Source organism: Rhinoraja longicauda, chromosome 11 (genome assembly GCF_053455715.1).
Source record: "Rhinoraja longicauda isolate Sanriku21f chromosome 11, sRhiLon1.1, whole genome shotgun sequence".
Lineage (NCBI taxonomy): Eukaryota > Metazoa > Chordata > Chondrichthyes > Rajiformes > Arhynchobatidae > Rhinoraja > Rhinoraja longicauda.
In genome coordinates, this window is record NC_135963.1 from 58236666 (window position 1) to 58813381 (window position 576716).

General features: G+C 46.7%; 2 protein-coding genes and 1 long non-coding RNA gene across 4 annotated transcripts; 1 reads left to right on the forward strand and 2 right to left on the reverse strand.

Annotated features, from left to right (window-relative positions):
• The first annotated feature begins 32492 nt into the window (after positions 1-32492).
• On the forward strand, positions 32493-436849 carry acbd6 (acyl-CoA binding domain containing 6). 2 transcript variants are annotated; one of them, XM_078407810.1, is made up of 13 exons: positions 32493-32642; positions 83943-84031; positions 94032-94212; positions 162077-162213; positions 206279-206355; positions 220200-220260; positions 277323-277387; positions 278770-278866; positions 313769-313848; positions 337747-337852; positions 344008-344097; positions 420414-420444; positions 436594-436849. In XM_078407810.1, the coding sequence occupies exons 3-13, from the start codon at positions 94119-94121 to the stop codon at positions 436746-436748; spliced, it is 993 nt and encodes a 330-aa protein (XP_078263936.1). In that variant the 5' UTR covers positions 32493-32642; positions 83943-84031; positions 94032-94118; the 3' UTR covers positions 436749-436849. The 2 variants fall into 2 exon arrangements, with proteins under 2 accessions (XP_078263936.1, XP_078263937.1); XM_078407811.1 differs by lacking the exons at positions 32493-32642; positions 83943-84031; positions 94032-94212; ... (1 more) ...; positions 206279-206355; positions 220200-220260 and adding an exon at positions 265762-266121.
• On the reverse strand, positions 302821-305442 carry LOC144597964 (uncharacterized). The gene is made up of 4 exons (XR_013547811.1): positions 305311-305442; positions 305085-305231; positions 303104-303284; positions 302821-302927 (listed from the first exon to the last, which is right to left on the reverse strand). It is a non-coding gene; the product is annotated as an uncharacterized LOC144597964 (long non-coding RNA).
• A 31330-nt stretch (positions 436850-468179) lies between the features above and the next one.
• On the reverse strand, positions 468180-554897 carry lhx4 (LIM homeobox 4). Its single transcript, XM_078408064.1, has 6 exons — positions 554822-554897; positions 551839-552010; positions 492443-492645; positions 480200-480357; positions 473055-473226; positions 468180-468565 (listed from the first exon to the last, which is right to left on the reverse strand). Exons 1-6 carry the CDS (start codon positions 554895-554897, stop codon positions 468180-468182), a joined length of 1167 nt encoding a protein of 388 aa, XP_078264190.1.
• Positions 554898-576716: the final 21819 nt, after the last annotated feature.

Below are 576716 nucleotides of genomic sequence, written 5' to 3' on the forward strand. Positions count from 1 at the left end.
TCGCCCCTCTCCTCGCCCGGCCCTCGTCACCCCTCGTTCCCCGGGGGGAGGGGACCGCCCACAGCTGACCTTGAGGGGGCGCTAGCTAAGACCCCCCCCCCACCACCGCGGTTAAACATAGAAACAGAAACATAGAAAATAGGTGCAGGAGGAGGCCATTCAGCCCTTCGAGCTAGCACCGCCATTCATTGTGATCATGGCTGATCGTCCACAATCAGTAACCCGTGCCTGCCTTCTCCCCACAGTGTACAGCGTGAAGTGTGTATCTTGTACTAAATGTTGTAGCCTTTATCCTTTACCAATGCACTGAGGACAGCTTGATTAGAAACATATAGAAAATAGGTGCAGGAGGAGGCCGTTTGGCCCTTCGAGCTAGCACCGCCATTCATTGTGATCATGGCTGATCATTCTCAATCAGTAACCCGTGCCTGCCTTCTCCCCATATCCCTTGATTCCACTAGCCACTAGAGCTCTATCTAGCTCTCTTTAAAATACATCCAGTGAATTGGCCTCCACTGCCTTCTGTGGCAGAGAATTCCACAAATTCACAACTCTCTGGGTGAGAAAGTTCCTTCTCACCTCAGTTTTAAATGGCCGCCCCTTTATTCTTAGACTGTGGGCCCTGGTTGTGGTTCTGCTTATGGGGCCGTTTATCCAGCGTTTGTCACCGTCTCCCTCCACCGCCCTCTCCCATTCCCGGCGTGCAGGGGCGAGCAGGGGCGTGCAGGGGCTGCCCTCTGTGGCGGGTTCCCAGCTCAGCGCCGGGTGGGCCGGGACTGCTGTGGGGGGCCGTAGCACGCTGGGCGGCATGAGCATTTCAATGCCAATACAGGTCCAAAATATAACCTGAGGTGGGCGGGTGAAGCAGATGTTTAAAAGTGTGTCTGCCAAGAAATGTAGAGAGGCAGGATATTCTAAGGAGGGGAATTCCGGAGTCTGTAGTCTCATGAGCTGCAGCTCAGATTGCGACTGCTTGTGTTGTGCAGTTATAGAGCCGCACAGCACGGAAACAGGCCCTTCGGCCCATCTTGGCCATGCCGACCAACATCCTGCTGTTGTTCCCAACTGCCCACGTCTGGCCAATATCCTTCTAAATCTTTCTTATGATGGGGTGGGACTGATATAGATGGGGCATCTTGGTGGGCATGGGCAAGTTCGGCCGAAGTCATAGTCATGTCGCACAGAAACAGGCCGTTCGGCCCAACTTGCCCATACCAACCAAGATTTTTTTAGATTTAGATTTAGAGATACAGCGCGGAAACAGGCCCTTCGGCCCACCGGGTCCGCGCCGCCCAGCGATCCCCGCACATTAACACTATCCTACACACGCTAGGGACAATTTTTTACATTTGCCCAGCCAATTAACCTACATACCTGCACGTCTTTGGAGTGTGGGAGGAAACCGAAGATCTCGGAGAAAACCCACGCAGGTCACGGGGAGAACGTACAAACTCCGTACAGACGGCGCCCGTAGTCAGGATCGAACCTGAGTCTCCGGCGCTGCGTTCGCTGTAAGGCAGCAACTCTACCGCTGCGCCATCGTGTCGCCCTCTACATGATGCCCCATCTACAGTTGTCCCACCTGCCTGCGTTTGACCCATATCCCTCTAAATCTTTCCTACGATGGGATGGGACTGATATAGATGGGGCATCTTGGTGGGCATGGGCAAGTTGGGCTGAAGGGCCTGTTTCTGTGCTGTCCAACTCTATGACTCTATGAAACAATAGCAATGGGATTAGCAGAAACAAAGAACGGCAGATGCTGGTATGCACCTAAGATAGACACAAGGTGCTGGAGTAACTGAGCGGGTAGACATTGGTGCTACGGTTTGTGTGGATGTGGTGGGCTGACGAGGTTTCCGTTTACTGTACAACTGTGACTCTGATTGCAAGGGTGAATGTTGGCTGGCCAGTCCGTTAATGTGATAAAAGTACCATTGACCAACCGTGAGTCTGCCAGCAAGTGCCAGATCAGGTAGGACCCCAGAGTTGCAAACAGTCAGCTTTGGCTTCACACAGTTGAAAGGCCCAGTTGGAAGAAAAACAACTAATCCTCCACACTTATCCATCGGCAGGAACTGCAGATAAACACGAAGAGCTGGAGTAACTCAGCGGGGCAGGCAGCATCTCTGGGGGAAAGGAATAGGTGACGTGGGCTCGAGACCCGACTGAGGGTCAGGGGGAAGGGAAACGAGAGACATAGACGGTGATGTCGGAACTGCAGATGCTGGTTTACACCGAAGACAATAGACAATAGGTGCAGGAGGAGGCCATTCAGCCCTTCGAGCCAGCACCGCCATTCAATGTGATCATGGCTGATCATTCTCAATCAGTACCCCGTTCCTGCTTTCTCCCCATACCCCCTGACTCCGCTATCCTTAAGAGCTCTATCTAGCTCTCTCTTGAATGTATTCAGAGAATTGGCCTCCACTGCCCTCTGAGGCAGAGAATTCCACAGATTCACAACTCTCTGACTGAAAAAGTTTTTCCTCATCTCTGTTCTAAATGGCCTACCCCTTATTCTTAAACTGTGGCCCCTGGTTCTGGACTCCCCCAACATTGGGAACATGTTTCCTGCCTCTAACGTGTCCAACCCCTTAATAATCTTATACGTTTCGATAAGATCTCCTCTCATCCTTCTAAATTCCAGTGTATACAAGCCTAGTCGCTCCAGTCTTTCAATGACTCGAAACGCCACCCATTACTTCTCTCCCGCTGAGTTACTCCAGCATTTTGTGTCCATCTCCTCACTTGTCCACCAGGTGTGTTGTTGGCCATGCGCAAGTCGAGCAGTTCTGCACACATGTGTGAAACAGTGGACTAGCTATCACCTGGGGCAGGGGAATCAAGGATAACTCCTTGCTTTTTCTGTTTCAAATGGCAACAGGCAACTCACATTTACGGGAAGCCACTCTTATCTCGAGCAATTATCTCAAGACATCCGAGCTAATGGAAAGGGAAAGTGAAATGTGTCATGGATGTATTCAAGTGGAAGTAAACAAGCTGGCTCTTGAGTTTTTTAAATAAAAACCCAGCATCATAATGAATTAAACTCAAACGTCTATATATCAGTCTCGTGCCTCTTAAAATCACAAACGTGCAATTTATTGTGAGTATTAAACCAAATAAGCTCGCAGCTACACAGACTTGGGGACATTGTTCTTATCTTTGCACTGTTATTGTTTATTTGTGTTTAATATATATATATCATATTTACATACAAAATGCCGGAGTAACTCAGCGGGTCAGGCAACATCTCTGGAGAAAAAGGATAGTAGAACGTTTCAGGTTGTAAACTGAACTGAAGTCTGAAGAGTTCTGACCCAAAACGTCACCAATTCCTCCGGAGTTTCTCCGGAGTTGCTGCCTGACATGTTGAGTTACTCCAGCATATTTGGTCTCTCTTTGGTATAAAACAGCATCTGCAGTTCCTACACACACACACACACGCGCGCACACACACGCGCGCACACACACACACACACACACACACACACACGCGCACACAGACGCGCACACACACACGCACACACACACAGAAGCGCACACACACACGCAAACGCACACAGACGCGCGCACACGCACACGCACACGCACACGCACACGCACACGCACACGCACACGCACACGCACACGCACAGGCGCGCACACACACGCACACACGCACACACACGCACACGCGCACACGCGCACACACACACAGACGCGCACACACACACGCACACACACACACACACGCGCGCACACACACGCGCGCACACACACACACACACACACACACACACACACACACACACACACACGCGCGCACACAGACGCGCACACACACACGCACACACACACAGACGCGCACACACACAGACGCGCACACACACGCAAACGCACACAGACGCGCGCACACGCACACGCACACGCACACGCACACGCACACGCACACGCACACGCACACGCGCATGCGCACGCACACGCACACGCACACACACAGGCGCGCACACACACACGCACACACACACAGACGTGCACACACACACACAGACGCACACGCACACGCACACGCACACGCACACGCACACGCAAACGCAAACGCACACGCACACGCACACGCACACACGCGTGCACACACGCGTGCACACACACACGCACACACGCATAAATACACACACACATACACTACGGCACACTAATTGAGGATCAATGGACTGCCTTAGGTTGCATATTGACTTTGGGGTTTTTTGCACCAGTTATTAGTTTATTGAATTTTTGTTTGTTATATATTATCCAGCTTTAAGGTGAGCGGAGCAAAGTCTAAATGAGATGTCTGGGGCAAGTTTTTCAAATGGACGATGGTAAGTATTTAGAACGCACTGCCAGGGGTGGTGGTTCAAGTACATACATCACAGGTGTTTAAAAGACTTTTCGATAGGCACATGGATATGCAGGGAATGGAGGGATATAGACAATAGACAATAGACAATAGGTGCAGGAGGAGGCCATTCAGCCCTTCGAGCCAGCACCGCCATTCAATGCGATCATGGCTGATCACTCTCAATCAGTACCCCGTTCCTGCCTTCTCCCCATACCCCCTCACTCCGCTATCCTTAAGAGCTCTATCCAGCTCTCTCTTGAAAGCATCCAACGAACTGTCCTCCACTGCCTTCTGAGGCAGAGAATTCCACACCTTCACCACTCTCTGACTGAAAAAGTTCTTCCTCATCTCCGTTCTAAATGACCTACCCCTTATTCTTAAACTGTGGCCCCTTGTTCTGGACTCCCCCAACATTGCGAACATGTTTCCTGCCTCTAATGTGTCCAATCCCCTAATTATCTTATATCTTTCAATAAGATCCCCCCTCATCCTTCTAAATACCAGTGTATACAAACCTAATTGCTCCAGCCTTTCAACATACGACAGTCCCGCCATTCCGGGAATTAACCTAGTGAACCTACGCTGCACGCCCTCAATAGCAAGAATATCCTTCCTCAAATTTGGAGACCAAAACTGCACACAGTGCTCCAGGTGCGGTCTCACTAGGGCCCTGTACAACTGCAGAAGGACCTCTTTGCTCCTATACTCAACTCCTCTTGTTACGAAGGCCAACATTCCATTGGCTTTCTTCACTGCCTGCTGTACCTGCATGCTTCCTTTCAGTGTCTGATGCACTAGGACACCCAGATCTCGTTAAACATCCCCTCTTCCTAACTTGACACCATTCAGATAATAATCTGCCTTTCTATTCTTACTTCCAAAGTGAATAACCTCACACTTATCTACATTAAACTGCATCTGCCATGTATCCGCCCACTCACACAACCTGTCCAAGTCACTGTGGGCCGAATGGCCTGTTCCTCTGCTGTGCTGTTTTATGTTTAATGTTCTATGTCCTGTCTGTGTGTATTCTGTCTTAGGCCAGTTATGCGGTTGATATGAAGTATTTCATTGTTCCGAAGATAGACCCAAAACACTGGAGTGGCTCAGCAGGACAGGTAGCATCTCTGAGCATGTCTGAAGAGAAGGAATGGGTGATGTTTCGGGTCGAGCATTGTTCGGTTGTCTGTGTACATGATAATTAAACACTGTTGACTCTGGATTCTTGTTTTACACAAAGGCTGCACTTGTTGGTGTCTTGATATCACACTGAAAATTCAAACCAGTGTATGTTTTTTTCCCCACTTCGCAGTCTAAATTCTTCAAAAAAATAGTTTTGTTATTTTCTAGGAGCAGTTTACAAAATGAAGGATAATTGAAATGGGTAAAACAAAAATACAAAGTGCTGGAAGATCTTAGTGGGTCAGGCAGCATCTGTGGAGGGAGTGGACTGATGATATTTCAGGCTGGGACTCTTTTTTCAGACTGGTTTTAGCAGGGGGAGAGCACAGTCAAAGAGTCGGGTCAAGACAAAGCCTGGCAAGTGATGGGTGGGTACAGGTGAGGAGGAAGGCCTGCTTGGCAGATGGGTGGATAATGGCCAGAGATGAAAAGTAGGCAAAAGGGTGTAAGGTAAGGTGAAAAGGGGATAGGAGGAGTGAAATGTGAAGCCGGAGGAAAGGAAAAATGTCGAAAGGGATGGAGGAAAGGAAGGGGGGGGGCTTAGAGAAAGAACTGGATACACACTAGGTTGGGCTCAGGGAAGAGTGGGGAAGAAAAGAGTGTGGGGGGGGTGGAGGAATGTTACATAAAATCGTAAAATTCAATTTTCATATCAATGGATTCGAAGCAACCCAAGGAGAATAAAAGAAGGAACTGCAGCAGACAAAAGGTGCAAGGAACTGCAAAACGTCTGATGAAGGTTCTAGAACCAAAGCAACACCTATTCCTTTTCTCCAGAGATGCTGCCTGATCCGCTGAGTTACTCCAGCACTTTGTGTCTATCAAGGGCAATATGATGCTGGAGAAGGCTCAGGACAGAAAGGGCAGTATTGTGGGGCGGCACGGTGGCGCAGCGGTAGAGTTGCTGCCGTACAGCGCCAGAGACCCGGGTTCAATCCTGACTACAGGCGCCGTCTGTACGGAGTTTGTACGTTCTCCCCATGACCGCGTGGGGTTTCCCCAGGTGCTCCGCTTTCCTCCCACACTCCAAAGACGCAGGTTAATTGGCTTTGGTAACATTGAAAATCGTCCGTAGTGTGTGTAGGGTAGTGTTAGTGTGCAGGGATCGCTGGGCGGTGCGGACTCAGTGGGCCGAAGGGCCTGTTTCCACGTTCTCACTCTAAACTCAAGAGAGAGCTGGATATCATCATATCATCATATCATATATATACAGCCGGAAACAGGCCTTTTCGGCCCACCAAGTCCGTGCCGCCCAGTGATCCCCGTACATTAACACTATCCTACACCCACTAGGGACAATTTTTACATTTACCCAGCCAATTAACCTACATACCTGTACGTCTTTGGAGTGTGGGAGGAAACCGAAGATCTCGGAGAAAACCCACGCAGGTCACGGGGAGAACGTACAAACTCCTTACAGTGCAGCACCCGTAGTCAGGATCGAACCTGAGTCTCCGGCGCTGCATTCGCTGTAAAGCAGCAACTCTACCGCTGCGCTACCGTGCCGCCCCGGAGCTCTTAAGGATAGCGGAGTGAGGGGGTATGGGGAGAAGGCAGGAACGGGGTACTGATTGAGAGTGATCAGCCATGATCGCATTGAATGGCGGTGCTGGCTCGAAGGGCTGAATGGCCTACTCCTGCACCTATTGTCTATTGTCTATTGTCTATTGTCTATTGAAACCAAACGAATAAGGAGTGATAAGCTTTGTTTTTGCAAGCAATCCAATCAGACCATATAATATAGTACAAAAATACAATCAGGTGAAGCTGAAGTCCAATAGGTAGAGCAAAGGGGAAGATACAGAGTGCAGGATATAGTTCTCAGCATTGTAGCACACCAGTTCCACAGACAAAGTCCAATGTCCAAAGAAACCATATGTTTGCATTAAGATAGCTTTTACATCTTCAGGCCTCAATCGCATGGTTGCCATCTCATCCTCATTCATTTTTGGTCCACATGGAAGGATTGTTGGGAAGACTGATAACCGAGGGGGTGAAGCTGTTCCTGACTCCACCAACTGTGGGCTGAGGTGAACCAAGTACCATACCGTTGGGATGGAAGCCACCCAAGTGGCATATGAGGTGCAGTTCCTCCAATTTGTGTGTGCCCCCACTCCGGAGAAGGAAAGGAGAAGGATTGGGCCACACGTGTAGGAAGGAACTGCAGATGCAGGTTTACACCAAAGATACTAGAGGAGCAAGATGAACCACTCCGTCGAAATCGCCTACACTGAAGTGTGGTACGCAACGGAGCGTAACGGCCGCCATTTTAGTAAGCAAAACCTGCCGTTCGCTATGCCTCTCGTCGTGTAATCAATGTTTTGGGGGAACAGTGTGTGTGATGATACCATTAAAATGCAGAATATATCTCATCTATCAATTCACAGATTTGTGGAAATTACTTGAAATAGAAATTGAAATTAGACAAATCAATGTTCATACTGCTTGGTTGACTGCAGTTCGCTTGGGCAGCTTACAGTGTGTGTGTGTGTGTGTGTGTGTGTGTGTGTGTGTGTGTGTGTGTGTGGGTGTGCGTGTGTATGCGTGTGTGTGTATGTGCGTATGTGTACGTGCGTGTGTGCGTGTGTGCCTGTGTGTGTGTGTGGGTGTGTGCGTTTGTGTGTGTGTGTGTGGTGTGTGTGTGTGTGTGTGTGTGTGTGTGTGTGTGTGTGTGCGTGTGTGTGTGTGTGTGTGTGTGTGTGTGTGGGTGTGCGTGTGTATGCGTGTGTGTGTATGTGCGTATGTGTACGTGCGTGTGTGTGTGTGTGTGTGTGTGTGTGTGTGTGGTGTGTGTGTGTGTGTGCGCGTGTGTGTGTGTGTGTGTGTGCGCGTGTGTGTGTGTGTGTGTGTGTGTGTGCGTGTGCGTGTGCGTGTGTGTGTGTGTGTGTGTGTGTGTGGTGTGTGCGTGTGTGTGTGCGCGTGCATGTCCACGCAACAAAATCTAGTGCCTAGTACTCCTGCTCCCCTTGACATTGGATCACAACCTCCCTGTAAATTCTTGTGCACAATAACAACCTAGGAGAGCCTGTGAGAAGGTCCTGCGTACATCGTATACGCAGGTAATTTAATCACTGTGTCTTCCTAATGCACTTGAATGCGTCTAATAGTAATTATATTGCAGATTAGTTTAGATTGTAGATGAGAATGATACTTGGACCATCTCCGACACCTCCCTCCCCTTTCTTAATCACCCAGTCTCCATCACAGGAAATAGACTATTGATTGATGTCTATTACAAACCCACTGACTCCCACAACTATCTCAACTACACTTCTTCCCACCCTGCTTCCTGCAATGACTCTATCCCTACTCCCAATTCCTCCGTCTACGCCGCATCTGTGCCCAGGATGAGTTGTTCCATACCAGGATATCCGAGATGTCCTCATTCTTTAGGGAACGGGGGTTCCCTTCTCCCATCACAGACGAGGCCCTCACTCGTGTCTCCTCGATATCCCGCAGCTCCACCATTGCTCCCCCTCCCCCTGGTCGCAACAGAGACAGAGTCCCCCTAGTCCTCACCTTCCACCCCATCAGCCATCGCATGCAACACATAATCCTCCAAAATTTCCGCCACCTCCAACGAGATCCCACCACCAGCCACATTTTCCCAACTCCACCCCTTTCTGCCTTCCAATTTTCCCTCTCCCCACCCAAGTTGCACCAGCTTCTCGTTTTCACCCTACAAACAGCTCACAATGGCCTGTTCCCTTCATCTTCGTTACTTTTTTGCATGTCTTTCATTCATTGTTCTTTATCTCTCCACATCACTGTCTGTGTCCCTCGGTTCCCACTTCCCTAACCAGTCTGAAGAAGGGTCTCGACCCGAAACGTCGCCCATTCCTTCTCTCCAGAGATGCTGCCTGTCCCGCTGAGTTACTCCAGCTTGGGCGGCACGGTGGCGCAGCGGTAGAGTTGCTGCCTTACAGCGAATGCAGCGCCGGAGACTCAGGTTCGATCCTGACTACGGGTGCCATCTGTACGGAGTTTGTACGTTCTCCCCGTGACCTGCGTGGGTTTTCTCCGAGATCTTCGGTTTCCTCCCACACTCCAAAGACATACAGGTTTGTAGGTTAATTGGCTGGGCAAATGTAAAAAAAATTGTCCCTAGTGTGTGTAGGATAGTGTTAATGTGCGGGGATCGCTGGGCCGCACGGACTCGGTGGGCCGAAGGGCCTGTTTCCGCACTGTATCTCTAAATCTAAAAAATCTAAATCTAAATCTTTTTGTGTCTATCTTTGGTTTAAACCAACATCTGCAGTTCCTTCTTGCACAGAATGATACATTTGCTTAATAAGCAAATTACTAAAGGTTAAAGAGGTATTTAAAGGTTACCATGGAAGAGATCTCCAGGGTTGTTTCGATAGGTTTGTGAAATTAGCTGAATGCAAAACTTAAAAAAACATACATTATTGAATTGAAAGAACAAATTTGAAAGTTGTGTTTCTGCCCAGCATGACGTGATTCAGAATCTTGGAGTCATAGAGTGATACAGTGTGGAAACAGGCCCTTTGGCCCAACTTGCCCACAACGACCAATACGACCCAGCTACACTAGTCCCACCTGCCTGCGTTTCGGTCCATATCCCTCCAAACCTGCCCTATCCATGTACCTGTCTAACAGTTTCTTAAGTGTTGGGATAGTCCCAGCCTCAACTACCTCCTCTGGCAGCTCGTTCCATTCACCCACCACCCTTTGCATGAAAAAGTTACCCCTCAAGATTCCAGTTAAATCTTTTCCCCTTCACCTTAAACCTAAATCCTCTGATCCTCGATTTACCTACTCTGGGCAAGAGACTCTGTGCGTCTACCCGATCTATTCCTCTCATGATTTTTTCACCTCTATGAGATCACCCCTCACCCTCCTGCGCTCCAGGGAATAGAGTGGAATAGAGTCCTGTTCTGTTTTAATTCAGCTGCACACACTTTGAGATAATTGAAGGAAAGATTGGGTAGCAATGGTAACAAAAGAAAGGTTTGGATGGATTAGAATGAATGAAATGAGCTTTTTAATTAAAATAAAATGTAATTCCATCATCCCTTACATCCTTCTGCACCTCTGTTCAATTATCTTAAACTGGCTTAGCTTGGTCAAGTAAGAGGTTTTAGCATTACAGGATGTCCAATAAACCCAGAGCAAAAACTCGGAGTAGAGTCTTTCATCAGGAAATGGTTTAGTTTAGCCTATTGCCACGTGTACCAAGGTTTAGTGAAAAGCTTTTGTTGCGCGCTGTCCAGTCGGCAAAAAGATTATACACGATTACAATCAAGCTGTCCGCAGTGTACAGGTACAGGGTAAAGGGAATAACGCTTGGTGCAAGGTAAAGTTGAGTAAAGTCCGATTAAAGATAGTCCGAGGGTCTCCAATGAGGTAAATAGGAGCTCAAGACCGCTCTCTAGTTGGTGGTAGGATGGTTCAGTTGCCTGATAACAGCTGGGAAGAAACTGTCCCTGAATCTGGAGGTGTGCGTTTTCACACTTCTGCCCTTCTTGCCTGATGGGAGAGGGGAGAAGGGGGAGAAGAGGGAGTGAGACTGGTCCTTGATTATGTTGCTGGCCTTGCCGAGGCAGCATGAAGTGTAGATGGAGTGAATGGACGGGAGGTTGGTTTGTGTGATGGCTGGGCCTCGTCAGCAAGAGGCACCATGTTTTGGTGCCATTTCCAAACTCCACACTCTGGTTCTTACGAGCGGTGCCCGTTCCAGGCAAGTCCCAGGCTGTTACGGCCATCTCCTGCCTTGGACACCATGTCCCTTTCCTCACCTGTCCACCTCTGTTCTCCAGAGTGCCTCTCACAGCTGACCTCGAGGGCTGGGTTAGCCAGCCTAGTCTTTGGGCTATCTGGACCTGAAACATCACCCGTGAGTAAAGTCTAGTCAAGTCCGATTCAAGACAGTTTGAAGGTCTCCAATGATGTGGATGGGAGGTCAGGACCGCTCTCCAGCTGGTGAGGGGTTTTAGATTTAGAGGCCCTTCGGCCCACCGAATCTGCGCCGCCCAGCGATCCCCACACATTAACACTATCCTACACACACTAAGGACAATTTTTACATATTACCCAGTCAATTAACCTACATACCTGCACGTCTTTGGAGTGTGGGAGGAAACCGAAGATCTCGGAGAAAACCCACGCAGGTCACGGGGAGAACGTACAAACTCCGTACAGACGGCGCCCGTAGTCGGGATCGAACCTGAGTCTCCGGCGCTGCATTCGCTGTAAGGCGGCAACTCTACCGCTGCGCCACCGTGCCGCCCGGATTGATGCAGCTGCCTGATAACAGCTGGGAAGAAACTGCCCCTGATCTCCCCGATCTTTCCTATAAACACGGTGCCCAAAACTGAACGTAATTCTGTGAATGTGGCCTCACCAACATCTTATATAACTGCAACGTGACCTCCCAAAATAATATCATGAAATGACAAAGGGGGGTGATGAGGCATTTGCAGTGTTGTGTGTGTGAATATTCAAATGATTTTCCTATTAGAAACCAAACAATAGCCTGGCAGAAACAATGAAGGAACAACAGTGGCTGCAACAGTGAAGGCAACCTTGGGATTTCCGCATGTACGTAGCTTAATGTTGAAAATCCCAAGGCGAGAGTCAGTGACTCAGCCTGTCATGTCAGACTGTGCTATTTGTAGCTTGCTGTAACAGCATCAAAGGAAATCTGGACAAACATAATGTACTATGAAGCAGACTTGTCTAATGTACTCTGAAAAAAATCTGCACTTTGATACATTAAGTCTAAAAGAGTTTTCATTGGCCTATTAAATTATAATTGCTGTTTCGAGATCTCTCTGGCCTTTACAAGCTAATTTTATGCCTAATAAATTACTTCAAAATGGCACAAAAGTGCTTGAGACTCTTCTTTGACCCGAACCGTCACCAATCCATGTTCTCCAGGGATGGTGTGTGACCCCAAAGATAGGCTCAAAGTGCGGGATTAACTCAGCAGGTCAGGCAGCACCTCTGGAGAAAAAGGAGAGGTGACCTTTCAGCTTGGAGTCCTTCAGACTGAAGGCCGAGTGGAGGGGCTGTGGGGAAAAAAATGAAGGCTAGTAAAAAAACACCGAGTTACTCCAGCACTTTGCATCTAACTTTGGTATAATCCAGCATCTGCAGTTCCTTCCTATCACATTTATGCTGCCTGACCCGTTGAGTTACTCCAGCACTTTGAGTCCTTTTGTGTATTAACAAGCACCTGCAGTTCTTTGTCTCTACTTACATCAAGTAAGGCACGGTGGTGCAGTGGTAGAGTTGCTGTCTTACAGCGCCAGAGACCCGGGTTCGATCCTGACAACGGATGCTTGTCCGTACGGAGTTTGTACGTTCTCGCCGTGACCTGCGTGGGTTTTCTTCGGGTGCTCCGGTTTCCTCCCACACTCCAAAGATGTACAGGTTTGTAGGTTAATTGGCTTCGGTAAAAATAATAAATTGTCCCTGGTGTGTGTAGGATAGTTGTAGTCTGTGGGGATCGATGGTCGACGCAGACATGGTGGGCCAAAGGGCCTCTTTCAGCGCTATATTTCTAAACTAAACTCAACTCAACTCAACTAATCTCAACGCAACTCAACTGAACTAAAAGTATATTTAGGATATTTCAGTTTCTATTCTAATCACACTTGGAAATTCACAGCTCTATATACATCTATATAAAATGCTTAAAATATTAAATTAAAGATTATGCTCCTTACTGTTGACAGAAAAATAGACACACACACACACACACATATTATGTGTATGTGTATGTGTATATGTGTATATGTATGTGTGTGTGTTAATTGGCTTGGTATACTGTATATGTCAAATTGTTCCCTGTGTCGGGTAGTGTTAATGTGCGGGGATCACTGGTTGGTGCAGACTCAACTGAATTATCGGTTAAATATATCAACTGAATTTCATTGTTCAGCTTTAGGGCATATGCCAATAAAACACTCTTGACTCTTGACATTGTGTGTCAAAGGGCCTGTTTCTTTGTTCTATCTTCGAAAAGATAATAGCATTGTACTTGTGAGCTGGCTACTTGCAGCTTGAATTAACAGGAAGGAGTTTGGCATTCAGTTGGTTTACAGGATCTACTTCAACCTACAGAATCATAACTTTCAATGAATATGTTAGTTCAGGTGAAGATAGACACAAAATGCTGGAGTAACTCAGTGGGACGGGCAGCATCTCTGGAGAAAAGGAATGGGTGACATTTCAGGTCGAACCCCGTCTTCAGACTTAGTTCAGGTTACAAGAGCTAAATTGGCTAGTGTAATTGTGCACCATTTCCATCTTTTAGTATCATTTGGCAGACAAAATACATCAGACTAGGATTACATTTATACAAAACCACATAGTTTAGTTTAGTTTAGTTTAAAGACACTGGCCCTGAAACAGGCCCTTCGGCCCACCGGGTCCGCGCCGACCAGCGATCCCCGCACATTAACACTATCCTACACTAGGGACAATTTTAACATTTATACCAAGCCAATTGATCCCACAAACCTGTACGTCATTGGATCGTGGGAGGAAACTGAAGTTCTCGGAGAAAACCCTCGCATGTCACAGGGAGAATGGACAGACAGCACCCGTAGTCAGGATTGAAAACGGGTCTCTGGCGCTGTAAGCGCTGTAAGAATGCAACTCTACCCCTGCGCCAACGTAGCCAAACATCAGTCTAATTGCGTAGCGCTGCAATGTTAAAATAAAAACATGAATAGTAGATTTAAAAGACGCAAAGACAACTCATTTGGTAAATTGGATGGCTTTACTCTGCAGAATACCTTTTTACATTTTGAATTGTTTATAATGTTGAGTTGGGCATTAGAATATCAATTATTGAGAGAATAATAGATATGATTATAAAGTCATCAATTGAAGTTACAGTAAAGGGTTGCCTTTTGAAATTGTAGCTGAATTGTAATTTAAATTACATTTAGTAGTTTGGAGTTAACGCTGACATCATATTTCTTATTAGAAAGTTTATAAATTGGGATAAATGATATAATTGTAGCATGTGTAGAAAGGAACTACAGATGCTGGTTTAAACCGAAGATCACCACGATTGTCAGCATGTGACCCATTAAGAAAGTTAGAGTATCGTGGGGTTACGAATGTCATTTATGTTGTGAAATAAGTTGAACATTTAACAACATTTCAATATGGTACCTAAAGCGTTGATCATACATTTCAGAATTTTTGGTCCAGTCCTCCACATAGGTTAATTGGCCCCCTTTAAATCCCCCCTTGTGTGTAGGAGTGGATTAGAAAGTGGGATAACATACAACTCGTGTGAGCGGGTGATCGATGGTCGGCCTGGACTCAATGGGCCGAAGGGCCTGTTTCCATGTTGTATCTCTAAACTAAATTAAAACTAAACAAAAGTTAAAACTAAATTTAAAACTAAACTAAAGCTAAACTAAAGATGCTACCTGGCCTGAAAAGCTGGAGTAACTCAGTAGGTCAGATGGTATCTCTGGAGAAAAGGTGATGTATATCTGTCTATATCACCATCGATATCTCTCGTTACCCTTTCCCCTGACTCTCAGTCTGATGAAGGATCTCGACCCGAAATGTCACCCATTCCTGTTCTCCAGAGATGCTGCCTGTCCTGCTGAGTTACTCCAGCATTTTGTGTCTATTTGTGGTTTAAACCAGCACCTGCAGTTCCTTCCCACACATGCAGCCTGACCTACTGAGTTCCTCCAGCATTTTGTGCTATGCTCAAGGTCCCAGCATCTGCAGTTCCTTTTGTCTCCAGTAAGTGAGTTTGGTATCACAAGTGTGCATGCCCAGGTCATGGGTCATTCGGGATAAACATTCTCGCCAGCTGAGCCACTGTGTGATACAGACCTGCGTTTCATGCTTATTTCCCAGTTTTGCTTCTTCAAAGTAAGAAAATACTGCTTCGATACGTTTCGATATGATCTCCTCTCATCCTTCTAAATTCCAGTGTATACAAGCCTAGTCATTTCATTTCATTTCATTTCATCATTTATCAACCGTTGTTTCAGTGTACATTAGCCATTAAGTTCACGAGCAACGCTCATTGTTTCACAAATCCCATGATTCCTCGCATTTATCGAGATACCGAACTCACTTATTAATTAGGTTGTTGTGCTACTTTGCATTGTCAGGGTGTCCACAATGTTTATAACAGTAACATGGTGGCGCAGCGGTAGAGTTGCTGCCTTGCAGCGCTCACAGCCCCGGGGACCCTGGTTCAATCCTGACTACGGGTGCTGTCTGTACGGAGTTTGTACGTTCTCCCCGTGACCTGCCTGGGTTTTCTCTGGGTGCTTCGGTTTCCTCCCATTCTCCAGGTTTGTAGGTTAATTGGCTTGGTATAAATGTAAATTGTCCCTAGTGTGTGCAGGGCGGTGTTAATGTGCGGGGATCGCTGATCGGCGTGGACTCGGTGGGCCGAAGGTCCTGTTTGTTTCCGCGTGTTCTTGCATGAAAATGATTTGTGGTGGATTTGACTCAAAGGATCAGGAAAAAACAGCATAAGTTCGAGATGCTGTTTAACGGCTTTGGGGAGTGGAAAATATCCAGTGATTCAACACGCTGAGAAGTTATTTGTGATATGGAACACTATTTGTGACCTTTGGATAGGTCAAAGGGCCAAGATTCATTGACCATTAAGAGATCATTATATTAGATTTGTCTATTCCTTGCAGTAAATTGTGGACAATCTAATGACAGAGCGATATAAACAAAAGCTGCCCCAGAGGGTACACGTTATATGTGCTAGTACAAACGAGTCCCACATATATTGTGTGAGCTATATTTATTAGTTTCAAACCACAAATCACTTGAGACTGTTTATGGCATCACTGGATGTTATCTATAGTGAAGTGACAATCACAAAGGAATAAGGGGAAATATTTTGTGTGCAATTAAGGAGATTTGTGAGTAAAACTTCCTTCCTTGAAGGTTATCAATTGCAAATGCACTGAGAATGGGCAGTGTGGGTTTAGATATGTGCAGAAGCACCAAATATAAACACAGGAACAATCTGTTTAGTGTGATCACCCCATTCACTTTATCATGTATCTGTACACTGTGGACGGCTCGATTGCCTTTTCTCTGACAGACACAAAAAGCTGGAGTAACTCAGTGCAGGTCAGGCAGCATCTCTGGAGAAAAGGAATAGGTGACGTTTCGGGTCGAGACCCTTTCTCAGACTGAGAGTCAGGGGAAAGGGGAAACGAGAGATTGAGACGGTGACGTCGAGACATAGAGAACACATGAATGAAAGATGTGCAAAAAAAGTAACGATGATAAAGGAAACCCACACTGCCCATTCTCAACAGTTAGCAGTGGGCTAGGTGAAAACAAGTACAGACAATGAGACTGTACAGGACGACTTTGAAACTAATACAACGACATAGGTGGGGAGAGATGGAGAGAGAGGGGACGCAAAGGGTTACTTGAAGTTAGAGAAATCAAAATCATATCAAAAACAATATCAAATTCACAAAATCATAAGCTGCCCAAGCAAAATATGAGGTGCTTGGCAGATCCTTGCCTTGGACCAGATGTAATAAACACTTTCACGTTGATCAATTCACTGGGCTTTGCCTCACGATTATTATTGGCTGTGCAGTAATATTGATGGTGCTGGTGCTCGATGGATTGCCAATGTGGGTCCAGTTTCTGGGTGACTGGGATCTTGAGTCTTGATGACTGAGGTCTTTTCATACCAGGTGCATCTGATGGGAAGGGACTCACAGACTCACAGGACACGACCGACACTGAGCCTCCGACACAGGGGACATTGGCTGGTGACAGCAAACCAAGCAGAGGAACAGGCACGGGCTTGTCAGGTACTTGGAGATGTACGGGAATCATTGGATCCTGGCCAGATGTTTCAATTCCACAGCTGTACCATCCTGTATCTCCAGAGTGACGACCCTCCATAGTCACAGTAATATTCCTCGTGTCGGGTTATCTGTGATTGACACTCTTCCCTTCCTTCTCTTCTCTTCCCTTCCCTTCCCTTCCCTTCCCTTCCCTTCCCTTCCCTTCCCTTCCCTTCCCTTCCCTTCCCTTCCCTTCCCTTCCCTTCCCTTCCCTTCCCTTCCCTTCCCTTCCCTTCCCTTCCCTTCCCTTCCCTTCCCTTCCCTTCCCTTCCCTTCCCTTCCCTTCCCTTCCCTTCCCTTCCCTTCCCTTCCCTTCCCTTCCCTTCCCTTCCCTTCCCTTCCCTTCCCTTCTCTTCCCTTCCCTTCTCTTCCCATCCCTTCCGTCCCTGTTGCCCATTTATTTCCACTAAAACCACACAGAGTCGAGTTCTTCGTCGTATCAATATTTTGTGTGTCTCGCGGTTCACAGAGTCGCCAGCCACGGTGTTGGAAGAGTCTGTGTACCACGTGTACATGGAGTGTGTGAGTCTGTGTACCACGTGTACATGGAGTGTGTGAGTCTGTGTACCACGTGTACATGGAGTGTGTGAGTCTGTGTTCCACATGTACATGGAGTGTGTGAGTCTGTGTACCACGTGTACATGGAGTGTGTGAGGTTGCAGCCCCTGTTCCAACATCTAAAGGGGCTGCTCCTTGCCTTCTGGCTGCACTTCTCACCCACCACCCTCATCTCTGGACACCCTGTGCGTAGGGGAGAGGGGCCGTGCCGAGGATGTCCTGGTTGGGTTGCTCCTGGGCCTGGCCAAGCTGGCCGTCCGCGAGTCACGGCGCCAGGCGGAAGAGGGCTCTGCCCGAGCCGGCTGCCTGCCCCTTTTCCGGGGTCACATCCACGCCCGGGTGGTGTTAGAGAGGGACTACGCGCTGTCCACGGGCACCCTGGGGGATATCCGGGACCGTTGGGCACCGCGGGGGGTGGAATGTATCCTGGATGGGGATTGTAACATAGTTGTATAATAGTTTATTTAGTATATCTGTTTGACTTGTATTGTGGTGGTGGGTTTTGTTTTGATTTATTTTGTAGTGTACATATTATTGTAAGAGTCTGAACAAGGGTCTCGACCTGAAACGTCACCCATTCCTTCTCTCCTGAGATGCTGCCTGACCTGCTGAGTTACTCCAGCATTTTGTGAATAAATACCTATTATTGTAAATAATTGATTACATTATTTTTGGTACAAATATATATATATATATATTTTGTGTGTGAGCGGTACTGAGTTTCACAGTTACAATCGATTGTAATCGCTTTTCCCACAAGGGAGTGCAGCGTAGGTTCACCAGGTTAATTCCCGGAATGGCGGGACTGTCATATGTTGAAAGACTGGAGCGACTAGGCTGGTATACACTGGTTGAATGTTGGGGGGAGTCTAGGGATGACACTTAGGGGCAGGAGTGTTGCAATTTGGGGAGTTAAGGGCCATTTAGAACGGAGATGAGGAAAAACTTTTTCAGTCAGAGAGTTGTGAATCTGTGGAATTCTCTGCCTCAGAAGGCAGTGGAGGCCAATTCTCTGAATGCATTCAAGAGAGAGCTAGATAGAGCTCTTAAGGATAGCGGAGTCAGGGGGTATGGGGAGAAGGCAGGAACGGGGTACTGATTGAGAATGATCAGCCATGATCACATTGAATGGCGGTGCTGGCTCGATGGGCCGAATGGCCTCCTCCTGCACCTATTGTCTATTGTCTATTGTCATAACGCCTCGTACATATTTCTTTGCCGACACCGCACCTGAAACTCTTCCTATTCTCGGCATCACCGATCCACGTACATCACTGTTGTTCGTCTGTCGGCGTTTGGCGCTGGTCTACGTTGTGTATCCGTGTACCCACTCGCAAACCCCAAGTACACAGCAGAGCACGCCAAAGCCAAGTTAACAAGATGACATCTACTGGCACTATCAAGGGTCATCGACATGGCAAGGGTCATTCCAAAGCGGAAGATGATTGTGAGTGTTTTAGATGTGGGAATGTTGGACATTTTGCTAAGGATTCATGTTGCCAGGATGTAAAGGAATGGCAGATGAATAAACCAGAGCGTTTATGTTCAGTGCCCTTCATTACATTCAGATCCAGGTGAGCATCTGACAGTGCAGTTCCTCCAATTTGCGTTTGGCCTCACTCTGACAATGGAGGAGGCCCAGGACAGTAACGTCAGTGTGGGAATGGGAAGGGGCAGTGTGTGGCAACCGGGAAATCAGTTGGCCCAGGTGTGAGCGAAGGTATTCAGCGAAACGATCGCCCAGTTCATGTTTGGTCTCGTTAATGCAGACTGGATAGCATGCAACAAAAGCTTCTCACTGTACACTGTACACTGTACACTGTACACTGTACACTGTACACTGTACAATAAACCTAACCCAAACTCAAACGCAAATTTTGATGCTGATTTGCAACTTCAGAAGTAGTTTTAATGCCCTGTCTCTGTCTTGCTTCAATGTGGGATTTTCAACCTTTAGTTGTTGTTGAGTTGAGTTGAGTTGAGTTGAGTTGAGTTGAGTTCAGTTCAGTTCAGTTCAGTTCAGTTCAGTTCAGAGTTCAGTTCAGTTCAGTTCAGTTCAGAGTTCAGTTCAGTTCAGTTCAGTTCAGTTCAGAGTTCAGTTCAGTTCAGTTCAGTTCAGAGTTCAGTTCAGTTCAGTTCAGTTCAGTTCAGTTCAGTTCAGTTCAGTTCAGTTCAGTTCAGAGTTCAGTTCAGTTCAGTTCAGTTCAGTTCAGTTCAGAGTTCAGTTCAGTTCAGTTCAGTTCAGTCCAGAGTTCAGTTCAGTTCAGTTCAGTTCAGTTCAGTTCAGAGTTCAGTTCAGTTCAGAGTTCAGTTCAGTTCAGTTCAGTTCAGTTCAGAGTTCAGTTCAGTTCAGTTCAGTTCAGTTCAGTTCAGAGTTCAGTTCAGTTCAGCTCAGTTCAGTTCAGTTCAGTTCAGTTCAGTTCAGTTCAGTTCAGAGTTCAGTTCAGTTCAGTTCAGTTCAGTTCAGTTCAGAGTTCAGTTCAGTTCAGCTCAGTTCAGTTCAGTTCAGTTCAGTTCAGTTCAGTTCACTTCAGTTCAGTTCAGTTCAGAGTTCAGTTCAGTTCAGTTCAGTTCAGTTCAGTTCAGTTCAGAGTTCAGTTCAGTTCACTTCAGTTCAGAGTTCAGTTCAGTTCAGTTCAGTTCAGTTCAGTTCAGAGTTCAGTTCAGTTCAGTTCAGTTTAGTTCAGTTCAGAGTTCAGTTCAGTTCAGTTCAGTTCAGAGTTCAGTTCAGTTCAGTTCAGTTCAGTTCAGAGTTCAGTTCAGAGTTCAGTTCAGTTTAGTTCAGTTCACTTCAGTTCAGTTCAGAGTTCAGTTCAGTTCAGTTCAGTTCAGTTCAGAGTTCAGTTCAGTTCAGTTCAGTTCAGTTCAGAGTTCAGTTCAGTTCAGTTCAGTTCAGTTCAGTTCAGTTCAGAGTTCAGTTCAGTTCAGAGTTCAGTTCAGTTCAGTTCAGTTCAGTTCAGAGTTCAGTTCAGTTCAGTTCAGTTCAGTTCAGTTCAGAGTTCAGTTCAGTTCAGTTCAGTTCAGTTCAGAGTTCAGTTCAGTTCAGTTCAGTTCAGTTCAGTTCAGTTCAGTTCAGTTCAGTTCAGTTCAGTTCAGTTCAGAGTTCAGTTCAGTTCAGTTCAGTTCAGAGTTCAGTTCAGTTCAGTTCAGTTCAGTTCAGTTCAGTTCAGTTCAGAGTTCAGAGTTCAGTTCAGTTCAGTTCAGTTTAGTTCAGTTCAGAGTTCAGTTCAGTTCAGTTCAGTTCAGTTCAGAGTTCAGTTCAGTTCAGTTCAGTTCAGTTCAGTTCAGTTCAGAGTTCAGTTCAAAGTTCAGCTCAGTTTAGTTCAGTTCAGTTCAGTTCAGTTCAGTTCATAGTTCAGTTCAGTTCAGTTCAGTTCAGTTCAGTTCAGTTCAGAGTTCAGTTCAGTTCAGTTCAGTTCAGTTCAGTTCAGTTTAGTTCAGTTCAGTTCAGTTCAGTTCAGTTCAGTTCAGTTCAGTTCAGAGTTCAGTTCAGAGTTCAGTTCAGTTCAGTTCAGTTCAGTTCAGTTCAGAGTTCAGTTCAGTTCAGTTCAGTTCAGAGTTCAGTTCAGTTCAGTTCAGTTCAGTTTAGTTCAGTTCAGTTCAGTTCAGTTCAGTTCAGTTCAGTTCAGTTCAGAGTTCAGTTCAGTTCAGTTCAGTTCAGTTCAGTTTAGTTCAGATTTCAGTTCAGTTCAGTTCAGTTCAGTTTAGTTCAGTTCAGTTCAGAGTTTAGTTTAGTTTAGTTTAGTTTAGTTTAGTTTAGTTTAGTTTAGTTTAGTTCAGTTCAGAGTTCAGTTCAGTTCAGTTCAGTTCAGTTTAGTTCAGTTCAGTTCAGTTCAGTTCAGTTTAGTTTAGTTCAGTTCAGTTCAGTTCAGTTCAGTTCAGTTCAGAGTTCAATTCAGTTCAGTTTAGTTCAGTTCAGTTCAGTTCAGAGTTCAGTTTAGTTCAGTTCAGTTCAGTTCAGAGTTCAGTTCAGTTCAGTTCAGTTCAGTTTAGTTCAGTTCAGTTCAGTTCAGAGTTCAGTTTAGTTCAGTTCAGTTCAGTTCAGAGTTCAGTTCAGTTCAGTTCAGTTTAGTTTAGTTCAGTTCAGTTCATTTCAGTTCAGAGTTCAGTTCAGTTCAGTTCAGTTCAGTTCAGTTTAGTTCAGTTCAGTTCAGTTCAGTTCAGTTCAGTTCAGTTTAGTTTAGTTTAGTTCAGAGTTCAGTTCAGTTCAGTTTAGTTTAGTTTGGTTTGGTTTGGTTCAGTTTAGTTCAGTTTAGTTTAGTTTAGTTTAGTTTAGTTTGTTGTCACATGTACCTAGCGACAGTAAAAAGCTTATTTTTGTCACGTGCTCTCCAGTCAGTAGAAAAACTATACATGATTACAATTGAGCCATCCACAGAGTTAAGATACAGAATAAAGGGAATAACGTTTAGTGCTGTTGTAGCGATTGTAATGAGTCATTGCAGATCCACTTCTGGGACCAGCACACAAAGCCTAGCTTGCCTCTCTTCTGTCTTAATCTCTGGAAACATTGATTAATATTGATCCACCCTTCATCAAAATGAAGTTAGACAATAGACAATAGACAATAGGTGCAGGAGGAGGCCATTCGTCCCTTTGAGCCAGCACCGCCATTCAATGTGATCATGGCTGATCATTCTCAATCAGTACCCCGTTCCTGCCTTCTCCCCGTACCCCCTGGCTCCGCTATCTTTAGGAGCTCTATCTTGAATGCACTTCTGAGGCAGAGAATTCCACAGATTCACAACTCTCTGACTGAAAAAGTTCTTCCTCATCTCCGTTCTAAATGGCCTACCCCTTATTCTTAAACTGTGTTCTGGACTCCCCCAACATTGGGAACATGTTTCCTGCCTCTAATGTGTCCAACCCCTTAATAATCTTATACGTTTCGTTAAGATCTCCTCTCATCCTTCTAAATTCCAGTGTGTACAAGCCTAGTCGCTCCAGTCTTTCAACATACGACAGTCCCGCCATTCCAGGAATTAACCTAGTGAACCTACGCTGCACGCCCACAATAGCAAGAATGGCATGCCTTGTAGTCTAGTGGATCTGTACAAGTATTGTGAAATCCAGGCACATTGGAAATCATGCTTGCAGCAGCACCACAGGTACATAGACTCAGCCAACACGCATGAAACATAAATTATACATGGAATAGAAAAGCACAGTATAATGTCTGTGCCAAACATGATGTCAAGCTGAAATTACACATACATTCTGTACAGTGAAAACAAAAAGAGAGCAGGAAAAAGCAAGACAGGCAGTATTGTAGAGCAATGCCTTGCAGCACTTATAGCGCCAGAGACCCGGGTTCGATCCTGACTACGGGTGCCGTCTGTACGGAGTTTGTACGTTCTCCCCGTGACCTGCATGGGTTTTCTCCGAGATCTTTGGTTTCCTCCCACAGGTTAATTGTAGGTTGATCGGCTTGGGATAAAGCAAGTCTGAGGTCATCCTATTCGGCCCCCCCGACTCCATCAAATCGATAACAGGCAGTCTTGGAAGTCTATCCTGCCTAGTCAAACCGCATGTCAAAAACCTCGGCATGATATTTGACTCTGCATTAAAATTTGATAAGCAAGTCAACGCTGTGGTAAAAGCCAGCTTCTTCCAACTTCGAACCGTAGCTAAAATCAAACCTTTCCTCCAATTCGACGACACAGAAAAAATCATTCACGCTTTCATTTCCTCCCGCCTAGACTACTGCAACTCCCTATACACTGGGATCAGCCAATCTTCCCTGTCCCGCCTGCAACTGGTCCAAAACACCGCAGCAAGACTCCTGACGGGTACCCGTAAAAGGGACCACATCACCCCGATTCTGGCCTCTCTCCACTGGCTCCCTGTACGGTACAAAATTAACTTCAAGCTCCTCCTATTCACGTATAAAGCCCTAAATGGACATTCCCCCCCCTACATCAAAAATCTTCTAACCCCCCTCTCTAACTCCAGGTCCCTCAGGTCGGCCGACTTGGGGCTACTCACTATCCCGCGGTCTAGGCTTAAGCTCAGGGGTGACCGCGCTTTTGCGGTTGCAGCTCCTAGACTGTGGAACAGCATCCCTCTCCCCATCAGAACTGCCCCCTCCATCGACTCCTTTAAGTCCAGGCTCAAAACCTATTTCTACTCCCTAGCGTTTGAGGCTCATTGAGGAGGCGCTGTGAACTGTTTGCGTGCTACTGTATGTTTCATTTTTTTCCTTAGTACCTAATCAGATGTACAGCACTTTGGTCAACGTGGGTTGTTTTTAAATGTGCTATACAAATAAAATTGACTTGACTTGACTTGACTTGAAATGCCCCTAGTGGGTGTAGGATAGTGTTAGAGTGCGGGGATCGCTGGTCGGTGCGGACTCGGTGTGCTTAAGGGCCTGTTTCCGCGCTGTATCTCTAAACTAAACTAAAAACGTAATTAGTGCACATCACAATTAGAGTACAAGTCCATGATAGTGTGAGAGGAGGTTCACAGTGGTTTGTTGCCTTGCCAGCGAAGGATGAGGATTGTGTTGGTTGGTTGAAGAACCTGATGGTTGCAGGAAAGTGTAGCTGTTGCTGAACCTGGTGGTGTGGGACTTCAGGCCTCTGTACCTCCTGCCCGACAGTAACAGTGAGAAGAGGATGGTGGGCATCCTTGACAAGAGGGCAGCTTACAACCCTTGCATCGCCTCTCTCTCAGTCCCTCCCCCACCCAGCTTCAAAGTCTTCTTGGTGAGTCTCATTCACAAAATGCTGGAGTAACTCAGCGGGTCAGGCAGCATCTCAGGAGAGAAGGAATGGGTGACGTTTCGGGTCGGGACCCTTCTTCAGACAGATGTCAGGCTCGGCGATCGTTTCGTTCAACACCTTCGCTCAGTCCGCCTTAACCAACCTGATCTCGGCAGGTTGGGCCGAAGGGCCTGTTCCACACTGTATTACTCTATAACAGGAGTAGTTGAGTTCTCCTGAGCACTTCAACTCCCCCTCCCACTCCCAGTCTGACCTTTCTGTCATGGGCCTCCTCCAGTGCCATAGTGAGGCCCACCGGAAATTGGAGGAACAGCACCTCATATTTCGCCTGGGCAGCTTGCAGCCCAGCGGTATGAACATCGACTTCTCCAACTTTAGATAGTTCCTCTGTCCCTCTCTTCCCCTCCTCCTTCCCAGATCTCCCACTGTCTTCCTGTCTCCACCTATATCCTTCCTTTGTCCCGCCCCCCTGACATCAGTCTAAAGAAGGGTCTCGACCCGAAACGTCACCCATTCCTTCTCTCCCGAGATGCTGCCTGACCTGCTGAGTTACTCCAGCATTTTGTGAATAAATACCTTCGATTTGTACCAGCATCTGCAGTTATTTTCTTACTCTACTTGATGAGTCTCATTGTCTGTAACTCGTTTTCACCCAGCCCACAGCTAACGATGGCCTGTGTCCTTGATCATCGTTATTTTTCTGCATATCTTTCATTCGTTTGTTCTATATCTCTCCACGTCACCGTCTATTCTCGTTTACCTTTCCCCAGACTCTCAGTCCGAAGAGGAGCGGCACGGTGGCGCAGCAGTAGAGTTGCTGCCTTACAGCGAATGCAGCGCCGGGGGGCCGGGTTTGGCCCCAACTACGGGTGCTGGTAAATGTAAAAAATATCCCCAGTGGGCATAGGGCAGTGTTAATGTGTGGGGATCGCTGGGCGGCGTGGACCCGGTGGGCCGAAAGGGCCTGTTTCCGCGTTGTAAACTAAAGGGTCTCGCCCCGAAATGTTACCTATTCCTTTTTTCCAGAGATGCTGCCTGACCCGCTGGGTTACTCCAGGTCTTTGTGTCTATCTTAGATATATATGTATTGTTTATAATTTAAGGAGGTCTGAAATTCCATGGATAATCACAGCAAGCAACTGCTTTTTGTTGCATCTCCATCCCCCTGGAAGTATCTATTTTGACAAGGCAAGTCACTTGGAAAACAACTATTCCCATTAGAGATTGGGAAAGCTATGTTTCAACTGATCAATGGTGTCACCACTGTACAGAACACCACAACCAGGTTCAATGCTTGCTTTGGAAAGCAGATGGACGGGAGTATGTAAGGATCTTTAATTTCCGGAATCGTTCCATAATTAAAATCGAATGACGAAACAGTTTACATTTGTTTTAGATGTTTGCAGGAAAGCTGCAGTACCTCAGCGTGGCAAGTGGTGGCGACACTCTGCTGGCACAACACCAGAAAGTCAGAAAAAGTCACAGAGTGCTGGAGTATCTCAGCGGGTCAGGCAGCATCTCTGGAGAACATGGATAGGTGACGTTTCACAGAGTGCTGGAGTAACTCAGCGGGTCAGGCAGCATCTCTGGAGAACATGGATAGGTGACGTTTCACAGAGTGCTGGAGTAACTCAGCGGGTCAGGCAGCATCTCTGGAGAACATGGATAGGTGACGTTTTGGGTCATAAGTAAATGACAGGAGTAGAAATAGGCCATTTGCCCCATCAAGTCTTGGGCCATTCAATTGTGGCTGATCTATCTCTCCCTCCTAACCCCATTCTCCTACCTTCTCCCCATAACCTCTGACACCCGTACTAATCAAGAATCTATCCATCTCTGCCTTAAAAACATCCACCGACTTGGCCTCCACAGCCTTCTGTGGCAAAGAATCCCACACATTCACCACCCTCTGACTGAAGAAATTCCTCCTCATCTCCTTACTGAAAGAACATCCTTTAATTCTGAGGCTGTGACCTCTAGTCCTTGACTCTCCCACCAGTGGAAACGTTCTCTCCACATCCACTCTATCCCGGCCTTTCACTATTCTGTACATTTCACTGAAGCCCCCCCTCGTTGAGAACACACTTTTTTTTGGTTTTATACTCCTCCACCATTTGTCTTCATTACGCGTTGAATCTCTGATTATCTTTAATAGACTACTTGGAAAACCCAATAGTTTGGCATCTGCCTCTCCCAGTTATATTTGCCTTGTTCTCTGTCCACTGGCCCTGTCATTTAGATTTTTTTTTAGATTTAGAGATACGGCGCAGAAACAGGCCCTTCGGCCCACCGGGTCTGCGCCGCCCAGCGATCCCCGCACATTAACACTATCCCACACACACTAGGGACAATGTTTATATTCACCAATCCAATTAACCTACAAACCTGCACGTCTTTGGAGTGTGGGAGGAAACCGAAGATCTCAGAGAAAACCCACGCGGGTCACGGGGAGAACGTACAAACTCCGTACAGACAGCGCCCGTAGTCAGGATCGAACCTGAGTCTCCAGCGCTGCATTCGCTGTAAGGCAGCAACTCTACCGCTGCGCCACCGTGCCGCCCATTCTCTACTCTCCACTCACTGAAACCCAGGTTCCCACCTCCCCTTTCAACCGAGAGAGAGGAGGGACCCCGGTCTCCAAGAGCGGGAGGGGGGGGGGGGGGGCGGGGGGGCGGGCCAAGATCGGCGAGGGGACTCTGCGGGGGTCGCTGAAAATGAAGGGAGGGAATCCGCCAGGGGGTGCTCGGTTCTGCGGCCACGTGGGGCGTCAGGCCTGGCTCACCGCTGCGAGCAAAGGTAAGACCGTTTGATTAATAGACAATAGACAATAGGTGCAGGAGGAGGCCATTCGGCCCTTCGAGCCAGCACCACCACTCAATGTGATCATGGCTGATCATTCTCAATCAGTACCCCGTTCCTGCCTTCTCCCCATACCCTCTGACTCCGCTATCCTTAAGAGCTCTATCTAGCTCTCTCTTGAATGCATTCAGAGAATTGGCCTCCACTGCCTTCTGAGGCAGAGAATTCCACAGATTCACAACTCTGACTGAAAAAGTTTTTCCGCATCTCAGTTCTAAATGGCCTACCCCTTATTCTTAAACTGTGGCCCCTGGTTCTGGACTCCCCCAACATTGGGAACATGTTTCCTGCCTCTAACGTGTCCAACCCCTTAATAACCTTATACGTTTCGATAAGATCTCCTCTCATTCTTCTAAATTCCAGTGTATACAAGCCTAGTCGCTCCAGTCTTTCAACATATGACAGTCCCGCCATTCCGGGAATTAACCTAGTAAACCTACGCTGCACGCCCTCAATAGCAAGAATATCCTTCCTCAAATTTGGAGACCAAAACTGCACACAGTGCTCCAGGTGCGGTCTCACTAGGGCCCTGTACAACTGCACACCGTACTCCAGGTGCGGTCTCACTAGGGCCCGGTACAACTGCAGAAGTAGGTTAACGTAAAACTAGTGTGAATCGATGGTCTACGCGGACTCGGTGGGCCAACGGGCCTGTTTCCTTGTTGTATCTCTAAACTAAACTCGACGAAACTAAATGTGAGTGTTTGTAAGTGAATCGGCCTCTGTAAATTGTCCCCAGTGTGCAGGGAGTGGATGAGAACGTGGGGTGACATAAAACTAGTGTCAAAGGGTGATCAATGGTGGGAGTGGACTCGGTGCCCAAAGGGCCTGTTTCCACGCTGTATCTCTAAACCAAACTAAACTAAGGTTCTTCAGTCTGAAGGTCTCGACCCGAAACGTCGCCCATTCCTTCTCTCCTGAGATGCTGCCTGACCCGCTGAGTTACTCCAGTATTTTGTGAATAAATACCTTCGATTTGTACCAGCATCTGCAGTTATTTTCTTAAAGTAAAAGTAAAGCACTGTGTGGGGAACGAGTGAATTAAATATATGTTGGAACATTAATTGTACAATGTCCAATAGAAGAGAAACTTTGCACCATCAAAGTTCTGAGTTTGCCGGGTTAACAAAGTTTCACTGTGTCTTGATTTGATGGATAACTAGCCTGTGGTGTATATTACTTCCATTTGAATCCAGAACTAGGGGTCACTGTTTAAAAATCAGACAGAGATGATGCAATGTTTTTTCTACGGTCGGAAGGTTAGAAGCCGGGGAACTCTCTTCTGCAAAGAGTGTTGGCAGCAGAGTCTTTGAATGATTCGAAGTTTGAGGTCGACAGAGTGGTGTCAAAGGTTCATGGTGAAGCCAGGAATACAGGGTTGAAGTTGCAATAAGATATGCCACGGTTTTATTGAATGACGGCGCCCGTTGCAGGGAGCCAAGTGGTCCACTTCTACTGCTGAATTCATTATTTGCCTGCTTGCGTGAATTTTTGTGTGATCTAAAAATGCACAGGAGAACAATTCCCAGACCTCACCAGGCAGGGTGACACAGCGGGTAGAGCTGCTGCCTCCCAGCGCCGGAGACCCGGGTTGGATCCTGACTACGGGTGCTGTCTGTATGGCGTTTGAACCTTCTCCCCGTGACCTGCGTGGGCTTTCTCTGGCTGCCTCCCGCTCTCCAAAGACGTACGGGTTTGTAGGTTAATAGGCTTCGAAAATGTTTTTGTAAGTCGTCCCTAGTGTGTGTAGGGTAGTGTTAATGTGTGGGTCGGCATGGCCCTGGTGGGCCGAAGGGTCTCATTCCACACTGTATCTCTAAACTAAACTAAACTAAAGATGTTGGCGAGTGCATTTGGTGTTTCCAAATCATTGCTGGTTTGCTCAATATCCTTAAGGACTTTATTCCTTGGAGCGCAGGAGGATTGAGGGGTAATCTTATAGAAGTGTACAAGATCATGAGAGGAATAGAAACATAGAAACATAGAAAATAGGTGCAGGAGTAGGCCATTCGGCCCTTCGAGCCTGCACCGCCATTCAATATGATCATGGCTGATGAATGAATAGATCGGGATAATCTATCAATGAATAGATCGGGATAAACACACACAGTCTTTTACCCAGAGTAGGGGATTTGAGAATCAGAGCACTTAGGCTTAAAATAAGATTAAGATGAGATGAGATAAGATTAAGATTTAGTAGGAACTTGAGGGGCACTTTTTTACATGAAGTGTGTATGGAACGAGCTGCTGGAGGAGGTAGTTGAGGCAGGGACTATCACATTTTAAGAAACATTTGGATAGTGGAGTCACTGGAATTTAGAAGGATGAGGGGGGATCTTACAGAAACATATAAAATTCTTAAAGGATTGGACAGGCTAGATGCAGGAAAAATGTTCCCGATGTTGGGGAGAGTCCAGAACCAGGGGTCACAGTTTAAGAATAAGGGGTAGGCCATTTAGGACTGAGATGAGGAAAAACTTCTTCACCCAGAGAGTTGTGAATCTGTGGAATTCTCCGCCACAGAAGGCAGTGGAGGCCAATTCACTGGATGTTTTCAAGAGAGAGTTAGATTTAGCTCTTAGGGTTAAAGGAATCAAGGGATTTGGGGAGAAAGCAGAAACGGGGGTACTGATTATAGATGGTCAGCCATGATCATATTGAATGGCGGTGCTGGCTCGAAGGGCTGAATGGCCTACTCCTGCACCTATTTTTCCATGTTTCTATGTTTCTATGACAGATACATACATGGATAGGATGTTTAGCAGGGTATGGGTCAAAAGCAGGCAGGTGGGACTAGTGTTGGTGGGGCATGTTGGTTGGCATGGGCAGGTTGGGCCGAAGGGCCTGTTCCACACTGTATTACTCTATAACAGGAGTAGTTGAGTTCTCCTGAGCACTTCAACTCCCCCTCCGATTCCCAGTCTGACCTTTCTGTCATGGGCCTCCTCCAGTGCCATAGTGAGGCCCACCGCAAATTGGAGGAACAGCACCTCATATTTCGCTTGGGCAGCTTGCAGCCCAGCGGTATGAACATTGACTTCTCCAACTTTAGATAGTTCCTCTGTCCCTCTCTTCCCCTCCCCCTTCCCAGATCTCCCTCTATCTTCCTGTCTCCACCTATATCCTTCCTTTGTCCCGCCCCCCTGACATCAGTCTGAAGAAGGGTCTCGACCCGAAACGTCACCCATTCCTTCTCTCCTGAGATGCTGCCTGACCTGCTGAGTTGCTCCAGCATTTTGTGAATAAAATTGTCAGTAAGGCACATTAGCAGATGTGCGGATCAGAAGCTTTGGCAAACCGATCGGCTCCATGGAGCATTTGGAAATAAGTCAGGATTAAGAAGGTTTAAGGCAAGATAGCAGATTTTTGAGAAGATCAAAGGAAACTGTAGAAGCTGGAAATCTGAGAAAGAAAAAGCCGGAGGATTCTGGAAGCACTCAGCTGGTCAGCTGGTGCCTCTGGAACGAGAAGCAGAGTTAATGTTTCAAGGCTGAGACCCTTCATCATACATTTGTAGGTTTCCTCCGGGCGCTCCGGTTTCCTCCCACATCCCAAGGACGTGCGGGTTTGTAGGTTGATTGGCCCTCGGTAAAATTGACCCTGGTAGATGCGAAAGTGGGATGATTAGAACCAGTGTGAACAAGGTGATTGATTGTCGGTGATAGACACAAAACAAAACGCTGGAGTGACTCAGCCGGTCAGGTATCATGTCTGGAGAAAAGGGAATAGGTGACGTTTCGGGTCGAGACCCTTCTTCAGACTGAGAGTCAAGGGGAGAGGGAAAGAAGGTGATGTAAATCTCCTCTGGACCCACTCCAACACCAGCACATCCTTCCTCAGATATGGGGCCCAAAACTCCTCACAGTATTCCAAATACTTTATAAGACCAGCTCCTAATAAAGCCCCAGCATCACATCCCTGCTTGTACATGATGCCAAGACTAACTCTTACAGAGTCCTACAGCATGGAAACAGGTTCTTCGGCCCAACTTGCCCACACCGGCCAACATGTCCCAGCTACACTAGTCCCACCGACCTGCGTTTGGCCCATATCCCTCTAAACCAGTTCTTTCCATGTACCTGTCCAATTATTTCTTAAATGTTGCAAAATTCCCTCCCTCAACTACCTCCTCTGGCAGCTTGTTCCATACACCCACCACCCTTTGTGTGAAAATGGTACCCCTCAGATTCCTATTGAATCTTTTCCCCTTCACATTAAACCTATGTCCTCTGGTCCTCGACTCCCCAACTCTGGGCTCTGTGCGTCTACCCGATCTATTCCCCTTATGATTTTGGACACCTCTCTGTAAGATCACCCCTCATCCTCCTGCGCTCCATGGAATAGAGTCCCAGCCTGCTCGACCTCTCCCTCTCCCCCAGAACCTCAAGTCCTGGCAACATCCTCGTAAACCTTCTCTGTGCTCCCTTTTTCCAAGGTGGCAACCCCTGCCAACTGATCCTCCTGCATGTAATCCACACCCCCTCCATTCCTTTGAACGTGCCTGGACAAAGATTGCCATCAGAATGGCTGAACCATCTTGCATGATAACTGCTGTACCAGTAACTTCTTGGCTGCGACTCTTCCACCCATTGGAGCCTTCTGATTGTGTTTTATTTTCCTCTATGTGTGATGCTGATCGAATAATTGGCAGCGAGTGGCATCAAAAGAGATTTGTGTAACATGTCCCTGCCTGCTGTCTCAGAGGCAAGGTATGGGGATGGGATTGAGGCGATGTTAGTCGCTGGAACATTATTCCCCTTTCCTTTTTTTTGTTGTATTTGTGTATTTTCACAGAGAGTTTGCCAAGCAAATGTTAATTTGGTCGCAGGCTCCAGCTAGTTCAGGCTTGGTCTCCATGGTTTCACGGCTTTGCCTTTTGCTGTGATTGGTAGCTAGCTGTGTGTTGGGAGTGCTTGGGGTTTTTTTTTGCTTATGGTCTGCCGCCGGCAGCTCTCTGCTTGACTTGGAGCGAGTGAGACACAGTGGAGGACGGCTGGGAGCATTCAGAACCTCCACTCTCCCACTCTCTCTCTCTCCCACCCTCCCACCCATCCACATTGCAGCAACTCTGTCATCTTGCAAAAGGAATTGAAAGGCTGAGGGAGGGTGAGTGGTCGCTCTATCTCTGTTTCTGTGTGTGTGTGTGTGTGTATATTTAACATTAAACGCCTTTGTCCCAGTGTGTCCAATATCGCCTTCGACATGGGGGTTAGGCGAGTTAAGGCATTTGCTGTGAAATCTCTCTTGTGAATATCTCGTTCCATTTTTCAACAATAATTTTGCAACACTTGTATTTGTGTGTGTTTTTTTTTCTTTTTTAAATCTCCTTTCGTCTTCTCCTGTATTTTAAAGTGGCTTCATCTACAAAACGTCCACACACACACACACACACACAGACACACACTAAAACACACACACACACACACACTAAAACACACACACACACACACACGCACACACACTAAAACACACACACACACACTAAAACACACACACACACACACACACACACACACACTAAAACACACACACACTAAAACACACACACACACACACACACACACACACACTAAAACACACACACACACACACACACACACTAAAACACACACACACACACACACACACTAAAACACACTAAAACACACACACACACACTAAAACACACACACACACACACACACACACACACACACTAAAACACACACTAAAACACACACACACACACACACACACATTAAAACACACACACACACACAGGCTAAAAAAATCTGATTCTGTTGTGTTGGAAGGAGATTCTGTTTATCCAAATTGGATTTTTTTTCCCTTAAACAAAAAGGAAGGGAAAAAAAACCAACCGTTTCCCTCTCTGGAGGAAAGGGGACAAAAAGAACCAAGGGGAACTGGTTTATTATTGTGGTTAATGACTTATTTGCGCCCAGCGTCGGAAATGAGCTGAGAGGTTATTTGTGATTTTGTTTTTAGTGCACAGATTTTTTTATGCAGTGTTTGTGTAAGGGGAGGAGATGATTCTTCAGAGTGTCTCTCTCTCTCTCTCTCTCTCTCTCTCTCTCTCTCTATCTATCTATCTATCCCTGCGGCCAGGGCCTTTGGAGGTGGCGTTTGCCTTATAGTTGGTGAGAATCTCGACAAAATGAGACGGCAGTCAGAAAATTGTCCAAGCCAGGAGGAAGAGGTGGGACACGCCAACGTAATGTGGAGAGGGGAAGGGAGAGGGGGGGGAACTGATCTGAGAGCATAGAACCTACGTGTAAACACTCGTGAAACAGATTGTATCCATTCTCCACATTTCTACTCCTTTTGTGTGCCTGCTTTTTAAAAAAAAATCTCCTCCCCTTTCACTCTGTAAGCCACTGGTGGGACGAGATGTGTATTTCAGTTCAACGTGGATAGGTCTCCATGAAGATTTCTTGCATGTCTGAGGAAGGGAAGGCCAGCTTGACTTTTGTATGCCACGATTTATTTTTAGGAAAATCTCCCTCCCCCCTTCTCCTCCACTGTGTAAACGGCTGCAGGAATGAGATGTGTTTCAGTTCAATGTGGACGTGGCTCCATGAGAATTAATGTGGGTCTGAGGAAGGGAATGCCAGGTTCACTTTGAATTCAGTCGTTGCTCATTCCAAATTTGTCAGATTTATCATCTTGCTTCCACCATGTGGGTGAATATAATTACCATTGCATCAGATCTGTCAGTGGGCTTGCAACTAGTGTGTGTGTGGGTGGGAAGGAACTGCAGATGCTGGTTTACACCGAAGGTAGACAAGACACAAGATGCTGGAGTAACTCAGCAGGACAGGCAGCATCTCTGGGGAGAAGGAACTGGTGATGTTTCGGGTCGAGACCCTTCTCATCTTGACCAGAAACGTCACTCGTTCCTTCTCTCCAGAGATGCAGCCTGTCCCGTTGAGTTACTCCAGCATCTTGTGTAAGAAAATAACTGCAGATGCTGGTACATATCGAAGGTATTTATTTCACAAAATGCTGGAGTAACTCAGCGGGTCAGGCAGCATCTCGGGAGAGAAGGAATGGGTGACGTTTCGGGTCGAGACCCTTCTTCAGACTGAGTTGCTGCCTGACCTGCTGAGTTAGACCAGCATCTTGTGTCTTATCTTCGGCTTATTACTAATGTTTGTTTACTAATGTTTATTACAATGTTTGGTGTTGAGCAGATAGATGTTCATAGTGCAACATGCCAGTGGATTTTTCTACTGATTTGCAATTGTTTACTGTCAGGAAGCATTCTGATCTACTGACTTACAGAACGGTTATTGTTGCTCAGATTTGTTTCAGCTATCCGGTTGCTATTTACAAAGTGCTCCCTCTTTTTAATTTTTTTTTCTATATATTCGTGTTTTTGTGGCGATTGAACAAAATCCATTTTGTTGCTTGTGTTGCTGCATTTGACCTCCGTCCTTAATTAAAGGTTTATTCATCCTACAAATATGTTCGTGGAATGATTTATGGTTTCTGCACAAAACCTCTGAAGGGACTTGTGGAAAATTCAGAAAGTACACAAAGCATATTTGTTTTCCTGTGTCTGGGCTGGGGAGGATGGTCATTGAATTTTTCCAAGATTAAAATCAGTTATTTTTCAGTAATGTGTATTGAAAATTCTCCTACATCCTTTGTGGATAGAGATAGCGTTTGGCAAATGTCGGTTTGCTTATAACCTATCATAATGCAATCCTATATTGTGTCATTGAAATGTAACGGTGATTTTTCCATTTGCCTGAATAATGACTCTTGCTGTGACCTTAGGACAAAGTTCATAAGACATAGTTCATAAGAAACATAGGAACATAGAAAATAGGTGCAGGAGGAGGCCATTCGGCCCTTCGAGCCAGCACCACCAGCACCAACCAAGACAGTTCATAAGACATGGTTCATAAGACAAGGCCCATGAGTCAAGGCCCATGAGTCAAGGCCCATGAGTCAAGGCCCATGAGTCAAGGCCCATGAGGCAAGGCCCATGAGACAAGGCCCATGAGACAAGGCCCATGAGACAAGGCCCATGAGACAAGGCCCATGAGACAAGGCCCATGAGACAAGGCCCATGAGACAAGGCCCATGAGACAAGGCCCATGAGACAAGGCCCATGAGACAAGGCCCATGAGTCAAGGCCCATGAGGCAAGGCCCATGAGGCAAGGCCCATGAGGCAAGGCCCATGAGGCAAGGCCCATAAGACAGCTAAATTAACCTCATCCACCTACACATAACTCGTATCCCTCCATTCCCTTCTGAAATCTGAAGGGACTCACATTTCGGAGGACCTAACATGGTCCAATAACACTGCTGCGCTGGTCAAGAAGGCACAGCAACGACTGTTCTACCTAAGAACACTGTTTTAAGTCTGGACTACCCCAACTGTTGGAGGTGATGTTTCATGTCAGGAGCTCCTTCAGTTTGCATCTACTTATCATTTTCCAGCTCTTACTAAACTCCTTCCCCTCACCTCTTTCTATCTGCTCTCTGCACCATCAGACTTAAGAAGGGTCCTGACCTGAAACATTAACGGTACATTGGCCTCCACACTTGATCTGCTGAGCCTGAAGAAGGCTCGACCTGAAACGTCACCTATCCACATTCTCCAGAGATGCTGCCTGACCCGCTGAGTTACTCCAGCACTCTGTGAAACGTCACCTATCCATGTTCTCCAGAGATGCTGCCTGACCCGCTGAGTTACTCCAGCACTCTGTGAAACGTCACCTATCCATGTTCTCCAGAGATGCTGCCTGACCCGCTGAGTTACTCCAGCACTCTGTGAAACGTCACCTATCCATGTTCTCCAGAGATGCTGCCTGACCCGCTGAGTTACTCCAGCAATTTGTGTTTTTTTCCCTCCATCTGTTTGTTTCTTGAACAAAATGGACAAGTTAAGTGAGAGGGCCGTAAAGTGTGGGCAACAGCCCCTTCAGCCTGTACCAACCATCAATATTATTCCCGAAGATAGACACAAAAAGCTGGGGTAACGCAGTGGGTCAGGCAACATCTCTGGAGAAAAAGAATAGGTGACGTTTCGGGCCGAGACCCTTCTTCGGACTGAGAGTCAGGGGATACAGATGGTGATATCGTGCGATATAGAACAAATGAATAAAAGATATACCAAAAAGTAATGATAATAAAGGCAATGGGCCATTGTTGGCTGTGGGCTAGGTGAAAATGAGTTGCAGACAATGTGACTCAACAAGATGACTTTGTAACTAGTGCAACAAATTGGGAGGGGGAGAGAGCGAGGGGATGCAAGGGTTACTTGAAGTTGGAGAAGTCAATGTTCATACCGCTGGGGTGTAAGCTGCCCAAGCAAAATATGAGGTGCTGTTCCTCCAATTTGCGCTGGGCCTCACTCTGACAATGGTGGAGGCCCAGGACAGAAAGGTCAGTGTAGGAATGCGAGGGGGAGTTAAAGTGTTTAGCAACCGGGAGATCAGGTAGGTCCAGGCGGACTGAGCGGAGGTGTTCAATGAACCGATCGGCTAGTCTGCGCTTGGTCTTGCCGATGTAGAAGAGTCCACACCTGGAACAACAATATTATTCTCTCTACCTTCCCATCGGGTTTCTCTTGGTTCTGTTACTTGCCTACAGACTCTGGGTGGTTTACACGGGTCCATTAAACAGCTGACCCCCATTGCTTTGGGAAGTGGGAGTAAACCGGAGCACCCGGAGTAAACCGGCTGCTGTTTGTGTGTGAATGTGCACAACTGTTCTGCCTGTGAGTGCCTGGATTTCCACTGTGTGCTCCGGTTTCACTCCTGACCTGTGGGTGTGTGTCTGTGTGGGTGTGTGTCTGTGTGGGTGTGTGTCTGTGTGGGTGTGTGTCTGTGTGGGTGTGCGTCTGTGTGGGTGTGCGTCTGTGTGGGTGTGCGTCTGTGTGTGTGTCTGTGTGGGTGTGTGTGTGTGGGTGTGTGTCTGTGTGGGTGTCTGTGGGTGTGTGTCTGGGTGTGTGTCTGTGTGGGTGTGTGTCTCTCTGTCTGTGTGACTGTGTGTCTCTCTGTGTGTGAGCGTGCATGTGTGTCTCTCTGTATGTGTGTGTCTCTGTGTGTGTGACTGTGTGTGTGTCTCTCTTTCTGTGCGTGTGTGTGTGTGTGTGCGTGTGTGTGTGTCTCTCTGTGTGTGTGTATCTGTTTTTTTTGTACCCTCTCCCTGTGACCGTGTGGGTTTTCTCCGGGTGCTCCGGTTTTCCTCCCACATCCCAAAGACACGCGGGTTTGTAGGTTAATTGGCCCTCTGCAAATTGCCCCTGGTGTGTCGAGAGTGGATGGGACTGGTGTGAAGGGGTGATCGATGGTCGGTGTGGTCTCGGTGGGCCAAAGGCCCTCTCTCCATGCTGTGCCTGTAAGCCAAACCTTCACCTTGCCCACCCTCCTTTGACCCTCTCCCTCCTGGAGGACCCAACTTGCTGGTCTCGGAGGGGTAGGGTCTCCACTTCGTTTCGGTCACTAGAAGGGTCCTTCCGCTGCTGGGCATTGAGGGGCAGAGTCTGATTGGGGTACCCCTCATACAAGGGAAGGGATATTTTGTACTTTAGTTTAAAGACACAGCGCGCAAACAAGAGTCAAGAGTGTTTTATTATCCTATATCCAAGATGGAACAACGACATTCTTACTTGCAGCAGCACAACAGGCCCTTCTGCCCACTGAGTCCATGCCAACCAGCGATCACCTGAACACTGGTTCTCTCCTACACATTAGGAACAGTTTACAGATGCCAATAAACCAACAAACCTGAAGATAGGCCCAAAATGCTGGAGTAACTCAGCGGGCCAGGCAGCGTCTCTGTAGAAAAGGAGTAGGTGACGTTTTGGGTCGAGACCCTTCTTCAGATGCTGCCTGTCCCGTGGAGTTACTCCACCATTTTGTGCCCGTCTTCTGTGTCAAGCAGCACCTGCAGTTCCTTCCCACATCACCTACAAACCCGCACGTCTTTGGGATGTGGGAGGAGACCGGAGCACCCGGTGGAAGCCCAAGCGGTCACGGGGAGAACGTGCAAACTCCACACACAGACAGCACCCAAGATCGGGACCAATCCCGGGTCTCTGGTGCCGTGAGGCAGTGGCTCGACCACTGGGCCTACAAAGATGGATGTTTGCCCACAAACAGAGTATGGAAGTGCTCAACATGTGGACACTGGGAATGGATCAAGAGTTTTTAGCACAGATTGTGTTTTATATATGCCGATTATGATTAAGGTTTCATTTTTGAAATGTAACATGGATCTCTGTTGAAGGAAGAGTATCAACACTGGCGTGGTGCCACAGTGTCTTGTTGTGGTAGTCTGACAGGCCAGACTGTTTTGTAATGGAGGGAGCATACCTCTGCCTGATTGGCAACCTCTGTGGTGTCTCGATTCACTGGCGTGGGTCGACGATCCACAACGTGCTGACAACACAGCTGAATGCAGTCAGAATCAGGGCAGCAGAATTGATTGGAACCCAGGCCCCTCGGCCCACCGGGTCCGCACCGCCCAACGATCCCCGCACACTAACACTATCACTATCCTACACCCACTAGTGGATGTAGGATACTGTGGAACAGCATCCCTCTCCCCATCAGAACTGCCCCCTCCATCGACTCCTTTAAGTCCAGGCTCAAAACCTATTTCTACTCCCTAGCGTTTGAGGCTCATTGAGGAGGCGCTGTGAACTGTTTGTGTGCTACTGTATGTTTCATTTTTTTCCTTGGTACCTAATCAGATGTACAGCACTTTGGTCAACGTGGGTTGTTTTTAAATGTGCTATACAAATAAAATTGGCTTGACTTGACTAGGGACAATTTTTACATTTACCCAGCCAATTAACCTACATACCTGTACGTCTTTGGAGTGTGGGTGGAAACCGAAGATCTCGGAGAAAACCCACGCAGGTCACGGGGAGAACGTACAAACGCCGTACAGACGGCGCCCGTAGTCAGGATCGAACCTGAGTCTCCGGCGCTGCATTCGCTGTAAGGCGGCAACTCTACCGCTGCGCCACCGTGCCGCCCTGATGCTGTTTGCACCAGTTCTACGTTATCCCACTTTGCCACCCACTCCCTCCACACGAGGGGCAGTTTAGTTTAGAGACACAGCATGGAAAGTGGCCCCTCGGCCTAGCGGGTCCACACCGGCCAGCGATCGTCCGTACACTAGTTCTGTGTTATCCCAGTTTTGCATCCTGCACACTAGCGGCAATTTACCGAAGCCGATTCACCGACAAACCTGCACGTCTTTGGAGTGTGGGGGGAATCCAGAGCACCCGGAGAAAACCCACGCAATTTTATTTTGTCTTCGGGATGTGGGAGGAAACCCTTGCAGTTATATGTAGCACCTGCAAACTCCACACAGACAGAAGCCAAGGTCAGGATGCACTTGGTCGCTGGTGCTAGGAGGCAGTGACCATACCAGCTGTGTCACTGGAATCATTGCTTTCCTTCCGTCTGAAGAAGGGTCTCGACCCGAAACGTCGCCCATTCCTTCTCTCCAGAGATGCTGCCTGACCTGCTGAGTTACTCCAGCATTTTGTGAATAAATACCTTGGATTTGTACCAGCATCTGTAGTTATTTTCTTGCACTTGCCTTCCTTCCATATGTTTTGTTCATGCTATTTCTTTACTCATCTCCTGTTTTGTTTGCAGTAATAACTCTTTAGTTATACACTGGTTTACTCTGGTATCTGTTTTCTCTTTGATCTTGTAACTGTTTTTGTCTACAATTTGTCACAGTGCATTTTGCTGCCAGGATTAGCGAGCGTTAGCAACAAAGAGAGGATGGACCGACTTGGATTGTGTTCTCTTGAATACCAGAGTTGATCTGATCGAAGTATATAGAACTATGAGGGGCAGCACTTTGGCGCAGCGGTAGAGTTGCTGCCTTGCAGCGTTTGCAGCCCCAGAAACCCGGGTTCGATCCCGACTACGGGCGCCGTCTGTACGGAGTGTGTGTACGTTCTCCCCGTGACTGTGAGGGTTTTCTCCGAGATCTTCGGTTTCCTCCCACGCTCCTAAGACGTGCAGGTTTGTAGGTTGATTGGCTTTGCATGAATGTAAATTGTCCCTTGTGTAATGTAGGATAGTGTTAATGTGCGGGGATCGCTGGGCGGCGCGGACTCGGTGGGCCGAAAGGCCTGTTTCCGCGCTGTATCTCTAAACTAAACTAAATACAGATAGGGTACACGGTATTTTGCGAAGGTGGAAATGTCAAGCGCAAGAGAGGATAGGTTTATGGTAAGGGGGCGAAGGTTTAAAGGAGTTTGTGCGGGACAAGGTTCTTTTGACACGTTAGAGGCAGGAAACATGTTCCCAATGTTGGGGGAGTCCAGAACAAGGGGCCACAGTTTAAGAATAAGGGGTAGGCCATTTAGAACTGAGATGAGGAAAAACTTTTTCAGTCAGAGAGTTGTGAATCTGTGGAATTCTCTGCCTCAGAAGGCAGTGGAGGCCAATTCTCTGAATGCATTCAAGAGAGAGCTAGATGGAGCTCTTAAGGATAGCGGAGTCAGGGTGCATGGGGAGAAGACAGGAACGGGGTACTGATTGAGAATGATCAGCCATGATCACATTGAATGGCGGTGGTGGCTCGAAGGGCCGAATGGCCTCCTCCTGCACCTACTGTCTATTGTCTACACAGAGAGTGGTGAATGCCAGGAACACACTGTCTGGGTTGCCAATGGAGGCCTGGACAGATGTGGAGAGGATGTTTCCATTAGTGGGAGAGTCTGGATCATAGCCTCAGAATTAAACCTTTAGGCAGGAGATGAGGAGGAATTTCTATCGTCAGAGGGTGGTGAATCTGTGGAATTCATTGCCACAGACGGCTGTGGAGGCCAAGTCAGTGGATATTTTTAAGGCAGAGATAGATCGATTCTTGATTAGTGCGGGTGTCAGGGGTTGTGGGGAGAAGGCAGGAGAATGGGGTTAGGAGGGAGAGATAGATCAGCCATGATTGAATGGGGGAGTAGACTTGATGGGCCGAATGGCCTAATTGTGCTGCTTTCACTTATGAACATGAAGAGATACGATGGTGGCTTTTAGATAGGCAGGGAATGGCGGGATATGGTTGACGTGCAGGCAGAGGAGATTAGTTTATCTTGGCATCATGTCCAGTGCGGACAAGGTGGGCCGACACACCTGTTCCTGTGCTGTATTCTTCTATGGTTAATTGCTGAAGACAATTCACGTACAAACCGGCACGTCTTTGGAGTGTGGGAGGAAATCTGAGCACCCGGAGAAAACCCACGTGGTCACGGGGAGAACGTACAAACTCCGTGGAGACGGCACCCGTGGTCAGGATTGAACCCGGGTCTCTGAGCTGTGAGGCAGCAACTGTGCCTCCCTGTCTCCATAACCCTTAACGCGCTTGGCTAACACAAATATTTCTCTATGGGTCTTTAAATATTTATTAGAAGCAGCCTCCAAGCCTCTCTCCATAAAGGCCTTTAAAGAGGAGATTATGAAGTTTTGAAAGATTAGGGATGGAGGTGTACGATCTGGTGCATTGAGTGGCACGGTGGTGCAGCGGGTAGAGCTGCTGCCTCACAGCGCCAGAGACCCGGGTTCCATCCAGACCACGGGCACTGTCTGTACGGCGTTTGTACCTTCTCCCCGTGACCTGCGTGGGTTTTCTCCGGGTGCTCCGGTTTCTTGCCTAGATGTACAGGCTTGTGGGTTAATTGCCTTTGGTAATATTATAAATTGTTCCTAGTGTGTGTGTGTGTGTGTGTGTGTGTGTGTGGACTCGGTGTTAGTGTGGACTCGGTGGCTTGACGGGTCTGTTTCCACGCTGCATCTCTAAAGTCGAAGAGCAAAGTAAAGATTGAGACTGCTGTTGTGAGATATTTTCTTTCCTAGTGTCTGAGATCATGTCTGAAAATCCCTGGTTCGTATCTCATCCAGGGACATTGTATGTCACCCACACTGGCTGGCTATCTCTTGACAACGTTGCTTTGGGCAGTTCGATGCAACGCAGTGTTAACGAATCCACTCTGGGCCTCGGATTCTATTTGTTCATAGATGGTGTCTCTGATAACAGATGCTTCCAAGCACAGGCATTAGTTTATAAGTTTATGATAGGGAGGAATGGCAGTGGCTGGTTTATACCAAAGATAGACACAGAGCGCTGGAGTAAATCGGCGGGTCAGGCAGCATCTCTGGAGAACATGGATAGGTGACGTTTCACAGAGTGCTGGAGTAACTCAGCGGGTCAGGCAGCATCTCTGGAGAACATGGATAGGTGACGTTTTGTCAGACCTGAAGAAGGGTCTTGCCCCGAAACGTCACCTATCCATGTTCTCCAGAGACGCTGCCTGACCCGCTGAGTTACGTCAGCACTTTGTGTTTATCAAGGCTGTAAGTTTGGTTAATTTCCTGGTTTCTCTTTCATTTGTCTTAAATAATGAACTTGAGTGGTAGTTTCCTAATCTTAAGGGGACTGCTCCTTCATCAAAAGACACAGTGCTGGAGTAACTCAGCGGGTCAGGCAGCATCTCTGGAGAACATGGATAGGTGACGTTTCACAGAGTGCTGGAGTAACTCAGCGGGTCAGGCAGCATCTCTGGAGAACATGGATAGGTGACGTTTCGGATTGGGACCCTACAATCAGACTGAAGAAGGGTTCCAACCCAAAATGCCATCTATCCATGGTCTCCAGGGATGCTGTCTGACCCGCTGAGTTACTCCAGCACTGTGTCTTTTGATGAAGGAGCTTTTTTTTGTGTAAACCAGGCTCTGCAGTTTCTTGTTTCTGGTGCTAAATCAAGGGAACTTTGGCAGATGAAGTTAAGGCATCACCAATTTCCTCACTATCCTATAACCCCCCAGGGTAAAAATCAACAGATGTTATAGGTCTGTCTTGTTTTTAGTTTTATTATTTCTTCTCTTAAAAATTAATTCTCTCTCACTCTGTTCTTGAGTTATTTTTAAGTTTTATTCTGCATAACTCGTGCTTCATTATTTCATTGTGCACGTAGGAAGATCTTTGAGGGTATGAATGTACTAACTTAATGTAAAAATATGAATGGAACGTGTGTGTTGATGCAGCAATAATCTGCCTCCTTGTTTTTGCCGCCAAAGTGGATAACCTCACATTTATCGACATTATACTGCATCTGCCATGCATCTGCCCACTCACTCAACCTGTCCAGGTCACCCTGCAACCTCCTAACATCCTCTTCGCAGTTCTCTCTGCCACCCAGCTTTGTGTCATCTGCAAACTTGCTAGTGTTGCTTTCATTTCTTCATCCAAATCATTAATATATATGGTAAATAGTTGAGGCCCCAACACCGAGCCTTGCGGCACTCCACTCGCCACTGCCTGCCATTCTGAAAAGGACCCGTTTACTCCTACTCTTTGCTTCCTGTCTGCCAACCAATTCTCTATCCATGTCAACACCCTACCCCCAATACCATGTGCTCTAATTTTGCTCACCAATCTCCTGTGCGAAACCTTATCAATGGCTTTCTGAAAGTCTAGACACACTACATCCACTGGCTCCCCTTCATCCATTTTACTTGTCACATCCTCAAAAAATTCCAGAAGATTAGTCAAGCATGATTTCCCTTTCATAAATCCATGCTGACTTGGACTTATCCTTTTACTGCTATCCAAATGCACCGTTATTACCTCTTTAATAATTGACTCCAGCATCTTCCCCACCACCGATGTCAGACTAATTGGTCTGTAATTCCCCGTTTTCTCTCTCGCTTCTTTCTTGAAAAGTGGGATAACATTAGCTATCCTCCAATCCACAGGAACTGATCCTGAATCTATTGAACATTGGAAAATGATCACCAATGCATCCACTATTTCTAGAGCCACCTCCCTGAGTACCCTGGGATGCAGACCATCAGGCCCAGGGGATTTATCATCCTTCAGTCCCATCAGTCTACCCAATACTATTTCTCGCCTAATGAAAATTTCTTTCAGTTCCTCTATCCCCCTAGATCCTCTGTCCTCCAGTACATCTGGGAGATTGTTTGTGTCTTCCTTAGTGAAGGCAGAGTGTCTCCCTTAGAGATGATAAAGGGAGTTTTAATGAAACCAGACATTTCCAGCTAATGCTTTCAAAGTTGCTTCAGTGCCGGGTGTTAAATTTCTCGCTTTCAATAATTGTTCCCAAAAATAGGTGCCAATTGGCACAAAAGCCAATTTTCCATTCCTCCTTGGAAAGATGTAACCTCGTTGAATGACAAAAATATCTCGCCCAAGTGTATATGGAAACACAGTGACCACAAGGTTCCACTTCATGGACTAATAGTCTGTCATTTTTGGAAGGAGGTCTTGTAAATTTGTGATTTTGCCTTCCCCGACTCGACTCTGTCCAAGTTAAGGAGCTGGGTAGTTTTGGCAGAGTTTGGCGTTTTAAAGGTGGTCTCGGCCTGCGTGGGTCAGACGCCCATGGTTATATAAGAAAATAACTGATGCTGGTACAAATCGATCGTATTTATTCACAAAATGCTGGAGTAACTCAGCAGGTCAGGCAGCATCTCAGGAGAGAAGGAATGGGTGACGTTTCGGGACGAGACCCTTCTTCAGCCACCCATGGTTATGTGCAGAAGATAGACGATTACGATACGATATGGTATGATATGGTACGACAGAACGTTATTTATCCCAGGAGGGAAATTGATCTGCCGACAGTGATGAAACACGACAAGATATATGAAACATGAAGTTAAAGTGATGAGTGGAAAGGTTTGGAGATGTGCAAAGATTGGGGGGGGAGGGGTCAGTCTACCCCACAACAGAAGTGGGAGGAGTTGTACAATTTGATAGCCACAGGGAAGAAGGATCTCCTGTGGCGTTCTGTGCTGCATCTTGGTGGGACCAGTCTGTTGCTGAAGGTGCTCCTCAGGTTGACCAGTGTGTCATGGAGGGGGTGAGCTGTATTGTCCAAGATGCTCCGCAGTTTGAGGAGCAACCTCCCCTCCAAGACCACCTCCCGTGAATCCAACTCCACCCCCAGGACGGAGCCAGCCTTCCCGATGAGCTTGTTAATCCTGTTGGTGCCCTCGGCCTTTGCCCTGCTGCCCCGGCACATGCCAGCGAAGAGGTCCAGGCCTCTAGACACACTTCTGATCTTGCCCTCTGCTATCAGACCTCTGGTATCAGTCCCTGCGTTTAGCTGGGGAAAGTCACGAACTTCCACCCAACCTCATTGGGGGTTTTGGGCCTCGGAATGATCAGCCATGATCACATTGAATGGCGGTGCTGGCTCGAAGGGCCGAATGGCCTCCTCCTGCACCTATTGTCTATTGGAAAATGCTACGTTGCTGAGAAACTATATTCTACACACCACCTCCCCCCTGTAACCCCCCCTTCCATGTACTCCCCCTGTACACACCCCCGTTTCCCTCGCTATCCCATTCCACCTGTATTCTTCAATGGTCACTAGTTCTTTATTAACACATAGAGTCATAGAGTGATTCAGTGTGGAAACAGGCCCTTTGGCCCAACTTGCCCACACCGGCCAACACGTCCCAGCCACACTAGTCCCACTTGCCTGCGCTTGGTCCATATCTCTCCAAACCTGTCCTATCCATGTACCTGTTTCTTAAACAATGGGATAGTCCCAGCCTCAACTACCTCCTCTGGCAGCTCGTTCCATACACCCACCACCCTCTGTGTGAAATAGTTGCCCCTCGGATTCCTATTAAATCTTTTCCCCTTCACCTTGAACCTGTGTCCTCTGGTCCTCGATTCCCCTACTCTGGGCAAGAGAGACTGTGCATCTACCCGATCTATTCCTCTCATGATTTTAATGTACGGACGTAAGTGAAATTCATTTTTGCATACATTTCAGTAAGGTATTACCAGAGCCGAGCGCAATTCCCCATTGAGTACGAAGATAGACACAAAAAGCTGGCGTAACTCAGCGGGTCAGACAGCGTCTCTGGAGAGAAGGAATGGGTGACGTTTCGTCCCGATTAAGTACACAGTGTATAGATATACGTGCGTCACGGTGGCACAGCGGTAGAGTTGCTGCCGCACAGCAAACGTAGCGCCGGAGACCCGGGTTCCATCCCGACTCCGTTACTCCAGCTGTTTGTGTCTATCTTCGGTTTAAAGCAGCATCTGCAGTTCCTTCCTACACAATCCACCTATCACTTGTCAGACTTTGCCCAGCCCACCTCCTACAGTCAGTCTTAAAAGGGGTCCCAACCAGAAACGTCGCCTGGCCACTCCTTCCACAGATGCTGCCTGACCCGCTGAGTTCCTCCAGCACTTTGTCCTTTTTTTGTTTTGCTCATGATTCTGGCATCCGCAGTTTCTTGCGTTTGTATGTTTCGGTTTGCAAAGAAAATAAAGGTGCAAGTGTGTGAGGGGGTAGCTGATGCTGGTGGGATCTAGATTAGAATTGGTACTATTTCTATTTTGTAAATTAAAAACAAAAAACATGTACTCCAGATAGAGACGGTGATTTCTAAAAAAAACACACTGTTGTTGAGCGGCTGGTATTATGTTCTCCTCCCACTCAATACAGAGTGTTCAGGTATGCAATACATATTGCCAAGTCATTCTGACAACCTGTGTGGCTTTTCTGTGGAAGTTGTGGGTGTTTGCCTTTCAGATACAGAAGGCTTATTAGTTTAAAGATACAGGCCCCTTCCATGCCGACCGTTGATCACCCATGCACAAGTTTATTTTAGAGTTACAGCCTGGAAACAGGCCCTTCGGCCCACCGAGTCCATCGATCACCCGTACACTAGTTCCACATTATCCCACTGTTGGGGGCAAAGTATAGAAGCCGGTTAGCCTACAAACCTGCACGTCTTTGGGGCGTGGGAGGAAACCGGAGCACCCGGAGAAAACGCGCACACACACACACACAGTGGCAGGTAGAACGTGCAAACTCCACGCGGACAGCACTGTGGTCAGGATGGAAACCGGGTCTCTGGCGCTGTGAGGCTGTGGTTCTACTGTGGGGCCACTGTGACGCTCAAAGTTCTATCGCACACGCTGGGGACAACTTGCAGATGCCCACAAACCCGTACGTCCTCGGGATGTGGGGGGAGGAAACTGGAGCACCCGGAGAAAGCCCACGCGGTCACGGGGAGAACGTTCAAACTCTGTACGGACAGCGTGAGTGGTGAGGGTTGAACCCGGGTCCCTGGCTGTGTGAGGCAGCAACTCTACCGCTGAGGCCAAGGTGGTCCACGTCCAACCTGAGCTGAAGAAGCTTACCAACCCGAGAAAGACACGGGTGGCACTCAAATCTCTTCGGGCAAGCACACGAGAACAATGGCGGCACAGTGGCATAGTTGGTAGAGCTGCTGCCTCACAGCGCCAGAGAACACGTTCGGATCCTGACCGCAGTGCTGTCTGTGTGGAGTTTGCATGTTTTTTTTTGATTTTACATTTAGAGATACAGCGCGGAAACAGGCCCTTCGACCCACCGGGTCCGCGCCGACCAGCGATCCCCGCACACTAACACTATCCTACACCCACTAGGGACAATTTTTACATTTATACCAAGCCAATTAACCTACGTACCTGTACGTCTTTGGAGTGTGGGAGGAAACCGAAGATCTCGGAGAAAACCCACGCAGGTCACGGGGAGAACGTACAAACTCCGTACAGACGGCGCCCGTAGTCAGGATCGAACCTGAGTCTCCGGCGCTGCATTCGCTGTAAGGCAGCAACTCTACCGCTGTGCCACCGTGCCGCCTGTTCTACCTGTCACTGTGTGGGTTTGCTCCGGTTTGTTCCGCGCCCCCAAGACGTGTAGGTTTGTGGGTCAATTGCCCCCAGTAAGCTGCCCCTAATGTGGTGGAATGCTTGTGCAAGTAGGGTAACGTTGAACTCCTGTGAACGGGTGATGAAAGGTCGGCTTGGGCCGGATGGCCTGCTCCCACTGCTGTATCTCTAAACTGAACTGAGATAAGGTGGAAGGGAAGACCAAGAGGTGAGGAACTGCAGATGCTGGAAACCTGAGCAAAGTGCTGGAGGAACTCACTGGGTCAGGCAGAATCTGTGGAGGGAATGGACAGGCAACATTTACAATTGAGGCCCTGGTCTGGACTGATTGTAGTAGATTGGGCAAGTGATGGTTGGGTGAGGGAGGGGGGGGGGGGGGGGGGGGGGGGGATGGGGGGGGGGGAGGGAGGGAGTGGGTGGGAGATTTTAGACAAGTGGGCAAAGTAAGTGACAAAGGGTGGAGATGAAAATGAGACAAAATGGTGCTGGATAAGGAGCAGGGTGAAATAGAAACATAGAAACATAGAAAATAGGTGCAGGAGTAGGCCATTCGGCCCTTTGGGTCAGCACCGCCTTTCAATACGATCGTGGCTGATCATCCAAAATCAGTGCCCAGTTCCTGCTTTTTCCCCATACCCCTTGATTCCCTTAGCCCTAAGAGCTATATCCAACTCTCTTGAATACATAGCTATATCCAACTCTCTCTTGAATATGACAGCTATATCTAACTCTCTCTTGAATACATCAGCTATATCTAACTCTCCCTTGAATACATAGCTATATCCAACTCTCTCTCGAATACATCAGCTATATCTAACTCTCCCTTGAATACATAGCTATATCCAACTCTCTCTTGAATCCATCAGCTATATCAAACTCTCTCTTGAATATATCAGCTATATTCAATTTCAATTTAAAATACTTTATTGGCATGATAAGATACATCATTATATTGCCAAAGTATAGAACATAACATACATATTTAAAATGCATGAATATAAAAACAAGTATACAATGGGTCGATATGCCCCTGTACATATATATATATATATTCATGCAATATTTTTTATAGCCTTTTATCGATTGCTACTCGTTCTTGCAGTTGTAAACAGTACAGCAAGGTAGCACGTTTAGCAGGTAGATATTAATTTCCTTAGTGTCAATTTATGTATGTGTGTATGTGTACATGTTGGTCATTCACTGTCTCTCCGGTTGTTGCATGCTGGTACATGTTGTGTGCCAAGATGTGCCGTATTTCCTTCGCCAAGGATTATTCTTAGTTTTGATTTATTGTCTAGTTCTATATCTAACTCTCTCTTGAATACGTCAGCTCTATCTAACTCTCTCTTGAATACGACAGCTATATCTAACTCTCTTGAATACATCAGCTATATCTAACTCTCTCTTGAATACGACGACTATATCTAACTCTCTCTCGAATACATCAGCTATATCCAACTCTCTTGATTACATCAGCTATATCTAACTCTCTCTTGAATACATCAGCTATATCTAACTCTCTCTTGAATATAAAGACAGAGGGTGGGATGTAGGTGAGGTGGGAGAGGAAGTGGGATTGTGGGAGGAATGGGTGTGCAAAGGGGTGGGGTGGGGGGGGGGGGGGAGGACACAGAAAGGTGGGGGGTTGTTTACAATTGGAGAATTGAACGTTTATACCATTTGAGTTCCACCCAAGTGGAATACGAGATGCAGTCCTTGCTGTAGTAAGGGACGAACTTAGGGAAATGAGTATCAGTGTTGTTTTTCAGTGGCTTTTCTAGTGAGTAGTTAGTTACCCTTCCATTTGTTGGCATTTTCTGTGCATTCTTTCTGTCCAGAGACTCTTTAACTTTGTATTTAAATATAGGCCGTTGACCTTGGAGTTTTAACTTGGTTTTTGCAGCTGTTTTCATTGTGGATGGTTGTCATCATGTGAATAGTATGAATGGGGGGGGGAAAGTGACTTCCTTGCCCTTTATCAGTTAAAAGTGCATTCAAACGGGATTACTGCAGTTCATAATTTATTTTTGTTTTTGCTCCCGGTTCAATTAAAGCCGGCTCTGTGCTGAACTTCAGATGCTGCTGTTGGAATGTGCTTTTGAAATGACCACAGATGGACTGGGATGAAAGAGTGTTGTTGTGTGTTGCGAGAACAGTTGTTATGCATCTGTCACAGGCCTTGCCCCGCTCGAGCTATCTGGTTGCTTCGCAAATGAGTGGGAGACGAGGAAATGCGGAGGAATGGGAATTATGCATCTGTCAAGTTTTTAAATGTAGTGTGTGTGTGTGTGTGTGTGTGTGTGTGTGTGTGTGTGTGTGTGTGTGTGTGTGTGTGTGTGTGTGTGTGTGTGTGGCGCTCCAGATCCAGGGGCATTTTCTTCCCGGCCCTTATCAGGCAACTGAGAGAGTGATCCAGGCCTTGTCACCCGTTCCTTCTCTTCAGAGATGCTGCCTGTCCCGTTGAGTTACTCCAGCATTTTGTGTCCACCTCACACTCACCTCAAACTATCTTTAATCAGACTTTACTAGACTAGAAGGATGAGAGGGGATCTCATCGAAACGTATAAGATTATTAAGGGGTTGGACACGTTAGAGGCAGGAAACATGTTCCCAATGTCGGGGGAGTCCAGAACAACGGTCACAGTTTAAGAAGAAGGGGTAGGCCGTTTAGAACCTTTTCAGTTGTGAATCTGTGGAATTCTCTGCCTCAGAAGGCAGTGGAGGCCAATTCTCTGAATGCATTCAAGAGAGAGCTAGATAGAGCTGTTAAGGATAGCGGAGTCAGGGGGTACGGGGAGAAGGCAGGAACGGGGTACTGATTGAGAATGATCAGCCATGATCACATTGAATGGCGGTGCTGGCTCGAAGGGCCAAGTGGCCTCCTCCTGCACCTATTGTCTATTGTTTATCTTGCACTAAAGGTTATTCCCTTTATCCTGTATTTGTACACTGTGGACGGTTTGATGGTAATCACGTGTAGTCTGGATAGCACGCACCCAGATGCCGACTGGACAGCATGTCACAAAAAAAGCTTTTCACTGTACCTCGCTCGGTAAACTAAACTATCAACTATAGATAGACTCAGAGTGCTGGGCTGACTCATCGGGTCAGTCGGCACCTCTGGAGAAAAAGGACCGGTGACATTTTGGGTTGAAAAAGAAGGGTCCCGACCAGAAATGTCACCCATCCTTTACTCCACTGAGTTACTCCGGCACTTTGTGCCTATCTTTGGTTTGATTTTTAGATTTTTGTTTAGAAAATTAGATTTTAGAGATACAGCGCAGAAACAGGCCCTTCGGCCCACCGAGTCCGCACCGCCCAGCGATCCCCGCACATTAACACTATCCCACACCCTAGGGATAATTTTTACATTTGCCCAGCCAATTAACCTACATACCTGTATGTCTTTGGAGTGTGGGAGGAAACCGAAGATCTCGGAGAAAACCCACGCAGGTCACGGGGAGAACGTACAAACTCCGTACAGACGGCGCCCGTAGTCAGGATCGAACCCGAGTCTCCGGCGCTGCATTGAACACATATCTGCAGTTCTTTGCTTCTACAACCATCAACTATTTGTGATCTTGGTGCTGTACGGCATGGAAACAGGCCCTTCGGCCCGCCTTGTCCATACCAACTTAGTTGGCATTCTGGGCGAGTCCCATTTGCCCCACAGTCCATGTACCTGTCCAAATGTCTTTTGAAAGTTGTCATTGTATCCATTTCTATAGCTTCCTCAGGCAGCTCATTCCAGATACAGACTGCCTTCCAGGTGAAAATGTTGCCCCTGAGGTCCCACTTAAATCTCTCCCCTCCCACCTTAACCCTAAACCCTCCAGTTTTAGAATCCTCTGCTCTGGGGATAATGACCGTGAGCTTTCACTTTCCACCTGACCCTCGGATTATCTGCACCTCAATAACGTCACAACTCGGCCTCCTACACTTCAAAGAAAAACATCCCAGCCTCTACAACCTCTCCCTATTAAACCCAGTCCGTAAATCTTTACTGCACTTTCCTAAATCACAGTGGTGACTACATTATCAGAACGACTTAATTGGCTGTAAAGTGATTAGTTAATGACCTGCATTTAACGAAAGGTGGCATGCATCTTGCACTCTCTTTCACACTTTCCCTCTCCCCCATCCCTCTCCCCCATCCCTCTCCCCCATCCCTCTCCCCCATCCCTCTCCCCCATCTGATGCTGCTTTACCTTTGTGTCGCCATGACACCCGCAGTCTGAAGAATGGTCACGACATGAAACGTCACCTATCCATGTTCTCCAGAGATGCTGCCTGACCCGCTGAGTTACTCCAGCACTCTGTGAAACGTCACCTATCCATGTTCTCCCGAGATGCTGCCTGACCCGCTGTGTTACTCCAGCACTCTGTGAAACGTCACCTATCCATGTTCTCCACAGATGCTGCCTGACCCGCTGAGTTACTCCAGCACTCTGTGAAACGTCACATATCCATGTTCTCCAGAGATGCTGCCTGACCCGCTGAGTTACTCCTGAGTTGTCCTTTAGTGTATTAACCAGCATCTGCAGTTCCTTGTTTCTGCATCTGAATTGGTCACCAGTTGTTTTTTCAGTTTAATGTGTGGCCCCCAACTTTTAATGCACAAAGTCTTTCACCCAGCGAAGGGGAATCAAGAACCAGCAGACAGAGGTTTAAGCTGAGAGGGGAAAGATTGAGGAACAACTTTTTCACACACAGGGAGGTGGGTACAGGGAATGAGCTGCCGGAGGAGGTAGTTGAGGCAGGGACTATAACAACATTTAAAATACATTTGGACAGGAACATGGATAAAAAAGGTTTAGAGGGATATATATGGGCCAAACAATGGCAGGTGGGACTGGTGTAGATGGGGCATGGTGGCCAGCATGCACAAGTTGGGCTGAAGGGCCTGTTTCCGTGTTGTATGACTCGAGACTCTTAACTGTGTTTGTCTATAAGATATTGGACCACCGTTGTGAATAAGTGGCTGACTCTGGAAGGAAGTCAGTGGGTAATAATTAATAAAGTCAGCGTTTCTTCCCATCTCTTGGCCGTTTGACACGAATGTCAATTCTAGCTCACCAAACTGTCACCTTGTTTACAAATGAGTATCGAACCAAGTGTCAAGCCCTTGATGGCAAATGACCTCTGTCATGGCAACAGTGACCAGGAAGTATCTCCACCCATTCAACAATTGAGACATAAACTGTTTCCTGAAATCTATGCCATTGCATCATAAAGAAAAATAATGTTACCAATGTTTACCTAAATTGTTAATTCAAAAGAGTGAAAACTATTTTGCTTATTGATGCAGTTAGTTTAATGAGTCCTTATAATTGATTAGTGTAGTCCACCCGATTAAAACCACCTGATCATGACCAATCTGAATTCAACATCTTGTAATTGCTTGCTATCTCGTTTTCCCCTCCCCTCCCCTCCCCTCCCCTCCCCACCAAAGAAGCAGCGGACATAGACAATAGACAATAAACAATAGGTGCAGGAGGAGGCCATTCGGCCCTTCGAGCCAGCACCGCCATTCAATGTGATCATGGCTGATCATCCACAATCAGTACCCCGTTCCTGCCTTCTCCCCATACCCCCTGACTCCGCTATCCTTAAGAGCTCTATCTAGCTCTCTCTTGAATGCATTCAGAGTATTGGCCTCCACTGCCTTCCGAGGCAGAGATTCACAACTCTCTGACTGAAAAAGGTTTTCCTCATCTCCGTTCTAAATGGCCTACCCCTTATTCTTAAAATATGGCCCCTGGTTCTGGACTCCCCCAACATTGGGAACATGTTTCCTGCCTCTAACATGTCCAACCCCTTAATAATCTTACATGTTTCGATAAGATCCCCTCTCATCCTTCTATATTCCAGTATATACAAGCCTAGTCACTCCAGTCTTTTAGCTGAGGGGGGAAAGACTTAATAGGAACCTGAGGGGCAACTTTTTTTTAAAGGGCGGTGGGCATATGGAATGAGCTGTCAGAGGAGAGATTGAGGTAGGGACTATCACAATGTTTAAAAACACAGTTGGACAGGTACATGGATAGGAGGGATATGGGCCAAACACAGGCAGATGGGACGAGTGTAGATGGGACATGTTGGTTGGTGTGGGCAAGGGGCCTGTTGGTCGGTGTGGGAAGGGCCTGTTGGTCGGTGTGGGCAAGGGGCCTGTTGGTTGGTGTGGGAAGGGCCTGTTGGTCGGTGTGGGAAGGGCCTGTTGGTCGGTGTGGGCAAGGGGCCTGTTGGTCGGTGTGGGCAAGGGGCCTGTTGGTCGGTGTGGGCAAGGGGCCTGTTGGTCGGTGTGGGAAGGGCCTGTTGGTCGGTGTGGGCAAGGGGCCTGTTGGTCGGTGTGGGAAGGGCCTGTTGGTCGGTGTGGGCAAGGGGCCTGTTGGTCGGTGTGGGAAGGGCCTGTTGGTCGGTGTGGGCAAGGGGCCTGTTGGTCGGTGTGGGAAGGGCCTGTTGGTCGGTGTGGGAAGGGCCTGTTGGTCGGTGTGGGCAAGGGGCCTGTTGGTTGGTGTGGGCAAGGGGCCTGTTGGTCGGTGTGGGAAGGGCCTGTTTCCTGACTCGTTGACTATTTGACTAAATGTCTCGATGACTCTCCTCCTCTTAATGCCAGTCCATTTTATTAGCATTGGAGATGCAAGGAACTGCAGATGCTGTAATCTTGAGCAAAATGCACAGTGCTGGAGGAACACAGCAGGTCAGGCAGCATCTGTGGAGGGAATGGACAGGGAATGTTTTGGGTCGGGGCCTTTCTTCAGGCTGATTGTAGTAGGGAGAGGAGGAATCTGCAAAACAAAGGTCGGGGCGGGGCAAAGGCCGGCAGCTGATAGGTGGATGCAAGTGAAGGGGGGTTACTTTGGTTTAGAGATACGGTGCGGAAACAGGTCCTTCGGCCCATCGAGCCCATGTCAACCAGTGACCCCTGCACATTGACACTATCCCGCACACACTAGGGACAATCTTACATTGACACCAAGATAATTAACCTACAAACCTGCACGTCTTTGGAGTGTGGGAGGAGACCGAAGCACCGGGATAAAACCCTACGCAGGTCACGGGGAGAACGTACAAACTCCGTACAGACAGCGCCCGCAGTCAAGGTTGAACCTAGATCACTGGCGGTTGTGAGGCAGTAGCACTACCGCTGTGCCACCATGGCAGGTGGGTGGAGTAAATGACAAAGGCTAGAGGTGTATAAGAGACAAAAGGGTGTCGGATAAGGAGAGGGGGGACATCTTAGGTCAAACGGAGAGAGATATAGAAGGAAGGGGTCAGGAAGAGGAGCGAGATTGTGGGTGAAATGGCCACACAGCGGGTTGGGGAAGGGGGCATTACTATAGTCACGTACTGAGATACACTAGATAGAAAATATTGCAGCTTCACTTGTTCTAACATTGTGCTGTAAAATGGATGGTGTGGGACCCTACTTCCTTCCTGTGTGGAAAGGAACTGCAGGTCAGGCAGCATCTCTGGAGAACATGGATAGGTGACGTTTCACACAGTGCTGGAGTAACTCAGCGGGTCAGGCAGCATCTCTGGAGAACATGGATAGGTGACGTTTCACACAGTGCTGGAGTAACTCAGCGGGTCAGGCAGCATCTCTGGAGAACATGGATGGGTGACTTTTCAGTCTGTAGAAAGGTCCCGACCTAGAAACATAGAAGCGTAGAAAATAGGTGCAGGAGGAGGCGGCCATTTGGCCCTTTGAGCCAGCACCGCCATTCATTGTGATCATGGCTGATCGTCCCCAATCAATACCCCGTGCCTGCCTTCTCCCCTTGATTCCACTAGCCCCTAGAGCTCTATCAAACTCAACATCCTGAAACTCAACATCCTGAAATATCCTGAATTAGTATTGACTTCTCTAACCACAAGTAACCCTTGCTTTCCCCCTCTCCCTCTTCTTCTCTCCCCCTTCCCAGTTCTCCAACCAGTCCGACTGTCCCCTGATGACATTGTATCTCTGTTTGCTTTATTGTGACCTTCTCCTAGCTATCAATGATATATTCTACATTTTCCTTGAGCCTCAACTCTTTTGATGTCTTGTTTTCACATCTTGCCCTTCCATATCTCTGTGTCTCCCTCTCCCCTGACTCAGTCTGAAGGAGGGTCTCGACCCGAAACATCACCCATTCCTTCTATCCAGAGATACTGCCTGACCCGCTGAGTTACTCCAGCATTCTGCGTCTTTCTCGGTGTAAATCAGCATCTGCAGTTCCTTCCTACACAGAAACGTCACACATCCTTTTTCTCCAGAGATGCTGCCTGACTCGCTGGGTTACTCCAGGACTCAGTGTCTATCTTAACTTTGTACCATGTCTGCACTAAGTTCATTCAAATTCATTATGGTTGGTGACTCTCTCTCAGTGAAAGGGAAAAAACTGCAGATGCTGGTTTAAATCGAAAGTAGACACAAAATGCTGGAGTAACTCAGCGGATCAGGCAGCATCTCGGGAGAGAAGGAATGAGTGACGTTTCGGGTCGAGACCCTTCCTCAGTCTGAAGAAGGGTCTGGACCCGAGACGTCACCCATTCCTTCTCTCCAGAGATGCTGCCTGACCTGCTGAGTTACTCCAGCACTTTGTGTCTACCCTCTCTCAGTGAAATATCATTCCTTTTTACATCATCTTTTGAGGGAAAGAACAAAAATAAAATACTTGCTTTTATTTAAACTGGAACGATTGGAAATTTAATTTAAACAAAAAGCGAGTTGAGATTAATGTGGGTGGAAAACACTGGTAAGGCGAGAGCAAAAACGATTGGAGTTAATGGCGTGGAAGAATGTTGTCCATCCAGACCTGCGGCTTCCGTGAGGTGATTTTGCTGGTGGTTTATTTAGCAGTACGCTGTTTTCTACAGTATTTTGTGTTGTGGATAAATTGGCATCTTTTCAGTGGCATCCTTTGAATGGGAGTTGGATGAAAGCGTGGAATAGTTGACTGATATAGCACAAAGGGGGGCTTTCAGCCCATTCGAGCCGTGCTGGAGCCAATTAACCCTCCCGAAGTTTCTCGCAAGCCCAGTAAACGTTGACACTTTGTGCATTTATCCTGTTCCCGTCTGAATGTCTCCATTGAATCGGCTTCTCTATTTTTGCCAACCGCCCCAATCTCTGCCCTACTGGAGCCTTCTTGCCACTCGGAACAGTCTCTTTAGATTTCAGAGATGTTGTTGTTGTTGTTGTTCGTTCTTCGGGTTGGAAGATGACCATGACTTCACTTTCAGTTGGAGGATTGGTGACTGTGGGTCTGGAAGTGACTGGTGAGGCCAATCCAGGCCCGGAAGGCACGCCCACACGTTGGGCACAAGTGGATGGGTGCTGCAGTGGAAGTGGAGGTAGCCCGGGCCTTGCGCGCGGTGCGTTTCCTCTAGGCCTCTGCAGTGCGTCTGTTCTCGGCTGCACGGGCTCCTGTGGTGAGCTTGCTACGCCAGGTTGGACGGTCCAGAGCAAGAGACTCCCAAGTGCTGAGGTTGATGTCCAAGTCTTTGAGGGACACTTTGAGGCAGTCCTTAAACCGTTTCTTCTGTCCTCCTACTGAGCGCTTGCCCTGACACAGTTCTCCATACAGAAGCTGTTATGGCAGTCGACTCTCGGGCATTCTGACGACATGGCCTGCCCATCTGGCTTGGGCTTTCCGTAGGAGGGTGTGGACGCTGGGGATTCCGGCACGTTCCAAGACCTCTGTGTCGGGAATTTTGTCCTGCCACCTGATGTGAAGGAGTCTGCGTAGGCAGCTCAAGTGAAAGTGGTTGAGCTGTTTCGTAGGCAGCTCAAGTGAAAGTGGTTGAGCTGTTTACAGGCCGACGGGCCTGATACAGGCCTGATACAGGCCCATCGGCCCATCGAGTCTGCGCCAACCCGCGATCCCCCTTACACCGGCACTCTCCTATACACACCAGGGAGAATGTGCAGTTTACTGAAGCCAGTGAACCCACAAACCTGGTCTTTGGAGTGTGGGAGGAAACCGGAGCACCCGGAGTCTGAAGTAAAGTCTGAAGTCTAAATCACACCAGCCATTGTGTGGGTAGGAACTCCAGACTGACACAAAATGCTGGAGAAACTCAGCGGGACAGGCTGCATCTCTGGAGGGAAGGGATGGGTGACGTTTTGGGCCGAGGCCCTTCTTCAGACTGATGTCAGGGGAGAGGGAGACCGAGATATGGAAGGGCAAGGTGTGAAAACGAGACATCAAAAGTATTGGTGATCCAGACAAATGTAGAACAGATCATGGTTAGCTCTGAGAAGATGACAACAAAGCAGCCAATAGACAATAGAAAATAGGTGCAGGAGGAGGCCATTCGGCCCTTCGAGCCACATTCAATGTGATCATGGCTGATCATTCTCAATCAGCACCCCGTTCCTGCCTTCTCCCCATACCCCCTGACTCCGCTATCCTTAAGAGCTCTATCTAGCTCTCTCTTGAATGTATTCAGAGAATTGGCCTCCACTGCCATCTGAGGCAGAGAATTCCACAGATTCACAACTCTCTGACTAAAAAAGTTTTTCCTCATCTCCGTTCTAAATGGCCGACCCCTTATTCTTAAACTGTGACCCTGGTTCTGGACTCCCCCAACATTGGGAACATGTTTCCTGCCTCTTAACGTGTCCAACCCCTTAATAATTTTATACGTTTTGATAAGATCCCCTCTCATCCTTCTAAATTCCAGTGTATACAAGCCTAGTCGCTCCAGTCTTTCAACATATGACAGTCCCGCCATTCGGGAATTAACCTAGTAAACCTACGCTGCACAAAGATAAAATGTCTCTGGGGGAGAGTCAGACTGGTCGGAGAACTGGGAAAGGGGGAGGGATGTCAGGGGAAAGGAACTGGAGGTAGACACAAAATGCTGAAGTAACTCAGTGGGTCAGGCAGCATCTCTGGAGAGAAGGTATCGGTGACATTTCCAGTCGAGTTCCTTCTTCAGACTCCAAGAGATGCTGGCTGACTCGCTGAGTTGCTCCTGCATTTCGTGTCGGTCCACATCAACCGTTATTGTTCTGAATCTCGGGGCAGGCGAGGGGCTGAACAGCCTTTGCGACACTTTGCTGGACTGGGACCACGATACTTGGTCTCGGAGATCCTGGAAACCCTGTGGACCAGAGAATAGCAAAGTGTTCCACGTCACAATAGCCAGTCGCGAGCATAAATACTTTGACTGCTGTGGTGCTTTTAGGCCATTTTGATGTCAGGAACCTTGCTGAAGTTTGTGTTTACTTTCCCCATTCCTGCCGTAGATGCCAGTCAAGGGAAGGCGTGGTGTGTTCAGCTCGTGTTCTATTTTTTACGTGCCTTCTATCAGTCTTGGATACATTTTTCGGCCAAGGCAGACACATTCTAGCCCTGGTACCAGTGCTTTTTGGTCAATGTTTATTGAGCTATTGACTACCGAGCTGTGAAGGATACCAGCACAAGTCGCGGTGACCTGTTCCTTTAGGTCTTGGATTAGAATAGGGCGGCACGGTGGCGCAGTGGTAGAGCTACAGCCCTCCAGCACCAGAGACCCGTGTTCGATCCCAACTAGGGGTGCTGTCTGTACGGAGTTTGTACATTCTCCCCGTGACCTGCATGGGTTTTCTCCGAGATCTTCGGTTTCCTCCCACACTCCAAAGACGTGCACAGGTTTATAGGTTAATTGGCTTGGTATAAATGTAAATTGTACAATTGTCCTTGGAGCGTGTAGGATAGCGTTCATGTGCGAGGATCGCTGGTGGGCCGAAGGGCCTGTGTCTGCGCTGTTTCTCCAAACTAAAACTAGACTAGAACTGTAGGAGACTGTTATTTAATTATTTCCTCTCGACTGCAGTCAACACGAGCTGGGATACTGCAGCTGAGGCGGGTAATTGTTGGTTTTAGTTGCACTTTCTGAAGCCGCATGTTGTTGAGACCTGCAGTGGAGAGGTGCCTGTGAAGACCTGTCCTCCATCAGGGGTGGCCAGGCGCAGTTCTGCTTGGGTTTACTTACTAATGGCGTCTAAGATTTCCATCCCTTATTCACAGAAGAAAATATGTGCTCAGCTCAATCGCAAAGTGATATCAGCGATTTAGTTTAGAGTAAGAAAATAACTGCAGATGCTGGTGCAAATCGAAGGTATTTATTTCACGAAATGCTGGAATAACTCAGCGGGTCAGACAGCATCTCGCGAGAGAAGGAATGGGTGACGTTTTGGGTCGAGACCCTTCTTCAGTCTGAAGAAGGGTCTCGACCCGAAACATCGCCCATTCCCTTCTCTCCTGAGATGCTGCCTGACCTGCTGAGTTACTCCAGCATTTCGTGAAATAAATACCTTAGTTTAGTTCAGAGATACAGCGTGAAAACAGGCCCTTCGGCCCACCGCGTCCGCACTGACCAACGATCCCCGCACACTAACACCACTCTACACACACTGGGGCCAGTTTGCATTTACACCCGAGCCAATGAACATACAAACCCTGCAACCTCGGCGATCGCTTCAGTCTGAAGAAGGGTCTCGACCCGAAACGTCACCCATCCCTTCTCTCCCGAGATGCTGCCTGACCTGCTGAGTTACTCCAGCATTTTGTGAATAAATACCTTCGATTTGTACCAGCATCTGCAGTTATTTTCATATACTATGCATCTACCCGATCTATTCCCCTCATGATTTTGTACACTCTATAAGATCACCTCATCCTCCTGTGCTCCAGGGAATAGTTTCCTAGCCTGCTCAACCTCTCCCTATAGCTCAGTCCTTCGGGTCCTGGCAACATCCTCGTGAATGGGTCCCTTTCGGAATGGCAGGCAGTGACCAGTGGGGTACCAAGGTTCGGTGCTGGGACCCCAGCTATTTACGATATACATTAATGACTTAGATGAAGGGATTAAAAGTACCATTAGCAAATTTGCAGATGATACTAAACTGGGGGGGTAGTGTGAATTGTGAGGAAGATGCAATAAGGCTGCAGGGTGACTTGGACAGGTTGTGTGAGTGGGCGGATACATGGCAGATGCAGTTTAATGTAGATAAGTGTGAGGTTATTCACTTTGGAAGTAAGAATAGAAAGGCAGATTATTATCTGAATGGTGTCAAGTTAGGAAGAGGGGATGTTCAACGAGATCTGGGTGTCCTAGTGCATCTGTCACTGAAAGGAAGCATGCAGGTACAGCAGGCAGTGAAGAAAGCCAATGGAATGTTGGCCTTCATAACAAGAGGAGTTGAGTATAGGAGCAAAGAGGTCCTTCTACAGTTGTACCGGGCCCTGGTGAGACCGCACCTGGAGTACTGTGTGCAGTTTTGGTCTCCAAATTTGAGGAAGGATATTCTTGCTATTGAGGGCGTGCAGCGTAGGTTCACTAGGTTAATTCCCGGAATGGCGGGACTGTCGTATGTTGAAAGGCTGGAGCATTTAGGCTTGTATATAATTTAGAAGGATGAGGGGTGATCTTATTGAAACATATAAGATAATTAGGGGATTGGACACATTAGAGGCAGGAAACATGTTCCCAATGTTGGGGGAGTCCAGAACAAGGGGACACAGTTTAAGAATAAGGGGTAGGCCATTTAGAACGGAGATGAGGAAGAACTTTTTCAGTCAGAGAGTGGTGAAGGTGTGGAATTCTCTGCCTCAGAAGGCAGTGGAGGCCAGTTCGTTGGATGCTTTCAAGAGAGAGCTGGATAGAGCTCTTAAGGATAGCGGAGTGAGGGGGTATGGGGAGAAGGCAGGAACGGGGTACTGATTGAGAGTGATCAGCCATGATTGCATTGAATGGCGGTGCTGGCTCGAAGGGCTGAATGGCCTCCTCCTGCACCTATTGTCTATTGTCTATTGAATCTTCTCTGCACCCTTTACAGTTTGACAACATCATGGTGCCCAGAACTGAACACAATACTCTCAATGCAGCCTCACCAACATCTTGTTTAACTGCAACATGACCTTCCAGCTTCTGTACTCAATACCCTGACAGATGAAGGCCAATGCACCAAAGCCTATCTACCTGCGACTCGACCTTCAAGGAACCATGCACCTGTACTCCCAGATCCCTCTGCTTTACAACACTCCCCAGAGCCCTACCGTTCATTATGTAGGCCCTGGCTGTGTTAGACTTGTCTAGGTTGAAAGGCTGCTCTTGTGTGGAGAGACCAGAGAGCTGAGGTGCTAACAAAATTGCATTGAGGAGTACAACAGGCATAACTGCCTCCAATGACCCAGCTGAATGTGGCCCCATTAAAGTATTCTCCTCTGCCTGCGTGTGATCCATATCCCACCACTCCCTGCATATGGCTACCTCAAAGCCTCTTAGATGCCTGTATCATTCTGCCTCCACCATCACCCCTGGCAGCACGTTCCGGGGCCCCACTACACTGTGTAAATATAAAAAAAATACAATAAATTGCCCTGCATATCATATCCTCTGTACATTTTGCCCCCCTCTCATGTTAAAGCATGTTAAAGGGTAGTCTTTGACACTTCCACCTTTGAGGGTTACAAAGTTCTGAGTGTGTACCCTATCTTTAGACTATCGGCCTTAAGGCCGCAGAGACGCATGGCGGAAACAGGCCCTGTGGACCGCTGTGTCTGTGCCTACTAGTGTTTAGATTTGTTAGATTTAGAGATACAGCGCAGATTGACTGTTGACTATTGAATCAGGCCCTTCGGCCCACCAGGTCCGCACCGCCCAGCGATCCCCGCACATTAACACTATCCTATCACTAGGGACAGTTTTTACATTTACCCAGTCAATTAACCTACAAATCTGTACGTCTTTGGAGTGTGGGAGGAAACCGAAGATCTCGGAGAAAACCCACGCAGGTCACGGGGAGAACGTACAAACTCCGTACAGACGGCGCCCGTAGTCAGGATCGAACTCTGGTTTCCGGCGCTGTGAGGCAGCAACTCTACCGCTGTGCCACCGACAACCATCCCTGACAGCGCATTCCAATGACACCCCTCATAATCTTCTATACTTCCGTCAGCTGTGCCCAGATTTGTTCAGAATAATGACTTTTGACAAAAATAACTAAATTTGAAACTCTTTCCCCGGCTGGAATAGTCGGGATGGAAATTATAACGGGGAGGAGTGTGGGATGGAAATGAGTTTGTTTTTCATTGCAATAGAGGGTCGCAGGAACGACTACATCGTTGGCTGTCGAGAGGTGAATGCGTGGATACTCGACGAGACTTTCTTGGAAGTAGATTAATTGCGGTTGACAAGGCTCGATGGGCTGAATGGCCTTTTTGACTAAAGTAATTTCAAAACAGAAACATGTCATAGAGTAATACCCATGAAGAAAATAATGTCTAGATTTGGCCAGCCAGAGCTTTCATGATTTTTTGAATGAATCCCGACACAAACAAAGAATGTACATGACTCCCCCCTCCCCCCCCCCCGACTCTCAGTATGAAGAAGGGTCTCGACCCCAAATGTCATCTATTACTTTTCCCCAGAGAAGCTGCCTGTTAGACAGCTTCTAAGTTACTCCAGCTTTTTGTGTCTGTCAGGGTTTAAATCAGCATCTGCAGTTCCTTCCTACACATAGAATATACATAAAAGATTATAACAGGGAGAGGCCCTTCAGCACATACTATCCCTACCACGGTGCTGTTAAACTAATCTCGTCTGCCTGCACGTGATCCTTGTCACTCCATTCCCTGCATATCCATGTGCCTATCCAAAAGCCTCTTAAACACCACTATCGTATCTGCCTCCACCACCACCACCCGCCAGTGTGTGTGCCTGTGTCTGTCTGACTGTCTTTCTGTCTGACTGTCTTTCCGTCTGACTGTCTTTCTGTCTGACTGTCTTTCTGTCTGACTGTCTTTCTGTCTGACTGTCTTTCTGTCTGACTGTCTTTCTGTCTGACTGTCTTTCTGTCTGACTGTGTCTGTCTGACTGTCTTTCTGTCTGACTGTCTTTCTGTCTGCCTGTGTGTGTCTGCCTGTGTGTGTCTGCCTGTGTGTGTCTGCCTGTGTGTGTCTGCCTGTGTGTGCCTGCCTGTGTGTGCCTGCCTGTGTGTGCCTGCCTGTGTGTGCCTGCCTGTGTGTGCCTGCCTGTGTCTGCCTGCGTGTGTCTGCCTGCGTGTGTCGGCCTGCGTGTGTCTGCCTGCGTGTGTCTGCCTGCGTGTGTCTTCCTGTGTGTGTCTTCCTGTGTGTGTCTGCCTGTGTGTGTCTGCCTGTGTGTGTCTGCCTGTGTGTGTCTGACTGTGTGTGTGCCTGCCTGTGTGTGTGTCTGCCTGTGTGTGTCTGCCTGTGTGTGTCTGCCTGTGTGTGTCTGCCTGTGTGTGTCTGCCTGTGTGTGTCTGCCTGTGTGTGTCTGCCTGTGTGTGTCTGCCTGTGTGTGTCTGCCTGTGTGTGTCTGCCTGTGTGTGTCTGCCTGTGTGTGTGTCTGCCTGTGTGTGTGTCTGCCTGTGTGTGTGTCTGCCTGTGTGTGTCTGCCTGTGTGTGTCTGACTGTGTGTGTGTCTGACTGTGTGTGTGTCTGACTGTGTGTGTGCCTGCCTGTGTGTGTGCCTGCCTGTGTGTGTGCCTGCCTGTGTGTGTGCCTGCCTGTGTGTGTGTCTGCCTGCCTGTGTGTGTGTCTGCCTGTGTGTGTGTCTGCCTGTGTGTGTCTGCCTGTGTGTGTGTCTGCCTGTGTGTGCCTGACTGTGTGTGTGCCTGACTGTGTGTGTGCCTGCCTGTGTGTGCCTGCCTGTGTGTGCCTGCCTGTGTGTGCCTGCCTGTGTGTGCCTGCCTGTGTGTGTGTCTGCCTGTGTGTGTCTGCCTGTGTGTGTCTGCCTGTGTGTGTCTGCCTGTGTGTGTCTGCCTGTGTGTGTCTGCCTGTGTGTGCCTGACTGTGTGTGTGCCTGACTGTGTGTGTGCCTGACTGTGTGTGTGCCTGACTGTGTGTGTCTGCCTGTGTGTGTGTCTGCCTGTGTGTGTCTGCCTGTGTGTGTCTGCCTGTGTGTGTCTGCCTGTGTGTGCCTGCCTGTGTGTGCCTGCCTGTGTGTGCCTGCCTGTGTGTGTGCCTGCCTGTGTGTGCCTGTGTGTGTGTCCCTCTCTGTGTGTCCCTCTCTGTGTGTCTCTCTGTGTCCGTGTGCGTCTGCGCGTGTGTATGTAAATACTTTCCCCGCACACGTCCTTTCAAACCTTGCCCCATTTATCTTACACCCATGCCCTCTAGTCTTTGACATTTCCGCTCTGGGGTGGGGGTGGAGGAGTGGGGGGGGAAGAGGTGTACATGGATTTTATTGCAATCAGTGTGGATTTTCAGGCCGACACGATGGTAGTAATATGGAGCAGACAGCGTCAGAGAAGTAGACCTTACATCACTGACGATTAACGCAGACGCAAATAAATGCCATCAATCTCTCCATCTTTAAATCATGGATCTCATTTGGTGATTATGCTGCATTTGTATGAAGTAATTGAAAACATAAATATTACCTCCGGCTGTCAATTCTGTTTCAAACGATGTGTGCGACGGTCAATTTGTTAATATACATTCTGATTATCAGCAATGAAAATATTTATCACATTGATCTGTGACTGCGGGTGAAATGGACGTTCAATGGTGCCTGCTGTTTTGATACAAATGCATGCTCTCGAGTCGAGGCATGTACTCTCCTTTTGAGCGGCTTATGTGCCATGGATTTGTGTGCTTCAATAGTTTAGTTTGCAAGGAATGTACCTCCCTGTCCCTGATCTTGTTTTAGTTTAGAGATACAGCGCGGAAACAGGCCCTTCGGCCCATTGAGTCCGTGCCGACCAGCGATCACCCGGTCACACTAGTTGTATCCCACACACCAGGGGCAGTTTACAGAAACCGTTGACCTTCAAAGCCACACATTTTTAGATTATTGGAGGAGACTAGTGGGGGGCTAGTGGAATCAAGGGGTATGGGGAGAAGCTGGGTACAGGTTACTGATTGTGGATGATGATAATGAATGGCGGTGCTGGCTCGAAGGGCCAAATGGCCTCCTCCTGCACCTATTTTCTATGTTTCTATGAAACCGGAGCACCCGGGGAAAACCCACCCAAAGATATACAGTTTGTAGATTAATTGGCCTCGGTAAAAAATTGTAGGTTGTCCTTATTGTGTAGGATAGAGTAATTATTTAAGGCAAGATCTATTTTGTTTTTCAAAGAGCATTAATTCCTCTGTCTACACATTGTACGCATGTTAGAATATAACTTTTAAAAGCTGTTGGTGCAGCTGGTAGAACTGCTGCTTCACAGGGCCCGAGACCCGGGTTTGATCCTAACCTTGGGTGCTGGTCGTGTGGAGTTTGCATGTTCTCCCTGTGACCACGTGGGTTTCCTCTGGGTGCTCCAGTTTCCTCCCACAACCCAAAGACGTGTGGTCTTGTCGATTAATGGACCCTCTGTAAATTGCCCCTAGTGTGTTTGTTGGGAGTGGATGTGAAAAGTGCGATAACTTCGAACTAGTGTGAACGGGTGATCGATTGTTGGCCGAAGGGCCTGTTTCCAAGCTGTATCTTTCAATCAATCAACTGAGAAAGCTGCTGGGATGAATTTTCCGGTGTTAGCTGAGATATTCTGAAATCATTCTCTTGTTTCAGATGTAGGAATCGTGAAGCCAGTATATAGTCAATTCAAGTCAATTTTATTTGTATAGCACATTTAAAAACAACCCACGTTGACCAAAGTGCTGTACATCAGTTCAGGTACTAAGAACGAACATACAATGGCACACAAACATAACAGCACATACATAAACAGTTCACAGTGCCCCCCCTCAGAGGGCCTCAAACGCTAGGGAGTAGAAATAGGTTTTGAGCCTGGACTTAAAGGAGTCGATGGAGGGGGCAGTTCTGATGGGGAGAGGGATGCTGTTCCACAGTCAAGGAGCTGCAACCACAAAAGCGCGGTCACCCCTGAGCTTAAGCCTAGACCGCGGGATAGTGAGTAGCCCCAAGTCGGCCGACCTGAGGGACCTGGAGATAGAGTGGTGGGTTAGAAGATTTTTGATATAGGGGGGGGCAAGCCCGTTTATAGTCTATTGAAGATAGAGCTCTGAAAAGACATGACTTTTCTTAAAGCACCATGGGCGAAATCACAAGGCAAACTTGTTTTCCTTTGTTATTTGCAGCCTGAATAGAGGCTTTTCAAAAGTAAAATTAGAATATTTTCAAAAGTTATGCCTGGAAAGAGGCTCAGAAACATGTTTGTTACAATGCTGTCTGTCACAACACGATGTTAAATCCTTGAAATAGGCCAAGAGGTTTAACTGTTCACTTTCAAGAGACATATTAAGTAGTCTTCCCAAAACTTCATGTTATCCAGAGATGCTGCCTGAGTTTCTCCAGCACTTTGTGTCTTTTTTGGTAAACCAGCATCTGCAGTTCCCTGTTTCGACATGTGCTTTTTGATTCATTTCAGTTTCAGTTTGGTTTATTGTCACGTACCCGCACTGAGGTACAGTGAAAAGCTTTTGTTGTCTGTTAACTAGTTGTTGTGTGCTAACCAGTCGGTAATCTAAACTACTTCAACTGACATGTGTGGGTATGGACATGAATGGTTAAAACTCTGGTTGCATTTCAGCGATCTAAAAATGTCCAGTTATATATATCATGGTAACAAACATGATTTAGTGGAAGATATGAATAAATCATAAACTGAACACTAAGGCCGTTGTCCGCATTTCATGTTAAGCAAACTGCTAAGGGGCCACTGTCAATGAATTGGTTTGAAATAGGTTACTGTGTTATTTGGAGTCAAGTTACGAACTGAGAGGTAAAACACAAAGTGCTGGAGGAACTCAGTCAGTCAGGTAGTAACTGTGGGGGAATGGTCTGGAGACGTTTAGAGTCTGGGACCCTTCACAAGACTGATTTTAGGGGGGAGGGGGGAGAAAGCTAACAGAGTTTTTATTTGGAGAGGAAGTATTGAAACAGACCTTTCGGCCCACTGAGTTCATTCCAACCTTTGATCACTAGTTCTATGTAACACATTAGGGGCAATTTTACTGAGGCCTATTAACCCACAGACCTGTACGTCTTTGGAGTGTGGGAGGAAACCGGAGCACCCGGAGAAAACCCACGTGGTCACGGGGAGAAGGTACAAACTCTGTCCGGACAGCACACAAGGTCAGGATCGAACCCGGGTCTCTGGCGCCGTGAGGCAGCAACTCTACCGCTGCACCACTGTGGAGGTGGAACAGAGCCGGGCAAGGTGGATACAAGTGAGGGGGGGGGGGGAAGGGTTGGTTGGCAGATGGGTGGACAAAGGCGAGAGATGAATAGGCGACAAAAAGGTGTCGGGAGAGGAGAGAAGTGAAATGTCAAACCAGAGTGAGTGATAGCGATGAAAGGGGATGAGGAATGAGATGGTGAAAGAGGTGGGTGGGCGGAAGGGGAAGATATTCCTTAAAATTGGAGATTTTGCACCATTTCTAACACCATTGAGGTGTAAGCTACCCAAGTGGAATATGAGGTGCTGTTCCTCCAGTTTGTGTGGGGCCTCACTCTGACAATGGAGGAGGCCCAAGACAGAAAAGTCAAAATGGGAATGGGAGTTGAAATGATTAGCAACCGGGAGATCCAGCAGGCCTTGGCAGACCAGTACATGATCGAGGTTCTCGATTGATGGTACCACTCATTGGTTCAACGATTTAATGATACTTTATTACATAGAAACATACAAAATAGGTGCAGGAGGAGGCCATTCGGCCCTTCGAGCCAGCACTGCCATTCATTGTGATCATGGCTGATCATCCACAATCAGTAACCCGTGCCTGCGTTCTCCCCATATTTCTTGATTCCACTAGCCCCTAGAGCTCTATCTAACTCTCTTTTAAATTCATCCAGTGAATTGGCCTCCACTGCCCTCTGTGGCAGAGAATTTCACAAATTCACAACTCTCTGGGTGAAAAAGCTTCTTCTCACCTCAGTTTTAAATGGCCTCCCCTTTATTCTAAGACTGTGGCCCCTGGTTCTGGACTCCCCCAACATTGGAAACATATTTCCTGCATCTGGCTTGTCCAGTCCTTTTATAATTTTATACGTCTCTATAAGATCTCCTCTCATCCTTCTAAACTCCAGTGAATACAAGCCCAGTCTTTCCAATTTTTCCTCGTATGACAGTCCCGCCATCCTGGGGATTAACCTCGTGAACCTACGCTGCACTGCCTCAATAGCAAGGATGTCCTTCCTCAAATTAGGAGACCAAAACTGCACACAATACTCCGGATCTGGTCTTACCAGGGCCCTGTACAACTGCAGAAGAACCTCTTTGCTCCTGTACTGAAATCCTCTCGTTATGAAGGCCAACATGCCATTAGCTTTCTTCACTGCCTGCTGTACCTGCACGCCAACTTTCAGTGACTGGTGTACAAGGACACCCAAGTCTCGTTGCACTTCCCCTTTACCTAATCTGACATCATTGAGATAATAAACTGCCTTCTTGTTTTTGCCGCCAAAGTGGATAACCTCACATTTATCAACATTATACTGCATCTGCCACGCATCTGCCCACTCACTCAATCTGTCCAAGTCACCCTGCAACCTCCCAACATCCCCTTCGCTGTTTACACCGCCACCCAGCTTTGTGTCATCCGCAAACTTGCTAGTGTTACATCTAATTCCTTCATCCAAATCATTAATTATATATTGCAAACAGTTGCGGCCCCAACACCGAGCCTTGCGGCATTCCACTCGCCACTGCCTGCCATTCTGAAAAGGACCCGTTTACTCCTTCTCTTTGCTTCCTGTCTGCCAACCTATTCTCCATCCATGTCAACACCCTACCCTTAATACCATGTGCCCTAATTTTGCTCACCAATCTCCCGTGTGGGACCTTATCAAAGGCTTTCTGAAAGTCTAGATACACTACATCCACTGGCTCCCTTTCATCCATTTTACTTGTCACATCCTCACAAAATTCCAAAAGATTATTCAAGCATGATTTCCCTTTCATAAATCCATGCTGACTTGGACCAATCCTTTTACTGCTATCCAAATGCACCGTTATTACCTCTTTAATAATTGACTCCAGCATCTTCCCCACCACCGATGTCAGGCTAACTGGTCTGTAATTCCCCGTTTTCTCTCTCGCTCCTTTCTTGAAAAGTGGGATAACATTAGCTATCCTCCAAACCACAGGAACTGATCCTGAATCTATTGAACATTGGAAAATGATCACCAATGCATCCACTAATTATAGAGCCACCTCCCTGAGTACCCTGGGGTGCAGACCGTCAGGCCCTGGGGATTTATCAACCTTCAGTCCCATCAGTCTACCCAATACTATTTCTCGCCTAATGCAAATTTCTTTCAGTTCTTCTGACTCCCTAGATCCTCTGTCCTCCAGTACATCTGGGAGATTGTTTGTGTCTTCCTTAGCGAAGACAGATCCAAAGTACATGTTCAACTCTTCTGCCATTTTCTTGTTCCCCATAAGCAGACAGCAAACAAAGGGTAGGAGTAAACGGGTCCTTTTCAGAATGGCAGGCAGTGGCGAGTGGAGTGCCGCAAGGCTCGGTGTTGGGGCCGCAACTGTTTACCATATATATTAATGATTTGGAAGAGGGAATTAGAAGTAACACTAGCAAGTTTGCGGATGACACAAAGCTGGGTGGCAGTGTAAACTGTGAAGAGGATGTTAGGAGGTTGCAGGGTGACCTGGACAGGTTGAGTGAGTGGGCAGATGCGTGGCAGATGCAGTATAATATAGATAAATGTGAGGTTGTCCACTTTGGCGGCAAAAACAAGGAGGCAGATTATTATCTCAATGGAGTTAGGTTAGGTAAGGGGGAGGTGCAGTGAGACCTGGATGTCCTTGTACACCAGTCACTGAAAGTTGGCGTGCAGGTACAGCAGTGAAGAAAGCTAATGGAATGTTGGCCTTCATAACAAGAGGATTTCAGTATAGGAGTAAAGAGGTTCTTCTGCAGTTGTATAGGGCCCTGGTAAGACCACATCTGGAGTATTGTGTATGGTTTTGGTCTCCTAATTTGAGGAAGGACATCCTTGTAATTGAGGCAGTGCAGCGTAGGTTCACGAGATTGATTCCTGGGATGGTGGGACTGACATATGAGGAAAGATTGAAAAGACTGGGCTTGTATTCACTGGAGTTTAGAAGGATGAGAGGGAATCGCATAGAAACATATAAAATTGTAAAAGGACTGGAAATGCTAGATGCAGGAAAAATGTTCCCAATGTTGGGGGAGTCCAGAACCAGGGGCCACAGTCTTAGAATAAAGGGGAGGCCATTTAAAACTGAGGTGAGAAAAAAAATTCACCCAGAGAGTTGTGAATTTGTGGAATTCTCTGCCACGGAGGGCAGTGGAGGCCAAATCACTGGATGGATTTAAGAGAGAGTTAGATAGAGCTCTAGGGGCTAGTGGAATCAAGAGATATGGGGAGAAGGCAGGCACGGGTTATTGATTGAGGACGATCAGCCATGATCACAATAAATGTCGGTGCTGGCTCGAAGGGCCGAATGGCCTCCTCCTGCACCTATTTTCGATGTTTCTATTTATTCACACAATGCTGCAGTAACTCAGCAGGTCAGGCAGCATCTCCAAAGAGAAGGAATGGGTGACGTTTCGGGTCGAGACCCTTCTTCAGACTGATGTCAGGGGGGCGGGACAAAGGAAGGATATAGGTGGAGACAGGAAGATAGAGGGAGATCTGGGAAGGGGAAGGGGAAGGGAGGGGAAGGGAGGGGAAGGGAGGGGAAGGGAGGGGAAGGGAGGGGAAGGGAGGGGAAGGGAGGGGAAGGGAGGGGAAGGGAGGGGAAGGGAGGGGAAGGGAGGGGAAGGGAGGGGAAGGGAGGGGAAGGGAGGGGAAGGGAGGGACAGAGGAACTATCTAAAGTTATCTCCAGCATTTTGTGAATAAATACCATAAATTTGTACCAGCATCTGCAGTTATTTTCTTACACTTCTATGTTTCTGTAATAATTTCACCCGTGTCTGCCTTCAAGGGACCCACATTTGTCTTTACTAATCTTTTTCTTTCAACATACCTAAAGAAGCTTTTGCTGTCCTTCTTTATATTCTTGGCCAGCTTCCCCTCGTACTTCATCTTTTCAGCCCGTATTGCCCGTTTTGTTACCTTCTGTTGTCCGATGAAGGTTTCCCAATCCTCTGGCTTCCGGCTACTCTTTGCTGTGTTATACATCTTTTCTTTTAGTTTTATTCCATCCCTAACTTCCCTTGTCAGCCACGGTTGCCTCTTACTCCCCTTAGAATCTTTCTTCATTATTATTATTATATAATTATTATTAGAATCATTATTGTCATATGTACCTATGTGCAGTGTGATGCTTTGCTCTGTATACAACCCGGCAAAATCATACAGCACACCTCACGTTTGCTTCGGGTTTGTTAAGTCACACTTTAGGTTTACCCATGTAGTCAGCCTGTTGAACTCTTTCTGGAGCCATACAGTGTGGAAACAGGCCCTTCAGCCCAACTTGCCCACACGAACCAACATGCCCCATCTACACTAGTCCCACCTGCCCATATCGTTCACATAAGGTCATAAGTGCTCGGAGCAGAATTAGGCCATTCGGCCCATCAAGTCTACTATGCCATTCGATCATGGCTGATCTATCTCTCCCTCCTCACCCCATTCTCCTGCCTTCTCCCTCCTCTCCACATAACCCCTGACACCCGTACCAATCAAGAAACTACCTATCTCAGCTTTAAGAAATATCCATTTACTTGACCTCCACAGCCTACTGTGGCAATGAATTCCACAGATTCACCGCCCTCTGACTAAAGAAATTTCTCCTAAAGGAATGTGTAGGAATCTGAAGAAGGGTCTCGACCCGAAACGTCACCCATTCCTTCTCTCCCGAGATGCTGCCTGACCTGCTGAGTTACTCCAGCATTTTGTGTCCTTCCGAAAGGAACATCCTTTAATTCTGAGGCTATGACCTCTGGTCGTGGACTCTCCCACTAGTGGAAACATCGTCTCCACATCCACTCTATCCAAGCCTTTCGCTATTCTGTACATTTCAATTAGGTATGTTAGGTGCGTTGTAAACCCGTCCTATCCATGTACCTGTCTAAATGTTACTTAAACGTTGCGATGAATTTTCCATTCAATTCCTCATTCTCTCATCTATTTGTTGTCTGACAGTTCAGTATGGAGCCCTCACTTTATGTTCACTGATCTGCACTCAGAAACCCAGGCCCCCTCTCCTTCCGATTTTCCTATCATTAAGTATTGATAAGTTAAAATGTTCGATTCACTTTAGATTTGTTTATTAATGTCACATGTGCTGAGGTATGGTGAAAAGCTTTTGTTGCCTGCTTATCCAGTCAGCGAAAAGACTCCACTTGATTACAATCAAAACGTCCACAGTGTACAAGAGACACAGAGTCTCTTGCCCAGAGTCAGGGAATCGAGGACCAGAGGACATAGGTTTAAGGTGAAGGGGAAAAGATTTAATAGGAATCTGAGGGGTAACTTTTTCACACATAGGCTGGTGGGTGTATGGAACAAGCTGCCAGAGGAGGTAGTTGAGGCTGGGACTATCCCATCGTTTAAGAAACAGTTAGGCAGGTACATGGATAGGACAGGTTTGAAGGGATATGGACCAAACGCAGGCAGGTGGGACTAGTGTAGCTGGGACATGTTGGGTGGAAGGGCCTGTTTCCACGCTGTATCACTCTGACTCTTTATACAGAATGAAGGGTACACCATTTAGTGCAGAATAAAGTCAGATAAAAGTTATTTCGTAGGTCTCTAATGAGGTAGATGGGAGGCCAGGAGAGGATGGTTCATTTGCGTGATAACAGCTGGGAAGAAATTGTCTCTGAATCTGGAGGTTTGTGGTTTCAAATGTCTGTACCTCTTGTCTTGTGGGAGAGGGGAGAAAAGGGAGTGACCGGGGTGAGACTTGTCCTTGAGGCAGGTGGGACTAGTGTAGTTGGGACATGTTGGCCGGTGTGGGCAAGTTGGTCAGATGGGCCTGTTTCCACACTGTGCGACTCTGCACTTACAAAGTCTGAAGAGTTTTGCTTCTAATTAAGTAGTCCAGCAGCTCAACTTTGGAAGAGATGAATGTTTTCTAAATGCATGGTTGGTTGAGTGAAGTCTCAATCTATGTCTGTTTAGGTCTGTCGTTCCAAGTCTTCACTATTCCATTTGAGCTTTTTAAATACTGCACTCATCAAAAAAAACATCTTTTAAACGGCTGCCCGATTTAAAAATAAATTGGAATGGAGTAATGAGACCTTTTGGAATCTGTCGATCCCAGTCCAAACAGAGATTTGGCATGCAATGGATTTCCATATCTTTAATTATATTTCTTCCTCGTCAGAAAAAGTGGGTACTTTACCACGAGTTATTAGTTTGACAGGTTTAGAAATGGATTCTTATGCAACTTTTCCTGCTGGGAGCGATTATTAGTCTTGCATTTCCAATATAATCTGTTCAAAAAAGTTATTGTAAGGAATTTATTTTGGAAGGTTTTTAAAAAAAGTATGGACGATATAAAATGGGGGAAAAAAGCAGAGATTTGAAGAGAATATATGACCACAACCATCGTGAACGCTGTCTCGGATTTGAATGCATGGGGTGCTGCCTGCAAGTGTATGTCTAGCTGCATGCATATTGTTATATCTGCTGGGATGCAGGGGTGCGGGGCTGCTGGGATGCGGGGCTGCTGGGATGCGGGGCTGATGGGATGTGGGGCTACGGAGGTGCGGGGCTGCTGGAATGCGGGGCTGCTGGGATGTGGGGCTACTGAGGTGCGGGCCATGCTGGGGTGCGGGGCTGCTGGGATTCTGGGGCTGCTGGGATGCTGGGGTTCTGGGGCTGCTGGGTTGCGGGGCTGCTGGGGTGTGAGGCTGCTGGGGTGTGAGGCTGCTGGGATGCTGGAGCGCGGGGCTGCTGGGATGCTGGGGCGCGGGGCTGCTGGGGCACGGGGCTGCTGGGATGCTGGGGCACGGGGCTGCTGGGGCGCGGGGCTGCTGGGGCGCGGGGCTGCTGGGATGCTGGGGCACGGGGCTACTGGGATGCTGGGGCATGGGGCTGCTGGGGCACGGGGCTGCTGGGGCACGGGGCTGCTGGGGCGCGGGGCTGCTGGGGTGCGGGGTTGCTGGGGCGCGGGGCTGCTGGGGCGCGGGGCTGCTGGGGCGCGGGGCTGCTGGGGCGCGGGGCTGCTGGGATGCTGGGGCGTGGGGCAGCGGGGCTGCTGGGGCGCGGGGCTGCTGGGGCGCGGGGCTGCTGGGGCGCGGGGCTGCTGGGGCGCGGGGCTGCTGGGGCGCGGGGCTGCTGGGGCGCGGGGCTGCTGGGGCGCGGGGCTGCTGGGGCGCGGGGCTGCTGGGGCGCGCGGCTGCTGGGGCGCGGGGATGCTGGGATGCTGGGGCGCTGGGATGCTGGGGCGCACGGCTGCTGGGGCGCGGGGCTGCTGGGGCGCGGGGCTGCTGGGGCGCGGGGCTGCTGGGGCGCGGGGCTGCTGGGGCGCGGGGCTGCTGGGGCGCGGGGCTGCTGGGGCGCGGGGATGCTGGGGCGCGGGGCTGCTGGGGCGCGGGGCTGCTGGGGCGTGGGGATGCTGGGATGCTGGGGCGCGGGGCTGCTGGGGCGCGGGGATGCTGGGATGCTGGGGCGCGGGGATGCTGGGGCGAGGGGATGCTGGGATGCTGGGGCGCGGGGATGCTGGGATGCTGGGGCGCGGGGATGCTGGGATGCTGGGGCGCGGGGATGCTGGGGCGCGGGGCTGCTGGGGCGCGGGGCTGCTGGGGCGCGGGGCTGCTGGGGCGCGGGGCTGCTGGGGCGCGGGGCTGCTGGGGCGCGGGGCTGCTGGAGATGCTGGGGCGCGGGGCTGCTGGGGCGCGGGGCTGCAGAGATACACAGCTGGTGGAGCTGCTGCCTCACAGTGCCAGAGACCCATTTCGATCCCTACCTTCCGATACTGTCTTTGTGGAGTTTGCACGTTCCCCCTGTAGCTGTGTGGGTTCTCTCCGGGCGCTCCGGTTTCCTCCCACATCCCAAAGACGTGCGGGTTTGTAGGTTAATTGTCTTCTGGAAAATCCTGTGCACGTGAGTGGATGGTAAAATGGGATAACATGGAACTAGTGTGAATGGGTGAGCGATGGTCAGCGTGGACTCGAAGGGCCTGTTTCCATGTAGTATCTGTAAACTATGCCGTCAAATAATGCTATTAATGAGGAGGAGGAACTGCAGATGCTGGTTTAAACAGAAGATAGACACAAAATGCTAGAGTAACTCAGCGGGACAGGCAGCATCTCTGGAGAGAAGGAATGAGTGACGTTTTGGGTCGAGACCCTTCTTCAGACCATCTACCCACACACTTGTACAACAGGTAATGCAAAGGAAAAAATACCCGAGTGCAGAATTAGACACTGCAGCATTACAGTTACAGTAGAAAAAGTGCAAGATCTGCAATGAGGTAGGATGGAAGATCGGAACCTGCAAACAGCCCTCCGTACCGTCTCAAGCAGAGCCCAGCCTATGGGAGGACCATTCATTAATCTGATAACAGAGGGGAAGAAGCTTTTAGTTTAGAGACAGAGGGCGGAATCAGGCCCTTCGGCCCACCAAGTCCACACTGACCAGCCATCACCCCACACCCTAGCACTACCCTACACACGAGGAACAATTTACAATACTTACCGAAGCCAATTAACCTACAGACCTGCACGGCCTCATAGTGTGGGAGGAAACTGGAGCTCCTGGAGAAAACCCACGTGGTCCCAGGGAGAGCGCACAATCTCCGCGCAGACAGCACCTGTGGTCAACGTTGAACACTGGTGTCTGGCACTGTAGGGGCGGCAACTCTACCGCTGCGCCACCGTGCCGCCCCAAAGGCTGACCCTAAACGTGGTGGTGTGTCTTTTAAACCTTCTGTATCTTCTGCCTGACTGGGACAGGGAAAGGAGGGGATGAAACTGGGTGGAAATGTACCAGCTGCATGTCTGGTTGTGGGCATTTGAAAAACAGCACTTACTATCCAAGGAAAGGAGTGGATCTTTAAGTCATGCATGTTCATGAATCTCTGCAGACTGCAGTCAGCTGGTATTTATGTTTTAATAACTAACATTCCAGGATAATGTATCACCACGAGCTCTGCTCAGATTCTAATCATAAATATTTCACCACAGTGAGCCATTACTGCTTGTTCATTATTTTGCACAGTAAGAAACACAAATGCAGAGAAGGTTGTACATAGTCCCTCTGATATTCCTCTCATCCCCTGAGTTACTGCATTAGGCTGCTGCAGTAACTTCTGAACTAACCTACCCTATCTATGCCTCATTATTATGTCTGCTTCCAGCAGGTCTCCCCTCGTCCTCTGGCCTTCCAGAGTTCATAAGATCATGTGATAGGAGTAGAATTAGGCTATTCGGCCCATCGTCTACTCCGCCATTCAACCAGGGCTGATCTATCTCTCCCTCTCCTATCCCCGTTCTCCTGCCTTCTCCCCTTAACCTCTGACGCCCGCACTAATCAAGAATCTATCTATCTCTGTCTTAAAAATATCCACTGACTTGTGGCCTCCACAGCCTCCTGTGGCAAAGAATTCCACAGATTCACTGCCCTCCGACTGAAGAAATTCCTCCTCTGGAATCTCTGGAGAGAGGTCTGAACAAGGGTCTTGACCTGAAACGTAGCCCATTTCTCCTCCCCAGAGATGCTGCCTGTCCCGATGTGGATCACATGCAGGCAGACGAGATCACACCTTACCCTTCCTTATCTCTGTCTCCCTCCTCTCCCGACTCTCAGTCTGAAGAAGGGTCTCGACCCGAAACATCACCCATTCCTTCTCTCCAGGAAGACCACAAAATTTAAGCCTGAAAATATAAAACAACTCCGAACAGACCTACAATAGAAAAGACAACAATGAACGGCAGCAAACGGCAGCCCCATGGCACAGCGGTAGAGTTTACAAGGTCAAAAGTAAAGGGAGCAGAAATAGGCCATTCGGCCCATCAAGTCTACGCCATTCAATCAATGCCGTTCTATCTCTCCCTCCTAACCCTATTCTCCTGCCTTCTCCCCATTACCCCTGGCACTCATACTAATCAAGAATCTACCTATCTCTGCTTGTCCCGCTGAGTTACTCCAGCATTTTGCGTCTACCTTTAGTTAACTTAACATCATGTTCGGCTCGGGCATTGTGTGCCACAAGGGCCTGTCGGAAGGCCTGTACTGTTCTATGTAACATAGTAAATTGTCATCATCACGGACCTCTTTATAACGGATTTCAGTTATAGCGGACAATATCTGTTGTGACCAGGACATCCAACATTGTCGGGAACAAGGGGCCGAGTTAGTTTTTTTGAGTGACCACTAGGTGGTCAGAGCCAATCCCTTACTCAATTATAATGGACCATCGCCAACTATGGACACGATTACCACCCCCCTCCTCCAAACCATGGTCCCTAATAACAAGGGTTATCTATAATATCATCACAGTTCTCCAAAAACCCTTGAATTAAAGACAACTGAAAAAGATCCCAAATTATTCATTTCGGGTTGGAAATGATAATGGACTCTTTTTAAAAAAGTGGTCTAATTCAGCACAAAAACGGGCGCTGTCTGTACGGAGTTTGTACGTTCTCCCCGTGACCTGCGTGGGTTTTCTCCGAGATCTTCAGTTTCCTCCCACACTCCAAAGATGTGCAGGTTTGTAGGTTAATTGGCTTGGTGCAAATGTAAAAATGCCCCTGGTGTGTGTAGGATAGTGTTAGTCTGTGTATTGCTGGTCAGCGCGGACTCGGTGGGCCGAAGGGCCAGGGCATTGGTGAGGCCACACGTGGAGTATTGCGTACAGTTTTGGTCTCCTAATCTGAGGAAAGACATTCTTGCCATAGAGGGAGTACAGAGAAGGTTCACCAGATTGATTCCTGGGATGGCAGGACTTTCATATGAAGAAAGACTGGATAGACTCGGTTTGTACTCGCTGGAATTTAGAAGATTGAGGGGGGAATCTTATAGAAATTTACAAAATTCTTAAGGGGTTGGACAGGTTAGATGCAAGAAGATTGTTCCCGATGTTGGGGAAGTCCAGAACAAGGGGTCACAGTTTAAGGATAAGGGGGAAGTCTTTTAGGACCGAGATGAGAACGTTTTTTTTCACACAGAGAGTGGTGAATCTGTGGAATTCTCTGCCACAGAAGGTAGTTGAGGCCAGTTCATTGGCTATATTTAAGAGGGAGTTAGATGTGGCCCTTGTGGCTAAAGGGATCAGGGGGTATGGAGAGAAGGCAGGTACGGGATACTGAGTTGGATGATCAGCCATGATCATATTGAATGGTGGTGCAGGCTCGAAGGGCCGAATGGCCTACTCCTGCACCTACTTTCTATGTTTCTATGTTTCTATCTCTAAACCGAACTAGACTTTTAAAAAAAACCTAAACAAAGCTGACATTTAAATACCGATAAGAAGCCAAGCTTTATTCGGTCCATATTTAAAACTTCTCAACACCACCTAGTACAAACTAAGGAGGCAGCCATTCATATCTCTGTCAACACAGCAAGAACAAACAACTTACTTGAAAACAGCAAGGATAAATCGTTACTCCATTAGCAAAGTACATTTACTTAATCTTTATGATGGAAGGGCATATTCTGATTAAATCAGATAATTAACATGGTGCAGCAGCAATGAGATTGCTCAGGAATGTCAGCGCTTGGTACAGGATATGAGGTTCAAACGGCACGGTGGTGCAGTGGGTAGAGCCGCTTCCACACACTGCACCGGAGACCCAGGTTCGATCCTGACCTCTGCCGCTGTCTGCATGTGGAGTTTGCACGTTCTCCCTGTGACCGCGTGGGTTTCCTCCGGGTGCTCCGGTTTCCTCCCACTTCCCAAAGGTGTGCCGGTTTGTAGGTTAATTGACCCTCTGTAAAATTGGCCCTTGTGTGCAGGGAACGGATGAGAAAGTGGGATAGAAGATAGAACGAGTGTGAAAGGGTGATCGATGGTCGGCATGGACTCAGTGGCCTGAAGGCCCTGGGTTTTTTTTAGATTTAGAGTTGCAGCGCGGAAACAGGCCCTTCGGCCTACCGAGTCTGCGCCGCCCAGCGATCCCCGCACACTAACACTATCCTACACCCACTAGGGACAATTTGTACATTTGCCCAGCCAATTAACCCACAAACCTGTACGTCTTTGGAGTGTGGGAGGAAACCGAAGATCTCGGAGAAAACCCACGCAGGTCACGGGGAGAACGTACAAACTCCGTACAGACGGCGCCCGTAGTCAGGATCGAACCTGAGTCTCCGGCGCTGCATTCACTGTAAGGCAGCAACTCTACCGCTGTGCCACCGTGCCGCCCTAAACTAAATTAAACTACACTAAATTGAGAAGACCTGGAAGACAAAATTTAGAAACTAGGAACTGCAGTTGCTGGCTTACACTAAAGGACACAAAGTGCTGGAGTAACTCAGCGGGTCAGGCAGCATCTCTGGGGAGAACATGGATAGGTGACGTTTCACAGAGTTCTGGAGTAACTCAGCGGGTCAGGCAGCATCTCTGGGGAGAACATGGATAGGTGACGTTTCACAGAGTTCTGGAGTAACTCAGCGGGTCAGGCAGCATCTCTGGAGAACATGGATAGGTGACGTTTCGGGACTGAAGAAGGGTCCTGACATGTTAAGCTGTTATCTAAAATTGGAGAATTCAATTTTCAGATTGTTGGGTTGTCAGCAAACCTAGTGGAATTGGCAGTGGCTGAGCAAATGTGATAACATAGGACCAGTGTCATAAGTGATAGGAGAAGAATTAGGCCATTCGGCCCATCATAGATCATGGCTGATTTATCTCTCCCTCCTAACCCCATTCTCCTGACTTCTCCCCATAACCCCTGACACCCGTACTGATCATCTCTGCCTTAAATATACCCACTGACTGCCTAGTACAAGACGATAACTGCAGATGCTGGTACAAGTCGAAGGTATTTATTCACAAATTGCTGGAGTAACTCAGCAGGTCAGGCAGCATCTCAGGAGAGAAGGAATGGGTGACGTTTCGGGTCGAGACCCTTCTTCAGACTGAGTTACTCCAGCATTTTGTGAATATAATCCACTGACTGCCTATGCAGCCTTCTGTGGCAAAGAATTCCACAGATTCACCACCCTCTGACTAAAGAAATGTCTCCTCATCTTCTTCCTAAAAGAATGTCCTTTAATTCTGTGGCTGTGACCTCTGGTCCTAGACGCTCCCACTAGTGGAAACGTCCTCCCCACATCCATGGGTGGTTGGCATGGACTTGGTGGGCCGAAGGTAGAGTTTCAATGCTGATTCTCTAAACTCAAACTAAGGAGTGATTGCTGACTTGGCAAGTTCTGTTCAAACAGACTGGCGGAAGTCCAAGCCATTCCAAACCTAGAGATGAAACAAATATCTCCTGTGTGTGGGTATCTAACCATCTGACACCCATTGCCAAGGATATTGGACACTCCTGTGACGATCATGACTGTGCAGCAACAGATGTTGGTTGTATTTTCCTGGTGCTTACGGCAAACCTAAGGCCAGCGTCACCATTCCACAGGGCCGGGAGGATTAAGTTGAGCCTTGGCATTCTCCTGACAAGGTCTTCAACAGAAGGGGGCGGCACGGTGGCGCAGCGGTAGAGTTGCTGCCTCGTAGCACCAGAGACCAGGGTTCAATCCTGACAATAGACAACAGGTGCAGGAGTAGGCCATTCGGCCCTTCTAGCCAGCACCGCCATTCAATGTGATCATGACAGATCATTCTCAATCAGTACCCCGCTCCTGCCTTCTCCCCATACCCCCTGACTCCACTGTCCTTAAGAGCTCTATCTAACTCTCTTGAATGCATTCAGAGAATTAGCCTCCACTGCCTTCTGAGGCAGAGAATTCCACAGATTCACAACTCTCTGATTGAAAAAGTTTTTCCTCATCTCAGTTCTAAATGGCCTACCCCTTATTCTTAAACTGTGGCCCCTTGTTCTGGACTCCCCCAACATTGGGAACATGTTTCCTGCCTCTAACGTGTCCAACCCCTTAATCTTATACGTTTCGATAAGATCTCCTCTCATCCTTCTAAATGCCAGTGTATACAAGCTTAGTCGCTCCAGACTTTCAACATATGACAGTCCCGCCATTCCGGGAATTAACCTAGTAAACCTACGCTGCACGCCCTCAATAGCAAGAATATCCTTCCTCAAATTTGGAGACTAAAACTGCACACAGTACTCCAGGTGCGGTCTCACTAGGGCCCTGTACAACTGCAGAAGGACCTCTTTGCTCCTAAACTCAACTCCTCTTGTTATAAAGGCCAACATTCCATTGGCTTTCTTCACTGCCTGCTGTACCTGCATGCTTCCTTTCAGTGACTGATGCACCAGGACACCCAGATCTCGTTGTACGTCCCCTTTTCCTAACTTGACACCATTCAGATAATACTCTGCCTTCCTATTCTTACCACCATACGGGTGCTGCCTGTATGGAGTCTGCACGTTCTCCCTGTGACCATGTGGGTTTTCTCCGGGTGCTCCGGTTTCCTCCCACACTCCAAAGACGTGCAGGTTTGTAGGTTAATTGGCTTTGGTTAAAAATAAACTAGTAAATTATTCCTAGTGTGTAGGATAGTGCTAGTGTATGGGGTGATTGCTGGTCGGCATGGAGTCGGTGGGCCGAAGGGCCTGTTTCTGTGCTAAAGTAAACTAAAGTAAAGACGTTGATGGTGATTGGGACTCAATAACTCTTGAGGTTTATAGATGCAGCATGGAAACAGGTTCACATCAACCATCCTCTTCCACTAGTTCTATGTTATCCCATATTCTCATCCAGTCCGTACACACGAGGGGCAATATTACACAGTCCAACTTACCTACTAACCGGCACATTGGTGATGTAGAAGGAAACCAGAAGAAACCCACGCAGTCACAGGACGAATGTACAAACTCCACACAGACAGCACCGGAGGTCAGTCTCTGGCATGGTGAAGGCAGTGGCTCTACCAGCTGTGTGTGCCACTGTGCCAATAAACAATAGACGATAGGTACAGGAGGAGGCCATTCGGCCCACACCGCCATTCAATGTGATCATGGCTGATCGTTCAGTCATGCCGCCCTTTGTTTCCACTTCAGTACAACGAAGAGAGCCAGTAGGTAGATGTTTATCTGCAGACTACTTGTTCAAAGGGAATGCAAATACAAACCTTTTCAGTTGGCACATATTGTATGCGATTTGAACATTTCTGCTGTGGAGTTACATATCCAGGAAACGTCAGGCCAACTCATCCGTGCCGACACACATGCCCCATCCAAGCTAAGCCAATTTGCTCGCCTTTGCCCCATATCCCTCTAAACCTTCCTTATCCATGTACACGTTCAAGTGTCTTGTGAATGTCGTTATAGTGTCTGCTCAACCACCTCCTCCGGCAGCTCGTTCCATGTACCCACCACCCTCTGAGTGGAATAAGCTGTACCTCGGGTTCATGTTAAATCTTGCCCCTCTCACCTTAAACCCCTGTCTTTTACCCAGACTCCCCTACTCTGGGTAAAAGACTCTGTGATTCGTCTTAACTCTTCCTCTTATGATTTAGTATCACCTGCACTGTAAGGAAGCTGGATCACTGCAGGAGGAGTTTTAGGCCGTTAGACAATAGACAATAGGTGCAGGAGGAGGCCATTCAGCCCTTCGAGCCTGTACGCACCGCCATTCAATGTGATCATGGCTGATCATTCTCAATCAGTACCCCGTTCCTGCCTTCTCCCCATACCCCCTGACTCCGCTATCCTTAAGATTGGATGTGTCTGATGATTGAAACCCATAATGATTGTTAACAAATTATCCTTTTTAATTATTTTTCAGGTTCTGAGAGTGGATCCTATTCTATCACATGGAACAAATGTCTGTCCTGTCAGCTGTGAAGGCCCAGAAACGAAACTAGATCTGAGCAGGTATGGTTTACTTGATTCTATTGTGTGCTGTAATATAACAAGTGATGAATAATAACAAGGAACTGTGCATGCTGTGCATGATACTAAAGATAGTCACAGAGAGCTGGAGTAACTCAGCGGGTCAGGCAGCATCTCTGGAGAACATGGATAGGTGACGTTTCACAGAGTGCTGGAGTAACTCAGCGGGTCAGGCAGCATTTCTGGAGAACATGGATAGGTGACGTTTCAAACGTTGGTGCAAAAATCGTCCCCAATTAAAGCTGGCGCAGCCTTAACTTTTGAGTTGCTGCCTCAAAAGTGCAAGAGACCCGGGTTCAATCCTGACTACGGGTGCTGTCTGCACGGAGCTTGTACGTTCTCCCTGTGACGTGTTGATTTTCTCCGGGAGCTACGATTTCCTCCCACACTCAAATACATGCAGGTTTATAGGTTAATAATGTGTAGCAAGGAACTGCAGATGCTGGTTTATACCGAAGGTAGGCACAAAGTGCAGGAATAACTCAGCGGGTCAGGCAGCATCTCTGGAGAAAAAGGATGAGTGATGTTTTGGGTAGAGACAGGGTCTGGAGAAGGGTCCCGACTCGAAACGTCACCCATCCTTTTTTCCCCCCAAGAGACGCTGCCTGACCTGCTGAGTTACTCCAGCACTTTGTGTCTATCCTCAGGTTTGTAGGTTACTGGGTTATTGTAAGTTGTCCACATTGTGTAGGATAGTGCTAGTGTACGGGGTGATTGCTGGTCTGTGTGGACTCAGTGGGCCGAGGGGCTGTTGCTTTGCAGTACCTCTGCAGTGTAAAGTAGGAATGGGGGGTAATGCAAAGATCTTTAGAGGTGTTGAGGTAAGGATGGTGCAGTGTGGCAGCACACTTGTGTCACAGTTGTGTACATCTATGGACGACACAAGATGCTGGAGTAACTCAGCGGGCCAGGCAGCATCGCTGGAGAGAAGGAATGGGTGACGTTTCAGATCGAGACCCTTCTTCAGACTGATGTCAGGAGAGGGGGCGGGACAAGGATAGAATGTAGTCGGAGACAGTAAGACTGGTGGGAGAACTGGGAAGGGGAAGGGGATGGAGACAGAGGGAAAGCAAGGGCAGGTACGGTAGCGCAGCGGTAGAGTTGCTGCTTTACAGCGAATGCAGCGCCGGAGACTCAGGTTCGATCCTGACTACGGGTGCTGCACTGTAAGGAGTTTGTACGTTCTCCCCGTGACCTGCGTGGGTTTTCTCCGAGATCTTCGGTTTCCTCCCACACTCCAAAGACGTACAGGTATGTAGGTTAATTGGCTGGGTAAATGTAAAAATTGTCCCCAGTGGGAGTAGGATAGTGTTAATGTACGGGGATCGCTGGGCGGCACGGACTTGGTGGGCCGAAAAAGCCTGTTTCCGGCTGTATATATATGATATGATATGATATGATAAGGGCTATTTGAAGTTAGAGAAGTCAATGTTCATACCCCTGGGGTGTAAACCCAAGCGAAATATGAGGTGCCGTTCCTTCAATTTGCGCTGGGCCTCACTCTGACAATGGAGGAGGCCCTTGTCAGACTGGGAGTGGGAGGGGGAATTAAAGTGCTGAGCCACCGGGAAATCAGGTTGGTTAAGACGGACTGAGCGGAGGTGTTCAGCGAAACGATCGCCGAGCCTGCGCTTGGTCTCGCCGATGTAGAGAAGTTGACACCTGGAACAGCGGATGCAGTAGGTGAGGTTGGAGGAGGTGCAGGTGAACCTCTGCCTCACCTGGAAAGACTGTTTGGGTCCTTGGATGGAGTCGAGGTGGGAGGTAAAGGGACAGGTGTTGCATCTCCTGCGGTTGCAGGGGAAAGTACCTGGGGAGGGGGTGGTTTGGGTGGGAAGGGACGAGTGGACCAGGGAGTTACGGAGGGAACGGTCTCTGTGGAACGCAGAAAGGGGAGGGGATGGGAAGATGTGGCCAGTAGTGGGATCCTGTTGGAGGTGACAGAAATATTGCATACATCTTGTTCTGTGGCCTCATTTGTCCAGAGAATCACACAGCACAGAAGTGGGCTCAGCCTAACTGGACCATGCCAACCAAGATCACCCATCTTAGCTGGTCCTATTTGACCCTAACCTGCCCATATCCCTCTGAACCTTTCATATCCACATATCTGTCTAAGTAGCTTTTAAATGCTGCACCTGCCTCAACTACCTCACTGGCAGTTTTGTTAGGTTAGTTTCGAGAGGCAGTGGGGAAACTTCGGCCCTCCGAGTCCGCACGGACCAGCGATCTCCGCGTATTAACATTACCCTACACCCGCTAGGGCCAATTTGTACATTCACACCACGCCAACTAACCTGCAAACCTGCACGTCTTTGGTGTGTGAAAGGAGAGCGGAGCACCCGGAGAAAGCCCACGCAGGTCATGGGGAGAACGTACAAACTCCGTACAGACAGCAGCCGTCACCTGTAGTCAGGATCTCTGGTGCTGTAAGGCCACAACTCTACCACTGCACCACCCTGCCACTCTGCTCAACCTAACTCATCCATGCCAACCAAGATGGCCCACCTAAAGCTGGTCCTATTTGCCCGGAACCAGCCCAAATCCCTCCAAACCATTTCTGTCCTTTAAATTAAATGCTGTTCGAATACCTGTCTTTTACCTGCTGTTATAGCACCTGCCTCAACTACCTCTATGGCAGTTAATTCCATACAGTGGCCCAGTCGAAACAGGGGTCCCGAACTGAACCATGTTCACCAGAGATGCTGCCTGACCCGCTGAGTTACTTCAGCACTCTGTGAAACGTCACCTATCCATGTTCTCCTGAGATGCTGCCTGACCCGCTGAGTTACTCTAGCACTCTGTGAAACGTCACCCATCCACGTTCTCCAGAGATGCTGCCTGACCCGCTGAGTTACTCTAGCACTCTGTGAAACGTCACCGATCCATGTTCTCCACAGATGCTGCCTGACCCGCTGAGTTACTCCGGCACTTTGATGTCTTTTTGTTCCTGTGCTGTCTGAGTCTTGACTCTGACAGTTACTTACAAAAGAGATAACTTCATTTGCTTGCTCAAGTGAAGCTGCAAAAGAAACATGAAGAGTCAACACTTAAAGGATTCTAGTGGAGCAGCCTTAGCAAGTAATCACATCTAAACACTTTGAGAGGCATTTATTCATGCAAAGATTTTGGCAATGACTTATCCCTGTGTGCCAAGTTTTTCCTGAACTAGGCTTTCTCTTCGGTATTTTCAGCCTGTGTTTCAAGTCCGCTGCATCCGACTGTAGACTAGAGAAACTGGAAAAAAAAACTTTAAAAAAATCTTATGTCCAAGGAGAAAAATTAATAAAATCTGTAACAGAAAATGCTTAATTAACAGTATTTACAAACGGTGTAATGGACCTGATGTGAAAATAGTTATTTGCTTGTAGAAACAAGGAACCTCAGATGCTGGTTAATATACCAAAGGGAACAAGGTGCTGGAGTAACTCAGCGGGTCAGGCAGCATCTCTGGAGAACATTGATAGGTGACGTTTCACAGAGTGCTGGAGTAACTCAGCAGGTCAGGCAGCATCTCTGGAGAACATGGATAGGTGACGTTTCACAGAGTGGTGGAGTAACTCAGCGGGTCAGGCAGCATCTCTGGCAGGCTTAAAAGTGGATAAGTCTCCGGGCCCTGACGAGATGTATCCCAGGATGCTGAGAGAGGCAAGGGAAGAGATTGCTCTGGCACAAATTTTCAGAGCCTCTCTTGCAACAGGGGATGTACCGGAGGACTGGAGGATAGCTAATGTGGTGCCATTATTTAAAAAGGGCAGTAGGGATAAACCTGGGAACTACAGGCCGGTGAGTCTGACATCGGTGGTGGGGAAGCTGCTAGAAAAGATTCTGAGGGACAGAATCAGTCTTCACTTGGAGGATCGAGGGTTAATTAAGGATAGTCAACATGGCTTTGTTAATGGACGGTCGTGTCTGACTAACTTGATTGAATTTTTTGAAGGGGTGACCAAGGAGGTAGATGGGGGTAGTGCAGTGGATGTGGTATACATGGATTTCAGTAAGGCTTTTGACAAGGTCCCACACAGGAGACTAGTCAAGAAGGTAAGAGCCCATGGGATCCAGGGCACCTTGGCAAAATGGATAAAAAACTGGCTTAGTGACAGAAGGCAGAGGGTGATGGTAGAAGGGTGCTTCTGTGACTGGAGGCCGATGTCCAGTGGGGTGCCGCAGGGATCGGTGTTGGGTCCCTTACTGTTTGTAATCTACATTAATGATCTGGATGTTAACGTACAGGGCATGATCAGCAAGTTTGCAGATGACACAAAGGTAGGGGGGGTGGTGAATAGCGAGGAAGGGATCTGCAAGCTGCAGGAAGATATAGATGAGATGGTCAGATGGGCGGAGCAGTGGCAGATGGAATTTAATCCTGAAAAGTGCGAGGTGATGCACTTTGGCAGGAATAACTTGGAGAGGGAATAACTTGGAGAGGGAGTACACCATGAATGGAAGGGCCCTAGGGAAGACAGGGGGTACAGAGGGACCTTGGAGTACAGGTACACAAGTCCTTGAAGGCAGCAGGACAGGTGGACAGGGTGGTCAAAAAGGCATATGGGTTACTGGCCTTCATTAGCCGGGGCATCGAATATAAAAGTAGGGGGGTAATGATGGAATTGTACAGAACACTGGTGAGGCCACAGCTGGAGTATTGTGTACAGTTCTGGTCACCACATTATAGAAAGGGTGTGATAGCTTTGGAGAGGGTGCAGAGGAGATTCACCAGGATGCTGCCAGGGATGAAGGGCCTCGGCTATGAGGAGAGACTGAGCAGACTGGGGTTGTTTTCCCTGGAGCAGAGAAGGCTGAGAGGGGACATGATCGAGGTGTACAAGATCATGAGGGGCATAGATATTGTAGATGGCGGGGAACTTCTTCCACTGGTGGAAGGTTCAACAACGAGGGGACATAGATACAGGGTAAGGGGAGGGAGGTTTCGGGGGGATGTGAGAAATAACTTTTTCACCCAGAGGGTGGTTGGAGTCTGGAACTCACTGCCTGGGGTGGTGGTGGAGGCGGGAACACTCACAACGTTTAAGAGGCATTTGGATGGGCACTTGAAATGCTACAACATTCAGGGCTACGGTCCAAATGCGGGAAAATGGGATTAAAATTAGACTGTGTTTGGTAACGGGCGGCACGGACACGATGGGCCGAAGGGCCTCTTTCTGTGCTGTAGGACTCTATGACTCTATGACTCTATAATCGTACACAGCGATTACTTACGCACTATGGATATCAGGACGAGATAAATGAGCCATTTTTGGTCAAATTATTCGATTTTTAGATTTTTTTAGATTTAGATTTAGAGATACAGTGCAGAAACAGGCCCTTCGGCCCACCGAGTCCGTGCCGCCCAGCGATCCCCGCACATTAACACTATCCTACACCCACTAGGGACAATTTTTTTTTACAAGTTGCCCAGCCAATACCTGTACGTCTTTGGAGCGTACATTATTCTAGTGGTTTTACAGTCGAGCTGGGATGGAGGCGATACAAGTTTTGGGGCAGTCATGTTTTATGCAATTTAAGGAAGTCAATGTGCCATTGAAATAGGGCTAGGCACAGCTGGTAGACCTGCTACCTTACATCACCAGAGACCCGGGTTCAATCCTGACCATGTGTAGTTTATACGTTCTCCCTCTGACCACAAGGGTTTCCTCTGGGTGCTCTGGTTTCCTCCCACGACCCAAAGATGCACAGTTCTGTAGGCTGATTGGCCTCTGTATAACTGTCCCTCAGTGTGTGTCGGGAATGGATGAGAAAATGGGGCAACATAGAACTAGTGTGCTTGGGTGTTCAGTGGTCAGCGTGGACTCTGTGTCGAAGGTCCTATATCAATGCTGTATCTCTAAATGGCAAAGCTTAGGCAAGCTTGCTCCACCAATTTGTAAAAGAAAATAACTGCAGATGCTGGTACAAATCGAAGGTATTTATTCACAAAATGCTGGAGTAACTCAGCAGGTCAGGCAGCATCTCAGGAGAGAAGGAATGGGTGACGTTTCGGGTCGAGACCCTTCTTCAGACTGAAGGGTCACGGCTGCCATTTAGTAAGATCACTGCTCATCTGGTCTATGGCCTCAAGATCTTTTTCTTGCCTTTGATTTCTCTCTAGTCAAAAAATCTCCATAATCCTCATCTCAAGATCAGCCATGAATCAAGTCGTCAAGTTTATTTGTCACATACACATAAATGTGCAATGAAATGAAAGATTACCCACAGTCCAACAACAAGAGCAATAAAAATAAGCAATAACACACACAATCAGACAAAAAGAAACATCCATCACAGTGAGTCTCCTCCAGTCCCCTCCTCACTGTGACGGAAGGCCAGAATGTCTTTTCCCTTCCCCTGCCGTCTTCTCCCGCGGTCAGGCTGTTGAAGTTGCCACGTTCCAGGCCGCGCCGGACGGTGAAAGGTCCGCAGCGGGCCGACCCAAGCCCCACGATCCGGGGCGGGCGAAGACGCCGCTGCCGCACGTCGGGGCGGTCGGGGCCCCCAACATTGAAGCCCCCGCCGGGCAGAGAAAATCCCGCGGCCTATTCCAGGCCGCGCCGGACGGTGAAAGGTCCGCGGCGGGCCGAACCAAGCCCCGCGATTCGGGGCGGGCGAAGACGCTGCTGCTGCCGGAGCTCCCGATGTCGGCCCCCACCTAGGGGGCTGCGAGCTTCCGACGTCCACGTGGCCGGAGCCTCCACAGGCGAGTCCCAAGTGGAGGCCGCCAGCTCCAGGTGCAGGGCCGATGGTAGGCCGCAGCGGGAACGGAGACACGGCCCAGAAACAAAAGGTCACGTTTCCGTTCGGAAGAGTCAACTTTACACTTACAGTTCCCGATGAAGAGCAGAGTGGTCTTCATGGGTGGAATAGCCGAATGCTGCTCCTGTCAATTGTGACCTTGTGGCAATGAGAGAGACGACTATTTTCACACCAGGTCCACAGAACTCCCATCGGAGTACTGATTTTGGATGATCGGCCATGATCGTATTGAATGGCGGTGCTGGCTCGAAGGGCTGAATGGCCTACTCCTGCACATATTTTCTATGTCTAACAAGCCAATTAACTTACAAACCTGTACTTCTTTGGAGTGATGTTGTTATTGTTCGTGAGATCTTGATTTAGGCCTTATTGTTTCATTAATGAGTATAAACTTAATGGGTGAAAACTGAACCGAAAGCCATTTTGCTTTAATCTTTCACAAATGAAATATGCGACAATCACAATTTCTGTGGAAGTTCCCATGGAACAATCTGGACTCGTGAGGCAGCCCATTAATTCATCACCAATACAGTAGATAAGATTGGAGAATGGATCCAGTGCAGACCAATTACACGCATTTCGTGTCCATATTTGTTTGCAGAAGGGCTAAACAGTTCGGTTAAAGTCTGATTCAAAAAGCAAATCTTGCCGTTTACCTCATCTGATTTGTAAGTTGTGACACAGCACTGGTGAAGCTGGAATGAAGAAATCACGATATGAAAATAAATATGTTGGCAATCTGACCAAATAATAGACATTGCTGGAAATATTCCTTCTCTCCTTCAGGAAGGAGATGAAGAGGGATTTCTTTAGTCAGAGGGTGGTGAATCTGTGGAATCCATTGCCACAGAAGGCTGTGGAGGCCAAAGTCAATGGATATTTTAAGGCAGAGATAGATGGATTCTTGATTAGTACGGGTGTCAGGGGTTATGGGGAGAAGGCAGGAGAATGGGGCTAGGTGGAAGAGATACATCGGCCATGATTGAATGGTGAAGCAGACTTAAGAATTTAGATTTAGATTTAGAGATAGAGCGCGGAAACAGGCCCTTCGGCCCACCGGGTCCGCGCCGCCCAGCGATCCCCGCACATTAACACTATCCTACACACACGAGGGACAATTTTTACATTTGCCCAGCCAATTAACCTACAACCCTGCACGTCTTTGGAGTGTGGGAGGAAACCGAAGATCTCGGAGAAAACCCACGCAGGTCACGAGGAGAACGTACAAACTCCGTACAGACGGCGCCCGTAGTCAGGATCGAACCTGAGTCTCCGGTGCTGCATTCGCTGTAAGGCAGCAACTCTACCGCTGCTTGATGGGCCGAAAGGCCTAATTCTGCTCCTATCACATCTGACCTTTTGATATTTGGCTAGTTAGGCAGAGTTGGAAAAAAGGAATTAACATTTCACACCAGAACTGACAGAAAAACTTCATCTCGAAATGTTAATTCTGTTTTCTTTTAATCTTCATGGATGACAATAGACAATAGACAATAGGTGCAGGAGTAGGCCATTCAGCCCTTCGAGCCAGCACCGCCATTCAATGCTGCCTGACCTGCTGAGAATTTTCAGCATTCTCTTGTAATATGATGAGGAAATAGTGAATTTTTTTCCTGCGTTGAATTTTAAATCTATTATCCTTTCCCGATCGAAAATGAGTGATAAAAGTTGGTCAGTTACAAGTTTATTTAAAAATTATTTTAAATAACAATCTGATTCTGAGGTAGACACAAAATGCTGGCAGCATCTGTGGAGAACATGGATAGGTGACGTTTCACAGAGTGCTGGAGTAACTCAGCGGGTCAGGCAGCATCTCTGGGGAACATGGATAGGTGACGTTTCACAGAGTGCTGGAGTAACTCAGCGGGTCAGGCAGCATCTCTGGAGAGAAGGAATGGGTGACCTTTTTGAGTCGAGATCCTTCTTCAGGTCAAGGCACCCATTCCTTCTCTCCAGAGATGCTGCCTGTCCCGCTGAGTTAATCCATCACTGTGAAACGTCACCTATTCATGTTCTCCAGAGATGCTGCCTGACCCGCTGAGTTACTCCAGCACTCTCTGAAACGTCACCTATCCATGTTCTCCAGAGATGCTGCCTGACCCGCTGAGTTACTCCAGCACTCTGTGAAACGTCACCTATCCATGTTCTCCAGAGATGCTGCCTGACCCGCTGAGTTACTCCAGCACTCTGTGTCCTTTGCAAACTAGCATCTGCACTTCTTTTTCCTGCAATGAATTATTAGAGTGCTTGTGCATCACTGACAGTGAAAGAACAATATCAATGTAGTTTGGGTGTAGTTTGGAAATATACACATGCAGTCAATGATGCCCAAGTCTGCCTGGAGATGTTTCTCTGTGTTGATTAGAGTAAAGAAAACCGATCACAAAATTGATCATTCTGGTGTTCACACACTGGGGTGCAGCGGTAGAGTTGCTGCCTGGCAGCACCAGAGACCCGGGTTCAATCCTGACTACGGGTGCTGTCAGTACAGAATCTGTACGTTCTCCCCGTGACCGCGTGGGTTTTCTCCGGGTGCTCCGGTTTCCTCCTGCACCAAAGACCTGCTGGTTTGCAGGTTAATTGGCCTCTGTAAAGCTGTAAATTGTCCGGAGTCATGAATATCAACGTCTCAGATTTTATTTCGAGATACAGCGCGGAAACAGGCCCTTCGGCCCACCGGGTCCGCGCCGCCCAGCGATCCCCGCACACTAACACTATCCTACACCCACAAGGGACAATTTTTACATTTGCCCAGTCAATTAACCTACAAACCTGCACGTCTTTGGAGTGTGGGAGGAAACCGAAGATCTCGGAGAAAACCCACTCAGGTCACGGGGAGAACGAACAAACTCCGTACAGACGGCGCCCGTAGTCAGGATCGAACCTGAGCCTCCGGCGCTGCATTCGCTGTAAGGCATCAACTCTACCGCTGCGCCACCGTGCCGCCCGTCTTGGGCTTAGTTGTTGGATGGATGGCAGTCAGGGTTTCTCAATTGGTTTCTCTCTCTGCCAGGAGATCTGGCTTGGTGCCTGAGGTGACATTCCCATTGACAGGTCATGCCAGTAAAGGACCTGTAAGTTACAGGGAATGGGGTAATGGGGTGGGGGTGGGGTGGGGGTGGGGGGGAGTGGGGTGGGGATGGGGGGAGTGTCTTTTCCAGCGAAGGGGAAAGAGTAAACCCTGGTTGATGTCGGCTACTATGTTAAGGCTGTTTCATTTGTTTGTCCACAGTTTGCAGCCATCTTTCGGGGAAGGGAGGTGATATCGTCTCAGAGATGACCAATGGGCCGTGCACATTGAAGCCATTTGTGTAGAACTATGGGCTGTGCTTCGGCCAAGCATGTGTCTACTGTTCAAAATGAGGAGGAAGCGCAGAAGGGAAAGAACTACCAAAATGGCGACGTCATTGGAGGTACGTACAGAGGATGACTACGTTCAATGTTCTCTTGATTATCGCGTGTGTCAGAGGTGATGGGGAGAAGGCGGGAGAATGGGGTTGGGAGGGAGAGATAGATCAGCCATGATTGAATGGCGGAGTAGACTTGATGGGCCGAATGGCCTGGTCCTGCTCCTATCACTCATGACCTTGCGGGACTGTTTGTGCATTCGTTACCTGAAATTGGAGAATTCACTCTTCATGGTGTAAGAAAATAACTGCAGATGCTGGAACAAATCGAAGGTATTTATTTCACATAATGCTGGAGTAACTCAGCAGGTCAGGCAGCATCTCAGGAGAGAAGGAATGGGCGACGTTTCGGGTCGAGACCCTTCTTCAGACTGATGTTGGGTTCGTCTTCATGGTGTTGGGTTGTGAGCTTCCCAGTTGGAATGTGAGGTGCTATTCCTCCAGTTTGCGTGTGGCATTGGGATCATGTGGCTAAGTGGTCATGTATCCCAACAAACGATGCGGATGTCACAGACCTCTCTCCATTGTTATCTCTCCCCACCCCTGGTCCTATCAGTTATGAACTTATCAAGGTGCACTGAAACGTTACCTATCCATGTTCTCCAGCAACCCTATCCCCGTACATAAGCACCACCCCCTGGATAGTACAGAACAGCCCACTGAGTCCATGTGCGAGAGGCACTATTTTGGGGCCATGTTACAGTCCCAGCTACAGCTGGCCATAGAGGCCCGTTGCAGCCTTCAATAGACAATAGGTGCAGGAGGAGGCCATTCAGCCCTTCGAGCCAGCACCGCCATTCAATGTGATCATGGCTGATCATTCTCAATCAGTACCCCGTTCCTGCCTTCTCCCCATACCCCCTGACTCCGCTATCCTTAAGAGCTCTATCTAGCTCTCTCTTGAATGCATTCAGAGAATTGGCCTCCACTGCCTTCTGAGGCAGAGAATTCCACAGATTCACAACTCTCTCTTCACCTCCATTCCGGTCGCCCTGTGAACTGTCACCCCTCTCCTCGCCCGGCCCTCGTCACCCCTCGTTCCCCGGGGGGAGGGGACTGCCCGCAGCCGACTTTGAGTGCGCAGAAGATGAAACAAAGAGACACAGAAAAATCTGTGCAGGAGTAGACCATTGGGCCCTTCGAGCCAGCACTGCCATTCAATATGATCACGGCTGATCATCCAGAATCAGTATCCCGTTCCTGCTTTCTCCCCATATCCCTTGATTCCTTTAGCACGAAGAACTAAATCTTTCCCTCTCTTGAAAACATCCAGTGAATTGGACTCCACTGCCTTCTGTGGCAGAGAATTCCACAGATTCACAACTCTCTGGGTGAAGAAGTTTTTCCTCATCTCAGTCCTAAATGGCCTACCCCCTGGTTCTGGACTCCCCCGGTTCTTCTTAGCGTGCCTTTCGTACAGCGACTGCCGCCATCTCCCTCCGCTATTCTGTCCAGAGGGACATCTATCAGCGCGGCGGTGCAGCGGTAGAGTTGCTGCCTCACAGCGCCAGAGACACGGGTTCAATCCTGACTACGGGTGCTGTCTGTACAGAGTTTATACGTTCTCCCTGTGACCTGCCTGGATTTTCTCCTAGATCTTCGGTTACCTCCCACACGCCAAAGACGTATAGGTGTGTAGGTTAATTGGCTTGGTATCAGTGTAAAACTGTCCCTAGTGTGTGTAGGAAAGTGTTAATGTGCAGGGATCGTTGGTCGGTGCGGGCTTGGTGGGATGAAGGGCTTTAGAAGGATGAGAGGGGATCTTATAGAGACGTATAAAATTATAAAAGGACTGGACAAGCTAGATGCCAATGTTGGGCGAGTCCAGAACCAGTCTTAGAATAAAGGGGAGGCCATTTAAAACTGAGGTGAGAAGGAACTTTTTCACCCAGAGAGTTGTGAATTTGTGGAATTCTCTGCCACAGAGGGTAGTGGAGGCCAAATCACTGGATAGCTTTAAGAGAGAGTTAGATAGAGCTCTGGGGACCAGTGGAATCAAGGGATATGGGGAGAAGGCAGGCCCAGGTTACTGATTGTGGATGATCAGCCATGATCACAATGAATGGCGGTGCTGGCTCGAAGGGCCGAATGGCCTCCTCCTGCACCTATTTTCTATGTTTCTATGTATCTGTAAGCTAACCTAAATCGCTACAATGACTGTGTGTTAACTATTGAAAGCTTAGAACGGTCAATGTTTGAAGAACTGTTTCCATTCTGCAAAATCGGAATTAAAATAACAATTTAATGCAGAATTGAGGTTCTGCATATTGTTTTATTTTACTGATTATTTACTAGCTCTGTTCACTATTTGCAATGTTTCCCCTGCTTTAATTGTAACTATGAAGCATGTTAGACTTTGCCTCCAAGGTTTTGCAAATCTTTATGTGATCTATTTTAGTAAGACGCGCAGAATATAAAAAGCAAGGTTCTCTGTTGCTTTTCAAGTTTTTAACCAAAAAAAAGCAAATCGGTAATGTTACAGAGAGAGAGAGTCTCAGTGTAATACTTGAGATCAAGGTTGTCTCGTTCTGCTCTCCTTATCTCTTTTCCTGAAAAGATCTTGCAGTTAAAATGTAGAATATTTTAGCCTTCCCTGTTGCTGTCAGTTTTGCAGCACCTTTGATGGGAGGCTGCCTCTGGTTGCTGAAAGTGTAGGATGTTATCGGGTTGCAAGTAACTCTGCAGAATACGCACTGATGTTGCAGACTTCAATGGTGTTTGCATTGAAGCATTTACAAATGGAGTGTGGTTCCCCCCCCCCCCCTCCAAACCTCACATTCCAATAGAGCCATTGTCTTCTAAACCTTTCCTATCCATGCACCTGTCCACATATCTTTTAAATGTTGTCATAGCATCTGCCTCAACGACCTCCTCTGGCAGCTTGCTCCATGCTTCCACACCCATCCAGGAGAAAACGTTGTCTCTTGGGTTCCTGTTAAATCTTGAAGACAGACACAAAGTGCTGGAGCAACTCAGCGGGTCAGGCGGCATCTCTGGAGAATGTGGATAGGTGACGTTTCACAGAGTGCTGGAGGAACTCAGCGGGTCAGGCAGCATCTCTGGAGAACATGGATAGGTGACGTCTCACAGAGTGCTGGAGTAACTCAGCGGGTCAGGCGGCACCTCTGGAGAACGTGGATAGGTGACGTTTCACAGAGTGCTGGAGTAACTCAGCGGGTCAGGCAGCATCTCTGGAGAACATGGATAGGTGACGTTTCACAGAGTGCTGGAGGAACTCAGCGGGTCAGGCATCATCTCTGGAGAACATGGATAGATGACGTTTCACAGTGCTGGTGGAACTCAGCGGGTCAGGCAGCATCTCTGGGGAACATAGATAGGTGACGTTTCACAGAGTGCTGGAGTAACTCAGCGAGTCAGGCAGCATCTCTGGAGAACATGGATAGGTGACGTTTCAGGTTGGAACCGTCCTTCAGATTGGAGAAGTCTGAAGAAGGGTCCCGACTTGAAATGTCACCATCCTTTTTGTCCAGAGATGCTCCCTTGCCTGCTGAGTTACTCCAGCACTTTGTGTCTGTCTTCATTATATACCAGCATCTGCAGTTCTTTTCTAACCTCCTATTAAATCTTTCCCCCCTTATTTTAAACCTTATGTCCCCTTGTTCTTCATTCCTCTATTCTACTATGTTGAAAGACTGGAGCGACTAGGCTTGTATACACTGGAATTTAGAAGGATGAGAGGATATCTTATCGAAACGTATAAGATTATTAAGGGGTTGGACACGTTAAAGGCAGGAAACATGTTCCCAATGTTGGGTGAGTCCAGAACAAGGGGCCACAGTTTAAGAATAAGGGGTAGGCCATTTAGAACTGAGATGCGGAAAAACTTTTTCAGTCAGAGAGTTGTGAAACTGTGGAATTCTCTGCCTCAGAAGGCAGTGGAGGCCAATTCTCTGAATGCATTCAAGAGAGAGCTAGATAGAGCTCTTAAGGATAGCGGAGTCAGGGGGTATGGGGAGAAGGCAGGAACGGGGTACTGATTGAGAATGATCACATTGAATGGCGGTGCTGGCTCAAAGGGCCGAATGGCCTCCTCCTGCACCTATTGTTTATTGTCTATTGTCTAAAGGACTTGTTTGTTTACTTGCCTATCTATTCCCTTCATGATCGTATAATCCTCTGTAAGATCAGCCCTCATTCTCCTGTGCTCCAAGCAATAGAGTCCTAGCCTGCCCAACCTCTGCCGATTAAAGCTCAGGCCCCCAAGCCCTGGCAAGATCCATGCAAATCTTCTGTGTGCTTGCTAAATGTTTGCACTTTCATTGAAAATCAGTGGTTACCTTTGAAGGTGTGTGGGTTTTTTGTATGGAATGTAGAAATAATGTGTGGATGATTTGGGGGGAGGATTTGTCCTTTGCAATAAGAGTCATGGATTGATACAGTGTGGAAACAGGCCCTTCGGCCCAACTTGCCCTCACCGGTCATCATGTCCCAGCTATACTAGTCCCTCCTGCCTGCGCTTGGTCCATATCCCTCCAAACCTGTCCTATCCCATGTATCTGCCTAACTGTTTCTTAAACGTTGGGATAGTCCCAGCCTCAACTACCTCCTCTGGCAGCTTGTTCCACACACCCACCACCGTCTTTGTGAGAAGGTTGCCCCTCAGGTTCCTATTAAACCTATTCCCCTTCACCTTGAACCTATGTCCTCTGGTCCTCAATTCCCCTACTCTGGGCAAGAGACTCTGTGCGTCTACCCGATCTATTCCTCATGATTTATGTAAAAATTGATTGCAAAGTAAGAAAAAATTTTGTATTGCAGTTTAAGTTGGATGTGAACTGAATAGCCCAGAATTGCATTGAGATTGGAAAACTGGTTAACTAAACAACTATCATACATCGATGGAAACCCTTTTTCATAGTTTAGTTTATTGCCACTTGCACAGAAGTACAGTGAAAAGCATTTTGTTGCATGCTCACCAGTCAGCTGAAAGACTATATGGTTACAATCGAGCCATCCACAGTGTACATTATAAAGGGTACATTAAATTACGCTTAGTGCAATTTAAAGTCCAATTAAAGATAGTTCATGGGTCTCCAGGATCAATCTCTTGTTGTTGAAAGGACAGTTGTTGCCTGATAACAGCTGGGAAGAAACTGTCACTGAATCTGGAGGTGTGTGTTTTCACACTCCTGTACCTTTTGCCCGATGGGAGAGGGGAGAAGAGGGAGTGGCAGAGAAGAGGGAGAGGAGAAGAGGATAGTGCTACTGGTCCTTGATTGTGCTGCTGGCCTTGTCGAGGCAGCGTGAGATATAAATGGAGTCGATGGAAGGGAGGTTGGTTTGTGTGATGGTCTGGGCTGTGTCCACAATTCGCTGCAATTTGTTTGTGATCTTGGTTGGAGCTGTTCCCAAACCAAACTGTGATGCGTCTCGATAAAATGCTTTGCCTGACGCATTTCCTTGCATGCAGTTTTCATCTTTGCGTAGCTGATTGAGCACTTTGTGTCTTGAGACGCTATAAACTAGGAATTTAAACTCCTTATCTTACAATCTGTGGGGAAGAGGAACAGTTAGTATTTCGCCTCAAAGAGGTCGGGACAAGAGCTCTTTGTGCAACGTCGAAAAGGTTTGAAGAAGGGTCTCGACCAGAAACATAGACATAGAAACATAGAAAATAGGTGCAGGAGTAGGCCATTCGGCCCTTCGAGCCTGCACCGCCATTCAATATGATCATGGCTGATCATCCAACTCAGTATCCCGTAGCTGCCTTCTCTCCATACCCCCTGATCCCTTTAGCCACATGGGCCACATCTAACTCCCTCTTAAATATAGCCAATGAACTGGCCTCAACTACCTTCTGTGGCAGAGAATTCCACAGACTCACCACTCTTTGCGTGAAAAAAAACGTTCTCATCTCGGTCCTAAAAGACTTCCCCCTTATCCTTAAACTGTGACCCCTTGTTCTGGACTCCCCCAACATCGGGAACAATCTTCCTGCATCTAGCCTGTCCAACCCCTTAAGAATTTTGTAAGTTTCTATAAGATCCCCCCTCAATCTTCTAAATTCCAGCGAGTCGCCCATCCCTTCCATCCAGAGATGCTGCCTGGCCCCCGCTGAGTTACTCCAGCATTTTGTATCTATCTTCGAGAAAGACTTGTGAGTTTCAGAGGCGAACCGACCTGAAGGGTGACAGCTTCTGTTCACAGTTAGGAGAGTTGGGTGGATGAACAGCGGAGGGTGTAGGCCTGTGTGTTCTCCATTGTGGGAACATAATTTCCCTGTCAGTAAGTACGTCTGGAAGCATTCTTATATAATTGCTGCCTGATTAGGTTTATCTCCCATCGCCTTGAACAAGCAGCCTGCCAGCAAATGCTTTCTGAGGACAAGACAGTAATGAGCGTTCGTGCCTTGCATCAGTCAGACCCAACGTCAAGAGCAGAGCAGGGAAGAAGCGGAAGTGATTTGCCTGAAGGGTCAGAATGAACATAATTAACCAGCGTAAACAAGAGCAGAGTGCCATTTCTCTCTGAAGTTCATGTCATTGGAGCAAAATTAGGCCAATCGGACCATCAAGTCTACTCTGCCATTGGCTGATAAATCAAGGCTGATCTATCTCTCCCTCCGAACCCCATTCTCCTGCCTTCTCCCCATAACCTCCGACATTAAGGTTAAGGGGGAAGTCTTTTAGGACCGAGATAAGAAAGTTGTTTTTCACACAGAAAGTGGTGAATCTGTGGAATTCTCTGCCACAGAAGGTAGTTGAGGCCAGTTCATTGGCTATATTTAAGAGGGAGTTAGATATGGGATCAGGGGGTATGGAGAGAAGGCAGGTATGGGATACTGAGTTGGATGATCAACCATGAACATATTGAATAGCGGTGCAGGCTCAAAGGGCCGAATGGCCTACTCCTGCACCTATTTTCTATGTTTCTATGTTTAACCGCACTAATCAAGCATCTATCTATCTCTGCCTTAAATACCCAATGATGGCCTCCACAGCCTCCTGTGGCAGTTCCACAGATTCACCCTCTGTCAGTGTTTTTAACCCACGAGCCTCTTCTAATCCTGCTTCAACTGTCCCTCTCTCTCAATGTACACATCTGCTTGCATCTCTTGCATAGTTTCTCCTTTATAAAGGGGGTGGTGCAATGGTAGAGCTGCTGCCTCACAGCACCAGAGACCCGAGTTCCATCCTCGCCTCTGGTGCTCGCGTGAAGTGTGCACGTTCGACCTGTGACCCAGTGGGATTGCTCCGCGTTCCTCCCACATCCCAAAGATGTGCAGGTTCGTAGGTCAGGCAGCATCTCTGGAGAGAAGGAATGGGAGACGTTTCAGGTCGAGACTCAAAGATCTTATCGAAACGTATAAGATTATTAAGGGGTTGGACACGTTAGAGGCAGGAAACATGTTCCCAATGTTGGGGGAGTCCAGAACAAGGGGCCACAGTTTAAGAATAAGGGGTAGGCCATTTAGAACAGAGATGAGGAAAAACTTTTTCAGTCAGAGAGTTGTGAATCTGTGGAATTCTCTGCCTCAGAAGGCAGTGGAGGCCAATTCTCTGAATGCATTCAAGAGAGAGCTAGATAGAGTTCTTAAGGATAGCGGAGTCAGGGGGTATGGGGAGAAGGCAGGAACGGGGTACTGATTGAGAATGATCAGCCATGATCACATTGAATGGCGGTGCTGGCTCGAAGGGCCGAATAGCCTCCTCCTGCACCTATTGTCTATTGTCACCCATTCTTTCTAGGCAGAGGTGCTGCCTGACCCGCTGAGTTACTCCAGCATTTTGTGTCTATCTTCGATTTAAAACAGCATCTGCAGTTCTTTCCTACAGGTTTGTAAGTTAATGGGCTTCTGTAAAATGACCCCTGGTGTACAGGGAGTGGATGAGACAGTGGGATTACATTGGAGTAGTGTGAATGGGTGATCAATGGTCAGTGTGGGCCGAAGGGCCTGTTTCCATGCTGTATCTCTGAACAAAACTAAACTGAACTTAAACTCCGGGTGCTCCAGTTTCCTCCCACACTCCAAAGACGTGCAGATTTGTAGGTTAATTGGCTTCTGTAAGATTGTAAAATGGTCCCTAGTGTACAGGGTGATAGCTGTACAGCGTGGACTCGGTGGGCTAAAGACCCTGTTTCCGCACTGTATCTGTCAAGTGTCAACGTCTAAAGTAATGAGTCTTTCGTTCAGATGGTAGCGACACAGTGCTGGAGTAACTCAGCGGGTCAGGCAGCATCTCTGGAGAACAGGGATAGGTGACGTTTCACAGAGTGCTGGAGTAACTCAGCGGGTCAGGCAGCATCTCTGGAGAACATGGATAGGTGACGTTTCACAGAGTGCTGGAGTAACTCAGCGGGTCAGGCAGCATCTGTGGAGAACATGGATAGGTGACGTTTCACAGAGTGCTGGAGTAACTCAGCGGGTCAGGCAGCATCTCTGGAGAACATGGATAGGTGACGTTTCACAGAGTGCTGGAGTAACTCAGCGGGTCAGGCAGCATCTCTGGAGAACATGGATAGGTGACGTTTCACAGAGTGCTGGAGTAACTCAGCGGGTCAGGCAGCATCTCTGGAGAACATGGATTTTCTGTAATCCATTTTCTCTAGACCTGCTGTCTGATCTGCTGATTTACTCCAGCATTTTGTGTCTTATCTTTAGTATAAACCAGCATCTGCAGTTTATTATTACTGTTATCATTGTCATTTTTATTTTTTTTAACAATTAAAAAAAATATTATTTTCTAAATTATAAATGTTTTATTGTTTTTTAATTATTATGTTTTATTATTTATTTGTATTATTATTTATTTTTATGATCATGATGATGATTATTATTATTAATTTAAATTATTATAAGGTATCCATGTCCCTTGTTTCAACTTGTTTTCTTTGGGTGCTGAGAAATAGATTGCAAATTGGAAAACCTTGTACCTTGTTCATTTAGAATCAACCCTCTTTAAAATGGTGTGTTGTGACACCAGACTCCAATGGTGCATTCAGTCTTCTGTAACCAGATATGTTTCTGAGGGTCAGCTACACAGTAGAGGACATTGGTATTGTAACGCGTTTTTTGCCTGGATTACACCTGGTTAGCTGCCAAATTGCGAATGGCTTTGCAAACCATCCATCAAATAGGATTGCCAAAGAATTTATGGCCAGCGAAGCAATTTTTGGATTGTCATCACAGGCAGGATCGCTCGAACAGCAAGGTGCTAATGACTAGGTTGTAAAATAGAGGGAGGACTTTCTAAAATAACTGATGTAGTGGATGGTTAGTATAAGAAAATAACTGCAGATCCTGGTACAAATCGAAGGTATTTGTTCACAAAATGCTGGTCAGGCAGCATCTCAGGAGAGAAGGAATGGGCGACGTTTTGGGTCGAGACCCTTCCTCAGACCCGTAGTGGACGGTTAGTGCTCTGTGCAAATGTTGGGATTCTGCCTCACGGCGCCAGAGATCCGGGTTCAATCCTGACCTCGGGTACCATCTACAGTGCCCTCCATAATGTTTGGGACAAAGACCCATCATTTATTTATTTGCCTCTGTACTCCACCATTTGAGATCTGTAATAGAATAAAGGGGAGAACATTTAAAACTGAGGTGAGAAGAAACTTTTTCACCCAGAGAGTTGTGAATTTGTGGAATTCTCTGCCACAGAGGGCAGTGGAGGTCAAATCACTGGATGGATTTAAGAGAGAGTTAGATAGAGCTCTAGGGGCTAGTGGAATCAAGGGTTATGGGGAGAAGGCAGGCACGAGTTATTGATTGTGGATGATCAGCCATGATCACAATGAATGGCGGTGCTGGCTCGAAGGGCCGAATGGCCTACTCCTGCACCTATTTTCTATGTTTCTAAAAAATCACATATGGTTAAAGTGCACATTGTCAGATTTTATTAAAGGCCATTTTTATATATTTTGGTTTCACCATCTAGAAATTACAGCTGTGTTTATACATGGTCTCCCCATTTCCAGACACCATAATGTTTGGGACACATGGCTTCACAGGTGTTTGTAATTGCTCAGGTGTGTTTAATTGCCTCCTTGATGCAGGTATAAGAGAGCTCTCAGCACCTAGTCTTTCCTCCAGTCTATCCATCACCTTTGGAAACTCTTATTGCTGTTTATCAACATGAGGAACAAAGTTGTGCCAATGAAAGTCAATTATGAGACTGAGAAACAAGAATAAACCTTAGGCTTACCAAAATCAACTGTTTGGAACATCATTAAGAAGAAAGAGAGCACTGGTGAGCTTACTAATCGCAGTGACTGGCAGACCAAGTCAAGTCAAGTCAAGTCAAGTCAATTTTATTTGTATAGCACATTTAAAAACAACCCACGTTGACCAAAGTGCTGTACATCTGATTAGGTTCCAATGGAAAAAAAAAAATGAAGTCCTCCACAGCTGATGACAGAAGAATTCCCTCTATAATAAAGAAAAATCCCCAAACACCTGTCCGACAGATCAGAAACACTCTTAAGGAGTCAGGTGTGGATTTGTCAATGACCACTGTCCGCAGAAGACCATGAAATACAGAGGCTACACTGCAAGATGCAAACCATTGGTTAGCCACAAAAATAGGATGGCCAGGTTACAGTTTGCCAAGAAGTACTTAAAAGAGCAACCACAGTTCTGGAAAAAGGTCTTGTGGCCAGATGAGACGAAGATTAACTTATATCAGTGATGGCAAGAGCAAAGTATGGAGGAGAGAAGGAACTATCCAAGATCCAAAGCATACCACCTCATCTGTGAAACACGGTGGTGGGGGTGTTATGGCCTGGGCATGTATGGCTGCTGAAGGTACTGGCTCACTTATCTTCATTGATGATACAACTGCTGATGGTAGTAGCATAATGAATTCTGAAGTGTATAGACACATCCCATCTGCTCATTCAAACAAATGCCTCAAAACTCATTGGCCTACAGCAAGACAATGATCTCAAACATACTGCTAAAGCAACAAAGGAGTTTTTCAAAGCTAAAAAATGGTCAATTCTTGAATGGCCAAGTCAATCATCCGATCTGAACCCAATTGAGCTGGAGAGATGTAACTTCTTTACATCGGCGAAACCAAACGCAGGCTCGGCTATCGTGTCGCTCAACACCTTCGCTCAGTCCACTGTAACCAACCTGATCTCCCGGTGGCTGAGCACTTCAACTCCCCCTCCCACTCCCAGTCTGACCTTTCTGTCATGGGCCTCCTCCAGTGCCATAGTGAGGCCCACCGGAAATTGGAGGAACAGCACCTCATATTTTGCTTTGGCAGCTTGCAGCCCAGTGGTATGAACATTGACTTCTCCAACTTTAGATAGTTCCTCTGTCCCTCTCTTCCCCTCCCCCTTGCCAGTTCTCCCTCTATCTTCCTGTCTCCACCTATATGCTTCCTTTGTCCTGCCCCCCTGACATCAGTCTGAAGAAGTCTGAAGAAGGGTCTCGACCCGAAACGTCACCCATTCCTTCTCTCCTGAGATGCTGCCTGACCTGCTGAGTTACTCCAGCATTTTGTGAAATGAACCCAATTGAGCATGCCTTTTATATGCTGAAGAGAAAACTGAAGGGGACTAGCCCCCGAAACATGCATAAGCTAAAGATGGCTGCAATACAGGCCTGGCAGAGCATCACCAGAGAAGACACCCAGCAACTGGTGATGTCCATGAATCGCAGACTTCAAGCAGTCATTGCATGCAAAGGACATGCAACAAAATACTAAACATGACTACTTTCGTTTACATGACATTGCTGTGTCCCAAACATTATGGTGCCCTGAAATGGGGGGACTATGTATAAACACTGCTGTAATTTCTACATGGTGAAACCAAAATGTATAAAAATGGCCTTTATTAAAATCTGACAATGTGCACTTTAACCACATGTGATTTTTTTTCTATTACAAATCTCAAATTGTGGAGTACAGAGGCAAATAAATAAATGATGGGTCTTTGTCCCAAACATTATGGAGGGCACTGTATGTGTGAAGGTTGCATGTTCTCCCTGTGACTGTGCGGGTTTCCTCCAGTATCCTTCTACGTAACAAAGTTTACAGATTTATCGGTTAAATGGCCTCTGTAAAATCGTCCCCAGTGCGTGGGGCAGTGGATGGGAAGTGGGATAATGTGGAACTAGCGTGAACAGGAGATCGATTGGTTGGCGTGGACTCGTTGGACTGAGGAACCTGTTTCCTTGCTGTATAACTAAACTAAACCAACTTCACATGTTGAAAGGACCCATTATTCACTAAGATCCTTTCTGCATCTTTGCTGCATGAAATTCATGCAAAAACAGACGTCCTTGTGATGAATATTCTTGAGGCTCTATGAGGCGCTGGTCAGGCCACATTTGGAGCATTGTGAGCAGTTTTGGGCGCCGTATCTGAGGAAGGATGTGCTGGCTCTGGAGAGGGTCCAGAGGAGGTTTACAAGAACGATCCCAGGAATGAGTGGGTTAACCAGTGATGGGTGTTTGTCGGCACTGGGCCTGAACTCGCTGGAGTTTAGAAGAATGAGGGGGGATCTCATTGAAACATACAGAATAGTGAAAAGCTTGGATAGAGTGGGTGTGGAGAGGATGTTTCCACTAGTGGGAGAGTCTAGGACTAGAGGTCACAGCCTCTGACAAGGCCACTGACGTCCTTTTGTTCTGTGGATATTTTCAAGGCAGAGATAGATAGATTCTTGATTAGTACAGGCAGGAGAATGGGGTTAGGAGAGATAGATCAGCCATGATTAATGGCGGAGCAGACTTGATGGGCCGATTGGCCTAATTCTACTCCTAATTTGGGACTCTGGGAGTCCAGAACAAGGGGCCACAGTTTAAGAATAAGGGGTAGGCCATTTAGAAATGAGATGAGGAAAAACTTTTTCTGTCAGAGAGTTGTGAATCTGTGGAATTCTCTGCCTCAGAAGGCAGTGGAGGCCAATTCTCTGAATGCATTCAAGAGAGAGCTCTTAAGGATAGCGGAGTCAGGGGGTATGGGGAGAGGGCAGGAACGGGGTACTGATTGAGAATAATCAGCCATGATCACATTGAATGGTGGTGCGTACAGGCTCGAAGGGCCAAATGGCCTCCTCCTGCACCTATTGTCTATTGTCTAATTTGCTGTGTTTCGTCAGGTGTAAATACCAAGTGATTAACTGTCTTAAGTGTTTAACTAACTTTACATGTATCTTTATATCCCTGCTTTTGCATAAATATTTCTAACAGTAATATTAACATGTCAAATTATAAGAATGTTATGCACGACAGTTTATTTGGAAAAAAATATACTTGTTTACAAAGACGGAGCAGAATGACATTGAGCGAGTTAGCAAACAACAATATATTTTTGAGAAGATAGACACAAAAAGCTGTACTAACTCAGCGGGTCAGGCAACATCTCTGGAGGAAAGGAGTGTGGGGCGTTTTGGATCGAGACCCTTCTTTAGACTAAAAACAAACCGTGGGGATTTGTTAAATGAGGAAGTTTTGCTTATTCATGGTGAAAATATTTGCAGGGTTTTTTGTTCAGTGTCATGTTCCCAAAACTGAAAGGCTTTCTGAAGGAATTTCCAACTTCTGAGTCTCAAAGTTGAGTTTAGCTTAGAGATCCAACACGGAAACAGGCCCTTCACTGACCAGCGGCCCTTCACTGACTAGCACTCTCCTAAACACACGAGGGACAATTTACAATTGTTACTGAAGCCGATTAACCTACAAGCTTGTACGTCGTTGGAGTGTGGGAGGAGACCAGAGTACCTGGAGAAAACCCACGCAGGTCACGGGAGAACGTACAAACTCCATTCAGGCAGCACCCGTAGTCAGGATCGAACCCGGGTCCCTGGTGCTGTGAGGCAGCAACTCTACCGCTGCGCCACCGTGCCGCACCAAAATAACATCACGAGAGAACATGAGGATAAGATGTTTGCGTCTCTCAGCCAGTCGTGTTCGCGGCCGGTCGACTGATTGGAATCGCTGTTTGATTGGAGCACATGCTAATTAATGAGGTTATTTTAGTTCCCACAGGCTCCAAACAATAAGCAATTTGTTAATCTGCCTCAGTGATCAGTAAGCACCTTGCACTCAAAATGTGTAAGAAGGAACTGCAGATGCTGGTTTACACCGAAGATAGACACAAAGTGCTGGAGTAACTCAGCGGGACAGGCAGCATCTCTGGAGAAAAAGAATAGATGACGTTTCCTGGTCGAAACCTTTCTTCACACTGGATGGAAATGGACTGATGAAGCTTCAGATCTGGATCCTTCTTTCTTTCATGATGAAACCTAGTGACCTTGCTCCCCAAAGTGCTGGAGTAACTCAGCGGGTCAGTCAGCATCTCTGGAGAGAAGGAATGGGTGCTGTTTTGGGTTGAGACCCTTCTTCAGACCCTTGCACTTGTTATGTTGGCAGTCCTGGACAGTTGACGAGCATTGTTTGGCAGGCTATAAATGCAAAGATGAGGTACATATACAAGGGTCAAGTTTTAAATAGAAAGCTGCAAAATTGAGCTTTATCTCGACTCGCAGGAATAAATAATTCTGATATATTTGGTTTTGAGATTGAGCAAGCAGAACGACCGATTTCCCGCTACCCCGCCCCAATCCCTCTGCTCCTTCCCCCTCCTTCCTAAACTCATTTCCCATGCCAGGGTCCATTTCCCTGGTGTGTAGAAAAGAACTGCAGATGCTGGTTTAAACCGAAGATAGACACAAAATGCTGGAGTAACTCAGCGGGACAGGCAGCATCTCTGGAGAGAAGGAATGGGTGACGTTTACGGGTCGAGACTGTCTGATGAAGGGTCTCACTTTAGTGAAGCATTAGTGTTCGCTGGCACCACACTCAACAAATTGCCCCTAGCCCCCCCCCCCCTCCCGCAAGATAATATCCCACTTATATAGATGTATGTGCATGTAGTATAAGAAAATAACATAGAAACATAGAAAATAGGTGCAGGAGTAGGCCATTCGACCCTTCGAGCCTGCACCGCCATTCAATATGATCATGGCTGATCATCCAACTCAGTATCCCGCACCTGCCTTCTCTCCATACCCCCTGATCCCTTTAGCCACAAGGGCCACATCTAACTCCCTCTTAAATATAGCCAATGAACTGGCCTCAACTACCTTCTGTGGCAGAGAATTCCACTAACTGCAGATGCTGGTACAAATCGAAAGTATTTATTCACAAAATGCCGGAGTAACTCAGCAGGTCAGGCAGCATCTCGGGAGAGAAGGAATATTTCAGACTGAAGAAGGGTCTCGACCCAAAACGTCGGCCATTCCTTCTCTCCCGAGAGGCTGCCTGACCTGCTGAGTTACTCCAGCATTTTGTGAATAAATGTATGTGCATGTATATATTTCAGTGAGGCCAAACATAAATTGGCACCTTATATTTTGCTTGGGCAATTTACAACCCACCAGTAAGAATATTGATTTCTCTAACTTCATGTAACTCTTGCATCTCCCCTCTCTCCATCTCTCCCCCACCCAAGTCGTACCAGCTTCAAAGCCTTCTTGTTGAGTCTCATTGTCTGTAACTCTTTTTAACTCTTGGACACAGCTAACAATGGCCTGTTTCCTTCATCGTTATTTTTCTGCGTACCTTTCATTCATTTGCTCTTTATCTCTCTACATCATCGTCTACATCTCTCAATTCCCTTTCCCCTCTCAGTCTGAAGAAGGGTCTCAACCTGAAACGTCACCTGTTCCTTCTCTCTGGAGATGCTGCCTGACCCGCTAAGTTAGTCCAGCATTTTGTGTATGCCTTCAAATATCATTTTTTTCCCCACCATATAATTCCCCCAGTCCTCCTCTCATCCCCTTCAATAGACAATAGGTGCAGAGGGAGGCCATTCGGCCCTTCGAGCCAACACCGCCATTCAGTGTGATCATGGCTGATCATTCACAATCAGTACCCCGTTCCTGCCTTCTCCCCATACCCCCTGACTCCGCTAAAGACTTTAAATCCAATTGATTGCTGGGATACAGCATCTTTGCTTGACATGAATTGGAAAGTAACTTTGAGGGGAGAGGGCGGGAAATTGAGCTGAGGAACGGAACGTGGCAGAGGAATGGAGATGAGGCATGGTTAGTAAGTTTGCAGATGACACAAAGGTGGGTGGCATCGTAGATAGCGAAGATGGTTATCACAAGTTGCAGCGGGATCTTGAGTTGAGCAGGTGGGCTGAGGAACGGTTAATGGAGTTTAATACTCCATTAGTATTAAACTCCAATTAACGGCACGGTGGCGCAGCGGTAGAGTTGCTGCCTTACAGCGAATGCAGCGCCGGAGACTCGGGTTCGATCCTGACTACGGGCGCCGTCTGTACAGAGTTTGTACGTTCTCCCCGTGACCTGCGTGGGTTTTCTCCGAGTTCTTCGGTTTCCTCCCACACTCCAAAGACGTACAGGTATGTAGGTTAATTGACTGGGTAAAAATGTTTTTTTTTAAATTGTCCCTAGTGTGTGTAGGATAGTGTTAATGTGCGTGGATCGTTGGGACTCGGTGGGCCGAAGGGCCTGTTTCCGCGCTGTATCTCTAAATACAGAGAAGTGTGAGGTGTTGCATTTTGGAAAGTCTAACCAGGGCAGGACCTTCGCAGTGAATGGTAGAGTTCAGGGGAGTGTTGTGGAGCAGAGGGATTTGGGAATGCAGGGTGTGTAGTTCATTGGAAGTGACATCACAGGTAGATAGGGTGGTCAAGAAGGCATTCGGCACATTGACCTTCATCAGTCAGTGTATTGAGCACTGGAATATAGATGTTGCAATTGTGCAAGGCATTGTTGAGGCCAAATTTGGAATGCTGTGTTCAGTTTTGGCCACCTCGTTGCAGAAAAGCTCTTGTTAAACGGGAAATGATGCAGAGAAGATTTACGAGGATGTGGCCAGTATTTGAGTTCCTGGGCTATCGGGAGAGGTTGGGCAGGCTAGGACTTTATCCCTTGGAGCGCTGGAATCACTTGCCAGGCTTGCTAAATTACTGATCAAGAATCTATCAATCTCCGCTTTAAAAGCACCCAAAGACCTGGCCTTTGGTAAGGATGTCAGAGGTTACGAGGACAAGGCAGGAGAATGGGGTTGAGAGGGAAAAATAGATCAGCTATGATCGAATGGCACAGCAGACTCGATGGGCCGAATGGCCTAATTCTGCTCCTTTGTTTATGGTCTTAATAATTTATATCCTGCATTTATGCTGGAATGGAGCATTTTGATTTTTAAGTGGGGTGTGTCCTTGTGTGTTTAGTGTAGAGATACAATGCTGAAACAGGCCCTTCGGCCCACCAAGTCTGCACCGACCAGCGATCCCTGCACATTAATGCCACCCTACACACACAAGACAATTTTACATTTATCCCAAGCCAATTAACCCACAAATCTGTAGGTATCACACAATGCTGGAGTAACTCAGCAGGTCAGGCAGCATCTCTGGAGAGAGGGAATGGGTGACGTTTCGGGTCGAGACCCTTCTTCAGACTGATGTCAGGGGGGGCGGGACAAAGAAGGATATAGGTGGAGACAGGAAGACAGTGGGAGAACTGGGAAGGGGGAGGGGAAGGGAAGGACAGAGGAACTATCTAAAGTTAGAGAAGTCAATGTTCATACCACTGGGCTGCAAGCTGCCCAGGCGAAATATGAATTGCTGTTCCTCCAATTTCCGGTGGGCCTCTCTATGGCACTGGAGGAGGCCCATGACAGAAAGGTCAGACTGGGAGTGGGAGGGGAAGTTGAAGTGCTCAGCCACCGGGAGTCTGAAGAAGGGTCTCGACCCGAAACGTCACCCTTTCCTTCTCTCCTGAGATGCTGCCTGACCCGCTGAGCTACACCAGCATTTTGTGACACCTTCGATTTGTGCCAGCATCTGCAGTTATTTTCCTCCACAAATCTGTATGTCTTTAGAGTGTGGGAGGAAACCGAAGGTCTCTGAGGAAATTCACAGGGAGAACATACAAACTCTGTACAGACAGCGCCCGTAGTCAACATCGATACTCTAGAATTTAGAAGGATGAGAGGGGATCTTATCGAAACGTATAAGATTATTAAGGGTTGGACACGTTAGAGGCAGGAAACATGTTGCCAATGTTGGGGGAGTCCAGAACAAGGGGCCACAGTTTAAGAATAAGGGGTAGGCCATTTAGAACGGAGATGAGGAAAAACTTTTTCAGTCAAAGAGTTGTGAATCTGTGGAATTCTCTGCCTCAGAAGGCTGTGGAGGCCAATTCTCTGAATGCATTCAAGAGAGAGCTAGATAGAGCTCTTAAGGATAGCGGAGTCAGGGGGTATGGGGAGAAGGCAGGAACGGGGCACTGATTGAGAATGATCAGCCATGATCACATTGAATGGCGGTGTTGGCGCGAAGGGCCGAATGGCCTCCTCCTGCATCTATTGTCTATTGAACCCGGGTCTCTGGTGCTATAAGGCAGCAACTCTGCCGTTGCGCCACCGTGCCGCCCAATTTCTTTGCAACCATCTTGTTGACATTGTTGAGAGCACAATGTGCAGGGCTGGTGTGGTGTGGAATTGCCAATTCAGCTTAGTAGGTTAATTGGTTTCTGTAAATTATCCCAGTGTGTAATAACACACCTTTAAATGTATCTCCAAATGGTAATTACCCGAAAAACTGGCCCAGCAGCTCAAACTGGTTTGGGAGTGAAAGCCGAATTTTGATTTCATTGTTTACCAAGTTTATCAGTTTAGTTTAGTTTAAGAAGTCTGAAGAAGGGTCTCGATCCGAAACGTCACCCATTCCTTCTCTCCTGAGATGCTGCCTGACCTGCTGAGTTACTCCGGCATTTTGTGAATAAATAGTTTGGTTTAGTTTCGAGATACAATGCAGAAACAGGCCCTTCGGCCCACTGAGTCTGCACCGACCAGCGATCCCCGCACATTAGCACTCTCCTACACACGTTAGCGGCAATTAAAAAAATACACGAAGCCAATAAACCTGCACGTCTTTGGAGTGTGGAAGGAAACCGAAGATCTCGGACAAAACCCACGCAGGTCACGGGGAGAACGTACAAACCATACAGGCAACGGCCGTAGTCAGGATCGAACCCAGGACCCTGGCGCTGTAAGTGCTGCAAGGCAACGACTTCACCGCTGTGCCACCGTGCCACCTACAAGTTTAGATTATGTTTTTTCCCCCAAGTCAGGACTTTCATAAAACACACATTGTATTTCACTTAGTATATTTGCTCGTGGGGCAAGCAATAGTCTGGTGAGGGCATTGGAACAAAGTGCACGGTTTCAGAGTTTAAATGGTAACTTGTTGAATGTCTGCAACTGCAGTAAGGGGATTGGCAATACCACACCACACCACACCAGCCCTGCACATTGTGCTCTCAACAATGTCAACAAGATGGTTGCAAAGAAATTGGGCGGCACGGTGGCGCAACGGCAGAGTTGCTGCCTTACAGCGCCAGAGACCCGGGTTCAATAGACAATAGATGCAGGAGGAGGCCATTCGGCCCTTCGCGCCAGCACCTTCGCGCCTGTTTTATGAAAGTCCTGACTTGGGGGAAAAAACATAATCTAAACTTGTAGGTGGCACGGTGGCACAGCGGTGAAGTCGTTGCCTTGCAGCACTTACAGCGCCAGGGACCCGGGTTCGATCCTGACTACGGCCGTTGCCTGTATGGTTTGTACGTTCTCCCCGTGACCTGCGTGGGTTTTTTTCCGAGATCTTCGGTTTCCTCCCACACTCCAAAGACGTGCAGGTTTATTGGCTTCGTGTATTTTTTTAAATTGCCGCTAATGTGTGTAGGAGAGTGCTAATGTGCGGGGATCGCTGGTCGGTGCAGACTCAGTGGGCCGAAGGGCCTGTTTCTGCATTGTATCTCGAAACTAAAGCAAACTATTTATTCACAAAATGCTGGAGTAACTCAGCAGGTCAGGCAGCATCTCAGGAGAGAAGGAATGGGTGACGTTTCGGATCGAGACCCTTCTTCAGACATCTTAAACTAAACTAAACTGATAAACTTGGTAAACAATGAAATCAAAATTCGGCTTTCACTCCCAAACCAGTTTGAGCTGCTGGGCCAGTTTTTCGGGTAATTACCATTTGGAGATACATTTAAAGATGTGTTATTACTCGCTGGGATAATTTACAGAAACCAATTAACCTACTAAGCTGTACGTCTTTGGAATGTTGGAGAACATGGATAGGTGACGTTTCACAGAATGCTGGAGTAACTCAGCGGGTCAGGCAGCATCTCTGGAGAACATGGATAGGTGACGTTTCACAGAGTGCTGGAGTAACTCAGCGGGTCAGGCAGCATCTCTGGAGAACATGGATAGGTGACGTTTCACAGAATGCTGGAGTAACTCAGCGGGTCAGGCAGCATCTCTGGAGAACATGGATAGGTGACGTTTCACAGAGTGCTGGAGTAACTCAGCAGGTCAGGCAGCATCTCGGGAGAGAAGGGATGGGTGACCCTTCTTCAGACTGCCTCTGAGACATCCGTTTGACCTGTCTAACTACCACACGGCTAAAATAGGTAGATTCTCAGGAAACCAGCTCACAAACACGCACATGCTTGCAACCAGACATAACACAATAACACCCTTCATATTTTTATTGAAGACACAGATCAAAATGCCTTTGGGTGACTTTATTAGAGTCATAGAGTGACACAGTGTGGAAACAGGCCCTTTGGCTCAACTTGCCCAACATGTTCCATCTACAAGAGAGAGTTAGATTTACCTCTTATGGCTAAGGGAATCGGGAAAAAGCAGCAACTGATTTTGGATGGTCAGCCATGATCATATTGAATGGCGGTGCTGGCTTGAAGGGCCAAATGGCCTACTCCTGCACCTATTTCCTGTTTCTGTTTCTGCACTAGTCTCACCTGCCCCTGTTTGGCACATATGGCACCAAACCTGTCCTATCCATATTTCTTAAACATTGCGATAATCCCAGCCTCAACTACCTCCTCTGGCGGCTTGTTCCATACACACACCACCCTCTGTGTGAAAAAGTTACCCCTCAGATTCCTGTTAAATATTTTCCCCTTCACCTTGAGCCGATACTCTGAGCCGATACACCTATACTCTGGAAGAAACGGGTAGGTGACGTTTCGGGTCGGGATTATATAACTGGTTGGCCCAGTATGTGAAAGAGAAAGATAAATTAAACCATGGGTGTAATCTAGCCTCTCTTCAGTAACTGATTAACAAAGCTTTCTTATTTGATGGCCAATTCTGACCGTCTGTGTTTGTAGCATTATTTGCCAGATTCATATACAAAGAATCACAGTGAACCCTGTTTCCATGAACGTGTTTAAGATGTAGTCCAGAGATCAACTTTTATTCAACAAAGGTATTGCTGGGACCTGAAGGTTCGTATTGAATCTTTTCCCCTTCACCTTAGACCTATGTCCTCTGGTCCTCGATTCCCCTACTCTGGGCAAGATACTCTGTGTGTCTACCCGATCTATTCCTCTAATGATTTTATACACAATACACATGATTATATTTTGTTAAATGCCTCTTTATTCTCTCTATTTTTTAGTTCAGAGCTGTATTCTCCAGTGCATATGTTCTGTGAGTCCTTGAAGTGCAACTTCTCCTATTGACCCCTGAGATTCCCTGGCAGTAATGTGGTATTGGAACATTACTGCTTGCATTGGCAGCAATCCATGTCTTGCCTGCTCTCGGTGTGCTCCATCCACCCACCCCCCCTCCCCTCGGGCACACCTGACCTCCTTTGTGGCACGGTGGTGCAGCGGTTGAGTTGCTACCTCACAGCGCCAGAGACCCGGCTTCCATCCTGACTACGGGTGCTGTCTGTACGGAGTTTGTACGTTCTCCCCATAACCCGCGAGGGTTTTCTCCGAGATCTTCCATTTCCTCCCACGCTCCAAAGACGTGCAGGTTTGTAGGTTAATTGCCATCTGTAAAATTGTGCAGATCAGAACTAGTGTGTGATATTGTAAGAAAATAACTACAGATGCTGGTACAAATCGGAGGTATTTATTTCACAAAATGCTGGAGTAACTCAGCAGGTCAGGCAGCATCTCAGGAGAGAAGGAATGGGTGACGTTTTGGGTCGAGGCCCTTCTTCAGACTGATGTCAGGGGGGCGGGACAAAGGAAGTATATAGGTGGAGACAGGAAGACAGTGGGAGAACTGGGAAGGAGGAGGGGAAGAGAGGGACAATGGAGAAGTCAATGTTCATACCGCAGGGCTGCAAGCTGCCCAAGCGAAATATGAGGTATGGTATAGTGGTTGGTATAGTGTGTGGTATAGTGTATGGTATAGTGTATGGTATAGTGTATGGTATAGTGTATGGTATAGTGTATGGTATGGTGTATGGTATGGTGTATGGTATGGTGTATGGTATGGTGTATGGTATGGTGTATGGCATGGTGTATGGCATGGTGTGTGGTATAGTGTGTGGTATCGTGTGTGGTATCGTGTGTGGTATCGTGTGTGGTATAGTGTGTGGTATAGTGTGTGGTATAGTGTATGGTATAGTACTTTATTGTCACATGTACTGAGGTACAGTGAAATTCATTTTTGTATACCGTTCAGTCCCAGTATCACCATACATAGGCTCTTAGATACATCTTAGATAAGTATCTCAGACACTGTACAAGTGTTTAGCAGCAGTACACTGAGACAGTATGCAGAGTCACCAGTTTGGTCCCATTTCCAAGTCCCAGTTGGTGTAAGTGTCCTCTGGTCTTCGATTCACCTACTCTGCATCTACCCGATCTATTCCTCATGATTTCCTCATGATAAGATCGCCACTTATCCTCCTGCACTGTTAGGTTGTAAGACACTCAAGCGAAACATGAGGTGCTGTAAATAATCTGTCCTCGTTTAAGCATCTTATCATTAGCACTTTGAAATTTGCAATCTCTGAAGACCTTTGAAGTGTAATTTTTTTAAATTTGTTTGCACTGTAAGTTTGTAGAAGCAACAAGTGAATGGCTAACTTGTGTAGGAAAGAACTGCAGGTGCTGGTTTAAATCAAAGGTAGACACAAAGTGCTGGAGTAACTCAGCGGGTCAGGCAGCATCTCTGGAGAGAAGGAATGGGTGACGTTTCAGGTCGAGACCCTTCTTCAGACTAACTTGTTTAGTTCGGCGATGCAGTGTGGAAACAGGTCCTTCAGCCCACCGAGTCCACGCCGACCTTCTCGATCAGCTGCTAGTTCCACATTATCTACTTTTGCATCCTACACACTAGGGGCCATTTACAGAAGCCAATTAACCTACAGCCCTGCACGTCTTTGGGATGTGGGAGAAAACCGGAGCACCCGGAGGAAACCCATGGGATCACGGGGAGAACGTACAAACTCCGTACAGACAGCACCCGTAGTCGGGTCTCTGGTGCTGTGAGGCAGCAACTCTTCCGCTGCGCCACCCTGCCGTCTGCTAGTCTTTGACATTTCCACCCTAAGGAAAAGATTGGGCCTCGCATCGTTTTATGACCTTCAATCAGGTCTCCCTCCACTCAACCTCTGATGCTCCAGAGAAAACACAGCATTTAGCTGCTGAAGCAGTTTGGTTTCTCTGCGAAGATCTGCAGCTCCATTGCCGACTGCTGTTAATGTTGGAATTGGGAGAGCTAAGATGGCCGAGGGTTTTTGATAGAGTGCACAGCTTCCAGCCGAGTTCAATTTTCCACGTTTATGCTGCTGTAATTGCATGCTCACTCTGTCATGAGAGTGCAATGCAAAATTAGCTGATTAGACCTCATTGCTCAGTGGTTTTCGGTAACCACGGCAGCGAGCTCAGTGCAAATCAAGTGGTACATGAGGCCAGGATTACAGAAGTGCACAGATGGAGCCTCAAGCAACTGCAGATGCAATCTGAAGCAAAACTCAAAATGCTGGTCTACTCAGCGGGTCAGGCAGCATCCGGAGTGCAGATCTTAGTTTACTTTAGGAATACAGCGTATTCAAACCCATGTGGGACACGGGGAGAACGTACAAACTCCGCACAGACAGCGCCCGTCGTCAGGATCGAACCCGGGTCTCTGGCGCTGTGAGGCAGCAACTTTACCGCTGCACCACCTGACACTGTTGGTGTCGGGTCTGACAGCAGGTCCTCTATCTATTTTGAGGCCCTCTGAGGGGGCGCTGTGAATTGTTTATGTATGTGCTGTTATGTTTGTGTGCCATTGTATGTTCGTTCTTTGTACCTGAACTGATGTACAGCACTTTGGTCAACGTGGGTTGTTTTTAAATGTGCTATACAAATAAAATTTACTTGACTTATCATATCATATCATCATATATATACAGCCGGAAACAGGCCTTTTCGGCCCTCCAAGTCCGTGCCGCCCAGTGATCCCCGTACATTAACACTATCCTACACCCACTAGGGACAATTTTTACATTTACCCGCCAATTAACCTACATACCTGTACGTCTTTGGACTTGACTTGACCTGAAATGTTAATTTGGTTTCTCCTTCCACAGATGCAGCCTGACCCGCTGAGTGTTTCTGCAATGTCTGCTTAAATCAAAAATGTGCAACATCTGCATTTTATTTGAATGTACAATTTAATTCACAAAAACGTACCCTCCAGCTCCTTGCCCCCTCTCTTTCTCCCTCAAAACAACCCCCCCCCCCCCCCTCATCACCCACTGTAGTGCACTCCCGACACCTGCCAACCTGTGAAATACAAGCATTATACCTGCTTGCCGAGGTGCAATGACAAGCGATGGTTTGCATGCTATCCAGTCCGATACGATACTATACCAATCGACAATCAGGTCCATCTCAAGTACAACATAAGAGCATAGAGGACGATACAGAGTGCAGGATATAGTTCCCAGCATTGCAGTTAGGAAGGAGACGGGGAGGAATTTCTATAGCCAGAGGGTGGTGAATCTGTGGAATTCTTTGTCACAGACGGTCGTGGAGGCGATGTCAGTGGATATTTGTAATGCAGAGATAGCTTGATTCTTGATTGGTTCGGGTGTCAGGGGTTATGGGGAGAAGGCAGGAGAATGGGGCTGAGAGGGAACGATAGATCAGCCATGATTGAATGGCGGAGTGGACTCACTGGGCCTAATGGCCTATTTCTGCTCCTGTGACATGAATTTATGAACCTCACTGTGGAATGGGCTGCCTTATGGTGGGATGCATTGCTCCAGAAGATCGAAAGGGGAGACTGGACTGGATTTTGAAAGTGCCGACTGTTGCATGTGGATTCAGTGGACTGTTTGTACACACTTTGTATGAATCAGGGATTATGCTTGCACTGTACACATGTACAAAGAGCCATTGACTCGTGAATTGGTTTCAAATGGGAATTGAATACATAATTGAAGGGGAAAAAAGTTGGCAAAGCTGCAAGGAATAATCAGAGACCAAATGATATGTTGTGATTCCATGATTTTCCATGATTTTCTCTGTAACCTCAAGTGTTTGGATGTTCACTGTGGAATTATCAGGGAGCGCGGTGGCGCAGCGGTAGAGTAGCTGGCTTGCAGCGCCAGAGACCCGGGTTCGAACCCGACCACGGGTGCTGTCTGAACGGAGTTTGTACGTTCTCCCCGTGATTTTCTCCGAGATCTTCGGTCTCCTCCAACGGTGGACAGGTTTGTAGGTTAATTGGCTTGGGTTTGTATACCTGGTATAAGTATAAATTGTCCCCCGTGGGTGTAGGCTTGGCTTCATGTGCGGGGGCTGGTGCAGACTCGGTGGGCCGAAGGGCCTGTTTCCACGCTGTGTCTTTAAACTAAAGAGAAAAAAAACCCTGCTTTTTACATTCTAATTTGTCATGAGAACAGTATCGGGAAATACTCGTCAGGTTAGGCAGCTTCCATGGAGGCAGAAGTCAAACCTTCGGGCCGATATAATTTTATTGGAACTGAAAGGAAACACTATAAATCAGGAAGTTTTTAGGCTGAAGGAATGGGGCAGTGATATGCCTTCAGGAGACGTTGAAGCAGATAAACAAAGATTAAAGTAATTATACAAGACATAGGTGGGGCCACATATAGAGTATTGTGTTCAGTTTCGGTCACCCTGTTACAGGAAAGATGTTGTCAAGCTGGAAGGAATGAGTATAAAAGCATGTGTATAAAATCATTGATCAGGTCTCTTGCCCAGAGTTGGTCAATCGAGGACCAGAGGACATAGGTTTACGGTGAAGGGGAAATGATTTAATAAGAATCTGAGGGGGTAACGTTTTCACTCAAAGGGTGGTGGGTGTATGGAACGAGCTGCCAGAGGAGGTAGTTGAGGCTGGGACTATCCCAACGTTTAAGAATCAGTTGGACAGGTACATGGATAGGACAGGTTTGGAGGGATATGGGCATGTTGGCAGGTGTGGGCAAGTTGTACCACAGGACCTGTTTCCACACTGTATAATAATAATAATAATAAGCATTTATTTTATATAGCGCCTTATCGGGTGCTCAAAGCGCTTTACAAAAACAATCAACATAAAAACAAACAGACAAACTATCCTAACGGAAAAGCGGCGAATAAACAATGCCAGCGTCCTCTCACGTCAGGGTCCGGCAGTAGACAACAAAAAGCACAGGACACACAGATACAATTTTTACATAAACAGCCATCACAGTGATTGCTCTAGGCACACCCTCAATGTGATGGAAGGCAAAGTCTTATCTCCTCCTGATTTCTTCTCCCGTGGTGCCACGAGGTGATCGAGGCTCCCAACTTTTTGAAGCCCCCACCGGGCGATGGAAAGTCCCAGGGACGAGTCGAGCAGGCCGATGAAAGTCCTGAGCCCCCACTGGGCGATGGAAAGTCCCAGGGCCGAGCCAAGCCGAGCAGGCCGATGAAGGTCCTGAGCCCCCACTGGGCGATGGAAAGTCCCAGGGCCGAGCCAAGCCGAGCAGGCCGATGAAGGTCCTGAGCCCCCACCGGGCGATGGAAAGTGCTGCGGCCGAGCCACGCAGGGTGATGAAGGGCCTGCGAGCGGGTCGATCGTACCTCGCACTTCGGGGCGGTCGAAGCTGCTACGGCTGGAGCTCCCAAAAGCCGGTCGCCAGCCAGGGACCTGCGAGCTCCCGATGTTGCGGTCTGCAGGGCCCACGGCCGAAGCCTCCGAGATGGTATGTCCAGGCCCTGCGACCGGAGTCTTTGAGGTCGATCCCAGCTGGAGGCCGCCGACTCCACGGTGTTAGGCCGTAGCGCGAACGGAGACACAACACGGTAAAGGTCGCATCTCCGTTGAGGAGGAGATTTGAAAAAAGGTTTCCCCCAACCCCCCCACCACCCCCCCACATACACAGAGTTAAAAATAGAACAAAACGTACATTAAACGATGACAATAGACAAAAAACAAAAAAAAGACAGGGAGACTGCCGGTGAGCCACAGCTGCAGAACACAGCCACGCCCCTTTGTATCACTTTATGGTTCAATGAAAGGGTGCAGAGATCTGCAAGAATGTTGTTGGGACTCAGGAGCCTGAGCTGTAGGGAGAGGTTGAGCAGGTTACGACTTTATAGATGATGTGAGGAATAGGTGGTGTAAATGCACCCCAGTGCTGGCTCGAAGGGCCAAATGGCCTCCTCCTGCACCTATTTTCTATAAATGAAGGACCAGAGGACATAGGTTTAAGGTTGGGGGGGGGAAGATTTTATAGGTACCCGATGGGTAACTTTTTCACACAAGGAGTGGTGGGTGTATGGAACGACCTGCCGGAGGAAGTAGTTGAGGCAGGGACTATCGCAACGTTGAAAAAAAATGTTGATAGGTACATGGATAGGACAGCTTTCGGAGGATATGGGCCAAGCGAATGGTATGTTAGCATTCACAGCAATAGGATTTGAGTATAGGAGCAGAGAGGTTCTGCTGCAGTTGTACAGGGCCTTGGTGAGACCGCACCTGGAGTATTGTGTACAGTTTTGGTCTCCTAATCTGAGGAAAGACATTCTAACCTTAGAGGGTGTACAGAGAAGGTTCACCAGATTGATCCTTGGGAAGGCAGGACTTTCATATGAAGAAAGACTGGATAGACTAGGCTTATACTCGCTGGAATTTAGAAGACTGAGGGGGGATCTTATAGAAACATATAAAATTCTTAAGGGGTTGGAGAGGCTAGATGCGGGAAGATTGTTCCCGATGTTGGGGAAGTCCAGAACCAGGGGTCACAGCTTAAGGACAAGGGGGAAGTCTTTTAGGACCGAGATGAGAAAACATTTCTTCACACAGAGAGTGGTGAATCTGTGGAATTCTCTGCCACAGAAGGTAGTTGAGGCCAGTTCATTGGCTATATTTAAGAGGGAGTTAGATGTGGCCCTTGTGGCTAAAGGGATCAGGGGGTATGGAGAGAAGGCAGGTACAGGTTACTGAGCTCGATGATCAGCCATGATCATATTGAATGGCGGTGCAGGCTCGAAGGGCCAAATGGCCTACTCCTGCACCTATTTTCTATGTTTCTAAACACAGGCAGGTGGGACAAGTGTAGATGGGGCATGTTGGTCGGGGTGGGAAAGTTGGGCTGAAGGGCCTGTTTCCATGCTGTACAATATGACTGAATGAGGATGGGGATGGGGATGGAGTGAGGCAGGGGTAGGGGTGGGGGTGGGGAGGGCGGCGAAGAACCCTATGGGTTAATTAGCCGCTGTACATGCCCCCCCTACTCTGTGAGGTGTGGATGAGAAAATGGGTTAAGAGAACGCGTGTGAATGGGTGAGTGATGGTCGGCATGGGCTCGCTGGGCTGAAGGGTACATGCTGTATGACTGAAGCTATCTATGAAAAGGAAGCGGGATGATTTGGGAGACTGGAAACCAGATATTAAAGTAGAACATGCCCAAGGTACCTGGCATGTTGGGCAGCATCTGTGGAGAGGGAGCCAAAGTTCCAGTTTCAGGTGGGTGACCTTGCGTCAGTGATGGTCAGCTGGAATGGTTGGCAATTGAACCTTGTTGAACGTGAGGTTCATTCCCGAGCACTGTCATGGGGTGCAGGAGCTCCTTGGCCTACGGTGGGCTTCATTGACGCAGTCGAAGACATCCAAGACATGGGTTGGAGAAGGAATGGGGTGGAGAACTGGTGTGACAGGCAGTGACAGGGTATGGGCCTCAGCCACATGCACTCCGAATTAGCACTCAATCCATTGTTCCCCAATGTCGAGGACACAGTCTGAAGAAGGGTCTCCATCCCAATCGTCGTCTATTCCCTTTCTCCAGAGATGCTGCCTGACCCGCTGTTACTCCAGCATTTTGTTTAGCTTAATTTGGAGACACTGTGCGGAAACAGGCCCTTCGGCCCACCAGTGGTTCCCACACGCTAACGTTCTATCACGAAGGAGATGAAGAGGAATGTCTTTAGTCAGAGGGTGATGAATCTGTGGAATTCATTGCCACAGAAGGCTGTGGAGGTCAAGTCAGTGGATATTTTTAAGGCAGAGATAGATTCTTGATTAGTACAGGTGTCAGGGGTTATGGGGAGAAGGCAGGAGAATGGGGTTAGGAGGGAGAGATAGATCAGCCATGATTGAATGGTGGAGTAGACTTGATGGGCCGAATGGCCTTATTCTACTCCTATTCCTTATGATCCTATCCAACACACCCCAGGGAGAATTTACAATTATACAAAGCCAATTAACCCACAAACTTGTACGCCCCTTTGGAGTGTGGGAGGAAACCAAAGCTCTCGGAGAAAACCCAGGCAGGTCACGGGGAGAACGGACAAACTCTGTACAGACAGCACCCGTAGTCAGGATCGAACCTGGGTCTCTGGCGCTGTAAGGCAGCAACTGAGCCACCACATCACCACAGAGGGCAGTGGAAGCCAAATCACTGGATGGATTTAAAGAGAGAGTTAGATAGAGCTCTGGGGGCTAGTGGAATCAAGGGATATGGGGAGAAGGCAGGCACGGGTTACTGATTGTGGACGATCAGCCATGATCACAATGAATGGCGGTGCTGGCTCGAAGGGCTGAATGGCCTCCTCCTGCACCTATTTTCTATGTTTCTGTGAATAAGATCCCTGCTCCAACAGGCTCTCAAGGTGCTTGCTGAATGCTGCATTTTTGTTGGTTTTTTTGTTTATTTTTGCCACATGTAAAAATGTGCAGTGAAAAGCTTTTTTGTTGCGTACTCTCCAGTCAGCGAAAAAGCTATACTTCATTACAATCGAGCCGTCCACAATGTACAGATACAGCGGTAGAGTTGCAGCTTTACAGCGAATGCAGCGCCGGAGACTCAGGTTCGATCCTGACTACGGGTGCTGCACTGTAAGGAGTTTGTACGTTCTCCCCGTGACCTGCGTGGGTTTACTCCGAGATCTTCGGTTTCCTCCCACACTCCAAAGACGTACAGGTATGTAGGTTAATTGGCTGGGTAAATGTAAAAAATTGTCCCTAGTGGGTGTAGGATAGTGTTAATGTACGGGGATCACTGGGCGGCACGGACTTGGAGGGTCGAAAAGGCCTGTTTCCGGCTGTATATATATGATGATATATGATGATATGATATGAATGTGTAGGAAGGGACTACTGATGCTGGTTTATACTGGAGATAGACACAAGATGCTGGAGTAACTCAGCGGGACAGACAGCATCTCTGGAGAAAAGGAATAGGTGACGTTTTGGGTCGAGACCTTTCTGCTGACTGAAGAAGGGTCTCGACCAGAAACGTTACCCATTCCTCTTCTCCAGAGATGCTGTCTGACTCGCTGAGTTTTTAAAAATATTTTTAGATTTAGAGATACTGTGCGGTAACAGGCCCTTCGGCCCACCGGGTCCGCGCCGCCCAGCGATCCCCGCACACTAACACTATCCTACACTCACTAGGGACAATTTTTACATTTTCCCAGCCAATTAACCTACATACCTGCACTTCTTTGGAGTGTGGGAGGAAACCGAAGATCTCGGAGAAAACCCACGCAGGTCACGGGGAGAACGTACAAACTCCGTACTGACGGCGCCCGTAGTCAGGATCGAACCTGAGTCTCCGGCGCTGCATTCGCTGTAAGGCAGCAACTCTACCGCTGCGCCACCGTGCCGCCGAGTTACTCCAGCTTCTTGTGTCTAATCAGGATGTAATGTTCAGTTTGTTTTATTGACTGTTATATTATCCTGAGGCTCTTTATATCCTGATTCATGCTCTCCCAGCAGCCTGTGTTCCAGTGTGGTACATCTGCCCAGAGTGTGGTCCAGTGTATCTTGTCAAAGCTCACAATGTATGGACATCTACCACCTATGCGATGGGATTAATGACTACTTCCGGCTTGCAAAGTGCCTTTGCAGCTTACATTAACTCTGCTTAAAATGAGGTCCCAAAGATTTTGCTCTTTTTCACTGATTATTTCAGTTATTAAACAAAAATGAAGCACCATATCCATACCTCTGGAGGATGTATAAAATCATGAGGAGAATTGATAGAGTGAGTCTTTTACCCAGGGTAAGGGAATCACGAACCAGAGGGCATAGGTTTAAGCTGAGGGTGGAGAGATTTAACAGGAACTTTTTCACTCGGACAGTGGCTGGGTGTATGGAACAGCCTGCCAGAGGAAGCAGTTGTGGAAGGTACAATAACAGCATTTAAAAGTTGCCTCCCAGGTCCCTTTTAAAATCGTTCCCCTCTCTCCTTAATCCTATGCCATCGAGCTTTAGAGTCATGTGATAGGAGCAGAATTAGGCCAATCGGCCCATTAAGTGTGCACCGCCATTGAATCGTGGCTGATCAATCTCTCCCTCCCAACCCCATTCTCCTGCCTTCTGCCCATAACCCCTGACACATGGGCAAAAGACTGTGACCTTGTCTACATGGACAGAATAGGTTTAGAGGGAATGGGCCAAATGCAGGCTGGTGGGAGTAGTGTAGATGGGACATGTTGGTCATCGTAGTCGAGTTGGGCCGAAGGGCCTGTTTTCGTGCTGTATGACTCGAGGACTATAAATGCTATTTACACTGCGCGTATAAATTTCATTGCATAGCTGCTAATTAATGGGTCCTTGCAGTGCTCAGTCAAACAGTGAACAATAAACAATATAGTTTCTTCAAGGCATTTTGCGATTGATGCCATTGTGGTACATTAATGAGACTCATTAATAATATTTCCCACATAAAATCTAATAACTCGGCATGTGTATTTTGATTATTAGCTTTGTCTGTGGAACTGATGCGCTACAACTCTGAGAACTATATTCTGCCAAGATTTCCGTCACCTACAACGGGACCCCACCACTGGCCACATCTTCCCATCCCCTCCTCTTTCTGCGTTCCGCAGAGACCGTTCCCTCCGTAACTCCCTGGTCCGCTCGTCCCTTCCTACCCAAACCACCCCATCCCCGGGCACTTTCCCCTGCAACCGCAGGAGATGCAACACCTGTCCCTTTACCTCCCCCCTCAACTCCATCCAAGGACCCAAACAGTCTTTCCAGGTGAGACAGAGGTTCACCTGCACCTCCTCCAACCTCATCTATTGCATCCGCTGCTCCAGATGTCAACTTCTTTACATCGGCGAAACCAAACACAGGCTCGGCGATCGTTTCATTCAACACCTTCGCTCAGTCCGCCTTAACCAACCTGATCTCCTGGTGGCTGAGCACTTCAACTCCCCCTCCCACTCCCAATCTGACCTTTCTGTCATGGGCCTCCTCCAGTGTCATAGTGAGGCCCACCGGAAATTGGAGGAACAGCACCTCATATTTCGTTTGGGCAGCTTGCAGCCCAGCGGTATGAACATTGACTTCTCCAACTTTAGATGAGTCCCTCTCATCCCCTCCCCCTTCCCAGTTCTCCCTCTATCTTCCTGCCTCCACCTATATCCTTCCTTTGTCCCGCCCCCCCTGACATCAGTCTGAAGAAGGGTCTCGACCTGAAACGTCAACCATTCCTTCTCTCCTGAGATGCTGCCTGACCTACTGAGTTACTCCAGCGTTTTGTGAATAAATACCTTCGATTTGTACCAGCATCTACAGTTATTTTCGTACACATATTCTGCACTCTATATCTTCCCCTTTGCACAAACTATTGTACCCGAGTTTGACTTGATTATATTTATGCATGATGCCTCTGATCTGTTTGGATAGCACGCAAAATCAAGAATTTTGCAGCACAGTGCACATGACATTAATAAACCTAAACATAAGCAAGCAATCGAGTATTGTGTTCAGTTCTGGGCACCGTGTTATAGGAAAGATGGTGCCAAGCTGGAAAAGGTTCAGAGAAGATTTACGAGGTGTTGCCAGGACTCGAGGGTCTGAGCTATTGGGAGAGGTTTGAGTAGGCTGGGACTCTATTCCCTGGAGCGCAGGAGGATGAGTGGTGATCTTATAGAGGTGTATAAAATCATGAGAGGAATAGATTAGGTAGACGCACAGAGTCTTTTGCACAGAGTTGATGAATCGAGGACCAGAGGACATTTTTTTAAAGATTTATATTTAGAGACACAGCGCGGAAACAGGCCCTTCGGCCCACCGGGTCCGTGCCGCCCAGCGATCCCCGCACATTAACACTATTCTACACACACGAGGGACAATTTTTTTTAAACATTTGCCCAGCCAATTAACCTACATACCTGTACGTCATTGGAGTGTGGGAGGAACTCGCTTGTACTCGGCTTGTACTCGCTGGAATTTAGAAGATTGAGGGGGGATCTTATAGAAATTTACAAAATTCTTAAGGGGTTGGACAGGCTAGATGTAAGAAGATTGTTCCCGATGTTGGGGAAGTCCAGAACAAGGGGTTTAAGGATAAGGGGGAAGTAATTTAGGACCGAGATGAGAACGTTTTTTTTCACACAGAGAGTGGTGAATCTGTGGAATTCTCTGCCACAGAAGGTAGTTGAGGCCAGTTCATTGGCTATATTTAAGAGGGAGTTAGATGTGGCCCATGTGGCTAAAGGGATCAGAGGGTATGGAGAGAAGGCAGGTACAGGATACTGAGTTGGTTGATCAGCCATGATCATATTGAATGGCGGTGCAGGCTCGAAGGGCCTATTTTCTATGTTTCTATGAAAGTGAAGATCTCGGAGAAAACCCACGCAGGTCACGGGGAGAACGTACAAACTCCGTCAGTGGATATTTTTAAGGCAGAGATAGATAGATTCTTGATTAGTGAGTGTGTCAGGGGTTATGGGGAGAAGGCAGGAGAATGGGGTTGAGAGGGAGAGGTAGATGGTGCCAATGGTGGGGGAGTAGACTTGATGGGCTGAATTGCCTAATTCTGTTCCTGAAACTTCTGAACTTATGGACACTTATAGTGAAGAGAGGTTGGAAAGAGATCAATGCTTTGATATTATAAGAAAATAACTGCAGATGGTGGTACAAATCGAAGGTATTTATTCACAAAATGCTGGAGTAACTCAGCAGGTCAGGCAGCATCTCGGGAGAGAAGGAATGGCCAACGTTTCGGGTCGAGACCCGACACCCATTCCTTCTCTCCTGAGATGCTGCCTGACCTGCTGAGTTACTCCAGCATTTTGTGAATAAATGCTTTGATATTAACTCCTTCCCATCCTTGGCTCGGCCACTTCCATTTTTCAGCCTACATATCACATTTCGTTATTTTTAGTTGATTCCTGAGGAATTGCCAGATAGTTCAGATGCAGCTCTCAAGGACTTTGGTTGGGCCGCATTTGGAGCATCGCGTGCAGTTCTGGACGCAAGCCCCATTGCAGGAAGGGTGTGGAGGCTTTGGAGAGGGTGCAGTGGAAGCTTACCAGAATGCTGCCTAGATCTGAGGGCATCAGCCACAAGGAAAAGGTTAGATAGATTTGGATTCATAAGATCATAAGACCATAAGTGATTGGAGCAGAATTAGGCCATTCGGCCCATCATGTCTACTCCGCCATTCAATCATGGCAGATCTATCTCACCCTCCTAACGCCATTCTCTTGCCTTCTCCCCATAACCCTTCACACCCGCACTAATCAAGAATCTGTCTATCCCTGCCTTAAAAATATCCATTGACAACCTCCACAGCCTTCTGTGGTGATGAATTCCACAGATTCACCACCCTTCGACTAGAGAAATTCCTCCTCAACCTCCTAAAGGAACATCCTTTAATTCTGAGGCTGTGACCTCTGGTCCTAGACTCTCCCACCGTTGGAAACATCTACTCCATATCCACTCTGTCCAAGCCTTTCAATATTCGGTAATTCCAATGATTCTTTTCTCCGGAACATCATAGGTTGAGAAGAGGGAGACTTGATAGAGTAAAAAGATACAAGGCATAGCTAGTGTACACCCAGGGTGGGAATGTCCAACACTGGAGGGTGTAGCTAAATGTGTGGGGCAGGTATTTCTTTTTACACAGAGTGTTGGGGGCGTGGAACACGCTGTCAGGAATGGAGTTGGTGGCAGATACGATATGTGGCATTTAAGAGGCTTTTAGGTAGGCACATGGAAATACAGCCAACAGAGTGATATGGATCGTGCGCAGGCAGATGAGATCATTTTAACCTGGCATCATGTTCTGCACAAACATTGTGGGCCGAAGGGCCATTCCTGTGCTGTACTGTTCAATAGATAGGCCCCAAGTGCTGGCGTAACTCAGCGGGTCAGGCAGCATCTCTGGAGAAAAACAATGAGGGACCTTTTGGGTCGGAACCCTTCTTCAGACTGATGTCAGGGGGGCGGGACAAAGGAAGGATTATAGGTGGAGACAGGAAGATAGAGGGAGAACTGGGAAGGGGGAGGGGAAGAGAGGGACAGAGGAACTATCTAAAGTTGGAGAAGTCAATGTTCATACCGCTGGGCTGCAAGCTGCCCAGACGAAATATGAGGTGCTGTTCCTCCAATTTCCGGTGGGCCTCACTATGGCACTGGAGGAGGCCCATGACAGAAAGGTCAGACTGGGAATGGGAGGGGGAGTTGAAGTGCTCAGCCTGACCCGAAACGTCGCCCATCCTTTTTCTCCAGAGATGCTGCCTGACCCGCTGAGTTACTCCAGCACTCTGTGAAACGTCACCTATCCATGTTCTCCACAGATGCTGCCTGACCCGCTGAGTTACTCCAGCACTTTGTATCTCTCTTTGGTATAAACAAGCATCTGTAGTTCCTTGTTACTGTAACATTCTATGTTGTCCTATGGTTTAGTCACCTCATTGAAACACGCCTTCAAATCCAAGGAAGCCATAAAATCAAAATCCATTCTATAAAACGTATTTGTACAATTCTTGGCAAATATTTGCACCCACCATGAGCTAAATGCAAGCAAGTCTTGTACCAATGTTTGTTGTCATTTTGACTGAACTGTGTTGTATTTGATGTGTAGAAAGGGACTGTAGATGGTGGTTTAGGCCAAAGACAGACACAAAGTGCTGGAGTAACTCAGCAGGACAGGCAGCATCTCTGGGGAGAAGGAATGGGTGACGTTTCAGGTCGAGACCCTTCTTCAGACAGAGTCTGGGAAAATGGAAACGAGAGACATGGACTCTATAATCACTGTCTATATCTCTCGTTTCCCTCTCCCCCGGACTCTCAGTCTGAAGAAGGGTCTCGGCCCGGAACCTCACCCTTTCATTTCCCCCAGGGATGCTGCCTGAGTTACTCGAACTCTTTGTGTCTATCACGTGTTTGTACTTGACTCTGCCTCTGGAGTGGGAGGCCAGGCAGATTGAATTCTCCACAGTTTCCTCATTCTTCCAAGCTCGTCTATTTAAAGAAAATTAGCTAATAATGTGTGGTGTTGTTATATCCTGATGAATGATTTAACTCATTCAGTTCCATCAAAGCTCCCAGAACCTTTTAACTTGGAAATTTGTTTGCAGCAGTTAAATACTTCAGATCTCAACACGCCCGACTGCTTTTTGTTTTATTTTATCTTGTTCTTCACTCTTTCTCCCTCCACCCCTCCTTCCCCGTCCCCTAACACACACCCTGCCCTCTGTATGGTATTACTGTGAACTGGTTTGGTTTAGTTTAGAGATGCAGCGCGGAAACAGGCCCTTCGGCCCATCGAGTGCTCGCTGACCAGCAATCCTCGCACACTAGCACTATCCTACACACACTCAGGACATTTGACACTTATACCAATTAACCGACAAACCTGCACGTCTTTGGAGTGTGGGAGGAAACCGAAGATCTCGGAGAAAACCCACACAGGTCACGGGGAGAACGTACAAACTCCGCACAGACAGCACCAGTTGGCGGGATCGAACCTGGGTCTCTGCCGCTGTGAGGCAGCAACGCTACCGCTGCCGATAGAAAAGTTGCACCTTTGCAGTCATTGGCAGCGATGCAGGGGAGAAACCGGTGCAAGGTTGGCCAGGGTTGAGTGGTGTGAGAGAGGGGAGAAAGCAGGGTGGGGGCAGGGTGTTGGGGGAGAGGGGGTTATCAAAAGTGGGGGGATCTTTGGCAGAAAGGAACGGGCGAAGCGTCCGGTACTCTTCACGTTGTATATTAATCATCGCGCTGTAAGGCAACAACCTTACCGCTGCGCCACCAAGGAGGTTGTACAAAACAGGGGGTGTGGGGAGAAGGCAGGAACGGGGTACTGATTGAGAATGATCAGCCGTGATCACATTGAATGGCGGTGCTGGCTCGAAGGGCCGAATGGCTAAAACCTCCTGTGTGTTTCACTGTACAAGCATCCTGCTAGTTTCACTGTTCATATCCCCTTGTTATCACCTCGCCCACAGCCAACAATAGACCTTTGTGGGCACTAACTTTCATTGGAATTCGGTGCCGGCACTGATTTTTTCTTTAACATCTTTCATTCATTTGTCCTTTGACCTTTTCATTCCTCTCGTCTCCCTCCCCCTTCTTCTCAGTCTGAAGAAGGGTCTCGACCCGCGTGGGTTTTCTCCGACGTCTCCGGTTTCCTCCCACACTCCAAAGATGTACAGGTTTGTAGGTTAATTGGCTTGGTGCAGATGTAAAACTGTCCCTATTGTGTGTAGGATAGCGTTAATGTGCGGGGATCGCTGGTCGGTGCGGACCCGGTGGGCCGAAGGGCCTGTTTCCACGCTGTATCTCTAAACTAAACTAAACTAAGACCTGAAACGTCACCTGCTCGTTTTCTCCGGAGATGCTGCCTGACCCGCAAAGTTACTCCAGCTTTTTGTGTCTATCTTTAAGTTGCTTCAGATTTGTTTGAGGAGAGATCAGATCCCTGGCTCTAAGCTGTGTGGGATGTGAAAACCATAGTTGTGTTGAGACAGGCTGATTTTTGTTTAATTAAAATCACAAATGACAATTCAATTCTGAAAATGCTTTTGAACTCGGTTTTGTTGTGATTAGGATGCTAAATGTGCACCTGGGTTATTTTGATATCCCGACATCAATAATAAAAAACAATTATTCATCGAGCTTCATCCATTCTGCTCCACTGTGCACTGATTAACCGCCATGCCACAAGTCTGAGCAATCCTGTTTGCTTTTCTCTAGTGCAGTAGGATGCAATAAGGATGAGTCACTAATCAACAATGTAAACCATTATGGGCACCGCCTTTACTGGATCATCGTTTCTGGGCTTTGTTTTTTACTTTTCATACCTTTCATTCATTTCAACATTGTACCTTTTCATATCTCTCGTTTACTCCTCCCTGACTCTCAGTCTGAAGAAGGGTCTCGACCCGAAATGTCACCCATTCCTTCTCTCCAGAGATGCTGCCTATCCTGCTGAGTTACTCCAGCATTTTGGAGTAACTCAGTTCAATACAAAAGGTCATCTTGTGTTTTGTGTTTTGCAGCGAGGTTAATCCCTGGGATGGCGGGACTGTCATACGAGGAAAGATGGGAAAGACTGGGCTTATATTCACTGGAGTTTAGAAGGATGAGAGGGGATCTTATAGAGATGTATAAAATTATAAAAGGACTGGACAAGCTAGATGCTGGAAAAATGTTCCCAATGTTGGGGGAGTCCAGAACCAGGGGCCACAGTCTTAGAATAAAGGGGAAGCCCAGAGAGTTGTGAATTTGTGGAATTCTCTGCCACAGAGGGCAGTGGAAGCCAAATCACTGGATGAATTTAAAATAGAGTTAGGTAGAGCTCTAGGGGCTAGTGGAATCAAGGGATTTGTGGAGAAGGCAGGCACGGGTTACTGATTGTGGATGATCAGCCATGATCACAATGAATGGTGGTGGTGCTGGTTCGAAGGGCCGAATGGCCTCCTCCTGCACATATTTTCTATGTTTCTATGTTTCTAATGTTCCTTTAGGAAGGAGATGAGGAGGAATTTATTTAGAGGGTGGTGAATCTCTGGAATTCATTGCCACAGAAGGCTGTGGAGGCCAAGTCAGTGGATATTTTTAAGGTGGAGATAGACGGATTCTTGATCAGTGCGGGTGTCAGGGGTTATGAGGAGAAGGCAGGAGAATGGGGTTAGGAGAGAGAGATAGATCAGCCGTGATTGAATAGCAGAGTAGACTTGACGAGCCGAATGATCAAATTCTGTTCCTGTCTCTCATGGCCTTATGACCTGTTTGTGCAATGGTTTCCTGAAATTGGAGAATTCAGTATTCATAGTGTTGGGTTGTGAACCACCCAAGTGGAATGTGAGGTGCTGTTCCTCCAGTTTGCATGTGTTAGTGGGAGGATATGATTAAACAGTCATGGATTCTAATAACCTATTCAGATGTCACAGACCGTCCCGCTTTGCTTTCTCGCCCGTCCCCATTTACCACCATTTACAATACAATACAGTACAATATCTTTTATTGTCATTGTACAAGTACAACGAGATTTTTGAGTGTCACTTCCACATCGATGCTATCAAATATATAAATAAATCGCGTCGAAACTGAAAACACCTTAATTGTCTCCTTTAACCTAATAAAAATGAAATCTAATACATTTATTTGGTGTGAAGACCCAAAATGTCACCTACTCCTTTTCTCCAGTGATGCTGTCTGACCCGCTGAGTTAACATAGAAACATCAAAAATAGGTGCAGGAGGAGGCCATTCGGCCCTTCGAGCCAGCACCACCATTCATTGTGATCATGGCTGATCGTCCCCAATCAATAACCCGTGCCTGCCTTCTCCCCATATCCCTTGAATCCACTAGCCCCTAGAGCTCCATCTAACTCTCTTAAATCCATCCAGTGATTTGGCCTCCACTGCCCTCTGTGGCAGAGAATTCCACAAATTCACAACTCTCTGGGTGAAAAAGTTTTTTCTCACCTCAGTTTTAAATGGCCTCACCTTTATTCGAAGACTGTGGCCCCTGGTTCTGGATTAGCCCAACATTGGGAACATTTTTCCTGCATCTAGCTTGTCCAGTCCTTTTAGAATTTTATATGTTTCTATAAGATCCCCTCTCATCCTTCTAAACTCCAGTGAATACAAGCCTAGTCTTTTCAATCTTTCCTCATATGACAGTCCCGCCATCCCAGGGATCAATCTCGTGAACCCACGCTGCACTGCCTCAATTACAAGGATGTCCTTCCTCAAATTAGGAGACCAAAACTGTACACAATATTCCAGATGTGGTCTTACCAGGGCCCTGTACAACTGCAGAAGAACCTCTTTACTCCTATACTGAAATCCTCTCGTTATGAAGGCCAACATTCCATTAGCTTTCTTCACTGCCTGCTGTACCTGCACGCCAACTTTCAGTGACTGGTGTACAAGGACATCCAGGTCTCGCTGCACCTCCCCCTTACCTAACCTAACTCCATTGAGATAATAATCTGCCTCCTTGTTTCTGCCGCTAAAGTAGATAACCTCACATGTTATCTATATTATACTGCATCTGCCACGCATCTGCCCAATCACTCAACCTGTCCAGGTCACTCTGCAACCTCCTAACATCCTCTTCACAGTTCACACTGCCACCCAGCTTTGTGTCATCCGCAAACTTGCTAGTGTTGCTTCTAATTCCCTCTTCCAAATCATTAATATATATGGTAAACAGTTGCAGCCCCAACACCGAGCCTTGCGGCACTCCACTCACCACTGCCTGCCATTCTGAAAAGGACCCGTTTACCCCTACTCTTTGCTTCCTGTCTGTCAACCAAATTTTCTATCCATGTCAAAACCCTACCCCCAATACCATGTGCTCTAATGTTAGTCACCAATCTCCCATGTGGGACCTTATCAAAGGCTTTCTGAAAGTCTAGATACACTACATCCACTGGCTCCCCTTCATCCATTTTACTTGTCACATCCTCAAAAAATCCCATAAGATTAGTCAAGCATGATTTCCCATTTCATAAATCCATGTTGACTTGGACTTATCCTTTTACTGCTATCCAAATGCACCGTTATTACCTCTTTAATAATTGACTCCAGCATCTTTCCCACCACCGAAGTGAGGCTAACTGGTCTGTAATTCCCCGTTTTCTCTCTCGCTCCTTTCTTGAAAAGTGGGATAACATTAGCTATCCTCCAATCCACAGAAACTGATCCTGATTCTATTGAACATTGGAAAATGATCACCAATGCGTCCACTATTTCTAGAGCCACCTCCCTGAGGACCCTGGGATGCAGACCGTCAGGCCCAGGGGATTTATCATCCTTCAGTCCCATTAGTCTAACCAATACTATTTCTCGCCTAATGAAAATTTCTTTCAGCTCCTCTACCCCCCTAGATCCTCTGTCCTCCAGTACATCTGGGAGATTGTTTGTGTCTTCCTTAGTGAAGACAGATCCGAAGTACCTGTTCAACACTTCTGCCATTTCCTTGTTACCCATAATAATTTCACCCGTGTCTGCCTTCAAGGGACCCACATTTGACTTTGCTACTCTTTTTCTCTTAACATATCTAAAGAAGCTTTTACTGTCCTTCTTTATATTCTTGGCCAGCTTCCCCTCATACTTCATCTTTTCAGCCCGTATTGCCCGTTTTGTTACCTTCTGTTGTCCTATGAAAGTTTCCCAATCCTCTGGCTTCCGGCTACTCTTTGCTATGTTATACATCTTTTCTTTTAGTTTTATTCCATCCCTAACTTCCCTTGTCAGCCACGGTTGCCTCCTACTCCCCTTAGAATCTTTCTTCCTCTTTGGAATGAAATGATCCTGCATCTTCCAGATTATTCCCAGAAATTCCTGCCATTGCTGTTCCACCGTCATTCTTGCTAGGATCCTATTCCATTCGACCTTGGCCAGCTCCTCTCTCATGCCTTCATGGTCCCCTTTGTTCAACTGCAACACTGATACTTCCGATTTAACCTTCTCCTTCTCAAATTGCAGAGTTACTCCAACTTTTAGTGTCTATCTTCATTTTAAACCAGCATCTGCAGTTCCTTCCAACACATTTATTTTATGCCTTCAAATGCCACAATAATCCTTGATCATCTTTGATCAAACCCTCTCCTTCGACAAACACATCAAACACATCACAAAGACAGCCTTCTTCCACCTCAAAAACATTGCCCGTCTCCGTCCATCCCTCTCCTCCACAGCTGCAGAAACCCTCATCCACGCCTTCATCACCTCCCGTCTGGACTACTGCAACAGCCTCCTCTATGGCGCACCCTCAAAAATCATCAGTAAACTTCAATACATTCAAACCTCCGCTGCCCGTCTACTCACACACACCTCGATCCGTGACCATATCACCCCCGTCCTTTACAAACTCCACTGGCTCCCCATCCCCCAGAGAATCCAGTACAAAATCCTCCTCATAACCTACAAAGCCCTCCATAACCTGGCCCCATCCTACCTGACCGACCTCCTCCACAGGCACACTCCCACCTGCACCCTCCGCTCTGCCGCTGCCAATCTCCTATCCCCCCACATCCGGACCAAACTCAGATCCTGGGGGGACAGGGCTTTCTCCATCGCTGCTCCCACCCTATGGAACTCACTACCCCAAACCGTTAGAGACTCCTCCACACTCACCACATTCAAAACATCGCTGAAGTCTCACCTGTTCAGTACTGCCTTCAACCACTGAAGGTCACCTCACCTTCTGTCTCCTTTCTCTGTTCATTTATTTATTTACTTATTTATCTATTAATTCATTTCCCTATGTTCTCAAAATCTCTGTAAAGCGTCTTTGAGTATATGAAAAGCGCTATATAAATAAAATGCATTATTATTATTATTATTAATAACATCAACAAAGTTCCCAGCAAGGACATTTATTGGAGTTTACAAAGCAAATGTATTAAAGCCTCTTTAGTCAGAGTGTGGTGAATCTGTGGAGGCCAAGTCAGTGGATATATTTAAGGCAGAGGTGGTAGATTCTTCATTACTACAGGTGTCAGGGGTTATGGGGGGAAGGCAGGAGAATGGGGTTAGGAGGGAGAGATAGATCAGCCATGATTGATTGGCAGAGTAGACTCGATGGGCCGAATGGCCCAATTCTGCTCCAGTCACTTATGATCTTATGATGCGCCATCGCATGATTTAATCAGAATCCACAAACAAATTTCTTCCTCCTGACTGCATTACAGATGAATCGGGAGTCACGGTTACAATCTGGAATGAGAGCTGCTTTGTACGATGGGGGACACGTTTAGTACTGAAGCTGTGTAATATTCACAGATCTGCAACTGGTCAATGCCAATTTTTAAATTTTCTTTAAAATTGCTTATCTAATGTAATACGAAAATCTATATTATTGATGCAAAATGGCCTCCATGGTCATCGGCACTCTATTAAACTGTGCTTCTTGTGGGCAAAAAGTCTTTAATAAAAGCAAACTGTAGGATATTTAAAAATTATTAACAGACGAGTTATCTTTAAATATTGATACAAAGGAATGGAAGAAAGATAGTCCCTCAAACCTGTTCTGCAAACTAGTGTGCTGCACGGTGGCACAGCGGTAGTTGCTACAAGAGACCCGGGTTCGATCCTATCTATGGGTGCTGTCTGTGCGGAGTTTGTACGTTCTGCCTGTGACCTGCGTGGGTTTTCTCCGGGTGCTCCGGTTTCCTCCCACACTCCAAAGACGTTCAGGTTTGTTGGTCAAGTGGCCTCTGTGAATTGTCCCTTGTGTATAGAATAGACAATAGACAATAGGTGCAGGAGGAGGCCATTCGGCCCTTCGAGCCAGCACCGCCATTCAATGTGATCATGGCTGATCATTCTCAATCAGTACCCCGTTCCTGCCTTCTCCCCATACCCCCTGACTCCGCTATCCTTAAGAGCTCTATCTAGCTCTCTCTTGAATGCATTTAGAGAATTGGCCTCCACTGCCTTCTGAGGCAGTGAATTCCACAGATTCACAACTCTCTGACTGAAAAAGTTTTTCCTCATCTCCGTTCTAAATGGCCTACCCCTTATTCTTGGTGTACAGAAAGTACAGAATAAACAATTGTCTGAAGAAGGGTCTCGACCCGAAATGTCACCCATTTCTTTTCGCCAGAGATGCTGCCTGTCCCGCTGAGTTACTCCAGCATTTTGTGACTATCTTCTGTGTAAACCGGCATCTGCAGTTCCTTCCCACAGAATTTGTCCCCATTTATCTTCTCTAATCTCATTAATGCCTTGAAGATTTCAACTAAATCATTCCATAATCAAAAATCAAAGGAATGTGAGATGGACCATTTAATCTCTCTTAATAAACACCGTGGCATAGGAAGGAACTGCAGGTGCCGGTTTACACCGAAGATAGACACAAAGAGCTGGAGTAACTCAGTGGGTCAGGCAGCATCTCTGGAGGAAAGGAATGCGTGACGTTTGGGGTCGAGATCCTTCTTCAGACATAAGTCTTCCTAATGTGTAGTTCCCTGCATTCTTCACCTCTCTCCAGGTGTGGTCGAAGCAGAACTTTGTATACCTGTCGCAAAACTCCTAACCCCATTTTATCCCAGTACTTCAGATGGAAGGTCCAGCCTTTTTGATTGCGTTTTAGAACATAGGACAGTACAGCACAGGGACAGGCCCTTCAGCCCCAGCGCCCAATGCAGAACCTGATGTCAGGTTAAACCGATCTCTTCTTCCTGCACCTGGGTGGCACCACCGTACAGACGGCGCCCATAGTCAGGATCGAACCCGAGTCTCCGGCGCCACATTCGCTATAAGGCAGCAACTCTACCGCTGCGCCACTGCGCCACCGCGCAGCAGTAGAGTTGCTGCCTTACAGCGAATGCAGCGCCGGAGACTCAGGTATGATCCTGACTACGGGCGCCGTCTGTACGGAGTTTGTACGTTCTCCCCGTGACCTGCGTGGGTTTTCTCCGAGATCTTCGGTTTCCTCCCACACTCCAAAGACGTACAGGTTTGTAGGTTAATTGACTGGGTAAATGTAAAAAATTGTCCCTAGTGTGTGTTGGATAGTGTTAGTGTGCGGGGATCGCTGGGCGGCGCGGACTAGGTGGGCCGAAGGGCCTGTTTCCGCGCTGTATCTCTAAATATAAAACAAATCTATATCCCTCCATTCCCTGCACATCCATGCATCTATCCTAAATTCTCTTTCGTGGTGCAGCGGTAGAGTTGTTGCCTTACAGTGCTTGCAGCACCAGAGACCCGGGTTCCATCCCGACTGCGGGTGCTGTCTGTACAGGTGTTTGTACGTTTTCTCCGAGATCTTTGGTTTCCTCACACTCTCCAAAGGCGTACAGGTTTGTTGGTTAATTAGATTGGTATCAGTGCAAGAATTGTCCCCGAGTGTGTGTCGGATTGTGTTAATGTCCGGGGATCGCTGGTCGGTGCGGACTCGGTGGGCCGAAGGGCCTGTTTGCTCGGCTCTATCACTAAACAAATCTAAATGCCACTGTTGTATCCGTCTCTACCACCATTCGTTAGACCGTAGAGATGTGGCGCGGAAACAGGCCCTTCAGCCCACCGAGTTCATGCTGACCAGCGATCCTCCCCCGGTAGACTAATATTATCCCACACACCAGGGACATTTCACAATTATACAGAAGCCAAGTAACTACAAACCTGCACACCTTTGGAGTGTGGGAAAAAGCTGGAGAAGCCGGGGAAAACCCGCACAGTTACCGGGAGAACGTACAAACTCCGCACAGACAGCACCTGTAGTCAGGATGGAACCCGGGTCTCTGGCGCTGTGAGGCAACAACTTACTACTGTGCCCCCCGCCCTCCTAGCAGAGCGTTCCAGGCACTGCCCACCCTCTGTACGAAAATATACTGCCCAGCACGACTCTTAATCGTTGTCCTTCACATCTGATTGCATTATATCCATGTCCTTGATGTATGCAGATGACTCATTCAATATATCCTTCTGTCTTTCCAAGCGTTCCCAGCGTTACGCAGTTGATAAACTCCTTTGCTTTGTCAAGCTGCACTCTGTATCTTCCCCTTTACTCTATCCATTGCACTTGAGTTTGAACTCATTGCATCAATGGTACGGTATATCTGATCTATTTGTGTCGCATGCAAAACAAAGCTTTTCACTGTACCTCGGCACATGACACAATAATAACCTAAACAGTTTGAAAGACCAGGGCCGGTGATGGTGACGCAGCGGTAGAGTTGCTGCCTTGCAGCGCTAGAGACCCGGGTTCGATCCTGACTACGGGTGCTGTCTGTACGGAGTTTGTACGTTCTCCCTGTGACTGCGTGGGTTTTCTCCGGCTGCTCCGGTTTCCTCCAGCGCTCCAAAGACGTACAGGTTTGCAGGTTAATTGGCTTGGTATAATTGTAAATTGTCCCTGGTGTGTGGAATAGTGGTAGTGTGTGGGGATCGTTTGTCCGTGAGGACTCAGTAGGCCGAAGGGCTTGTTTCTGCGTTGTATCTCCAAAACTAAAACTAAACCCTGTTTGCCTATATGGAAATCCACTACAGAAGGTAGTTGAGGCCAGTTCGTTGGCTATATTTAAGAGGGAGTTAGATGTGGCCCTTGTGGCTAAAGGGATCAGGGGGTATGGAGAGAATCCAACAGGTTACTGAGTTGGATGATCAGCCATGATCATATTGAATGGCGGTGCAGGCTCGAAGGGCCGAATGGCCTACTCTTGCACCTATTTTCTATGTTTCTATGTAAAACACAAAGTGCTGGAGTAACTCAGTAGGTCAGGCAGCATCTCTGGAGAACATGGATAATTAACTTATCCATGTTCTCCATCATTGCTGCCTGACCTACTGAGTTACTCCAGCACTTTTAGTCATTTTATTTATTGATCGGCATCTGCAGTTCTGTGTTTCTACATTCTGGAAATCCACTTACCACAGTGTAGCCCATTAGTTGAATGTGTTAGATTTGATTTTGCATCCTGCGACCAGCCATTTTTAAACATAGCATCTAGACATCATCAGAGCTTCTCCCAATTCTGATGCTGACCTGTTGCTGCTGATATCATTCTACAGGGCAGCGCGGTGGCGCAGCGGTAGAGTTGCTGCCTTGTAGCGCCAGAGACCCCAGTTCGATCCTGACCACGGGTGCTGTCTGTACAGAGTTTACACGTTCTCCCCGTGACTTCTCTGGATGCTCCGGTTTCCACCCACACTCCAAAGACGTGCAGGTTTGGAGAGCTAATTGGTTTCTCCAAATTGTCCTTGGTGTTGAGGACAGCGCTGGTCGGCTAGGACTCAGTGGGCCGAAGGGTCTATTTCCACACTGTATCTCTAAAGTTTAAAGGCGGCACGGTGGCGCAGCGGTAGAGTTGCTGCCTTACAGCGAATGCAGCGCCGGAGACTCAGGTTCGATCCTGACTACGGGCGCCGTCTGTACGGAGTTTGTACGTTCTCCCCGTGACCTGCGTGGGTTTTCTCCGAGATCTTCAGTTTCCTCCCACACTCCAAAGACGTGCAGGTATGTAGGTTAATTGGCTGGGCAAATGTAAAAAAAATTGTCCCTAGGGTGTGTAGGATAGTGTTAGTGTGCGGGGATCGCTGGGCGGCGCGGACTCGGTGGGCCGAAGGGCCTGTTTCTGCGCTGTATCTCTAAATCTAAAAAAAATCTAAATCAGACCTAGGGATTTTCATGTGTCCGGCGATAGTGACGATATCAAGGTATTGCAAACTAAAAATGTAGATAAGATTGCAGTCGTTGAAATATTGATTGATGGCATGGAACTCATGCCCAGGCCTCTCTCTGTCACTGTGAGTCAGCAGCTCTACCAGCTGTGCCACTTTGCCACCTTCTGGTCCCTGCCTTCTGCCACTTCCTAAATAGTATTGTAGCTGTCACCCTCCTGCCCACCGGGACTGATGCACGATGTTATAAATCCCCACTTGTAGCCTGTACTCGGAGTTTAGGACCAGGGGCGAATCTCATTGAAACCTACCGCATAATGAAAGGCCTAGATAGAGTGTGTGAGAAGGAACTGCAGATGCTGGATTAAACCGAAGCTAAACACAAACTGCTGGAGTAACTCAGCGGGACAGGCAGCATCTCTGGAGAAAAGGAATGGATGACATTTCGGGCCGAGACCCTTCTCCAGTCTGAAGAAGGTTCTCGACCCGAAACGTCACCCATTCCTTCTCTCCAGAGATGCTGCCTGTCCTGCTGAGTTACTCCAGCAGTTTGTGTCTATCTTCAGCCCAGATGTGAATGTGGTGGGGATGTGTTCAGTAATGGGAGAGTCTCTGACCAGAGGGCACAGCCTCAGAATAAAAAGATGTAGTATAGTAGTATAGTATAGAACTTTATTGTCATTCGGTACAAATACCGAACGAAATTACAGCAGTCACAAAACACAACAAAAAGAAGAAAAAAGTACACAGGACACACGACCCCAACACAAACATCCATCACAGTGACTCCAAACACCCCCTCACTGTGATGGAGGCAACAAAACTTCCACTCTCTTCCCCCCGCACCCACGGACAGGCAGCTCGACCCCTAACGAGGCGACCGACACGCACAGCCCCCGCAAGGGGATGGAAGGCCCCGCGGCCGAGCCGCACCGGGCGCTGAAACGTCCCGCGGCCGAGCCGCGCCGGCGATGTTAAGTCCAGTGGCCGTGCCGGGCGATGGAAGGCCCCGCGGCCGAGCCGCACCGGTCACTGAAATGTCCCGCGGCCGAGCCGCGCCGGCGATGTTAAGTCCAGTGGCCGAGCCGTGCCGGGCGATGGAAGGCCCCGTGGCCGAGCCGCACCGGGCGCTGAAACGTCCCGCGGCCGAGCCGCGCCGGCGATGTTAAGTCCAGCGGCCGAGCCGTGCCGGGCGATGGAAGGCCCCGCGGCCGATCCGCACCGTGCGCTGCTAAGTCCCGCAGCCGAGCCGCGCCGGCGATGTTAAGTCCAGCGGCCGAGCCGCACCGAGCGCTGAACCGTCCCGTGGCCGAGCCGGGCGCTGAACCATTCTGCGGACGAGCCGCGCCGGGCGATGGAAGGCCCTGCGGCCGAGCCGCACCGAGCGCTGAGACGTCCCGCGGCCGTACCGGGCGATGGAAGGCCCCGCGGCTGAGCCGTGCCGGGCACTGTTAGGTCCCGCGGCCGAGCCGCGCCGGTGATGGAAGGCCCCGCGGGCGATGGAAGGCCCCGCAGCCAAACTGCGCCCCGGGGAAGAGACCTAATAAAAGAAAGGTTTCCCCCACCCCCCCACACATACACAGCCAAAAACAGAAACAAAAACCATCCCAACACCGACACACAAACAAACAAAAAAGGAAAAAGTACAGACAGACTGCCAGAGAGCCGCAGCCGTTAGGCCCAGCCACACGTGACTGTTAGAATGTACAGTTAGAATGGAGATGAGGAGGAATTTCTTCAGTCAGAGGAAGGTGAATCAGTGGAATTCATTGCCACTGATGGCTGTGGAGGCCAAGTCAGTGGGTATTTCTAAAGTAAAGTCTAAAGACAAACCAATTTGATTTGCCCAGCCCAAATGAAGCTTTCTGGCTCCATGAACATTAAATCCCCAGATTGTCATCTTTTCTACTTTATCTCTTTAAATGTCAGCATTTATTTCCCAACTTCATTTGCAGATAAAGAAAGGTGATTGGATCAAACCCAGTTATATCCATTGGTGCAGTTAAATTGTCTCTGCTTCTTATCTGTGGGATTTTGTTTCTAGGTACCAGTGGATAGATAGCCAGTTTCCAGCTCTGCTTGAGTTGCTAGGGGCCTTCTAGAGATACACTGCAGACTTGGATGTTAAATCTGTGGACTTTAGAGATACAGCATGGAAGCAGGCTCTTCGGCCTACCTCGTGATCACCAGTGATCACCTCGTACACGAGCACTATCCTACACACACTAGGGACAACCTACAATTTACAGAGGCCAATTAACCTACAGACCTGCGCGTTTTTGGAGTGTGGGAGGAAACCGGAGCACCCGGTGAAAGCCCACGTGGTCACAGTGAAAATGTACAAACTCCGTACAGACAGCACCCATGGTCAGGATGGAACCCGGGTCTCTGGGGCTGTGAGGCAGCCAGTCTACTGCTGCACCTAAATCCTGCTGTAATGCCACCTCGTGAATCCGGTCCGGAGGAGCTAGGCCTGTTTTCATTTTAATAATGTTGCGAATCACTATGCCATCTGTTTGTGGCACAGTTGGTCAACATGAGCATACAGTGTGTGGTTACCTTAGTTTCAATCCTTCTTCAGCTAATCCAGAACCAGAGGTGAAGGCCACTGTGTTATTAGTGGCCTTTCTGTGACTAGATTTAGAAACTTCTGATAATGGCGCAGCGGTAGAGTTGCTGCCTTACAGCGAATGCAGCACCGGAGACTCGGGTTCGATCCCGACCTGCGTGGGTTTTCTCCGAGATCTTCGGTTTCCTCCCACACTCCAAAGACATACAGGTATGTAGGTTAATTGACTGGGCAAATGTAAAAATTGTCCCTAGTGGGTGTAGGATAGTGTTAGTGTGCGGGGATCGCTGGGCGGCGCGGACCCGGTGGGCCGAAGGGCCTGTTTCCCCGCTGTATCGCTAAATCTAAATTTAAATCTAAAAGGGTGGTGCGGCTGATGGAGTTGGTGCCTCAAGGTGCCAGAGACCCGGGTTTGATCCTGACTGCAGGTGCTGTCTGTGTGGAGTCTGTACGTTCCTCCCGCGACCACGTGGGTTTCCTTCAGGTGCTCCGGTTTCCTCCCATACTCCAAAGACGGCGGGTTTGTTGGTTAATTGGCTCCTGTAAAAGTGTAAAGGCTTCATAGGTCGTAGGGGCAGGATTACGAGATTGGCCCATCAAGTTTAGAAACTTCTGATAATGGCGCAGCGGTAGAGTTGCTGCCTTACAGCGTTCAATCGTGGCTGATCTATCTCTCCCTCCTAACCCCATTCTCCTTCCAGCTCCCCATTGGCACCCTTACTAATTAAGACTTGCGGGTTGGTAGGTTTGAATTGGCAGCTGTAAATTGCCCCTAATGTGTGGGTGAATCGATGAGAAATGAATAAATTGATTATTTTTATTATCACATGTGACATGTTGCAGTGAACTTCAATGAGTACATCGGGCACTGACAAAGTCACAAGTGGTCAATGTAGCCCCAATGGTCCCTCTGTGTTCTTGATGCCCACCCCCACACCAGGTCCCTCATAGCATTTGGGTGAAGAGGAGATCGCTGGTCAGTGTCGACTCAGTGGGCCGAAGGGCCTGTTTCCTCACTGCATCTTTCAGTGATTCCATCATTTAACTAAAGCTACCTAACTGAAGGGCGGTCACGGTGGCTCAGTGGTAGAGTTGCTGTCTTACAGCGAATGAGACCTGCGTTCGATCCTGACTACGGGCGCCGTCTGTACGGAGTTTGTACGTTCTCCCTGTGACCTGCGTGGGTTTTCTCCGAGATCTTCAGTTTCCTCCCACACTCCAAAGACGTGCAGGTATGTAGGTTAATTGGCCGGGCAAATGTAAAAATTGTCCCTAGTGGGAGTAGGATAGTGTTAATGTGCGGGGATCGCTGGTCGGCGCGGACCCGGTGGGCCGAAGGGCCTGTTTCTGCGCTGTATCTCTAAACTAAACTATCGATAAATAAATGCACAACAGTCTAATGTGCAAAATTCTCACCTTAAAAATGACTAAGTGTTGAATCTGTTGTCTAATAATGATGCACTCAGTATTGACACTATTAAGAACTAAATTAACAGTATTTTGATTTAAATGAGTCACAAGGGTAAACTGAGCTGCGAAATAGCAAAGTCACATCCAAAATAAATCCCAACTATCTGCCTTTATATCACAGACTGACCGCTTTGCTATAAAATAGTGATAGTTAGTGTGCGGGGATCACTGGGCGGCACGGACTCGCTGGGCCGAAGGGCCTGTTTCCGCGCTGTATCTCTAAATCTAAATCTAAAAAATCTAAAACGAGTCTTTCACTTTGCTTTTAAAACAAACAATGGAGAATTGGTTGGATGAAATGTGGTGTCATTTGTCTGAGAATCACCAATTTAAATGTCTTTTTTAGTGTAGAGATACAGAGCAGAAACAGGCCCTTCGGCCCACCGTCCACACCAACCAGCAATCCCCACACATTAACACTATCCTACACGCACCAGGGACAACTTTACACTTATACCAGGCCAATTAACCTGCATACCTGTACGTCTTTGGAGTGTGGGAGGAAACCGAAGATCTCGGAGAAAACCCACGCAGGTCACGGGGAGAACGTACAAACTCCGTACAGACGGCACCCGTAGTCGGGATGGAACCCGGGTCTCCGGCGCTGTGTGACAGTAGCTCTAACGCTGCGCCACCGTGCTGCTACTGTGTCAAATGTTATTGAAGAATGGAAGTACTAGAATAGCATTTAAACAACACTAAGATAGGTCTATGGGTAGGAAAGGGTTAGAGGGATATGGGCCAAGCGCTTGAGGAATATGAGGCTGGCTTAGGAGGTCGGCATGGATGGGTTGGGCGAAAGGGTTTATTTCCATGCTTTAAAACTGTGTGACTCTGTAACACAGTGGTGCAGCGGTAGAGTTGCTGCCTTGTAACAACAGAGATCCAGGTTCGATCCTGTCCACGGGTGCTGTCTATGTGGAGTTTGAAGGTTCTCTCCAGGTTTTCTCCGGGAGTTCTGGTTTCCTCCCACATTCCAAAGACGTGCAGGTTTGTAGGTCAATTGACCTCTCTAAATCGCCGCTAGTGTGTAGTGTTACTCACCAAAACTAATCATATTATGAACACTACCTCCAAGCGAGTTCCCTTATTAAATCTGGTTTATTGGACAACACTAAATCCAGAATTGCCTTTTCTCTGGTAGGCTCCATTACAAGCTGCTCTAAGAATCCATCTCAGAGGCACTCTACAAACTCTCTTTCTTGGGGTCCTGAATCAACCTGTTTTTCCCAGTCTACCTGCATATTGAAATCCCCCATCACCACAGTGGCATTACCTTTGTTACATGCCAGTTTTAACTGCTGCTGCATCTTACACCCTACACCTGGGCTACTATTTGGGGGCCTGTAGATAACACCAATTAGTGTCTTCTTGCCTTTACAATTCCTCAACTCTATCCACAGTGACTCTACCTCGTCAGTCCTTATGTCACCCCTCGCAAGGGACTGAATTTCATCCCTCACCAGCAGAGCTACCCCACCTCCTCTGCCCACCTGCCCGTCCTTTCTATAGAATGTATAACCCTGAATATTAAGTTCTCAGGCCCGATCCTCCTGCAGCCACGTCTCTGTAATCCCCACAATGTCATATCTACCAATCTCTAACTGAGCCTCAAGCTCATCTACTTTACTTCTTATACTTTGCGCATTCATATACAATATTTTTAATCCTTTGCTCATCTCACCATCCACATCGATTGTGATGGCTGTGTTTATTAATCAGTTTAGCTAATGGATAAAGTAAGTGAATCAATGAGTCTTTTGTTCAGACTTGGAGTTCAGTTTTATATTACGTTAAAGTGTAATTGATGGAAATATCTTGTTGAAAAATGCAGCTTTATTTTAAATTGATATGTGTACCGACACCTTTTTGTTTGGGTAAATCCATTCCTGGCCTGATTGCACACATTGGAACAAGTGGCCCTGCCACTGTTTGACCCTATGCTCCTCAATCTTTGTAAAGATACAAAGCTGGGTGGCAGTGTGAACTGTGAGGAAGATGCTATGAGGTTGCAGGGTGACTTGGACAGATTGTGTGAGTGGGCGGATGCATGGCAGACGCAGTTTAATGTGGATAAGTGTGAGATTATCCACTTTGGTGGTAAGAATAGGAAGGCAGAGTATTATCTGAATGGTGTCAAGTTAGGAAAAGGGGACGTACAACGAGATCTGGGTGTCCTAGTGCATCAGTCACTGAAAGGAAGCATGCAGGTACAGCAGGCAGTGAAGAAAGCCAATGGAATGTTGGCCTTCATAACAAGAGGAGTTGAGTATAGGAGCAAAGAGGTCCTTCTGCAGTTGTACAGGGCCCCAGTGAGACCGCACCTGGAGTACTGTGTGCAGTTTTGGTCTCCAAATTTGAGGAATGATATTCTTGCTATGGAGGGCGTGCAGCGTAGGTTTACTAGGTTAATTCCCGGAATGGCGGGACTATCATATGTTGAAACACTGGAGCGACTAGGGTTGTATACACTGGAAGGATGAGAGGGGATCTTATCGAAACGTATAAGATTATTAAGGGGTAGGACACGTTAGAGGCAGGAAACATGTTCCCAATGTTGGGGGAGTCCAGAACAAGGGGCCACAGTTTAAGAATAAGGGGTAAGCCATTTACTTTTTCAGTCAGAGAGTTGTGAATCTGTGGAATTCTCTGCCTCAGAAGGCAGTGGAGGCCAATTCTCTGAATACATTCAAGAGAGAGCTAGATAGAGCTCTTTAGGATAGCGGAGTCAGGGGGTATGGGGAGAAGGCAGGAACGGGGTACTGATTGAGAATGATCAGCCATGATCACATTGAATGGCGGTGCTGGCTCGAAGGCCCGAATGGCCTACTGCTGCCCCTATTGTCTATTGTCTATTGTCAATCTCAACCAGTGTCTATTGGCATGAAGCTGAATTACAGTACATCAACAGGAACTGTTAAATGGAAACACCAGGAAGGTCATTCATCCAACAGACCATCGGTACATGTACAAACCATCGGTACCCGGACACATGCACTTCTCTGTATCATGAGTCAGATTCTACTGTCTTAGAACCGCCCAACCAATAAACAGACTTAAATGGATGGAGATTTGTCTGATCAATGCTGACATTATTTTTTTAGATTTTTAAAAGATTTTTTCGATTTAGACATACAGCGCAGAAACAGGCCCTTCGGCCCACCGGGTCTGCGCCGCCCAGTGATCCCCACACATTAACACTATCCTACACCCACTAAAGACAATTTTTACATTTGCCCAGCCAATTAACCTACGTCTTTGGAGTGTGGGCGGAAACCGAAGATCTCGGAGAAAACCCACGCAGGTCACGGGGAGAACGTACAAACTCCGTACAGATGGCGCCCATAGTCGGGGTTGAATCTGAGTCTCCGGCACTGCATTCGCTGTAAGGCAGCAACTCTACCGCTGCGCCACCGTGCTGCTCTATTGATGATCAAACATTATTGATGGTAGCTATTGATCGATTATTGATGGTAGCTTCACTACCTAAACATTAGCAACACAGAGTTCTGCATGAACACGACCAAAAGGCTGATTTTAAGTCTCAAGGGTGACAGTAGGTCAGTTTATGAAGAATTTACAGCAGGGAGTAGTTTAAAGGGGGGGGTTTCAGAGCCTCAGTAGCATGGAGACCAATGGTGAGCTCAGATGGTGAAGATGCAGAGTTTAGTGCAGTAGGTTTTAGATGGAAACCCTAGAAGGAAAAATAGATGCAGCCAGATGTGGATGCAGAGGGTAATCTTGGTAGGCAGGGGAAAGCTGAACAAAGAGAGAAAGAGGTGAATGTCGGAGGATTGGCTGCAATGGGAGAGAAACGCAAATGGTGGAAATTACCAGAAAATAGAAAATTGAATATTCTTACAAAGTTGTTTCGTTTTCTCTGGAGGGTCATGGATACGATAGATAGGCAATGTGCTGCCCCCTGAAACCAGACGTTTAATGTGAGTGGGGGATTCAAAGGGGATGTGAGGGGTAAATGTTTCTCACACATGCTTAGATGAACTGTCAGAAGTGTAGGCATGGGTCGGCATAGACATGGAGGCACAAAAAGGCCTCGTTGTATGCTGTACAACTCTGTGACACAATATAAAATTATGAGGGTAGATAGAATATTTTTCCCGGGGTAGAAATGTCAAAGACTGGAGGGCCGAGCTTTAAGGTGAAAGGGGAAAAGTTTAAAGGAAATGTGCGGAACAAATATTTTTTACAAGGAAACTTGTGGGTGCCTGGAATGTTCTCCAGTGCCTGGAATGTTCTCCAGTGCCTGGAATGTTCTCCAGTGATGGTGGAGGCAGATGTGATAGTGGCATTTAGACCAGGCACATGATAAAATAGGGAATAGAGGATTATGGATCATGTGCAGTCAGATGAGATTAACTTACTTTGTCATGATGGGTGGCACAGACATGGTTTGCTGAAGTGCTTATTCCTGTGCTGTACTGTTCTGTGATCTACGATTATATTATAATGACAAAATGGCGACTTCTCCTATGAAATGACATATGGAGTTCAGATGCTCAGTTATCCATTTAGAAGACGAAGGGTTAATTATCCACTTCTGGGTCTCCCACAAATTGGCACAACACAGTTTTTTAAAGTATTTATGGACAAAATCAGCTTGATGATGTTTACACTTTAAGCACCAACAGACTTTTCTTGAAACTTGGTTGTAGATGGGCTATTGCATGCTAGCCAATCGTAGTGCTTGTTAGTAGTAGTCCCGCCTAGTACGTGCTTTATAATATTATGAACTCGCCTACGTCAGGCAGTAAATGTCGCAGCTCGGAGCTGTAATGTACTGCAGGTCCTATGCTGTAAGTGCTTCAATAAAATGATGCGTTGTATCATAGCATGCACTTTGTTACATGGTGTCAGAAGTGGGATACGAACCCACACCTCCAATTGGAGACCAGAATTGGTTATCTTTTTTATCTTGGCTTATCTTGGTTTACATTGGTTTATCTTTTATTCTTAGTTGCCAGTGGCCTTTGAAAATACACCTTCATCTTTCGCAGGCAGCATTTAACAAAGATAATGCCAACATCTGTATCCAACTTGAAATACACTGTGTAGGGGGAACTGCAGATGCTGGTTTACACCGAAGATCGACACAAAATGCTGGAGTAACTCAGCGGGACAGGCAGCGTCCCTGGAGAGAAGGAATGGGTGACGTTTCGGGTCGAGACCCTTCTTCAGACTGAGAGTCAGGGGGGAGTGAGACACACAGATATGGAAGGGCAAGGTATGAAAACGAAAGATCAAAATACATTGGACAGGAAGTAAAGACCCAATTCTATTATTGTGGACGAGTTGGGCCAATGGGCCTGTTTCCGTGCTCCATGCCTGGTACATGGATAGGACAGGTTTGGAGGGATATAGACCAAATGCAGGCCGGTGGGACTAGTGCAGCTGGCACATGTTGGCCGGTGTGGGCAAGTTGGGCCGAAGGGCCTGTTTCCACACTGTATCACTTTATGACCCTATAACTCTCTGATAATGGTTTTTAATTGCGTTCTGTTTTGTGCTGATTTCTTTATCAGCCCAACGCACTTTCTGAAACTGTAGTCAGAGGCTGAGCACAAACAAATCTACGCCATGAAAACCAGTTATATTCCTCCCCAAAAATAAAATGCATAAACTGATTCATTGTGCTGGATAGATGAAACCTTTGTACCGAGACTACACAGTGATATGCACCAATGCAATTATACTGAATCGGGAGGGACTGCCATGATTGAATAAGCAGCTTGTAATGAAAGGGTTTTGTGCTTGAAATTTTCCTCCTGTATTTAATGTTCCCAGGTTAAAAAAAAATAAGAGTTTGGGGACTCTAATTAGCGAGGCAGTTGGTTAACAAGCTGTAATTTGACTCCCTTTATCAAATACCTGGTAATACTTGGATGAGATTTCTGGTTGATGGTTTATGTCGTGAAGGTACACAGTTCTTCTTCAGCGGAGCAGATTGACAATCCCAACACACTTTCAAGCATCACTCAGCTGAAATATTGTGGCGCAGCGGTAGAGTTGCTGCCTCACAGCACCAGAGACCCGGGTTCGATCGTGACTACGGCTGCTGTCTGAACGGAGTTTGTACGTTCTCCCCCGTGACCGCGTGGGATTTTTAGGTTTTTTTTTAGATTTTAGATTTAGAGATACAGCGCAGAAACAGGCCCTTCGGCCCACCGGGTCCGCGCCGCCCAGCAATCCCCGCACACTAACACTATCCTACACCCACTAGGGACAATTTTTACATTTGCCCAGCCAATTAACCTACATACCTGTACGTCTTTGGAGTGTGGGAGGAAACCGAAGATCTAGGAGAAAACCCACGCAGGTCACAGGGAGAACGTACAAACTCCGTACAGACGGCGCCCGTAGCCGGGATCGAACCTAAGTCTCCGGCGCTGCATTCGCTGTAAGGCAGCAACTCTACCGCTGCGCCACCGTGCCGTTTTCCTCCCACACTCCAAACATGTGCAGGTTAATTAGCTTCGGTAAAAATTGTAAATTGTCCCGCGTGTTTAGGATAGTGCTCGTGTACGGGGATCGCTGGTCGGCGCAGACTCTGTGGGGTGAAAGGCCTGTTTCCATGCTGTATCTCTAAACTAAACTAGAAATATTATTTTATTCTTGTGAGCAGTTTTGGGCCCCATATCTGAAGAAGGATGTGCTGGCATTGGAGAGGGTCTGGAGGAGGTTGACGAGAAAGATCCCAGGGATGATTGGGTTGATGTAAGAGGAGCGTTTGATGGCTCTGGGGCTGTATTCATGGAGTTTGGAAGGATGAGGCGGGGTGGAGGGGGGATTGGTGGAGTTCGTAGTGTTCAATAGTCTGACGGTTGCTGGGAAGAAGCTGTTCCTGAACCTGGACATAACAGTTTTCAGGTTCCGGTACCTTCTTCCCGATGGCGGGGGTGAGATGTGAGGGTGGTGTGGGTCTCTGGTGATGCTGGCTGCCTGTTTGAGACAGTGAATCCTGTAGATCCCTTCGATGGTGGGGAGGTCAGTACCCATGATAGACCTTCAATGGTGGGGAGGTCAGTACCTGTGATGGACTGGGCAGTGTACACCACTTTTTGTTATCTTCATTCACGGGCATTTGAGTTGCTGAACCAGGCTGTGATGTCAATATGCTCTCTACTCTACGCTATTAGAGAAAACTTTAAACTTTAAACTTTAAGGGCGGCACGGTGGCGCAGCGGTAGAGTTGCTGACGTACAGCGGATGCAGCGCCGAAGACCTGGGTTCGATCCCGACTACGGGCGCAGTCTGTACGGAGTTTGTACGTTCTCCCCGTGACCTGCGTGGGTTTTCTCCGAGATCTTCGGTTTCCTCCCACACTCCAAAGACGTGCAGGTTTGGAGGTTAATTGGCTTGGTAAATGTAAACATTGGCCCTAATGTGTGTAGGATAGTGTTAATGTGCGGGGATCGCCGGTCGGCATGGAACCGATGGGCTGAAGGGCCTGTTTCCGAGCGGTATCACTAAACTAAACACCACAAAGATCGGGAAAGGCAATTAAGACCTTTATTTAAAAGCGTCAGCTACAGTGATCACTGGGAGCAATCTAGGAGATTGCTCAACGAACAAAGATCTATTTTACAAAATGCTGGAGTAACTCAGCAGGTCAGGCAGCATCTCAGGAGAGAAGGAATGGGCGACGTTTCGGTTCGAGACCCTTCTTCAGAGTTTTGTGAATACTCCAGCATTTTGTGAATAAATACCTTCGATTTGTACGAGCATCTGCAGTTATTTTCTTAAAGATCTATTTTAGTTTAGTTTAGAGATACAGCGCGGAAACAGGCTCTTCGGCTCACTGAGTCCGCACCGACCAGTGATCCCCGCACATTAACACTATCCTACACCCACTAGGGACAATTTAAACATACACCAAGCCAATTAATCTACAAACCTGTATGTCTTTGGAATGTGGGAGGAAACCAAAGATCTTGGAGAAACCCATGTGGTCACGGGGAGAACGTACAAACTCCATACAGACAGCACCCGTAGTCAGGATCGAACCCGGGTCTCTGGGGCTGTGAGGCAGCAACTCTACCGCTGCGCCACCGTGCCGCACTGCTAATGGAGAGCAAGGTTCAAATTAATTCTGCACCGTTCATTTATGGCAAATTTGCTGGGAAATTGAGTGAAACAACTCAAAGTTGATGCACGACTAAAATCTTGCAGAAACTACTCGAAAGTTACATGTAAACACACCCTCGAAGAGCAAAATTAGAGGTTGCAACCCTGTATTTAGACATGGGTAATTAAAAGCCCTCTCGAGTAAAGCACTGTCGTCTGTTGACGGCTGTTGCAATTAGTATACATGGGAAGTAGCAATTTTGGGTAAGTCACGGTGGCGCAGCGGTAGAGTTGCTGCCTCACAGCGCAAGAGACCCGGGTTTGAACCTCACTACGGGTGCTGACTGTGCGGAGTTTGCACGTTCTCCCTGTGACCGCGTGGGTTTTCACCGGGTGCTTCGGTTTCCTTCCACACTCCAAAGACGTACAGGTTTGTCAGTACGTACAGGTTTGTAGGATAGTGCTAACGTACAGGGATCGCTGGTCGTCGCGGACTTGTTTGGGACAAAGGGCCTGATTCCGTGCTGTATCTCTAAAATAAACTGAATTAAAGATAGACAAAAAATGCCGGAGTAACTCAGCGGTTCAGGCAGCATCTCTGGAGAAAGGAAATGGGTGACGTTTCAGGTCGAGACCCTTCTTCAGACTGAGAGTCCGGGGAGAGGGAAAATAGAGGTACGAAAGCATACAAAGAGCATTGTAAGGTGTGAAGAGAACAGATCAAAGCAGATGGGGTCAAAGAAATGTACAATGGTTCATTGTTAGAAAATAACTGCAGATGCTGGTACAAATCGAAGGTATTTATTCACAAAATGCTGGAGTAACTCAGCAGGTCAGGCAGCATCTCAGGAGAGAAGGAATGGGTGACGTTTCCCATTCCTTCTCTCCTGAGATGCTACCTGACCCGCTGAGTTACTCCAGCATTTTGTGAATAAATGGTTCATTGTTAGATGAGGGGAAGGTGACAACGAGGCACACAAACCGTAAAATTAAACTACAATGTATCTTGGTGTGTTTTATGACTGTGTTTTAGGCCAATTTCCCTCCTGGAATAAATAAAGTAATATCGTATCGTTAAACTAAAGATAGACACAAAGTGTTGTAGTAACTTAGCGGGTCGGGTTACATCTCTGGAGAAAAGCGATAGGTGAGGTTTTGAGTGGGACCCTTCTTCTGCATATCTTTGTATAAACCAGCATTTGCATTTCTTTGAAATATCTTGGCTCACTGGATTGTCATTGGAGATTATGCTCTACATTTTGTGATTCATTGTGGTTTTTGTCTGTGTATTTATCTCCCTGCTGAAGTGAATGGCACATGGTCAGGGTAAGGATGTGAGTTCGATAAAATGTTTTTCCTTTAGTTTCTCATCGAGTCATACCACACAGAAACAGGCCCTTCGGCCCAACTTGCCCACGCCCACCAACATGCCCCATCTACACTAGTCCCACCTGCCTGTGTTGGGCCCATATCCCTCTAAACCTGTACCTGTCTAAATTCTCCTTTATTCTTTTCTAAAAGTGTGGCAATTGGTGAGCTTTCATGAAGCGTGAAACACTCCCAAAGCTGGCAAAGTTAATTGTTTGATTTGATTGAATGATGTAACATGGAAACAGGCCCTTCGGCCCACCGAGGCCATGCCGACCATCGATCGCCAGTTCATGCTTGTTCAAGGTTATCCCACTTTCGCATCCACTCACCTACACACTAGGAGAAACTTTACAGAGGGCCAATTAACCTACAAACCCGCACGTCTTCGGGATGTGGGAGGAAACCGGAGCGCCCGGAGAAAACCCACGCGGTCACAGGGAGAACGTGCTAACTCCACACAGGCAGCACCCGTAGTCAGAATCAAACCCGGGTCTCTAGCGCTGTGAAGCAGCAGCTCTACCCGCTGCACCACCTCATGAAAGCACACCAAGCCACTTAACATGCTGAAAGCAAATCAAACTATGCAGTGAGCCTTGCAAGGAATACAAAACAATCATTTGAGTGGATATATTTAAAGAATACCCCCATGATTTTATCTTAATACTAGACCAAGTGGACCCGTTGGGCCCAAACCTCTCCTGCATTGGTGTAGCACCCTCTCCTCCCCCCCTCCCTCCCTCTCCTCCCTCCCCCTCCCCTCTCTCCTACTCCCTACTCCCCCATCCCCTCACCCCTCCCCCTCCCTTCCCCCTACCTCCCCTCCCTCCCCTCCTCCTCCCCACTCCCTCTCCCCCTCCACTCCACCTCCACCCCTCCTCCCCCTCGCCCCCTCCCTCCCTCCCTCCCCCTCCCTCCCTAGGAGATAGATTTAAACTCTAAAATGTGAAAACTAAAAATATAACACCGATTTCAATGAAACTTCTTCCATTAGCACCAAAGGGACGACGGTGAGTAAGGTGGGCCTAAAATTGTCGCGCTATCGTGTACCGTTTTGGCTGTAGTTCAGGAACAAACAAACAAACAAGAGTTTTAGTATATAGATGTGTACACCAGGTTAGTTTGGTTTAGAGTTTCAGTGTGAAAACAGGCTCTTTGGCCCAGGGTCCATACCGACCAGCGATCCTTGCACACTCACACTATCCTATGCACTAGGGGCAATTTACAATCTTTACCAAAGCCAATCAACGTACAAACCTGTACGTCTTTGGAGTGTGGGAAGAAACCTGAGCACCCAGAGAAAACCTACGCAGGTTACAGGGAGAACGTACAAACTCCGTACAGACAGCATCCGCAGTCGGGATCGAACCCAGGTTTCTGGCGCTGTGAGGCAGCAACTCTACCGCTGCGCCACCGTGCGCCCAAACAGTGGAGATATTATGTGATCTACTGAGCTATGAAGCGTTCCTAGACAGCACCATGAAGTTAATAGCGCGACATTTCAACAAAAATCATATTTTTCAACACTTAATGGATAGTGGAATAGATTGGAGCATTCAATTAAGCATGAGAAGGAAGCTAAAATATCTTAAACGTAAATTATTTACTTTTCTATGTAGATGCATGATAATTATGTGAGGAGTCTCTTGGCCAGAGTGGGGGAACTGAGAACCAGAGGCATAGGTTTAAGGTGAGGGGTGGGGGGGCAGGGGGGGACATTGTATGGGAATCTGAGGGGTAACTTTTTCACACAAATGGTGTTGGGTGTATGGAACAAGCTGCCAGCGGGCTATCATTACGTTTAAGAGGCACTTAGACAGGCACATGGACAGGACAGGTTTAGAGGGATATGGGCCAAACGCAGACAGGTGGGGCTGGTGTAGATGGGACATGTTGGTTGGTGTGGGCAAGTATGGCCGAAGACCCTGTTTCCGCGCTGTAAGACTCTATGTGACTCTATGTGACACTCTGCATGTTTAAAACAAAAAGGGATCTTCTATTAGGCCTAGGGTGGAGTTAAGCAGTAATTATGGTTTGGCCCAGGAACAGGCCTTTAGCCTACATGTTTGTGCAAACCATGATGTCAATCTAAATAATCTTCTCTGTCTACATTTGGTTTTTATCTCTCTATTCCCTCCGTAATCCCGTGCTTAGTTTAGTTTAGAGATGTAGTGCAGAAACAGGCCCTTCGGCCCACCGAATCTGTGCCGACCAGCGATCCTCGCACATTAACATTATCCTACGCACACTAGGGACAATTTTACACTTATACCAAGCCAATTAACCTGCAAATCTGTACGTCTTTGGAGTGGGGGAGGAACCGAAGATCTCAGAGAAAACCCACGCAGGTCACGGGGAGAACGTACAAACTCCGTACAGACGGCACAGATCGAACCCAGGATCAAAGCTGTAAGCGCCGTAAGGCAGCAACTCTATTGCTGCACCACCTATGTAGAAGTGTCTTTACACACTGCTATACCATCTGCTTCTATCTCCTTGGTTAATTGGCTTGGTAAATATAGAAATTGTCCCTAGAGTGTGTAGGATAGTGATAATGTGCGGGGATCGCTGGTCGGCGCGGACACGGTGGGCCGAAGGGCTTGTTTCCGCGCTGTATCTCTAAATCTAAACTAAACTTTCTCGATTGTGGGAGGAAACTGAAGCTTCCGTGGTCACGGGGGGAAACGTTCAAACTCCGTACAGACAGCACCCGTAGTCAGGATCGAACCCGGGTCTCCGGCGTTGTGAGGCAGCAACTATACCGCTGCGCCACCGTGCGCCCATCTTGTGTGACTGTTTTTGTATCTGTGTGTTTATCGGTGAAACTCTGATTTAACTACTGATCCAAAGTGAATGACGTGTGTTACTAATAGAGTAACATTAATCCAGTTATTTTACTGGAGGTTCTCGTGGTTTTTATTGCTCATTTGGTTAAAACTCTGATCTGACCACAGATCCCAAGAGAATGAAGAGTATACCATCATGTTCATTCAGTTAACATGGTTGGCATGGGTAGGGTCGGCGGTCAGAATCTTTTCCCCAGGATGGATAAAGTCAAATCCCAGAGGGTATGGCTTTCAGGTGAGAGGGACAAAGTTTAACGGACATGCACGAGGGCAGTTTTTTTATACACGGAGGGCGGTGATTGCCTGGAACGTGCTGTGGGGGTAGTGTTTAGTTTGGTTTAGTTTAGAGATACAGCCTGGAATCAGGCCCTTCGTCCCACCGAGTACGAGCCGTACACTGGCACTATCCTACACACACCAGGGACAATTTTACAACTTTACTGAAGCCAATTAACCTGCAAACTTGCATGTCTTTGGAAACATAGAAACATAGAAAATAGGTGCAGGAGGAGGTCATTCGGCCCTTCAAGCCAGCACCGCCATTCATTGTGATCATTGCTGATCATCCACAATCAGTAACCCGTGCCTGCCTTCTCCCCATATCCCTTGATTCCACTAGCCCATAGAGCTCTATTTTTTAAATTCATCCAGTGAATTGGCCTCTACTGCCTTCTATGGCTGAAAATCCCACAAATATTTGGAGTGTGGGAGGAAACCGGAACACCCGGATAAAACCCACGCAGGTCACAGGGAGAATGTACAAACTCCGTACAGACAGCACCCATAGTCATGATCTAACCCAGGTCTCTGGTGCTGTGAGGCATCAACTCTACCGCTGTGCCACCGTGCATCCACTAAATTGGTTGAAGCAGATTCTTTAGTTAAAAAAAATCTTTTGGATACATCAGTGAGAGCAAATATACTTTTTCGCACTTCTTTTATTCATTTGTTCTATCTCTTTCTACATCACCGTCTATATATATAATTTCCCTTTCCCCTGACTCTCAATCTTGAAGAAGGGTCTGGACCTGAAACATCACCTATTCCTTTTCTCCAGAGATGCTGTCTGACCCGCTGAGTTACTCAAGCACTTTGTGTCTATCTCTAGTTTATTGCTGTCATGTGTCCTGAGGTACATTGAAAAGCTTGTGTAGGAACTACAGATGCAGGTTTACACCAAAGATAGGCACAAAATGCTGGAGTAACTCAGCAGGGTTAGGCAGTGTTTCTGGAGAAAAGGAATAGGTGGCGTTTTGGGTCGAACCTTTTTTGGGTGATATCCAGTCAGTGGAAAGAATATACATGATTAAAATCGTGCTGTCCACAATGTACAGATTCAGGATAAAGGGAATAATGTTTAGTGCAAGATAAAGTCCAGTGAAGTCTGATTAAAGATAGTCCAAAGGTCTCTCATGGGGTAGATGGGAGGCCAGGACTGCACTCCAGTTGGTTAGAGGACGGTTCAGTTGCCTGATAACAGCTGGGAAGAAATTGTCCCTGAATCTGGAGGTTTGCGTTTCTGTAGCTCTTGCCTGATAGAAGAGGGAGTGGCCGGGGTTGAGAGTGGTCCTTGATGATGCTGCTGACCTTGCCGAGACAGTGTGAGGTATAGATGGAGTCAATGGAAGGGAGGTTGGTGTGCGTGATGGTCTGGGCTGTAGACGTTGGTGAGGGCTGTTGGCGACATGCCAACCTTCCTGAGCCTTCTGAGGAAGTAGACATGTTGGTGTGATTTATTTTGGGAGAATTGCTTCAACATGACAAGTTGCTCTAGAGCTAGATAGAGCTCTTAAGGATAGCGGAGTCAGGGGGTATGGGGAGAAGGCAGGAACAGGGTACTGATTGAGAATGATCAACCATGATCACATTGAATGGCGGTGCTGGCTCGAAGGGCCGAATGGCCTCCTCCTGCACCTATTGTCTATTGCTCGTGATATTTACTCCTCACAACTTACTGCCTTGCAACCTGCTCTATATCGAATGCCCCCCCCCTTGATTTTGTTTTAATTTACCTACAGTGAGGGGTAATTCACAGTGACCCACCAGCATCTGGGAGGAAACCAGAGCACCCAGCAGAATCCAGAGCACCCAGCAGAATCCAGAGCACCCAGCAGAATCCAGAGCACCCAGCAGAATCCAGAGCACACCGCATAATCCAGAGCACCCAGCAGAATCCAGAGCACCCAGCAGAATCCAGAGCACCAGCAGAATCCAGAGCACCCAGCAGAACCCAGAGCACCCAGCGTAAACCAGAGCACCCAGCAGAATCCAGAGCATCCAGCAGAATCCAGAGCACCAGCAGAATTCAGAGCACCAGCAGAATCAAGAGCAACCAGCAGAACCCAGAGCACCCAGAAGAACCCAGAGCACCCAGCAGAATCCAGAGCACCCAGCAGAATCCAGAGCACCCAGCAGAATCCAGAGCACACAGCAGAAACCAGAGCACCCAGCAGAATCCAGAGCACCCAGCAGAAACCAGAGCACCCAGCAGAATCCAGAGCAACCAGCAGAAACTTCTCTGTTCCTTCATTGCCTTAATTTTTGCATCTGACCTCAGCGGGTCAGGCAGCAAATGGTGGCTGGAAATGTTTAGGAAGGAACTGCAGATGCAGGTTTTCACCGAAGATAGACACATAATGCTGGAGTAACTCAGCGGGTCAGGCAGCATCTCTGGAGAAAAGGATTAGGTGACGTTTCGGGTCGAAGCCCTTCTTCAGACTGGATGGAAATGGACTGAAGACGTTTCTACTTTGTTCAGACTGATGGACCGAGTGGCCTTGCTTCTCAATGTGCTGGAGTAACTCAGTGGGTCAGGCAGCACCTGTGGAGGGAATGACTAGGTGACGTTTTGAGTCTGGACCCTTCTTTGGACTCGAGTCCTAAAATGGCCGATCCGTTCTCATTGGAATTTACTTAATAGAGAAAGCCTGGATAGAGTGAATGTGGAGGGAATGTTTCCAGTAGTGGGGGAGTCTAGGACCAGAGGGCACAGCCTCAGAATAAAAGGATGTAACTTTTAGAAAGGAGATGAGGAGGAATTTCTTTAGTCAGAGGGTGGTGAATCTGTGGAATTCATCGCCACAGACGGCTGTGGAGGCCGTCATGGGTGATTTTAAAGTAAAATGTCAAAGGTTACGGGTGAAGGCAGGAGAGTGGTTTAGAGAAGGAAAGATAGTCATGGGTGCAGAGTTAGGCCATTCAACCCATCGAGTCCACCCCGCCATTCAATCATGGCGGATCTATATTTCCCTCTCAACCCCATTCTCCTGCCTTCTCCCCGTAACCCCTGACACCCTTAGTAATCAAGAATTCAATAGTTCCGTTCAGTGTAGAGATACAGCATGGCAACAGGCCCTTCGGCCCACAGAATCAGTGCTGACCAGCGATCCCCGCGCTATCGTGTACCGTTTTGGCTGTAGTTCAGGAACAAACAAACAAACAAACGAGAGTTTTGGTATATAGATGAAACAGGTACATTTATAGGGCATTGTTAGAGGGATATGGGCAGGGGGGGGCTAGTGTAGATTGGGCTTGTTGGTCGGTGCGGGCAGGTTGGGCCGAAGGGCCTGTTTCCGCACTATATCACTCTATGACTACCTTGCAGTGTGAGTGCGGTCAGACACACTGTTTGCATTTTGACCTGTGTCTTCACTCTCACTCATTTAGAGTATTGGTAACAAGCAACATCAAGGTCAGATGTGTTGGTATTCAAATCCTGGAGCATAGCGATCCATAGCGTGCCTTTAATTGAGCTGCACAAACCATTCTTTTGTCTGTTGAACCAAACTGACTGAAGGCAGTTTGTCAATGTTTGTATCCTTAAGTGCAAAGGTCACTCAGGAAGATAAATCCCGTTATTTTGATTAAAATGCATTATTTTGTCCTGGTTTTGATTGAACATTTGTCGCTGACTTAACTTTTCTGTAATTTCTTGCAGAGGAGTTCAGGATTCGAACAGTCGAGGAGGTTAAGTACATGAAGAACGTTAGCCGGGACGAGGCCGACTGGTCTGAGAAACGCAACGCAGGCCATGAAGATGAGCAAAAAGTAGCTGCCAGAAACCAGGAGAATCTGGTAAGGAACGTTGAAAGAAGGAATTGCAGATGCTGGTTAGCGAGCAAAAGGACACAAAGTGCTGGAGTAACTCAACCGGTCAGGCAGCTTCTCCAGAGATGCTGTCTGACCTGGAAAGAAACGTTTCCTATCTTATAAGGCGCAACAGAATACAGAATACAGAGCTTTATTTGTCATTCGGTTTGGAGGTGAATTGGCTTCGGTAAAGTTGTAGAATTGTCCCTCGTGTGCAGGATAGTGCCAGTGTGCAGAGTAATCACTGGTCAGCACGGACTCAGTGGGCAGAAGGGCCTGTTCCCGTGCTGTATCTCTAAAGCCTAAGTCTATTTGAAATCAGGGTCTGTTTTCTAGTAATTCCAAATCTTAAGCAGCAAAACAAGTCTGGAATGCACAGTAATTGTGGCTGAGGGCATATCAAAGACAGATGCACTCATCAAACCAGTTTAAATAAACTCTGAAACATAAATCCATTCCAATAGCAGAATCCTCAGAGAATCCCACACCAGAACAGGTCACATAGTTAATGTTTCTAGCTCCTTTCTACAGTAATTATTCCCCTAGATGATCACCATCAAATTTAAATGATCTGCTAAATCCACAAAAGATGAATTCTATTCATGTTCTGCCGACACGAGGGCAATCACGGTGGCACAGCGGTAGAGTTGCTGCCTGACAGCGAATGCAGCGCCGGAGACCCGGGTTCGATCCTGACTACGGGTGCTGTCTGTACGGAGTTTGTACGTTCTCCCCGTGACCTGTGTGGGTTTTCTCCAAGATCTTCGGTTTCCTCCCACACTCCAAAGACGTACAGGTTTATAGGTTGATTAGCTTAGCAAATGTAAAAATTGTCCCGAGTGGGTATAGGATAGTGTTAGTGTGTGGGGATCGCTGGTCGGCGCGGACCCGGTGGGGCGAAAGGGCCTGTTTCCGCACAGACCATCAGTCACCTGGGCCTGACGGTCTGCATCCCAGGATCCTCAGGGAGGTGGCTCCAGAAATAGTGGACGCATTGGTGATCATTTTCCAATGTTCAATAGATTCAGGATCAATTCCTGTGGTTTGGAGGATAGCTAATGTTATCGCACTTTTCAAGAAAGGAGCAAGAGAGAAAATGGGGAATTACAGACCAGTTAGCCTGACTTCGGTGGTGGGGAAGATGCTGGAGTCAATTATTAAAGAGGTAATAACGGTGCATTTGGATAGCAGTAAAAGGATAAGTCCAAATCAGCATGGATTTATGAAAGGGAAATCATGCTTGACTAATCTTCTGGTATTTTTTGAGGATGTGACAAGTAAAATGGATGAAGGGGAGCCAGTGGATGTAGTGTATCTAGACTTTCAGAAAGCCTTTGATAAGGTCCCACACGGGAGATTGGTGAGCAAATTTAGAGCACATGGTATTGGGGGTAGGGTGTTGACATGGATAGAGAATTGGTTGGCAGACAGGAAGCAAAGAGTAGGAGTAAACGGGTCCTTTTCAGAATGGCAGGCAGTGGCGAGTGGAGTGCCGCAAGGCTCGGTGTGGGGGCCGCAACTGTTTACCATATATTAATGATTTGGAAGAGGGAATTAGAAGCAACACCAGAAAATTTGCGGATGACTGGGTGGCAGTGTAAACTGTGAAGAGGATGTTAGGAGGTTGCAGGGTGACCTGGACAGGTTGAGTGAGTTGGCAGATGCAGTATAATATAGATAAATGTGAGGTTATCCACATTGGCGGCAAAAACAAGGAGGCAGATTATTATCTCAATGGTGTCAGGTTAGGTAAGGGGGAGGTGCAGCGAGACCTGGGTATCCTTGTACACCAGTCACTGAAAGTTGGCGTGCAGGTACAGCGGGCAGTGAAGAAAGCTAATGGCATGTTGGTCTTCATAACTAGAGGATTTCAGTATAGGAGTAAAGAGGTTCTTCTGCAGTTGTATAGGGCCCTGGTACGACCACATCTAGAGTATTGTGTACAGTTTTGGTCTCCTAATTTGAGGAAGGACATCCTTGTAATTGAGGCAGTGCAGCGTAGGTTCACGAGATTGATCCCTGGGATGGCGGGACTGTCATATGAGGAAAGATTGAAAAGACTAGGCTTGTATTCACTGGAGTTTAGTAGGATGAGAGGGTATCTTATAGAAACATATAAAATTATAAAAGGACTGGACAAGCTAGATGCAGGAAAAATGTTCCCAATGTTGGGCGAGTCCAGAACCAGGAGCCACAGTCTTAGAATAAAGGGGAGGCCATTTAAAACAGGTGAGAAGGAACTTTTTCACCGAGAGTTGTGAATTTGTGGAATTCTCTGTCACAGAGGGCAGTGGAGACCAAATCACTGGATTTAAGAGAGAGTTAGATAGAGCTCTCGGGGCTATTGGAATCAAGGCATATGGGGAGGGCAGGCACGGGTTATTGATTGTGGACGATCAGCCATGATCATAATGAATGGCGGTGCTGGCTCGAAGGGCCGAACGGCCTACTCTGCACCTATTTTCTATGTTTCTGTTTCTATGTATCTCTAAACTAAACTAAAGACACAGGTAGACAGAGTGATGAAGACGTTTGTCATGTTTGTCTTCATCAGTCAGTGTATTGAGTACTGTAGTCAGGAACATCATGTTACTTACTGCTGTTCCAGATGTTGGTAAGGCCACAGCTGGAGCACTTTATACTGTCCATTCAGTTCAGTTTAGTTTAATGTCACATGTACCGAGGTACAGTGAAAAGCTTTTGTTGTGCCAGTCAGCGGAAAGACAATGCATGATTACAATCGAGCCATCCACATGATAGGAATGATGCCATTAAGCAGGGTGACACAGTGATAGCTCCTGCCTTACAGCGCGAGGGACCCAGGTTCAATCCTGTCTGCTAGTGCTGTCTGTCTGGAGTTTGCACGTTCTCCCCGGAACCACGTGGGTTTTCTCCGGGTGCTCCGATTTCCTCCCTCATTCCAAAGACGTGCAGGTTTGTGGGTTAATTGGCCTCTGCAAATTGCCCCTAATGTGTACGATAGAACTAGTGTACGGGGTGATCGCTGGTCGGTGGGCTGAAGGGCATTTTTCCACACTGTATCTCCTAAACTAAATTAAACTAAACTGACTGTTAGACGTTTAGCTGGAGGAATCAAAAGGGGTCCCAACCCAAAATGTCACCTCTTCCTTTTCTCCAGAGATGCTGCCTGACTCACTGAGTTACTCCAGCACTCTGTGAAACGTCACCTATCCACGTTCTCCAGAGATGCTGCCTGACCCGCTGAGTTACTCCAGCACTCTGTGAAACGTCACCTATCCATGTTCTCCAGAGATGCTGCCTGACTCACTGAGTTACTCCAGCACTCTGTGAAACGTCACCTATCCATGTTCTCCAGAGATGCTGCCTGACCCGCTGATTTACCCCAGCACTCTCTGCCCTATTTTGTAAAAAGGTGAAATTGCTTGATCAATAATAACTGACAGATTGCATATTCCTCAAGTGGGAACAATGGCTGATAAATATTTGGATTGTACGAGAACACAGCTCAAAGAGGAAGCTTTGGTACTTCAGTTCCGTTCAGTACTTCCGTTTAGTTTGTTGTCACGTGTGGAAAGCTTTTGTTGCATGCTATCCAGCCAGCAGAGAGACGATACATGTTTACAATCGAGACATTTACAGCATGTCGATACATGATAAGGAAATAACATTTAGTGCAAGGAAAAGCCCCCAAACTTCGATCAAGGATAGCCCGAGGGTGACCGAGCTTTAAGAGTGTGGAGTGATGGTAGTGTGAGTTTGTAGATCTGCTTCTGTGGCCGGCACGCAAATAGACGCCCGGGTTGGGCGCCATCTTGGAAGCCTTGAAGGATGAGACTTCAATGTGACTTCAGAATTCTGTAGATTTGATGAGTCGCTTTTCGTCGTTTGAAATCGGCTTTGGTCGCTTCTGCCTTTTGTCATCATTTTTGTTTCATATTCTTGTAAAATACGAGCTGGCAGCTTGTGGATGGCACAGTGGTGTGAACCACAGCTGGTAGAGCCGTTGCCTCACAGTGCCAGAGGCCCTGGTTCGATCCTGCCCTCGGTTGCTGTCTGTGTGGAGTTTGTCAAAATGTCACAAATCCTACATCCTAAAGGTGGCAGGGGAAATATGGGCGCTGATTATGTTGCCTTCCATCATCATTTAATGCCTAGGAGTCCTACGATGTGACATTGCTGTCTAGAAACATAGAAAACAGGTGCAGGAGGAAGCCATTTGGCCCTTCGAGCCAGCACCGCCATTCATTGTGATCATGGCTGATCGTCCACAATCAGTACCCCGTGCTTGCCTTCTCCCCATATCCCTTGATTCCGCTAGCCCCTAGAGCTCTATCTAACTCTTAGATAGGTCTCGATATTTTTTGCCACATCTCAAAGACGTGCGGGTTTGTAGGTTAATTGGCATCTGTAAATTGCCCCTAGTGTGTCAGGAGTGGATGAGAGTGTGGGATAATGTGGGACTAGTGTGAACCGGTGGTTGGTGTGGACTCAGTGGGCTGAAGGGCCTGTTTCAATGCTGTATCTTTCAATCAATCAATCACCCCCCTCCCCTCGCGTAAAGGGGCACTGAGTGCTGGAGTAACTCAGCAGGTCTGGCAGGTCCTTTCGACACCAGCTTTTCACTGTACCTCGGTGCACGTGACTACAACAAACTAGAGATAGACATAAAAAGCTGGAGTAACTCAGCGGGTCAGGCAGCATCTGTGGAGAAAAGGAATGGGTGACGTTTTGGGTCGAGACCCTTCTTCAGACTGAGAGTCGGGGGAAAGGGAGATAAGAGATATAGACAGTGACATAGACAGATATAGAACAAATGAATGAAAGATATGCGAAAAAGCAACAATGATAAAGGAAACTGGCCTTTGTTAGTTGTGGACTAGTTGAAAATGAGTTACGGACAATGAGACTTAACCAGACGACTTTGAAGCTGGTACGACTTGGGTGGGGGAGGGACAGAGAGAGAGGGGGGGTCACTTGAACTTAGACGGTCTGGCAGTATCTCTGGAGAACATGGATCAGCGACAATTTGGGCCAAACACTTTAGAATGTTCTGTATCTGGGACCCTTCAGATGTTCTCCATGTTCTCACCTACACCCGTTCTCCAGAGATGCTGCCTGATCCGCTGAGTTACTCCAGCACTATGTGAAACGTCACCTATCCATGTTCTCCAGAGATGCTGCCTGACCCGCTGAGTTACTCCAGCACTCTGTGAAACGTCACCTATCCACGTTCTCCAGAGATGCTGCCTGACCCGCTGAGTTACTCCAGCACTCTGTGAAACGTCACCTATCCATGTTCTCCAGAGATGCTGCCTGACCCGCTGAGTTACTCCAGCACTCTGTGAAACGTCACCTATCCACGTTCTCCAGAGATGCTGCCTGACCCGCTGAGTTACTCCAGCACTCTGTGAAACGTCACCTATCCATGTTCTCCAGAGATGCTGCCTGACCCGCTGAGTTACTCCAGCACTCTGTGAAACGTCACCGATCCACGTTCTCCAGAGATGCTGCCAGACCCGCTGAGTTACTCCAGCACTCTGTCATTTTTTGTATTAACCAGCATCTGCAGTTCTTTGTTTCTACACTCTCTGCATCGGGCGTTAAACTTAACTTGTACGGCCAAACGTGCTTGTACATAGGTGTCTGTGCACGCAAGGACCAGATACAACAATAGTCATTTTATGCTTGAGCTCTGCACTGCAATTTATGGGTAATGACAAGATCGCCACAACTTGTTTCAAGGCTTCCAGTGAGTTTGCACCACCCAGGATAAATGTATGTTTTGAAAGCTGCACAGTGTTGACAGTTTCAGTTTAATGTATCAAGAAGCAATTCTTTCACAACTACATTTTGCCAGTTTACAATTTACTTTACGTTCCCGAGTCAGTGCTTCAGTCAAATCAAAAAGCTATCTTAATGGTTGATAAGTTTAATTAGTTAAACTCCATTAATCTGGCTTTAAGATGAGAGGGGAAAGTTTACAGCACATGTGCGGGCCAAGTTTTCTTTATGCAGGGGATGTTGAACACACTGCCTGGAACACACTGCCCGGGGTGATCGAACCTGTCCAAATATCTTTCAAATGTTATTCTAGTACCTACCTCAGCTACCAGGGCGGCACGGTGGTGCAGCGGTAGAGTTGCTGCCTTGCAGCGCTTTAGCGCCGGAGACCCGGGTTCGATCCCGACTACGGGTGCTGTCTGTACGGAGTTTGTACGTTCTCCCAATGACCGGGTGGGTTTTCTCCAAGATCTTCGGTTTCCTCCCGCACGGGTTACTGATTGGAGACAATCAGCCATGATCACAATGAATGGCGGTGCTGGCTCAAAGGGCCGAATGGCCTCCTCCTGCACCTATTGACTATTGTCTATTGTCTAAAATGACTGCAGATGCTGGTACAAATCGAAGGTATTTATTTCGCAAAATGCTGGAGTAACTCAGCAGGTCAGGCAGCATCTCAGGAGAGAAGGAATGGGTGACGTTTCGGGTCAAGGCCCTTCTTCACCTGTTGCAGCTGAAAGCCTCTAATCCAGGCAGCGTTCTGGTGAACCTCCTCTGCATCCTCTCCAAAGCCTCCACAATCTTCCCTTAGGGGGCGCAGCGGTAGAGTTGCTGCCTCACATCCCCAGAGACCCGGGTTTGATCCTGACTACGGGTGCTGTTTGTATGGAGTTTGTACGCTCTTCCCGTGACCGCGTGGGCTTCATCTGGGTGCTCCGGTTTACATAGAAACATAGAAAATAGTTGCAGGAGGAGGCCATTCGGCCCTTCAAGCCAGCACCGCCATTCATTGTGATCATGGCTGATTGTCCCCAATCAGTAACCCGTGCCTGCCTTCTCCCCATATCCCTTGATTCCGCTAGCCCCTAGAGCTCTATCTATCTAACTTTACTCCCACACTCCAAAGATGTGCAGGTTTGCAGGATAATTGGCCTCTGTAAAAATTGCCCTACGGGTGTGTAGGATGGTGTTGGTGTACGGGGTGATTGCTAGTTTGTGCAGACTTGGTGGGCCGAAGGGCCTGTTTCCACGCGTTACCTCTAAAGTCTAAAATAATGGAGTGAACAGAACTGCATGCAACACTTCAAATATTGGTCCTTGTTATACCTGTGTTTCCTGTCTATTGTGTTTCTGATGTCCTTCTCCATTGATTAGAGTGAACATTGTCCCATCACATGCCCGGTTTGCGTGCAGCCTTGAGTTCAGGAGCAAGGAGGTCCTGCTGCGGTTGTACAGGGCCCTGGTGAGACTGCATCTGGAGTATTGTGTGCAGTTTTGGTCTCCTAATTTGCAGAAGGACATTCTTGCTATTGAGGGAGTGCAGCGTAGGTTCACCAGGTTAATTCCATGGATGGTGGGTCTGATGTGTGATGAAAGAATGGGTCGACTGGGCTTGTATTCGCTGGAATTTAGAAGGATGAGAGGGGATCTTTTAGATGCATATAAAATTCTTAAGGGATTGCACAGGCTAGATGCAGGAAACATGTTCCCGATGCTAGGGGAGTCCAGAACCAGGGGTCACAGTTTAAGAATAAGGGGTAGGCCATTTAGGTCTGAGATGAGGAAAAACGTTTTCACCCAGAGAGTCGCGAATCTGTGGAATTCTCTGTCACAGAAGACCAATTCACGGGATGGTTTCACGAGAGAGTTAGGTTTAGCTCTTAGGGGTAATGGAATCGAGGGATATGGGGCGAAAGCAGGAACGGGGTACTGATTTTGGATGATCACCTGTGATCATATTGAATGGTGGTGCTGGCTCGAAGGGCCTACTCCTGCACCTATTGTCTATGTTTCTATGACTGAGATGAAGCCTGTCTCATGATGGTTGTTTACTAGGGGAGGCAGCAGTCTGGGCAGTGGATCACGCAACATGAGAGGACACTGGCAAACTTCCATTCTTCCTTAATAGCTACAGTAAATGAGGTCAGCAGTCTTGGTGGTGTTGGAAGCACAAATCCATTGCTCAGCACTGTTTGTACTTAGTTAAACATATCTGTCTCTATTTTGAGTGGTTTATCGTGTCATCAGAGTTTCCGTACTATTTATGCTTGGAGATTGTCCTATTCAGATCTGGTCAATTATAACTGACCGTAACCTCGAGATGCGTGGAATTTGGGGTCTGTGCATTTTTTGCCCAAGTTTGGGATTTGTGTAATAGTTCAACTCAAAGGCAGACAGCGAACAGTAAGCTGGGTTAGACACAGAGTGCTGGAGTAACTCAGCGGGACAGGCAGCATCTTTGGAGAGAAGGAAGGGTCTCGACCCCAAACGTCACAATAGACAATAGGTGCAGGAGGAGGCCATTTTGGCCCTTCGAGCCAGCACCACCATTCATTGTGATCATGGCTGATCAATCTCAATCAGTACCCCGTTCCTGCCTTCTCCCCATACCCCCTGACTCCGCAATCCTTAAGAGCTCTTTCTAGCTCTCTCTTGAATGCATTCAGAGAATTGGCCTCCACTGCCTTCTGAGGCAGCGAATTCCACAGATTCACAACTCTCTGACTGAAAAAGTTTTTCCTCATCTCAGTTGTAAATGGCCGACCCCTTATTCTTAAACTGTGGCCCCTTGTTCTGGATTCCCCCAACATTGGGAACATGTTTCCTGCCTCTAACGTGTCCAACCCCTTAATAATCTTATATGTTTTGATAAGATCTCCTCTCATTCTTCTAAATGCCAGTGTATACAAGCCTAGTTGCTCCAGTCTTTCAACATATGACAGTCCCGCCATTCCGGGAATTAACCTAGTGAACCTACGCTGCACGCCCTCAATAGCAAGAATATCCTTCCTCAAATTTGGAGACCAAAACTGCACACAGTACTCCAGGTGTGGTCTCACTAGGGCCCTGTACAACTGCAGAAGGACCTCTTTGCTCCTATACTCAACTCCTCTTGTTATGAAGGCCAACATTCCATTGGCTTTCTTCACTGCCTGCTGCACCTGCATGCTTCCTTTAGGTGACTGATGCACACATTCCTTCTCTCCAGAGACGCTGCCTGTCCCGCTGAGTTACTCCAGCACTTTGTTTCTATCTTCGGCATATAACCAGCATCTGCAGTTCCGTCCTACACATTAAGCTTGGTGTTGGTTAGACCATTATGTTTCAGATTTCGATATACAGATTAATTTTAACTGGTGAATACTGCGGGCCTCCAATGTACAAATATGTCTTCCTAATTTTACAAAAGAAATGAATGTAGAACATGGAAAAGTGCACACAGAAACAGGCTCTCCGGCCTACAATGACTGTGCTGAACTTGATGGCAAGATAAACTAACCTGTCTGTACATGATCGACGTCGTCCATTCCTTGCATATCCACGCATCCGTCTAAAAGTCTCTTGAACACCACTGTCGTAACTTCCTACCCCATGACCGCTGGCTGGCATGGTGCTCCAGGCACCCACCACCCTCTATGTAAATAAAAACCTTGTAAGGCACATCTTTTTTAAACGTTGCCCCTCTCACCTTGAGGCTCTGCCCCCTAGGCTTTGATAATTCCACCCTGGGGATGAAAAAGAGCCTGAGTGTCTGGCGTGGCAGGGTGCGGCGCTTTGGCGCAGTGGTAGAGTTGCCGCCTTACAACATTTACAGCGCCAGAGACCCGGGTTCAACCCCGACTACGGGTGCTGTCTGTACGGAGTTTGTCCGTTCTCCCCGTGACCTGCGTGGGTTTTCTCTGAGATCTTCGGTTTCCTCCCACTCTCCAAAGACGTGCAAGTGTGTAGGTTAATTGGCTTGGGTTGGTATACTTGGTGTGTGTAAATTGTCCCTGGTGTGTGCCGGGATCGATGGTGGGCCGAAGGTCCTGTATCTGCAGTGTATCTAACAAACAACCTACTAAGTGCTGGTGTACTTTGCAGGTCAGGCAACATCCCTGGAGAACATGGGTGGGTAACGTTTCAGGTCAAAACCCTTCTTCTGACTGCGGAGAAGGGGACCTGGGCACAATACGTGGCAGGTGATAGTTAAACAAACGGCAGGAGTTCTGATTGTGGAAACAAAGGCCTCTTGTTTTGTTCTGCCTCTCCTTTGCCCAAGCTTCCCCCCTACCCCAATGTCGGAAGAAGGCTCCTGACCCAAAACGTCGTCCATCCATGTTCCCCAGAGATGCTGCCTGACCCGCTGAGTTACTCCAACACTCTGTGAAACGTCACCTATCCATGTTCTCCAGAGATGCTGCCTGACCCGCTGAGTTACTCCAGCACTCTGTGAAACGTCACCTATCCATGTTCTCCAGAGATGCTGCCTGACCCGCTGAGTTACTCCAACACTCTGTGAAACGTCACCTATCCATGTTCTCCAGAGATGCTGCCTGACCCGCTGAGTTACTCCAGCACTCTGTGAAACGTCACCTATCCATGTTCTCCAGAGATGCTGCCTGACCCGCTGAGTTGCTCCAGCACTCTGTGAAACGTCACCTATCCATGTTCTCCACAGATGCTGCCCGACCCGCTGAGTTACTCCAGCACTCTGTGTCTTTTTTTGTAAACCAGCATCCTCGCATCTGCAGTTCCTTGTATCTACATTCTGACTGTCTACCCTGTCTATGCGTCTGTTAAGGTATATATTTCCACCTGGTCTCCCCTTGTTAAATTACCACGTTAAATTATCAGACTGTTTTCCTAGAAAAGGGCAGGGATGTAACATGAAAAAAGACAAAGTGCTGGAGTAACTCAGCGGGTCAGGCAGCATCTCTGGAGAACATGGATAGGTGACGTTTCACAGAGTGCTGGAGTAACTCAGCGGGTCAGGCAGCATCTCTGGAGAACAGGTGTAGGTGAGAACATGGAGAACATCTGAAGGGTCCCAGATACATGGCATGATTGTACGCAAGTATAGTCTTTTCGCTGATGGGTTAGCATGCAACAAAAACGTTTTCACTGTACCTCGGACAAATAAATGCATCAAATCCATCTCTTCCAAATGCTCAAAATGACACAGAGTGCTAGAGTAACTCAGCGGGTCAGGCAGCATCTCTGGGGAACATGGATAGGTGACGTTTCACAGAGTGCTGGAGTAACTCAGCGGGTCAGGCAGCATCTCTGGGGAACATGGATAGGTGACGTTTCACAGAGTGCTGGAGTAACTCAGCGGGTCAGGCAGCATCTCTGGAGAACATGGATAGGTGACGTTTCACAGAGTGCTGGAGTAACTCAGCGGGTCAGGCAGCGTCTCTGGAGAACATGGATAGGTGACGTTTCGGGTTGGGACCCTTGTGAGTTGGAGTTGGAGGGGGTGGATGTGGAAAGAGGAAATGTGGAAAAGGGGAGAGGCAGGACAAAGTGTGACAGGTAATAGATGGACACAGGCAAGGTTTTGTTTTTGATAAACAGATGGTTGGTATTATGTCTGTTGAAACTGAATGAAATAAATTGGAGGAGCAAAACAAATCGAGCTTCAGGAGTGGAATCTGTCTCCCCCAGTAGCTGACAAGTTACACACTCAGAGCAGATGGTTGAAGACTAATTTCTGGCACGTAGGAATCACATTACAGAAAAGGTTAGTTCAAATCTATTTCTGTGCTTTTCAGATGATCGACTATGCTTGGATTCCAAACGCAAATTGCTTTGTACCCACGGTGTATTAGATTAATTTTAAGGACCTTATCTCTTAATGATTGTAGGTCTGAATGTATCCATTGGGAATATATTACTCAGCGTTAATATACCTGAGGTGTCTGCAACCAGATGCAATGGATTTAAGATAAAAAGAAGCGCTGGGGATTTGAGGAAGAGTTTTTTTTTTAAACCCAGTGAGTGATTTAGTTTAGTTTCGAGATACAGCATAGAACCTTCGGCCCATCGATTCCATGCCGACCATCAATCACCCATTCACACTAGTTCTATGTTATCTTCATTTACACATTAGGGGGGAATATTACACAGGGCCAATTAACCTACAAACCCGCAGGTCTTTAGTTTAGAGATACTGATACCCATTCCTTCTCTACTGAGATGCTGCCTGACCTGCTAAGTTACTCCAGCATTTTGTGATACCAGATACAGCCTAGTCAGTGTGGACTGGGTGGGCTGAAGGGCCTGTTTCCATGCTGTATCTCCAAACTACGGGTGTCAGGGGTTATAGGGAGAAGGCAGGAAGTGGGGTTAGGAGGAAGAGATAGATCAGCCATGATTGAATGGCGGAGTGGACTTGATGGGCCAAATGGCCTGATTCTGCTCCTATCACTTATGACCTGATGAACTAAATGCAACTAAACTAAACCAGTTCTCTGCGGAGTTTTCACCTCCATTATCACGGTCCGTTTGGGTAACATGTGCACAGGTTTGTGGAGCAAGGCATTTGTAAGGGAAGATGGTGGGATCAAAGGCAGAGGGAGTTGTTTAATTTAGAGATACAGCCTGGAAACAAGCCCTTCGGCCCACCGCGTCCACATCAACCACCGATCACCCCGTACAGTAGTTCTATCCTGCACTATCCTTCAATGCCTCCAATTCAATGCCTCCAATGCCTTGCCTCCAATGCCTTGCTTTCAATGCCTTGCCTTTAATGCCTGGCCTTGCCTCCAATGCCGTGCCTCCAATGCCGTGCCTCCAATGCCTTGCCTCCAATCCCTTGCCTCCAATCCCTTGCCTCCAATCCCTTGCCTCCAATCCCTTGCCTCCAATCCCTTGCCTCCAATCCCTTGCCTCCAATCCCTTGCCTCCAATCCCTTGCCTCCAATCCCTTGCCTCCAATGCCTTGCCTCCAATGCCTTGCCTCCAATCCCTTGCCTCCAATCCCTTGCCTCCAATCCCTTGCCTCCAATGCCTTGCCTCCAATGCCTTGCCTCCAATGCCTTGCCTCCAATGCCTTGCCTCCAATGCCTTGCCTCCAATGCCTTGCCTCCAATGCCTTGCCTTCAGTGTTCCTGCTGAGCGTGATTTAGGGAGGGAGGAGACTTTGGCAAAGGAGTAGGTGGCTGCCAGCTGTATCTTACACTCACGGTGAAGGGGGGTAGAGGGTTAAGAGGACGGTTACCCAAGGTGAACCAGCCACCCAGTCTATATCTGCACCAGATATGACGCACTTGCCCTTCAACGCACTTCAAGCTGAGTTGCCTGTCGGATCTTCCGTTTGTCTCGCCCGGCTCATGACAACTCACAGCCAGCGTTCTGCCATCTGCTCTTTGAGCAACAATTAAATGTGAAGAATGTTCAAATGAAATAATGTTTACTGAAGGACATGTCTCACTGACAGCCCTGTGGTTTAGTCTAGTTTATTATTATTGTCACGCGTACAGTAAAAAGCCTTTTTGTGTGCTATCCAGTCAACGAAAAGACTGTGCATGGTTACAATCAAGCTGTCCACAGTGTAGACACAGGATAAAAGGAATGATGTTTAGTGCAGGATAAAATCCCATTATAGTCCGAGGGTCTCCAATGAGAGAGATGGGAGGTCAGGGCCACACTCTAGTTGGTGAGAGGACGGTTCAGTTGCTTGATAACAGCTGGGAAGAAACTGCCCCTGAATCTGGAGGTGTGCGTTTTCACACTTGCCTGATGGGAGGAGGGTGAAGAGGGAGTGACTGGGGTGAGACTAGTCCTTGATGATGCTGCTGGCCTTGCCGAGGCAGCGTGAGGTGTGGATGGAGTCAATGGAAGGGAGGTTGGTTTGTGTGATGGTCTGGGCTGCTGGCCTTGCCAAGGCAGCGTGAAGTGTGGATGGAGTCAATGGAAGGGAGGTTGGTTTGTGTGATGGGCTGGGCTGTGTCCATGACTCTCTGCAATTTCTTGCAGTCTTGGATGGCGATGTTCCCATGATTGCATTGACCGCTAAACGGGTTTTACTATTCCATTACTGCTTGCTGCTCTCTCCCATCCCTTGACCATTTTCGACCTCTGACCTTGATGTGTTATGGTCCCTTCTCCTGGTCTCGATGCAGCTACAGATCTCGGCCCTTCCTGCCCACCGTGATCCGATATCTCCTGCTCGTTAGACTTTAGAGATGTGGCGCGGAAGCTTCCCTTCGGCCCATCGAGTCCGTGCCGACCAGCGATCAACTCGTACACGAGCACTATCCTACACACAGGGGACTATTTACAATTTACAGAAGGCAATTAACCCACAAACCTGTACTCTTTGGAGTGTGGGAGGAAACCGGGGGAAACACACGCGGTCACGGGTAAACTGTGTACGGATGGCGCCCGTAGTCAGGATCAAACCCGGGTCTCTAACGCTGTCAGGCAGCAACTCTACCGCTGCAACTCTGTGCCTCTTCTAATTGTACAGAAACCATAATAATTACTTGCAGATACTGCTTTAGGGATGGTGAAACAAGGTGAACCTCCACCTTAAGGCAGGTATTAACCTGTTATCAAATTGTATGCACAGCTGGTATGGGAATCAGGTAAAAATGTAGACTTTAAAATCATTATGGATTTCACTTGAGTTTTATTTTCAACCAACTTAAGTCATGAATATGTACAATTTAATCAACTACCCAGAGGTACAACAAGGAATTTATTAACATGATGCATTAAAGCTTGCCTCAATACTTCATGTTTTTAAAATCTGGCACAATTCAATGAAGGTGAGGATACTCCTAGTCTTTGATGAAACTCTATAATTAGACGTTGAAGATCTTCACGATAATTATATTTTAGTGCTACATTTACTGCCAATTCCCACGCTGGCTGTGCGTACAAGTGGTAGACAAACGTGATACCTGCCATACTGTGAGTTCACCTTGTTTTTTCATCCCCCAAGCAGTATCTGCATGTAATGGTTATTAATAAACATGAGTAAATAATGCTCACTCTAAACAGATTTGATCGTGTGTGAAAAGATGTTTAATAAGATCGCGGTAGAGTTGCTGCTTTACAGCGAATGCAGCGCCGGAGACTCAGGTTCGATCCTGAATACGGGTGCTGCACTGTAAGGAGTTTGTACGTTCTCCCCGTGACCTGCGTGGGTTTTCTCCGAGATCTTCGGTTTCCTCCCACACTCCAAAGACGTACAGGTATGTAGGTTAATTGGCTGGGTTAATGTAAAAATTGTCCCTAGTGGGTGTAGGATAGTGTTAATGTACGGGGATCGCTGGGCGGCACGGACTTGGAGGGCCGAAAAGGCCTGTTTCCGGCTGCATATATATGATATGATATGATATGTTAAGATCGGGTAGATGCACAGCGTCTCCACTGTTGGGGAATCGAGGACCAGAGGACATGGGTTTAAGGTGAAGGGGAAAAGATTTAATGGGATCCTGAGGGGTAACATTTTCACACAAAGGGTGCTGGGTGTATGGAACGAGCTGCCACGGGAGGTAATTGAGGCTGGGACTATCACAACGTTTAAGAAACAGTTAGACAGGTACATGGATAGGACAGGTTTGGACCAAACGCGGGCAGGTAGGACTAGTGTAGCTGGGACATGGTGGCCGGTGTGGGCAAGTTGGGCCGAAGGGCCTGTTTCAACACTGTCATTCTACGACGCTAAGAACAAGATCATGCTACATATAACCGAGCCAAATCCAAGCATTAACAGATAGAGAGAAGAGAAAATTAAAAGAGGTTTAGAAGAGGGTCGGATGCTAATATGTCCATTTTTGGGACCAGCAGGCAAAGAGTCGTGCCTTGTTGCAAACCTTCTAGTCGTGTTCCAAGTCCTTGAATGTCATTTGAAATATAGACACAAAATGCCGGACTAACTGTGGCGGTACAGTGGCGCAGCGGTTGAGATGCTGCCTCACAGCGCCAGAGACGTGGGTTCGATCCTGACTACGGGTGCTGTCTGTACGGAGTTTGTACGTTCTCCCCGTGACCTGCGTGGGTTTTCTCCGGGTGCTCCAGTTTTCTCCCACACTCCAAAGACGTGTGAGTTTATTGGTTAATTGGCTTGTGTAAATGTGTAAATTGTCTCTATTGGATAGTGCCAGTGTACGGGAACGCTGGTCGGTGCGGATTCAGTGGGCCGAAGGGCCTGTTTCCATGCTGCGTCTCTAAAGCCTAAAACTCAGTGGGTCAGGCAGCATCTGCAGAGCAATTGGATTGGTGACGTTTCGTGCCTGACTTTTCTTCAGACCTATATAAGAAAATAACTGCAGATGCTGGTACAAATCGATTTATTCACAAAATGCTGGAGTAACTCAGCAGGTCAGGCAGCATCTCGGGAGAGAAGGAATGGGTGACGTTTCGGGTCGAGACCCTTCTTCAGACTGATGTCAGGGGGGCGGGACATAGGAAGGATATAGGTGGAGACAGGAAGATAGAGGGAGATCTGGGAAGGGGGAGGGGAAGAGAGGGACAGAGGAACTATCTAAAGTTGGAGAAGTCGATGTTCATACCCATACCACTTTCTTCAGACTTGTTCATATAATGGACGTTCTTTCCGATCATGGACATTCTAGAGTAGCTCAGCAGGTCAGGCATCATCTCAGGAGAGAAGGAATGGGTGATGTTTCAGGTCGAGACCCTTCTTCAGGGCCCCCCTGACATCAGTCTGAGGAAGGGTCTCGACCCGAAACGTCACCCATTCCTTCTCTCCTGAGATGCTGCCTGTCCCGCTGAGTTACTCCAGCATTTTGTGAAATAAATACCTTCGATTTGTACCAGCAGTTATTTTCTAACATGGACATTCGAGATATGAGTTCCTCAAAATTCCTGGATGATTTGGAAAAGAATTTTCCCTTGAAGGGTTACTAAAGAGCGATCGATTTTCTTGCGTACATATTTGGTCATTGTTTGGAAGGAGTTGAGACGTGAACAGTTGTTCTTGCTCTGTCAGAGGCAGCGTTGAATGGGAGAGCTGCATGTTGTTATGTCACAGTGTTAGTGAATCTGCAGAAGGATTTCAGGAGAAAACAAGCTCACGGTTTGAGATGATTAGTTTAGTTTAGAGATACAGCTCGGAATCAGGCCATTCGGCCCACCGTGTCCGCACCGACCAGCGATCCCCGCACATTAACACTACCCTACACACACAAGGGACATTTTTACATTTATTACCTGGCCAATTAACCTACATGCCTCTACGTCTTTGGAGTGTGGGAGGAAACTGAGAATCTTGAAGAAATCCCATACAGGTCACGGGGAGAACGTACAAACTCCCGACAGACAGCACCCATAGTCGGGCTGGAACCCGGGTCTCTGGTGCTGTGAGGCAGCAACTCTACCGCTGCGCCACCGTGTCCTTTCGTGAACCTCCAAGGTTGTCAGGAATCAGTCAGAGAGTTGTGAATCTGTGGAATTCTCTGCCTCAGAAGGCAGTGGAGCCCAATTCTCTGAATGCATTCAAGAGAGAGCTAGATAGAGCTCTTAAGGATAGCAGAGTCAGGGGGTATGGGGAGAAGGCAGGAACGGGGTACTGATTGAGAATGATCAGCCATGATCACATTGAATGGTGGTGCTGGCTTGAAGGGCCGAATGGCCTCCTCCTGCACCTATTGTCTATTGTAGGAAACTATTTTTTTTAATTCATTCTGTGAAATTTGAATATTTCCCTGTGGGTTGACTCGGTATTTTGGAAGGAAAGTGAGGAACCGAGGCGTATTTATATTTTTAGTATGTGCTGATTTTTGGCTGTTCTGTAGAAAATATACAAACATAGAGGTGGGCCCAGTAGTGCAGCGGTAGAGCCACTGCCTCACGGTGACAGAGGTTCAAGTTTCATTCTGACCCCCGGTGCTGTCTGTGTGGAGTTTGCACGTTCTCCCTGTGACCTCGTGGGTTTACTCCCATTTCCTGCCACATCCCAAAGACGTGCGGGTTTGTAAGATGATTGGCTTCTTTAAAATTCCCCCCAGTGTGCAGGGAGTGAATGAGAAAGTGGGATAACATAGAACTAGTGCGAACCGGTGATTGCTTCGCTCAACACCTGCGCTCGGTCCGCGTTGGCCAATCTGATCTCCCGGTGGCTGAGCACTTCAACACCCCCTCCCACTCTCAGTCTGACCTTTCTGTCATGGGCCTCCTCCAGTGCCATAGTGAGGCCCACCGGAAATTGGAGGAACAACACCTCGTATTTCGCCTGGGCAGCTTGCAGCCCAGCGGTATGAACATTGACTTCTCCAACTTTAGATAGTTCCTCTGTCCCTCTCTTCCCCTCCCCCTTCCCAGTTCTCCCTCTATCTTCCTGCCTCCACCTATATCCTTCCATTGTCCCGCCCCCCCTGACATCAGTCTGAAGAAGGGTCTCGACCCGAAACGTCATCCATTCCTTCCCTCCCGAGATGCTGCCTGACCTGCTGAGTTACTCCAGCATTTTGTGAATAAACAGGTGATTGATGGTCAGTGTGGGCTCGGTGGGCCGAAGGGCCTGTTTCCATGTTGTATCTCTAAACAAAACGAAAGAAAATATTTTAACCATTATGGACAAATTAGTGAGGCTGATGTGGCTGGAACCATCTATATACTAAAACTCTCGTTTGTTATCTTGTTTGTGACTGAACTTCAGCCAAAATGGTACACGATAGCACGACAATTTTAGGCCCATCTTACTCACCATTGTCACTTTAGTGATAATGCAAGTAGTTTTATTGAAATCGGTCTTATATTTTTAAAGTTATTCACATTTTAAAGTTTAAAAGGAGGGGAGGGGGAGGGGAGGAGGGAGAGAGGGGGGAGTGGGGGAGAAAGGTGAGGGGAGGGGGGTTGAGGAGAGAGGGGCGGGGGGGGAGGAGAGGGTGCTGCACCAATGCAGGAGAGGTTTGGGCCCAACGGGTCGACTTGGTCTAGTAATTTACTGAAGATGGACACAAAGTGCTGGGTCAGGCAGCATCTCTGGAGAAAAGGGATGGGTGACGTTTCAGGTCGGGACCTTTCATCTGTCGGAACGTCGAGAAGGGGTGGGGGGAACTGGAGGCAGGAAAAGCCGGAACAAATCAGGGCTGGCAACACATCAGCCATTTTCCTGCTTCCGATTCCCCCCCCCCACCACACAGTGTACTTTCCATCTGAAGAAGGGTTCCGACCCGAAACGCCACCCATTCTTTTTCTCCAGAGATGCTGCCCGACCTGCTGAGTTACTCCAGCATTTTGTGATTATCTTCGGTATAAACAACAGACAATAGGTGCAGGAGGAGGCCATTCGGCCCTTCGAGCCAGAACCGCCATTCAATGTGATCATGGCTGATCATTCTCAATCAGTACCCCGTTCCTGCCTTCTCCCCATACCCCCTGACTCCGCTATCCTTAAGAGCTCGATCCAGCTCTCTCTCGAATGCATTCAGAGAATTGGCTTCCACTGCCTTCTGAGGCAGAGAATTCCACAGATTCACAACTCTCTGACTGAAAAAGTTTTTCCTCATCTCAGTTCTACCCCTTATTCTTAAACTGTGGCCCCTGGTTCTGGACTCCCCCAACATTGGGAACATGTTTCCTGCCTCTAACGTGTCCAACCCCTTAATAATCTTATACGTTTCGATAAGATCCCCTCTCATCCTTCTAAATTCCAGTGTATACCAGTGTATAGACCAGCAGCTGCATTTCCTTTCTGCACCTTCCACAATTTACAAGTTTATACCTCTAATTTTTAAAGTTATCTGCTCTTGAGTGGAGCAGTGTGTGTGTGTGTATGTGTGTTTGGGGTGTGTGGGTGTGTGTGTGCGTGTGCGGAGTGTGTACGATTTCCCTGTGACCACGTGGGTTTCTGCCTCCGGGGGAAGGCCCTGTTTCCATGCTGCATCGTTCAATGCAATCCAGTTCCAGTCGTTGCTGATGCCATGCTTTGAGCAGTGGACAGACTGTTCCGGTGTTGGCTGTGTCCTGTTTGTGACAATGAGGGCTGGACCTGGGCCACGACACAGAACAAAACCCGACCATTAATATATCTGCGTGCCTTCAAAATGCTTATTGTGATTTAGACTTTCATGCGTGTCTGTGCACTGAAGCGTGTTATAAAAACCTAATGAAGCTGAATTTAGCCAATTCCAGCACGTCAGTTTTCCAGAGTCGGGTACGGGCGGTGGAGCGATCTGCTTTGAGAAGAGATAACATTTTAAACAAGCTGTGCTTGCAGAAGTTCATAAGAGATTAACAATTACCAGCGTATGAGGAAATACTCCAGCCTCCAAGACTTGCATGTCATAAGGTCGTAATGTTACTGATTGGGGACGATCAGCCATGATCACAATGAATGGCGGTGCTGGCTCAAAGGGCCAAATGGCCTACTCCTGCACCTATTTTCTATGTTTCTATGTCAAATACCATTGGAGCAGAATTAGGCCATTCAGCCCTTCGCGTCTGCACGTTAATTGGCCTCTGTAAACTATCCCGTGTGTAGGATATTATAGGTGGAGTGTGTGGATTCACAAGTGATAGGAGTAGTAGTAGGCCATTTGGCCCATCAAGTCCACTCCGCCATTCAAGTGGAATCAATATCCCTTGATTCCACTAGCCCCCAGAGCTCTATCTAACTCTATTATGACATAACCTTATGCCTTATGACACGACTTTATGAGTTATGACCTTATGTTGTCTCTTGAACAGGCAGCACTGGTACGTGACCAGTGGCCACACGCATTCCCTGACCCTTCTTACAATTAACAAGGCCGCGGTGTACATTCACGATTCCTTTTCTTGTCATTGTTTTCCCAATTGTATGTTCAGGTTACCTGCCCTGCGGAATCGTTTTGTGGTTAAGATGTAATGGAGAGCTCTTGTGGGGATATGTTGTAGATTTGATTATCACCGTCTTTGTTCAAGGTTTGCAGGACCATTGCTAATTTGTGGAAAGTAAATCACCTGCTGCTGCCCGTTTACCCATTCATTTTGTTTAGTTTACAGTGAAAAGCATTTTGTTGCGTGCTATCCAGACAAAGAAGCAGACTACAATACAATACAATACAATATATCTTTATTGTCATTGTACAGGGGTACAACGAGATTGGGAATGCAATAATTTAATTAATTTAAACAGCAACAACCCAACGAAACAAATTGTAACAGTTTTAAGACAGAATAAAGTGCAAGTAGATCTGTGCCGGTTCACTATGCGTTGTGACCATCCGGCTCAGCAGGACCGGTTCATAGCAGCTATGGCCCTGGGGATGAAGCTGTTCGTGAGTCTGGAGGTGCGGGCATAGAAGGCCGTGTATCGTCTGCCCGATGGTAGAAGTTCGAACAGACTGTTGCAGGGGTGTGAAGAGTCTTTGTGGATGCTGGTGGCTTTTCTGAGGCATTGTGTGTTGTAGATGCCCTCCAAGTCTGGTAGATGTGTTTCGATGGTCCTCTGACTCTATGGACTACCCGCTGAAGAGCTTTCCTTTCTGCCTCCGTGCAGCTGAGGTACCACACAGGGATGCCATGCGTTAGGATGCTCTCTATGGTGCAGCGGTAGAAGGTCGTCAGCAGCTGTTGGGGTAGACCAGACTTCTTCAGTGTTCTTAGGTAGAACAGTCGTTGCTGGGCCTTCTTGACCAGCGCAGCAGTGTTATTGGACCATGTTAGGTCCTCCGAAATGTGAGTGCCCAGAAACTTGAAGCTGGACACTCTCTCCACACTGTCCCCGTTGATAAAGATCGGGGCGAATTCCCCGTTATGTGACCTACGGAAGTTGATGATCAGCTCCTTGGTCTTGGTGGTATTTAGGGACAGGTTGTTATCCGAGCACCAGTCCGCCAGGTTCTGCACCTCCGCTCGATAGTTTGTTTCATCACCGTTGGTGATAAGCCCGATCACCGTTGTGTCGTCTGCAAACTTGACAATGGTGTTGGTGTCGAATGCAGGAACACAGTCGTGTGTGAAGAGGGAGTAGAGCATGGGGCTCAGAACACAGCCCTGTGGTGTGCCGGTACTCAGGGTGATAGTGGAGGACAGGTGCGGGCCCATTCTCACTGCCTGCGGTCACTCCAGCAGGAAGTCCAGGATCCAGTCACATAACGACGAGCTGAGGCCTAGCTGGTGGAGCATATATACATCAAGCTTACAATCAAACCGTCCACAGTGCACAAAGTTGTACATGAAGTTACATATCAAGATAAAGATAAAGATAAAGAATTAAAGATAAAGGATAAATTGACTGCAAAGATATAATATTGAAGTCTCCAATAAAGTCCGATTAAAGTTAGTTCACTGTCTTCTCATCAGCTAGAGTGTGGTTCTGACCTCCCGTCTACCCCCTTGGAGACCTGTGTCTCCAATAAAATAGACACAAAGTGCAGGAGTAACTCAGCGGGACAGGCAGCATCTCTGGAGAGAGGGGATAGATGACGTTTCGGGACAAGACCCTTCTTAAGACTGAGGGGTCTCAACCCAAACCGTCACCTATTCCTTTTCCCCAGAGATGCTGCCTGACCCACTGAGTTACTCCAGCATTTTGTGTCTTTCCTCGGTGTAAACTAGCACCTGCAGTTCCTTCCTACACACGTGGATGAAAGGTCAGGACTGCTCTCGAGCTGATGAAAGGACGGTGCAGTTGCATATATTGCGTATAAGATTATTAAGGGGTTGGACACGTTAGAGGCAGGAAACATGTTCCCAATGTTGGAGTCCAGAACCAGGGGCCACAGTTTAAGAATAAGGGGTAGGCCATTTAGAACGGAGATGAGGAAAAACTTTTTCAGTCAGAGAGTTGTAAATCTGTGGAATTCTCTGCCTCAGAAGGCAGTGGAGGCCAATTCTCTGAATGCATTCAAGAAAGAGCTAGATAGAGCTCTTAAGGATAGCGGAGTCAGGGGGTACGGGGAGAAGGCAGGAACAGGGTACTGATTGAGAATGATCAGCCATGATCACATTGAATGCGGTGCTGGCTCGAAGGGCCGAATGACCTCCTCCTGCACCTGTTGTCTATTGTCTATTGTTGCCTGATAACAGCTGGGAAGAAACTGTCCCTGAATCTGAAGGTGTGCGTTTTCACACTTCTGTACCTCTTGCCCGATGGGAGAGGGGAGATGAGGGAGTGAGACTGGTCCTTGATTATGTTCAGCATTGGCAGTGAACTAATGTCGGGAAAGATGATTCGTACTGCACGTCAAACACTTGGTGTTCTTTGATTGAACCATTCGGCCCAGTGTGTGGGCCAAGATCAATTAATCTGCATGATATGTTCTCTTCAGGGGATGAAACATTGTGTACAACTGGACTTGCTTCAGTTTACCTTTTAAGTAATTGAAATAATTTAAGATTAATGATAGTCATAAAACAGGGAGCAGGGCTGCAGATAGCTGACATACTATATATATATATATATATATTTATTTTTACGTATTTGGTTGTGCTGTTGCATGTATGTGCACAGAAGGCTGTGGAGGCCAAGTCAGTGGGTATTTTCAAGGCAGAGATAGATATGTTCTTGATTAGTACGGGTGTCAGAGGTTATGGGGAGAAGGCAGGAGAATGGGGTTGGGAGGGAGAGATAGATCGTCGTCGTGGCGATCCCTCGAGGTCGAGGATGATGGTCTACATTCCGATGTCAAAACGAAGACGCCTGTGCGTGTGTTTGTGTTTAACGTGTACTTGATGTTGCACTCCAAGAAGCACACGCTCCTTCACAAATTCTGGATTTAGTGTTGTGTAATGATCCTGATCTGATAAGGGGACTAGAGGTAAAAGAGCCATTAGGAGGCAGTGATCACAACATGATAAGTTTTACTCTGCAAATGGAAAGGCAGAAGGGAAAATCGGAAGTGTCGGTATTACAGTATAGCAAAGAGGATTACAGAGGCATGAGGCAGGAGCTGGCCAAAATTGACTGGAAGGAGGCCCTAGCAGGGAAGACGGTAGAACAGCAATGGCAGGTATTCCTGGGAATAATGCAGAGGTTGCAGGATCAATTTAGTCCAAAGAGGTGGAAAGACTCTAAGGGGAGTAAGAGACACCTGTGGCTGACAAGGGAAGTCAGGGACAGCATAAAAATTAAGGAGAGGAAGTATAACATAGCAAAGAAGAGTGGGAAGACAGAGGATTGGGACTCTTTTAAAGAGCAACAAAAGTTAACTAAAAAGGCAATACGGGGAGAAAAGATGAGGTACGAGGGTAAACTAGCCAATAATATAAAGGAGGATAGCAAAAGTTTTTTTAGGTACGTGAAGAGGAAAAAAATAGTCAAGGCAAATGTGGGTCCCTTGAAGACAGAAGCAGGGGAATTTATTATGGGGAACAAAGAAATGGCAGACGAGTTAAACCGTTACTTTGGATCTGTCTTCACTGAGGAAGATACACACAATCTCCCAAATGTTCTAGGGGCCGGAGAACCTAGGGTGATGGAGGAACTGAAGGAAATCCACATTAGGCAGGAAATGGTTTTGGGTAGACTGATGGGACTGAAGGCTGATAAATCCCCAGGGCCTGATGGTCTGCATCCCAGAGTACTTAAGGAGGTGGCTCTAGAAATAGTGGAAGCATTGGAGATCATTTTTCAATGTTCTATAGATTCAGGATCAGTTCCTGTGGATTGGAGGATAGCAAATGTTATCCCACTTTTTAAGAAAGGAGGGAGAGAGAAAACGGGTAATTATAGACCAGTTAGTCTGACATCAGTGGTGGGGAAGATGCTGGAGTCAATTATAAAAGACGAAATTGCTGAGCATTTGGATAGCGGGATCATTCCGAGTCAGCATGGATTTACGAAGGGGAAATCATGCTTGACAAATCTACTGGAATTTTTTGAGGATGTAACTAGGAAAATTGACAAGGGAGAGTCAGTGGATGTGGTGTACCTCGACTTTCAGAAAGCCTTCGACAAGGTCCCACATAGGAGATTAGTGGGCAAAATTAGGGCACATGGTATTGGGGGTAGGGTACTGACATGGATAGAAAATTGGTTGACAGACAGAAAGCAAAGAGTGGGGATAAATGGGTCCCTTTCGGAATGGCAGGCAGTGACCAGTGGGGTACCGCAAGGTTCGGTGCTGGGACCCCAGCTATTTACGATATACATTAATGACTTAGACGAAGGGATTAAAAGTACCATTAGCAAATTTGCAGATGATACTAAGTTGGGGGGTAGTGTGAATTGTGAGGAAGATGCAATAAGGCTGCAGGGTGACTTGGACAGGTTGTGTGAGTGGGCGGATACATGGCAGATGCAGTTTAATGTAGATAAGTGTGAGGTTATTCACTTTGGAAGTAAGAATAGAAAGGCAGATTATTATCTGAATGGTGTCAAGTTAGGAGGAGGGGGAGTTCAACGAGATCTGGGTGTCCTAGTGCATCAGTCAATGAAAGGAAGCATGCAGGTACAGCAGGCAGTGAAGAAAGCCAATGGAATGTTGGCCTTCGTAACAAGAGGAGTTGAGTATAGGAGCAAAGAGGTCCTTCTACAGTTGTACCGGGCCCTGGTGAGACCGCACCTGGAGTACTGTGTGCCGTTTTGGTCTCCAAATTTGAGGAAGGATATTCTTGCTATGGAGGGCGTGCAGCGTAGGTTCACTAGGTTAATTCCCGGAATGGCGGGACTGTCGTATGTTGAAAGGCTGGAGCGATTGGGCTTGTATACACTGGAATTTAGAAGGATGAGGGGGGATCTTATTGAAACATATAAGATAATTAGGGGATTGGACACATTAGAGGCAGATAACATGTTCCCAATGTTGGGGGAGTCCAGAACAAGGGGCCACAGTTTAAGAATAAGGGGTAGGCCATTTAGAACGGAGATGAGGAAGAACTTTTTCAGTCAGAGGGTGGTGAAGGTGTGGAATTCTCTGCCTCAGAAGGCAGTGGAGGCCAGTTCGTTGGATGCTTTCAAGAGAGAGCTGGATAGAGCTCTTAAGGATAGCGGAGTGAGGGGGTATGGGGAGAAGGCAGGAACGGGGTACTGATTGAGAGTGATCAGCCATGATCGCATTGAATGGCGGTGCTGGCTCGAAGGGCTGAATGGCCTACTCCTGCACCTATTGTCTATTGTCTATTGTCTATTGTCTATTGTCTATTGTCTATTGTCTATAACTCATTCCAATGGCAAGGGAAGCAAGACGACTGGAGCTGATAGACCTGTTGCGGCCTTCATCCGCCTTCACAGCCGTTGAGTTCAAGATGACTTTGTCCGCCAGGTCCTGCCGTTGAGGTCTTGTAGGTTGGATCGTTCTGAGTCTGGACCCTCATCCTCGACCTTACCGCCATGGGTGGTCCCACCAGAAGCTAGAGCTTCTGACGGCATCGCTCTCAGAATCATGGGGGCACGCACGCCCCTTCACCACAACAATGTGAAGGACCCGAAGAGGAGAGATCGATCAGCCACGATTGAATGGCAGAGTAGACTTGATGGCCCCATGGTCTAATTCTGCTCCTATCACTTATGACCGAATGAAATATTTCATTGTTCTGTCCGGGACATATGACAATTAACCACTCTCTGTGAAGGGTAAAGTGCTTCACTGAAACTCGGGCTGCTCTGCCTCGGCAGTAGTGGTCTGTTTGCTCAGAGCTGCCTCATGTGTAGGTGACCCCGGCGAGCGTGTTGACACCAAGTTAAATATTCCACACCCACTTCTTTAGCAAGACTATTTATGTAATGCCAGTGTGTTTTAAGTTGAATATTGATTAACTTCAAGAAACCCTTGCATCCCCTCTCTCTCTCCGTCCCTCCACCACCCGTCATTGTACCAGGTTCAAAGTCGTCTTGTTGAGTCTCATTGTCTGTAACTCGTTTTCACCTAGCACACAGCTAGCAACGGCCCGTTTCCTTTATCATCGTTACTTTTTTGCATATCTTTCATTCATTTCGTTCTATATCTCTCCACATCATCGTCTGTATCTCTCGTTTCCCTTTCCCCTGACTGTCAGTCTGAAGAAGGGTCTCGACCCGAAACGTCACCTATCCATGTTCTCCAGAGATGCTGCCTGACCCGCTGAGTTACTCCAGCACTCTGTGAAATGTCACCTATCCATGTTCTCCAGAGATGCTGCCTGACCCGCTGAGTTACTCCAGCACTTTGTCTTTTTTTTGGGAGGATAAGGAGCACAGATCAGTCATAATGCGTTGGAAGACAGAGCAGGTTTGAGTGTTCTTTGTAGCTGTAATGTGATGTGCCACCTTTGCTGTGCCATATCAATGATACCAACACAATGATACAGTTCTGCTGCACTGTACATTGAAGTAGGACTCGAGGGCCTGAGCTACGGTAGAAGGAGAGCTAGGTAGAGCTCTTAAGGATAGCGGAGTCAGGGGGTATGGGGAGAAGGCAGGAACGGGGTACTGATTGAGAATGATCAGCCATGATCACATTGAATGGCGGTGCTGGCTCGAAGGGCCGAATGGCCTCCTCCTGCACCTGTTGTCTATTGTCTATTGTAGATGCGGCATCTTGGTTGCCTTGGGCAAGTTGGGCTGAAGGGCTTGTTTCCGTGCTGTAGGACTCTCTGACCAACTTAACATCACCTGCACTTCGACTGTGATCTAAATTAGGTGCAGGAGGAGGCCATTTGGCCCTTCGAGCCAGCACCGCCATTCATTGTGATCATGGCTGATCATCCACAATCAGTAACCCATGCCTGCCTTCTCCCCATATCCCTTGATTCCGCTAGCCCCTAGAGCTCTATCTAACTGTTGTGCTAACTGTTGGGCTGTCTTCCAGAAGCTGAAAAACACAGAAACCTTATTTCCAACAGCTACACTAACTCTCTTTTAATTTCATCCAGTGAATTGGCCTCCACTGCCCTCTGTGGCAGAGAATTCCACAAATTCACAACTCTCTGGGTGAAAAAGTTTCTTCTCGTCTCAGTTTGGTTGGTATTCAGCCTGTGAATGACAGAATAGATATCCTCATCCAGTTTATGACCCTGTATGGATTTAGACTGTATTGTGCATTTAGTTTAATTTAGTAACAGTGGAGGAGGCTAAGAATGACCGTGTGACAGTGTTTGTAACAAAATCGGGGTCAGTCTCTTCACAGCTAGGGCAGCATGGTGGCGCAGCGATAGAGTTGCTGCCTTTCAGCCCCAGAGACCCAGGTTCGATCATGACTACAGGTGCTGTCTGTCCGGAGTTTGCACGTTCACCCCGGCTGCTCCGGTTTCCTCCCACACTCCAAAAACATACAGGTTTATAGGTTAATTGGCCGCGGTCAAAGTTGTAAATTGACCCCAGTGTGTAGGATAGTCCTAATTTGCAGGGTGATTGCTGGTCAGCACAGGTAGTATAAGAAAATAACTGCAGATGCTGGTACAAATCGAGGGAGAACTGGGAAGGGGGAGGGGAAGGGAGGGACAGAGGAACTATCTAAAGTTGGAGAAGTCGATGTTCATACCACTGGGCTGCAAGTTGCCCAGGCGAAATATGAGGTGCTGTTCCTCCAATTTCCGGTGGGCCTCACTATGGCACTGGAGGAGGCCCATGACAGAAAGGTCAGACTGGGAATGGGAGGGGGAGTTGAAGTGCTCAGCCACTGGGAGATCAGTTTGGCCAACGCGGACCGAGCGCAGGTGTTGAGCGAAGCGATCGCCGAGCCTGTGCTTGGTTTCGCCGATGCACAGACTCAGTGGGCCGAAGGGCCTGTTTTTTCCACGCTGCATCTCTAAATGTGTACGTTAAAGCTGATATCAGGCAACTAGAGAACGGTCCTCATCTACAATCTATCTCACTGGAGACCCTCAGACTATCTTTAATCGGACTTTACTGCACTTTATCTTGCACTAAACGTTACACCCTGTATCTTGTATCTGTACACTGCGGACGGTTTGATTTTAATCATGCCTGGTCATTCCACTGACTGGATAGTACGCAACATAAAGCTTTGTACTGTACCTTGGTCCACATGCCAATAAACTAAACGGAGCTCAAATCGGGAATATTAAAGTTTAAAGAATGCGTCGCCTGTCCAGACCTTCCCCAGTTGCTGCCTGACCCGCTGTGTTCCTCCACAGAGTGATACAGTGTGGAAACAGGCCCTTTAGCCCAGCTTTCCCACTCTGGCCAACATGTCCCAGCTACACTGGCCCCACCTGCCCGCGTTTGGCCCGTATCCGTCCAAACCTGTCCTATCCATGTACCTATCGAACTGTTTCTCAAACATTGCAATAGTCCATGCAATACTTGGAGTTTTCCTGAAGATTCCAGCATTTGTAGGTTTTTGTATCTTCGTGTTAAAAGCAGACGAGTTTGAGGTACAGCGTGGAAACAGGCCCTTCGGCCCACCGGGACCGCGCCGATCAGTGATCCCCGCACATTAATACAGCCCTAAACACATCAGGGAGAGTTTTTACATTGAGAAAGGCAATTATCCCATAAACCTGTACGTCTTTGGAGTGTGGGAGGAAACCGAAGATCTCGGAGAAAACCCACGCGGTCAGAGGGAGAACGTACAAGCTCCGTACAGACGGCGCCCGTAGTCGGGATGGAACCCGGGACTCTGGCGCTGTAAGGCAGCAACTCTACCGCTGCGCCACCATGCCACTAGGAAATGTGATTCAAAATGGGAGCACATGACACATTCCGGCCCCCACCTTTCAGATGGAGGAGTACTGACAGCCTCCTCTCTAAACCTCTAATCCCTTTCACGATGATAATGGTTTCTCACTTTGCCGTTCGACATCGGAAAAGATTAAACGCCTTGGTCAGGATTCTTGGTTGAGCTACGCAGAATAACATTTAACGTTGCCAGCAGCTGTCGACCTCTTCCTTGGTTGCTTCTGGCGTGCCAGCAGAGTGATTCACCTTTGTTCAGGATTATCACAAGGTTTACTGTAATTCGAGGGTTTTAAGATTGGATGGTTCGGCTACAGTGGGTTTCCTGGATAGAGTGGATGTGGAGAGGATGTTTCCACCAGTGGGAGAGTCTCGGTCCTGAGGGCGAAGACTCAAAATAACAGTGAGGCCCACCGGAAATTGGAGGAACAGCACCTCATATTTCGCCTGGGCAGTTTGCAGCCCAGCAGTATGAACATTGACTGCTCCAACTTTAGATAGTTCCTCTGTCCCTCTCTTCCCCTCCCCCTTCCCAGATCTCCCTCTATCTTCCTGTCTCCACCTATATCCTTCCTTTGTCCCGCCCCCCTGACTCAGTCTGAAGAAGGGTCTCGACCCGAAACGTCACCCATTCCTTCTCTCCTGACAATTCCTTCTCTGCCTGACCTGCTGAGTTACTCCAGCATTTTGTGAATAAATACCTTCGGTTTGTACCGGCATCTGCAGTTATTTTCTTATACTACCTTTAGAAAGGAGATGAGGAGGAATTTCTTTAACCAGAGGGTGGTGAATCTGTGGAATTCATTGCCACAGACGGCTGTGGAGGCCAAGTCAATGGATATCTTTAAGGCGGAGATTAACAGATTCTTGATGTAAGGGTGTTGGGGATTAGAGTCATAGAGTGATACAGTGTGAAAACAGGCCCATCGGCCCCACACCGGCCAACATTGTCCCATCTACACTAGTCCCATATGCCTGCACTTGGTCGATATCCCTCCAAACCTATCCTATCCACAGACCTGTCTAACTGTCTCTTAAACGATGGGATAGTCCCTGCCTCAACTACCTCATCTGGCAGCCTGTTCCATACAACCACCACCCTTTGTGTGAAATAGTTACCCCTCGGATTCCTATTAAATCTTTTCCCCTTCACCTTGAACCTATGTCCTCTGGTCCTCGATTCCCCTACTCTGGGGAAGGGACTCTGTGCGTCTACCCGAACTATTCCTCTCATGATTTTGTGCACCTCTATAAGATCTGTCCTCATCCTCCTGCGCTCCATGGAATAGAGACCCAGCCTACTCAACCTCTCCCTGTCGCTCACACCCTCTAGTCCTGGCAACATCCTCGTAAATCTTCTCTGAACCCTTTCAAGCTTGACAATATATTTCCTACAACATAGTGCCCAGAACTAAACACAATATGCCAAATGCGGTCTCACCAACATCTTATACATCTTAACCATGACCTCCCATGGTTATGGGGAGAAGGCAGGAAAAGGGGATTGAAATGGAAATATAGATCAGCCATGATTAATTGGTGGAGTAGACTTGATGGGCCATGTGGCCTAATTCTGCTCTCAGAACTTATGAACTATAGGGAGAGATTGGATAGACTTGGATTGTTTTAGAATCATAGAGTGATACTGTGTGGAAACAGGCCCTTTGGCCCAACTTGCCCACACTGGCCAACAATGTCCCAGCTATACTAGTCCCACTTGCTAGCATTTGGTCCATATCCTTTCAAACCTATCCTATCCATGGCCCTGTCTCACTGTCTCTTAAATGTTGGGGTTGTCCCAGCCTCAACTACCTCCTCTGACAGCTTGTTCCATACACCCACCACCCTTTGTGTGGAAAAGGTAATCCTTTAGATTCCTATTAAATATTTTCCCTTTCACCTTAAACCAATGTCCTCTCATCCTCGATTCCCCTACTCTGGGCAAGAGACTCTGTGCATCTACCCGATCTATTTCTCTCATGATCTATACACCTCATCCTCCTGCGCTCCAAAGAATAGAGTCCCAGCCTGCTCAACCTCTCCCTACAGCTCACACCCTCTAGTCCTGGCAACATCCTCGTAAATCTTGTCTGTACCCTCTCCAGCTTGACAACATCTCTCCCATAACACAGTGCCCAGAACTGAGCAAAATACTCTAAATGTGGCCTCACCAATGTCTTATACAGATGCAACATGACCTCCCAACTTCTGTACTCAATACTCTGGCTGATGGCCAATGTACCAAAAGCCTTTTTGATCACCCGATCTACCTGCGACTCCACCTTCAAGGAACCATGCACCTGCACTCCTAGATCCCTCTGCTCAACAACACTACCCAGAGCTCTACCATTCACTGTGTAGGTTCTGCCCATGTTAGACGTCCCAAAAGGCAACACCTCACATTTTTCTCCATTAAATTCCATCAACCATTCCTCCGCCCACCTGGCCAATCGATCCAGATCCTTCTGCAACCATCTTCACTATCTGCAAAACCACTCACTTTTGTAAACATCAGCAAACTTGCTAATCTTGCCCTGTGTGATCCCATCCAAATCGTTGATGTTGATGACAAACAGTAACGGGCCCAGCACCGAACCCTGAGGCACACCACTAGTCACAGGCCTCCAGTCCAAGAAGCAACCTTCCCCCATCCCCCTCTGCTTCCTTCCATGGAGCCAATTTTCTATCCATTCAGCTATCAGAATGAGGAGGAGATAAGACTTTGCCTTCCATCACAGTGAGGGTATGCCTGGAGCAATCACTGTGATGGCTGTTTTGTGTAAGAAATTGTATCTGTGTGTCTTGTGCTTTTTGATGTCTGCTGCCGGACCCTGACGTGAGAGGACGCTGGCGTTGAGTATTCGCCGCTTTTCCATCAGGATAGTTTGTCTGTTTGTCTCTATGTTAATTGTATTTGTAAAGCGTTTTTTGCATGTGATAAGGCGCTATATAAAATAAATATATTATTATTATTATTATTATTATCTCTCCTTGGATCCCATGCGATCTAACCTTCCAGAGCAACCTACCATGCGGAACCTTGTCGAACGCCTTACTGAAGTCCATGTACACAATATCTACAGATCTGCTCTCATCGACCGTTTTAGTCACGTCTTCAAAAAACTCTCTAGAGCATTGGAGATTAAGGGGAGATGATAGAAATATATCAAATTCTGAGAGGTATAGATAGGGTAGACAGTTGGAAGCGTTCTCCTCGGGTGGAAATGTCCAACTGGTGCAGCGGTAGAGTTGCTGCCTCACAGCGCCAGAGACCCAGGTTCGATCCTGACTACAGGTGATGTCTGTACAGAGTTTGTACGTTCTCCCTATGACCTGCGTGAGTTTCCTCCGAGATCTTCGGTTTCCTCCCACATCCCAAAGGCGTACAGATTTGTAGGTTAAAGGTTCATCAGTCTGAAGAAGGGTCTCGACCCAAAACGTCACCCATTCCTTCTCTCCCGAGATGCTGCCTGACCTGCTGTGTTACTCCAGCATTTTGTGAATAAAACCTCAGATTTGTAGGTTAATTGGCTTGGTATAATGGTCAGTTGTCCCTAGTGTGCGTGTGTAGGATCGTGTGAGTGCGCGGGGATCGCTGGTCGGCGCGGACTCGGTGGGCCGATGGGCCTGTTTCCGCGCTGTATCACTAAACTCAAGTAGAGCGCATAGCTATAAGGTGAAAGGGGGAAAGTTTATTGGAGATATGGGGGGCAGGTTTTTTCACACTAGAGGGTGGTCGGGGCCTGGAACGCACTGCCAGGGGTGGTGGTGATGGCAGATATGAGAGTGGCTTTCTAGAGGCTCTTGGATAGGCACGTGGAAGTGCAGGGAATAGTGGGATGTGGATCATGTGCAAGTAGATGAGATCAGTTGAACTTGGCATCATGTTCAGCACTAACATTGTGGGCTGAAGGGCCTGTGTTCCTGTGCTGTGCAACTCCATGTTAATGCACTACAACATGGCAGGAAGCCCATTGGATCCATGCTACCCCCCAATAGGGCATGGTGGCGCAGCGCCAGAGACCCGGGTTCAATCCTGACTGCGGGCGTTGGTTGTACGGAGTTTGTACGTTCTCCCCGTGACCTGCGTGGGTTTTCTCCGGGTGTTTCTGTTTCTTCCCACACATGCAGGTTTGTCGGTTAATTGGCTTCTGTAAACACTGGAATTTAGACGGATGAGAGGGGATCTTATCGAAACGTATAAGATTATTAAGGGGTTGGACACGTTAGAGGCAGGAAACATGTTCCCAATGTTGGGGGAGTCCAAAACAAGGGGCCACAGTTTAAGAATAAGGGGTAGGCCATTTAGAACGGAGATGAGGAAAAACTTTTTCAGTCAGAGAGTTGTGAATCTGTGGAATTCTCTGCCTCAGAAGGCAGTGAAGGCCAATTCTCTGAATGCATTCAAGAGAGATCTAGATAGAGCTCTTAAGGATAGCGGAGTCAGGGGGGTATGGGGAGAAGGCAGGAACGGGGTACTGATTGAGAATGATCAGCCATGTTCACATTGAATGGCGGTGCTGGCTCGAAGGGCCGAATGGCCTCCTCCTGCACCTATTGTCTATTGTCTAAATGATATATTGGCCCCAGTGTCTAGGATAGTACAGGGCCGGCACAGACTCGGTGGGCTGAAGAGTCTGTTTCCGCACTGTATCTCTGTGGTCTGAAGTAAACTGTATCGTACGTCCGTGAGCGCCTGCATTTAAATCTGATGAGTTTTGTGTTGATTATTGAATCAGCTCTTTGCGTCAGTACTCCTTCTCAGGAAGCACTGTGGCTTTTTATAACGTGCTTACAACTTAAGTAAATGCCATCACTCGAATCAGACCTACGTGAATTGTTATTTTGAAGACGCAATGTGGTGTTTTTCAGTTTCAGAAATGCAAGTTAATTAACAATGAAACCTCGCCCAATCTTTCAACTTGTTCCCTTTTGCCAAATCCAGATGGCTTTCATCTTTTCATCTCTGGCCTTTGTCCAACCATCTGCCTATCAACCCTCCCCCCACACCCCCCTCCCCCCCCGGCCTGTATCCACCTATCACTCACCCCTCTTGTCCTGGCTTCCATATTCTCCCCCACCCACACCCCAACCCCCCGACACAATCAGTCTGAAAAAGGCTCCCGATCCGAATCGTCACGTATTCATGGTCTCCAGAGATGCTGCCTGACCCGCTGAATCACTCCAAGCCTTTTTTTTGGAAAGCAGCATCTGCAGTTCCTTGTGTCCACATGGTTTTAACTAAAGATGCACTAAAAGAAATGTCCCGACCCGAAACGTCACCCATCCTTTTCCTCCAGAGATGCTACCTGACCCGAAGAGTCAATCCAGCACTTTGTCTTTTTTTTTGTAATCCAGCATCTGCAGTTCCTTGTGTCTATGTGGTTTTGACTAAAGAAAGTCACAAAGAAGGGTCCCGACCCGAAACGTCACCCATCCATGTCCTCCAGAGATGCTGCCTGACCCGCTGAGTTACTCCAGCACTCTGTGAAACGTCACCTATCCATGTTCTCCAGAGATGCTGCCTGACCCGCTGAGTTACTCCAGCACTCTGTGAAACGTCACCTATCCATGTTCCCCAGAGATGCTGCCTGACCCGCTGTGTTACTCCAGCACTCTGTGAAACGTCACCTATCCATGTTTTCCAGAGATGCTGCCTGACCCGCTGTGTTACTCCAGCACGTTGTGAAACGTCACCCATCCTTTTCCTCCAGAGATGCTGCCTGACCCTGCTGTGTTACTCCAGCACTTTGTGCCTATCTTTGGCATAAACCAGCCTCTGCAGTTCTGCATACATGGTAATTACTTTGAATCGTGTTTGGAGCTGACAGCATAAAGCACAGAGTCAGTTCTTGGCAGCGACAATCCGTAATACGTCAAAGGCAGCACTAAACCTGGCGACTGTGTTGTGCTCATCTCCCAGTGCCTCCGTGCCAGTCTGGGGTGTTGTTTAGAAGTAGCTGATTAGGATCTTGTCAATGATAAATAACGTGCTCTGAGTGTTTTACAATTCTTTATTACCTGCACAAAGAGTGAAGGCGACGCGTAAAAGGACAGGCGGCCATTAATGTGTGGGAAGGAACTGCAGATGCTGGTTTACACCGAAGATAGACATAAAAAGCTGGAGTAACTCAGCGGGTCAGGCAGCGTCTCTGGAGAACATGGATAGGTGACGTTTCACAGAGTGCTGGAGTAACTCAGCGGGTCAGGCAGCATCTCTGGAGAACATGGATAGGTGACGATTCGCATCGGGAGCCTTTTTCAGACTGATTATGTCGGGGGGTTGGGTGTGGGTGGGGGAGAAGATGGAAGCCAGGACAAGAGGGGTGAGTGATAGGTGGATACAGGCGTGGGGCTGGGGGAGGGTTGATGTTTTGGGTCAAGGGATAGGTGATGTTTTGGGTCAAGACCCTTCTGCAGACTGAGTCGGGGGAGAGGGAATCGAGAGATATAGACAGTGATACAGGGAGATATAGAACAAATGAATGAAAGATATGCAGAAAAGTTTTGTTGTCATATCATATCATATATATATACAGCCGGAAACAGGCCTTTTTGGCCCACCAAGTCCATGCCGCCCAGCGATCCCCGTACATTAACACTATCCTACACCCACTAGGGACAATTTTTACATTTACCCGCCAATTAACCTACATAACTGTACGTCTTTGGAGTGTGGGAGGAAACCGAAGATCTCGGAGAAAACCCACGCAGGTCACGGGGAGAACGTACAAACTCCTTACAGTGCAGCACCCGTAGTCAGGATCGAACCTGAGTCTCCGGCGCTGCATTCGCTGTAAAGCAGCAACTCTACCGCTGCGCTACCGTTTCGTGTCCTTTCGTGTCCATCATCGATGTTTCAAATGTTGGGCCAGGCTCTTGCACAGTGGACAGCCTTCCTTCTCGTTTGACACCACTAGATCTTCCAGGCAGCGTTGTTCACGAAGAAGTTGGCATCTTAGTAGGTGTGGCATGGATTGTACAGATGTTCCACATTCACATTCTGTGTCTGCCACATCTGCACAGCCCCATTTGCTCATATTGGCCATGCATCGGCCCATCCCTGTACCAAGCCTATTGAGGGTCTTCCAGACGCACCTGGGTCCAGCCGGTACCTGTTCCTTGGTTGGGATGGGCAGCATTTGGTGGTGGTGGTTTTCACTGCGTTTCTTTTCCCACAAGGCTGGTCTGGTTGCTTGAGGAGACTGTGACAGTGGCTGGACAGTGTGAAGGAAGCTCTTCCTCCACTTCAGGCAGTTTGGGGCTGGGCGATGGGAGTGACAGGGATGGCAGGTGACCCCAACTTGCCCACTACGTTCAGGTCCAGCGGCAACTGATCTGTGGATTCCTGGTGGAGCAATACCGGCCAGGACATGCAAGCTCTCCACACCCGTTGGTTTTAGGCAGCCAGTGATGCATCTGCAGCTGTCATTAAGGGCAGCATCAACTTTCCTCGCATGAGATGATCTCTCCCAGACAGGACAAGCACACTCTGCAGCAGAGTAGCACAGCGCAAGAGCAGTTGACCGCAGCGTGGATGCATTGGTACCTCATGACGAGTTGGCCAGCTTGCCTAGGAGGCTGTTCCGCGTCCTCACTTTGCCCTTCACCTTTTCAATGTGTTGCTTGAAGGAAAGGGCTCGGTCCAGAGTGACCCCAAGATAAACAGGGCAGTCACAATGTCTCAAAGGGACACCATTCTGTGTTAAGGACAGCTTCCTCCCAGCTTGGCGGTTACGAAGGTGGAACAGGCTAACTTGGGTCTCAGCACGGTTTGCCTTCAGTTGTAGTAGTTTGTCAAGTCGTCTAAGGATGATAAGAGGGTAGCTTCCACCTCATCTATGTGAGTGCTCTGGGCTGCTATTCCAAGGTCTTCAACGAAAATGAAGCTTCTCGTCCCTGGCAACACTGGCTGATCATTAGTGTCTACACTGACCAGCACCGGAGCAAGGGCGCTGCCCTGTGCTAGGCCATTCTTTTGTTTCCTCCATCTGCTGCGTTTACCATTTAGCTCAACGTCGAAGCGTCTGTTTTCCAGTAACAGTTGAATCAGTTTGGTCAAGTGGAAGTCCTCTGTCATGTCATGGAGCTTGTTGAGGAGCAGCCGGTGGTTCACAGTGTCGGAGGCAGCTGTCGGATCAACAAAGACCACGCCAGTTGCTTCAATCCTCTCAAAGCCGTCCTCGATGCGCGGAGTTAGATTGAGCACTTGGCTGGTACACGATCTCCCAGGCCGGAAGGCAGCTTGCTCTGCTATAAGGTGTTGTTCCGTGATTGGGCCTAGCCTGTTCAGGATGAGGCACTCAAAGAGCTTGAAGAGATGGCATAGGAGGGAGTTCGGCCTGGAGCGAGCTTGAACAGACAGCATAGGAGGGAGATCGTTCTGTAACAAGCTTGGAGAGATGGCATAGGAGATTGATCTGTAGTGAGCTTGAAGAGATGGCATAGGAGGGAGATGGGTCTGGAGCAAGCTTGAAGAGATGGCATAGCAGGGAGATCGGTCTGGATCTTTTTGCTTCTTCAGGGTCTGTCCCTGGCTTAAAGATAGCGATCACACGGGCTTTCCACCATCTTTTAGGTATCTGGGAGAGGGTTACACAATTGTTGAACAGCAAGAGGAGCCAGTCTCGTGTAATCTGCCCAAGATGTTCGATCTGTTCTGTGCGATTGTCATCGAGCCCAGCTGCCTTGTCGCTATTGAGGGAAGCGATTGCCGTTTGGAGTTCCACGCTGTTGAAGTACCAGCTTGACTCTTTACCACACTGATGCAAGGGACTCCCTTTGTGGCACTTCTCGTGCGGTGGTTTACCGTTCAGAAGGAGCTGGTGAGCGACCTGATCTGCTATAACGTTAGAGTGCAGCGTTGCCTTCTGGGGGATCGTTGTTGAGCTTGTTGATGGTTGACCACCCTCTCTGACTGTTGTGTGTCACATCAGCACTCTCAACAGGATTTCCATCGTTCCTCTGATATTGCTGCCGTGACCATCTCCCCCATGTTCATAGTTTCCTCTGAGAAGGGATGTTGCTCGTCCAGTTTTGCGTACTTGTCGTACGATGAGGCACTGTCAGCTGAGATTCCAGGTACATAGTACTCCCGACATCACTCAATACGCCAAAGGGCTTCAAACCAATAAAATATATTTCTGTGGTAAAGTGACAGTCATACTCCTGCCTAGGCTATGGTCAGGTGAATGAATATAGCAATGTTAATTGAGGAGTGGGTATTGGCAAGGCCAATGGATATAGCTCCCTCATCCCCTTTTATTCCCCCTCTTAATTAGTTATACTTCACCCTTGTTAGACCACATTTGGACTACGCAGTTGCAGCTTGGGATTAATACACAATTAAAAACATTTCTTCCATCGAACGTGTTACCGAACTTTTACATTCATCGGGGTGGAACACTCCCCATGACAGACGTAAAGCCCACCCACCGTTTGACCTGTTTTTACAAAATGTTGAATGGTCGGCTCGACATAGATGACCACATCTACAGCAAACCCAAACCCTATCTGGAGTGGACGAGGGCATTCGATTCCATTTGAGATACCAGCTATCAAGACAGATGTGTATAGCAATCCATTCTTCCCTCACACAATTAAAGCATGGAATAGTCTTCACCCTACTATAGTTACTCAACCAGAAGCAACTACATTTAAGGCAGCTCTTCTTCTACCTTCTTGCTTAAGGCCATACTGGAATTTGTAATATTTTGGAGGACCAAGAACCAAGAACAAGAACAGAACATGTGCATCCATTTCTCGCACTATCCTGCCCCCCCCCTCCCTATCCTTCTCCACCTTTATCCGACCCTCTGGCTTAATATTTCATCCTTCGCTCCTTATTTGACACCCTTTTGTCCTGTTCTGAACCTTTTCGTACCTCTAGTTTCCCTCCCCACAGAGCCAGTCTGAAGAAGGGTCTCGACCCTTTTCACCTCCAACTTATCTCACCTCCTTCACCCATCCACCGATCAACCCCTCCAACCTGTATCCACCTATCACTTAGGAGACTTACAATGCTGGAGTAACTCAGTGGGTCAGTCAGCATCTCTGGAGAAAAAGGAATGGGTGACATTTCAGGTCGGAACCCGTCTTCAGACTGCCAGGGATGCTGCCTGACCCGCCAAGTTACTTCAGCACTTTGCGTCTATCTTTGGCATACACCAGCATCTGCAGTTCCTTCCTACTCCACCTATCACTTGCCAGGATAGACACAGAATGCTGGAGGAACTCAGCGGGACAGGCAGCAACTCTGGATAGAAGGATTGGGTGATGTTTTGGGTTGAGGCCCTTCTTCACACTGAGAGTGAAGGGAGAGGGAGACACAGAGATATGGAAGGGGAGGGTGTAAAAAGGAGACATCAAAGGGGATGAGGTTCAAGGACCTTCATCCTTCCATACCTCTGTGTCTCCCTCTCCCCTGACTCTCGGTCTAAAGAAGGGTCTCAGGCTGAAACGTCAGCCGTTCCTTCTCCCCACAGATGCTGCCTGACCCGCTGAGGTAAACCGGCATCTGGAGTTCTTTCCAAACCCGCCTATCACTTGCCAGGCTTTGTTCTGCTCCACACCACTTCTCCAGCTTCCCCCCCCCCCCCCCCCCCTTCTGTAATCAGTGTGAAGAATGGTCGCGATCTGAAACGTCACCTATCTATGTCCTCCAGAGATGCTGCCTGACCCGTGGTGTGACTCCAGCACTTTGTGTTTTACTCAAGATTCTAGCATCGGCACAATGTATCCATTCTGGTATTTATTTCACAAAATGCTGGAGTAACTCAGCGGGTCAGGCGGCATCTCAGGAGAGAAGGAATTGGTGACGTTTCGAGTCGAGACCTTCAGACTGATGTCAGGGGATGGGGCAGTCGTCTTCTTCAGTCTGAAGAAGGGTCTCGACCCGAAACGTCACCCATTCCTTCTCTCCTGAGATGCTGCCTGACCTGCTGAGTTACTCCAGCATTTTGTGAAATAAATACCTTCGATTTGTACCAGCATCTGCGGTTATTTTCTTATATTATATCCATTCTGGCATAAATTAAGATAGACACAAAATGCTGGAGTAACTCAGCGGGACAGGCAGCATCTCTGGAGAGAAGGAATGGGTGACATTTCGGGTCGAAGTACTTCTTCAGACTCTTCTTGCATCTGCAGTTCCTGAATGAATGAATGAATGAATGAATGAATGAATGAATGAATGAATGAATGAATGAATACTTTATTGTCACTTGTGACAGATCACAGTGAAATTCTTTGCTTGCATGCCCAATGTATGCAAATAGTCGCCACATAAAGGGCACCAACAAAGTGAGAAAGTATACATAGTATCTTCTATGCATTTCCCTGACATAAATAAAATTGTACTTGGGTCATGTTAGTACTGGAGAATGGAAGAGGTCAACGATCACCACCGGGCTAGACACAAAATGCTGGAGTAACTCAGCGGGTCAGGCAGCATCTCAGGAGAGAGGGAATGGGTGACGTTTTGGTTCGAGCCCCCTTCTTCAGACTGATGTCAGGGGAGGGGTCGGGACAAAGATAGGATGTAGTAGGAAACAGGAAGACTGGTGGGAGAACTGGGAAGGGGGAGGGGATAGAGAGGGAAAGCAGGGACTATCTGAAGTTAGAGAAGTCAATGTTCGTACCGCTGGGGTGTAAACTACCCAAGCGAAATATGAGGTGCTGTTCCTCCAATTTGCGCTGGGCCTCACTCTGACAAAGGAGGAGGCCCAGGACAGAAAGGTCAGATTGGGAGTGGGACGGGGAGTTGAAGTGCTGAGCCACCGGGAGATCAGGTAGGTTAAGGCGGACTGAGCGGAGGTGTTGAGTGAAACGATCGCCGAGCCTGCGCTTGGTCTCGCCGATGTAGAGAAGTTGACACCTGGAACAGCGGATACAGTAGGTGAGGTTGGAGGAGGTGCAGGTGAACCTCTGCCTCACCTGGAAAGACTGTTTGGGTCCTTGGATGGAGTCGGGGGGGGGGACAGGTGTTGCATCTCCTGCGGTTGCAGGGGAAAGTACCTGGGGAGGGGGCTGGGTTGAATCGAGACCCTTCTTCAGACTGAGAGTCAGGGGAGAGGGAGACACAGAGATATGAAAAGGTCAGAACACGTCAGAGCCATTCTGAACTTTTCTGTTCTGAACCTTTTCATGCCTCTAGTTTCCCCCTCCCCTGACTCTCAGTAAGGAAGGTCTCAGCCCGAAACATCACCCATCCCTATTCTCCAATATGTTTAAGGCAGAGATAGATAGATTGTTGATTAGTGCGGGTGTGAGAGGTTATGGGGAGAAGGCAGGAGAATGGGGCTAGGAGGGAGAGATGACTACGGGTGCTGTCTGTACGGAGTTTGTACGTTCTCCCCGTGAACACTTGGGTTTCCTCTGGATGCTACGTTTCTCTCTCTCGCACTCCAAAGATGAGCGGGTTCGTAGGTCAATTGGATTCTGTAAATTGTCAATATTGTGTGGGATAGAACTAGTGTATGGATGATGATGGTCAGCATGGACTCAGTGGGTAGAAGGGCCTGTTTCCACGTGGTATCTCTAAACGAGTGAATATGTTGGTGGCACGGTGGCGCAGCGGTAGAGTTGCTGCCTTACAGCGAATGCAGCGCCGGAGACCCGGGTTCGATCCCGACTACAGGTGCTGTCTGTACGGAGTTTGTACTTTCTCCCCGTGACCTACATGGGTTTTAGATTTTTAGATTTGGAGATACAGCGCAGAAACAGGCCCTTCGGCCCACTTGGTCTATGCCGCCCAGTGATCCCCGCACACTAACACTATCCTACACACACTAGGGGCAATTTTTACATTTGCCCAGCCAATTAACCTACATACCTGTACGTCTTTGGAGTGTGGGAGGAAACCGAAGATCTCGGAGAAAACCCACGCAGGTCACGGGGAGAGCGTACAAACTCCGTACAGACGGCACCCATAGTCAGGATCGAACCTGAGTCTCCGGCGCTGCATTCGCTGTAAGGCAGCAACTGTACAGCTGCGCCACTTTTCTCCGAGATCTTTGCTTTCCTCCCACACTCCAAAGACGTGCACGTATGTGGGTTAATTGACTGGGTAAATGTAAAAACTGTCCCTGGTGTGTGTAGGATAGTGTTAATGTGTGGGGATTGCTGGTCGGCGCGACCCGGTGGGTCGAAGGGCCTGTTTCCGCACTGTATCTCTAAACTAAATAAACTAAACTAAACTATGTAACAGGTTACCCATTCCTTCCCTCCAGAGATGTTGGCTGTTACGCTGAGTTGCTCCAGCAATTGGTGTCTCTCTTTGAGTAACAGGTTTGCTTGTCATTGGTGGTTGAACTCCATCTGAAGTTGCTCTTTCTTGCAGAGTTTGTTGGGTGTTGTCAACATGAAAAGGTCACATGCCCTCCCCCTCTGAACATCATAGTGGTTAGTGAACCATCTGCTCTTTGTCCCTGCCTTTGTCCGATTATCAGAAACCAGAGGGAGTCAAAGCAATCACACAAAGTAACTGCTTCCTGTAATTGCTCTGAAATGCATCCAGCCCCAGTGAACGTTGATATGTTTAGAGTAAGAAGGAACTACAGAAGCTGGTTTACACCGAAGATAGACACAAAAAGCTGGAGTCACTCAGCGGCATCTCTGGATGGGAGGAATGGGTGACGTTTGGGGTCTGAAGAAGGGTCTCGACCCGAAACGTCAACCATTCCTTCTCTCCAGAGATGCTGCCTGTCCCGCTGAGTTACTCCAGCATTTTCAGTGTAAAGCAGCATCTGCAGTTCCTTCCCACACATTCCATTCTTGCACATTAATTAAGGATGCTATTGCATCTTGCCCAGTTATTTACTGATCATCTATTTGGGATTGAGTGAATGTTATTGAACGTAAGGGTGACACAGTATTGAGAATTCACAGATGGTTTATTTTGCAGTGTCAGTATTTGGTGTACCACATATTACCGTTGTTTTTGTGCCCTGTGGCGTTCTCTGGAAATGTGCATATCGTAAACCTGTTTACGATTTGGGAAAATCCTCGGTGATTTTATTCAAACTTTAACGTGTGTGACGATTTAGGCAGAAAACAAACCCTTCTTCTTGCTTTGCTTTGTGTGGAAACAGGCCCTTCGGCCCAACTTGCCCACACTGACCAACCTGCCCCAATTATGAGAGGAAACAGACGCACGGATTCTCTTGCCCGGAGTGGGGGAATCAAAAACCAAAGGGCAAAGGTTTAAGGTGAAGTTCATATGTAATAGGAGATTAGGCCATTCGGCCCATCAAGTCTACTCCGCCATTCAATCGTGGCTGATCTATCTCTCCCTCCTAACCCCATTCTGCTGCCTTCTCCCCATAACCCCATGACACCCGCACTAATCAAGAATATAGCTATCTCTGCTTTAAATGTGGAATGGGGAAAGATTTAATAGGAATCTGAGGGGTAACTTTTTCACACAAAGGGTGGTGGGTGTATGGAACAAGCTGCCGGAGGAGGTAGTTGAGGCTGGGACTATCCCAACGTTTCAGAAGCAATTAGACAGGTACATGGATAGGACAGGTTTGGAGGGATATGGGCCAAACGTGGGCAGGTGGGACTAGTGCAGCTGGGACATGTTGGCCGGTGTGGGCAAGTTGGGCCGAATGGCCTCTATGACTCCATCCATAATTCTTCAGCAAAAGTTTAATTTATATTTCACAACAAAAAAATCCCAAAACAAAATGTGATGCATGTTTTGTGTCTCAAACATGAGGAAATAACACATCTGGTTTAAGGGATTGGATGACCATGAATTTTATGGGTGTGAATTTTGTGTTTCAGGACAGAAGTGCATTGTCAAACACGAAAGCTAAACTTGGCAAAGAGGCACCAATTCTAACACACACGCCGAGAGCAAAGTAAGTTACAAACGTTGATTATTTTATGGCCTTTGTTGTTTCAAAGCTCGCAGACTATCTAACGGCAAGACGATGACTTGATTGTATTCCTGTTACATGATTCTGAAATCAAAAGTTATTGTACGAGAGAGAAAAGATTTTAATCCATGTCATATATTTCTTGGTATTTTCTGTTTGATTGCTCTACTCCCAAAATGGCGTCATTTCCTCTCTTATTTCGTAACAGTATTCAAGAACCTCACGGCACCAGAGACCCGGGTTCGATCCTGACTACGGGTGCTGTCTGTGTGGAGCTTGTACGTTCTCCCGTTGACCGCGTGGGTTTTCTCCGGGCGCTCCGGTTTCCTCCCACACTCCACAAAGACGTGTGGGTTTGCCAGTTAATTGGCCCCTCTGTAAATTGCCCCTAATGCCCCGAAGAGAAAGAGAAAGAAAGATTCTAAGGGGAGTAGGAGGCAACTGTGGCTGACAAGGGAAGTTAGGGATGGAATAAAACTAAAAGAAAAGATGTATAACACAGCAAAGAGTAGCGGGAAGCCAGAGGATTGGGAAACTTTCATAGAACAACAGAAGGTAACAAAACGGGCAATACGGGCTGAAAAGATGAAGTATGACGGGAAGCTGGCCAAGAATATAAAGAAGGACAGTAAAGGTGAGACAGAGGTTCACCTGCACCTCCTCCAACCTCATCTATTGCATCCGCTGCTCTAGATGTCAACTTCTCTACATCGGCGAAACCATATGCAGGCGATCGTTTCGCTCAACACCTTCACTCAGTACGCCTTAACCAATACCTGATCTCCCAGTTGCTGAGCACTTCAACTCCCATTCCCAGTCTGACCTTTCTGTCATGGGCCTCCTCCAGTGCCATAGTGAGGCCCACCGGAAATTGGAGGAACAGCACCTCATATTTCGCTTGGGCAGCTTGCAGCCCAGCGGTATGAACATTGACTTCTCCAACTTTAGATAGTTCCTCTGTCCCTCTCTTCCCCTCCCCCTTCCCAGTTCTCCCTCTTTCTTCCTGTCTCCACCTATATCCTTCCTTTGTCCCACCCCCCTGACATCAATCTGAGGAAGGGTCTCGACCCGAAGCGTCACCCATTCCTTCTCTCCTGAGATGCTGCCTGACCTGCTGAGTTACTCCAGCATTTTGTGATGAAATACCTTGGATAGAAAATTGGTTGGCAGACAGAGAGCATAGAGTGGGGATAAATGGGTCCCTTTCAGAATGGCTGGCAGTGACTTGTGGGGTACCGCAAGGCTCGGTGCTGGGACCGCAGCTATTTACAATTTACATTAATGACTTAGATGAAGGGATTAATAGTAACATTAGCAATTTTGCAGATGACACAAAGCTAGGTGGTAGTGTGAACTGGGAGGAAGATGCTATGAGGTTGCAGGGTGACTTGGACAGGTTGTGTGAGTGGGCGGATGCATGGCAGATGCAGTTTAATGTGGATAAGTGTGAGGTTATCCACTTTGGTGGTAAGAATAGGAAGGCAGATTATTATCTGAATGGTGTCAAGTTAGGAAAAGGGGACGTACAACGAGATCTGGGTGTCCTAGTGCATCAGTCACTGAAAGGAAGCATGCAGGTACAGCAGGCAGTGAAGAAAGCCAATGGAATGTTGGCCTTCGTAACAAGAGGAGTTGAGTATAGGAGCAAAGAGGTCCTTCTACAGTTGTACAGGGCCCTAGTGAGACCGCACCTGGAGTACTGTGTGCAGTTTTGGTCTCCAAATGTGAGGAAGGATATTCTTGCTATTGAGGGCGTGCACCCTAGGTTTACTAGGTTAATTCCCGGAATGGCGGGACTGTCGTATGTTGAAAGGCTGGATCGACTAGGCTTTTTTACACTGGAATTTAGAAGGATGAGAGGGGATCTTATTGAAACGTATAAGATTATTAAGGGGTTGGACACGTTAGAGGCAGGAAACATGTTCCCAATGTTGGGGGAGTCCATAACCAGGGGCCACAGTTTAAGAATAAGGGGTAGGCCATTTAGAACGGAGATGAGGAAAAACATTTTCAGTCAGAGAGTTGTAAATCTGGAATTCTCTGCCTCAGAAGGCAGTGGAGGCCAATTCTCTGAATGCATTCAAGAGAGAGCTAGATAGAGCTCTTAAGGATAGCGGAGTCAGGGGGTATGGGGAGAAGGCAGGAACGGGGTACTGATTGAGAATGATCAGCCATGATCACATTGAATGGTGGTGCTGGCTCGAAAGGCCCCTCGTGTGGGTAAAAGACCCTGTGCATTTATCCTACCTATTCTTCTCATGATCTTATACACGGTGTGCAGGGAGTGGATGCAAAAGTGGGAGAGAACTTGTGTGATCGACAGTGGGCATAGACTCGTTGGGCCAATGGGTCTGTTTCCATGCTGTAAATCTCAACTGGGAATTAAAAACTAAACGAATGAACATATAGACACCAAAAGCTGGAGTAACTCAGCGGGTCAGGCAGCATCTCTGGAGAAAAGGAATGGTAACGTTTCCTAGGAATAGGACACGTCACCTATTCCTTTTCACCAGAGATGCTGCCTGACCCGCTGAGTTACTCCAGCTTCTTGTGTTCATCTTTGGTTTAAACCGGCATCTGCAGTTCCTTCCTACACACACGAATGAAGATAAAACTCTCAACTGCAGTTGTAGCTCCCTAAGAGGAAACGAGGAATGACATTTGAAAATAATTCCACGACAATTCAATATCATTATGTTAAAAAAATTAAAATCACCAGTTCGCATTGTTATTTAAGATCGAAATTCAAGAGTTTTTCCTCACTGCAGCCAGGCGTGGGTTAAGAGAGAATCATTTTATATTCACTAACATTTTGTTCTGCGTTCCGCAGAGACCGTTCCCTCCATAACTCCCTGGTCCACTCGTCCCTTCCTACCCAAACCACCTCCTCCCCGGGCACTTTCCCCAGCAACCGCAGGAGATGCATCACCTGTCCCTTTACCTCCCCCCTTAACTCCATCCAAGGACCCAAACAGTCTTTCCAGGTGAGACAGGGGTTCACCTGCACCTCCTCCAACCTCATCTATTGCATCCGCTGCTCCAGATGTCAACTTATTTACATCGGCGAAACCAAACGCAGGCTCGGCGATCGCTTTGCTCAACACCTGCGCTCGGTCCGCGTTAACCAACCTGATATCCCGGTGGCTGAGCACTTCAACTCCCCCTCCCATTCCCAGTCTGACCTTTCTGTCATGGGCCTCCTCCAGTGCCATAGTGAGGCCCACTGGAAATTGGAGGAACAGCACCTCATATTTCGCCTGGGCAGCTTGCAGCCCAGTGGTATGAACATTGACTTCTCCAACTTTAGATAGTTCCTCTTTCCCTCTCTTCCCGTCCCCTTCCCAGATCTCCCTCTATCTTCCTGTCTCCACCTATATCCTTCCTTTGTCCCGCCCCCCCTGACATCAGTCTGAAGAAGGGTCCCGACCCGAAACGTCGCCCATTCCTTCCCTCCTGAGATCCGGCTGACCTGCTGAGTTACTCCAGCATTTTGTGAATAAATACCTACGATTTGTACCAGCATCTGCAGTTATTTTCTAACACTTTGTCATCATGTCAATTTTGCATTGCTTTTTAATGCGATAATGTTGCAAATTATTAGCCACAGTGTTTGCCAACCAACCGAGGAGAATGCTTGGCTTAACAATATTGAATGAAAGAACACTGATATTGCTGTTTGAATAACTTTATCATCAGGGGTTGTGCACCATCGGTTTGGAGGTCTATCATGCAGATTAGAATTTCAATGGTTCAGTGTACTTTATAGTCGAGTGTACCTCAAAAGTACAGTGGGATATTTTTATTTCATACAGTTCAGTGACACTCCTTGTATACATTAGGCACAATCATATACAGGCATGTGAATTTTTCCGCGGATCTCCCCGTTTTTAAAATCCATTTTCCGCGATTTTTTCATGATTTCCGCCTTTTTCACTGCCAAATAAACAGAGAAATCAGATCGAAAAAAAGATTTTTTTTAAAAAAACGATGTGTAGACTTGTAGTATAAGAAAATAACTGCAGATGCCGGTACAAATCGAAGGTATTTATTCTCAAATTGCTGGAGTAACTCAGCAGGTCAGGCAGCATCTCAGGAGAGAAGGAATGGGTGACGTTTCGGGTCGAGACCCTTCTTCAGACTGATGTCAGGGGGGCGGGACAAAGGAAGGATATAGGTGGAAAGGATATAGGCAGCCCAGTGGTATGAACATCGACTTCTCCAACTTTAAATAGTTCCTCTATCCCTCACTTCCCCTCCTCCTTCCCAGATCTCCCTCTATCTTCCTGTCTCCACCTATATCCTTCCTTTGAATACAGAATACAGAGCTTTATTTGTCATTCGGTACCGAGGTACCGAACGAAATTACGTTACCAGCAGTCACACAAAAAAAAGAACACAAGACACACGACCCCAACACAAACATCCATCACAGTGACTCCAAACACCCCCTCACTGTGATGGAGGCAACAAAACTTCCACTCTCTTCCCCACGCCCAAGTCCCCGCGGCCGAGCCGCACCGGGCGCTGAAACATCCCGCGGCCGAGCCGGGCGATGGAAGGCCCCGCGGCCGTACCGTGCGCAGCTAAGTCCCGCGGCCGAGCCGCGCCGGGCGATGGAAGGCCCCGCGGCCGAGCCGCACCAGCGATGTAAAGTCCCGCGGCCGAGCCGCACCAGTGATGTAAAGTCCCGCGGCTGAGCCGCGCCGGGCGATGTTAGGTCCCGCAGCCGAGCCGCGCCGGGCAATGGAAGGCCCCGCGGCCGAGCCGCGCCGGGCGATAGAAGGCCCCGCGGCCGAGCCGCACCAGTGATGTAAAGTCCCGCGGCCGAGCCGCACCAGTGATGTAAAGTCCCGCGGCCGAGCCGCGCCGGGCGATGTTAGGTCCCGCGGCCGAGCCGCGCCGGGCGATGGAAGGCCCCGCGGGCGATGGAAGGCCCCGCGGCCGAGCCGCGCCCCGCGCCGCGAGGAAGAGACCTAAAAAAGAAAGGTTTCCCCCACCCCACACCCCACACCCCCCCACACCCCCCACCCCCCCACACATACACAGCCAAAAAACAAAAACAAAAACCATCCCAACACCGACACACAACAAAAAAAGGAAAAAAGACGAACAGACTGCCAGCGAGCCGCAGCCGTTAGGCGCCGCCCCCCTGACATCTGTCTGAAGAAGGGTCTCAACCCGAAACGTCACCCATTCTTTTTCTCCTGAGATGCTGCCTGACCTGCTGAGTTACTCCAGCATTTTGTGAATAAATGTAGACTTGTATTGAACACTAGGGTCCCGCTAGAGATCGCTAGGGGTTCCGCGAGAAATCCCTGGAAGTCTCCCCGAAAATGTGCCCCCTAGGCTGGGCAAGGCAGCCAATCTCGACCTCATCAGGACTTCCACGGCCGATCGGTGGGTTGAATTTGCAACCTGCGGCCGGGGCTCTGGAACTCCAGCCCAGCTGGAGCCAGCACATCTATCCCCATAGCCGACTTCCTTGGCCTGCTGGATAAACCAGCAAAGCTCTGCAACCAAGAGTGCAAGAAAACCAGTGGTGGTACTGTAAGTATAAGAAAATAACTGCAGATGCTGGTATAAATCGAAGGTATTTATTCACAAAATGCTGTAGTAACTCAGCAGGTCAGGCAGAGAAGGAATGGGTGATGTTTCGGGTCGAGACCCTTCTTCAGACTGAAGCACTGTACTGGTAGGTACTGTAATGATTAAATATTAAATTTAAGTGCAAGATTATACAACTAAATTAATTAAGACAGGGTTAAAATATAAAACAGCAGAAAAGCCAATTACCACCTTTTTGGGCTGTTTATCAATTAATGTGCGAATTTACTTCAAAATGTTATTTGTGTACAGTGACACATTCACATTATTTTGTAATTTCTGTTTTTACTTTGAAATGCACTAAAAGAGGCTGGAAACTGGTAATTTTGTGTGTAAATTTTCAAAAGTTTTCCAATTTTTTGACTGCCGTTGTACAGTGCTCGGATCTTTTCCTCTTTTTGTTTACCTCACTCACATACCTGCCTATAACCTCTAAGAGTGTAATATAGTAGACTGTCGCTACATGAGAGTCACCATGTTTTGGGCACCATCTTGTCACCTTCAAGTTTGAAATTTTGATTAAAAACGTTAGGGTCTTAACTTGGTCATGAAGGCCCAACAAGTATGATAGCATTTGTATTGCAGTTTATTTCTAAGCCTACTAGTTCCACACCAGCCATTGCATCTCCAGGGTATTTATTCACAAAATGCTGGAATAACTCAGCAGGTCAGGCAGTATCTCAGGAGAGAAGGAAAGGGGGACATTTCGGGTCGAGACCCTTCTTCAGACCCGAAACGTCACCCATTCCTTCTCTCCTGAGATGCTGCCTGACCTGCTGAGTTACTCCAGCATTCTGTGAATAAATACCTTCAATTTGTACCAGCATCTGCAGTTATTTTCTTACAAGACCTGATCTCCAGATTAATGCATGGACTTTCCCCCTGCCTCACTGATTTTACCTTTAAATCTTCCTCTCCGCACCCTCAGTGCCATTTATCTTTTTAATCTTATTTTCACCCAGAGAGTTGGGAATCTGTGGAATTCTCTGCAGTGGAGGCCAATTCTCTGGATATTTTCAAGAGAGAGTTAGATTTAGCACTTTGGGGTAAAGGAATCAATGGATGTGGCAACAACTCTGCCACTGCGCATCCGTGCTGCCCATAAGTTGCAAATTATTCACTCTTCAACCCTGTCTCACACCGTCTGCTTTTACTCTGGCCTTTGTTCCGACCGTCTGCCTGTAAACCGCCCCCATCCTCCCCTCACCTGCTTCCATCTGTTGCCTGCCACGCTTTGTCCTGCCTCTCCCCTCTACCAGCTATCTCCTGCCCCCCTACAATCAACGTGAAGAAGGGTCCCGACCCAAAACGTCACCTATCCATGTTCTCCAGAGATGCTGCCTGACTCGCTGAGTTACTCCAGCACTCTGTGAAACGTCACCTATCCATGTTCCCCAGAGATGCTGCCTGACCCACTGAGTTACTCCAGCACTCTGTGAAACGTCACCTATCCATGTTCTCCAGAGATGCTGCCTGACCCGCTGAGTTACTCCAGCACTCTGTGAAACGTCACCTATCCATGTTCCCCAGAGATGCTGCCTGACCCGCTGAGTTACTCCAGCACTCTGTGAAACGTCACCTATCCATGTTCCCCAGAGATGATGCCTGACCCGCTGAGTTACTCCAGCACTCTGTGAAACGTCACCTATCCATGTTCCCCAGAGATGATGCCTGACCCGCTGAGTTACTCCAGCACTCTGTGAAACGTCACCTATCCATGTTCCCCAGAGATGATGCCTGACCCGCTGAGTTACTCTAGCACTCTGTGTCATTTTGAGCATTTGGAAGAGATGGATTTGATGCATTTATTTGTCCGAGGTACAGTGAAAACGTTTTTGTTGCATGCTAACCCATCAGCGAAAAGACTATACTTGCGTACAATCATGCCATCCACAGAGTCCAGATACAGGATAAAGGGAATGATATTTAGTGTGAGGCAAAGTCCGATGATTGACAGTTTGAGGTCTCTAAAGAGGTTGATGGGAGGTCAGGACCGTTCTCTGGCTGGTGAGAAGACTTCAGTTGCCTGATAACAGCTGGGAAGGAACAATACAATATATCTTTATTGTCATTGTACAGGGGTACAACGAGATTGGGAATGCACCTCCCATACCATGCAATAAATTAATTAGCTAGTCAGTATTAATTTAAACAACCAATGAAACAAATTGGAACAGTTTTAAAACAGAATAAAGTGCAAGTAGATCTGTGCCGGTTCACTGTGCGATGTGACCATCCGGCTCAGCAGGACCGGTTCATAGCAGCTATGGCCCTGGGGATGAAGCTGTTCCTGAGTCTGGAGGTGCGGGCGTAGAAGGCCTTGTATCGTCTGCCCGATGGTAGAAGTTCGAACAGACTGTTGCAGGGGTGTGAAGAGTCTTTGTGGATGCTGGTGGCTTTTCTGAGGCATCGTGTGTTGTAGATGCCCTCCAAGGCTGGTAGCTGTGTTCCGATGGTCCTCTGAGCCTGCCCCTGAATCTGGAATTCAGGGCTCTCTAACACAACTGGAACTGAAACATTTACTGTCGGTCCTTCACGGATATCAGACAAGCACACTTAATTACAGGGTTATCATATTCATATTACATTTTGAAACTTTTGGTGCTTGCTTTTACCTCCACAAGCAAGAACTCCAAGGCTAACACCGAGTGTGCATTCAGATATCAATGATGGGCGGCACAGTGGCATCATGGTAGAGCTACTGCCTTACAGTGCCAGAGGCCCGGGTTCAATCCTGACTATGGGTGCTTGTCTGTATGGAGTTTGTACGTTCTCCCCGTGACCCAGTGGGTTTGTTCCAGGTGCTTCAGTTTCCTCCCACACTCCAGAGACGTGCAGGTTTGTAGGTTAATTGGCTTGGTATAAATGTAAATTGTCCTGAGTGTGTGTAGGATAGTGTTAATGTGTGGGGATCGCTGGTCGGCGCGGACTCGGTGGGCTGAAGGGCCTGTTTCCGCGCTATATCTCTAAACTAAAGTAAACTAAACAAAGCCTTTCTTTCATTTGCAGGGAAGGGGAGATATTAAGTATTGTGTGAGTCAAGGCCCAATCAGCAGCTAGTCCCATGAATTTTAATTGAGCGCTGTAACAAAAAAGACTTAGTAATGCACCATTACATTTGAAATGATAAAAAGATTATTCTGTATTTGATCTGTATTGTATTTACATAGACTCTGTAGTGTGTTAGTTTTTAGTCAACCGTTCTTTCACATGTAAATAAAGTAAAAGTCATACAGCAAGGATCAGACAATGTGTGTAGGAAGGAACAGCAGATGCTGGGTTAAACCAAAGATAGACGCAAAAAGCTGGCATGACTCAGCGGGGTATGTAACTCGTTTTCACCTCGCACACAGCTATCAATGGCCTGATTCCTTTGTCATCATTACTTTTTCGCATATCTTTCATTCATTTGTTTGATCTCACCGTCTATATCTCTCATTTCCCTTTCCCCTGACTCTAAGTCTGAAGAAGGGTCTCGACCCGAAACGTCACCCATTCCTTCTCGCCAGAGATGCTGCCTGTCCCGCTGAGTTACTCCAGCTTTTTGTTTCCATCTAAGGATCTAAAGGTGATTGTGTCTTCTTCAGGGCCTCCTCCTGCACGTATTGTCTATTGTGTCTAATTACACTTTGGTACAAGGCTTAGAAGGATGAGAGGGGATCTTATCGAAACGTATAAGATTATTAAGGGGTTGGACACGTTAGAGGCAGAAAACATGTTCCCAATGTTGGGGGAGTCCAGAACCAGGGGGCCACAGTTTAAGAATAAGGGGTAGGCAGGCCATTTAGAGCGGAGATGAGGAAAAACTTTTTCAGTTGTGAATCTGTGGAATTCTCTGCCTCAGAAGGCAGTGGAGGCCAATTCTCTGAATGCATTCAAGAGAGAGCTAGATAGAGCTCTTAAGGATAGCGGAGTCAGGGGGTATGGGGAGAAGGCAGGAACGGGGTACTGATTGAGAATGATCAGCCATGATCACATTGAATGGTGGTGCTGGCTCGAAGGGCCGAATGGCCTCCTCCTGCACCTATTGTCTGTTGTCTATTGTGTCTTCTGATATGTTTATTGTGAATGTTTTATACATGGGTCAATGAAACAATTGTTTTTTTTCCCCTCAAAAATAAAGTTTATTCAAAATACAAAAATAGGTACAAGCCAAAAACTCTACAGACATTCTCGGCTTTCCATATATTCATTAGAGTTATATTCGGTACTTTAGGTTAGTTTAGAGATACAACGTGGAAACAAGCCCTTCGGCCCACCGCGTCCCTCGCTGACCGCATTCACCCGTACACTAGTTCTCTCCAACACACGAGGGATAATTTACAGAGGCCAATTAACCTACAGACCTCCACGTCTTTGGAAGGTACCAGGAAACCCGGAGGTCACGGGGAGAGCGTAAACACTCCGTACAGACTGCACCCGTAGTCAGACTCTGGCGCTGTGAGACAGCAACTCCACCACTGTGTCGCACTCAGTCTCTGTGTCGCTGACTATTCTTATACCACCCACCCTTGCCACTCATGTGGACCCTGGGGTGATATCCCTTCACTTTGCGGGGCGTCTCCACCACACCCTGCCCCCCCCCATGTCCAGCAGCAGAAGGACCCTAGACTGTGGCCCTCCCCCACAGGGCCTTGGCATTGGCTGCACCAAGCTTCAGTGCGTCCCTCAGCACGTACTCCTGCAGTCTGCAGCGGGCCAGTCGGCAACATTCCCCCAAGGACAGCTCGCTCCGCTGGGAGGTCAACAAAGCTCGGGCAGACCAAAGAGCGTCTTTCACTGAGTTGGTGACCTTCCAGCGGCACTCGATATCAGTCTCTGAATGCGTCCCTGGGAACAGCCCGTAGATCTCAGTCCTCTGTTCAGGATGAACCGAGACAAGAACCACTAAATGAAGCAAGAAGTGAGGAAATTCCATGGTTAAGCCACAAAGTGATGATAAGGCTCTATGTAAATGCAATACCAGCTAGACAGTGTGGGCAAGTTGGGCTGAAGGGCCTATTTCCGTGCTGTATGACTGTATGAGTGCAGGTTGATCGGGAGTAAAATGTAATGTGTCGGTGGGGTAAAGGGGGTTTAAATGTTGACTATCAACACTCTTTCTTACAGAGCAGGGTGTATTTATTGCTCTGCGTTGCACAGTGGCACAGCTGGTAGAGCACAGCGTCATAGCCCCAGGGACCAAGGTTCGATCCTGACCCCAGATGCTGTCTGTGTAGAGTTTGCACGTTCTCCCTGTGACTGTGTGGGTTTGCTCCAGTGTCCTTCAAAGTCCTAGAAGATGTCCGGGTTTGTAGGTTGACTGCCTTCCGTAAACTGCCCTTCGTTTACAGGGAGCGGAAGAGAAAGTGGGATAACGTAGAAGTGAGTATAGGAGCAAAGAGGTCCTTCTACAGTTGTACTGGGCCCTGGTGAGACCGCACCTGGAGTACTGTGTGCAGTTTTGGTCTCCAAATTTGAGGAAGGATATTCTTGCTATTGAGGGCGTGCAGCGTAGGTTCACTAGGTTAATTCCCGGAATGGCGGGAGTGTCGTATGTTGAAAGGCTGGAGCAATTAGGCTTGTATACACTGGAATTTAGAAGGATGAGGGAGGATCTTATTGAAACATATAAGATAATTAGGGGATTGGACACATTAGAGGCAGGAAACATGTTCCCAATGTTGGGGGAGTCCAGAACAAGGGGCCACAGTTTAAGAATAAGGGGTAGGCCATTTAGAACGGAGATGAGGAAGAACTTTTTCAGTCAGAGAGTGGTGAAGGTGTGGAATTCTCTGCCTCAGAAGGCAGTGGAGGCCAGTTCGTTGGATGCTTTCAAGAGAGAGCTGGATAGAGCTCTTAAGGATAGCGGAGTGAGGGGGTATGGGAAGAAGGCAGGAACGGGGTACTGATTGAGAGTGATCAGCCATGATCGCATTGAATGGCGGTGCTGGCTCGAAGGGCTGAATGGCCTCCTCCTGCACCTATTGTCTATTGAACGCGGGTCGATGGGTTGAACAACCCGTTTCCATGCTGTATTTTTAAACTAAACTAAATTATTGCGTTGCACAGAGATCGCAACTTGTTTCAGTTGGCCTTTTTATTTGCCCAAATAAAGACTAATTATTCAATAGTTGTATAATCGGCAACTTTGCTATTTACTGCCGTCTACCAATGATGTAAAAGATACTGGACCAAGCTGTCTCAGTTTATAATCCATGTTGGATCAATCCCATATTTTGATTACATTCGTGATGTCTGACTCCCTCAGTAGTAAAAATAGTGCTTTTTTTAATATCACGGTGGCGCAGCGGTAGAGTTGCTGCCTCGCAGCGCCATCCCGACTTCGAGTGCTGTTTGTATGGAGTTTGCACGTTCACCCCGTGACCTGCCTGGGTTTTCTCCAAGATCTTCGGGTTCATCCCACACTCCAAAGACGTACAGCTTTGTTGGTTCATTGGCTTGGTGTAAGTGTGTACTGTCCCCAATGCGTGTAGGATAGTGCACGGACTCGGTGGGCCGAAGGGCTGTATCTCTAAACTAAACTGAAGTAAAAGTCACAGTGAAGTCTAACAGTGAACTCGCGACACCTCTCTGTTCATTTAAATAGCACTTTTGAAAATAAATCCACTCACGACTTTTAATCTCCAAACATCTGCACTGTGACCAGGATAGTGTTGAAATGCCTGAAGTGCTATTTGTTGTGGTTATACTGATGGTTGACATGGCAATAGAAGGCAGTGGAGGCCAATTCTCTGAATGCATTCAAGAGAGAGCTAGATAGAGCTCATAAGGACAGTGGAGTCAGGGGGTATGGGGAGAAGGCAGGAACAGGGTACTGATCGAGAATGATCAGCCATGATCACATTGAATGGCGGTGGTGGCTCGAAGGGCCGAATGGCCTCCTCCTGCACCTATTGTCTATTGTCATATCTGATAAAGGACAGAGTGGTGTGCCATATGAGCATTGATTTAGGTCCGGATTTTCTTCCATGTTTTAATGGCGTGATATGTTTGGAATCTTCTCACAGAACGTAGAATGCTCACTGGACAATTGAGGTGCAGTGATCTTGACAGGCAGTTCTCTTCATACCTTTCTTTGTTATCTGGAAAGGCAGCCAGCCTTGAGCTGGTTCAGCGACAGAACCTTATGTTTTGTTGGACACTACATGTCCAAGCACGATTAAATACATTTTCCTAGTGACGTTGCCCTCAATAGGAATGTTTGCAGCCTTGCCCAGTAGAACCTTTAGAGATACAGCATGAAAACAGCCTATAGGCCCAACGAGCCAATAACTGACCACTGATTGCCCTTTACCACTAGTTCTATGTAATCTCACTTTCTCATCCATCCCTACATATATGTTACACCCCTGACTATATGTTTTGCATTTGTATTGCTCTATGTCGGGCCTTGGAGGCACTTTGTCCCATTTGTTGCATGATCTGTAAGGAGTGGAATGACAAATAAACTAAACTAAACTAAACATAATAGGGACCATTTCTAGCGACCATTTAATTGGACAGGTATATGGATAGAAATAGTTTCGAAGGATATGGGCCAAATGCAGGCAGGTGGGATTAGTGTCGATGGGGCATCATTTTGGTCAGCATGGGCCTGTTTCCATGCTGTATGACTAATTAACCTACAAACTCGCAAGTTTAGAGTTTAGTTTAGAGGTGCAATGTGGAAATAGGCCCACCGAGTCCATGCCGACCAACCCACGCACCAGTTCCACGCGACCAACCCACGATCACGCACGCACCAGTTCCATCCGAGAGCACGGGGAACAATTTGCAGAGGCCAATTAACCGGCAGACCTGCATGTCTTTGGAGGTATGGGGAGAAGGTAGGAACGGGGTACTGATTGAGAATGATCAGCCATGATCACATTGAATGGCGGTGCTGGCTCGAAGGGCCGAATGGCCTCCTCCTGCACCTATTGTCTATTGGAGCGTGGGAGGAAAGCAGAGAACCTGGTGAAAGCCCACGCAGTTACAGGGAGAATGAGCAAACACCGTATAGACAGCACCTGTAGCCAGGATCGAACCCAGGTCTCTGGCGCTGTGAGGCAGCAACTCTACCGCTGCGCCACTGTGTCGCCCGGCTCTTGAAGGCTAATAGAGAAGGCTTATACTGAACCTGGAACAAAACACGGTGGAAAAGCGGAAATATCAATGTGCAAGTTCCTTCAACTGTGTCGAATATTTTTAAAACATTTATTTTTAAATATTCCTTTTAGTATTCACACTTCAGACAGTCAGCAAGAGTTCTTCAAGATGCTGGATGAAAAAATTGAAAGGGTAAGTTTGGTGTTTAATGCTTTTCCCAGCCAATTCTTGCATTTAATTTAACCTTGAATATAAAATTGCTTCCTGTCTCCTCTGCCTTAGCTATTATGTAAAGATTGGCAATTATGGAAAGAGAGTCAAACTTTGGGCCTGGTATCTGAGGAGGGTTGTGCTGGCATGGAGAGGCGATTTACAAGAATGATCCCAGGAATGAGTGGGTTAACCTATGATGAGCGTTTGACAGCACTGGGCCTGTACTCGCTGGAGTTTAGAAGGATGAGACTTGAGAAGGATGTCTGAAAAACATGTCTAAAAACACATTGAAACTTACCGAATAGTGAGCAGCCTGGAGAGAGTGGATGTGAAGAGGATGTTTCCACTTAGAAAGGAGAAGAGGAGGAATTTCTTTCGTCAGAGGGTGGTGACTCTGTGGAATTCACTGCCACAGACGGATGAGGAGGCCAAGTTTTGGGGTATTTTTAAGGCGGAGATTGATAGATTTTGATTAGTGCGGGTGTCAGGGGTTACGGGGAGAAAGCAGGAGAATGGGGTTGAGAGGGAAAGATATATCAGCCATGATTGAATGGCATAGACTTGATGGGCCGAATGGCCTAATTCTGCTCCTGGAACTTATGAACTTCTCACAGAGTATAATACTCACCTGGGGTGTGCGTTTAATATATTTATCTCTGGCATTGAGAGTGGTATAGTTGGAGACTTTCTGTTCTGTCTCCCTACATATGCCTGAAATCAATGCTTAGTTAAACAAACCACAATACATCTTTTTTATCTGCCAATAAATCTCATCTTTATTTTGCCAATTAATGAAAGAAGGTCAAATAGAAACTTAAGATGATTACAAGTCATTGAATTTAATGAATAAAGGAACTGAAATTAATGTTGTGTAGTAAGGAACTGCAGGTGCTGGTTTAAATCGAAGATAGACACAAAATGCTGGAGTAACTCAGTGGGGCAGACAGCATCCCTGGAGAAAAGGAGTAGGTGACCTTTTAGGGTCGAGACCCTTCTTCAGATGGAAGAAGGGTCTGAAAGCCAGTCTGAAGAAGGGTCTCTACCCGAAACGTCACCCATTCCTTTTCTCCAGAGATGCTGCCTGACCCGCTGAGTTACTCCAGCATTTTGCTTCTATCTTTGGAATTACTATTGTGGTGAACAAAGATTTGCGTAATCAAAACTTACGCAAACCGTAATTACGCAAAGTGAAATATTGACCAAATAGACTCAATCACGGTTTGAAGTCTGTGCATATTGTGTGTTCTGTCAGGCAGTCCCATTGGACAAAACTCTGAGAGCCTTCTGTCTTGTTTTAGTGGAGTCTGCAGTGTGGGCATTCTTATTGATTTTGATTTGAAATCCCTTTGTTTCGTTTGCATAGAAACATAGAAAATAGGTGCAGGAGGAGGCCATTTGGCCCTTCGAGCCAGCACCGCCATTCATTGTGATCGTGGCTGATCACCCACAATCAATAACCCGTGCCTGCCTTCTCCCCATATCCCTTCATTCCACTAGCCCCTATGGCTCTATCCAACTCTCTCTTAAATTCATCCAGTGGATTGGCCTCCACTGCCTTCTGTGGCAGAGAATTCCACAAATTCACAGCTCTCTGGGTGAAAATGTTTTTTTTCACCTCAGTTTTAAATGGCCTCCCCTTTATTCTTAGACCGTAGCCCCTGGTTCTGGACTCCCCCAACATTGGGAACATTTTTTGTGCATCTAGCTCGTCCAGTCCTTTTATAATTTTATATGTTTCTATAAGATCCCCTCTCATCCTTCTACATTCCAGTGAATACAAGCCTAGTCTTTCCAATCTTTCCTCATTTGACAGTCCCGCCATTTCCAATCTTTCCTCATTTGACAGTCCCGGAGATTAACCTCGTGAAACTACGCTGCACTGCCTCAATAGCAAGGATATCCTTCCTCAAATTGGGAGACCAAAACTGCACACAATACTCCAGATGTGGGTTCACCAGGGCCCTGTACAACTGCAGAAGGACCTCTTTACTCCTGTACTCAAATCCGCTCGTTATGAAGGCCAACATGCCATTAGCTTTCTTCACTGCCTGCTGTACCTGCACGCCAACTTTCAGTGACTGGTGTACAAGGACACCCAGGTCTCGTTGTACTTCCCTTATTTCTAATCTGACACCATTGAGATAATAATCTGCCTCCTTGTTTTTGCCGCCAAAGTGGATAACCTCACATTTATCTACATTATACTGCATCTGCCATGCATCTGCCCACTCACTCAACCTGTCCAAGTCACCCTGCAACCTCCTAACATCCTCTTCACAGTTCACACTGCCACCCAGCTTTGTGTCATCTGCAAACTTGCTAGTGTTGCTTCTAATTCCATCATCTAAATGATTAATATATATTGTAAATAGTTGCGGTCCCAACACCGAGCCTTGCGGCACTCCACTCGCCACTGCCTGCCATTCTGACAGGGACTTGTTTACTCCTACTCTTTGCTTCCTGTCTGCCAACCAATTTTCTATCCATGTCAACACCCTACCCCCAATACCATCTGCTCGACTTTTGCCCACTAATCTTTGTGGGACCTTATCAAAGGCTTTCTGAAAGTCTAGATACACTACATCCACTGGCTCTCCTTCATCCATTTTACTTGTCACATCCTCAAAAAAATCCAGAATTATTCTGAAGGCCAGTAAACCAAATTTGAACAACTGGATAGTATAGACCAAAACAACATGTCTCTCTCTGTCCCTCTGTGTGTGCCTGCCTGTGTGTGTGTGCCTGCCTGTGTGTGTGTGTCTGCCTGTGTGTGTGTGTGTGTGTGTGTGTGTGTGCGTGTGCCTGCCTGTGTGTGTGTGTGTGTGTGTGTGCCTGCCTGTGTGTTTGCCTGTGTGTGCCTGCCTGTGTGTGTGTCTGTGTCTGCCCGTGTGTGTGTCTGCCTGTGTGTGTGTCTGCCCGTGTGTGTGTGTGTGTGTGTCTGCCCGTGTGTGTGTGTGTGTGTTTGTCTGTGTGTGTCTGCCTGTGTGTGTGTGTGTCTGCCTGTGTGTGTGTCTGCCCGTGTGTGTGTGTGTGTGTGTGTGTCTGCCCGTGTGTGTGTCTGCCCGTGTGTGTGTGTGTGTGTGTGTGTCTGCCCGTGTGTGTGTCTGCCCGTGTGTGTGTCTGCCCGTGTGTGTGTCTGCCCGTGTGTGTGTCTGCCTGTGTGTGTGTGTCTGCCTGTGTGTGTGTCTGCCCGTGTGTGTGTGTGTGTGTTTGTCTGTGTGTGTCTGCCTGTGTGTGTGTGTATGTGTGTCTGCCTGTGTGTGTGTCTGCATGTGTGTGTGTGTGTCTGCCCATGTGTGTGTGCGTGTGTCTGTGTGTGTGTCTGCCTCCGTGTGTGTGTGTGTTTGCCTGCGTGGGTGTGTGTGTCTGCCCATGTGTGTGTGTGTGTCTGCCTGTGTGGGTGTGTGTGTGTCTGCCTGTGTGTGTGTGTGTCTGCCTGTGTGTGTTTATGTGTCTGCCTGTGTCTATTTGTGTCTGTGTATTTTGGGAGAGGTGAAATTGAGACGTGGTTAAATTAATGAGACTACATTATCACGCTTCAGCTAATCTCTGATGTTTTCACAATCCAACCTTTTTGTTTATTCCTTTCCTAAAATACAGTTTTTTTCCCAGTTTTGGCAAAGGGCCCACATCTAATTTGTGATGTAATCGGTCCCCTCTGTGGAAGTTGCCAACCATTTTATGGGCGGCACGGTGGTGCCCACTAGTGTTTAGTTGCTGCCTTACAGCACCACAGACCCGGGTTCAATCCTGACTACGGGTGCTGTCTGTAAGGAGTTTGTACGTTCGCGTGGGTTTCTCCGAGATCTTCGGTTTCCTCCCAAGATGTGCAGGTTTGTAGGTTAATTGGCTTGGTGTATGAGTAAATTGTTCCTAATGTGTAGGATAGTGTAGGTGTGCGAGGATCGATGGTCAGTGCGAACTCGTTGGGCCGAAGGGCCTGTTTCCCACTCTAAACTAAACTAGACTAATTTTGATCTAGGTTTTAACACCTGCACTCCTCTGCTTCTTATTTATATTTGAAGTTTCTTGCCCAATGGTCCTTCGAATGAAGCCACAGCATGCTGAAGTAACTCAGCGGGTCAGGCAGCATCTCTGGGGAACATGGATAGGTGACGTTTCACAGAGTGCTGGAGTAACTCAGCGGGTCAGGCATCTCCTGGAGAACATGGATAGGTGATGTATCGAGACTACACTTTAGAGATACAGAACGGTAACAGGCCCTTTGGCTCACCGAGTCCACGCTGACCAGTGATATACTAGCCCAATCCTACACACTAGGGACATTATTTCAAGGTACCAAAGCCATTTAATCTACAAACCTGCACATCTTTGGAGTGTGGGTGCACGCGGACAAAACCTAGGTGGTCACAGGGTGGAACATACAAACTCCATACAGATGTCACCTGACAACCGGGGAACGGCGTAGGCCAAGGCAGACTAAAGTACGACATTGCTGTGTACTCAGTGCTTATTTAAATGCCATTTATACCCAAGGGACAGAGTTAACCTTTATATTTGAATCTTGTTACGGTACAAAACCTGTGGTAAAGCCTACATCATCAAACCACAAGACTGCGTTATTCCCTTTACCAAAGAGAGGGATTTATTCCGTTTGGCATTGAATCCGCCCTTTGTTTAACGCCCTGTGGTTATGGCCACTCTCCCTTGTAATTGGTGCCGTTTAAGATTAGAAATGTGGTTTGGGCAGTTTGCAGGGGATGGATTATCCCTGCTGTTTATCTAACTATTTGTAGTCGGTATCAGGTAACACAGGAATCAGTCTTCCATGACATTCTCCCCACCCCGGCCCCATTAATCATCTCCTGCCAAGATAACGATGGAAGGTTGTGTGGCGATGCATACCCTGGTAACAACACTGTGCGCGCGCGCTGTCGAATAGCGACTGCAGAGAGACTGAGCTAAGCGTTGTCCCCCGCTGCCGAGCTGATGTCCCAGTGGAGGCATTTCAGCGCAGAGTGAGTGTTACTGAGCCATCGAGAGGAATTCAATCGCCTTCACCTGCTCTCAAGATGGCCGCCCATGTGCGTCACCCATGCTGCCTGTCCCGCTGAGTTACTCCAGCTTTTTGTGCCCATGGTCATGCATGGGGTAGAGAGTGGCATGGATATGACCCGAAACGTCAGCCATTCTTTCTCTCCAGAGAGGCCGCCTGTCCCGCTGAGTTACTCCAGCTTTTTGTGCCCATGGTCATGCATGGGGTAGAGAGTTGCATGGGTAGGGAAGGGTCTCGACCCGAAACGTCACCCATTCTTTCTCTCCAGAGATGCCGCCTGTCCTGCTGAGACACTCCAGCATTTGGGGCCTGTGGACAGTGCAGTTGGTGGGGTAGACGGAGTTTAGTTCAGTTTGGAGATACAGTACAGAAACAGGCCCTTCGGCCCACTGAGTCTGCGCTGACCAGCAATCCCCGTACACTAACACTATCCTACACACACGAGGGACAAATTACAATCTTTTACAATCTTTTGCCGAAGCCATGTGGGAAGAAACCGGAGCACCCGGACAAAACCTGTGCCACCACCGTGATGTAGATCGGGTAGACAACCGTCTAGTTTAGTTCAGAGATACAGCATGGAAACAAGCCCACCCAGTCCACACAGACCAGTGACCACCCCACACACCCTACACACACTAGGGACAATGTACGATCTTTTACTGAGGTGTAGGAGCAGTGAATCAGAAGATGGAGGGCCAGGCAAGTTCCAAACTCTGGAGTGTTGGAGGAAACTGTGCCCCACTCACCCACTAAAGGCCCTGTCCCAGTTAGGCGTTTTTAAGGCGACTGCCGGCGACTGTCATAGTCGTAGCGGGTCGCCGAAAAAACGGTGACTGGACCGCCCTACAACGATGTGTACAACAAGCCACAACAACCTACCACCTAGCCTACGGCAAGCTACCGACAACCGGCGACCCAATCGTCGCAAGTAGAACGTCCACCTACGACCGCACCTACGGCAACGTACCACCACAGAGGCCACAACCAAAGTCAACCTACGTCCCCCTCCTCCTCCACAAAAAAAGGTACATGATAAAAAAACGGTACATGATAGCGCGACAATTTTAGCACCAATTTTCTCACCTCAGCCCTGGGGACACCTTCATCCACGTTTCATTCAAATTGATCTTATATTTTTCAAGTTAGAGAGATTGTAAAGTGTAAACATTACCTTATTAAATCGATGCTTGCCATGTTCAGCGTGTGGCGTCACAATGTGGCCCGCCCGAGTGGCGGCCAATGGGGGGGGGGGCACGATGACCGACGGGGGCGGGACCCGCCAGAGTGACGGGAGTTGCGGCCAATGATGGGGGGAGCTAACTTTAATATATACGCTCCCCCCCCCCCCCCGCTGGGAGGACCGGCACCCCTCCCTCACCCACTCACCCACACCTCCCCCCCCCCCCCCGGGAGGACCGGCGCCCCTCCCTCACCCGCTCCCCCGCTGGGAGGACCAGCACCCCTCCCTCACCCGCTCCCCCACCCCCCCCCCCCGCTGGGAGGACCGGTGCCCCCACTCACCCGCCCCCCCCCCCCCGCTGGGAGGACCGGTGCCCCTCCTTCCCCCCCGCTGGAAGATGAGCGGCGTTTTTGACGTCAGTCCACACAGGCGTAGTTGAGGCCCGTCCATCTATTACAGACTTAAGGCCCTGTCCCAGTTGGGCGATTATTTAGGCGACTAGTGAGTCCTTGTCTTTGAGCTAAGATAGTGGCATTTAGTGACATCTTATGTGTGGGGAAGAGTTGTAGATGCTGCTTTTCACTGAAGATAGACACACAGTGCTGGAGTAACTCAGCCAGACAGAGCAGCTCTGGAGAGATTTGGGTTTATCTTCAGTGAAATCTTGTAGCACTTTGTGTCTATCTTCGGTTACATTTTGATGGATTACATACATAGACAGTCCAACACAGTTACAGGCCACAATGTCTGTGCTGAACATGATACCAGGTTAAACTAACCTCCACTGCCTGGAGGCTGTGATCCATATCCCCCCATTCCCTGCATCTCCACATGCCTATCCAAAAGCCTCTTAAACACCACTATCATATCTGCCTCCACCACCACCCCTGGCAGCACGTTCCAGGCCCCCACCCCCCTCTGTGTGAAAAATAAATAGACAATAGACAATAGGTGCAGGAGGAGGCCATTCGGCCCTTCGAACCAGCACCACCACCATTCAATGTGATCATGGCTGATCATTCTCAATCAGTACCCCGTTCCTGCTTTCTCCCCATCCCCTCTGACTCCGCTATCCTTAAGAGCTCTATTTAGCTCTCTCTTGAATGCATTCAGAGAATTGGCCTCCACTGCCTTCTGAGGCAGAGAATTCCACAGATTCACAACTCTCTGACTGAAAGAGGTCTCCCCTCAGCTTCTGATGCTCCAGAGAAAAGAATCCAAGATTGTCCAACCTCTGCTTACACCTTTTGGAAGCATGAGTATTGTCCTGAGCATTTCCACAATCCACTTGGCAAAAATAATCAGACGCAATCTGCCTCTCTGAATTATATTTGGTTCGTTAGTATTGTGCCAATTTTTCAATTTGCTCCTGATAATTCCAGTCATGACACAGTTGGTGAGACATTCACGATATCCCCATTTACATTTAATTAAAAATGTTATGATGTGGCCCATTCTATAAAATTATTAATAATCTTCCACTGGATTCAGAATGTAGTTTGCAATGTAAGAAATCTAATGCAAATAGTGGTTCCTTAAATACATCAACGACTTTAGTTTAGTGTGAGAGACAGCACAGACACAGGCCCATTGGCCCACAGATCCTGTGCCGACCAGCCATCACCTCATGCACCAGCACTATTCCACACACTAGGGACAGTTTACAATTTTACCAAAGCCAATCAATCTATAAACCTGCACGTCTTTGGAGTGTGGGAGGAAACTGGAGCTCCCGGAGAAAACCCACGCAGGTCACGGGGAGAAGGTACAAACTCCGTACAGACAGCACCCGTAGTCAGGATCAAACCCTGGTCTCTGGCGCTGTGAGACAGCAGTTCTACCCGCTGCACCACCAGCGAGTTGGAGGTATAGCGCGGAAACAGGCCCTGTGGCCCACCCAGTCTGTGCTGACCAGCGAGTTAGAGGTACAGCACGGAAACAGGGCCTGTGGCCTACCCATTCTGTACTGACCAGTGGGGGGGTACAGTGCAGAAACAGGCCCTGTGGCCTACCCAGTCTGTGCTGACCAGCGAGTTAGAGGTACAGTGCAGAAACAGGCCCTGCGGCCCACCCAGCCTGTGCTGTACACTAGTTCTGTCCAACACACTAGAGACAATTTACAGAAGTCAATTAACCTGCAAACCTGCGCGTCTTTGGAATGTGGGAGGGAACCAGAACACCCGGAGGAAGTCCACACAGTCACAGGGAGAACGTGCAAACTCTGTACAGACACCCCCCCCCCCCCCCCCCCCCAGTCGCGATCAAACCTGGGTCTCCACAGCTATAAGGCAGCAACTCTCCTGCTGAGCCACTGTGCCACCCTAAACCTCGCCTTGAATCGTTCATCTTAGTTGATTTATTTTTCTAGCTATTAAGTTTACTTTGTGACCAAAGTCCATTCCACTCAAAACACAAAGACAAGCTCGGGGATTCCAGCAGGGCACAGCAGAAATATGGACTGTCTTCATGCAGGCAAGTGGGATGAGAGCAACTGGGCGACTGGGCTTGAACATGATGGGCCGAAGGTCCCATTTCTGTGCTGTACTGGATTTGTTGCTGGAAAGTTCACACAAACCCGGGTCTCGAGTGGTGTAAGGCACTGTGGCACCAGGTTCATGAGACTGTTGGGGCCTGTGGTGCTGGATTATATCTGCATGCGCTACTGTTAATGTTCTGAAAGTATCAATCGCAAGTTTAACTGGCAAGTTAAAATAGTCAACACAGCAGAAATAGAGGGCAGTCCTAAAGCTGGCGAACATGATTAGTGTAATTGGGCAAAGACGGTCGGCGTGAACATGATGGGCCAAAGAGCCCATTTCTATGCTGTACTTAGCTGTTGTCAACATTATCAATCACTAAAACAAAGGGCAGTGTAGAGAAGAAACAGTTCACCAGCCAGAGTATTAAGTATAGAAGTTGGGAGGTCATAGTGCAGTTGTATAAGACGTTTGTGAGGCCACATTTAGAGTATTGTGTTCAGTTTTGTGCACCATGTTATAGGAAAGATGGTGTCAAGCTGGAAAGGGTACAGAGGGGATTTACGAGGATGTTGCCAGGACTAGAGGGTCTGAGCTATTGGGAGAGGTTGAGTAGGCTGGGACTCTATTCCAGGAGCGCAGGAGGATAAGGGGTGATCTTATAGAGGTGTATAAATGCATGAGAGGAATAGATCAGGTAGACGCACAGAGTCTATTGCCCAGAGTAGGGGAATCGAGGACAGAAGTTTAAGGTGAAGAGGAAAAGATTTAAGAGGAATCTGAGGCCTAACTTTTGCACACAAAGGGAACAAGCTGCCAGAGGAGGTAGTTGAGGCAGGGACTGTCGCAACAAGCTGCCAGAGGAGGTAGTTGAGGCAGGGACTATCGCAACAAGCTGCCAGAGGAGGTAGTTGAGGCAGGGACTGTCGCAACAAGCTGCCAGAGGAGGTAGTTGAGGCAGGGACTATCGCAACAAGCTGCCAGAGGAGGTAGTTGAGTCAGGGACTGTCGCAACAACCTGCCAGAGGAGGTAGTTGAGGCAGGGATTGTCGCAACAAGCTGCCAGAGCAGGTAGTTGAGGCAGGGACTATCGCAACATTTAAGAAACAGTTAGACAGGTACATGCATAGGACAGGTTTGGAGGGTTATGGATCAAACACGGGCAGGTGGGACTAGTGTAGCTGGGACATGTTGGCCAGTGTGGGCAAATTGGGTCAAAGGGCCTGTTTCAACGCTGTGTCACACTATGACTAGAGTGGTTATTGGGAAGTTAATCCACCTTAATCATCCCACCTTATTTCCTCTCAGTCGTTTAGCTGTATGAAGGTTCTTGGCTTTGAGTTCCGTGACTACGATAAAAGGATCCAGCCAGTTGTAACAATTCTCTTCACAGTTTTTGAAAATCCAATAATTTAAATTTGTGAATCCGCTAACAGTATCTGCAATATCAAGCTCATCTTTAAAGCTAATGTGGATGCTTATGTGTTCATTTAATTACAAACTGCTGCAGACGGCTGTGGAGGCCAAGCCATTGGGTATTTTTAACGCGAAGATTGACAGATTCTTGATTAGTGCGGGTGTCAGGGGTTATGGGGAGAAGGCAGGAGAATGGGGCTGAGAGGGAGAGAGATAGATCAGCCATGGTTGAACGGCGGAGTGGACACGATGGCCTAAGTCTGCTCCTAAAACTGATGAGTAAGCTGAAAAAGTACATTGGAAAGAAGAATTGGGAAGTTATGATGTTTACTGATGTCTGATTTTATTTTCCCCTCTTGAGATTTATTCTTTGATTAACATTATGTACAGCACATTTGTCTCGGCCAGATTTAAATCAGTTTCTTTGTTCAATATTGAATTATGGAATGGTATGCTCATCGACCAAGCAACGCGCTCAATTAGAAAAAGGCACAGAGTGCTGGAGTAACTCAGCAGGTCAGGCAGCATCTCTGGAGAACATGGATAGGTGACGTTTCACAGAGTGCTGGAGTAACTCAGCGGGTCAGGCAACATCTCTGGAGAACATGGATAGGTGACGTTTCACAGAGTGCTGGAGTAACTCAGCGGGTCAGGCAGCATCTCTGGAGAACATGGATAGGTGACGTTTCACAGAGTGCTGGAGTAACTCAGCAGGTCAGGCAGCATCTCTGGAGAGGTGAGGTTTATGGGTCGGGACCCTTCATCAGATGGATTGCAGTGGGGTGGGACAAAGCCTGGCAAGTGATAGGTGGATACAGGTGAAGGAGGAGGATGATGGCAGATGGGTAAAGAAAGGTCAGAGATGAAAATAAGAGAAAAGACTTTGAGATAAGGAGAGAAGATGCACAAATTGTGGTCGGGGAAGGGATATAGAGGCATACAGCATGGAAAAGACCTTTCGGCCCAACTTACCCGTGCCGACCAAGATGCCCAGCTCCATTAGTCCCACTTGCCTGCGCTTGATCCATATCCTTCTACGCTTGTCCTATCCATGTACCTGTCTAAATGTCTTTTAAATATTGTGATGGGAGGGGAGGGGGGAGGGGTGGAGAAGAGAGGAAGGGGGGGTGAGGGGAGGGGGTTAGGGGGAGGGAGGGCAGAGGGGGAGGGAAGGGGAATGGGGGGATGGAGGGGGTGGGAGCAGGGGAGTGGGGGGAGGGAGTGGGAGAGAGCAGGGGGTGGGGGGTGGGAGCAGGGGAGGGAGGGGAGTGGGGTGGGGGGGAACATGAGCAGGGGGTGGGAACATGAGCAGGGGAGGGAGGGGAGTGGAGGGGAGAGGGCAGGAGCAAGGTGGTGGAGGGAGTGATGGAACAACAGGGAAAGTAGATAACAAGGATAATTAAGAGTCAGATTTGCTCTGTGAGCTTGTATGTACTCGATGGACCAAATGGCTTCCTCAAGTGTCAATAAGGATATGAAGGAAAAGTTGTTTGCAATTGAATTTCAATTTCCATCCAATTTCAAAGGACTGCAATGCTTTGATCAAACTAATATTTTTTTCATTGATATGTTTCATCTAATGTTATAAAATGCAGTACATGATATTAATTAAGAAAAATAAGTGAATGCTTATGTGAATACAGTAAACCCTTGTTATAATGGTCAAGGGGGATGGTGGGGGATGGGGTCTGTTATTGCCGATTGTCCGCTATAACAGAGTGAGGGGTTATCATTGCATGTAGCTGAAACAAAGAACTGCAGATAATGGTTAACAAGCAAAAGGACACAAAGTGCTGGAATAACTCAGCGGGTCGGGCGGCATCGTTAGAGAACGTTGATAGGTGACGATACGGGTTGGGACCCTTCAGACTGATTCAGTCTGCTGAGTTACTCCAGCACTTTGTGTCGTTTCACCTTAAGACAAGGTGCCGATGGCTCTGGTCTTCACCAGCGAGCCCTTCTTCACCAGCGAGCCCTTCTTCACCAACGACCCCTTCTTCACCAACGACCCCTTCTTCACCAGCTACCCGCATGGAAGGTGGAAGGTGGCTGTTGTTGCGGCTCACGTTGTAGCCCCAGGGATGCCTTCCTCCGGCCGCCTCCACCGACAGGACGCGCTCGGTCACCGTGGGGCTCCCTCCCCTCTCACCAGCTGCCGCCTCTTCCTGTCGGCCTTCGCGTTGTCCGCTCCCCGCTCCTAAGCCGCCACCACCACCTCCTCCCCAGCGGTCATCGACATCTTTCAAGGTGGAGTATGTCGGTGGGCATCGCGGTGGCGCAGCGGTAGAGTTGCTGCCTTACGGCGGCAGAGATCCAGCTTCGATTCTGACGTTCTCCCCGTGACCTGCGTGGGTTTTCTCCGGGATCTCCGGTTTCCTCCCACACTCCAAAGACGTGCAGGTTTGTAGGTTAATTGGCTTCTGTAAAATTGTAAATTGTCCCTAGTGGGTGTAGGGTGGTGTTAGTGCGCGGGGATCGCTGGTCGGTGCGGACTCGGTGGGCCGAAGGGCCTGTTTCCGCGCTGTATCTCTAAACGTAGCTAAACTCCGGGGGTGGAGGAAGCGGTGGAGAGGGGAGTGGATGAAGCCGACGGGGTGAAGCCACAGCTGGTGAGGTAGGAGGGAGCCCCGCGGTGACCGAGCGCAACCTGTAGGTGGAGGCGGCCCGGAGAAAGCGCCCTCCCCAGGGCCTACAACGTGATCCGCGACCACAACCCGTCGGTGAAGAAGAGCTGGTTGGTGCACCTTGTGGGTCAGGGGTAGCGTCGGAAATGGGGGGGGGGGGGACAGCTTGTACTGCTTGTACTGGAGCCTATTAGGGAGAAGGCAATTCTGGATTTAGTGTTGTGTAATGAACCTGATCTGATAAAGGGACTCGAGGTAAAAGAGCCATTAGGATGCAGTGATGTCCACTGTAACCAAAATACATTCTAAAGGGGTCCGTTAAAACAAAGGTTTACTGTACTAACAAAATAGTTTCATGTCAGATAGCACGATATCAGTGAATCACTGTTAATTCCACATGTTTTACTTGAGACATGAAGAGCGTGCATCAGTGAATTATTTTCAATAATGCCATTTATATCTTTTAGGGGCGGGACTACTGCTCAGAGGAGGAGGATATTACATAGTGCCAACTCTATCACACAATGTCTGACTACCACTGTGTACATAGACTAAAGCCAGATCAGTATGCTCAAGATACCATTGCGACTCAAGCTGCAAGTTTCGGAGGTGGGACTTTGTTTGCCCTGGTGTGCCACATTACGGGACTAACGGTTCCTTGCAGTCGGGCAACGCAAGCATCCTTGAGGACTGCCAACGCTCATTGCTGCTAACAAATTTCCTTTCTGCGTCCTTTCTCCCCGCGCCCGCCAGAGTGGCGTCCCGCGAGCGACGCCACGGACTCTGAGCGCGAGAGCTGGGGGCGTGAAGCTGGAGCGCGTGCCACGCCCGCCTGTCGCCGGGCGGACCCGGCGGCGCCCGGAGACGCGGGCTTCGTCGTTGGCGGACTGTCCAAGCCCACCTCCCCCCCGGGGAGAGGCCACGATGTCAAACCTCGCGGTCGGCGTGGCGCGAGTGGACCTCTTACTGGCCACCCCTTCAATTGTGCAGGTCGTCGTCGAGGGGTGCAAAGAGCAGCGAAGATCTCGACCTGCCGCAGGAGCGTAACTTAAACACAATTGGAAATAAAACCTCTTTTTAGGAACTGATAGCACCTGTCCTATCCAAAAAAAATGATATATATATATAAATATATATATAAAGCTTTGTGTTTCGGTGCTGGATAATATGGTTGCTTTTAGCAGGTAATGGTGTTCCCGGCAATATTTTGATTTTTTTTCTATTAATAAAAACATTGTAGTTTCTTTCTGTGATTTGCTATTGTTTTTTTTTTAATTTCAGGGGTAAAATGATGTCCATGGCAGATTTGTGAGGATGTTTCCGCTAGTGGGAGAGTCTAGGACCAGAGGGTACAGCATCAGAATTAAAGGATGTTCCTTTAGGAAGGAGATGAGGAGGAATTTCTTTAATCAGAGGTTGGTGAATCTGTGGAATTCATTGCCACAGGAGGCTGTGGAGGCCAAGTCAGTGGATATTTTTTAAGGCGCTGATAGGTAGATTCTTGTGAGTACGGGTGTTAGGCATGATGGGAATAAAGAAGGAGAATGGGGTTGGGAGGGAGAGATAGATCAGCCGTGATCGAATGGCAGAGTAGACCTGATGGGCCGAACGGCCTAATTCTGCTCCTAGAATTTATGGACTTATGATAGAAGACGCAGGAATAGGAATAGTCTTTTACTTGTGTGTCATTCTTGCACTGTTGATCCTTTGGAACCACATGTTTAAAGAAGCAAAGTTTTTTAAAAATAAAAGCACAGATCTATTATTCCTTTCAGGTTAGGCAGAGGTTCACTTGCAACTCCTCCAACCTCATCTAATGTATCCGTCGTTCAAGATGTGGTCTCTTATACATCGGCGAGACCAAACGCAGACTGGGCCATCGTTTCACAGAACACCTTCGCTCAGCCCGCCTGGACCTACCTGATCTCCCGGTTGTCAACACTTTAATTCTCCTTCCCATTCCCCACACTGACCTTTCTGTCCTTGGTCTCCTCCATTGTCAGAGTGAGGCTAAACGCAAATTGGAGGAACAGCATCTCATATTTCGCTTGGGCAGCTTACAGCCCAGCGGTATGAATATTGATTTCTCTCACTACAGGTAGCCCCGGCATTCCCTCTCTCTCTCTATCCCTCTCCCACCCAGGTCGCACCAGCTTCTCATGTTCACCCTACACACAGCTTACAATGGCCTGTTCCCTTTATCATCGTTACTTTTCTTGCATATGTTTCATTCATTGTTCTTTATCTCTCCACATCATCGTCTACATCTCTCGTTTCCCTTATCCCCAACCAGCCTGAAGAAGGGTCTCGACCCGAAACGTCACCCATTCCTTCTCTCCTTTAGAAGGATGAGTGGGGATCTTATAGAGACGTATAAAATTATAAAAGGACTGGACAAGCTAGATGCAGGAAAAATGTTCCCAATGTTGGGCGAGTCCAGATCCAAGGGCCACAGTCTAAGAATAAAGGGGAGGCCATTTAAAACTGGGGTGAGAAGAAATTTTTTCACCCAGAGAGTTGTGAATTTGTGGAATTCTCTGCCACACAGGGCAGTGGAGGCCAATTCACTGGATGGATTTAATAGAGAGTTAGATAGAGCTCTAGGGGCCAGTGGAATCAAGGGATATGGGGAGAAGTTGGGCACAGGTTACTGATTGTGGATGATCAGCCATGATCATAATGAATGGCAGTGCTGGCTCAAAGGGCCAAATGACCTCCTCCTGCACCTATTTTCTGTTTCCAGAGATGCTGCCTGTCCCGCTGAGTTACTCCAACTTTTTGTGTCTGTCTTTGGTTTAAACCAGCATCTGTAGTTCCTTCTTACACATAAAGCTCTGGTGAAGTAAGGATGAAAGGGAATCAGTTCCCACTGGGAAACTCACTGCGTGCCATTACAACAGGTACAAGCCAACATTTGGAGTCATAGAGTCGTGCAGCATGGAGACAGGCTCTACAGCCCAACTTGCCCGTGCTGACCAAGGTGCCTCAACTCCACTAGTCCCACCTGCTTGCATTAGTTTAGTTTTCTTTAGAGATAGAGTGCGGAAACAGGCCCTTCGGCCCACCGAGTCCGTGCCAACCAACGATCACCCAATTTACCAAAGCCAATTAACCTACAAACCTGAACATCTTTAGAGTGTGAGAGGAAACCGGAGCACCCGGAAAAAACCGACGCAGTCACGGGGAGAACATACAAACTCTGTACAGACAGCACCCGTAGTCAGGATTGAACCCAGGACTCTGGCGCTGTGAGGCAGCAACTCTACCGCTGCGCCACCGTGCCGCCCCATATCCTTCTCAACCTTTCCTATCCATTCGGTATAATGGGAAACTCTAACAGGGTGCAGGTCATGGCTCAATGCTTGTAATGGCTCCTTATTTAAGGAGTGCAACGCACCAAGCAAAATTGAGGATTTTAATTTAAAAGCAGAAAAATTAATGAAATTGAGAAGCCGTACAATCTTCAGTGGCAGTGAAACCTATTTTATTACGGGCCTGAAAATTAAACTTTAAGTTAGATGCCATTTCCAGTGAATTGAGATAGACAATAGGTGCAGGAGGAGGCCATTCGGCCCTTCGAGCCAGCACCACCATTCAATGTGATCATGGCTGATCATTCTCAATCAGTACCCCGTTCCTGCCTTCTCCCCATACCCCCCCCCCCCCCCCCCGATGGAAGGGGTCATAATGGGAGGAATGTACCTGAGATGCACAAGTAAATCACCCCCTGTGATGCAGTTAGGTGAGGCATTGACTCACTGCTCCAGCAACCCAGATTCAATCCTGACCTCTGCTGTCTGAGTGGTCTTTGCACGTCTTTCCACGTGAAGCTTGAAGCGTCCTCCGGATGCTCCGGTTTCCTTTCACGTTCCAAAGATCCGCACATTGGCAGATTAATTGGCCATTGTTTAGTTTAGTTTATTGTCACGTGTGCTGAGGTACAGTGAACAGTTTTTTTCTTACGTGCTACCCAGTCAGCGGAAAGACTGCGCATGATTACAATCAAGCCATCCACAGTGTACAGATGCAGGATAAAGGGAATAATGTTTAGTGCAAGTTAAAGTCCAGTAAAGTCCAATTAAAGATAGTGCAAGGTTCTCCAATGAGGACCTGAAGAAGGGTCTCGACCCGAAACGTCACCCATTCCTTCTCTCCCGAGATGCTGCCTGACCTGCTGAGTTACTCCAGCATTTTGTGAATAAATACCTTCGATTTGTACCAGCATCTGCAGTTATTTTCTTATATTATTCTCCAATGAGGTAGATGGTAGGTCAGAACCGCCCTCTGGCTGGTGGTAGGATGGTTCAGTTGCCTGATAACAGCTGGGTAGAAACTGTCTGGAGGAGTGCATTTGCAAAACATCTTTCATGTAGTTGAGTGCCAAGACCTGGAGGAGAAAGAAATGTGGAGAGAATGATGATGGGGGGGAGGTGGGGGGGGGAGGGAGATGAATTTATAAATGGGTGGTTGGTGCAGATTTGGTGGGTCAAGGGACCTGTCTCCATGCTGTAAAACTGCAGCTTAATAAAATGTGGTCTTATAAAGAAAACAACACAGCAAGTAGGAAAATGGTCATTTGAAACATCAATGAAAATGGAAGAGACAGAGTGCTGGAGTAACTCAGCGGGTCAGGCAGCATCTGTGGAGAACATGGATAGGTGACGTTTCACAGAGTGCTGGAGTAACTCAGCGGGTCAGGCAGCATCTGTGGAGAACATGGATAGGTGACGTTTCACAGAGTACTGGTGTAACTCAGCGGGTCAGGCAGCATCTCCAGAGAACATAGATAGGTGACGTTTCACAGAGTACTGGTGTAACTCAGCGGGTCAGGCAGCATCTATAGATTCAGGATCAGTTCCTGTGGATTGGAGGATAGCAAATGTTATCCCACTTTTTAAGAAAGGAGGGAGAGAGAAAACGGGTAATTATAGACCAGTTAGTCTGACATCAGTGGTGGGGAAGATGCTGGAGTCAATTATAAAAGACGAAATTGCTGAGCATTTGGATAGCAGTAACGGGATCATTCCGAGTCAGCATGGATTTACGAAGGGGAAATCATGCTTGACAAATCTACTGGAATTTTTTGAGGATGTAACTAGGAAAATTGACAAGGGAGAGTCAGTGGATGTGGTGTACCTCGACTTTCAGAAAGCCTTCGACAAGGTCCCACATAGGAGATTAGTGGGCAAAATTAGGGCACATAGTATTGGGGGTAGGGTACTGACATGGATAGAAAATTGGTTGACAGACAGAAAGCAAAGAGTGGGGATAAATGGGTCCCTTTCGGAATGGCAGGCAGTGACCAGTGGGGTACCGCAAGGTTCGGTGCTGGGACCCCAGCTATTTACGATATACATTAATGACTTAGACGAAGGGATTAAAAGTACCATTAGCAAATTTGCAGATGATACTAAGTTGGGGGGTAGTGTGAATTGTGAGGAAGATGCAATAACGCTGCAGGGTGACTTGGACAGGTTGTGTGAGTGGGCGGATACATGGCAGATGCAGTTTAATGTAGGTAAGTGTGAGGTTATTCACTTTGGAAGTAAGAATAGAAAGGCAGATTATTATCTGAATGGTGTCAAGTTAGGAGGAGGGGGAGTTCAACGAGATCTGGGTGTCCTAGTGCATCAGTCAATGAAAGGAAGCATGCAGGTTCAGCAGGCAGTGAAGAAAGCCAATGGAATGTTGGCCTTCGTAACAAGAGGAGTTGAGTATAGGAGCAAAGAGGTCCTTCTACAGTTGTACCGGGCCCTGGTGAGACCGCACCTGGAGTACTGTGTGCAGTTTTGGTCTCCAAATTTGAGGAAGGATATTCTTGCTATGGAGGGCGTGCAGCGTAGGTTCACTAGGTTAATTCCCGGAATGGCGGGACTGTCGTATGTTGAAAGGCTGGAGCGATTGGGCTTGTATACACTGGAATTTAGAAGGATGAGGGGGGATCTTATTGAAACATATAAGATAATTAGGGGATTGGACACATTAGAGGCAGATAACATGTTCCCAATGTTGGGGGAGTCCAGAACAAGGGGCCACAGTTTGAGAATAAGGGGTAGGCCATTTAGAACGGAGATGAGGAAGAACTTTTTCAGTCAGAGGGTGGTGAAGGTGTGGAATTCTCTGCCTCAGAAGGCAGTGGAGGCCAGTTCGTTGGATGCTTTCAAGAGAGAGCTGGATAGAGCTCTTAAGGATAGCGGAGTGAGGGGGTATGGGGAGAAGGCAGGAACGGGGTACTGATTGAGAGTGATCAGCCATGATCGCATTGAATGGCGGTGCTGGCTCGAAGGGCTGAATGGCCTACTCCTGCACCTATTGTCTATTGTCTATTGTCTATCTCTGGAGAACATGGATATGTTGATATTTCCACTCCATTTCCTTTAGCCATTCAGGGTTCACTCCACACAACAACATTTTGCCTCATTTTCTTTGCAAATCATTCAGCCGAACTTTTTAAAACATTTGTTCAAATTTCCTCTGTCAACAATTAAAATTTCCATGTGCAAAATGACCCCAAGCAAAACACGTTTGTTATAAGGTCATAAGTGATAGGAGCAAAATTAGGTCATTCTGCCCATCAAGTCTACTCCACCATTCAATCATGGCTGATCTATCTCTCCCTCCTAACCCCATTCCCCTGCCTTCTCCCCATTACCCCTGACACCAGTATTAATTATGAAATGTTAGTGGCCTTTTCTAATGTTTAATCTGTTTATTAAAACTTGGCTTGAAGGTTTCTGCGTTTCCCATAAGCTGGTCTGTGGAGCTTACATTTTTCTACTGGGGAATAGAGATGGTAGATTGCGTCAAAGGGAATTGAGTGCATGAATGACCTTTAATAAGCTGCACTACTGAAATCATGTTATGCACCTGATACAGAGTGGATTTCCCGATAGCTCTCTTTTCCCTTTCCCCGGACTTTCAGTCTGAAGAGGGGTCTCGACCCGAAACGTCACCCATTCCCTCTCTCCAGAGTTGCTGCCTGGCCGGCTGAGTCACTCCAGCATTTTCTGTCTATCGATTAGTTTGGAGAAAGGTCCCGACCCGAAACGTCATTTTCTGCAAAGATGCTGCCTGATCCGCTGAGTTACTCCAGCATTTTGTGTCTGTCTTCACTTCATTTGTGTTGGGACTCTGAAGAAAAAAATTAAACACACTTTATTCAAAGAAGATGGTCATCTGGGTGTTAATGGGAAGGAGAGAAACATAGAAACATAGAAAATAGGTGCAGGAGTAGGCCATTTAACCCTTCGAGTCAGCACCGCCATTCAATATGATCATGGCTGATCATCCAAAATAAGTACCTCGTTCCTACTTTCTCCCCATATACCTTGATTCTGTTAGCCCTAAGAGCTATATCTAACTCTTGAAAACATTCATGCTGAGAGAGCAGAAATGAAAATAAATGCTAACTTAGCTGAGAAAACATTCTCGTTTTAAGTTCCCAACTTCAGTGTGCTAAGGCCAGAACTCGATTTGAGTTTAGTTTTCTTTTGAAATAAAAATGGATTGAAAATATATTCAGCTCTTCTGATCTATTTTTGTCTTCGGGAACGTGTTCATGAAATGTTTTTGTAGAGGCCGCAGGTTTTGCGTAGACCTGGTAGATATATTTTAAATGATGAGAGCGATAGAGAGGGTAGACAGTCAGAACCTGTTTCCCAGGATGGAGATGTCATATGCTAGAGGGCATGGATTTAAGGTGAGAGTGGCAAAGTTCAAAGGCGATGTGCGGGGCAAGTTTTTTACACAGAGGGTAGTGTGTGCCTGGAACAAACATTTGGATAGGCACATGGATATGCAGGGAATGGAGGGGTATAGATTATGTGCAGGTAGATAAGAGTTGGTCTTGGCATCATGTTCAGACACAGACAGTGCAGGCCCAAGGCCTTGTTCCTGTGCTGCACTGTTCTATGTTCTATGATAAAATACATTCATATATCATCCTTTGTCTTCCTTTGTCCCGCCCCCCTGACATCAGTCTGAAGAAGGGTCTCGACCCGAAACGTCACCCATTCCTTCTCTCCTGAGATGCTGCCTGACCTGCTGAGTTACTCCTCCATTTTGTGAAATAAATACCTTCATATATCATCAGTCACAGTACCAGAGTGATTGTAGTTGAACTTATAAAGTTAACCTTGAAAGTGCAATAGGAAAGTTCATAGGTGATGATAGCAGAATTAGGCCATTCGGCCCATCAAGTGTAAGCCATTCAATCGTGGCTGATCTATCTTTCCCTCTTAACCCCATTCTCCTGTCTTCTCCCCATAATACCTGTCACCCGTACTAATCAAAGTGGAAGTGACAAGTGGATTATACTCATACTTGCCCCGTTTCACTTTAAAGTAGGATTGAAGTCAGGTCTCGGGTGTTCTAAGGCACCTAGTCTACCGCCGCTCCGCTCCTTGCCCTGATTCTCAGCCCTGCCCCCTCCCTCATCAACCAGGGTCAATTTGCAATGGTTGGCGGACCCTCAGGTTAAATTATTCACCCCAACAGCCACAACGTGAATGGAGCACAGGAAAGCAAGAGGCAGCACAACAATGCCCAACTCAATCGAAGAATCGTAAATGAGCACAGCATTTTAAAATAACATTTAAGTCCGTTTGCTGTTTAAGAAAGGAGCAAGTTTTGTCATTTTAAACTCTTCGTTAGTTTAGCAAAAAACTATCATCTGGAATTTCTACCTTCTTTGCTTTCCCTGCCTCACCCCACCCTTTCAATGCAGAGACGTGGAAGCTAATTATAGTTTGGCTCTGAGTTCAGCCACCTTGGTGGTTCTGGTCTCAGGGGGTCTCCATTCAAAACTTGTTCAGGGCAAATGTATCAGGGAAAACATTAATGTACAATGGGCGTTTGATGGCCCATCACTGGGCCTGTACTCTCCGGAGTTCAGAGTGCTGTCTGTATGTAATTTGTCCGTTCTCCCTGTGACCATGTAGGTTTTCTCCGGGTTGTCTAGTTTACTTCGACATTCCAAAGAAGTACAGGTTTGTAGGTTAATTGGCTTCAGTAAAAATTGTAAATTGTCCCCAGTTTGTTGTGTACAGGGTGATCGATGGTCCAAATGGCTGTGTTTCCGCGCTCTATCTCTATAGTCTAAAGCAAAGTATAAAGAGAATCCAGGACCAGAGGGCACTGCCTCTGAGTAAAAGGCTGTATTTTTACTTGTCTTAAAAGGGAACGATTGCTCAGGCTTTTAAAGAAAATGTGAGACTGGACACTGTGCAGATAGACTCAAAAAGCTGGAGTAACCCAGCAGGTCAGTCAGAGAGTGGTGAAGGTGTGGAATTCTCTGCCTCAGAAGGCAGTGGAGGCCAGTTCGTTGGATGCTTTCAAGAGAGAGCTGGATAGGGCTCTTAAGGATAGCGGAGTGAGGGGGTATGGGGAGAAGGCAGGAACGGGGTACTGATTGAGAGTGATCAGCCATGATCGCATTGAATGGCAGTGCTGGCTCAAAGGGCTGAATGGCCTACTCCTGCACCTATTGTCTATTGTCTATTGTCAGACAGCATCTCTGGAGAAAAGGAATAGGTGGTGTTTCGGTTGGAGACCCTTCAGACTGAGAGTCAGGGGAGAGGGAAACGAGAGATATAGATGGTGATGTAGAGAGATATTTAAAAATTGAATGAAAGATATGCAAAAAAGTAACGATAATCAATGAAATAGGCCATTGCTAGCTGTGTGCTAGGTGAAAAAGAGTTATAGACAATGAGACTCAACAAGATGACTTTGAAGTTGGTACGACTTGGGTGGGAGAGGGGAGGGATCTACATCATGGTCTATATCTCTCGTTTCCCTTTCAGTCTTAAAAAGGGTCTCAACCCCAAACGTCACCCGTTCCTTTTCTCCAGAAATGTCAACATTTCTTTCTATCCTCAGTTTAAACCAGCATCTGCAGTTCCTTCCGAAGCACTTTGTGCAGATGATTGGTAAGTTTTTTACCGAAAAGAAAAGACATTTCCAACTTAAAACTTGTTTTAAATTGCCATTTCAGAATAGGCCAGGATGTGGATGACTTATTTACTGGAACACATGTCAATGGTATTAATGCTATTCATTTCTGTGGTAATAAGACACAGAGGACTAAACTGATTCTGATTTCTAGCAAATTGCTCTTCTTAAAGATTCACCAAGACCTACAGGAAAACTAAACTTGGTCACCACCATTAAGCCTGATTTCTTCCAGTTTGGATCATAATTGTTTTAGTTTAGTTTCAAAATAGAGTGTGGAAACAGGGCCTTTGGCTCACCGAGTCCGCACCGATCAGCAATCACCCCATACACTAGTTCTGTCCTACCCACTAAGAACAATTTACTAGAGTAAACTTACAAGAAAAACATAGAAACATAGAAAATAGGTGCAGGAGTAGGCCATTCAGCCCTTCGAGCCTGCACCGCCATTCAATATGATCATGGCTGATCATCCAACTCAGTATCCCGTACCTGCCTTCTCTCCATACCCCCTGATCCCTTTAGCCACAAGGGCCACATCTAACTCCCTCTTAAATATAACCAATGAACTGGCCTCAACTACCTTCTGTGGCAGAGAATTCCACAGATTCACCACTCTCTGTGTGAAAAAAAACTTTCTCATCTCGGTCCTAAAAGACTTCCCCTTTATCCTTAAACTGTGACCCCTTGTTCTGGAGTTCCGCAACATCGGGAACAATCTTCCTGCATCTAGCCTGTCCAACCCCTTAAAATTTTGTAAGTTTCTATAAGATCCCCCCTCAATCTTCTAAATTCCAGCGAGTACAAGCCGAGTCTATCCAGTCTTTCTTCATATGAAGAAAAGCAAGAGAAAACTTTCCAATGATACAAAATGGCTTAAATAACAGCTTTTTAAAAACCTTTTGTGAAGTGGTTTGACTCTAAGCCCCAGCTCATTTCATAAACAAATGTTTAGTTTAGTTTAGAGATACAACATGGAAATAGCTAGTGTTTGTGAGGAACTGGCAAACCCACTCTTTGGAGTGTGGGAGGAAACCGGAGCACCCGGAGAAAACCCACGCGGTCAACGGGAGAATGTGCAGACTCCACACAGACAGCACCCAAGGGCAGGATCGAATCTGGATCACTGGTGCTGTGAGGCAGCAGCTCCATGTTTTGAAAACCTCAAACAAAGCAGTTTTACGTTGATCGAGAGGGAACATGCAGAAGCAGGTGGATTTACTAATTTGTTCCGTTTCCAACAGCTGGTTAGTGAAGCAGGAGACTAAATGACATCCCATCTGCCAATTAGCTAAACGTCATTGAATCCTGTTTTGCTACCATACTTTCCAATGCTAGAAATTAATTGTTTGGATATCAGAGGCATGTAATACAACAAAGAAGAACTGTTAGTCCCACTGAGGGAAGCGATGTTACTTTCACAAATGGAATAGTCATTTATATAAATATTGCCTGACATTGTTCACTGTACCCTGGTGCAGATCTCATGTAAATATTGTTGTGGAAGACCTTCATTTTTTTTTATTTGCTCCAGTCACAGATACACAATTATTTGCTGCCTTTCAAAATGAATCATGTCCAATTAATCAAATTAGAGTTTTGTTTCGAGATACACCGAGTCTGCACCGACCAGCGATCCCCGCACATTAGCACTACCTACACACACACTAGGGACAAGTCCGCACCGACCAGCGATCCCCGCACATTAGCACTACCTACACACACACTAGGGACAAGTCCGCACCGACCAGCAATCCCCACACATTAGCACTACCCTACACACACTAGGGACAAGTCCGCACCGACCAGCAATCCCCACACATTAGCACTACCCTACACACACTAGGGACAATTTACATTTACACCAAGCCGATTGAGTGTGGAAAAAAAATGTGCATGTGGGTAACTTTAACGGATGGAAATGTTTGCACAGGTTGCTATTCTGTACGTGGGTAACGTTAACGGATGGAAATGTTTGCAGGGGTTGTTATTCTGTACGTGGGTAACTTTGAATTCACGTTGATCCTTCCAATGCCAAGCCTCGGCTGAAATCAGTGTTATTTTAAAATGTCTCACCAGGTTTTGATGTGGGCTGTGTGGAATTGTGAACACCAAAATGTGTTTGCAAAGGTCTGTATGAAGAGAACAAGAGACGGGCGGCACGGTGGCGCAGCGGTAGAGTTGCTGCCTCACAGTGCCAGAGAGCTGGGTTCGATCCTGACTACAGGTGCTGTCTGTACAGAATTTGTACGTTCTCCCTGTGACCGCGTGGGTTTTCTCCTGGTGCTCCGGACTCCTCCCACACTCCAAAGACGTGCAGGTTTGTAGGTTAATTGGCTTCGGTAAAATTGTAAACTGTCCCTAGTGTGTAGAATAGTGTTAGCGTATTGGGTGGTCAGCACGGACTCAGTGGGCCGAAGGGCCTGTTTCTGTGCTGTATCTTAGTTCTCTAAAGTCTAAAGCTACAACTATTGCATTTACAACCGGATAAAAGTAAATAGCTCCGAATTCAATTTAGAAATTATTGCGATCTGAAAGATCTAACTCATCTTACAAAGTTAACCTAAAATTAATGGACAATAAGATTTGTCCCAAATGTCGTATTAATTTCCAATTAGTGTTGCTGCTTCCTCATTAATTTGCTTGCTGTCTGAGGATAAAGTGTGTGTCTCTTTCCTGATGCTGCACCATGTACATAGAACATTACCAAGAGAGAGTTAGATTTAGCTCTTTGGCTTAAAGGAATCAAGGGATATGGGGAAAAAGCAGGAACGGGGTACTGATTTTAGATGATCAGCCATGGTCATATTGAATGGCAGTGCTGACTCGAAAGGCCGAACGGCCTACTCCTGCACCTATTTTTCTATGTACAGCATAAGAAGAGGCCCTTCGGCCCACATTGTCCATGCTGAACATGATGCCAAGACCAACCCTTATCTACCTGTGTATAATCCATCTATTCCCTGCATTTCCATGTCCCTTTCCAATAAGCTTGACTGGATAGCATGCAACAAAAGCTTTTCACTGTACCATTGTGACAATAAACTAGACTGAACTATTGTATCTGCCTCCACCACTACCCATGGTGGCATGTTCTAGGCATTCAACACCCTTAGTAAAAAAAAAACTTGCCCCTCACATAACCTTTAAACATTGTCCCTCTCATCTTAAAGCCATGCCCTCTAGTATTTGCTTTCCACCCTGGGAAAGAGGAACTGACTGTCCACCCTATCTACGCCTCTCACATGACTTGGGAATGGCAGATGTAGATTTTAGTCAGAAGGTATCAAGGAGGTTCTGAAAGTTTTGTGTAGGAAAGAGCTGCAGATACTGGTTTAAATCAAAGGTCGACACAAAATGCTGGAGTAACTCAGTGGGACAGGCAGCATCTCTGGAGAGAAGGAATGGGTGATGTTTCGGGTCGAGACCCTTCTTCAGATTGATTTATGAAAGTTTAGTTTAGTTTAGAGACACAGCATGGGAACAGGCCCTTCGGCCCACCGGTCCACACCCAACAGCAATCACCTGTTCACACAAGTTCCATCCTACAAACGCAGAGACGTTTTTACAGAAGCCAATTAGTCTACAAACCTGTACATCTTTGGATGAAACCCGAACATCCGGAGAAAACCCATGGGGTCACAGGGAGAACGGACAAACTCCGTTCAGACGGCACCTGTAGTCAGGATCGAACCATTGGTCTCCGGTGCTGTAAGGCAGCAACTCCACCGCTTAACATTGTCGAGGAGTAAATCAAAAACACCCAGGATCAATATGTCCTAACAGTGGAAATCAGAGAGTCGTACTCTGAGATCTATTCCAGGTGATATTCAAATTTCCATGACAAGACATGCAGAGTATATGAGAAACAAGGAACTGCAGATGCTGCTTTACAAAAAACAACACAAAGTGCTGGAGTAACTCGCCGTCTTACTCTGAGTTACTGAGTAACACTATCTCTGGAGGACATGGACAGGTGAGGTTTTGGGTTAGACTCTTATAGTTGACATACTGTACCCCATTCATGGCTGTCTCATTAAATGCAGCTGCAAATCTTTATTGATGCAATGAGTCTTAATTACTGTCAGACAGTATCTTGTGGGCTTAAATCCATCTCAATAACAATGGGGTCTCAATGTTCTATATTGCCAGTGATGTGATTTGCACTATTTTCTTCATCTCACAATATTGGGAGAGATTTTCCTTTTTTAGTTTAGAGACACAGCATGGAAACAGGCCCTTTCAACCCACCGGGTCCGCGCCGACCAGCGATCCCCGCACATTAACACTATCCGACACACTAGGGACAGTTTTTACATTTACCAAGTAATTTTACAATTAACCGACAAAACTGTACATCTTTGGAGTGTGGGAGGAAACCAATGAAAACCCATGGTGAAAACCCATGCAGGTCACAGGGAGAACGTACAAACTCCGTACAGACAGCACCCGTAGTCGGAATCGAACCTGGGTCTCCGGCGCTGCATTCACTTTAAGGCAGCAACTCTACCGCCGCGCCACCGTTTCTTCACATGACTTTACATTAAGTTAAATATTCTAGCTCACAAATTTCTAGTCTGGGCTCTGTGCTTGTGAATGTAGAAGATAGAGCAGCATAATACAGGAGCAGGCCCTTCGGCCCACAATCTCTGTGTTGAACATGATGCCAAATTAAACTAATCTCTTTGGAGAAAAGGAATAGGTGACGTTTCGGGTCGAGACTCTTCATGATGTCTGAAGATGTCTCCTTTTCTCCAGAGCTGCTGAGTTACCCCAGCATTTTTTGTCCATCTTAGAGGTAAACCAGCATCTGCAATTCCTTCTTACACATAAACTAATCTCTTCCAGTCAGAGATCTATATTCCTCCATGCACTGTTTCTATGACTGTAATTTAACATTGATGTTTCAGGGAGCCAACGCACACAAAACAAAAGGTGAGAAAACTGGAGAGACAAACCGAAAATGTGAAAATAACTGCATGTTTTTATAAAGAAGATAGAAAAGGGTTAGTCAGTTCGTTATCTAATCGCCATGGCAACAGAGGCTAATTGCCACAGTCGTAGGTGCTGGTTAATTAAACCATAACGCACACAGCCAGTGGCCCCTTTGACCATCTTTAAGGCACTAATATCTTTTTTTTTAGAGATTGTCGTGGGCCTGAGGAAGTTTGTTAGGTGAGATAAAGGGGTCTTTGTGGATGGTTTGGGTCCTTGCATCTGTCAGAGTGTGTGTGCGCGTGCTTGTGTGCGTGTGGGGTGTGTCTGTGTGTGGGGTGTGTGTGTGGAGTGTGTGGGGTGTGGGGTGTGGGGTGTGTGTGTGTGTGGAGTGTGTGTGTGTGGTGTATGTGTGGGGTGTGTGTGTGTGGAGTGTGGGGTGTGTGTGTGTGTGTGGTGTGTGTGTGTGTGTGTGTGTGTGTGTGGTGTGTGTGTGTGTGTGTGTGTGGTGTGTGTGTGGAGTGTGTGTGTGTGTGTGGTCTGTGTGTGTATGTGTACAGGGGGTGTGTTCCCCACTCTCGTTTCGCTCCACTGCGTCGTGCAGCTGAAGCTGAACATCTTCCCGTTGCTTTGGTAACGGGAGCGCAACGCAGTTTGTGCTGCTCTGTATCCTAATCTTCTCTGATTTGGTGCCTCGTTATCCGACTGAAAGGTCCTGCAATGTAATATTCACATGGATTTTGTTCCCTGGGGCCACTCTGGTGTAGTAGGTAATTTCATGATATGGTACAGTCAAGCCTTCTCTCTCTCTCTCTCTCTCTTTTTCTGTCTCTCATGTTTTTCTCTTCTTACACCCATTCTCTCCCTTTTCCATTTTCAATCTATTTTTATCTCTGCCTCAGCGTGGAATTCTCTGCCTCAGAAGGCAGTGGAGGCCAATTCTCTGAATGCATTCAAGAGAGAGCTAGATAGAGCTCTTAAGGATAGCGGAGTCAGGGGGTATGGGGAGAGGGCAGGAACGGGGTACTGATTGAGAATGATCAGCCATGATCACATTGAATGGCGGTGCTGGCTCGAAGGGCCGAATGGCCTCCTCCTGCACCTATTGTCTTGTGTCTATTGTCTATCTCCCACTCATAAGGTCATTGCTCAGCAACTCTACCTCTGCACCACCGTGCCGCCCTTTGTAAGTATATCCAACTGATTATGGTCCTGAATGAATATAGTATTTACTTCCTTTCGGGGCGTGACAGGCAATGTAACGGGCAATCGCTCATTGCTTCCACGACTGCTTTTACCTTACTTTAGTTTAGTGATACAGCGCGGAAACAGGCCCTTCAGACCAGCGATCCCCACACATTAACACTATCCTACACACACCAGGGACAATTTACAATTTAACCAAGTCAATTGACCTACAAACCTGTACGTTTTTGGAGTGTGGGAGAAAATCGTAGATCTCGGAGAAAATCCACATGGTCACGGGGAGAACGTACAAACACCGTACAGACAGCATCCGTAGTCCGGATTGAAGCCGGCTCTCTGGCGCTGTAAGGTTTCAAGGTCAGTTTATTGTCACATGTGCCAATTAAGGTAGAGTGAAATTCAGATTTAAGGCAGTAACTCTACCGCTGCACCACCATCATTGATATCTGAAGGCCCACCCTTGGTATTCGCCATGGAGTTCTTGTTTGTGGAGGTGGAAGCAAGCAAAGGTTTTGAACATTTAACAATACAATACAATACAATACATCTTTATTGTCATTGTACAGGGGTACAACGAGATTGGGAATGCACTTCCCATACGATGCAATAAATTAATTAGCTAGTCAGTATTAATTTAAACAACCCAATGAAACAAATTGTAACAGTTTTAAAACAGAATAAAGTGCAAGTAGATCTGTGCCGGTTCACTGTGCAATGTGACCATCCGGCTCAGCAGGACCGGTTCAAAGCAGCTATGGCCCTGGGGATGAAGCTGTTCCTGAGTCTGGAGGTGCGGGCGTAGAAGGCCTTGTATCGTCTGCCCGATGGTAGAAGTTCGAACAGACTGTTGCAGGGATGTGAGGAGTCTTTGTGGATGCTGGTGGCTTTTCTGAGGCATCGTGTGTTGTAGATGCCCTCCAAGGCTGGTAGCTGTGTTCCGGTGGTTATGAATATGATTAAGTGTGCTTGGTTCGATATCTGGAGGATCAACAGTAAATCATTCAGGGATTGTTTCATGTGATAGAGAGCCCTAAATTCTAGATTCATGGATAGTTTCTTCCCAGCTGTTATCAGGCAAGTGAAGTCTTCTCACCTACTGGAGAGTGATCCTGATCTCCCATTTTCCTCTTTGGAGACGTTTGAACTATCTATAATTTGACTTTAAAGGATTTTATCTTCCACTAAACATTATTCCCTTTATTCTGTACCTGTACACTGTGGACGGCTTAATTGTACTCATGTATTGTGAATTTGTGGAATTCCCAGCCACAGAAGGCAGTAGAGGCCAATTCACTGGATGAATTTAAAAGAGAGTTAGATAGAGCTCTCGGGGCTAGCGGAATCAAGGGGTATGGGGAGATGGCAAGCACAGGTTACTGATAGTGGATGATCAGCCATGATCACAATGAATGGCGGTGCTGGCTCGAAGGGCCAAATAGCCTCCTCCACTATTTTCTATGTCTATGTTTATAGTCTTTCCGCTGAATGATTAGTCACTGGACCTCAGTACATATGACAATTACAAACTAAACTAAATTGTTTGAAATCCATCTCTTCCAAATGCTCAAAAGGACACAAAGTGCTGGAGTAACTCAGCGGGTTTGGCAGCATCGCTGGAGAACATGGATAGCCCACTGCTCTATGATTAAAAGGCAATCATAGTGTGGCCTGTTGTTCCTCTATGGAGCACAGCTCAGTAGATGGGGTCAAGTACTGAATCATGAGGTCAGACACTGCAAACTGCTTTCCATGAACCAGTTAATTGCTTGATTCTTCTGTCTCACTTGCAAGGATTGCCAGGATCCCAGGATGGAGGCAAGGGAGGAGGTTCATTCTGAAGTGTTCCTAAGTTGTAGGAGCAGAATTAGGTCAATCGGCCCATCACGTCTACTCTGCCATTCAATCATGGCTGATCTATTTTCCCCCCTTAACCCCATTCTCCTGCCTTCTCCCCACGACCTCTGACACCTGTACTAATCAATCTCCGCTGTAAAAATATCCATTGACTTGGTCTCCACAGCTGTCTGTGGCAATGAGTTCCACAGATTCACCACCCTCTGGCTAAAGAAATTCCTCATCTTCTTTGTAAAGGTACGTGTTATTATTCTGGCCCTCGACTCTCCCACTAGTGGAAACATTCTCTCCGCATCCACTCTAACCAGGTTTCTGTTGATTTTGTTCCGAATATGAAATTCGTTTAAAGTCTCTTGCAAGATTTAAACAAGTTTAGTTTCGTTTTTTTATTGTCAAGTTGTACAATGAAAAATTTGGTTTGCGTTCTATCCAGTCAAGGGAAAGACTATATGTGATTACAGACAAACTGTCCACAGTGAACAGCTAAAGGATAAAGGGTACAAGATTTAGTGCAAGATAAAGTTTGATTTAAAGATAGTTCTCCAAAGAGGTAGATGGGAGGTCAGAACCGCTCTCTAGTTGGTGATAGGACGGTTCAGTTGCCTGATAACAGCTGGGAAGAAACTGCCCCTGAATCTGGAGGTGTGCGTTTTCACACTTCTGTACCTCTTGCCTGATGGGAGAGGGGAGAAGAGGGAGTGAGACTGGTCCTTGATTATGCTGCTGGCCTTGGCGAGGCAGGGTGAAGTTTTGCTTGATGAGGACAAGCTTCATTTCATCAAGCCGAATGTTAAATGTATTGTTTGTTAAGATAGGAAGGACGCCACAAGGTGGCGCAGCGGTAGAGTTGATACCTCACAGCGCCCGAGACCCGGGTTCGATCCTGACTACGGGTGCTGTCTGTACGGAATTTGTACGTTCTCCCCGTGACCCACGTGGGTTTTCTCCGGGCTCTCCGGTTTACTCCTACACTCCTAAGATGTACAGTTTTGTGGGCTAAGTGGCTTGGGTAAAATTGTAAATTGTCCCTAGTGTGTGTAGGATAGTGTTAGTGTACAGGGATCAATCTGCTGGTCGGTGCGGACTCAATGGGCCGAATGGCCTGTTTCCACTCTGTATCTTTTTTTTTTTTGGAGATACAGCGCGGAAACAGGCCCTTCGGCCCACCTAGTCCGCGCCGCCCAGCGATTCCCGCACACTAACACTATCCTACACACACTAGGGACAATTTTTACATTTACCCAGTCAATTAACCTACATACCTGTACGTCTTTGAAGTGTGGGAGGAAACCGAAGATCTTGGAGAAAACCCACGCAGGTCACGGGGAGAACGTACAAACTCCGTACAGATGGGGTACTAAACTAAATTCCCACCTTTTGCCTCTGCGCTCTGCATTAAATCTGAAGACAGCGCCACCTATTGCGTTCTGATATGAATGCACGTCGCAAGTAAATGCATTTAGATAATTGATTTAAAAGTCCAGTTAAAAGATTCTGATAAATCGTGTTTTATAATCATCTGCCAGCCTTCTAAGCCTGCTTCTTCATGAAAGAAAGCTTACAGCTACTACACAATGCTCAGTCAATGTAAGAAATTAAGTGGGACATTGATTATCGCCGTGATTCTGATGAGGGTTAAAAGCACACACTTAGAACATAGAACAGTGTAGCACAGGAACAAGCCCCCTCAGCCCACAATACCCATGCCAAACACCATGCCAAGATAAATTAATCTCATCTGCCTGCACATGATCCATATTCTTTCAACCCCCGCATACCCATGCACCTATCTAAAAGCCCCCTAAACACCACTATTGTACCTGCTCCACCACCTCCCCTGGCAGCACCAGGCCCCCATCACTCTCTGTAAAGAAAAACTTGCCCCGCTCATCGCCTTTAAACTTTGCCCCTCTCACCTTAAAGTGATGCCCTCTAGTCTTTGACATTTCGACCCTGGGAGAAAGGCTCTGACTGTCTACCCTATCTATGCCTCTAATACAACTCATTCCAGCCATCTACCCTCTTCGTCTACCTTATCTGTGACCTACATGTACTGCTTAACGTTAAGATCAGGCAACTGAATAGCAGAAGCCAAATTGTGCTTTCACTCATTCTTTCCGTAAAGTAACATTAGGACATCAAACAAGTCCAGATGATGGAAATCTAAAACAGTGGGCGCAGCGGTAGAGTTGCTGCCTTACTGCACCAGAGACCCAGGTTCGATCCCGACTACGGGCGCTGTCTGTACGGAGTTTGTACGTTCTCCCCGTCACCTGCGTGGGTTTTCTCCGAGATCTTCAGTTTCCTCCCACACTCCAAAGACGTACAGGTTTGTGGGTTAATTGGCTTGGTATAAATGTAAATTGTCCCTAGTGTGTGTTGGGTAGTGTTAATGTGCGGGGATCGCTGATTGGTGCACACTCGGTGGGCCGAACTAAGAAAAGTTTGGAGATACCCAGCATGTCAGGCAGTGTCTGTGGGGAGGGAAAGAATCCCAATGGCCTTTCTTCTCCACATTGACATGTAACATTAACCACAGTCTCTTTCCACAGATGCTACCTTTAGTTATGTTAGAGATACAGTGTGGAAACAGGCTCTTCGACCCTCCATGTCTGTGCTGACCAACGATTCCTCACACACTATCCTATCCTACACCCTTGGGACAATTTACAGAACACAATTAACCTACAAACCTGCACAAGGGGCGGCACGGTGGCGCAGCGGTAGAGTTGCTGCCTTACAGCGAATGCAGCGCCGGAGAACCTGGTTCCACCCCGACTACGGGTGCCGTCTGTACGGAGTTTGTACGTTCTCCCCGTGACCTGCGTGGGTTTTTCTCCGAGATCTTCGGTTTCCTCCCACACTCCAAAGACGTGCAGGTTTGTGGGTTAATTGGCTTGGTAAATGTAAAAATTGTCCCTCGTGTGTGTAGGATAGTGTTAATGTGCGGGGATCGCTGGTCGGCGCGGACCCGGTGGGCCGAAGGGCCTGTTTCCGCGCTGTATCTCTAAACTAAACTAAAATCTTTGGGATGTAGGTGTAAACCCCAAGCATGTGGAGAAAACCCACGCAGGTCACGGGGAGAATGTGTAAACTCTTTACAGACAGCACCCGTAGTCAGGATCGAACCTGGGTCTCTGGTGCTGTGAGGCAGCAACTCCACTGGTCTACCTGACCCACTGAAAATCACCAACATCCTCTGTTTGAGTTTCAAAAAACGTAACTTGTCACTAAACATGAATCACCATCTTTGGGATGATTGATTACTTAATCCTACAAATGATTTGCGGGTCTGCAGGTTAATTGGCCTCTGTACAAAAATGCCCCTGTTGTGTAGAGAGTGGATGTCAAATTGGGATAACATAGAACGAATGTGAACGGGCGATCGATGGCCAGCATGGAAACAGTGGGCCGAAGGGCCTATTTCCACACTGCATCTCCAAATGCTGATTATTCTCAATTCACAGACACTCAGGTCATCAGGAACGCTGACATCGTTTTGATGACCATTTGTCATTTCTCTGGAACGTTGGAGGTTGAGGGGAAACTTGATAGAAGTATATAAAATTATGAGAGGCATAGATAGGGTAGACAGTCAGAACCTTTTTCCCCAGGGTGGAAATGTCCAAGACTGGAGGGCACAGCTATAAGGTGAAAGGGCTTTTGTCTATCTTCGGTATAAACGAACACCTGCAGTTCCTTTCTACACAACCTGCATGTCTTTGGAGTGTGGGAGGAAACCGGAGCACCCGGAGAAAACCCACGCAGGTCACGGGGTGAACATACAAACTCGGTACAGACAGCGCCCGTCGTCAGGATGGAACCTGGGTCTCTGGCGCTGTGAGGCAGCAACTCTACCATTGGGCCATGGGTAGTGTGTTTTCCCATTCCCTGCTCTGGAGATACTAAATCCAATTGTAACTGAGTTCCACCAGGACTGCACAGATAGAAACATAGAAACTAGGTACAGGAGTAGGCCATTCGGCCCTTCGAGCCTGCACCGCCATTCAATATGATCATGGCTGATCATCCAACTCAGTAACCTGTACCTGCCTTCTCTCCATACCCCCTGATACCTTTAGTCACAAGGGCCACATCTAACTCCCTCTTAAATATAGCCAATGAACTGGCCTCAACTACCTTCTGTGGCAGAGAATTCCACAGATTCACCACTCTCTGTGTGAAGAAATGTTTTCTCATCTCGGTCCTAAAAGACTTCCCCCTTATCCTTAAGCTGTGACCCCTGGTTCTGGACTTCCCCAACATCGGGAACAATCTTCCTGCATCTAGCCTCTCCAACCCCTTAAGAATTTTATATGTTTCTATAAGATCCCCCCTCAGTCTTCTAAATTCCAGCGATAGAATCAGTTCTGCGTGACTACGTGACTTATGTGTAAGCTCTGCCTCTGAGTTAATGAGGCAGAACAGCAGATGTCTGTTCTGTGGAGGTAGCGGAACTGCCTGCCGAGGAGTCCTGTGGAACAAATTATAAGGTATCCAAACACATTCATCATTTAACAGTTTCCAGCTTCAGAGGAGAGTGTCCTCAAACTTCAAAGGATTATTTAAGTTAATGTTACTGAATTATTTATTTCACTGCATTACGTCCCACTTCAGTTGGAATGGAAATATGGTGTAAGATTTAATGGAGTTCCATTATATCAGTGAAAATAAAACAAAATGGATCTGCTCTTAATCCTCTAGTACAGTAAAAGCTACTTAAAAAACTGAATTATGCATTCAGCATGGATACATGTACACACGGAGAGAATTGGTAGGATATGTTGAGACAGTGGAATTAAATAGAGCAGAAGCGAAACAGGCGCCACAGTGGTACAGCTGGCAGAGCCACTGCCTCGCAGTGCCAGAGACCCAGGTTCCTTCCTGACCTCGGGCGCTGTCTGTGTGGAGTTTGCATGCTCTCCCTGTGACCACGTGGGTTGTGCACCATTTCCCTCCGGGCGCTCTGGTTTCCTCCCACATCCCAAAGACGAGCAAGTTCGTAGGTTAATTGGTTTGTAGGTTAATTGGTTTGTAGGTAAATTAGTCCGAGTGTGTTTTTTACACAAAAGCTGGTGGGTGCATGGAATGAGCTGCCGGAAGTTTAAGAATAAGGGGTAGGCCATTTAGAACTGAGATGAGGAAAAACTTTTTCAGTCAGAGAGTTGTAAATCTGTGGAATTCTCTGCCTCAGAAGGCAGTGGAGGCCAATTCTCTGAATGCATTCAAGAGAGAGCTAGATAGAGCTCTTAAGGATAGCGGAGTCAGGGGGTATGGGGAGAAGGCAGGAACGGGGTACTGATTGAGAATGATCAGCCATGATCACATTGAATGGCGGTGCTGTCTCGAAGGGCTGAATGGCCTCCTCCTGCACCTATTGTCTATTGTCTATTGTCTATAAGAGGTAGTTCAGGCAGGGACTATCGCAACGTTTAAGAAACATTTAGACAGGTACGTGGACAGGATGGGGTTAGAGAGATGTGGGGCAAATCAGGCAGGTGGGATTGGTGTAGATGGGAAATGTTGGTCGGTGTGGGCAAGCTGGGCCTGTTTCCGTGCTGTTTTAACTCTGTGTAGGGAGTGGATGAGAAAGTGGGATAACATAAAACAAGTGTGAATGGGTGATCGAAGGGCAGCATGGACTCGGTGGGCCGAAGGGGCTGTTTCTATGCTGCATCTTTCAATCAACCTTGTAATCTGTAAACCGGGGCAGCACGGGTTGAGTGGGGCTGAGTGGCCTGTCTGCCCGGTGCAGATTCTGAATGAACATTTAGTAGGTTCAAACAAAATGAATGATCCCAGTTGTTTCAAATCATCAGCTGAAGGATGTCCAGAGATATTTCTAAATAAAAAATACACTGAGGTATAAAGTCCTCTCTGAGTAGATCACTAAACTATTTATGTTTAGGAAGGAACTACAGATGCTGGTTTACACAGAAGATAGACACAAAATGCTGGAGTAACTCAGCGGGTCAGGCAGCATCTCTGGAGAACATGGATAGGTGATGTTTCACAGAGTGCTGGAGTAACTCAGCGGGTCAGGCAGCATCTCTGGAGAACATGGATAGGTGATGTTTCACAGAGTGCTGGAGTAACTCGAGTCAAGTCAAATTTATTTGTCACATACACATACACGATGTGCAGTGAAATGAAAGTGGCAATGCCTGCGGATTGTGCACAAAAAAGAATTACAGTTACAGCATATAAATAAAGTTAATAATATAAATAAAGTTAATTCAGTGTTAACTCAGCGGGTCAGGCAGCATCTCTGGAGAACATGGATAGGTGACATTTCACAGAGTGCTGGAGTAACTCAGCGGGTCAGGCAGCATCTCTGGAGAACATGGATAGGTGACGTTTTAGGTCTCGACACGTCTACAGACCATCTGAAGAAGGGTCTCGACCCGAAACGTCACCGATTCCTTCTCTCCACAGATGGTGCCTGTTCCGCTGAGTTACTCCAGCATTTTATGTCTAAACTTTTTAACAAATTTATATTTTTTCCCTTTCCTCCCCTTCCTGCTCATCACCCTTCTCCCCAGTCCCCTTCCACCTCTATCCCTCCCTCTGGCTTTACATTTCACTCCTCTTCTCTCCTTATCTCACACCCTTTGGTCTACTTTTGCTCTCGAGCCTTTCTCCACTCATCTGCCATTCAAACTCCAATCAAACCCTCCTCACCTTTATCCACCTATCACTTGCCTGGCTTTGTCCCGACCCTACGATTTTTTGCCAGCTTTCACCCTCCCACCCCACTACAATCAATATGAAGACCCGAAATGTCACCTATCCATGTCCTCCAGAGATGCTGCCTGACCCGCTGAGTTACTCCAGCACTCTGTGAAACGTCACCTATCCATGTTCTCCAGAGATGCTGCCTGACCCGCTGAGTTACTCCAGCACTCTGTGAAACGTCACCTATCCATGTTCTCCAGAGATGCTGCCTGACCCGCTGAGTTACTCCAGCACTCTGTGAAACGTCACCTATCCATGCTCTCCAGAGATGCTGCCTGACCCGCTGAGTTACTCCAGCACTTCGTGGTTTACTCAAGATTCCAGCATCTGCAGTTCCTCATGCTCCTGGTGAGTGCGTATCTTTACAGAGCTCAGTTGGCATTTGTTTACGCAAAATATGTTCACTTTTGCTAGGCTTTACATAATATGCACCTATTACTAACTTCTCAATAAAACAGCTTAACTCAATTTCACTGTTCCCTGGCTAACATAATAATTTAGTGTTTGGAATTGAGTTTGAGCAACGTGCTGATGGCGCCACCTGATGGTCAGAAGCCATAAACGGATAAATTAACCAAACAACTAACATTAGCCAAGTAAGCACATCAACACTTCCTTATGGGGTTAGTTTATTAAAAAATATATATTAACAGGTTAACAGAACAGGCTTGCTAAACACAGTGACAACGAGCAGCTTGTGAGCACAAGTTTGCAACTGATAAGAATCTAGACAGAACTGTGAACAACGATCCTTCAATGGAATGAGGGTGCTCGGTACATCCTGATCACCCTGTATAGATAAGGAAGACCCAAATGTGCAGGAAGGAACTACACATTGCTGGTTTACACCAAAGATAGACACAAGATGCTGGAAGACCCGTTCAGGAGCCCGATAACAGAGGGGCAGAAGCTGTCCCTGAGACTAATGGTGCACGTTTTCAAGCTTCTGTACCTTCTGCCAGAAAGGAGGAGAGAGGAGGAGGAATGACTGAGGTGGGACATAGAAACATAGAAAATAGGTGCAGGAGGAGGCCATTCGGCCCTTCGAGCCAGCACCGCCATTCATTGTGATCATGGCTGATCATCCACAATCAGTAACCTCTGCCCGACTTCTCCCCATATCCCTTGATTCCACTAGCCCCTAGAGCTCTATCTAACTCTCTCTGTACAAGGACACCCAGGTCTCGCTGCACCATTGAGATAATAATCTGCCTCCTTGTTTTTGCCGCCAAAGTGGATAACCTCACATTTATCTATATTATACTGCATCTGCCATGCATCTGCCCACTCACTCAACCTGTCCAGGTCACCCTGCAACCTACAACAATCCTCTTCACAGTTCACACTGCCACTCAGCTTTGTGTCATCCATAAATTTGCTAGTGTTACTTCTAACACCTTCATCCAAATCATTAATATATATGGTAAACAGTTGCGGCCCCAACACCGAGCCTTGCGGCACTCCACCTGCCACTGCCTGCCATTCTGAAAAAGACCCGTTTAGTCCTACTCTTTGCTTCCTGTCTGCCAACCAATTGAGTTGGTTGAGTTGGGACAAGTCAAGTCTTTGATTATATTGGCTGCTTTTCCAAGGCAGCATGAAGTATCGGTGGAATCGATGGTGGGAAGTCTGGTCTGCGAGATGGACACACAGGTCACGGGGAGAACGTACAAACTCCGTACCGAGGATGTCCTGGTTGGGTTGCTCCTGGGCCTGGCCAAGCTGGCCGTCCGCGAGTCACGGCGCCAGGCGGAAGAGGGCTCTGCCCGAGCCGGCTGCCTGCCCCTTTTCTGGGGTTACGTCCGCGCCCGGGTGGTGTTAGAGAGGGACCACGCGCTGTCCACGGGCACCCTGGGGGATTTCCGGGACCGCCAAAGTGGATAACCTCACATTTATCTATATTATACCGCATCTGCCATGCATCTGCCCACTCACTCAACCTGTCCAGGTCACCCTGCAACCTACGCATAGGGTGTCCAGAGATGAGGACGGTGGGTGACAGGGGGGAGCGGGGGGGGAAGGGAGCGGGGGGGAGGGAGCGGGGGGAGGGAGCAGGGGGGAGGGAGGGAGGGAGCGGGGGGGAGGGAGCGGGGGGAGGGGGAGGGGGAGTGGGGGGAGGGAGCGGGGGGGGAGGGAGCAGGGGGGAGCGAGCGTGGGGGAGGGAGCGAGGGGGAGGGAGCGGGTGAGTGGGGGGAGGGAGCGGGGGAGGGGTAGTGCGGGGGGGGGGAGGGAGCGGGGGGAGGGAGAGGGGGGGGAGCGAGCGAGGGGGGAGGGAGCGAGGGGGAGGGAGCGGGGGAGTGGGGGGAGGGAGCGGGGAGGGGTAGTGGGGGGAGGGAGCGAGGGGTAGTGGGGGGGGGAGGGAGCGAGCGAGGGGGAGGGAGCGAGGGGGAGGGAGCGGGGGAGTGGGGGGAGGGAGCAGGGGAGTGGGGGGGAGGGAGCGAGGGGGAGGGGTAGTGGGGGGGGGGGAGGGAGCGGGGAGTGGGGGGAGGGAGCGAGGGGGAGGGAGCGGGTGAGTGGGGGGAGGGAGCGGGGGAGGGGTAGTGGCGGAGGGGGAGGGGGAGTGGGGGGAGGGAGCGGGGGAGGGGTAGTGGGGGGGGGGGGAGGGAGGGACCTTATTCAACATTCACTGTTCCCCGGCCCATCACTAGTTGGCAAATGAGAATAATGACGACAGGTAGAATAGTGGAAAACCTACAGGTTGACGGAGTGGAGGATTCCAATGTGCCAAATATTAACTGGAATTGCTTTAGTGCAAGGGGCTTCGCTGAGGTAGATACGTGATGTACTTCCAAGAGAAATGTTTGAGACAATATGTAAATAGTCGCACTGTAAGGGCTAACATTACGAATGCAGCAATGTGGGTTTTATTGCAGGAATGTAAAAGCTCCAGCTTGGATTATTCCTGGGGCATCCTGTTGTCAGCATGGAAGCGTGGTTTATGGCGCAGTATCCTCTGATATCAGCAACCAGCGTTCAAAGCTTTGAAGTGTTAAGAAGAACATCTTGCCATATGGACTGCCCTTTGTTTCCAAGAAAGAAGAGGTCACGATGGACACAATGGACACGGAGGTCCCGAAAGACACATAAAGATTTATAGGGCATTGTAAACTTGCCATATAAGGCAGTGATGGAAAAATACTGGCACATGTATTTAGGGTATAAAAGGTGTGTAAATGCTAGCTTTCGGAGAGAGAGAGACTACACTAGCGTTTCTGAACTCTCCAGTAGCTAGGCTCTCTCCCACCTGGGTGAGTAGAATAAAGAGGTTAAATGATTTTGGTTGTCTGACTATTCTGTTCATAGGGCACGAACTACAACAGCACTAGAGATGAGGCAGTACTTAACCTCGTATGAGGAAGTGAATTTGTGGAATTCTCTACCACAGAGGGCAGTGGAGGCCAATTCACTGGATGAATTTAAAAGAGAGTTAGATAGAGCTCTAGGTAGTGGAATCAAGGGGTATGGGGAGAAGGCCCAATCACAACCAGGTTACTGATTGTGGATGATCAACCATGATCACAATGAATGGCGGTGCTGGCTCGAAGGGCCAAATGGCCTCCTATGTTTCTATGTTTCTATGATGTGGCAAAACTCGACTGAGAGAAGGCGCTTGTGGGTCAAGCATCATTACACGTGAGAGTCTTTCAAAAGGGAGTGCATGATATCATCGACAGGCTGATCAAGGATGCGCAGTGGCACAGTGGTAGAGTTGCTGCCTTACAGCCCTTGCAGTGCTAGAGTCCCGGGTCTAATCCTCACGGGTGCTGATTGTACGAAGTTTGTACGTTCTCCCTGTGAATGCTTGAGTTTGCTCCGAGATCTTTGGTTTCCTCCCACATTCCTTAGACTACAGGATTGTAGGTTAATTGGCTTGGTGTGAATGTAAAATTGTCCCTAGTGTGTGTAGGATAGTGTTAACGTGCGGGGATCGCTGGGCGGCGCGGACCCGGTGGGCCTGTTTCCGCGCTGTATCTCTAAACCAAACTAAATTAAAAACTGAACAGTGATGGTGAAAGCAAGATCTAGCAAGAAAAGGGGATCTTGGATGATAAAGTATTGATCAGAAAAATAAGGAAGCATATGGCAGGTGTAGACATCTGTAATCTAGCAAGTCCCTAAATGAATGTATAAATATATGAAAGATATTTCAGTCAACTGCTTACTCCTTAAGATGAGAGAGTGAAATGTTCATATTATGTATATCAATTAAATATAGTGAAATGAGAATAATACTGATCTTTGATCTATGATTCCAAAGAAAGAGTTCAAAATTGGAGGCCAAATTTAGCTTCCAAACGTTTGTTCATAAGTGAAGGCCATTCGGCCCATTCAATCATGGCTGATCTATCTCTCCCTCCTAACCTATTCTCCTGCCTTCTCCCCATAACCCCTGACACCTGTACTAATCAAGAATGTATCTATCTCTGCCTTAAATATATCCATTGACTTGGCCTCCACAGCCTTCTGTGGCAATGAATTCCACAAATTCACCACCCTCTGCCTAAAGAAATTCCTCCTTAACTCCTTCCTAAAGGAACGTCCTTTAATTCTGAAACTATAATAATAATAATAATAATAATACATTACATTTATATAGCGCTTTTCATATACTCAAAGAAGCTTTACAGGGATTTAGAGAACATAGGGAAGTGAATAAATAGATAAATAAGTAAACGAACAAAGAAAGGAGACAGAAGGTGAGGTGACCTTCAGTGGTTGAAGGCAGTACTGAACAGGTGAGACTTCAGTGATGTTTTGAATGTGGTGAGTGTGGAGGAGTCTCTGATGGTTTGAGGTAGTGAGTTCCATAGGGTGGGAGCAGCGATGGAGAAAGCCCTGTCCCCCCAGGATCTGAGTTTGGTCCGGATGTGGGGGGATAGGAGATTGGCAACAGCAGAGCGGAGGGTGCAGGTGGGAGTGTGCCTGTGGAGGAGGTCGGTCAGGTAGGATGGGGCCAGGTTATGGAGGGCTTTGTAGGTCATGAGGAGGATTTTGTACTGGATTCTCTGGGGGATGGGGAGCCAGTGGAGTTTGTAAAGGACGGGGGTGATATGGTCACGGATCGGGGTGTGGGTGAGTAGACGGGCAGCGGAGTTTTGAATGTATTGAAGTTTACTGATGATTTTTGAGGGTGCGCCATAGAGGAGGCTGTTGCAGTAGTCCAGACGGGAGGTGATGAAGGCGTGGATGAGTGTTTCTGCAGCTGTGGAGGAGAGGCATGGACGGAGACGGGCAATGTTTTTGAGGTGGAAGAAGGCTGTCTTTGTGATGTGTTTGATGTGTTTGTCGAAGGAGAGGGTTTGATCAAAGATGATTCCAAGATTCCGGATGTGAGGGGAGGTGGATACTGGGAGACCATCAATATTGAGGATGAAGTTTTGGGTGGATTTGGTGAGTGTTTTTGGACCAATGATGATGATTTCAGATTTGTTGCAGTTGAGTTTGAGGAAATTTGATTGAAGCCAAGATTTTATTTCAGTGATGCAGTTTGTCTGTGTAGAGTGTGTGGTGGTGGAGATTGACTTGGTGGAGATGAGGAGCTGGATATCATCGGCGAAGCAGTGGAAGTTGAGACCATGACGGCGGATTAATTGACCAAGGGGGAACAGGTAGAGGATGAAGAGGAGGGGGCCAAGGACTGAGCCTTGGGGGACACCTTGGGGGAGGGGAGCGGTGGGGGATTTACAGGTGTTAATGGAGATGAACTGGTGCCTGTCAGAGAGGTAAGATTTGAATAGTGGGAACTATAGGCCGGTTAGTCTGACTTCAGTGGTTGGTAAGATTTTAGAGTCCATTATAAAGGATAAGGTTACCAAGTACTTAGAAGTTCATGATAAAATAGGCCAAAGTCAGCATGGTTTTGTGAAAGGGAGATTTTGCCTGACACATCTGCTAGAATTCTTCGAAGAAGTAAATAGAGGACAGACAAAGGAGTCAGTGGACGTTGTTTACCTAGATTTGAGAAAGCCTTTGATAAGGTGCCACACGTGAGGCTATACAGAATAATGAAATATATACAGAATAATGAAAGGAATAGATAGAGTGGATGTGGAAAGGATGTTTCCACTGTGGGAGAGTCTAGGACCAGAGGTCATAGCCTTAGAATTAAAGGGCGCTCTTTTAGAAAGGAGGAACTTCTTTAGTCAGAGGGTAGTTAATCTGTGGAAATTGCCACAGAGGGCTGTGGAGGCCTGGTCAGTGGATATTTTTAAGGCAGAGATGGACTAATTCTTGATTAGAATGGGTGTCAAAGGTTGTAGGGAGAAGTCGTGGAAAATGGGATTAGGAGGCAGAGATCAGCCATGATTTAATGGCAGAGTGGACTTGATGGGCCGAATGGTCTCATTCTACCTCTATAACTTGTGAATTTGTGAAGATGAGAGCCCACATTATCGGGCAGACTATGTTCAACATGGACTATGTTCAACATGGGGAGAGAATCCAGAAATCAGAGGTGCAAAGGGGTCAACGTGGGTTGTTTTTAAATGTGCTATACAAATAAAATTGACTTGACTTGACTTGGGAGTGCTGGTGCAGGATTCCCAAAAAGTTAATCTGCAAGTCAAATCGGTAGTAAAGAAAGCAGACTCAATTTATTTCAAGATGGCTTGCATACAAAAGCAGGGATGTAATGCTGAGGCTCTATAAGGCGCTGGTCAGGCCGCATTTGGAGTATTGTGAGCAATTTTGGGCACCATATCTGAGGATGGATGTGCTGGCTCTGGAGAGGGTCCCGAGGAGGTTTACAAGAATGATCCCAGGAATGAGTAGGTTAACCTTCTTACACATGCAGAGTGAGGAGAGTGTTACATGTTGCCGGGAGGAGATGTAGAGTGAGGAGATGCAGAGAGATGGTTACACATTACAGCGTTACACTCTGTAGGGAGATGTAGAATGGGGAGAGAGTTACACGTTGCAGGGAGGAGATGCAGAGTGAGATGACAATCACTCTCCTCGGTGAGAAGGTACAGAGTGAGGAGTGTTGCTCTCTGCAGAGAGCTGCAGGGTGGAGATGCAGAGTGAGAAGTGTTCCTCTATGCAGGGTGAGGAGATGCAGAGTGAGGAGATGCAGAGTGAGGAGATGCAGAGTGGGGAGATGCAGAGTGGGGAGATGCAGAGTGGGGAGATGCAGGGTGGGGAGAAGCAGGGTGGGGAGATGCAGGGTGGGGAGATGCAGGGTGGGGAGATGCAGAGTGGGGAGATGCAGGGTGGGGAGATGCAGAGTGAGGAGATGCAGAGTTCCTCTCTGCAGTGAGGGAGATGCAGAGTGAGGAGACGCAGAGTGAGGAGATGCAGAGTGAGGAGAGGCAGAGTTCCTCTCTGCAGTGAGGGAGATGCAGGGTGAGGAGACGCAGAGTGGGGAGATGCAGAGTGAGGAGACGCAGAGTGGGGAGATGCAGAGTGGGGAGATGCAGAGTGGGGAGATGCAGAGTGGGGAGATGCAGAGTGGGGAGATGCAGAGTGGGGAGTGTGTTCCTCTCTGCAGAGTGAGGAGAGGCAGAGTTCCTCTCTGCAGTGAGGGAGATGCAGAGTGAGGAGACGCAGGGTGGGGAGATGCAGAGTGAGGAGAGGCAGAGTTCCTCTCTGCAGTGAGGGAGATGCAGAGTGAGGAGACGCAGGGTGGGAGATGCAGAGTGAGGAGATGCAGGGTGGGGGAGATGCAGAGTGAGGAGATGCAGAGTGAGGAGATGCAGAGTTCCCCTCTGCAGGGTGGGGAGATGCAGGGTGGGGAGATGCAGGGTGGGAGATGCAGGGTGGGGAGATGCAGAGTGGGGAGATGCAGAGTGGGGAGATGCAGAGTGGGGAGATGCAGAGTGAGGAGATGCAGAGTGAGGAGATGCAGAGTTCCTCTCTGCAGTGAGGGAGATGCAGAGTGAGGAGAGTTCCTCTCTGCAGTGAGGGAGATGCAGAGTGAGGAGACGCAGGGTGGGGAGATGCAGAGTGAGGAGATGCAGAGTTCCCCTCTGCAGTGAGGGAGATGCAGAGTGAGGAGAGTTCCTCTCTGCAGTGAGGGACAGTTGCCTGCAGGGGGCTGCGTTGCCCGGGGTGTTGTGCGGGGCGGGGAGGTGAGGGGGAGGGACTGGGTTGCACAGGCGGAACCTTGGTGCGGGCGCGTGGGGCTGCACCCGGAGCGCGGACGGAGCGGGCCGGCGCCCGGCGTCGCCACCGCTAGTTAGTGAGAGTTGACCAGCGCTAACCAGCGGGTGACCAGCGGCGGCGGCGGCGAGGCGGCGAGGCCGGGGGCTGGGGCGGCGAGGGGGGCAGAGGATGGCGGGGGCGCGCGGCGAGGGGCCGGAGCGGGAGCGCGCGGGCGGCAGCGGGAGCGAGCAACAACTGCGCGCGCACTTCGAGCTGGCGGCCGCGCGCGTCACCCGGCTGGCGGCGGCGGGAGCGCGAGCGCGCAGAGAGGAGCTGCTCCCCCTGTACGGCCGCTTCAAACAGGTAACAACGTCAACCCCCCCTCATTGACACCCCCTCACGTGGAGACAGCCCCCCCCCCCCCCACACACACACCCCCCCCCTCACTGACACCCCCCCACACACCCCCCCCCACACACACCCCCCTCACACACCCCCCCCCTCATTGACACCCCCTCACGTGGAGACAGCCCCCCCCCCACACACACACACCCCCCCTCACACACCCCCCCCTCACACACCCCCCCTCACGTGGAGACAGCCCCCCCCCCCACACACACACCCCCCCTCACTGCCACCCCCTCACCTGGAGACAGCCCCCCCCCACACACACACACCCCCCCTCACACACCCCCCCTCACTGACACCCCCTCACGTGGAGACAGCCCCCCCCCCACACACACACACACCCCCTCACACACCCCCCCTCACTGACACCCCCTCACCTGGAGACAGCCCCCCCCCACACACACATCCCCCCCTCACTGCCACCCCCCCTCACTGACACCCCCTCACGTGGAGACAGCCCCCCCCCCACACACACACACCCCCCCTCACACACCCCCCCTCACACACCCCCCCTCACACACCCCCCCTCATTGACACCCCCTCACGTGGAGACAGCCCCCCCCCCACACACACACACACCCCCCCTCACTGCCACCCCCTCTCACACACCCCCCCCTCACACACACACCCCCCTCACACACCCCCCCCTCACTGCCACCCCCTCACCTGGAGACAGCCCCCCCCCCTCACACACCCCCCCTCACTGCCACCCCCTCACGTGGAGACAGCCCCCCCCCCACACACACACACCCCCCCTCACTGCCACCCCCCCTCACACACCCCCCCTCACTGCCACCCCCTCACGTGGAGACAGCCCCCCCCCCCCACACACACACCCCCCCTCACTGCCACCCCCCCTCACACACCCCCCCTCACTGCCACCCCCTCACGTGGAGACAGCCCCCCCCCACACACACACCCCCCCCTCACTGCCACCCCCTCACTGCCACCCCCTCACGTGGAGACAGCCCCCCCCCCACACACACACACCCCCCCTCACTGCCACCCCCCCACACACACACCCTCACTGACACCCCCTCACGTGGAGACAGCCCCCCCCCCACACACACACACCCCCCCTCACTGACACCCCCTCACGTGGAGACAGCCCCCCCCCCCACACACACCCCCCTCACTGCCACCCCCTCACGTGGAGACAGCCCCCCCCCACACACACACCCCCCCCTCACTGCCACCCCCTCACGTGGAGACAGCCCCCCCCACACACACACCCCCCCTCACTGCCACCCCCTCACGTGGAGACAGCCCCCCCCCACACACACACCCCCCCCTCACTGCCACCCCCTCACGTGGAGACAGCCCCCCCCCACACACACACCCCCCCTCACTGCCACCCCCTCACGTGGAGACAGCCCCCCCCCACACACACACCCCCCCTCACTGCCACCCCCTCACGTGGAGACAGCCCCCCCCCACACACACACCCCCCCTCACTGCCACCCCCTCACCTGGAGACAGCCCCCCCCCCCACACACACCCCCCTCACACACCCCCCCTCATTGACACCCCCTCACGTGGAGACAGCCCCCCCCCACACACACCCCCCCTCACACACCCCCCCTCACTGCCACCCCCTCACCTGGAGACAGCCCCCCCCCCACACACACACCCCCCCTCACTGCCACCCCCTCACGTGGAGACAGCCCCCCCCCCCACACACACACCCCCCCTCACACACCCCCCCTCACTGCCACCCCCTTACGTGGAGACAGCCCCCCCCCACACACCCCCCCTCACACACCCCCCCTCACACACCCCCCCCTCACCTGGAGACAGCCCCCCCCCCACACACACACCCCCCCTCACTGCCACCCCCTCACGTGGAGACAGCCCCCCCCCCCACACACACACCCCCCCTCACACACCCCCCCTCACTGCCACCCCCTTACGTGGAGACAGCCCCCCCCCACACACCCCCCTCACACACCCCCCCTCACCTGGAGACAGCCCCCCCCCCACACACACACACCCCTCACACACCCCCCCTCACTGCCACCCCCTCACGTGGAGACAGCCCCCCCCCACACTCCCCCCCTCACACACCCCCCCTCACTGCCACCCCCTCACCTGGAGACAGCCCCCCCCACACACACACACCGCTCACACACCCCCCCTCATTGACACCCCCTCACCTGGAGACAGCCCCCCCCCACACACACACCCCCCACTGACACCCCCTCACCTGGAGACAGCCCCCCCCCACACACACCCCCCCCTCACTGACACCCCCTCATTGCCACCCCCTCACGTGGAGACAGCCCCCCCCCACACACACACCCCCCCTCACACACCCCCCCTCACTGACACCCCCTCACCTGGAGACAGCCCCCCCCCACACACACACCCCCCCCTCACTGCCACCCCCTCACGTGGAGACAGCCCCCCCCCCACACACCCCCCCTCACACACCCCTCACTGACACCCCCTCACCTGGAGACAGCCCCCCCCCCACACACACACCCCTCACTGACACCCCCTCACGTGGAGACAGCCCCCCCCCCCACACCCCCCCTCACACACCCCCCCTCACTGACACCCCCTCACGTGGAGACAGCCCCCCCCCCCCCACACCCCCCCTCACTGACACCCCCTCACCTGGAGACAGCCCCCCCCCCCCACACACCCCCCCTCACTGCCACCCCCTCACGTGGAGACAGCCCCCCCCCACACACACACCCCCCCTCACTGACACCCCCTCACCTGGAGACAGCCCCCCCCCACACACACACACCCCCCCTCACTGCCACCCCCTCACCTGGAGACAGCCCCCCCCCCACACACACCCCCCCCCTCACACACACCCCCTCACTGCCACCCCCTCACCTGGAGACAGCCCCCCCCCCCACACACACACCCCCCCTCACTGACACCCCCTCACGTGGAGACAGCCCCCCCCCACACACACCCCCCCCTCACTGACACCCCCTCATTGCCACCCCCTCACGTGGAGACAGCCCCCCCCCACACACACACCCCCCCTCACTGCCACCCCCTCACGTGGAGACAGCCCCCCCCCCACACACCCCCCCTCACACACCCCTCACTGACACCCCCTCACCTGGAGACAGCCCCCCCCACACACACACCCCTCACTGACACCCCCTCACGTGGAGACAGCCCCCCCCCCACACCCCCCCTCACACACCCCCCCTCACTGACACCCCCTCACGTGGAGACAGCCCCCCCCACCACACCCCCCCTCACTGACACCCCCTCACCTGGAGACAGCCCCCCCCCCCCACACACCCCCCCTCACTGCCACCCCCTCACGTGGAGACAGCCCCCCCCCACACACACACCCCCCCTCACTGCCACCCCCCCTCACTGACACCCCCTCACCTGGAGACAGCCCCCCCCCACACACACACACCCCCCCTCACTGCCACCCCCTCACCTGGAGACAGCCCCCCCCCCACACACACCCCCCCCTCACACACACCCCCTCACTGCCACCCCCTCACCTGGAGACAGCCCCCCCCCACACACACACCCCCCCTCACTGACACCCCCTCACGTGGAGACAGCCCCCCCCCACACACACCCCCCCCTCACTGACACCCCCTCATTGCCACCCCCTCACGTGGAGACAGCCCCCCCCCACACACACACCCCCCCTCACACACCCCCCCTCACTGACACCCCGTCACCTGGAGACAGCCCCCCCCCACACACCCCCCCTCACTGCCACCCCCTCACCTGGAGACAGCCCCCCCCCTCACACACACCCCTCACACCCCCCCCCCTCACACCCCCCCCTTCACTGCCACCCCCTCACCTGGAGACAGCCCCCCCCCCACACACACACACCCCCTCACTGACACCCCCTCACGTGGAGACAGCCCCCCCACACACACACACCCCTCACACACCCCCCCTCATTGACACCCCCTCACCTGGAGACAGCCCCCCCCCACACACCCCCCCTCACTGCCACCCCCTCACCTGGAGACAGCCCCCCCCCACACACCCACCCTCACTGCCACCCCCTCACCTGGAGACAGCCCCCCCCCCACACACCCCCCCTCACTGACACCCCCTCACCTGGAGACAGCCCCCCCCCCCACACACACCCCCCCTCACTGCCACCCCCTCACCTGGAGACAGGCCCCCCCCACACACACACACCCCTCACTGACACCCCCTCACCTGGAGACAGCCCCCCCCCCCACACACACCCCCCCTCACTGACACCCCCTCACCTGGAGACAGCCCCCCCCCACACACACCCCCCCTCACTGACACCCCCTCACCTGGAAACAGCCCCCCCCCCCCACACACACCCCCCCTCACTGACACCCCCTCACCTGGAGACAGCCCCCCCCACACACACACACCCCTCACTGACACCCCCTCACCTGGAGACAGCCCCCCCCCCACACACACACCCCTCACTGCCACCCCCCCTCACTGACACCCCCCCTCACTGACACCCCCTCACGTGGAGACAGCCCCCCCCCACTCACCCCCCCTCACTGACACCCCCCCTCACTGCCACCCCCTCACGTGGAGACAGCCCCCCCCCCCACACACACACCCCTCACACACCCCCCCTCACTGACACCCCCTCACCTGGAGACAGCCCCCCCCACACACACACCCCCCCTCACTGCCACCCCCTCACGTGGAGACAGCCCCCCCCCCCCCACACACCCACCCTCACTGACACCCCCTCACCTGGAGACAGCCCCCCCCCACACACACACCCCTCACTGACACCCCCTCACCTGGAGACAGCCCCCCCCCACACACACCCCCTCACACACCCCCCCTCACTGACACCCCCTCACCTGGAGACAGCCCCCCCCCCACACACCCCCCCTCACTGACACCCCCTCACCTGGAGACAGCCCCCCCCACACACCCCCCTCACTGCCACCCCCTCACCTGGAGACAGCCCCCCCCCACACACACACCCCTCACACACCCCCCCTCACTGACACCCCCTCACCTGGAGACAGCCCCCCCCACACACCCCCCCTCACTGCCACCCCCTCACCTGGAGACAGCCCCCCCCCACACACACACCCCCCACACACCCCCCCTCACTGACACCCCCTCACCTGGAGACAGCCCCCCCCCACACACACACCCCTCACTGACACCCCCTCACCTGGAGACAGCCCCCCCCCACACACACACCCCTCACACACCCCCCCTCACTGACACCCCCTCACCTGGAGACAGCCCCCCCCACACACACCCCCTCACACACCCCCCCTCAGTGACACCCCCTCACCTGGAGACAGCCCCCCCCACACACCCCCCCTCACACACCCCCCCTCACTGACACCCCCTCACCTGGAGACAGCCCCCCCCACACACCCCCCTCACTGACACCCCCTCACCTGGAGACAGCCCCCCCCACACACCCCCCCCTCACACACCCCCCCTCACTGACACCCCCTCACGTGGAGACAGCCCCCCCCCCACACACCCCCCCTCACACACCCCCCCTCACTGACACCCCCTCACCTGGAGACAGCCCCCCCCACACACCCCCCTCACTGACACCCCCTCACCTGGAGACAGACCCCCCACACACCCCCCCTCACACACCCCCCCTCACTGACACCCCCTCACGTGGAGACAGCCCCCCCCCCCACACACCCCCCCTCACACACCCCCCCTCACTGACACCCCCTCACCTGGAGACAGCCCCCCCCCCCCACACACCCCCCCTCACACACCCCCCCTCACTGACACCCCCTCACCTGGAGACAGCCCCCCCCACACACACACCCCCCACACACCCCCCCTCACTGACACCCCCTCACCTGGAGACAGCCCCCCCCACACACCCCCCCTCACTGCCACCCCCTCACCTGGAGACAGCCCCCCCCCCCCACACACACACACATCACTGCTCCCCCTGTACGGCCGCTTCAAACAGGTAACAACGTCAACCCCCCCTCATTGACACCCCCTCATGTGGAGACAGCCCCCCCCCACACACACACCCCTCACACACCCCCCCCTCACTGACACCCCCTCACCTGGAGACAGCCCCCCCCCACACACCCCCCCTCACTGACACCCCCTCACCTGGAGACAGCCCCCCCCCCACACACCCCCCCTCACTGACACCCCCTCACCTGGAGACAGCCCCCCCCCACACACACACACACACACACATCACTGCTCCCCCTGTACGGCCGCTTCAAACAGGTAACAGCACACCTGGAGACACCCCACCACCGCCACACATACCCCCCCTCACCTGGAGACCCCACCCACTGCTCCCCCTGTACGGGCGCTTCAAACAGGTAACCCACACCCCCCACACACACCCTGTACAGCCGCTTCAAACAGGTAACCCACACCCCCCACACACACACCCTGTACAGCCGCTTCAAACAGGTAAACCCCCCTCCCACCGTCACACCCCCCCACACCTGGAGACTCCCCCTACCATCACCCCCCCCCCCCCACCTGGAGACCCCCCCTCACCTCCACACACCCCCCCCCCCCCCCCACACACCCACCACACATCACTGCTCTCCCTGTACGGCCGCTTCAAACAGGTAACAACGCACCTGGAGACACCCCCTCACACACCCCCCCCCCCCACAGCTCCCCCTGTACGACCGCTTCAAACAGGTAACAGCGTCATCACCCTCTGTCGCCCATACACACCCCCCTCACTGACACCCCCTCACCCCCCCCCCCACACCTGGAGACACCCCCACCCACATCACTGCTCCCCCTGTACGGCCGCTTCAAACAGGTAACAGCGTCACCTGGAGATTCACCCTGCACCCCCCCCCCACTGCTCCCCCTGTACGGCCGCTTCAAACAGGTAACCCCCTCACACCCCACCGTCACCCCCCCCCCCCACCTGGAGACACCCCCACCCACACACCCCCACATCACTGCTCCACCTGTACGGCCACTTCAAACAGGTAACAACGTACCTGGAGACACCCCCACCCATCACTGCTCCACACACCTCTCCACCTGTACGGCCCCACACAACCCCCCCAACCCCACCCACATCACTGCTCCACCTGTACGGCAACTTCAAACAGGTAACTCCCCACCTGGAGACACCCCCTCACCCCTCCACACACACCCCTCCTCCCCTCACTGCCCCACCTGTATGGCCGCTTCAAACAGGTAACCCCACACCTGGATACACCCCCTCACCGTCACACCCCCACACACGCACCCATCACTGCTCCACCTGTACGGCCACTTCAAACAGGTAACAACGCACCTGGAGACACACCCCCAACCCCCTCACCGTCACCCCCCCCACCTCCACCCTCCTCTCCCCCACTGCTCCACCTGTACGGCCGCTTCAAACAGGTAACCCCTCACCTGGATACACGCCCTCATACTAATCCCCAAACCCCCCCCCACCATCACCCCCACCACAACCTCACCCCACCCCCTCACCCCACCCCCTCATCCACACCCCCTCATCCACACCCCATCACTGCTCTACCTGTACCACCGCTTCAAACAGGTAACACACCTGGATACGCCCCCTCACTCCCCCACACACACTCACCCCCATCACTGCTCTACCTGTATGGCTGCTTCAAACAGGTAAACACACCTGGATACACTCCCTCACCCCATCACTGCTCTACCTGTACCGCCGCTTCAAACCGGTAACACACCTGGATGCCCCCTCACCCACACCCACCCCCATCACTGCTCTACCTGTACAGTCGCTTCAAACAGGTAACACACCTGGATGCACCCGCACCCACCCCCATCACTGCTCTACCTGTACAGCCACTTCAAACAGGTAAACACCCCCTCATCCACCCCCATCACTGCTCTACCTATATGGGCGCTTCAAACAGGTAAACGCTTCACCTGGATACACACCCCCACACTAACCCTAATTTGTAATAGAAAAAAATCACACGTGGTTAAAGTGCACGTTGTCAGATTTTATTAAAGGCCACTTTTATACATTTTGGTTTCACCATGTAGAAATGACAGCTTCACAGGTGTTTGTAATTGCTCAGGTGTGTTTAATTGCCTCCTCAATACAGGTATAAGAGCACCCTAAAAGCACTCTCAGCACCCAATCTTTCCACCACTTTTGTAAACTTTTATTGCTGTTTTTCAACATGAGGACCAAAGTTGTGCCAATGAAAGTCAAAGAAGCCATTATGAGACTGAGAAACAAGATTAAAACTGTTGGAGACATCAACCAAACCTTAGGCTTACGAAAATCAACTGTTTGGAACACTATTAAGAAGAAAGAGAGCACTGGTGAGCTTACGAATCGCAAAGGGACTGGCAGGCCAAGGAAGATCTCCACAGCTGATGACAGAAGAATTCTCTCTATAATAAAGAAAAATCCCCAAACACCTGTCCGACAGATCAGAAGCACACTTCAGGAGTCAGGTGTGGATTTGGCAATGACCACTGTCCGCAGAAGACCATGAACAGAAATACAGAGGCTACAATACAAGATGCAAACCACTGGTTAGCTGTAAAAATAGGATGGCCAGGTTATAGTTTGCCAAAAGTACTTAAAAGAGCAACCACAGTTCTGGAGGAGAGAAGATCCAAAGCATACAACCTCATCTGTGAAACACGGTGGTGGGGGTGTTATGGCCTGTGTGTGTATGGCTACTGAAGATACTGGTTCACTTCTCTTCATTGATGATACAACTGCTGATGGTAGTAGCATAATGAATTCTGAAGTGAATAGACACACACTAAATGCTCAAGTTCAAACAAATGCCTCAAAACTCATTGGCCGGCGGTTCATTCTACAGCAAGACAATGATCCCAAACGTACTGCTAAAGCAACAAAAGAGTTTTTCAAAGCTAAAAAATTGTCAATTCTTGAGTGGCCAAGTCAATCACCCTATCTGAACCCAATTGAGCATGCCTTTTATATGCTGAAGAGAAAACTGAAGGGGACTAGCCCCAAAAACAAGCATAAGCTAAAGATGGCTGCAATACAGGCCTGGCAGAGCATCACTAGAGAAGACACCCAGCAACTGGTGATGTCCATGAATCGCAGACTTCAAGCAGTCATTGCATGCAAAGGATATGCAACAAAATACTAAACATGAATACTTTCATTTACATGACATTGCTGTGTCCCAAACATTATGGTGCCCTGAAATGGGGGGACTATGTATAAACACTGCTGTAATTTCTACATGATGAAACCAAAATGTATTTTAAAAAAAGGCCTTTATTAACATTTGACAATGTGCACTTTAACCACATGTGATTTTTTTTCTATTACAAATCTCAAATTGTGGAGTACAGAGGCAAATAAATAAATGATGGGTCTTTGTCCCATTTTGGAGTGCACTGTATGTCTGGAATATACCCCATGACATTTCGGGTTGGCGTCCTTCCATTTGAACCGTTTTTCAGGAACATTGCTGTGCTTATGTAATCCTGCAAGTTTACCAGCAACTGGTGCAGCAACCAAGTTCTTCGGCCTATGCTGATCACTGCCCAATGACCCAGTTGAATGAGGATGTGCACACTTCAGGCTCTGAGGAGAAGCTGGATGGCCTGCTTTAAATACAGGCAGTTATTGTCTGATAATACCTCAGAGACATACCCTGGCAAGGAAACAACAGCATTAGCAGGAGAGGGAGATAGTTAACAACATAGGAAAGGGAAGGCAATTTAGGTCCGACTTCTATGAAAACTTATTTTTAGACTTTAGATTTAGATTTAGAGATACAGCGCAGAAACAGGCCCTTCGGCCCACCGGGTCCGCGCCGCCCAGCGATCCCCGCACACTAACACTATCCTGCACCTACTAGGGACAATTTTTACATTTGCCCAGCCAATTAACCTACATACCTGGACATCTTTGGAGTGTGGGAGAAAACCGAAGATCTCGGAGAAAACCCACGCAGGTCACGGGGAGAACGTACAAACTCCGTACAGACGGCGCCCGTAGTCAGGATCGAACCTGAGTCTCCAGCGCTGTATTCGCTGTAAGGCAGCAACTCTACCGCTGCGCCACCGTGCTGCCCTTACACTTTAGACCTTACAGTTACAGCTTGGAAACAGGGTCTTCGGCCCACCGAGTCCACGCTGACCAGCAATCATCCCTTACACTAACACTATCCTGCACACTAGTGTATCCTACATGCTAGTGTGTCGGATAGTGTTAGTGTAAGGGATGATCGCTAGTCGGCGTGGACTGGGTGGGCTGAAGAGCCTGTTTCCAAGCTGTAACTGTAAAGGCTAAAGGTACGGAGGACAGATGGGTCCCGATGCAAAAAGTCATCTCGTCATGTTCTCCTGAGAGGCTGCCCAGCATGTTGTGTCGTTTTTATACTAGCACCTGCAGTTCTTTGCATTTTGAATACATGTTGACACATTTGGTGTTGCTTTCCTTTCTTGATATTACCTGAAAGAGGAAATTTCTTCAGGAGTTTTTAGCTGCAACAGGGAATCCTCTAATGTTTTGGAATGATATGGATTAGTTTCTTTATAAATGCACCTCCCGATTTACATTTATATTAAAAGCACTTTGTCTTTCTTTACCTTTTTCTCTTTTTATGCAGGATGTAAAACATTCTACACCAGACATAAAACATCTTAATGATAGCATGTTAAGTATAAATGGGTTTGCAGCAACAGATTAATTGTCTTTGTTTGTCTTTATATTGAATAAAAAGCTGTGCTCTTTTCATTGTTGGACTCTTGTCATTGCAATGAAATTAAATTCTTTTCTGAAGGCAGGAGAATGGGGTTTGGAGGGAGAGATAGATCATCCATGATTGAATGGTGGAGTAGACTTGATGGACTGAATCACCTAATTTTGCTCCTATCAATTATGAACTTAGGGGAACGTACTAGAAGCACTCAGCAGGTCAGGCAGCATCTGTGGAAACGCAGAAATCAGTGTTTCAGATCAATGATCATTTATTTATTATTTTTTTATTGTGGGATGAGGTATTATTGATCCAAACATTGGCTGCTTCTTTTGCCATAGATACTATCTGAGCTGTTGATGTTAATAACATTTTCTGTTTTTGTTGTGATCTAATTCTTATATCAGGAGGGTCAAATAGAGGTAGACAAATCAGTCCATGTTCCATGACATTAGATAATATCGGTGATTTTTATTGATATTGGACCTGTTTCTGTTTCTGACTGAGTCGTTATTTTTGTGTTCTGTTTTCTAGGCCAAATGTGGAAAATGCAATATTCCAAAGCCTGGTTTCTTTGACTTTGAAGGCAGACAAAAATGGTAAGTGCATAAAAAATTGAAGCCCTTTTTTACCTTTTAAAACGTGCATATATATTTTCAAAGAATAGAAAGTAAAGTTGAGCTGAATGTAGTAGGAAATAATTAATTCAGAGATCTGATGGGACCTCAAAATGCAAACAAAACAGTCTGAAGGCAGATAGAACGTCTGATGCTGCAATCTTGAGCAAAACACAAAGTGTTGGAGGAACTCAGCAGGTCAGGCTGGATCTGTGGAGGGAATGAACAGATGACATTTTGAGTCGGGTAGAGGGGGGCAGAAAGCTGGAAAAGAGAGGTTGGGGCAGGACTAAGCCTGGCAAGGTGACGAGGGGAGAGGCTTGATTGCCAGATGGGTGGAGTAGATGAAAAAGACTTGGAAGTGAAAAGGAGACAAAAAGTTATCAGATAGGGAGAGAAGAGGAGGAATGAAATGTAAAGTCGACGGGAGGGATATGAGTAGAAGATAATGTGTAGGAGGGGAAAGGTGGGGCGATTCAAAGGGAAATTGTGGGCTTGGAAATGGGATGTGAGTGGGAAGGAGGGACAAGGAACAGGATAACCACGTGAGTGGGAAAACTGGGAGAATTGTGTGCAAACTGGGGTGGGGACAGCACGGGAAAGAGAAAACTGTCTGAAGCTTTGGTAAATACCTTTTCATCGCATCCCGACATTAGGTTTGATTTTGTAACGATATAAAAGTTAAAAGTTGAATTAATTTATGTGAAGATTTGAAATAGTCTTTATCCCAATATGTAACGTCCAGATACTGGTGTGTGATTGGAGGGCTTCTATTTTCTGACATTCATCATAAAATCTTAAGGTCATGGGTGATAGGAGCAGAATTAGGCCATTCGGCCCATCAAGTCTACTCTGCCATTCAATCATGGCTGTGCATTGAATTCCACAGATTCACCACCCTCTGACTAAAGAAATTCCTGCTCGTCCTTTCATTCTGAGGCTATGACCTCTAGTCCTAGACTCTCCCACTAGTGGAAACAGCCTCTCCACATCCACTCTATCCAAGCCTTCATTTTTGGGCGTTACTGTCCAAGTGGGGTCAACATGGCTTTTCTACATTCATTTGAGGAGAGGTGTACTGAAAACCACTCGACTTTGGACATGGACTGAATTTGGTACATCAGTAGCACCTCTCGAGTTTACATGTATGCACCGATGGGGCTGGGTCATCCAGGATGGTTGATATTGCGTGATGGGAGGGGAGGTAGGTGCCTGTGAATCAGTACTGGGGAGATATGGGGAGGCTAAAGCAGAGGGTGAACCAGAGTTGTGATCAACAGAATGCTTGATGACACAAACCGAATCCAAACACTTTGCTTTCTATTAGATTCCCCCAACCTAATTAGCTTCTTACTTACTGACAGGGAAGCGTGGAAGAAGATGGGTGATAAGACGGAAGAACAGGCTATGCAGGAATATGTTGCAGCTGTAAAAGAATTGGACCCAGAGTGGAATCCTCAGGTAATGTTACATGGAGAAATACAAGGGTAAATACCCTCATGTTGACGGGTCACTCTGCTTTTTAACCAACACAACCTTGCTCCCAGCCACCTTTTAGATGGCGCTCATTCTCCTCTTCACGTAATTACATAGCGCAAAATCAGTTTGGGCAAGCAAGACATTCAAAGAGCTGCATTTCATATTTGTGATGACTGAAAACAAAGGTATAGAGAAGTGTGACAAACTGCTGGCGTAACTGGAGTCAGGCAGCATCTGTGGAGAACATGGATAGGTGACATTTCAGGTCGAGTCCTTTCTCCAGGCTGAAGACTATGGAGAAGTGCATTGTGCATTTTATGTGACAATCAGATGCTGTAAAATAAATGCAGCTGTTTTACTAGTTAATGAGATCTCGTAACAATATATTAAGCACGAACAATGTCCAGCCAGAGTATTCTGCCAATGCACATTTATTGGGGACAGTAGGGTTCTATAACTGAGTCGCAAAAGACTGTGGATGGTGGAGTCTTGAGCAACAACAAAAAAACAAAGTGCTGGAGGAACTGAACAGGTCAGGCAGCAGCTGTGCAGAGAAATGGCCAGGCATTGTTTTGGGTCTGTGGTAGGAACCCGATCTAAAATATGTTCTGTCCATTCTGCGGATTTTGCCTGACCCGCTGAGTTCTTCTAGCACTTTGTGTTTTTGCTCAGGGTTGCACAACCTACGCTATCTCCGTATACGAGTATGTATTTGCGTTCTTGCAGTGGAGGGAGATATTAAACTCAGCAAAGAACCCATTCCATTCTGAAAGAGGGAAAGCGAGAAAACGGCCCTCTCAATGTGTAGGAAGGAACTACAGATACTGGTTTATACCGAAGATAGACACAAAATGCTGGAGTAACTCAGCGGGTCAGGCGGCATCTCTGAAGGTCAGGCGGCATCCGTGACCACATCACCCCCGTCCTTTATAAACTCCACTGGCTCCCCATCCCCCAGAGAATCCAGTACAAAATCCTCCTCATAACCTACAAAGCCCTCCATAACCTGGCCCCATCCTACCTGACCGACCTCCTCCACAGGCACACTCCCACCTGCACTCTCCGCTCTGCCGCTGCCAATCTCCTATCCCCCCACATCCGGACTAAACTTAGATCCTGGGGGGACAGGGCTTTCTCCATCGCTGCTCCCACCCTATGGAACTCACTACCCCAAACCGTTAGAGACTCCCCCACACTCACCACATTCAAAACATCGCTGAAGTCTCACCTGTTCAGTACTGCCTTCAACCACTGAAGGTCACCTCACCTTCTGTCTCCTTTCTCTGTTCATTTATTTATTTACTTATTTATCTATTTATTCATTTCCCCTATGTTCTCAAAATCTCTGTAAAGCGTCTTTGAGTATATGAAAAGCGCTATATAAATAAAATGTATTATTATTATTATTATTATGAAGAAAAGGAATAGGTGACGTTTCGGGTTGGAATCCTTCTTCACACTCAGGGCCATCAAATTGAATGTTTGTTGCTTTAGAGAGCACATTCTGAATCCTGGAAGTAGCACATCACCAATAGCTTCCAGCTCCCTCCCTCACTGGGTTTTGGAGTCGTACAGCATGGAAACAGGTCCTTCGGCCCTACATGCCCCCTCTACACTGGTCCCACCTGCCTGATTTTGGCCCATATCCCTCTAAACCTCTCTCCATGTACCAGTCCATTCTGAGCCTCACATTGCCTATCTTTTAGCGTCAGAGGAACCTCTCAGTTGTGAAAGGAATTATCTTGGAAGGATCTTATGCAGTTTTCCATTTGACAGGTGCTTATTTGGTAGTTAAACTCTATTATGTGTAGCCCATTAATTAATTCTCATTTAGAACTCAACATGCAATCCATTTTGATTTAGATCTAATAGGAGATCTCAGATATATCCTTCTGATGGCTAATAGCAGTTCCATAAGTGAAAGTAATAGCAACTGAGTTTCAATGGACCACATAGATTTTGACGACTGAGTATTTTTGACTAATCGTACTTTAGATCGTTCAACCACCTGTATAGCCCAATGCCCACATTGTTAATGAATCCATGCTGTCATGTTAGTTTTGGTATATTCATTAAATTGAATGAAGTAATTTATGATCACCAATCAAATAAGTGCACAATATCATCAGTTTTAGTTTAGTTTAGCTGAGAGATAGAGCGGGGAAAATTCCCCCTTGAGTTTAGTTTATTGTCACGTGTACCGAGGTACAGTGAAAAGCTTTTGCGTGCTAACCAGTCAGCAGAAAGACAATACATGATTACAATCAAACCATTCACAGTGTACGAACAGATAATAAAGGGAATAATGTGAATAATGTTTAGTGCAAGATACATTCCAGTAAAGTCCAATCACAGGTAAGGTAGATAGTAGCTCATAGGTCGTTCTAGTTGTTGGTAGGATGGTTCAGTTGCCTAATAACAGCTGGGAAGAAACTGTCCCTGATTGATGGTCGGCATGGATTCAGTGGGCCGAAGGAACTGTTTCCACTGTATCTCTAAACTAAACTCAACCCAGTAGTATGAATATTGATTTCTCTAACCAAGTAAACCCTGCATTCCATCCCTCCCCCACCCAAGTCCCACCAGCTTCTCGTTCTCACCCAACAAACAGCTAACAATGGCCTGTTTCCTTTCTCATCGTTACTTTTTTGCATATCTTTCATTCATCATTCTATATCTCTCTACATCATCGTCTGTATCTCTCGTTTCCCTTACCCGTAACTTTCAGTCTGAAGAGGGTCTCGACCCGAAACGTCACCCATTCCTTCCCGCCAGAGATGCTGCCTGTCCCGTTGAGTTACTCCAGCTTTTTGTGTCTATCTTCAATCTAAACTAAACTAAACTAAACTAAACTTCAGCTTACATTACCATCTGCGTCTGTGTGTGTAGCTAACTGCACAACGCTCTCTCCTCCATAAGGTGTCACTGTAGGTCACATTTATTTAATGTTTCTACAATGGGTGCTTTCCCCACCAACACTCTCCATTCTTCTTGTAGTTGTTCCTAATGCACATGAACCTGAAGGCACATTTTTCATTTTAGCATCTTAATGCAGTAAAACTCTGATATTTGTACACCCTTGTTTAAAATAAACACAGTGGCACAGCGGCAGAGTTGCTGCCTTACAGCACCAGAGACCCGGGTTTGATCCTGACTACAGGTGTAGTCTGTACGGAGTTTGTACGTTCTCCCTGTGTGTCCATCTCGCAGACCAGACTTGCCACCATCGATTCCACCGATACTTCATGCTACCTTGGAAAAGCAGCCAATATAATCAAAGACTTGACTTGTCCCATCTCAGTCATTCCTCCTTCTCTCTTCTCCTTTCTGGCAGGTACAGAAGCTTGAAAGCGTATACCATTAGACTCAGGAACAGCTTCTTCCCCTCAGTTACCAGGCACCTGAATGGCCCTTCCATAAGCGATGGGTACTGTCTGATTCACTCTACCCCATGGACTTGTCCATGGAACCCTTGTGCTACATTGCTGAATATATTCCCTACTCTGCACTTTGCTCCATTCATTGTACTTGAGCTTGACTTGTATAGTATTATCTGATCTGATAGCATGCATTACAAAGTTTTTCACTGTAACTCGGTACATGTGACAACAATAAACCTAAAACTAATGTGCTCGTAATCTCAAGAAGTTGTCTTTGGTGAAAAAACAAAATCCTTTATCTCTAGTGGTGGTTCAACATTAATGGATTCTGATTTCAGGCAGTCAACTTAGATCTGTTGGCCTGAGACTCCATTTGGTGTAATCCCACAATGTTGGTTGCTATCATTGGTAATCTCTTATTAACAGTAGTACGGTAAATTGTTGCGCAGTTGTTAACTTTTTGCAAAATAGTTAATTCTGAGTTTTCAAGCTGGCATTGCATTCCATCTTGTGAAAGGAAAACTGGTACAAATGTGCTGTGGCGGTCCTTTATAATATAGTTATGTGATCTCTGAGCTTTTCCATTGGACATTGGAGTGCAGGATACTGTAACAATTTTCTACCAGCTACACCACTTGCAGTTGTTGATTCTCAGATGGATCTTTGTAAATATCTTCAAATGGCAGTGGAATCACTGTCAATATTTTAAGGTGTAGGTAGGTACTCATGGTAGGCAGAATTTGGAGTCGAGGTTACAGTCAGATCATCCATGATGCATGAACAGCCAAGTGGCCTGTTGCTGCTTCAGATATACACCGATGTGCCAAAACATTATGACCACTGACAGGTGAAGTGAATAACATTGATTATCTTGTTACAAGGGCACCTGTCAAGGGGTGGAATATATTAGGTAGCAAGTGAACAGTCAGTTCTTGAAGTTGATGTGTTGGATGCAGGAGAAATGGGCAGGAGTAAAGACCTGAGCGACTTTGACATGGGTCAAATTGTTATAGCCAGACGATTGAGCATCTCTGAAACGGCAAGGCTTGTGGGGTGCTCCCGGTCAGCAGTGGTGAGTACCTACCGACAGTGGTCCGAGGTGGGACAAACCACAAACCGGCGACAGACAGGGTGTTGGGCGCCCAAGGCTCATCGATGCGTGGGGGCAACGAAGGCTATCCCGTCTGGTCCGAACCAACAGAAGGTCGACTGTGGCACAAGTCACAGAAAATGTTAATGGTGGTCACGGGAGGAATGTGTCACAATACACAGTGCATCGCACCCTGCTGCGTATGGGGCTGCATAGCTGGGTCAGAGTGCCTATGATGAATCCTGTCCACCGTCGAAAGCGCCTACATTGGGCACGCGAGCGTCGGAACGGGACCTGGGAGCAGAGGAAGAAGGTCGCCTAGTCCGATGAGTCCCATTTTCCTTTAGATCACGTGAATGGTCGTGTATGTGTGCGCCGTTTACCTGGGGAAGTCATGGCACCAATATGGACTGTGGGAAGACGACAAGCCGGTGGAGGGAGTGTGATGCTCTGGGCAATGTTCTGCTGGGAAACCCTGGGTCTGGCCATTCATGTGGACGTCAATTTGACACGTGTCACCTACCTACACATCGTTGCAGACCAGGTACACCCCTTCATGCACTGCCTGATGGCAGTGGCCTCTTTCAGCAGGATTATGCGCCCTGCCACACTGCACACGTTGTTGGGGAATGGTTTGAGGAACATGATGAAGTGTTCACGGTGTTGCCCTTGCCTCCACATTGTCCAGATCTCAATCCGATTGAGCATCTGTGGGATGTGCTGGATCGACAAGTCCGATCCACGGCGGCTCCACCTCACAACTTACAGGACTTGGATCTGCTGCTAATGTTTTGGTGCCAGATACCACAGGACATTTGCAGGGGTCTTGTAGAGTTCATGCCTCAGCGGGCCTCGCTGTCTTGGCGGCACACGGAGGACCAACAGCTTATTAGGCAGGTGGTCATAATGTTTTGGCTCTTCAGTGTATATGGTCATAATGTTCGGATATAGACACTAAGGCTGATGCAAAAAACAGCTACTCAACATATGCCTTCACAGCCTGTGGGGTCGGTTCACGTTTTGCAAGCTAATTGTTGTGGAATTAGGTTAGCAATTTGTCCTCCGTCAAGTGCACTAAACACGCATTGCAGTTCTGTAGACAAAAGGAACTGCAGATGCTGGTTTACAACTCAAAAAATACAAAGTGCTGGACTAACTTAGCGGGTTAGTCGGCAAAACAGGAGATCATAGATAGGTGGCGTTTCAGGTCAGACTGATAGCTGACGTTGTGGGATGGGACCCCTCTTCAGACTGACATGTCGGGACACTTATAGCAGCACAGTGGCACAGCAGCGGAGTTGCTGCCTTAGTTCACAAGTGAAAGGAGCAGAATTAAGCCATTCGGCCCATCAAGTTTACGCCATTCAATCATGGCTGATCTATATTTCCCTCCTAACCCCATTCTCCTGCCTTCTGCCCATTACTCCTGACACCTATACTAATTAAGAATCTATCTATCTCTGCCTTAAAAATATGCATCGACTTGGCCTCCACATTCGTCTGTGGCAATGAATTCACCACAGATTCACCGCTCTCTGACTAAACAGCCTTACAGCGCCAGAGATCCCAGTTCGATCCTGACTGTGCTATCTGTACAGAGTTTGTATGTTCCCAATGTGACCGTGTGGGTTTTCTCCAGGTGCCCCGGTTTCCTCTTACACTCCAAAGACATACAGGTTTATAGGTTAATAAGCTTTGATAAAATTGTAAATTGTCCTTAGTGTGTCGGTTCGTGCTAGTGCATGGGACTCGGTGGGCCGAAGGACCTGCTTCCACGCTGTATCTCTAAAGACTTCTTTGATTCTGTGTGTGTGTTTAAGCTCCACTTTTGAAATTCCATTGGTGTCAATGGAAGTGATTTTTGGAAGCAGAGTACAATGCATTTATGTTACTCAATCATGTCTTCAGTGCATGACTAATTTCTATCCAAATGTTTTGTACAAAACTTTGTCTAATTGATAGTTATTGGATGTTCTGCCACAAAAAAACTGCTGAGTAAGGCATTCCATTAGTTTTCAGAGCAAAAGTCAGTTAAAATTATTTGTCTCTTCTACAAACAATAAAGTTAGTGTCTAAACTATCCAGTTAGGCTTGATGATAATTTGTAAGTGCATATACCAATAAAATAAAAAAGTGGCCCTCTAACCACTGCAGCTAAATCAATAATAACATGAGATAAATCAGCAGACTAAATTCCTTCACTTTCTAATATTGATTTTTTAAATATATCCTCATGTAAAAAAATTATTGCTATGAGAAAAGCATCCTATGAGATTATAAATGCAGGTATAGCTTCCAATGCTTGCCAACTTGAGGTTTCATATAAATGATTGTCTAAACCCTGGCCTCTCTGAGAAGTGGAAGTAAAAGAAAATGTTTAAGGTATCTAGGTTGTTTTGTTGATGAGTTAATTAGACTCATAAACTGGTCATTTTAGTTTTAGTTGAGATTTCGAGATACAGCCTGAAAACAGGCCCTTCAACCCACCGAGTCCGTGCCTACCACAATTCTATCCCAGTTCTATCGCTAGTTCTATCCTACAAACTAAGGGACAATTTAGGCAATTTAGGCCAATTAACCTACAAACCTGCATGTCTCTGGAATGTGGGAGGAAACCGGAGCACCCGGAGAAATCCCCATTGGTCCCAGGGAGAACATGCAATCTCCGTACTGACAGCACCCGTAGTCAGGATCGAACCTGGGTCTCTGACACTGTAAGGCAGCAGCTCTAATACTGTGCCAATGTGCCGTCCATTTTGTTTCCTTTATTTATTACGATCCTAATTTATCATTTTATATTATAAATGACAACGAACATGAATCTTTTAAAGCGTTGGCTAATATTTTTGGAGCTAACTTATCACTTATGAACATTAAAACACTGACTATCCCTTTGTTTCCACTTCCACTGACTACCTGTTGCTCTTTCCACCTACATAACCGTACCTCCTCTAGTCTCCAGAGGGTTTACAAAACCCTGTGGTGTTTATTTGCAAATCTCAGAACCGACTGGGAAGGTATCACAAAAATGACTGCACTTCAAAAGCACTCTATTTGCTGTGAAACCTTATGGTTCTGGGCTTGCATGTTATCAATATGCATTCTCTCTTCATCACTTTCTATGTTGATGAAACAATGAAAACTTTGTGCCACTGGAATACATCCAGTTTCGTGAAGGGAATTTGTTTTAATCATTGCAATCGTTGCATGAAAATATTTAACCTGTAGGTGCAGTAAGGAACGTTAAAGGTTAAAATCATTCGAAGTCAGGCCATAACATCATTAAAAGCTAGCACAAGAGAAAAAGAGGAGAAGGAGGGGGTCAGTGATCTGTGTGTGGCTCATTACTTCAAAAGGATTCCCCCAGTAGTTTCCTAGTAAAAGTTTGACTTCTAAAAAAGAAACATACTCATCTGTATTTTAAGCAGTTTATAGTTGCCAGAAGTTGTCTAGTCCAGTTCAGTTTCCGGGCCATTATGTGTACTCATTCCTTTAGATTTCTTACAATGTTTTTGTAGTTATGGAGTAATTACATTACTGCACAAACTATAATGGAGGTGGGGGGAATTGGTCAAATGGGCAAATAGATATAATTTCATAATAACCAGTACTTGGGACAGTGATGGATCTCTAAAGGGATTCACCTCTCTATATTCCATTAGATAAAGTATTTTTTCCAATTTCATCTTCTGGCAGAGTTCCTGCAAAAAATGCTAACCTGTGTTTGTAAATTGTCTCTCGATGCACTTTAAGGCTTGAATTTAGGACCACCTGCAGCCAAGGTGGATCTGCCATCTCCTAATTCAATCTGGTTTGAATCCCTCCAGGGAACAACAAAGTAATCTGTAATTATTGACATCCATGTGATCCTCTGCATTCTAGTTAATTATGGTTGTCAAATACAATTAGCTCCTTCCGACATTTCCCACCCACAGTACAAAGTGATGCCAAAAGATACAGGAGCTGCAGGTACTGCTCAGCCTTATATGTACCACTGAACGTTAGGCACTGATACATGAAGTTAAACAAAATCTAATCAGCGAGTTTGGTTGTTTAAGACCACTATATTTCACTCCCTTGCGTGCTTTCTTGTTTACTTCAGGTACTGAAGTGTAGACCTTAAACAACTAGAAAGAACATGTTGAGTCATCTAACCAAAGTCCCTGAAGAGCTGAATCCCAGTGCTTCTGTTTATACAGAGAGTGTTATTGTATAAAGAAGCTGGGGATTTTGTATGTTTTTCCATTTATTTATGCTGTCAGTGAGATTGTGTGAGGAAGAGTAGATTAAACCTTTAGTTAAGGGTTTTGAACTGACTAGTAATCTATGAGATAGACACAAAATGGTGGACTAACTCAGTGGGACGGGCAAGCATCTCTGGAAGAGAAGGACTGGGTGAGGTTTTGGGTTGAGACCCATCTTCGGTCTGAAGGGTCTAACCGTTCTGAAGAAGGGTCTTGACCTGAAGAGTCACATATTCCTTCTCAGAGATGCTGCCTGTCCCCGGTGATTTACCACCATTTTGTGTCTATCTTCGGTGTAAACCAGCATCTGCAGTTCCTTCCTACAGGAATCTGTGAGAATATATTATCTGTTTCTTACATTATTATATTATCTCCTTCTAACATCATTTTTATATCAGGTATAATAAGAAGGCATACAATAGACAAAACAGATAAGACTAAATCTTGAGTGGGGAAGAGCATATTGAGTCTTTAGAGTTGAGTCTGATGTTCTGTTGATTGGACATTGACTATATATACAGCAGCCTGCAAGAAAATGTCTTGCAATGAAAAATAAATGTTGAATGTCTCAAGGGACCTACAAGGATAGCTGTTCTCAGAGAAAGCTTCATAGATAATGTGCCAATTCCCATTCAAGAGAAGATATGAATGGTCACAGGCCACTGTATGTTTCTTTTTTTTTTCGTAATCAGATGTGCAGCACTTTGGTCAACGTGGGTTGTTTTTAAATGTGCTATACAAATAAAATTGACTTGACTTGACTTGACCTTAACTAGAATTGTTGAAGGAATTATTGATACCATAACAGTGTTTAAAAGATACGTGGATAGGACATTTTTTAGAAGGATATAGGCCAACGCCTGCAATTAGGACTAGCTTAGACGGGGCATTTTGGGCAGCATGGACTGACAGGCCTGTTTCCATGCTGTGTGACTCTGTGACTCAATGGCTTCATGGATTAACCTTGCACTAAACGTTATTCCCTTATCATGTATCTGTACACTGCAAATGGCTCGATTGTAATCATGTATTGTCTTCCTGCTGGCTGGATAGCATGCTATAAAAGCCTTTCACTGTACCTCGGTACAGGTGACAATAAACTGAACTGAACTGATGTTGTTATGTTTCTGCGGAGCTCCCTATCAGCTCGACAGCCGGCTCTGCCTTTCCAGCAGACGCTGGCGTGGCTTGGAAAGACTCCACAATCCAGGAACCACTAGCGCTAAGGCTACAGTCAGGAAGGGGAGGATTTAAGAATAAGGGGTAGGCCATTTAGGACTGAGATGAGGAAAAACTTTTTCACTCAGAGAGTTGTGAATCTGTGGAATTCTGTACCACAGGAGGCAGTGGAGGCCAATTCACTGGATGTTTTCAAGAGAGAGTTAGACATAGCTCTTAGAGCTAACGCAATCAAGGGATACGGGGAGAAAGCAGGAACGAGTACTGATTGTGAATGATCAGCCATGATGATATTGAATGGCGGTGCTGGCTTGAAGGGCCGAACGGCCTACTCCTGCACCTATTTTCCATGTTTCTATGACTCATGGCTTTTCTTTGAGGAAGAACCAGAATTGGCTTGATAAGAATAACCAGTAAAATCAGCGATTTGTGAACCACAATCACAAGGTGTAGGTGGATTGGAAGCTCCATCATGTGGCAAAGGATAAGAAACAACTCTACAAGCACCTGCAAGCTCAACAGAGAAAAAAATATAACGTAAAGAAGAGACGATGGGCAGAAAGAGTGTTAAAGATTCATCAACGCTGCTTACCATGAACTGCACAGACTCTTTAGCAGTGGCAAGGCAACACGCAAGAAAAACTTTCCACTGTAGCTCGGTGCACGTGACAATAAACTAAACTGAACTGAAGTCCACATAACAAACCCGCTGAGAGCTATAAAAGGAGATGAATAAAGCAAGGAGGGAGGCAGTCTTCACTGGCTGGAAAGAAAGCTTCAAAGTTGTCCACAACCATGTATCTGCTCTTGACGTGAACAACGTTGACTCCATCCCACAGCAAACGATCTGGTCCAGCCTCGTCGCTACACCTGACCGACAATGTTGAAAACATTACATGCCAGCTGCAAAGCAGTTAGGTCTCACGGTATTCTTGTTGAGGTTATGAAACCTAATGGTGGCATCTTCAGGCACAAATTCACCACCTTAATTCTTACATACAGGATGAAAATGAAATAGACAATAGACAATAGGTGCAGGAGTAGGCCATTCAGCCCTTTGAGCCAGCACCGCCGTTCAATGCGATCATGGCTGATCACTCTCAATCAGTACTCCGTTCCTGCCTTCTCCCCATACCCCCTCACTCCGCTATCCTTAAGAGCTCTATCCAGCTCTCTCTTGAAAGCATCCAACGAACTGGCAGAGAATTCCACACCTTCACCACTCTCTGACTGAAAAAGTTCTTCCTCATCTCCGTTCTAAATGGCCTACCCCTTATTCTTAAACTGTGGCCCCTTGTTCTGCCAGCAGATCTCCGAGGCTCCACAATCATAATCAACTTCACTGACTGAGGTCAGTGGGTCAGAAAGTCAAGGATACAATGACAGAGGGGAGTGCTGACTTTCTAGATCCCGGACTTTGGAGATGAGTTCGGATGTGATTATGGTGTTGAAAGCAGTCAGTCAGTCAGTCAGTCTCGACCCGAAACATCACCCATTCCTTCTAGCCAGAGACGCTGCCTGTCCCGCTGAGTTACTCCAGCATTTTGTGCCTATCTTCGGTGTAAACCAGCATCTGCAGTTCCTTCCTCCACAGACAGATGCAACTGCTGTATCTGCAGAGCATTCCCCAGAATGTCACAAGGAAAATTGTCACATGAATCCTTCTCAACCACACCCTCCCTAGTGCTGAAGAGCTGCTCTTCAGATTGAATTGAAAAGCCATTTATGTAAAGTCACAATGGACATGATATTCTCCTTGCAACAACTGCAGGAGAAATACACTCACCACAATGCATGGAACATTTTCACATCACCAGAGCCTTTGACTCCATCATTTGGGTGGCACAGTGACGCAGTGGTAGAGTTGCTGCCATGTAGCACCAGAGACACGGGTTTCGATCCTGACTGCGGGTGCTGTCTTTATGAAGTTTATACATTGTCCCTGTGACCGCGTGGGTTTTCTCCGGGTGCTCTGGTTTCCTCCCACATTCTAAAGACACGCAGGTTTGTAGGTTAAATAGGTTCTGTAAAAAATGTAAATAGTCCCTACTGTGTAGGGTAGTACGGTGTGATCACTGGTAGGCGCAGACTCGGTGGGCTGACGAGTCTGTTTCCACACAGCATAACTGAAGTCAATCCATGGAACATTTTGTCATCACCAGAGCCTTTGGCTCCATCATTTGAGAGGATCTGTGGAATACTCTCTTCAATTTTTGTTGCTCACAGAAACCAATGTCCATTTTTCATTTGCTTCACAAAGTGTGATCCCAATCAATGGGTGTACAATGGATACAATCTCAGTGCCGATTGATGTCAAGCAAGGCCGCATCATTGCCTTGATATTTTTTTAACTCTTCCTTGCTGCAGTCTTTTATTTAGTTTATTAAAAATTGAATTGTTAAATTTTCATGGCAGAACTTTAACATGCTCTCTTGATTACTAACTCAGGGTTTTGAATGACTAAAACCACTACTACTGTACTGATCTCATCCTTGTACAGATTAATTATAATTGCAAATCTCTATTGATTGTCACTGTGGTTTATCTATAACACTTGATAATGAGGTTAAATATCTTGGGGGCATATGTCCCTTTGACTGAGAAAGCTAGTTTATCATAAAGTCTTTTCAACTTACAAAGTGCTTTCTTTTATTGGGCAAAACCAAATAAATGAAAAGGGTTCCTTGGACAAACTCCACTGAAGAGGTCTGAACTAAATCTTTGGCTTCAAAATCAAAGTCAATTTGTGTTCCTTTCATGATCAACTCAAAACAGCAGAGAGAGATACAATAGACCTGTAAACAAATTAAGCTTCTATTTGGGTAGAATTTCATCAGTAGCTTGTAGCAATAATTACCTGTGTTTTATTTTTTTACCAGTTAATTCCTTGAAGGCATTACCCTGGTTGTGGTTTAAAAAAGCAAGAGGAATTCCCATCTAAATAGGACCTGCTGAGATTGGGGAGCTTATTAATTCACAGGGAAATAATTCACATCAGTTCATGTCTGTTCCCTGTGGCATTCCTGTTTACAAAGGCATATTATTGGGCAAGGTGTGTGCCATTGTAATCTGATGGAGATGATGTGCCCTCTGGTTACAGCAGCCTTGTGCTTAGACTATCAGTCACACTTTGGGGAAAACATTTTACAAGATTTATAAACTAATTTAAGGTTGCTGTGTGGCTATTTGATGCATATTGTTAACTGGAATATCTGCACTGGCTTTCTTTAATCATCCTAAACTATACCCTCTCTTTTTCCTAAATAAAGGCTAAAATCAAATTTTATTCAATACAATGTCCTTAAATGAGGAAGCTTTAGACTTTAGAGATACAGTGCACGAAGAGGCCCTTCGACCCAACAAGTCCGCACCGACCAACGATCCACACTATCCCACACATTAGGGCCAATATTACAATTGTACCGAAGTTAATTTGCCTGTAAACGTGAGCCTCTTTGGAGTGTGGGAGGGAAACTGGAGCACCTGGAGAAAACCTACATGGTCACAGGGAGAATAAGCAAACTCCATATAGACAAAACCTGTAGTCAGGATGGAACGCGGGTCTCCGGCAGTGCACTGTGAGGCAGAAACTCTACTGCTGCACCACTGTGCCACCCTTATTTTTCTTTTTTCTTTTTTCGACAAGTAAAGGAGGCACAACAAGTAAAGGAGGCTGTTCCTCCTTTTAAAAAAAATCCCATGTACAGGAAATGAATAAATATAGGCATTGGATAACTTTCCCAGATTTACATTGTATTTTGCATATCCGCTAATCTCTGGGCGGATAACAGATTAATATTGATTTATGAAATCTATTAGATTGTTGAACAAAAATGAACTCATCGGTATCTCCCAAGGATGCTGCTGCCCATCTTCATCTGGGGATAAAAACTCTATGGATAGAAACTGCTGGTTGTTTAGAAGTCCCATCTGGATTAGCTGCGTGCCAAAATCGTGCTCAGTGTGTCTACGTCATATTACGCTTTTAGAAACAACAATCAGGGTCAAGTTTAGTTTAGTTTAGAGATACAGTGCAGAAACAGGCCCTTCGGTCCACCGAGTCCGTACCGACCAGCGATCCCCGCACATATTAACACTGCCCTACACACACTGGAGATCATTTTAGATTTTACACAAAGCCAATTGACCTACAAACCTGTACGTCTTTGGAGTGTGTGGATTGATTAGGATATGCCTGGTGAAAGTAAATGTGAGTAAAGAATTCAAGAGGATTGAAATCCCCCAGGGTGCCCCTGGACAGTGCATAGTTCCTCTCCAAAACCACCTGGGCGCGGACGTAACCCCTCTTCTGCCTGGCGCCGTGACACGGATGGCCAGCTTGGCCAGGCCCAGGAGCAACCCAACCAGGACATCCTTGGCCCTACCCTCTCCGCTACGCCCAGGATGGTCCAAAGATGAGGATGGTGGGTGTGAAGTGCAGCCAGAAGGCAAGGAGCAGCCCCTTTAGATGTTGGAACAGGGGCTGCAACCTCACACACTCCATGTACACCCATTCCTTCTCTCCAGAGATGCTGCTTGACCTGCTGAGTTACTCCAGCATTTTGTGAAAGAACTACTGTACAACTATGTTACAATCCTTGTCCAGGATGCATTCAACCCAGTGCCCAGCAGTCCCGGAAATCCCCCAGGGTGCTTGATAACCAGCTTGAAGGGGATGATGGTATTGAATACTGAGCTGCAGTCTATAAACAACAGCCTGACGTAAGTGTGTTTATTGTCCGTGGTCCAGTGCGGAGTGGAGAGCCAGGGAGATCGCATCCTCCGTTGACCTGTTGTGACGGTAGGCAAACTAGTGGGGCGAGGTTCTTGTTGAGGTAAGAGTTCATATGCACTTCATCACCACAGACTGGTCGATAGTCGTTGAGTCCGTCGCCTTACTCTACTTGGGCACCTGTATTATTGATGCCCTCTTAAAGCAGGTCTGAACCTCAGTAATGAGAGGTTGAAAATGCCCGTAAAAACTCCAGCCAGTTGGTCTGCACAGGTTTTGAGAACTCGACCGGGTACACCATCAGGTCCGGGCCCTTTCCCAGGGGTCACCCCCCTGAAGGATCTTCTGACATCAGCCTCTGTGACTATGACTGTAATACCATACTGTATGGGGGCTTGGGAAGGCACATCAGTGTTCTCCCTATCAAAGCGTGCATAGAACGCCGCCCTATCCTCCAGCTTTGTGCGGAAGTACCTTTTGGCCTTTTTGATGGCCTTGTCAAGGTCGTATCTGGACTTCTTATAGACCTCTGCGTCACCAGACCTGGTCTTCAGAAGAATGCGGATCTCCTGGTTCATCCAAGGCTTCTGGTTAGGAAACACTCAAAAGGATTTTGTAGGAACACAGTCCTCCACACATTTCCTTATGAAGTCTGCATTCAGGTCCGTTGCTGAGTCCTTGAACATTGCCCGGTCTACTGACTCCAAGCAGTCCTGTAGTTGTGCCTCTGCCTCCCCAGACCAGCTCTGTGTAGTCCTCACCTCTGGGGGTGCGCTCTTCAATAGACAATAGACAATAGGTGCAGGAGGAGGCCATTCAGCCCTTCGAGCCAGCACCACCATTCAATGTGATCATGGCTCATCATTCTCAATCAGTACCACGTTCCTGCCTTCTCCCCATACCCCCTGACTCTGCTATCCTTAAGAGCTCTATCTAGCTCTCTCTTGAATGCATTCAGAGAATTGGCCTCCACTGCCTTCTGAGGCAGAGAATTCCACAGATTCACAACTCTCTGACTGAAAAGGTTTTTCCTCATCTCCGTTCTAAATGGCCTACCCCTTATTCTTAAACTGTGGCCCCTGGTTCTGGACTCCCCCAACATTGGGAACATGTTTCCTGCCTCTAACGTGTCCAACCCCTTAATAATCTTATATGTTTCGATAAGATCTCCTCTCATCCTTCTAAATTCCAGTGTATACAAGCCTAGTCGCTCCAGTCTTTCAACATATGATAGTCCCGCCAATCCGGGAATTAACCCAGTAAAGCTATGCTGCACGCCCTCAATAGCAAGAATATCCAACCTCAAATTTGGAGACCAAAACTGCACACAGTACTCCAGGTGCGGTCTCACTAGGGCCCTGTACAACTGCAGAAGGACCTCTTTGCTCCTGTTGCTGCCTGTATGCAGGAAGAAGCAGCACCGCTGAATGGTGGGATTTCCCGAAGTGAGGGCGTGGGATAGAGCGATGGGCATCCTTGATGGTCGTACAGCAGTGGTCAAGGGTGTTTAATCCTCTGGTGCTGCAGGCGACATTTGGTGGTAGTTTGGGAGTGTTTTTTTTCCCTGGCTATCGTTGAAGTCCCTGGCTATCGTGGTAAAGGCTTCCAGGTACGATGTCTGGTGCTTGTTTCAGATCGTCACCTAACCTGTCTGACCCGTTGAGTTACTCCAGCACTTTGTGTCTTTTTTTGTAAACCAGCTTCTGCTGTTCCTTGTTTCTACAATGATGGGAATAAGCTTTGATGGTTTACTCCTCACTTGTATGATGTACTTCTGTACATTATGGACACTGCGTATCTCTTATGCAAATACGTTGGCATATCACATGGAAGCTCATTTTGATTATAGCACTTTATTGATTAGCCATTTAGCAATATTTTCATATTCTTGGAGTTGCATTCTTAAGTCACAAGATGCAGTGGTTAAGTGTACTCATTCAGCATGCATTGCAATTGTGAAGGCAAATTGAAAAAGGAATTTTTAAGCACTTTGGATGACAAATTTCAATCATCTTTAACCACAGTATCTCTGATTTATTGACTTTTTTTGCAAATAAAGAAATCCGTTTTCTGGCGCGCCATTCCTTGTTAATGTAAGCCTTGATAAGTTTAGAGGAAATTCTGCCTCTGATGCATTTATTTAAGTGTAAGAGAAGGTTCCATAAATGGGAACAGTTCCAAATAGAGTTCCTGCTTTTAAACTAAAAAAAAAGATTGTTGCTATCATATAAGAGCAGTGATTGTGCAAAATAGCAGTAAAGCAGTGTGTCTGGAAAGATTTTGTCATGGACTATTGTCTGAAATTTATGATTACACTAATATGTTTATCCAATTATATACAATAAACATATATACTGAAGACGGATCTTGACCTGAAACCTCACCCGTTCCTGCTCTCCAGAGATGCTGCCTGTCCCGCTGAGTTATTTAAGAGGGAGTTAGATGTGGCCCTTGTGGCTAAAGGGATCAGGGGGTATGGAGAGAAGGCAGGTACAGGATACTGAGTTGGATGATCAGCCATGATCATATTGAATGGCGGTGCAGGCTCGAAGGGCCGAATGGCCTACTCCACCTATTTTCTATGTTTCTATGAGTTACTCTAGCATTTTTTAGTCTATCTTCGGTTTAAACCAGCATCTGCAGTTCTTTCTTATACAATATAATTAGTGGGGGGGGGAGGGGTTGACAAATTGGGAGTATAAAGATGGAGTTAAACGAGAAGCGAATACAGGAGAAATTGCAAAAGACTCTCGAATAAATGGGAAGGAAAGTTCCAGATGGGGTAAGAAAGTAAGGTCAGGGCCAATGGTGTGAGAGGGGAGGTGAATATTGAAGTTAAAGTGTTGTATTTAAATGCGCGAAGTATAAAAAATAATGTGGATGAGCTTGAGGCTCAGTTAGACATTGGCAAGTATGATGTTTTGGGAATTACAGAGACATGGCTACAATAGGACCAGGTTGGGAACTGAATATTCAGGGGTATACAACCTATCGAAAAGACAGACAGGTGGGCAGAGGGGGTGGGGTCGCTCTGTTGGTAAGGAATGATATTCACTCCCTTGCAAGGGGTGACATAGAATCAGGAGATGTGGAATCAGTATGGACAGAAATGAGGATTGTAAGGGTAAAAAAACCCTAATGGGAGTTATCTAAAGGCCCCCAAACAGTAGCCTCGACACAGAATCAAGAGTTAAAATTGGCATGTCGCAAATGTAATGCTACGGTGGTTATGGGAGATTTCAACATGTAGGTAGACTGGGAAAATCAGGTTGGTACTGGACCCCAGGAAAGGGAGTTTGTGGAGTGCCTCCGAGATGGTTTCTTAGAACAGCTTGTACTGGAACCTACCAGAGAGAAGGCAATTCTGGATTTCGTGTTGTGTAATGAACCTGATTTGTTAAGGGAACTCAAGGTAAAAGAGCCATTAGGAGGCAGTGATCATAATATGATAAGTTTTAATCTACAAATTGAGAGGGAGAAAGGTAAATCAGAAGTGTCAGTATTACAGTATAGCAAAGGGAATTACAGAGGCATGAGGCAGGAGCTGGCCAGATTTGACTGGAAGGAGACCCGAGCAGGGAAGACGGTGGAACAGCAATGGCAGGTATTCCTGGGAATAATGCAGAAGTTGCAGGATCAATTCATCACAAAGAGAAGGAAAGATTCTAAGGGAATAAGAGGCACCCGTGGCTGACAAGGGAAGTCAAGGACAGCATAAAAATAAAGGAGAAGAAGTATAACATAGCAAAGAAGAGCAGGAAACCATAGGATTGGGATTCTTTTAAAGAGCAACAGAAGATAACTAAAAAGGCAATACGGGGAGAAAAGATGAGGTACGAAGGAAATCAAGCCAATAATATAAAGGCGGATAGTAAAAGCTTCTTTAGGTATGTGAAGAGGAAAAAAATACTTAAGGCAAATGTGGGTCCCTTGAAGACAGAAGCAGGGGGATTTATTATGGGGAACAAGGAAATGGCAGACGAGTTGAACCGGTACTTTGGATCTGTCTTCACTAAGGAAGATACAGACAATCTCCCAGATGTTCTAGTGGCCAGAGATCCTAGGGTGACGGAGGAACTGAAGGAAATTCACATTAGGCAGGAAATGGTGTTGGGTAGACTGATGGGACTGAAGGCTGATAAATCCCCAGGGTCTGATGGTCTGCATCCTAGGGTACCTAAGGAGGTGGCTCTAAAAATCATGGATGCATTGGTGATCATTTTCCAATGTTCTATAGATTCAGGATCAGTTCCTGTGGATTGGAGGGTAGCTAATGTTATCCCACTTTTTAAGAAAAGAGGGAGAGAGAAAACAGGAAATTACAGACCAGTTAGCCTGACATCAGTGGTGGGGAAGATGCTGGAGTCAATTATAAAAGACGAAATTGCGGAGCATTTGGATAGCAGTAACAGGATCGTTCCGAGTCAGCATGGATTTACGAAGGGGAAATCATACTTGACTAATCTTCTGGAATTCTTTGAGGATGAAACTAGGAAAATGGACAGGGGATCTAGTGTACATTGACTTTCAGAAAGCCTTCGACAAGGTCCCACATAGGAGATTAGTGGACAAAATTAGAGCACATGGCATCGGGGGTAGGATACTGACATGGATAGAAAATTGGTTGGCAGACAGAAAGCAAAGAGTGGGGATAAATGGGCCCTTTTCAGAATGGCAGGCAGTGACTAGTGGGGTACCGCAAGGCTCGGTGCTGGGACCGCAACTATTTACAATATACATTAATGACTTGGATGAAGCGATTAAAAGTAACATTAGCAAATTTGCAGATGACACAAAGCTGGGTGGCAGTGTGAACTGTGAGGAAGATGCTATGAGGTTGCAAGGTGACTTGGACAGGTTGTGTGAGTGGGCGGATGCATGGCAGATACAGCTTAATGTGGATAAATGTGAGGTTATCCACTTTGGTGGTAAGAATAGGAAGGCAGATTATTATCTGAATGTTGTCAAGTTAGGAAAAGGGGATGTACAAAGAGATCTGGGAGTCCTAGTGCATCAGTCACTCAAATGAAGCATGCAGCTACAGCAGGCAGTGAAGAAAGCCAATGGAATGTTGGCCTTCATAACAAGAGGAGTTGAGTATAGGAGCAAAGAGGTTCTTCTGCAGTTGTACAGGGCCTTAGTGAGACCGCACCTGGAGTACTGTGTGCAGTTTTGGTCTCCAAATTTGAGGAAGGATATTCTTGCTATTGAGGGCGTGCAACGTAGGTTCACTAGGTTAATTCCCGGAATGGCGGGACTGTCGTATGTTGAAAGACTGGAGCGACTAGGCTTGTATACACTGGAATTTAGAAGGATGAGAGGGGATCTTATTGAAACATATAAGATTATTAAGGGATTGGACACATTAGAGGCAGGAAACATGTTCCCAATGTTGGGGGAGTCCAGAACCAGGGGCCACAGTTTAAGAATAAGGGGTAGGCCATTTAGAACGGAGATGAGGAAAAACATTTTCAGTCAGAGAGTTGTAAATCTGTGGAATTCTCTGCCTCAGAAGGCAGTGGAGGCCAATTCTCTGAATGCATTCAAGAGAGAGCTAGATAGAGCTATTAAGGACAGCGGAGTCAGGGGGTATGGGGAGAAGGCAGGAACGGGGTACTGATTGAGAATGATCAGCCATGATCACATTGAATGGTGGTGCTGGCTCGAAGGGCCGAATGGCCTCCTCCTGCACCTATTGTCTATTGTCTATAACTGTTCAATAGCAGCAATATGAAGTTGAGTGAAATAAAATTCTCCGCACCATGTGGTTAGTGCTCAAATTATGGAACAACTAAAGTCTAATGATATGTGGTCAGGTCTATACAAATTGTGGAACTGAATTTAAGAACATTATAGACAATAGACAATAGACAATAGGTGCAGGAGGAGGCCATTTGGCCCTTTGAGCCAGCACCGCCATTCAATGTGATCATGGCTGATCATTCTCAATCAGTACCCCATTCCTGCCTTCTCCCCATACCCCCTGACTCCGCTATCTTTAAGAGCTCTATCTAGCTCTCTCTTGAAAGCATTCAGAGAATTGGCCTCCACTGCCTTCTGAGGCAGAGAATTCCACAGATTCACAACTCTCTGACTGAAAAGGTTTTTCCTCGTCTCAGTTCTAAATGGCCTACCCCTTATTCATATCATATCATATCATATCATATACATACAGCCGGAAACAGGCCTTTTCGGCCCTCCAAGTCCGTGCCGCCCAGTGATCCCCGTACATTAACACTATCCTACACCCACTACTTAAACTGTGGCCCCTTGTTCTGGACTCCCCCGACATTAGGAACATGTTTCCTGCCTCTAACGTGTCCAACCCCTTAATAATCTTATACGCTTCGATAAGATCTCCTCTCATCCTTCTAAATTCCAGTGTATACAAGCCTAGTCGCTCCAGTCTTTCAACATATGACAGTCCCGCCTTAAACTTTGCACGGCACAGCAGCACATCAGATCCTTTCATCTTGTGGAAATTCAACTTCCAAAGTTTAAAAGACTTCTCAACATTCACAGTTGGATGTGAAATGAGTTCTACTGTAGTGTTTGTGTTAAAATGTTTTTTAAAAAGAGGTATGTGCTGTTTTAAAGCACTTTGCTCTGAAGCAATGTGTAGCTAAGGAAGTACGTTGAAGTATAGTTATTATTGCAGATAGGAGATGCTAAAAACTGAGCTAGAAGTTGTGGAATAATACAACTTTATTCTGCAAGGTGTTAACTGTGTCCTCTGCCTATTTGGGTATAAAATAACATGATGCCATGAGAAATGCTTGGTTGCTTCATAACAGAATAAGATATCCAGTCACAGGTTAGTGGATTTGACGTTTGCCGGCCTGTACTAATGCGATATTCTATAGCTTGCATTGATTCTGTAGTTGCTGAAAAAAGACAGAACCACATCTTTTGAAGCAAGCTGTGTATTTGCATAACCATTGTAACTTGTCTGTCAGTGACAAGTGCGTGTGGGCAGTATTGTGACAGACTGTCACGTAGAATTGCAGCAAAGAGGGAATTTCAGTCGTGATTTTATTGACAAATTGTGTTCTGAAGGCATGATGTAATCACCTTTGATTTGACTGAAATCGAATTGACCCTATGGAAATCAATGATAGAATGTCTAGACCTGCCACTTGCAATCTCAAACTTTTCTCATTGAAGTCATCGGAAATATTGAGCGTAATGGAATATTGAGAGTGTTTGGGTAGGGAGTGTGGCACACAGATGTAGATTGAACAGAATGGGTGCTTTTGAAAAACACAAATTACTGTTGACTCTACATAAACTTTGAAGGATCACTTGTAATCTATAAAACAAAAAGGTTTTCAATCATACCAATTCTATGGAATTGCTGATCAAGACACAGAATGAATAAAGCACAGTTTAATTTCTAGCTGAAATAGAACTTTACTTGGGGCCAGTAAGCTGAATGTTGCTGGTCTTGAACAGGCTGAGTCCTTTGGAGACCATCCATTTTTTGAACTCTTAGCCTGATATACTCATTCCGTACATAGAAAGTCATCCATGAACCCTTCCTACAGGAAAAGAATGAACACCAGTTGGCTATCTGTTACTTTAAAGCCTATAGGACAAAAAGATTTGGTGCATAGTAATATTTCTTTGAGCTGTACTGTTGTTGCTACCTTTTTCCTTCCACCCATTTTGTTTCTTTTGAGAATGTCAATGTTCAAAAAGTAGAACACCAGGGCGTCATGGTGGCGCAGCGGTAGAGTTGCTGCCTTATGGCTCCAGAGACCCGGGTTCCATCCCGACTAAGGGGGCTTGTCTGTATGGAGTTTGAACGTTCTGCGTGGGTTTTCTCCGAGAACTCCAGTTTCTTCCCACAGGCTTGTAGGTTAATTGGCTTGGTATAAATGTAAAACATTGTCCCTAATCTGTGTAGGGTAGTGTTAATGTGCGAGGATCGCTGGTCGGCATGGACTCGATGGGCCGTAGAGCCTGTTTCCATTACTGTATCTCGAAACTAAACAGTAGTCAAGAGAGAGTCAAAGTGTTTAATTGTCATGTGTCCCAAAACAGAACAATGAAATTCTTACTTGCAGCAGCACAACAGATATGTGAATACAGTACTTTGTAAAACCCATAATAAACACCAAAAAAATAGTTCATTATATATTTTAAAAAAGACAAAAAGTAGTTAAACTAGTGGTAGCCATGTGATGTTGCACGATATTCGTCTGCATTTTGCAGTCAGTCTCAAAACGATGGATTTCATCATTGGATAGACGCAAAAATCTGGAATAACTCAGTAGGTCAGACAGCATCTCTGGAGAAAAGGAATAGGTCACGATTTGGGTCGAGATCCTTCCTACACGATTTCACCATTGGCCTGGATCTACTAATCACTTTGGAATATATTGCCTTCATTTCTATGTGGGTATCATGTTCCTCTATGAATGAATAAATGAATGAATGAATGCTTTACTGTCACATGCGACAAGTCAGAGTGAAATTCTTTGCTTGCATACCCAAGGTATGTAAATAGTCGCCGATAAAGGGTACTTCCAAAGTAACAAAGTAGATTGTGCAAGCGTGCTTGGCATTGGAATAAAGAAGGGAAAATGCAGGGACACAGCGGATATGTGGCACCTCTTTGTGTATTGTATGCAAAAACATGGAATTTCACTGTGCCCAGACAATAAAGTATCGTTGAACCATTGACCATACCTACGTGCTGAGCTCAGGACAGGATTTCTGGGATGATAACACTCAGAATTTGAAGCTGCTAACTCTCTCCACCACTAACCCACCACTGGAAACTAGGGCTTGTTCTCCGACTCTCCCTTTCTGAAGTCAGTGCAGTTTTGTTGACGTTGAGTGTGAGGTTATTGCTGCAGCACCACTCAACCTGGCGTTCTCTCTCTCTCTCTCTCTCTCTCTCCTGTTTGCGGACTCATCACCACCCGTGATTCCTCCAAGCATTGTAGTGACGTGGGCAAATTTGCAGATGATATTGGCGCTGTGCTTGGCCGCACAGTCACGGGTGTAAAGAGATGTGAGCAGGGGCTAGGCACACAGCCCTGAGGTACACCTGTGTTAACAGTCAGCGAGGAGGAGATAATGTTACTAATCTGCACTGCATACAATACAATACAATACAATATATCTTTATTGTCATTGTACAGGGGTACAACGAGATTGGGAATGCGCCTCCCATACGATGCAATAAATTAATTAGCTAGTCAGTATTAATTTAAACAACCCAATGAAACAAATTGGAACAGTTTTAAAACCGAATAAAGTGCAAGTAGATCTGTGCCGGTTCACTGTGCGATGTGACCATCCGGCTCAGCAGGACCGGTTCATAGCAGCTATGGCCCTGGGGATGAAGCTGTTCCTGTGTCTGGAGGTGCGGGCGTAGAAGGCCTTGTATTGTCTGATACAATGAGGTCTGCTGATGAGCAAGTAAAGGATCCACTGTAGTTTAGTTTAGTTTAGAGATACAACGCGGAAACAGGCCTTTCGGCCCACCGGGTCCGCGCCAACCGGCGATCCCCGCACATTAACACTATCCTATACCCACTAGGGACATTATTTTTTTACATTTACCAAGCCAATTGACCTACATACCTGCATATCTTTGGAATGTGGGAGGAAACCGAAGATCTTGGAGAAAACCCACGCAGGTCACGGGGAGAACGTACAAACTCCGTACAGACGGCCCCCGTAGTCAGGATCGAACCCGGGTCTCCTGCGCTGCATTCGCTGTAAGGCAGCACCTCTACCGCTGCGCCACCGTGCTGCCGTAAAACTGAAAGTTGAAAAGGGAGGTACAAAGGCCCAGATCTTAGACCTTGGTGATGAGTTTGGAGGAATCTTGTACAATATCTCCTACAAGACATTGGTGAGGCCAAGTTTAGCGTGTAAAAAACATTTGGGCAGGTACATGGATATGTTTAGAGGGATATGGGCCAAACACAGGCAGGTGGGACTAGTGCAGATGGGGCATGTTGGTCAGTGTGGGCAACGTTGGCCGAAGGGCCTGTTACCACACTGTATGACTATGTGATTAGAATGTTTAATGACAAGCAGCCTGATGTGCATGTTCCTATTATCCAGATGATCCAGTGTAAAGTGGAAAGCCACTGAGCAAGGTAGCATCTGCAGTTGACCCGTTGTGGCAATAACCAAATTGAAATGGATTCAGGTCATTTCTGAGGCAAGAATTGATCCATATCATAACCAACCTCTCGAAGCACTTTATTGTGGTAGATATAATGGAATCAAAGCGTGATACATTTGAATTAAGACATGACTTTACTTTAATGAGTTTATCGTGAAGAGTCCCGAGATTGCATACCCTCTTTCTGACCCACATAAAAAGGTTAGAGGCAAAGCAGTTCATGAAATAACTTCATCTGATAGGATGGAAACGCAAAATAGAAAAAAAAAGGAGCTAGAATCAGAACATTTAATTGAGTTGAGCTTAGAGATACAGTGTAGAAACAGGCCCTTCAGCCCACATTGTACTCGCCAACCATTGATCCGTACACCAGCACTATCGGACACTCTCGGGCCGATGATATCCAGCTTCTCATCTCCACCAAGTCAATCTCCCCCACCACACACTCTACACTGACAAACTGCATCACTGAAATAAAATCTTGGCTTCAATCAAACTTCCTCAAACTCAATTGCAACAAATCTGAAATCATTATCATTGGTCCAAAAACGCTCACCAAATCCACCCAAAACTTCATCCTCAACATTGATGGTCTCCCAGTATCCACCTCACCTCACATCCGGAATCTTGGAATCATCCTTGATCAAACCCTCTCCTTCGACAAACACATCAAACACATCACAAAGACAGCCTTCTTCCACCTCAAAAACATTGCCCGTCTCCGTCCATCCCTCTCCTCCACAGCTGCAGAAACCCTCATCCACGCCTTCATCACCTCCCGTCTGGACTACTGCAACAGCCTCCTCTATGGCGCACCCTCAAAAATCATCAATAAACTTCAATACATTCAAAACTCCGCTGCCCGTCTACTCACACACACCTCGATCCGTGACCATATCACCCCCGTCCTTTATAAACTCCACTGGCTCCCCATCCCCCAGAGAATCCAGTACAAAATCCTCCTCATAACATACTAAGCCCTCCATAACCTGGCCCCATCCTACCTGACCGACCTCCTCCACAGGCACACTCCCACCTGCACCCTCCGCTCTGCCGCTGCCAATCTCCTATCCCCCCACATCCGGACCAAACTCAGATCCTGGGGGGACAGGGCTTTCTCCATCGCTGCTCCCACCCTATGGAACTCACTACCCCAAACCATTAGAGACTCCTCCACACTCACCACATTCAAAACATCACTGAAGTCTCACCTGTTCAGTACTGCCTTCAACCACTGAAGGTCACCTCACCTTCTGTCTCCTTTCTCTGTTCATTTATTTATTTACTTATTTATCTATTTATTCATTTCCCTATGTTCTCAAAATCTCTGTAAAGCGTCTTTGAGTATATGAAAAGCGCTATATAAATAAAATGCATTATTATTATTATTATTATATACAATTTTAGCAAGCCAATTAACCTGCAAACCTGTAGATCTTTGGTGTGGGGGGAAACTGGAGTACCCAGAGAAATCCCACGCAGGTCACAGGGAGAACGTACAATCTCCATAAAGACAGCACCCATAGTCAGCATCGAACCCGTGCCTCTGGTGCTGTAAGGCAGCAACTCTACCTGCTGTAGAAAAAAAAGGAACTGTAGATGCTGGTTTACAAACTTCTATCACTGCTGCTTTACTGACTTCTTGTCAGCTTACATTTCCATTGAAGCCTCCAGTTTGAAAAATCTCATCGAGGAGTCCCGAAAACATTCAATCTCCTTGCTTAATTTTCATAGTAGTGCAGAGTGCAACAGTTTGTTTATTTGGCAGCTTTATGGAACCTTGTTTTTGAAATCTGGCGTTAGGGGAAAGCGATTGCAAAACTGTCAGCATTTTCCTTGTTTGATGTTGCTGACTTGTTGGACTGTAGAGCTGTGACCTCTTGTAAAGCTTTGTAAACCTTTTGGAAATGTCATTTTGCCCCACAGAACACATGATGTATTCTGGGGCTAAAAGAGCAAAGCACAACTGGCAAACAAAAAGTAACCACGGAGGATAATTGATTCTGCTTGTTCTTGTTGAAAAGGTGATTGGACTGAATGATTCTGACATGGGCTTAGCTATTTCTGTTACAAAAGTTGTATATTCCCCTCCCCCCCAATCACCACTTCACAGCCTGACTCTGTTCTGCAAAGACTTGACACGTCCCCACCCACTCCTCCCCAATCACCACTTCACACCTACTCACAGCAGTCTGCAAAGACTGGCCCTTCCCCCGCCCCTCTGCAATCACCACTTTACACCCACTCACAGCCTGACTCCAGTCTGCAAAGACTGGACCCGTCCCCTCCCACTCCCTCCCACTCCCTCCCCAATCACCACTTCACACCCACACAGCGTGACTCCAGTCTGCACAGACTGGGCCCCCGTCCACTACCCACCCCCTCCTTGCTGCCCAACATCAGTCTGGCCACTTCTCCATCTCCAACAGTAGAAATTGTGGAGGTGGAGAGGCTATTCAGGAAACAGAAAAGCCGGAAATCTCCAGGACCGGACAATGTTTCCCCCTCTACCCTCAAGCTCTGTGCCGACCAACTGGCACCAGTCTACACAGACATTTTCAACCAGTCCCTGCAAACCTGCACTGTCCCAGCCTGCTTCAAAGTCTCCACTATTGTCCCTGTACCCAAAAAAACAAGGATCACTAGTCTTAATGACTACAGGCCTGTCGCACTTACCTCTGTAGTCATGAAGACCTTTGAAAGATGTGCTGGCCCAGCTGAAAAACATCACAAACCCCCTGCTGGACCTCCTGCAGTTTGCATACCGGGTTACTAGATCGGTGGATGACGCAGTCAACCTAGGCCTGCACTTCATCCTCCAGCACCTAGACCACAAGGGGACCTATGCAAGGATTTTGTTTATGGACTTTAGCTCTGCTTTTAACACCATTGTTCCAGAGCTACTACACTACAAACTCTCCCAGTTGACTGTGCCTGAACCCCTCTGTCAGTGGATCATCAACTTCCTGACAGACAGGAAGCAGCATGTGAGGCTGGGAAAGCACATTTCGGACCCGCAGACCCTCAGCATAGGAGCACCACAAGGCTGCCTACTCTCCCCTCTCCTTTACTCTCTCTACACCAACGACTGCACCTCCACAGACTCCTCTTTCAAGCTCCTCAAGTTTGCGGATGACACTACCCTGATTGGACTGATCCAGGATGGGGAGGAATCTGCCTACAGAGGGGAAGTGATACAGCTGGCGTCCTGGTGCCATTGCAACAACCTGGAGCTCAATGCTCTTAAGACAGTGGAGCTAATTGTAGACTTTAGGAGAGCTCCCCCTCCCCTCCCCCCACTCACCATCAACAACACCACAGTCACATCTGTGGAGTCATTTAAGTTCCTGGGAACCATCATCTCCAGGGACCTTAAATGGGGGGCCACCATCGACTCCACATTCAAAAAGGCCCAACAGAGGATGTACTTCCAGCAGCAACTGAGGAAACACAATCTGCCACAGGCAATGATGGTCCAATTCTATACTGCTATCATTGAGTCCGTCCTCACCTTCTCCATCATGGTCTGGTTTGGCTCAGCCACCAAGCACGACATCCGGAGGCTGCAACGAATTGTTCGATCAGCTGAGAAGGTTGTTGGCTGCAACCTGCCCCCCATTGACGAACTGTACACTGCAAGGGCCAGGAAGCGAGCGGGCAAGATCATCTCTGACCCCTCTAACCCTGGCCACACCCTGGCCAAACTCTTTGAAGCACTTCCCTCTGGAAGGCGACTCCGGACTGTCAAAGCAGCCACAGCCAGACATAAAAAGAGGTTTTTTTCCGCGAGTAGTAGCTCTACTCAATAACCAAAGGTCTGTCGTCTCTTTTTGCTCCGGTTTATTTCACTCAAATGTTTAAACTGTAATGGTGTCTCAATGCTTTATGTATTATGCTTTATTCTTAATTGTTTACTGTATGTTCATGTTGTTACTTGCGAGCAGAGCACCAAGGCACATTCCTTGTATGTGTACATACTTGGCCAACAAACCTATTCATTTGTCTGAACAATTACAGGAACTCTGCGATCTAACGAGCTTCATTTAGAAGTGTGTAGGAAGGAACTACAGATGCTAGTTTATACTGAAGATAGACACAAAGTGCTGGAGTAACTCAGCGGGTCAGGCAGCTTCTGTGGAGAAACAAAATAAGTGACGTTTTGGGTTGGAACCCTTAGAAGTGAGTTGGATTAGTTAACTAAAGTTTCATTTGTTTTTGAGGAGAAATTTTCTTGGAAGTGTGTTTTCTTGTACGAATAAGAAAATATGGAAAGTTTTCAGTTGGTGCTATTTTTTTTTTTGCTGCAGATATCAGAGTAACTCAATGGGGGAAAAAAAACGTTTCATCACAAAAATGCTTTTATAGCAATTATATGTTTCAATCCCACAGGTGCTCGTAGTATTTTGGCAGTGTGTTCATGAGGGGGAAATTAGGAATAGGAATAGTTTATTGTCCCATGTGACTGGGCACAGTGAGATTCTTTGCTTGCATACCCAATGTATAGAAATAGCAGCCACCTATGGCTCAGGCAAAGTTACAAAGCACGCCGGCTCCTCCATTTGTCCCCCACCCCCCAGCGGTTCCCCCACCCTGGCTGGGTGTCCATTGTCCATTGTTCTCCCCCCTCCCTCACGCCGGGTCCTCCATCGTTCTTCCCCTCCCTCATCGTTCTTCCCCTCCATGTTCTCATCAATTAAAAGGTCTTTTGCCTTTCGAATTCTTTCCTTATTTTAAAATATCCTTAAAAATCTGCTCCAACAACCTACCTTCATAATAGAGACACTGCAGTGAATGCTGGTTTCGGGTATAGAACACAAATTGCTGGAGTAGTACAGCGAGTCTGGCAGCATCTCTGGAGCACATGGACAGGCGCATTTCAGGTCAGGACCCTTCTTCAGAGGGGGTGCACGAACTGAGCACTGTTTCTTCTGCAACAGCACCTCTCAATCCCCCAATCTCCACTGCCTGGAAACACATGGGCAGCATACAAAAGCAATTTCCCCTCCAAGTGGTATACATTTCTAAATTGATTATGTCTTTATTGGTTTATCGTTTCTGTCTAAAAAGCCTTGAACTCTTACCTTAAAAGCACTCTGCAAAAAGAAACCATAACCATTTTGCTTGCAGCACATCAGGAAGATGGCTCACCACAAACGTATGGTTGGTCAATAAATACTGTCCTTGCCAGTGACACCCAGATCCTGCAAGTGAATAACAAATATCCGCTCCATGCTCTGCTTAGCATCTATTTTTAATTGTTTCCTGATAATTTTCAAACTTAAAGCACGATATACCAACAAGTGTAGGAAAGAACTGCAGATGCTGGTTTAAATCGAAGATAGACACAAAATGCTGGAGTAACTCAGCGGGGCAGGCAGCATCTCTGGAGAGAAGGAATGAGTGACGTTTCGGTCGAAACCCTTCTTCAGACTGACCCGAAAAGTCACCCATTCCTTCTCTCCAGGGATGAGGAGTCACTGTGGTGGATGTTCATGTTAAAATGTATTTTGTGTGTCCTGTTGCTTTTTATTGTTATGACTGTGTAGCAAATGACATTCCTCGTATGTTGCAAAACATACTTGGCTAATAAAGTATGGTTGTGATTGTGATTGGTTGTTCCTGTCTGTGATTTTGTTCCTTTCACTGTGTTGGATTTTTCTTGCTTTTCTTTCCACCTTTGCTTTTGTGTCTGCCAGGTTACAAATTGTAGCTGAGGTCTTTCAGCAAGTTCGTGGAATTTTCGAATAACTGTCAGCAAAGTAGCAGTAACAGAATAATTCAGCATTGACAAACAGAGCTGGTGAGAAAAGGCAGGTTGAAGCACAGACAGTGAGATAGAATTATTGTTTCAGACGGGTGTGACCATGCATATGTGCTCCATGGTAAACGTTAGGCTGGTTACAATCATGTGCATAAACATATACAAGTATAAAATATGTATAAGAAGGAACTACAGATGTTGGTTTATTCCAAAGACGTACAGGTATGCAGGTTAATTGACTGGGTAATATGTAAAAATTGTCCCTAGTGTGTGTAGGATAGTGTTAATGTACGGGGATCGCTGGGCGGCGCGGACTCGGTGGGCCGAAGGGCCTGTTTCCGCGCTGTATCTCTAAATCTAAAAAAATAAATCTAGACACAAAATGCTGGAGTAACAACGGTTCAGGAACATCTCTGGTGAAAATTATCCTTACTGTGTAGGATAGTGTATGGGTAGTACAAGAAAATAACTGCAGATGCTGGTACAAATCGAAGGTATTTATTCACAATATGCTGGAGTAACTCAGCAGGTCAGGCAGCATCTCAGGGGAGAAGGAATGGGCGACGTTTCGGGTCGAGACCCTTCTTCAGACTGATCTGTATGGGGATCGCTGGTCGGCACGGACTTTGTAGGCCGAAGGGCCTGTTTCCACGCTGTATCTCTAAACTAAACTAAAAAGGAATAGGTGATGTTTTGGATCAGGACCCTTCTTCAGACTGATATTTCGAGTCGGGACCCTTCTTCAGACTGAAAGTAGAGGGGGGACTGGAGGTAGGAAAAGGCCAGAACAAAAAAGGACCGGCAACAGATGACAAAGTATAAAATATGTATATTTAATGTTTCCCCCTCAAAAGCAATCAAATTCCTAGCAAACTGTTTCTGTGACTTACCATGGGCAGATTAGTGGAAGGACAGCTCTAGGAGCAGAAGGATCAACCTCAGAGCATAACCAAGATAATAGTCTGTCACATGGATACAGTTTTGCACTTCATGCTGGTAGTGCATTCTTGATTTTTCTCTGTGGTTAGTGATGATTCTCTAAGGCACTGCTGACTGAATAAAGGACAGAAAGGATGAAAATGTGTTATGGTAGGTTGATCCATACTACAGGGATTGGTGTGTAGGACGGAACTGCAGAAGCTGCTTTAAACTGGACAGACACAAAAGGCTGGAGTAACTCAGCTGGTCAGGCATCATTTCTGGAGATTGGTTCAACAGTTCAACAGTTCAACAGAGCTTTATTTGTCATTCGGTACCAAGGTACCGAACGAAACTACATAGCAGTCATACAAAAAAGAAAAAGAGCACAAGACACATGACCCCAACACAAACATCCATCACAGTGACTCCAAACACCCCTTCACTGTGATGGAGGCAACAAAACTTCCACTCTCTTCCCCACGCCCATGGACAGACAGCTCGTCCCCGACCGACCCGCACAGTCCCCGCGGCCGAGCCGCACCGGGCGCTGAAACGTCCCGTGGCTGAGCCGGGCGATGGAAGGCCCCGCAGCCGAGCCGTGCGCAGCTAAGTCCCACGGCCGAGCCGCGCCGGGCGATGTTAGGTCCCGCGGCCGAGCCGCACCGGGCGATGGAAGGCCCCGCAGCCAAGCCGCACCGGGCGATGTTAAGTCCAGCGGCCGAGCCGCACCGGGCGATGTTAAGTCCAGCGGCCGAGCCGTGCGCAGCTAAGTCCCGCGGCCGAGTGGCACCGGGCGATGTTAGGCCCCACGGCCAAGCCGCACCGGGCGATGAAAAGTCCCGCGGCCGAGCCATGCGCAGCTAAGTCCCGCGGCCGAGCCGCACCGGGCGATGGAAGGCCCCGCGCCGTGAGGAAGAGACCTAAAAGAGAAAGGTTTCCCCCACCCCCCCACCCACACCACCACCCCCCCCACCCACACCACCACCCACACCACCACCCCCCACACATACACAACCAAAAAACAAAAAAAAACATCCCAACACCGACACACAACAAAAAAAAAAGGAAAAAAGACGAACAGACTGCTAGCGAGCCGCAGCCGTTAGGCGCCGCCACTTCCGCTTCTGCTGTGGTGCCAGGGTCCCAGCTAGGTACGATTTGTATCTCTGATTTGGATGTGGGGACCAAGTGTGATGTCTCCTGGTTTGCTGTGGGTGGAATGCTGGATGATGTCCTGAATCGCAAGGAGGCTGCAGGAGGATCCAGAAGATCATATGAATGCTTAAGAGCGTGGAAACTGGAAAATAAACTGGAAAATGTGAAAATAGAAATTAAAAAATAGAAAAGCAGAACATTTTTAAATGAAGATAGGCTGAAAATTGTTGGTCATGGAGTTATAGAGTGACACAGCATGGAAACAGTCCCTTGGGCCCACCTTGCCCACACCAGCCAACATGTCCCACTTATGTCTGAAGACACTCATGTCTGAAGAAGGGTCTCAACCCGAAACGTCACCCATTCCTTCTCTCCCGAGATGCTGCCTGACCTGCTGAGTTACTCCAGCATTTTGTGAATAATCCCACTTACACTCTTCCCACCTGCCCACGTTTGGCACATATCCCTCAAAACCTGTCCAATCCATGTACCTGTCTTAACTGTTTCTTAAACGTTGCGATAGTCCCTGCCTCAGCCATCTCCTCTGGCAGCTTGTTCCATACACCCACCACCCTTTCTGTGGAAAAGTTATCATGAAGGCATTACATCACAGCTTGGTTTGGGAACAGCTCCATCCAAGACCGCAAGAAATTTCAGCGAATTGTGGACGCAGCCCAGACCATCACACCAACCAACCGCCCTTCTATCGACTCCATTTATACCTCACGCTGCCTCGGCAAGGCCAGCAGCAGAAATCATGGACCAGTCGCACCCTGGCCGCTCCCTCTTCCCCCCTCTCCCATCAGGCAAAAGGCACAGAAGTGTGAAAACGCACACCTCCAGATTCAGGGACAGTTGCTTCCCAGCTGTTATCAGGCAACTGAACCATCCTACCACAACCAGAGAGTAGTGCTGAACTACTATCTAACTCTTTGATGACCCTCGGACTATCCTTGATCAGATTTTGCTGGCTTTACCTTTCACAAAACATTATTCCCTTATCATGTATCTATAACCTGTAAATGGATCGATTGTAATCATGTGTTGTCTTTCTGCTGACTGGTTAGCACGCAACAAAAGTTTTTCACTGTATCCCGGTACACGTGACATTAAACTAAACTGAACTGAAGTAAGAGATCGGTCATGATCTTATTGAAGAAACAGGGAACTGCAGATGCTGGTTTATCGAGAAAAGACACAAAGTGCTGGAGTAACTCAGCGGGTCAGGCAGCATCTCTGGAGAGCATAAATAGGTGCCATTTCAGGTTGGGATCCTTCTTAAGACAGATTGACATTTCGGGTTGGGGCCCTTCTTAAGACAGATTAGCATTTCGGGTCAGGACTCTTTTTCAGAGCGATAATTCCACATCCTTGTTATTTAGTTGTATTAAAAAAGAAAGAGCGGTGAAGCAATGTCTGTCTTTACTATGTTGAAGTAGAAAAGTCTGAAGAAGGGTCCCAACCCTAAAAGTCACCTATCCATGTTTTCCAGAGATGATGCCTGACCCGCTGAGTTACTCCAGCACTCTGTGAAACGTCACCCATCCATGTTCTCCAGAGATGCTGCCTGACCCGCTGAGTTACTCCAGCACTCTGTGAAACGTCACCTAACCATGTTCTCCAGAGACGCTGCCTGACCTGCTGAGTTACTCCAGCACTCTGTGAAACATCACCCATCCATGTTCTCCAAAGATGCTGCCTGACCCACTGAGTTACTCCAGCACTCTGTGTCTTTCCTTATTTGAACTATGGTTTACACTGAAGAATCCTCAGTTTTTCATAAAATCAAATATGGACTGAGATTTCACAGCACTGCACGGGCCATTCAGATTCAAATTCAGCTTTGTTGCTAATGTAAAATAATTTGTTATGTTGAAATTTTAAGTCCTGGGGTTTCTCTCTCAACTCAATAAGTTGGAATCTCATTGTGGACTATTGTTTATAATTGTTGGGCTATTACTTAAATCACTATAGCTGTAAAGTTGTTGCAAGGAACTATCGGTCCTGTAATTTTGAACAAAACAAAAAATGCTGGAGGAACTCAGCAGGTCAGGCAGCATCTGCGGATGGAAAAGACAGATAACGTCTTGGGTTGGGACCCTTCTGATAGTCTTCTTTGAAACAAATTGTTTACACGTTTATAAACACATGCTAAATGACCATTTGAAATAAGCTAGACCTTGTCCATTGCAATAACTGTGAAAATATTCGAACTATTCTGCATTTAAAGTTGTCAGTATTGAGATTATATTAATTTCCTGTAATTGTGTTTCAGGATTTACTGACGGAATCTGATCATAAAGTCTTATTTGTTGGCCCAGTGGTCAGCAGCCTTTATCAGGAGGAGATTATCAGGTATGTTAACGGAACTGACTTTACACATCAATGTATTTATTATATGTGCATTTTTAACCAGCTGGCCTACATTTTCATTTGTCCACATAAACGGATACATTTGTCAACAGTAGCAACTTGTATTTGTATCATAGTCTATATACTAAAACTCTTGTTTGCTTGTTTGTTTGCTCCTGAACTACAGCCAAAACGGTACATGATAGCGTTACAATTTTAGGCCCACCTTACTCACCGTCGTCCCTTTGGTGCTAATGGAAGAGGTTTAATTGAAATCGGTGTTATATATTTTTAATTATTCACATTTTAAAGTTTAAATCTATCACCTAGGGAGGGGGGGTGGCGGGAGGGAGATAAGGGGGGAGAGGGGAGGGAGGGAGGGAAGGAGGGGGGGGAAGGGAGGATAAGGGGGGTTGAGGGGATGGAGTGGGGGGAAGGGGAAGGGGGGAGGGGATGGGGAAGGGAGGAGGAGGGGGTGGAGGAAGGGGGAGGGGAGGAGCGGGTACAGAACAGGAGGTTCCGTCACTTGGCGGCGCTGCCATAGCAGCTGCGGCTTACCTGCGGTCCATTTGTCTTTGTGTTTTTGTTGTTTTTTTTGTCTTAATTGTAGTTGTGATGTCGTGTTTTTGTGTTTGTGTACTATGTGTGTATGTGGGGGGGAGGGGGGGGACTGTAAAATTGTAAATAGGTGTCCCTTCCGAACGGAGACCCGACCTTTGTTTTCTGGGTGTTGTCTCCGTTCCTGCTGCGGCCTACCATCGGCCCAACTCCTGGAGCTGGCGGCCCCCAGGGCTCTGGTTCGCAGAGCCCGCGGACCGGACTTACCATTAGCGGAGCCGGCCGTCCTCGGAGGCTGCGGGAGCGGCTGCGACTCGCCTTAGGCTCGGGCCGCGTGAATGCCGACATCGGGAGCTCCGGCAGCGGCAGCGTGTTCGCCCGCCCCGGGGTCGCGGGGCTTGGGTCGCGGACATTTCACCGTCCGGCGCGGCCTAAGATATGCCGCAGGATATTTCTCTGCTGGGCGGGGGCTTCAATGTCGGGAGCCACGACCGCCCCGACGTGCAGCAACAGCAGCAGCGTGTTCGCCCGCCCCGGATCGGACTTATCATCAGCGGAGCCGGCCGTCTTCGGAGGCTGCGGGAGCGGCTGGGACTCGCCTTAGGCTCGGGCCGCTGTGGACCGTCCGGCGCGGCCTGCAACCACAACAACCTGACCGCGGGAGAAGACGGCAGGAGAAGGGAAAGACATTGTGGCCTTCCATCACAGTGAGGAGAGGACTGGAGGAGACTCACTGTGATGGATGTTTCTTTGATGGATGTTTCTTTTTTTGTGTGTTTTTGGGGTTGTGTAATTTTAATGCCTATTTAATGCTTTTATTGTTGGACTGTGGGTGACTGAATTTCGTCCAATATTGGATGACAAATAAAGCTATCTTGAATCTTGCACCAATGCAGGAGAGGTTTGGGCCCAACGGGTCCACTTGGTCTAGTTTTAACATAAAAATAGTACTTCAGTATAAAAATAATACTTCATAAATGCATAATTCAAATAAAATAACATGGGCCAATCCTGACATTATCACAAGTTCGCAAGTTATAGGAGTAGAATTAGGCCATTCGGCCCATTGAGTCTATTCCGTCATTCAATCATGGCTGCTTTCTGCCGCCTAATCCCATTTTCCTGCCTTCTCCCCATAACCCTTGACACCCGTTCTAATCAAGAATTTGTCCATCTCTGCCTTAAAAATATCCACTGACTTATCAATAACTATTTCAGTAATTACTAGTCCCAAAGTGCCCGCCCACAGGCACTTCAGCCACTTGCCCTGGCCAATTCTCTAAGAGTAGATCAAGCTTTGCCCTGTCGCCTGTGAGGCTCCTTACGTATTGCCTGAGGAAACAATCCTGAATACACACTCCTTCTAACCCTTGGCTCTATGGCAGTTCCAGCTGATTTTGGGGGAAGGTTAAAATCCCCTGCTATGACAACCCTTTTAGTCTTGCTACCTCCCGGCATAGCTGTTCTCTTAATTCCCATTGACTATTTGGAGGCCTATAGTATAATCCCAACAAGGTGATTTAGGTTTAGGTTTATTGTTGTCACATGTACAATGAAAAGTTTTGTTTTGCATGCTATCCAAATAGATCAGATATACCACAAATAAATACAATTAAGTCAACCTCAAGTATAAAGTCAAGCAGTGGGGAAGAGACAGAGTACAGAATATAGTTTAAACCCCACTGTATAGCCTCAGTGGATGATCCCATGGTAATGTAATCTCCAGCAACTGACATGATGTTCTTGTAACTTCCCCTCTTTAACCCCACTTCTATCTCACCTGAGCACCTGTACGCTGGAACATTAAGATTCAAGATAGATTCAAGATAGATTCAAGATTCAAGATATCTTTATTTGTCATCCAAAAAACAAGTTTTTTGGACGAAATTTCGTCACCCACAGTCCAACAATAAGAGCAATAAAATAAGCAAATTACACAACCCCAACCAACACAAAACCCCCCAAAAAGAAACATCCATCACAGTGAGTCTCCTCCAGTCCCCTCCTCACTGTGATGGAAGGCCAGAATGTCTTTTTCTCTTCCCCTGCCGTCTTCTCCTGCGGTCAGGCTGTTGTCGTTGCCATGTTCCAGGCTGCGCCGGACGGTGAAATGTCCGCAACGGGGACATTTAAGCTGCCAGTCCTGTCCCTTCCATAGCTACGTTTCCATAATGGCTATAATGTCTCAGTTGCATGTACCTATCCACACCCTTAGTGCATCCACCTTACCCTTTAGACCTCTTTCATCAAAATAACGAAATTTAATCCAACTCCCTTTCCTTGCTCCTTGCCGTGCTCCTGCCTGTCCTATCTACCGAACCTCTAAACAGGCACAAAAAGTCACAGAGTGCTGGAGTAACTCAGCGGGTCAGACAGCATCTCTGGAGAACATGGATAGGTGACGTTTCACAGAGTGCTGGAGTAACTCAGCGGGTCAGGCAGCATCTCTGGAGAACATGGATAGGTGACGTTTCACAGTGCTGGAGTAACTCAGCGGGTCAGGCAGCATCTCTGGAGAACATGGATAGGTGACGTTTCACAAAGTGCTGGAGTAACTCAGCAGGTCAGGCAGCATCTCTGGAGAACATGGATAGGTAACATTTTGGATTGAGACTCTACTTCAGATTTAATCAGACACCATTGTCTCTGATGAGGGCAGGTGCTACTTGGTTAATGGGTGGCCATTGAAACTGACGAACAATTGCTGCTATTAATATTAGTGCAACCATGCTCATTTAAAATCAAAATTAACTTTATTGCTATTGAAAATACTTTTAATTTTGGAAATCCAGTAGGAAAAAGAACTTATTGTGAGTCTGAAACTCACAAGCCACTAACCCCCTCTCTCCCATTGACACAATTATCTTAATAACATGATTTTCAATAACTCGAGGATAGCACTGTAGCTATTGTGCAGCTGGAACTACCTGTATCAGTAGTTTGGTACAGTATGTTCCTGAAGACATTAAGGGGTGTGTTATTCATCACAGTGAAAAATAGATTTAAGACATTTACCCCAAAGTGTTGCTGGTGTTGTATAAATTGAGGAATATCTGTAAATAGTGGAAAGTATTCAAACAAAAAGCTGCTTGGTACAATACCCAATTAGTATGTTCATGAAAGCGAAAGACCACAGTTGTGCAGTTCATCCATTGTGTGCAGCAAATGAGGCAAGGATGGTATTAAGATAAATGAAAGTGTTTGCATAAACATAAATAGAAAGCAAACCAACGAACTGGGAACGAAACAACAAGGGATTACCAAGAAAGTAATTAGAGGCAAAGAAAGGAGAATGGCAAAAACGTCCAATATTGTAGGTATTGTTTGTATTGTAGGTATTGTTTGTATTGTAGGTATTGTTTGCCAATGAGGTTTGCAACTCCAGAGAGAAGGAATGGTACAAATGGCAGCGCAGCGCAAGCAGCAGTGGCTCACCTGCAGTCCGTTTGTCTTTTGTGTTTTTTGTTGTTTTTTGTCTTAATTGTGGTGTTTAGATGTGATGAGTGTTTTTTTGTGGTTGTGTACTATGTGTGGGGGGGGGAAACCGTAAAATTGTCTCTTCCGAACGGAGACCCGACTTTTGTTTTCTGGGTGGTGTCTCCGTTCCCGCTGCGGCCTACCATCGGCCAAACACCTGGAGCTGGCGGCCTCCAGCTGGGACCACCTAGGCTCTGGTTCGCAGAGCCCGTGGACCGGACTTACCATCTGCGGAGCTGGCTGCCTTCGGAGGCTGTGGTGGCGCTACGGGAGCGGCTGCGACTCGCCTTCGGAAGCTCCGGAGGCTTCGGCCGCGGGCCGCGTGGACGTCTGAAGCTCGCAGGCCCCTGGGGGGGGCCGACATCGGGAGCTCCGGCAGCGTCTTCGCCCGCCCCGAATTGCGGGGCTTGGGTCGGCCCGCCGCGGACCTTTCACCATCCGGCGTGGCCTGGAATAGGCCGTGGGATTTTCTCCGCCCGGCGGGGGCTTCAATGTCGGGAGCCACGACCGCCGCGACGTGGCAACTTCAACAGCCTGGCCACGGGAGAAGACGGCAGGGGAAGAGAAAAGACATTATGGCCTTCCATCACAGTGAGGAGGGGACTGGAGGAGACTCACTGTGATGGGTGTTTCTTTTTTTTTGTTTTGTGTTGGTTTGTGATTGTGTGTGTAATTGCTTATTTTTATTGCTCTTATTGTTGGACTGTGGGTAACGGAATTTCGTCCAAAAGACTTGTTTTTTTTGGATGACAATAAAGGCGATTCTGATTCTGATTCTGATGGTTGACGTTTCGGGTCGAGACCCGAAACGTCACCCATTCCTTCTCTCCAGAGATGCTGCCTGACCCGCTGAGTTAATCCAGCATTTTGTGTCTACCTTCGATTTAAACCAGCATCTGCAGTTTTTTCCTACACAAGTTTGCAACATTCTCTCCATTCTTTCATCAGCTTCTTTTTCATCATACTTTGTGTCTTTTTTCTGACGCTTTTATTGCTTGCTCCCTTAATCCTGTTCGTGCCCAACTGTTTGCTGCGTATTTTCCTTTTCCAGCCCGCAATGAATGGTCGGGGGTATAAGTTGGCTGCACAGCCCATGATCCATGCCTTGTGATGAAGAAGAACTATGGTACAAATTGTTTTTGTTCAGGTTCTGTTACATCTCTTTCAAAGTTGTCATCCTCAAACAGAATGATTCCTAAACTCTCTATTATAGAATCATACGGTACAGAAACAAGCTCTTAGGCCCAACACATGCATGCTGACAAAGACGCCCCTTCTAAGCTAGTCCCATTTGACCCATATCCCTCTCCTGTCCATGTACTTCTCCAAATGTCTTTTAAATGTTGTTATAGTACCTGCCTCAACTACCTTCTCTGCCAGCTTGTTCCATACACTCACCACCCTTTGTGAGAAAACCCTCTGTTGATAGAAACTTCTATGGCAACTCTCTTTTCAAATGTTCAGTACGGTGTTGTTCCTCTGATCTATGCTCATATTTCTCTGCTTGTAACTTCTGCATGGGATTATGTATTGAACTGAAAGTAAACAATTCGACTGAGACACATGTACATCCATCTCAGTTGATATGTTATTATCTAGTATTTATTCACAAAATGCTGGAGTAACTCAGCAGGTCAGGCAGCATCTCAGGAGAGAAGGAATGGGTGACGTTTTGGGTCGAGACCCTTCTTCAGACTATTATCTAGTATAACCTGCTTACAAGTAAATATTCTGGTAAATCATTATCGCTTCTGATCAATGAATCACTTTATTTTTATTATGTTGTTGATGGGATGAAATGCTATTGTAATCAGGTAGTTTAGTTTAGTTTAGAGATACAGCTTGGAAACAGGCCCTTCGGCCCACCGAGTCCACGCTGACCAACGATTCGCATCCACTAGTTCCATCCTGCACACTAAAGACAATTTACAGAGCCCAATTGACCTGCAAAAACCATATCTTTGGAATGTGGGAAGAAACCGGAGCACCCGGAGAAAACAGACGTGGTCACGGGGAGAACGTACAAACTCCGTACAGACAGCACCCGTAGTCAGGGTGGAACCTGGGTCTCTGGTGCTGTAAGGCAGCAATTCTACCATTGTGCCACCGCGCCCCCCTCAGGTGCTTGGGTAGGTCCAAAAATAAATGAATGGAGGTAACTGAAGAACTGAAATTTAAGGCAGTTACTGAAAGGTTTTGGATCAGCAAGGAGTTCACCTCTTTCCTGGGCCAAAAAGCTCTAGCATTTGGCATTTACTATTTAAAAAGGATAAACGATGATCACATTTAATAGCTACGTGGATGAACATTTGAAGTGCAAAACCCTCAGGGCTACGGACTAAGAGCTTGGAATTGAAATGAAAATCATTTTTATTTAGTCATTGAGAGCACGATAGGCCAAATTGCCTCTTTTTGTCCCTCATATTTCTATTATATGAAATGTTGTTGGCACTAATAGATGCTGATTCCAAATGTGAAACCATTGTTCGAAATTCTAAAGTGCATGGAACAGATACGCACATAAATCATTGAACATGGTATGGCAACTTGAGAGAATGTTTTTTTTAAGAACGTGTTCACTGAGACTCCAAGTCTTTTTAAGTAGCTGCATAGAGTACAAAGCAGGCTGGTTTAGTTTAGTTCAGAGATATAGTGTGGAAACAGGCCCCTCGGCCCATCAAGTCGGCGCCGACCCCCAATCCCCACACACTAACACACATTCGGGACAAATTACAATTTTACCGAAGCCAATTAACCTGCAAACAGGTATGTCTTTGGAGTGTGGGAGGAAACCGGAGCACCTGGTGAAAACAGCTGCAGGTCACGGGGAGAACGTACAAACGCTGAACAGACAGCACCCGTAGCCAGATGGAAGCAGGGTCTCTGGCGCTGTAAGGCAGCAACTCTACCGCTGCCGCCCTTGGTCATGTGATCATGTGGAGTTTTTAATAAAATGCTAGTTCAGCTTGAGCACTTGAGCTTGAGTTACTTGAGCACTTAACCCAATTCTATTCACTACATAATAGGGAGGATGTTAAGTCTGCAAAGAAGATGTGAACATATATTCAGTGGATTGGTCTTGGTTTGAGGTACTTTGCTTCCATAGATAATTTGGAAGAATTGAGATTATTTTCCTCAGAGCAGAGACATTTTAGAGAGTTGTTAAAGAGCATAAAGGGGGCCAATTAAAACAGTTTCTACTGGCAGAGGGTCAAGATTTAAAGTAATGGGCAAAAAGAACCAGCTTCCATAACCCTAAAATCTTATAAGACCAGAAAATATTCACGTCTTTATTCCCCCATTTCCAACTACAGGCAAGACACATATTACGTGTGTTTGATTTATCTTTTTTTGAAATAATGTGTTTGGTTATTTGTTACTAAAACTTAATTCATGCACTGTATTTTTGAAATAACACACTCAAATTTACACCTGTTTAAATGCATATATTTAGTTACACATTTTTGAATTACACACTACTTTTCAGGAGCATTAACCCGGCATAAAACATGAGGTGGCTGCATTCTTATTTAGCCATTGTATTTTGTAATGTTAACCATTGAACACATTTTTCTATGTGTTTGTGGATCAGTTACTTCTGAGTTAGAAGCTTTTGAATTTAAAAAAAACCTAACTAAGCACAAGAAATAAATAATTCTGAAATAAAAACAAAAGATGCATGAAATGATGCCTAGATAGGCAACGTGCAGAAAGAGAAACATGTTTCCTGTTTTTTTTAATGTTTATTTTGTTAATTTTTAATTAAATTAATTACAGTGCATATAACAACAACAGTAAACCCCATCCCTCCCCTTCCCAACATAATTATGAAAACAAATAAACAAAAACAAACAAATAAATAAATTTAAAAAATTTAAACTTAACTACAAAAAGACAAAAGCACAAAAACACGAGTCAAGGTAATTTTCACAAGTCAAATATTTCAATTTCCTGTTTAAGAAGACATAGAGGACATAGAAATAGGCCTTTTGGCTCAACATATCCCAGCTACACTGGTCCCACCTGCCCGCGTTTGGTCCATATCCCATCCAAACCTGTCCTATCCATGTACCTGTCTAACTGTTTCTTAAACGTTGGGATAGTCTCTGCCTCAGCTACCTCCTCTGGCAGTCATGCACTAAAAGGTAATGTATGGTGAGATAAGCTTGGCTTGTCACTTGGCTGAGCAGCAGAGTTGGAGGAAATATTGCAAGAATGCTGCACAAAATTTATAAAGTGCTCAAAGTACAAGAGTGGTGTCATTGATGAATGATACCAAGGTCCAATGAACGTGTCCAAAAGTGAAGCGATAAAAGTAGTACATATATCTCAAAATCCATTTAAAACACATGTTTTTTAATGTGTCTCATTGGAGGTTACCTCTAATAATTGAGGGTATCACAAAATGCTGGAGTAACTCAGTGGGTCAGGCAGCATCTCAGAAGAGAAGGGATGGGTGAACGTATAAGATTATTAAGGGGTTGAACACGTTAGAGGCAGGAAACATGTTCCCAATGTTGGGGGAGTCCAGAACCAGGGGCCACAGTTTAAGGGGTAGGCCATTTAGAACTGAGATGAGGAAAAACTTTTTCAGTCAGAGAGTTGTGAATCTGGAATTCTCTGCCTCAGAAGGCAGTGGAGGCCAATTCTCTGAATGCATTCAAGAGAGAGCTAGATAGAGCTCTTAAGGATAGCGGAGTCAGGGGGTATGGGGAGAAGGCAGGAACGGGGTACTGATTGAGAATGATCAGCCATGATCACATTGAATGGCGGTGCTGGCTCGAAGGGCCGAATGGCCTCCTCCTGCACCTATTGTCTATTGTGATGTTTCGGGTTGAGACCCTTCTTCAGACTGATGTCGGGGGAGAGGGCGGGACAACGAAAGGATGTAGTTGGAGACAGGAAAACAATGGGAGAACTGGGAAGGGGGAGTCAATGTTCATACCGCTGGGCTGTAAGCTGCCCAAGTGAAATATGAGGTGCTGTTCCTCCAATTTGCGCTGGGCCTCACTATGACAATGGAGGAGGCCCATGACAGAAAGGTCAGACTGGGAGTGGGAGGGGGAGTTGAAGTGCTCAGCCACCGGGAGGTCAGGATGGTTAAGGTGGACTGAGCGAAGGTGTTGTGCGAAACGATCGCTGAGCCTGCGTTTGGCCTCGCCGATGTAGAGAAGTTGACATCTGGAGCAGCGGATACAATAGATGAGGTTGGAGGACGTGCAGGTGAACCTCTGCCTCACCTGGAAAGACTGTTTAGGTCCTTGGATGGAGTCGAGGGGGGAGGTAAAGGGACTGGTGTTACATCTCCTGCGGTTGCAGGGGAAAGTGCCCGGGGATGGGGTGGTTTGGGTAGGAAGGGACGAGTGGACCAGGGAGTTACGGAGGGAACGGTCTCTGCGGAATACAGAAAGGGGAGGAGATGGGAAGATGTGGCCAATAGTGGGATCCCGTTGGAGGTGACGGAATTTGTTGTATACGCTGGCTTAAAGGTGAGGACAAGGGGGACTCTATCCTTGTTACGAATGGGGAGAGGGGGAGCAAGAGTGGAGCTGCGGGATATAGAGGAGGCCCTAGTGAGAGGCTCATCTATAATGGAAGAGGGGAAGCCCCTTTTCCTAAAGAATGAGGACATCTCTGACGCCCTAGTGTGAAACACCTCATTCTGGGCGCAGATGCAGCGTAGACGGAGGAATTGGGAGTAGGGGATAGACTTTTTACAGGAGACAGGGTGGGACGATGTGTAGTCAAGATTTGACTACAATAATTGAGTATGATTAGAAAAGTAAATGTAACAGAGTGGATGTACCATTTATCGATAGACTGGAAGGAAAAGGATAAGATTAAAATACTGTTACTATTGAGGAGTTGGAAGTTCTTTTGCTGATTGTTCCATTTAACTATTGATTAAAAAAAACGCTTTAACTGGATCAAAACTGCTTCATTTTGAAATTAGCTGATGTCTCCAATGTCTAGGAGATTGTTGGCATACGGTGACTTGGACCACAAAAGTATTCGGGAGGCTTAGATCAATTGTCAGGATGAGCTGGGAGATGGCAGGTAAAATCTAGGGCAGTGCAGTGTTTAAGGAGAAGCTAGATAAATAATGGGAAACGTAATGGAAAGTTATGCTGAGGGTCAGATGAAGTTGAGCAGAAAGATTTTGCGGGGCAGCATAAACGGAAGTCAAAACAAAACAAAACCCGTTTCTGGCAAATTTCTATGTTTTGTGTAGATGTGGCATTTAGAAAAGGAAAAATATAAAGTTTAGAGATACAGTGTGGAAACAGGCCCTTCAGAACTAACACTACCCCACACATAGTGGGATGGGGGAGGGGAGGAGGGGGTGCTGCACCAATGCAGGAGAGGTTTGGACCCAACGGGTCCACTTGGTCTAGTTTTCTTCTAATGTTTTCAGTAACTGTTACATTACATTCTGTACTCTGTTTATTTTCTCTATACGGGCTATGTGGTTCGATTATACTCATGTATGGTATGGTTTGGCCGGATGGCACACAAAGCATGACAATAATAAATCAATACCAATTAACATGAAGGCTGACGTAGTGAAAAGTGAGGACAACCAGGAATTCTGCCCTGGTGCCAGGATAGGGAAGAAAGTAAGAGCAGAAGTATGGTAAAGAAACCAGTGTGGTCAAGGACCTGTCAACTCTGGTAAAGCAGAACCCATATTTAATTGATGAAGATGTGTTGGAAGCTCTGGAATGGAAGATGACTTTTGTTGAGCACAAGTATGGAAAGTGGATTTTAAGGTTTTAACCTCGGGAGTTATTGTAAATGCATTAATATTTGAGGTGTTGGAAAGAAGAAATAATATTAATGAAATGTTGAGCTCCATTCTGAGAGGGACTCGTGTTTGTATTGACCCACTTGTGGTTTCCTTGAATATGATTTAAAGTACACGATTGTTTACATGGATTGGTAAAGTTAGCATAGTATTTTCAAATGTGGAACTTGTTGCCATTTGGGATTATTAAGAGTAGCGAAGTAAAAAAAAGAGTTTACCACTTAACACAAAATATCCGGATTAGATCTACTGATGTGAGAACTGTTGTCTTTAAAATTTATTGGCTGATTTTATTTTCGTGTTTTGGGTATGCATAACCCTTCTAGCGGCAAATTATTTTTGGCTTCAGCGGCAATGTTTTATGATTTTAGAAAAAGAAAATCATGGTTTGGTGGTGCAGGGAAGCAGATGTGCTCACTGCAAGTTAAGGCCTAGGTGGCCGCATATTCCTGAAACTCAGCCACTAACTTGTGTTTCTGTACATTAGGTTTTGTCATCTGCTATAAAAGATCAAAAGGCAAGAGTATTTTATTGTGATACTAGACCAAGTGGACCCGTTGGGCCCAAACCTCTCCTGCATTGGTGCAGCACCCTGTCCTCCCCCTCCCCTCTCTCCTCAACCTCCCCTCTCCCTTCTCCCCCCTTTCCCCCCTCTCTCCCTCCTCCCCCCCTCCCCTCCTTTTAAACTTTAATATGTGAATAACTTTAAAAATATAACACCGATTTCAATAAAACTACTTGCATTATCACTAAAGTGACAATGGTGAGCAAGGTGGGCCTAAAAGTGGCGCGCTATCGTGTACCGTTTTGGCTGAAGTTCAGTCACAAACAAGATAACCAACGAGAGTTTTAGTATATAGATGTCCTGAAACGGAACAATGAAATTCCTACTTGCAGCAGCACAACAGATACTGTATGTGAACATAGTACTCCTGTAAACAGCATAACAAAACAAAAAAAGTTATATATATATATATATATAACTTTTTTAATATATATATATATATATATATATATATATAGTAATAATGCAAAAGCAAAAACAATGTCCCCAAGTCTATGTAGTTCAGAGCTTTTTTGGAGGTTATAGTGTTTAATAGCCTTATGGCTGTAGGGAAGAATTTGTTCCTGAACTTGAACGTTACAGTTTTCGGGCTCCTGTACCTTCTTTGCGATGGCAGGGGTGAAATGAGTGCGTGGGCAGGGTGGTGTGGGTCTCTGATGATGCTGGCTGCCGTTTTGAGGCAGGGACTCGAGTAGATCCTTTTGATAATAATAATAATAATAATATTCATTTATTATCATTGCAACGAGTACAACGAAATTAAAAAATAGCCAATCCTGATGGTGCGTACAAACATATATGCAATAAATGCAAAAACAAATAAATACAATTATATTAAGTACAAAGATTTTTTAACAGTGTTGCGTAGTGCAGAAGGTAGTGTTCAGTTCTCGTATGGCCCTGGGGTAAAAACTGTTCTTAAGTCTGTTTGTTCGGGATTTGATCGACCTGAAACGTCGACCAGAGGGCAGATGAACAAACAGACGGTGGCCGGGGTGGGATGGATCTTTTATTATTTTGCCTGCTCTACTGAGGCAGCGTAGGCTGAACAGGTGCTCCAGGGAGGGCAGTGAGCAGCCGATGATCTTCTGGGCCGTTGTGATGACCCTCTGAAGGGCCTTCCTGTCCTTTTCTGAGCAGCTGGCATACCATGTGGTTATACAGTATGCCAGCACACTCTCGATGGAGCAGCGATAGAAGGACATCATGAGCTTCTCCTGCAGGTTGGTTTTCCTGAGGATCCTCAGGAAGTGGAGTCTCTGCTGTGCCTTCTTTACTGTGGTGATGGTGTTGGTAGACCAGGTAAGATCCTCTGCGATGTGCGTACCCAGGAACCTGAAAGCGGGTACCCTTTCCACACAGACCCCATTGATGTAGAGTGGGTCGTATTCTACACTGGTTTTCCTGATGGTGGGGAGGTCAGTACCCGTGATGGACTGGGCAGTGTTTACTACTTTTTGCAGTCTTCTTCTTTCCTGGACATTCAAGTTGCCGAACCTGGATCTGATGGAACCAGTCAATATGCTCTGTGCTGTACACCTGTGGAAGTTCAAGAGAGATAAGAATATGGAGGAAGAAACTGCAGATGCTGGTATACACAGAAAATGACACAAAATGCTCAGTGTCCCAGGCAACATCTCTGGATAGGAAGAATGGGTGACGTTTCAGGTGGAGACCCTTCTTCAGACTGAAGAAGTTATAGGAAAGCACATGATCACAGGGCCACCAGGCAAACTCTATAGGGAAAGCACCTGAGATCAGGATCTGTGGTGCTGAGAGGCAATGGCTTTATAGCTGCACCACTGCCACCTAACAAAACCTCTGAGAATTTCTTCGTCAAGGATTTATCTAATTTTCTTTTCCAAAATATGGCTATTTTCTATCTTACTTTATTTGGTCTCGTGGCTTGCATTCCTCATCATAAATAGTTTTGAAGATATTATTGTTTTTTCTGGGTGAATACATGTTTAAGTCAAATCAGAAGGCTGGACTTAAATGAATGCTGTTTTCAGTTTTATTTTCCTTGCAATGTGATGTTTTGTTCAGTTGCTGAAATGTACGAATACTGGTTCACAGTTGAAAGAGTTTTTATTTTTTCTGTTTAATTAATCCCCGATAAGACGGAAATAAAACCTTCAATGAAACCCTCAATCCAAACAGGGATTCTTTTTAATGAAATGAATTTTCAGCGTGACAATTAAATTCGGTGAGGTGGAGATACAAGAAACTACAGATGTTGGAATTGTGCTGGAGTACCTCAGTGGGCCAGGCAACCTCTCTGGGGGACATGGATTCACAAAATGCTGGAGTAACAGCAGGTCAGGCAGCATCTCAGGAGAGAAGGAATGGGTGACGTTTCGGGTCGAGACCCTTCTTCAGTCTGAAACGTCACCCATTCCTTCTCTCCTGAGATGCTGCCTGACCTGCTGAGTTACTCCAGCATTTTGTGAATAAATACCTACGATTTGGACCAGCATCTGCAGTTATTTTCTTATACTCTCTGGTGGACATGGATTGACATCGTTTTGGGTTGGGACCCCCCCTTCAGATTTTTGGCTGGAGTTGAACCGGGATGCTTGAAAATGGAACGAGAAGCCATGTGGCACAAGATGGTGGCACAGGCAAGTACTGAGGAAAGACTGTAGTAGTGAGTCTCTGTCAGAACATGGTTGAAGTGCAGGAGACCAGCAAGAATCACAGAGGGGGAGCTGTGAGAGAAGGTCTCACAGAGCTGTCGGAGAGAAAAGGATAGCCTCTTCAATGACAATAGACAATAGACAATAGGTGCAGGAGGAGGCCATTCGGCCCTTCGAGCCAGCACCGCCATTCAATGTGATCATGGCTGATCATTCTCAATCAGTACCCCGTTCCTGCCTTCTCCCCATACCCCCTGACTCCGCTATCCTTAAGAGCTCTATCAGCTCTATCTAGCTCTCTCTTGAATGCATTCAGAGAATTTGCCTCCACTGCCTTCTGAGGCAGAGAATTCCACAGATTAACAACTCTCTGACTGAAAAAGTTTTTCCTCATCTCAGTTCTAAATGGCCTACCCCTTATTCTTAAACTGTGGCCCCTGGTTCTGGATTCCCCCAACATTGGGAACATGTTTCCTGCCTCTAACGTATCCAACCCCTTAATAATCTTATACGTTTCGATAAGATCTCCTCTCATCATTCTAAATTCCAGTGTTTACAAGCCTAGTCGTTCCAGTCTTTCAACATATGACAGTCCCGCCATTCCGGGAATTAACCTAGTAAACCTACGCTGCACGCCCTCAATAGCAAGAATATCCTTCCTCAAATTTGGAGACCAAAACTGCGCACAGTACTCCAGGTGCGGTCTCACTAGGGCCCTGTACAACTGCAGAAGGACCTCTTTGCTCCTATACTCAACTCCTCTTGTTATGAAGGCCAACATTCCATTGGCTTTCTTCACTGCCTGCTGTACCTGTTGGCATACCTGGAGATTTCACAGTGGAACTGCAAAATGGAGGCACAAAGAACTGCAGATCCTGGAATCTTGTGTAGAACACAAAGTCCTGGAGTATCTCAGCAGGTCTGGCAGCATCTCTGGAGAACATGGATAGGCGGCCTTTCGAGTTGAGACCCTTCTTGAGACTCAAAATGGGAGAGGATTCCAGCTGAGAAAAAAAAAGTGCATTTATTTTGAGAAAGTATGAAAAGCTCCTAAACTTCAGTTTTTCACCTGAAATACAGAGAATGTTTTTGGAATATTCTGGAGTAATTAGAAGAATGAAGAGTAGTGCAAACGGTTTCTAAAAGGTTATGTAGAAATTCAAAATGCCAGATTTAAAAAATGTTTATGGCGTTTAATGAAGGTGAAATAATGTTTGTGATGAATATTTAAGGCAGAGTGCTCTGTCGCTCCCAGTGCACTGGGCCACAGTGATTGGGCGCATGTTTGCACCTGTGATTCCCACATGGCGAGATTCAATCACCGCTGGGCCACGTGGGAGTCAAGGTGGAGAGAAGAAAATAAGTGTCACCACAACCTCTGAGGTGGAATCAGTCAGGGAATTTTATGGAACAGTAAGTTAGCACACAATCAGTCAATTGCTGGAAGCAATTTTCAGCCTATCCTTGACTGATGAGATGAGAATGATCCCAAGGGATTTTCCTTTGGACAGTGTTGTTGCACCTTCAAGGGTGGAGAGGGGGAAGAATTATTGCAGGGTACACATATTTACCAGGGGTGGTGGTTGAGGCAGATGCGATGATGGTTTAAGAGGCTTTTGGATAGGCATATGGATTTGCAGGGGAATGGAGGGATATGGATCACGTGCAGGCAGATGCTTCATCTTGCCACATTTTCGGCAGAGATATTGTGGGCCAAAGGGCCGGTTCCTGTGCTGCACCTTTCTATGTTCTGTGTTCTGCAGTTGTTGGCAGTTGGACTTGCCACATCACAGTCCCAGAGACTGGGGTTCTATCCTGACTACGGGTGTTATCTACACAGAGTCCGTACATCCTGTGACTGCGTGGGTTTTCTCCGGGGCTCCGGTTTCCTACCAAACTCCAAAGACGTCCAGGGATTTAGATTAATTGGCTTTGGAAAGTTGTAAATACTGTCCATAGTGTGTAGGATAATGCTAGTGTGTGGGGTGATCGCTCGACAATGCGGACTTGGTGGACAGAGTTTCCATTGTTGTGTTTCTAAACTAAACTTAACTTTCATAACCATCTTGACACTTTCCGAATAAAACCTGCATCTGCCATTCTCAATTTTCTAAATACTGTATCTCTAAATCTAAACTGCCCAACCTGGTATTTTCACTCAAAAGTTATGAGGTCGCCAGAAGATGAAAACTGGGATCATTGGGTGGGCACTAATAGTACTGTTTATTGCTCTATTTATACCTTTATCAGTCGTGAGTTGCAAGTTTGATTCCAATGTATTAAATTCCTGTATTAAATCATTGTTGAGTTGTATTAGTCTCATTAACAGAGTTTATAAAGGAAGCTTATACTTTGTGTCACTTTGCGATGGTTCTGGAAATGGTGCAAGACACAGGATGAAGGAGAGAGACCTTTTCATTTAAAAAGTGAAGAAGAAAAGCTGAAGAGGGGATTGATTCATGCATGATTAAATGAGACCTTTGCATTCGACTTTGGGCAACATTGGAGGGATGGGATGGGAAATGGAAGAGATGAATCCAAGGATTCTAATCTTGAATCATTTGCTTCCCAAGTTTTACTTTCTTTCTTGTAGGGTGACTATTTTCATTTATTTTACCACCATTGGCTGATACAATACAAAGCAGTCATTTGTGTGCTGTTGGCATTGCTGTTTAAAAATTAGTTTTCCAGTCCCAATGATTCCACCACGTGCCAAGAAAGATTAGCCTCCTAAAACAACCTGATCCGTATATCCTTTGAGCAAGTGATAGTTTTGGGAAAGCAAGAGCTTTCTCACTGACAAGTTTGAAAGCCTTCCTGATATAAGGATTCAAACAGTATAGTAAGGGGAAGGTTAAGTGAGGGGCAGATGCTGGAAATCTTAAAACAGATTAATGTCCCCAACAACCCTCACCAACTTCTACAGTTCTACAGATTAAGTACAAAGCATTTTATCGGGATGCATCACAGCATGGTTTGGGACCAGCTCCATCCAAGACCACAAGAAATTGCAGAGAGTTGTAGACGTAGCCCAGACCATCACACAAACCAAACTCCCTTCCATTGACTCCATCTACACTTCACACTGCCTCGGCAAGGTCACCCGCATAATCAAGTACCAGTCTCACCCTGGTCACTCCCTCTTCTCCCCTCTCCCATCAGACAAGAGGAACAAAAGTTTGAAAACACACACCTCCAGATTCAGGCACAGATTCTTCCCATCTGTTATCAGAGAACTGAATGGCCCTCTCGTCCAGGAGTGTGGACCTGACATAGAAACATAGAAACATAGAAAATAGGTGCAGGAGTAGGCCATTCGGCCCTTCGAGCCTGCACCGCCATTCAATATGATCATGGCTGATCATCCAACTCAGTATCCCGTACCTGCCTTCTCTCCATACCCCCTGATCCCTTTAGCCACAAGGGCCACATCTAACTCCCTCTTAAATATAGCCAATGAACTGGCCTCAACTACCTTCTGTGGCAGAGAATTCCACAGATTCACCACTCTGTGTGAAAAAAAACTTTCTCATCTCGGTCCTAAAAGACTTCCTCCTTATCCTTAAACTGTGACCCCTTGTTCTGGACTTCCCCAACATCGGGAACAATCTTCCTGCATCTAGCCTGTCCAACCCCTTAAGAATTTTGTAAGTTTCTATAAGATCCCCCCTCAATCTTCTAAATTCCAGCGAGACCTCCCGTCTATCTCATTGGAGTCATTTAAACTATATTTAATTGGACATTATCGGACTTTATCTTGTACTAAATGTTGTACCCTTTATTTTTATCTGAACACTGGACGGCTTGATTGTAATAATGTACAGTCTTTTCCTTGACTGGATAGCACGTAAACAAAAGCTGCTCATTGCACTTCGGTACACATAACAATAATAAATAGAACAAAATCAAAATCTTTGCTGACCAGGCAACATCTGTGGAGAGGGAAGTAGAGTCAAGACGTTGGGTCCTCAAAGATGTGAGAGTGCTACAAAGCAGATCAGCTTACTGTAAATGAGTTTACAAATGAATTTCTTATTGTTTTCTCAAAGAGCAGTTTTCATCGCTGTATATCAGTTGCTGCACAGACACAAGGAACTTGACATCCAGAAAGTAGAAACAAGGAACTGCAGATGCTGGTTTACACAAAAAGTCACGACCCAAAACGTCACCTATCCATGTTCTCCAGAGATGCTGCCTGACCCGCTGAGTTACTCCAGCACTCTGTGAAACGTCACCTATCCATGTTCTCCAGAGATGCTGCCTGACCCGCTGAGTTACTCCAGCACTCTGTGAAACGTCACCTATCCATGTTCTCCAGAGACACTGCCTGACCCGCTGAGTTACTCCAGCACGCTGTGAAACGTCACCTATCCATGTTCTCCGGAGATGCTGCCTGACCCGCTGAGTTACTCCAGCACTGTGAAACGTCACATATCCATGTTCTCCAGAGATGCTGCCTGACCCGCTGAGTTACTCCAGCACTCTGTGAAACGTCACCTATCCATGTTCTCCAGAGATGTTGCCTGACCCGCTGAGTTACTCCAGCACTCTGTGAAACGTCACCTATCCATGTTCTCCACAGATGCTGCCTGACCCGCTGAGTTACTCCAGCATTTTGTGTCCATTTAGGATCTTTGCAATTGTTTGTTTTGTGAATCGAGTGTCTGGGGTTGCTCCCAAGCTGGTCTTCTCAGTGAATAGCTGAGCCGTACTAAGTCCTGGGTTTGATTGTTGCATTTAGTGCTCGCTTAACAGTTTACGCCTGGGGGAAGATTTAAATCTGTCTCGAGCCTCCAACCATTGTAGCAGACCTGACGTCTACTGATTGTAACTAAACTTGGACTCCGCATCCGCACTGTTTCACCACCTACTCCTGCAGCCAACCGGACCCTGGGACCAATCTCTGCTAATCCACCGAGTCTTCCTGATGGGCTGATTAGTTACTCTGACAGACAGATGAAGTGTTTTGGCAGCTCATCCTGAATTATCAGTGGGATGGAGGGCTATTTACACATTACACAGAGTATCGAATGCTTTTCCACCTAGCCCACCCTCCCCCCTCCAACCCTTTTCATGAATTGACATCTGGGTGCAAGAGGGAATACACTCAGTTACCAATTTATTCAACTTGCAAGAAGCGTCTGGCCACAAAATAATTAAAAAGCTGTGAATCGGCTGTGACTTGTGCCTTGGAGACCCTCTCCACGTCGCCCTCACCCCCCTCCTCTTTATTATGAATAAAATCACAGTTGTGGCAATAGATAATGTTCACACATTGCAATTAAACAGCGGCAGTGACAGGGGACGAGAGATGCGCAAAGTTAATGAGCTTTCTTGCAGCCCGTGCACTGTAGCCTCTGAAGTAGGGAAGTGATTAAAGCGCAGAGATAATTATACATTAAGTGAAAAATTCTCCCCGGGGATGTCTCGACATAAACAATAACTATTGCAGGAATCCTATGTGGACAATCTTGAACATGTTCTTCTCGTCTGTCAACTTTCAGCAGTATCACATTGGTCGCAGGTTGAGCCTCCTGTTTACCCCAGTAATTCATTCTAACATTGACAGATCTTTCTCACAATTACATTTTCTCTCTGATGCAATACTGGATGTACACAGTCACATGAACTTGTTTTATTCTTTAGATTTAGATTTAGAGATACAGCGCGGAAACAGGCCCTTCGGCCCACCGAGTCCGCACCGCCCAGCGATCCCCGCACACTAACACTATCCTACACACACAAGGGACAATTTTTACATTTGCCCAGTCAATTAACCTACATACCTGTACGTCTTTGGAGAGTGGGAGGAAACCGAAGATCTCAGAGAAAACCCACGCAGGTCACGGGGAGAACGTACAAACTCCATACAGATGGCGGCCGTAGTCAGGATCGAACCTGAGTTCTTGTTACCGTTATGCTGGCCACCGGCATAATCAAGGACCTGTCTCACCCCGGTTACTCCCTCTTCTCCCCTCTCCCATCAGGCAAGAGGTCCAGAAGTTTGAAAAGACATACCTCCAGATTACAGGGAAAATTCTTACCAACTGTTATCAGCCTACTGAACCGTCCTCTCACTAGATAGAGAGCGGTCCTGACCTCCCATCTACCTCATTGGAGACCTTCGAACTATCTTTAATCGGACTTTATTGACTTTATCTTGCACTAAGTTTAGTTCAAGCCTTTATCTTACACTAAACGTTAACTTGAAACTAAACCAATGATCCTGTATCTGTATACTATGGATGGCTTGATTGTAATCATGTATAGTCATGTATAGTGAAAAAAAAACTTTTATTATACCTCAGTACACAAGTCTAAACCAAACTAAACGAAACTATTTCTTTCCAAAAGATGCGTTCCGCCATACAATGCTATCAGGATAGAAACTGTTTAAAAGACACAAAGTGCTGGAGTAACCTAGCGGGTCAGGCAGCATCCCTGAAGTACATGGATAGGTGACATTACAGGTCGGGCCTCTTCTCTAATTTTTCGCCTTTCTCTTTCTGTCATTGTCTATCTCCGACAATGGATCATCTGAATTCAAAAAAAGATTGTTGGTTGAAGCTACTGATTAGATGAAAGAAAGGTCCCAAACCGAAACATCACCTATCCATGTTCTCCGGGGATGCTGCCTGAGTTAATGAACTGAGTTACTCCAGTACTTTGTGTCTTTTTTGGTAATCCAGCATCCTCCAGTTCCTTGTTTCTCCAAACTGTTTATACTTTGTACTTATGTCTTTGAACCATAACCATGTACTGTAGGGCGGGACGGTGGCGCAGCGGTAGAGTTGCTGCTTTACAGCGAATGCAGCGCCGGAGACTCAGGTTTGATCCTGACTACGGGCGCCGTCTGTACGGAGTTTGTACGTTCTCCCCGTGACCTGCATGGGTTTTCTCCGAGATTTTCGGTTTCCTCCCACACTCCAAAGACGTACAGGTTTGTAGGTTAATTGGCTGGGCAAATGTAAAAATTGTCCCTAGTGGGTGTAGGATAGTGTTAATGTGCGGGGATCGCTGGGCGGCGCGGACCCGGTGGGCCGAAGGGCCTGTTTCTGCGCTGTATCTCTAAATCTAAAAAAAAATCTAAATAGAGTGATTTATGTACAATGTAATTTGATATTAGTATTGACTTTTGCAGTCAATCAATTGAGGGTAGAGCAAAAAGGTGGAGGGGAAAAATGTAATGGAGATGTGTGGGACAGGTTTTTTAGACTTGTTAGAGTGTGGTCGGGGCCTGGAACGAATTGTCAGGGGTGGTGGTGGAGGCAGATACTATAGTGGCAATTAAGAAGCTTTTGGAAAGGCACATGGATTTGTAGGAATGGAGGAATATGGATCACTCGCGGGCAGGCGCAGATGAGATCAGTCCAACTAAGCATTATGTTGGGCACAAACACTGTGCTGTACTGTTCTATGTTCTAAGATAGATCAGGTATAAGGAATAGAGCATGTGAACAGGTTATATTGTGGCAAACAACTCGCAGTACCATCACGTCACACCCTTTGCACAAGTATAAAGGTCAATTGTAATTAAGACTGAAACCTAAAGTAATGTGTGCAAATGTTCATTACTGTAGTAGGTTACATAGTGAAAGGCTAATTGGGAGAAATCGTCTTTCACCTTTCTCATTCTATCAATGTCTACCTCCAACAATGGGTCATCTGGATTTTTTTTTTAAATGACTGGTTGAAGCAACTGAATAGAAATATCACTGCAAAGTTCCTCTAATATAGGTTACCAAAAATAGAATGTATGAGTGGGTACGTTACTGAAATAATAGCCTAGGGACTGAGAGCTTGGATCTTTCCATGACAAATCTTAAAAATAAATTCACTGAATCCAGAAAGATATTCCGAGCACCAGTTACACTCAAATGGAGGTGGTAATTATTGTTCTCCCCTGGAAATCGATGACTCTATGAAAGGAAATCTTTTGGCTCTGGTGTAAATTCCATCCTTTTAAAAATCCTAAATGCTGTAACATACAGCTTGATAGCAACCATTTCATTCTTGGAGCAACTGGCTACGGAGAGGGTTGACGGGAGATACACAAGAATGATCCCAGGGATGAGTGGGTTAATGTATGATGGGCATTTGACAGCACTGGCCCTGTACTTGCTAGAGTTTAGAAGGATTCGGGGGGACCTCATTGAAACTTACCGAATAGTGAAAGACCTGAATAGAGTGGATGTGGAGAGCATGTTTCCACTAGTGGGAGTCTAGGACCAGAGGGCACAGCCTCAGAATAAAAGGACGTACCTTTAGAAAAGAGATGAGGAAGAATTTATTTAGTCAGGAGGTGGTGAATCTGTGGAATTCATTGCCACAGGTGGCTGTGGAGGCCAAGTCGTTGGGTTTTTAAGTCAGAGATTCATGGATACTTGATTAGGAGGGGATATCAAGCATTATGGAGAGAAGGCCAAAAATGGAGTTGAGAGGGAAAGATAAATCAGCCATGGTTGAATGGTGGAGTAGACTTGATGGGCCAAATGGCCTAATTCTATTCCTCTGACATGAACTAGGTACATCAATGTGTTACTCACATTTCAAAAACAACTGAAGGAAAAGAGTGAGGTTCTAACCCTTGCTCTTTACTGCTCTTCCTGCCAGTTTATCACATGTCCGATTGTTCTACAGACCAGGGAGTTTGCATTTTTATGCTACTGAATGGCTGAAGTGACTGACGGGAGTTTCATTCTTTTCTGTACTTTTATATTTTGTTTTGAAGAGTTTACTGGGTGTTTAATACCAGCAAGCATCTCGACAGAACCTAAACCTATGTCATCTTGTCCTCAATTTGCGGACTCAAGGCAAGAGACTGTGCATCTACCTGATCTATTCCTCTCATGATTTTATACACCTTTGTAAGATCACCGCTCATCCTCCTGTGCTCCAAGGAATAGAGTCCCAGTCTACTCAACCTCTCCCTGTAGCTCAGACCCTCGAGTCTTGGCAACATCCTTGTAAATCTTCCCTGTACCCTTTCCAGCTTGACAACATTTTTGCTATAACACGGTGCCCATAACTGAACACAATATTCTAAATGGGGTCTCACCAACGTGTTCATCGATTCCATCTTGATGCATCACTCTTGTGACATGTGCCCTCGTGCCAGCCCTTCATTTTTGTTGAACAGGATCCAAAGTGATAGAATACAAGGAATTGACATTTGCTTCCTGCCTCAGGGCAAGTCCGCCATATCGGTACAGGTGGCAGAGGGAAATTGGTGAAAAATACCTCCAGGAGCTGATTCACCTGGTCCATTTTTTAAACCATATTAACCTCATCGTATAACCCAAGAACCATAACACCAACAGTATTGAATTAACATTGACTTTCAAATTAGTTGGTACTTCCACGTAGAGAACAACAGTCAGTAATAATAATAAGTTGCAACCAGTTCCGAGAAAGTTGTTGGTCAAGCAGGGAACTATCAACTGGTGGCTTATTTTTAGTATAGATCAGAAGAAGCTTGGTTTAAATTATTATTTCAGTACTAGTAGTCTGAATAATGCGGTAGTGGCAATATGGTTCAATGAATTGTCAGCTTAGACTGACCTCAAAATACTGCTGAGGGGGAAATCCAGAATCTTTTGAATTGAACGTGGGCTCATCAAAATCATTTTTGTTAAACTCTTGAAGCCCTGCAACTGAACGATGAAGAGTGTATTTTCGTAAGGATTTTGTGGAAAAGTGTAAGGTAAATGGTCTTATGGTTTTGTCTAGACTATTGACGTAGAAGTTGGTTATATCCACTTCTGCCATCCATCATCTCAACACTTTTCCAATCATTTTGCCATCTCGCTTGTGCTTCTATGCAGCCTGTATTAAAATATTTTACTTCCTTTATTTTGCAGGGAAGAAGACAAAACCATATTTGATCACTGCAGAGAGAATAACATTGATCATGTTTTTAAAGCTCTTGTATCTAAGAATGTGGATGTTAACCTGAGGGATGAGGAGGTATGTTGTTCAGTGACACTTTCTCAATACATTGACTACATTGACATATGTTGAACTCTGTTCTATATTAACCAGTTTGCTAATACATTTAAATTCTCAATAGTGTTTAAAATTCATGTTAAATGTTGATTTTTGGTCCAGAAAACTTGTTTTAAAGTTCCTCCGTTTTTTAATCTTGGCAAATAATTCAACGTAAAAATAAAAATTGACTTTGCACTAATAAAACCTTCCCCTTCCTACCTGAAGGGAAACATTCAAATGAGGTAGAAAAATTCTGAACTGAAATCTCAAGAATCACGAGTGTTGACAATCAAAATTGAAAGGGAACAATGATATTCTTACTTGCAGCAGCACAACAGTTATTAAAATGTAGTACTCTGATAACATCATAACAAACAACGAAAAATAAGTTTAGGATATAACGAAAAAAGCAAGCAATAATAATGCAAAAACAAAAACAAAAACAATGCCCCCCCCCCCCATGTCTATGTAGTTTGGAGCTTATTTGGAGGTTGTAGTGTTTAATAGCCTGATGGTTGTTGAGAAGAAGCGGCTCCTTAACCTAGACGTTACAGTTTTGAGGCTCCTGTACCTTTGTCCCGGTGGCAGGAGTGGAACGATAGCGTGGGCAGGGTGGTGTGGGTCTCCGATGATGCTGGCTGCCTCTTTGAAGCAGTGACTCAATGCACTTATAGAATGAAGGCAGTGTATTGTCCTCAACCACCGCAGTAATTAAACGAGGTGCAATACATTTTCTTTCCCATTGTTTAAAACGTATTCTTGATTATACATTTCTATAAAAGCCGAGAGAATGTCAGGACATTTTTGTTTGTTAAATAATAAAACAACATTAATTATGGATTTGATTTTTTCAATTTAAATTACCTTGCTCTTGTTTTTAATGACATCTCTATAAGGGAACCAATCACACATCAATTCACCATTATAAGCAGACAATAGACAATAGGTGCAGGAGTAGGCCATTCGGCCCTTCGAGCCAGCACCGCCATTCACTGTGATCATGGCTGATCATTACAATCATCCAGAGAATTGGCCTCCACTGCCTTCTGAGGCAGAGAATTCCACAGATTTACAACTCTCTAACTGAAAAAGTTTTTCCTCATTACATCTGCTCAGTCCTATAAAACGGAAAACATACTTTTGAGAGAGAATTTGGATTAAACCCTAATTTTTTTGTAAGATGCTTTGCCAATCCTTTGAGCCCACTATGTAGAAACAAGGAACAGCAGATGCTGGTTTACCAAAAGGATGCAAAGTGCTGGAGTAACTCAGCGGATCAGGCAGGTATCTCTGGAGAACATGGATTGGTAACATTTTGGATTGGGACCCTTCAAAATGATTGTAGTTTGTGGTGGTGGTGGGGGTGGCTAGAAGATAGGAGGGAGTGCTTCAAATGATAGGTGGATACAGGTAGGGGGAGGGGGTTGAATGTCAGGTAATTGAACACAGGCCAGTGATAAAGACTAAACATGAGATATAGATAGAAGAGGCATGAGATTTAAAGTGAATGGAAGGAATATAGATGGAAGTTTGGGGGGAGGGGAGGTAAGGGGAGGGAAGGGAAGGGAAGGGAAGGGAAGGGAAGGGAAGGGAAGGGAAGGGAAGGGAAGGGAAGGGAAGGGAAGGGAAGGGAAGGGAAGGGAAGGGAAGGGAAGGGAGAAATGGGTGCACATCCAGATCGGGCTCAGGGAAGAGGCTACGATTTTCATTACATTTTTGTTTAGTTAAATACCAAAGTGTCCCCAGTTCTGGGAGAAATTTCTTGAAACTCCAGGCACCTCTCCATGAAAAGTCAATAGCTAATCCATTGTTTTAGTTGTGAACTAAATGGCACTCCTGTCTGATAGTTTGTTTTCACTTGAATAGATTGGTGAACCCCAGCAGAGGTTTTGAGTAATCCAGACACTACACTGCCTTCCCTTCTCTGCAACAATAGAATGGGCCCACCGAGTCCACACCGACCTGTGATCCCTGCACATTAACACGATCCTACACTAGGGATCTTAGGCCCCTAAGTGGCTGACCATGGGTGGTGCATCTTAGTTGGCTGCTTGCTCCACACCTCGGCTAGCGCAGCGTTGCTTGTGGCTGAAGAGACCAATGTGGGAGTGACAGTCTCTGTGGCAAAGGTCACATTAGTGTGTGGTCTCTGGTCTGTTGAAGTTGCTGCGCTCCTTTCTGCGTGCTCGCTTGTCTTCCGCTGCATTCATCAGTTTCTCTTCCCCCGTTTTGAGATGTTGGTTCAGGGTACTTCTCCACCTCGTGCGGTCACCTGCAAGGCTCTCCCAGGTCTCCACATCGATGTTGAGCGCCTTCAAATCTCTCTTGCAGACATCCTTGTAACGTAGCTGGGGGCGGCCGATGGTTCTCCTCCCAGATGTCAGCTCACCATAGAGGATGTCTTTTGGAATACGGCCATCCTCCATGCGGTGGACATGGCCCTGCCACCGCAGCCTGCGTTGCCTGAGTAGAGTGTACATACTCGGAAGGCCAGCGCCAGACAGAATCTCGGCGTTGGACACTCTGTCTTGCCAGGATATACCCAGGATACGGCGGATGCTTCTAAGGTGGAAGGTGTTGAGTCTTCTCTCCAGTCTGGCATATGTAGTCCATGTCTCACTGCCGTACAGCAGCGTGCTGTTGACACAGGCGTTGTAGACTGCTATCTTTGTCTTCACTGTCAGCTTTGGATTGGTCCACACTCGAGTTGTGAGGCGAGCGAGAGTTGTAGCTGCCTTCCCGATCCTCTTGTCAATCTCTGTGTCCAAGGAGAGGTTGCCGGTGATGGTGGAGCCGAGGTACATGAACTGATGGACGGCATCGAGTTCGTGGTCGTCGATGGTGATGACAGGCGGTGCCTCTGTATCCTGTCCCAGGACGTTCGTCTTCTTCAGGCTGATGGTCAGCCAAAAGTCCTTGCAAGCCCGATAGAAGCGTTCCATCAGTGACTGTAGTTCCTGCTGGGTGTGGGACACAACTGCTGCGTCATCGGCGAACAACATGTCTCTGATGAGAGCTTCACGTACTTTTGTTTTGGCTCGGAGGCGGGTGAGGTTGTAGAGCTTGCCGCCTGATCTAGAAAGCAGGTAGATCCCCTCTGTTGTGCTGAAGGCATGTTCCAGGAGCAGAGTGAAGAAAATCCCAAAGAGTGGGAGCGAGGACGCAGCCTTGTTTGACGCCACTGCGGATGTCGAAGGGCTCCGAGAAACTGCCATTGAACTGCACTCTCCCCTTGGTGTTGATGTGGAAGGATTCTATCATGCTCTGCAGTTTTGGTGGGCAGCTGATCTTTGGGAGAGCCTTGAATAGGCCATGACTGCTGACGAAGTCACTCGCCTTGGTGAGGTCAATGGAAGCAATATACAGGGGCATCCGCTGTTCTCTGCACTTCTCCTGGAGCTGATGAAGGGAGAAGACCATGTCTACTGTTGACCTTCCAGCTCGGAAACCTCACTGTGACTCTGGGTAGACACGTTCTGCCAGCTTCTGCAGGTGGATCAAGATGACCCGAGCAAAGACCTTGCCGACGATGTTGAGGAGGGAGATGCCTCTGTAGTTGTTACAGCTGCTTCTCTCGCCCTTATTCTTGTCGAGGGTAATGATCGTGGCATCCCTCATGTCCTGAGCTACAGCTCCTTCATGCCAGCACTGGCAGAGGACTTCATGCAAAGGAAGCAGTAAGGTGGTCTTGCAGTGCTTGATCAGGTCAGGGGGAATGCCGTCGCTGGCTGGGGCCTTGCCTGAGGCCAGGCTATCAATGGCCTTGCTGAGCTCTTCTACCCTCGGCTCTCCATCTAACTCATCCATGGTCGGCAGGCACTAGATGGCATCAAGGGCTGAGGAGGACACAGTGTTCTCTCTCAAGTAGAGGTCGGAGTAGTGTTCCACCCATCTCTCCATTTGCTGCCATTTGTCTGTGATTACTTCCCCAGTGGAGGATTTAAGGGGGGGGAATCCTACACTAGGGATAGATTTTACAATTATACCCAGCCAATTAACCTACAAACCTGCACGCCTTGGGAGTGTGGGAGGAAACCGAAGTCTTCGGAGAAAACCCACGCAGGCCACGGGGAGAACGTACAAACTCCGTACAGACAGAACCTGTAGCCAGGATCGAACCTGGGTCTCTGGAAGGTAGCAACTCTACCACTGTGCCGCCATGCAGCCTAGTATTAGTACTGTTTGTACTGGAAGAACAGTGTAGTCTATTATCATGGCAGAAAGTGCCTAAAAATGTTGCTCAATTGCATTTTTTTATGGGTAACTATGTAAGTGTCTCGTACAACTTTGGTGCAAGATATTCAGGAATGATGAGTGTTTTTGAATGTTTATTGAGCAGTAATTGGCTGGGGTGAGCAGCAGAGGGCAGTATATTGTTGCAGTACATTAAAGCAATCTGTGTAAATCTTCGCTTCCTCTCACGGTCCTGATCATACCCCTTTAAAAAAAAAATTACATTTTGTCACACACTTGAACAACTATAGTCCTTATACATTCATAGATTGAGACATGTCGAATTCAGTAGGGTTCATTTGAAAACACAGATCAAATATCTGCCCTTTCATCCAGAACGACTGCTCTGGTACTTGATGTAATTTTAGCAATTGCTCAAATTTTTGCATCATGCTGTGGTATTGAAATTGTGTTTCAAACTCAGAGAAATCTGATTCTTGATCTTCAATGAAGGATTCATTCTTCATTGGCATAAAGTTGTGATTTGGATAGCATTAACCTGTGTACTTAACTGTGCTAGTTTTTACTTTTGTCACAGCAGCAAAGTATCCTGAAAATATGATGGATTGTGAATGAGTGACAGATGACTTCCAATGCACATCTGTAGGGATTCACCATAAGATAATTGGGCACAATCAACCAACAAAATCAGCATTCACAGACTTAATATACCACAACTAAGCTTTTGCAGAGTGAAAATATCTCATCTGAACCAGCTGAAAGGCAATCTATAATATTTTTTAAAACAAAATAAACTGCTGGTGTCTGGAGGAAACTGATTGTATGCAAGACCATATCCGATTGAGGTGGCTGCTCTATCTTAGTCTTAATGCAGCAACCTATCTCATTTTTCCTTCCTGATTTGTGTAATGTAATTGCCTTGTCTTTTGACCCAGCCAGATCCATCATCTCATACACACTAAGGATTTCAGTAAGTTCATGGATTGCTGTATAGTTAAACGGTAGCTGTTGCTGATGGGAATTGCAAACCATGCAATTCTTATCCAAGCTCAACAAGAGTCACTTCAGGCTTTTTTTTGGAAGCTGCTATTTCACTTCACTATGTAATCTCCAGTCCCATTTCATTGAGTTGGTCTTTCCCCTCAAACTTAGAGTTGGCATATCAAGGAAGAAACGTAACTTCCTCACCTATGAAATGAGATGTCTGTGATCAGTGAGGAGAAACATATTTAATAGCAAATACCATAGATGCTGATACTCTGAAATAAAACATTAGAAACACTCAGTCTATTAGACAACAGGCCAGGCAATACAAGAACAGGCCAGGTCATGCAAGGACACATCTAGAGAGAGAATAAGAGTAGACAATAGACAATAGGAGCAGGAGGAGGCCATTCGGCCCTTCGAGCCAGCACCGCCATTCAATGTGATCATGGCTGATCATTCTCAATCAGTACCCCGTTCCTGCCTTCTCCCCATACCCCCTGACTCCGCTACCCTTAAGAGCTCTATCTAGCTCTCTCTTGAATGCATTCAGAGAATTGGCCTCCACTGCCTTCTGAGGCAGAGAATTCCGCAGATTCACAACTCTCTGACTGAAAAAGTTTTTCCTCATCTCCGTTCTAAATGGCCTACCCCTTATTCTTAAACTGTGGCCCCTTGTTCTGGAGTAAACCTTTAAGTTATGTTTTTTATCAGAACTGAAGAAATTAGAGATGTAATTAATTTTAGACATGTATGCTTGAGAAAAATGTGATAAATAGGAAAAACACAGCTGCAATCTTTGGTCAAATTCTTTCTTTATGTCAGTTGTTGAGTTACTTTATCTTTAGAAACAGTCAATATATATTTATACACACTGTATTTCTATTTTCTGTAGCAAAGTGGATGACTTTGCATGAAGTGCCTGTGAATAAATCTGCACTCCTTTGCTTACCTAGGGCAGAGCACTACTACATTGGGCCTGTGACCGAGGACACAAAGACCTGGTCGGGATGTTGCTTCAACAAAAAGCTGAAATCAATAGTCGGGTAACTGGAGATGGCATCTTTACATTCTTATTTAGAAACTGCAGTTGCAGTTTGTGTTTTTTTAAGTGTTCATGTGGAAAAACTATAATTTGCTTTAAAATATCTTATATTTATATCACAAGAACCACAGGACATATTCTGTTGCCTTATTGCATGGGGTTGCATTGCACGAAAACAGACTATTTGGCCCAACTAATGGATGTTGCCAGGACTAGAGGGTGTGAGCTACAGGGAGAGGTTGAGCAGGCTGGGTCTCTATTCCATGGAACATAGGAGGATGAGGGGAGATCTTATAGAGGTATACAAAATCATAAGAGGAATAGATCGGGAAGATGCACAGAGTCTTTAAGCCAGAGTAGGGGAATCGAGGACCAGAGGACATAGGTTCAAGGTGAAGGGGAAAAGATTTAATAGGAATCCGAGGGGTAACCTTTTCACACAGAGGGTTGTGGGTGTATGGAACGAGCTGCCAGAGGAGGTACTTGAGGCTGGGACTATCCCATCGTTTAAGAAACAGTTAGACAGGTACATTGAAAGGACAGGTTTGGAGGGATATGGACCAAGCACAGGCAAGTGGGACTAGGGTAGCTGGGACATTGTTGGCCGATGTGGGTGAGTTGGGCCGAAGGCTTTATCACTGTATCACTCCATGATTCTATGACTCTAGTCCATTCTGGTTATGCTCCACTTAAGCTCCTTTAGTTTAGTTTAGTTTAGAGATACAGCACGGAAACAGGCTCTTTTGCCCACCGAGTCTGCGCTGACCAGTGATCCATCCCCACACAATAACTGTCCTACAAAACAGTAGGGAAAATTTCCCAATTTTACCAATCCAATTAACTTCCAAACCTGTACGTCTTTGGAGTGTGTGAGGAAATTGGAGGCTCTGGAGAAAACCCATGCAGATCATGGGGAGTACGTACAAACTCCTTACAGACAGCATCCTTGCTCAGGATTGAACCTGGGTCTCTGGAGTTGCAGGTCGGCAATTCTTCCACTGTGCCACTCTTTCTTTTAGTTTAGTTTAGTTTAGTTGATTGTCACGTGTACCGAGGTACAGTGAAACGTTTTTGTTACATGCTAACCAGTCAGCGGAAAGACAATACATGATTACAGTTGAGCCATCCACATTGTACAGATACTTGATAAAGGGAATAACTTTTAATGCAAGACAAAGTCCAGTAAAGTCCGATTAAAAATAGTCCAATGAGGTAGATAGTAGTCTTTGTGCGGGGAAAATCGCGATTTGATCTGTTCTTTAGGAAACCTTTCTAATCCATTGGCACCGGGTAATGCACGGGCTGTCTGTACAATTTCCTTTCACCTCTCCCCTGGTTGTAAGTTCATTATTTTGTTTCTGTACAATCCTGTGGTAGTGTCTTGCTAGCTGAGAGCAATTCCATGAAAGGTGATAGCAAATTGCAGCTGGTCAAAATTAATGGGTTAGGTTTCAGGTCAAGACCCTTCTTCGGCCTTGACCCAAAACATCACCCATTCCTTCTCTCCAGAGATGCTGCCTGTCCCACTGAGTTACTCCAGCATTTTGTGTCTACCTTCGATTTAAACCAGCATCTGCAGTTTTTTCCGACACAAGTTTGCAACTATGACCCGTGTTACTGTCCAGTTGAGTTACTCCAGCATTTTGTGTCTGTCTTCGGTGTAAAACAGCATCTGCAGTTCCTTCCTGCAGCTGGTCAATCCATATTTAGAAGACAGAGTAATATTTTTCTTGTAAAATGTTATTATCATTTGTTGCATTTTACGTTTTAGCTTAATAACACACTGCTTTTTAAAAAAGAATCCCTGATTTATTTTTGCTTGGGAAAAAAAGATGTGTAATTGATATTTGGCGCCAATGGCGGTGAATTGTTGAGTTTGCTTCCCCTCTGGGGCAACCACAACAAATGAGTCCACACTTGGGAAATGAACCCATTAATACGCCCACGAAGAGCACAGCACCTTACTTGTTGGTATTTCTATGTTCCCCAGAGACAATGATCCGCATTACTGAAAGGTACAGAGAGACTATGTTGGTACTGGCATGAAAATAGCCTGCACTTCAGATTTGAATCCTGGTGGAAAATATCCTTAATATTACAAAAAAACTGTACCTTCTGATGGCACATCCCAGTTCTTGTTAAGCTTTGAGAATGTGCAGGTGATACTTCTGCTAAACTGCTATTATCATCTTAATGAAACAATATTTCACGACTATTTAGGCTTTAGACTTCAGTGATACAGTGCGGCAAAAGTCCAGTAAAGTCCGATTAAACATAGTTTGAAGGTCTCCAATGAAGTAGATGGGAAGTCAGGACCACTGTCTAGTTGGTGATAGGATGGTTCAGTTGCCTGATAACAGCTGGAAAGAAACTGTCCCCGAATCTTGTCAGGGCAGAGCTTGTTTCAGAAATCTGGTGTGGGGAATTCATAATGGATTATCGCTTCGTCAACGTAAAGTTTTTGCTGGGGATATTATCCAGGGAGAAATTGCTGACATCGGTTTGCCTACTTTGCCAATGGATTAGAAAGGTGCATAGGTGTAGCGCATAGGTCATACCTCTCCACTATTATGTCATGCTCGTTATAGGTGGTCTATGTCTCCAAAGGGTCCTGTCGACGGATTGTGTGTTTAAAGTCTTGATCTTCAAATGCCCTGTCTCTGCAATATGCGGTGGAGAGAGTCAACACAATACAATACAATACAATACAATACAATACAATACAATACAATATATCTTTATTGTCATTGTACAGGGGTACAACGAGATTGGGAATGCGCCTCCCATACGATGCAATAAATTAATTAGCTAGTCAGTATTAATTTAAACAACCCAATGAAACAAATTGGAACAGTTTTAAAACAGTATAAAGTGCAAGTAGGTCTGTACCGGTTCTCTGTGGGATGTGACCATCCGGCTCAGCAGGACCGGTTTATAGCAGCTATGGCCCTGGGGATGAAGCTTTTCCTGAGTCTGGAGGTGCGGGCGTAGAAGGCCTTGTATCGTCTGCCCGATGGTAGAAGTTCGAACAGACTGTTGCAGGGGTGTGAAGAGTCTTTGTGGATGCTGGTGGCTTTTCTGAGGCATCGTGTGTTGTAGATGCCCTCCAAGGCTGGTAGCTGTGTTCCGATGGTCCTCTATGGACTACCCGCTGAGGAGCTCTCCTCTCTGCCTCCGTGCAGATGAGACACCACACAGGGATGCCATGTGTTAGGATGCCCTTCAGGTTCTTGGCCGTCCATATCTCTGATCGCAGTGATGCTATCACAAAGAAGGCTCAGCGACGCCACTACCTCCTTAGAAGACTGAGAAGATATCCTGGCGACACGGGATCAATGAAGCAAGGGTCGGCCTGGCCCAGCACAATGCTGTCTGCTCCTTCCATCGTTGCTCCGTGCAGTTGCCGCAGGCTGCGCTCGATCCGCTCGTTCACCAAAGTGCTGTAGGGCCCCTCTGCCATCACGACCACCGCAAATGGACCGCTGTACGTCACCTCCAGCCACCCCTCTGCTCCTGTGCACCAAGGTCGCCTGAGGCGATCACACAACTCTAGGGCACTTTTTGTATACACTGGAATTGGTTTGTGTACACTGGAATTTAGAAGGATGAGCGGAGATCTTATCGAAACATATAAGATTATTAAGGGGTTGGACATGTTAGAGGCAGGAAACTCAGAGAGTCGTGAATCTGTGGAATTCTCTGCCTCAGAAGGCAGTGGAGGCCAATTCTCTGAATGCATTCAAGAGAGAGCTAGATAGAGCTCTTAAGGATAGCGGAGTCAGAGGGTATGGGGAGAAGGCAGGAACGGGGTACTGATTGAGAATGATCAGCCATGATCACATTGAATGGCGGTGCTGGCTCGAAGGGCCGAATGGCCTCCTCCTGCACCTATTGTCTATTGTGGGTACAGGAGGTGAGTTCACGACCGTTCACAGCCACCGACCTTCCACCGCCACCATCTTCGAATCCCTACCCTGACATAATTGAAACAATTGCTATCTTCTGTAACCTATTATTAATTTTCTATTCCAACCCGAAACATCACCTATCCATTTTCTCCAGAGATGCTGCCTGACCCACAGTATTATTCCCGCATTTAATGTCTATCTTTGAGATAAACCAGCATCTGCAGTTTCTTTTTATTACATTATAATTCATTTTCTGCTGCCCATCAGATCGCTGCTGGGAAGAATCTTATTGATGATCAACAGCCCTTGCTTTACTTCATCTTCTCTTGTCCCTCAACCTGTTATCCCCACATACCAGCCAGTTAGCAGCCGTCAAGTGTTGTTACCAACTCTGACGATGAAGTACTGGTGAAGCTGTAATCCACTGTGTTTCTACGTAATTTGGAAGCAGCTGGTGAACAAGGAGAGCTTTTCAGGTGTGAAATTTTCTTCTATTTTGCAGCACTTAAGGTTTAGCAAGGATCGTTTCGTAACTGTTGGATTCAGATTCCCTATTTCGAAGGAATTTGAAGAAAGGTCCTTTTTCTGCGAGGGTGACAGATAAAGCCTTGTTAGATTTCCCTTGCTGTACAGACCCAACGATCTGGATGGAATCAGGTCACATTCCAAGGCCGGCCACAGGTGTGGAAGTGGGTATTATCCACAATTATCACAGCGGCCATTTACTCTGATAATGGTGTTTATTTGACAATGCCTCTTTTGTTGACATTTCAAACCCTCATCACAAATCACAGTGTATTGGAACTCCTGGGAACAACATCGAGCATTCCAAACGGCATGTCTTGGTACGTGGGAAGATGGCTGAAAACAAAGTATGGGCATTTAAATGTCTTTTCTTTTTAGAAAAGAACCCAAATTTGCTTTTAACACCAAGGACACTTGAGATTATTTTTGTGCTGTGATGTTGTTTAACAAGGGTAGAACTCTGGCCAGTGAAATGTGATTTCTCTGATATAATCTTTGTGCTTTGAGATTGCTTTGTTTCTGCAGCCCACTGCAGCTCAGCAATAAAAAACGTTACATTATGAGGCCTATGTTTCACACCAGCTCCATTATGACAAATGGAACTTGGCTCTTCTCATTGCTGTGCTTTAAATAGAATGGAATCCATCGTGGTAACATTTGGGGCTATTAAAAAAAACTAAACTAAGCAGCTTTCAGAAGGTCTGAAGAAGGGTCTCGACCTGAAAAGTCACCCATTCCTTCTCTCCCGAGATGCTGCCTGACCCGATGAGTTACTCCAGCATTTTGTGAATAAATGCCAGACTGAGATGGTCCATTCCATAATATTCCAATCTCTTCTGTTCTCTGTATTTCACCGAGCCTGCGCTGACCATTGACCACATTAGTGCTACGTTATCCCACTTTCACATCCACTCCCTACACACTAGGGAGCAATTTGCAGAAGCCAATTAAACTACAAACCTGCAGTTCTTTGGAATGTGGGTGGAAACCGGAGCACCCAGAGAAAGCCCACGTGGTCACAGGTAGAACGTACAAACTCCACACACACAATACCTGTGGTCAGGATCAAAGAAGTGTTTCTGGCGCTGTGAGATAGCAGCTCCAGCTGTAGAAGTTGGTGAGAGTTGTTGGGGACATGCCGAACCTCCTAAGCCCTCTAAGGAAGCAGAGGCAGTGGTGGGCTTTCTTGGTCATGACTACAATATGGGTGGTCCAGGAGAAGTTGTTGGTGATATTTACTCCTAGGAATTTGAAGTTGTCAACCATCTCTACTTCGGCACTGTCGTGCCACAAAGCTTTAATCGATGTAGATTTGAAAATAGTATTATCTGTGAAATTTGGGGGGAAAACATTCCCCTGATCGATCATTGCCATGTAAATTATGCCAAACATACTTTAGATAAAATGATCTTACTTGTTTGCGTTTGGTAATATTTTTAACCTCTTCATGAAGCAGGCCATTTGATCCAGAGAACTAACAGTAAGATGTTCTACTACGGTTCTTTTTTCCCCCCAGTACTTTGTAATATACAACTTGCTGAGCTGGTAAAAATAATTGTTAGTAATATTTGCTGCCTTAAAAATTACTGAGACTTAAATCCAATGTATTTTGCTTCCATAAGACGCATGTAATCCTTTAGTGCAGCTGGTCATCGAATATTCTGTTGATTTGAGCAGGACTAAACATAGCAAAATAAGTGTGATTATCTGTGCGATTTGTGGTGGTGTTTTCTGTTGTTCTTTATCTGCTCCAGGTGTACATGGGACAAAAAGTTCAGAAGTGAAAACAGCAGCTATTCAGACACCTGAAATACAATACTAATGGTACACTGGCCTTTTTATGCTTCAGTGCACTCCCTTCTGAAAATGGCCTGAAGTTGATAATTTAACCTTAATCCTTAGGGGTTTGGGGGTGGGCTGGTTGCATGCAACACTAGGCCAATTTGTATTACAATCAGATTCAAATGAGTGGTCTTGTTTTCCATTGCCAGCATGTTCACTGAAACTGCTGCTGGTTTCTCAGTACAATGCCTCCTGCCATTTGCACCAGTCAACTAAATGTTTAACCCCCATTTCAGAAAAGTAAATCGACATATTATTGAGGAGTTCCATAAATAACCCTATTAACACCAAACCAATAATAAACACTGCCTTTCCCATTCTGTCTTGATGTCAGCCCAATTACAACATCATTGCTAACAATGTCATTAGAAAAGATGACATGATGGCACAGTTATTCATAGCTGTTACTGGATCTATTAGCACTATGATCTAAGTACCTTAAGGGTGGCACAGCTACCTGAGCTGCTGCCTCACAGCGCTAGACCCTCTGGTTTGCTTCGTACCTTGGTTTCTCTGTGTGGGGAGTTTTCACGTTCTCCCTGTGACTGTGTAGGTTTCCTCCAGGTGCCCAGGTTTCCTCACCATTTGCAGCCCAACGACATGTGGATTTGTAGGTAAATTAGCCTCGGTAAAATCTTCCTTCATGTGTAGGGAGTGGATGTGAAAGTGGGAAAACATAGAACTAGTGGGCCAAGGGCCTGTTTCCATGCTGTATCTTACAATTCAATCAAAACCTTCCTTATGTTCAAGAATTTATTCTTAACATTATCAGCGAAACTTGCCTTTTAATGGTTTGAAGATAAAAGCAATATCTAATCTATGCCATTTAGTTATCTGTTGGTTCTGAGATGCTCCATCTTGCAGATCCCTGTGTTTGTGGTATAACTGGTGTAATTTGGAAAACTGCAATCGGCAATTTGATTTCTACTGAATTCTCAATCTGGTAATAGTACTTTGGCTTCCTAGTCCCATGAAAACATTGTTCTGATTTCTAATGCATTAATCAAATTTAATTTGTGGTTTTCTTTGCAATGTATGACATAGGAACGTTGTGGCTGGATAAAAGCGGAAATAATGCAATGGAATTTACATCACTTCCAATCTGCATTTAAGTACCAGCTGTACAGGAGGTGTCTCCAAGTGTGTAGCTGCTGTTACCTATTTATGATGATAATTATGTCCCTTCCCCAATAGCTAAACAAAATTCCTAGTCATTGGGGGTATTGTTGTGGATGTCTAGTCTAATCCACATTAATTACTGAGGTTGACTACAACCCAAAAAAATCCCAATTGTACTAGAAGATCATGTAGCACTGGGTGCAGCTTTGAATGTACTATGGTAATTATACCTTGCATCACAAGATAGAATATAATAATAATAATAATAATGCATTTTATTTATATAGCGCTTTTCATTTACTCAAAGACGCTTTACAGAGATTTTGAGAACATAGGGAAATGAATAAATAGATAAATAAGTAAATAAATAAATGAACAGAGAAAGGAGACAGAAGGTGAGGTGACCTTCAGTGGTTGAAGGCAGTACTGAACAGGTGAGACTTCAGTGATGTTTTGAATGTGGTGAGTGTGGAGGAGTCTCTAACGGTTTGGGGTAGTGAGTTCCATAGGGTGGGAGCAGCGATGGAGAAAGCCCTGTCCCCCCAAGATCTGAGTTTGGTCCGGATGTGGGGGGATAGGAGATTGGCAGCGGCAGAGCGGAGGGTGCAGGTGGGAGTGTGCCTGTGGAGGAGGTCGGTCAGGTAGGATGGGGCCAGGTTATGGAGGGCTTTGTATGTTATGAGGAGGATTTTGTACTGGATTCTCTGGGGGATGGGGAGCCAGTGGAGTTTATAAAGGACGGGGGTGATATGGTCACGGATCGAGGTGTGTGTGAGTAGACGGGCAGCGGAGTTTTGAATGTATATGCCTTGGGATAGAAAATTATCCTTCATTGCTCAACGCTTTCTAACGTGACAAAATCTGGATGGTCAACTATTACTCTAAGTAAATAAGTTACAGGCACTTCCCGACTTACACAATAGGCAACTTTAGTAAACTTGCAAATAGACACAAAAAGCTGGAGTAACTCAGCGGGTCAGAGTGCATCTCTGGAGAAGAGGAATAGGTGACGTTTGAGGTCGAGATCCTTCTTCAGAGTAGCCTTGCACTTATGTCAGCAATTCTATAAGCCCACTGATGTCCATGTAGTCTCCGTGTCAGAGCTCCCACCTGCTCCCCACGTCAATTTTAGCAAGCGCAGTAGCACTTTCATTTCCGACTTGCATAACGTCTGACTAGCGCAAGTAAGTAGGGGAGTGCCTGTACAATTGTTAGTTAGTGCTTTAATAATTGTCAAGACTTTCGAATTTGTGCATCAACCAGCAGTCTTCATGGTCCTATGAATGAACTGTAATTCTTTACCCTTCATCAAAGCACTGACACTACCAGGATATCAAAGCATCAACTATTGCCGTAAAGCAAGACAATGGCAAAGTACTAATATTTCAAGGGAAGTGGGACACACAATAACTGCAACCTTTACAAGTTTATTCAAATAAAGATCATATTTTTTGCAGTATTTGCACTTTTTTTAAAATGCAAATTTAAATTGCTTACTTTTATTCAACATTAACTCAAAGAAGCAAATGAAGGTATAATTTTGCTCTCATTTGCCAGATGTTTAATGATGGGAGAAGATGCCAGGCATTGTTCCGAGAAGAATGTGCACCTTGGTGTACTTTTCAATGATTTTCTGAATCAGAAGTCATGGCTCATAGGTTTTGCTGGAGCCCAGCACAAAATTCAGTAATTGAAAACAGTAAAAATGGAAGCACTCAGCAGGTCAGGCAGCATTTGTGGAGAGAGAAACAGAGTTTACATTTCAGGTTGAAATCCCTTAGTGAAAAAGCAGGAATGGGGCACTGATTTTAGATGATCAGCCGTGATCATATTGAATGGCGGTGCTGGCTCGAAGGGCCGAATGGCCTACTCCTGCACATTTATTTATATGTTTCTATAAAGAGAATCCATTTTGCTGAATAAAACTATGCCCACTGAAGGGTACATCAACGCATTTACCTGTACTTCTTTAGGCAATTAGTTTTTGCTTACAAATTCCGTTAATAATTCTGGTCAGAAAGACCGGAAGTGGCGGCACTGCCTGCAGTCCGTTTGCCTTTTCCTTTTTGTCTCGTTTTTAATGTTTAGATTTTTTGAGATTTAGATTTAGAGATACACCGAGTCCGCGCCGCCCAGCGATCCCCGCACATTAACACTATCCTACACACACTAGGGACATTTTTTACATTTACCCAGTCAATTAACCTACATACCTGTACATCTTTGGAGTGTGGGAGGAAACCGAAGATCTCGGAGAAAACCCACGCAGGTCACGGGGAGAACGTACAAACTCCGTACAGACGGCGCCCGTAGTCAGGATCGAACCTGAGTCTCCGGCGCTGCATTCGCTGTAAGGCAGCAACTCTACTGCTGCGCCACCGTGCCGCCCGTTAGTTGTATGTTATAGTTTACTTTTAGTTGTGTATTATGTAGGGGGTGGGGAAACGTTTTTTTAATCTCCCTCTTCAACGGAGATGCGACCTTTTTCCGGGTTGCATCTCCGTTCGTGCTGCGGCCTAGCCACAGGGAGCTGGCGGCCTCCAGACTTACCATCGTGGAGTTGGCTGACTTCGGAGACTTCGGCCGCGGGCCCTCATGGGTCCCTGGCTGGCGACCGGGTTTCGGGGGCTCCAGCGGCAGCATCTTTGTCCGCCCAGAATTGTGGGCCTTGGGTCGGACCGTTTGCGGGACTTTTCGTCGTCCGGCGCGGCTTGAAATTGGCCGCGTGATCTTCCATCGCCCGGCGGGGACTTCAGGGTCGGGAGCCTCGATCGCCTTGACTCACCGTTCGCAGGACCTTTCATCGTCCAGCATGGCTTAAAAATCGGCCGCGGGATCTTCCATCGTCCGGCGGGGGCTTCAGGGTCGGGAGCCTCGATCGCCTTGACGCTGCAGTTTTGACTGCCCGACCGCGGGTGAAGAAGCAGGAAGGAGATAAGACTTTCTTTTACCTTCCATCACAGTGCGGAGGTGCCTGAACGAGAGTCACTGTGATTGATGTTTGTGGTGCATTATGTGGTTATGTGTTTTGTGCTTTTTTAGTGTTGAGGCTGCATGGTAACTAAATTTCATTCAAACTTGTTCTGAATGACAAATAAAGTTATTCTATTCTATTCTATTCTAAAGGTCTTTATGTACGTTGAGCAAGCTTTCTTATTTATAGGCTTTGTACTTTTTCTTGTTATCAATGATGTCAAATAAAATCTCTTAATCATTAGGCAGTTTAGAACTCTTTAAGTGATCACAGCATATGTGGTCCGAATATTAACATTCAACGGTAATCTTTTATACATATGCTGAGTATGCATCTGATTTTGACTGCTGATTTGCCAAGAATATAAAAATATATACCCTTCTGATGGACCTGGAGTTTTTTAAAATAATATTAATTCTATTTCTGCTCCCATGAGTAATTTTTGTGAAGATTAAGATTTATTTCAAATTAATATTGTCGATAAAAGAAAATCAAGCATTACAATGAAATAGTGGAATGTATAATTTCTTAAGATATTTTCTGCATGATTTGCCGCAATATTTTATTTATTATTGAAATAACGTGATCCATAAGTTGCTCTTTCCATGACTCCTGTGTTTGCTAATTATAATTGCTACAGTCAAAGCGAGCAAAAGAGTTAGTGAGGCAGTCTATTGGATTGAAATTCATAACTTAATTGAGGTCAGAGTTCAGAGCTCAGAGAACAAAAGTCTTAGCAGGGACAGGTCTGATCAATAGTAATAAATATCTGGCGAAGCTACAAGCAGTTTATTGTGAGGGATTAGCACAGTCTGTGGAGATTGAGAAACGCGAGGACTGGGAGCGAACTGAGCTGCCAGACATTCATTAGCATGATTGGTGAGATCCTCGCAATCTTTCAGTTGCTCTGCTGGGAGATGAACAGATAACAAACTAAGAATAACTGAACACCACCATGAAGACCGTCCATCTTGTTTCTCTCGTGATATTTTTCTATTGGCGTATATTTTACTTGCCTGAGAAAAGGCACATTTCTTGGTTTAGAGATCGATGCAGCCTTGAGCCCACCGAGTCTGCGCTGACCAGCGAGCACCCAGACAGCAGCTTTGTCCTACATACCAGGGGACAATTTACAGAACCCAATTAATCTGCAAACCTGCATGTCTTTGGGATGTGGGAGGAAGCCAGAGCACCTGGACAAAACGCACATGGTCAAAGGGAGAATGTACAAACTCCACACAGACAGCACCCATAGTCAGGTTGCAACCTGGGTCTCTGATGCTGTAAGGCAGTAGATCTACCACTGTGCCGCCCTGTTTAGAAACATAGGAAAATAGGTGCAGGAGTAGGCCATTCGGCCCTTTGAGCCAGCATCGCCATTCAATATGATCATGGCTGATCATCTAATATCAGTATCCCATTCCTGCTTTTTCCCCATATCCCTTGATTCCTTTAGCCCTAAGAGCTAAATCTAACTCTATCTTGATTTCTTGTTTCCTTCCATGCTATTCCCACTACTGATAAAAGTATCTTTATTGCTCATGGCGTTACTATCCCATTTAAATACTCAGTATACTATTCCTATACACTTGTACTTAACTAGGATTGTGCTTAAGTATAGTAATACTTTTACTGAGTTATATGCAAAAAAGGAATTTCACTGTACCTCGCTCGGTACATGTGACACAAAGTACCGTTGAACCATTGAAGCAGCTGCATACAGAACAAAAGCAGACTTTGGAAAACATGAAATGTCCACTAACCGAAGTCCACAGAACATATCCAAGTGTTCTGCTCTGAGCAGTAGCTGTCAGCGGTAATCTATAAACTTGGGTGTACGTCCCATATACTAACTTTCTCTTTGCTCACTGTTTCCGTTTTATTTTCATTCCAAGTCTTATGTTGCCAGCCCTGTTCTATGGCAGCTGAGGTCTGACAAAACTCATCATCCATCAGTGATTGGTCTTGATTTTAAAGCATTAAAAAGGATTTGTTCTCATGAACACGAGCGCTTCTGTCACTTTCACCACTCAATAACGTATCATCTTGTTTAGGAGTCACATTTCTACCAACAGTGTTTGCTACCTGTATTTATCTGAGTAGCACAGTGCCTGGGGAACTTAAGTAATTTCAACTGTGCAGCAATATATAGTTAAGGATTGATCTTCCTCATGACTTCATGTGCACATATGTAGGAAAATTGTTTCTCACACACAATGGAGCTCAAGTATGAGAGCCTTAACCATTTTGGCAAATAAATTGTGTTTGAAAACCTGGCAGTTTTCTCCCCTATGATCAGGCACTTGTAACGTAGTAATACTTCAATTGATTTGTTGACTTCACACCTACTCATCGTGCATGGGCTCTTTTAATCATTTTCAAAGCTACAAAAAAAGCTGAACTTGAAACGGAATTAGCGAGGAGAAGAAAAATAAGCCAAAGTCTCCACAGGCTCAACTACCCGTCTACAAATGAAACTGGAACTTAGCTTCATGTCTGTCCCACAGACTCGCGTTGATTATGGTAACGGACAAAGGGAAGTCAGGTTGAAGTGCTGGAAACAATGCATCCCCCCCCAGCGAGTTCAATGCATTCTATTCACAAAATGCTGGAGTAACTCAGCAGGTCAGGCAGCATCTCAGGAGAGAAGGAATGGGTGACATTTCGGGTCGCCTCTGGAGGAGGTGCAGGTGAACCTCTGTCTCACCTGGAAAGACTGTTTGGGTCCTTGGATGGAGTTGAGGGAGTGGTAAAGGGACAGGTGTCACACCTTCTCTCCTTCTCTCCTGAGATGCTGCCTGACCTGCTGAGTTACTCCAGTATTTTGTGAATAAATACCTTCGCTTTGTACCAGCATCGGCAGTTATTTTCTTACACTACATGATGATTAAAGAGTTATTTTGATCCTATTGGATTTGTCCTTTTGCTTTTCCAGTTCTTGAAAGATGTGATAATTGAAAACTTTGTTATGTGTGGATTTGTGTAAAGAGGAGTGTTATAGTGTAAAGCTTAGCACATTTGGAGCTAAGATGGTTGAATAGAGTGAAAGTAAGAATAGCATGATTTTTATTGGAAAAACAAAATATTGCAGGTGCTGGAAATTTGAAATAATGGCATGCTGAAAATACTCAGCAGTTCATGCAGCACATGTGGAGAGAGAAATGGTTAACCTTTCACATCAACTGATGACGGTTAAAAGGATTAGGAGTGAGAGATATGAATATCAGATGAGCAACTTTGATTTGTTTAATCATTCTTGACTAATTAAGCTTTTAATCTTACCTTAAGCGGCAAGGTGGCGTAGCGGTAGAGCCACTGCCTGATAACGCCAGAGACCCAGGTTCGATCCTGACTACGGGTGCTTGTCTGTACGGAGTTTGTATGTTATTCCCTTGACCTGCGTGGGTTTTCGCCGAGATTTTCGGTTTCCCCCCACACTCCAAAGATGTATGAGTTTCTAGGTTAATTGGTTTGGTATGATTGTAAATTTGTCCCTAATGTGTGTGGGATAGTGCTAATGTGCGGGGATTGCTGGTCAGCCCAGACTCGGTGGGCCTGTTTCCCCGCTGTACTCTAAACTAAACTAAACTAAACTAAAATTAAGGACGTATTCATTACTGGTAGTGGTGAGACATTACAATGGTACACTTCAGAAGATGGTGGTGGGCTGCCATGTTGAATTGGGAATGATAGCATTGTGGTTACATTCCTGGAATGGAGTACAATGCAGAATTTGAAGGGATGTGTTAATCCCCATCAAATAAGAAATACAAAATCAGGAAGATTATGCCATACCTTTATACACCATAACTATGTTGATAGAGGGTGCAGAAAGGATATAAAGGAGTAGTTCCATGGATGAGGAATATCTTTCATAAGGAGAGTTGGATAATCAGGCTGTGCTGCTTTCAGCAGAGAAGATGGAGAGGGGTTTGATATAGTGCACAATAATTGGTTGGTTGGAAACTGTTCTTCTCAGCAGAGTAATCAGGGAACACCAAGTAAGTGGCAAATGATTCAAGGGTTTTCAGTGCAGTAAATTTATAAAGGAAGGAAATGTGCTGTCCTTATTCACACACTGGCCAGTGTTTGATTCTAAACCCACAGCAATGTAATCGATGGATTTGCCACTCAGGTGGGCAACTTGATATTGGACCAGATAGACGTCTAACATTGTTACTTTTAACCTGGTTGTCCTTGAAAGGTCTTTGCGATCCTCCTAGGACCTGATGTCCAATTTTGATGAGGAGTCCCATTAAACGGACCATCACCAGCCTGACATAGTCAGACTCACAGAGTAAAACATTATAACGAATTCCCCAGAAACAGTTATCACAATTCCTGGGTGCATGTTGTCCCATGAGCTCGACTGGTCACCGGAGGAGGAAATAGTGAAATACAGGCATGGGGAGGAGGGGGAAGGGGGATAAGGGGGATTGATGGAGGGGGGGAGGAGAGGGTGCTGGACCAATGCAGGCGATGTTTGGGACCGGAAATGTTGGGTGGAAAGCTCTCCTGCAACCCTACCGATCCGTGCACCCGGTGCTGAGCGGGGAGTATCCCCTGGGGCGTGGGGGGGAGCCGGTGGCGGGCGGAGAGTGCACCCCTGGGCCATGCTGGGCCCAGCAACCCTACCGATCCGTGCACCCGTTGGCGGGCGGGGAGCGTCCTCCGGGGCCGTGGGCGGACGAGGGGGGACAGGGAGAAGCCATTGACGGCCCCGTTTCTCCTACGGGCCTGTCCTGTGGGCCAGGAACGTTCCCACAAATGACGATCCTGGACCCATTGCCAGGCGGGGAGTGTCCCCTGGGACTATGGCCGGGCGAGGGGGGAAAGGGAAAAGCCACTTACCTGTGCCCCGTGCGTGCAGCGCTGATCGGTGGCGAGCGGCGGGGAATGACGGTGACGGCCATCTTGTTGGACCCACTGGCACCACGAGAGGAAGGTCAGGCACGAGGCACACTGGGACGGGCGCCGGTCCTGCCGCTGGTCCTCCTGGGAGGGGGGGGCGCATTTGTGAAAGTTAGCCCCCCCCCCATTGGCCGCGACTACCTGCCCCCCTCCCCTCATTGACCGTCACTCAGGCGGGTCCCATTGTGACACCATACGTTGAACATGGCAAACAATTGGTTTAATAAGGTAATTTTTTAACTTTAAAATCTCTCTAACTTTAAAAATATAAGACCAATTTGAATGAAACGTTAAACACTCCCCAGGGCAATGGTGAGTAAGGTGGGCCTAAAATTGTGCGGGTCGTGGACCGTTTTTTTTGTGGATGAGAAGGGCATAACAAAACAACGGGACACAGAAATAACTATGGCACAAACAAATGGAACAAACAAGATGAGAGTTTTAGTAATATATAGATTTTCTCGAAGGAAAAGATTATTGAATGCTAAAGATTCATTATCTGCAGTTGGACTTGATGTTGACTTTGGAAGTCTCTGATATGCTCAGGTGAAAGAAATGTTATTCTTCAAGTTTGCTGGAAATGTGTGGCTTCCCAAGGAGATAGAGGTGTGGATGGGAGCAAGGGGTAGTGTACAAGTGATGTGTACGTTTCTGCACGTGTAAGTGATGACAGGCACATCCTTCAATGTAAATGTTTGGTGTGAGGAGAATGTCGAAACAAAGAACTGCAGATGCCGGTTCATACCAAAGATAGACACAAAGTGCTGGATTAACTCAGTGGATTAACTCAGCTGGACGAAAAGGAGAGGTAACGTTTCGAGTCAGGATCCTTCTTCAGACTGAAGGTTTCAAGGTGGAAGCGAGAAAAGACCAGGACCAATCTGGGCCGACAATAATTGACCTCGGGCAAGGAGGCAAACTGAGGTCATTTGTCCCAGCCCTGAATGATTCTGGTCTTCATCCACCCCCCCCCCCCCCCCCCCCCCCCAACCATCTCCCATTCCCAGCTTTCAGTCTGAAGAACTCTGGACATCACCTGTCCTTTTCCTCCAGAGATGCTGCCTGACCCACTGAGTTACTCCAACACTTTGTGTCTATCTGTATAAGAAGAGGTTTGCTTAAACAGTTCTAATGCCAGGACCTTACTTTCTGCATGTAGAAGTAATCTGCTTGCATTTGAGTACATTGTTGTTCACGATGCAGCCTACGAAATGTTGAAGATCATTTTGAATCACTGATTCTGAGTTGATTGCATTTGTTATGATAGCAAAAGTGCACCCTGCAGGGAATCAGCATTTCACTGACAACAACTAATTCATTCCAGTGTTTGGTTGTCTTCAGCAGAGTAATGAAGATAAAGCTTTGTCCAATTTACCAACCACAAATTCCAGACCATTGGCAATTACATCCCCTTTAGTGGCGCAGCAGTAGAGTTGCTGCCTTACAGCACCAGAGACCCGTGTTCGATCCTGACTACGGGTGCTGTATAAATGGAATTTGCATGGTCTCCTCGAGGCTTTTCTCCGAGTGTTCCAGTTTCTTCCCATATTCCAAAGACGTGCAGGTTTGTAGGTTGTGTAGGACAGAACTGCAGATGCTGGTTTAAACTGAAGATAGACACAAAATGCTGGAGTCACTCAGCGGGACAGGCAGCATCTCTGGAGAGAAGGAATGGGTGACGTTTCGGGTCGAGACGAAACACTTTGAAGTCTGAAAAAGGTCTCCCATTCCTTCTCTTCAGAGATGCTGCCTGTCCCGCTGAGTGACTCCAGCATTTTGTGTCTATCTCAGGTTTGTAGGTTAATTGGCCTCTGTTAAATTGCCCCTAGCGTTTAGGTGATTGTTGGTCAGCGCAGACTTGTTGGACCTGCTTCCATGCTGTATTTCTAAACTAAACTAAACTAACAATAAAGGACGATACAGAATGCCTTTTTAGATCTCTGATACAAACAGTTTCTTTTGAACATTTTAACACCACATATTGAGCTACAATGACAATGTCTTTTGAGATTTTTATCATCAATTGGTTTTTAAATGTGCAAATACAATAGTCACCATGAACGTAGCAGGCTAAAGGCCATGTTTCTGTGGGTACAACTCTATGAATCTATGACTCTGTCTCTTTGAGACATTGGTATAAGAGTGACTCCTCTTGATTACTCCTCAATGATTTGGATGAGAAAGATACAGAGCAAGATCAGCAAGTTTGCTGATGATACAAAAGTGAGTGGTTTTGCAGATGGTTGTGAAAGATTGCAGCAGGATCTAGATCGATAGGCCAGGTGGGCGGAGGAATGGTTGATGGGATTTAATATAGAGAAGTGTGAGGTGTTGCATTTTGGGACGTCGAACAAGGGCAGGACCTACACAGTAGGCCTCTGGGGAGTGTTTAGTTCTGGGCACCATGTTATAGGAAAGATATTGCCAAGCTTGAAAGGGTTCAGAAAAGATTTACGAAGATTTGCCAGGACTAGAGGGAGTGAGCAAAAGGGAGAGGTTGAGTAGGCTGGGTCTCTATTCCATGGAGCGCAGGAGGATGAGGGGGGATCTTATAGAGGTGTACAAAATCATGAGAGGAATAGATCGGGTAGATGCACAGAGTCTCTTGCCCAGAGTAGGGGAATCGAGGACCGGAGGACATAGGTTCAAGGTGAAGGGGAAAAGATTTAATAGGAATCAGAGGGGTAATCTTTTCACACAAAGGGTGGTGGGTGTATGGAACAAGCTGCCATAGGAGGTAGTTGAGGCTGGGACTATCCCATCGTTTAAGAGATAGTTAGACAGGTACATGGATAGGACAGGTTTGGAGAGATATGGACCAAGTGCAGGCAAGTAGGACTAGTGTAGCTGGGACTTTGTTGGCAAGTTGGGCCGAAGGGCCTGTTTCCATACTGTATCACTCTATGACTTACTTGGACAGTTGCTTTCAGTTGCAAGGATGCATTGGTTAGATTGATCTGTTTTGCACTGATCCATAAATATAGATGAAATTTGTAAATGAGTTTTAGTTTCATCTACGATAACAATACTTTGCAATGGATTTTTATGATAACAGAGCTTTATTTGTCGTTCGGTACCGAAGTACCGAACGAAACTACATAGCAGTCATAGAAAAGAAAAAAAAGAACACAAGACACATAACCCCAACACAAACGTCCATCACAGTGACTCCAAACACCCCCTCACTGTGATGGAGGCAACAAAACTTCCACTCTCTTCCCCACGCCCACGGACAGACAGCACGTCCCCGACCGACCCGCACAGTCCCCGCACCGGGCGCTGAAACGTCTCGCGGCCGAACCGGGCGATGAAAGGCCCGCGACCAAGCCTTGCGCAGCTAAGTCCCGTGGTCGAGCCGCACCGGGCGATGTCAAGTCCCGCAGCCGACCCACACCAGCGGTGAAAAGTCCCGCAGCCGAGCCGCACCGGGCGATGTTAAGCCCCGTGGTCGAGCCGCACCGGGCGATGTCAAGTCCTGCAGCCGAGCTGCACCAGCGATGTAAAGCCCCGCAGCCGAGCTGCACCGGGCGATGTTAAGTCCCGCAGCCGAGTTGCACCGGGCGGTGTAAAGCCCCGCAGCCGAGCTGCACCGGGCACTGTTAAGTCCAGCGGCCAAGCCACACCGGGGGATGTAAAGTCCAGCGGCCGAGCCGCACCGGGGGATGTTAGGCCCCGCAGCCGAGCCGCACCCCGCGCTGTGAGGAAGAGAAAAGTTCCCCCCCCCCCCCACACCCACCCACCCACACCACCACCCCCTTTTTACTTTTTATTTAATTATGAATTATTTGGCTTGTTGAGTCATAAAAACATGTTTACTTTATCACCATTTCTGATGAAGGCTCATTGATCTGAAATGTTGATTCTGTTTTTCTGCCGTGGGTGCAGCCTGATCTGCTGAAAGGCATTTTACGTTTTGTGGAGATACAAGGAACTGCAGATGCTAGTTTACCAAATACAGACACAAAGTGCTGGAGTAACTCTGGGCCAGGCAGCATTTCTGGAGAACATGGATCGGTGACGCTTTGCATCGGGACCCTTCTTCAGATTGATTGTCTGAAGAAGTGTCCTGGCCCACACTGTGTGTCTTACTTTATGTTTTGTGTGTTGTTCACATGTTGCTTCAGTCATGAAAATCTCTTTCACTTGAGGAAGTACCAAGATGAGTTCATAAGTGATTGGAGCAGAATTAGGCTATTAGCCCATCAAGCCCACTCCACCATTCAATCATGACTGATCTATCTCTCCCTCTTAATCCCATTCTCTGCCTTCTCCCCATAACCCCCGACACCAGTACTAATCAAGAATCTGTTAATCTCTGCCTTAAAAATATCCATTGACGGCCTCCACAGCCTTCTGTGGCAATGAATTCCACAGATTCACCACCTTCTGACAAAAGAAATTCCTCCTCATTGCCTTCCTAAAGGAACATCCTTTTATTCTGAGGTAAACATCTCTCCACATTCACTCTAACCAGGCCTTTCACTATTCGGTAAGTTTCAATGAAGTCCTCTCTCATCCTTGTAAACTCCAGCGAGTGCAGGCCCAGTGCTGTCAAACGCTCATCATATGTTAACCCACTCATTCCTGGGATCATTCTCATAAACCTCCTCTGGACCCTCTCCAATGCCAGCACATCCTTTCACAGATATGGGACCCAAAATTGCTCACAATACTTCATATGTGGTCTGACCAGCGCCTTATAGAGCCTCAGCATTATATCCCAGTTTTTGTATTCTAGTCCTCTCGAAATAAATGCTAGCATTGCCTTCCTTACTACCGATTCGACTTGCAGATTAACTTTTTGGGAATCCTGCACCAGCACTCCCAAGTCCCTGTGCACCTCCGATTTCCGGATCCTTTCCCCATTTAGAAAATGGTCTATGCCTTTATTCCTACTACCAAAATGCATGGCTCCACATTCCATCTGCCACTTCGCTGGCCACTCTCCCAACCTGTCCAAGTCCTTCTGCAGAGACCCTGCTTTCTCTTCACTACCTGCCCCTCCAAATATCTTCTATCATTTGCAAACGTGGCCACAAAGCCTTCAATCCCGATGATGGTGTTTACTATGTTTTCTATTTCTGGGCGCTATCCCACACCTCACTTTCAAATAAAACCCCTTGCTTAGGTTTTTATTTGTATTTGCAGGGATAAATAATAAAAACTTATCTGTCATTCACCAAGGCTGCACTCACTACCTAATGTTGACAAATCTTGAGCATATTACTCTGTTTACTCATGATTGATATATTGCCTTTAAAAATCACCACTAAGAGGTACTGTTATTTTTATTCCATCGTTTAAGTGTACAGCACTCTCTGTTGAAATAAAAAGCCTTGAGTGTACAGATTGTTCTCTGCTTGAGGGACCTTAATGGTATCCATGGCAGAGTTTCAGCTATCGCACTGCAGTCTGTGCACCAAAGGTAAGATGTCAAGAACAAAAGGAGAAAATTTATCTCCTAACCATGCCAAGGAAAGCAATTTACTGCACACAGCACAAGTATAAAATATATCAAGCTCCTTGAGATAGTTTTTTTTTGGTGCATTTAAGACTTCACAGCTGCAGCTTATGGAAATCTGTCGCAATGCACTCAGTGGATACATGTTTTACTCACGGCACCACTAAAGTGGACTTTAAATTTATAATAAACATGTATTGAACTCTTGGAGTTGTTTACTTTAGAGATACAGTGAGGCCCATTCGGCCCGCTGAGTCCCTGCCGACCAGCAATCCCCATAAACTAGCACTATACTGCACACGTGGGACAATTTACAGAAGCCAATTAACCTACAAACCTGTGCGTCTTTGGAGTGTGGGAGGAAACAGGAGCATTCATGGAAAACCAACGCGGTCTCGGGGAGAACATACTAACTCCATACAGACAGCACCCTTGGTCAGGGTCGTACCTGGGTCTCTGGCACTGTAAGGCAGCAACTCTACCGCTGCACCACCGTGCCCGCCCAAATTTTTCTAGTATCGGAATGGGGTTTTTTCCAACAGCTCTACACAAAAATGGATATACAAGTTAAAGACCTAACTATTGCCTGCTCATCGATCTCGTGCTCTTACTGGTTGACCAGGGATCAGTTACTTTTCCTTAACTTGGGCTGAATGCATTTGATCCATTTATTAGTGGACCCCTGTCTCTTGGTCTGTTTCCTTGGCTGAGAATACAATGAATGAGGCTGTTGCTCTCGTTTCCCATTTGCCCTGAGCAGTAGACTTGGGATGTCCCATGTGTAGGATGGAACTGCAGATGCGGGTTTAAACCAAAGCTAGAAACAAAAAGCATTCCGCTTCCCAAGCCCCCACTCCCTCAACCTTACCATGGATGTCTAGTCACTTTATACCTCCATCCCCCACAAGGATGGTCTTGAAGCCCTCCGTTTCTCCCTCGACCGCAGAATCAGCCAATTTCCATCTACCAACACTCTCCTCCTCTTAGCAGAGCTGGTCCTTACCCTCAACAACTTCTCCTTCGACTCCTCCCACTTCCTCCAAATCCAAGGCGTAGCTAAGGGCACTCGCATGGGCCCAAGCTATGCCTGCCTCTTTGTAGGGTACGTCGAACGATCCCTGTTCCATGCGTACACTGGCCCTATCCCCGAACTCTACCTCCGCTACATTGACGATTGCAATGGTGCTACCTCCTGCACCCATGCAGAACTTGCTGACTTCATCAACCTCACCACTGACTCCCATAGCTATCTTGACCACACCTCTTCCTACCCTGTTTCCTGTTAAGACTCTATCCCCTACTCCCAATTCCTCTGTCTATGCCACATCTGCACCCAGATGAGGTGTTCCATACCAGGGCATCGGGGATCTCCTCATTCTTTAGGAAATGGGGGTTCCTCTCTTCCATTATAGATGAGGCTCTCACGAAGGTCTCCTCGATATCCCGCAGCTCCGCTCTTGCTCTCCCTCCCCCCATTCGTAACAAGGACAGAGTCCCCCTTGTCCTCACCTTCCACCCCATCAACCGTCGCATACAACATATAATCCTCCAACATTTTCACCACCTCCAACGGGATCCCACTACTGGCCATATCTTCCCATCTCCACCCCTTTCTGCTTTCCGCAGAGACCGTTCCCTCCGTAACTCCCTGGTCAACTCGTCCCTTCCCACCCAAACCACCCCCTCCCCAGGTACTTTCCCCTGCAACACCTGTCCCATTACCTCCCCCCCTCCACTCCACCCAAGGACCCAAACAGTCTTTCCAGGTGAGGCAGAGGTTCACCTGCACCTCCTCCAACCTCATCTACTGTATCCGCTGTTCCAGGTGTCAACTTCTCTACATCGGCGAGACCAAGCGCAGGCTCGTCGATCGTTTCGTTGAACACCTTCGCTCAGTCCGTCTTAACCTACTTGATCTCCCGGTGGTTTAGCACTTCAACTCCCCCTCCCATTCCCAATCTGACCTTTCTGTCCTGGGTTTCCTCCATTGTCAGAGTGAGGCCCAGTGCAAATTGGAGGAACAGCACTTTATATTTCGCTTGTGTAGTTTACACCCCAGCAGTATGAACATTGACTTCTCTAACTTCAGATAGTCCCTGCTTTCCCTCTCTATCCCCTCCCCCTTCCCATTTCTCTCACTAGTCTTCCTGTCTCCGACTACATTCTATCTTTGTCCCACCCCCTCCCCTGACATCAGTCTGAAGAAGGGTCTCGACCCGAAATGTCGCCCATTCTTTCTCTCCTGAGATGCTGCCTGACCCACTGCGTTACTCCAGCATTTTGTGTCTATCTTTGGAATGTCCCATTCTTTTCTTGCTACAGTTGTTCAGAGTTGGCTGATTTTGGCCTTTGTATTGGTAGATGTTGGCGCCTTTGTTAAATATTGTGCATATTGGTTATTTCTCCAAACATTTTGTTCACCGAGTAGACACCAGGGACTATAGGTGCTGGTTTACAAAATCAAGATTTAAAGTGTTTAGTTTAGTTTAGAGATCCAGTGTGGAAACAGGCTCGTCGGCCCATGAGTCTGCACCGACCAGCGACCACTCAGACACTAATTCTATCTTACACTGTAGGGACAATTTACAGAAGCCAATTAACCAACAAACTTGTACGTGTTTGGAATCTGGGAGGAAACTGGAGTACCAGGAGAAAACCCATGCGATCACAGGGAGAACGTACAGACCAGACAGACAGCACCCAGAGTCGGGTTTCTGTAAGGCAGCAATGCTACTGCTGCACCACTGTGCTGCCCTGTGCTGGAGTAACTCAGCAGGTCAGGCAGCATCTGTGTTTCATACAACTATTAGAATTAGAGGAAGGCCATTCCACCTGCCCATGGTTATACAGTTGAGAGAAATGTATTTGGTCTGATGTGGCCTGTGTCAGATTAGGAGTGGAATATCTAGTACCGGCAAATGATAAGTTGAGGGTTGCAGCAGATAGATATGCAGCCGCCATGCTCCAAGCCTTTGACAGAGAGCAAGGTGGATGCGGTTAGCTGGAACAAAAGTTCTTCGCTCCATACATTTCACAAATTAGCACACTGGAGGTGAGAGAAGGAAGGTGGAAATGGAAGAAGAGATGAAGGGACAAAGTGTGAGGAAAATTATTTACTGACACCATTCCTGGCAATCAAACAAGATAATTCAATCAGAAAGAAAATATTAGTGTCGTGGAGTTTAGTATCTTTGGAACAGGTTTGAATTATTCAGTTAGATGGACACAGAAAGCTGGAGTAAGTCAGCAGGTCTGGCAGCATCTCTGGAGAAAAGGAATAGGTGATGTTTTGGCTCGGAACCCTTCTTCGGACCCGAGTTATTGTCCCGCTGAGTTACTCCAGCATTTTGTGTCTTTCTTTGGTAGAAACTAGCATCTGCAGTTCCTTCCTAATAATTATTCCGTTTTTGGGGTGACTTTTTCTAGTTACCAAATGTTAAAATTAGGTATTTTCAGTTATTAGAAAAAAAAAATTTGAGCAAATGTAGCAACTTTTGATTTTGTACTATATTGTAATCAAGCTGCTAACTTGGATATTCAATGTTATTTATGTCCGTGTACTTTTTCTTACTCTGAAATTTCCTTTAAGTTACTCCAGACATGTTAGCATATTCTGTTCTGCACAATTGATCAATATATTTTGCTCACCATCCTACTGTGAAAGCATGTTTAAAACAAAAAGACTGACAATATAAAATGTATTGCTCATGCAGAATTAGCAGATTAGCAGGTCCTATCGCGACGTTTAATAAACATTTCGACAGGTACATGGATAGGATAGCTTTAGGGGGATATGGGCCAAATGCAGGCAGGAGGAACTAGTGTAGATGGGATATGTTGGTCGGCATGGGCATGTTGGGCTGAAGGGCCTGTTTCCGCACTGTATGACTCTGACTCTAATTACATTGATATTAAAAAATCTTACATGTATATCATATCATATCATATATCATATATATACAGCCGGAAACAGGCCTTTCGGCCCTCCAAGTCCGTGCCGCCCAGTGATCCCCGCACATTAACACTATCCTACACCCACTAGGGACAATTTTTACATTTTACCCAGCCAATTAACCTACATACCTGTACGGCTTTGGAGTGTGGGAGGAAACCGAAGATCTCGGAGAAAACCCACGCAGGTCACGGGGAGAACGTACAAACTCCTTACAGTGCAGCACCCGTAGTCAGGATCGAACCTGAGTCTCCGGCGCTGCATTCGCTGTAAAGCAGCAACTCTACCGCTGCGCTACCGTGCCGTACCGTACCGTGGGTGTTATCAGTAGAATATAAATGACTTATTATTTACTTTTGTCCCTCACTACTGTTCCTCTCGTTTGGAATAAACAAGTATGCACTCACTGGAATGAAGTGGGCACAGATTTAGGGATGCATTCACGAGCCTCACTGAGGGTTGGAAAATCTGCCACCCAAGGTGGCCTTGCAGGTTGTGGACGTGCATTTGCTTGTATGGTCAAATGCTGGCTTCTTTGCGAGGAGGTGCTGTTGCAATCCTGCCATATTCAGAGAGATGTGTTGATCGGTTTGTGACCACTGCAGTTTGATGCCCATTTCAGGGTCACAGCACCTATGTGCAGAGACTCCAGAATTTCCTTCTGGTTTCTGGTATCCAACAGAAGAATTGCTGTGTTGCGATTAATTATGACAGAATGATTTAAGTATACGTGCCTTTAAAATGTATTCCCTTGGAACATTTGGAGAAAAGACTTTTAAATAAATAGTTTTTAACAATAGAACTTGAACACTAAATGTAAATTGACACCCCATTCTTTTTTGGAAAGCTTTCCAAAATGTTAACCGGTTCGTCTAGCTATGTGATACTAAAGATAGACACAAAAAGCTGGAGTAACTCAGCGGATCAAACAGCATCTCTGGAGAAAAGGAATAGGTGACGTTTCAGATCGAGACTTCCGTCTGAAGAAGGGTCTCGACCCAACACGTGAGTCTGAAAAAGTTCTCCACCTGAAACTCCTCCAGAGATGCTGCCTGACCCGCTGAGTTACTCCAGCTTTTGGTGTCTATCTTTGGTTTAAACCAGCATCTGCAGTTCCTACACATATGTGGTACTCAATTCGAGTGAGTTTATTGTCATATGCACATTTATGGTGAAGTACAAATGCAAACTAGCTTGCAGCAGGAACAAATTGGAAAGACTAGGCTTGTATTCACTGGAGTTTAGATGAGAGGGGATCTTATAGAGATGTATAAAATTATAAAAGGACTGGACAAGCTAGATGCAGGAAAAATGTTGGGGGAGTCCAGAACCAGGGGCCACAGTCTAAGAATAAAGGGGAGGCCATTTAAAACTGAGGTGAGAAGAAACTTTTTCACCCAGAGAGTTGTGAATTTGTGGAATTCTCTGCCACAAAGGGCAGTGCAGGTCAATTCACTGGATGAATTTAAGAGAGAGTTAGATAGAGCTCTAGGGGCTAGTGGAATCAAGGGATATGGGGAGAAGGCAGGCACGGGTTACTGATTGTGGATGATCAGCCCTGATCACAATGAATGGCAGTGCTGGCCGAAGGGCCAAATGGCCTCCTCCTGCACCTATTTTGTATGTTTCTATGTAACATCTAAAATTTCCTTATGTTATTTTAGGGAACAATTTGTGGATTTGTGTTGCACAGTGAAGCTCCAGTTGCTTCACAGCATTCTGAGTGTATAACTACCAGATATGGCTGGTGGAAGTACAATTGGAGCAACTCCTGGACTGCTGAGTTTCATGATCCCACACTGCGGTGTTCACTATTTAAGTACAGTGTTTGCAAAAGTGATAACAAGCACATGTGGATGGATAGGAAAATAACTGCAGATGCTGGTACAAATCGAAGGTATTTATTCACAAAATGCTGGAGTAACTCAGCAGGTCAGGCAGCATCTCAGGAGAGAAGGAATGGGCGACGTTTCGGGTCGAGACCCTTCTTCAGACTGATGTCAGGGGCGGGACAAAGGAAGGATATAGGTGGAGACAGCAAGATAGAGGGAGATCTGGGAAGGGGAGGGGAAGAGAGGGACAGAGGAACTATCTAAAGTTGGAGAAGTCAATGTTCATACCGCTGGGCTGCAAGCTGCCCAGGCGAAATATGAGGTGCTGTTCCTCCAATTTCCGGTGGGCCTCACTATGGCACTGGATGTGGATGGAAGCAGGTTGAACACGGGCTTCATCTGATTTGAAACTCAGTTCCCTCCACATATCCTCATAACCTTTTAGACTTTAGGGATACAGTGTGGAAACAGGCGCTTCGGCCCATCAAAACCATGCTGGCCAGCGATCACCCCGTACACTAGCACGATCCTACACACTAGGGACAATTTACAAATTTACAGAAGCCAATTAACCTACAAATCCGTACGTCTTTAGAGTGTGGGAGGAAACCGGAGCCACAGGAGAACACAGGAGGAACATGCAAATTCGGTACAGACAGCACCCATAGTCAGGGTCTCTGACGCTGTAAGGCAGCATCTCTACCACTGCGCCACTGTGCCCTCTAACAACACTCTCTCTCCCTATGGGTTGTACATGAAGATGACCAGGTGGCCACGATCCTGTAAAGCTTGATAAGCTTCCTGATACCTGGATAAGCTTCAGATAAGTAGCAGGGGGAAAGATACTCACGATTAATGCTTGTTTTATTTACCAGAGCCAATAGGCACCCATCAGGCCATACAACCACTAATAGGACTTTTCAAAAAATTTATGCTCATTCAGAGGTCCCCACCGGCCACATATTACAGCATATGCCACAGAAAACACAATTCATGGGGGAAGTGAGCTAATGGGTTAGCGATTTCTACTAATGATTTAAGAGCCTGCAGTAACTGGTATCATTATTCATTTATTGAAAAGGCACAAGGATATCTGTATATGAAAGTGATAAATCGTTTTTTACAAAAATATACCAATATATCTATTTGTAGATACACAATGGCAAATGAATTGAAGGGGTTTTTTTTCATGGAGAAGTAGGCATAATTAAATGTTTTCTTATAACCTAGTAAGTTATACAATCACTTGAACAGTCACTGGATCAATCAGTGTTACTCTCGACGGACCAGATATATTTTCATATGTCCCATTTTAGGAGATCACAAGGAATGCTGTCAATGGCATGAAGATGTGGCCCTACTCTTTCAGCAAGTAAATGATGGAAAATCTGTTTTACCTGCAAATCTCAGTATTCCTAATAGATTTTGGTTTGTTATTGTGAATAAGTGGAAAGAGGGTTTTAATTTTGTTTGGAGATACAGCGCAGAAACAGGCCCTTCAGCCGACCAGCGATCCCCGTTCATTAATGCTATCCTACACACACACACACTCGGGAAACGTTACAATCTTTACTGAAGTCAATTCACCTACAAAGCTGGAGATCTTTGGTGTGGGAGGAAACCGGAGTACTTGGGGAAATCCCACATGGTCTCAGGGAGAACGTACAAACTCCGTACAAACAGCACCCGTAGTCAGGATCAAACTCTGGTCTCTGGCACTGTAAGGCAGCAACTCTACCGCTGTGCCACTCGTACCTATCAGTAAGTTTTGTTCAGAGTATTCCCAGGTTTCAAAAATAAGCAAGAGGCAATTAATTTGGCAAATAGAAGTGGCTTTTCTAAAAGGCAATTGTTTTAGTGGCCAGATAATCAAAGCTGTATGGCTGAACTATTCATTCATTAATTTGTTATGAGGGATTATAAAAAGAAAAGGATGAAAGCAGTAAAGAATATTATGAAACCTATTAAGTGGAACTTTTAAAGGTTGAGGAGAATAAGATATGAAAAACTGGTGTCTGAATTTAGCATACTTGGGAAAAGTTATTTACATTAATTGGCATCAATCATAACTTGATCATTTATTTTACATATGGTGAATTAAATTCCTATGTCAAAGATTGGATATTCTTACTCACCAATGGTTGGCTCTGCTGAAGTAATACAGGGAAGAGTGTCGGAAGGAACTGCAGATTCTGGTTTAAACTGAAGATAGAAACAAAAAGCTGGAGAAACTCAGTGGGTCATATTTTTATATTTTTATTTCAGATACAGCGCGGAAACAGGCCTTTTCAGCCCACCAAGTCCGCACTGCCCAGCGATCCCCGCACATTAACACTATCCTACACACACTAGGGACAATTTTTACATTTACCCAGTCAATTAACCTACATACCTGTACGTCTTTGAAGTGTGGGAGGAAACCGAAGATCTCTGAGAAAACCCACGCAGGTCACGGGGAGAACGTACAAACTCCTTACTGTACAGCACCCGTAGTCAGGATCGAACCTGAGTCTCCGGCGCTGCATTCGCTGTAAGGCAGCAACTCTACCGTTGCGCCACCGTTGCGCCCTCTACAGCGGTAGAGTTGCTGCCTTACAGCGAATGCAGCGCCGGAGACCCAGGTTCGATCCCGACTACGGGCGCCGTCTGTACGGAGTTTGCACGTTCTCCCCGTGACCTGCGTGGGTTTTCTCCTAGATCTTCGGTTTCCTCCCACACTCTAAAGACGTACAGGTTTGTAGGTTAATTGGCTGGGCAAATGTAAAAATTGGCCCTAGTGGGTGTAGGATAGTGTTAGTGTGCGGGGATCGCTGGGCGGCGCAGACCCGGCGGGCTGAAGGGCCTGTTTCTGCGCTGTATCTCTAAATCTAAAATCTAACCTATCAAAAGTGAGGTGGTAAAGGACACATTTTCCTTCCAAGGTTCACAGGACCCTCAGTTACAAGGTGGACTTGCACCAGACGCGATCTTTGTACTTTGTTTCCCAGTTTCTCAGATTTCACATTCATTCAAATTACGGTCATCTTTGTTTATGTGACAAAAGTCCCCATTAACGATCAGTGAAATTTTTTAAATCCTTGTCAATCTTGTCTGTCAACAGGACAATTGTTTCCATTGTTTCTGCCAATACCCTGTGTAGTCTTCAGCATGCTTTTGGGTCTAATTGTAGGCATCCCATTGCACACACCAGCAACAGGATCAATAGGATTGGGTCAATTTTATTTATAACAATATTTGTCTAATTATTTTAGAGTGAAAGGACAATTGAGGGATCATGCAGGAAATGTGTCCTGGGTTAGCTTTACTTCTGGTTGATTAGCAGGACATATCCTGCTGCTTCATGTAACAAGGTTTTCTTAACTAGCTGTAAAGGGCGTAGCAAATGCACATGTCCACAGGATATTAAAAACTATGACGATTGCTCTCAGCTCTGGCATTGCCCTCGAAGACAGGGACCACACATTACATGGAGAATTATGGGAGAGTCTTAGTCATCCCTCGACCTTACTTAGTGTCTAAAGAGAAAAAGAGGAAGTCTTTTGGTTTTAAGTACCTGATCAGGGGGCAGCACGGCAGCTCAGTGGATGAGTTGCTGTCTTACAGCGCCAGAGACCTGGGATCGATCCTGTCTAGGGGTGCTGACTGTACGGAGTTTGTACGTTCTCCCCGTGGGTTTTCTCCGGATGGTCCGGTTTCCTCCCACATTCTACAGAGGTGCAGGTTTGGCTTCTGTAAAATTGTAAATTGTCACTTGTGTGTAAGATAATGTTAGTGTATGGGGTGATTGCTGGGCGGCGCGGACTCAGTGGGTCAAAGGGCATGTTTCCGTGCTGTATCTTAAAAAGTCTAAAGTAAAGTCTAAATCTTTGGATTATTCCAACAAGATTCAGGTCATTAATAAGTCCAAATTCATTCCCATGAAAATTATTTAATGAATCTATTGGTTACTTATTGCAATGTGATACATTTTCTAGCACTGTCATCACTTAACTTCATCACATGAATATGTTAACTTTATTTTAATATGTTTCAGTGGCTTTAAGAGTTGTTGTAGATTGGCATGTGAACTCAGCTGCTATAAATATATACCACTGTTCAGTGAAACAACATTAATCTCCTTTTAATCATATTTCATAAGATTTGACTAGATAATTAATCACAACAATCCCTAATGGATTGACCATATGATCGATAAATGCAAGTACAGCAAATTCATCAAAACTGAATGGGAAACATATCATGAAGATTATATAAATTGGTGAAGAAGCAACCATTTCCTAATCTAAGTTGTTTTAGTAATGTTGTGCAGGTATGGCAAGTAATAACTACGCGTCTTGCATTCAGTCAGGATCTAGATTAAAACATTTATTCACAAAATGCTGGAGTAACTCAGCAGGTCCGGCAGCATCTCGGGAGAGAAGGAATGGGTGACGTTTCGGGTCGAGACCCTTCTTCAGACTGATGTCGGGGGTGGGACAAAGGAAGGATATAGGTGGAGACAGGAAGATAGAGGGAGATCTGGGAAGGAGGAGGGGAAGGGAGGGACAGAGGAGCTATCTGAAGTTGGAGAAGTCGACGTTCATACCACCGGGCCGCAAACTGCCCAGGCGAAATATGAGGTGCTGCTCCTCCAATTTCCGGCGGGCCTCACTATGGCACTGGAGGAGGCCCATGACAGAGAGGTCAGACTGGGAATGGGAGGGGGAGTTAAAGTGCTGGGCCACCGGGAGATCAGTTGCGTTAATGCGGACCGAGCGCAGGTGTTCAGCGAAGCGATCGCCGAGCCTGCGCTTGGTTTCGCCGATATAGATGAGTTGACATCTAGAGCAGCGGATGCAATAGATGAGGTTGGAGGAGGTGCAGGTGAACCTCTGTCTCACCTGGAAAGAATGTTTGGGTCCTTTGATGGAGTTGAGGGGGGAGGTAAAGGGACAGGTGTTGCATCTCGTGCGGTTGCAAGGGAAAGTGCCCGGGGTTAGGGTGGTTTGGGTAGGAAGGGACGAGTGGACCAGGGAGTTGCGGAGGGAACGGTCTCTGCGGAACGCAGAGAGGGGAGGGGATGGGAAGATATGGCCAGTGGTGGGGTCCTGTTGTAGGTGACGGAAATGTTGGTGGATGATATGTTGGATCCGCTGGCTGGTGGGGTGGAAGGTGAGAACGAGGGGGATCCTGTCCTTGTTGCGAGTGGGGGGAGGGGGAGCAAGAGCGGAGCTGCGGGATGTAGAAGAGACCCTAGTGAGAGCCTCATCTATAATGGAGGAGGGGAAGCCCCGTTTTCTGAAAAACGAGTACATCTGGGAAGCCCTAGTCTGAAACACCTCATCCCGGGCGCAGATGCGGCGTAGACGGAGGAATTGGGAGTAGGGGATAGACTTTTTGCAGGGGACCGGGTGGGAAGAAGTGTAGTCCAGATAGCTGTGCGAGTCGGTGGGCTTGTAATAAATGTCCGTCACTAGTTTTTCTCCTGTGATGGAGATGGTGAGGTCCAGAAACGGGAGGGAGATGTCAGAGATAGTCCAGGTATATTTAAGGGCAGGATGGAAATTGGAGGTGAAGTGTATAAAGTCAGTGAGTTCTGCATGGGTGCAAGAGGTAGCACCAATGCAGTCGTCGATGTAGCGGAGGTAGAGTTCGGGGATGGGGCCAGTGTACGTCTGGAACAGGGATTGTTCGACGTACCCGACAAAGAGGCAGGCGTAGCTAGGGCCCATGCGAGTGCCCATAGCTACGCCTCTGGTTTGGAGGAAGTGGGAGGAGTCGAAGGAGAAGTTGTTGAGGGTAAGAACCAGCTCTGCTAGGCGGAGGAGAGTGTTGGTCGATGGGGATTGGCTGGTTCTACGGTCGAGGAAGAAACGGAGGGCTTCGAGACCATCCTTGTGGGGGATGGAAGTGTAGAGTGACTGGACATCCATGGTGAAAATGAGGGAGTGGGGGCCTGGGAACCGGAAGTTATCCAGGAGATGGAGAGCGTGTGAGGTGTCTTGGACGTATGTGGGGAGGGATTTGCAAACTCTTCGACGACACTCTAGATTAAAACATCATTGCTATGGGGGAATGGAGTTTAGTTTGCAGTTATTCATGCCTGGATCTTACAGGATAGTCAAGTCAGAATACATGTCAAGTCAGGACTGGATCAGACCCTGCTATGGTGGTTCAATATCCTACCTTCAGGCACTGCCTAGGCTATGAGGAGAAACCAATGCTCTCTTACAAAGGCATCAAGAGTTTGGTTGCATCTGCAGATCATAGACCAGTGGCAATTTGAAAAAAAAACACAAGGGAGATTTTTTGCAGCAGGGTGAAAACACTAATTCATAATTATTAGTTTAGTTCAGTTTAGCTTATTGTGACGTGCTTATTGTGAGGTAAAGTGAAAAGCTTTTGTTGCATTAAAGACTATACATGATTGGAATCGAGTCATGTACAGTGTATACATACTTGATAAGGGAAGTGCAAGGTAAAACCAAAGTCCGATCAAGGATAGTCCGAGGTATCACAAAATGCTGGAGTAACTCAGCAGGTCAGGCAACATCTCTGGAGAGAAGGAATGTGTGACGTTTCGGGTCGAGACCGTTCTTCAGACTGATGTCGGGGGGGGGGGCAAAGAATGGATATAAGTGGAGACAGGAAGACAGTGGGAGAACTGGGAAGGGAGGGACAGAGGAGCTACCTAAAGTTAGAGAAGTCAATGTTCGTACCGCTGGGCTGCAAGCTGCCCAAGCGAAATATGAGGTGCTGTTCCTCCAATTTGCGGTGGGCCTCACTATGACACTGGAGGAGGCCCATGACAGAAAGGTCAGACTGGGAGTGGGAGGTGGAGTTGAAGTGCTCAGCCACCGGGAGATCAGGTTGGTTAAGGCGGACTGAGGTTGAGCGAAACGATCACTGACCCTGCGTTTGCGTTCCCCTCGACATCGGGACTTCCCCATTTCCATTATAGATGAGGCTCTTACTAGGGCCTCCTCTACATCCCGCAGCTCCACTCTTGCTCCCCCTCCCCCCATTCGTAACAAGGACAGAGTCCCCCTTGTCCTCACCTTCCACCCCATCAGGCAGCGTATCCAACAAATTATCCTCCAACATTTCCGTCACCTCCAACGGGATCTCACTACTGGCCACATCTTCCCATCTCCTCCCCTTTCTGCTTTCCGCAGAGACCGTTCCCTCCGTAATTCCCTGGTTCACTCATCCCTTCCTACCCAAACCACCCCATCCCCGGGCACTTTCCCCTGCAACCGCAGGAGATGCAACACCTGTCCCTTTACCCCCCCCCCTCCCCGACTCCATCAAGGACCCAAACAGTCCTTCCAGGTGAGGCAGAGGTTCACCTGCACCTCCTCCAACCTCATCTATTGTATCCGCTGTTCCAGATGTCAACTTCTCTACATCGGCGAGACCAAACGCAGGCTCGGCGATCATTTCGCTCAACACCTTTGCTCAGTCCGCCTTAACCAACCTGATCTCCCGGTGGCTGAGCACATCAACTCCCCCTCCCACTCCCAGTCTGACCTTTCTGTCATGGGCATCCTCCATTGTAATAGTGAGGAACAGCACCTCATATTTCGCTTGGGCAGCTTGCAGCCCAGCGGTATGAACATTGACTTCTCCAACTTTAGATAGTTCCTCTGTCCCTACCTTCCCCTCCCCCTTCCCAGTTCTCCCACTGTCTTCCTGTCTCCACCTATATCCTTCCTTTGTCCCGCCCCCCCCTGACATCAGTCTGAAGAAGGGTCTCGACCCGAAACGTCACACATTCCTTCTCTCCAGAGATGCTGCCTGACCTGCTGAGTTACTCTAGCATTTTGTGATACCTTCGATTTGTACCAGCATCTGCAGTTATTTTCCTACACGAGGATAGTCCGAGGGTCACCAATGAGGTAGATAATGGTTCAGCACTACTCTCTGGTTATGGAAGGCTGATTTAGTTGCCTGATATCAGCTGGGGAGAAACTATCCCTGAATCTGGAGGTGTGCATTTTCACACTTCTATACCTTTTGCCTGATGGGAGAAGGGAGAAGAGGGAGTGGCCAATGTGCGACTCGTCCTTGATGATGCTGCTGGCCTTGCCGATGCAGCGTGAGGTATAAATGGAGTCAATGGAAGGGAGAATAGTTTGTGTGATGGTCTGGGCTGTGTCCACAATTTGGTGCAATTTCTTGTAGTTTAGAAATACAGCGTGGAAACAGGCCCTTTAGCCCACCGAGTCCACGCCGGCCGTCAATCACCCTTACACTAGTTCTATCCTACACTAGGGACATTTTGCAGAGGCCAATTAATCTACAAAACTGCACGTCGTCAGAATGTGGGAGGAAATCAGAGCACCCGCCGAAAACCCACGCAGTCACAGGGAAAACATACAAACACTGTACAGACTACACCCGTAGTCGGGATCGAACCTGAGTCTCTGGCACTGTAAGGCAGCAACTCTGCTGCTGCGTCACTGTGCCAACCCACTGCGCCACCGTGCTGAATAGTTATTTCAATACTCAGCAACAGCTTTAGTCAAGAGCACTCTAGGGAAGCAAACGGGGGCCCCAGTGTGTGCTAAAATGTTCCAAAGTTCCCAATCCAAGATTTGCAGATCCATTCCCCGATACTGCCTCAAAATTATTCTTGGCAATCCCCACAACGATTCACTTTTTAAGCCGCCGAGCACAACTAACATTTGCCCGACTCTCCTGAAAATATTGTTGCTGTGGTCTGTTCTATCCTAGTAATATTGATCAATAAATAGTGTACTGTTGATGTGCATTTTTGATTAATTATACAGTTGAATCCTGTTTTGCCACCTTTTGTGTTGGTGTAATAGCAATCGTACACCATGAAAGAAACCTACACATGCTCTGATGCTTTCACTGAATATGTCATATTTGCCACAGAGTCATAATATGACTGAGGCCGTACTTGATCTATAAAAGGAGCCAGTACTCGTGCAAGTATATTTTTCATGTAAATTGTACTTTACCAATTGAAGGGTTGTAAATCATTTTCTGAAATTGGGTTGACATCGTTTTCTGCCAGTGCAAGTAAAAGGGTTAGGACTTTTCATCAAATAATTAATTATAATTCTATAAAAGGAATATTTGAGCATTTCTGAGATCAAGAATAAAAATGCAATTTATACCTTTACCCTGTGGGTCTTTAACTAATGGATCAATCATTTTATACAGCCTGATATAATCAGTCATAACACTGGTATATTTCTGTTGTGTATTTAAAAAATATATAACTTCCCCAAATGCATTTACCAATCTGTTTACTGCATAATTATGTAATTATTCAGGGTACTCTGTGACTAAATCCTCGAGAAGGCTCTTTGGGTGCTCATTATTAATTTCTAAATTATGACAGGGTTGTACTGTATAGTGACAATTCAGGCAGTTTGATTGATTTTTTTTCCCTCTTTTGAAATACATGAGCCTGAAACCTCTTAGCGTGCTGATGTTAATTTTCTGCTACTTTTGCCCCTACAAAATTACTTAATGGATTTGGAGGTGTCTCTGGAGGATACAAGGAGGTAGAAATTTGGAAACCTTTCAGAGCCTGTGATGGGCAAGCAGATTTGATTTGGGGACTATGTCAAAGATGAATGCTTATCAAAATTGATAATTTTACTAATTTAGACAAGGGAAAAAATATGAACAATATGCTTTCATTGGAGTTTTTTTTGCAATTTATTTCCCTTCAACAAGTTTCCTATTACCTCGTTGACATTATTTTACAGAGCTAACAATCTTCAATCATATTCCTCGGTATACATTTTGTTTTTAAAGATGAACCAAATCTCTATTGTTCACTCAGGATTCGTTTTATTGTCTGGTATGGCTTAAAGTCAAAGATTAGTGTGTTCTTTCAGTGTTGGATGAGTAAAGCCTGTGGATCTGTTGCATATTTTAGGGTTTGTTTTGGTCTAGGTACAGGTTTGAGCTCTTCCTGCACTTGTCATCTGAATTTGACTTGCATTGTGCGTTTGCCATATCCAAATCTCTCCTGAAGAGATTTGTTTTCTTTTTCTTTTCTTCCTACATATCTCTGTTAAATGGAGGAGAATGAGAGGAAACCATTCCTATACTTTCATTCCATTCCTTGACTCCCTTTGAGGACAGTTTCATCACCATTCAACCATTGCTGCCACCTCTAGCCTTTTATATTGGCAACTGGTGTGACGTATGACATGATAAGTCAGTATGATTTTAGTTATAAAATAAATAATGTTATTCCTCACGAAGCACCATATCCCAGTATCATGGGGGGCACGGCTGAGTAATTTAAGATTGCCACAAAAAAATTACCTGGCACTGCCCTTACTTTGCGCAAACCATTTGAGTCCCTTGCCCAGAGTAGGGGAATCAAGAACCAGAGGACATAGGTTTAAGGTGAGGAGGGAAAGATGTAACAGGAACCTGAGGGGTAACTTTTTCACACCGAGGATAGCGGGTATAAGCAACAAACTGCCGGAGGAGGTAGTTGAGCACGGTAATATTGCAATCTTTAAGAAACATTGGGACAGGATAGGATAGATTTAGAGGGATATGGGCCAAACGCAGGCAGATAGGACCAGTGAAGTTGGGATACAGTGCATTCAGAAAGTATTCAGACCCCTTCACTTTTTCCACATTTTGCTACGTTACAGCCTTATTTTAAAATGGATTAAATTAATTGTTTTATCATCAATCTACACACAATACCCCATAATAAAAAAGCGAAAACAGGTGTGTAGAAATTTTTGCAAAGTAATTAAAAAGAAATAACTGAAATATCACATTAACATAAGTATTCAGACCCTTTGCTATGACACTCAAAATTGAGCTTATGTTCATCCTGTTTCCTTGATTATCCTTGAGATGTTTCTACAACTTGATTGGAGTCCACCAGTGCTAAACTAAATTGATTGGATATGATTTGGAAAGGCACACACCTGTCTATATAAGGTCCCACAGTTGACAGTGCATGTCAGAGCAGAAACCAAGTCATAAAGGCAAAGGAATTGTCCGTAGACCTCCGAGACAGGATTGTGTCGAGACACAGATCTGGGGAAGGGTATAAAGCAATTTCTGCAGCATTGCAGGTCCCGAAGAGCACAGTGGCCTCCGTCATTCTTAAATGGAAGAACTTTGGAACCACCAGGACTCTTCATAGAGCTGGCCGCCCGGCTAAACTGAGCAATCGGGGGAGAAGGGCTTTGATCAGGGAGGTGACCAAGAACCTGATGGTCACTCTGACAGAGGTCCAGAGTTCCTCTGTGAAGATGGGAGAACCTTCCAGAAGGACAACTATATCTGCAGCAATCCACCAATCCTTTATGGTAGAGTGGCCAGACGGAAGCCACTCCTCACTCATCGCTGCCAAAGGTGCCTCAACAAAGTGAAGTAAAGGGTCTGAATACTTATGTAAATGTGATATTTCAGTTATTTCTTTTTAATTACTTTGCAAAAAATTCTAAACACCTGTTTTCGCTTTTTTATCATGGGGTATTGTGTGTAGATTGATGATTAAAAAAAAGAATTTAATCAATTTTTAAATAAGACTATAACGTAGCAAAATGTGAAAAAAGTGAAGGGGTCTGAATATTTTCTGAATGTACTGTATGTTGCTCAGTGTGGGCAAATTGGACCGAAAGACCTGTTTCCACACAATATGACTCTATGACTAACTGATTTTAGAATCATAGAATCACAGAATTGTACAGCTACAGCTACAGTACTTTGGGTCTCCCCACATCCATACATACCTCTTTCCCAACCCATCTCTTACTGCTTTCTGCAGGGACAAGTCTCTCTCTGGTTCTCTGATTCACCCATCCCTACCACCCATTCCTTGGCACTTTCTCCTACTTTCGCAAGACGTGCGACACTTGTCCCCACACTTCCACCCTCATCTACTGTGTTCAGAGCCTACGATGTGACCTCCTTATATAAGCGAGGCCAAACGTAGATTTGTGGTTTGGTTTGTGGAACATCTGCGCTCCATCCACAGTGCCCACCCTCCCGGTTGCCTACCATTTCAACTACCATTCCCATTCCCACATTGTCCTGTTGTTCCTCGGCCTTCTACATCAACCGCAGTCGTCTACAGTCCGCAACTCTCTCCAAAGCCAGGTTAAGGCCAAACGCTATCTGCTAGAACAGTACCACATATTCCACTGAGATACTATGCAACCCAATGGCGTGAACACTGAATTTTCAGGTTTCAGGTGACACACACCCTGTAGAAAGAGGGAACTGCAGATGCTTGTTAATACACAATTACACAAAGTGTTGGAGTTACTCAGCAGGTCAGTCGGCACCTCTGGAGAACATGGATAGGTGATGTTTCGGGTCGAGACACCTCTTGGGACTGATTTTAGAGGGGAGGAGAAAAGTAGAAGAGGAGAGAGGCAGGACAAAGCGTGGCAGGTAATAGGTGGACACAGGCGAGGGGAGTTTTTGATAGGTAGAGAGACAGGATTGAAGAGTTACGAATTGTGAAGCCAGAGGGAGGAAGATAGTTGGAGGAGGCGGTGGGGCGGGGGGGGGGGGGGGGGGTGAGAGAAAGGTGGAAACAGAACACCAGAAGAACTCAGCGGATCAAACAGAGGAGGCAAAGCATGTAAGTCAACAAAGTCAACATGGACCGAGACCCATCATCAGGATTGAGTGGGAAGAGGAAAGATTGTAGCAGTAAAAGGCAGGAGGGGGGGGGGAGGGGGGGGACTGGAATAAAGACTGGTAGGTGGACACAGATGAGAAGAATGATGGACAGACAGAACCAGATGGGGAAGGGGGATTGGAAAGGTGAACAGAGGGAGAGAAGGAAGAGAGTTGCAATGATATGCAACCGGAAGCTAAAGATGGTGGCTGTGGACTGAGCATGTTGCCTTGTGTTTATGCTTACTTTGTGTCCTGGTCATTTTCTTAAACCTGATCCTGGTTTTTTCTGCTGGAGAAGTCAAAAGCTTCTTCGAAGGTGCTAATTCAGGTGGACAAGAGCAGCCCATATATTGAGGGTCTTCAGTTGGCTTTATGCAGAGTCTAGGGGGAGTTATCTTTGTGGGATCCTGCTTTGGTAGACAGTCTTTATGGGCTTTTTTTATTGGCAAGAATGAACAGGGACGACCTAAGTGAACATTTCATGATCCTTCGTAACATGCTGTAGTCATAATGCATGACTTTCATTCTGACAAACAACCCGGCCTGTATCCAGGAGAGAGACAGATTGACCTCTTTGGCGACTTCATTCACAGTTGAAAGAATACAATGCTCTGTAAAGGTGTGAATGACACAATGGATTATCACCCGTTGGCGTTCCCATGGACAAAATGCGTGGAGAACCATCTTGTCACAGCGGCTTCATCAGAGGAGGAAACCTATTACCTATTTGTCAGGAACCCCTTTCCAAGCAAGCACTGTTAGATGAAGTAACAGGCTGAGCACACCTGCGCTCAGTCCGCATTAACCAATCTGATCTCCCGGTGGCTGAGCACTTCAACTCCCACTCCCAGTCTGACCTTTCTGTCATGGGCCTCCTCCAGTGCCATAGTGAGGCCCACCGGAAATTGGAGGAACAGCACCTCATATTTCGTCTGGGCAGCTTGCAGCCCAGTGGTATGAACATTGACTTCTCCAACTTTAGATAGTTCCTCTGTCCCTCTCTTCCCCTCCCCCTTCCCAGTTCTCCCACTGTCTTCCTGTCTCCACCTATATCCTTCCTTTGTCCCGCCCCCCTGACATCAGTCTGAAGAAGGGTCTCGACCCGAAACGTCGCCCATTCCTTCTCTCCTGAGATGCTGCCTGACCTGCTGAGTTACTCCAGCATTTTGTGAATAAATACAAGATCATAAGATGTCTGATCACATGCACCACAACAGGCACCACTAGTTCTTCAACTGACCACTGTCTAATCCTCTCTCTTATCTCCACCAGGCTTGTCCCAACACCATGGCAGCATGAAAACCATTATCACCTGCAGGTGGTCTATTGCTAGTGGATCAATCATTTCCACATCTGCACGATTGATGCTGATTGAGGCGTGTACACCTCCATGCTTCTTGAAGTCAATAACTAGCTCCTTTATCTTGCTGACATTGAGGGAGGGGTTATTGTCCTGACACCATGTCTATCTCCTTCCTGTACTCCGTCATTTCGTTGTTCCTTTTTAACCCACGACAGTGGTGTCTCTGCAAACTTACAGATGGAATTAAAGCCAGATTTGGCCCTATAGTCTTGAGTGCAAAGTGAGTGTAGTCGGGGACAGAGAACGGCATTTGGCAGGGCACCGTGTGGAGAATTATTGCGGAGAAGGTTTTGTCACCCATCCTCACTGACTGAGGTCAGTGGGTCAGAAAGTCCAGGATACAATGACAGAGGGGAGCTCTGACTTTCTAGACCTGGACTTTGGAGATGAGTTTGGATGTGATTGTGGTGTTGGAGGCAGTCAGTCTTGACCCGTAACATCACCCATTCCTTCTATCCAGAGATGCTGCCTGTCCCGCTGAGTTACTCCAGCATTTTGTGTCTATCAATGTAAACCAGCATCTACAGTTCCTTCCTAACATCTGCTGTGGACCCGTGAGACAGTAAATAAACTGCAGTGGATCAAAGCCAGCTGGAAGGCTGGACGTTATGGTCTGCGATTACCAGTCTCTCGAAGCACTTCATGGCAATGGATGTTAGAGCCCCTGGATGGTGGTCATTAAGGCACACTATCTTACTTTTAATCATGAGAGTATGAAAGTGGTCTTTTTGAACCAGTTGGGGACTGCACAATGGAGTAGTGAGAGGTTATAGATGTTAGTGAATACTTCTGCCAGTTGATCTGTACACGTCCTGGGGACGGGACTGCAGCCTCAGTCCAGACCAGTTGGTTTCCGCGGATTAACACCTAGGAAAACCGATCTTATGTCTGCCCCGGTGACCGTTGGTTCGTGTGCACCTGAGACTGGCGGGGCAAATGGCATTCCACCTCTGACCTGTTTAGAGCGGGCATAGAATGCATCGAGTTCATCGGGGAGCGGCCCATTGTTGTCAGCGACATTGCTCGCCTTCGCTTTGTGTTCTCGTTATAGCGTGCAACTCTTGCCACAAGCTACGGCTCTCCCTGTCATTGCCCACAGACCCCAGCTTAGGCCCGATTTCCCGCTCGGCATTCTTAATGGCTCTGCGACGGCCGCAGATAGATTTCTTGAACCACTCGGGATCTTTTGACCTGAACGCTGCAGATGAATGACAAAGAGGGAGAAACAAAAAGGTAGAGAGGAAAATGGCAAGGTTTGTCATGACAAAATAAAATGCTAGTCCATAAATATGCAGATCTCGTCTTTCTTCCCCTGGTGATTCTGTGGAGAAATGCAGTCCCCAAATTTGTCATCGCTGGTCAAGGATGAATTAGCTGGTTTCCATTAGATCACTATTAGATGTTTCTCTTCAGATTAGGGTTTCTATTTCCGACTGGTATCCCGTCTCATTGAAAATAACTACACCACAATCAAATGGTATGTTTATTTGGTGAGGCATCAAGCAGAAGGAAAAAGATTTCTAACAGATGATAGGCACAAAGTGCTGGAGTAACTCAGTGGGTCAGGCAGCAACTGTGGAGAAGAAGGATGGGTGACCTTTCAGACTGTCTGAAGAAGGGTCCCGACCTGAAATGTCACCCATCCTTTTTCTCCAGAGATGCCGCCTGACTCGTTGAGTTACTCCAGCACTTTGTGTTTATTTTTGTGTATGCCAGCATCTGCAGCTCCTTTCGATAGATTTCTAACAGGCTCAGAAATGGTTGATCCAGTTCTGCTGGATATTTACAGCTGCTTTGACAGGCATTAAATATGACACATAAATATTCTTTTCGTGAGGGAATGGCAATGGGAAATAGGTGGAGTCGAAGAGAATTCATTCTGAATGCAACATTCTGGTCACTTTGTTGGCAGGTGGCCACTAAAATATCGTTTTAGTTCATTTATAAAATATTCATTATCTAAGGTAGAATTAGGGCCAGTGCTTTGCAGGAAGGAGAAAGATTAAAATTAACATGTATTTGCAAGATTAAGCAATATGCCATGCCAGAGTTCCATAGAAGCAGCACTGTACCAATTGAAACATTCATGTTTTGTATTTGTAAGAGACCTATTGAGATTTATGTTGGGTTATATATGTGGCGGTTGCTTTTTTTCTTTCCTTTGCTGGTCGCTTGAGGACTCTGCTTACTGTGGTACACTTTTAACTTCATTGATACCAGTCAGTGGAAATTGCACTTTATCATTCTAGTGTTTTGGATTGTATTTAAAGTTACTTTCTTATGACTGTTAACAAGTTCATGCTGGATCCTACATGGTGTCACAACACACGCAATCTCAGAATGCGTATTATGCCTAATAGCATGTGATGATAAGTGGTTTTCAATGTACAGTACTGAATCAGCATTGAAAATGGCTCGCTGATTTATATAGTTAACTGGTTAGGACCTTAGTATTTGGTTATTTGATTAACTGAGTAACCTTGAAACCCCAAGATGCCTGTATACTTTAAGTGAGTGAATGAAAGAATTTGACACACTAATATCATAGGCTCGAAAGGGTAATAGTCAGCGGCCAATAAATATGGCTGTTCTGTTTAATTTGTTCTCCTTTAGTGGCACTAATAAATGTGTATGGTATTAGCACATTTCAGGCACTCCAGAATGTGCGGGCCTTTCTCAAGTCCTTTTAATGGAATTGGAGGTATCTCCAGGGCTCTCTTGGCACGAGGAACAAAGGGCTCATTGGTTTGGTTCCTGCACTGGTTCAAGGACAGGGTAGGGGTTAATGTGCACAGGCACGCTCCAGCTTGCTTTTTGATTGGCAAGGTTAATATTAAGAGGTACAAAACAGGCTGGAATTTCTTCAATGAGCTCCTCTGATTTGATTAGCTCACTCTCCTGCCTGATCCTCTTAGCACAGCCTGCAGCCCAGGGACAGGCAAGTGATTCTCACACTAAAGCCTCGCGCAGAGAATGTCGGACTCAGGGACGGGACTGTGCACACAATTTAATCGTTGATGAAATTTGCCCATTGAGGAGGAGCACAGTGAAATCCAGAGATCTGCCTTGTACTGGAGGTTATGTGAATCTGCGTGCAATTGCAATTGTGACCTTGATAGAGGATGAAACGTAGTAACCCTTTCAGCAACCGTCTAGCGATACTTAATTAGTTCAGAGATACAGCACGCAAACAGGCCCTTCGACCCAGTGAGTCCATGCTGACCAACGATCACCCCGTACACTAGCGCTATCAGACACACCAGGGACCATTTACAATTTTCACCAATGCCAATTAACCTACAAAACCTGTATGTCTATGGAGTGTGGGAGGAAATCGGAGCACCCGGAGAAAACCCAGGTAGTCACAGGGAGAACGTACACACTCCGTAAAGACAGCACCTGTAGTCGGGATGGAACCCGGGTCTCTCGAGCTGTAAGTCAGCAACTCTACCGCTGCGCCACCGTGCCGCCCTCTGCCTACGGTGAATATCTAAAAGTCTCCAGTCACAAAGTTCAGTTGCACAACTAAATCGCTATAAACAAGCTGTTTTGGTTATAGGATTCATAGGATTCAGCCAAAATATTATGACCACTGACAGCTAAAGTGAATAACATTGATTATCTTGTTACAATGGCACCTGTCAAGGGGTGGGATATATTAGGCAGCAAGTGAACAGTCAGTTCTTGAAGTTGATGTGTTGGATGCAGGAGAAATGGGCAGGAGTAAAGACCTGAGCGACTTTGACAAGAGCCAAATTGTTATGGCCAGACGACTGGGTCAGAGCATCTCTGCAACGACAAGGCTTGTGGGGTGCTCCCGGTCAGCAGTGGTGAGTACCTACCGACAGTGGTCCGAGGAGGGATAAACCACAAACCGGCGACAGTCAGGGTGTTGGGCGCCCAAGGCTCATCGATGCGCGAGGGCAACGAAGGCTATCCCGTCTGGTCCGAACCGACAGAAGGTCGACTGTGGCACAAGTCACAGAAAATGTTAATGGTGGACACGGGAAGAATGTGTCACAATACACAGTGCATCGCACCCTGCTGCGTATGGGGCTGCACATGGAGGACCAACGGCATATTAGGCAGGTTTTGGCTGATCGGTGTATATATCCCAGCCATCCATCTTCTTTGATCCATCCAGATTATTCTGTTGCTTTGATCCACTGCTGCTTGTAGTGTTCTGGCAACAAACAGCACATTGTGGAAGAACTTTTAGTGTGTGACGCAATGTCAAATCATTGGGCAAAATATAGTGCTGTCTTGTTCCAGTAACTCACTGCTGAATACAACCACGCAATACTGCATTATGATGTGACGGCATTACATGGTCCAAATCCACCACCACTTTCACCTTTATTATCCCTTCAACTACATTATACTGTCTTGTAATAATAACTCAAAAATAAGTGTTACTTTTAAAAATAAACTGTAAATTATGTAACAGATGTCTGGCAGCGAATTTAAAGCAATCATTGAATTGAGTGCCTCTGCTTCTCTCTTGCCACTTACAGCAGCAAAACCACTCAATTACGTTTACTATGTTTTAACTTAACCCTTTATAACCTTTCTGCATTTAACCCTGCGTTTCATTTGAAATAAGTTTTTTTTTGTAGGAAAGTATTATATCTGCTGTCATTTGCATAGTTTGCAATAGTTTGGTTTAGTTTATTACTGTCAGGTATACTGAGGTACAGCGAAAAGCTGTTTTGTTGCATGCTATCCAGTCAATGAAAAGACTACTGAAAACCCTCGCGATAACGGACCCCAGGGGAGGGATAGACAATAGACTATAGGTGCAGGAGGAGGCCATTCGGCCCTTCGAGCCATTCAATGTGATCATGGCTGATCATTCTCAATCAGTACCCCGTTCCTGCCTTCTCCCCATATCCCCTGACTCCGCTATCCTTAAGAGCTCTATCCAGCTCTCTCTTGATGCGGGTATTGCCGATTGTCCGCTACAACCGAGTGAGGGGGTTAAATGTTAACTAGTTTAACCCCAGGCCGGGTGGGATGAAACGTGGCATCTCAGGGAGGGGGGGGGGGTTAAGCCTGGGGGAAGTCACAGGCCGGAGGCCCCACATGCAGTGAGCCAGGGATGGGCCCGGTACTCACGCCACCTTCATGCTGCTCCCTCCCTCCACTCCCACAACCAGAAGCTCCCGCTACGTGGCACCATGTTAGTGAGGGAGGGGGCGACCGGAGCCTGGCGCCATTACCGGGCGACCGAGGCACACGTTGCCAGGGCAACGCGGATGCAGTGTTGCCCACTGCATCTGCGTGCAACACTCTGGGAACTCGCTTTGTGGCAGCCACTGCAAACCCATGCACAATGCAACGCTCTTCAGCAGTGTTCACTGCTCCCCCCTCCACAAAGAGTGAAAATACAGAAAGATAAACAAGATGTTGGAATTGTTCAGCAAGTCAGGCAGTATCTGTGGAGAGAGAAGTCAGAGCTGTACAGGTATAATTGACTGGGTAAATGTAAACATTGTCCCTAGTGGGTGTAGGATAGTGTTGGTGTGTGGGGATCACTGGGCAGCGCGGACTCGGTGGGCCGAAGGGCCTGTTTCCGCGCTGTATCTCTAAATCTAAAGCTGCTCCTTCAGGTCAGTGACCCTTCATCAGAACTGGAAAGTGAGAAAACAAGCTTGTTTTAAGTTACAGGGAGGGAGAGGAATGGAGAGAATAAAGAAAATTAAAAAGCAAACAACTTGCCCGTGCTAGAAATCTGAAAGTGTTGGAAGGGTCAGAGAGTAGCTGTGGAGAGAGAAAAGCAGTCTTGACCTTTTAGGTCTAAAATATTTTAATTCTAAAACCAGTCTGGTGTAAGATTTTCCATCTCTATCATGATCTCAGTTTTTCTTTCCCTGCGATTGCTGCCGGGGCTGTTTAGTATTCCCAACGTTCTCTTGTGTTTCTGATTTCCAGCAACTGCAGTGTTTTGGCTCTCTCCGTTCCACCATTTTTATTTCCTGCTCCATCTGCACTCCTTCACCCATGAACTCAATGCAACTGAGAGCATTGTTTCCTTCTTTAAAAAAAACGCATTCTGTGACGTCACCTATCCATGTTCTCCAGAGATGCTGCCTGACCCGCTGAGTTACTCCAGCACTCTGTGAAACGCCACCTATCCATGTTCTCCAGAGATGCTGCCTGACCCGCTGAGTTACTCCAGCACTCTGTGAAACGTCACCTATCCATGTTCTCCAGAGATGCTGCCTGACCCGCTGAGTTACTCCAACACTCTGTGAAACGTCACCTATCCATGTTCTCCAGAGATGCTGCCTGACCCGCTGAGTTACTCCAGCACTCTGTGAAACATCACCTATCCATGTTCTCCAGAGATGCTGCCTGACCCGCTGAGTTACTCCAGCACTTTGTATCTTTGTCCGACCCCAAAAAGTCACCTGTCCATGTTCTCCAGGAATGCCTGACCCACTCAGTTACTCCAGCACTTGGTGTCTTTTTTTGTAAAACAGCATCCGCAGTTCGTTACATTTTATAAATGGTAGAAAATTAATTAACTCAATATCTACAAATATTAGCAGAGATAAAATACAGTTCATATCATGCAAATAATAAATGTTATTTCAATTTGTATATACACTCTGGATATGCCAGCCCTGATTTGTTCTGGCCTTTTCTCGCCTCCAGTTTCTCCCCTCCACCCCATCTGTATTTTCAGACTGAAGAAGGGTTTCTGTATTTTCAGACTGAAGAAGGGTTCCGACACAAAACGTCACCTATTCTTTTTCTCCAAAGATCCTGCCTGACCCGCTGAGTACTCCAGCATTTTGTGTCTTATCTGCAGTTCCTTGTTTCTGCATTGTTTCATTTGTTATCTCTGTACTTCCACCTCTTAAAACATTTTGGCTTCCTCACTTTTCCATTCATATTGAAGAGGTAATGAACTGAAATATTAACTCAAATTCACTCTCTCCACAGATTCTGCTCAACCTGCTGAGTATTTCCAACACATTTGGTTTTTATTTCAGGTTTATAGCATCTGTAGCTCTTTGCCTTTTAACTAAAAACTAGACCAAGTCAAGTCAAGTCAAGTCAATTTTATTTGTATAGCACATTTAAAAACAACCCACGTTGACCAAAGTGCTGTACATTTGATTAGGTTCCAATAGAAAAAAAAATGAAAACATACAGTAGCACGCAAACAGTTCACAGCGCCTCCTCAATGAGCCTCAAACGCTAGGGAGTAGAAATATGTTTTGAGCCTGGACTTAAAGGAGTCGATGGAGGGGGCAGTTCTGATCGGGAGAGGGATGCTGTTCCACAGTCTAGGAGCTGCAACCGCAAAAGCGCGGTCACCCCTGAGTTTAAGCCTAGACCGTGGGATAGTGAATAGCCCCAAGTCGGCCGATCTGAGGGACCTGGAGTTAGAGAGGGGGGTTAGAAGATTTTTGATGTAGGGGGGGGAGTGTCCCCGTTGGGCCCAAACCTCTCCTGCATTGGTGCAGCACCCTCTCCTCTCCCATTCCTCCCTCCCCCTCTCCCTCCCCCCTTATCCCCCTCCTCCACCCGCCCCTCCTTCCCCTCTCCCCCCACCCCATCCCCCCTTATCCCCCCCACTCCCTCCCCCCTCCCTAGGAGATAGATTTAAACTTTAAAATGTGAATAACTTTAAAAATATAACACCGCATTCAATGAAACTTCTTCCATTAGCACCAAAGGGATGACGGTGAGTAAGGTGGGCCTAAAATTGTCGCGCTATGGTGTACCGTTTTGGCTGTTGTTCAGGAACAAACAAACAAACAAACGAGAGTTTTAGTATATAGATATGGAAAAGAATCCAGGATGTTATATTCAACTTGAAATAACATTTATTATTTACTTGAAATGAACTGTCACGGTGTAAGAGGACACCAATTGGGTCAATATTTTATCTCTGGTAATACTCTTAGATATTGAGTTAGTTAATTTTCTACTACTGCACTTACATTTATGAAACGTAAGAAAAAGCGAGCTAAAAAACGAGTCCTTCTAAGTTCGATGTCATGTCGAGAGAAGACAAAACATTATTCTGTAACGTTAAACAATCCTGCACATAACTCTTCCAAGAAAATGCTTTTATCATGTTCCGGAAGTATTCTATAAAAAAATGTATTAATGGAGGCTCTTGGAAGAGGTTTATTCGAGGTTAAGAGATCAGCTGGCAAGCAGTTCTGTTCTACATTTATTAAAAGCACATGCCATTTTCTTTTTCGATATATTTTGCAGATAGGAGGCCTACCAGGTCCTCCTTGCAAAGTGCCAAATAGGAGGCACTAAGGATTTGGACTTTGTTTAGTTTAGAGACACAGCAGGGAATCAGGCCCATCGGCCTACCGAGTCCGCACCAACCAACACATAGAAACATAGAAAATAGGTGCAGGAGGAGGCCATTCGGCCCTTTGAGCCAGAACCACCATTCAATATGATCATGGCTGATCATCCAGAATCAGTGCCCCGTTCCTGCTTTTTCCCCATATCCCTTGATTCCGCTAGCCCTCAGCTAAATCTAACTCTCTCGTGACAACATTTAATGTGCTTTAAGTATTCCATTAGTTCGCTGCGATATTATCTACAGGATAAAAACTATCCACATTAGGGCGAGAGTCCTAGTGCAGCTGGGGCAGAGGTTTAAACTGCATTTATCATTGCAGTGAACCTGAGAACTGTGTTTTCAGTGGTAGCAGAGATGTAATCACGGTAATTGAACCCAGGGAAACATCTAACGCGATAGAGAAAAAGGGGCAAAAATTTGTAGACAACTGGTTTCCAAATGAAATGGCCATTCTCCAAGCTATAGAAGTACTTCAAGATGTTCTAAGACAGGAAAAATCATAAGCTTGCAATATGCCATTTTCTCTATTGATACCTGCATGGAGGAGAAAGACAAATAGCTTATTACCAAGAAACAGCTGTAGAGTTTATTGTTTTCATAATAACCAGAACAAAGACAAATGGAGAAGTGAAAATATAATTAAAGTGAACATACATTATGCCAAACTATGGAGAACGGAACATGGGATGTTAAATGGTGAATTTAGAACATAATTATTTATTCTTATTGTATATATGTAGAGTTTGTTAATCATGTTGAGGGTGCTCTTAAACAATTAATATCTGAGTGGATGAAAACCAACTCCAGGTTTCTCTTTCTGAAGTCCAAATTCAATTGAATTTGCCATGCAAAAGACCAAGACAACCTTTCAAAACGAGTTCAAATCAAGAAGTGTAAAATGTTTCAAATCTTATGCTTGTGATTGTCGAAAATGATGAAAGTTTGCAACCATTCAACATTCTTCGCTTGTGGTAAATTGTGACTGCCGAATCATAGACTCAAGTGAGATGCAACACAGCAGATCACTTGAGTCTGGCCAACCATCAAACACTCATTTTAACATTCACCGTACTTTAACTCATGCTCCCCACCATCTCATCAACTCCTCCCAGATTTTACCGAGCATTTACACACTAATGGATGACTTACAGTGGCCATTTAACCTACCAAACAGCATGCCTTTATGCTGTGGAAGGAAACTTGTTAACGCACGGGAAATCCATGTGGTCACGGGCGGTAGAATGTACAAACTTCACACAGACAGCACAGGAGATCGGGATTGAACCCCAATCACTGGAGTTGTGAGGCTATAGCTCAACCAGGAGCACCATTTCGCCATCACCAATGACTATTGATCATCGGCAGTTACTTAAAAATGGGGAAAAGTATAGGTGAACTTGTAGGGTTTTAAACATCAGGTTTAAGTTTAGGTTTATTATTGTCATGTGTACCAAGGTACAGTGAAAAGATTTCTTTTGCGAGCTATCCAATCAAATTTTATTAGTATGATGAAGATAGATTAATGTCACATGTACCCAGGGACAGTGAAATTCTCTGTTTTGCATGCAACCCGGTAAAATCATACTTTAGCTAAGCACAATCAAAGTTAAGTGCAAAAGTGCAACGATTGTAGCGTATCAGTGGACTTCACCGAAACAGCACACAAAGAATCGCCATTAACACTATCCTACAAACACTAGGGACAATTTTTGCATTTATACCAAGTCATTTCGCCTACAAACCTGTACGTCTTTGGAGTGTGGAAGGAAACCGAAGATCTCCGAGAAAACCCACGTGGTCATGGGGAGAACGTACAAACTCCGTACAGACAGCACCCGTAGTCAGGATGGAACCCTAGTCTCTGGCACTATAAGCGCTGTAAGGCAGCAACTCTACCGCAGCACCACCGTGCCGCCCTAAACTTGTGCACGTAAAGATCAGGAAATATTTCTGGACTGAAGGGGAGTCTTGTTTATTATTCCCAAGGTGTCAGGGCTTTTCGGCAGTCAGTCTCCTGACTACTATTTTCTGGAAAGTGAATTAGCATAAATACTAAGGATGGAAGGATGAATCGCCTGAGGCGATGATTCAGAGCAGGTCCTCATGAACGACTGGGATCTTAGTTTCCAATGTGAGTCATCCCTTTCAAAAATAAGGGCCCCAGGAGATGCAGCGAATGTCAAAAGCCTTCAACGGTTGATGGAAAATTGGATGCATCAGTACTGGATATCTTGAAGTGAGACGAGTGACCTTGCTTCATCAGTATTTCCCTTTTAAAGTGAAGAGAAAGAAGGACATAGGTTAAGGTGAAGGGGAAAAGGTTTAATAGGAATATGAGTGGTAACCTTTTCACAAACAGTGTGGGTGCATCGAACGAGCTGCCGGAGGAGGGAGTTGTGGCAGGGACTATCCCAATGTTTAAGAAACAGTTAGACAGGTACATGATAGGACAGGTTTAGAGGGATATGGACCAAATGCAGACAGGTGGAACTAGTGTAGATGGGACATGTTGGTCGGTGTGGGCAAGTTGGGCCTGCTTCCACACTATCACTCTATGACTCTAATTAAGTAATAAATGACATAGTTAACACGGGCTGGGCCATGTCCACCGCATGGAGGATGGCCGTATCCCAAAATACATCCTCTATGGAGAGCTGACATCTGGGAGGAGAACCATCGGCCGCCCCCAGCTACGTTACAAGGATGTCTGCAAGAGAGATTTGAAGGCGCTCGACATCGATGTGGAGACCTGGGAGAGCCTTGCAGGTGACCGCACGAGGTGGAGAGGTACCCTGAACCAACATCTCAAAACGGGGGGAAGAGAAACTGATGAACGCAGCGGCAGACAAGCGGGCACGCAGAAAGGAGCGCAGCAACTTCAACAGACCAGAGACCACACACAAATGTGACCTTTGCCACAGAGACTGTCACTCCCACATTGGTCTCTTCAGCCACAAGCGACGCTGCTCTAGCCGACGTGTGGAGCAAGCAGCCAACTAGGATGCATCACCCATGGTCAGCCATGACCCAGGGGGCCTAAGAAGAAGAGATACCTGACTGCAAGCAAAGACAACATCTAAATTTGGGGTATACACAAAATGCTGGAGTAACTCAGCAGGTCAGGCAGCATCTCGGGAGAGAAGGAATGGGTGACGTTTTGGTTCAAAACCCTTCATCACTTCTGGCTGTCTGCCCTGCACAGCCTCCAACCTTATAATTTCCCAGCTCCACACGGCCCAATTTTACCTTCCCCCCAAAATCCATAAACATAACTGCCTTGGCAGACCCATTGCTTCTGCCTGCTCCTGTCCCACTGAAATAACTTCCATGTACCTTGACTCCATCTAATCTCTCCCGACCTATGTCCAAGACACCTCACATGCCATTTGTCTCTTTAATGACTTCCGCTTTCCGAGCCCCCACTCCCTCATCTTTACTCTGGACGTTCAGTCACTCTACACCTCCATTCCCCACCAGGAAGGCCTTAAAGCCCTCCGTTTCTTTCTCGACCACAGAACCAGCCAATTTCCCTCTACTAACACTATAATCCGTTGGTCGTCAACCTTAACAACTTCTTCTCCCACTTCCTCCAAGTCCAAGGCGTAGCTATGGGGACTCGCATGGGCCCCAACTGTGCCTGCCCCCTTGTAGGGTACGTTGAACAATCCCTGTTCCTGGCGTACACTGGCCCTATTCCCGAACTCTATCTCCGTTATGTTGACCACTGCAATGGTGCTTCCTCCTGCACCCATGCAGAACTCATGGACTTCATCTACTTCACCACCAATTTCCATCCTACACTCAAATTTCCCTGACACCTCCCTCCCCTTTCTTAATCTCACAGCCTCCATCACAAGAAATAGACTATCGACTGATGTCTGTTACAAACCCACTGACTCCCACAACTATCTCGACTATACTTCTTCCCACCCTTCTTCCTGCAAAGCCTCTATCCCCTACTCCCAATTCCTCCGTCTACGCCGCATCTGCGCATAAAATAAGGTGTTCCATACCAGGACATCCGAGATGTCTTCATCCTTTAGGGAACGGGGGTTCCCCTCTCCCATCATGGATGAGGCCCTCACTCGTGTCTCCTCGGTACCCCGCAGCTCCGCCCTTTCTCCCCCTCCTAGTCGTAATGGAGACAGAGTCCCCCTCGTCCTTTTCACACCATCAGCCGTCGCATACAACACATAATCCTCTGAAATTTTTACCGCCTCCGACAACGGGATCCCAACACTAGCCACATTTCCGCATCTCCACCCCTTTCCGCCTTCCGCAGAGACCGTTCCCTCCGCAACTCCCTGGTTAACTCATCCCTTCCCACCCAAACCACCCCCTCCCCAGAGACCTTCCCCTGCAAACGCAGAAGATGCAACACCTGTCCCTATACCTCCTCCCTCGACTCTGTCCAGGGACCCCGACAGTCCTTTCAGGTTCACTTGCACCTCCTCCAACCTCATCTACTGTTGTTCAAGATATGGACACCTATACATCAGCGAGACTAAATGTAGACTGCGATCATTTCGCGGAACATCTTCGCTCAACCCGCCTGAACCTACCTGATCTCCCAGTTGCCGAACACTTTAATTCTCCATCCCATTCCCGCACAGTTCTTTCTGTCCTCGGTCTCCTCCATTGTCAGAGTGAGGTTAAACACAAATTGGAGGAACAGCATCTCATATTTCGCTTGGGCAGCTTACAGCCCAGTGGTTTGAATATTGATTTCTCTAACTTCAAGTAATCCCGGCATTCCCTCTCTCTGTATCCCTCCCCCATCCAAGTCACACCAACTTCGAGTTTTCACTCAACAAACAGCTAACAAAGGCCTGTTTCCTTTATCATTGTTACTTTTTTCCACATCTTTCATTCATTGCTCTATATCTCTCTACATCATTGTCTATATCTCTCGTTTCCCTTATCCCTAACCAGTCTGAAGAAAGGTTGCGACCCAAAACATCAGCCATTCCTTCTCTCCAGAGATGCTACATGTCACGCTGGGTTACTTCAGCATTTTGTGTCTATCTTCGGTTTCAACCAGCATCTGCAGTTCCTTCCTACACATTCAGACTACGGGTGTAGTCTGTGCAGAGTTTATAGGATCTCCCTGTGACCATGTGCGTTTTCTCTGGGTGCTCTGGTTTTATATCATATCATATCATATCATATCATATATATACAGCCGGAAACAGGCCTTTTCGGCCCACCAAGTCCGTGCCGCCCAGCAATCCCCGTACATTAACACTATCCTACACCCACTAGGGACAATTTTTACATTTACCCAGCCAATTAACCTACATACCTGTACGTCTTTGGAGTGTGGGAGGAAACCGAAGATCTCGGAGAAAACCCACGCAGGTCACGGGGAGAACGTACAAACTCCTTACAGTGCAGCACCCGTAGTCAGGATCGAACCTGAGTCTCCGGCGCTGCATTCGCTGTAAAGCAGCAACTCTACCACTGCGCTACCGTGCCGAAGACTTGCAAGTTTCTCACTTTCCAAAGACTTGCAAGTTTGTGAGTTAATTGACTTCTGTAAATTGCCCCGATTTCACGATTGTAGAAAGCGAAAGTGGGACAACAAGGAACTAGTGTCTGGGTACTGATGGTCGGCATGGACTCGGTGGGCCGAAGGGCCTGGCTCCACACTGTATCAATAAACTAAACTAATCAACTCGGGTGAATAATGAGCAGGAAACTTCTTGCCTCCCTACCCTCACTGCTAAGGGTATCTCCAGACATCATTCTATTATTCTTAAGATAGACACAAAAAGCTGGAGTAACTAAGGCAGCATCTCTGGAGAGAAGGAAAGGGTGACGTTTCGGGTCGAGACCATTCTTCAGACTATCTAAACCAGCATCTGCAGTTCCTTCCTACACATGCTATTATTGGCTAACCCAGCACAGACGCAAGTTGAGTGAATGTCTCCAACATGGATGAATCGAAAACTAGGATTCATAAATAAGAAACTTTATAATAAATCCAAAAGATTGTTTTACTACCCAGAGAATGATTGGAATATGGAAGCTGTCTCCCACCATAATGAGTCATTGAGGTGAATAGGTTACGGAAGGAAGACTGATGGGACTGAAGGCTGATAAATCCCCAAGGCCTGATGGTCTGCATCCCAGGGTGCTTAAGGAGGTGGCTCTAGAAATTGTGGACGCATTGGTAATCATTTTCCAATGTTCTGTAGATTCAGGATCAGTTCCTGTGGATTGGAGGGTAGCTAATGTTATCCCACTTTTCAAGAAAGGAGGGAGAGAGAAAACGGGAAATTATAGACCAGTTAGTTTGACATCAGTGGTGGGGAAGATGCTGGAGTCAATTATAAAAGACGAAATTGCGGAGCATTTGGATAGCAGTAACAGGATCGTTCCGAGTCAGCATGGATTTACGAAGGGGAAATCATGCTTGACTAATCTTCTGGAATTTTTTGTGGATATAACTAGGAAAATTGACAGGGGAGAGCCGGTGGATGTGGTGTACCTCGACTTTCAGAAAGCCTTCGATAAGGTCCCATATAGGAGATTAGTGGGCAAAATTAGAGCACATAGTATCGGGGGTAGGGTACTAACATGGATAGAAAATTGGTTGACAGACAAAAAGCAAAGAGTGGGGATAAATGGGTCCCTTTCAGAATTGCAGGCAGTGACTAGTGGGGTGCCACAAGGCTCGGTGCTGTTTACAATATACAATATACCGCAGCTATTTACAATATACATTAATGACGGATGAAGGGATTAAAAGTACCATTAGCAAATTTGCAGATGATACAAAGCTGGGTGGTAGTGTGAACTGTGAGGAAGATGCTATGAGGTTGCAGGGTGACTTGGACAGGTTGTGTGAGTGGGCGGATGCATGGCAGATGCAGTTTAATGTGGATAAGTGTGAGGTTATCCACTTTGGTGGTAAGAATAGGAAGGCAGATTATTATCTGAATGGTGTCAAGTTAGGAAAAGGGGACGTACAACGTGATCTGAGTGTCCTAGTGCATCAGTCATTGAAAGGAAGCATGCAGGTACAGCAGGCAGTGAAGAAAGCCAATGGAATGTTGGCCTTCATAACAAGAGGAGTTGAGTATAGGAGCAAAGAGGTCCTTCTGCAGTTGTACAGGGCCCTAGTGAGACCGCACCTGGAGTACTGTGTGCAGTTTTGGTCTCCAAATTTGAGGAAGCATATTCTTGCTATTGAGGGCATGCAGCATAGGTTCACTAGGTTAATTCCCGGAATGGCGGGACTGTCATATGTTGAAAGACTGGAGCGACTAGGCTTGTATACACTGGAATTTAGAAGGATGAGGGGGGATCTTATAGAAACATATAAAATTATAAAAGAACTGGACAAGCTAGATGCAGGAAACATGTTCCCGACGTTGGGGAAGTCCAGAACCAGGGGCCACAGTTTAAGAATAAGGGGTAGGCCATTTAGAACAGAGATGAGGAAAAACGTTTTCAGTCAGAGAGTTGTGAATCTGTGGAATTCTCTGCCTCAGAAGGCAGTGGAGGCCAATTCTCTGAATGCATTCAAGAGAGAGCTAGATAGAGCTCTTAAGGATAGCGGAGTCAGGGGGTATGGGGAGAAGGCAGGAACGGGGTACTGATTGAGAATGATCAGCCATGATCACATTGAATGGTGGTGCTGGCTCGAAGGGCCGAAAGGCCTACTCCTGCAACTGCATTGTCTATTGTCTATTGAAGCTTGATAAACAGAAGAGGAATAGAAAGTTGTGTTGATGGGGTTGAGGGAAGGAGGAGGGTGAGTGGGGCACAAAGACTGGCAGAGATATTTGGGCAAAATGGCTTGTTTCTGTGCTGCTTTGTGAAAACAAACCTGAGCAGCTCTTGGTCTGAAGAGTGCCGTATGTCACAAGCAGTACACTTGCTGTCTACACCATCGTGGGAGCAGAGTCCAGTTAGTATTGCATTTGCTTGATTTTCATTTATGTTACTTCTCTGTGGTACAGAATAGTGCCATAAACTGCCTCTCCATCTGGTGCAACGTTTGATATAAATATACATTTTTATTTTAATTAAGCAGATAGTATTGCCTGAGCTATCTATCAGCCATTCATCACTTTATCTGACCCATCTATCATCTAATTTATTAATCTGTCCTTCCATTTTAAAACATCATGAAATTTATTATTTTACCAGTCCAGAGACTCTTAATAGAATATCCTTTATCTGGTACAATTCTAACATCCATCAGGCATTTCTTTGAACAATCAAATTGTAGAGATTTGTTATGGAATTGAGCCTAAGCTGAAGTCAGTATACCGTTGAGAAAAGCATTTAAAAAAAACAAAAGTCATTTAGCCATGAAACATAATGACAAGCCAAAAGTGACTTGCAGAATTATACAGATTGTACTGAAGATTTATACTGTTCCTCTTGTTCTTATTGCTACTAATTTTTGGATATCGGTGAGCTTTGACCATATTATTAAGTGCTAACACATTACTCCTCTTTGCAATGCGGAAAATACTTAGTATATGGTAGACACAAGGAACGAACCACCATTTTTTCCGCTTTCTCCCCCCCCCCCTCTTTTCTGTGGCCCACACGGATGCGCACCCATTTCCCCCCCCCCCCCCCCCATTCCATTCCACTCCACTTGTATTCCTTCCTCTGGCTTCACTATTTGCGCCGTTTCTATTCTTTTTCCTTATCTCATACTTTTTGTCTTTTCCTCTCTGGCCCTTGTTCAACCACCTCTCAATCGAAAACCCCTCTCACCTCTTTCCACCTTGCACTTGCCAGACTTAGTCCACCCCCATCTCTCTTCCAGCTTTCTCTCCTCTTACCATAATCAGTCTGAAGAAGGGTCCTGACCCAAAATGTCGCCTTTCCATGTCCTCCAGAGTTGCTGCCTGAACAACTGAGTTACTCCAGCACTGTGTTTCTTTAGATTGTATATAAAGTCCAAAATAAATAAGGAAATTTTTTATATTTATTGAACAAATGAATTGGGGCGGCAGGGTGGGGCAGTGGTAGAGTTGCTGTCTTACAGCGCCAGAGATCCGGGTTCAATCCTGGCTACGGGTGCTGTCTGTACGGAGATTGTACGTTCTCCCCGTGAGCGTGTGGGTTTTCTCTGGGTGCTCTGGTTTCCTCCCACACTCCAATGTTGTGCAGGTTTGTAGGTAGACACAAAATACTGGAGTAACTCAGCGGGACAGGCAGCATCTCTGGAGAGAGGGAATGGGTGACGTTTCGGGTCGAGACCATTATTCAGACTTCAGAAGCCAGTCTGACGAAGAGTCTCGACCCGAAACGTCACCAATTCCTTCTCTCCAGAGATGCTGCCTATCCCGCTGAGTTACTCCAGCATTTTGTGTCCACCTTCGATTTAAACCAGTATCTGCAGTTCTTTCCTACACGGGTTTGTAGGTTAATTGGCTTTGGTAATTATGTGTAAATACTCGGTAAATAGTGTGTAGGATAAGGCTAGTGTACGGGAATTGCTGGTCGGAGCAGATTCGGTGGACAGAAGTGCGTGTTTCCGTGCTGTATCTCTAACCTAAACTAAAATAAATCATCCAGAGCGAATTTACAGGTAGCCATGAAAAATATAGTCAGCATTTGCATCAATGTGTATGTTTCCTTCAGCTGGAAACCTGTCTTGAGATGAGACTGAGGATATTTAATGCATCAAATCTAAGATTCTCATAGCAAGATGATACTGTGGATAACAGATTCTGATGCCTGGGGGTCACAGTAAAAAGGAAGACCCTACAATCAAGATGGCATTCTGATGAAACAATCACACTTATAACATAGTATTCACCACACACATCTCACAATTTTATAGAATTGAAAGATTTAAATAACTTATTCATTTCCTACTGGCTTTTAAGATCTTGCTTACTAGGTTTTTCCACACAAACAGGAGCCAAGAGTTTATGTATTTTGTTATATGTTATTTTCCCCAAACAATTGTAGCCTTGACTACAATAAGCATGAAAATTGTTTCTTGCGCTTGACGATAGTGTTTTTATTGAGCTGCTCTTCACATCCTTTATCCTTCTATATAAGCAACATTAAATCTTGGTATTTATTCACAAAATGATGGAGTAACTCAGCAGGTCAGGCAGCATCTCAGGAGAGAAGGAATGGGTGACGTTTCAGGTCGCGACCCGAAACGTCACCCATTCCTTCTCTCCTGAGATGCTGCCTGGCCTGCTGAGTTACTCCAGCATTTTGTGAATAAATACCTTCGATTTGTACCAGCATCTGCAGTTATTTTCTTACATTAAATATTGGTGTTCTCCAGAGATACTGCCTGACCCACTGAGTTACTCCCAACACTTTTTGTCCATTTTTTTGCTTTTGTAAGCCTTTAACAGAATGGAGGCTTATCGTTTATTTGCAAAAAATGGGTGTATTATGTGTCATCTTAAATGAAAATTGGTGCATTACAGAAGATGTTGGGATAGAGAATTTTTGGTATTGAATTTTTGGTATTATGTTTCGATTAACATTTTACGGTTTGACACTTTTAACTCAATTCATTGCTTTGCATGTTTTAACTTATTTATCCTCTGCTGCTCCACACGATTCGCTGGTATCTGAAAGGTTTTTTGTTGTTGCTGTTCTACTAATAGGATGACTATATGTGCCTCTAAATGTGGACACAATCCAATTTCCTTGATTCCATCTAGCTTGCGTACATTAGCTCATGATCCAAAAAAAAGACCCTGACCCCTGACTGACGGGCTGGTCAAAAATATTTTTTTAAATTCCAGACTAAGCTATTTACTGAGCACAGTAAAACAGCCACTTATACTGTTGCATTGCTTGTGTCGTAGAAACTCCAACTCTGTTGGGGAGTTAAAAGCAGTGTATGCTTTTGTACATTTTTATTAGGACCTAACAAGATCAGCTCAGGCTCTGCTGGAGCAATCCACCTGCTCATGAGATTAGATACACAAGATGGTTTTCTCCATGGAAAATGAATAAAGGAACAAGCCTCTGGATAAATGGCATTACAGTGCTCGTGCCTCTTGGTGATATCTGATAAAGTCGTCGAGGCTGTGGTTGGTGAGGTACAACGCTTATAAATCCTGATAACATTCTTTAAAAGCATTTTGGAAATCGGAAATCTCGCAAGAAGTTGGGGGTGGTAGGGGGACGGATCAGGGCTTACTGCAAGATAGAGCTATCTGAAAAACAGAATTATAGTAAAATCAGCAAAGACCAGACAACACGATTGGACAGACAGCAAATTAAACTGGAGTCTTGTCACCAGGATTTTAAAAAGGCTTGAAGTATGTTCAAAATGTTCAGTCTTTGGCCAATTGTGAAATAACTTTCAGCTGCACAATATAAGTGTAACTGTATATGTGTTTATAACTGTATGAGATCGTGTTACTTTTTGAACATGCAGCTGATTACAGATGTATGTCCACATACATTTCATAGTTCATTGCAGACGTGTTAATTACAGATGTAAAATATGGTGCTAAAGTTACTGTGACAAATTGTAACCACAAAATAATTATTCTTCAGTGTGCCCGCCATAATTCATCCAGCTGGTAGGATGCTAACATTTATGTTGGTTGGTTCATCCAATGTTTTAAAAATAATTCCGAAGATACTGCTTTCGTGATAACTAAGCTTATGCCATACTTTGGTCCTTTGGATGCGTTCTTTGCAAAGTATTCTTTGCAATCTGCCTAAAGTCAACTTGCTGCCATCTTTCTTCATAAGATGGACCCTGATAGTGGAATCAGTCAGGCTCACCCCCCCCCCCCCCCCCCCCCTCTGCATTGGCAAGTGCTTGAAAATCTACCTTGTCCCTTGACAACCAGAACTGGTTGCGTAGGACGACAGTATAATTGTAATATTTGCCAACTACCTCCTCATGTAGATAGGTAGTTGAGGCAGAGACTATCCCAACGTCTCGGAAACATTAGACAGGTACATGGATAACGTGCGGGAAGGAACTGCAGATGCTGGTTTAAAACAAAGATAGACACAAAATGCTGGAATAACACAGTGGGACAGGCAGCATTGGATATGGACAGGCGTGGAGGGATATGGGCCAAACGCGGGCAGGTGGGATTAGTGTAGCTGGAACATTGTTGGCCGGTGTCGGCAAGTTGGGCCGAAGGGCCTGTTTCCACGCTGTATCACTCTACGACACTATTCAGTTGTTTTTGGTGTGTAGTTCATCACGTGAAGTCTTGATGAATACTGCAGTGCTTGATTGGGCATGTTTTACATTAATGTGGCTTAATACTATAGATGCTGGATCTAAATACAAGCAGATGATGTGGGATATACTCAGCAGTCGAGGAAGGTGTCGGCAAGCCTTCTTCATGATTACATCTATGGGCTGTCCCCAGGAATGTCACAAAATATAGTCATAGAGTGATACAGGGTGGAAACAGGCTCTTCGGCCCAACTTGCCCACACCGGCCAACATGTCGCAGCTACACTAGTCCCACCTGCCTGCGCTTGGCCCATATCCCCCCCAAATGTCAAGACTCTCCACTGCCAATGGAAGCTGGCAGGTGGACTCATGAATTCCCCTTTCTGAAGCCAACAATTGTTTTCCGTGGTATTGTCGATGGTGAGTCAGGGGTTATTGTTGCTGCGACACTCTAACCACATGTTCTACCTCTCTCCTGGATGCTATTTTCAGCAAGGGCATTGGGTAATGATCAGAAATTGGATTCCTTCGTGCTTTTTACTTTTACCGATCCAGACACTGCGACCAATTACATTAATCCCTTTGTTGCACTAAATTGGATGGCCAAACTGTGTATGTTCAAAAAAAAATCTTTTACTTTTTTACCATAGTATGTAGTGCCTAGGCTACAGGGCTTTTAAAACATTGCATAAATTTAACATACATTTGTTCAAAGTTTGATGGAAATAACTGTCACACTTCCAGTGGAAATATGGATAATATTTTTAGTTGCAGAGCCATTTTTAAGTGTTTGGGTTGTACTATTTACTTCATTAGCAAAGGATACAGAAGAGATTTTCACTATGATGTTGCCTGGTGTGGTGATATTGGGAAAGGCTGGAGAGCCTGGGACTTTTCTTCTTGGGAACATAAAAGGCTGAGCTTATTGGGGTGCACAAGATCATGAAGGCCATAGTTAAAGTGAACGCAGATAGTCTTTTCCCCAGACTGGTGGATTCTAAAACCTGAGGGCAAAGGTTTAATGTAAGAGGGGAGAGATTTGAGCACAACCTCAGGGGTAACTTCTTTGCTCAGAGGGTAACCCATATCTGAATTGAGCTCCCAGAGGAAGCTATAGAAGTGGCTATAATGAAGACTTTTTAAAGACATTTGTACAGATAAATGGATAAAATGTGTTTAGAGGGACCAAATGGTGGCAGATGGGACTAGCGCTGTAAGTTGGCATGGACAAAATGGGCAGAGAGGCTTGCTTCAGTGCTGTAAACTCTATGACTGTATAAGAGACAGTAATTGAAGATCGAAAACCTGAACAAATGTGAATCAACCTGGGGTTCTTTGTGATTGGTCTGTATTTATTGTTAGAGATACCGTTCAGCTTTGTCAAGAGTGTTTTATAGTCATATGTATCGAAACCGAACAATTAAATTCTTACTTTGAACCCCAAATCTTTTTTATATCATTTTGGACTTTTATTTTAATGATTGAATGCTTGGGACGGTCAAATCCCTATTAAGTTATTTGTTGACAAGGTTAAAAAAAAAAAAAAAATTTCATTTGAAGGGAATGTGAGATTTCGGATTGAAATTTGTTTTAGCACCTTAAACTATTACAGATTGGCTGAAACTTAACCCTTTCTCAGACCACACATTAAAGCTATTCTCTCTATTGCAGTCGATTGCTTGAGGTTTCCAAGAGAGACTGGGTCATATTTACAGAACCTTTATGCTCGATCGATCTGTCGTTCAGTATTATTCATATTTGTCAGTTTTTAAGTATGGACTATGACTGACCTAGGCCTGAAAGTAATTGATATTGCTGGATAAGAGGCAGGGCAAATTATTTTGAAATCAATATCCATACTTTTTACACAAGCATTGATGTGGATTATGGGCCCATGTCCCTTGAGATCTGTGCCCATATCGACTTAAATTGGGGAAAGCAAGCTCCCAACAGTGTCTTTAAGCGATGCATCCTTCAAGTGTGTTTTCATGTTTCTGCATCAGAGCTTTGCACTCGTAATTGCTGGTAACCTTTTCAATGTAATTCCCAGGACTGTGTGTCGGAAACAAAGGTTTTATGATCTTGCGCATTGTACATTGCTTTTCTTTTCACTAAATTTCTTTCAAGAATGAGATCCTTTTCCAGTTCTTGGATAGATAATGTATCACGGTATGGATGCCTAATAAAAGAAGATCCTTAAAATAGAAATAATCACTAAACCTCTGACTGATGAGAAACCCGAAATCACCTACTCCTGTTCCACTGTGTTACTCCAGCATTTTTTGTCCATCTTCGATGAGAAATAACTGATTGAATTCGGTGTCATATTGCAGTTTTGATGTTGCTAATGAAGAATTGTTCTTGCGTCTCAGATTGTTAGCTCTCACTGGAGGTAAAATTTCAGTAGATAAATTACTTATCACATGCACAAGTCTAGTAATCTGTGGAAGTTTGCTGCATAACATAATCTAACTGATCTGTTAGCGACAGACACCCATTATAGCCATTGAGGGGAGCTAGTAGACAAGTCTAACCAAACAGTATTTCTGGAGAGATGTCATCAATGAAACAAATATGAGGACATACAGAAAATAAGGGAGTACCATGGCTCACTGTTATGTTGTCTTTGCGACCTTGCAAAGTATTGTTTGTGCTGATATAATTACCACTTATCTTCCACGTTAAACAGACCCAACTTCAGCATATTCTGCCCTTTCTTTTGCATTTGTTCCTGCTCTCCCCTTCCACATTCCCTCTCTCCTTTGTGCCGCTCATGTGCCAGCCCCTCCTTTTTTTCCCCCGCTTCTCATTCTCTCATCTACTCTTTAGACTTTAGAGATACAGCGCAGAAACAGGCCCTTCGGCCCATCGGGTCCACGCCATCCAGCGATCACCCCGTACGCTAGCACTATCCTCCACACCAGGGACAATTTACAGAAGTCAATTAACTTACAAACCTTTGTACGTCTTTGGATTGTGGGAGGAAACCGGGGCAGCCTGAGGAAACTCACGTGAGCACAGAGAGAACATGCAAACTCCGTACAGACAGCACTCGTAGTCAGGATGTCTATGGGTCTCTGGCGCTGTGAGGCAGCGACTCTACCGCTGTGCCACTATTCCGCACTCTTTCTTTGCTTTGCCTTCTATTCCCTTCTCTTCACTTCCACTAAATTCACTTTCAACCTTCTTTCTTCCACCTCTTGTTCCAATCTCTCTCCTCTGCTCTGTTTTCTCTTCATCGGCTCTTTTCTACTTCCCAGTTAAAAATCTACAGGCCACTGAGCATTAGGTAGGGAAGAATATTTCTGACTAGCTGTCTTTTAGTACTACAGATTTGAGTACATTACATTTTTCCTGCCAATTGAAAGTTACAAGAAGTCTAATCATGGCCGCGAAAGCTGGGACATTTCAATAGTAAAGAGAACTATTCTCTTTACTAATAATAATAATAATAATAATAATATATTCCTTTATTCGTCCCACACCGGGGAAATTTAGTGTTACAGCAGCAAAGTGGATGGCAAGAGAGCAAGAGATCATTCATTATAAATAAAAGATACATAAATTGTCATTTGTTTCCGTGTGTTCTTAGCTGTTATTGTTGACTCGTCTGCTGGGAGCAGTGCTGGCTGTGCAGTCTCACAGCAGCGGGAAGGAAGGACCTCCTATATCTCTCCTTCACACACTTGGGGTGAAGGAGCCTGTCACTGAAGGAGCTACTCAGTGCAGTGACAGTGTCCTGCATGGGGTGGGAGTCGTTGTCCAGCAGCGATGTTAGTTTTGCCATCATCCTCCTCTCTCCCACCACCTGCACTGAGTCGAGGGGGCAACCCAGGACAGAGCTGGCCTTCCTGACCAGCTTGTCGAGTCTCTTCCCTTCCGCCGCTGAGATGCTGCTGCGCCAGCAGACCACTCCATAGAAAATGGCCGATGCCACCACCGTGTTGTAGAAGGTCCTTAGGAGTGACTACTAGGGTGGCACGGTGGCATAGCGGTAGAGTTGCTATCTTACAGCGCCAGAGACCCAGGTTCAATCCTGACCACAGGTGCGGTCTATATGGAGTGTGTACGTTCTCCCTGTGACCTGCGTGGGTTTTCTCCAGGTGCACCAGTTTCCTCCCACATTCCAAAGACGTACAGCTTTGTAGGTAAATTACCTAGGTAGAAATTGTGCATTGCCCCTAGTATATGTAGGATAGCGCTGGTGTACGAGGATCGCTGGCCGATGTGGTGGGCAAAGGGCCTGTTTCGTGCTGTAACGCTAAACTAAGAAAGTCGAACAGTATAGCAAAGGAACTGGCCCTTTCGCCCCTAAAGTCTATGTTGAACATGATGGATGCCAAGATAAACTAATCTCATCTCATCTCCTTGTACACAACCCAAATCTTTCCACATCCTGCATATCCTCGTGCCTATCTAAAAGCCTCTTCATTTCCACAATCGTATCTGCCCCCACCACCACCCCTGGCAGCACGTTCCAGCCACCCATTATCCTCATTAAAATTCTTAAAGCTAAGCCCTTAAAGCTAAGAGTGCTATTAGAGGACACAGTGACGCAGCGGTAGATTGCTGCCTTACGGCATCAGTACCAAGTTTGTCCATTCTCCCTGTGGCCTTGTGGTGCTCCGGTTTCCTCCCACACTCCAAAGACGTACAGGTTTGCAGGCTAATTGGCTTGGTAACATTGTAAATTGTCCCTATTATGTAAGATAGTGCTAGTGTGCAGGGATTGCTGGACGGCGCGGACTCGGTGGGCCGAAGGGCCTGTTTCCGCGCTGTATCTCTGAACCATCTTTTGTTTAAAAAGTAATCTGGGTTGATCTGACTAATTGCACATACTAAACAATCTGACCAAAATTGTTTGGATATGTAATTGGTATTTTGCCTGTCACAAGCTTGTAACATGCATCCCTGTAAATGATGCAGATTACCAAATACAGCTGCCTTAACCAGTTATGTAAGAAAATAACTGCAGATGCTGGTACAAATCGAAGGTATTTATTCACAAAATGCTGGAGTAACATAGCAGGTCAGGCAGCATCTTAGGAGAGAAGGAATGGGTGACGTTTCAGGTCGAGACCCTTCTTCAGACTGAACCAGTTATGGTCAGATTATACACTACAATCAAGACTCCAATTCTAATATTTCTCTAATTTTCCTCTCCTGGACCTCCACTATTTGTTATAGGGAGCTGTTGAGAGAGAAAAAAATTAAAGTATAAAACAATTGAGTGACCAGAGGGAATTGTGAGCTTATAAAACAATATTGATTGTGTGATTATAGTTTCTAAATTAAACTCTGATTATTAAAAGCACCACTTTTAATAATCAGTATCATTACCATACTGATAGACTAAGATAGTATTGTAACAACAAAGCATGGGGAAGGATGGTGTTTATTCAGACAGATATTATATTGAATAATGGGGGACTGAGAGGAAAACCTGGAGATTCGCAGAATGTTATATTATCGAGAAGCTTCGAATGGTTTGTGTGTAGAATAATGCATATGTGACAATAAATAACAGGATCAATACCTGATCAAAGTTCAAATAGTTTTGTGTGCGGGAGAAAAAGAAATGGCTGGAGTGGAATATGAGACAATTATGATATTCACATGACAACAATTTCAAATGAGAGAATGGTCAGCTTCATAAGTCACATCTGTAGTCCACAGTTATTCCCTGGCAATCAGTTTAGAGGTATAACGCAGAAACTGGTCCTTCGGCCTACCAGGTCCACGCCGACCATCGAGCACCCGTTCACACTAGTGCCATGTTGTTCCACTTTCTCATCCACTCCCTACACAATTTTAACCTTCAAACCGGCGTATCTTTGGGATGTGGGAGGAAACCCACGCAGTTACACAGAGAACATGCAAACCCCACAGAGACAGCAGCCGTCAGGATCATACCCAGGACTCTGGCACTTGAGGCAGCCGCTCCACCAGCTGCCCCACTCTTGTAATTTATTTTTAGTTATTTTTTAAATAAAAATGACAGTTCATTTTGGAATAACATCTCTTAGCATGTCATGTGTTTCTGCAGTTAAAGGAAGAACGTGCAGCTATATGGTATTGTATATTCTCACGTTACTCTACCTTTCTTGTATCCAAGTTATCAGAGCCACAGATGTCATGTCAGCTCATGTAGCAATCAATTTGAGCACGAGATCTTGTACAAATGAGATGAACGACCAGCTTACCAGTTTTCGTGTGGTGAGGGAAAAATGTTGGAACTGGCAATCAAAAATAAACTCCCCAGGTATCTTCACATGCATCCATCTGCGTAACTAGGACAGGCAAAAGGAGTGTTAATTCAGTCGCATTTGGAAAATGCCCCTCCCCTTCCTGACAGTGTAGCACTGCCTGAGTAATCCATTGAAGTGGCAGCTTGGATTAAATGGTTGATACTCTTACATTTACTGAATGGTGTAATCTTGTAATAATCTATATACTAAAACTCTCGTTTGTTATCTTGTTTGTGATTGAACTTCAGCCAAAACGGTACAAGATAGCGCAACAATTTTAGGCCCACCTTACTCACCGTTGTCACTTTAGTGATAACGCAAGTAGTTTTATTGAAATCGGTGTTATATTTTTTAAGTTATTCACATTTTAAAGTTTAAAAGGAGGGGAGATCCAGTGTGACAAAGGTCTCGTGAAGCTGGCAAGTAAATAACCTTGCAGATTATTAGTCTATTGTACCAGGAATGAGGAATTTCAATGATTGACTAGTGAAGCTGAACTTGTTCCCCTTAGAATGGAGAATGCGGTGGAGAAATTTCCCTGAGAAGATCAGAAGTTCTTATAGAGAGGAAGAGTCTGTTTCCTTGGTTGGCAGTGTTACCAATAATCAGAGACCTTAGAATTTTGATATTTGGGCAAAAAAGTATAAAACAGGTGGGGTGATGGTGTTAGGGCAGAAAGAAAAAGCTTTTATCTGGAATGCAAAAGTGGGAAGAGACTCAAGCATTATAAGATTCAAATGGTATTTGCAGTGATGTGGGAAAGACCAATTGATTAGCTTCTTCAAAGAGCCAGTATTGGTTTGATGGGTTGATTGGCATCGAGCTGTGCTCGACTAATCTCTTTCCAAAGCACCAATATGCCATTCATTGGAGTGATTGTGGACGAACTCCACGATGACAACCTTATACGGTCTTTGAAATGTAATTAATGACATTATTCTTGTTCTGGTGCATTCTGCTAAAACTAAATGAGAGTGTGTTCAAAAGGCTAGAAAAAATTAGAGATAGACAGAAAAAGCTGGAGTAACTCAGCGGGTCAATCTATCTTCGGTTTAAGTCAGCGTCTGCAGTTCCTTTATACAGAAAGAATTAGAGTATTGGGAGAAGACAAATGTTGAGAAGTGAAAGACGACATAGTGTTTGTCTCAGTGTTAAATGATGTTCTTCAGAGATAAAAATTATCTCGAAGTTAAACACAAATGCCAGAGGAACTCAGTGGATCAGGCAGCATCGTTGGATGGAATGGATAGGTGATGTTTTGAGTTGGGGATCCTCCATTTGAAGTGTCCAGACCCAAATCGTCACCTATCCATTCCCTCCAGCAATGCTGTCTGACCCGCTGATTTCCTCCACAACTTTGTGTTTTGCTTGGGATTCCAGCATCTGCAGTTCCTTCGGTCTCCATTATGTCCAAGTTTCTTTCATTTGCTATACTGATTGCACATGACAACAACAAAAAATCCATACTTGTGTTTAACTTGCCACGACATTAGTTGTGTACCTCCTACCTCCGGGCTTCAGAGATTAAAATCTATTCCCATGGACGCTGGTGTAGTAGCTTTTGTTAAAAGAGAAAGGAACTAATTAATTTGTGGCATCTGGAAAGTTTTCATGCCTTTTCTCCAGCAGTTGTTTTAAAGGACACACAAAACAATGTCACTTAAGTGCAACAAGTATCATACTGTGGTTTGAGCCGGCAGAGACTTAATATTCCATTTAGCTGTTGGGAATTAGGCACTTCACCCAATCGATAAACCAGCTTCTAGCCTGCATCCCATCTGTACTGCAATTAGATCAGCCATAAGATTGTTTAAAAGCACTGCACTGCGTGTCAGGTGTAATTCCTAATTAAATCCTTACTTATTTGGAGCATTCTGGGAGTCTGTTCTTCCTGTGTGCCACTACTGTGTACAGCCTGTTGTTCTTTTCTCCATTGAGAAACCAGTTCATTGTTTTTGTTTAGTTTAGTGATAGAGCACGATAGAGCAGTGGGATATCATAGAACTATTGTGAATGGGTAATTGATGCTTGGTATGGACTCAGTGGGCCTGTTTCCATGCTGTATCTCTAAAGACTAAAAAAACTCTTCAGCTGACTGACATGTCCATGCTCAGTCTGAAGAAGGGCCTCGACCCGAAATGTCACCCATTCCTTCTCTCCTGAGATGCTGCCTGACCTGCTGAGTTACTCCAGCATTTTGTGAATAAATACCTTAGACATGTCCATGCTCTGTCACTTGTGGCCACTTGAATATCCTAATATGAATCCTCCCTTCATTAATGGCAACCCTTAAATGTCAAAGATTGAAGCTCAGAAATGTTTGGCCTTACCTCTGCTTCAGCACCTCTTGTATGCTTTTGAAATTTTAGGGACAAGTGTTTGGTCAGATCTCTTAATCCCTTACGTAGCTTAGTGTTAGATTTTGCTCGATGATGCTTTTAAATGCCTTGGGAGTTTTTACGCCCATAAATATATAATAAATGTTTAGTTCAGTTTAGTTCAGTTTAGTTTATTGTCACGTGTACCAAGATACAGTGAAAAGCTTTTGTTGTGTGCTAATCAGTCAGCGAAAAGATAATACATCAAATCAAGTCATGATGGAAGATGGAAGGGAACTGAATAAGGGGTCAGAAAGAAGTCTGGACATTCAGTTCGCTATTTAAATACAAGTTGTTATTTCAAGTCGCACTTCTGTCAGTTTTACTACTCCTACCACTTACCGTCTTAAAACTGGGATTTCTTGTCAACCGGTGCATGACATGCAGAACAATCTGCTGGTTAATATTTACTCCAACAGGCCATTCTGCCCACAAGGGCCAAACTATAAGTTTGACAGTATCCTCCACTGATATCTGCACATGTTTCAACCATGGATAGAGACCACTTAAGAGCACTTTGAGCTTTGTCAGGAGAGAGACACATTAAGAGACTTTAGTTAATGGCTAAGGTACTTGATGCAGGATGTTGGAGAGTTGTAAATTTGAGAAAAGGCTGAGGTAAATTAAATAGCCATGATTAAGTTAACCCAACTTTAACCACTTGAAGGGACAACTGGTTTACAATTCCAGTTACAGATCAGGTACAACTATGAGTAAAAGATGAAACAGGAATTGGAAAGAAAAACTGATCTGATGGGCTCTGCGGAATTGTAAAAGAATCCCTTTGGTTTGTAATATAACATTGCGGTTTGTAAACTATGCTGTTTTCTCTCAATCCTAACTTTAATAAAGAGGAAAACATAACATAGTCCAGATTTAGCACTGGCAGCCAACCAGTTCTGAGTTAGTCTGCTAAATGAAGTTGGGGGAGTCTGTTTTAGCTAAAGGTTTATTTTTATTTTCGAGACCAAAATACCTCACTGAAATGTAGTGGTTTTTTAAAAACTGAGATAGCTTATCTCAGCAGTTTGCGAGAGTGACAGGGTTTACACGTAGCTTCAGGGTACTGGGCGTGGAAAAAAAGGCAACTAGATGTATCAACAAATTGAGCCCAACTGGGGATGAAACCTGGAGATTTTCTTTGACCATATGGTTGACTATCATACCAGGTGGTGCATTCGCCCAGTAAGCTACTGGGGGATCCCAAAGGATAGTTCTCTAACCCACTTTTCTAACCAATCCTCTTTTTATTTCATCTGTTTTATTCAATTGAAAGAAAATCCTATTTACACAAAGTGATTAGACCTCTAAAGTGTCCTGATAAAGCCAGCTGAAATTTGACAACGTGTGGATTATATTTAGCGTGCTGAGTATTTAAAATAACAGAGATTGAGTAAGATAAAATCCAGCAGAGATCCGAGGTAGCAAATTGAACAAATACTTCTCCATTATAATTGGTAATCTTCATCACAGAAGCCGTATCAAGTTGGGTTATGGGGAATTAGCCACAAAGTGAAATTGCAAGCAAACCTTGCAAATATTGAGCATGGTGTTGGAGTTGTATTCTGCATGTAAAGATCCATTTACATTATAATTAGAGTGAATTTAAACCATTTGTACACCCTAACCTTGTTACCGCCCGTGTTCAGAACTCGTGGTCTAATTCCAGGGTTGGTATTTTCCGAAGCACTTAGGAACTGTGTCAAGGGTTATGGGGAGAAGGCAGGAAAATGGGATTAGGAGGCAGAGATCAGCCATGATTGAATGTCGGAGACTCGATGGGCCGAATGGCCTAATTCTACTATAACGTGAACTGGTGCAAAGCAAAGAGGAAATGCTGGTAGCCTGAAGTTCATGTTTTGTGAAGTCAGCATATTCACTGAAGTTCTTGCTGTGAGTAGTCATAAATCTAGAATAAACAAGCTCAGTATTCTCCTGGCTATAGGTTATGTACTCCTCACTGTGGTACAAAGCTAAACTCAACACCTGTCCCTTTACCTCCCCCCTCAACTCCATCCAAGGATCCAAACAGTCCTTCCAGGTGAGACAGAGGTTCATCTGCACCTCCTCCAACCTCATCTATTGCATCCGCTGCTCCAGATGTCAACTTATTTACATCGGCGAAACCAAACGCAGGCTCGGCGATCGCTTCGCTCAACACCTGCGCTCGGTCCGCATTAACCAATCTGATCTCCCGGTGGCTGAGCACTTCAACTCCCCCTCCCACTCCCAGTCTGACCTTTCTGTCATGGACCTCCTCCAGTGCCACAGTGAGTCCCACCCGAAATTGGAGGAACAGCACCTCATATTTTGCCTGGGCAGCTTACAGCCCAGTGGTATGAACATTGACTTCTCCAACTTTAGATAGTTCCTCTGTCCCTCTCTTCCCCTCCTCCTTCCCAGATCTCCCACTGTCTTCCTGTCTCCACCTATATCCTTCCTTTGTCCCGCCCCCCTGACAGTCTGAAGAAGGGTCTCGACCCGAAACGTCACCCATTCCTTCTCTCCTGAGATGCTGTCTGACCTGCTGAGTTACTCCAGCATTTTGTGAATAAACTAAATAGATGAACTAGATCTAGTTTAGTTTAGAGATACAGCATGGAAACAAGGCCTTCAGCCCACCGAGTCCTCGCCGACCATCGATCACCTGTTTACAGTAGTTCTATGTTATCCCACTTTCTCATCCACACCCTACAGACAGGGGCAATTTACAGAGTCCAATTAACCTACAAACCCACACGTCTTTGAGATGTGGGTGGAAAACGGAGGAAACCCACACGATCACAGGGAGAAGGTGCAAACTCAGCACAGACAACACTCGAGGTCAGGATTGAACCTGGGTCTCTGATACTAAGAGGCACTATCCCAACGTTTAAGAAAAGTTAGACAGGTACATGGGTTGGAAAGGTTTGGAGGAATATGGGCCAAACACGGGCAGGTGGGACTAGTGTAGCTGGAACATGTTGGCTGGAGTGGGCAAGTTGGGCCGAAGGGCCTGTTTCCATGCTGTATAACTATGACTATAACTTATTAAAGGTAGCACTGCTGAAACAAAACCTCAGCTACACAGAAGCACAGAATCTGACACCACCACCATTTTTAGAAAGATCTTCCATCACACACAGGTGTGGCAGACACGCTAACTTTCTTTCTGTCCATCACCACATGCCCCATGTGTCTGAAGACCCCGTGTGTCTTCTTATAGTCTGAAGAAGGGTCTCGACCCGAAACGTCACCCATTCCTTCTCTCCCGAGATGCTGCCTGACCTGCTGAGTTACTCCAGCATTTTGTGAATAAATCGATTTGTACCAGCATCTGCAATTATTTTCTTATACCACATGCCCCGAGCCTGTTCTGAAGGTGGAGACTTACTTTCCAAGTGTATATTTCCAAATGGGTCATCGGAGTTCAGAGTGATAATTTGCCAATATTAGGTCCAGGCTGTCAGAGTGAGGCCACATACAAATTGGAGGAACAGCATCTTATATTGTGCTTGGGCAGCTTACTACCCAGCGATATGAATGTTCATTTCTCTAATTTCTAGTAAACCTGCCTTCCCTCCCCCCCTCTCCCCACCCTGGTTGTCCTACTAGTTCCACTGTTCACATCCCTGTGCCCCTTCGTTATCACCTCTTCCCCAGCCAACAACGGGCCATTGTGGGCTTCACCCTTCCTTGGTCATCTGTTGCCGGCCCTGATTTGTTCTGGCCTTTTCCTACCTCCAGTTCCTTCCCCTCTGCTTTCAGTCTGAAGAAGGGTCCCGACCCGAAACGTCACTTGTCCTTTGTCTCCAGGGATACTGGCTGAGTTACCCCAGCATTTTGTGTCTATCTTCAGTAAGAAATCACGGTTCATTTCATTGTTTAGTGTCTGGTGAGATTGGGCAATGGGAGAAGGATTGGCGGTGTTCGTTGCATGACAAGGAGAAGACAGAAATAAGGGAGATTTATTTTCATCTCCCTACCCAGGTGTGATGTGTTCCCTTGCAACATCGCAAATGCTCTTCAGCTGTGACAAGCTAGTTGCATGCTAACTAGGTGCGGCACAGTGGTGTCAGATTCTGTGCTTCTGTGTAGCTGAGGTTTTGTTTCAGCAGTGCTGCCTTTAATAAGTTATAGTCATAGTTATACAGCATGGAAACAGGCCTTTCGGCCCAACTTGCCCACACCAGCCAACATGTTCCAGCTACACTAGTCCCACCTGCCCGTGTTTGGCCCATATTCCTCCAAACCTTTCCAACCCATGTACCTGTCTAACTTTTTCTTAAACGTTGGGATAGTTCCTGCCTCAACTACCTGCTGGTAGCTTTTCCCCTTCACCTTAAACCTGTGTTGCAGTTGGTGAGCGTTGCAAAAAGTGTTGCAGTAGGTGAGCATTGCATGAGGCAACAGCATTGCATGAGTTACATCTCCATTCACCTTCATTGTGACCTGAGCTGTAGAGCATCTTTAAGGAGCTGCTGCAGGAAGGGACTTGAAGAGTCATCATAAAAGAATGACATACTCTGCAACTTTGCTTAACAAACTTGTTCTTTATTATTTTTTTTTCCAAGAGCAGCCCAATCCAATAATATTTCTCCAGCGACCTCGGGGACTAATCCAATAGACAATTCACGAATGAATGTAACCTCAGCATGCAGGACAAAGTACTGCATTAGAGCAAAAGAGCAGCGTGTGGCTGTTTACACAGTTCCCAAGGACAATGCAGACTCCTCCTCTGTTTCTCCTGCTTGCTTAGTTTAAACTATGTTCCTATCTAGTTGATTATGTAGCTCGTATACTAAATGCACATGGAAAGACTTAGTATCATTTTGGCCGCCATTCAGCCCATCAAGCCCTGCTGGATTTCCGCAGAGCAATCCAGTCACTCCAACTTCTCCGGCCTAACCTTATATCGCTGAAATCCCTTATCCGTGCAATCTGGTAAATCTTTCCTACATTTTTTATGACATCCATGCCCTTCATAAAGTGCGCTGAATGGAATCAGATACAGTATTCTCCTGGTCCAACCAATGTTTGATAACAGTTAACCCATTGAGGACATTGTACTTCGTCTCAGGAACCCATACTCTAACATGCGTTTAAATGCTGAGAACGATATTCTGCACACTGTGTCTATCCCATTGCATTATCTATTGTACTTTGATTTTGTGTCCATAATATGACTGAGCTTTCCACTGTACCTCAGCACTGTGTTTTGCTTGCTATCCAAACAGAGCAGATATGCAGATATTACACACACAAACACACCATGTGCTCTGTTTGGATAGCAAGCAAAACAGAGCTTTTCACTGTACCTCAGTACACATATACATGTGACAATAATAAATCTAAACTTACGACTCTGTTAAACATGGGTTAGTCCACTGAAGTATTATCTGAAGTGGGAGACTCAGATAGGTCATTTCTGTAACTCTACAGCAGTACGGTTGTGAGAGCTCGTGTTTCACCAACAGCAGACCCTTATAGATCTTCCATTTCCTGTGCTCCACCATTGACAGAAAACCTACAGCCAAGCAGAGCCAAAGGTTCTGGCATTCCCTCTGAAAATTTCTCTTCATCTCCATCGCAGAACATCACTTTAAAACCTACAACATTGTCCAAGCTTTTCAATCATACAATCCTAATATAATCTCCTTCAGTTCATTATTCATTTTTATTAATAATACCCATGAAGCTCCTTTTTAATGACACCATAGTCTTGTTAAGTTCTTGTTCAGGAAGGGTTTGATCACCCAATGAAAGTATTTTTTCCCTTCAAGATGAGAACTCTTAGTTTTAGGAGTAAAACAACTGTGACTGGAAGGAATCAGCATTAAGGACTAACTTGGATTGTTTTTTTCCGAAATGCCAGAGTTTAGGGGAGATGTGATAGGTATATAACATTATGAGGCATAGATAGGGTAGACAGGCAGAACATTTATCCCAGTGTGGAAATGTCACAGACAGGAGGGCATAGCTTTAAGGTGAGAGGGGGGGGGGGGGAGAGTTGAAGGGAGGGAGGTGTGTGGGGCAGGTTTTTTTCCCCACAGAGGCTCTTTCGCAAAGAGTAGTGGAAGCAGGGTCTTTGAATATTTTTGAGATGTACAGAATGTGTTTCTTGACCAGCAAGGGGTAAAAGATTATTGGCAGTGGACAACGCTGAGGAATTGAGATGACAATTAGATCAGCTATAATCTCATCAAATGGCGGAGCAGTCTCGAGTGGCTGCATATCCCACCCCTGCTCCGAATCTGTATGTTTGTCTGACAACATATCCTTCAAAGTAGTATATTCACCACTACCAAGATTTTCTAATGCAAACTTACAGTTTTGAACTGAAAGAAAAGGCACATACAAGAGGTCGACAAGTTGCTGGGTTGTTCACCTTAATGGCTTGCTCCTGCAAGTGCTGCACTTTGGACCAGGGACTTGGATGAACCCAAAACATTCTCGCATTCCCCCTCTCCAACTAGGTGTGTTAGGGAGGTTTCCATTCCTAATTTGAAGAAAACTCAGAAATGAAGGACCGGAGGATGAAGTGTTTAATAAACCCTCAACATTCAGTTGGTATCATAAAGGAGGCGAATAATTTAATGCCAATCAATTCATAGAAGTTCATTATTTGATTCACATTATAATTATTTTTCTGATCATCTACGTGATATACAGTGATATTTCTCTCTTCTAATTGCAGGATAGTGAAGGACAAACAGCATTACATTATGGTAAGCCTGCTAATTTGATTGTGTTTTTTTTAATTATACTGCACTGCAAAAATTATATGTCAGATTTTGAAATAAAGGCCAGATCAAATCATCTCCAACAGCAACAGTTTATTTTATCAATATCATTATTTCTGAACTTCTTTGGTCAAAATGATGAATGAAACCACAAACTTAATGTGACGTTAATATTGGTGTCTCCTCGGCCACTGTGTGTTACCACTGCTATCTCTTTGGGTTTCTTGTATGACTTACAGTACACCAAAAGAACAGGCAACTAACTGCCTGTTCATATGGATATGCCAAGAAGATGGCTTCCAAATAAGGAAATGAGGAAAAATAATGAGCAGATTTTTCCCCTTTGTATATTAATCACTTAAATTATATATTTTCTCCTTTGGAGCTATTCTTGAGAATACACCCATGTGGTATGTTGGTAAATCACAATAAAATATAATTATATTTTGAGATGAGCTTGCCTCCTTGGTGACAGCGAGGCTTGCATTGAGAACAATTATATTTGGTTACATCCCAATAGACGTGTTCATCCCACTCTTCGTGTATGTCATTTATTGGTACAGTTTTTGTGGGTGGAGAACTATTATCTTGCAGTTAGAACATCCTGACGTTTTGTTTTGTTGTCACACTCATAGAGTGATACAGTGTGGAAACAGGCCCTTCGGCCCAACTTGCCCACACCGGCCAACAATGTTCCAGCTACACTAGTCCCACCTGCCAACGCTTGGTCCGTATCCTTCCAAACCTGTCCTCCCCATGTACCTGTCCAACTGTTTCTTAAATGATGGGATAGTCCCAGCCTCAACTACCTCCTCTGGCAGCTTGTTCCATACACCCGCCACCCTTTGTGTGAAAAAGTTACCCCTCAGATTCCTATTAGATCTTTTCCCCTTCACCTTGAACCTATGTCCTCTGGTCCTCGATTCCCCTACTGTACAGACAGATAGACGCAAAATGCTGGGGCATCTCAGCGGGACGGGCAGCATCTCTGGAGAAAAGGAATACGTGATGTTTCGGGTCGAGACCCTTCTTCAGACTACAGATAGTTTGTGAGTGAATGAGTGAGACTGCTACCCGGGTCAAACAGAAAATAGGTGCAGGAGGAGGCCATTTGGCCCTTCGAGCCAGCACCGCTGATCTATTCCTCTCATGATTTTGTACACCTCTATAAGATCACCCCTCATCCTCCTGCGCTCCATGGAATAGAGACCCAGCCTACTCAACCTCTCCCTATAGCTCACACCCTCTAGTCCTGGTAACAGCCTCGTAAATCTTTTCTGAGCCCTTTCAAGCTTGACAATATCTTTCCTGTAACATGGTGCCCAGAACTGAACACAATATTCTAAATGCGGGCTCACCAACGTCTTATACAACTGCAACATGACCTCCCAACTTCTATTCTCAATGACTGATGAAGGCCAAAGTGCCAAAAGCCTTTTTGACCACCTTATCCACCTGCGACTCGACCTTCAAGGAACCATGCACCTGTACTCCTAGATCCCTCTGCTCTACAACACTACCCAGAGGCCTACCATTTACTGTGTAGGTCCTGCCCTTGTACGACATCCCAAAATGCATCACCTCACGCTTCTATGTATTAAATTCCATCATCCATTCCTCCGCCCACCTGGCCAATCGATCCAGATCTTGATGTGATTAGAGTGCTGACATACAACTTGGTTTAGTATAAATGATCGTTAAAAGGTTGACGGACTGTTCATTATTTTAAACCAGGAAACTGACATACCTTCTCTCTTTCTATTGAATATGTTCGATTAGTAAGAAACCAGTTAAAGTTTTTGTCAGTGGGAATGAACCCTAATAAATGTTTTTAACTTTGTCACAATGATTTGTAGTGTTTAGAGATACATTAGTTTAGAGATACAGCGCGGAAACAGGCCCTTTCGGCCCACCGGGTCCGCGCCGACCAGCAATCCCCGCACATTAACACTATCCTACACCCACAAGGGACATTTTCTTTACATTTACCAAGCCAATTAACCTACATACCTGTACGTCTTTGAAGTATGGGAGGAAACTGAAGATCTTGGAGAAAGCCCAGGCAGGTCACGGGGAGAACGTACAAACTCCGTACACACAGCACCCGTAGTCTGGATGGAACCTGTGTCTCCGGCGCTGCATTCGCTGTAAGGCAGCAACTCTACCGCTGTGCCACTGTACTGTGGAGTGAGGAATGGATAGGCTGCTTATCCAACTGGTTTATTTTCTTGTTAAGAGTCATAGACATTTAGCACTGAAACGGGGACTTCGGCACAACACCTCCATGCGAGCAAGATGTCCCATCTAAGCTGGTCCCATTTTGTCTATGTTTGGCCCATATTCCGCAAAACCTTTCCTATCCAAGTAGCTGTCCAAGTGTCTTTTAAATGCAGTTATAGTTCCTCAACTACCTCCTCTGGCAACTCGTTCCATATACCCACCACTCTGAGTGAAAAAAATGCCCTGCAAGGTCCTATTAAATCTTGCCCCAATCATCTTAAACCTATGCCCTCTGGTTTTGGATTCCTTTGAAAGCATTAACTAGATGCATAGAAACTAAATGCTGGGGTAACTCAGCGGGACAGGCAGCATCCCTGTAGAGAAGGAATGGGTGTTTCAGGTCATGACCCTTCTTCAGACTGAGAGTCGGGGAAGAGGGAATCAAGAAAAATGGAGGGATAAGATGTGAAAATGACAGATCAAAGCAGATGATCAAGGAAATGTAGAATGTTTCATTGTTAGCTGAGGGGCAGGTGATGAGGAGACATACAAATCAGTAAAATTAATCAGAAAACTTGGATGGGGGAGGGATGGAGAGAGAGGAAAACCAAGGGTTACTTGAAGTTTGAGAAATCAATATTCATACCACTGGGTAGTAAGCTGCCCAAGCGAAATATGAGCCTCACATATATAAACCTACCATAGAATTGTAGGACTAATTGGGAGAAACTGGTCAGTGTAAAGCAGTAAGGAGTTAATGATACCAATAAGTAGCAGGAGAGGGGCTCTTTCTTAGTTTTGAGCATGTATTCAGCTGTGCAGGAACAGGAAGATAGACACAAAAAGCTGGAGTAACTGCAGCTCAGACAGCGTCTCAGGAGAAAAGGAATCGAGACCCTTCTTCAAGTCTGAAGAAAGGTCTCGACCCAAAATGTCACATTCCTTTTCTCCAGAGATGCTGCCTGACCCGCAGAGTTACTCTAGCTTCTTGTGTTCTTTTCAGGTTTAAACCAGCATCTGCAGTTTCTTCCTACATATATCCACAGGAATATTGAACTTCTGATTAGCAATGCACCAATCATGTTAGCATAGGCAGGTGTTTACTTCATATACATACCATCGTATACATACCATGTTTTACTTTGCAGATCCATATGCAATGCTTACCACATTGGAACCAGTTCAGTATTGGTAGCTCTCAAACAGCAAAAAATATATAGCCAAGTTTTGTGACGTGAAATTAATAAACATTATGAAACGTGTTCAAAGTATTTCTGCAGTAAAAATTGATTAAATGATAGAAGTGGGGAGAGAATCACATAAACTCAATTAAACATGCATGACTTATGGCAGTGTTTTGAGAAAAAAAAAATGAATGTTCCAATCATAAAATCTAAATCATAAAAATAAAACGAGTAGACAAATGTTTAAAAAGTCCAAAATTAAAATTAAACATTTTTTTTAAACTATTTTTTAATTAAAATCTGCAGTTCCTTGTTTCTCCAAAATTACAAGCTAGTAATTTTAGTATTATTTAATCCTATTATTTAATTTGTGACACACATTTTTAAAATTCTATGTTTTTGTTTTGCTGATTTCTTCTCAAAACTCAGAATATAGATTTAATGTTTCTTGAGATTTGCTTGAATTTTTGTTTTGATTCTATTTGTTATGAGTGTTTATTGTTGAAAGTTCAAGAGGGGTTTTTAGCTTCCAATTTGCAGAGTGGATTTACTTTTCACCTCCACTTAGTCGGTTTAACATTTTTTGTCCGATCGCCTTTTGTAAAATAGTAAGTTATACAACATGGTAACAGGCCCTTCAGCCCAACTTGTCCATGCCAACCATTCTGTCTACCTGAGCTAGCTAGTCCTGTTTGCCTGGATTTGGCCCATATCCCTTTAAGTCAATCTCCACCACCACACACTCTACACTGACAAACTGCATCTCTGAAATAAAATCTTGGCTTCAATCAAATTTCCTCAAACTCAACTGCAACAAATCTGAAATCATCATCATTGGTCCAAAAACGCTCACCAAATCCACCCAAAACTTCATCCTCAATATTGATGGTCTCCCAGTGTCCACCTCCCCTCACATCCGGAATCTTGGAATCATCTTTGATCAAACCCTCTCCTTCGACAAACACATCAAACACATCACAAAGACAGCCTTCTTCCACCTCAAAAACATTGCCCGTCTCCGTCCATCCCTCTCCTCCACAGCTGCAGAAACCCTCATCCACGCCTTCATCACCTCCCGTCTGGACTACTGCAACAGCCTCCTCTATGGCTCACCCTCAAAAATCATCCGTAAACTTCAATACATTCAAAACTCCGCTGCCCGTCTACTCACCCACTCCCCGATCCGTGACCATATCACCCCCGTCCTTTACAAACTCCACTGGCTCCTCATCCCCCAGAGAATCCAATTCAAAATCCTCCTCATGACCTACAAAGCCCTCCATAACCTGGCCCCATCCTACCTGACTGACCTCCTCCACAGGCACACTCCCACCTGCACCCTCCGCTCTGCTGCTGCCAATCTCCTGTCCCCCCCCTTATCCGGACCAAACTCAGATCCTGGGGGGACAGGGCTTTCTCCATCGCTGCTCCCACCCTATGGAACTCACTACCCCAAACCGTCAGAGACTCCTCCTCACTCACCACATTCAAAACATCACTGAAGTCTCATCTCTTCAGCACTGCCTTCAACCACTGAAGGTCACCTCACCTTCTGTCTCCTTTCTCTGTTCGTTTACTTATTTATCTATTTATTCACTTCTCTATGTTCTAGAAATCCCTGTAAAGCGTCTTTGAGTGTTTGAAAAGCGCTATATAAATGTAATGCATTATTATTATTATTATTAAACATTTTCTTTCCCTGTACCAGTCAAAGTGTCTTTAAAACATTGTAATTGTACCTGCCTCTCCCACTTCCTCTGGCATATCATTCTGTATATCTGTGCGAAAAAAGTCACTTCTTGGATTCCCCTTTCAATCTTTCCCCTTACACCTTAAACCCATATCCTCCAGTGTTAGACTCACATGCTGGGGGAAAGACTCACAAGACTGACCTTAACTATGCCCCTCATGATTTAAAAAAAACCTAAACAGGTCGCCCATCAGCCTCCTTCCTTCGAAGGAATACAGTCCCAGCCTATCCATCTCGCTATATAGTTCAAACCCTACAGTCCTGGCAACATTCTTGAGAATCTTTTTGGCACCCTCTATAAATTAATCCCACCCTTCCCACAGTATGGTGGCCAGAACTGCACACAATATTCCATGTGTGCTCTTACCTCTGTCATACACAGCTGTAACATTATGTCCCAGGTCTTGTACTCAACCACCTGACCAATGAAGGCAAGTTGAACAGTTGCCTCATCTTTCATGCATTCCTTGCAATAGGATTGTCTCGACATTAAACTTTAGAGATACGGCGTGGAAACAGGCCCTTAGCCCACCAAGTCCGCACCGACCAGCGATCATTCCATACACTCGCACTATCCTACAAACAAGGGACAATTTTCCAAAGGCAAATTAATCTACAAACCTGCATGTCTTTGGAGTGTGGGAGGAAACCGGAGCACCCGGAGACAACCCACGTGGTCACAGGGAGAACGTACAAACTCCATACAGACTGCACCTGTTGTCAGAATCGAACCCGGGTCTCTGGCGCTGTGAGGCAGCAACTCTACCGCTGCGCCACCGTGCCGCCCTTTATTTTCTATTTCATTTATGTCTATTTCATTTTCTTTTCTGATTTGCAAATTTCAGATTTAAAATAAGCCAATAAATTTAAATTTAACATTCAAAACAAATCTAAAACAATTTATTTAAACGCTATATCTCATAGGAACAAGAATACACTACATAGTTGCCTAGTCTATCCACTGAAAGGCTGATTTGTAATCATAAATTTAAATAAATATCTTTGGCATTTATTCATTGATACCCCAAGTAAAATTAACTATCAAACTCAAATGTCAAAGTTAACATTATCGCCATTTGAAGAAGTGAGATCCAAACATGTTTCATTCTTTTACGGTAGAAATCTGCTTACATTACTCCTGAAAGGTCTGGTTCTCATGTTTAAGCCATGACCCATGGTCCTTTATTTCCCTCAACTTCACCATCCTGCCCCCACAACATCTGGAAACAGTTGTTTTCTTTCAACCCAATCAATTTTCCTTGGAAGACACAAGAACTGCAGATGCTGGAATCGAGCAAAACACAAAATGCTGGAGAAACTCCATCTCTGGAGGGAATGGACAGGCACCATCTCTGGTCGAGACCCTTCTTCAGACTGATGGATTAGTGGGGAGAGGGCTGGAAAAGAGAGTAAAGTCTGGCATGTAATAGATAAATACAGGTGAAAAGGGGTAGTTGGCAGGTGGATGAAGTAAGTAAGGCTAGAAGTGAAAAGGAGACAAAAGGGTGTTAGATAAGGAAAGAGGAGGGGAAATGGTTAGAAAAGGAAAGAGGAGGAGGAGTGAAATGTAAAGCCCGAGGGAAGGGAATGGGGAAAAGGGACTCAGGGATGGGAGATAAGCATATGAGAAGGGGAAAGGAGCAGAGTAACTGGGGTGTTGGGAGGTGGGGGAGAAATGTATGCTCACATCTGCAGTTTCTTGTGATAGACACTAAATGCTGGAGTAACTCAGCAGGACAGAATCATAGAAAATATGTGCAGGAGTAGGCCATTCGGCCCTTTGAGCCAGCACCCCCATTCAATATGATCATGGCTGATCATCTAACATCGTAGCTGATGGGCATCCAGAGATGCTGCCTGTCCCACTGAGTTATTGCAGCATTTTGTGTCTGTCTTCGGTTTAAACCAACATCTGTAGTTCCTTCCTATGCAATTTCTAGTGTCTCCAGTTTCCCTTGATATCTTGTGAACTGAGATTAAATCACCCTCTAATCTTCCAAATTTCAGAATTATAAAAGTATAGATTCAGATAGTTCTGTGTATTATATAAAGGTTCAGATGGCAGATGGCAGCCTATTACCTTTATGAACTATTTTTCCAACTATATAATGGTGACTTCAAAAATAAACTTACTACAATGTCATAACATCTTTGTGCTAACGTTTTAATTGTGTATACAGGCATTTGTAGTAAGGTAATAGAAATAACTGTTCTGGGAAACATTTTAATGTATTATAGTAGATGCATCATACCCCTGTAACCTTTCCTATCATAAATAAAGCTTAAAACCATTGATTCCATGTTTCTTTACAACATGGAAGGAGTCCATTCGGCCCATCAATTCTATGCCAGCTCTCAGTTCCCCCCTTACATTTCCCGTAGGCTTATTCTCCCCACATTTCCATCAATTCCCCTCTGATTCTCCCAAATTCTACCACTCACCTACATATTTCTTTTTGGGATGCAAGAGGAAAGGAGAACCTCCCTGAAGGAGACATATCAGGTCACGGGAAGAAGGTGCAAACTCCATATAGACAGCACTAGAGGTCAGGATTGAACCTGGTCAGAGAGGCAGCATCTCCACTAAGCCTTGGGTACAGCTAGGTGACTATGACATGAAAAGACATCTGAACACCAGACATCTCGAAAAAATGTTCCAAAAGCGACCCTTTCTGATTACATTCTTACAAACATTCTTACAAATAGATAGAGCTCTTAATGATAGCGGAGTCAGGGGGTATGGGGAGAAGGCAGGACCGGGATACTGATTGTGGATGATCAGCCATGATCACATTGAATGGTGGTGCTGGCTCGAAGGGCCGAATGGCCTCCTCCTTCTACTATTGTCTAAATATAATCCTCTCCCTCACAATTGACAGCCAGCTCTGAGCCTTACCTTCCGTCAAATGTTTGAATGTCTTTTGCACGCAAGCAGTGAACTCTTAGTTGTTAATTATGTTATCAGCAATTTAAAGTGGTAAAAATTAAAATACCTCAAGCAATTAAACACGTTTAAATTAACTTGAATTCATAAATTATGATAAACTTTTGAATCTCCCTCTGAGCCACTACTCTCCATTTGAATGACAAATCCCAGGTTCCCAGCATAACTTCAGTGAAGTCATAAGAATTTGGTACTCCAAACCTGGAGCCAAAATATTCTTTTCAGAATTGCCATTGGGTGGAAATGGTGCAAGCCATTTAATTAACACTTTTCCCTGCTGGAGTTATAATTCATCCGAACAGATTGACACACACACTATACATACAGACACACACTACACATACCGTCGTACACATACACACGCACACACACACAGACAGACACCACACTCAGACACACACACACACACACAATCACATACACAGAATAACACACACAGCCAGACACCACACACAGAGACACACACACACAGACACACACACACATACACATACACACCTCCACACACACACACACACACACACACACACACACACACTCACATACACAGAATAACACACACAGCCAGACACCACACACACACACACACACACACACACACACACAGACACACACACACACATACACATACCCACCTCCACACACACACAAAGTCAGACTCTTTGATTATTGTGGCTATAGCCGTTGAACAATACTTATTAAATGCCATGTAATCAGGGTCAACGTTTGCTGTCACCTGTGGTGATAAAGTGTGAAATATTGGTGGGTGGGTGTGCAGCTGTTAGCTCAAGATGGTGCAGGGTAAAGGTGAACTGCAGCTTTAATCATATACTGTCTCTGGCTTCTGCCTCCTTTCTAAATTAAAATTCCTGTGAACAATCCTCATTGTGCCTTCATCAGTAACAACGTTCTCCGAGGACTACAGACAGTTCCAAACTGGGTGGAATCGACTCCTAACCCAGCTCACAACATACTTTGTTTACCACATACTTATAATACTTCATCAATTCTCCATTTTGTACAACAGATTTGGCATGACTTTTAATTCACTTTCTAAATTTCTTTTTAAAATCATGAATAGTGCCAGGATTCAAGTGAAGTTCAGGCATTTTTGTGTTTTGTGCTTCTAAACTGTTAAAACAGTTAACAATACAATGATAAATGTTTAGGAGGAAACTGCAGATGCTAATTTACACCGAAGATAGACACATAATGCTGGAGTAACTCGTATACACCTCGATAAAATCACCCCCTCATCCTCCTGCGCTCCAAGGAATAAATTCCTAGCCTGCTCACCCTCTCCCTACAGTTCAGGGCCCTGAGTCCTGGCAACATCCTCGTAAACCTTCTCTACACCCTTTCCAGCTTGACAACATCTTTCCTAAACCTTGGTGATCAAAACTGAACAAAATACGGGTGTTTAGCACATGTGCCAGGGGTTATGGGGAGAAGGCAGGGAAATGGGGTTAGGAAGGAGAGATAGATCAGCCATTATTGTATGGCGGAGTAGACGTGAAGGGCCGAATGGCCTAATTCTCCTTCTATCACTTATGAATGCTCTAAATGTGGCCTCGTTGTCGGCATGGATAAGTTGGGGCTGTTTGCTACGTTGCAAGGCTCTACGACCCTGTGAATCTGCTCGTATATCTTAGAGTAGAAAGATCCTGTTGACACGGTGAGCAAACCACAGTGCCTCGTTAAACATAAGAGAGACACAAAATGCTGGAGTAACTCAGCGGGACAGGCAGCATCTCTGGAGGGAAGGAATGAGTGACATTTCAGGTCTGAAGAAGGGTCTCGATCCGAAATCCTTCCTTCTCTCCAGAGATGCTGCCTGCCCCACTGAGTTACTCCTGCATTTTGTCCCTATCTTCAATGATAATTGTTGTTCTTTCAAAAATGGATTGTGTCTCGAGTCGGCATATGGAATTACATGATATTAGGGTGATATATTTAGGCTTGAAATAATGAGTTAAGAGTAAAGTACACGGCCATGTTAAAGAATGTATAGAAACAAGGAACTGCAGGTGCTAGTTTATACCAAAGCTAGACACAGAGTGCTGGAGTAACTCAGCGGGTCAGGCAGCATCTCTGGAGAAAAACGATGGGTGACGTTTTGGGTCGGGACCCTTCTTCAGACAAGCTCTGAACCCAAAACATCACCCATCCTTTTCTCCAGAGTTGCTGCCCGACTGCTGAGTTACTCCAGTACTTTGTGTCTGTCATGTTAAGGAATCTTACAAATTCATGACAATAAAGGACTAGTCTTTGTAATCACGTCTCATAATATAACTCTTTTAGCTTGAGTTTATGTTTATATCTATTTATAATACCTTGCAATATACGCTTGGAGATTCAGGTTACAATTGAGTTGGTAGTATGTTAGCTGATATCTTTACTATCCTCGTTTTTACTCAATGCCTGCTGTATTACACGTATTGTCTCTGAAACAACTGCAGATGTTGCTTTACACTGAAGATAGACACAAAATGCTGGAGTCACTCACTGGGACAGGTAGCATCTCTGGAGAGAAGGACTGGGTGACGTTTTGGGTCGACCGAGGAAGGGTCTCAACCCAAAATGTCACCCTTTCCTTCTCACCAGAGATGCTGCCTGTCCCAGTGAGTTACTCCAGCATTTTGTGTCTACCTACATGTATTGTCTACGCTGGTTAATATTTAATTTGTTCTATTTTCTAAGAGTAAATGCACTGACTCTAAATTACGGGCTCTGTCAGCCTGAGTTTAAGGAATATTTTTGCTATTCCAGGAAACTGAGTTCTGATCGAGCAGCCCTGAACATGGTGTGCTAACAAATGTATTTAATGTACCTTAGCAATTAAGTTTATGCTTCAGGATAGCAGCAGCTTTAATAACCCACTCTCTACATTTTCCCAGATATCTTCAAACCTTACACAGTAAACTGAGCAAATAAATCTGCATTTATTCACAAAATGTTGGAGTAACTCAGCGGGCCTCGACCCGAAACGTCACCCATTCCTTCTCTCCCGAGATGCTGCCTGACCCGCTGAGTTACTCCAGCATTTTGTGAATAAATACCTTCGATTTGTACCAGCATCTGCAGTTATTTTCTTACAAATAAATCTGCATCTTCACTTGAACTCACCAAAGTGATTCTGCTAAATATAGGGCCTGTTCTGTAATATGGAATGGAATACGTTATTGCCACATGTGACTAGGCACAGAGAAATTCTTTGCTTGCACGACAAACTTTAAGTTGCAGAGAAGATGACCCTAAACCAGCAAACACCCATGTGTGCATGTGTTTGTGTACGAGTGTGTTTCTGTGTACGTTCAAACAATCAGCACTATCCTGTTGTGTACACCAGAGCCCTCTTGGGATCGGTTTATTGCCCACCGGCCATCCCTGAGGAAATCAGTGTTCTCCGAGGAGGGAGGGGAATGGCAGGAGAGGGATGAGGCGGGCCCAGTGTCCTCAGAGCCCTCTGCCTCAGAGACACCATCTGCTGCTGTGAGCTGCCGCAAGTCCCATCAGCACAGACCCCCACACCAAGGGACAGAGAGAGCTGAGCGACTGGCAATAATACACGTTGATGAAGTTTAGCAAGAGACAAGCATTCATTTTCCCTTTTTTCTCTGCACAGGGCCAAAGTTCTGTCATTTGACAAATGGGGGTCTTGGTGCACCATAAATTCAGCTGCTTAACCTCGAGTTTTACACGAACATTACATGAACATTCCGTGAATTCTGACTTTGAATATTATCAACCTTCTCTTTTTCATTTTTATATGCGTAGAATCTATTTTTCACAATACAAGCTTTCACAATTTTTTTAATACTTGATGCCATTGTTTTTTTTTGGCACCTTTAATAAATATGTATATTTGTGGTCTTCAGACTGTTAATTTTCATAACACAAATGCTATATTTCAGTGAAGTGAAAAAAACATTGCATCTGTACCAGTTTGATCCATTAGCATTGCATCACAAATCACACGAGGCAATACCCACAGTTTGTTACAATGGAGCAGAGGCAGAATTGGGACTGGACAAGCAACATCAGAATGCCAAGAATACATATTCAGTCATTTTATAAGCTTATAATGAAATGAATCGCAAACAAACCTGTCATAAAAATAGCAGCTCATTCACTCATGCCCAAATTGATACAAAGTGCTGGAGTAACTCAGCAGGTCAGGCAGCATCTCTGGAGAACATTAATAGGTAACGTTTCTGGTCGAAACCCTTCTTCAGATTGATTGTATGGGGATAAGCTAGAAGAGAGGAGAGTAGGACAAAGTGTGGCAGGTAACAGGTCAACACAGGCGAGGGGGATTTTTGATGACAGATGGTTGGAACAAAGGCCAGTGATAAGAACAATAGGTGTGGAAAAGGTTTGTAAAGTTGCGGATTGTGAAGCCAGTTGGAGGAAAGTAGCGGTGGGGGGGGGGGGGGGGAGGAGGTGGGGAGACCAAAGGAGGGAAATGGAAGGGAGAGAGAGAGGCTACCTAATTTGGGTTGTTAGAGGCTACCTAAAATTGGAGAATTCAACATGTGTACTGTTGGGTTGTGAGGTACCCAAACAGAATTTGAGGTGCTGTTCCTCAAGTATGTGCGTGGCCTCACTCTGACAGTGCAGGAGGCCCAGGACATAAAGGTTAGTGTGGGAATGGGACGGGGAGTTAAAATGGTTGGCAACCATGAGATCCAGTAGGCCTTGGTGGACTGAGCACGTGTTCAACAAAACGGTCGCCGAGTCTACACTTGGTCTCGCTGATGTACAGGAGGGCACATTGGGAACAGTAGAAGAGGTACTCATGAATCTCTGTCTCACCTGGAAGGACTGATGGGGTCCATGGATGGAGTCGAGGGAGGAGGTATAGAGACAGGTATTACATCTCTTGCAGTTGTGGGGGAAAGCACCAGGAGGGCGGGTGGATTGGGTATGTCCCTATGTCAGGCAGTAACTCTTTACATCCTCTAATCCCAGCTTTTGTTTATACCACAACCAGGGTCCATAACTGGGTGAACAATGAATGTGTTTCTGTGTGTATGTGTATTTCAGTCTTCATTTTGTACATCTTGTAAAGGAGTAAGGGTACAGTTGCACGAGTATTGGTCTCTCTCTCACAAAGTGGTCAGGATGCATAACTGATCATCGAGAGTCAGATTCATAAGTTCATGAGTGATAAGAGCAGAATTAGGCCATTCGGCCCACAGGTCTACTCCGCCATTCAATCATGCCTGATCTATCTTTCCCTCTCAACCTCATTCTCCTGCCTTCTCCCCATAACCCCTGACACCCTATTAACCAAGAATCTATCTACCTCTGCCTTAAAACTATCCATTGACTTGGCCTTCACAGCCCTCTGTGGCAATGAGTTCCACAGATTCACCACCCTCTGACCAAAGACATTCCTCCTCATATCCTTCCTAAAGGAAAGTCCTTTAATTCTGAGGCTGTCACCTCTGGTCCTAGACTCTCCCACTAGTGGAAACATGCTCTCCACATCCACTCTATCCAAGCCTTTCACCCTGTTCAGCTCTATGAGGGAGAGCAGGGCAGTCAACCGCAAGCAAGAAAAGCCAAAGTGCTGGAGTAACATGAAGTTATTGAGCATAACAGTATCAAGGAACTGTTCCAATAACCAGCTTTTTCATTCAGTAATCAATAATCAAATTTAAAAGATAATCTTGCTACTAATTCAGCTATGTATGAACAGGAATCCAAGTTTCTCTCTTCCCCCTTTCTATGTTTTGCACCATTGCCATCTCCCTAATCACACGATAAAGCCTCTTTAAATTTCTAGTAAACTAGTATTTGGCACCACCCCACCAATATTCTCAACTGAGTTTGCTTGCCTTGCATTGGTCATTAAGGATGTCTATCAGTCATAGTTATTCATTATCGTAAACCATTTGTGATCTGCACATTTTTCTTTAATAAATGATGATGGATAGTCATAAAAAAAAATATCAATTAATGGGAAGTGTTAGTGCAAAATATACTCAGGAGAATGAAGGTTATATCTAGATGTCCAATTGACATCTGACAATGACCTATTTCAATAGATAGGTCAATTTCGAGTTAGATAGAGCTCTAGGGGCAAGTGGAATCAAGGGATATGGGGAGAAGGCAGGCACGGGGTATTGATTGGGGACGATCAGCCGTGATCATAAAGAATGGCGGTGCTGGCTCGAAGGGCCGAATGGCCTTCTCCTGCACTTATTTTCTATGTTTCTATGTAATATTCCTTAAACCTTCATGCAAAACAGTGTCAGAAAATGGTAATTCTCAGTTCTGACCTTTCATCAGGATGCAAATATAAATTAAACAAGAAAAATAATGACGTTGAATTTGATAGCTTTACTTTGCAGGTGTCAAAGACACAAAACATGCTCCAACACCTGCTTAAATTGGAGCATGAAGAAGAGAAGTATTCAGCTGAGTTGACAATGTAGATTAGCCACGATACTGACGTTGGTTTTGTCAGTAGTGTGCATGCAGCCACTGTTTTGGAGGTGGCCATTTTGAGAAAGGGGGTTGAGGTGAGGCATATCCAGAGGGGTGGATAAGGTGCCGTTAAAGAGACTTGTTTCTTCCTCGATTGGATCAAGCTTCTCGGATTATTCTTGCAGAGCTAGCCTGGCTTGTACCTTGTAGAGATTTTAGTGAGTCAGGAGTCACACACTTCCAAATACCTTGGCATTGATCTATTTAGACTTTAGAGATACAACGCGGAATCGAGCCATTGAATCACCGAGTTCACGCCCACCAATAGTCAATAGTCAATTTATTTGTCACATACACACAAATGTGCAGTGAAATGAAAGATTACCCACAGTCCAACAATAAGACCAATAAAAATAAGCAATAAAAATATGCAATAACACATGCAATCATAAACCAACATCAAACAAAAAGAAACATCCATCACAGTGAGTCTCCTCCAGTCACCTCCTCACTGTGATAGAAGGCCAGAATGTCTTTTGTCTTCCCCTGCCGTCTTCTCCCGCGGTCAGGCTGTTGAAGTTGCCACGTCGGGGCGGTCGTGGCTCCCGACATTGAAGCCCCCGCCGGGCATAATCCTGAGGTTACCAGAGATAACCCTGTACACTAGAACCATCCTACACACGAGAGACCATTTACAATTACAGAAGCCATATTAACCTACAAACCTGTACCTCTTTGGAGTGTGGGAGGGAACTGGAGCACCTGGAGAAAACCCACGTGGTCACGGTGAGAACGTATAAACTTTGTACAGACGGCAGCCGTGGTGAAGAACAAACTTGGGTCTCTGGCGCTGTAAGGCAGCAACTCTACCGCTGTGCCTCTGTACTGCCCTTTTCTTGCAGACTGTTTTTTGGTGTTGGTCTAGTTAAATGCTACTCAGTGGTCGGTGCCTCTCCTCGCATTGAAGATGGGAGTCTCAGCAATAATAATATAGTTAAATGGCGTGGTTAGACTCTCATTTGAGATAGTCATTGAATGGCACTTGGACAACAATTGTTACTTGGCATTGGAAGCCCACACTTAAATATTATCCACATTTGACCTGGGTGAATTTATTTAATGCTCAGTCACCCTCAGTCACATTACCATTGCTGTTTCTGAACCACATTCTACAACATTGTCAATTTCTTTCCCTTCGAAGTAACACTTCGTTTTCCACAGAAAAATCTGAGATTTCTTCATTATTTAGAGTTTAGCGATACAGTGTGGAAACAGGCCCTTCGGCCCACCAAGTCCATGCCGACCATCGATCACCTGTCCACACTGGTTTAATCACATCCCACTTTCCCATCCACTCCCAACAACACTGGGGCATTTTATGGAAGCCAATTAACTAACCTACTGGCTCGCACATCTTTGGGATGTGGGAGGAAACTGGAGAACCCGGAGCCATAGGGTCACAGGGAAAACACAAAGTCAGGATCAAACCTGGCGCTATGAGGCAGCAGATCACCACTGTGGCGCCTTCAATCGCATAATATTTGTGCATCGTGTCAATGAAATGCTCACTGACTAACCCCCTACTCTTTGCCCGCTTGCAGCTTCCGCCTGTGAATTTGCCGATATCGTAGAGTTGCTGCTGAGTTCTGGTGCTGACCCTACAATTCAGGATGGGGAGGGATGCCTGCCCGAAGAGGTGACTGACTCCAAAGACATCTCACAAATGCTGCGGCAGTTTGTTGCATCTACAGGCTAACTCCCTAGCCTGGTGCCTGACTTCAAATCAACTACATGGGAACAACATGTATTGTTACTTTACAATCTGCAATAATTAAAAGATTATTCATGTTTGCTGTGCCAATGCTTACTGTCATTTAATTCTTTCTGAGCAGTTTAGTTTAGAGATGTAGCATGGAAACAAGCCCTTCGGCCCATCGAGTGCGTGCCGACCAACCATCACCCGCACGCTCGTTCAATGTTATCCCACTTTCACGTCCTACACACTAGGAGCAATTTACAGAAGGCAATTAGCCTACAAACCTGCACGTCTTTGGAGTGTGGGAGGAAACCAGAGCACCCGGAGAAAACCCACGCAGGTCACGGGGAGAACGTACAAACTCTGTACAGACAGCACCCGTGGTCAGGATTGAACCTGGGTCCCTGCGTTGTGAGGCAGCAACTCTACCGCTGTGCCACCGCGCCACCCTACACTTATACTTCACTTCATACTAATTATACTACACTTCATATTAATATAAAAGAGTAAGAGCAGAGAATTGTAAAACATGTCAATTTGTAGATAATATTAAAGCGATTTTTCATATAATTCATAAGACAGACACCTCTGGCCAGCACCTTGATGATAAAAGAGGGGAATATTTTCTCTCTGGCAAGAGCATCGATTCTAAAGTTTGGAGAAACATATCAGAAAATACTGGAAACACTAAGCAGCAACTCATTTGAAAGGTCAAAGACCCTCTGTCAGAAATGAAAAGATTTGTCCTCCTTTCTGTGTTTCCAAGTGAAGATGTTTGTTTGCTGTATTTCAAATACAGGCAGTGAATCAATAGATGACATGTAGACCCTGCTTGATGCCCCTTCCCTACCCCCAGCCCTTCCATCTCCAGTAAGCATTATCATTATGGCGGCACGGTGGCGCAACGGTAGAGTTGCTGCCTTACAGCGAATGCAGCGCCGGAGACTCAGGTTCGATCCTGACTACGGGTGCTGTACTGTACGGAGTTTGTACGTTCTCCCCGTGACCTGCGTGGGTTTTCTCCGAGATCTTCGGTTTCCTCCCACACCAAAGACGTACAGGTATGTAGGTTAATTGACTGGGTAAATGTAAAAATTGGCCCTAGTGTGTGTAGGATAGTGTTAATGTGCGGGGATCGCTGGGCGGTGCGGACTTGGTGGGCCGAAAAGGCTTGTTTCCGCGCTGTATCTGAAATATGAAATATAAAATAATAAATATTACTACCAAGGCAGTGGTCACCTTTCCATTTCAATTCGGTGAATGTCATTTGTGCCGTCATGACACAAGAAGCTGAAGTAACTCAGCGGGTCAGACAACATCTCCAGAGAGAAGGAATAGGTGATGTTTCAGGTCGAGACCCATCTTCAGATAGAGTGGACGTGGAAAGGATGTTTCCAGTAATGGGAGAATCTAGAACCATCGGGCACAGCCTCAGTATAAATAGATGTACCTTCAAAATGGAGACGAGGAGGAATTTCTTTAACCTGAATCTGCGGAATTCATTGCCACGGACAGCTTTAGACACAAAGTGCGGAAACGAGCCGTTCGGCCCACCAAGTCTGCACCAACCAGCCATTACCCCATATACTGGCACTATCTTACATATTGAGGACAATTTTACTGGTTAATTAACCTACAGACCTGCATGTCTTCGGAGTGTGGGAGGAGACCGGAAAAAGCCCACGTGGTCACCTGGTGAACATACAAACTCCGTGCAGCACAGCTGTGGAGGCCACGTCCTTGGGTACTTTTTCAGCAGAGATTGATAGGTTCTTGATTGGTAAGGGTGTAAGAGGTTATGGGGAGAAGGCAAGAGAATGGGTTTGGGAGGGAAAGATAGATCAGCCATGATTGAATGGCAGCGTGCACTTAATGTGCTGAATTTCCTCATTCTGGCTCCGATGTCTTATGGTCCGTTCTGCACATTTTTACAAAACCAGTACTACTCTGATTGTTATTCAACATAGAGAAGGCACTTTGAAAAGCCTAACCGCAGTGCACAGATGTCATCTCATTACGTGAAACGAAGCATTATTAAGTGAGATCGATCAATTGTTTTCCAGAGTAACAGTGAACATTCTATCTCACTGAAGAAATTGATCTGAGCTGGGAAAGAAGCAGCCACTGTACTTTAGTGCAGCCTTTACTCCCACATGGAATCCTGCCATTTTTTGGGCAATTAGTTTCCCAGATAATTCAATATTAGATCCACAGGAATAACAGTCAGTAAAGGTCTTTTTAACCTCAAAATTATTCAATTTTTTAAATATAAAAAGGGCTGCATGGATCAAATTTTGATGGTTTTTTTTTAACCTGAATGATGTAACACTAATTAATGCAGTAATGCATTGTCAAGAAAATTGTGAACTTTGAATTCCATACAATTACCCCGTAGCTCAAAGTAAGAGTGACTTTGTCCCTTCAGATTTTAGTCTCGTCATTCAACAACGTACCACACTGATTAAAGATTAAAATTTAAATGCACATTTCACCATTCATTCTGCTCGCTTTCACGTGTTCACATGGGACTTCAATTATCGTTCTCCTAACATGAGGACTTTATTTTTTTTATCAAAGGTACTTATTCACAAAATGCTGGATTCAGGATCAGTTCCTGTGGATTGGAGGATAGCAAATGTTATCCCACTTTTTAAGAAAGGAGGGAGAGAGAAAACGGGTAATTATAGACCAGTTAGTCTGACATCAGTGGTGGGGAAAATGCTGGAGTCAATTATAAAAGACGAAATTGCTGAGCATTTGGATAGCAGTAACGGGATCGTTCCGAGTCAGCATGGATTTACGAAGGGGAAATCATGCTTGACAAATCTACTGGAATTTTTTGAGGATGTAACTAGGAAAATTGACAAGGGAGAGTCAGTGGATGTGGTGTACCTCGACTTTCAGAAAGCCTTCGACAAGGTCCCACATAGGAGATTAGTGGGCAAAATTAGGGCACATGGTATTGGGGGTAGGGTACTGACATGGATAGAAAATTGGTTAACAGACAGAAAGCAAAGAGTGGGGATAAATGGGTCCCTTTCGGAATGGCAGGTAGTGACCAGTGGGGTACCGCAAGGTTCGGTGCTGGGACCCCAGCTATTTACGATATACATTAATGACTTAGACGGAGGGATTAAAAGTACCATTAGCAAATTTGCAGATGATACTAAGTTGGGGGGTAGTGTGAATTGTGAGGAAGATGCAATAAGGCTGCAGGGTGACCTGGACAGGTTGTGTGAGTGGGCGGATACATGGCAGATGCAGTTTAATGTAGATAAGTGTGAGGTTATTCACTTTGGAAGTAAGAATAGAAAGGCAGATTATTATCTGAATGGTGTCAAGTTAGGAGGAGGGGGAGTTCAACGAGATCTGGGTGTCCTAGTGCATCAGTCAATGAAAGGAAGCATGCAGGTTCAGCAGGCAGTGAAGAAAGCCAATGGAATGTTGGCCTTCGTAACAAGAGGAGTTGAGTATAGGAGCAAAGAGGTCCTTCTACAGTTGTACCGGGCCCTGGTGAGACCGCACCTGGAGTACTGTGTGCAGTTTTGGTCTCCAAATTTGAGGAAGGATATTCTTGCTATGGAGGGCGTGCAGCGTAGGTTCACTAGATTAATTCCCGGAATGGCGGGACTGTCGTATGTTGAAAGGCTGGAGCGATTGGGCTTGTATACACTGGAATTTAGAAGGATGAGGGGGGATCTTATTGAAACATATAAGATAATTAGGGGATTGGACACATTAGAGGCAGATAACATGTTCCCAATGTTGGGGGAGTCCAGAACAAGGGGCCACAGTTTGAGAATAAGGGGTAGGCCATTTAGAACGGAGATGAGGAAGAACTTTTTCAGTCAGAGGGTGGTGAAGGTGTGGAATTCTCTGCCTCAGAAGGCAGTGGAGGCCAGTTCGTTGGATGCTTTCAAGAGAGAGCTGGATAGAGCTCTTAAGGATAGCGGAGTGAGGGGGTATGGGGAGAAGGCAGGAACGGGGTACTGATTGATAGTGATCAGCCATGATCGCATTGAATGGCGGTGCTGGCTCGAAGGGCTGAATGGCCTACTCCTGCACCTATTGTCTATTGTCTATTGTCTATTGTAACTCAGCAGGTCAGGCAGCATCTCAGGAGAGAAGGAATGGGTGACGTTTCGGGTCGAGACCCTTCAGACTGAGGCTATTTTTTTATCGATTCATTCATGGGTTGCGATCATAACTGGCAAAGCCAGCGAACGTAGCCCACCTCTGTTTCACTAGACGAGTTTAGAGAACTTCTTCAAGTCAGCTACATTGATGGGCACAACATCATGTACAACCCAGATCAGTTAGAAATAAATTAAGTTTAGAGATACAGCACAGAAACAGGCCCTTCGGCCCATCCAGTCCGCACCATACAATGATCCCCGCACACTAGCACAATCCTACACACACTAGGGACAAATTACACTTATACCAAGCCAATTAACCTACAAACATGTGCATCTTGTGGGAGGAAACCGAAGATGTCAGATAAAACTCATGCAGGTCACGGGGAGAACATACAAACCCTGTACAGATAGCACCCGTAGTCGGGATCGAACCCGGGTCTCCGGCGCTGCAAGTACTGTAAGGCAGCAACTCTACCGCCGCGCCACCGTTCCATCCAACCAAGTAGTTGGTTTCCTTGCCTAAATTGAGAACCAGAGGACATAGGGAAGAGATTTAATTGGAAGCTGACAGGCTACTTTTTTTTACACAAAGGATGGTAGGTACATGGAACGAGCTGCCGGAGGGAGGAGGTAGTTGAGGCAGGGACCATCACAACATTTAAAAAAGCTTTGCACAGGTACATGGATAGGATAGGTTTAGAGGGATACGGGCCAAAGGCCGGCAGATGGGACTTGTGTAGATGGGGCATGTTGGTCGGCGTGGGCAGGTTGGGCTGCATGACTAAAAGGCATCAGCAAATGAAATGAATTCTTTCAGTAAGCAGGCAATTTCATGGCATTCGTTACTGATGGGATATTTTTCCAAAATATTATTTTATTAAATGACTTTTAATTTAAATTAATCACTAGATTACATCCCGTTAATTCTAATCCATTAATCTGACTACAATGTAACGTCTGGATACAGCAGTTATCACAGAAAACAAAGCATCAATATTTCAGAGATAATGGGCAGGAAAGGTTTGGGGAAACACTAGACCAAGTGGACCTGTTGGGCCCAAACCTCTCCTGAATTGGTGCAGCACCCTCTCCTCTCGTCTCCCCCTCCCCTCCGCTCTCCCCCTCCCCTCTCCCTCCACCCCCTCCCCTTCTCCTCCCTCCCCCGGAGATAGATTTAAACTTTAAAATGTGTATAACTTTTTTAAAATATAACACCGATTTCAATGACACTTCTTCCATTAGTACCAAAGGGACGACGGTGAGTAAGGTGGGCCTAAAATTGTCGCGCTATTGTGTACCATTTTGCCTGGAGTTCAGGAACAAACAAACAAACAAACAAACGAGTTTTAGTATATAGATGGCCCTAACACGAGCAAGTGTGACTAGTTTAGATGGAGCATCTTGGTTGGCTTGGACGAGATGGGCCGAAGGACATGTTTCCGAGTTGAGTGACAATGAGTCTAATTGAGTGGTTAAATGAGCCGACTGCCCCTTTCATTCCTGAAGGAAAAGTGTTTCCTCATTCCTTTCTAATATAGGAGGATTTACACAGCAAATGAGACTTACAATTTCTCTCGAAGATAGACACAAGATGCTGGAGTAACTCAGCGGGACAGGCAGCATCTCTGGAGCGAAGGAGTGGGTGACGTTTCGGGTCAAGACCCTTCTTCAAACTCAACTCAAAACGCCACCCATTCCTTCTATCCAGAGCTGCTGCCTGTCCCGCTGAGTTACTCCAGCATTTTGTGTCTACGGTGTAGTCCAGCATCTACAGTTCCTACCATTTCTCTCACCCTCTGGCACACTGGGCTTTGGAATGGGAACTATAAAATACCTTAAAACTGTCACGTCCTTTTAGTTTCTTCCTTCAATTAAAAACTTATTCCAATAAAATCACAGGTAGCATCTTCGGGCCAAGAAGGCCATGAATAAAGACAGCAAAGCATAAATAGCTTTCAAAGTCTTCAGGATTTAATTAAAACTGAAATGAGCAATTTTGGATTAACTTTAAATTGCTATGCATCTCAGATCAGATGGGAAATTATAACTAGAATTTAAATCACCAATTCAAATATACAATCTGTTCTTGCTTTTTCATTTAACATGGTAATGTACAAATCACTGAGCTCCCATCATGGAAAATTCCAGTTGTCCCAATAATGACATTTAAAAGTAATAAATGTAGATAAGTTTGCTTGCAGAAATTGTAATTCGGTAAAGAGTATTACTGATTGGGCAGTAGGCCCTGCATTGCTCACAGTAGGACCATCATTGCACACAGCACTGAAACAGACCCGACAGGCAGCCCAATACTTCCACCAAGTTGCTAACTTGAAGCTGGTCCCATTTAGTTTAGTTTAGAGATACAGCGCAGAAACAGGCCCTTCGGCCCATCGAGTCCGCATCGACCAGTGATCCCTGCACACTAACACTATCCTACACACACTAGGGACAATTTATATTTATACCAGCCAATTAACCTACAGATTTGCACGTCTATGTATTAGGCCATTCGGTCCATCGAGTCTATTCCGCCATTCAATTGTGGCTGATCTATCTTTCCCTCTCAACCCCATTTTTCTGCCTTCCCCCCATAACCCTTGACGCCCATACTAATCAAGAACCTGGAGGAAACCGAAGATCTTGGAGAAAATCCACGCAGGTCACAGGGAGAACGTATAAACTCCGTACAGATAGCACCCGTAGTCGGGATCGAACCCGAGTCTCTGGCGCTGTGATGCAGCAACTCTACCGCTGCGCCACCGTGCCTGCATTTAGCCTACATCCTACTAAACTTTCCTATGTATGTATCTGTTCAAATATCTTTTAAGTCTTGTAATTATACTTACCACTACCGCCACCTCTGGCAGGTCGTTCCATGTACCCACCACCATGTGTGTGAGAAATCTGCTTCCTCAGGTACCCTTTCAGTGGCCAAGCTTGGGGAACAGACGTGGCCTGCAGCGTGACATTGTGGTGGAGCAGGGCTAGAGGACACTGTCACATCGCCCGGCCAGGCCGACCCCTGCAGCACCGAACCAGTGCCGCCGTCAGGACACTGGACCTTTGCAGCCAAGTCAAGACTCCAGATTCAAGAACTGCTTCTTCCTAACAACCATCATGCTCTTGAACATCTCTACGAACTAGCAGCAGTCTTGGTTGCACTAAGGATTTTTGGCAATAATATCAGGGATATTTAATTTACTGATTTTTTTGTTCATAATGTTGTTGAGTACCATGTTTAACGTTGCTGCAGGTAAGAATTTAATTGTTCCATTTTCAATGTTTGATAGTTAAACATTCTTGACTCTATGTTCATAAGTCATAGGAGCAGTATTAGGCCATTCGGTCCATCGAGTCTATTCCGCCATTCATTTGTGGCTGATCTATCTTTCCCTCTCAACCCCATTTTTCTGCCTTCCCCCATAACCCTGGACACCCATACTAATCAAGAACCTGTTATTAACAATGGCTAGTTTCCTTTATCAACATTACTTTTTTGCATATCTTTCATTCATTGTTCTTTATCTCTCTCCATCATCGTCTATATCTCCCGTTTCCCTTATCTCTAACTAGTCTGAAGCAGTGTCTCGACATGAAACGTCACCCATTCCTTCTCTCCTGTCCCGTTGAGTTATTCCAGCTTTTTGTGTCAACTGTTAATAAACCTCCGCGTTAAAAATACCCAATGTCTTGCCGTCCACCGCCATCTGTGCTGATGAATTCCACAGATTCACCACCCTCTGACTAAAGGAATTCCCCCTCATCTCCTTTGCAAAGGTACGACCGAACCTTCCCCTAAAGGGCAAAGCAATTTCCCTTAACGGTGGCATGTTCTGCATTCCAGCCACTCTGCAGGTCCCCGGGTACATCCTTGGTGAATATCAGATATTGGCCACTCCAATCTTGCTGTTGTTGCAAATGGAGAGCATTCTTTGTTTCTACTCTATTGACACCATCCTGTTCTCTTCAATCAATACATCAGCATCATTTCCAGAATGTGAGCTTGGCTCTGGGTGAATTCGCATTTCCTGCACCCAGTAAATCAGGATGTGCCTCTCCTAACCAAAAATAGCATTGTTTATTACAAGGTGCAGTAAACATGTTGCTTCCAAATTTTAAATTAGAGTCAAGCCTGTACATTTACCTCAGATTGATGGGGGAATTTTTCATTTTTAAAATCTATTTCCTGTCCACTAATGGTGCCATAAAGTGCTTTACACCTGCTATCTCGACAATCAATTCAGCAGGGCAATGTATTAACAGCAGTAATAAATAATTGTCCTAAATAAAACAATGAATGAATTGCTAAAGCTAGTCTTATGATTGCATAGTAGTTAAATTTATTGTATTAGTCATCAATTCTGTAGGGCCCATTTATGGTTCCACTGCAGGGGGAACATAATGTAGAATCGCAATGTTTGGGTACGTCCAACTATTGCCTAGTTTGCGTAGTCTGTTTTGTCATTTAATGAAGATCACTTGGTTGTTAAGTGCATCGGCAATCTTGATAAAAAATCCTTTATCACATAATGACCCAGGCCAGCTATCCACTCCATTTCCTATATATCAATTCCCCTTAATTTGAAAACAAAACATAATATAGTTTCAATCTTATTTTGTGTTAATCAAGGTGAAAGATGGCAGTTCTTTTCAATTGATTCTTTCACCCTTCTACTTTTAGTGTCCAGTGTCAGCATCGAGCACTCCCAGGTCAAACACCGCACAGGTTAAATGCAGGATAGAGCTCACTCTCTCCTGCCCCAACAAGACCTTCAGAGGACTTCTGACCTTTGAGGCTATCAGCAATCAGATGGCTATGATTCATCGCTGGTTCTCATTGCCCGCACAATCTCACTCAGGAATGACATGGAAGATATGTGAGAGAGGAAATTGAATGATCATATCCGTATCATAGGAAAATGATCTCTAATAATATGCTTTAATCACACGTGGGCATGAAAGATCTCCATCCACTCCCTTATCTGCTTCTTGAAACGCACACCAAAAACTATACAACTTCTCTTCCCATGTCACTACACATACAGATTGGGTTTTAAGTTAGCTCTCTGCAACATTATACCTTTCACTGGAGTCATAGAGTTATAAAGCACAAAAACAGGCCCTTCGACCCAACACATCCATATGACCAAGATGTCCCATATTAGCTAATGCCATTTTACCCGCTTTTCCCCCATATCCTTGTTAATCTTTCCTATCCATGTGCCTGGCCAAATATGTTTTTGAAACTATTGGCCAAATATGTTTAAGAAACTATTGGACAAGTACATAGATAGGAAAGATTTGGAGGGACATCTTGTGTAGATGGGACAAGCTGGTTAGCGTGGGCAAGGTGGGCCAAAGTGCCTGTTTCCACGCTGTAAGACTCTATGGCTCTACAACTCTAAATGTTGCTATTGTCTCCGCCTCAACTACAGTGCATTCAGAAAGTATTCAGACCCCTTCACTTTTTCCACATTTTGTTACGTGCAGGGAGGGGGGGTGGGGGGGAGGGTAGGGGGGAGGGGGGGGGCGAGGCGAGGGGGGGGGGAGGAGAGGGTGCTGCACCAATGCAGGAGAGGGTTGGGCCCAACGGGTCCACTTGGTCTGGTCCTTCCTAAAACATGACTCTGAAATCCGCCCATGCTCTCCAGTATTCTAACTAAGATTTTCCTTGCTTTCAATCACCATAATAATAATAATAATAATAAGCATTTATTTTATATAGCGCTTTACCAGGTGCTCAAAGCGCTTTACAAAAACAATCATAACATAAAAACAAACAGACAAACTATCCTGACGGAGGAGCGGCGAACAAACAGCGCCAGCGTCCTCTCACGTCAGGGTCCGGCAGTAGACAACAAAAAGCACAGGACACACAGATACAATTTTAACACAAACAGCCATCACAGTGATTACTCCAGTCACACCCTCACTGTGATGGAAGGCAAAGAAAAGTCATTATCTCCTCCTCATTCTTCTCCCGTGGCGCCACGAGGCGATCGAGGCTCCCAACTTTTGAAGCCCCCACCGGGCGATGGAAAGTCCCAGGGCCGAGCCGAGCCGAGCAGGCCGATGAAGGTCCTGAGCCCCCACCGGGCGATGGAAAGTGCCGCGGCCGAGCCACGCAGGGCGATGAGGGGCCTGCGAGCGGGTCGATCGTACCTCGCGCTCCGGGGCGGTCGAAGCTGCTACGGCTGGAGCTCCCGAAAGCCGGTCGCCAGCCAGGGACCTGCGAACTCCCGATGTTGCGGTCTGCAGGGCCCACGGCCGAAGCCTCCGAGATGGTAAGTCCAGGCCCTGCGACCGGAGTCTTCAAGGTCGATCCCAGCTGGAGGCCGCCGACTCCACAGTGTTAGGCCGTAGCACGAACGGAGACACAACACGGTAAAGGTCGCATCTCCGTTGAGGAGGAGATTGGAAAACAAATGTTTCCCCCACCCCCCCCCCCCCCCCACCTCCCCACATATACAGAGTTAAAAATAGAACAAAACGTACATTAAACGATGACAATAGACAAAAAACAAAAAAAGACAGAGAGACTGCCGGTGAGCCACAGCTGCAGAACACAGCCACGCCCCCTCATGTCTCTGTTTAAGAATAAAGTTTGCTTTCATAAGGTCATAAGAGCAGAATTGGGTGGTTTGGCTCATCGAGCCTACTTCCCGATTCAATCATGGCTGATCTATCTCTCCCTCTCAAACCCATTCTCCTGCCTTCTGCCAACCTTTCCTTCATCAGCTTCGTTGTTGCAAAGACTCATATATCAAAGACTATTCATCCTTTCTGTCATTCCTGCTGCTCTTTCAAGTTATTCTTTTCCTCATCAATAGACAAGATGAAACATTCCAATAACAACCTTTGGGCTTTAATAGAAGATTACCACGTGTCATGTGTGGGAAGGAACTGCAGATGCTGGTTTACATCAAAGATAGACACAAAATGCTCAGCGGGACAGGCAGCATCTCTGGATAGAAGGAATGGGTGACGTTTTGGGTCGAGACTCTTCGTCAGACATTAATGCATGTCATATGTTTTCAGTACACAATACTCAAAGAATATCAGTTGGACACTATCTCAGCATTCAACTAATAGCCTGTTTGTATTAAAAATACAGAGATTACAACCCCCTTGGAACTGCCATGACATCTCATAGTTTGTTTTTAACGTGTCCCTGATCCCAGTTTCATCTAGAACATGCGGTGCTGGCTCGAAGGGCCAAATGGCCTCCTCCTGCACCTATTTTCTATGTTTTTATTTTCTACTAGACCAAGTGGACCCGTTGGGCTCAAACCTCTTCTGCATTGGTGCAGCACCCTCTCCACCCCCCTCCCCTCCCTCCTCCTCCCCCCCCCCCCGTCCCCCCCTCCACCCCCTCCCCTCCCTCCCTCCACCTCCTCCACCTCACCACCCCCTCCCCTCCCCTCCCCTCCACTCCATCCCTCTCAACCCCCCCTTATCCTCCCCCCACCCTCCCTAGGAGTCGGATTTAAACTTTTGAAATGTGAATAACTTTAAAAATATAACACCGATTTCAATGAAACTTCTTCTATTAGCACCAAAGGGATGACGATGAGCAAGGTGGGCCTAAAACTGTTGCGCTATCGTGTACCGTTTTGGCAGTAGTTTAGGAACAAACAAACGATAGTTTTAGTATATAGATGTAACATGGAACAGTACAGCACAGGAACAGCCCACATGATGTCAAGATTAACATCTCCTCTGCCTGAGCGTCGCAGCCGGTGGAGTGGGTGAAGCCAGCGGCTGATGGAGCCTGTGACCGAGGTCAGAGCCCGTGCTGGCTCGCGAGTCCACGCAGCCCGTGGCTGTCGGCGTCATGGTGGCATCCGGAGGTGACCAGGCAGCGTTAGTGGAGAGGTCGGTGCGATTGACGAGGACAGACATAGATACTTAGATACATAGACAATAGGTGCAGGAGGAGGCCATTCAGCCCTTCGAGCCAGCACTGCCATTCAATGTGATCATGGCTGATCATTCTCAATCAGTACCCCGTTCCTGCCTTCTCCCCATAACCCCCTGACTCCGCTATCCTTAAGAGCTCTATCTAACTCTCTTTTGAATGCATTCAGAGAATTGGCCTCCACTGCCTTCTGAGACAGAGAATTCCACAAATTCACAACTCTGCGTGAAAAAGTTTTTCCTCATCTCAGTTCTAAATGGCCTACCCCTAATTCTTAAACTGTGGCCCCTGGTTCTGGACTCCCCCAACATTGGGAACATGTTTCCTGCATCTAGCTTGTCCAGTCTTTTTATAATTTTATATGTTTCTATAAGATCCCCTCTCATCCTTCTAAATTCCAGTGTATACAAGCCTAGTCGCTCCAGTCTTTCAACATATGACAGTCCCGCCATTCCGGGAATTAACCTAGTGAAGCTACGCTGCACGCCCTCAATAGCAAGAATATCCTTCCTCAAATTTGGAGACCAAAACTGCACACAGTACTCCAGGTGCGGTCTCACTAGGGCCCTGTACAACTGCAGAAGGACCTCTTTGCTCCTATACTCAACTCCTCTTGTTATGAAGGCCAACATTCCATTGGCCAACAGGTCATCCAGCTGCTGCTCCACTTCCCCAACTCTGTCCTTGAGGAGCTGCCTCTGGACACAGTTCAGTTCCCACAGGTGTAGTGGTCGGTGACACCAGCCGTCCCCCTGGCTTCCCACATCCTGCAGCAAATGCACTGCCCCATTGTCCCTGCCATTACACCTGCAGCCAATGCCTACACATGCTCCTTCACCTGCCGCTCCTCTGCCGACCTTGAAGGTGTGTCACATGGAGTGAGGATGTCGCTGCCAAGGGAAGGAACAATGGAGGACCCGGCATGAGGGGACCACCGTGAGGGGGGGAACAATGGAGGACCCAGCGTGAGGGGGAGGAACAATGGAGGACCTGGCAATGGAGGGACCCAGCGTGGGGGGGGGGGGGGGGGGAACAATGGAGGACCCGGTGATAATTCAAGTTCTTTACCTTCAGTCTGAATAACACACGTAATACTGGACGAGCACATCAGATCTATTCCACAGTGGGGTTCTTCTCATGAGGATCTCCAGTGTCTGAAAAGATCTCAACTCAGGAGAGGGGAAGAACAACTTTTCCCTGATTGTTTACTTTTTTATACAGAATCTAATGAACTATATCAGCTAATAGCATAGATTCTCACTGGCGTGGGGGAGGGGAGAAACAATAGGGGAGCTGGCGTGGATACTGTGTATACTTTATAACTTTGTTAGCACCCTTATGTGGTGACTACTTGCATACCCTGGGTGCCTTGTCACTTGTGACAATAAAGTTTTCATTCATTCAATCATTCATTCATTCATTCATTCATTCATCCATTCCATATCCCTCCATTCCCTGCGTATCCACGCGCCCATCAAAAACCCTCTTACACATCACTATCAGAAGGCCTTTTATAAGGATGTCCCTGAGAGGTGAGCCATATATCAACCAGCCGCACATCATGGGCAGGGCAAAGACTCAACTTGTGGGGGCAGAAGCTTGCACGCCTTGTAGAAAAGCAATTTATTCACAAAATGCTGGAGTAACTCAGCAGGTCGGGCAGGATCTCAGGAGAGAAAGAATGGGTGACGTTTCGGGTCGAGACCCTTCTTCAGACTCAGACTGTAGAAAAGCAAAATGTGATCAGCCAGCATTGGAGGAAGTGAAGTAAATTGTGGACTGGGAGATGATTATCCAATTGATGTACGGCTCAGGTTTACAAGACCAAAGCTGCACCCAACACTGTAAACACGGCCTCACTAACACCTTGCACAACTCCCACATGATGTCCCAACCTTTCCACTCAATCTCCTGACCGACAACGCACAGCGGGCCAAAAGCTGCCTCTCTTTCCTATCTACCTGCGAGGCCACTTTCAATAAGCTATGTACCTGTACTTCTGGATCCCTCTGAGCAGAATCTAGTCCGCAGGATTTTATGTTTCAATTCACTCAACGAACAAGGGACTTTAAAAAAACGGAGAAACAAACTATATCAACTTCGCCTGGTAAAAGCAGAGTCATTTCTCAAGATAAAAATGCATTAGTGAAAGATGAAAGATGATCGTAAATTATGTGCATAAAATCAATCCCAATCACTTACAACAGTTTAGGTACCAGCCTGAATGACAAGGGAATTTCCCTATCAGATGTTATGGTTATAGAATATGCACCAAATGCATCCAATTACCTTTGGATATTTCATAGGACACAGAGTGCTGGAGTAACTCAGCGGGTCAGGCAGCATCTCTGGAGAACATGGATGGGTGACGTTTCACAGAGTGCTGGAGTAACTCAGCGGGTCAGGCAGCATCTGTGGAGAACATGGATAGGTGATGTTTCACAGAGTGCTGGAGTAACTCAGCGGGTCAGGCAGCATCTGTGGAGAACATGGATAGGTGACGTTTCACAGAGTGCTGGAGTAACTCAGCGGGTCAGGCAGCATCTCTGGAGAACATGGATAGGTGACGTTTCACAGAGTGCTGGAGTAACTCAGCGGGTCAGGCAGCATCTCTGGAGAACATGGATAGGTGACGTTTCACAGAGTGCTGGAGTAACTCAGCGGGTCAGGCAGCATCTGTGGAGAACATGGATAGGTGACGTTTCACAGAGTGCTGGAGTAACTCAGCGGGTCAGGCAGCATCTCTGGAGAACATGGATAGACGATGTTTCAGGTCAGAACCCTTCTTCAGATTGAAGATTGGCTATCTGAGAAATATTCCCTACCCGAAACATCACCTATCCATCGCCTTACAGCGGTCTGAAGAAGGATCCTGACCCAAAACATCACCTATCCATGACCAACCCAAACTGAAGAAGGGTTCCAACCTGAAACATACCTATCCATGTCCTACAGAGATGCTGCCTGAGCCACTGAGTTACTCCAGCACTTTGTGTTCTTTGTAAGATTCCAGCCTCTGCAGTTCCTAAGAATACTTCCTTGTCAGAGACTCTAACTCCTGATTCCCCACCATCTGCTGTCTTTTCCATCGGTGAAGAGTTGAGAATCAGCTGTTTTATACATCAGTTAAGTTGAACCAGTCTCAGTAAATCTCAATGCAATGACAGACAAGAGTTTAAAAACAACTGCTGATTCTGGAAATCTATAATGTCAGGAAAAACACTTGACTGGTCAGGTAGCGTCCAAGGTGAAATGCTGCCTAGGGGCAGACACAAAATGCAGGAGTTACTCATCGGGTCAGGCAGCATCTCTGAAGAAAATGGATAGGCGATGCTTCGGGTCGTGACCCTTCTTATGATTGACTGTAGTGTGGGGGGAGGAGGGAGGGAGAGGGGAGAGGAACTTAATGATAGCGGAGTCAGGGGGTTTGGGGAGAAGGCAGGAACGGGGTACTGATTGAGAATGATCTGCCACGATCACATTGAATGGCGGTGCTGGCTCAAAGGGCCGAATGGCCTACTCCTGCACCTATTGTCTATTGAACTGTCAGTGAGAACAAAACCTGGACAAAACAGAGCCGGCAACAGATGATGTAAAGGAAGTTTCCCAGATAGGCAGATTTTTGGCTACAGTCCATGTGAGCCCAAGAAGGATACATCGCTGTGAACGGTGGAACTGGTTAATGGACTGTTAGTGGAGGGAGGGAGGCAGAGAGGGAGGGAGGGAGGGAAGGGGGGGGCGGATAGGGAGGGGAGGGGAGTGCCTTAACTATGGCTAGTATTCATACATTGTTAAGTTGCATGCAAACTATATAAAAGGCAATTAATTACAAGAGAAAATTAACATGAAATTACGAAAATTGGAATGACTTATACCATTTTAGATTGTGGTCCAATCAAGGTAATTGCAGCCACAGAAGGCCCTGGAGGCCAAGTCAATGGCCATTCCTAAGGAAGAGATGGATAGATTCTTGATTAGTACGGGTGTCAGGGATTATGGGGAGAAGGCAGGAGAATGGGGTTGAGAGGGAGAGATAGTTCAGCCATGATTGAATGGCGGAGTAGACTCAAATGGCCGAATGGCCTAATTCCACTCCTAGCACTCATGAACTTACGAATACTGGGAGGTTGGCAAAGTGTTCAGGGAAGGGGTGGAATAGTGATTTATGAACTACGATGAGAGGGGGTTGAGTAATGCAGTAAGGTCTTGGTCCTCAGGCAGCCATAACATTCAATTGAATTAGACGGGAACAAAAACATCCAAATAAACTGTTCCCAGGATGATTCTGATTAACTGCTCTGCGCTGGAGCCCAAGAGCACTCGAGGATCTGCTGCGACTTTTTTGGCCATTTGGTGGGTATGGCCCTTTGCCAAAATCACTTGCAAATCTTTTAATCTGCTTTATTCTCCAAAAACCTGTCGAAACAATCCCCTAAATAATGTTTAAACATTGCCTTGATCCTTAACTGGCGATGAGTAAAGAGCTTGATGCATATTTGTTAAATGCAGCATAGTAAATATTGACACAACCCACTCATTGAATTCTCTTAATGCTGACGTATTAAATAGTTTAAAACAGAGAGAATTAAATGAGACGGCCGGCGGCAGCTCTACATCTGTGCAGGTTCATGTGCCAAAACCCTGCTAATTGGCACTGTGGTTTATTTAGAGATACAGCGCAGAAACAGGCTCTTCGGCCCACTGAATCCACGCCGACCAGCGATCACCCGGTACACTGGCACTATCCTACACACAATTTACAGTTCACAGAAGCCAACTAACCGACAAACCAATACGTCTTTGGAGTGTGGGAGGAAACCGGAGCATCTGAGATTAGGACGGGTGTCAGAGATTTTCGGGAGAAGGCAGGAGAATGGGGTTGAGAGGGAAAGATAGATCAGCCATAATTGAATGGCAGAGTAGACCTGATGGGTCGAATAGCCTGATTCTTCTCCTACAACATGCAGTCACAGAGAGAACATACAAACTCCATCAGGATCAAACATGGGTCTCTGGCGCTGTAAGGCAGCAACTCTACCGCTGTGCCACCGTGTTTCATTTAAGCAAAAACATTTGCATTCTTCATTCTAATCCTTGATGGTCCCATGTTTTTTGGTTTGTTTATTATTGTCACGTGTACGTCCAATGTGTGAAAACTTTTGTTTTCATGCTATGCGGTCAAAGAAAAGACCATAGCAAAATAGAAAATAGGTGCAGGAGTAGGCCATTCGGCCCTTCGAGCCTATACGCACCGCCATTCAATATGATCATGGCTGATCATCCAACTCAGTATCCCGTACCTGCCTTCTCTCCATACCCCCTGATCCCTTTAGCCACAAGGGCCACATCTAACTCCCTCTTAAATATAGCCAATGAACTGGCCTCAACTACCTTCTGTGGCAGAGAATTCCACAGATTCACCACTCTCTGTGTGAAAAAAAAGTTCTCATCTCGGTCCTAAAAGACTTCCCCCTTATCCTTAAACTGTGACCCCTTGTTCTGGACTTCCCCCAACATCGGGAACAATCTTCCTGCATCTAGCCTGTCCAACCCCGTAAGTATTTTGTACGTTTCTTTAAGATCCCCCCTCAATCTTCTAAATTCCGGCGACTATACATGATTACAATCAAGCTGTCCACATTGCACAGATGGAAGATAAAGGGTACAACGTTTCATGCAAGGTAAAGTCAGATAAAGATTAACGTGTAATGTTTGATTCTGTATGGAGCAAGAAAGGCAAAGGGCTAGTTTTTCTGGCAAGTGTGTTTCTCTAGTGATGCACTTGCACTGCTTCTAATGAGGGTCAAATAACAGTTGTCTCTTTAGCATAATGACCACATGTCTACATTTCCCTGTGGATTAAGCACAGCTCTTAAGCATCAACACTCAATGATTATAATGCTAAGCCAATTGCTCAAGTACAGACCCGATTAAAATGCTGCTGTTTCGATGGAGCAGTGTCCCAACCCAAAATGTCACCGAGCCACATTCTCCAGAGATGCTGCCTGACCCGCTGAGTTACTCCAGCACTCTGTGAAACGTCACCTATCCATGTTCTCCACAGATGCTGCCTGACCCGCTGAGTTACTCCAGCACTCTGTGAAACGTCACCTATCCATGTTCTCCAGAGATGCTGCCTGACCCGCTGAGTTACTCCAGTATTTTGTGTCTTTTTTGTAAACCAGCATCTGCAGTTCTTTGTGTCCATAGTTATTCCTTGATCAGTGAGTCAGAGAGTCATAGTGCTGTATAACACGGAAACAGGCCCTTCGGCCCACCTTGTCCATGCCAGCTGTTGGCGTACTGGTCTAGTCCCATTTGCTTGTATTTGGCCAATATCCCTCAAAAGCCGTCTTATCCACAAATGTCTTGGAGAAGTTGCAATTGTACCTGCAAACATGGCTTCCTCTGGCAACTCATTCCAGTTACGGGTGATCCTCAATTTTGTGTAGGAAGGAACTGCAGATGCCGGTTTAAACCGAATATAGATACAAAGTGCTGGAGTAACTCAGCGGGTCAGACAGCATCTCTGGAGAAAAGGAATCGGTGATGCTTCGGGTCGAGACCCTTCTTCATGCTTCCAGCTTTTTGTGTCTGATCCTTAATTTTAACTATTTCATTTCACTGATTAGAGGGGGCGTGGCTGTGTTCTGCAGCTGTGGCTCACCGGCAGTCTCTCTGTCTTTCTTTTGTTTTTGTCTTTGTTATCGTTTAAATGTTTCTTTTGATTTATTTTTAACTCTGTATGTGTGGGGAGGTGGGGGGGGGGGGGGGGGGTGGGGAAACCTTTTTTTCCAATCTCCTCCTCAACGGAGATGCGACCTTTACCGTGTTGTGTCTCCGCTCGTGCTACGGCCTAACACTGTGGAGTCGGCGGCCTCCAGCTGGGATCGACCTTGAAGACTCCGGTCGCAGGGCCTGGACTTACCATCTTGGAGGCTTTGGCCGTGGGCCCTGCAGGCCGCAACATCGGGAGCTCGCAGGTCCCTGGCTGGCGACCGGCTTTCGGGAGCTCCAGCTGTAGCAGCTTCGACTGCGAGGTTTGATCGACCCGCTCGCAGGCCCCTCATCGCCCTGCGTGGCCTGGCCGCGGCACTTTCCATCGCCCGGTGGGGGCTCAGGACCTTCATCGGCCTGCTCGGCTCGGCCCTGGGACTTTCCATCGCCCGGTGGGGGCTTCAAAAGTCAGGAGCCTCGATCGCCTCGTGGCACCACGGGAGAGGAATGAGGAGGAGATAAGACTTTTCTTTGCCTTCCATCACAGTGAAGGTGTGCCTGGAGCAATCACTGTAATGGCTGTTTGTGTCAAAAATTGTAATTGTGTGTCTTGTGTTCTTTATTGTCTACTGCCGGACCCTGACGTGAGAGGACGCTGGCGCTATTTGTTCGCCGCTTCTCCGGCAGGACAGTTTGTCTGTTTGTTTTTATGTCTTGACTGTTTTTGTAAAGTGTCTTTGAGCATTTGGAAAAGCGCTATAAAAAATAAATGTTTATTATTATTATTATTATTATTATTATTATCCCGATTAATTATCCTTTGGTGGAAGAATTGAAGAGTCTGAGCATTTGACTCCACAAAAAGTTGATAACGAACAAAATCCCTCACCTTCTTCCAATATTAGGAGAGTCATTTTTCTCCGAATAATTTTGCGAGACGACTGTAGTAATAAATCTTGTGTATTTACCAGCATCCAACTTGCTTTGTTTCCACATTTTATTGAATGCCCTCCAGCTCTAGGTAACAATAGGCACTCTCCATCTGTGACCAATTCCATTGAGGAGAAAACACAATCACTTCCTCATAACCTGTGAAGCACCACCTTCACCAGATCCCATACCACCAATACCTCAGGGGTCAACGATGAACAGGAACCTTACTTCAAGATCATAGCATGTTTCTGTTTAGTTTAGAGATACAGCTTGGAAACGGGCCCTTCGGCCCACCAAGTCTGTGCCGACCAGTGATCACCATTATACTAGTTCTATGTTATCCAAGTTTCACATCCTACACACTAGGCCAATTTACAGAAGCCAATTAATCTCCAGATCTTTGGGATGTAGGAGGAAACCGGAGCAAAATTTAGTTTAGGAAGGAACTGCAGATGCTGGTTTAAACCGAAGATAGACACAAAGTGCTGGAGTAACTCAGCGGGACGGGCAGCATCTCAAGGGAGAAGGAATGGGTGACGTTTTGGGTCAAGACCCTTCTTCAGAGAAACTTTAGTTTAGCTTAGAGATACAGCGTGGAAACAGGCCCTTTCCACACTGAGTCTGTGCCAACCAGTAATCACCCCATACTCTAGTTCTATCCGACACTCTGGGAACAATTTACGGAAGCCAATTAACCTACAAACCTGCACGTGTTTGGAGTGTGGGAGGAAACCGGAGCACCCGGAGAAAACCCACGTGGTCACGGGGACATCTCCATTCCAGCCAACATCCTGCTCACTCTCTTTGAAACTCTACAAACCTCCTGTAATGTGGCATCAGAATTGTGCGCAACCATCTGAATGCCATCTAATCAATGTCTTGTAGTCTTGTAGTCACGTGTCATCCTATTTCCTACACTCAAGGTGTGGGAAGGAACTGCAGATGCTGGTTTATAGTGAAGGTAGGCTCAAAGTGACCTCACAGATCAGGCAATAGGGTAGAGGTGAATCGGACAGTGGAAGGACCATTCAAAAGCCTGATAACCTGAGTCGGGCGGCACGGTGGCGCAGCAGTAGAGTTGCTGCCTTACAGCGAATGCAGCGCCGGAGACTCAGGTTCGATCCTGACTACGGGCGCCGTCTGTACGGAGTTTGTACGTTCTCCCCGTGACCTGCGTGGGTTTTCTCCGAGATCTTCGGTTTCCTCCCACACTCCAAAGACGTACAGGTTTGTAGGTTAATTGGCTGGGTAAATGTAAAAATTGTCCCTAGTGTGTGTAGGATAGTGTTAATGTGCGGGGATCGCTGGGCGGCGCGGACCCGGTGGGCCGAAGGGCCTGTTTCCGCGCTTTATCTCTAAAAATCTAAATCTAAAAATAACCATCTTCACTGTTTCATGGCAACCAAGGACAACCAGTGTAAATATGCTGCAGATTAAAAAATAAAGGCGGCAAATTAATTGACTGTGCGATTTGTTATTATTTCATCTTTCTCAACTGCAGCGAGTACAGGCCCAGTGTCATCAAACGCTCATCATATGTTAACCCACTCATTCCTGGGATCATTCTTGTAAACCTCCTCTGGACCTTCTCCAATGCCAGCATATCCCTCATCAAATATGGGGCCCAAGACAGCTCACAATACTCCTTGTCCGGTCTGACCAGTGCGTTATAAAGCCTCAGCATTACATCCTTGATTTCACAATCTAGTCCTCTCGAAATTAATGCTAACATTTGCCTTCCTCACTGCTGATTCAACTTGCAAATTAACCTTTTGGGAATCCTGCACCGACACTCACAAGTTCACTTGCACCTTCGATTTCTGAATTCTCTCCCCATTTAGAAAATAGTCTACACCTTTATTCCGACTCCCAAAATGCACGACTCCACACTTTGCTGTGCTGCATTCCATGTGCCACTTCTTTACCCACTCCCCCAACCTATCCAAGTCCTTCTGCAGAGTCCCTGCTTTCTCCACACCACCTGCCCCCCCACCTATTTTCGTATTATCCGCACACTTTGGCTGCCTCGCCAACAGTCTGTCTCGCCCCTTCCTTCTTTGGTGTTTTATAGTATGTGTTAAATGTATCTTTTAGTGTTCTTTTGCTTGTTTTATGTGGGGGGGGGGGTGGGAGGGGAGTTGGGGGAAACTTTTTCGAATCCCTTACCTCGACAGAGATGCGATTATTTTTCCATATCGTATCTCCGGCCTAACATTGTGGAGCTGGCGGCCTCTTGCTGGAGACCGACTTCAGGAGCTCCAACCACAGGAGCCTGCGAGACTTTAACATCGTGGAGCTCGCGGTCCCCGGTTAGAGACCGACTTCGGGAGCTCCAAGCTGCAGGAGCTTCGATCGCCCCGACTGCGGATGGATCGACTGCCCCAACCACGGGAGAATAAGAGGAAGATGATTAGACTGCACTGCCTTCCATCACAGTGAGGAATGCGGGGAATCCACCGTGGTGGGTGTTTATGTTGACATGTATGTAGTTGGGTGTCTTGTTGCTTTTTTTAGTATGGCTGTATGGTAATCCGAGTTTCACTGTGCCTTAATTGGTACACGTGACAATAAACTAACCTTTGAACCTTTGAACCTTTGAAAAAGTTTTTCCTCATCTCAGTTCTAAATGGCCTTACCCCTTATTCTTAAACTGTGGCCCCTTGTTCTGGACCTCCCCCAACATTGGGAACATGTTTCCTGCCTCTAACAGCGGTAGAGTTGCTGCCTTACAGCACCAGATCCCAGGTTCGATCCTGACTATGGGTGATGTCTGTACAGAGTTTATACATTCTCCCTGTGACTGCATGGTTTTCTCTGGGTGCTCCGGTTTACTCCCACACTCCAAAGACACACAGGATTGTAGGTTTAACCGGCTTTGATGAACTGTAAAATTGTCCCTTGTGCGTGAAGGTTAGTGTATGGGTAATCACTGGTAGGCCAAAGGCCTGTTCCTGCTATGTATCTCTAAAGTCTAAAGTCTCACAGAAAGTGTTTGGTTTATGTGATTTTCACAATACTCAGATACTTGGTCTGATACATTAACTTTACACCCAGAACACTAATGCCAGAGAGAACGTGGTCGCTTTGAAACTACGGTCCAAATATAGTTTCGTTTCGTTTGGAGATACAGTGTGGAAACAGGCCCTTCAAGGCACCGAGTCCACACGGACCAACAATCACCCATACATTAGTTCTCTGTCATCCCAGATTCGCATCCTACACACTAGGGTCAATTTACAGAATTGTACACTATTGGAGTGTGGGAAGAAACCAGAGCACCTGGAGAAAATCCACGCGGTCACAGGGAGGGCGTACAAACTCCACACAAACAGCACCCATAGTCAGGATGGAACCCGGGTGTCTGGTGCTGTAAGGCATTCGATCTTGCACAATTCCAGCCCTTCACAATGATGAAGGAAAGGTGGAGCCCACTGGTCCATTGTTGGCTGTGGGCTCGGTTATAACAAATTATACAACCAGTGAAACTCAACAGGACGACAGTGAAACCAGTCGGCCGATGAGGGTGGGGGAGGGATGGAGAGAGAGGGGGTGCAAGGGTTACTTGATTTTAGAGAAATTAATATTCATGCCGCTGGGGGTGTAAGCTGCCCAAGCGAAATATGAGGTGCTGTTCCTCCAATTTAGCAATGCTCACCAAATCAGTAATACACACCGAAGGGAACAAAAGTTGACACATCAGCATATAAATGTTATTGAAGTTTATTTTATTAGATACCTTCGTACAGATTTCATGCCAAGATCACTGGAGGCATATACAAATTAAATCACCACTTTTTTTTTGCAAAGACACATGGCAATAAAATAGATATGGAAAAAAACAAAATTTGCAAACATTACTGCACTGTTAAGCTGTACAAAATTTACAAATGGTAATAACCTGAAACAATGACTACAAGACAAACAGTGTGGGTGTGGATTCAGGTATGTCAGAACCATCGAGATGGGCAGCTGGAGATATGGTGGAAGTCAGCCACATGACAACAGGCAAAGACAAGCATCGATGTCTACACAAGCATCCTCACACTTGCTCGTGAACATTTGCGGGACTCATCGTCAGAGTTGGCACAATATCCTCCCTTCAAAAAGTGCACAAGATCACAAACTATTCCACGCCCAGGCCCTGTTTGGTGGGAGCCAGGCCACTGTGGTGTGTACAGCGTCTCAAGTGGCTTCATGTTGAAGGAGTCATGAGATGGAAATGAGAGTCAGGATTCCTTACCAACCTTAACGTTGCACATGACTCCTCCACAGTACACCTTACCCACCTTTCCAAAACATACGTAGCACAGCACAGTAAAACACAGCAACTCTTGCAGGGGTGAGAAAGTTGCTCTCTCCCAATTAATTGGTCAAGCATTCAATAGAGCTCTGCCCATGAGATGTGTTGTTTCTTCATAAGGACAAACAAACATAAAAAGTGTACAGGACAAATGGGATTAACTTGGATGGGGCATCTTGGTCAGCATGAACGAGTTGGGCTGAGAGGCCTGTTTCCGTGCTCCATGACTCTACATTTCTTCCTACATTTTCATCCAGTTTAAGCAACATGCCAGCATTTGCATTGGATCTGGTGATTAGCATTGTTATTGGGAAGTGAGAGCACATCCTCCATTCTAATGGTGCTACCTGCTAACTGTTCAAGTATCTTCCTCTGGGTTTGCTTTCTACCCGTGTCACCACAAAGCCACATGGCTGGGAACAGCGACTTGCCTTTCATTCTCCGCTAACATCCACAGTAGGTTGTCTAGGACCACTTAGGCATCCATCCATTCATGTCTAGAAAAAGGGTCCCGACCCAAAACGTCACCTATCCACGTTCTCCAGAGATGCTGCCTGACCCGCTGAGTTACTCCAGCACTCTGTGAAACGTCACCTATCCATGTTCTCCAGAGATGCTGCCTGACCCGCTGAGTTACTCCAGCACTCTGTGAAACGTCACCTATCCATGTTCCCCAGAGATGCTGCCTGACCCGCTGAGTCACTCCAGCACTCTGTGACTTTTATGTAAACCAGCATCTGCAGTTCCTCTCTTCTACATCCTTGTCTATCCCCTAACAATGCAACGTATCAGCACATGTGTCGCTGAGCTACTCCAGCGGGAGGAGGGTGGATAAAGGGGGTTGAGGGGGATGGAGAGGGGAAGGGGGGAGGAAGGGGGGAGGAAGGGGGTAGGGGAGGGGAAGGGAAGGGAGAGGGGGGAGGGGAGGGGGGATAAGGGGGGTTGAGGGGATGGAATGGGGGGGAGGGGGAGGGTAGGGGGAATGGAGGGGGATGGGGGGAGGGGGGTGGAGGGAGGGGGAGGGGGGGAAGGAGAGGGGGGAGGGGGAAGGGGGTACAGGCAGGGGGAGGGGGGAGGAGGGAGGGAGGGGAGGAGGGGGAGGGGGGGGAAGGGGGGAAAGGGGGGGAAGGGGGGACTGGCAGGGGGGAGGGGGAGGAGGTGAGGGGGAGGGGGAGGGGGAGGAGGGGAGAGGGCAGGAGCGGAGGAGGGGGGAGGGAGAGAGGGTGCTGCACCAATGCAGGAGAGGTTTGGTCTAGTTTATACTAGAATTAGAGCAAACAAAAATAGCTCCCTGCAGTCACTATATCCATGGACTATCCCAGAGTGGAACATCCTTCCCGACACCACTAGATGTGCACCAGCCTTGTCACTCGTCAAGTCACAGCTCGACAACTTGGACATGAATCGTCTCACCAAACTTGCCCACGTAAACATCTAAATAACCTTTTGCAAGTGAAACCCATGCGAGTAAAACCTGCAGGAGATGGCCCGGCTGTTGGCCGTTGTGCAGTAGAAAACAGAAACAGAAACAGAAACAGAAACTTGTCCTTAGTGTACAGGATAGTGCTAGTGTGGGGGGTGATCGCTGGTCGGCGTGGACTCGGTGGGATGAAGGGCCTGTTTCCAAGCTGTGCCTCTAAAGTCGAAAAACCTCTCAAAAGCAAGCCAGTCACTCAGTTTAAGGTTATGGTTGGAGAGCCAACGACATCAAAATAGAATGGACGAATGAAGCATTTGTTTTAAGCAGGAAGCAGTCAAGAAGGTTTAACAACCCAGATGGTTCGTAATTGTAGTGCGTTTTTATTCAGTTGGAGGTGATTTTATGACCAACCCTAACTCTGTTTGACTTTAAGATCCAGCCAGTTGTACATCCAAACACTCCAAGGCAAAATTGGAGTGGGTTCTTTCAAGCCTGAAGACAGAGTCAACCACTTTACTTTGGCTTGTCGAACAGTAATAAATCAATATCGGGACAACACAGTGACGGATCTAGTAAAGTTACTACCTCATAAGTCCAGAGGCCCAGATTCAATCCTGACCTCAGGTGTGGTCTGTGTGAAGTTTGCCCATTCTCCCTCTGGCTGTGTGGATTTGGCTCGGGTCTCCAGTTTAACGCTCTCAATCCAAATACATGGAGCTTCGTAGATTAGGTTTACGTTTATTATTGTCACGTGTACCGCGGTACAGTGAAAAGCATCCTTTGTGCATGCTGTCCACTCAGGTCAGACAGTACCATACATAAATACAATCAGACCAAACTCAAGTACAATAGGTAGAGCAAAGGGGAAGATACAGAGTGCAGAATATAGTTCTCAGCATTGTAGCGCATCAGTTCCACAGACAAAGTCCAATGTCCATAATGGGGTAGAGGTGAATCGGACAGTACCCCAGTTTGTGGAGGTACTGTTCAGGAGCCTGGAAACAGGGGGATGAAGGCGTTCCTGAGTCTGGTGGTGCGTGCCACTGTTTACTGTGGCTACTGTTAATTCGCCACAGTTTTCTTGTCCAGCCCAGGTGGATGAGATGCAGAATCTGGAGATAGAGGCTGGGTTGTCGGGAATGCATGGAGGAAGAACAAAATGGGATTCATGTAGGATTAACGTAATGAGTGCTTGATGCTGGGTGTGGATTCTTTGGGACATGGACAGTCATACAGTGTGGAAACAGGCCCTTCGGCCCAACTTGCCCAACCTGACCAACATTTCCCATCTACACTAGTCCCACCTGCCTGCGTTTGGCCCATATCCCTCTAAACCTGCCCAAATGTGCAATAATACTGCCTTAACTACCTCCTCAGGCACCTAATTCCATTCACCTACCCACTTTGTGTGAAAAGGTTGTCCCTCAGGTTCCTGTTAAATCTTTCCCCCTCTCACCTTAAACCTCTGTCCTCTGTTTCTCAATTCCCCTACTCTTGGCAAGAGACTGTATGTTGACCCGATCTATTCCTCTCATGATTTTGCACACCTCTTTAAGATCACCCCTCATCCTCCTGCGCTCCAAGGAATAGAGTCCCAGCCTACTCAATCTCTCCCTGTAGCTCAGACCCTTGAGTTCTGGCAACATCCTCGTAAATCTGCTCTGCACGCTCTCCAGCTTGACAACAGTTAGGGCCTGTTTCCAAGTTGCATAACTCAGCAGTGGCATGAGATAACAGATCAGGAAACTTACAACACCTGCATTTAGCTGGAATAATTTGCAGGCAAGTTGTCGAATTTAGGAGATAAAGTCAATCGTCAATAAATTAGAAACTGATCAATTAACTGGTCACATCAAATCCAGACACAAAGCACAGTGTCCCCCAGATCATGTGGCTATGTTTGTTATCCTTCCGATTCTCCTTCAAATTATCATGAGCACTAAACTGTCAAACTTACTATATGCTCATTAAAATGCTAGGCAAGTAAAATCATCTTGCAGTCAGCTCTGGCTAATTTGTGCCTTTGGAGCGGTTGGACAAAAATGTAAGTTTTGACAAATTTCAATCTTAATTGCAGATGTTAATTTAGCTTCACAAGTGTGCGATGCACTTAAAGTTCCCTTCACACATATTAATTCAAGGTGGAATGGGGCAGAATAAGGTATTGTTTATTACCATCATATCAAGTTCCAATAAAGCACTTCAAGAGGCCAAATCATTTGTCATTGCAAACTATCACGTAGATTTTCAGAGGAACAGATAGCTGTGTTAAGCTCAGGGCAATCAAATATCTCATCATTTGACTAAGATGTATAATATTCTCCTTTGCACTAAACTGCTTCCTATTGGCATTCAAAATGCAAAACCACTAAAATGTTCATCATTTGCCAGAATATTTCTGCTGAACTCAGTTCAATTTCCCACATAGCCAACACAACTTGGAAATTACATTGCAATATGTTTTACTTTCACTGCTTTGAGTGGATTGTTGCGTTATTGATTAAATGGGATGTGGGTAGGGTTTCCAACTGGAGTCTTATCAAAAACAAACCCAGAAAGTGCAGTTCCTGATGTAGACCACCACAGCTTTACAAAGCAAACTGGTTTATATTCATCAGGATTTAACCCAAATCTAATCTTTCACATTCTTTCCCACATGTCCTGTACTTGTTCATTATGTTGCTCCAGACCATTTTCTTGGTATCAACAATATATTTTTGTAGGTCAGGGGAAAATGCAAAACTTAAGTTCCAAAAAATATATATAAAGTCTTCAAAAGAAGACATCCATACAGTGTAGGGTCTAGATAGAATTCAACTGCACCTCCCCTTCCTGTTGCCCATAATGGCACCAATAGAAATGGGAACTTTCTCAACAGCGCCATCTAGCAGAGGAGGATCTAAACCAAGAGAGACATAAAAAGCTGGTATCACAAAATGCTGGAGTAACTCAGCAGGTCAGGCAGCATCTAGGAGAGAGGGAATGGGTGACGTTTCGGGTCGAGACCCTTCTTCAGACTGGAGAAGGGCCTTGACCCGAAACATCACCCATTCCTTTTCTCCAGAGATGCTGCCTGACCTGCTGAGTTACTCCAGCATTTTGTGTCTATCTTCTATATATATATATTTATTTATTTTTTCTCTTGGGTAAAATGAAAGCCTTTAAAACGCAACTTGGTTTAGATCCTGTATAGGAAGGAACTGCAGATGCTGGTTTACACTGAAGATAGACACAAAAAGCTGGAGTAACTCAGCGGGCCAGGCAGCATTTCTGGAGAGGGCGTGCAGTGTAGATTTACTAGGTTAATTCCCGGAATGGCGGGACTGTCATATGTTGAAAGACTGGAGTGACTAGGCTTGTATACACTGGAATTTAGAAGGATGAGAGGAGATCTTATCGAAACGTATAAGATTATTAAGGGGTTGGACACGTTAGAGGCAGGAAACATGTTCCCAATGTTGGGGGAGTCCAGAACAAGGGGCACAGTTTAAGAATAAGGGGTAGGCCATTTAGAACTGAGATGAGGAAAAACCTTTTCAGTCAGAGAGTTGTGAATCTGTGGAATTCTCTGCCTCAGAAGGCAGTGGAGGCTAATTCTCTGAATGCATTCAAGAGACAGCTAGATAGAGCTCTTAAGGATGGCAGAGTCAGGGGGTATGGGGAGAAGGCAGGAACGGGATACTGATTGAGAATGATCAGCCATGATCACATTGAATGGCAGTGCTGGCTCGAAGGGTCGAATGGCCTCCTCCTGCACATATTGTCTATTGTCTATTGTCTATTGAGAGAAGGAATGGGTGACGTTTCGGGTCGAGCCTCGACACTTCATTTTACCTGAGAGAAAATATGTATTACGTGTATATATTTCTTTCTTTCCTCTTGGGTAAAATGAGAGCCTTTTAAAACCCAACTTGATTTAGATATATACACACGAGGACAAGCAAAAAGGGAGCGAACACAGATTAACCTTTTGGTTACTTTTAATGCTGAACAGCCCAGGTTAATGGTCACAGGGGCAGTTTAGCTAAGCAGGTTGAAGCAGATAATGTCCTGGAGCTTAGAGGCGTCAGGAAGACATTTACTCAGTCATGGGCTAAGGCTTGAATCACCAGCCTGCTGCTTTATTTAACGTTTTTCTTCCACAAACACAAGCTAGTGTTGATGGAATGGCTGGGAAATCTGTGCACAGCTACTTGCATTTGCCTGCAAAGGAGATAAGGAGGAACTTCTTTAGTCAGAGGGTAGTTCATCTGTGGAACTCATTGCCACAGGGCCAAGTCAGTGGATACTTTTAAGGCAGAGATAGACAAATTCTTGATTCGAACGGGTATCAAGGGTTTTGGGGAGAAGGCAGGAAAATGGAATTAGGAGGCAGAGATCAGCCATGATTGAATAGTGGAGTGGACTCGATGGGCCGAATGGGCTAATTCTACTATAACTTGTGAACTTGCGCTAACCATGAAGAGTCTACGAATCTCAAAAGGTCAGTAGGAGGGCTCCAGCTTCTGATGGGTGCGACACAAAATGTGTCTCAGATGTGATCTTCACACCAAGTGTGGCTTTGTGTTTCCAATACTGTTTCACTACTGGAGTAGAACCTGACCTCTTAACACACACCCACAAGGAACTGCAGTTGCTGCTGCACAAAAAAGTCACAAAAGTGCTGGAGTACCTCAGTGGTCCAGGCAGCACCTGTGGAGAACATGGGTAGGTGGCGTAGGTAGACACAAAGTGATGGAGTAACTCAATGGGCCAGGCAGCATCTCTGCAGAACATTCCTAGGTGATGTAAGATGGACACAAAGTGATGGAGTAACTCAGCGGGTCAGGCAGCATCTCTGGAGATCTCCTGCAGAGACGCTGCCTGACCCGCTGAGTTACTCCAGCACTTTGTATCCATCTTTGGTATAAACAGCATCTGCAGTTCTTTGTGTCTACATAGGTGGGTGACATTTTTGGTTCAGACCCTTCTTCAGACTCTTCTTCAAGAGGCAGAGATCAGCCATGATTGAATGACGGGGTAGACTCGATGGGCCGAATGGCCTAATTCTACTCCTGTAACTTGTGAAGGCTGATTGCTAATTCAGGCTCAATCAGTCTGAAGAAGGGTCCCAACTTGAAATGTCACCTATCCATGCTCTCCTGAGATGCCGTCTGACCCACTGACATTTTGTTCCAGTGTCTTAACACCTTGTTAGTCCAGTATGTTGGGCGTATGCAAGCAAAGAGGCTGGCTGGCTGGCTGGCCTACCGGGCTGTGTTGGCCAACTGACTGACGTTCCTACAATGAGTGAAGGAGACCCCCATGAGATGTGAAGCTGGCACTGTACGCTGAGAGTGGGGAGGATGGAAGGCTCCTCACCTCCACAAGCACTGTTCCATGCCACCCCTCAGCCCCAGTGCCATCTGACTACACAGACTACACGCATTCAACATCAGTCTGAAAGGGAGCTCAGCCTGTGCATTACCTCTCAAATCCTTGGCAAAATGAATAGCATGAAGTAAGATATGTGTGGTCGAGCGCTGGTGCCTACTGCTTACTTTACAGTGACTCTTACAGCCAACTCTACCACTTGTGGCTTGGCGCGTGGATCTGAACTTCATCTGCAGTGAGATGCACTCTACAGCAAGCCCATCCCAAGGTCCATTGCCCCTGTATGATTAGACCATTGCACAAGTGCCTTCTCCATCACCCACCCGTGTGCTTCCAGCACGATCGGCATCTCAGACAACGAAGCATCTCCAGCTGGTCTACATGGACCCTCCCTTGCAACCACCAGTGCAGGAGGAAGACCCATTCTGGGCGAGTGCTTGCCCCAGACCAAGTGGTTTTGGCCTGTGAAATGCTGTGCTGAATTCATGTTGGATTCACTGCCACAGGGTGAGGAAACCAAAGCTGTAAACATATACATCGCCGGCCTGCCGTAAAGTTCTGCAGTCATTGAAGCCTCTGGCCACCATCCAGGCATCTCCGTCATGTCTCAGGCTGGCGGCGTGGTGCGCTAAAACCGGTCCATGTCGTCGAGCCACGAGGCGGGACTGGTGGGAAAGTCTGGGTAGCCGGCACTGCTACCTGTGGAGATGTCTGACGTGGGACCTCCAGTCATCATCCTCAAGGCATGGCCCATCCCCTGTCCTCCTTGTGCTAAGATTCCCAAGTTACTGTCAAGGTAGCCCAGGCTGTTCATGAGCGGGGTGTGCGTGGGGGCGGAGGCGATGGACGAGGGGGACTGGAGGATTGCGTAGGGGCTGCTGGCCCTCAGGTCATGGTACTGCTGCCCAGCGCCGTCCATGGTGAAGGCCCCATTCAGTAGCTGCCGCCCGGCCAGCTCGCTCCCTCCGCTGTAAAGCCCGTTGGCCTGTCCGAGCTCAGAGAGGATCTGGTCATCTGGAACAATGACAAGCGGAACAATTAAGTACAGAAGATAGACACAAAGTGCTGGAGTAACTCAGTGGGTCAGGCAGCATCTCTGGAAAAAGAGAGTGGGTGACGTTTCTTCAGACTGAAGAAGGGTCCCGACCCGAAACGTCACCTATCCATGTTCTCCAGAGATGTTGCCTGACCCGCTGAGTTACTCCAGCACTCTGTGAAACGTCACCTATCCATGTTCTCCAGAGATGCTGCCTGACCCGCTGAGTTACTCCAGCACTCTGTGAAACGTCACCTATCCATGTTCTCCAGAGATGCTGCCTGACCCGCTGAGTTACTCCAGCACTCTGTGAAACGTCACCTATCCATGTTCTCCAGAGATGCTGCCTGACCCGCTGAGTTACTCTAGCATTGACCATCTTTCAATTTTCACCCTCTAGTAATAAAGATTAGCCATCTCTTAAGCTTTTCCAACTGTAAAGCTTAGTAGATTGCATGGCACAGTGGCAAGAGCGTAGAGCTCAGGTGCTGTCTGTGTGGAGCTTGCATGTTCTCACTCTGTTCATGTAGATTTCCTCTGTGTACCCCAGTTTCCTTCCATATACCAAAGACATAAATTGCCCCTTGTGTGTAGGGAGTGGATGTGAAAGTGAGATTACATAGAACTAGTGTGAAAGGGTGATTGATGGTCAGTATGGACTTGATGGGCCGAAGGGCCCATTTCCATGCTGTACTTTTACACTAAACTAAAATCCAAACAACTGTGATGTTTTAATCATTTACATTCTCGGACTCTTACGTTTTCATGAGACCATCCATGAGAGGAATAGATCGGGTAGATGCACAGAGTCTCTTGCCCAGAATCGGTCAATCGAGGACCAGAGGACATAGGTTTAAGGTGAAGGGGAAAAGATTTAATAGGAATCTGAGGGGTAACTTTTTCACACAAAGGGTGGTGGGTGAATGGAACAAGCTGCCAGAGGAGGTAGTTGAGGCTGGGACTATCCCAACATTTAAAAAACAGTTAGACAGGTACGTGGATAGGTCAGGTTTGGAGGAATATGGACCATTTCATGGGCAGGTGGGACTAGTGTAGCTGGGATATGTTAGCCGATGTGGGCAAGTTGGGCCGAAGGGCCTGTTTCCAGGCTGTATAACTCTATGACTCTATGACTCTATTCATAGTTGTTCACCAGTTGAATACTATAATGTCCTATCCTTTAGAAATTCAACATTACCTTATGTTTCCTGCAGTCTGTGCCCATTCACAATCAATTGCTATCTCTCCCTTTAGAACATAGAGCATAGAACAGTGCAGCACAAGAAATGGCCCATCGGCCCACAATGCCTGGGCCGAACGTGATGCCTAGACCAACTCTTACCTGCTTACACATCCAGAAACCCTCCACTCCCTACATATCCATATACTTATGCAAATGTTCCTTTATTCTCTCTCTTTGTTAACTAATACATTTTTAATTTCTGCTCCATCTCCTGTCACTCAACCAACTTATTAGCTCATCTATTATTTGTTCAATTTGCGTGATATTAATTTGTGATATACTGAAGTTTGCTGTAAATTAGCAGGAGAAAATATGTAAATCTGTGTTTCTAGTTCCTGGTGCTGACTAGTTTGGGAGGTGCTGTTCATGGAAACAGGTCCAGTTGTATCCTTTGCAACCAATGAACCAGATATTGGAAAGAATCATTAAGCCAATAGATATGGTTCGATCCTGACCAGTTGCATTCAAGAGAGAGCTAGATAAAGCTCTTAAGGATAGCGGAGTCAGGGGGTATGGGGAGAAGGCAGGAACGGGGTACTGATTGAGAATGATCAGCCATGATCACATTGAATGGCGGTGCTGGCTCGAAGGGCCGAATGGCCTCCTCCTGCACCTATTGTCTATTGTTTATTGTACGGTCCCCCTGAAAATGCATCGGTTTCCTCCCATATCTCTAAACTAAACTAAACTAAACTAAACTAAACTAAACTAAACTAAACTAAACTAAACTGAAATTGTGGGCTTGTTGATTAGTTGGTCTTTCTAAATTACCCCTAGTGTGTAATGAGAAAGTGGGATAATATAGAACTAGTGTGACAAATAACCATTGGTCGGCAGCTGTGACCCGGGTTGATCCTGACTACGGTGCTGTCTGTATGGAGTTTGTACTTTCTCCCTGTGATCTTGCTGGGCCAGCAGGGCGAAGACCACGGAAGCCTACAGGATTAACAAGCTCATCGGGAAGCCTGGCTCCGTCCTGGGAGTGGAGTTGGATTCACGGGAGGTGGTCTTGGAGGGGAGGTTGCTCCTCAAACTGCGGAGCATCTTGGACAATACAGCTCACACCCTCCATGACACACTGGTCAACCTGAGGAGCACCTTCAGCAACAGTCTGGTCCCACCAAGATGCTGCACAGAACGCCACAGGAGATCCTTCTTCCCTGGGGCTATCAAACTGCACAACTCCTCCCCCTTCTGTCGTGGGGTGGGGTAGACTGACTCACTCCCCCCCCCCCATCCCCACCCATCCCCAATACTGGACTTTCCACTCTTCACTTAATTTCATGTTTCATAGATCATAGATGCAGGATCAAGAAAGGAGGGAGAGAGAGAAAACGGGAAATTATAGACCAGTTAGCCTGACTTCGGTGGTGGGGAAGATGCTGGAGTCAATTATTAAAGAGGTAATAACGGTGCATTTGGATAGCAGTTAAAGGATAAGTCCAAGTCAGCATGGATTTATGAAAGGGAAATCATGCTTGACTAATCTTCTGGAATTTTTTGAAGATGTGACAAGTAAAATGGATGAAGGGGAACCAGTGGGTGTAGTGTATCTAGACTTTCAGAAAGCCTTTGATAAGGTCCCGCACGGGAGATTGGTGAGCAAAATTAGAGCACATGGTATTGGGGGTAGGGTGTTGACATGGATAGAAAATTGGTTGGCAGACAGGAAGCAAAGAGTAGGAGTAAACGGGTCCTTTTCAGAATGGCAGGCAGTGGTGAGTGGAGTGCCGCAAGGCTCGGTGTTGGGGCCGCAACTGTTTACCATATATATTAATGATTTGGAAGAGGGAATTAGAAGCAACACTAGCAAATTTGCGGATGACACAAAGCTGGGTGGCAGTGTGAACTGTGAAGAGGATGTTAGGAGGTTGCAGGGTGCAAGGCCGTCTTAACGCATGGGCCTGATGGGCACTTGCCCGGGGCCCCACGAGCTTATATGTTTAATTTTATTGACCATTTACATTTTTATTCCTGTGAGTAGTTGTCGTAGGGGCCCCAGTACACTACTTTGCCCGGGGCCCATAATGCTGTAAAGACGGCCCTGGCAGGGTGACCTGAACAGGTTGAGTGAGTGGGCAGATGCGTGGCAGATGCAGTATAATATAGATAAATGTGAGGTTATCCACTTTGGCGTCAGAAACAAGGAGGCAGATTATTATCTCAATGGAGTTAGGTTAGGTAAGGGGGAGGTGCAGCGAGACCTGGGTGTCCTTGTACACCAGTCACTGAACGTTGGCGTGCAGGTACAGCAGGCAGTGAAGAAAGCTAATGGAATATTGGCCTTCATAACAAGAGGATTTCAGTATAGGAATATAAAGGTTCTTCTGCAGCTGTATAGGGGCCCTGGTAAGACCACGTCTGGAGTATTGTGTACAGTTTTGGTCTCCTAATTTGAGGAAGGACATCCTTGTAATTGAGGCAGTGCAGCGTAGGTTCACGAGATTGATCCCTGGGATGGCGGGATTGACATATGAGGAAAGATTGGAAAGACTGGGCTTGTATTCACTGGAGTTTAGAAGGATGAGAGGGGATCTTATAGAAACATATAAAATTATAAAAGGACTGGACAAGCTAGATGCAGGATGTTCCCAATGTTGGGCGAGTCCAGAACCAGGGGCCACAGTCTTAGAATAAAGGGGAGGCCATTTAAAACTGAGTTGAGAAGAAACTTTTTCACCCAGAGAGTGGTGAATTTGTGGAATTCTCTGCCACAGAGGGCAGTGGAAGCCAAATCACTGGATGGATTTAAGAGAGAGTTAGATAGAGCTCTAGGGGCTAGTGGAATCAACGGATATTGGGAGAAGGCAGGCACGGGTTATTGATTGGGGACGATCAGCCATGATCACAATGAATGTCGGTGCTGGCACGAAGGGCCGAATGGCCTCCTCCTGCACCTATTTTCTATGTTTCTATGTATGTTGTTATGTTGGCAGACCAATTTCCCTCCTGGGATAAATAAAGTTCTATCATATCGTATTGTATACATGCATGTTTTCTCCGGGCGCTCCGGTTTCCTCGCACATCCCAAAGATGTGCAGGTTTGCAGGTTAATTGGCTTCTGTAAATCGTCCCTCGTGTGTGGCATAGAACTAGCGTGCGGGGTGATCGCTGGTTGGCAAGGACTCGGTGGGCCGAAGAGCCTTTTCCCACATTGTGTCTCTAAAGCGAGAAAACTGGAACTACCGTATGAAACTATGTTGGCCATGTTACGGCTAACTCACCTCTGAAACTCAGCTCGCTGTCACTGAGTCCGCCATCCTCCACCGAGCTCTCTTTCCCGCTCTTGTTGGCACCGCGGCTTCTCTTCACGTTCTTGTAGTACTGTCCCCATCGGTGTCTGCCAGCGTCTTTCTTCAAGCGCTTCTCCTTCGCTCTCCTATTCTGGAACCAAACCTGAAAGAGGTTCGAGGAATTCAATAGACAATAGACAATAGACAATAGACAATAGACAATAGACAATAGACAATAGACAATAGACAATAGACAATAGACAATAGACAATGGACAATGGACAATAGACAATAATAGACAATGGACAATGCACAATAGACAATGGACAATGGACAATGGACAATGGACAATAGACAACAGTCGATAGACAATAGACAATGGACAATGGACAATGGACAATAGACAATAGACAACAGTCGATAGACAATAGACAATGGACAATGGACAATGGACAATGGACAATGGACAATGGACAATGGACAATAGACAATAGACAACAGTCGATAGACAATAGACAATGGACAATGGACAATGGACAATAGACAATAGACAATAGACAATAGACAATAGACAATGGACAATGGACAATGGACAATAGACAATAGACAATAGACAATAGACAATAGACAATGGACAATGGACAATAGACAATAGACAATAGACAATAGACAATAGACAATAGACAACGGACAATGGACAATGGACAGTGGACAATAGACAATAGAAAATAGACAATGGACAATAGACAATAGACAATGGACAATGGACAGTGGATAATAGACAATAGACAACAGTCGATAGACAATAGACAATGGACAATGGACAATGGACAATAGACAATAGACAACAGTCGATAGACAATAGACAATGGACAATGGACAATGGACAATGGACAATAGACAATAGACAACAGTCGATAGACAATAGACAATGGACAATGGACAATGGACAATGGACAATAGACAATAGACAATAGACAATAGACAACAGTCGATAGACAACGGACAATGGACAATGGACAGTGGACAATAGACAATAGAAAATAGACAATGGACAATAGACAATAGACAATGGACAATGGACAATGGACAATAGACAATAGACAACAGTCGATAGACAATAGACAATAGACAATGGACAATGGACAGTGGATAATGGACAATGGACAATAGACAACAGTCGATAGACAATAGACAATAGACAATAGACAATAGACAATAGACAATAGACAATAGACAATAGACAATAGACAATAGACAACGGACAATGGACAATGGACAGTGGACAATAGACAATAGAAAACAGACAATGGACAATAGACAATAGACAATGGACAATGGACAATAGACAATAGGTGCAGGAGGAGGCCATTCGGCCCTACGAGCCAGCACCGCCATTCAATGTGATCATGGCTGATCATTCTCAATCAGTACCCCGTTCCTGCATTCTCCCCATACCCTTGACTCCGCTATCCTTAAGAGCTCTATCTAGCTCTCTCTTGAATGCATTCAGAGAATTGGCCTCCACTGCCTTCTGAGGCAGAGAATTCTACAGATTCACAACTCTCTGACTGAAAAAGTTTTTCCTCATCTCCGTTCTAAATGGCCTACCCCTTATTCTTAAACTGTGGCCCCTTGTTCTGGATTCCCCCAACATTGGGAACATGTTTCCTGCCTCTAACGTGTCCAACCCCTTAATACTCTTATACGTTTCGATAAGATCTCCTCTCATCCTTCTAAATTCCAGTGTATACAAGCCTAGTCGCTCCAGTCTTTCAACATACGACAGTCCCGCCATTCCGGGAATTAACCTAGTAAACCTACGCTGCACGCCCTCAATAGCAAGATAATTCCATCTATAAATACCTGTTCAAATCCAGCTGCAACATTTTTAAGTGATGAGGAAGAGTTATATACAGTGCATTCAGAAAGTATGCAGACCTTTTTCCACATTTTGTTATGTTGCAGCCTTATTATAAAATGGATTAAATTCTTTTTTTTTATCATCAATCTACACACAATACACCATAATAAAAAAACGAAAACAGGTGTTTACAAATGTTTGTAAATTAATTAAAAAGAAATAACTGAAATATCACATTTACATAAGTATTCAGTCCCTTTGCTCTGACACTCAAAATTGAGCTTATGTTCATCCTGTTTCCATTGATTATCCTTGAGTTGTTTCTACAACTTGATTGGAGTCCACCGGTGGTAAACTAAATTGATTGGACATGATTTGGAAAGGCACACACCTGTCTATATAAGATCCCACAGTTGACAGTGCATGTCAGAGCAGAAACCAAGCCATGAAGACAAAGGAATTGTCCGTAGACCTCCGAGACAGGATTGTGTCGAGACACAGATCTGGGGAAGGGTATAAAACAATTTCTGCACCATTGCAGGTCCTGAAGAGCACAGGCCTTTATGATAGAGTGGCCAGTCTGAAGCCACTCCTCAGTAAAAGGCACATGACAGCTCGCTTGGAGTTTGCCAAAAGGCACCTAAAGGACTCTCAGACCCTGAGAAACAAGAGTCTCTGGTCTGATGAAACCAAGATTGAACTCTTTGGCCTGAATGCCAAGTGGCACCGCTCATCACCTGGCCAATACCATACCCACGGTGAAGCATGGTGGTGGCAGCATCATGCTGTGGGGATGTTTTTCAGCGGCAGGAACTGGGAGACTGGTCAGGATCGAGGGAAAGATGAACGGAGCAAAGTACAGAGAGATCCTTGATGAAAACCTGCTCCAGAGCGTTCTGGACCTCAGACTGGGGCGGAGGTTCACCTTCCAACAGGACAACGACCCTAAGCACACAGCCAAGAGTGGCTTCGTGACAAGTCTGTGAATGTCCTTGAGTGGCCCAGCCAGAGCCCAGACTTGAACCCGATCGAACATCTCTGGAGGGACTTGAAAATAGCTGTGCATCGACACTCCCCATCCAACCTGACAGAGCTTGAGAGGATCTGCAGAGAAGAATGGGAGAAATGACCCAAATACAGGTGTGCCAAGCTTATAGCGTCATACCCAAGAAGACTTGAGGCTGTAATCGCTGCCAAAGGTGCCTCAACAAAGTACTGAGTAAAGGGCCTGAATACTTATGTAAATGTGATATTCAGTTATTTCTTTTTAATTACTTTGCAAACATTTCTAAACATCTGTTTTTGCTTTTTTTATTATGGGGTATTGTGTGTAGATTGATCATTAAAAAAAAGAATTTAATCCATTTTAAAATAAGGCTGTAACGTAGCAAAATGTGGAAAAAGTGAAGAGGTCTGAATACTTTCTAATTGCACTATATCTGCTGCAGTACTGGTCTCAGTCTCTATAACCCATCCTGCCTCCAATCTTCTCTGTTACTTGCTCAGGTCTTGAACCAACCCATGCAAAATTAAGTAGAATCAAAGAACTGCAGATGCTGGTTAATACACAAAAGGACACAAAATGCCGAAGAAACTCAGCAGGTCAGGCAGCTTCTGTAGAGAACATGGATAGGTGACATTTCAAGTTGAGACCCTTCTTCAGACTCTGAGACTGAAAAAGGGTCTCTACCTGAAAGATCATCCATCCGTGTTCTCCAGAGATGCTGCCTGACCCGCTGAGTTACTCCAGCACTCTGTGAAACGTCACCTATCCATGTTCTCCAGAGATGCTGCCTGACCCGCTGAGTTACTCCAGCACTCTGTGAAACGTTACCTATCCATGTTCTCCAGAGATGCTGCCTGACCCGCTGAGTTACTCCAGCAGTTTGCGTCCGCACAATATTGAACGTACCTCAACAACAATAGTTCAGTTTAGTTTAGTTCAGTTTAGTTTAGATTAGTTTATTGTCATGGGAACAGTGGAAAGCTTTTTTGTTGCGTGCTATTCAGTCAGTGGAAAGACAAGGGTGGCACGGTGGTGCAGTGGTAGAGTTGCTGCCTTACAGCACCAGAGACCCGGGTTCCATCTTGACTACAGGCGCTGTCTGTACAGAGTTTGTACGTTCTCCCCGTGGTCTGCATGCATTTTCTGAGATCTTCAGTTTCCTCCCACATCCCAAGGGCGTACAGGTTTGTAGGTTAATTGGCTTGGTATAAATGTAAAATTGTCCCGAGTGTGTGTAGGGGTTGTGTTAATGTGCGGGGATCGCTGATCGGCACAGACTCGGGGGGCCGAAGGGCCTGTTTCCGCGCTGTATCTCTAAACTGCATGCATATCCTTCCTTTGTCCCGCCCACCTGACATCAGACTGAAGAAGTTGTCTCGACCCGAAACGTCACCCATTCCTTCTCTCCTGAGATGCTGCCTGGCCCGCTGAGTTACTCCAGCATTTTGTGAAATAAATACCTTCGATTTGTACCAGCATCTGCAGTTATTTTCTTAAACTAAATCCAAAATAAATGACAATAAACTCGAGGTGATTCACCAAACACCAACCTGTTTTCCCTCTGTTTTGCTCTGATGAAGAGCCTCAGACCTGAGGAGTTGTTTCATTCTCCACAGATGCTGCCTGAACTGCTGAGTGTTTTTAACATATAGTTTTTGTTTCAGATTTCCAGCACCTGCAGTTTTCCCGATTGCCATTTATCAATGCTGAAAGGCGCAGAGTATAATGTAGACGGGATATGGATCTTGGCTGAGGTCCAAGGTTTGGTTTTTAATTCTGCCATTAGGTATTCAGTCATTATTCTAGCCATTGCCCCGATGAAAGAGTTTCACTGCTTCCAGCTGCCCTTTAGATAGTAGGGTCAATAATTGAATTTCAGAAGCTTCAGGATTTTCATGTTTATAAATTCTAGAGGCAGAATTAGGCCATTCGGCCCATCAAGTCAACTCTGACACTCAATCGTGACTGATCAATCTGTCCCCCTCAACCCCATTCTCCTGCTTTCCCTGACACCTGTCCTGATCAAGAATCCATCTATCTCCGCCTTAAAAATATCCATTGACTTGGCTTCCACAGCCTTCTGTGGCAATGAATTCCTCAGATTCACCACCCTCTGACTAAAGAAATTTCTCATCTCCTTTCTACAGGTACTTCTTTTTGCCTTTCATTTTATTTTAGATTCAAAGATTTTATACCTGGTTCCATCTAAGCTTCCAGCCTGGTCGGAGTGAAGGTTGGAAAGAGACAACACAGTAACAGCAGTTTCACAGCAGCCCTGTGAGAGCTCATGAGACCACCTTTCATTCCAGGACCATGAACTAGAGATTGGTACGTAAAGCAGGACAGCACATTGTGCCTCGACTCCTAAAGGGCCTGTCCCTTATAGGCGATTTTAAGGCGACTGCCGGTGACTAGGCTGTTGCTGACCGTTTGCCGGGGTGTCGCGGGCATGATCGTGAGGAGTCTTCAATGAATCGTAGCGGATCTCGGCGCGGCGCGGAAAAAAATTCCACATAGAAATTTCTGGGCGCCAGCTGGCTTGTCGCCAGGTATCGTTGCTTATTGCGGGCGCTGTCTGTCGCACGCTGTCCCCAGGTTTGCTAGGTTGTCGCAGATGCATTTAGAAGCACGTAATATTAAATTAAGAAAAGGCATTTGAAGATACCGAAAGATAGTTTTGTTTACCCAATTTATTTACCGTCAGGACATTTGACAGGTAGATTGGAGGTGACAGTTTGACGGTCAGGTGAGTGTGGGAATCTCGCGATGTTTCCGAAGAAGGTGTAATCTCTTAGCCAGGTGCTAGTTTCACAAAAAAAGTCACTTGTATCGACCTGACTCAGCATTGTCGCGGTCATTGTCGCGGTCATTGTCGCGGTCATTGTCGTGGTCATTGTCGTGGTCACTGTCGTGGTCATTGTCGTGGTCGTTGTCGTGGTCACTGTCGTGGTCACTGTCATGGTCATTGTCGTGGTCATTGTCGTGGTCATTGTCGTGGTCGTTGTCGTGGTCGTTGTCGTGGTCATTGTCGTGGTCGTTGTCGTGGTCATTGTCGTGGTCATTGTCGTGGTCATTGTTGTGGTCACTGTCGTGGTCATTGTCATGGTCACTGTCGTGGTCACTGTCGTGGTCATTGTGGTGGTCACTGTCGTGGTCACTGTCGTGGTCATTGTCGTGGTCATTGTCGTGGTCATTGTCATGGTCACTGTCGTGGTCATTGTCGTCGGGTAAAAGAAAATTTTGCCGATCTGCTACGACTTTGACAGTCGCCGGCAGTCGCCTAAAAAATCGTGTAACTGGGACAGGCCCTTAACTTGTTCTCTCTTCCTTTCTTATTAACAATGAGTTGCAACATTGACCCCACCTAAAGTAAAGATAAAAACAGAGTGCTGGAGTAACTCAGCGGGTCAGGCAGCATCTCTGGAGAACATGGATAGGTGACGTTTCGGGTCGGGACCCTTCTTCAGACTGATAGTAGAGTTTGGGGGATGGGGGGTATAAAGAGCTGGAGGCGAGAAAAGACCAGGATCAATCACGGACTGGAGGAGGAGGGGGGAGGGGAGGGGGAGAATGTTGGGTGGGGTGGGGGGGAGGGGAGGGGGGAAGGGAGAGATGATAAGCCTAATATACCTTTTATAATACGCTCAACCTTTCATGAGATGCAGCCAACTTTTATGGGACTGGATGCAACAGTTTAGCATAGTTTTTCTTCAACAGCAAATAGTTTAGCAGAGAATTTAGTGTTTTATTTCCATAATTGCCAATTTGACTTTTTCAATACGCTGTAGTTAAAGAAGTTCAAATATAGTATAAGTGGTAGAAATAAGAAACAGTCGAGGAAATGTGTAGGAAAGAACTGCAGATGCTGGTTTAAATCGAAGGTGGACACAAAATGCTGGAGTAACTCAGTGGGACAGGCAGCATCTCTGGAGAGAAGGGATGGGTGACGTTTCGGGTCGAGACCCTTCTTCAAACAGTAGATGTTGGTTTACAAAAAAAGGACACAAAGTGCTGGAGTAACTCAGTGGGACGGGCAGCGTCCGTGGAGAAGATTGGCCCTAGTGCGTAGGGAGTGGATGCCAAAGTGGGATAAGGCAGATCGATGGTCAGCATGGGCTCGGTGGGCCGAAGGCCCTGTTTCCATGCTGTATCTATCATTCAATCACTAAGAAAGCCACTGGCAAGCGGATGGTGTGAATGATGACACAACGATGACAGCAATAATGAAGCAAGATGCCAGCGCAGAAGAGTGGCTTCTCTGTTTACCTGCACCACCCTCATATCGAGCCCTGTCTCTGAGGAGAGCTGTTCCCTCACGTGGCGAGCTGGCTTCGGCGAGGTTTTGTAGGCGTTCTTCAGCGTTTCCAACTGCTTGGCCGTTATTGTAGTCCGTGGTCTCTTTGCTCCTGCCTCCGCGTCAGCATCTGTGCAAGACAGCAAGTTCACAGCAGATCACAACGTGAAGCTGAAGTTCTGTCTATTGTCACGTGTGCCGAGGTACAGTGAAAGGCTTTTGTCGCGTGCCAACCCGCCGGCAGAAAGACAACGTGTGCAGGAAGGAACTGCAGATGCTGGTTTACACCGAAGATAGTCACAAAGTGCTGGAGAAACTCAGCGGGACAGGCAGCATCTCTGAAAGGGTGACATCACTCACCCAGCCAGCGGCCACGTGCTCCCGCTCCACCAATGGCGACCGCCATTGGTGCAGCGGGAGCACGTGGCCGTTGGCTGGGTGAGGTCACATGGGGCGCAGGGCGGTGACGTCACCCTCTTCTGAGATGCTGCCTGTCCTGCTGAGTTTCCCCAGCATTTTGTGTCTACCTTCAGTGGAAAGACGATACATGACAATAGACAATAGACAATAGGTGCAGGAGGAGGCCATTCAGCCCCTCGAGGCAGCACCGCCATTCAATGTGATCATGGCTGATCATTCTCAATCAGTACCCCGTTCCTGCCTTCTCCCCGTACCCCCTGACTCCACTATCCTTAAGAGCTCTATCTAGCTCTCTCTTGAATGCATTCAGAGAATTCGCCTCCACTGCCTTCTGAGGCAGAGAATTCCACAGATTCACAACTCTCTGACCGAATTTTTTTTTCTCCTCATCTCAGTTCTAAATGGCCTACCCCTTATTCTTAAACTGTGGCCCCTTGTTCTGGACTCCCCCAACATTGGGAACATGTTTCCTGCCTCTAACGTGTCCAACCACTTAATAATCTTATAGGTTTCGATAAGATCCCCTCTCATCCTTCTAAATTCCAGTGTATACAAGCCTAGTCGCTCCAGTCTTTCAACATATGACAGTCCCGCCATTCTGGGAATTAACCTAGTAAACCTACGCTGCAATCAAACTGCCTCCAGTGTACAGAGACAGGATAAAGGGAATAATATTTTAGTACAGGATAAAATCCAATAAAAGCATAATCGAGGACAAATCTCACTCTGGTCACTCCCTCTTCTCCCCTCTCCCATCAGACAAGAGTTACAGAAGTGTGAAAACACACACCTCCAGGCTCAGGTTTCTTCCCTGCTGTTTCTAAGCAACTGAACTATCCTAACATCAACTAGAGAGCGGTCCTGAGCTACTATCTACCTCACTGGAGACCCTCGGGCTATCTTTAATCGGACTGTACCTTGCACTAAACGTTATTCCCTTTACCCTGTGTCTGTACACTGTGGACGGCTGATTGTAATCATTTATAGTCTTTCCGCTGACTGGTTAGCATGCAATAAAAAAGCTTTTCACTGTACCTCGGCACACGTGACAATAAACTAAACTATACAGTCGTCGAATGTCCTGAAGTCTCCCACTAAATACCTGAGAGCAGTAAAGACTACTCCTGGGAGCTAGTTATCCAAATTATCCTGTCATAATCGAGCCACATCCCAGTACATACAGGTTGTGTTTTCTATGAGACACATGGTGCTGGTCACGGTGGCGCAGCGGTAGAGTTGCTGCCTCACAGCGCCAGAGACCCGGGTTCGATCCCGACTACGGGCGCTGTCTGTACGGAGTTTGTACGTTCTCCCCGTGACCTGCGTGGGTTTTCTCTGAGATCTTCGGTTTCCTCCCACACTCCAAAGACGTACAGGTTTGTAGGTTAATTGGCTTGGTGAATGTAAAAATAGTCCCTAGTGGGTGTAGGCAGTGTGTGAAGCAGGGTCCCAAAACGAAACGTTACCCATCCTTTTTCTCCAGGGATGCCGCCTGACCCGCTGAGTTACTCCAGCACTTTGTGTCTATCTTTGGCTCTTGCATGCGGACTCAGTTGGCTGTTTCTCTGCATTCTGTACTTAATCTGGGATTGTATTTATTTATGGCAATAATTCTATTGAACTGTATGCAACAAAAATAATTTCACCGTACTTTGGCGCATTGACCCATTGAACCATTGAAACACATGGTTTATGTGATTATATGTGTGTTGTAGATGCTGGTTTGGTGATTAGGAATAATATACCCTACCATGCTGGAGTAACTCAGCAGGTCAGGCAGCATCTCAGGAGAGAAGGAATGGGTGACGTTTCGGGTCGAGACCCTTCTTCAGACCCGAAATGTCACCCATTCCTTCTCTCCTGAGATGCTGCCTGACCTGCTGAGTTACTCCAGCATTTTGTGAATAAATACCTTCGATTTGTACCAGCATCTGAAGTTATTTTCTTACATATCCTACCATGGTTTGTTGTACTGCTATTCACACTGGTACGAAACATGAAGGGATGCCTAGATTTATCACCCACATTATGATTTTAACAATTATTTAACACAGAGATGAAAAATACCTTAGGAGAGCAAAAGGTTCTTTGCTGAGCTTTTGGAAGAAGAACGCACAGTTGCTTTCATGAAGTCTTAATTAACATTTGTAATCCTCTACATCAAGTCGGACTGTATTGACAAGAGCTAATGAAACATTATCATATTTCTGCGCAGTTTAAACAACTTAGGGCAGTAAAATTGTCAAACTTGGCTTAAAATGAGAAATTGGAATTTCAGAAACTAATGCAATGGGGGGGGGGAGTGTGGAATGATCTGAGACACACTGGTATAAACCTCAGGGTGGACCATTGGCTTTGGACCCATGGTAGTCAAAGCCATCCTCTTCAGGGGAGTTCTTTACTCCGTACATACGTATCCACACGGAACACACAGTGGTGCAGTGGGTAGTGCTGCTGCCTCACAGCACCAGAAACCAGTGTTCTATCCTGACCTCAGATACACTGTCTGTGCGGAGTTTGCACAATGAGTGTTCACAATACACACATTGATTGAGCGACTGATTGAAGGATTCAGCATGGTAACAGGCCCTTTGGCCCATCGAGTCCATGCCGACCATCAATCACCCATCCTAGTCAGTCTGAAGAAGGGTCTCGACCTGAAACATCACCCATTCCTTCTCTCCAGAGACACTGCCTGTCCTGCTGATTTACTGCAGCTTTTTGTGCCTATCTTCGGTTTAAACCAGCATCTGCAGTTCCTTCATACACACCCTAGTCATCCTGCTAGTTTCACTGTTTGTATCCCTTCAGTATTACTTCTTCCACAGCAAACAATGGACCATTGTGGGCTCCACACTTCCTGAGTCATCGGTGCCGGCTCTGATTTGTTCTGTGCCTTTTCATACCTATAGTTTCCCACTCCCTTGACTGTCAGTCTCAACCTGAAACATCACCTATTCCTTTTCTCCAGATATGTTGCCTGACCTGCTGAGTTACAGTACTCCAGCAATTTGTGTCCATCTTCGTGCAAGTTCTCATGGCTTTTCTCTGGGTGCTCCCACATCCCAGAGACATGCAGGTTTGTAGGTTAATTGGCCGCTGTAAGCTGTCCCTAGTGTGTAGGGAGTGGGTGAGAAAGTGCGATAACATAGAACTAGTGCGAATTAGGGTGATTGATGGTCGGCGTGGACTCGGTGGGCCAAAGGGCCTCTATCCATGCTGTACCATTCAATCAATCAATCAATCAATCAATCAATCAATCAATCAATCAATGTGTGTACCGTGAACAAACTGATAGAGAGTGATGGTTATCATTGACTAACAAAACATTATTTTTGCATAAGGTAACGTCAAAGATGGTATCAGTTGGGCTAAATCAATTTTGATTGTATTGGAACGTTGTACGTAGAATAGTACAGCCCAGGAATACGCCTGTCAGCTCACAATGTCTGTGTCAAACATGATGCCAAGATAATTTCACCTGACTGCATATGATCCATATCCATCCATTCCCTGCATATCCATGTACCTACAGTAGGTCCCTATGTTAAATGCCCCTATAGTATCTGCCTCCACCAGCACCATGTACCTACAGTAGGTCCCTATGTTAAATGCCCCTATAGTATCTGCCTCCACCAGCACCATGTACCTACAGTAGGTCCCTATGTTAAATGCCCCTATAGTATCTGCCTCCACCACCACCATGTACCTACAGTAGGTCCCTATGTTAAATGCCCCTATAGTATCTGCCTCCACCACCACCATGTACCTACAGTAAGTCCCTATGTTAAATGCCCCTTTAGTATCTGCCTCCACCAGCACCACTGGCAGCACGTTCCAAGTATCAACCATTCTCTGTGTAAAAAGCTTGCCCCGTGCATCTACTTTAAACCTTGGTCCTCTCTTCTGAAAGCTATGACCTCTGGTAATGCCTGGTCATGTTAACAATTCTTCATAGCTGGCTAAGTCTTTAAGCAATTGAAATGGAGTTTAACGTTGGACTCATGGTGGGGTCCGTGCTGTGGTCTGGTTAGGCTCTTGTGGCACAGCAGTAGAGTTGTTGCCGTGCAGCGCCAGAGGCCCGGGTTTGATCTTGTCTGTACGGAGTTTGTACGTTCTCCCCGTGACCTGCGTGGGTTTTCTCCGGGTGCTCCAATTTCCTCCCACACTCCAAAGACGTGCAAGTTTGTAGGTTAATTAGCTTGGTATAAATGTAAATTCTCCCTAGTGTGTGTAGGGTAATGTAATTGTGTGGGGATCGTTGGTCGGTGGGTTGAACGGCATGTTTCCGGGCTGTATCTCTTGCTATTGAGGGCGTGCAGCGTAGTTGCTATTGAGGGCGTGCAGCGTAGGTTTACTAGGTTAATTTCCGGAATGGCGGGACTGTCATATGTTGAAAGACTGGAGCGACTAGGCTTGTATACACTGGAATTTAGAAGGATGAGAGGAGATCTTATCGAAACGTATAAGATTATTACGGGGTTGGACACGTTAGAGGCAGGAAACACGTTCCCAATGTTGGGGGAGTCCAGAACAAGGGGCCACAGTTTAAGAATAAGGGGTCGGCCATTTAGAACTGAGATGAGGAAAAACATTTTCAGTCAGAGAGTTGTGAATCTGTGGAATTCTCTGCCTCAGAAGGCAGTGGAGGCCAATTCTCTGAATGCATTCAAGAGAGAGCTAGATAGAGCTCTTAAGGATAGCGGAGTCAGGGGGTATGGGGAGAAGGCAGGAACGGGGTACTGATTGAGAATGATCTGCCATGATCACATTGAATGGCGGTGCTGGCTCAAAGGGCCGAATGGCCTCCTCCTGCACCTATTGTCTATTGCCTATTGTCTATATGTCTATATTGAATCTGTCAGCCTGGAAAATGAACGAGCCTGAACGTAAAAGCATTTGACAGCCCAGTGCTCTGTCTGAATGATTTCTATAACTTACATACGCGTTTTACCCACTGACACTTGCTAACCAGTAAAGATAGCTGGGTCCTGTGGGCTCTTTGCATCTGAAAGGAAATGAAGTCATTCACTGAACAATGTATGCTTAAACTGATCGGTGGAGTTTAACTATCAGTGGGTTATTCAAATGTTCAGAGCCAGTTGAATTCCTAATAAAATTTGACAATATGATGTAGTTACATTTTTTCTCTCCCTCTCTCCCTCTTCCCCTTCTCCCTCCCTGTCTCTCTCCCCCTCTCTCCCCGTCCCTCTCTCCCCCCCCTCTCTCTCTCTCTCTCTCTCTCTCTCTCTCTCTCTCCCCCTCTCTCCCCTCTCTCCCCGTCCCTCTCTCCCCCCCCTCTCTCCCTCTCTCCCTCTTCCCCTTCTCCCTCCCTGCCTCTCTCCCCCTCTCTCCCCGTCCCTCTCTCCCCCCCTCTCTCTCTTTCTCTCTCTCTCTCTCTCTCTCTCTCTCTCTCTCTCTCTCTCTCTCTCTCTCTCTCTCTCTCTCTCTCTCTCTCTCTCTCTTTCTCTCTCTCTCCCTCTCTCTCTCTTCCTCCTCTCTCTCTTTCTCTATCCACCCCTCCTTCTCTCTCCCCCTCTCTCTCTCTTTCCCCTCTCTCTCCCTCTCTCCCCTCTCACACTCTCTCTAAAAACCAACACAAGCCCAATCACTGTTTTTTTTGCAACGATTGTGTTTGCAAAAGCAGCTTAACTTGTAGATGTAAAAGATGTGCGTGCAAGTAAATGTCCACGTAACCGGTGCTGGCAAGAAGTCTTTGCACTGATGTGCTTACTGCTTTTAACTTTAGTTTTAGTTTAGTTTAGTTTATTGTTGTCACGTGTACTGAGGTACAGTGGAGAGCTTTCTTATTGTGTGCTATCCAGTCAGTGTAAGGACTATACATGATTACAATTGGGCGGCGCGGTGGCGCAGCGGTAGAGTTGCTGCCTCACAGCGCCAGAGACCCGGGTTCGATCCCGACTACGGGTGCTGTCTGTACGGAGTTTGTACGTTCTCCCCGGGACCGCGTGGGTTTACTCCGGGTGCTCTGGTCTCGTCCCACACTCCAAAGACGTACAGGTCTCTAGGTTATTTGGCTTCGGTAAAAAAACTGTAAAATGTTCCTAGCGTGGGCGAAAGGGGCCTCTTTCCGTGCTATATCTCCAAAATCTAAAGTCTATATCAAGCTGCCCACAGTGTACAGATACAGGATGAGGGGAATAAATTTGAGGAAGGATATTCTTGCTATTGAGGGCATGCAGCGTAGGTTTACTAGGTTAATTCCCAGAATGGCGGGACTGTCATATGTTGAAAGACTGGAGCGACTAGGCTTGTATACACTGGAATTTAGAAGGATGAGAGGAGATCTTATCGAAACGTATAAGATTATTACGGGGTTGGACACGTTAGAGGCAGGAAACATGTTCCCAATGTTGGGGGAGTCCAGAACCAGGGTCACAGTTTAAGAATAAGGGGTAGGCCATTTAGAACTGAGATGAGGAAAAACCTTTTCAGTCAGAGAGTTGTGAATCTGTGGAATTCTCTGCCTCAGAAGGCAGTGGGGGCCAATTCTCTGAATGCATTCAGGAGAGAGCTGGATAGAGCTCTTAAGGATAGCGGAGTCAGGGGGTATGGGGAGAAGGCAGGAACGGGGTACTGATTGAGAATGATCAGCCATGATCACATTGAATGGCAGTGCTGGCTCGAAGGACCGAATGGCCTCCTCCTGCACCTATTGTCTATTGTCTATAATAACGCTTAGTGCAAGATAAAGTGGAGGCACATTTCCTTTCCAGCGGAACGGAGAGACCAGTTTATGTTCTGCAGAGGTAGGTTGGAGCACACACTCATTGGTTTAAGTGTTCAGTGCCATTCCTTTGTCAGAGTGAAGGAGTTAATTCATTACGGGGCTGACAGAAAGAATTGCTCGAGACCTATAATTTGTGGCATCCTCTCCACCTGATGGATGGGCTCAGGTGATGTAATGCACAGTTGTATTTGCTGTTGTGATATTACTCAGTGTACACCACCTGCTCCAGGGGACTATTAATAACTATCTGCACAACAGGTTATTAGTAATTGTCATTAATCTCATTAATATTAGTCGATCAGTGGACTGCAGGTCAGTGACGGACATTAGATCTGATCACTTCAGCAACGCAGCAGCTATAGAATAGCATCGTGACCAGAGCTAATTTCCCATCCATTTGTCATGATCCTGCAACTACATTTAGCTGTTGTATTTTCATTGCTTTCCTTGCTTTGAGGTGGAGGAGAGATGTATTCAAGAGATTTTTAGATTTTTTAGATTTAGAGATACAGCGCGGAAACAGGCCCTTCGGCCCACCGGGTCCACGCCGCCCAGCGATCCCCGCACATTAACACTATCCTACACACACACTAGGGACAATTTTTTTTTAACATCTTACCCAGTCAATTAACCTACATACCTGTACTTCTTTGGAGTGTGGGAGGAAACCGAAGATCTCGGAGAAAACCCACGCAGGTCACGGGGAGAACGTACAAACTCCGTACAGACGGCGCCCGTAGTCAGGATCGAACCTGAGTCTCAGGCGCTGCATTCGCTGTAGGGCAGCAACTCTACCGCTGCGCCACCGAGAGTTAGATATAGCTGATGTATTCAAGAGAGAGAATCAGCTCTTAGGGCTAACGGAATCAAGGGACATGGGGAGAAAGCAGGAATGGGGTACTGATTTTGGATGATCTGCCACGGAGGGCCGAAATGGCCTACTTCTGCGCCCATTTTCTATGTTTCCAGGAGGGTGATCTGTGTGTGTGCGCACCTCTCCAATGATCCACCGCCTGCTCCACCATACAAGAAGCTGTCAGCATCTGCAGTTATTTTCTTACTTTCCCTCATCATGTATCTGTACACTGTAAATGGCTCAATTGTAATCGTGTATTGTCTTTCTGCGGACTGGTTAGCAAGCAACAAAAGCTTTTTACTGTACCTCGGTACACGTGACAATAAACTAAACTGTGCCTTATCTGCCTACCCTATCAATCTACTTCCCATTATACCCTTGACAACAAAGACCATCAATCTCCGATATTTTCAACAGGTCTTAGACAATAGACAATAGGTGCAGGAGTAGGCCATTCGGCCCTTTGAGCCAGCACCACCATTCAATGGCATTTCACCAGGCAATGGCTGATCATTCTCAATCAGTCCTGCTTCAGCAGCCTTTTACAAAGACCCCCAGAATTTCAGCCACTTTTCAGCGGCATTCCTGAGCTGCCTGCTTCTAAATATGCAGAAGAAGAAGGGTCCCGACCCAAAACGTCACCCATTCCTTTTCTCCAGAGATGCTGCCTGACCCACTGAGTTACTCCAGCATTTGTGTCTACCTGTTTCTAACATGGACGTTATGCCCACAATCCTAGATTCTAATCCTAGAATCCAAGAGCGGAGAAAGACGGCAGGAAACCTAAAGATTTTTCAAAGGCCTGTGATATTTGTGCTCAGAGCACAGAGAATGAAAGATCACAGGAGAAGTGGCACGGGTCAATAATAAGCCTTGTGCTTTCTTAAATTAAATGTATGGGAGGGAGGCAACAGAACTTCAAAGAACATGAGGGAAAACATTTTTGTATAAGATTTTCTTTTAAACATTTGAATCATGAAGGGAATAGATGGACACAAAATGCTGGAGTAACTCAGCGGGACAGGCAGCATCTCAGGATCGAAGGAATGCGCGATGTTTCGGGTCGAGATTCATCTTCAGACTGAGAGCCTCGACCCGAAACATCACCCATTCCTTCTATCTAGAGATGCTGCCTGTCCTGCTGAGTTACCCCAGCATTTTGTGTCTATCAGCATCTACAGTTCCTTCGTACACAGGGTTTAAGGTGAGAGGAGCAAGATTCAATTGGAAACCGAGTTTATAAGTTAATTTCTAGGAGATGAATTAGGCTGTTCGGCCCTTCAAGTCTACTCCGCCATTCAATCATAGCTGATCTAACTTTGCCTCTCAACCCAATTCTCCTGCCTTCTCCCCATAACTCCTGACACGTTTACTAATCAAGAATCTGTTAATCTCCACCTTTAAAATATCCATTGACTTTGCCTCCACAGCTGTCTGTTTCACTGAGGGGCAGATGTTTCTCACAGCAGGTGGTTGCTATGTGGAATGAGCTGCCTGAGGAGGAAGTTAAGGCAGATACTATAACGACATTTAAAAGACACTTGAACAGGTACGTTTATAAGAAAGGTTTAGAGGGATATGAGCATATCTATATCTCTCGTTTCCCTTTCCCCCGACTCTCCAGCCTGAAGAAGGGTCTCGACCTGAAACATCACCCATTCCTTCTCTCCGGAGATGCTGCCTGACCCGCTGAGTTACTCCAGCATTTTGTGTCGATCTTCAGTAAATGAGACTTGCTTATCTGGGGCATCTTGGTCGGCGTGGACGAGTTGGGGTGAGAGGCCTGTGCTGTAAGGCTTCACGACTATTAGACCAGATTAATAGTAAGAAGAATCCACTTTAACTTGATGGGTAAGTGCGAGAGAGACCACGTTTCAGGGATATGGGGAAATAAGGAGAGGGGGAATGGGAATAATAGGCTGGCTTCTTTCAGCAGGTATAATAACAGGATTTAAAAGGCACTTGGACATGTATATGGATAGACCAGATTTGGAGGGATATGTGCCAATTGCAGGCAAATGGGACTAGCTTGGGCTGGGGTATCATAGTCACAGAGGCAGACAGCATGGAAACAGGCCCTTCGGCCCAACTTGCCCACGCCAACCAACATACCCCATCGACACTCATCCTACCTGCCTGAACTTGGTCCATAACCCTCCACACCTGGCCTATCCATGCACCCGTCTCTTAAATGTTATGATATTACCTTCCTCAACTACCTCCTCTGGCAGATTGTTCCGTACACCCTCTACAGTTTGTGTAAAAAAGTTACCCCTCAGGTTCCTATTAAATCTTAAAACATATGTCCCCACCACTTAAAACATATGTCCTCTGATTCTCGATTCCCCTACTCTGTGCATTTACCCTATCTAATCGAAAGGTCTCGACCCGAAACGTCACCCATTCCTTCTCTCCTGAGATGCTGCCTGACCTGCTGAATTACTCCAGCATTTTGTGAAATAAATACCTTCGATTTGTACCAGCATCTGCAGTTATTTTCTTACAGTTATGATTTTATACACCTCTATAAGATCACCCCTCATCCTCTTGCACTCCAAGGAATGCATTTCTCGCCTGCTCAACCTCTCTGGTCCTCGTTAATCTTCTCAGCACCCTTTCCAGCTTGACAACATCTTTCCTACAGCATGGTGCCCAGAACTGAACACAGTACGGGTGGTTAGTATGAGTGTCAGAGGTTATGGGGAGAAGGCAGGAGAATGGGGTCAGGAGTGGGAGATGGATCAGCCATGATTAAATGGCGGAGTAGACTTGAAGGGCTGAATGGCCTAATTCTTCTCCTATCTCTTATGAATACACTAAATGTGGCCTCGTTATCGGCATGGATAAGTTGGGGCTGTTTGTTACGCTGCACGGCTCTACGACCCTGTGAATCTGCTCGTATATCTTAGAGTAGAAAGGCTTCCCCTCATCCATTATAGATGAGGCTCTCATTAGGGTCTTCTACATCCCGCAGCCCCGCTCTTGCTCCCCCTCCCCCCACTCGCAACAAGGACAGAATCCCCCTCGTTCTCACCTTCCACCCCACCAGCCAGCGGATCCAACAAATCATCCGCCAACATTCCCGTCACCTACAACGGGACCCCACCACTGGCCATATCTTCCCATCCCCTCCCCTTTCTGCGTTCCGCAGAGACCGTTCCCTCCGTAACTCCCTGGTCCACTCGTCCCTTCCTACCCAAACTACCCCATCCCCGGGCACTTTCCCCTGCAACTGCAGGAGATGCGACACCTGTACCTTTACTCCCCCCTCAACTCCATCCAAGGACCCAAACAGTCTTTCCAGGTGAGACAGAGGTTCACCTGCACCTCCTCCAACCTCATCTATTGCATCCGCTGCTCCAGATGTCAACTTATTTACATCAGCGAAACCAAACGCAGGCTCGGCGATCGCTTCGCTCAACACCTGCGCTCGGTCCGCATTGACCAAACTGGTCTCCCGGTGGCCGAGCACTTCAACTCCCCCTCCCACTCCCAGTCTGACCTTTCTGTCATGGGCCTCCTCCAGTGCCATAGTGAAGCCCACCGGAAATTGGAGGAACAGCACCTCATATTTCGCCTGGGCAGCTTGCAGCCCAGCGGTATGAACATTGACTTCTCCAACTTTAGATTGGCCCTCTCTTCCCCTTCCCCTTCCCAGATCTCCCACTGTCTTCCTGTCTCCACCTATATCCTTCCTTTGTCCCGCCCCCCTGACATCAGTCTGAAGAAGGGTCTCGACCCGAAACGTCACCCATTCCTTCTCTCCCGAGATGCTGCCTGACCTGCTGAGTTACTCCAGCATTTTGTGAATAAATACCTTCGATTTGTACCGGCATCTGCAGTTATTTTCTTAGAGTAGAAAGATTCTGTTGACGCTGTGAGCAAGCCACAGTGCCTCGTTAAACATAAGATAGACACAAAATGCTGGAGTAACTCAGTGGGACAGGCAGCATCTCTGGAGAGAATGAACAGGTGACATTTGGGGTCGAGACCCTTCCTCAGACTCGACCCCAAACGTCACCCATTCCTTCTCTCCCGCTGAGTTACTCCAGCATGTTGTGTCCATCGTGGGTTTAAACCGGTATCTGCAGTCCCCTGTCCTGCACGCCTTGTTGAACATGATGGAGAAAGAGGATGCAAGGTGATCTCCATCTCACCGCAAACTCACGGTGCCAGCAGGCTGCTTACCGTTCTGCTTGGCCGTCTCGTAGTCCTCCTTGCACACCAGCCGGCTGTCTTCCATCAGGTAGAACTCATCCCCCGTGGCCAGCTGTCGGTTACACATGATGCAGGAGAAGCAGTGGAGGTGGTAGACAAAGTCCTGGGCTTTCCGCACCACCTGGGTCGGGGGGATGCCCTGTTGGCACGCCGCACATTTTGTCCCAAAGCGTCTACAACCAGCCAGAAGGAAACAGAAACACAAAGGTACATTTATTGTACGGGGATGCCCCAAATGAACACAACACTGCTTCTAAGTCTCAGTACAAGGTTCCAACTCCATTCAGCTTGTCATAGCTCAAAGCGTTCTAAGAACTTTGGACCTGGAGTTTAGTTTAGGTTCAGTTTAGTTTAGAGATACAAAGTGGAAACAGGCCCTTCGGACCACCGAGTCTGCACCAACAGCGATCCTCGCACATTAACCTACCCTACACACACTTGAGACAATCTGCATTCATACCAAGCCAATTAACCTGCAACCTGCACCTCTTTGGAGTGCGGGAGGAAACCGAAGATCTCAAAGAAAATTCACGCAGGTCACGGGGTGAACGTACAAACTCCGTACAGATAGCACCTTTCGAACCCGGGTCTCTGGCGCTGTAAGGCAGCAACTCTACCGCTGCGCCACCGTGCCACAAACAGTTCCTAAGCAAACACAATAGGGTCCGAGCCACAAGGAGGTAGGTGGGAGCCACATTCCCAACGTTTTTTGAGCACTCTGTAAGGTCAGTTCCTAAAGAAACACAGTGGGATCCGAGCCACAAGGAGATTGATGGTGGCCACATTCCCAAAGATGTCTCAGCACTTTCTGGGTGGCACGGTGGTGCAGCAGTAGAGTTACTGCCTCACAGCGCAGGAGACCCGGTTCGATCCTGACTTCTGGTGCAGTCTGTACGGGGTTTGCACGTTCTCCCCATGACCTGTGTGGGTTTCCTCCAGAATCTCTGGTTTCCTCCCACACTCCAGAGACGTTGAGGTTTGTAGGCTAATTGGTTTGGTAACATTGTGATTTGCCCCTAGTGTGTGTAATAATAATAATAATAATAATACATTTTATTTATGTAGCGCTTTTCATATACTCAAAGACGCTTTACAGAGATTTTGAGAACATAGGGAAATGAATAAATAGATAAATAAGTAAATAAATAAATGAACAGAGAAAGGAGACAGAAGGTGAGGTGACCTTCAGTGGTTGAAGGCAGTACTGAACAGGTGAGACTTCAGTGATGTTTTGAATGTGGTGAGTGAGGAGGAGTCTCTAACGGTTTGGGGTAGTGAGTTCCATAGGGTGGGAGCAGCGATGGAGAAAGCCCTGTCCCCCCAGGATCTGAGTTTAGTCCGGATGTGGGGGGATAGGAGATTGGCAGCAGCAGAGCGGAGGGTGCAGGTGGGAGTGTGCCTGTGGAGGAGGTCGGTCAGGTAGGATGGGGCCAGGTTATGGAGGGCTTTGTAGGTTATGAGGAGGATTTTGTACTGGATTCTCTGGGGGATGGGGAGCCAGTGGAGTTTATAAAGGACGGGGGTGATATGGTCACGGATCGAGGTGTGTGTGAGTAGACGGGCAGCGGAGTTTTGAATGTATTGAAGTTTATTGATGATTTTTGAGGGTGCGCCATAGAGGAGGCTGTTGCAGTAGTCCAGACGGGAGGTGATGAAGGCGTGGATGAGGGTTTCTGCAGCTGTGGAGGAGAGGCATGGACGGAGACGGGCAATGTTTTTGAGGTGGAAGAAGGCTGTCTTTGTGATGTGTTTGATGTGTTTGTCGAAGGAGAGGGTTTGATCAAGGATGATTCCAAGATTCCGGATGTGAGGTGAGGTGGATACTGGGAGACCATCAATGTTGAGGATGAAGTTTTGGGTGGAGTGTAGGGTAGTTTTGGATGAAGTGTAGGGTAGTGTCAGCCAGTGTACGGGGATCGCTGGTCGGCGCGGACTCAGTGGGCCGAAGGTGTCTGTTCTCATGCCGAGAGGGACGTCTGTTCGTTGATCGATCCGCACGTCCATGGAAGGCGATGCTGGAGGCCGACAGCAGCCTGGGGCTTGCCTAGAATGGCCACAGCTCAAGAGGACCAGAGAGCAGACTGGACTTTGAAAATGGCACCATTTGGCGCCTCTTGGATGCGGGGCTCAGTGGACTATTTCTGTACACTTGTGCTAAGTGGACTTTCCACTCATCACTTTCATTTCATTTTTCATGTATCTTGTGTTTTATGACTGTTGGCAGATTAATTTCCCTCCTGGGATAAATAAAGTTCTATTGTATCACAACGTATCGTAACTGGGGGAATTGTGCTTAGGTATGGCAATCCTCAACTGGACTGTTTGTAAGAAGAGAATTTCACGGTGCCGAGACCATAAAGCACCGTTGCAAACAAGGCTTTTCACTGTACCTCAGTACACCTGTCAATAATAAACCTAAACCTAAAACGTAAAGAACGAACACTGAGTGGGAGCCAGTCTATCCTTTAATGCTGGATGTCTTTGGCAGCTTGCCATCCACAAATGTGTTTACTCATCACATCATCGTTCCAAGTTTGAAAGATTATTATAATATTCCTGAGTGAATGGGTGTAGGTTGACTGATGAGAAGGCTATCCATAATGAAAAAACAGTGCACCACGTTATAAATTTCAGCACTCTGGGGCCAAGTCCCTAGCCTCCTGCAAGACCCACATCCAAGCAAATCCATCATCGCTGACAAAACTCGTTTACCGTCTGCCTTTCCGTGCCTTGGCCTCGAGAGCCTTTGTGCTTGTGTCAGCTGTGACTAAGTGGGCAGAGGTCTCGGCTGTGTGACAAAGGCCAAGGTGGACCAAGAGCTTCAGTGTGTAATCTGTCCGTCCAGAACAAGGGGCCACAGTTTAAGAATAAGGGGTAGGCCATTTAGAACTGAGATGAGGAAAAACCTTTTCAGTCAGAGAGTTGTGAATCTGTGGAATTCTCTGCCTCAGAAGGCAGTGGAGGCCAATTCTCTGAATGCATTCAAGAGAGAGCTAGATAGAGCTCTTAAGGATAGCGGAGTCAGGGGGTATGGGGAGAAGGCAAGAACGGGGTACTGATTGAGAATGATCAGCCATGATCACATTGAATGGCGGTGCTGGCTCGAAGGGCCAAATGGCCTCCTTCTGCACCTATTGTCTGTTGTCTACAGAGAACAAGCGCGGGGGGGGGGGGGGGGGGGGAGAGACACACCATCAGAAGTGCTGGGAAGGAACTCCAGAAGCTGGTTTACTCTGAAGATAGGCACAAATAGCTGTGTGGTCACAAAAGGAGTGCTACCTTTCTCATGCAACGCAGAACCAGGAGGTGTATTTACTTGCACCCGCCCCTCATGGGGTTTGGGAATACACAGATTTCCATGGAGTTATTTAGACACCAAATGCTGGAGTAACTCAACGGGACAGGCCGCATCTCTGGAGAGAAAGGATAGGTGATGTTTCCTAGTCAATAGGCAATAGACAATAGACAATAGGTGCAGGAGTAGGCCATTCGGCCCTTCGAGCCAGCACCGCCATTCAATGTGATCATGGCTGATCATTCTCAATCAGTACCCCGTTCCTGCCTTTTCCCCATACCCCCTGACTCCGCTACCCTTAAGAGCTCTATCTAGCTCTCTCTTGAATGCATTCAGAGAATTGGCCTCCACTGCCTTCTGAGGCAGAGAATTCCACAGATTCTCAACTCTCTGACTGAAAAAGTTTTTCCTCATCTCCGTTCTAAATGGCCTACCCCTTATTCTTAAACTGTGGCCCCTGGTTCTGGACTCCCCCAACATTGGGAACATGTTTCTTGCCTCTAACGTGTCCAACCCCTTAATAATCTTATACGTTTTGATAAGGTCCCTTCTCATCCTTCTAAATCCCAGTGTATCGAGTGATACAGCATGGAAACAGGCCCTTTGGCCCAACTTGCCCACACCGGCCAACATGTCCCAGCTACACTAGTTCCACCTGCCTGCGTTTGGTCCATATCCCTCCAAACCTGTCCTATCCATGTACTTGTCTAACAGTTTCTTAAACGATTAGATAATCCCTGCCTCAACTACCTCCTCTGGCAGCTTGTTCCATACACCCACCACCCTCTATGTGAAAAAGTTACCCCATCAGATTCCTGTTGAATCTTTTCCCCTTCACCTTAAACCTATGTCCACTGGTCCTCGATTCACCTACTCTGGGCAAGAGACGCTGTGCATCTACCCGATCTATTCCTCTCATGATTTTATACACCTCTATAAGATCACGTCTCATCCTCCTGCACTCCAAGGATCCTCCTGAGTCCCGGCCTACTCAACCTCTGCCTATGGCTCAGACCCTCTAGTCCGGGCAACATCCTCTGAAATTTCAGGTCAGACCCTTTCTTCAGGCTAAAAGTAGAGGTGGGGAGGGCGGGAATATACTGGAGGTGAGAAAAGGCCAGAACAAATCAGGGCCGGCAACAGATGACCTCAGGAAGGGTGGAGCCCACAATGGGTCATTGTTGGCTGGGGAAGGCGTGATAACAAAAGAGATACAAGGATGAGAAAAGTGAAACTGATAGGACATCTAGGGTGGGGGAGGGGAGAGAGGGGAGGGGAGAGAATGCAGGAGTTACTTGAAATTAGAGAAACCGGTGTTCATACCACCAGGTTGTAAGCTGCCCAAGCAAAATATGTGGTGCTGTTCCTCCAATTTGTGCTGGGCCTCACACTGACAATGGAGGAGGCCCAGGACAGAAAGGTCAGTGTGGGAAAGGGAAGGGGAGTTAAAGTGTTTGGCAACCGGGAGATCACGTAGGCCAAGGCGGACTGAGATTAAGTGTTCAGCGTAACGATCGTCGAGCCTGCGAATGGTCTCCCCGATGTATAGGTGTCCACACCGGGAGCAGAGGATGCAGTAGATGAGGTTGGAGGAGGTGCAGGTGAACCTCGGCCTCACCTGAAAGGTCTGTCGGGGTCTTTGGACAGAGTCGAGGGAGGAGGTATAGGGACAGGTGTGACAATCCTGACTATGGGTGCTGTCTGTAAGGAGTTTGTACCCTCTTCCCGTGACTTACGTGGGTTTTCTCTGGGATCTCCAGTTTCCCCCCACATTCCAAAGACGTACAGATGTCTAGGTTAATTGGCTTGGTATAATTGTAAATTGTCCCTAGTGTGTGTAAGGATAGTGTTAATGTGCGGGGATTTTGGGTCGGCGCAGTCTCGGTGGGCCGAAGGGCCTGTTTCTACGTGGTATTTAAACTAAACAAAAACAAAACTAAAAGGCGAGGTTGATTTGTGGCAGAGTTGTCAAGAAGGAGGCCCTTCAGCCCATCAGGTCTGCACTGACCACAAACCACTTATTTTGTAACTGAGGAAACACCAAATGCTGGAGTAACTCAGCAGGTCAGGCAGCATCTCTGGTGGATACAGAGAGGCGATGTTTTGGGTCAGGACCTTTCTTCAAACCTGAAGCATTGCCTATTTATATCCTCCAGAGAAGCTGCCTGGCCTGCTGATTTACTCCAGCACTTTTTTTTAAACCAGCATCAGCAGTTCCTTGCATCGCCCTTTTACTCTGATCATACCTTCGCCTATTTTACTCTGCCTGCATTTCTATCATTAATTCTCCACAAGCCCCACCTCCATCTCACTCACATACAAACCTGGGGCAACTTACACCAGTGGCCAGTAAACCTACAAACCCGAGGAAACCGGAGCACCCGGAGGAAACCCATGTAGTCAGGAACAACGTGCAAACTCCACACAGACTGCACCTGAGGCTACAATCAAACCTGGCTTGCTGGACCCTGGTGGAGATATGTTCTGAATAATTTAGAACAGACAACTTCCGTTGAAGTCCAATAATTTAAAACAGACAACAAGGTGGTGAATCTATGGAATTCCTTGCCACAGAAGGCTGTGGAGGCCAAGTCAGTGGATATTTTTAAGGCAGAGATAGATAGATTCTTGATCAGTACGGGTGTCAGAGGTTATGGGGAGAAGGCAGGAGAATGGGGTTAGGAGGGAAAGATAGATCAGCCATGATTGAATAGCAGAGTAGACTAGATGGGCCGAATGGCTTAACCCTACTCCTATAACTTATGATCCCCAATTTGACAGAGAATAGTACTTTCCCATGACCTTTCTCTGCACGTCAACAACGATTACTGATGTTAAGAAGGAAATGTCATGTGGTAACAATGAGGGATGTACAGTTATTCAGCTTCTTCCCAAGTGGGAAGTCTCAAGTATTTTCAGTGTGTTGCCCAGGACCCTGGATGTCCAAAATGGTCAACGTCTTCATCATTCTGCATGGCAATGGGAAAACTCCATCTCCCGACTAGTCAAATATCCAGCTCCATTTCAACACCTCTGTGCACTGAGCGTTTTCACCTGACTCTTTGAAAATTTCTTCACAAAATGCTGGAGTAACTCAGCAGGTCAGGCAGCATCTCAGGAGAGAAAGAATGGGTGACGTTTCAGGTCGAGACCCTTCTTCAGACTGATGTCAGGGGGGCGGGACAAAGGAAGGATATAGGTGGAGACAGGAAGATAGAGGGAGAACTGGGAAGGGGGAGGGGAAGAGAGGGACAGAGAATCTATCTAAAGTTGGAGAAGTCGATGTTCATACCACTGGGCTGCAAGCTGCCCAGGCGAAATATGAGGTGCTGTTCCTCCAATTTCCGGTGGGCCTCACTATGGCACTGGAGGAGGCCCAAGACAGAAAGGTCAGACTGGGAGTGGGAGGGGGAGTTGAAGTGCTCAGCCACCGGGAGATCAGTTTGGTCAATGCGGACCGAGCGCAGGTGTTGAGCGAAGCGATCGCCGAGCCTGCGCTTGGTTTCACCGATATAAATAAGTTGACATCTAGAGCAGCGGATGCAATAGATGAGGTTGGAGGAGGTGCAGGTGAACCTCTGTTTCTGATCTGTTGGACATTAGCAGTGGGATACAGAGCACATTGGCACCATTTGTTCCTGGAAATTATGCTCTACAATGCTGAGAAAGCATGTACCACCAGTCTCAGGAACAGCATCTTAGTTTAATTCAGTTTAGTTTATTGTCACGCGTACCGACGTGCAGTGAAAAGCTTTTGATGCGTGCTAACCGGTCAGCAGAAAGACAATACATGATTACAATCGAGCCTTTTACTGTGTACAGGTACATGATAAAGGAATAACGTTTAGTGTAAGGTAAAGCCAGCAATGTCTGATCAAAGATAGCCCGAGGGTCACCAATGAGGTAGATAGTAGTTCAGCACTGTTCTCTAGTTGTTGTAGGTTGGTTCAGTTGCCTGACAACAGCCGGGAACATTTTCCCCACTGTTATCAGGCTTCTGAACTTCCATTAATCTGATTCACTTCCACCTCATTGTGGACATTGGACTTAGTTTCGCTCAACACCTTCGCTCAGTCCGCCTCAACCAACCTGACCTCCCGATGGCTGAGCACTTCAACTCCCCCTCCCACTCCCAGTCTGACCTTTCTGTCATGGGCCTCCTCCAGTGCCATAGTGAGGCCCACCGCAAATTGGGGGAACAGCACCTCATATTTCGCATGGGCAGCTTACAGCCCAGCGGTATGAACATTGATTTCTCTAACTTCAGATAGCTCCTCTGTCCCTCTCTTCCCCTCCCCCTTCCCAGTTCTCCCACAGTCTTCCTGTCTCCAACCACATCCTTTCGTGTCCTGCCCTCTCCCCTGACATCAGTCTGAAGAAGGGTCTCGACCCGAAACATCACCCATCCCTTCTCTCCTGAGATGCTGCCTGACCCGCTGAGTTACTCCAGCATTTTGTGATACCTTGGACTTAGTTTAGTTTAGTTTAGACACAGCGTGGAAATAGACTCTTCATCCCACCCTGTCCACAGCAAATGTTGATTTCCTGTTCACACTAGTTCTATCCTACACACTGGGGGTGATTTACAGAAGCTAATTAGCCTACAAACCTGCATGTTTTTGGAATGTGGGAGGAAAGCGGAGCTACCGGAGAAAACCCACGTGGTTACAGGGAGAATGTACAAACTCCGCACAGACAGCACCCGTAGTCAGGATCGAACCGAGATCAACTATACCACTGCACCACTATCCCTGAAATTGGTGTGCTCCAATGCTAAGAACTATATTCTACACTCTGTATCTCCCCCTTTGCTCGATCCTTTGTACTTGAGTTTGATTTGATTGTATTTATGTGTGGTATATACCGTATATGATCTCTTCATTTAGTTTAGTGATGCAATGTGGAAACAGGCCCTTCAGCCCACCAATTCCGTGCCGACCAGCAATCCTCGCACACTAGCACTATCCTACACACAATCGAGACAATTTACAGTTTTAGATTTAGATTTAGATTTAGAGATACAGCGCGGAAACAGGCCCTTCGGCCCACCGAGTCCGCACCGCTCAGCGATCCCCGCACATTAACACTATCCTACACACACTAGGGACAATTCTTTTTTACATTTGCCCAGCCAATTAACCTACATACCTGTACGTCTTTGGAGTGTGGAAGGAAACCGAAGATCTCGGAGAAAACCCACGCAGGTCACGGGGAGAACGTACAAACTCCGTACAGACGGCGCCCGTAGTCAGGATCGAACCTGAGTCTCCGGCGCTGCATTCGCTGTAAGGCAGCAACTCTACCGCTGCGCTACCGTGCCACCGTTTTACCAAGCCAATTAACCTACAAACCTGTACGTCTTTGGGATGTAGGAGAAAACTGGAGCACCTGGAGAAAAGGCACGCAGGTCACGGGGAGAACGTACAAACTCTGCACAGATCGCACCCGTAGTCAGGATCGAACCTGGGTCTCTGGCGCCGTGAGGCAGCAACTCTACCGCTGCACCACTGTTTGCATATCACGCAAAATGAAGTTTTTCACTCTAATAATAAACGTGACAATAATCAACCTAAACCTAATCCTAAACATAAACCTGGAATACAGACTCAGCACAGGCTGAGACCCTTCACTAAGACCCTTCTCACCTCAGGGTCCTACCACATGCTTCAAGCTGTGAGCCATGTCCTATGTGAGACCTTCCTCCTTGCGACCACATGACATTTCCTTCTTAACGTTAGTGATCTGTGTCGACATGCATGGAAAGGCCATGGGTAAGTACTCATCTCTGTCAAATTGAAGTTGTCTTTTCTAAATCATTCTGAACATATTTCCACCAGGGACTGGATTGGCTTTGCCTAAAGTAATTTTCCATTGTGTTGCTGCAGTTAGTGTAGGGACAGTGTGGATCAAAGCTGATCACAGCTCCATGAACACTGGCACTAACACGCGTGTGATGCAGGGCTAGAGAGACACACACAAAAGTCCTTATCCACAATGACCGTTAGAGATGTCATGCTGAGGCTCCATACGGCACTGGTCTTTGGAGTATTGTGAGCAATTTTGGGCCCCATATCTGAGGAAGGATGTGCTGGCTCTGGAGAGGGTCTAGAGGAGGTTTACAAGAATGATTCCAGGAATGAGTGGGTTAACATATGATGAGCGTTTGACAGCACTTGGGCCTGTACTCGCTGGAGGTTAGAAGGTTGAGGGGGGACCTCATCGAAACTTACAGAATAAAGAAAGGCATAGAGTGGATGTGGAGAGGATGTTTCCACTGGTGGGAGAGTCTAAGATCAGAGGTCACAGCTTCAGAATTAAAAGGTACTCTTTTAGAAAGGAGGTGAGGAGGAACTTCTTTAGTCAGAGGGTGGTGCATCTGGTGGTGGGTGGTGAATCTGTGGAATTCTGCCACAGAGGGCTGTGGAGGCCAAGTCAGTGGATATTTTTAAGGCAGAGATTGACAAATTCTTGATTGGAACGGGTATCAAGGGTTATGGGGAGAAGGCAGGAAAACGGGATTAGGAGGCAGAGATCAGCCATGATTGAATGGCGGAGTGGACTCGATGGGCCGAATGGCCTAATTCTACTCCTATAACTTGTGTGTGAATGACACTGCCTCTTGCTGCATTGGTTTACCTGCTCACTGGTAATACTATCTCAAAAGCAAAGAGGCAAAGCAAAAACCTACAGAAGCAAGGAACTGCAGATGCTGGTTAAGAAACAACAGGACACTATATGCTGGAGTAGCAGGAATCTGAGGGGTAACTTTTTCACACAAAGGGTGGTGGGTGTATGGAACAAGCTGCCAGAGGAGGTAGTTGACTATCGCAACATTTATGAAACAATTAGACAGGTACATTGATTGGGTAGGTGGTAGATGGATATGGTCCAAATGCAGGCAGGTAGGACTAGTGAAGATGGGACATGTTGGTTGGTGTGGGCAAGTTGGGCCGAAGGGCCTGTTTCCACTCTGTGTGACTCGATGACTCTAAATCAGTAGGTCAGGCAGCATCTCTGGAGAAAATAGACAGGTGACATTTTGGGTCGGGACCCTTCTTCAGTCTAATTACGGGGGTGGGGGGGGGAGGATGCTGAAAGAGACAGGACAATGTCTGGCAGGTAATAGGTGAGTGGGGGGATTGATAGGCAGATGTTTAGAACAAAGGTCAGGGATAAGAGCACAAGGTGTGAGACAGGTTTGCAAAATGTGAAGCTAGAGGGAGGAAAGTTGCAGGAATTGAGGAGGGGGAGGGAGGATATAGGTGTATGTCCAGGTGGGGCACAAATGGGGGGGGTGGGGGGAGATAGGGGGGTTATGGGAGAGAAAGCTTCAGGAAAACTAAGGGAAAGTCCTGCTGACACCCAGAGAAGATGACTCCAATCCATGTCTGAGTCCACACTAACCGAAGACAGACACAAAGAGCTGGACTCCGCGGGTCAGGCAGCATCTCTGGAAAGAAGGAATATGTGACGTTTTGGGTCGGGACTCTTCTTCAGACTGAGAGTCAGGGGAAAGGGAACGAGAGATATTGATGGTGATGTCGTTCTAGAACAGATTAATGAAAGATATGCAAAAAAACCATGATGATAGAAACATAGAAACATAGAAAATAGGTGCAGGAGTAGGCCATTCGGCCCTTCGAGCTTGCACCGCCATTCAATATGATCATGGCTGATCATCCAACTCAGTATCCCGTACCTGCCTTCTCTCCATACCCCCTGATCCCTTTAGCCACAAGGGCCACATCTAACTCCCTCTTAAATATAGCCAATGAACTGGCCTCAACTACCTTCTGTGGCAGAGAATTCCACAGATTCACCACTCTCTGTGTGGAAAAAAAAACTTTCTCATCTCGGTCCTAAAAGACTTCCCCCTTATCCTTAAACTGTGACCCCTTGTTCTGGACTTCCCCAAAAGAAGCAGGCCATTGTTGGCTCTGGGCTCGGAGATGATGAGTTGTACAGACAATGAAATTCGCCAAGACGACAATGAAACTGCAAAACAACCAGGTAGACACAAAATGCTGGAGTAACTCAGCGGGACAGACAGCATCTCTGGAGAGAAGGAATGGGTGACGTTTCGGGTCAAGACCCTTCTTCAGACAACCAGGATGGGGCGGAATGGAGAGAAGGGGGATGCAAGGGTTACCTGACGTTAGAGAAATCAATATTCATACCTCTGGGGTGTAAGCTGCCCAAGCGAAATATGAGGTGCTGTTCCTCAAATTTACATTTGGCTTCACTCTGACATTGGAGGAGGCCCAGGACAGAGAGGTCAGTGTGGGAATGAGAGGGGAGTTAAAGTGTTTGGCAACTGGGAGATCACATAGGCCAAGGTGGACTGAGTGAAGGTGTTCAGCCAAACGATTGCCCAGTCTGCGCTTGGTCTCGCCGATGCATAAGAGTCCACACCTAGAATGAATTCCCTAGATTCACCACCCTCTGACTAAAGAAATTCCTCCTCATCTCATTTCTAAATGTTCATCCTTTAATTGTGCGGCTGTGCCCTCTGGTCCTAGACTCTCCCACTGGTGGAGAAATCCTCTCCACATCCACTCTATCCAGAACTATCACTATTCAGTAAGTTTCAATGAGGTCCCCTCTCATCCCTCTAAACTGATTGATATGTTCTTGATTAGTGCGGGTGTCAGGGGTTATGGGGAGAAGGCAGGAGACTGGGGCTGGGAGGGAGAGATAGATCAGCCATGATTGAATGGCGGAACAGCCTTGATGGGTCGAATGGCTTCATTCTGCTCTTCTAGTACCTGAGGGGTAACGTTTGTGCACAATGGGCTGTGGGAATGTTTTCTCCCTGCCCAAAGACGCTGACTGGCCTGGTGAATATTTCCAGGATCTTATATCATATCATATCATATATATACAGCCGGAAACAGGCCTTTTCGGCCCACCAAGTCCGTGCCGCCCAGCGATCCCCGTACATTAACACTATCCTACACCCACTAGGGACAATTTTTACATTTACCCAGCCAATTAACCTACATACCTGTACGTCTTTGGAGTGTGGGAGGAAACCGAAGATCTCGGAGAAAACCCACGCAGGTCACGGGGAGAACGTACAAACTCCTTACAGTGCAGCACCCGTAGTCAGGATCGAACCTGAGTCTCCGGCGCTGCATTCGCTGTAAAGCAGCAACTCTACCGCTGCGCTACCGTGCCGCCCTTCTGCTTTGGTTTCAGTCCTGCCGACTCATGAGTCAGATGGAGAAAGGAACTGACTCAGCAGTTATTGCCATCATGGCAGGAACAAAAATCACCGACAAAGATACTGCAGCCACAGATCCCATTAGTGCAGCATCCAGCCCTTCGCTGCCAAGAACAAAATTGTTGCTAATGCAGGAAAGCTGGCATAGGCTTGCAGACTGCAGATTTGCATTCTGCCGCATTTGTGCTGAGTCGCTGCTCAACCTGCAGTGAGGACCCACGCAGGTTACAGGGAGCAAGCCTGCAACTTTAGTTTAGCTTAGAGATACAGCGTGGAAACAGGCCCAGCAGCCCACCGAGTCCACGCCAACCAGCGATCCCCACACATTAACACTACGCTTGGGAAATTTTACATTTACACCAAGCCAATTAACCTACATACCTGTATGTCTTTGTTTATTATTGTCACCTGTACCGAGGTACAGTGAAAAGCTTTTGTTGCGTACCCTCCAGTCAGTGAGAAGGCTGTACATGATTGGGGCGGCTCGGTGGCGCAGCGGTAGAGTTACTGCCTCACAGCTCCAGAGACCCGAGTTCCATCCTGACCACGGGCGCTGTCCGTACGGAGTTTGTACGTTCTCCCCCGTGACCGCCTGGGTTTTCTCCGGGTGCTCCAGTTTCCTCCTACATTCCAAAGACTTTGTAGGTTTGTCGATTGACACAAAATGCTGGAGTAACTCAGCGGGACAGGCAGAATCTCTGGAGAGAAGGAATGGGTGATGTTTCAGGTCGAGACCCTTCTCCAGACTCGCAACATCACCCATTCCTTCTCCTCACTGATGCTGGAGCAATTGGGCTTGTATACACTGGAATTTAGAAGGATGAGGGGGGATCTTATTGAAACATATAAGATAATTAGGGGATTGGACACATTAGAGGCAGGAAACATGTTCCCAATGTTGGGGGAGTCCAGAACAAGGGGCCACAGTTTAAGAATAAGGGGTAGGCCATTTAGAACGGAGATGAAGAAGAACTTTTTCAGTCAGAGAGTGGTGAAGGTGTGGAATTCTCTGCCTCAGAAGGCAGTGGAGGCCAGTTCGTTGGATGCTTTCAAGAGAGAGCTGGATAGAGCTCTTAAGGATAGTGGAGTGAGGGGGTACGGGGAGAAGGCAGGAACGGGGTACTGATTGAGAGTGATCAGCCATGATCGCATTGAATGGCGGTGCTGGCTCGAAGGGCTGAATGGCCTACTCCTGCACCTATTGTCTATTGTCTATTGTCTATTGCCTGTCCCGCTGAGTTACTCCGGCATTTGTGTCTATCTTTGGTGTAGACTAGCATCTGCAGTTCCTTCCTACACGTTTGTAGGTTAATTGGCTTCAGTAAAATAATTGCAAATTGGTCCTAGTGTGTAGGATAGTGTTAATGTATCACTGGTCCGCACGGACTCAGTAGGCCTCAGGGCCTGTTTCCGCGCTCTGTCTCTAAACTAAACTAAGAAACTGAACTGGTTTCGTAATGGAGTAAAGAACAACAGGCAGTACACAGTAGTGGCGTGCACAAAAATAGACTCTCAGAATGCTTCAAATAAGTGAGGATGTAATTAGGAATTATGATTTGTTTTTGCACACAACCTAGGCAGTACACAAGGCTGTAATTTTTGTGCAAGATAAAGTCCAATGCAGACATTAAAGATAGTTCAAAGGTCTCCACCAAGGTGGATCAGTGGCCCAAGTTCACCCTGACCTCCAGCACTGTCTGTGTGGAGTTTGCACGCTCTCCCTGCCACTGCGTGGGTTTCCTTCGGATGCTCCGGTTTCTTCCCACATGTGCAGGTTTAATAGTTTAATTGCCACAGGGCGGCACGGTGGCGCAGCGGTAGAGTTGCTGCCTTACAGCGAATGCAGCGCCGGAGACTCAGGTTCGATCCTGACTACGGGCGCCGTCTGTACGGAGTTTGTACGTTCTCCCCGTGACCTGCGTGGGTTTTCTCCGAGATCTTCATTTTCCACCTACTCTCCAAAAGACGTGCAGGTTTGTAGGTTAATTGGCTGGGCAAATGTAAAGATTGACCCTAGTGGGTGTCGGATAGTGTTGATGTGCGGGGATCGCTGGGCAGCGCAGACCCGGTGGGCCGAAGGGCCTGTTTCTGCGCTGTATCTCTAAATCTAAAAAAGTAAATTGTCCCTAGTTTGTAGGCGAGTGGTGAAATCTGTGGGGACTTGATGGGAATATGAGGAGAATAAAATGGGATTAGTTTAGTTTAGTTAAGAGATACAGCGCGGAAACAGGTCCTTCGGCCCACCCTGCACATTAACACTATCCTACACACTCTAGGCACAATTTACATCTATTCCAAGCCAATTAACCTACAGACCTGTACATCTTTGGAGTATGGGAGGAAACCAGAGCACCCGGAGAAAACCCACGCAGATCACGGGGAGAACATTAAAACTCCATACAGACAGCACCTGTAGTCAGGAACGAACCCAGGTCTCTGGCACTTTGAGGCAGCAACTCTACTGCTGTGCCACTAATGTAGGCTGAAGTGGGTGCTTGATAGTCAGCATGGGCTCGGTGGGCAGAAGGGCCTGTCTGATTCTATAACTCTACGACATGGTCTGTAGCTTGCTGCATCAGGCCCTTCAAATAACCTTTGTTTTTTTCATCTACATGGTGCTGTTTAAACGTCGTTTACAAGTCTCTTAAGAAGGAAGGTGGAAGGAGCTAGAAATCTCATTCAGCACCATGAATTTGGTTGGTTGCAGATCTGATCAAGTGGTAATTATATAATGTGTTGTATAAGAAAATAACTGCAGATGCTGGTACAAATCGAAGGTATTTATTCACAAAATGCTGGAGTAACTCAGCGGGTCAGGCAGCATCTCAGGAGAGAAGGAATGGGCGACGTTTCGTGTCGAGACCATGAAGAAGGGTCTCGACCCGAAATGTCGCCCATTCCTTCTCTCCTGAGATGCTGCCTGACCTGCTGAGTTACTCCAGCATTTTGTGGGTAATTATATAATGGTCATTTCCTTTCTTTTGCATATGATTGACTTTCCAGGAATAATAAGGAGCATAAAATCACTTCAAAGAAAGTCCAAAGAAAGCTTCCGACCCGAAACCTCACCTGTTCCTTTTCCCCAGAGATGCTGCCTGATCCTCTGAGTTACTCCAGCACTTTGTGCTTATCTTCAAAGAGAACTACTCTGCCACATGCATTAAAAGCAACAGTCGTAAATCCGTGCATGTTAAATAAAGAAACAATTATTAGCTTCATCTTGTTTCGCAGCAATCTAAGCAGAAACTAGTTATAAATGTCAACAATAGTGCCTCCATACATAATACTCAAAATATCAGGCGCCCAAATATGGGCAGCATGGTGGTGCAGTGGTAGAGTTGCTGCCTTACAGCGCCAGAGACCCGGGTTCCAACCTGACCGCGTGCACTGTCTGCACGGAGTTTGTACCTTCTCCCCGTGACCTGCGTGGGTTTTCTCCGGGTGCTCCAGTTTCCTCCCACACTCCAAAGACGTATAGGTTTGTCGGTTAATTGGCTTTGGTTAAAATTATAAATTGTCCCTAGTGTGTAGGATTGTGTACGAAGATTGCTGGTCGGTACGGACTCGGTGGGCTGAAGGGCCTGTTTCCGCGCTGTAAGTCTAAACAAAATGCTGCCAGTTTCTGGCTAGTTCTACGTGGTTAAAACAAAACAGGTTTCACTTGTGTGACTATCAGAGATGCTTTCGATTGTTAAATAGTCCCCTCCCCAGAAAGGTTCTGCTCCACTTTGCGATAGGCAATTCAGGCACTTTGTGTCACTGTATATTAATGGTGGTATCAAGGCATTGATTGTTCTCTGACATACTTTGTTAAAGTACTTTTGGGACTATCAGCTTGCCACATAAGAGTATATTAATTTACTCCAGGGACATTAAACATTAAATGACCACAGTATATTATTATATTTTAAGGACATTGAGGACTCTGAGATGCAGTATATTAATAAACGACACAGATGTTGTGCTCTGTGAATGAACTTTGTTTATTCTATGACATGGTATATTGATATATGGTGATGTGGATTACTTTGTAATCCAATGTTTTAGTTTAGTTTACTTTGGAGATATAGCATGGAAACAGGCCCTTCGGCCCACCGAGTCCGCACCGAACAGCAATCCCCGTACACTAGCACTATACAATACAATACAATACAATATATCTTTATTGTCATTGTACCCAGGGGTACAACGAGATTGGGAATGCGCCTCCCATACGATGCAATAATTTAGGTAATTTAGACAGCAGCAACCCAACGAAACAAAACAGTTGTAACAGTTTTGGACAGGGTAAAGTGCAAGTTGATCTATGCGTTGTTGCCATCCGGCTCAGCAGGACTGGTTCATAGCAGCTATGGCCCTGGGGATGAAGCTGTTCCTGAGTCTGGAGGTGTGGGCGTAGAAGGCCTTGTATCGTCTGCCCGATGGAAGGAGTTCGAACAGACTGTTGCAGGGGTGTGAAGAGTCTTTGTGGATGCTGGTGGCTTTTCTGAGGCATCGTGTGTTGTAGATGCCCTCCAAGTCTGGTAGCTGTGTTCCGATGGCCCTCTGAGCTCTATGGACTACCCGCTGTAGAGCTTTCCTTTCTGCCTCCGTGCAGCTGAGGTACCACACAGGGATGCCATGCGTTAAGATGCTCTCGATGGTGCAGCGGTAGAAGGTCGTCAGCAGCTGTTGGGGTAGACCAGACTTTTTCAGTGTTCTTAAGTAGAACAGTCTTTGTTGTGCCTTCTTGACCAGCGCAGCAGTGTTATTGGACCATGTTAGGTCCTCCGAAATGTGAGTGCCCAGAAACTTGAAGCTGGACACTCTCTCCACACTGTCCCCGTTGATAGAGATCGGGGCATATTACCCGTTATGTGACCTACGGAAGTTGATGATCAGCTCCTTGGTCTTGGTGGTATTTAGGGACAGGTTGTTATCCGAGCACCAGTCCGCCAGGTTCTGCACCTCCGCTCTATAGTTTGTTTCATCCCCGTTGGTGATCAGCCCGATCACCGTTGTGTCATCTGCAAACTTGACAACGGTGTTGGTGTCGAATGCAAGAACACAGTCGTGTGTGAAGAGGGAGTAGAGCATGGGGCTCAGAACACAGCCCTGTGGTGTGCCGGTACTCAGGGTGATAGTGGAGGACAGGTGCGGCCCCATTCTCACTGCCTGCGGTCGTTCCAGCAGGAAGTCCAGGATCCAGTCACATAATGACGAGCTGATGCCTAGCTGGTGGAGTTTGGTGATGAGCTTGGTGGGGATGACCGTGTTGAAGGCAGAGCTATAGTCTATGAATAGCATCCTCACGTACGTGCCCTGTCTCTCTAGGTGAGTCAGGACAGTGTGAAGAGCCAGAGAGATGGCGTCCTCTGTGGATCTATTTGCCCTGTATGCAAATTGATGTGGGTCCAGTGAGTCAGGGATGCTGGATTTGATGTGTGAGAGGACCAGCCTCTCAAAGCACTTCATACTACACACCAGGGCCAATTTACAATTTTTACCGGAGGCAATTAATCTACAACCTGGACGTCTTTGGAGTGTGGGAGGAATCCGAGCACCAAGCAAGTCGATGGGAGATGTACAAATTCCGTACAGACAGCACCCATATTTTGGATCGAACCCGGGTCTCAGGCACTCTAATGCAGCAACTCTACCGCTGCGCCCACTGTATTAATGCAGAATAATAATATCAGGCATGCTGTAGCATGATCTAACCATATCATTGGCCACTGACTGCTTGAATCTTTAAGATATAGAGTCATAGAGTGATACAGCGTGGAAACAGCTCCTTGACCCAACTTGCCCACCTGCCTGCGTTTGGTCCATATCCCTCCAAACCTGTCCTATCCATGTACCTGTCCAACTGTTTCTTAAACATTGGGATAGTCCCAGCCTCAATTACCTCCTCAGGCAGCTTGTTCCATACACCCCACCCTTTGTGTGAAAACGTTACCCCTCAAATTACTATCAACTCTATTCCCCTTCACATTAAACCTATGTCCTCTTGTCCTCAATTCCCCTACTCTGGGCAAGAGATTCTATGCATCTACCCGATCTATTCGTCTCATGATTTTATACACCTCTATTAATATTTAGTAGTCTGGGCACTGTTTATCGATGTGCCATTATGTATGAAGTATTAAATGAAACTGAATTCTCTAGTGATATTGATAGAGTTGTATATTGACCTGCACCATGGAATGATGTTAATAAAATATTGTGACATTGAAGCAACCAGGAGCTGGTTTGTTAAGGAAGGAACTACAGATGCTGGTTTACACCGAAGGTAGACACAAAATGCTGGAGTAACTCAGCGGGACAGGCAGCATCTCTGGAGAGAAGGAATGGGTGACGTTTCGGGATGAGACCCTGTCTGAAGAAGGGTCTCGACCCGAAAAGTTATCCATTCCTTCTCTCCAGAGATGCTGCCTGACCCGTTGAGTTGCTCCAGCATTTTCTGTCTATCGGTAGTTTGTTAATATACTTTCAAGGGCTCCCTGGCACATGTTATTGGACATGGGGCATTACAAAGTCCAGTATTTAAAGTCGAATGGAAAACGATCAGATATGTACCATAAGGACAAATTATACTCTGTGCCACAGAAGAGATATGGACAGATTTATGGTGAAACATACTAATGTACTTCAGAGTCATGGTGATTTCAGTGTCACAATACATTAATGCACAATGTGATTGGGCACTTCATGAACGAATTATAATATACTCCAGGGATATTGAGCGTTTCGTGCTAAAATACATTAAAGTATATTATGGACATTAATTATTAAGTTGGACATTTATATTCTGTATGGCCTTTGCTGATCTCAGATCAACTATAAAACCATGCAGTAGGGACACTGAATTCTCTATTGCACTGTAGATTCACAAACTATAGGGTAACCAAGCAGTCCGTGACACAATATATTATTGTAGCTCTGGGGTGTTGACCGTACAAACTCCGTACAGACAGCGCCCGTAGTCAGGATCGAACCTGAGTCTCCGGCGCTGCATTCGCTGTAAGGCAGCAACTCTAACGCTGCGCCACCATGCTGCCCATTGCAATGCCAATGTTGTTTAACACTGCAATGGTACCTGTGTCCTCAAAGATGCAGCAGCACAACTGACGAGCGCGGTGGTGCAGCAGGTAATACTGCTTCCTCGCCACTCCTGCGATCACAGTTCAGACCCTATCTCTCGTGCAGTGCGTGGAGGCCACACGTTCTCCTTGTGACCACATGGCTCATTAATTCATAAGTTATAGGAGCAGAATTAAGCCATTCGGCCCATCAAGTCTACTCTGTCATTCAATCATGGCTGATCTATATTTCTCTCTCCACCCCATTCTCCTGACTTCTCCCCATAACCCTTGACACCTGTACAAATCAAGAATCTGTCAACCTTAAGAATACCCATTGACTTGACCTCCACAGCCTTCTGTGGCAATGAATTCCACAGATTCGCCACACTCAGATTGAAGAAATTCCTCCCCATCTTTCTAAAGGTACATCTGATCAGATTTTACTGGCTTTACCTTGCACGAAACATTATTGCCTTCTCATGTATCTGTGCACAGTAAATGGCCCAATTGTAATCATGTACTGTCTTTCTGCCCGCTTGTTAGCACGCAACAAAAGCTTTTCACGGTACACGTGACAATTAACTAAAGTGAACTGAACATCCTTTAATTCTGAGGCCGTGCCCTCTGGTGCTAGACTCTCCCACTAGTGGAAACATCCTCTCCACATCCAGGCCTTTCACTATTTCACTATAGATTATCCCTGAAGTGCTCCTTTCTCACCCCCCATGTACCAAACATTTGTCAACTGACCACTGTTAATTAGCCCTAGTGTAGGTGGGTGAAAGAAACATAGAACCTAGAACAGCACAGCACAGGAACGGGCCCTTCAGCCCACAATGAAGTTCTATCGTATCGTATCGTATCGTATCGTATCGTATCGTATCGTATCGTATCGTATCGTATCGTATCGTATCGTATCGTATCGTATCGTATCGTATCGTATCGTATCGATACGATAGAACTTCATTTATCCCAGGAGGGAAATTGATCTGCCGACAGTCATAAAAACACAAAATACATGAAACATGAAATGAAAGTAACGAGTGGAAAAGATTGGGGAGCGGGGAGGGTATACGATCCATATCCCTCCATGCCCTGCACTTCCCTGTGTTTATCCAAAAGCCTCTTACACCCCACTATCGTATCTGCCTCCACCACCACCCCTGGCAGCCCATTCCAGGCCTCTGTGTGTAAAAACACGCCCCCCACATCTCCATTAAACTTTCCCCCCTCTCACCTTATAGCTGTGCCCTCTAGTGGTGGACATTCCCACTCTGGGGAAAAGGTTCTGACTGTCTACCCTATCTATGCCTCTCACTAGTGGAGGTGATGAGCATGTGACAGGGAATAGGGTGCAGAGCAATAAGTGGGGAAAAGGGATAGGTGAGAATGCATTGAAAGCCGGCATACGCTTGATGGGACGAATGGCCTCCTTTTACGTTGAAAGGAAAATACAAGAAATACGAGAATTGATTCATTTTCCATGTTGGTGAAGGCAGGAAGTTGCAGACTGTGCCTGCTGAGCAGAGGAGCGCTAAACAGGCAAATTGTGAAAGCATTGAGGATGTTCATTTGACACTATACTACCATTTTACTTCCCTAACTTCAATCGTGTTGAAGATATGTCGAGAACCATGAGGGACCTGGTGGGAGGAGGGCCCACTGAGAACAAAGAGTACTTTTGTAACTTTGTAGGAAGGTTTAAACTTGCTGGTTCTGCGGTCACGGAAGAGACGGAGGGCTTTAAGGCTTTCCTGGTGGGTACTGGAGGTGTAGAGTGGTATGAAGAAGGGGTACTGATTTTGGATGATCAGCCATGATCATATTGAATGGCGGTGCTGGCTCGAGGGGCCAAATGGCCTACGCCTGCACCTATTTTCTATGTTTCTATGACCCGAAATGTCACCCATCCCTTCTCTCCAGAGATGCTGCCTGACCCGCTGAGTTACTCCAGCACTTTGTGTCTAACTTTGTAACTTTGTCGGCACCAGTCTCTTTGTACACTCTGTGCACTGTATGCAAAAACAAAGAATTTCACTGCATCTAGGTACATGACAATAAAGTATCATTGATTATCCATTGATTGCGTTAAATAATGTGCAGTAACCCTTGCATCCCCTCTCTCTTTACATTTATTTTGCATATTCTGTGCATTGGAATATGGATGACGCTGTGTAGAAGTGCTGCCCTCCAGTGCCCAGAACCTGTTTTAATCCTGACCTCAGGTGCTGTCTGTGCGGAGTTTGCACATTCTCCCTGTGACCACGTGCGTTTCCGCCGGGTGTTCCAGTTTCCTCCCGCATCCCAAAGACTTGTAGGCTGATTGGAATTTGCAAATTGCCATTATTTGTGGATGAGATAGTCGGATAATGTAAAACTCGTGTGAACGGGTGATCAGTGGTGGCTTGGACTCAGTGCACCAGAGGTCCTGCTTCCACGCTGTATTTCTAAACTAAACCAAACTAAATTAAACTAAACTAAAAGTAAAATCGCACAAAACATTAATGGATATTAACTGCTCAATGAATCAGTCTGTGGATCAATTGTGATCATGTATTGTCTTTCTGCTGACTGGTTAGCATGCAACGAAAAAATGTTCACTCTTCCTCGGTACACGTAACAATAAACTAAACTGAAACTAATAATGAACTGTAGGGAAATGACAAAGCATATTAATGTGCAAATAATAAACGGCACATTCTATGGGCAGTGTGTGGTAATGCAATATAAGGGCATTCAATGGACCAAATGGCCTAATTCGACTCCTATGTTTAATGGTCTTATTCTATGCACTATAACTTCATTGAGAACTTTCTGGTGGGACATATGCATAAGGTCACTCATCATTCCTTAATAAAGTCGCTTAACATCCATGAGAATAATATAACACAGCATGGTTCTGTATCGAGGACAGAGAACTGAACACACCATGTCACAATGTCTTAACATAAAGCCAAGGAATTGACAGTGGTACAGTGTTCTATGAGATGGTGCATTATCAGGAATAAAGAAGATGTGTACCTTCAGAAGGTATTTATTCACAAAATGCTGGAGTAACTCAGCAGGTCAGGCAGCATCTCAGGAGAGAAGGAATGGGTGACGTTTCGGATCGAGACCCTTCTTCAGACTGATGTCAAGGGGGGCGGGACAAAGGAAGGATATAGGTGGAGACAGGAAGATAGAGGGAGATAGAGGGAGAGGGTGTACCTTAAGATATCAAACGTTATTCGTTGATGTACATTGACTTGGCAAAGCAAAGCAAATGACGATCCCATGGAATAGCAAATAGTATATCACAAATGCAATACTGGTATTAAGCATTACATGCAACAATATATTAATTACATTACAATTAAAACACAAAGTACTTCTGCTATAACACCAGGATAAGCACTCAACCAAGCCCAAGACCAAAGTGTGGTCTAAACTGATTACACAAACTAATGCTAAGGACAATAACCAGCTCCATATACAATAATCAGCTACCTACATGTTAACAAGCTCATTAAAAAATTGATTGTTTTTGCCAGATGCCAGTATATCATTAGGGTTATCAAGTAGGCACCTCCCTTCACTGGTGTTTCATTGAGTTAGGCCCACAACACCTCAGGAAGGCTCAACAGTTAGTTCTGGCATCCCAGAACAACCCCCCTCGATACCTGTAGCACCTGGATAATTAGGCTCAGTCCGCCTAAACCTATCTGATCTCCTGGTTGTTAAACACTTTAACCCCCTCCCATTCCCACACTGACCTTACTGTCCTGGGCCTCCTCCATTATCAGAGTGAGGCCCAGTGCAAATTGGAGGAACGGCACCTCATATTTCACTTGGGCAGCTTGCAACCCAGTGGTATGAACCTTAACTTAAAATAACCCTTGCTTTCCCTCTCTTTCCATCCCTCCCCCTTCCCAGTTCTCCGACCAGTTGGCCAAACTGATCTCCCGGTGGCTGAGCACTTCAACTCCCCCTCCCACTCCCAGTCTGACATTTCTGTCATGGGCCTCCTCCAGTTCCATAGTGAGGCCCACCAGAAATTAGAGGAACAGCACCTCATATTTCGCCTGGGCAGCTTGCAGCCCAGTGGTATGAACATCGACTTCTCCAACTTTAGATAGTTCCTCTGTCCCTCTCTTCCCCTCCCCCTTCCCAGATCTCCCTCTATCTTCCTGTCTCCACCTATATCCTTCCTTTGTCCCGCCCCCCTGACATCAGTCTGAAGAAGGGTCTCGACCCGAAACGTCGCCCATTCCTTCTCTCCTGAGATGCCGCCTGACCTGCTGAGTTACTCCAGCATTCTGTGAATAAATACCTTCGATTTGTACCAGCATCTGCAGTTATTTTCTTATATATATATAGTCTTACTGTCTCTGATTACATTTTATCTCTGTTTGCTCTGTTGTTACCTTCTCCCAGCTAACAATGATTTATTCTACATATTCCTTGATCTCCACTCCCATTGTCCTATTTTCACACCTTACACTTCCTTATCTATGTATCTCCCTCTCCCTAACATCAGTTTGAAGAAGGGTTTCGACCCAAAACGTCACCCATTCCTCCTCTCCGCCTGTCCCCGCTGAGTTACTCCAACATTTTTTGTCTATCTTAATGAATGCACCATTTAGTTCAGTTTAGTTTATTTTCACGAGGTACAGTGAAAAGCTTTTGTTGCGTGCTAACCAGTCAGCGGAAAGACAATACATGATTACAATCGAGCCATCCACAGTGTACAGATACACGATAAGGGAATACAATGTCATAAAATATTTATGTACACAAGGAACATTGAATGTTCCTTGGTACAATATGGTGTAAGAACATTGAACATTCAATAGCACAGTGTATTAATGGGCCTTGACCGTTCCATTGGACTATGAATCCAACAAGGATATAAAACACGACATGGCATATAAATTAGCTTTCAATAGGGACAAGGCACAGTATATTAATATACCACGTTGACATTGGATATTCCACAGGGCAAAATATTATTCTGCTATTTAAGCCTGGACTGCTTTAGAAACATAGAAAATAGGTGCAGGAGTAGGCCATTCGGCCCTTCGAGCCTGCACCGCCATTCAATATGATCATGGCTGATCATCCAACTCAGTATCCCGTACCTGCCTTCTCTCCATACTCCCTGATCCCTTTAGCCACAAGGGCCACATCTAACTGCCTCTTAAATATAGCCAATGAACTGGCCTCAACTACCTTCTGTGGCAGAGAATTCCACAGATTCACCACTCTCTGTGTTAAAAAAAAAACTTTCTCATCTCGGTCTTAAAAGACCTCCCCCTTATCATTAAACTGTGACCCCTTGTTCTGGACTTCCCCAACATCGGGAACAATCTTCCTGCATCTAGCCTGTCCAACCCCTTAAGAAATTTGTAAGTTTCTATAAGATCCCCCCTCAATCTTCTAAATTCCAGCGAGTACAAGCCGAGTCTATCCAGTCTTTCTTCATATGAAAGTCCTGCCATCCCAGGAATCAATCTGGTGAACCTTCTCTGTACTCCCTCTATGGCAAGAATGTCTTTCCTCAGATTAGGATACTTTATGTATCTCTAAACTTAAACTGTCGTGTTTTAAATTCCAGACCGTGCAATGTATGTTTGCCTAAACCTTCCCCACAATGCAGCTCTTCATGGCCAAGTATTGATCTGAAAGTCTATGCTCAATTCATGTCATAAGGTCATAAGGAATAGGAGTAGAATTAGGCCATTCGGCCCATCGAGTCTACTCCACCATTCAATCATGGCTGATCTATCTCTCCCTCCTAACCCCATTCTCCTGCCTTCTCCCCATAACCCCTGACACCCGTACTAATCAGGAATCTATCTATCTCTGCCTTAAAAATATCCATTGACTTGGCCTCCACAGCCTTCTGTGGCAAAGAATTCCAGATTCACCACCCTCTCACTAAAGAAATTTCTCCTCATCTCCTTCCTAAAAGAACGTCCTTTAATTCTGAGGACCTGTAGTCCTAGACTCTCCCACTAGTGGAAACATTCCCTCCATATAAACCCTCGTTCAGTACTCCAGGTGTTAGCTGACATGGCATGTATAGTTTAGTGGACTTTCCACCCTACATTTTAGTCTTCCAGATATGAGGCTCGCGTCCAATTGCCTTTTAGTTTATTTTCTGTAGCTTTGAATAATATTTTTATAATTTGTGTGCATTGATCCTGAAAAGTCTTTTTGATCTGAACGTTTCATTAATTAGAAAGTGCTTGGCTCTTCCCTTTTGGCAGAAGGTGGGAAACCTGCCATTTGTCCACATTGAAACCATCTGCAATAGCTTTATCCATTGATCCATTCTATTAATATCTCAGTAATTTTATGATTCCAATTACACTAGTTACGGTGTCACCTGTCTTTTCGTCATTAGAAAATGTGGCTTTCCATTCCACATCTAATTCCTTTATAAATATACTTAATACTGCCTGCCCCAACCCTGCCTTTTACAGGGGTATTAGTTACACATTATCAGTTTGATCACATGCCCATTGTCCCCTCTCCCTGTATCGTACCACACAGCCTATTTGATAAACAGATTAATAAATTAATCTATTTTAGCTTGAGGGGAAATTATCAAATGCCATCTGGAAGTCCATATACACATTAGCTGGTGACATTTTTCTAAACAGTGCATTGACTGTTTGTTTATTTATTTGTTTTTTTAGTTTGGAGATACAGCGCGGAAACAGGCCCTTCAGCCCACCAAGTCCGTGCCGACCAGCGATCCCCGCACACTACCACTATCCTAACACGCACGAGGAACAATTTTACATTTATACCAAACCAATTAACCTACATACCTGTACGTCTTTGGAGTGTGGGAGGAAACCGAAGATCTCAGAGAAAACCCACGCGGGTCACGGGGAGAACGTACAAACTCCGTACAGACGGCGCCCATAGTCGGGATCGAACCCGGGTTTCCGGCGCTGCAAGCGCTGTAAGGCAGCAACTCTACCGCTGAGCCAAAGTTTATTCACAAAATCGTCAGAATTTACAGGCATGACCCATCCTTTATGTTAGGGCTGTACAGTAGCACAGTGGTAGAGTTGCTGCCGCACAGCGCCAGAGACCCAGGTTCGATCCCGGCTACAGGTGCTGTCTGTACGTAGTTTGTATGTTCTGAAAGAACTGATAATGATAGAACTAGTTTACGGGTGATCGCCGTTCAGCACAGGCTCGGTGGGCCAAAGGGTTTGGTTTCACACTGTATCTGTAATCTAAACTAAATTTAATGCAAAGTCAGAAGAGACAGCAGCAAAAAAATTAACTGCAGGTCAGGCAGCATCTGATGGTTGCCATTTTAGTTGAGTCCCCAGATTTGGACTGATGCAGTGTCTCGAGCAAAGACGTCTATCACCATGCCCACGCAGATGCTGACTAACCCGTTGAATACTTCCAACAGTTTGTTTTATTTTGTTTTATAAATCAACTCTTGGATTAGCTCAAAGTTTTGATGGTGTTAGAGACACTATTGTTAATTATAGACATGGAACACAGAACAGTACAGCACAAGAACAGGCCCTTCAGCCCACAACTCTGTGTCGTCAATAATACCAAGACCAATTCTTATCTGTCTGCGCATCATCTATATTTCTCCATTCCCTGCATGTCTACATACCTGTCAAAACGTTGCTTCAATGCCAGGATAGTATCTGCCTCAACCATCACCCCATTCCAGTGCATTCCAGACATCCACCACAAGTTATGTAAAAAAAACGCCCCACGCATCTCCTTGGAGCTTTGCTCCTCTTACCTTTCAATTATGCCCTCTGGTATTTGAGTTTTCCATCCCGGGATAAAGGTTGTGACTGTCTATCATATCTACTTCACTGGCATAATTGGAACGTGCCGGAATCCCCAGCGTCCACACCCTCCTACGGAAAGCCCAAGCCAGATGGGCAGGCCATGTCGTCAGAATGCCCGAGAGTCGACTGCCAAAACAGCTTCTGTATGGAGAACTGTGTCAGGGCAAGCGCACAGTAGGAGGACAGAAGAAACGGTTTAAGGACTGCCTCAAAGTGTCCCTCAAAGACTTGGACATCAACCTCAGCACTTGGGAGTCTCTTGCTCTGGACCGTCCAACCTGGCATAGCAAGCTCACCACAGGAGCCCGTGCAGCAGAGAACAGACGCACTGCAGAGGCCCAGAGGAAACGCACCGCGCGCAAGGCCCGGGCTACCTCCACTCCCACTGCAGCACCCATCCACTTGTGTCCTACGTGTGGGCGTGCCTTCCGGGCCTGGATTGGCCTCACCAGACACTTCCGGACCCACAGTCACCAATCCTCCAACTGAAAGTGAAGTCATGGTCATCTTCCAACCCAAAGGACGAACAACAACAACAATTGGCATCATAATTTGCTAACCAGTGACATTAGGCAAAAGCGCCCATAATCATCAACCATGATCATATTGAATGGCGGTGCTGGCTCAAAGGGATGAATGGCCTCCTCCTGCACCTATTTGCTACGTTTCAAATTATCTGGCTTCCTCTCTTATCTTTCCCATATGGTGCAGTACAATTTGCAATCTTCCAAATTAAGGAATGTTCTCTTAATTAAGAGAATTAAGAGATGGGTGGCAAGGTGTGGCAGTGGTGGAGTTGCTGCCTCACTGCGTCAGAACTGGGTTCGATCCTGACTACGGGCGCTGCCTGTGTGGAGTTTGTACGTTCTCCCTGTAACCGCATGGATTTTCTCTGGGTGCTTTGGTTTTCTCCCACATCCCAAAGACGTGCATGTTTGTTGGTTAATTGGCTTCTGTAAAATTGTCACCAGTGTGTTGGATAGAACTAGTGTACAGGTAATCGCTGGTCGGCACAGACCCAGTGGACCTGTTTCCCTGCTGTATCTCTAAGCTAAAACGTAACTAAACTAAAAAAGTAAAAAGTTATGAATTATAATTATGGTCCGTGTAATATTCTCATCTATTTCCTATAAACCTTGCAAAGGATATTATCCTGTCCTAAAGATTTGTTGCTTGAGTGCCGTTTTAATTGTAATTGCTGTTATATCTATGTTAATTTTGCTGAATCTCTATCTTATTTCAATTTTTAGGATCTTCTGGGATTTCTGGCATGCTGTCAAAATTGACTCAAAGTAAGAAGGTCTCCTTTTAATATTTTTATACACAATAACAATGGTGATGGTTTTGTAGAGGTCCACTTTGTTTCTGACCATTATTTTAAGATAAGGTATGTATTCACAAAATCCTGGAGTAACTCAGTAGGTCAGGCAGCATCTCAGGAGAGAAGGAATGGGTGACGTTTCGGGTCGAGACCCTTCTTCAGACTGATTATTTTAATATAAGTTCATTATAAAAACTACTGTCTGTTTTGGCATCAATACCCTACCAGGACTTCCCTTCCCAAATGAGGAATTCTTCACCCAGTCTCCTCCTCCACAGATTATCACCCATGAGTTCATGAGATCACAAGTCACAGGAGCAGAATTGGGCTATTTGGCCCATGAAGTCCACTCCGCCATTCAATCATGGCTGATCTATTTTCCCTCTCAACCCCATTCTCCTGCCTTCTCCCCCCCAACCTTTGATGCCCTTCCTAATCAAGAACCTGTCAATCTCTGCCTTTAAAATGCCCAATGACTTGGCCTCCACAGCCGTGTGCGGCAATGAATTCCACAGATTCACCACCCTCTGACTAAAGAAATTCCTCCTCATCTCCTTTCTAAAGGTACATCCTTTTATTCTGAGGCTGTGTCCTCGTGGAAACATCCTCTCCACGTCCACTCTATCCAGGCCTTTCACTATTCTGTAGCATTCAATGAGTTCCCCGCTCATCCTTCTAAACTGTAGTGAGTACAGGCCCAATGCCATCAATGGCTCATTATTCGATCATCATATGCTCATCATCACTATCCTGCCTCATCCCAGTCTGATCCTCTGTGGTCTCTGCTCTCCACAACGGCAGGGGATCACAGAGGGAAGATCTTTGTGTAGGCTTATTCAAGGGTTTGTCTGAGCTCCTTCATCACCATATAACCATATAACCATATAACAATTACAGCACGGAAACAGGCCCATTCGGCCCTACCAGTCCACGCCGACCACTTTCTCTGACCTAATCTCATCTACCTGCTCTCAGACTATAACCCTCCAATCCCCTCCTATCCATATACCCATCCAATTTACTCTTAAATAATAAAATCGAGCCTGCCTCCACCACTTCCACCGGAAGCTCATTCCACACAGCCACCACCCTCTGAGTAAAGAAGTTACCCCTCATGTTACCCCTAAACTTTTGTCCCTTAATTCTGAAGTTATGTCCCCTTGTTGGAATCTTCCCCACTCTCAAAGGGAAAAGCCTACCCACGTCAACTCTGTCCGTCCCTCTTAAAATTTAAAAAACCTCTATCAAGTCCCCCCTCAACCTTCTACGCTCCAAAGAATAAAGACCCAACCTGTTCAACCTCTCTCTGTAGCCTAAGTGCTGAAACCCAGGCAACAGTGCCAGAGACCCGGGTTCGATCCCGACCTCCTCGACTGCTGCCTGTGTGGAGTTTGCACGTTCTCCCTGTGACCGCGTGGGTCTTCTCCGGGAACTCCGGTTTCCCCCCACTTCCCAAAGGCACGCTGGTTTGGAGATTAATTATCCCTCTGTAAATTGCCCCTTGCGTGTAGGGAGTGGATGCAAAAAGTGAGGGGAGGGGGCAGGACAATGTTGATATCGAGACGTTTCCACTGTTGGGATATCCCAAGGTTAGGGGAGTTTGGAGGGTCATATTTCGCCTGGGCAGCTTGCAGCCCAGCGGTATGAACATTGACTTCTCCAACTTTAGATAGTTCCTCTGTCCCTCTCTTCCCCTCCCCCTTCCCAGTTCTCCCACTGTCTTCCTGTCTCCACCTATATCCTTCCTTTGTCCCGCCCCCCTGACATCAGTCTGAAGAAGGGTCTCGACCCGAAGCGTCACCCATTCCTTCTCTCCTGAGATGCTGCCTGACCTGCTGAGTTATTCCAGCATTTTGTGAATAAATACCTTCGATTTGTACCAGCATCTGCAGTTATTTTCCTACACTGCTCTAATTTCATAAGTCGCTTGTGATAGGACACCATTCTCACCCTCGGAATTTAGTGCAGTGAGTTTCTTTATAGTTGCTGGCGATGCTACCATATCCTTTCTTAATCAAAGCACCAAAATTCCTCCCAACATTGTCTCATCGGTGTCATGTGATTGAAATAGACTGAAGAAGGGTCCCGACCTGAAATGTGACCCATCCTTTTTCTCCAGAGTTGCTGCCTGACCCGCTGAGTTACTCCAGCACTTTGTGTCTATCTTTGCTATAAACCGGCATCTGCAGTTTGTTTGTTTCTAAAATGGTAACATTTCTTCCCTATTTCTACAAGTGGCACAGCGGTAGAGTCGCTGCCTCACAGCGCCAGACCCTGGTTCCATCCTGACTACGGGTGCTGTCTGTGCGGAGTATGTACGTTCTCCCTGTGACTGCGTGGGTTTTCTCTGGGTGCTCCGGTTTCCTCCCACACTCCAAGGACATACAGGTTTGTAGGTTACTTGCCTTTGGTATGTTTTAAAATGTTCCGCAGTGAGTGTAGGTTAGTGTACGGGATGATCGCTGGTCGGCACGGACTCAGTCAGCCAAAGGGCCTGTTTCCTTGACTGTATCTCTACACTCTAAAGTCCAAATATGAGAGTAGCTCAGATTCTAGGATACAGCTTATTATCCACAATCTTGCGCAGAATATCAGGGATATTGAGCACACTGTGCCTGAATGCTTTAATACACTATCAAAATATTAACCACTCTATGATGACTTACCCCATAGGGACCCCAGTCGTCCAATGACATAGGTTATTAATGTAATAAAGGGACATCATGTATCCCATGCCATTTTATTTGAATGTACCAGAGAATCTTTGAGGAAAGGATGAGAGGGGATCTTATCGAAACATATAAGATTATTAAGGGGTTGGACACGTTAGAGGCAGGAAACATGTTCCCAATGTTGGGGGAGTCCAGAACCAGGGGCCACAGTTTAAGAATAAGGGGTAGGCCATTAAGAACGGAGATGAGGAAAAACCTTTTCAGTCAGAGAGTTGTGAATATGTGGAATTCTCTGCCTCAGAAGGCAGTGGAGGCCAATTCTCTGAATGCATTCAAGAGAGAGCTAGATAGAGCTCTTAAGGATAGCGGAGTCAGGGGGTATGGGGAGAAGGCAGGAACGGGGTACTGATTGAGAATGATCAGCCATGATCACATTGAATGGCGGTGCTGGCTCAAAGGGCCGAATGGCCTACTCCTGCACCTATTGTCTATTGTCTATTGAAACATGCCATAGTATATGTACATACTGTAAATATTCCACAGCACCATAGTTAGCAGGTAATAGATTCATTTAGAGACACAGCACGGAAACAGGCCCTTCAGCCCATCAAGTCCATGGTGAACAGCGATCACCCCCTGCACGAGCACTATCCTACACACTAGGGATCATTTACAAAATTTACCAAAGCCAATTAACCTACAGACCCATCATCTTTGGAGTGTGGGAGGAAACTGGAGCACCCGGAGAAAACCCACGTGGTCACAGGGAGAACGTACAAACCCCGCACAGACAGCACCCATAGTCAGGATCGAACCCGGGTCCCTGGTGCTGTTAGGCAGCAACTCTACCGCTGCGCCACTGTGCCACCCAAATGGTCTTGGACCATTCTACGATAGATCCATGAATGATGTACTGAAGCATTAAGCACTCACCATACTGGACTCAATGGCCAGTCCATGGTATTAGTAATATATCCCTGCCCCATGCTTGTTGATGAGTCGATGTTGCTGTATTACACCAATACACTGTACTATGGAATGTTTGGTAGTGGGCGGGCACAGAGCTGCTTCCTTCAAGCTCCAGAGGCCTGGGTTCGATCCTGACCTCGGGTGCTGTCTGCACTGAGTTTGCATGTTCTTCCAGTGGCTGCATGGGTTTCCTCTCGGTGCTCCGGTTTCCTCCCACATCCCAGAGTTTGTAGGTTAATTGACATCTGTAAATTGCCTCCAGTATGCAGGGGATGGGAAAATGGGATAACACGGAACTAGTGTGAATGGGTGAACAGTGGTCGGTGTGGACTCGGGTGAATGGCCTGTTTCCATGCTACATCTCTAAACTAAAACGAAACTAATCTCCCTGCGATATGTTACTACACCGTAATATCAAAAGCCCAATGTACCTGTGACACTGGGAACACCCAGAAACCCTGTGTAAAGTGAGCGTGGAACACAACACCACACAAGCTATGCACACAACTGCCCCATCAATCATCCTTTGCCCCATCTGTGGTTCCCACTTTGGCCTCAACAGTCTGGAAACAGCGTAAAACAGAAACAAAGGTATTATATGGAGCGTGCAGGAAGGACCTGCAGATGCTGGTTTAAACTGAAGATAGACCCAAAGAGCTGGAGAAACTCAGCGGGACAGGCAGCATCTCTGGCATGTTGGCCTTCATAACAAGAGGATTTCAGTATAAGAGTAAAGAGGTTCTTCTGCAGTTGTATAGGGCCCTGGTAAGACCACGTTTGGAGTATTGTGTTCAGTTTTGGTCTCCTAATTTGAGGAAGGACATCCTTGTAATTGAGGCAGTGCAGCGTAGGTTCACGAGATTGATCCCTGGGATGGCGGGACTGTCATATCATATCATATCATATCATATATATACAGCCGGAAACAGGCCCTTTCGGCCCACCAAGTCCGTGCCGCCCAGCGATCCCCGTACACTAACACTATCCTACACCCACTAGGGACAATTTTTTACATTTACCCAGCCAATTAACCTACATACCTGTACGTCTTTGGAGTGTGGGAGGAAACCGAAGATCTCGGAGAAAACCCACGCAGGTCACGGGGAGAACGTACAAACTCCTTACAGTGCAGCACCCGTAGTCAGGATCGAACCTGAGTCTCCGGCGCTGCATTCGCTGTAAAGCAGCAACTCTACCGCTGCGCTACCGTGCCGCCCTGTCATATGAGGAAAGATTGAAAAGACTAGGCTTGTATTCACTGGAGTTTAGAAGGATGAGAGGGGATCTTATAGAAACATATAAAATGATAAAAGGACTGGACAAGCTAGATGCAGGAAAAATGTTCCCAATGTTGGGGGAGTCCAGAACCAGGGGCCACAGTCTTAGAATAAAGGGGAGGCCATTTAAAACTGAGGTGAGAAGAAACTTTTTCACCCAGAGAGTTGTGAATTTGTGGAATTCTCTGCCACAGAGGGCAGTGAAAGCCAAATCACTGGATGGATTTAAGAGAGAGTTAGATAGAGCTCTAGGGGCTAGTGGAATCAAGGGTTATGGGGAGAAGGCAGGCACGGGTTATTGATTGTGGACGATCAGCCATGATCACAATGAATGGCGGTGCTGGCTCGAAGGGCTGAATGGCCTCCTCCTGCACCTATTTTCAATGTTTTTATGTTTCTAGAAGGAATGGATGACGTTTCAGGTCGAGACCCTTCTTCAGACTTTTTCTTCAGGGTCTGAAGAAGGGTCTCGACCAAAAACATCAGCCATTCCATCTCTCCAGAGATGCTGCCTGTCCCGCTGAGTTACTCCAGCATTTTGTGTCTATCTTCGTTTATTTGGAGCATTCCACGACAGTTTTTAATCGCAAGATATATATATTGCCAGGTTTTGTGCTGCAATTTGTCCTACAGGCAAATCAATAAAAATCTTCTGAGCAAGAGAAATGCATTCAAGGGCTGTACAACACAGTGGATTGGTATCCACAGTGCCCAGCAGTCTGAAAAAATGTTCTGACCTGAAACGTCACCCGTCCTTTTTCTACAGAGATGCTGCCTGACCCATTGAGATACTCCAGCACTTTGTGTCTATTTATGGTATAAACCAGCATCTGCAGTTCCTTCCTGCACAGTGTATTAGTGTCTAATAGACAATAGACAATAGACAATAGGTGCAGGAGGAGGCCATTCGACCCTTCGTGCCAGCACCGCCATTCAATGTGATCATGGCTGATCATTCTCAATCAGTACCCCGTTCCTGCCTTCTCCCCACACCCCCTGACTCCGCTATCCTTAAGAGCTCTATCTAGCTCTCTCTTGAATGCATTCAGAGAATTGGCCTCCACTGCCTTCTGAGGCAGAGAATTCCACAGATTCACAACTCTCTGACTGAAAACGTTTTTCCTCATCTCAGTTCTAAATGGCCTACCCCTTATTCTTAAACTGTGGCCCCTTGTTCTGGACTCCCCCAACATTGGGAACATGTTTCCTGCCTCTAACGTGTCCAACCCCTTAATAATCTTACACGTTTCGATAAGATCCCCTCTCATCCTTCTAAATTCCAGTGTATACAAACCTAGTCGCTCCAGTCTTTCAACATATGATAGTCCCGCCATTCCGGGAATTAACCTAGTAAACCTACGCTGCACGCCCTCAATAGCTGACGTGGACAAGCAACCGATGACATGCTACATTGATGTACTCCAGGACGGCCGGACATTGTGAAATGGTGTGGTAAGGCACTATAGGTAATAATGAGCTCTGTGGCACAGCAGATTAAAGCAACGCAAGGAGATGCATGATACGTTCACGCATTCAAGAACATCAAGGATTCCACTAGCCAGCATATTGATGGACAAAAGAAATAACTACTCCAGAGCATCTAAATTGATGGACAACAAGGACTTCCATGGCTTTATATATGAATGTGCTTGGAGAACAATGCACTCAATATAGTAATATACCACAAGGGATGGCACAGTATGTTATAGGCGGATCATATTTCACAGGTCATAAGTAGCCAATATAGTACAGGAACAAAAGGACACAGAGTGCTGGAGTAACTCAGCGGGTCAGGCAGCATCTCTGGAGAACATGGATAGGTGACGTTTCACAGAGTGCTGGAGTAACTCAGCGGGTCAGGCAGCATCTCTGGAGAACATGGATAGGTGACGTTTCACAGAGTGCTGGAGTAACTCAGCGGGTCAGGCAGCATCTCTGGAGAACATGGATAGGTGACGTTTCACAGAGTGCTGGAGTAACTCAGCGGTTCAGGCAGCATCTCTGGAGAACATGGATAGGTGACGTTTCAGAATTCAGAATTACCTTTATTTGTCATCCAAAAAACAAGTCTTTTGGACAAGATTTTGTCACCCACAGTCCAACAATAGTGCAATTAAATAAGCAAATTACACAACCCTCACAGTGAGTCTCCTCCAGTCCCCTCCTCACTTCCTCACTGTGATGGAAGGCCAGAATGTCATTTCTCTTATAGACAATAGACAATAGACAATAGGTGCAGGAGTAGGCCATTCAGCCCTTCGAGCCAGCACCGCCATTCAATGCGATCATGGCTGATCACTATCAATCAGTACCCCGTTCCTGCCTTCTCCCCATACCCCCTCACTCCGCTATCCTTAAGAGCTCTATCCAGCTCTCTCTTGAAAGCATCCAACGAACTGGCCTCCACTGCCTTCTGAGGCAGAGAATTCCACACCTTCACCACCCTCTGACTGAAAAAGTTCTTCCTCATCTCCGTTCTAAATGGCCTACCCCTTATTCTCAAACTGTGGCCCCTTGTTCTGGACTCCCCCAACATTGGGAACATGTTATCTGCCTCTAATGTGTCCAATCCCCTAATTATCTTATATGTTTCAATAAGATCCCCCCTCATCCTTCTAAATTCCAGTGTATACAAGCCCAATCGCTCCAGCCTTTCAACATACGACAGTCCCGCCATTCCGGGAATTAATCTAGTGAACCTACGCTGCACGCCCTCCATAGCAAGAATATCCTTCCTCAAATTTGGAGACCAAAACTGCACACAGTACTCCAGGTGCGGTCTCACCAGGGCCCGGTACAACTGTAGAAGGACCTCTTTGCTCCTATACTCAACTCCTCTTGTTACGAAGGCCAACATTCCATTGGCTTTCTTCACTGCCTGCTGAACCTGCATGCTTCCTTTCATTGACTGATGCACTAGGACACCCAGATCTCGTTGAACTCCCCCTCCTCCTAACTTGACACCATTCAGATAATAATCTGCCTTTCTATTCTTACTTCCAAAGTGAATAACCTCACACTTATCTACATTAAACTGCATCTGCCATGTATCCGCCCACTCACACAACCTGTCCAGGTCACCCTGCAGCCTTATTGCATCTTCCTCACAATTCACACTACCCCCCAACTTAGTATCATCTGCAAATTTGCTAATGGTACTTTTAATCCCTTCGTCTAAGTCATTAATGTATATCGTAAATAGCTGGGGTCCCAGCACCGAACCTTGCGGTACCCCACTGGTCACTGCCTGCCATTCCGAAAGGGACCCATTTATCCCCACTCTTTGCTTTCTGTCTGTTAACCAATTTTCTATCCATGTCAGTACCCTACCCCCAATACCATGTGCCCTAATTTTGCCCACTAATCTCCTATGTGGGACCTTGTCGAAGGCTTTCTGAAAGTCGAGGTACACCACATCCACTGACTCTCCCTTGTCAATTTTCCTAGTTACATCCTCAAAAAATTCCAGTAGATTTGTCAAGCATGATTTCCCCTTCGTAAATCCATGCTGACTCGGAACGATCCCGTTACTGCTATCCAAATGCTCAGCAATTTCGTCTTTTATAATTGACTCCAGCATTTTCCCCACCACTGATGTCAGACTAACTGGTCTATAATTACCCGTTTTCTCTCTCCCTCCTTTCTTAAAAAGTGGGATAACATTTGCTATTCTCCAATCCACAGGAACTGATCCTGAATCTATAGAACATTGAAAAATGATCTCCAATGCTTCCACTATTTCTAGAGCCACCTCCTTAAGTACTCTGGGATGCAGACCATCAGGCCCTGGGGATTTATCAGCCTTCAGTCCCATCAGTCTACCCAAAACCATTTCCTGCCTAATGTGGATTTCCTTCAGTTCCTCCATCACCCTAGGTTCTCCAGCCCCTAGAACATTTGGGAGATTGTGTGTATCTTCCTCAGTGAAGACAGATCCAAAGTAACGGTTTAACTCGTCTGCCATTTCTTTGTTCCCCATAATAAATTCCCCTGCTTCTGTCTTCAAGGGACCCACATTTGCCTTGACTATTTTTTTCCTCTTCACGTACCTAAAAAAACTTTTGCTATCCTCCTTTATATTATTGGCTAGTTTACCCTCGTACCTCATCTTTTCTCCTCGTATTGCCTTTTTAGTTAACTTTTGTTGCTCTTTAAAAGAGTCCCAATCCTCTGTCTTCCCACTCTTCTTTGCTATGTTATACTTCCTCTCCTTAATTTTTATGCTGTCCCTGACTTCCCTTGTCAGCCACAGGTGTCTCTTACTCCCCTTAGAGTCTTTCCACCTCTTTGGAATAAATTGATCCTGCAACCTCTGCATTATTCCCAGGAATACCTGCCATTGCTGTTCTACCGTCTTCCCTGCTAGGGCCTCCTTCCAATCAATTTTGGCCAGCTCCCGCCTCATGCCTCTGTAATCCCCTTTGCTATACTGCAATACCGACACTTCCGATTTTCCCTTCTGCCTTTCCATTTGCAGAGTAAAACTTATCATGTTGTGATCACTGCCTCCTAATGGCTCTTTTACCTCTAGTCCCCTTACCAGATCAGGATCATTACACAACACTAAATCCAGAATTGCCTTCTCCCTGGTAGGCTCCAGTACAAGCTGTTCTAAGAATCCATCTCGAAGGCACTCTACAAACTCTCTTTCCTGGGGTCCATTTCCAACCTGATTTTCCCAGTCTACCTGCATGTTGAAATCTCCCATAACCACCGTAGCATTACATTTTTGACACGCCAATTTTATCTCCTGATTTAACTTGCACCCTAAGTCGAGGCTACTGTTTGGGGGCCTAGAGATAACTCCCATTAGGGTCTTTTTACCCTTACAATTTCTCATTTCTATCCATACTGATTCAACATCTCCTGATTCTATGTCACCCCTTGCAAGGGAATGAATATCATTCCTTACCATCATAGCAACCCCACCCCCTCTGCCCACCTGTCTGTCTTTTCTATACGTTGTGTACCCCTGAATATTCAGTTCCCAGCCCTGGTCCTCTTGTAGCCATGTCTCAGTGATCCCTACAACATCATACTTGCCCATGACTAACTGAGCCTCAAGCTCATCCACTTTATTTTTTATACTACGCGCATTTAAGTACAACACTTTAACTTCTGTATTTACCTCCCCTCTCACATCGTTCACAATTGGCCCTGCCCTTAATTTCTTTTCCGCTCTGGAACTTCTGTTCCCATTCTTCCTAGAGTCTTTTGCAATATCTCCTGTATTCCCTTTTACCTCATCTTCATATTCACAATTTGTTAACCCCTCCCCCCCACTACTTAGTTTAAAGCCACAGGTGTCTTCCCCTGCCGTCTTCTCCCGCGGTCAGGCTGTTGTACTTGCCACGTTCCAGGCCGCGCCGGACGGTGAAAGGTACGCAGCGGGCCGACCCAATCCCCGCGACAGAGTGCTGGAGAAACTCAGCGGGTCAGGCAGCAACTCCGGAGAACATGGATAGCTGACGTTTCAGGTCCACACACTTGAATCAAACTGAAGAAGGGTCTTGACCTGAAATGTCACCTATCCATATTCTCCAGAGATGCTGCCTGACCCGCTGAGTTACTCCAGCACTCTGTGAAACGTCCTTTTGTGTATTAGACATCTGCAGTTCCTTGTTAGTACAGGAACATAAGCGTTTCTATGACACAGCACATTGATGTACACAGGGAGAGTGAATATTTCAGTTGCAGGCATCAAATTTATTATAGCGACATTGATACAGTATATAATTATTCTACAACAACTGTGAAAAATGCATGAGTGACGTATCATAATGAAAAGTTGGCGGTGATACCATAAAATGGTAAATTACTATACTGTAGGAATACTGAACATTTCACGTAGGAAAATAACTGCAGATGCTGGTACAAATCGAAGGTATCACAAAATGCTGGAGTCACTCAGCAGGTCAGGTCTGAAGAAGGGACTCGACCCGAAATATCACCCATTCCCTCTCTCCGAGATGCTGCCTGAACATTTCATGACACCATACCTTGGTGTACTATGGAGTCTGAGACCAATTCTCCAAGATGGCGCCCAACCCAGGTGGCTATTTGCGTGCTAGCCACAGAAGCAGATCTACAATCACATATTACAATCGCTCCACACTCTTAAATCTCTACCTATACACTGTAAGTGGCTCGATTGTAATCATGGATTGTCTTTCCGCTGACTGGATTGCACGCAACAAAAGGTTTTCACTGCACATGACAATAAACTAAACTGAACATTCTACATTGCTGGAGTAACTCAGCAGGTCAAGTCTGAAGAAGGGTCTCGACCCGAAACGTCGCCCATTCCTTCTCTCCCAAGATGCTGCCTGACCTGCTGAGTTACTCCAGCATTTTGTGAATAAATACCTTCGATTTGTACCAGCATCTGCAGTTATTTTCTTATTCTATATTGATGTACCATAGTAATATTAATAATTGTCCTTAAGTTTCAAGAATTGCACAAAAATATGGTTGGGTAAATGCCAATTCAATAGACAATAGGTGCAGGAGTGGGCCATTCGGCCCTTTGAGCCAGCACCGCCATTCAATGTGATCATGGCTGATCATTCACAATCAGTACCCCGTTCCTGCCTTCTCCCCATATCCCCTGACTCCGCTATCCTTAAGAGCTCTCTCTTGAAAGCATCCAGAGAATTGGCCTCCACTGCCTTCTGAGGCAGAGAATTCCACAGATTTACAACTCTCTGACTGAAAAACACTTTCCTCATCTCCGTTCTAAATGGGAAAGGGAAAGATATGGAAGAGAGGGAGGAAGAGATGAGGGGGAGAGTGGGAAAAGGGGACCAAGTGACAAAGACATGGGGAGTGGGGGAAAGGAGATGGGCTGACAGGGAGGGAGGGGAGAGAGGGGATACGGGGAGAGAGGGGATACGGGGAGAGAGGGGATACGGGGAGAGAGGGGATACGGGGAGAGAGGGGATACGGGGAGAGAGGGGATACGGGGAGAGAGGGGATATGGGGAGAGAGAGGATGGGGGGATGCAGAGAGCACAACCAGGGTGAGAAAGATGCGGCAGACTGAGAGAATGTGAGAGAGGAGAGAGGCAGAGATACGGGGGGAGACGAGTTTAAAACTGAGAGAGAGACAGAGGGAAGGTGGACGGAGAGATAGAGGTGGACAGACTATCTCTTCCCCACCTTCTCTCTCCCCTTTTTTTCCCATTCCAAGGACTTTATCAACAAGTACATAACACAGTGTGCCAAAGAGTAAATAAACACTCAATGGTCACAATACATCAATCAATCATCACAGTACAATGGTGCAATCTCTATCTACAATGGCCTCGTCCCCCCGCGGCGACCAGCGCCCACGGAAGGCCTCAGATTCCCCGTGGACACCGCGTGTTCCCTCTCCAGAGGCACGCGAGCACGGACGTAGGCCCGGAAGAGGGGCAGGCAGCCGACTCTGTTGTGACCATCGACCGCCCACTGCCTGGACCCACGACTGGCCATCTTGGCCAGGCCCAGGAGCAAACCGACAGGGAGATCCCACCCTCCCGACCAGCCCTCCCTCCCCTCTCCCAGCCCCGAGCCCAAACACCAGGATCGTGGGACTGAAATGCAGCCACAACCTGAGGAGCAACCCCTTCAGATACTCATACAGGGGCAGCAACCTCACACACTCCATGTACACGTGGACCCCCACACACTCCATGTACACGTGGACCCCCACACACTCCATGTACACCTGGAACCCCACACACCATGCACATGTGGAACACGGACTTTTCCTCGCCGCAGAAAATACAAGCGGCCGGCGAGTCCGTGAACCGGCTCAAACATTTATTACACACAACGGCTCTGTGCAACACTCTCCACCCCAGGTCCCCGATGTAAAGGGGGAGGACTCCCTTGCAGAGAGACCTCCACAGGGGACCACCCCCGCCCTCAGGTGGCAACACGGATCGCCAGGGCCTATCCGGACGGAAGACGAAGGCGAGGAGGTGCAGAGTGTGCAGGAGCATCCTATACAGTAAACGTCTGCCTACATCATGGAACGGCACGCTGGGCATCTGGGAGAGGCGGCTCAAGTTGTGCGGGGCCGGCTCCCGGGAAATATTCCGGAGCCTGGGCCCGATGAGCAGTTCCGGCGGAGCGGGGGCAAGATCGGCCGGAATCACTCCAAGCACACGCCGCTCCCCGGGCCCCCCTCACAGTCACAACACCACCCTCCCCCTGAGGAGCAACGCGCTGACTGAAGATGACTAAATTCCTCACTCTCAACACATCGCAGTAGACGCTTGGCATGTCCCGAGTGGCGGGTCGACTGATGCCCGCCACCGGGAGCCGCCAAACCCCCCTTAGGCAATGGCCCTGGTGGAAAAAATACGTGGCCAGAGCGTGCCACCTGGGAGGGTGCTCCGCGTACATGTACCTCCGCAGAGTCCTGTGCAAAGACTTTATATTCTGTACAGAGGAGAGAGACCGGGCGCCAGTTCTTCAACAAGCGGAGTTCGCCCTTCTTGGGCAGCAGGACAACGACTGCCCTGCGCCACGAGAGGGGCATCTCCCCGGTCGCCAGGCTCTCCCCCAGAACATTCATGTAGTCACCCCCCAGGACATCCCAGAAGGCTCTAACAAACTCAACCGTCAGCCCATCCAGCCCAGGGGACTTACCCCTCCTGAGCTGGTGCAGGGCACCAGTCAACTCCTCCAATGATAAGGGGTCATCAAGCTGTTCAACCACCCCTCTATCTATAATCAGCAGCCCCTCCCATAGAACCCGCTGAGCCTCCTCGCTGAACCCATCTGTGGAGAACAGAGTTCCATAAAAGGAAATCATGGCGGATCTGGAGTGGTAATAAATGCTGAATTGCTAACTTATATCTTGAGACGAGATGCTGACAATTGTAATGTAAGTCAAGAATCACGGCCCAGATAGACTAGGGCAAAGCAAATTAGTACAAAAACACAGGGACTTATCACATGGAAACAAGGTGAACCAACTGCAAAAGCCAACAACTGCCTTCATGTACAGTGGTAATGATGTTTAGTTACACTTTTAGTTTTAGTTCCCTTCAACCCATTTTTTAAGGCTGTACCCTGAGTTTAGTTTACTTTAATAGTTAGAGATACAGCGCAGAAACAGGCCCTTCAGCTCACTGAGTCCGTACCGATCAGCGATCACCCTATACACTAACACTATCCTACACACTAGGAACAATTTACAATTTTTACTGAAGGCAATTAACCTACAAACCTGCACGTCTTTGGAGTGTGGGAGGAAACCAGAGCACCCGGAGAAAATTCACTCAGTCACAGGGAGAACGTACAAACTCCATACAGACAACACCTGTAGTCAGGATCGAACCCTGGACTCTGCTGCTGTAAGGTAGCAACTCTACTGCTGAATCACCATGTTGCCCCCTGGGGTATAAACTTAAGAGGTAGTTGGCCATTTAGGTGCAAGGTGAGAAGGACGTTCATTACTCCAAAAGGTTGTGAATCATTGTCATTGAGCCAAATAGCATAGAAACAGGCCCTTCGGCCCATCTTTCCCATGCTGACCAACATGCCCCTTCTACCCTTGTCCCACCTGCCTGCATTTGGACCATATCCCTCTAAACCTTGTGAGTAGGAAAGAACTGCAGATGCTGGTTTAAATCAAAGTTTAACCTCGAAACCTGCGCATCTTTGGTATGTGGGAGGAAACTGGAGCACCCAGAGAAAACCCACGTGGTTACAGGGAGAACGTACAAACTCCATAAAGGCAGTGCCCAAGGTGAGGATTGAGCCTGGGTGGTTGTTACTGTAAGGCAGTAACTCTACCGCTGCGCCACTGTGCAGCTTCGTCCTGTCATCGGCTGTTCCAAGATAATCTTGATTGTACGCACAGCTTCTGCCTTAACCCTGGAAAAGTGCTTCACATCCTCTTAAGTCTCCTTATAAATCCTGCTGTAAATTTACTGTTAATCTCATACATGCAACCCCTTGATTTAGGCCCCTATTAAAAACAACCTGATTCTATCTTACCTTTGGATACATTCAAAGGCAGCCATTATGTCTCTAAAATAATCTGCATTGTTGCAATAAAAATGTGCCCATTTTTAGTCTTTCACCATATGCTCATCTTAGACAATCTGCTTTACAGTATCTCTAAAACCTCAATAGACTGCCTACAGTGTGCCCTGCAATATTGTTCCGAACATGTTAGAATGTTGTCTATAAGCTCATCATTACTTGTTCACTTCTACATATTCTCTACTGAAAACAAAGTCGAAAATCCCACCGCCTTTCCGTAAACAGCTTTGCAGCTGTACTTAGACATCTGTTAAAGACAATCTGATTCTATCCTATATTTGGATACAGCTCGCAAGAAGCCTTTAATATCCCATGAACTTCGTGCCCCTGGTATCTCCATTCGCAACACTGATTCCATTTAATGTTTAATATTTCTTAAACTTCACACACTTTCGTTCCCGCAGTCCGCACAACTCACTCTGTAGACTCATAGTGTGATACAATGTGGAAACAGTACCTTCGGCCCAACTTGCCCACTCCGGCCAACATGTCCCAGCTACACTAGTCCCACCTGCCTGCGTTTGGTCCATATCCCTCCAACCCTGTCCAACCATGTACCTGTCTAACTGCTTCTTAAAAGATGGGATAGTCCCAGCCTCAACTACCTCCTCTGACAGCTTGTTCCACACACCTACTACCATTTGTGTGACTATCTCTGTTGACTGGTTTCAGGACCAGTGAACAACACAGATCTCAAACAGTCACGTCAGTTCCATGTTTATTCCGCTTTGTCATCCATTCCCACACGGAACAATTTACAGAACTGTTTAATTAAACAATTACAGAATTGTTTAATATTTGTTAACTGAAATACGTAAATTCACACTCAATGATTCTGAGCTTTAGCTGCTAATTTCATGACCACGTCACAACACTTGCCAACATTTAGATTTTTTAGATTTTTTTTAGAGATACAGCGCGGAAACAGGCCCTTCGGCCCACCGAGTCCGCGCCGCCCAGCGATCCCTGCACATTAACACTATCCTACACACACTAGGGACAATTTTTACATTTACCCAGTCAAATAACCTACAAACCTGCACGTCTTTGGAGTGTGGGAGGAAACCGAAGATCTCGGAGAAAACCCACGCAGGTCACGGGGAGAACGTACAAACTCCGTACAGACGGCCCCCCTAGTCAGGATCGAACCTGAGTCTCCGGCGCTGCATTCGCTGTAAGGCAGCAACACTGCCGCTGCGCCACTGTGCAGCATCTCTGTAGAGGGGCACAACTGGTGGAGCTGCTGCCTCACAACGCCAAGGGACCCGGGTTTGATCCTGACCTCGGTGCTGTCTGTGTGGAGTTTAGTTTAGTTTAGAGATACAGCATGATAACAGGACCTTTGGCCCACTGAGTCCACACCGACCAGCAACCCCTGCACACTAACACTACCCTACACACACGAGGGGGCAATTTACACTTATACCCAGCCAATTAACCTACAGACTACAAACCTGTACGTCTTTGGAGTGTGGGAGGAAACCGACGATCTCGGAGAAAACCCACGCAGGTCACGGGGAGAACGTACTGACAGCACCCATACTCGGGATGGGACCTAGGTCTCTGGCGCTGCAAGCACTGCAAGGCAGCAACTCTACCGCTGCACCAGTGTGATGTGCACATTCTCTCTGTAATCGCGTGGGTTTCCTCCAGTTGCTCTGGTTACCTCCCACTTCCTAAAGATGTGCACCTTTGTAGATTAATTACCCCCTTGTGCGTAGGGAGTGGATGAGGAATTGCTATTACATAGAACTAGTGTGTATGGGTGATCAATGTTTAGCATGGTCTTGGTGGGCCGAAGGGCCTGCTTCCATGCTGCATCTTTCATTCAATTCAAACCATCTGGTCACATTAGAGGTCTGAATGACTAAAAATACATGTTGCTAAACCAAAACTTTACCTCCCCCCTCAACTCCCAACACCTGTCCCTTTACCTCCCCCCTCAACTGCATCCAAGGACCCAAACAGTCTTTCCAGGTGAGACAGAGGTTCACCTGCACCTCCTCCAACCTCATCTATTGTATCCGCTGCTCTAGATGTCAACATTTACATTGGCGAATCCAAACGCAGGCTCGGCGATCGTTTCGCTCAACACCTTCGCTCAGTCCGCCTCAACCAACCTGATCTCCCAGTGGCTGAGCACTTCAACTCCCCTTCCCACTCCCAGTCTGACCTTTCTGTCATGGGCCTCCTCCAGTGCCATAGTGAGGCCCACCAGCAATTGGAGGAAAAGCACCTCATATTTCGCTTGGGCAGCTTGCAAGCCCAGCGGTATGAACATTGACTTCTCCAATTTTAGATAGTTCCTCTGTCCCTCTCTTCCCCTCCCCCTTCCCAGTTCTCCCTCTATCTTCCTGTCTCCACCTATATCCTTCCTTTGTCCCGCCCCCCTGATATCAGTCTGAAGAAGTGTCTCGACCCGAAACATCACCCATTCCTTCTCTCCTGAGATGCTGCCTGACCTGCTGAGTTACTCCAGCATTTTGTGAAAAAATACATGTTGGTACCCTTCTCAATTTTGGCTCAAGTGCTATGTCTTGCACACAAATTCTCAAACAGCACTGTGGGCTTTTCCCTCTAAAGTTATATACTTGGCCAAAAAAAAGATTCAAATTTACTTCCAGCACACATTTTAATGGAAGAAGTCTACAACTATCTGTATCAACAAACAAAACAAATGGGTTTGAAGAAGTGTCCCGACCCAAAACGTCGCCTATCCATGTTCTCCAGAGATGCTGCCTGACCCGCTGAGTTACTCCAGCACTCTGTGAAACGTCACCCATCCATGTTCTCCAGAGATGCTGCCTGACCCGCTGAGTTACTCCAGCACTCTGTGAAACGTCACCTAGCCATGTTCTCCAGAGAAGCTGCCTGACCCGCTGAGTTATTCCAGCACTCTGTGAAACGTCACCTATCCATGTTCTCCAGAGATGCTGCCTGACCCGCTCAGTTACTCCAGCACTCTGTGAAACGTCACCTATCCATGTTCACCAGAGGTGCTGCCTGACCCGCTGAGTTACTCCAGCATTTTGTGTCTATTTTTGGTAAAAACCAGCATCTGTAGTTTACTTTTCTTTTATAAAACAAATGCTCCTCTATCTGTAACATTAACCCTATTTCTCTTCCACAGATGCTGTCCAATCTTCTGGGTGTTTTCTACTTTATCTCGGGTTTCCTGCATATGCAGGCTTTCTTTAAATTTCCATTACATTACTGTTTACATTAACACTTGTTTGAAAAGTGCATGATCTCCCTTATGCCAAAAAGCACATGATCTCCCTTACGCCATTGCCAATAATGCTCTGGGCACAGAAACCTGCCATATTAGTTCTGGAACTTTTGCTATGTTTTCTCTCAACTCTTATAAAATTCTGTGTAGGAAGGAACTGCAGTTGCAGATTTACACCGAAGATAGACACAAAATGTTGGAGTAACTTAGCGGGACAGGCAGCATCTCTGTAGAAAAGGAATAGATGAGGTTTCAAGTCCAGACTATTCTTATGAAATTCTAATGGGGCTTGCAATTTCATTATCTGAATGAATGCCTCAAATTTTGAATCCATCTCGATAGTGGAGCACCTGGTAGAGTTGCTGCCTCACAAATGTTGGAGACCTGGGTTCGATCCTGATCTTGGGAAGAAACATAGAAACATAGGTGCAGGAGGCCATTTGGCCCTTTGAGCCAACACCGCCATTCAATATGATCATGGCTGATCATCTAAAATCAGTACCCCGTTCCTGCCTTCTCCCCATACCCCTTGATTCCTTTAGCCCTAACAGGTAAATCTAACTCTCTCTTGAAAACATCCAGTGAATTGGCCTCCACTGCCTTCTGTGGCAGAGAATTCCACAGATTCACAACTCTCTGGGTGAAGATGTTTTTCCTCATCTCAGTCCTAAATGGCTGAGATTATGGCTTATTCTAAAACTGTGACTCCTGGTTCTGGACTCCCCAAACATCGGAAACATTTTTCCTACATTTAGCCTGTCCAATCTTTAAAGAATTTTATATGTTCCTATAAGATCCCCTCTCATCCTTCTAAATTCCAGTGTATACAAGCCCAATTCTTTCATCATATGTCAGTCCCGCCATGCCGGGAATTAACCTGGTGAACCTACGCTGCACTCCCTCAATAGCAATAATGTCCTTCCTCAAATTAGACCAAAACTGCACACAATACTCCAGGTGCAGTCTCACCAGAGCCCTGTATAACTGCAGTAGGACCTCCTTGCTCCTAAACTCAAATCCTCTCGCAATGAAGGCCAACATGCCATTTGCTTTTTCACTGCCTCCTGTACCTGCATGCTTACTTTCAATGACTGATGTACAAGGACACCCAGGTCTCGTTGCTCCTCTCCTTTTCCTAATCTGACACCATTCAGATAATAAGCTGCCTTCCTGTTCTTGCCACCAAAGTGGATAACCTCACATTTATTCACATTATACTGCATCTGCCATGCATCTGCCCACTCACCTAACCTATCCAAGTCACCCTGCAACCTCATAGCTTCCTCCTCGCAGCTCACACTGCCACCCAGCTTTGTGTCATCCGCAAACTTGGAGATGTTACATTTAATTCCCTCATCTAAATTGTTAATACAGTAGATATTGTAAATAAATGGGGTCCCAGCACCGATCCTTGCGGCACCCCACTAGTCACTGCCTGCCATTCTGAAAAGGACCCGTTAATTCCTACTCTTTGCTTCCTGTCTGCCAACCAGCTCTCTATCCATGTCAATACCCTACCCCCAATACCATGTGCTCTAATTTTGGACACTCGTCTCTTGTGTGGGACCTTGTCAAAGGCTTTTTGAAAGTCCAGATACACCACATCCACTGGCTCTCCCTTATCCATTTTACTTGTTACATGCTCAAAAAAATTTCAGAAGATTAGTCAAGCATGATTTCCCTTTCATAAATCCATGCTGACTTTGACCAATCCTGTCACTGCTTTCCAAATGCGCTGCTATAACATCTTTAATAATCGACTCCAGCATCTTCCCCACTGCGATGTAAGGCTAACTGGTCTCTTATTCCCTGTTTTCTCTCTCCCTCCTTTCTTTAAAAGTGGGGTTACATTGGCTGCCCTCCAGTCCACAGGAACTGATCCCGAGTTGAAAGAACATTGGAAAATGATCACCAATGCATCCACGATTTCTAGGGCCACCTCCTTGAGTACTCTGGGATGCAGACCATCAGGCCCTGCGGATTTATCCGTCTTCAGTCCCAACAGTTTACCTAACACCATTTCCTGACTAATGTGGATTCCCTTCAGTTCCTCCCTCCCACTAGATCCTCGGTCCACTAGTATTTCTGGGAAATTGTTTGTGTCATCCTTAGTGAAGACAGAACCAAAGTACTCATTTAACAATTCTGCCAGTTCCTTGTTTCCCATTATAAATTCACCTGTCTCTGACTGTAAGAGATCTACATTTGTCTTCTCTAATCTTTTCCTTTTTACATATCTAAAGAACCTTTTAGAGTCAGTTTTTATATTCCCCGCAAGCTTTCTTTCATGCTCTTTTTAACCCCTTTGTCCTCCTCTGTTTTTCTAAATGTCTCCCAGTCCTCTGGTTTGCTGCTTCCTCTGGACAATTTATATGCCTTTTCCTTGGATTTAACACTATCCTTGATTTCCCTCGTTAGCCACGGTTGAACCGCCTTCCCCGTTTTATTTTGTCGCCAGACAGGGATGAACAATTGTTGGAGTTCATTCATGCGGTCTTTAAATCTTTGCCATTGCATCTCCGCCGTCAACCCTTTAAGTATAATTTGCCAGTCTATCCGAGCCAATTCCCATCTCAAAACCTTCAAAGTCTCCTTTCTTTGAGTTCAGGACCCTAGTCTCTGAATTAACTGTGTCACTCTCCATCCTAATGCAGAATTCCACCATATTACGGTCACTGTTGCCCAAGGGGCCTTGCACAACAAGATCGCTAACTAATCCTTCCTCATTACACAATACCTAGTCTGGGATGGCCTGTCCTCTAGTCGGTTCTTGGTCATATTGGTTTAAAAACCCATCCCGTATACATTCCAGGAAATCCTCCTCCTCAGCACTGCTTCCAGTTTGGTTGGCCCAATCTATATGTAGATTAAAGTCACCCTTGATAACTGCTGTATCTTTGCTACGCACATCCCTAATCTCCTGCTTGTTGCTATCCCCAACCTCCCTACTGCTGCTTGGTGGTCTGTACACAACTCCAACAAGCGTTTACTGCCCTTGGCTATTTCACAGTTCTACCCATACCGATTCTACAGCATCCAAGCTAATGTCTCTCCTTGCTATTGCATTAATCTCCTCTTTAACCAGCAATGCCACCCCACCTCCTCTTCCTTTCTGTCTATCCTTCCTGAATATCGAATACCCCTGCATGTTTAGCTCCCAGCCTTGGTCACTCTGGAGCCAAGTCTCCATAATTCCAACTATATCATATTCCTTAACTACTAACTGCACATTCCATTCATCCACCTTATTACGAATGCTCCTCGCATTGAGGCACAAAGCTTTCAGCTTTGTTTTTCTTATTTCCCTTCTACCTTTTGCTTCTGACCTCCTTTTATGTCCCTCTGTCCCCTTGCATTGGTTCCCATCCCCCTGCCCCGTTAGTTTAAACGTGACCTTTCCTGCACTCTCTTTCCCGTTAACTGCACGCATTCGCTTCCACGTTGTTGAGTCCCCCCCCCCCCCCCCCCCCCACTGTTTAGTTTAAGCCCACCCGTGTACCACAAGCAAACCTGCTGCCAGAATGTCGGCCCTCCTCCAGTTACAGTGTAACCCATCCCTTTTGTACAGGTCACCCCTGCCCCAGAAGAGATCCCAGTGATCTAGAAATCTAAATCCCTGCTCCCTCCCAACTCCCCAGCCACACATTCAGGCCCCCTATCTCCCTGTTCCTGCCCTCACTAGCACGAGGTACAGGAAGCAACCTGTCTCTCTGTACGGAGTTTGTACGCTTTCCCCTGTGACCGCCTGGGTTTCCTCCGGGTGCTCCGGTTTCCTCCCACATCATGTCAAAAGACATGAGGGTTTGTAGGTTAATTGGCTTCTGTAAATTGCCAAATTGGGTGACAAAGTGGTGATAAACATGGAACTAGTGTGACCGATGATGGAAGGGCCTGTTTCATGCTGCATTCCAATTAGTCATCGTTCACTGGCCCTGAAACCAGTCAATAGAGATAAGTTCCGTTTATTGTCACGTGTACCGAGGTACAGTGAAAAGCTTTTGTAGCGTGCTAACTAGTCATCAGAAAGACAAAACATGATTATGATCGAGCCATTTACGGTGTATAGATACATGGCAAGGGAATAACGTTTAGTGCAAGGTAAAGCCAGCAAAGCCCGAGGGTCAGCAAAGAGGTAGATGGTAGTTCAGCGCTGCTCTCTGCTCTCCAGGGACTAAATTTTGTCTTCTCTGTATTAACTTTAATTTATATGCTGTAACTGTAAAAAAAAAATTGCACAATCCGCAGGCGTTGCCATTTTCATTTAACTGCACATCGTGTATGGGCATGTGACAAATAAACTTGTATTGACTTGACTTGACTTGACTTGGTAGGATGGTTCAGTTGCCTGATAACAGCTGGGAAGAAACTGTCCCTGAATCTGGAGGTGTGCGTTTTCACACTTCTGTGCCTTGTACCCGATGGGAGAGGGGAGAAGATGGGAGTGGCCAGGGTGAGACTCATCCTTGATTTTGCTGCTGGCCTTGCCGATAAACAGTTGAGTAGCGCGGACAAGTGAGAACGTTAGAGTTAGAGATCGAGAGCAAGCAAGATTATGAGGGACCCCTACCACCCCAGCAACGGACTGTTCCAGATGCTACGGTCAGGCAAACGCCTCCGCTGTCACGCTGTGAAAACGGAGAGGATGAGACGGAGTTTCTTCCCACAGGCCATCAGGACTGTTAACTATTATCACTCCAGGGACTATATTTTGTCTTCTCTATATTAACTTTATTAACTATATTTATATGCTGTAATTGTAATTTTTTGCGCACAATCCGCAGGCATTGCCACTTTCATTTCCCTGCACATCGTGTATGTGTATGTGACAAATAAACTTGACTTGACTTGAGGTGAAGTTTAAGGAAAGGGTGCGGTGCAAATGTCAAAGAAATGCAATGGATTTAAAACAGTGAGGGTTTAAAACAAAAAGATCAACAAAATGCTTCGGAATTCGCTCCCCGTTTGCACCGCAGTTTATGGGTATTAATATATAGGTCCGCCGAGCTGAAGTACTATGTGTAGAAAGGAAATGCTTTACACCGAAGATAGACACAAAAAGCTAGAGTAACTCAGCGGGTCAGGCAGCATCTCTGGAGAACATGGATAGGTGACGTTTCACAGAGTGCTGGAGTAACTCAGCGGGTCAGGCAGCATCCCTGGAGGGAAGTTGTGGGTGACGTTTCGGGTCGAGACCCTTCTTCAGCTGAAGAACTGGTTTGAAAGTAACAACCTCCAGCATTGGGAAGACTACACGCGTGTAATACATCCATGATTTCCAAAGAGCGTTCATGCAAGTGCAATATGGGTGTATAATTGTGCGTTCACTAGTCCCTCCGTTCTGCTGGACTCTCGGATGCTTCTGCCAAGCATTGAGGTCCTCGACCGCCCGCCAATGTCCAACCAGAGGCTCACACCAACTGCGTTACTCTGGCTCCACACACTAACTTGTCCAGTTAGACATAGAACATAGAACACAGTACAGCACAGGAACGGGCCCTTTGGACCACAATATCTGTGCCCTACAAGGTGCCAAGACCATCACTTACCCGCCTGCACATGACCCATAACCCTCCATTCCCTGCATATAGATGTGTCTATCCAAAAGTCTTTAAAAATGCCTCAACCACAACCACTGTTCCACGCACTGTGTCAAAAAACTTGCCGCACACATCTTTAAACTTTGTTCCTCATACCTTAAAGCTATGCCCCCTGGTATTTGATTTTTTTTCCATCCTGGGGAAAAAAAGATTCTGACTGTCTGTCCTATTTATGCCTCTCCTGCTTTTAACGTAACAAATACGAGAGGCACAGATAGAGCAGGCACTCAGAATTCCCACTGCAGCGCTCGGAGATTTGCACCACCAGACTTGGTTCAAATTCAAACGCCCTGGCGTTCGTCATCGTAATTTTTAAACGTGTTTTTTTGTCTGAGAAGATTCAAAGGGGAGCAGACGAAATGTGTAGGAAGGAACTGCAGATGATGGTTTAAACCGAACATAGACACAAAATGCTGGAGTAACTCAGCGGGACAGGCAGCATCTCTGGAGAGAAGGAACGGGTGACGTTTCGCGAAGGGACTCGACCTGAAATGTCACCCATTCCTTCTCTCCAGAGATGCTGCCTGTCCCGCTGAGTTACGCCAGCATTGTGTGTCTATCTTCTTATGTGTGTGTGTGTGTGTGTGTGTGTGTGAGAGAGAGAGAGAGAGAGAGAGAGAGAGAGAGAGAGAAGAGAGAGAGAGAGAGAGAGAGAGAGAGAGAGAGAGAGAGAGAGAGAGAGAGAGTGTAAATTATACATATATAATGCAATATATATTATTTATATTGTATTATAATTGTATAATTTATATCTATATATTTTAGTTCAGTTGAGTTTAGAGATACAGCGCGGAAATAGGCCCTTCGGCCCACCGGGTCCGCGCCGACCAGTGATCACCACACATTAACACTACCCGACACACACTAGGGACAATTTACATTTATACCAAGCCAATTAACCTACAGACCTGTACGTCTTTGGAGTGTATAACCAGAGGCGCCTGGCTCACACCAACTGCGTTACACACTATCTATAGCTTTGGCTCTACACACTATCCATAGCAGAGCGGAGCGTACGTATCACGCAGTTGGTGTGAGCCAGGCGCCTCTGGTTATACACTCCAAAGGCGTATAGAGCGTAGACGCATATATATATGTCTGTCTGTGTGTGTGAACCTTTTATATATAACACATATACACACATATATACGGTTCAGAATATAAGGTATATATATATATATAGAAAGAGAGAGAGAGAGAGAGAGAGAGAGAGAGAGAGAGAGAGAGAGAGAGAGAGAGAGAGAGAGAGAGAGAGAGAGAGAGAGAGAGAGAGAGAGAGAGAGAGAGAGAGAGAGAGAGAGAGAGAGAGAGAGAGAGAGAGAGAGAGAGAGAGAGAGAGAGAGAGAGAGAGAGAGAGAGAGAGAGATAAGGTCCGAAGAAGGGTCTCGGCCCGAAACGTCACCCACTCCTTCTCTCCAGAGATGCTGCCTGTCCCGCTGAGTTACTCCAGCATTTTGTATCTGCATTTAATATATATATATAATATATATATATATGTATATATTAATACAATTTATATTGTATTATAATAAGTATAATATGTGATGTATATTAATATACGAAAATAACTGCAGATGCTGGTACAAATCGAAGGTATCACAGAATGCTGGAGTAACTCAGCGGGACAGGCAGCATCTCTGGAGAGAAGGAATGGGTGACGTTTCGGGCCGAGACCCTTCTTCAGACTTTATATTTATATCTTAAATATATCTTATATATATCAAGTGAAGAAGTCTGAAGAAGGGTCTTGACCTGAAACGTCACCCATTCCCTCTCTCCTAGATGCTGCCTGATATATATTAATGATATATATATATATATATATATATCTATATATATATATATATATATATATATATATATGATGTGCTATTTCTAATATAACATATTTTATATATAACATATATATGCGTATATAGATGATATTATATACGTTATATGATATCAATATTATGTAATATATAATACAAAGCCATACTTTGTATTAGCAGTTTTGTCGAGATCTTTTTGAATCCAAAATATATTAGAACGAACTCGGCAGAAATGAACATGTCTTATAAATTCGTTTTCCTTTCTTTTTTTTTTGTTCGAGATACAAACATTAAATTTGAGGATTGTGCTAATATATATTTTACTAGAAGTTGGTTGCATTAGTTGAGAGATGACGGCGGAATGCTACGAGCGCAACGCGGAACGAACATGTATATTTTCTCTGGAATATCGCGTCAAACGATGCACTTAAGATTTAAAATAATAATTCTGTAATAACTCCTTCAAAATGCAATCGTCGATAACGGGCTGCAAAGCGGTTGAACGAGTGGTTTTGAGTTCGTGTTAACTCTAATGAACCGCATCAGGTACCTAACCCGCGCTCAGAAACCCAGCCATCTAATGTAAGATTCAGCCGTTAAAGTCAATCATAACTCAAACTCAGATCGTTTAATATTAAATGAAGGTCACCCATTTAAAGTTGTGTGCAATTTGGCGTCGCTGAAGTTAAATGACAGCATAGTTTAAATAACCATTAAAATCACCATTGCAAGGCACCCAAGATTAGAAATAACTTACTAAATTTAATAATCATCCCGATTAAAAATTCCGCCCGAGTTAAATTCTACAATACAACATTCCGAATTAAATATTTATTTGGTACATAGCGGTTAACGGTGAACTTAACGTTTGAAAATTCCAACCCTATTTAACAGGCCGGTCGCGGCTGTATGGAAACTGCGATATAGATGCAAAACGAGTTAAACAAAATCTGACTATTCCGACTGCTCTTCCGTTCCGTTTAAATTGTCAAAAAGGTCTGTCATTCCTGCCCACGTTTATAGGAAGCGTTGTCTTTACAGGTAACGCGTTCATTTACAATTCCCTGCGTTGGACAGATATATTCATTCCACACATTGCTTGCGTTCAACCTCAATCCGATATCGGCTGCGATTTCAGCTTGGTTGAGTGTGAACAGATGTGTGCATCGCGAGGTGATTAAAGTCCCCGTTTTTCGGTGTAATGCGCTGGGAAACCCGGCAGTCGGTAATCTGCTCTATCTGGGTCGGCAAAATGCAAACGCGATAGAAAGGAAAAATGCAAGAGAGAGAAAGGGCCAAAAATATACAACCCAAGGACAGAATGCCCAACTTGAATTGCAAGGACAAATTCCACCAATCGCACTAAAATTATAAATGGTTACATTATCTCTCAAAGCTAGGAAAACAAAATGAATTGAAAAGGTGTGTATTTATACAGTAAAACCAAATATGGAGATAGTGCAGTAAAATCAACGCGCTTAAGCATTCTACTGACCAATTTTCGTTCATTTTTGTTGGGTATTCGATGCAACAACCGCTTTCTGATATTGACATTGACTACCCACCCTCCCTCCCTCCCTCCCTCCCTCCCTCCCTCTCTCACACACGCACAATGTACCAGCTGTCAAATGCCAAGCCTGCAAACACACACTGCCTTCTCATTTTATAAGCAAGACCGCCTTGCTACCGCTCTACGGTCAACAGCATTTGAAAATAGAAATCCATACTAAATTGTAATGTTTCTATTCATAACCAACACTACATCGACATGTGTCCATCTATTGCTTTCAGCACAAAACGCAAAAGTGCTGGAGGAACGCGACGGGTCAGGCAGCATATGTGGGGGGAATGGACATCTGACGTTCGGGCTGAGATACTTCTTCAGAAAGGGAGAGAAAGATTGGGAAGAAGGGTGTCGGCCCAACACGTCGCCTGTCCACCCCCTCCACAGTTGCTGCCTGACTCGTTGAGTTCCCCCGGCACTTCGTACAAGATTATAGCTGCCGTTGTTTTCGGTCTTCATAATTGCTTCTCTCTGTGTGTGTGTGTGTGTGTGTGTGTGTGTGTGTGTGTGTGTGTGTGTGTGTGTGTGTGTGTGTGTGTGTGTGTGTGTGTGTGTGTGTGTGTGTGTGTGTGTGTGTGTGTGTGTGTGTGTGTGTGTGTGTGTGCGCGTGTGTGTGTGCGTGTGTGTGTGTGTGTGTGTATATGCATATGTGTGTGTGTGTGTGTGTGTGTGTGTGTGTGTGTGTTTCTGCGTTTGTGCGTGTGTGGCTTTGTGTATGTATATATGTGTGTGGCTGTGTGTGTACGTTTATGTGTGAATGTGTGTGTCTTTATATGTGTGTATATCAGTGCGTGTGTGCATTTGTATTTATGTGTGAATATGTGCGTGTGTGTGCGTTAGTATATGTGTGTGGATGTATCTATATATGTTTGTGTCTTTATTTGTGAATGTGTGTGTGTGTGTGTGTGTGTGTGTGTGTGTGTGTGTGTGTGTGTGTGTGTGTGTGTGTGTGTGTGTGTGTGTGTGTGTGTGTGTGTGTGTGTGTGTGTGTGTGCGTGTGTGTGTGTTTACAACATGTTGATATCGTTTGCACTCTTATCAGAAACGTTCATGTTTGTTCCCGCGCACCGGATAACTTCAGTCAAAGCTGAAGAGGATTGCCGGAGAGGCTGCGATCAGCTTTTCGGGGTGCTTTCAAACTGACCATAAAGGCTGCCGGTCTGTGACTGTGCCACAAGATTTGTTCTACATGAGATTAATTGTGCCGCAGACCGAAGAATACATGCCCGTTGGCCCAACGGCGTCCTTTAATGAATAAAGATCAGGGGGAATCCAAACTCGGGCGAGAGATCTCAGATCCCAACTGCAACAAATAGTATCAAACGAACGAGTTGTCGCATTAAATTCTAAGCATTTACTGCTCAGAATATTGATACAATCCTCATTATATTTGTCGCTGGTATTAATATAAAGCATCTGATAATAACCTTTAATGGTGGATCAAATAGGATCTCCCCCCTAGAAGTGCCTGATAGTCCCCTTCTGCTCCAGTACAAAGTGACAAGTCTCGTCCATTGACTCGCAAATCTTGTTTTACACGCAGATAAAAAAGGGTTCTCTTTTTCTTTCGTTGTGACAGGTTACATTCCGCCCCCTTTGTTGTGGGTTTGTTTAACTAATCCCGCCCCTCCTTAATCCAACACCATTCTTAACACCATCTTTTTGTCTCTGGGTTTTCCAGATGAACGGATTTGTAGGGCCCGCACACCGAACACTGTGACAAGAGGCACTGCAAACTGGTGCAACAACTAACGTAGCAAGCGTTCATCTCACCCGGACTTGAAACATGGTCATTCACTATCAATGCATCGGATTGAACGTTTATTTGGTAGTTTAATTTAAAAAAGATTCGGGTAATGATTCAAACTTAGAACATTATTTTCCCAGCATCTCTGGAGAAAAGGAATAGGCGATGTTTCGTGTCGGAACCCTTTTTTTCAGACTGAAGAGTTCCTACCCGAAAATTCACCCATTCCATCTCTCCAGAGATGCTGCCCGGCCTGCTGAGTGACTCCAGCGTTTTGTGTTTCTCTTTGGTATAATCCAGCCTCTGCAGTTCCTCCCTACATATTAGTTTCACAATCTGACGAGGGAAGAAGTGGAGCCTAACCCCTGACTGGACCTCTTTCCCCACACGCTGCCAGACCTACTGAATTACTCCCCCTCGTACGTCCTATTTCGTAATACAATTATTAATACTTATTTAACAAGTCCACTCATACAGGAGGAAGGCCGTATGAAACAATGCGTTTGGGACCGAAGTAGGAACTTACCTGAAACAAGATTTGGTGCGTGCGACTGAAAAAAAAAGGATATTGTCTAACTTCATGTAATCCTTACATCCCCTCTCTCTCCGTCCCTCCCCCACCCAAGTCGTACCAGCTTAAAAGTCGTCTTGTTGAGTCTCATTGCCTGGAACTCGTTCTCACCAAACACAAAGCTAACACAAAGGCCTGTTTCCTTTATTACCGTTACTTTTTTTGCATGTCTTTCATTCGTTTGTTCTACGTCCCTCTATCGCCGTCTGTATCTCTCGTTTCCCTTCCCCCTGACTCTCAGTCTGAAGAAGGGTCTCGACCCGAAACGTCACCTATTCCTTTTCTCCAGAGACGCTGCCTGACCCGCTGAGTTACTCCAGCTTTTTGTGTCGATCTTCCGTTTAAACCAGCATGTGATGTTCCCACGCAAAAGGATAGTCATCTTCGTTTGGGGATGGAAAATGGGAATCAACCAAGGTGTCAGGAAGCAAAGACAACGGATTCGATGACAGAGTACTCCTGGGCATTTCTACTGGTGCCCCATTGCAACAATGGTGCAGAACTGATAATTAAACAACTGTTCTTTAATTGTAATCATACTGTTGTTTTTGTTTTAATCAATGATTGCCTGCCGTCGCTGAATTAATCCAGCATGTTGTGTCTTTTTTGTAAACTAGCATCTGCAGTTCCTTGTGTCTATATGGTCTCCATACACTCAAGAGTCAAGAGTATTTTATTGGCATATGCCCCCTTGCATTTCTGCAGCAGCACGCCAGAATATGTGATCATAGTACACGGTAAACAATATAATAAACGGGAAAAGAATCAGTATGTATGTGTATATAATGTGTGTGTGTGTGTGTATATGTGTAGGAAGGAACTGCAGGTGCTACTGCAGGTGCTGGTTTAAACCGAAGATAGACACAAAAAGCTGGAGTAACTCAGCGGGTCAGACAGCATCTCTGGAGAAAAGGAATAGGTGACGTTTGGGATTGAAACCCTTCTTCAGACCGAGAGTCGGGGGAGAGGGAAACGAGAGATAGGAAAGGGTACAAAGAAGAAATGAATGAAATATATGCAAAAAGACAGATCAAAGCCAGCAACGACGATCAAGGAAAGATGGAGCTGTGGCATGTCAGGTTCCAAGTGATTATAATAAACCGCAACTTAAACCCAAACTCTACCCCGCGCAAGCACTAAGACCATTCATGCCTTTGTTAACTCACTTGAAGAAGTCTTCCTTGCAGTAGACGTTGCCTGTTCTGGAGAAGCATTTGTCGGCCAATTGCACTTGACAGTCGGCACATTTCAGGCACTTGCTGTGCCAAGACCGGTCCAGCACCTTCAGGATGAACTTATCCAGGATGTGCTGGTTGCAGCCGGCACACAGTGGGATTTCTACGAAGTAGAGAGAGAGAGAGAGAGAGAAAGAGTGAGAGGGAGAGAGAGAGAGAGAAAGAGAAGTCAACAAGCCGTCAGGGATACGGGAGACACCAGAAGCTGTAGATGCTGGGAATATTGAGCAGCCCATGGAGTGCTGTCTGTGGAGAGGATGGACAGGGGACGTTTCGGGTCAAGAATCAAGTGTTTTATTGTCATATGTGTCCCACTCCCAACAGAACAATGACATTCTTAAGATAGACGCAAAATGCTGGAGTAACTCAGGAGGACAGGCAGAGGAAGGAATCTGGAGGAAAGGAATAGGGTGGAGAGGGTTTGATTTGATTGTCCCTATGTGTGGTATATCTGAAAAGGACACTAAGTGCTGGAGTAACTCAGCAAGTGTCTCGGCCCGAAACCTCACCTATTCCCTTTCTCCGGAGATGCTGGCTGACCCGCTGAGTCACTCCAGCTTTCTGTGTCTATCGACGGTATAAACCAGCATCTGCAGTTCCTCCCCACACAATTACATTCTTACTTCTTTTGTGGACCCTGTTTCAGACAGAGATACAAGAGCGTTTGGACCTTACACCGGAGCGAGGATGGAATGGATAGAACAGAAAATGCATCGCACACAACTGTAAAGAGACCTCAGCACAAAATAATAAAGAAATACTTTTGCAACAAGACAGTGTAGCAATAAAATACATCAATAGAATTTCAAAGGGCGTTGCAAAATAACGCTAAATATTGTGACTGGAACTAATAGGATTTGTATTTAATTAACCGGGGTCCGAAAACATTTACATCTGTTATAGGTTAAGATATTTTTCTCGCCAGTGTGATTTTGCGTGTTTAGACCGCATTGTGTTTCAGATGGAACGCGGCAACTCTAAATTCGCAAAACTATAAGGGAACCTGCAGAATTAGTGGGAGTTTTTTTGTATTCTTGGCTTCTGATTTTCGAAAGGCAGGGGAGAGCAACGAACTGACTGAGTTCGACTTTGCCCTGAAAGCACCATAATATCAAGACAGTATCGCGCAGACTGAAATACCTGGCGGTTGCAAATTCCAATTGGAGTACTTGCCATTACAAAGTGGGAACATAGAAAGTGCAGCATGCGATATAAAAAACATATATTTAAATGTACCGCCAGCAGCACATGGAGGTAGAACTGAGAGATTTTAAAAAAAGAGAAAAATGAAAGATGAACATAAACCTCCGTTGTTTTGGGGGTAAAGTTGTCCAAAACGAAGATAATCTACAGTAAGATGAATATTGGAATTGGAATTGGAAATGGGTTGACTGTCCAATATACGTTATGCGTACGACCAGCGACCACGGTATGACTTTGGAAGGACAGGCGATAAATAACAGCAGTACGATTGAGATTTCAGATTTGGTTTTCATCCATTCATGATGCGGCCATATAGGGACCACTCAAATTGGGGAGATGTCGGTGACTTTGAATGGATGAGATCTTACACCTAATCTCCTCCTTGTTGTATGGGCTGGGACAGGTGCCGGCGAAAGTTGGCAGCTAACTTAATATAAAGAAGTCGCCTGGTTATGTGGACTGTGAAGAAATAACGCTGCCCTTCCAAACAGAATCGGGGAAATGGATAGATAACGCGTTGGCTACAAATACTCAGTAAATACCTATTTCCGTCGGCTCGATGTATTGGAATTAAAAATTCCCCAACCGGCTGACCCTTGTCTGGTTAGAACTAACTAGCTGGGGGGATATTCCGCTCCAGATCTTAGCCATTCTTCAAAGAAACCCGAGGAATCCTCACAAAAAAGGAACCTTTCTGAGATGTGTACTTCCTTCAGATGGGAAATGGATCATGGATCACGGCACGCTAAAGCTACGAGAGAGGCTTGGGCGACACCAGATTAAACCTGCGACAATCTGCAGATGAATAGTCAAAGCGAATCGCCCGTGTTCTTCAGTGTTGGTATCTGACAGGGCCGTGGCCAGCGGCGGAGCGCCTTGTTACATGGTCCTGTAGCCTCCGTGTGGGGTGACTGGAGGTGTTGGGGTCTCTCACACACACACACACCCACACACACACGCACACACACCCCACACACACACGCACACACACCCCACACACACTCTCCAGCCCCCGCCACTTCGCTGACCGCCGCCTGCGTGCAGCTTACAAGCGTCTGCAGCACAAATGACGATGTTTCCCTTGCGGCGTGGCCAGACTGCACACTTGGCTCCCATTTGAGCGCACAGTGCGGCGAACGCATCCTCCGAGGGCGCATCTCAACAAGCGCACTGCCCCCTAAAGCGCCAACATCCTCGGTCCAACGCGAGAGTCCGGCCGGGCGGGCGGCCGGGCACGCCTGGAAGCCGGGTAACTCAATAACAGGTGATTTATGGAACCGGAGACCACGGTCCAACACGCCACACCACCCACACCACCCACCCACCCGGCATTGCCAATGATAAAGTTGCAACCCCACGCCCTTTCTCTGCACAGCTCAGTAACACAATTCCAGCCACCAATACAGCCAGCACACCTAATAATTTGGGCCTCTTCAACACTGCAGATCACAAATGCGTTCTAATTGCTTGCCTTGCTCGGCGTTTTTTACTCTACTTCTACAAGCCTTTCATTCCCACTTCTTCACCCCCTCCCCTCCCTCAGCTCCCACCAAATCGTTGCACTTTGGCCCAGCACCAAACCTCCTGCTCGGTTGATTCTGGGATGTATGAACAGGTTTAGGGGAGGGAGGGAGGGAGGGGGGGGGGGGTGTTGGGGGGGGGGAGAGAGGGGAGGAAAAATATAAAGCATCCTCGCTCGAAGGGTCCTTACGTTGTACTGTGACTCCCAAGACCTGCGAAACTCCTTTGCCGGGACCCTCTGTGATGTTGGTTGCACTTTGCATCATCTTCGATCCGAAATCCGCCCCTCCCCCAGCGGAGAACAAGAGAGAGAGAGGGAGAGAGAGAGAGGGGGGGGGGGGGGGTGTAGAGAATATACAGAGCGAAATAAATGCACACTGTGTCACTCCGTTCCGCCTTGCACGCCGAGCAGTACAGATGTTAATAGATGAATCTGAGCTGGTGCGGGATTCCCCTCCTGACTGACACATCCAGATCGCTATCATAGTCCCAATCACTTCATGACATCATCGACTGCCACTTGCCAATCAGGTGCTGTGGAGACTCTCTCCGGGGGCAGGACTTCGCCATAAGAGGAGATAATTGCCCTTTGATGGGGCGGGCTGCTCACGAATTGGACTTTCATTATACTCAATGCACCACCTCGGTTACCATCTTGCTCAGTGGAACTAATTAAAGAGGCAGTACATTTACAATTTCATACATTGGCACAAAAATGCTGGGGTAACTCAGCGGGACAGGTAGCATCTCTGGAGAGAAGGTAGACACAAGATGCTGGGGTAACTCAGCGGGACTGGCAGCATCTCTGGAGAGAAGGAATGGGTGACGTTTTGGGTCAAGACCCTTCTTCAGATCTGAAATATCACCCATTCCTTCTCTCCAGAGATGCTGCCTGTCCCACTGAGTTACTCCAGCTTTTCGTGTCTATCTTTGGTTTAACCCAGCATTTGCAGTTCTTTCCGATCCATACATTCCACTCCAGAATTGGCTCTTTGGGTTCACATTGAAGATTTGTGTATTTCTGATCTTTTTTGGAAATCTTTTAACAGGAGATAGACACAAAATGCTGGAGTAACTCAGCGGGACAGGCAGCATCTCTGGAGAGAAGGAATAGGTGATGTTTCAGGTGGAGACCCTTCTTCAGACTGAGAATCAGGGAAACTCTAGGTATGCATTGGACCCACACCGCCCTGACCACACTTTCACTTCACCCCTGCCATCGGGAAGAAGGTACAGGAGCCTGAATACTGTAATGTCCAGGTTCAGTAACAGTTTCTTCCCTACAGCCATCAGGCTATTAAACACCACAACCTCAAATACGCTATGAACAACATAGACTATTATTTATTCACAAAATGCTGGAGTAACTCAGCAGGTCAGGCAGCATCTCAGGAGAGAAGGAACGTCGCCCATTCCTTCTCCCCTGAGATGCTGCCTGACCTGCTGAGTTACTCCAGCATTTTGTAAATAAATACCTTCGATTTGTACCAGCATCTGCAGTTATTTTCTTATACAACATAGACTACTATTGTTATTATTGCACTATTATTGTTTGTTTGGTTGTTATGTGTATGTTTGCATGTTTGTGTGTGCGTGTATACACACACTGAACTTTTTTTCTCATTTATTATATTGTTTACTGTGTACTATGTTCACATATCCTGTTGTGCTGCTGCAGGTAAGAATTTCATCGTTCTATCTGAGACATACAACAACAAAACACTCGTGACTCTTGACTCTCTTGATGAGATTTCTGTCCATCTGATCTGTTCTGATAGCATTTCAGACAAAGCTTTTCGTCGTAGATAAAGACAAAAATCCTGGAGGAACTCAGCGGGACGGGCAGCATCTCTGGGGAAAAGGAATAGGTGATGTTTCGGATCAAGACCCTTCTTCAGACTGAGAGTCAGAAGAAAACTAGAGGTATGAAAAGGTACGGGACAAATCAGAGCTGGCACTGATGGCCAAGGAGCCCACAATGGTCCATTGTTGGCTGTGGAGGAGGTGACAATGAAGGGACACAAACAGTGAAACTAACAGAACGACACAAAAAGTTGGAGTAACCCAGCGGGTCAGGCAGCATCTCTGGGAAAAAGCTACAGGTGGCATTTCGGGTTGAGATCCTTCTTCAGGCTCGAACTGAAATGTCACCTATTCCTTTTCTTCAGAGATGCTGCCTAACCCACTGAGTTACTCCATCTTTTTGTCAAGTCAAGTCAAGTCAATTTTATTTGTATAGCACATTTAAAAACAACCCACATTTGACCTTTGTGTCTACCTTCCATGCAAACCAGCATCTGCAGTTCATTCCTTCTCGGTGAAACTAGTGGGATGACTAGGTTGAGGGTTGCACAGAAAGAAAAGGGGTTGCGAAGGTAGAGAAATCAAAACTCATACTGCTGGGGTGTAAGCTGCCCAGGCAAAATATGAGGTGCTGTACCTCTAATTTGCATATGGCCTCATTCTGACAGTGGAGGAAGCCCTGGACAGAGAGGTCAGTGTGGGAATAGGGGGGGGGGGGGGGGAGATAAAGCTTTTGGCAACTGGGAGATCAGTTTACAATGAGATTTACATTGGTAGTTCTGACAAAAAAAAGTCAACAGGTCCAATCCCTCGTTGGAAGTTTTTCAAGGTTTAGAATTAAGTTTTATATTCTAAGTTCTATCAGTCACTTCTAATACCACTTTTTCTGGTTTAAAGTGAATTACTAGACCGACAGTAAACACCAGCCTGTGACTTAAGAAGGCAGCAACACTTTGACCACACCTGTGACACTGAGATGCAGGGGAATGCAGATGTTGGTTTACCAACAAAAAAAAAGAGACAAAGTGCTGGAGTAACTCTGCGGGGTCAGGCAGCTTCTCTGGAGAACATGTAGGTGACATTCCATGAACTCGTCTGAAGAAGGGTCCTGACCCGAAACGTCACCTATCCATGTTCTCCAGAGATGCTGCCTGACCTGCTGAGTTACGCCAGAACTCTGTGAAACGTCACCTATCCATGTTCTCCAGAGATGCTGCCTGACCCGCTGAGTTACTCCAGCACTCTGTGAAACGTCACCTATCCATGTTCTCCACAGATGCTGCCTGACCCGCTGAGTTACTCCAGCACTCTGTGAAACTTCACCTGTACATGTTCTCCACAGATGCTGCCTGACCCGCTGAGTTACTCCAGCACTCTGTGAAACGTCACCTGTCCATGTTCTCCAGAGATGCTGCCTGACCCGCTGAGTTACTCCAGCACTCTGTGAAACGTCACCTATCCATGTTCTCCAGAGATGTTGCCTGACCCACTGAGTTACTCCAGCACATTTGTTATTTTTTAAATCGATGGCACTTTCCTCTTTCCATGTGCTTATACCTCAGTGGTTTCCCCCAAAGCTCTACGTTTCATTAAAACACAAAGCTTCTGGAGGATATTCAGCAGGCCAGGCAGCATAAGGGGAGGGAATGGACGTACAACATTTCTGGTCAGGGCCCTTCTTTAGACCGATAAGTAGAGGGAGAAAGCTGGAAAAGAGAGGTGAGAGCGGGACAAAGCCTAGCAAGGGATAGGTGGATAAAGGTGAGGTGGGACTTGAATGGGAGATGGGTGGAGTAAGTGACACAGACAAGAGGTAAAAAAGGACAAGGAGAGGTTTGTCATCAGTGAGACTAGGTGTACACTTGGCAACCATTTTGATGAACACTTGCACTCTCATGATTTTATACACTTACATAATTATTGTAAAATTATTGTTTAATTATCCCACTGTGAAACATCTTCGGAGAAGTTACTGCAATGTTGTGTTCATTCTTGGTAAAGTAATCCAAAGACAAGAGTTGTGTAAGAAAATAACTGCAGATGCTGGTACAAATCGAAGGTATTTATTTCACAAAATGCTGGAGAATGTCAGCAGGTCAGGCAGCATCTCAGGAGGGAAGGAATGGGTGACGTTTCAGGTCGAGACCCGAGAAGGAATGGGTGACGTTTCAGGTCGAGACCCTTCAGACTGAAGGGTCTCGACCTGAAACGTCACCCATTCCTTCTCTCCTGAGATGCTGCCTGACCTGCTGAGTTACTCCAGCATTTTGTGAAACAAAGACAAGAGTTCCTCGTTCAGATATGCCCTGATTGTATTAATCTCCATCCCTCTTGTACACCCCCCCCCCCCCCTCCCAGTCCAGTGTCTAATGACCATCGAAGTTTTACAATATGTACGCTCCTGCACATAGCTTATGCTCTTACCATCAATTCCATCTACCTCCCAAATCAATGTCTCAGCTAGAATTGTATTGAAGCCCAGACATCGTATTGAACACAAGCTGAGCTTATGGATCCATAGCCATCTCATCACTGCCGAGTGTTGTAGAACAGAAAGACATGGCGGTACTAGTAAATAATTCCCTAAAAGTGACAACACAGATAGACAACACGATGAAGGTACTGCTTGCCTTCATTGGAAGGTACTGCTTGCCTTCATTGGAAGGTACTGCTTGCCTTCATTGGAAGGTACTGCTTGCCTTCATTGGCAGGGGCACTCAGGTGAAGATTTGGGACTCATATTACAGCGGTACAAAATGTTTGTGAGGCAAATGTTTGTGAGATCACAGGGAGAACATACAAACTCTGTACAGACAGCACCCATGGTCAGGATTTAATCTGGCGCTGTGAGGCAGCAACTCTACCGCTGCGCCACCGTGCCACCTGAGTTACAAGGATAGGATGAGACTGTTTTCTCTGGAGAAGGAGGCTGAAATTTATAAAATCATGAGGGATATAGATAAAATGGATAGGCACAACATATTTTTTCCCAGGGTAGGGGCATCGAAAACTAGATGGCATTGGTTTAAGGTGAGAGAACAAAGATTTAACGGGGTTCAGCCTGGCACTTTGTTTCACACAGAGGTGTGATGTGTGTGGGGAGTGAGCTGCCAGAGGAAGTGGCAGAGGTCGGTGCAATAGCTTTAAAAAGATATTTGAACAGATTCATGGATAGGAAAGGTTTATAGGAAAATGGGCCCAATGCAGACAAATTGGAGTAGCACAGGAATGCATTTTGTTGGGCACAGGGGTCCTGGGCTGGGCTGAAGTGCTTGTTTCAATGCCTCATAACTCTATCTACACTCCACCTACACTTGACATTGCCACCTACATAATCAAGGACCAATCTCACCCTCTTCCTCCCTCTCCCATTAGGCAAGAGGTATAGAAGTGTGAAAATGCATACCTCCAGATTCAGGGACAGTTTCTTCCCTGTTTATCCTCTCTATCCCCTCCCCTTCCCAGTTGTCCCACTGTCTTCCTGTCTCCGACTACATCCTATCTTAGTTCCGTCCTCTCCGCTGACATCAGTCTGAAGAAGGGTCTCGACCCGAAACGTCACCCATTCCTTCTCTCCAGAGATGCTGCCTGACCCGTTGAGTTACTCCAGCAATATGTGTCTACCGCTGTGCCAACTGTTCTCTCACCAGCTAGAGAGTGGTCCTGACTTCCCATCTACATCATTGGAGACCCTTGGACTGGCCTTTATCTTGCACTATACGTTATTTCCTTCATCTCATATCCTGTAACTATACTCTGTGGATGGCTTAATGAAAGAGTCTTTCCGCTGACTGGTTAACACGCAACACAAAAACATTGCACTGTACCTCGGGACACGTGACAATATACTAAACTAAACTATGAATCTTTGACAAGTCTAATCTCCATCCACTTCTGCAACATTGTGCCCACTGTTTCTGCTTGAGTCAAAACTCAATGCATGTCTTTGTTACCTCCACACCTTTGCTATGCTACCATCGACCATGAAGATCCAATTCAATAGATTTTTGTGTAAAAAGGAACTGCAGATGCTGGTTGATGCCGAAGATAGACACGCAATGCTAGAGTAACTCAGCCGGTCAGGCAACATCTCTGGAGAAAAGGCATAGCTGTTGTTTCGGGTCAAGATCGTTCAACAGACTCATGAAAGGTCTCGACCCGAAACGTCACCTATTCCTTTTCTCCAGAGATGTGGCCTGACCTGATGAGTCAGCATTTTGTGCTTATCCAAAAGATTTCATCCTCCCTCGATTGAAATACCACTCATGTATCTCGTCCATCTCTACTAATTTCCATTGGGCCTTAGTCTGTTATCTTGATCTAAATAATATCTGCAACATTCCTACAGCCTCTCCACTACCTATTTCTCCCAACCACCCACCATGATCTTTTATGCATTGGAAGGAACTGTAGGTGCTGGTTTAAATCAAAGGTAGACACAAAATGCTGGAGTAACTCAGCGGGACAGGCAGCATCTCTGGAGAGAAGGAATGGGTGACGTTTCAGGTCGAGACCCTTCTTCAGACTGATGTCAAGGGAGGGGGCGGGACAAAGATAGGATGTAGTTGGAGACAGTAAGACTAGTGGGAGAACTGGGAAGGGGGAGGGGATAGAGAGGGAAAGCAGGAACTATCTGAAGTTGGAGAAGTCAATGTTCATACCGCTGGGGTGTAAACTACCCAAGCGAAATATGAGGTGCTGTTCCTTCAATTTGCGCTGGGCCTCACTCTGACAATGGAGGAGGCCCAGGACGGAAAGGTCAGATTGGGAATGGGAGGGGGAGTTGAAGTGCTGAGCCACCGGGAGATCAAGTACGTTAAGACGGACTGAGCGAAGGTGTTCAGCGATACGATCGCCGAGCCTGCGCTTGGTCTCGCCGATGTAGAGAAGTTGACACCTGGAACAGTGGATACAATAGGTGAGGTTGGAGGAGGTACAGGTGAACCTCTGCCTCACCTGGAAAAACTGTTTGGGTCCTTGGATGGAGTCGAGGGGGAGGTAAAGGGACAGGTGTTGCATCTCCTGCGGTTGCAGGGGAAAGTACCTGGGGTGGTTTGGGTGGGAAGGGACGAGTGGACCAGGGAGTTTCAGAGGGAACGGTCTCTACGGAAAGCAGAAAGAGGAGGAGATGGGAAAATGTGGCCAGTAGTGGGATCCCGGTGGAGGTGGCGAAAATGTCAGAGGATTATATTCTGTATGCGACAGCTGATGGGGTGGAAGGTGAGGACGAGGGGGACTCTGTCCTTGTTACGAATGGGGGGAGGGGGAGCAAGAGCGGAGCTGCGGGATATTGAGGAGACCCTAGTGAGAGCCTCATCTATAATGGAAAAGGGGAACCCCTGTTTTGTAAAGAATCTCCAATGCCCTGGTATGGAACTCCTCATCCTGGGCACCGATGCAGCATATACGGAGGAATTGGGATTAGGGGATAGAGTCTTTACAGGACGCAGGGGGGGGGGGGGGGGGGGGGGAGAAGTGTAGTCAAGACAGCAATGGGGATCAACAGGTTTGTGGTAGATGATCTTTTGTGCGTCTACCTTTGCTCCAGTCCACTGCTACCAGCCATGCCTTTAGTCACTACAAGTTAGTTTAATCTATTGTCACCTACGGAGGTACAGTGAAAAGCTTTTGTTGCGTGCTAACCAGTCAGCGGAAAGACAATACATGATTACAATCAAGCAGTCCACAGTGTACAGATACACGATAAAGGGAATCACGTTAAGTACAGTATAAAGCCCAGTAAAGACTGATTAAAGATAGTCCGAGGGTCTCCACAGAGGTCGATAGTTGCTCAGGGCCGCTCAATAGTTGGCGATAGGATGGTTCAGTTGCCTGATAACAGCTGAGAAGAAACTGTCCCTGAATCTGGAACTTCAGATATAGGTAAATATTCAGATACAGATACAATGCCCATCGACCGAGGAATATTTCCTCCCTCCCCAATCACGTTATTCCCCATTCCGCAATTCCCCAAACCTTATGATCCAATATTCTAGCACAGTTTAGTTTAGAGATAGAGCATGCAAAAAGGCCCTTCGAGCCATCGAATCCAGGCCGCCCCATACATCAGCACTAACGTACACAACTACATTTTACCTACAAACCCGTACGTCTTTAGAGTGTGGGAGGAAAACGGAGCACACGGAGAAAACCCACACAGGTCACGGGGAGAACGTACAAACTCCGTACAGACAGCACCCGTAGTCAGGGTCGAACCCGGGTCGCAGTGCGGCAGCAACTCTACCGCTGCGCCACCATTCCCTCAATTGTCCAAATGTCTCACTATTTCACGGAGGTCTTTTACTTTAATACCAGCGGCGAAACCTCTCTTGACGTGGCATAATAAATGAGGCAAATAAATGGTGAGGTGAGGTGAGGTGGGATAGTAATTACAATTTATTCATTTCCTATGCGCAAATATTCCTTTTTCTTATTGCTAAGCTCAGAAATAATACTTTCTCAAGAAAAGAGAAACTTGTCTCTGTGGAATTTGTGCGTTGAGCTGTGACCACGCGGGTCTCCTCCGGGTGCTCCGGTTTCCTCCCACATCCCACAGAGGCGAGGGCGGCCGTGGGCCATTTGGCCGCTGTGTGGGTGCGTGGTAGAATCTGGGGAGAGTTGATCAGAATGGGGATAAAATAAAATGGGATCAGTCTCGCATTAATGTAAATGGGACCTTGATAATCGGTCAGCTGAAGGGCCCACTATCTCGTAATTTGACTCTACGAAAGACCTCTGCAGGATAAACAGAAAACATAGAAACATTGAAAATAGGTGCAGGAGGAGGCCATTTGGTCCTTCGAGCCAGCACCGCCATTCATTGTGATCATGGCTGATCATCCACAATCAGTAACCTGTGCCTGCCTTCTCCCCATATCTCTTGATTCCACTAGCCCCGAGAGCTCTATCTAACTCTCTCTTAAATCCATCCAGTGATTTGGCCTCCACTGCCCTCTGTGGCAGAGAATTCCACAAATTCACAACTCTCTGGGTGAAAAAGTTTCTTCTCATCTCAGTCTTAAACGGCCTCCCCTTTATTCTTTGTATCAATTCCCCTCAGAACATAAACCAACAACGGGAGTAGACGAGATACGTTTAACTTACTTGGTCAAAGGATTATAGGGCATCGTATATATATTTGATCCAAGGACTAATTTTGGGCTTGGAACTGTCTGTCTGAAAGATGGCGGAGACAGGAATGTTTTGCGCAGTTGGAAATGTACTCGGAGAACCACCTGAAAACCCACCGAGACTCACAGAGGGATTGCAGTACGAAACAGGACCTTCGGCCCACCGAGTCCATGCTGACCATAGCCACTCTTTTGCACTGATCCTACAATTAATCCCATTCGTCTTCTTCCCACGTTCTTACAAACGCCTCCCAGGTTTTCTGCCACTCGTCTACACAATTTACACGGGAGTAATTTATAGTGACCAGGTAAACTTCCAACCCGCACTTCCTTGGGTGTGGAGGAAACCGGAGCACCGCGGGGAAATCCGCGTGGATAGAAGGAGAGGGCCTCATCTCGGCAGACTGGCCCCAAATTCTGGATTCGTCAGAGGTTATGGGGAAATGGCAGGGGAATAACTCAGCTGCTTATGAGGGAGATAGATCAACCATGATTGAATGGCGGGGTAGACTGGAGGGGCCGAGTGGCATAATTCTACTCCAATTCCCCTTATGACTTTATGGCCTTAATTGAGATTGAACCGGGTCTTTGGCGCTGCAAGGCAACAGCTCTACCAGCTGCGCCATTGTACCACCTAGCCCATTATCTGTAAAGATGAGGAGCGTGCAGTAGATGTCAATAGACAATAGACAATAGGTGCAGGAGGAGGCCATTCGGCCCTTCGAGCCAGCATCGCCATTCAATGTGATCATGGCTGATCATTCTCAATCAGTACCCCGTTCCTGCCTTCTCCCCATACCCCCTGACTCCGCTATCCTTAAGAGCTCTATCCAGCTCTCTCTTGAATGCATTCAGAGAATTGACCTCCACTGCCTTCTGAGGCAGAGAATTCCACAGATTCACAACTCTCTGACTGAAAAAGTTTTTCCTCATCTCAGTTCTAAATGGCCTACCCCTTATTCTTAAACTGTGGCCCCTTGTTCTGGACTCCCCCAACATTGGGAACATGTTCCCTGCCTCTAACGTGTCCAACCCCTTAATAATCTTATACGTTTCGATAAAATGATAAGATGTCATGCAACCATCTCCATTCAAATGAACGGGATGATGGACGAACCACGATTCTACGTCCTGATACATAACTAGTCGTTCCAAAGAATCATCCCTTCCAGTCTGAAGGAGGGTCTCGACCCGAAACGTCACCTGTTCCTTTTCTCCGGAGATGCTGCCTGACCCGCTGAGTCACTCCAGCTTTTTGTGTCTATATTTCTTTCTTCCAACCTTCTTCACCTGTCACCTCTTTCGACCTCGCTCCTGCACTCGGCACATGCCCATTCCAAATACACTGTGATCACATCAATCAGACCGCTAATTTCCTATCCCATTGACAACACTTCCTCATTATGTTCCTTATAACATATATAACATATAACAACTATAGCATGGAAACAGGCCTGTCCGGCCCTACCAGTCCACGCCGACCATTCTCCCTGACCTAGTCTCATCTACCTGCACTCAGACCATAACCCTCCAATCCCCTCCTATCCATATACCTATCCAATTTACTCTTAAATAATAAAATCGAGCCAGCCTCCACCACTTCCACCGGAAGCCCATTCCATACAGCCACAACCCTCTGAGTAAAGAAGTTCCCCCTCATGTTACCCCTAAACCTTTGTCCCTCAATTCTGAAGCTATGTCCTCTTGTTGGAATCTTCCCCACTCTCAAAGGGAAAAGCCTACCCACGTCAACTCTGTCCGTCCCTCTCATAATTTTAAAAACCTCTATCAAGTCCCCCCTCAACCTTCTACGCTCCAAAGAATAAAGACCCAACCTGTTCAACCTCTCTCTGTAGCCTAAGTGCTGAAACCCAGGCAACATTCTAGTAAATCTCCTCTGTACCCTCTCCATTTTGTCGACATCCTTCCTATAATTTGGCGACCAGAACTGCACACCATACTCCAGATTCGGCCTCACCAATGCCCTGTACAATTTCAACATTACATCCCAACTTCTATACTCGATGCTCTGATTTATAAAGGCAAGCATACCAAACGCCTTCTTCACCACCCTATCCACATGAGATTCCACCTTCAGGGAACAATGCACAGTTATTCCCAGATCCCTCTCTCCACTCACCCTTCTGCAAGCTTCTTAAAATCCGTGTTGTGTCGGACAGAACTGGCTTACACCGACCAAGAAGGGCCTCGACCCGAAACCTCACCTATTCCTTTTCTTCAGAGATGCTGCCTGACCCGCTGGGTTACACCAGCGTTTTTTGTCTATCTTCAAATCCGCGTTCCCAGGCTGTCTGGAGAAAAAGTCACCACGATTCCTAGCGACTCCTTACATCTAAAAACAAAGAGCTGTAGATGCTGGTCCAAATATACACAACAAGTGCTGGGGATAACAACTCAGCGGGTCTCTGGAGAACATGAATGGGTGATATTTCGGATCTGAAATCCGACTGACTTTGGAAAGTTTTAGTTTAGTTTAGAGATACAGCGCGGAAACAGGCCCTTCGGCCCACCGATGTCCGCGCCGACCAGCGATCCCCGCACACTAGCACCACCCCACACACACTAGGGACAATTTACAATGTTACCGCTGCCAATTTTCCTCCAACCCTGTACGTCTTTGGAGTGTGGAAGGAAACCGAAGCACCCGGTCACAGGGAGAACGTACAAACTCCGTACAGACAAGTCCCGTAGTCGGGATCGAACCCGAGCCTCCGGCGCTGTGAGGCAGCAACTGTACCGCTGCGCCACCGTGCCGACCCAATCTGCATCCTCTGCGTATGTAGGAGACAAATTATTCACGACCCCCCACCTCCCCCTCTCCCCCACCACGTTTATTTTCTTTGAAATAAAGTGAGCTGAAGTTAAAATATTTCAGTAAATGAAACAATGAAACAATGAAGCAGTACCTTCTGACTTGATCCAATTTTACGGTGATTCTCAAAGTCGACTTTTTCTGGGAACACACTTTTTTTGGGAACACAGTTTTTTTTTGGGAACACAGTTTTTTTTGGGAACACACTTTTTTTGGGAACATTGCGTTCATTCAGCAATGAACAGCCGTACAGATCAGGGGCATGTTTCAGCAGTTGACTAACATGCCACCGAAAGATCATTGACATGAACGTTAATCCTGCTCCATTTACTGCAGATACTGCCTGACCCGCTGAGCCTATCTAGTATTTTTTGGTTTCATATAAAATATCCCGCTTATCAATGATGATAATTTTAAAAAAGGGCGGCACAGTGGCGCAGCGGTAGAGTTGCTGCCTCACGGCGCCAGAGACCCGGGTTTGATCCTGACCATGGGTGCTGTAAAAAAATAATTGCAGATGCTGGTACAAAATCGAAGGTATTTATTCACAAAATGCTGGAGTAACTCAGCAGGTCAGGCAGCATCTCAGGAGAGAAGGAATGGGTGACGTTCAGAAGGGTCTCTGAAGAAGGGTCTCGACCCGAAACGTCGCCCATTCCTTCTCTCCTGAGATGCTGCCTGACCTGCTGAGTTACTCCAGCATTTTCTGACCATGGGTGCTGTCAGTACTGAGTTTGTACATTCTCCCTGCGACCGCGTGGGTTTTCTTCGGGAGCTCCGGTTGCCCCCCCCCCCCCCCCCCCCCCCCACATTAAAAAAAATACAGGTATGCAGGTAAATCGGCTTGGTATAAATTGTCCCTAATGTGTGTAGGATAGTCTTAATCTGCGGGGACCGCTAGTCGGCGCGGACTCGGTGGGTCGAACGGCTTATTTCCGCGTTGCATCTCGAAACGAAACGAAACTAAAATCAGCCTAAGCAAATACATTGGAGCAGTGCGTGGATGTTGGTGTACAAGGGTGCATAGAAAAGTCTGCCCCCGAAAAAGGTGTGAATATTGAATAAATGAATCCAGAGGGAACATTTCACGAGATTGCCTGGCCTACAATATTAAATCAGCAAATGCATTGATTTTCATTGAATTTATTGACCGCCCTTCAGAATGAAACACAATCGATGTGATACCCAGCAAAGATTAATTTGGAAAGATATTATGGGAGAAAATCAATTTTGAGAGATGTGGAGCGCTTGAAAGATCGTTCCTCAGATTAAGTCTATTGACTCTTAATTCCTGACGCGCACCTGCGTTTGAGATTGGACACCAGAACGCCGGAGTCGGCTTTCGAAACAAACCTTCTCAGGTACCAAGGGATATGGGGAGAAGGCAGGCACGGGTTATTGATTGGGGATGACCAGCCATGATCACAATGAATGGCGGTGCTGGCTCGAAGGGCAGAATGGCCTCCTCCTACACCTATTTTCTATGTTAGGTAGATAGAATATCTACCCGAATTCATAGTCTCGACCCGAAGCGCCTCCCATTCCTTCTCTCCAGAGATGCTGCCTGTCCCGCTGAGTTACTCCAGCATTTTGTGTCTATCTGCTTTATAAACCAGCATCTGCAGTTATTTCTTACACCTTTCAGGTAGACCTGCAGTATGGCAAACACCTCCACCGACAAACCGAACACCGTATAGCCCAGGATTAAATTCCTGAGCCTCGACTTTTTGCTGATGAAAGAAAGCATGTCAGGAGATAAACGGGTCACGGTTTCATGTCTGGAATCGAAGAAACTGGATGGGAAAAATGGAAGGTTGGAACCAGACCTTTTTATTATGGGGAGGGGGAGGGGGGTAGAGAAACAAAATATAGTGAATTGTATTTAAAGATCGAGGTATAACATACTACAGGGCAGGACGTTTTGATTGATCGAATCCTGCCCACGATTCCACGCCGACTATCATTCACCCGTTCACACGAGTAGAACTGCAGGTGCTTGTTTATACCAAAGATAGACAAAAAGTGCTGGAGTAACTCAATGGGTCGGGTAGCATCAGGAGTTTGAAGAAGGGTCCCGACCCGAAACGTCACCCATCCTTTCCCTCCAGAGATGCTGCCCGTCCTGTTGAGTTACTCCGGCACTTTGTGTCTAACATTATGTCTATCTACCTGCTCACACTGGTTCAACGTTATCCAACTTGCTCATCCATTCCCTGCACACAATAAGCAATTTTACAGCGGAGGGTCTCGACCCGAATCGTCGTCTCCAGAGATGCTGCCTGTCCCGCTGAGTTACTCCAGCTTCTTGCGTCTAACTTTGTGTCTATCTACCCGTTCACACAAGTTCCATGTTATCCCACTTTCTCGTCCAGTCCCGACACACAATAGCCAATTTTACTGCGGCCAATTAACTTACAAGGCCTCATCTTTGGGATGTGGGAGGAAACCCACGCGGTCCCTGAGAGAACGAGCAAACTCCACAAAGACAGCAGCCGAGGTGAGGATCGAACCCGGGTCACTGGTGCTGTGAGGCAGCAAGTCTACCGCACAATAGCGATCCTCATCACGGGTTTGGATCAATATTCACCTGGGTCATAATCTCACGTCTGAAAGAACATCAACTTTAAACGGCAGCTGCTGGAAATCTGAATTAAACGCAGGAAATGTTTGGAAACATCCTAAATGTCGGGCAGCGTTCGTGGAGAGAGGAGCGCTACCTTCTCAGATCGAGGAACCTCCGTAAGAACTGGAGACCCGAGCAACTGCAAGTGCTGGAATCTTGAGCAAAAAGTGCTGGAGGAACTCAACGGGTCAGGCAGCATCTGTGGAAGGAATGGATGGGTGACCTTCTTCAAACTCCTGATGCTACCCGACCCACTGAGTTAATGGGCTGAGTTCATCCAGCATTTTGTGTTCTGGTCCGAAATAATTGCACGCTCCGAGTGGTTTGTGTTGAGTTAGGGTGAATTGTCTTCGGCCTCAAACATTAACCGTTTTTCGTTTCTCTGTTCAGCGTTTCCAGCAACTTCTGCCTTTATTTTGCAGTCCATCGCCTGCACTGCTTCGAGATGAGAGGCAATCGCAGCGGTAGAGTTGCTGCCTTACAGCGCCTGAGATCAGGGTTTGATCCTGACTACGGGCGCTGTGTGTGCCGTTTGCACGTTCTCCCTGTGACCGCGTGGGTTTTCTCCGGGTGCTCTGCTTTCCACCCACACTCCAAAGACGTTCAAAAGGTTTGTAGGTTAATTGGCTTGGGTAAAATTGTCCCTAGTGTGTGTAGGAGTTAGTGTGCGGGACTTGGTGGGCCGAGGGACCTATTTCCGCGCTGTATCTCTAAACTAAACTAAACTAATAAATCTAACACCCAAACCATTGCGTCAAATATGTAAGAAGCTGTTCTTGAACTTTGTGAAGATTTTTAGCATGGAGCGTCCTTAACACTCGCTTCCGAAGAAACAACATTTGCTGAAATAGAACCAAAATCGCTAGAGAATTAGGCTGATCTGTGCATTTAATGATTTGGATGATTTTAATTAATATTTCATCTTCTACGTTTCGTTCGGGACCTCAACACTAATCTTTTCTAACCAACCAAGGCATAAACCTAACCACACATGGATACCAGCGCCTCAATATCAATGCTAACAGCAATTCTTACATAAACCCATTCACGCTTAAATATCCGCATCTCACCAAATGCACAGAAAAACACCCCCCTCTTAAACACGGCAATTGTAATGCAAATACACAGAGACATTGATTTGCCAATATACATAAATACAAACAAAAATAGATAAATTGCACGCGAGCAGCACAAATTAAATTCGTTTTATGTTCGCGTGCACCAATCACCCCAATAAACACAAGACCAAACTCCACACAACTCCACATCGTGACATTAACACAAACACGTAAAATGCAAATATTTCAGCACAAGTGGTTAGATAAGTTGAAGATAGATACAAAAAGCTGAGTAACTCAGCGGGTCAGGCAGCATCTCTGGAGAAAAGGGAATAGGTGATATTTCGGGTCGAGACCCTTCTTCAGACTGAGAGTCAGGGGAGAGGGAAACGAGAGAAAAAGACGGCCATGGAGAGAGATACAGAAGAAATGAATGAAAGATAAGCGAAAAAGTAACGATGAAAAAGGAAACGGGCCATTGTCAGCTGTGGGCGAGGTGAAAATGAGTTACAGACAGTGAGACTCAACAAGAGATAAGTTCGCGTGTTGATACGCTGCCTCCTTTAACGTAGCTCGGGCATTTGAAACGCTCGACACATTTTCATTTCTCTATTCTATAGAGCGTTCTTTTAAACACGGTTGAGAAGAATTTGCAAATTGACACAGATTTTCCGTTGCTCTACTAAAATACTTTTAATCATTAAAGTGGATTCCTCTCCGCCCCCTTGCTCTCTAGTTCTCAGCATCTAACAGTTGCCGCTTCCCATAAACTCCAAGCTTGGGTACCTGAATATATTTCTGGTCCGGCCATAATGGAGGATCGTGAAGGTGTCGTTCTAGGGGACATGACCGTCATCTGCAATGCACTCACTTTCGCCCCGTTACCAACAACAACCCCGAGCCCACACCTACACAACCAAGAGGCAAGCGTGTTCTATTGTCATATGTCTCAGATAGAACAACCAAATTCTTTATTACAGCAGCACAACAGAATGTGTAACATCGTCCACTGAAAACAATATAATAAACGAGAAATAAGTTCAGAATGTGTGTGTATATATATATATATATATACATACACGCACACATGTATGTATGCATATATATATATACATACACACACACACACACACATATATATATATATATACACATACACACAAACACACACACACATATATATATACACATACACACAAACACACACATATATATATATATACACATACACACAAACACACACATATATATATATATACACATACACACAAACACACACACATATTTTATATATACACACAAACACACACACACACACACACATATATATATTTATATATATATATATATTTGTTTTTAATATACACACACATGTATATATTTATTCATTTCCGTCGTCAGCCAAGCTTCCACGCTTTAGACTATCACACTACGGACTTTCAACGAAGCCTTCTGGTTGATTTTGTGTTTGTTTTTGATGTGTACGTGTGTGAGTTTTTGTGTGCATGTGTATGTGTATTTGTATGTGTTTTTGTATGTCAATGTGCAGGAAGGGACTGCAGATGGTAGTTTAAACCGAGGATAGACATAAAGCTGGAGTAACTCAGCGGGACAGGCAGCATCTCTGGAGAGAAGGAATGGGTGATGTTTCGGATTGAGACCCTTCTTCAGTCTGTGCATGTGCATGCGCATGTGCATATATATATGTATACAGTATATATATATATGTACATATATATACACAGTACTGAAGGTATTGTCATGTTTGAAAGTAGACAAATCTCCAGGGCTTGATCAGATATATCTGAGGACATTGCGGGAAACGAGAGGGGAAATAGCGGGAGCCCTGGTTGAAATTTACGAGTCGTCCTTAAATATAGGAGGGGTGCCAGAGGATTGGAGGGTGGCAAATGTTGTGCCTCTTTTCAAGAAGGGCTGCAGGGAAAATGCTGGGAACTAAAGGCCGGTGAGCTCAACATCTGTAGTTGGTAAGTTACTGGAGAGTATTCTGAGGGACAGGTTATACAGGGATTTGGACGGGCAAGGGCTGATTAGGGACAGTCAGCATGGTTTTGTACGTGGGAGGTCGTGTCTCACAAATCTGATTGAGTTTTTTGAAGAGTGAGCAAAAAGGTTGATGAGGGCAGAGTTGTAGATGTCATGTACATGGACTTCAGTAAGGCATTCAACAAGGTTCCGCATGGTAGGCTGCTCTGGAAGGTTAGATCGCATGGGATCCAAGGAGAGATAGCTGAATGGATGGCAAACTGGCTCCATGGAAGGAAGCAGAGGGTGATGGTGGAAGGTTGCTTCTCGGACTGGAGGCCTGTGACTAGCGGTGGGCCTCAGGGTTCGGTGCTGGGCCCGTTACAGTTTGTCATCTACATCAATGATTTGGATGAGAACATACCTTGTATTACTTGCAGGCTTGTATTCCTGGCGTTTAGGAGGATGAGAGGGGATCTTATAGAAACATATACAATTATCAAAAGGACTGGACAAGCTAAATGCAGGAAAAATGTTGGAAGATTGGAAGATTGGTAAATTGGACAATTAGTCAATTTAGCATCTGATATGAGCAAGGCTTGCTCAAGGGGGGTGGCCCTGTCGAGGGAAGTGCCCTGTGAGAAAAGTGTGAGTCTTTGGCTGTGAGTCTTCGGCGTGGAGGCTGAGGGAGGGCGCCACACCAAACGTTGGAGAGGGTGAGACGCAAGGAGGAAATGCCAAGCAAGATGATTCAGTGTGATGCTTGCAGGATGTGGGAGGTCAGGGACACTGCTGGTGCCTCTGGCTGCTACAAGTGTGAGAAGTGTATCCAGGTACAGCTCCTGAAGGACCGTGTTGGGGAACTGGAGAAGCAAGTGGATGACCTCGGGTCCGTCCGAAAAAACTGAGTCGTTCCCGGACAAGTCCTACAGTGAGATTGTTAGACCGAAGGTACTGGAATAGAGAAGGTGGGTGACGGTGAGAAAGGGAAGGAAACTTGGAGTGCAAGGCACCCCGGGTGTTGTACCTCTTGAGAACAGGTTCACCCACTTGGAAGCTGTCGGGGAAGAAGACGTTACCACACTGAGCGGCAGACTGGCCTGCGAAGCAAAACGTGCTGTTGAGCCAAAACCAAAGAGGCCGATGTCAGGCAACGCCGTGGTAGTAGGAGATTCCATTGTGAGAGGTACGGACAGGGGTTTCTGCAGCGACTGGCGGGATTCGAGGATGTTGTGCTGCCTCCCTGGTGCCAGGATCCAGGATGTCACGGACAGAGTGTAGGAAATCCTCAAGGGCGAAGGTGAACAGCCGGAAGTGGTCGTGCATGTTGACACAAACGATGTCGGAAAGAAGGGGATGGATATTCTGCAGCGTGACTTTAGAGAGCTTGGAAAAATGCTGAAAAGCAGGACCTCCAGGGTGGTTATCTCCAGTTTGCTTCCAGTTCCTCATGCTGGCGAGAGCAGGAACAGGGAGATACACGACCTGAATGTGTGGCTGAGGAACTGGTGCAGAGGGCAGGGATTTAGATTCTTAGATCACTGGGATCTGTTTTGGGGTAAGTGGTAATTGTACAAAAGGGACGGATTGCACCTTAACAGGTGGGGGACCAGCATTCTGGCGGGCAGGTTTGTCACTGCTACACGGGTGGTTTTAAACTAAATAAGGGGGGGGGGGGGGGGTGTCAAATGGGATAGTCAAGGATGGAGTGAAAGGGAAAGAGAGTAAAGGGGTAGTTAATGATCCCAGAATTAACAGAAAAGAATATTCATCCCCTTTTTTCCGACATCGTTTGTGCCGACGTGAACCGGCTGTTCACCTTCGCCCTTGAGGATTTTCTGCACTCTGTCCATGACATCCTGGATCCTGGCACCAGGGAGGCAGCACAACATCCTCGAATCCTGCCAGTCGCTGCAGAAACCCCTGTCCGTACCTCTCACAATGGAGTCTCCTACTACCACGGCGTTGCATGATGTCGGCCTCTTTGGTTTTGGATCAACAGCACGTTTTGCTTCGCAGGCCCTCGATAGGGCCACACCCCTTGAGCAAGCCTTGGTTCTATCAGATGCTAAATTGACTAATTGTCCAATTTACCAATCTTCCAATCTAATTGTTCAGCCAATCCCCACACTCACTCCTAACCTTCCTTCCTCTGATGAGCTTGAAGGTATATGGTTTGCCCGACCTACACTCAAAGACTGCTAACCTGCTGTTTGCCCTCTTTTTAAACCTGCACTCCAGACTCACCAAGTCCAGCCAACGGTTGTTCTCGCTGCTGCTTTGCCCGACCTGCACTCAAAGACTGGGTAAGATTAGCAAGTTTGCTGATAATACAAAAGTTCGTGGTTTTGCAGATATTGAAATGCGGCACGGTGGCGCAGCGGTAGAGTTGCTGCTTTACAGCGAATGCAGCGCCAGAGACTCAGGTTCGATCCTGACTACGGGCGCCATCTGTACGGAGTTTGTACGTTCTCCCCGTGACCTGCGTGGGTTTTCTCCGAGATCTTCGGTTTCCTCCCACACTCCAAAGACGTACAGGTTTGTAGGTTAATTGGCTGGCCAAATGTAAAAATTGTCCCTAGTGGGTGTAGGATAGTGTTAATGTGCGGGGATCGCTGGGCGGCACGGATCTGGTGGGCCGAAGGGCCTGTTTCTGCGCTGTATCTCTAAATCTAAAAAAATCTAAATCTGAAGATGGTTGTGAACGATTGCAGCAGGATCTGGATCGATTGGCCAGGTGGGCGGAGTAATGGTTGATGGAATTTAATACAAAGAAGTGTGAGGTGTTGCATTTTGGGATGTGGAACAAGGCCAGGACCTACACAGTAAATGGTAGGCCTCTGGGTAGTGTTGTAGAGCAGAGGGATCTAGGAGTACATGTGCATGGTTCCTTGTAGGTCAAATCGCAGGTAGATAAGGTGGTCAAAAAGGCCTTTGGCACTTTGGCCTTCATCAGTCAGAGTATTGAGTACAAGACATTGGTGAGAGGGCATTTAGAATATTGTGTTCAGTTCTAGGCACCATGTGATAGGAAAGATATTGTCAAGTTTGAAAGGGTTCTGAAAAGATTTACGAGGATGTTGCCAGGACTAGCGAGTGTAAGGTACAGGGAGAGGTTGAGTAGGCTGGGTGTCTATTCCTTGGAGCGCAGGAGGATGAGGGGGGATCTTATAGAGGTATACAAATGAGAGGAATAGATTGGGTAGATGCACAGACTCTTGCCCAGAGTAGGGGAATCGAGGACCAGAAGACATAGGTTCAAGGTGAAGGGGAAAAGATTTAATAGGAGTCCGAGGGGTAACTTTTTCACACAGAGGGTGGGGGGTGGGGGGTGTATGGAACAAGCTGCCAGAGGAGGTAATTGAGGCTGGGACTATCCCATCGTTTAAGAAACAGTTGGTACATGGATAGGACCAAGCGTAGGCAAATGGGACTATGGTAGCTGGGAGATTGTTGGCCGGTGTGGGCGAGTTGGGCCAAAGGGCCGATTTCCACACTGTATCAATCTATGACTCTATGACTCTAAGTGCTGGAGTAACTCAGCAGGTCACGCAGCACCTCTGGAGAACACGGGCAAGTGACATGTTCTCTAGAGATGCTGCTTGACACGCTGAGTTAATCCAGCGCTTTGTGCCCTATTTTTTGTAAACGAGCATCTGCAGTTCCTGGTGTCAAGGTTTCAATGAACATTTACAGCTAACTTTACCTGTAGGTAGCTTTAGGTAGTTGAGACACATACCATAACACACATACTTGGGCAGGTGCATGGAAAGGAAAGGTTTAGAGGGGTATGAGCCAAATGAGGGCAGATGGGGCATCTTGGTTGGCATGGACCGGTGACCTCCACCATGGCCCAGTTTCTGATAGCTACCCAGTGGCCAACAGATTTGTCCAATGTGGGCCAGTGCATCTGCCCAGTTTAGGTCCTCACCATTACAGTGCCAACTATCTATTTGCTCCCTCCTCCACCTCCGAACCCCAGCACCACTCTGAGATGCTATTTCCATTTTATGTTCCCTGAAACGGGACGGACTGATGAAGAAGGCACTGTTGGTGCACACAGAGCAGCCTCTGTTGACATCTGATTAACAGTGCCTGAAAACAGGATGGTCTACCATCTAATCCCACTGCTCCTCACAGGATCAGTAATGTTTCCCACAGCACAGCATGATAATGTGATTATGTTAAGCCCTGTAAGAAAGGTTATTTAATATGGTCAGATTAATATTTGATGCAAAAGAGGATTTACATAGCATGGCAACAATGCTTCTGATTTTATAGCTGAGGTGAGCCACATCATATTGTGGAAGGGTCTCATCTGTCGATGTTTCATGTTAGTTTAGTTTAGTTTAGTTTGGTTTGGTTTGGTTTACTTTAGTTTATTTAGTTGAGTTGAGTTTATTGTCATGTGTGGTGAGGTACAGTGGAAAGCTTTTTGTTGCAGTGCTATCCAGTCAGCGGAAACATGATTACAATCAAGCTCTCCATCGTGTATAGATACAGGATAAAGGGAATAACATTTAGAGTCATAGAGTGATACAGTGTGGAAACAGGTCATTCGACCCAACATGCCCACACCAACCAACATGGCCCATCTACACTAGTCCTACCTGCCTGCATTTGCCCCATATCCCTCTACAGACACAAGATAA

Bases quoted from the DNA above. Each gene is read 5' to 3' on its own strand.
- acbd6 (XM_078407810.1), top strand. From the start codon at position 94,119: ATGGGCTGTGCTTCGGCCAAGCATGTGTCTACTGTTCAAAATGAGGAG. The intron at 162,214-206,278 runs GTAAGGAACGTT...TTTGTGTTTCAG, and splicing joins CCAGAAACCAGGAGAATCTG to GACAGAAGTGCATTGTCAAA. The intron at 277,388-278,769 runs GTAAGTGCATAA...ACTTACTGACAG, and splicing joins TTTGAAGGCAGACAAAAATG to GGAAGCGTGGAAGAAGATGG.
- lhx4 (XM_078408064.1), bottom strand. From the start codon at position 554,897: ATGATGCAAAGTGCAACCAACATCACAGAGGGTCCCGGCAAAGGAGTT. The intron at 473,227-480,199 runs GTAAACAGAGAA...AACCTCTTTCAG, and splicing joins TCGATATGAGGGTGGTGCAG to GTTTGGTTCCAGAATAGGAG. The intron at 468,566-473,054 runs GTGAGTTAGCCG...TCATTGTTCCAG, and splicing joins CAGCGAGCTGAGTTTCAGAG to ATGACCAGATCCTCTCTGAG.